We start from the raw sequence: 576,716 nt of genomic DNA on the forward strand, positions 1-576,716 counted from the left end.
GATGCAGCTTGTTAGAATGCTCTCCACGGTACATCTATAGAAGTTTTTGAGTGTATTTTGTATATATCAAATCTCTTCAAACTCCTAATGAAGTATAGTTGCTCTCTGGCCTTTCTTATAGCTGTATCAGTATGTTGGGACCAGGTTAGGTCCTCAAAAAATCTTGACACCCAGGAACTTGAAGCTGCTCACTCTCTCCACTTCTGATCCCTATATGAAGATTCAAATGTGTTCCTTTGTTTTACCCTTCCTGAAGTCCACAAACAGCTCTTTCATCTTACATTGAGTGCATGGTTATTACACCATTATATAGACAGAAAAATTTAAATATAATTTAATTAATTACAGTGTGTGTATGTGTATATATAGAATAGATTAGTGAAAAACCAATGTATGTTTTTAAAAAAGTGAGGCAATCTCCATTTAGGAATGGTATGGCAGAGTGGAAGCTGTTGCTGAATTGCTCTTTCAAAAACAGCTTCTTTCATAAGACCTTAAGACATAGGAGCAGAATTAGGCCATCTGACCAATTGAGTCTGCTCTGCCATTCAATCATGGCTGATTCTATTTTTTTTTAATCTCCTCAACCCCAGTTCCCAGCCTTCTCCCTGTAACTTCTGATGCCATGTCCAATCAAGAACCTATCAATCTCTGCCATAAATACACCCAACGACCTGGCCTCCACAGCTGCACGTGGCAACAAATTCCACAAATTCACCACCCTCTGACTAAAGAAATTTCTCCACATCTGTTTTGAAAGGGCGCCCCTCTATCCTGAGGCTGTGCCCTGTTTTCCTAGACTCTCCCATCATGGGAAACATCCTTTCCACATCTATCTGTCTAGGCCTTTCAGCATTTGAAATGAGATTCCCCCCCCCCCTCCCCAATCTTTATGAATTCCAGTGGGTACAGATCCAGAGCATTCCTCGTATGATAACCGTTCATTCCTTGTGAACATCTTCTGGACTCTCCCAATGCCAGTGCACCTTTTCTAAGATGAGGGGCCTAAAATTGTTCACAATATGCAAGGTGAGGCCTCACCAGTGCCTTACAAAGCTTCAGCATCACATTGTTGCTCTTGTATTCTAGGCATCTCAAAATGAATACTAACATGGCATTTGTCTTCCTCAGCACCAACTCAACTTGCAAGTTAATCTTCAGGGTGTTCTGCACAAGGACTCCCAAGCCCCTCTGCATCACAGATTGCTGGATTTTCTCCACAATCAGAGAATAATCCACACATTTATTTCTACTACCAAAGTGCATCACCATGCATTTTCCAACATCATTTGCTAGTTTCTTGCCCATTCTCCCACTCTGTCCTACTGCATCCTACCTGTTTCCTCAACACTACCTGTCCTTTCATCAATCTTTGTACCATCTGCAAACTTTGCAAACTCAAATTCCATCATCTGAATCATTTAAATACAGCATAAAAAGAAGTGGTCCCAACCGACTCCTGCGGAACACCACTAGTCACTGGCAGCCAACCAGAAAAAGATCCTTTTATTCCCACTGGCTGCCTCCTACCAATCAGCCAATGTTCTAATCATGTTAGTAACTCTCCTGTAATACCATGGGCTCTTAACTTAGAAAGCAGTGTCATGTGTGGCACCTTGTCAAAGGCCTTTTGAAAGTCCAGATATACAACATCCACTGCATCCCCTTTATCTATCATACTAAAAATCTCAAAGAATTCATCAGGAAGGATTTTCCCTGAAGGAAACCATGCGGACTTTGTACTATCTTGTCCTGTGTCACCAAGTACTCCACCACCTCATCTTTAACAATTGACTCTAACATCTTCCCAACCACTGAGGTCAGGCTAACTGGTCAATAATTTCCCCTTCTGCTGCCTTCATTCTTTCTGAAAGAGTGGAGTGACATTTGCAATTTTCCAGTCCTCTCGTACCATGCCAGAGTCCAATGATTTTTGGAAGGTCATTTCTAATGCCACCACAATTTCTAACACTACCTCTTTCAGAACTCTAGAGTGCTGTTCCTCTGGTCTGTTTGACATATGTACCTTTAGGTCTCAGCTTTTTGAGCACCTTCTCTCTTGTAACAGTAACTACACCTTCTCTTTCTTGTCACACTACAATACCAGGCGTACTGCTAGTGTCTTCCACAGTGAAGACTAATGCAAAAAACTCAATTAGTTCATTAGCCATCTCCTTGTCCCCAGTTATTATTTCTCCTGCCTCATTTTCTAGTGGTCCTATATCTACTCTCATTTCTTTTTTTTCTCATACTTGAAAAAACTTTTACTATCCTCGTTGATATTATGTGCCAGCTTGCTTTCATATTTCACCTTTTCCCTTCTAATGATTTTTTTAGTTGCTCTCAGTAGGTTTGTATAAACTTCCCAATCCTCTGTCTTTGCACTAATTTTTTGTTTTGTTGTATGCCCCATCTTTTGATTTTACAATTATAGGGGTGATTGATAAGTTCATGGCCCAAGGTCGAAGGAGTTAATTTTAGAAAACCTAGCACATTTATTTTTCAATATAGTCCCCTCCTACACTTACACACTTAATCCAGTGGTCGTGTCCACAGCAGGGGTGATTGATAAGTTTGTGGCCTACGGTAGAAGGAGGTGAGTTATACAGCTCTCATTACATGCACATGCAGTTCAACTCTGAGTGATTATGCAGAAAGTTTGAAGTTAATAGCTCATCTATCTTAGGCCACAAAATTTATCAAATCATCCCTGATGATCCCTTGTAGCTTCGACTTACCTTGTCAACCACGGTTGTACTATTTTACCATTTGAGTATTTCTTCATTTTTGGAATACACATGTCCTGCACCTTCCTTATTTTCCCAGAAATGCATGCCATTGCAGGTCTACTGACATCCATGGCAGCAGCTCCTTCCCATTTACTTTGGCCAACCCTCCTCCATACCACTGCAATTCCCCTTACTTCACTGAAATACTGCTACATCAGACTTTACTTTCTCCCAATCAAATTTCAAGTTAAACACAATCATGTTGTGACCACTGGTTCTTAAGGATTCTTTTACCTTGATTACCTCCGGTTCATTACATAACACCCAATCCAGTATAGCTGATCCCCTAGTAGGCTCAACGACAAACTGTTCCAAAAAGCCATCTCTTAGGCATTCAATAGACTCACTCTCTTGAGATCCATTGCCAACCTGATTTTCCCAATCGACCTGCATGTTAAAATCTCCCATGACTACTGTAACATTGCCTTTTTGATTCGCCATTTCTATTTCCTGTTATAGCCTGTGCTCCACCTCCCAGTCTGTATATAACTGCCATCAATGTCCTTTTACCCTTGCAGTTTGTTAACTCAACCCACAAGGATTCTACATTGTCTGATCCTATGTCACACCTTTCTCTTGATTTGACGCCATTCTTTACCAATAGAGCCACACCACCCCCTCTGCCCACCTTCCTAACCAATATAGTGTGTAACCTTAGACTTTCAGCTCCCAATTACAACCATCCTTCAGCCACGATTCCCGATTCCCTTCTGCCATACTTTGTCTACTCATTCTCCATCAATGTCTTCCTACAGTTGACCACTTATTTATCATACAAGTTTATTATCATCTGCACATTTGAAACTATGTTCTGCACATCCATAAAGATGTACTGGACCAGTCATCCAAGCCCTATCTGTTCTACAACACTGCCTTCCATTAATTTTATTCGAACTTACATATGTGCTTGTCTCAGTGACTCAGTAACAAGTGACATACACACACTAACTTTGTTTTCTTTCATTTGCAATCAGATAGCACAATGCCTATGCACAGAGGTGTCATTCTCTGTACCCCTTTGTGTGCATATGTATGGTGGTGGCGGAGCGGTGAATCTGCTTCAGAATATCACTACACAGTCTAGTCTATGAATGTAGGAGTCCCCAAGGTAACTTCAAGTTCCCTTCTAACACATGAAGTTAAATCTTTAATCATTTAAACCTTGTGTCTCTTATAACCCTAAGAAGAACTTGGTGAATCTGTTCCTGCTGATTGAAGGGAGCCTCTGTGGTGAGGGTATGGAGTCCACTGTTTCACATCTCCTTGAAAGGTCCATGCTTACCATGAAGACCAAAGTAGGCAGCAGACTCGGTATCTGTACCTGGAAGGTCCTCCAGATGGATGAGGTATGGTTCAAATGTCTATGCCATTCAGTGTAATTGAACCACTGGCTGCCAGAGCACAGGGACAAGGATAATATTGAAGTTGCTGACGCCCTGAGCTTTGTTCTTTGAAGAGGTAATTTACCCACTAAGTGTTAGTCATTGTTGAAGCCATGGTGGATAGGCTATCAACAGGTGCATCACAAGTGTGCCACAAAGAGTGTGTGGGAGTTTGAAAGAGAATAGCTAGTGACTGAGTGTGGGAGTGATTCCAGTAGACGTAGATAGAAGTGAGGTTATGAGCAGCATTAAAGCTATAAAGATGTAAAGGGCGTTAATTTTAGATATTAATTTTAGGTGCTATTGGCTGAGAGAAGAGCCTATCCTTTCACTTTAACCCACTGTATAACATTGCACTTTATCAAGATATTAAGAGATATGTGGCTGCTTAAGTATTACATTTACAGTAATAAAATGCTGTTTGTTTCATTGGAAATTGATACCTAACATTCTGACAGCATGAGAAAAATTAATGTACACTGTGGTTCAGATGCAAGCAATTGAAAATGTGAGATGAGTAGAGGAAAGGGATATATTCATGGTAGAGTTGATGTGATAATGTACTTCCTGAGATCAATGGCCAGGCTCTGGGTTTAAGATTGTGATTTCATATGGATTCATCAACCAGAGGATTTTTTTTTTGCTTTTAGGAAAAGCCATTAAAATAAACATTTTGATTCGATCACACTTGATTTGTTTAGACTCAAAGAATTGCATCATAATTTCACCTGGTTTTATTCTGAATCTGCATTGTAGCACAGTGTACTTCTTGGGAACATTGTCAGAATTTGGCAAATGGAGTATCTTCCACTATGCCTGTGTTCTGAACCGAACAATACATCACAAAGTGGCTAATGATTCCATGTAGTTTTACTATTAATCGCTTTTACAATGCAGAAGGAACCTCTTGTCTGAAATTTAGAAGTATTTTGGCACCGTCAGTACTAGAACATCTTATTGCTGCTATCAATTGAGTTTATGTTCAATATTGTAACAATTGCGATCCGAAATGGGTGTTTGGTACCATTTTAAGAATTGTATCATAAGGTATACTCTCCATATTGCAGCCTTAATTTTGTGAAATTTATTAGATTTGGTTTAACCCTTGGTGAAATCTAATAAGAATGATATCTTTACTTTTAAGAAACTCCCATTGCTTGAATAACCCAGTATTTTGAGGAGAGAGAGATTCTGAGAGAATTACACCATAAAAACCTGCTAAGGTAGTGAAAAGTTGCCAGATTCTTGCAGAAAAACATTTTAAATAAATGTGGGAAGATTATCTCATCCATATAGCTTCGTTCATCTATATGAAATTAATGTTTCCTATCATAATCATGTTGATTCTGCTGCAAGCTTCCTCATCTGCTTATGTACACCATCTCCCACTTCACCATTTCTGAAATAGATTACCACTATTGAGATTATTACTGATCAGCAATTCTTTCCATAATATTTCCACTGCCAGTTACCATTTTGTAACATCTGGGGGAGGCTTAGTCTGATGATCTATTTAATACACTTCAAAAAGATTGAGAGATTGTGATAGAGTGAAATATTTCTTGAGGGGATGATCTTTAAAATAAAGACCGCAAGATATAGGAGCAGAATTAGGCTATTTGCCCCATTGAGTCTACTCAACCATTTCATCATGGCTGGTCCGTTTTTCCCCTCCGACTCGATCTCCTGCCTTCTTCCCGTATCCCTTCATTCCTGGACCAATCAAGAATCTATCAACCTCTGCCTTAAATGTACATTAAGACTTAGCTTCCATAGCTGCCTGTGGCAACAAATTCCACAGATTCACAGATGTTGGCTAAAGAAATTCCTCCTTATTTCTTTTTTAAAAGGATGTCCTCTATTCTGAGAGTGTCCTCTGGCCATAGACATTCCTACCATAGGAAACATTGTCTCCACATCTACTCTATCAAGGTCTTTCATCATTCAATTGGTTGCAATCCTGGAATAATTTTTTAAATTAATTTTTTATGAATTTCTACAATGCGACAAAACAAAGAAAAACAGTAAAGGTTTATACAGTGCAAAACATATCAGAAGTACAGTTCATAACAATTAAGAAAAGCACCCATAGTAGAATTGTGTAAAGTCAGTTACCACCCCACCCTCCCACTACACAATTCCAAGCCAACCTTGCGATATATAAAAAGGTATATTGCCTACACACACAAATGCTGGTGGAACACAGCAGGCCAAACAGTATCTATAGGAAGAAGTACAGTCAACATTTCAGGCTGAGACCCTTCATCAGGACTCGAAACATCGACTTTTGTGTATGTTGCTTGAATTTCCAGCATCTCCAGATTTCCTCGTGTTTGATGTATATTGCCTACTACCTAATCTATAATATGTTTACACCTAAAAAAAACCATAAATCTTAATCACAAGAAGCTGGAAGTAAGGAATTTAAATACAAAAGAAAAAAGGGAGGGATGCACCCTTAATCTAAATGGGAATTATGAAAATATTCAAAAAATGGTCCCCACACCTTTTGAAACTTTATGTCCAAATGAAGAAGTGAATAATGAATCTTTTCAAGATCTAAGCAGGACATAATATCTCTGAGCCATTGAGCATGAGTAGGTGGGGCAGCATCACTCCACCTAAGAAGGACTGCACATCTGGCCAAAAGAGGGGAAAAACAGTGTACGGCGCTTAGTCAGAGTCAAATACATGTCAACTTCTCCCAAAGTGCCAAAAAGAGCAATCGGGTTAGGTTCCAAATAGCAATTAAGTATATGAGATAAAGTTTTAAAAACATCTCTCAAGAATTTCTCTGAGCTAGGACAAGCCCAATACATATGAACAAGAGAAGCCTCTCCCCCTTTACACTTATTGCAATAGGGACTAATATCAGGATAGAACCGCGACAATTTAGTTTTAGACATATGAGCCCTGTGTACCACCTTGAACTGTAAAAGGCAGTGGCAAGCTCATAGAGAAGTTGAATTAACTGACTTGAGAATTGAATCCCAAACCTTGTCAGACAAAGAAAAATTTAAATCATGTTCCCAGGCAGTTTTAATTTTGTCAAAGGGAGCTCACCTCAACATCATTAATATATCTCAAATAGTAGAAATTAAACCTTTACCCAATGGATTCATATGAAGAAACAAATCTACATTTTTAAACAGGTACCTCAGGAAAGTTGGGTGTTAAAATATCTAATTTGGAGATATCTAAAGAAATGAGTGTTAGGTAGGCTAAACTTTTACAGACAATTGTTCAAAAGTTGCAAAGCACTTATCTGTGAAAAGGTCTTCAAAGCATCTAATGCCCTTTCTGTGCCGGTCTAGAAATGTTAAATCCTGCATAAAAGGCTGAAAAAGATAATTATGTAGAATAGAACTAGAGAGAGAGAAACCATGAAGCCCATTATATTTTCTGAACTGAGCCCATATTCTCAGAGTGTGTCTGACAACCGGATTAACAATTGATTTAGGCAAATGGCAAGGAAGTGTGGAGATGGAGAGATTCATATTAGAGTTCAACTCCATTGCCACCCATATTGGGCAGTCAGACTGATTATAAAAGTAAGACCGAAAGATAAGACATCGTATCATTGGCTGCCCAGTAATATAAATGAAAATTGGGCAAGGCCTTACCACCTACCCTTTTAGGTTTTTGAAGGGTGAGCTTTATTTAGTCTGGGACATTTGCCCTTCCATAGATAGGACGAAATAATAGAATCTAACAAATCAAAAACAGCTTTAGAAATAAAAATGAGTAAAGATTGAAATAAATATAAAAATTTAGGAAGGATATACATTTTAACAACATTAATTTGACCTATCAGAGACATGGACAAGGGTGACCACTGTGTTGAACTCTGTTTTGTATGATTTAAAAGATTAGTGAAATTTTCTCTAAGAAGGCTGTAATGCCAAGGTAAGTAAATTGATTATTTACTACTTTAAAAGGGAGGTTATAAAATTCTAATAATTGTGGTCCTCTATTGTAAAGAGTTTGCTCTTATATAAATTAAGTTTGTATCCAGAAAGCTGGCTAAATTTGTTAAGGAGTGAAAACATTGGGGGATAAGGAGGTAGTTTGGGTTGATATAAAAAATAAAAGATCATCAGCATAAAGAAAGACTTTGTGCTCAACAGCCCCCCCCCCCCAAATCCCCATCAATTCAGCACAACTTCAAAACAATCACCAATGGCACTATGGCCAAATTGAAAAGTAAGGGACTTAAAGGGCACCCTTGCTGGGTGCCACGTTTAAGATTGAAAGGTTGGGATTCCTGAGAATTAGTCAAGACTAAAGCAGTGGGGTGTGAATATAACAATTTAATCCACATAATAAAACATTGTCCCAAATCAAGTTTTTCTAAAACCACAAAAAGATAGTTCCACTCCACACAATCTAGAGAATCGTGTTTTCTACATCTAGAGAAATGACACATTCAGGAATCCCAGTTGAAGGTGAGTATAAGGTATTAAATAGACATCGTACATTTAAAAAAAGGGAGACGATTTTTAATAAAACCAGTTTGGTCTTCAGAAATAATTAAAGGTAGAATGTTCTCCAATCTATGGGCCAAAATTTTAACATCAACATTTAGCAAAGAAATCAGCCTGTACGAGGAACATTGTATTGGATATTTACCTTTTTCGCTAAAAGAATGATACATGCCTCATTAAATGATACTGAAAATTTACCATGTTTAAACGAGTCAGTTAAGACCAACATTAGTTGAGGCAAAAGCAGTAAGAGAAATGATTTATAGTATCCTGCAGAGAAGCCATCAGGTCCAGGAGATTTACCAGACTGTAGCACAGAAATAGCTGAGGATATTTCCTCTAGTGATAATGGTTCATTCAATTTTGCTTTAAGATCTGGAGAATGTATAGGAATGTTTAAACTATTTAAAAATGCTCGACAGAAATATTATCATTTAGAGATTCAGAAGTATAGAGTCAAGAACAGTAATTCTGGAATGTGTCATTAATTTCAGAGTGATTCAAGGTAATGTTCCCATTTTCCATTTGAAAATTTGTAGTATATTGTTTAACTTTAGAGCATCTTAGTTGGTTGACCAAAAATTTACTGGATTTATCACTATGGATAGAAAACCAGCTCTTACTTTCCAAAAGTTGGCATTCAATTGGGTGAGTGGAAATAAGGTCATAGTTTGAAGTTCCACTCATTTCTTATACAGCTCCGGATTTTCAGTCTGGGCATATAGTTGGTCTATTGCTTTAATTTTATTGACCAGATCTAATCGCTCTTTATGGGTCTTTCTTTTCAAGTTCACAGTATATAAAATTATTTGACCCCTTAGGTATGTTTTCATAGCATCTCAAACAACCTGGCTTGAGGTTTCAGATGACATGTTAGTATTTTAAAAAAAAGTTAACTGGTCCTCCATAAATTTTACAAAATCATTATCCGACAACAAGGTCGGATTAAAACATCAATGTTTATTCATTTGGGGGAAACCAGGAAGAATTATAGACAGGGCGACTGGGGCATGATCTGAAATCAATATACTCCAATAGTCACAAGAGTGACCAGATGGAAAAAATAATCAATTCTAGTGGAAGTATGATGAACATGTGAAAAAAATCTCTCACATTTGGATGGAGAAAATGCCATACATCAGAGATACCATAATTAGAAAGGAAGGACTGAATTGATAAAGCAGATTAACTTGGTAGTCAAGAAATAAGGACAATTGATCCAAAACTGGATCTAAACAACAATTAAAATAACCACCCAATATGAGAGAATATGAACTCAACTCAGGCAATAAAGAGAAGAAACAATCAAAAAATTCCACATCATCCGAATTGGGGGCATATAAATTAGCCAAGACTACCAGTATGTTGTATAATTTCCCCGAAACAATAATAAAACAACCATTTGTATCAGATACTTTATTATGAAGCTCAAAGGGAACATTTTGATTTATAAGAATTGAAACCCCTCTAGCTTTAGTCTAAAAAGTTGAATGGAAGAGCTGCCCCAACCATCTTGACTTAAAATGAAAGTTATCAGAAATATGAACGTGTATTTCTTGCAAAAAAGTAATTGCTGAGTTAAGCCATGAAAACACCTTCCTTCTTTTAACAGGATGGTTCAATCCCTTAACATTCCAGCCTACAAAATTCAACAAGCTAACCATTTTAAAGAAAAAAAGAGGATAGTAGGCATAAGCATTGTCTGAAATTCAAGTAACAGCTCTGGGACAAAAGTATAAAACAAGAAAAACAGGACAGAAAAACGTCCTGACTAATACAAATGTCTAAAGGTTCTATAAATAATATTGGCGTTAGAGTTCCCTCCCCACCAAACCCCAGAACAAGAAAGCTACTGAAAAGCAGAAGCAAGTTCTTAAAAAAAAAATCACCCCATAATCCCACTTCCTGTTTCTTAACATCATCATCAGCTCCATTTTGCATGAATTACAAATGTTACGTATTCAGGCAACAATAAATATGAGTTAGGCAAGGGTTTATATAACAAATAACACGTTTATTAAACACTGAAAACAAACCCCCCCCCAAGAGTAAACAAACACTAACGTAACCGGAAACAGCTGCTGTGCGGCAGCTTGAAAAGTTCGTAAAACGATGCAGCTCAAACAGTTCTTAAAAGCGATGCAGCTCAAACAGTTCTTAAAAGCGATGCAGCTCAAACAGTTCTTAAAGCGATGCAGCTCAAACAGTTCTTAAAGCGATGCAGCTCAAACAGTTCTTTAAAGTAGTATTACCAAAAGTTCGAAATTCTCACAGTCCATTTAAGGGAGAGACTTTTTAAGACAATTTAAATTCTCTTTCACGTCGTTTTGCTTCGATCCCCGACGTCGAACTTCTCCCAGGAAGAATTTATGAAACGAAATGAAACGGCTTAAAGGCACTGACCTTTCCTTTATCACACTGTCCTCAATCTGCTGCTATCCCGCAGAGATTAACACGAGAACAGTCAACGAATTCCTTCCGAATAAGGATTAAATAAGGTCGAACCCGCTTCACCGTCGAAATAGATTCTCCTCGATCTTTAACTCCCGAACTCCGGTCTTCACTCTCCACTGATTCTCAAACTAGCAGTATTGTAAAGAAACTGCTGGCAATGACCTTTTAAACTTTAGGCATTAGATAAAAACTTCATCCTTCAACTAAACTGCGTCATCACATTAAATCACGCAGCGGCATGAAGTCAACATGGCAAATCCAGCCACGAACTGCCCCTCCTCACAGGGTGGGGTCTTCCTTTTATAACCTGTAAAAAAAACCATCACATGATCTCTACTGGCGGGAAAATGATGTGACTCCACCATCACAAGACCATTACCTCAAATCCAGTATAGCTTCAACCCCAGTCACGTGACAAGGGTACCACTGTCATGTCACAAGTACGTAACACAAAAAAGAAAACTTTTAGCACTACAAGCTGAAGTTATGCACAGTGAAAAGAAAAACCATTCCACCAAAATTTGTTAAGTTTAACTCAAGGTAATAACCCAAACAAAAAGATATGAACTAGTGTTTAAGAAAAAATATAAAAACAAGTATTACCCAATAACCTACCTGAGAAAAACTATGAAAAAAAATTACTGACTTAAGAATGAAAAGTCAGGAATAAAAACAGAAAAAAAAGTACTTCTTCACCAATATAAGTATTCAGACCGAACCAGAAGGAGTTGAAGCCACAGAGAGGTCATCAATAAATTTCTGAGCATTGAAGCCGAGTTAAACCACATTTTGTCTTCACTAGTACGAATTATTCGGAGGCGAGCTGGAAATCAAAGGGAAGGCCTGAATCCGTGATTATATAATTCTTTTATAATTCCTTTAAACTCGGCTCACAGACTCAGAACTTGGGGAGCATAGTCCTCGACAACACGAATTGGTTGACCCTTATATTCCAGCTTTTCTCTCCAATGAGCTTCCTTAATGAGGAGATCTTTAATCTGGTAGCAATGAAAACAGATAATTACTGGATGTGGCCTGTGCCCTGACTTCGGGATAGGCCCTAGAGTGCGGTGAGCTCTGTCTATCTCAGGCAGGTTGGAAGTATTTCGTTCCTGAAAATCTCACATAGCAGAGTAGAGAAAAATTCGACAGGAGCTCCATGTTCGATACATTCTGCTAAGCCGAAAATACATAGATTTTGACGTCTGCTCCAACTTTCCAGATCAGTAACTTTGGATAATAACTTGCTGTTATGATTTCTTAAGTCGGACCAAATGCTTTTCAGCTCTTTAAAACGGCAATCTAACATACCCTTGTGATAAGCTTTGGACATGATCCTCCGTTATGGGCTTAATTTGATCCAATTCAAATTCACTGAACTGATAGAAGACTTAAATTCGGTTATTATCTCTTGTCAGTGCTGCTCCAAAATCGATGTAATATTCTCGCCTGAGGTGCCAGCGGCAGGAATTTCTTTCCTCCCTGATTTGGTGGTCTTTGAAGCCATCGTAAAACAGGAGTATTCACAGTCAGAAGGGAGAATAAAAAGTTTAACAGTTTGGAGTGAAAAAAAAGGAGAAGAGGAGTGCGGAGATATGAAATAAAACGGAGCAATAGCTTTTAGCCACTAAGACATCGCTATCTTAACTGGAAGTTCCGGAATAATTTTTATGAATCTTCTTTGAACCTTCTCCGGTTTCAGCATATCCTTTCAAAGATAAGGGGCCCAAAACTCTTCATAGTACTCCAAGTGAGTTCTCCAAGCGAGTTCTCCAAGCCTCACCATTACCTCCATGCTTTTATATTCTAGTCTTCTTGAAATGAATGTGCCTTCCTCACCACAGACTCAACATGCAAATTAACCTTTAGAGAGTCCTGCACAAGGACTCCCAAGACCCTTTGCACTTCAGATTTTTGTGTTTTCACTCCATTTAGAAAATAGCCAACCCTTTCATTTCTTCTACCTTCCTGGCACTGTATTCCATCTGCCACTTCTTTGCCAATTCTCCTTTCTTTCTTTTTCAATCTTTTTATTAAGTTTCAAATTAATAAACATCCAATAATGATAATGATACAAAGAGATCAGGATTACATTAATAACAGTTAACATGTACAAGCACAGATACCAAGTAACAAATGTAGTTTAGCCTCCCAATCTCTTAGTAACTAACCATGAAAAAGATATTTTATCAAGTGAGAAAAAACACCAGAAAAAGCTAAACTAAAAGAGAGAAACAAACAAAGATTGGGCTGTTATATTTCATCAGCTAAAATTATAATTTGTCATTGACTCCACTCCTCTACACATGAGCAAAAAATTACTAAAAAAGGATTGAGAAAGGGTCAACTTACATCATATGAAAGTATTGAATAAACGGCCTCCAAGTTCCTTCAAATTCAACCGAAGGATCCAGAGCACCACTCCTAATTTTTTCCAAGTTTAAACATGCTATCGTTTGGGAAAAACATTGAAATGAGGTAGGGGGATTGGAATCTTTCCATTTAAGTAAAATGGATCTTCTGGCTATTAATGTAACAAATGCAATTAGACAGCAACTTTATATTCTAACCCAGAGAAATCCATTCCGGCAGTTATGCTCAGTTTAGTAGTTTTTCTTGTTATAAATTGAATCTTAATAAGAGTGTGCTTTTCCTATTAAATATGCAAGTTCCAATTTATAGACAATCACCGTTTAGATTGGTTACTGATTAGTTTATTTATTTGGGTGTTAAAATTACTAAGAAGCATAAGGATCTATTTAAAGTTAAATTTTTTTTACCCTTAATTGATCATGTTAAACAACTGTTTACTAAATGGTCCCCATTGTCCTTATCTCTGATTGGTTGAATTAATGCTATTAAGATGATTAATCTACCTACATTTCTGTATCTATTTCAGGCAGTATCAATTTTCAGCCCTAAATCTTTTTTTGATATTATTGATTCTAAAATTTCTTCATATATATGGCAGAATAGAAATCCCAGGTTAAGTAAGTAATATTTACAGAAATCAAAAAAGGAAGGCAGTTTGGCTTTGCCGAATCTTAGATTTTATTATTGGGCAATTAATATTTGATATTTAATGTTTTGGACACGAGTTGGATGAAACTCAATGTTCATGGTGGATGAACCTCGAGTGGGAGTCTGTACCGGGGTTTTCACTGGCTTCTATTTTAGGAGCTGTGCTTCCCTTTGCACTTACTAAATTGAATAAACAAATGATAAATCCAATAATTAAACATACAATACGAATATGGTTTCAATTCTGTAAATTTTTTGGATTGAATAAATTTATCTTGTCAAGTTCTATTATTTCTAATATTTTCTTTCAACCATTTAGAATTAATCAAGCTTTTCTTTTATGGAAAACAAAGGGAATAACATATTTTTTGTGATTTATTCATGGATGATTGTTTTATGTCTTTTGAACAGTTGTCTAATAAATATAATTTGCCTAGATCACACTTTTTCAGATATTTACAGATTAGAAACTTTCTGAATGCTTCTTTACTTACCTTTCTGATATCGCATCAAATTGAAGTTACAGAAAAAATTCTAAGTTTAAATCCATATCAGAAGAGTGTAATAGCATTTATTTATGATTTAATTATGAAAATACGCTTAGGTACTTCTGATAAAATTAAGAATGAGTGGGAAAGAGAACTTAAAGTATCTTTATCTACAGAGAAATGAGAGAAAATTCTTCAACTAGTTAATACTTCTTCAATGTGTGCCAGACATGCTTTGATACAATTTAAGGTGGTTCATAGGGCTCATATGTCCAAGGATAAGTTAGCTCACTTTTATTGCTATATAAATCCTGTTTGTGATAGATGTAATTCTGAAGTAGCTTCCTTGACACATATGTTCTGGTCTTGTCCTCTTCAAGGAAAATATTGGAAAGATATTTTTGGTATTATTTAGGTAGTTCTGCGTGTTGATTTACAACCTTGTCCTATTACTGCAATTTTTAGACTACCAGTGATAGACTCCAGCCATTTATCCTCATCAGCTTGTCGTCTAATTCTTTGCCAATTCTCCTAATCAATCTTTATATCATCTGCAAATTTTGCAAAAAGTCATCAATGTCATCATCCAAATCATTGGCATATAACATAAAAAGAATCAGTCTCTACACAGACTCCTGTGTAACACCACTAGTCACCGGCAGCCAACCAGAAAAACCTCCCTTTTTTCCATTGTGCCTCCTGCCAATCAGCCACTCTTTATCGATTCTAGAATCTTTCCTGTAATACATGGGCTTGTAGCTTGTTAAGCAGCCTCATGTGTGGCACCATATCAAAGGCCTTCTGAAAATCCAAGTACACAACATCAACTGGTTCTCCTTTGTCTGCCCTGCTTGTTATTTCTTCGCAGAATTCCAACAGACTTGTCAGGCAAGATTTTCCCTTGAGGAAGTCATGCTGACTAACGCTTATTTTATCATATGTCTCCAAGTACCCCGAAACCTCATCCATAACAATCGACTCCAACATCTTCCCAACTGGCAATAATTTCCTTTCTTCTGCCTGTCTCCCTTCTTGAATAGTGAAGTGACATTTGCAATTTTGCATTCTTTTGGAACCATTCCAGAATCTAGTGATTTTTGAAAGATCATTACTAATATGTCCACAATCTCCTCAGCTACCTCTTTCAGAACCCTGGTGTGTACACCATCTGGCCCAGGTAACTTACCTACCTTCAGACCTTTCAGTTTCCTAAGAACTTTCTCCATAGTAATGGTAACTTCACACACTTCATGACCCTTGACACCTGGATCTTCCGCCATACTCCTAGTGTCTTCTACTGTGAAAACTGATGCAAATACTTATTCAGTTTGTTTGCCATTTCCTTGTCCCTCAATACTACTTCACCAGTATCATTTTCCAGTGGCCCAATATCCGTTCTCGCCTCTCCTTTACGCTTTATGTATCTGTAAAGACTTTATTATTATTGGCTAACTTATTATGTATTCCATCTTTACCTTCTTAATGACCTTTTTAGTTGCATTCTGTAGGTATTTAAAAACCTTCCCAATTCTCTAACTTCCCACTAATTGTTGCTCTATTTTATGGCCTATCTGACTTTTATGTTTGCTTTGACTTCTTTTGTTAGACACAATTATGTACTCATTCCTTTAGAGTACTTCTTCCTGTTTGGGATGTATATATCCCATGCCTTCCAAATTGCTTCCAGAAACTCCAGCCATTGCTGTTCTGCCATCACCCTGCCAGTATTCTTTTCCAATTAATTTTTCTCCAAGTCCTCTCTCATGCCTGTGTAATTCCCTTTATTCCACTGTAATACTGATACATCTGATTTTAACTTTTCAGATTTCAGGGTGAATTCAGCCATATTATGATCACTTGCCCCTAAGGATTCTTTTACCTTAAACTTTCTAATCAACGGTTCATTGCACAACTCTCAATCCAGCATAGCTGATCCCCTAGTAGGCCCAAAAATGAGCTGCTCTAAAAAGTCATCTCATAGGCATTCTAGAAGCTTCCCCTCTTGGAATTCAGCACTAGCCTGATTTTCCCAATCTACCTGCATATTGAAATCTCCCATGACTTTTGTAACATTGCCCTTTTGGCGTGCATTTTCTATTTCCCATTGTAACTTATAGACCACATCCATACTACTGTTTGGGGGCTGTATATATCTCCCATCAGGGTTTTTTTACCCTTGTAGTTTCTTAACTCTATGCACAATGATTCAACACCTCCTGACCCTATCTCAGCTCTTTGTAATGATTTGATTTCATTTTTTTTTACCAACATATCAATGCCAACCCCTCTGCCTTCTTGCCTGTCCTTTCAATACATTGTGTATCCTTGGACATTAAGCTCGCAGCTTAATCCGCCTCTCCTTGCTAGGAGTCTCACTACACATTGCCTCTGTTTGTAAACCAACTACCACATCCTCAGTGCTAACACTCCAGTTCCCATCCTCCTGCCAAGTTTGTTTAAACACACCCAAACAACTCTAGCCAAACTGCCCACGAGGATATTGGACCCCCTCGGGTTCAGGTGTAACCCGTCCCTTTTGCACAAGTCATAGCTTCCCCAGAAGGAACGGGGAACAGATTTCTGGAAAACTTTGAATCAGAGGATGAAACATTAATTAAAACAAGAAGTGATTGGAGAGATAAATGTGCTCAAACATTCTGCTATCCTGGAGTTCAGTCTTTACATTTCGTTGTCTGTGTTATTGCTCCCTCTGCCCTCATTTTATAGCTTTTAGAAACAAAGGATCATGTTCTCTCTTCCTCCCCACCCCAATTAACCCAATGACCAGGGGGTCGTGTTTAGAACTTATCCCAAGAGCAAGCCTACCTGCACATATCTGTGATAATTCTCTTTTTCCTATCAATCTCTCTCCACCCTCCTAGCAATTTCTGGTTTTCTCTTTTTCCCACTTCCCACAAAGGATCTTTGCTTGGAAACATTGAATCTTTCTCTTTTCACTGCTGCTGACTAACTTGAGTGTTTCAGGCATGTTATATTTTTATTTTGTTTTTTATTTCGTTTAGATGTCTTATTTGAGTCCAGAGGCACAGAGAGCACTACAGACTTTCTGGGAACAAAACTTGGTATCTGCACAATAGTGGAACATGTTGGAAAAAGAATTTTAATACACAAGTCTGGATTGGAAGAGAAAATGTATCTCTACATTAGGACTAACAGGACTGGAGAAGGTGCAAATTAATTCCGAATCGTAAGGAAAAGAATTTGCAAAACATTGGAGAGCTGGAGCAGCTATTTGCTCTTTCTTCTGAATGAAGTTGTGCTTAAAAATCAATAATGTGAATAGTTAATCTGGATGCTTCAGACCAAATATCAGACATGCTTGGCAGAACTCGTACATATTTAGAAATTAAAGGAATACACCACGGAGAGTTGGTGGATACAATGTCCGTAGTGGCTAGAATTACATCTGTTTCTGTGTAGAGGCAATGTTAGTTATAGAAAGCGTGCAAACAACAGACAGGAAAGCAAGCAGATGGTTCAGTGCAATCCCAGATGATTGACTTACAAATGTTTACTTGATTAACAACTAAGAAAAACAAATTCCTTGTAGAGCACAATGACCCTTTGTGGGGTACAAAAAACATCCTTTCTTTGAAACCGGTGTTGAAAATTACTTCAAATTCCCAGACTGCGCTTTAATGTCTAGAAATCCATTTGCTTATGATCTGAAGTTAAAGTTCAGCATTGTGGGTTTCATACAAACCACTTACGGTCTGCATTGAGAACACTGTTTTAGATTGAGATCCACATATAAAAGCAGAGGTGTGTCTCCTGCCATTCGCTATATGACTTAAACTATACTGGGTTCGCAGCAAATAAGCTACATGACATCAATGGAACATTGCAATGCAGAATCAGGTTTATTATCATTGGCTTATAATGTTGTGAAATTTATTGTTTTATGGCAGCAGTATAGTGGAGAAACATAAACTAAATAAGCACAAACTGAAACATAAACATAAAATTAAAAAACAGTCCAAAGAAATAATGAAGTAGTGTTCACTGTTTGATAGGAAGGGAAAAAGCTGTTCCTAAAATGTTGAGTGGAGAGCTCATCCCCATTGGTAGCAACGCAAAGGCATGGCCCAGATGGTGAGACTCTGAAAAGACGATGCTGTCCAAGTTGCATTCCATCTTGGACAATGTCTCCCATTCACACCACAATGTACTGGTTAGGCACAGGCGCACATTCAGCCAGAGACTCATTCCACCGAGATGCAACACTGAGCATCATAGGAAGTCATTCCTGCCTGTGGCCATCAAACTTTACAACTTCTCCCTCAGAGTGTCAGACACCCTGAGCCAATAGGCTGGTCCTGGACTTATTTCCATTTGGAATAATTTACTTATTACTATTTAATTATTTATGGTTTATATTGCTATATTTCTACACTATTCTTGGTTGGTGCGACTGTAACGAAACCCAATTTCCCTCGGGATCAATAAAGTATGTCTGCCTTTTACTTAGTGATAGATTCCACCTTCCTGAGGCACCACTTTTTGACCTCTGTTGTTGCTGCTGAGCCATCGTCGACTCATGGCAGTGCTATTGATAGTGTAGTTGTCAGGCCTTTCTTCCGCAACTGATACTGCTGCTGCCCAGGTTGGGACCCCGGCTGGATTCGAACTCAGGACCATCGGCCTCGAAGTCCAGTGCTGATGCCACTGCACCACCAGCCGGCCCACAGCCCTCTGTAGCCTCTTGCAATCCTGTGCATTGGAGCCTCCAGACTTGACTGGGATGCAGCCAGTCAAAATGCTCTCCACCAAACATCTGTAGAAATTTGCAAGAGCCTTTGACGACATACCTAATTCTCATGAGGGCTGTACCTTAAAGATTACTCCACCAATCATCGCACTGCACAAAAGGTGTGTGCCGATCATCATTTGATAGAAATGGCAGAGGTAGGGAATTGGGAAAGAACATGTGTCAATGAAGCAATATTGTGGTCATCAACATTAAGACTAGTATTTCATTACACATGTCTGTGATAATAAATCTGATTTTGATTAATTCAGTTTCAGTTCCATGGTTACTGTGGAGAGATTTAATCTCATCATGATCCAGGCCTATGAGTTATTCATTTTAAACACAAAATATTCTGCATATGCTGGAAATCCAAAGTAACACACACAAAATGCTGGAGGAACTCAGCAGGTTGGGCTGCATCTATGGAAAAGAGTGAACAGTCGATGTTTTGGGCTGAGATCCTTCCTGAGGTCTGGAAAGGAAGAGACCAAAATAAAAAGGTGGGGGAGGGGAAGGAGGGCTAGCTAGAAGATGATGGGTGAAGCCAGGTGGGAGGGAAAGGTAAAGGGTTGGAGAAGAAAGAATCTGATAGGAGAGGAGAATAGACCATAGGGGAAAGGAAAGAAGGATAAGGGAATCACAGAGAGAGTGGAGAGTGGGGAGAGGTAAAGATGTGTTTGGTGGTAGGATCCCTAAGAAAATACAGACAGACAGACAGACATACTTTATTGATCCTGAGGGAAATTAGGTTTCGTTACAGTCGCACCAACCAAGAATAGTGTAGAAATATAACAATGTAAAACCATAAATAATTAAATAATAATAAGTTAATCATGCCAAGTGGAAATAAGTCCAGGACCAGCCTATTGGCACAGGGTGTCTGACACTCCGAGGGAGGAGTTGTAAAGTTTGATGGCCACAGGTAGGAATGACTACCTATGACGCTCAGTGTTACATCTCGGTGGAATGAGTCTCTGGCTGAATGTACTCCTGTGCCTAACCAGTACATTATGGAGTGGATGGGAGTCATTGTCCAAGATGGCATGTAACTTGGACAGCATCCTCTTTTCAGACACCACCGTCAGAGGGTCCAGTTACACCCCCACAACATCACTGGCCTTACGAATGATGGCAGAAGCTGTGGAGAATGGCGTGTTGGATGTGCTGGTTCATGTGGTGATAGGTGAGGACAAGAGGAATTCTATCCCTGCTGAGGAGGTGGGAAGAGCGGGTGAAGTCTGGAAAATGGAGCAGATGCAGGTGAAGGAAGGGTAACCCTGTTCCTTGATGTCCTGGGAAGGAAAGCCTCATCCTGGAAACAGGCGTAGAAGCGACAAAGTAATTGAGAAAAGAGAGAAAGTAGTCAAGATAGCTGTGGGAATTGGTAGGTTTATAAAAGATATCGGCAAACAGTTAGTCTCCAGAGATGAAAACATAAATCGAAAAAGGGGAGAGAAGTGTCAGAAATGGACCAAGTGAATTTGACATGCTGGAAGTTGGAGGCAAAGTTGATGGAATTCATGAGATCAACAAGGATGCATAAAGCCGCTCCTGTGCAGTCATCAACATAGTACTGGAGCGGTCCAGGAGCACCAGGGAATGCTTGGAACATGAACTGTTTTATGTAGCCAACAGAAAGCCAAGTACTGCAGCGGCCCATGCGGGTGCCCATGGTTACCATTTGAGTTTGGAGCAAGCGGGAGGAGCCAAGTGAGAAATTGCTGAGGGTGAGGGCCAGTATTGCTAGATGGAAGAGGGTAAAGACTGGAGCTTTTGTTGAGAAGAAGAGGAAAGCTTTAAGGCATTCTTGATGGGGGATAGAGGCATGTAGGGCTGATAGTTAAACCAGTGTATTTCCATTGTACTAGCATGTTGAAGAAGGGACATATCAATATAGAGTACTAATAACACTAAAAGAGTATCATGGGGAAAAAACTTGGAACCAGAATTCTACAGTTAAAGAATTGATTCTTTCGATTCATAAAAATGCTCAGATATTTATTATGTTATGCTGCTAATTTGGTGCCTTGGAATTACATTTTGAATTTATCCTTGTGATTTATTAAACAAACTGTAAAGAACAGCTTTAACCTCACTGACCGTAAAATTTATATACACCACTTTTTTTTTGTTGTTTTTAAGTGCCAAATATTCAGAAGTTGAACATTGGCAGTTTGTTTGTTTTTTAAGAGATCAACTTTCATGTGTTAGAATGAGCTTTTTATCTTGGTATTTAGGAACTGCTGTCTTCTTCTATTTCTCAGACGTTACTTGTTAATCAAAAACAGCTCTGGAATGATTAATGCAATCAGTGTTCACGTCTTTTTTTATGGATGTAAGAACTTCCCTGCAGTTTTACAAGCTGAATCTAATCTTGTTTTCTTAAAATCTCCCCACTCTCTACGAAGCTGGCCATCATAAAATTTCCAAATGAACTAAGCAATTTTGTGGATTTAATGCAGCAAGGTCTGTAATTTTTGCTTTTTCAAATAAAAGTTAAGTTGACTTTTGAAAATGCGTTACTAGCTTTATGTAATTGCATAAACACATCTGCATGAAACTGATGCCAAAGTTTCATTAGGCTGTAAACCAGACTGTTGAAGTGCTTTATCCATCTTTCCACAAGCACTTGAGATTAGGACCAATCCAGAAATTATAATTTTAAAGACCTTGCCTTCCCAAATACCATCAGCACATTCATCTCTGACTTCCAGGTACATTTTTAATCTTTATTAGTTCCCATTACAACCATGACGTCTGTCTGTTAATTTTTATTTCAGGGTATACCTCCTGTACCTAATAAAGGGGCCACCGGCTGTGTGTTCATGGTCTTTCGCTGCTGCAGACCATCCATCTCAAGGTTCAACATGTGCATTCAGAGATGCTTTTCTGCAAATCATTATTGTAACATGTGGTTATTTGAGTTTCTGTCATTTTCCTGTCAGCTTGAACCAGTCTGACCATTCTCCTCAGACCTCTCCCATTAACAAGGCATTTTAGCCCACAGAACTTGCAGCTCACTGTTTTTTTTTCTTGTTTTTTTTTGCACCATTCTAGATTCTGTTGTGTGTGAAAATCCCAAGAGATCAGAAGTTTCTGAGACTTTAAACCGCCCCATCTGGCACTGACAATCATGCCAGGGTCAAAGTTGCTTAGATCACATTTCATACTCTTTCTGATGTTTGGTCTGGCCACTGAGTGTATGTGGTTTTGCTGCTGACGTTTCAGTACAATCCTAATTCTGTGACTGGAATAAGAATAGAAGGAATAGAAGCAGGAGCAGGTCATTAAGAACTTTGATTTTGGCCCACCATCCATAAGATCATAGCTGATCTATCATCTCAGCACCCACACTAACTGCATATCCCTTCTTGCATTATTATTGGAACAGTTATTCAACTCTGTTTTGAATATATTCATCAACTGAATATCCATGGATCTCATGGGGAAAGAATTCCAAAGATTCACTACACTCTGAGTGAAAAAAAATTCTTATAATTGTGTCCTCCAATAATCAATTCAAAAGGACAACTATTCATGGAAATGCTAATGGATTATCCTGTTTACCCTTGAAAAAGGAAATATTTTAAAATTACAATAGAGGACACTCTTCTTGACCTATTATCCTAATGCAAATATAAAGTCTCCCTATTATGGCAGAGATGATCCAAAGGGAAATCAGAAAAAAACCCACACTGTCTCAGGTCTACCTGATGATTCAAAATTGATGGAATCTCAGTTCCCCCATCCTTAGCAGCACTGCAATAAACTTGCCCTTGATGGAGGTTTCCTTATTTGGGGATTGAGAGTTGTGCCATCTGAGCTGAGAGTGAACCTTTGATTTCTTGGTGAGGTCAGTGAGCCGCACCGCCACCAAACTGATATTGTGGATGAACCGCCTGTAAAAGTTTGCGGAACCTAGAAACCGCTAGAGTTGTTTCAGGGAGGTGGGTTGCAGCTAATTCCGCACGGCCTGGGTCTCATCGGGGTCCATTTGTAGGTTGCCTTTAGATAGAACATGAAAGGAGACTGTGGATACATGGAATTTGCTCTTCAAGCTTGATGAATAGTTGATTCTTGAGAAGCTGTTGTAGAACTTGTCGTACGTGCAGAATACGTTCTTGAGTGGACCGAGAAAAGGTGAGTATATCACCTAGGTAGACAAAGACAAAGTTGCATAGCACCTCCCGGAGCACGTCATTGACGAAGGCTTGAAATACCGCTGGAGCATTTACCAACCCAAAAGGCATGACCCGGGATGTGTAGTGGCCTATATGTGTGTTGAATGCCAAATTTCCATTTGTCTTGCTCACAAATGCGGATTAGGTTGTAGGCAAGAAATCTACTGTGGCCTTCTGCTGGACCCTGGAGGCTGAGGCAGCCTTTGCAGAGTTAAAACATAGATTGCATCCACACCTATCATATTTCCGCTGGACCTAGACTGGCCTTTCATGGTGGTGGTCGATGCATTGGACATGGGAATAGGGGCCATCTAGTCTGAATGACCTGCCTCAGGTCATAAATTGCATCCCTGTGCCTTCTGTGTGTTACATACCCTGTGGATGTCTTGTGACTGTCTTATGACCATGATGTAATTGAGTATCTTGTGAGGTCACATGATGTAATTTTCCCGCCGGTGTGAGGTCACGTGATGGCATGTTCCAGTAGTTATATAAGGGGAAACCCCTGCTGTCACGTGGTTAGTTCATTAGTTAGTTTTGCTGCGTATTCGTCTCATGACGCAGTTTCATTTTAAAGTGGAGTTTTACTTTCTATTTTAAGGTGCAAAGGTTGTTGCTGGCAAGTTCGCCAGTCGCTGCCAGTTCTTGTTTGTTTCACCTTTGTTTTACCTTTACGGTCTAGTATTGGAGAGTGAAGACCTTACCAAAGTACGGGGACCCGAAGACTGAGTAAAGTTGTCGTTTGGTGGTTTTATAAAAGATCGACGTTATTGAATCTTCATTCAGTTATAGTGACCTGCATCTGAGGAAACCTCTGCAAGATCAGGAAGGTTTGTGCAGTGTTCACCCTCCAGCAAAAAGGTCAGTTCCTTTAAGCCGTTGTGTTTCCTTCATCATGAATCCTTTGGGCAAGGCATTGCTTGGCTGGGATCAGCAGTAACATTATGTCTTCGAAGAAAACAGTTTTCAGGGAAGTCTCTCCTTACTGACTGTATAAATTACTTGGACTTTTGAATTTACCACTTTAAGACTGTGTTTGAATTTACCACTTTAAGAACTATTCCAGAGTTTAGCTGTTTGTTAAATTGCCGTACAGTAGTTAACTTCCAGTTAAGTTAGTCATTTGTTTATTTTTCACTTTTTTAATAAATGTTTATGTTTGTTTATAAAACATGACTCAATTCGATACACAATGTTGCCGACCACGTAACACTGTTCAAGACATCTTTCTCCCAGGCAGGCAAATTATGAAATCGGGAATTGAGAATTGTTGGCCGTTAAGCTGGCACTGGAGGAGTGAAGGCACTGGTTGGAGGGGTTCAAACGTCTATTTGTTGTTTGGACTGACCACAAAACCTAGCCTACATCCAGGATGTGAAGAGGCTGAATTCCAAGCAGATCCATTGGTCCCTATTCTTCAATGGGTTCAACTTCCTTATTATGTGGTGCCCAGGAGCAAAAGACTGCAAACTTCTCTCGACAGTTTGAAGTACCTAAATGGGAAGAAAACCTTTCAGCTATAATTCCTAGCTCTAGATTTGTGGCAACCATTCACTGGAACATAGACTTGATAGTGCGCTGATCCAGAAAGCAACATGGGGCAAACCTGGGTAATGGACTTAGAAACATAGAAACATAGAAAATAGGTGCAGGAGTAGGCCATTCAACCCTTTGAGCTTTCACCGCCATTCAGTATGATCATGGCTGATCATCCAACTCAGAACCCTGTACCTGCTTTCTCTCCATACCCCCGATCCCTTTAGCCACAAGGGCCATATCTAACTTCCTCTTAAATATAGCCAATGAACTGACCTCAACTGTTTCCTGTGGCAGAGAATTCCACAGATTCACCACTCTCTGTGTGAAGAAGTTTTTCCTCATCTTGGTCCTAAAAAGCTTCCCCTTTATCCTTAAACTGTGACCCCTCGTTCTGGACTTCCCCAACATCGGAAACAATCTTCCTGCATCTAGCCTGTCCAATCCCTTTAGAATTTTATACGTTTCAATAAGATCCCCCCTCAATCTTCTAAATTCCAGTGAGTATAAGCCTAGTCGATCCAGTCTTTCTTCATATGAAAGTCCTGTCATCCCAGGAATCAATCTGGTGAACCTTCTCTGTACTCCCTCTATGGCAAGAATGTCTTTCCTCAGATTAGGGGACCAAAGCTGCACACAATACTGTAGGTGCGTCTCACCAAGGCCTTGTACAACTGCAGTAGAACCTCCCTGCTCCTGTACTCAAATCCTTTTGCTAGGATGTATTCATGGATGTATGTATTCATGTCTTCCTGGATGTATCATTGTTTCTGAAGCTGTTTGTTCAGAGGTGCTCATTTGGTGATACCCTTGAACCTGGCTGGGCACCCAGGGATGGCTCGCACCTTAGCGTTCATCCAGAGACAATACTGGTGGCCAGGCAAGACTAAATTTGTCCAGTAATATGTCTTAGAGTGTGATATCTGTGCATGAAATAAATAATGTTGAGTGCAGCCTCAAGATCTGCTTCAGCCTCTCCCCATTCCTACTTGCCCTTGGTACTTTTTTAAAAAGTATATTTTTTATTAAATTTTAAGAGAATTATATAAAAGGAATAGAATAATAGAGTAATGAAAATTAATATTAGCCCTCCCCCTCCCCTTAACCCTTCCCCCCTTAACATTCCTATCTAAAAAAAGAAAGAAAAAAGAAAAAAAAGAGAAAGAAAGAAGAAAGAAGGATTGCCTGTATATCAGAGGATCCCCACATGCTCCATGGAGTTCAAAATAGCTTTAGTATATATCTTTATTTATTTTTTTTCACAAATAGCTAATAATTTTATCTTGGAAGGACTTATATATTTAATCCTATCTTTTGTAAATAAGGGTGCCAAATTTTCAAAAATATATTATATTAATTTCTTAAATTATAAGTAATTTTTTCAAGTGGAATGCAGGTAAATATTTCATTATTCCAATGGTCCATAGTTAAGTATGAATCTGATTTCCAAGTAACTGCAATAGCTTTTTTGGCTACTGCCAATGCAATTTTTATAAATTTTTTCTGATATTTATTCAATGTAGGTTTCGGTATTATCCCTTCAATATCACCTAATAAAAATAATATTGGGTTATGTGGAAGTTGTATTCCAATAATTTGTTCCAGTAAAAGTCTTAAATTTATCCAAAAAGGTTGAATTTTAAAACAAGACCAAGCAAAGTGTAAAAAAGTACCAATTTCTTGATTACATCGAAAACATTGGTCAGATAAATTTGGGTTTAATCTATTTATTTTTTGTGGTGTAATATATAATTGATGTAAAAAATTGTATTGTACTGATCTGTCGGACATTTATTGTATTTGTCATACTGTCAAGGCATAGTCTTGACCAACTTATTTCATCAATTTTAATATTCAAATCAGTTTCCCATTTTTGTCTTGATTTATGAATTCCTTGTTTAATTGTCTGTTTTTGAATCAAATTATACATACAAGAAGTAATTTTTTTAATTTTTCCTTTTTGAATTAAAATGTCTATTTCATTCGGCTTCAGCATTAACATTGTTTGACCCAGTTTATCTCTTAAATAAGCCCTTAATTGAAAGTAACAGAAAAGAGTGTTGTTCGATATTTTATATTTATTCTTTAGTTGATCAAACGGCATCAATATACCTCCTTCAAAACAGTCACCTATATATCTAATCCCTTTTTGAAACCAGTTATATAAAAGTTGGTTATCCATTGTAAAAAGAATGAGTCTATTTTCTGATGTTCTATCTCTGTTAAATGTGTTTCATGCAAAAAAGCTATATCTACTTTCATTTTCTTAATATATGTTAAAACTCTTTTTCTTTTCACTGGTCCATTAAGCCCATTAACATTAAAACTTTAAAAATTGAGTAAATTAGTCATTTCATAATACCTTGGGGAATCTCTTTAAATTCTCCATTTTGCTATGTGTCTCCCCCCCCCCCCCACCCCCAATCATCCAGGCAAAAAAAGAAAAATAGAAGAATGATAGATAGTAAAAAAAAAGATAACAAAATACCCCCCTTCTACAGTTGTGAATGAATAGAAACACAACATTACCCCCCTCCATTTTATGGGTCATGGCAATCGCGATGATTACACACATGAATCCTGCAGCAATTGATCAGAAGCTCCTCCAGCTCCCTGTAACAAAAAAAGATATATATAAGTGAAGAAAAAAATAATATCTCTACTCCCAATTAATATTCCTCAATTTTTTTTATCTTTCTCCCCTTCTATCATTTATTTAAAGTATATTTGTATATTCTTCTACTCTTAAATATACATCAAATTCAATCCCTATCTGAGTCTTCATCTTTAATCCATTTCACTTCCATAATTCTTTACTGCATCTCGCGAATATTAGGAAGCTCTTGTACAAACTCTTCCGCTTTCCGATGATCAGTAAAAAATCTTCTTTCTTCGTCATACAAAAAGATTATCAGTGTTGCTGGATAGCTCAGTATAAATGTATAACCCTTTTCCCATAAGATTTTTTTCACTGGGTTAAATTCCTTCCTCCTCTTCAAAAGGTCGTAACTTATATCAGGATAGAAACGAACTCTTTTCCCTTCTATCATCAATGGCCCATTTCTCTTTCTGGCACCTTGAGCAGCTGCCCTCAAGATCTTTTCTTTATCTTGATATCTTAAGCTTTTTATCAAGATTGATCGTGGACTTTGATCTTGTTGGGGCTTTGGTCTTAAAGCTCTATGAGCCCTTTCGATTTCAATTAACTGACTTCCCTCTTCCATTTCCAAGATTTCCGGGATCCATTCTTGAGAGAATTTTATTGAATCTTCTCCCTCTATACCTTCTTTAAGACCAACAATCTTAATATTGTTTTGTCTGCTAAAATTTCCAAGTACATCTACTTTTTCCAACAACCGTTTTCTTTCTGATGTCCAGGCAAGGATATTATCTTCCATCTTGTCCACTCTTTCAGTGTTGTCTCCCATTTTTTCTTCCAACTTTTTAACTTTCTTATCCGTTTTCTTTTGTTTTTCCACCACCTTATCAAGCGTAATCTTCACATTTTTAATATCTGTTTTTATTACTTTTAATGCTGTTAATTCATGCATTATTTGTATCAGGGCTTTTCTTATGTCTCCAGAAAATCTTCCACCTTTAATTTCTTCCTCTTCTTCTCCTTCATCTATTTCCTCATCTGTGTTTTCCAGAGAGTCTGATTCTGCTTCCGGTTCACTTTCACTTTTAGTGGCAGCTGGAACTTGTAGTTTTGTTTGCACCTGTTTGTACATACCCGTTTCTTCACGCATGTGTAGTTCCTGCTGTTTCTTCGTAGAGACCGTTGATGCTGCCGCAGTTTCCTGTTCTGCATCGTCAGAGGCGACATGTACTTCGCCGGGAAGAGATCCAACTTGAGTACGAGGTTTCGTCATAATGGTCGGGCCTCTTTCTTTGCCAACTTGCGCTGTCTTCTGTTACAAATGTGCCACAGCTCTAAGGGGCCAAAGGGTGCGGGGTAGCCCCCTCCTTTTTGAGAATCACAAGATCACTATTGAGTCAGTTCAGGAGACCCAGGAAATGAGAGAAAGACATGCAGAATCCACAAAGAGTTGGAATGTGTCCTGGCCTCTGAAAGGCGGAGCCATTGATACCGGCTATTGTCTCTTGGAGACGGGATTGTGTATTGAATCCTGTAGGATGCATCGAAGCCCCCAGGCAATGAACCGAGGGGGAGGTTGATGGAGGGATTGCATCATCCCAACCTGATTGACATCTGAGACCCTGTGAGTCAGGATAAAAGAGGGTCTGTGGGAACAGCCCCTCAGACGCACCAGAAGAAACGCTAGCGATCCCGTAATAGCAAAAGCCGGTGGGAAGGCCACATGTGCCCGTTTCCATTTGCCCCAGAATCGGTGAGCCTTTACCACGGAAGAATGGTCTTTAGCTAACAACGGGGAGATCAACTCCCAACGACTCTCGAAGGATTGGCATCATAAAAGGAATGGGCAAGTTTTAACCCGTCTTTCTCTCCAACCAAAGAGCTGCAGCTTGAATGAACTAAAGTGACTTTTATATTTCCATCGGACAATACATTATCCCCTAGACAACGCTAGAGCTATTTCTTATTGATCATTATTAGACCCGCGCTTTTAGATTTATTATTGACGACGTATATTATCTGTGTTTGCATTGATATTATTTTTGTGTATTTTTATCAATAAATACTGTTAAAAATAGTACCATGAGACTTCAATGGACCTCTCTATCTTTGCTGGTAAGTGACCCAGTTACGGGGTACGTAACACTTCAAAGTAGTAGTTCCCTTCTGTTTCTGTTTAGGAGACATATCTAAAGATAGTTCTGAGTTGTTTATAAGTAGTTTTTAGGAAGTATTTATTAACTCTTCTTCACTTAAACTTTATTTTACTAGTCTTTACGGGAGAGCTGGATTTCCATGTCTCGATCCTATGTCATCACGTGATGCCCCCCCCACTTGCCCTTGGTCCTACATTTCTATGGACTTCATTGGTCTTTCAGCACATTGGGGTAATACAGTAATCATGGTGGTCCTAGACAGATTCTCCAAGGCCTGTCGCTTCGTACCCCATCCTGAGCTACCGGACGCTTCAGAGACTCCCAAGCTCATGTTACAGCACATTTTCAGGATTCAGTTTCCCCCAGATCGTCATCTCTGATCACAGCTCCCCGCCCCCTGTTTAGGTTTTGGAAGTGTTTAGTAAGCTCATTGGGGCCTTTCCCAGTCTGTCATCCAGGTTCCATCTGCAGACTGACGGGCAAACAGAGCGGTTCAACCAGGACGTAGAGAGAACGCTCAGATGTCTAGCCTCAGGGAACTCATGGAGTGACAACCTGATCTGGGTGAAGCTTACGCACAATGCACAGCACACTTCAGCATTCACCTATCGCGATGATCCCTTTCGAATGCCAATTTGAAAAGCATCCTCCGCTGTTCCTGGAGCAAGAAGCTGAGGTGGAGGTCACATCAGCGAACCAGCTGGTCCAGAGGTGCCACCAACAAAGGGTTAAGGTGAGATGAACATTGTTGGCCAAGCCATGGCATCAAGACCAGGCCACCCACCAGAGAATACAGAGACCAGCACGTCATCCTGGTTAGTGTGTCTGGGTCTCAACTAGAGGTCTCCCCGTGTGGGTTGAATCCAGAAAATTGGCCCCTCGTTTACATCAGTCCATTCAAAATCCTGTGACGCCTCAACCCAATTACCTAGCATCTCCAACTCCTGAGCACCATGCAGATTCATCCCAAATTCCACATATCCCACCTCAAGCACTTGAGTGCCAGCCCCTTGGCTCCGGTTCCCAAACCTCCCCCGCCTCCCAGTATTGTTGAAGCACAGCCCACCTACACAGGCCGGCAACTTTTGGATACCTGCATTGTTCGAAGTAAAAGGCAGTACCCCATGGATTGGGAGCAATATGGCCCAGAAGAAAGAAGCTGGACTCATTCCTGGATAGAGGACTTTCACCAGTACTACCCTGATCACCCTGTGCCATTAAGAGCCATGTCCCAACTGAATGGTGGCAGGCATCCAAGTTTTGGTGCTCCAGTTCTCCGAAGTATGGTTGGCTGCGTCTGTCCCTTTAAGACCCAGACTGCCAATTATTGCCTGCCATATTCTTTCATGGAATTAAAGGCCTCACACTGAGCACTCAGTGCTCAATTGTAGGAGTCCAATTTTTGTATGACTGTTTGTGATTTCGCTTTAGGATTTTGTTTGTGTCATCTTGTTTTTTTTTTTGAGTCTCATTCTGAGTTAACTGTAGACCTTACTCTGCACTTGGCTTCACCATCAAACCTTGCTCTTTCATTGTAGAAACAGAGCCCATCTTGGTATTCTGTGGATTGGAAATGGACACTAATGGTTCAAGATCAATAATGACAATGAACTCTCTCCCATACAAGTACTGGTTGAAATGTTTTACAGCCCAACCACACTTAAGCCTCTCTGTCGATCTGCGTATAATTTTTCTCTGCAGCGGTAGGGGAACATGATACAAGAAAGTTATGGGGTGTTCACCCCCATCACTCATAACATGTGAGATTATGGCACCTATACCATAAGTGAGGCATCACAGTCAAGCTTCACTGGACAATGTGCGAGTACAGTGTCTGACATCACCATTTCCTTTATCTTCTGGAAAGCCACCTCACATTGCTTTGTCCATTGCCATTTCTTCCTGCTCTGTAGTAATGAGTTCAAGGGGTGAAGCACAATAGCCAGGAGCCTGTTGTAGTCATTGACAAATCCTTGAAGGACTGTAACTATGACGTGACCTTTGGCTTTGGTGTTTATTTTAACTCAACTTCAGTGCACTTCAACTAGGAGTAGTTGTCTCAAGTTCATTTGAAACTTACTCATTGAAATGTTTTGTAGTTCCAAAATATAAAACAAAACAAAATACAAAACACAGGAGCCAGGAGATAACGTAGGTCTTCATTTTGTTTTACTTCATAGTGAGTGCTCACATAATGATGTGATGGCATAACGACATACAGAATTCACATACTTTTATAGAGGACATGTAATGAATTATGTAAGCAACAAATAACGCTTATTAAACAATATGGTTACAATATTTCTCAAATGTTACTGAAATAGTAAATACTCAAATTCATTGCAAACATCTCTCTTCCACTTTTCACAGAACGGACCATCCAATGAAAACCATTTTGAAAGAGATTCTGCTGTTCAGATGACTTATCAGTAGGGAAGTGTGATCTGATCACGCGCACTCAGAGAAGTGAGTGGGAACAGGAAAAGTTGCAATAGATTAAATAAGTTCTTGTGTTCCTTGGTATGCCAAAAATCAATGGAATGAGCAAAGCTGCAGAATTCTGCCTTTGTTATATTGTTGTCAGTCCATCACATATCATAGACTGTGCGGTGTCATTAAAGCAATGAGTAACATTCAACAGAGAGAGAAGAAATTTGCACAGTGAAATCCAACTGATTCATTGAGTTCAGGATCAGAATCAGGTTTAATATTACCAGTATGTGTAGTGAAATAACGTTGTTTTTGTGGCAGCGTTACAATGCAATACAGAATAATAAAAAGAAAGCAGAGAGAGCAAAGGAAAGAAAAGAGGGTTAAGTTTTTTTCCCCCCTTCCCTTTATATCTGCTTAGCTAGGGTATTAGCGATGCCAGGCAGGATAATTGAATGCTCCTCTTGCGGGATGTGGGAAGGCTGGGGGTCCTTTCATGGCCCTGACGACTACAACTACATCCTGCTGCATCCGTAACAATCCACATTAAGGAGCTGGAGCTCTGAATCGCATGAACCCAGGAGGCTGAAGGGGTAATAGATATGACATATATAGAAGTATGTCTTATCTATCTATATAGTAGTTAACTTATATGACCTAGTATAAGAAGTAGTATATCTTATCTATATAGAAGTAGTAACAGTTAAGCTGCAGGAAACTGGGTGACAGTCAGGAAGGGGAAAGGGGTGAAGGAGACAGTTAAGAGTACCCCTGTGGCCATCCTCCTCAAAAACAGGCATATCACTTTGGATACTGTTGTGGGGGGAGGGTGGTGATGTAATAGAGGAAAGTCACAGTGGCTGGATCTGTGGCACCAATCCTACCTATCTGACTCAGAAGGGAAGAGGGAGGGAGAAGAGGCACACTGTGGTGACAGGAGATTCGTTAGTTTGGGGAACGGACAGGAGGCTCTGTGGTGAGAACGAGATTTCCAGGTGGTTTGTTGCCTCCTGGGTGCCAGGGTTCGGGATATCTAATATTGTATCCTCAGCATATTTTAAGTGAGAGGGTGTTGATAGGGCAAAATTGCAATCAATGTGATGAGTTGCGACATAAAAGGCAGACAAAATTGAAAAGGGTGAATGCAGGGCTAAAGGTATTATATTTAAATTCACGTAGTATACGGAATAAGGTCGATGAACTTGAAGCACAGTTGGCAGATTGGCAGGTATGATATTGTAGGCATCACTGAATCAGGGCTGAAAGAAGAGTATAGCTGGGAGCTTAATGTCCAAGGATACAGAATATTATCAAAAGAACAGGCAAGTAGGCAGAAGGAGTGGCATTGCTCTGTTGCTAAAAAATGAAATGAAATCAGCTATGGGGGGTGATTGATAAGTTTGTGGCCTAAGGTAGAAGGAGTCAATTTTAGAAAACCTAGCACATTTACCACCAGGAGGTCTAAGACGCTCTCATTACATGCACATGTAGTTCAACTCTTTGAGTGATAATGCAGAAAGTTTGAAGTTAATAACTCATCTGCTTCTACCTTAGGCCACAAGCTTATCGATCACCCCTGCTGTGGACACTTTCTGGAGGTCCAAGATCCGTATGCTCCACGACCGCTGGACTAAGTGTGTAAATGTAGGAGGGAACTATGTTGAAAAATAAATGTGCTAGGTTTTCCAAAACTGACTCCTTCTACCTTAGGCCACAAACTTATCAATCACCCCTCGTGATGTGGATTGGGTGTTGTGGGAAGAACCAGAATTGATTAGAGAGCTTAAGGTGAAAGAACTCTTAAAAGAAAGTGATCATTATATGATTTATTCACCCTGAAATCTGAGAAGGAGAAGCTAAAATCAGATGTATCAGCATTACAGTGGAGTAAGGGTATTACAGAGGCATGAGAGAGGAGTTAGCCAGAATTGATTGGAGAAGAACACTGGCAGGGATGACGGCAGAACAGCAATGGCCAAAATTTCTGGAAGCAATTCAGAGGGCACAGGTTATATACATCCCAAAGAGGAAGAAGTATTCTAAAGGACAGATGACACAACCATGGCTAACAAAAGAAGTCAAAGTTTTTGAAGGGATGAGGCAGGAACTAGCGAGTGTAAATTGGAAACAGATGTTCAAAGGGGAAAGCACAGAAATAATGTGGGAGAAGTTTAGGGACCACTTGAGCTGGGTTCAGGATTGGATTGTCCCACTGAGCCAATGAAAAAATGGTAGAAAAAGGGAACTGTGGCTGACGAAACATGTGAGGCAACTCGTCAAGAGGAGAAAGGAAGCATATGTTAGATATAAGAAGCAGGAAGTAGGAAGGGCTTGTGAGAAATATAGGGTAGCCAGGAAGGACCTAAAGAAAGGACTTAGGAGAGCTCGAAGGAGGCATGAGAAGGCCTTGGCATGTAGGATTAAGGAGAACCCCAAGGCATTCTATGCGTATGTGAAAAATAGGAGAATGATGAGAACGAAGGTGGGACTGCTAAAGGATAAAGAGGGCAACATGTACCTGGAAGCGGAGGAGGTTGGCGAGGTCCTAAATGAATACTTTGCTTCAGTATTCACAAGTGAAAAGGATCTTGATCAGGATGAGGTTGAAGTAGAGCGGGCCTGTGTGCTGGACAATGTGGAGATTAGGGAAGAAGAAGTGCTGGATCTTCTTAAAAACATTAAGATTGATAAATCCCCAGGGCCAGATATGATACACCCCAGGTTGTTGTGGGAATTGAGAGAAGAGATCGCAGGAGCATTAGCTATGATCTTTGAATCCTCTTTGGCTGCAGGGGAAGTGCCAGAGGACTGGAGAATGGCAAATGTAGTTCCCTTGTTTAAAACATGTAATAGGGAGAAACCTGGGAACTATAGACCGGTGAGTCTTACGTCGGTGGTTTGCAAACTACTGGGAAGGATTCTTAAGGATAGCATCTACGAGCATTTGGAGAAGTACAGTCTACTCATGGATAGTCAACATGTCTTTGTGAAGGGAAGATTGTGCCTCACAAGCCTGATTGAGTTTTTTGAAGAGGTAACAAAAGAAATTGATTAGGGTAGGGCAGTGGATGTGGTCTACATGGACTTTAGCAAAGTATTTGACAAGGTCCCTCATGAGAGACTCATCCAGAAAGTCATGAGGCATGGGATAAGTGGAACCTTGGCTGTTTGGATAAAAAATGGCTTAAAGGAAGAAAGCAGAGAGTATTTGTGGAAGGAAAGTATTCTGCCTGGAGGTCGGTGACTAGTGGAGTGCCGCAGGGATCTGTCCTGGGACCCCTTGCTATTTGTGATTTTTATAAATGACCTGGATGTAGAGGTGGAAGGATGGGTGAGTAAGTTTGCGGATGACACAGAGATTGGAGAAGTTGTGGATGGAGCTGTAGGTTGTCAAAGGCTACGAGAGGATATAGATAGGCTGCAGAGTTGGGCAGAAAAATGGCAGATGCAGTTCAATCCAGACAAGTGTGAGGTGATGCATTTTGGAAGGACAAACCAGAAGACTGAGAACAGGATTAATGGTCAGTTACTTAAGAGTGTGGATGAACAAAGGGACCTTGGGGTTCAAATCCATACATCCCTGAAGGTCACTGCACAGGTTGATAGGGTATTTAAGAAGGCCTATGGGATGCTAGGCTTCATAAACAGGGGGATTGAGTTCAAGAGTAGAGAGGTCATGTTGCAACTCTACAAATCTCTGGTGAGACCGCACTTAGAGTATTGTGTTCAATTCTGGTCATCTCATTACAGGAAGGATGTGAAAGCTATGGAGAGGGTGCAGAGAAGATTTACCAGGACGTTGCCTGGTTTGGAGAACAAGTCATATGAAGCAAGGTTAGCAGAGCTGGGACTTTTTCTCTTTGGAGCGTAGAAGAATGAGAGGAGACTTGATAGAGATCTACAAGATTATGAGAGGCATAGATAGGATGGATAGTCAGTACCTATTTCCCAGGGCACCAATAGCAAACACCAGAGGGCATATGTACAAAATTAAGGGAGGGAAGTTTAGGGGAGATACCAGGGGTAAGTTTTTTATACAAAGAGTTATGAGTGCCTGGAATGACTTGCAAGGGATGGTGGTGGAGGCTAAAACATTAGGGGTATTTAAGAGCCTCTTGGACAGGCACATGGATGAAAGAAAAATGGAGGGTTATGGGGTAGTGTGGGTTTAGTACTTTTTTTAAGGATTACATGGGTCGGTACAACATGGAGGGCTGAAGGGCCTGTACTGTGCTGTAGTGTTCTATGGTTCTATGGTTCTAAGTCAACATATATAAAATACAAACTGAGGACATATATTAGCAAAAAATTAGTGAGAAGTTAGAGGATTGGGTAGCTTCTAAATACCAACAGAAGCAACTAAAAAAGTCATTAAGAAGGTAAAGATGGAATATGAAAGTAAGCTGGTCAATAATATTAAAGAAGGTACCAAAAGTTTCTTCAGATACATAAAGTATGAAAGACAGGCAAGAGTGGATATCGGATCACTGGAGGGGTAGTAACGGGGGACAAGGAAATGCTGGCAAACTGAATAGGTATTTTTCATCAGTCTTCACTGTGGAAGACACTAGCGGTCTGGTGGAAGTTCCAAGTGTCAGGGGTCATGAAGTATGTGAGGTTACCATTACTAGGGAGAAGGTTCTTGGGAAACTGAAAGGTCTGAAGGTAGATAAGTCACCTGTATCAGATGGTGTCCATGCCAGGGTTCTAAAAGAGGTGATTGAAGAGATTGTAGAGGCATCAGTAATGATCTTTCAAGTATCACTAGATTCTGGAATAGTTCCAGAAGACTGGAAAATTGCAAATGTCACTCTCCACTTCAAGAAGGGAATGGGGCAGAAGAAAGGAAACAATAAGCCAGTTGGTCTGATCTCAGTGGTTGGGAAGATGTTGGAGTCGATTGTTAAGGATGTGCTTTTGGGCTACTTGGGCCCTTTTGATGTTGGGTACTTGGAACTTCAGAATGCCTTTGACAAGGCGCTACACATGAGGCTGGATAACAAGTTAATGGCCCATAGTATTACAGGAAAGATTCTAGCATAGGTAAAGCAGTGGCTGATTGGCAGGAGGCAAAGAGTAGGTATAAAGGGAGCCTATTCTGGTTGGCTGCTGGTGACTTGTAGTGTTCCACAGGAGTCTGTGTTGGGACTGATTCTTGTTTCATTATATGTCAATGATTTCGATATTGTAATTGATGGATTTGTTGCAAAGTTTGCAGAAGATAGGTGGACGGGCAGTTAGTTTTGAGGAAATAGAGAGGCTACAGAAAGACTTAGACAGATATAGAAAATGAGCAAAGACGTGTCAGATGGAATACAATGTCAGGAAGTGTATGGTCATGCACTTTGGTAGAAGATATGAAAGGGTTGACTATTATCTAAATGGAGAGAAAATACAAAAAAGACTGAGATGCAAAGGGTCTTGGGAGTCCTTGTGCAGGATTCCCTAAAGGTTAATTTGCAGGTTGAGTCAGTGGTGAGGAAGGCAAATGAGAGAATAACATTAAATTCAAGAGGACATAAATATAAGAGCAAGGATATAATGTTGAAACTTTATAAAGCACTGGTGAGGCCTCACTTGGAGAATTGTGAGCAGGTTTGGACCCTTATCTTGGAAAGGAAGTGCTGAAGCTAGAGAAGGTTCAAAAGAGGTTCATGAAAATGATTCTAGGATTGAATGACTTGTCATATGAAGAGCGTCTGATGGCTCTGGGCCAGTATTCACTAGAATTTGGTAGAATGAGGGTGATCTCATTGAAACCTATCAAATGGTGAAAGGCTTTGATAGAGTGGATGTGGAGACGATGTTACCTATGGTGGGAGGGTCTAAGACCAGAGGACACAACCTCAGAATAGAGGGACATCCTTTTAAAACATTGTGAAAGATTCAAGATTCACCATTGATTATTGTCGCTCTGCAGTACACAAGTGTAAAGGAAAACATGATTGTTACTCTCGATCCAATGCAGCGTAAAAATATACAATAAGCATCATAATAACAAAAGAAAAAACACAATAAATAAAAATATAAAAGCAATTCCATAAACACAATGCACAAGTAACTGTTGTATACATTAGCTGGTTGTATGTACATAAAGTGATGCTAGGTGCAGTCAACACTCCACACAAGAACAAAAAGCAAGTTACAGGAAGAACTCGTTGGGTCAAGACACATCTGTCTGATTGTCCAAATCCAAGTACTTGACCCAAAACACTCTCAGATGCAGCTTGACCTGCTGGTTTCATCTAGCTGTTTATTGTTTTGCTCCAGATTCCAGCTTTGACAGACTCTTGTGTCCCAGGACAACAGACATTTGCAGGCTTTGCTAGCTAAGAGTCAAAGGGTACATAGCTAGAGATTGCCAGCTGGTTGCTGTACTCTGCATTTGGCTCAAGAATACTTCATAATATAGTCAAGTACAAAGCTTCGAAACAGCAAAAAAATTCAGAAAGCTCGAAGGATCAACAACACCGCACTTATAATTTGGAGAACTCTGCCCAGAGCTACTCAGCCTGGGTCAAGTGGTTCTCCACAGAACACAATTACCTTGATGTCAAGGCAGACTTGACTGAAGAAATCTCTGCACAATTATCACCAACTCACTCCCAACGCACTCAGCCATTATTATACTCCGCAAGGAATGCCTGCCGTTCCATCCCTACCCCACTGATTGTAAAATCTGTTCATTTAGCATTCCTCCTACCTGCATACAGGCCAAGGCTAAAGAGCAAGGCTCCAGAAGTGAGGACAACAAAGAGGTGGACTACAGGATTGCTTTATGTTCGTGGACTGGGCCATGTTCTAGGACTTATCAGAGAATCTGAATGAAAATGCCACGGTAGTCATGGACTTTATACAGTCAGTCATGGACAAGTGTATCCCCACAATATCATTCAGTCTTCCCTAACCTGGATGAATCAATATGCCTGCAGTCTGCTGAGAGCCAGATCAGTGGCGTTCAGGTCTGGTGATTAGGTAAAATACAGGAGGTCCAGGGGCAACCTCTGAAAGCCACCTCATATGCAAATTGGCAAATCCAGACCAAACCTGAATTACAGAAGGGTCCTCGACAGCTGTGGCAGGGCTTGAATGCCATCACCTCCTACAAAGTAAAAGCAAATGATGTATTTGGCAACAAGGTTTCTCTCCCAGATGAGCTCTTTTATGCTCACTTTGACTGACAAAGCATAGAGGCACCTTCATCAACTCCCACTGCCCCCGAGATTTCAGTCTCTGAGACTGGTGTGAGAGCATCCTTCGGGAGGCTGACCCCATGGGAGACTTCTGACCCAGATGGGGTACCTGGCTGTGTACTGAAGACCTGTGCTAGCCAGCTGGCTGGACTGTCCACTGATATTCTATCCTCTTCCTTCCACAGACTGTGGTTCTCACCTGCTTCAAGCAGGTTTCAATTATTCTGCTACCCAAGAAGAACGGGGAACCTGGCTCAATGACCATCGTCCAAAAGAACTTAAATCCACTGTGATGAAGTGTATTTAGAGACAGGCAATGAAACAGATCAACTCCTGCCTGAGGAATGACTTGGATCTGCTCCAATTTACCTATCGTCACAACCGACCAGTAGCAGATGCCATTTCTTTGGCTCTTCTCTCAACCCTGTAACGTCTGGACAATGAAGGTAGATACAATAGGATGTTCTTCATTGACCACAGCTCCGCATTTAACACTATCTCCCTCTCAAAGCTAATCAATAAGCTCCAAGACCTAGGCTTCAACACCTCCTTGCAAAACAGGATCCTCTATTTCCTCCCTTGCAGACCTCAGTTAGTTTGGATTGGCAACAGCATCTCCTTCACAATCTCCATCAGTACAGCTGCACCACAAGGCAGTGTGCTTAGCCCCCTGCTCGGCTCACCTTATACTTATGACTATGAAGCTAAGTACAACTCCAGTGCTATATTTAAGTTTGCTGACAACTCTATGGTTGTAGGCAAAAATAAAAGGTGGCAATGAATCAGCATATAGGAGGGAGATTAAAAATCTGGCTGAATCGTGTCACAACAACCTCTCACTTAATGTTAGCAAAACCAATGAGCTAATTGATCACAGAAGGGGGAAACTGGGGGTCAGTCATCATCAGGGGTCAGAGGTGGAGAGGTTCAGTGACGTTTTGTTACACGGGGGCGACGGAGGAGAACCCAAGTACAGGACACCGGCCCGTCGACTCAGTTGGGGAGGCTGGCGTAGACCTGAACGTAGAGCAGGAAACCAGAGGGATCTTGACAAGGAGACGGGATTCACAGGGACTCTCTAGAAACTAGAGAGGAACTTAGAACTACCGGTTCTAATCGGAACAGGGGAATGAAGTATCACACGAGAATTGACCAACAAACTGGCAACCTGTGATAGAGTCGCCATCGTATTTATTTCCCAGTCTCTGATGAAGGCCAGATGTACGGTAATTGGGTAACTAGCAGCAATTGACTGAAATTGGGGCGTGATCAGGGAGGAAGAAGTGTTAAAGGGGAACTGCCAACCGGAACCATGACACTTTAAGTTCCTCGGTGTTATCATTTCAGAGGACCTATCCTGGGTCCAGCATGTAAGTGCCATTACAAAGACTACAGGGTTGCACCTCTGTTTTCTTAGAAGTTTGCCAAGACTCAGCATGCCATCAAAATCTTTGAAAAACTTCTGTAGATGTGTGGTGGGGAGTACATTGGCTGGCTGCATCACAGCCTGGTATGGAAACGCCAATGCCCTTGGAAGGAAATGCATACAAAAAATATTGTATACAACCCAGACCATCTCAGGTAAAGGACTCCTTACCATTGAGGACATCAACACGGGATGTTGTCGCAGGAAAGCAGCATCCACCATCCAGACCGTGCTCCTGTCTGACTGCTGCTATCAGGAAGACCCTGGATTCAGGACTAGTTGCTTTCCCTCAACCATCCGGCTCTTGAGCTAGAGGAGATAACTTCACTCGACTTCGATAAACCCATCACTGAAATGATTTCACAACCTTTGGACTTACATTCAAGGAATCTAGATATTTATCACCTATTTTTTGTTTATTACTGTTTTGTTTTTTTCCCTCTATTTGTATTTACACAGTTTGCTGTCTTTTGCACATTGGCTGCTGTTGCATGTGATTTGTCATTTATACTATTGTGTTTCTTTGTACTTACTGTAAATGCGTGCATGAAAATCTCAGAGTCATATATGGTGACATGTATGTACTTTGACAATAGGTTAACTTTAAACTTTGAAGTTTTTTGTAGCTTTCCTTCTTGGGACTGGGATAGGTTGCTGAACTAAATTGAAACTTACAGTATTCTTGGAGTGAGGGTGCAGTCAACATTATGTTTCCTGTTAGAGCAGGCATGGGCAAACTACGGCCCGCGGGCCATATGCGGCCCGTTAAGCTTTTTAATCCGGCCCGCAGAACTTGATGGAATTATATTAATAAACCTTGTTAACGTTTCTTCCCCACAATTCTGGCGTTTTCCCAATAGATGACGCACTCTATATACATTTGTGGTGACCCATTTCCTGGCACATCCGAACTGGCTCACAATTAGCCAGCATTCCGGCTAAGGAAGATAGCCTGCGGGGATTTGCGAGCACAGAGCTTCGGAGCCTCTGCGCCACGGGGGGCAGGTTGAGGGAGGCTTAAAAGTGAGGCTGGGGATTTCAAATAAAGTTTTTTTCTTCAACTGCAGTTACTGACTCCGTGTCGTAATTTTAGCGCTGCATGTAGCACACCGCTACACATTGACCTTTGTTGAGGTGCAGCGTATTACTCCATATTTGCGCTTTACTCTTTGTTCGGCTCGACCTATTTGTGTGAACAGGCGTTCAGTGACATGAACATCAACAAAGCCAGCCACAGATCCAAGTTAACTGACCAACACCTCAGATCCATCCTGAGAATCGCCACAACAAAACTAAATCCAGACTTTGATGCGCTGGCTAAAAAGGGAGACCAACAACACTGTTCCCACTGAAATTAAAAATAAGTTTCTTCGTTGTGTTATGTAAAAATGCATTTGGAAATATTTTTTTCAATAAGCCTTACATGTTACATGTCATTTCTGTTAAGTGATGGACATGAGTAGTGCGCAGGTGCACGTACGTTCTCAAAATAAAAAATGCGCTCCAGATCAAATAGCGTGCTCCGCATACTGGCGCGCTGTCATTGTTCTGTCTTTGTGCTGGTCGTTGTTGAGTTTTGGCACAGGGGACAATTGAATAAGAAGGAGCAGGACAAGTAGACCTGCATCTCCTACCATTTTTGAAATAAAGACAGTCAGGAGGAGAGTGATGATGATAATGTCTTGAAGGATAACAGAATTTTCAGTGCTTTAAAATAACTGTTACTATTAAAAAAAGCTGTATTCTATTCATTTAATTTTCAGTGTTTTAAAAGTCATTTCAATAAATAGTTGAATACCATTGGACTTCAAAGACAGATATCTTGTTGGAATGCATTTGTTCATTTTCAATTGAAATTAAAGCACATGTTTTCTACATATCCCATGATATTTTATTTTCTCTTATGAGGTGTATTACCAAAACACTCCATCCATCTGCTCCTGGTCCGGCCCCCCTGTCAAATTTTAGAACCCTTTGTGGCCCACAAGTCAAAAAGTTTGCCCACCCCTGTGTTAGAGCTTGCTAATGCAACAGCCAGTTCCTTCTTTGTAACTGCTAGATCTGTGAGTACTGTCCGCACTCGCTGCCTCAGTAAAGCAACCAGCATACCAAAAGACCCCACCCATCCTGGACATTCTCTCTTCGCCCTTCTCCCATCAGTCTGAAGATGCAAAAGCCTGAAAGCTTGGGCCATCAGGCTCAAGGACAGCTTCTATTCCACAGTTACCAGACTCTTGAACAAATCATTTGTATGATAAGATCGACGCTTGACTTCACAATCTAACTCAGGGATTCCCAACTTGGGATCCATAGACCCCTTGCTTAATGGCATTGGTCCATGTCAAAAAAATGTTGGGAGCACCTGATTCTGCCAGGTCATGATCTGCACTTTATCACTTATCTGCACTGTAATTTTTCAGTATAATTTATACTTTATTCTGCATTGTTATTAGACCATAAGACATGGGAGCAGAATTAGGCCATCTGGCCCATCGAGTCTGCTCCGCCATTCAATCATGGCTGATCCTTTTTCTTATCTCCTCCTCAACCCCAGTTCCCGGCCTTCTCCCCGTAACCTTTGATGCCATGTCCAATCAAGAACCTATCAATCTCTGCCATAAATACACCCAACGACCTGGCCTCCACTGCTGCATGTGGCAACAAATTCCACAAATTCGCCACCCTTTGGCTAAGGAAATTTCTCCACATCTCTGTTTTGAAAGGATGCCCCTCTAACCTGAGGCTGTGCCTTCTTGTCCTAGACTTTCCTATCATGGGAAACATCCTTTCCATATCTATCTGTCGAGGCCTTTCAACATTTGAAATGAGATTCCCCCCCCCACCCCCATCTTTCTGAATTCCAGTGGGTACAGATCCAGAGCTATCAAACATTCCTCGTATGATAACCGTTCATTCCCTATGAACATCCTCTGGACTCTCTCCCAATGCCAGTGCACCTTTTCTAAGATGAGGGGCCCAAAATTGTTCACAATATGCAAGGTGAGGCCTCACCAGTGCCTTACAAAGCTTCAGCATCACATTGTTGCTCTTGTATTCTAGGCATCTCAAAACGAATACTAACATGGCATCTGTCTTCCTCAGCACCAACTCCACTTGCAAGTTAACCTTCAGAGTGTTCTGCACAAGGACTCCCAAGTCCCTCTGCATCACAGATTCCTGGATTTTCTCCACGTTCAGAGAATAATCCACACATTTATTTCTACTACCAAAGTGCATCACCATGCATTTCCCAACATTGTATTTTATTTGCCAGTTTCTTGCCCATTCTCCCACTCTGTCTAAGTCCTTCTGCATTCTACCTGTTTCCTCAACACTACCTGTCCTTCCACCAATCTTTGTACCATCTGCAAACTTGGCAACAAAGGCATCTATTCCATCATCTGAATCATTTAAATACAGCATAAAAAGAAGTGGTCCCAACCAACTCCTGCGGAACACCACTAGTCACCGGCAGCCAACCAGAAAAGGATCCTTTTATTCCCACTCGCTGCCTCCTACCAATCAGCCAATGCTCTAATCATGTTAGTAACTCTCCTGTAATACCATGGGCTCTTAACTTGGTGAGCAGCCTCATGTGTGGCACCTTGTCAAAGGCCTTTTGAAAGTCCAAATTTACAACATCTACTACATCCCCTTTATCGATCTTGCTTTATCCTCTGTTACGATCCAGCAACAATGAATGTATGATTGAGACAGGTTTTTTATAAAAAATAAAACATTTATTAAACACTGCTAAAAAGAACCCAAAAGTAAACAAATGACTAACTTAACCGGAAGTCTGCTGCTGTGCAGCAGCTTGAACAGTTCTTAAAGCGAGAATGCAAAAGTCCAAAGTTTACACAGTCACTTGGAAGAGACATTCCCTGAAAATAATTGAAGTTCTCCTTCATGGCGTTACTGTTGATCCCAGTCGAAGTATGCTTTAATCAAAGGATTTATGATGAAGAAAACATAACGGCTTAAAGGCACTGACCTTTCCTTGGCAAAACTCTGCATCCAACTCTTTCTGCTCTTTTTTGGCAACATGGACACAGGTTACTAGTTCCTTGTGCAAAGATTAAATAAAGGTTGCTCCGGCTTCACAGCCGACATCAACTTTCCTTGAGCTTTCAGCTTCCCGAACTTCGACGAATCTTTACTCTCCGACTACTTTAACTGGCAGTATTGTAGCAAAACTGCCGGCAATAACCTTTGACTTAAGACAGAAAGTAAAACTCCACTTTTAAACGAAATTGCGTCATAACATCGGAATATGCAGCAACATGGAATCTGTGGCGAATTCAGCCACAAACTGCCCTGCGTCCCAGTGAGGGGTTCTCTTTTTATACCCTGTTGGAAAAAACTATCACATGACCTCTCACTGGTGGGAAAATGATGCCCACCATCACAAGACCATTACCTCATGCCCAGCATAGTTTCAGTTACATCATGGTCACATGACAGGTACAAGATACCCACGGGTGCGTAACACCTCAAAGAATTCCAACTAGTTCATCAGGCAGGATTTTCTCTGAAGGAAACCATGCTGGCTTTCTACTATCTTGTCCTGTGTTACCAACCTCTGTTGGGAGGCCTGTATATAACTGCCATCAATGTCCTTTTACCCTTGTAGTTTCTTAACTCAACCCACAAGGATTCAACATCTTCCAAACCTACGTCACATTCTACTGACTTGATGCCATACCTTATCAATAGAGCCACACCACCCCCTCTGCCTACCTTTCTATCCCTGCAATGTAACATGTAACCTTGGACATTCAGCTTCAAGCTACAACCATCCTTCAGCCACGTTTTATTGTTTCACCTTATTCTAGCTCAAGGCACTGTGAAATGATTTGATGTACTTGTACTGTATGCTAGGCAAGCTTTTCACTCTGCCTTGGTCCATGTGACAATAATAAGTCAGTACCAATAGCAGTTTTCTGTTTTTGTTTCATATTTTCATGACCTACAAGGTCTTTTCTGGATATTGTGTTTGGTGGGTTTTCTAATGCACATTTCACTTGATCCTTGTAGAAGTTAGGATTTCCTTAATGACCACCCACCCTCTGCCCTGCCCTTCAAAGAATGTATAAATTATCCACCCTTGAAATTTGTCTGCTTACAGATAGCCGCAGAGCAAGAAACCTGAATAACCCAATTTTTTAAAAAGACATAAAAACCACTGTGCAGAGAAAGAGAGAGAAAAAGTACACAACATGCAAACTATAGAAGCAAGCCAACAGCATCCCGAGCCAGACTGGGTCGCAGATCCATTCCTGGAGCAGCCAGAGTAGGCCCAAGCCTTGGTCCCCAGTTAATGACACCAGTGGGGCAGAAATGCACAGCAGCTGGATTATTTCACAGCCTTGGCTCCATGAAGAAAGGAAGAAACATTAGCGGGAGAGCCAACAAAATGAGCCCCACCCTCACCTCTGTACCTGATACTTCGGCTTCCAGTCTATCTGGGCCAGCATTTAAGTTGTCTAAGTCCGTGTAGTGCCACGTTCCGGGACCCAGGTCCAGGTGCAGCGACATTCCCGAGCCACCCATCCTGAAGACGTTCTCGATTCTTGAAAGAAAACGTAGGAAATAGTATCGAGCCAAATCATCCTTGACCCAGGCCTCTGCCTTATCTACCCCTCGCATGGGTTCCCCATGGTTGCAGTTATCATTTGCAACTACAAAGCTGCCAATGGTCGCTGGGCCCCACCGGCCCAGGTATTCCAATAGGCGACATGGATGTGAGCAAAGATTAATTCACGGTAATGTAGACTGAGATCCTGTGCATACTCCATACTAACAGAGGGCCAGTTCAACTCTCTCTATGGGAAACTATGGAAATATATTTAAATAAAGTTAAACAAAAGTTATTCAAAAATAAAATATTTATTTTAAATATATTGAAAATGTTAACATTAACCAAATGCATTAACTACTGTGTTAAAATGGTTGAAATTCCTAGAAGATAGGTAGGTGGAGCAAAGTTAAGATGATGCTAAATGGTGACTCCTTTGCTTGCATCTTTGGAAACAGTGCTACTTCCATCTTTAATATCTCTATTTTTCCCTTTCAGGGTTCTTTTGAAGACCCTGACCTGGAGTTACACGCTGACTTTGGTTCTTTGTGGGAATGGGACCTGCTCTTGAGGTTCCATAACTGGCCATTGTTCAGTGCACCAAGGGTTCGGCCTGAGAGTCCAGCTTGAATTCAGAAGCCTAAGATCTCAGGGCTCTGGAGACGGGTGGATCAAGGGTCGGTGTCATGACAGGTGACCTGTGTGCCGTCGGGGGAGTCAGGGTATCTGCTGTGGGTCTGAAGACTCGGAATCTTTGCGATCTTCGGGTATAGAGCTCAAAGAAAGCAACACCATAAGCCAGTGAGTTGTTTGATAAGTCTCCCTGCTCGCTGGGGGAAAAAACGAAAACTCCTCTTTCTCCCCTGTTAGAGAGAGAGAGAACCTGTGGTATGTCGAATGCCAGGTTAAACACAAAGCCTTGGGGTAACTGCAAGTCTGTGTCTTTGCTATTGCTTTGCTCACACTGAGTGCTCGGTTGCAGTGCCGATGCTTTTTTTTTGCTGGGGGTGGTAGGGGGAGTGCTGCTTACTGCCACTTACGTGCGGGAGGGAGGGTTGCTGGGGGGGGACTTTGGGGTTCTTATGTTTATCTGTCATTGATTCTTTGGGGTACTTCTCTGTTTTTGTGGATGTTTGTGAAGAAAAGGCATTTCAGGATGAATATTGTATACATTTCTCTGACACTAAATTGGACCTTTGAACACTTGAACCTTTGATTTTTCAGCATGCAATACATCATCTGCATATGCATCATGAAATATGAGGTCGAATCAAAAATTTATATTTTCTATTTACTATTTTCACATCAATCCACAAGAGTGAATCTTATTCCGTATCTCAAATTTTTGGGTAGAGATCTGTGGATTTGGAAAAAGGTGAATTTCCATCAGCTGTGCACCCGTAAAGTTGGCATCACCCGTTGTCTAATCTTAAGTTAACCTGTACCACTGCGGTGCAGGTGCAAGCGCGGATGCCTAGAACACACGGAGCAGCTGGCTGTCATCAGAGTGGATCAGTTTCTCTTCTATCCATAAACCGTTGCAAGTACAGAGGATGAGCACAAATGTGGCAGGTGTTGTCGGCTACCTCATGGGACTGGATTTGTCTCCAAATGCTTTCTTACTTCCAGCGATAACAAGCACACAGTTATGTGCTAAAGTAAGAAACTGAGAGACGAAAACTGCAAAGGTTGAAAGTACTTGTTCTTTTTTTAACAGATCAGTTAACTGTTGTAGAAAACTGAGCTTACCAGAGAAGTTCGTCTGTGGTTCATGATGCTAAGTGCACATTATAGTGTACATTATGTTGCTATACCCTGCACCCTAGTTTTAGTGTCATTGAATTTTAGAAGCCGAGGGCAACATGCAACAGCTACTATTAACACATTTAGCAATGTAAGGATGAATATCTAGGTGACTATGCATGAAGAACAATATGAAAAATTGGTCAGTAAAGCAAAGCAATTGATAATTATGGGATAATATGTTTTTAAGTGTTTAAATTATGCAAGAAGTTTAGATTATGTTTTAGAGTTTCAATTATGCAAGGGAATTAGCTGGACTCTAGTAGCTTGTGGGGAAGAGTGACAGGATATTCAAGGAGAAATTCTTCATATGAAGACCTGTGAAGCTGATGAATGAAAAGGAAATTCGACGAATCCTCAAAATTAGATTGGATAGGTGAAGGAAGGATAAGGGATTGATGGAAGGAAAAGATTCAAAGTTTCAAAGTACATGTATTATCAAAGTACGCATGCACTATACAACCCAGAGATTTATCCTCCCACAGACCCAAAACCCCAACATTGTGCAAACGGCAAAGAGATAGTATTTGTCAAAATGATTACTACCACTTGAAGAGTAAATTGTGATGATATATTCCAAATGCTCATTTTAGGGTTGTAAACTCTCCATTTGTCTAGCTAACCCACTGGCTGCATTCCAAAGCTCTCTGTTTTGATACTTTAAAATCATGGTACTCCCAATCCAGGGAGAGTTCTCTGAATCAGACCCATTCTTCCACCATGAATTCACAGGAAGAAATGTGAAATCCTGCTTCCGCCAGCCACTGTGATTTCTGTCCAGACTCCTGCAGTCACTGGCGGTGAAGAAGCAGATCCAAAATCCACACGTTTCCTTCCAAGAGAAATTGTTATACCACTTGCAATTTACAGTATAGATTTATTGATTATGAGAATAAAACAGAATCCGATTGATAATACCTTTACTTCACTTAATTAACTGAAATTAATCTATTTTGTGGATAACATTTTCAAGCATTTACTATAGTCCATCCATGTGTTGTCAGTCACAGTACAAGGCAATAAAATCTATTTATTTACAAGTATTCTAACAACAACACAGTCTCAGCAGGGTATGGATTTTTCTTTCACGCATATTCCATGAGCAACACTATCCAGGTTCTATTCTCACTGTGCACTGGAAGGCGGTTCTTAAACTGTTATGTTCCGACGCACAGCCTTTGTAGCAGCTGCACTGAATAACCTTCTCCTCGACACGTAGCCTTGCATGTGGAATGTGCCAGTCTGTGACACCTGGATCAACAAAGCATGTTGCTCTGGAAGACCGGCAAACTTTGGGCTGGGTGGAAGGGAACTTTCATGGATCTGATAATGTGCATGTGATGTATCAGTGTGAATCTTTGAGAACAATTCATAAAATGCAGAATGATGCTTTACACATATAGAATACAGACAGACAGACATACTTTATTGATCCCGAGGGAAATTGAATTTCGTTACAGCCGCGCCAACCAAGAATAGTGAAGGAATATAGCAATATAAAACCATAAATAATTAAATAATAAGTAAATTATGCCAAGCGGAAATAAGTCCAGGACCAGCCTATTGGCTCAGGGTGTCTGACACTCTGAGGGAGGAGTTGTAAAGTTTGATGACAGGAATGACATCCTATGACGCTCAGTGTTGCATCTCGGTGTTACACCTTGGTAAATACCACTGTATTCCTTTCCAGATCTTCCTGGCAAATAGACATTCCAGATGAAGGTAGATAACTGCCTGCTGCCCACAAAAAACATCACCTCATGGGCAGTGTGCAGATTCCAGCTGTGTATGGTCTCAGTGGTGAAGGCCGTTCCCCTCAGCAGCCATGCGAGTCAGCAGCAACACGGCCTGTTATTCACTCACTGGGGCACAGGGAGCCTCAGCGTTTAGTGACGTGTGGTGTTCGCGCACCCAGGCCTGATGCACAGTGCGACTCTGTCACAAGGGTGACAGTCTCGGTGGGGGCCACGCTGGCTATATATTCTGTCTACTTTGTCCGCATGTTGATACAATGCAGGGCAGTACAGTAGCGCAACCATGTTACAACGCCAGTGACAGGGTGGGGGGGGGGGGGGGGTGGGTTTCAATTCCGCCACTGTCCGTAAAGGGGTTTGTACATTCCCCCCAAGGGTTTCCTCCGGGCGCTCTGGTTTCTTCTTACATTCCAGAGACATAAGGGTTGGTGCGTCATTGGTCGTATGGGTGTAGTTGGGTGGCGTGGGCTCATTGGTCCGGAGGAGCCCATTAACAAGCTGTGTCTCTAAATCTCCATGTTCCAGATGAAGTAAAATGCGAGGCTAAAGCTTCACTTGAGAGTGAAGTGCGGGAGTGGAGAATGGAAATGGATCCAATGAGCTATCCAGTATGTGTGCTTAGAGATGGCTAGCACATGTTGAACCTGGAAGTGTAACAACTGCAGTAATCTGTGAAGACGTGTACTCTGTGAAGTCAAAATAAATTCAGGTTTCATCCAGACAGCTTATAAATTCACACAGTTGATCCTTTTGATTAGTGATTAAAAACAGGCACGAAATAGAACTCATCATTCTTTACACCCCACAGTCTTTGGCACATGCTCACAATTAAACACAGTGTTCTTAAACAGGAAATACCCATGGAGACAGTACAGTGTTTTAAATATTCATATAATAAATTAATAGGAACATATTTGAACAGTACCGCTCTGGAATATCTGAAAATGGAACAATTGTCATTGTTCATAATCGTTATTCAGTATCGCTTAAATAGGGACATTTGAGAGTCGCTTAGATAGGCACATGGGGGATAGAGAAATGGAGAGCAAGATGGGAGGGAAGGAGTAGATTGATCTTAGGGTAGCTTATAAACTTGGTCACAGGCTGAGGGTCTTTACTGTGCTGTAGTGTTCCTTGTTCAATGTTCTCTGAAGATTAGCTTTACTAGTCACATATATATCGAAATCACTGAAATCCTCCTGACTTCCTTAGAGGAGTTACTATGACCATATCATATCTCTGTTCCATCACATACTATTTAATATAATTGTGATATCATTTTAACTAATCATAAATAAATTTTGAAAATTTATCTTTATTAATCATCCATTCAAGTGGATGTTTGGAAGTTTGGTATGGGCCCCCAGATCCTAAGAACGTCCTACAGGGGCACGATTGAGAGCATGCTGACTGGATGCGTCACTGCGGAGAGTGGTGCAGACAGCCCAGCGCATCTGTAGTTGTGAACTTCCCACGATTCAGGACAATTACAAAGACAGGTGTGATAAAAGGGCATGAAGGATCATTGGGGTCCTGAGTCACCCCAGCAATAATCTATTCCAGCTGCTACCATCCAATACATTGTACCACAGCATAAAAGCCAGGACCAACAGGCTCTGGGACAGCTTCTTCCACCAGGCCATCAGACTGATTAACTCACGCTGATTTGACTGTGACATTTGACTGTTCTATTTATTATAAATTATATGATTGCACATTGCACATTTAGACGTAATGTAAAGACCTTTACTCCTCATGTATGTGAAGGATGTAAGAAATAAAGTCAGTTCAACTCAGAATTATGGACATAAGGTAGTTAATAATAATTTTTTTTACTGGATTAAAATTATAACTTTAAATTGCTGACGTTCCAATACAATAGTACTTTAGTAATCCCAGACCCAACTATTTGGAAATCCCATTGATTGGCTCACCAGATTGTTTTATACCGCACTTTGCAGAACCCTGGTGACTACATTTATTTAAACTATCCAAGGCCCTTTAAACTTACCTATGTCACTGGAAAATGCATTATATTATGGTGTAACACCTAAAAGAAAACTGAATTAAAAGTCCTCTGTAGTGTTCGTAGGAATAGCATCTATTAGTCTCAAAGATCTGCCAATACTTTGGGATTGAGGAGCCTGAAGACACACACTCGACGTTTTAGGAACAGCTTCTTCCTCCCTGCCATTTGATTTCAGAACAGTGAAGCAACCCATGAGCACAACCTATTTTTTTGCTCTCTACTTGCACTAAAACTTACGTTGAAATTATGTTTTACCTTTGACTCTGGTTCATTGCTTTATTTGGAAATCTTGACCAAATGTTACATATTTGATTTTAGATGTTTTAAGAAGTATTTTGCAAGCCCCCAGTTACTATTACTATTTATACTAAAAGGTACAGTCCTTGTGTGTGTGTGTGTGTGTGTGTGTGTGTTTGTGTAGAATGTCTACGACATTTGTACAGTACTGTATTAATTTTATGTACCGTACTATACTACTGTCACAAAATAAACAAAATCCATGATGCATGTGATCAATGATACACCCAATTCTGATACGGGTCTCTACTGTGGACTGAGAGTGGGAAGGGGAGCAAGGAGAGGGGAATCACAGTTGAGAAAAGGGGAAGGGAGCGGGAAGTACCAGAGAGACATTCTGTAGTGATCAATAAACCAAATGCCTGCCTGGTGTGTCTGTACCCATGCTAACTTCGCCTCTGGAACTCCTTCTCTGCCACCTGTCCCACACCACTCCCCCGGCACTCCACCCTCACCATTCCCAACATCCTTTGCTCCCACCAGATTTTCAAATTTGCTCTGTGCTTCATGCTGACAAAAGTCTTAGGCACCCTTGCTCTCTCTCTCTCTCTCTCTCTCATATTATATACAGCTAGACTTCTTGACAGTTCTGTATATTCTTTTAGTTTGACATTTCCAGAGAAATGTGTTTTAAATGTGACCAGGAAAATTGTTTTCCTCCCTTGATATGTGAGCAATGTGGGAAGACTTGCGTCAATGGAATGAACCCTGTCATGGGCAGCTTGGATTTCTCTTGATATTTACTGGTAGGTCTTGGGGTTCTGGTATTTTTCCACACACATCTGGATTAAAATCTTAATAGGTTCATATATCTTCCTTGTTATCATCTCCAAACGATTGATCTTATTTGAATAGGATAAAAGGGAAGAAAGCAATTCAGCATGTCTATGTAAATATACTCTGATGGAATTAGAGTCATTTTAAAATATCCTTCAATGACAGTGCTTTGTAGTTGGTGTAGGGATTTTGTCTCCATGCATAGTTCACTCATCCCAAATGAATGCCGTGGGTTCTCATATTTAACACATGGTCAAGCTAATTACTGGCACAGTAAACTTTGTGGATTTTTGCATCATAAAATGTTTATCTGGTTTCATATAATTACCCCTAGCTTCGCATGTGTTTCTCATTTCTAATTGTGCCTTTAACACTCTTGGGTAAACTCTGATTTTCCTCTTCGCACTGAAGTAGAAGAATATTCCTGAACATTATATATTGACTTAGTTTGAACTTCTCACATTCACTCTCCAAACAACAGCCTTTGGTGAAGAAGAATAAACGAGCAGCAGCAAACCAGGGAGGAAGGGAAGCAGAGAATAACTGTCTGTGGAGGATTGCCGTGTATGTGAGGGAGGCTGACTGCAGGAAATTAAAAGCAGACCAGCAAGGTCAGCATTTGATGTACCGCAAATGGACAAGCTAACAGAAGATTATAGAGGTGCTGACAACAGCGGTCAAACAATCTTCATGGTTATTCTGTAAAGATTTAACATCTGTAAAAACACTAAGCTGTTTCACACATGTGCAAAGTGGGTGAGCTTTTACACCTTCTCCACCTATCCTATTGTGCACCTATTTGGTTGCACAAACCGCAACCAAAAAAAGTGAAAACACAGAATATAAAACGTAAAATCAAAAGGCATATTTCAGTTCAGCTCCATTATCTGCAGGCTGCCCCCTTTCAAAAATTGCCCAAAAGTAGGAACAGAAAGAGGTGAAACCACAAGTATAACACAACATAAACCTGAATTCGAGTCCAAATCTACAAACTGTGGTGATTAAACCTTGTTCTGACACCATCCTGGGACAACATCAAGTGAGAGAGAGATTCTGTGACTGCAAGGACCTTATCTCAAAAGCAGCAAGCGAGAGTCCACCACACACAGACACCTTCCTTCAGTGGCAGTGAGCGAGAGGCCGGTAGACGATGGTGAACACTCAGTCACCCTCCATACCCGCCTTAATGATCTGAATCATCCCTGGCAAGTTTGGTGAATGATGGAGTTGATCATAGGCTTGCTTCCTGTCCACACAATTTGCTTGCACCCTTTGGTACCTCTGTCGGAGACAGCAAAGCAGCAGGTCACCCGATTCCTCAGGTCCTCAACTCCCAGCAACATCCTTGTAATGTTCTCTGTACTCTTTGAATCTTATTCACAACTTTCTTGTAGCTAGTTAATCAAAACAGGACACAATAATCCAACATCAGCCTCATCAATGTCATATAAAATTTCAACATAGGATCTAAACTCCTGTACTCAATACATTCATTTATGAAGGCCAATGTGCCAAAAGCCTTCTTTATGACTCTATCTACCTGTGGTGCCACTTTCAAGGAATTATGGATCTGAATTCCCAGATCCATCTGTTCCACCACACTCCTCAATGCCTTGCCACCCACCACCCTGCTTGGTCCTCCCGAAGTGCAATACCTCACACTGGTCTGCATTAAATTCCATCTGCAAGTTGTCGGCCTATCTTTCCAGCTGATCCAGATCCTGTTGCAAGCTTTAATAGTTTTCCTCCCTGTCCACTACATCCCCAATCATGGTGTCGTCCTGCAAATTTGCAGATCTAGTTTACTACAATATCATCCAGATCATTGATGTAGATGACAAATAACAATGGGCCCAGCACACCACTGGTCACAGGTCTCCAGTCTGAGGGAGGCAACCATCTACTACCACTCTCTGACTTCTCCTGCAAAGCCAATGTCTAATCCAATTTACTACCTCAAACTGAATGCTGAGCGAATGACCCTTCTTGATTAACTCCAATGTTGCACCTTATTAAAGTCCATAGAGGCCGCATCCACTGCATTAATTTTGCAATTTTGTAGATTATAACTCAAGTGGTTACTATTGCATGAACTCTTGGGTAAAATAGTTTTGAGGTGCATTTTAAGCATATATAAAAATGGAAACCACATATTTCAATTTTCCGTGGGAAAAGAGCAGAAATTACAGAGCCTAATTTCATATTATGTCTTGTTAGCAGCTTTATACTAAGAAGGAGTTATTTCTTTAATTCCAACTAAAAGTAACACAATATGGTTTGCAATCTACGCAGTTAAACCATTTTTCCCAGTATGAATCAAATTGCTCCAGCTTATGATTAACAGATGCTGTTATCTTCTCCATTTTGTAAATGTCCATTTTAATTTCCATCCATGCATTTAAAGATGGGCTCTCCTGTGATAACCATTTCCTAGTAAGAGTCTTTTTACCAGCCACCAACAATATATTCATTAAATATTTATTTCTTTTCAACCATTCTTGAGGCATATATCCAAAATATATGGTCTTACTCTCTAAGGGTATTTCACCTTTTAAGATGTCTTGTAGGGCATTGTGTATCCCCCTCCAATAGTTTTTGATAACAGGGCAGTCACAAAAAATATGATAATGATTTGCACTTTGATTTCCACAATTTCTCCAGCAAACAGGGAAGGATTTCTTTTGGCAAAGCCTTGATTTGACCTTCACACAGTTTTGTCACGGTAGTGTGGAGGTTGGCCTGATACTGTACAGCGCCAGCAATTGGGAGGTCAGGGTTCAACTCCTGCCACTGCCTGTAAGGAGTTTGTATGTTCTCCCCGTGACTGTGTGGGGTTGCTCTGGGTGCTCTGATTTCCTCCCACATTCCACAGAAGTAAAGTTAGTGTTAGTGAGTTGTGGGCCTATTATGTTGCTGCCGGTAACATGGCAACACTTGCGGGCTGCCCCCAACGCACCCTCGGAATGCGTTGGTCATTAACGCGAACAGCATACAGTTTTGCACTGTATGTTTCAATGTACGTGTGACAAATCAAGCTAATCTTTAAAACTGGGAAAAGGACTTCTGTTTCTTGATCTCATCGTACATCTCAAAGGACATTTGTTTAGCAGTTGACTTTTGTTGGTTACTCCAATTACATATTCTATAATGTACAATATTTTGAAACAACAAAGTAGGTAAATGTATGCATGTTTTGTGTATAAGTGCTTGCAATATATATCATCCATTAGTAAATGCATTATACAGATATTCAAAATATTATTTAGGGTGATGCAGGCTGCCCCACATACAATACTCACTGATTTGATTTGGCACAAACAATGCAGTACACTAAGCATTTCGAAGTTTTGATAATCTAGCTTAATCTTACTAGATGAGCACCTAATGTACTGGACCAATAATGTGAGGGATCTAGGAGATTTAAATCCCAGTAATTAGATAAATATGGAATAAAATGTAATTACAGTAACTACTGAATACTACTGAGTTTGAAATACAAAGTACATTTATTAAGTATGTTAACTTTATACAATCTTGAGATTCATCTAACAGGCAGCCACAAAACAAAGAAACCCAACAGAACCCATTAAAAAAAGAAGGCTGTCAAGAACCTGATGTACCGAGAAAAATAAACAAGTCGTGCAGACAATGGAAGTAAGCAAAACACATTCAGAAGTGAAGTTTACAGAAGTGAGTCCACAGGTGTGAAGTCAGGTATCACTGCAGCCGATTCAGCCCACAGCCCTGCAAACCGCACGGAACAGCAAGCTGAATCCCTCACCAACAGCTCCCACACTCTGACCTTTTCAATCTGGCCTGGCACTCGAATTGTCCAAACCTTGCTCTCAGACCCGAGCCCCACCTCTTCGATACACTTTTGGGCTGGTGCCCCACCTCGTCGTTTCAGCCCATATTCAAACTTTCCAATTCTGCCCAGCTCTTAAATTGATCAAACCTAGGGTCTTCCCTCACTCTCGGGCCTGGGCTCCGCCTTGACTCGTCTCTCTGCTGCATTGAATCACCTCCAAGTCCACTTGTCCACAGATCCAGCAGCACAGTAGATACGGCAATTATGCTTCTGAATATGCACATGTTAGCTAATTATTAATTAATTGTGGTAGTATTTAACTCCATACTTGCTGTCATAGTGCATGTTGAGACTTGGACAGAGCACAGTAATGCTTTGCTGCCTGTTTGCTTTCGGCTTTGCCTGAGAAACTGGACTGTCAAGTCAACTGACTCTGAAGACTAGCGGTATTCATTTAATATTTAGACGTTCTTTTCAGCCGCAGTGTAGGCTTCATTTTCCTTTTGAGAGTTTTAGTTAACGACCCTGTTTGGCCAAGCATTTATTGTTTTATTTTCCCTTTAACACTGTTCGCATTAAAGTTTGTGAACTATCGACCCGCTTTGGTCTCTCACTCCGCACTTGGGCCACATCCAAACCTGGTGACAGCACTCCAGCAATGGCCTACCGTTGTCTCATTCCCTTCTCTCGGGCACAGGCCCCGTCGCCTCCATTCCACCCAACATGCTGCGACCATACTGAAACTTTGAGACTTCAGTTCTCACTGCAAAAATGGCAGGTCCCACGTGCGGATCAGAAGCTCAATTCCAAAAGGCAAAGATCATTTACCAGAAAAAGTGTGACTTATTAAATAGTTGGTAGTTTTATTTTGTTTGCCACTGGTAAGTAATAGCTGAGCTTCACTAGCATCACCTTAAACTGGAAACTTACCCGGTTCAATAATGTCCTTCTGGGAAGAAAATCTCTCATCCTTATCAGGCCCATTTAATGTGGTTACTTTTCAACTGCCTCCTTACTTCAGGGTAGTTAAAGAGGGACAAAAACTTATTTCTTTCATTTTAAATTCAGAGGTACACCATAGAACAGGCCCTTTGGGCCCAACGAACCACATCACTTGGCAGCTCACCTACTTAACAGTAGCCTAATCACAGGACATTTTACAATGTCCAATTAACCTATCAACTGGTAAATCCTTGAACTGTGGGAGGAAACAGGAGCACCCAGAGGAAGCCCATGCTGTCACAGGGAGAAGGTACAACTCCTCGCAGACAACACTGGAACTGAAATCCGAATTCCGTAACACCCAGCGCTGTAAACGCATCACGCTAACCGCTATGCTACTGTGGCACCCTAAACAGCAGCTCGGGTAGGAGCCAAACCCACAACCGTTGAGTTGGTTCCTCTCATGTCAGTTGAAGTCCAGCACGCAACAGCATTTTACACACTTCCTTCAAAAATCATAGAGTGTGATATTTCTAGACACATTTGCTGCATCACAGAGCCTGCTGAATAAATAAGAAAACAATTTGATCCCTTTGAATAGTTCACTTGAACTCAAAAAGGCCAGGAGAGGGGAGGGGAACAACACAGTAATTTATGAAAAAAGGTTCAGAAGAATATAAAGGAGCTTTTGTTGTAGAAAGAAGTTAATAGGAATGGTGGCATGTTCCCACAGTTTTCTGTGATCTTTTTACATCTCTCTAAAGTCATGGGAAATAAAAAAAAAATAGAGGTTTGTAAATGGGGTTGTTAATTCACCATCAGCTTTTTAGCTTATTGTACAGTGTCAATAACCTTTTATAGGATTCTTCTGATGAAAAGCCAGAAATGTTCAGCCCACTGGAAGGCTACATGGTCTTGTGATGAATTTTTGAAAATACTACACAACTAGTCCTGTGCCTCTGTTCTTTTCCCACAATTCTGCAGTTAAAAGTTACCATGGAATCTGCATCTAATAGAAACTGAACCGGTGAAGCCACATCCACAACAGCAGATCTAAGAATTCCGTAGCAAGTAACTCGCCTCCTGGTTCTCTATAGACTGTCCACCCCAGGTACAGGGATCAAGTCAGGAGCGTTACGGAACACTCTTCACTTGCCTGAATGAGTGCAGACTCAACAGGAAGCAGGACATAACAGTTTCTGATCGACACCATATCCACAACCAGTTACTCAGTCCATCACCAACACACAGTAACAGCAGATTGTGCTACCCGAGATGCATTGCATTCACTCAACAAAACTTCAGACGTAGAACTTTCCAAACCCAAGATCTATACCAGCTGGAAGGACAAAGGCAGCTAAAGGCACCTAGTTAACCTAATTAACCTATGGGCACCTAATTAATCTCCAAGCCTCACCACTCTGACTTAAAATAAATCACCGTTCCTTGACCATTGCTAAGTCAAAATCCTTCCATCTCTCTCTCTAACAGAATTGTGGGTATACCCACTCCTCAAGGACTTGTGGCAGTTGAAGAAGGCAGCTCACCGCCATTTTCTCAAGGGTTACGAAGGATGGGTAACTCACCTGGTTAGGGATGGCTCAGTTGGCAAAGTTCACATTCCTTGAATGAATCAAAAGAAATAATGCTTTCCCAGGTACTCCAATGCAGGTCACGAAGTGGGAGCTCAGTTGTTCACTCCGTGGCATTTAATTCTTTAGCTACTCTAAATCCAGGCCTTCTGGTTTATAGAATCTTCTGTCACAGGAAGCAGTTTTTCCTTTATTTTAGTCAGTTTTTTGAACCAGCTTACTAAATCTTCCCATAAATGTTCTAAGTGGATCTTTGCACTTTCTCCAGTTCCCTTGCAACACTGAAGTCTTCATCCTTGATTTTATTCCAGTAGATCTACTCTGCACTATCTCCAACGTCTGGACATCCTTCTAAAAGTGCAGAGCTCAGCTGGGTCGTAACAGTATTTGCTAAAGTTTTAGCTTCACTTTATAGTTTTTTGTCTTCTATTGTTAAAACAAAGGACCATACGTACTTCTTTTTGTAAAGGGTTCTGAACCTGTCCAGCCTCATTCAAAGATTTGGGCAAACACACTCCTATGTTGTATTAACATTTAGTTCATGCAACCCTCGACACACTTTTGCTACCTGAATGTATTTTGCTACATTAAATTTGCTCTGTCAATTCCATGGTGTATCAGTTATACATAACTGTCTACCTTTATCCACTTCACTTTTTGCTAAAGGAGTTCTCCGTCAGAGGCAAATGGGTGCTGTTTACAGTCATTTGTTGAGGCATCTGATGAATCCTGGATCAAGAGAGATTGATCAGCTCGAGGGAAGCATCGTTGACCACTTTCTTACCTTGAATCTTAGCTTACTACACCTCCGGGTTTTATATCATCTACCAACTATAACATCCAGTTCATATGTAACCATACATCCCCACTGCAGATACCATTGCATTTATCTCTTCAAGCTAATATCCAAGCCACTTAGTACTATCTTGTTTCCTGTCTCTGCTTATATCTCTGAAGACACTTTCCCATTACGTCCAACTGATCCAGTTTTACTTGGATCTTGACATCATTTGATCACAAATCATTTTTAAAGGGGGAGGAGAGGTGCGGAAGGGGTAGGGGAGAGGAAGTGGAGGGGAATGTGAGGAGGGGAGGGGAGGAGGGGAAAGGGAAGGGGAGGGAGGAGGGGAGAAGGGGAGGGGAGGGAAATGGAGGAAGGGAGAGGGGACATGGAGAGGGGGAGGGCAGGGAAGGAGGGTGAGGGAGGGGAAGCGAGAGGGGGAAGAGAGGGGAGGGGAGGGGGAGAGGACGAGGAGAGAGTGGAGAGTGCAGAGTGAGATTGGAGAGGAAGAGTGGAGGGGGAAGAGGGAGAGGGGCAGGGAGAGTGGCAATGGAGAGTGGAGAATGGAAAGGCAGAGGCAGAGGGAGAGGGAGGGGGGAGTGGAGAGTGGAGAAGGGAAGAGGGAGGGGGAACATCTATCACACTACCTTAAGCAAATATTTCAGTGATAAAATCAAATAATGCTGGAAACACTCACCAGGTCAGGCAGCATCTATTAGAGTTCTGACACAGGGCCTCCAACCTAAATTATTTCCCGATACTCTTTCCATGGATGCTGCCTGATCAGATGAGCTTTTATACATTTTCTGTTTCCACTTTGGATTTCCGGTATCTAAAGTTTTATTGTGATTTTCTGCAACTTCCCAAAAGAGCTGTCAAGTTAACAGAACATGAATTACCTTTAATACGTTCATGACAACTTTCATTTGTTACGCTATACTTTTCCAAGTATCAATAACTGCATTGTTATACATTATTATTATTATTAGGTTATTGTCTCTAACAGTCTCGTCAATAATGTTAGAGATCTGTCCTCTGGTTGCTGAGGTTAATGCTCTTCCCATTAAACTCAGTATTACAGCAGGTAGTGCTGTAACTTTAACGAGCCAGCGAACATCAAACTGGTTCGATTCCCACTGCTGTCTATAAAGAGTTTGTATGTTCTCCCTGTCACTGCGTGGGTTTTCCCTGGGTGCTCTCTGGATAATGCTGGTGAATACAATGACTCTTTATGGGTAGCTTATAAACTTCTAAATATAATTCTGAACTGCGCTCACTGTAATTTCCCTTTCAATTACGTACTTTTGAACTGTCTTAACTATTGATTTCATGATCATCTGAAGGATTTGGTAATCTTAACTCTCAAGCATGCAGCTAGGGCACCTTTAAGTGGATGTAGGTACATCACCAGAAGAGAGGGAGGAGGGGAGGGCTCTAAGACTGAATAAAATGTCAGTGAAACTCTCTCCATCCAGTGTCTTGCTAGCAAATGTATGGTCACCAGAACACAAGATTGAGGACCAGAGGGCATGATTGGTGTCAGAGGGAAATGAAGCTCTGTGCTTCATGGAGACAGACTTGCTGGATACATTGTTAAAACCCAAAGGCTTCTTGATACACCGGGCTGCTGATCTGGAGAAGGCAAAAGGTGGGGTCTGTGGTTCAAGGTTTCGCTCCCAGGTGAGCTCAATGCCTTTTATGCTCACTAAATTTTGGAACACATAGGGTGTCACAGCCTCACTCTGGCTTCTTACCACTTCTCCTCACCTGCCTATCATCTCCCCCCCCCCCCCCCCCGGTGCTCCTCCTCCTTCCCTTTCTCCCATGGTCCACTCTCCTCTCCTGTCAGATTCCTTCTTCTCCAGCCCTTTGACTTTCTCACCTTCTTATTGTGGCACTTTCCCTCTTCCTTTCCAGTCCTGATGAAGGGTCTCTGCCCGAAACATCGACGGTTTATTATTTTCTATAGACGCTGCCTGACTTGCCGAAATCCTTCAGCATTCTGTGTCTGTTGCTCTGGATTTCTGGCATCTGGATGACCTCATGTGTTCAGGTATTAATTGTTCAATATATTTTTAAGTTTGAGATTTGATTGGGTGTTTTTTTCATACAAGTTGCCCGTGTTGTTTACTTGGCTCAGGTTTCTGTTTTGCCGTCACTAGAGATGATTGACCACTCACTTTGGCACAAAATATTATGCAAATCAAACTGACAGATGTTGTTGGCTTGAATTCTGCTACTGATTACGGGCAATATAAACAAATATCACCAAACCCAAGATTACTTGAGAACTGTTTCCTCTGTTTTCTTGCAAGTTCTATTTATTTTTAAACATTGTCTTTTAAAGTTATGGAAATACACAGATATAGGCAAACGTCATGTCTTTAAATCTCTTTTCTCTTTCTGTGCACTGATTCCATAACTTTCCTGTTACATAAACTTTATCGTGTGTCTTTAACTATGGAGGAAGAAAAGTGTCTGAAATCCCTGAATTTAGTTGAAAAAAAAACTTATTAAAGTTGTACTTTTGAAGTTGCGATGGAAGGTTGCAGAAAATGCTCTAAAAATGCAAATTACGTAAATCCATGGTGCGCACTTGTAGCCCGGGGAAAAGTACGCACTCAGGACAACAACTACTTTTCCAGGTTTTAATTCCTTTATCTGTTTAAGATGTTTAAGTACCAGAAGAAGGTCTTAAAGCAACACGAAACGACTTTACAATCAGGTTCTGTCATTACAATCTCTGTTCAACCTTTGATCCACACACTTGTGTCTTGACCAATTGCATATGCAGTATAAAAATACAAAGGAAATCACAGAAAACTAATGCGGTAGTGGCCGCTCTGAAGGAACACAATACAAACAACATTAGAATCCCCTCCAACCCTGTACCTTATACATAGCAGCAGAAATGTAAGCGAATACATCTCATCTAAGAAGTCTACTACTCTTTAGTACACCCGTGCTGAACCCCCGAACAGAGACTAAACATTCACATTACGCGGTTACATGCACGATCAGTCATGATACAATAAAGTTAGACAAAAGGTACACTTTGGCACAACTTTTACAAGATATTGCCTGGTAGTTAAATTACAGGAAGACTGACCTACTTGGCTGGTGAGGAACTTTGTAAGCCACGCTATCCAGCGCCGAGTTCTTTACTCGTGAAAATCTAAAGCATCCACATGTAAAACATGTCAAATTACCAATATTCCCGATTCACCAACAAGCATAAATGAATTCACATGGATATCGTCAATTAATGCCCTGCCTAGCATCCCTGGGGGAACTTGATTCCAACGCCCCAACAGCTTTGGCAGCAGAAAGCAAAATGGTCTCCCCGCTATCTGGAGTAATAACATCACCATCTCCACTTAAGGGCTCAGACAACTATTCTAGCATTACCTGGATGAATGCCTAACTACACTTTTAACGATACTGAATAGCGTTCGATAGTCACCCTGTTACACACTTATAATAATTTTAAATGAAAATGCATCAGTTGTGAATATTTAGTCAAAATAAAGTAGGTACTAATGGCGTAGCATTTACTGCACACAAGTAGTTCAGCAACTTCAGCGCAGTGAAATGTCAGGATCCAGTGCTTCTCATTTTAGATTTTAGATCTGTAATCTGTTGTCTGAACTAAAAATGTACAACTGGGTTTAAGCAGTCATGATGGTGGTAAGGGTAAAGAACAAAGAGGAAGATTTAACATCCAAGACATGAAAAGAGATGAAGACAGTGACACAAAGAGTCTCCTCGGCCATTAACAACCCAGAAAGCCCAAAGCGTTTGTCAAAGCTGGAGACCAGTCCAGCCTCAGCCCAGATCACCAGCAGGCTTTCTTGCCACCGCGTCTGACTGACAACTGAAATTCGATCTTGGCAGGCTATTGAAGTTCCCTGACTTCACTGCATCATCATCCCTGAGGCTTGACAGGATCTTTCTGTCAAAAACTTCGAAGCAGATGGTCATGAGGGCTCCTTGGGAAGACTGGATTGAGGAGGTGTTTCAGCATGAGAAAGCCAAATACCAGGAGCTGGTACAGTAATGTCAGAGACAGTGTGCAGGGCACAACGTGAGCCTATAGAGGTGGCGTGAAGAGGTTCTGCTGGCTGTTTGCTGTGCAGAACCTACTCTCTCCTTGGTATTATGGAGGATATAAAGAAAGCCATCAGGGCCATCACAGAGGTTGCTGAGCGAGCCTCTAGGTGGCTATGGCTATGGATCAAGAGGAGAGACCGATGAACTAGTGCTACTGGGACACAAGCCAAGGCCTCATCAATTCTGGGTGGATCACCTAGACAAGTGTGCCTGATGTTAAAGGACCCAAAACACCCACAATGCAGGTTACATCACAGATATAGGATGGATCTCAGCACACACAACTGTGCAAAGTGGTGATAAGGAAAAGTAAAGAAACCCTTTGTTTCTAGGATGGTTCCATAGATAATGTAAATGTTAATTGCAGAATTAATCTAGATGGTTGTTTAAAAAAGGAACAAACATGAACTGAAATTGCTGAATGATGAGATACTCCTCTTTCATCATCTGGTGAGCTTCATTGGAACAATTTAGGAAGTTGAGAACAAAGGTTAGTTTGGGAGTTGGATTAAGCAAGCAGAAATGTTTCTGCTCTTAGCCTACATCCTCCAAGATAGAATGGAGATAAAGTTCCCTTGGTCCTTACCTTTTTCCCTATAGGCCTCCTTGTCTAGCATATCATTCTTTACAATTTCTGCCAGTGATCCTTCCACTAACCACATAAGATCATAAGACAAAAGAGCAGAATTAGGCCATTCAGCCCATCGAGTCTGCTCCAACATTCAATCATAGCTGATTATTATCCTTGTCAACCCCATTCTCCTGACTTCTTCCTGTAACCTCTCACATGTTTACTAATAAAGCCCATTTTGCAGGGACCACTACCTCTCTAACACCCTAGTTTACTCATACAACTCCGGCCACAACCCTCCCCCCACTCCTCCGAACTGTGTGCAGTACTTCAAATTTGGCCCAAGAGAGGTCTAGTCCAGCTCCTGTATGCAATTGCCTGACCGTTGTAAGCAAATTTGCCAATTGCGTTCTTTAATACCCTGCTTCCCCACGTCACCAGTTACAAGGCGCTACATTCCTACATGCACGATGATAACCAGTGTAAATCTGTAGGAAACAGCACTGAAGGAAAAGGGTCCACATTTTGATCTGCTAACTTCCCATTGTTAAATTAGAGACAACACAAGAGGCCAGGACTGGAGGAACCCACGTATCTCAGACTGCTAAAACTGGACTGTAAGAGAGCTTGACAATGCACATCTATACTCACTTCATTCTACAGATGAGCACTAGAGAGCATCCTAGCATGCTGCATCATGGCGTGTGGTACTGAAACTGGACTGCAATTGACAGGAAAGCTCTACAATGGGTTGTCAAAACTTCCCAACGTATCACTGGCACTAGCCCACCTGCCATCAAGGACATGTATACAGAAAAGGGCCAGTAGCATAATGAAGGATCCCACTCACTCTGCTTATGGAGTGTTTGTCCCACTCCTATCAGAGAGGATGTCACGTAGCTTTCATGACAGGAACACCAAACTCAAAACCAGTTACTTTCTCCAAACAATAAGTCTGTTCAACACCTCCCCCAACTAACTCCTCCACACTCCCCCAACTAACCCCTCCACACTCCCAACCACCAGTACTCTATCATTTCCTGTCAGGGTTACCTTATCTACAGGTACTCCTCTGCCTGGTATCAATTTATGCACATACAATCAGTTTATATATAAAAGCTATCTTATGTACTTATGTTTATTCTAATTTTTTTATCATTGTGTTATTTATCCTATCATGTGTTTTATTGGTGCTGCATCAGATCCGGTGGAACAACTATTTTGTTCTTCGTTATGCTTGTGTACTGGAAATAAGACCATAAGGCACACATAGGAGCAGAACTAGCCACTCAGCCTGTTGCGTCTGCTTCACCATTCGTTCATGGCTGATTTATCATTCCTTGCAATCCTATTCTCCTGACTAATTCCCCTAAGCACTGGTGCCTTGACTAACCAAGGATCTATCAGACTGCTTTAAATATACCCTATGACTTGGCCTCCGCAACCATGTGGGCAATGAATTCCGCAGAATCCCCACCCTCAGGCTAAAGAAATTCCTCCTCACCTCTGTTCTAAATGGACATCCCTCTATTCTGAGGCTGTGCCCTTTCATCCTAGACTCACCCACAATTGGAAACATCCTCTCCACATCCACTCTGTCTAGACCTTTCAAAATTCACAAACAAGTGAAAATCTGCAGATGCTGGAAATCCAAAGCAACACACACAGAATCTGGAGGAACCTCAGAAGGCCAGGCAGCATCTATGGAAAAAAGTAAACAGTTGACATTTTGGACCGAAACCCTTCCTCAGAACTGGAGAAAGAAGATGAGAAGACAGACTAGGAAGGTGGGGGGAGGAGAGGAAGAAATACAAGGTAGTAGATGATAAGTGAAACCGGGAGGGGGAAGGGTGAAGAAAAGAGCTGGGAAGTCGATTGGTAAAAGAGATAAAGAGCTGGAGAAGGGGGTTTCTGATAGGAGAGGACAGAAGGCCATGGAAGAAGGGGAAGGGGTGGAGCACCGGGGGGGGGGGTGATAGGGAAGTAAGGAGATAAGGTGAGAGAGGGAAATGGGAATAGAGAATGGTGAATGAGAGAGGGGCATTACTGGAAGTTTGAGAAATTGAATGATCCTCATGTGTTAACCCATTCATTCCCAGAATCATTCTCATGAGCCTCCTCTGGACTCTCCAATGCAAGCACATTTTTTTCTTGGATAAGGGGTGCAAAACTGCTCACAATGCTACAAGTGCAGTCTGAACAGTGTTTTATAAAGCCTCAGCATGTTGTAACCAATGAGGCGGACCCAAGTGCAGGACACAGGCACAGGGATTTAGTTAGGATTCAGACGTGAACGGCAAACAGGTGGGAGGGCAGGAGGGCAGGAGACGGACAGAATTATCTTGACACGGAGCATAGAAAAGGAAACAACAGACAAAACTCTCCTTAGCACGGAGAGATGGAGTTACACAGGCAACCCTCTGTGCTGAAGTAAAACTTTAGAAGACTTATCTTGACGCGGTGAGGCTGGGTTTCACAGGTAAACCTCGGAAGTGGAGTAGAACTTAGAAAATTGATCTTGACAGAAGAGACTGAGTTTCACAGGTAATTCTTGGTACTAGAGCAGAACTTAGAACACACAGTCTTAAGTGGCCAGGAAACGTTAATTACCGCACAGGCAAAACCAATGATCTGGCAACTAGTGGTTGTAACGCCAGGGTTCTTATGCTGCAGGTCTTGATGGAAACCAGGTGTGCTGTCATCAAAGAGAATTAGAAGCAAATAGGGAATTAATGGTCAGGACTGTGACAGTACCCTCCCCTCAACAGGAGCCTCCAGGCGAACCATCAGGCTTGTCCAGATTGTCCCGATGGAAATCACGGATGAAGGAAGGGTCCAGGATGAAGGAGCGGGGGATCCAGGTCCACTCCTCAGGACTGTATCCCTCCCAATTGACTAGGTACTGGAGGCTCCTGCCTTGGCAGCGCACAAAGGGCTGACAGATACAGGTTTCAACTGGGAAACGTGGAATGTGGAATAAATGTGCAAGGATCTGGGCAGTTTGAGTCTGACCACCGAGAAGTTGATGATGCTCTCAATTTCTAATGGTCCCAGGTAGCAAGGGGGGAGTTTCTTGGGTTCATTCTTAAGAGGAATGTCTTTTGACAAGAGCCAAACCTTCTGCCCAGGTCAATAATTAGGTGCAGGCATTCGATAGTGATCAGTAATCCTCCGGTTGCGGTCGGCTGAGCGGAGCAGGGCCACGCGTGTGTCCTCCCAGACCTTGTGGCACTGACGGAGATGGGCCTGAACTGAAGGCACAGCGATGTTGTCTTCATGGGCAGGAAATAGAGGGTGTTGATAACCGAGGGAGCATTCGAAGGGTGACATTCTGGTGGCAGTGCTGACCAGGGAGTTGTGGGCGTACTCTGCCCAAACGAGATGGGTGCTCCAGGATGATGGGTTGTTGGCGGTTATGCCGCGCAGTGCTGCTTCCAAATCCTGGTTTGCTCGTTCCGTTTGACCGTTGGTCTGCAGATGGAAGCCAGAAGACAGGCTTACTGAGGCTTCAAGGGCTTGTCAGGGGGATCTCCAGACTTGAGAGATGAATTGGGGGCTGCGGTCAGAAATAATGTCAGAGGGAATTCCATGAAGGCGAAAGATGTGATGAACAAGGAGGTTGGCTGTTTCACGGGCTGTAGGGAGTTTGGGAAGGGCTACAAAGTGCAGGGCTTCGGAGAAACGGTCCCCCATGGTGAGCACAGCACTGTTCCCATGTGAAGGGGATAGTCTCGTAACTAAATCCAGCATAATGTGGGACCAAAGGTGACTAGGGATGGTAGGGGATGAAGCAACCCAGCAGGTGGTGGATGGGAGGCTTTTCCGTGGGGACACACAGAACAGGCAGAGACGACGGAGCGAATGTCAGCATCCATGGAGGGCCACCAGAAATGTCTCTTCAGAAGGGATAGAGTTCAATTGATCCCAGGGTGGCAGGTGAAACAAGAATTCTGCCCCCACTGGAGAACCTGAGACTGAACGGAATTGGGCACGAAGAGGTGATTGGAGGGTCCATTGCCTGGGTCAGGTTGAGTCCGTTCAGCCTCTTTGACTAGGGATTTGATCTCCCAAGTGAGGGCAGCCACTACACAGGAAGGTGGAAGGATGGTCGCGGGGTTGGGAAGGCCCTCCTCGGAGACGCATTGATGAGAGAGAGCATCGGGCTTCCTGTTCTCGGACCCCGGACAATAGGTGAGTGTAAACCTGAACCGGCCAAAAAATAATGCCCAACGGGCTTGGCGGGAATTCAGGCATTTGGCGGTTTGGATGTATTCGAGGTTCTTGTGGTCTGTCCAGATGATGAATGGATGTTCCGCTCCCTCCAGCCAGTGCCTCCACTCCTCCAAAGTGAGTTTGATGGCCAGTAACTCCTGGTTCCCTACGCCGTGGTTCCATTCAGTGAGGGACAGACGGTGAGAAAAGGTGGCGCAGAGATGGAGCTTTTGGTCTGGGCCGGAGCGTTGAGAGAGGATCGCTCCCACACCAGAGTCAGGGGTGTCGACTTCCACGATGAATTGGCGCGAACGGTCTGGATGGACAGGATGGGAGCGGAGGTGAAACGCCCCTTCAGCTCTGAGAAGGCTGAATCCGCTTCGGGGGTCTAGTGGAAAGGGGTTGTAGGAGAGGTGAGTTGAGTAAGGGGTGCTGCCACCTGACTGTAATCCCTGATGAAGCAACGGTAGAAGATTGCGAAACCCAGAAATCGCTGGAGTTGCTTGAGTGCCATGGGTTTTGGCCACTCCGCCACGGCCACGATCTTTTCGGCATCCGCCTGATGCACCATCAATAACTCTCGGAGACTGGAAGTGAACGATAGGCTTTTATTAACAGCAAAAAGGAGCATGACATCTCGGAGACTGAGGGAGGAGCAGTGCCCCAATCGCCTTTATACAGGGGTCTGTGGGAGGAGCCACAGGAGCAGTCAGCAGAGGAGTGTGTCCAGACAAGTATACATAGTTTCGCACACCACCCTCACTTTCCCACTCTCGATGATGTACCCCAACAAAATGACAGAAGGGCCATGAATCTCACACTTTTTTGCCTTAACGAATAGCTTGTTCTCCAAAAGCCTCTGCAGAACCTGACAGACATGGTGGGTGTCTTCCTGAAGACTGTGGGAGAAGATTAAGATGTTGTCCAAATAAACAAAAACAAAATGGTTAATAAAGTCCCTAAGGACTTCGTTTATTAGGGCTTGGAAGACGGCAGGGGCATTGGTGAGACTGAAGGGCTCGACCAGATATTAGAAATGACCAAGAGGGGTGTTAAAAGCTGTTATCCACTCATCTCCCTCCCTTATCCTGACCAGGTGATAGGCACTCCGTAGGTCCAACTTAGAGAAAATGGTGGCTCCGTGAAGGGGCTTGAAAGCAGAGTTGATAAGGGGCAGTAGATACTTATTCTTTATGGTGACGCTATTCAGGCCCTGGTAATCAATGCAGGGGCGCAGTGAGCCATCTTTCCTCCCCACAAAGAAGAAAGCTGCGCCTACAGGGGAAGGTGAGGGCTCGATAATGCCAGCCGTGAGGGAGTCATTTAGGTAAGCATCCATTGCTTCCCTTTGTGGCCGGAACAGGTTATACAGCCGACTGGTGGGTAGAGGGGCTCCGGGGAGAAGGTCAATTGTGCAATCATAAGGGCGGTGTGGAGGCAGGGAAGGAGCTGGTTGTTTACTAAACACTTCTCCCAGATCGTGATACTCTGCTGGAACCTTGGGTAAGTCGGGGGTTTCAGAGGCAGACGAGTTCGCGGTGACTTCCATTGGGGAAAGGGCCAACTGTAGACATGGAGTGACAGAACGAACTCCAGTTGACTATATTCCCAGTGGACCAGTCAATGTGGGGGTTATGGTGACAACCAGGGGTAACCCAGAACTATCGGAGCTTGAGGAGAGGAAATTAAATTGAATCGTACCTGTTCCCAATGGTTCCCGGAGAGGAAGAGAGACAGGGGTGGTATGCAGTGTGTGACTTGGGCCAGCAGTCTACCGTCCCGTGCCCGGGCTTCCAAAGGGGTACTCAACAGCTCATGAGGAATTCCTGCCCGAGAAGCTATGCTTTCATCCAAGGAATGTCAGTCATTTATTTCTGCCCAGTCTAATGTTTACAGCAAATGGAAATGGGCCGAAGTTCTCCATGGAAACGAGCATACATTCCATGACACTGTGCAAGGCTTGAAGGTGGTTGTCATGTTTAGCTGGTGTCCCTGATGTCTTTGCTCAATTCTGCAATGTGAGGCAGTGACTGACACAGACAAATCCAACTCGTATTAGCAGTTTGTAAATTCCTGGCTGTTGATCGGGGAACCTGTCATGAAATGACTGGCTTTTGTTTTGCGTCTGCTGGAAATATTCTAATATATCTTTGAGATTTTGCAGTTTGACACCTGGACATGGATGCTCAGCAACTGCAGGGCCTCAAACAGTGATGAGATGGGGGCTTCTGCTCAGAAAATAAAGCCAGGAATCACAGGAAATGCTCAGTAGGAAGATGGCTTCTTGGAGAGAGAGAGAAAATATACTTAACATTTCAGATCCAAGACTTTTTTTCAGAATCTTACCCATTCTGCTGAAGGGTCCATTGATGTGAAACATCAACTCCACTTTTCTCTCTGCATACACTACCGGATCTGCAAGTGGTTCCAATATTTTTGTTTTTCATTTCAATTAGGAGCAATTAGGGAATTAACGGTCAGGACCATGACACAGCATCGCATCCTTGCATTTATATTCTAGTCCTCTCAAAATGAATGCAACATTGCAGCTGCCTTCCTTACCACCAAATCAACCTACAAGTTAAACTTTAGGGACTCCTGAACAAGGACTCCCAAATCTATTTACACCTCTGTGTTTTGAATATTTTAGAAAATAGTCTACACCTTTATTCACTCTACCAAGGTGCACCATCATACACTTTCCTGCATTAAATTCCATCTGCCACTTCTTTGCCCATTCTCCCAATCTGTCCAAGTCCTTCTGCAGACTCCCTGCTTCCTCCACACTACCTGTCCCACCACCTAAATTTGTATCATCAGCAAATTTGGCCATAAAGCCATCAATTCCATCCTCCAAATCATTGACATATTACAGGAGAAGCCTTTGGACAACCCTTTGGAACACCACTTGTTACTGACATCCAACTTGATAGGCCCCTTTATTCTGACTCTGCCTCCTGCCAACCAGCCAGTCTTCTATCCTTGTGAGTATTTTTTCCTGTAATACCATTTGTATTTTGTTAAGCAGCCTGCTTTATTATGAACTGCCAATTACACTTAACCCTCATCCTTAATAATGGACTCCAAAATCTTCCCAACCTGTGGAGTCAGTCTAGCTGGCCTATCATTTCAATTTTTTCTGCCTCCCTCTCGTCTTGTAGAGTGGAGTTACATTTACAGTTTTCCAGTGCTCTGGAACCATTACAGAATCTAGTTATTCTTGAGATATCATTACTAATGCCTCCACAATCTCTTCAGCTGCCTTTTTCAGAAACCTGTGATGTAGTCTATCTGGTCCAGGCGACTGAATGATCTTCAGACCTTTGAACTTCCTAAGCACCTTCTCCTTAGGAATAGCAACTGCACTCACTCCTGACCCACTAACATTCTCGAATTTCTGGCATTCTGTTAGTGTCTTCTGCAGTGAAGAGTGACACAAAATATATATTGTTCACCTGTCTACCTCTCCAGCGTCATTTTCTGGCTGTTCAAAATCCAATCTTGCCTCTCTTTTATTCGTCCTATATCTGGAAAATAACATTTGGTATCCTCTTTGATATTTTTTGGCTAGCTTATCTTCATAGTTCATTTTTTTCCTCCTTATTTTTGTTTAATTGCTTTCTGTTGAGTTTTAAATTCTTTTGATATTTTTTGGCTAGCTTATCTTCATAGTTCATTTTTTTCTCCTTATTTTTGTTTAGTTGCCTTCTGTTCAGTTTTAAATTCTTCCCAATCTCTAACATCCCACTTCTCCTTTTGCTATTTTATATACCCTCTTGTTTATTTTTATGCTGTCTTTGACTTTCATGTCACCCTTTGTGCCTCATCCACCTTTTAGAATGGTAGTTCTTCATCTTTGGGATGATTCAATCTTCAAATGTTCAATCTTGAAACTTTGAAACCGTTGCATGTACTGGAAACTACGATTTAGGATTGGAAATAATCAGAAAATTGGGCAGCAGCTATGGAGGGACAGAGAGAGAGGGGGGAGGGGAGGGGAGAGAGAGGGGGGAGAGAGAGGGAGAATTACCGTGACTATAAAACGCTGCACGTGTTACTGACGTGATGAAGGATGTTGTACAAGTGGTTACAAATTTTTACGCGCGCAGATTTATGTCCTGAATTTTGTGGCATCTGCCATTAATCGGCGTGTACAAATCCAAAGCCTATTTAGAGCAGATTTTGCACCCAGACGATGTCAACTGCATTTCGTTCCCGCTCTCCATTCTTTGCTTGCCTGTGTAGGTAGGGAGTTTACACCCAAACAGCGGGGTGTTTTCAGCATGTCCATTAGGCGTGAGGATGAACATGCAAACGGCAAGTTAATAAACAATTGCGTCCTCATAACTTCGTTTCCAACTGAGAGTACTCCGAGAGATGAACAACATACAAAGCAGCTGTTCGGGTGGAAATTAATCAATCTGCAATTTCGGGTGATGTGTCTGATAGTTTATCTAAACTCTAGAAGACTGGTCCCAGAATTTCTCCGAGGCATGAGCCCTGAACTCCAGCGCAGTCGTAACAAATTCACATCGGATACTGCACTTGGAATTACAATTTTTCAGAATTCGGCAATCCTGGTCAAATCAATTTATTCTTCGATCCTGAAAGAAGTTGCCTTCACTAAGATTAATCAGTGTGCGGGTGGCTCTTCCTAACACTCCAGGCTGCCTGTCTGTTAGTGTCAGCTCAAGGGAACGAGAGCCAGCGCAGTGTATGACAAGATTTCTGTTTGTTTTAAATGTGCGCGGATACTTTATTAAAACTTTAAGTACCAGAACCTGCAACAACTATTTCGTGTTTTACGAGATATACTAATCCTAACAGGGCATATGTGCTCTTTCATTCGCTTTCCCTGCCCTGGACTGCGTGCGAATCTCCCCAGAAACAAACAGCAGCCGCATATTCAAAGTGGACCCGGTGCACTCCCTAATTACCGGGAAACACTACGCTCTCTGCTGTCAGAGGGAGGAGACATTATTGAACGTTTGATGCGCGCCGCAAGCCCACCATAACTTCAAATTGCAAGTTGTCAGTCAGATGGGTTTTGGTCCGAGTGGGATCAGGTTCAACCTCGCGCTCTCAGACGGGAAACGTGAGCAGTTCGACAACACGTAAAGATAACCCCAGCCGAGCTGAAGATGCCCCAGAAGGACCCGACACCAAATATCACATCGAATGCCAACTCCGGATTCTATCTCAGCCGGAAGGTGGTGGTGTTCTTCGGCCTCGTCATCGTGGGGTTACTGTTGGTATCGACGGTGTTAGCCATACTCTATGGCAAACTGAGGGCTGACAAAACTCAGACCGTCTCGGCGACCTGGGATCTGCCCAGCACCGATTGGCCGCCTTTCTCTGGCCGCCAGGGTCCGTGGAACAACTCACGCCTACCGAAAACTCTCATTCCCAGGCATTACCAGTTGGAGCTGTGGCCTCGTCTGCTTCCCGGGCAGCAGCAACTCGAGAGCTTCCTCGGCCAGGTGAATCTGACAGTGACCTGCAAGGAGGAGACCGAGATCATCTTGCTTCACAGCCAGGAGCTCAACTACAGCTGGGTGGCTATCAGCGCTCGCCGCCCCGGGTTGCGCTCCTCTCTCACCATCCTGGACATCTGGCTAGAAGTTCAAAACCAGTACTTGGTGATTGAACTGAATGACACGCTGGTACCGGGGCAAGACTACACCATCCAGGCCAACTACAGCGGGCAGTTGATAGACGGGAAGGCGGGGCTTTGCATCCACAGCTATTTGGAATGGGGGATCAACAAGTAAGCTTGTAGAAACTCGGAGAGAGTGGGGGACTCCTTCTGACCAGCGCAACCATTCTCGCTTTAGAACGCGCTTTCAGTGCCTGGTCTTTTCTAGTCCAACGGGTCCCCTGAGTGTATGTATGTGTTTCCTAGTCCACTGCAACGGTGGGCTTGGTAGTGTGCAATCGAATTCCTGAACGCGTTAGCGAGCAACGTCTTCTCCATTAAGTTTATTGCATTCGTCAAACCTTCATAGCGGTAAAAATAAAATCACCTCAGGGCTACCAGAGGGCATTTTTAATAGAGAGGGAAAGCTTGGGTCGCTTTCCTGACGGTTTTCGGTGCAGGTTCGATAAAGTGGCTTTCGAGGCACATGCTCCCGATTAACATTTTACTGCTGAAAGTTTATGGGGCTCGGGGTAATTTAGTGCAGTCTTTTGGCTGCCCTGCTCGTTTTACAACTCTCTGCAGGTTCTTCGAAATCATCCGCCCGCAGCCTAAAAAGTCTAGTTGTCGAGACAACGCGGAAAATGCTCTTTTATCTTGAATTTCAGCTGAAAATCTAACCATAGAGTTCAGAACATCGAGAGAATATAGTTAAACATAAAATATCTTTTTTTGAATAAGAGAACTTCCCTGAAGGAAAGAATCTAACTAAACACGTAGGATTTGTTTTTGTTTTGTGGCGGGATTGATTTTAACTAAAAACGATATTCGGTTCCCAGTTCATGTTCGCGCTGTTGTTTGTTTCGACCTCTGGCCGTCCTGAACTTAAACAGTGTAAGCACATGCAAGGCGAAGTCAGTCTTGGCGCATTCTTTAATGAAACTCATTCGCAGAAGCCGAGTTTGGTGAAGGACACCTCGAGGCGACCTGTGACATTGTACTCAAAGCGGTTCCGTCTGGATGCCACGCCAGTAGTCTGCTGTTAACGTTTGTTGGTGAATTGGTTTCCACTCAATCGCTCCCTATGTGATGCTGCTGGTGATGCCTTACACCATTCCAAGAAACCTTTCACTTTGCTGATTTTTTTTATTAGCCTAAGGTTTCCAATTAAATCCGAGTATCAAATTAACATTGTTGAAATTTTCACCATATGGACGGACTTTTAAAAATGCGTTTAGGCTTGCTTTGTTTTATGACGCTTTACGTAATCGTGTCGTAAGGCCGCGCCAAGGTAGTGGAAATCAGTGCAAAGTTACCTTGTGCTGAAGATATAGGTTTGATGCATTATTTGACAACAATAGTCAATAATTAGAGCTTTAATATTTAAAGGACATTGCTTAAGTGTGGTTTATCAAAAGTGTGGTTTCCCTGTGTCTAGTCAACTTTAATACCGTCTTAAAGGTTGCAGTTTGAGGAAGTAATCATTGTCAATGTACCCTCCTGTGGTTGGCTAGACCATAAACCAGGTACCAAAACCCTCAAAATCATAATCATCACTGTGGAAACATTATGGGTGACAGTAACTACTTTTGGGAGGAAGAAGGATATCTCAATACTACTGTGGAAGGCAAGTGTGTTTCTGTGAGAGAAGGGAAATAAGATGTAATTAAAATCTGGGTAATGACCGAATAAGCAAGCAAAAAGTTGAGTCTACAGCAGGAGTGTATGGAGTTCACACTGTTAACTTTGCTTTACACCTCAGACATTTACTGCCTTTGCTGATAGCTTCATTAAATGCTACAGTGAAAATCTGGAGAGCTGGGTAGAAATTGTTCAATTCTACTGGCCAGAGAACCCAGGATTTGGGGCTTGGTATAGAAGCAAGGGCTATTTTTTTTTTCAGGAATGTAGTTAGGGAATGGAACCTGAGAACATTTAGTAAACTGCATTTGATGCTAAGTCAACTTTGCGACTTTAATAGATCTATTAAGAGGTGTGGAGGAAAGGCTCATATGTGGAGTTGGATTGTGGATCAGTGACCTGATATTTAATTGAATGACAGAAATTCCCAGGGAGATAAAAAGACCAGTCTAGCTTTCTACTGGAGCAGAGAAATTGATACTGAATGGATAATTTACAATGCTCTGGGTTGATATGATTTAATGGTTATAATCAGTGTGGTTTAATTAATTTCCTTTCAGCCCAATTCCCATTTACTTTATCCATTCCATACATATCCCTCTGTTCCAGCAGTATTTACCTTAAGCATGTCCCACTATATCCGAGAAGGATGACGATTCTTGCCTTTCTTTTGGGGAGACTCCCTAATACAGCACTCCTTTGATTCAGACTTACAAATGTTGATCTATTCTTATGGCCTGGAGCTGAGAGGTCCAGGGGCTGAGAGGTGTTTGAGAAGATGATGAGGGTTTGCACCAGTGGCTTGAGATATTTTGAGGGGCTTCTTCATCACCACAGGATATAAAAGCATTTTTGAGAGGTGCCATTAAATATTTCCACATGGACCATTTTAGACTGGAGGTTTCAAGAAATTTGCACACTGGCAAAATAATTTAGTTATCCACACTTGCAATGATTAGAGGAGCCTTGTGTTAATACTGAAATAAAGCCATTTCTGGTTTTAGGTGATTAGAGAAGGAGAACCTTTTCAACATTGAGTATGTTGAAACTGAAAAGCACCCCACTGAAAACAGGAAGTTACACACACCAAATGCAGGAGGAACTCAGCCGGTCAGGCAGCGTCTATGGAAAGGTGTAAGCAGTCTCCATTTTGTGCTGAGGCCCATCATCAGGACCGAGAGGGAAGTGGGGAGGGAGGGAGATGCCTGAATTAAAAGGTGAGGGGGAAGGGAAAGAGGTTAGCTGGAAGGTGTAGCCAGGTGGGTGGGAAAGATAAGGGACTGGGATAGAAAGAATCTGATAGGAGAGGAGAGTGGACAGGAGGGGAAAGGAAAGGAGGAAGGGATCTAGGGGGAAGCAACCCAGCTGTTGGTGTAATGGCATCAGTACTGGACTTCGAGGCCGATGGTCCTGAGTTCAAGCCCAGCCGGGTCCCAACCTGGGCAGCAGCAGTATCTGCGCGGAAGAAAGGCCTGGCCATCTACTTCTCTATCTTGCCGTGAAAACCCTGTGGACCCCATGAGGTCATGAAGTATCGGACACAACAACAGCAAATAGGTGAGAAGAAGTGAAGGGTCAAAGTGGGGAAATAGAGGTAGTGGGGGGGGGGGGTATTTTGTTCACTGGAAGGAGAAATCGATATTGATACTGAATGGTATCCAGACGGAATATCAAGTGTTGCTCTGGCCCCATCTTGGCAGAAAAGGAGGCCATGGATCTACATGTTGGAATGGCAATGGGAGTCAGAATTAGAAGGTTTGGCCACTGGGAAGTCCTGCTTGTGACGGATGGCACGGAGGTGCTCGACAAAGCGGTCCCCCGTTGTAGAGGGGCCGCATCAGGAGCACTGGACACAATAGACGACCCCAGCAGATTCGCAGGTAAAGTGTTGCCTCACCTGCAACGACTGTTTGGGGCACTGAATGGAGGAGGTGTATGGGCAGGTGTAACATTCAGGCTGCTTGCAGGGTTAAGTGCCTGGGGGGGAGATTAGTAGGGAGGGTGCGCTCCCTGTGGAAAGTGGAGGGAAGAGGAGGTAGAGCTACATTTAGTGGTAGGGTCCCTTTGGAAGTGGCAGAAGTTGCGGAGGGTAATGTGTTGGATGTAGCAGCTGATGGGGTGGTAGGTAAGGACAAGAGGGACTCTATCATTATTACATTGGTGGGAAAATGGTGTGAGTGTGGATGCACGGGAAATGTGGGTGAGGGCAGAATCAATATTAGATGGAAGCCCTTGATCTTTCCCCTGTTCTTTAAAGGAGGACATTTCTGATTTCCTGGAATGGAAAGCCACATGCTGAGAACAGATGCAGTGGAGGTGAAGAAACTGAGAAAAGAGAATAGCTTTTTTTTACAGGAGATAGGGTGGGAAGAGGTTAGTCAAGATAACTATTGGAATCCGTAGGTTCATAAAAGATGTCAGTTCACAGCTTGTCTTTAGAAATGGAGATTGATAGATCAAGAAAGGGGAGGGAGGTGTTAAAGATAGCCCAAGTGAATTTAAGGGCAGGGTGGAAGGTAGAGGCAAAATTGATTAAATTGACGAGCTCAGCATGGGTTCATGAAGCAGCACCAATGCAGTCAGCAATGTAGCAGAGGAAGAGTTGGGGAAGGCCTCGAACATGGATCGTTCTACATAGCTGACGAAGAGGCAGGCATAGGTTGGGCCCATGCGAGTGGCCATGGCTACCCCTCCAGTTCAGAAAAAGTGGGAGGAGCCAAAGGAAAAATTGCTTGGGGTGAGAACCAGTTCTGCCACATGGAGGAGGGTGGTGACGGTGGGGGATTGATTGATTCTTCTGTCAAGAAAGAAACAGAGGGATTTGAGGCCTTCCTGATGGGAGATAGAAGTGTATAGGGACTGAACATCCATGGAGGAGATGAGATCGTCAGGTGAGTGATAGTGTCAGAGACAGTTTTCTGATGATATGGAGCGGGCGTCCTCCTCGAGGGGTAGGTAATGAGGAGGTGTCTGAGAGTTGTCGCCTGGCCTCAGCAAGGTTACAGTCAGTGTGCCACACATCAACAGCACCCCCTTTGCCTGCAGGTTTGTTGGTAAGTTTGGGACTGGTGCGGAGAGATTGAAAGGCTATGCATTTGGAAGGGGTCAGGTTGGAGGATGAGACAGAAATGTTGAAATTGAGACCATAAGACCATAAGACAAAGGAGCAGAAGTCGGCTATTTGGCCCATTGAGTCTGATCCACAATTTTATCATGAGCTGATCCATTCTCCCATTTAGTCCCATTCCCCCACCTTCTCACCATAACTTTTGATGCCCTGGCTACTGAAGTATCTATCAATCTCTGCCTTAAATACACCCAATGACTTGGCCTCCACTGCCGCCCGTGGCAACAAATTCCATAGATTCACCACCCTCTGGCTAAAAAGATTTCTTCGCATCTCTGTTCTGAATGTGCGGCCTGCAATCCTTAAATCATGTCCTCTTGTACTAGACTCCCCAACCCTGGGAAACAACTTTGCCACATCCACTTTGTCCATGCCTTTCAATATTCGAAATGTTTCTATGAGGTCCCTCCTCATTGTTCTAAACTCCAAGGAGTACAGTCCAAGAGCGGTCAAACATTCCTCATATGTTAACCCTCTCATTCCCGGAATCATTCTAGTGAATCTTCTCTGAACCCTCTCCAACGTCAGCACATCCTTTCTTAAATAAGGAGCCCAAAACTGCACACAGTACTCCAAGTGAGGTCTTACCAGTGCCTTAGAGAGCCTCAACATCACATCCCTGCTCCTATACTCTATTCTTCTAGAAATGAATACCAACATTGCATTCGCCTTCTTCACCACCAACTCAACCTGGAGGTTAACCTTCAGGATATCCTGCACGAGGACTCCCAAGTCCCGTTGCATCTCAGAACTTTGAATTCTCTCCCCCACGTAAATAACAGTCTGCCTGTTTATTTCTTCTACCAAAGTGCATGACCATACACTTTCCAACATTGTATTTCATTTGCCACTTCTTTGCCCATTCTCCCAATCTATCCAAGTCTCTCTGCAGACTCTGTTTCCTCAGCACTGCCGGCCCCTCCACCTATCTTTGTATCATCAGCAAAATTAGCCTCAAAGCCATCTATTCCATAATCCAAATCGTTGATAGACAACGTAAAAATGAAGCGGCCACAACACGGACCCCTGTGGAACACAACTGGTAACCGGCAGCCAACCAGAATGGGATCCCTTTATTCCCACTCTCTGTTTCCTGCCAATCAGCCAATGCTCTATCTACATATGTAACTTGCCTGTAGTTCCATGGGTTCTTATCTTGTTTAGCAGCCTCGTGTGTGGCACCTTGTCAAAGGCCTTCTGAAAATCCCAAGTACACAACATCCACTGCATCTCCCTTGTCTAGCCTACTTGTAATTTCCTCAGAAAATTGCAATAGGTTTGTCAGGCAGGATTTTCCTCTAAGGAAACCATGCTGAGTTCTGCCTATCTTGTCATATGCCTCCAGGTACTCCATAACCTCATTCTTGACAATCGACTCCAACAACTTCCCAACCACTGATGTCAAGCTAACAGGCCTATAATTTCCTTTTTGCTTCCTTGCCCCCTTCTTAAATAGCGGAGTGACATTTGCAATCTTCCAGTCCTCCAGAATCATGCCAGAATCTATTGACTTTTGAAAGATCATTGCTAATGCCTCCGCAATCTCCACTGCTACTTCCTTCGGAACACGAGGGTGTATTCCATCTGGTCCAGGAGATTTATCTACCCTTAGACTATTCAGCTTCCTGAGTACTTTCTCAGTCGTAATTGTGACTGTGCACACTTCTCTTCCCTGACACCCTTGAGTGTCCAGTATACTGCTGATGTCTTCCTCAGTGAAGACTGATGCAAAATACTCATTCAGTTCCTCTGCCATCTCCTTATCTACCATTACAATTTCTCCAGCATCATTTTCTATGTCCTAAATCTACTCTCACCTGTCTTTTACTCTTTATATACTTGAAAAAGCTTTTAGTATCCTCTTTGATATTATTTGCTAGCTTCCTTCCACAGTTCATCTTTTCCCTCTTAATGTCCTTCTTAGTTTCCTTTTGTAAGTTTTTAAAAACTTCCCAATCCTCTGTCTTCCCACTAACTTTTGCTTCCTTGTATGCCCTCTTCTTTGACTTCTCTTGTCAGCCACAATTGCATCTTTTTTCCATTCAAAAATTTCTTCTTCTTTGGAATTTATCTGTCTTGCGCCTTCCTCACTTCTTGCAGCCACTGCTGCTTTGCCATCCTTCCTGCTAGTGTCCCTTTCCAGTCAACTTTGGCCAGTTCCTCTCTCATGCCACTGTAATTTCCTTTACTCCACTGAAATACCGACACATTGAATTTCAGCTTCTCTTTCTCAAATTTCACAGTGAACTCATTCATGTTATGATCACTGCCTCCTAAGGGTTCCTTCACCTCAATCTCTGTAATCATCTCTGGTTCATTACACAATACCCAAGCCAGTACAACCGATCCCCTAGTGGGCTCAACAACAAGCTGTTCTAAAAAGCCGTCTCGTAGAGATTCTACAAATTCTCTCTCTTAAGATCCAGTGCCGACCTGATTTTTCCAATCCACTCGCATGTTAAAATCCCCCACAATTATCATAACACTGCCCTTCTGGCAAGCTTTTTCTATTTCCTGTTGTAATTTGTAGTCCACATCACTGCAGCTGTTTGGAGGCCTGTAGATAACTGCCATCAGGGTCCTTTTACCCCTGCGATTTCTTAGCTCAACCCATTAAGATTCTGGACCTTCTGATCCTATGTCACCTCTTTCTAATGATTTAATATCATTTCTTAACAATAAAGCCACACCGCCCCCTCTGCCTACCTGCCTATCCTTCCAATACACCGTGTATCCTTGGACGTTCAGCTCCCAGAGACATGCATCCTTTAGCCACATCTCAGTGATGGCCACAATATCATACCTACCAATCTGTGGCTCTACAACAAGATCATCCACTTTACTCATTATGCTGCGTGCATTTAAGTATAACACCTTAAGTCCAGCATTTGAGACGGTTAATGTCTCATCGGCAATTAGAGACCGAATAGGGTGACCCAGCAGAGGAGGAGATGGGAGAAGGGGTCATTTGTGCAGGATGTGGAATCCTTTTCAAGTGGGCTTGGAGATCGAGGCCATGGAAGAAGAGCTCAACGTCGTGGTGGGTGCAGAACTCTCTGAGGTGCGGGCAAAGGGGGGCAATGGTGAAGTCTTTATTGAGGGCAGAACGTTCTTCCTCAGAGAGGGGAAAGACAGAGGGAATAGTGAAAAATCAGCATGGATCTGAAAAAAGGTAGTGCAGTGGAAGAAAAGGAAATGAAAATAATATGGCAAAGGGGCAGCTTCATAGAGCTAAGACTACTTAACAGATGAGGAAAAAGTAAAACACAGGAAATTTTGGCACTGTAATTTCAGATCCTTTTCTCATAAAAAAAGCAAAAAGAAAATGTGTGCCTAGAAACCTCAAAAACTTTGTCATGTTAGTGTTGGATGGTGTTTCACGAATTTTTTTGGAATGAGAGCAGAACCTGTGACCAGAGAACTAGTCCCAATGAGGTCTTTCAAATGCAATGCTCAACACATTTAATTTTAACATTGTTGGTGTCTAACGGGAAAACCACCAAAAATCCTCGGAAAACGTTTCTGGGAACCTAATAATTTGGAACTGACCTGACCTTTTGGTATTTTTCTGTGATGATATGGGATTAAGGCAAGTTTCTTGCAACATGTTGAGAAAGGGACATGCTGTTTGTCTGTAATTTAACTCTATGCATAGAAACTTTGTTTCTGGGAGATCCTGCTTTCTCTGGCGGACAGAGTGTAGGTGTTCAGCAAAACGGTCTCCCAGTCTGCGTCTGGTCTCCCCAATATATAAAAGGCCACACCGGTAGCACCAGACATAGTATACCACACCAACCGACTCATAGGTGAAGTGTCGCCTCACCTGGAGAAAGCAGGATCTCCCAGTGGCCACACATTTTAATTCCACGTCCCATTCCCATTCTGATATGTCTATCCATGGCCTCCTCTACTGTCAAAATGAACCCAAACTCAGGTTGGAGGAACAACACCTTATAGACCGACTGGGTAGCCTCCAACCTGATGGCATGAACATTGACTTCTCTAACTTCCGTTAATGCCCCTCCTCCCCTTCTTACCCCATCCCTGATATATTTAGCTTTTTTTCCCCTCCTTTTTTTTCTCTCTTTCTGCCCATCAATTTGCTTGTTATCCATCTCCCTCTGGTGCTCCCCTCCCCCTTTCTTTCTCCCTAGGCCTCCAGTCCCATGATTCTTTCCCTTTCTAGCTCTGTATCCCTTTTGCCAATCACCTTCCCGGCTCTGAGCTTCACCCCACCCCCTCCGGTCTTCTCCTATCATTTTGCATTTCCCCCTCCCCCTCCTACTTTCAAATCTCTTACTATCTTTCCTTTCAGTTAGTCCTGACGAAGGGTCTCGGCCCGAAACGTCGACAGCACTTCTCCCTATAGATGCTGCCTGGCCTGCTGTGTTCCACCAGTATTTTGTGCGTGTTCCTTAATAAATTTGTAGACTTTCAAAATCCTGCCATGACCCATAGACCTGCACAAACTTCAAACTTGATATATCTCTCACCTTGAGCTTCTCAAATTATTACACTAGTTATTCCACTAGTATTTAGAAGAATGAGCTTGAATCTGATTGAAAAATTGAAGCATTCATGTTAAAATTTACAAATTCTGCAACAGTAGTGATCTTAAAATGTCTTAATAAATGAATGAAGCCACTACCAAACAGGTTTCAGGAAGAGTTACCTAGAAAGGACAGAATTAGGGATTTAGTATGGAAATTAAACATAATTTCAAACATTTTGTTATTGTTTGCATCTGTACCAAACCAAGAGATGACAGCTGAGAAAATAAAAGTAAATGTTGCAGGCCAGGGAATATTGTCATAAAATCAAATCATGAAGCTGTTTTCATGTAGGAAATTCTAGAATGCCCACAGGAAAACAGCTTTGAAAGCAACATGAGTGTAAAGGAAGTAGTCTGCTGATATTAGAAACCTGAAATAAAAACAGATACATTTCTAGACGCATTGAAGTTTGGGCAGCGTTTGTGAAAAGAAACAGTCAACGTTTTGGGCAATGACCCATCATCAGGACTAAGAAAGTGAGTGATTTTTAAATTGCATTTAGGGTGGCTAAGGGACAGATAGGACAAAATGAGTATCTCAGATAGGGTGATTCAGGGATAGTATTGGTTATAACAAAGTTGATGGGGCTGTTTGCTGCTTGCGAGGTTGACTCATCTCTGCACTGAGCTGAGGCTGTGGCCTGCAACTAACGGCCTCCTGGATCGGCTGTGATTGGCAACGTGGCTGTCGACTCACTTTTGCGAACGTCAGTTCTGAATGTCATTTGTTTACTTTGCTTCCAAGTGGAGTACAGTGACGACTTGCTAGCAGCAAAAAAAAACTATTAATTACTTTATTAATCACATTTTTTTTCTGGGAAGTGATCACTGCAATCAATACACTGTAACATCCCCCTCAGAGCTGAGCTTTCAAACTGCTTGTAGGACTTCGCACTTTTGAGATGCAAACTGAAGTCTCAAAGGTGCAGGGTGGGTACGAGCCAAGTTAAGGCTGCGGGGCCCAGGCCTGAGAGTGGGGTATGAGCCAATGTCTGGCCACTGATGGAGTAGACTTGGAGGCGGAGTCAAAGCAGCAGAGCTCAGGCCCGAGAGTGAGGGACAACCCACCGTCCGGTCGATTTGATTGCGGTGCCAAATTGAGCCCATGGGGTCTGAACCCAAGTGCATAATGAAGCGGCAGGGACTGGATCTGAGAGTCAGAATTGACTTGAGATTTGGCCAAAATAAGCGCTGGGCCAGATTGAAAAGGTCAGGGTGTCAGGGCCAAAGGAGTGGGACAGGCCGGTGTTTAGCTGGAGATTCCTTTAGACGTACTCATCTCAGCGCTGAACTGGAGTTGTGGTTTGCAACTAATGGGTTCCTGGATCAGCTGCCTTCATGTCAGTGGACTTGCTCAGAGCTGAAGTTCACAAAAGTATTATTTGCAAACTTTTATTGCTCGCACAATTTGTTTTTTCTCCCCCCACACATTGGGTGTGTCATGGTCATTTTTAATGGGTTCTGTTGGGTTTCTTTGTTTTGTGACTGCCTGTAAGGAGACAAAGGTTGTAAATAATATACATTGATAATAAATGGTTAACAGAATAATGAGAGCAGTTAAAGACAATGAAAGCAAAGAGACAGGTGAGACTGTGAAATGTGGATTAGAGTTGACCACATTGGATTAGAGATAACTTTGTCATCTGCATTATTAACTCGTGTTTCTTCTTCACAGACTCTGTCTGATCTGTTGGGTTTATCTTGTCTTCTGCTTGTAGTTTCACACTCAGCAAGACGTTGACCTTCACCTCACAGCTCCCTTGTTTGTTTCCTCTCACATTAATCTATCAGCATAACCGTTCTGAATATAGATCAACCACCATTGGCAAATGTTGCCTCATGCTAAGCTTGCAAGAGGAAGTTATCAAAATTCCTTTAGCAATTATATGAAACATTAAACCAAGGAACGTTTTGTGTTTAAAATGAAAACAACAGATTTTTAACATGTACTGCAATTTTTCAACATTTATATAGGCATCAGTGGAGCAGGCTCTTGGCTCTTCAAATGTTTAAACTATGCAGCGGGTGCAGCAATATTTTTCCACTGTTGAGTGAAATTTAAGTTGTATTGCACATAGTTGCTGAGAGGATGAATGTGGTCAGCAAGGTTATTCACATCTGAGAGCGATGGCAACATTAAGCAAACTAAAATAGGTGTGTCCAACCTTTAAAATCGATCCTGCTGCGTGTCTGTGACATTTTTGTTCTCTCGGGAATTTCAAACCCTGCAAAGACCTGAAGGTACTGGATAGCCTGTGTTGATCTACAAAGGGGTGCAATGGTATCATAGCAGTTTGCCCCAGTGTCAGAGTTCAGAGTTCATTTCTGACGTCCTCTGTAAGAAGATTTGTATGTTGGTTCTGTGAGCACGTGGGTTCCCCACAGCCCAGAGGATTGGGGGTTAGTGGGTTAATTGGTCATTGTAAATGTCCTGTGATGAGGCTCAGGTTAAATAGGTGGGCCGCTGGGCGGCAGCTCACTGAGCCAGAGGCCCTGTTCCATGCTGTATGGCTAAATGAGCTGGGGTGCCTTGGCGGTGCTGTGCCATTCCAGTGTTGACATCAGAGTTCGGAGTTTAATACTAGCACTGACTGTAAGGAGTTTGTATATTTCCCCCGAGACCATTTGTGTTTCCTCACACAGTCCAGAGAAGTACCAGTTAGTTGGTCATTGTAACTTGTCCTATGATTAGGCTAACGATAAGTAAGGGAGGTGCGGTTTGTTGGGCCAGAAGGGCCTGTTCTGCATTGCACCTTTAAATAATTTAAAAAGAAATGAAAATTCTGCCTTCAGTGACTATTTGCACCTTTTCAGAATAAGATTGTTTTAATCAGGTGCAGTCAATTCTAGGGTAAGAATGTGGAACTTGGCTGCCTCCTGGTCTCCATCTGGAATACCTGGCAGGTGGTTGGTACTCTGCTTTGAAACGTTAACAAGGTAGTTTTATTTGGTTTTAAATAACAACAGTTGTAAACAGAATTTAACTCCAAGTGTATTTTGGTCAGTTAAACCAAAGCAGGACCTGCACGGTACAGGACAGAGCCCTGAAGAGTGGTTTAGAACAGGGAGACTTGGGAGAGCAAGTACAGTTTTCTGAAAGCAGCAACACCTGTAGACAGGGTAGTGAAGAAGGGCCCGTTGTGATTCTGTATCACAAAGTGAAACCCAAGGGTATCCCACACAGCTCGGTTTGGATCAATGGCTAAGCGAATGACAGCTAGGCACCTTGCCTTCTGTGAAGGCAAAACAGTCCCACTTTAAAGACCTCGAGCGGGCGGAAATGGCTAATACTAGGGTGCATAATTTTAAAGTGTTTGGAGGAAAGAATAAGAGATCTGCCTGAGGTCGATTCTTCACACAGGAAGTGGTGGGTGCGTGGAACACCCTGCCAGGGGCAGTACTGGAGGCAGATACATTGGCCATTTAAGAAACTCTTAGACAGGCACTTAGATGATACAAAATTGGAGAGTTATGTAGGATGGAAAGGTTAGATTGATCTTAGAGTAGATTAAATGGTGGGCACAAAATCACGGAGTGAAACCCGGAGAAATACAAGATGATAGGGGCAGGATGATCCCTCCCCCTTCAGGTTTCACCTATCACCTTGTGTTTCTCTCTCTCTCCTCCCCCCACCTTTTACATAATACTCCTCAGCTCTTTTTCTCCAGTCTTACCGAAGGGTCTCGGACCAAAACGTTAACTGTACTCTTTTCCACAGATGCTGCCTGGTCTGCAGAGTTCCTCCAGTATTTTGTGTGTGTTGCTCGGATCTCCAGCATCTGCAGATTTTCTCTTGTTTCCATTACTACCCTCTGCCTCCTACCACCAGGCCAATTTTGTATCTGATGGGCCAGCTTCACCTGGGCCCCACGTGTTCTAACTTTCCAGAATTGCCTCCCATTTGAGATATTGCCGAAGACTTTGCTTAAGTCTGTGTGGACAACATCTTCATCCTCCCCTCATCACTTCTTCAAAATCCTCAAATGAGCTAATGAGACAAGATTTTCTTTGCATAAAGCCATGCAGACTATCCCTAAAAAGTCCTTGCTATTCTCATTACTACCATCACAGCAGAGGCACGGGGCCTGAAGATCCACAGTCAACATTTTAGGAACAACTTCTTTGCCTCCACCCTCTTATTTCTAAACAGAACCCATGAACACTACCTCACTATTGCTCTTTTGCAAAATATATTTTTCTTTATTCTTGTAGCAGCTATAGTAATTTTTTATGTCTTGTACTGTACTGTTTCCATAAAAATCCATCAATCTTTGACATTAGTGCACAGTTTATTGGTATGCAGACTGCTTGATAGCACTGTTGGCATCTTGTATCACACTGACGATTGGCAGTAGGCCATGGGATGGAAATTGGCTAAATTGAGTTGGCATGTTATTCTTGGGTTCATCCGACATGAACTGTCCGGGCCAAAGTACCCGGGTGCATGTTGTATGGCACCATAAGATATACTCAGCCAAGTTTTCAGCTTGTTGTTAAGTAATAAAACTATTCTGAGGATTTGCAATACAGTTTGGCACAACTGACAGATTGGATGGATCAGTTCAGAGGGGAGATAACAGTAGACAATACTTCTATTTAAATTTTAAAAAATGTTAGAAGTGCACAGATGTTTTATTCAGTTGTCCCAGATCTGTAATGTTAATAGTTTCTCTTTCCACAGATGCTTCCTAATGCATTTCCAGTTTTTTATTTTGGATTTCTGGCATCTGAAGTTTTTGACTTGGATCTGGAGTCCGACAGCTGGCCAAACCAAGTAATATCTTTCTGATATTTTACTCAAAGAGAGAGATTAACAAACCTTGTAGTCTTGTATCACAATCCAATATGTCTGCAGCACTATTACTGATGATAGCTTTGCATTTCAAGTTTAGTTTATTGAATGAATGACACTTCCTCCCCTGCTTTGATGAGATTATGTCTTGTGTCATCTGATCATAAAATGGGGGTTCAGGGTTACTTATAAGAACATAAGACTGTAAGACATAGGAGCTGAATAGGCCATTTGGCCCATCACATCTGCTCCACCATTCCATCCCTCTCAATGTCATTCTCCTGGCTTCTCCCCATAACCTCTGATGCCCTAACTAATTAAGAACCTATAAAAGTACACTTTAAATATACCTAATAGTTTGGCCTCTGTGTCCTTCTCTGGCAATAAGAAATGTAGATTCTTTGATTCATTAAGAAATTCCTCTGCTTCTCTATTCTAAAAGGATGTTCCTCTATTCTGAGGCTGTGCCCCTTGGTCCTAGACTCACTCACTATAGGAAACATCCTTTCCACATTCACCCTATCTAGTCCTTTCAATATTCAAAGGATTCGATGAGATCCACCCTCATACTTCTAAATCCCAGCAAGTACAGGCCCAGAGCCATCAAATGTGACTCATATGACAATCTTTCATTCCCAGAATCATTCTTGTGAATTTCCTCCAGACTCTCTCCAATGCCAGTGCATTTTTTCTTACATAAAGAGCCCAAAACTGCTCACTATACTCCAAATGTGGTCTGACTAATGCCTTATAAAGCTTCAGCATCACATCCTTGTTCAGGTATTCTAATCCTCTTGAAATGAATACTAATGGTACATTTACCTTCCTCACAGTCAATTCGACCTGCCAGTTGACCTTTAGGGTAACTAGCATAAGGACTTCCAAGCCCCTTTACACCTCTATTTTTTGAATTTTCTCCCCATTTAGAAAACAGTCTGTGCCTTTATTCCTTCTACCAAAGTGCATAACAATGCACTTCTCTACACCATATTCCACCTGCCACTTCTTTGCCCATTCTCCCAATCTGTCCATGTCCTACTGCAGACTCCCTGATTCCTCAACACCACAACCCCTTCAGCTTTCTTTGTATCATCTGCAAACTTGGCCACAAAGACTTCAGTTTTGTTATCCAAATCAATAATGTAACGTGAAAAGAAGTGGTCCCAACTCTGATCCCTGCAGAACACCATTAATCACTGACAGCCAACCAACCCGAAAAGGCCCCCTTTATTCCCACTCTTTACCTCTTGACAGTCCCGCCAATCTTCTAGCCATGCTAATATCTTTCCTATAATACCATGGACTCCTATCTTGCTCAGCATGTGAAGCATCTTGTCAAAAGCTTTCTGAAAATCCAAGTACACAGCATCCATTGATTCTTCTTTGTCTATCCTGCTTGTTATTTCTTCAAAGAAATTCAACAGATTTGTCAGGCAAGATTTCCCCTAAAGGAAGCCATGCTGACTTTGGCCTATTTTATCATGTGCCTCGAAGTACTCTGAAACCTCATCCTTAATAATGGACGTCAACATCTTCCCAACCATTGATGTCAAGCTAACTGGTCTGAAATTTCCTTTCTTCTGCCTCTCTAAAGGGTAGAGGGATGTTTGCAATTTTTCATTGGTCCTCCAGAATTATTCCAGTATCAAGTGATTCTTGAAAGATCATTACCAATGCCACCAGAACCTCCTAAGAACCCTGGAGTGTTGTCCATCTAGTCCAAATGACTTATCCGCCTTCAGACCTTTCAGCTTCCCAAGGAGCTTCTCCTTAGTAAAAGAAACAACACTCACTTCTGCCCCAGAAACTCTTGCATTTCTAGCATTCTGCTAGTGTATTTCACAATGAAGACTGACACAAAATAGTTATTAAGTTCATCCACCATTTACCTCATTATTACCTCTCCAGCGTAATTTTCCAGTGGTCCGACCGATAACCTCTTGTCTCTTTTTTACTATTTATATATTTGAAAAGAAGTCTTTTGGTACCTTCTTATATAATTTTCATATTATTAGCTTACTTTCATATTTCATTTTTTTCTCTCCTCATCATTTTTTTTAGTTGCCTACTGTTGGGTTTTAAATGCTTCCCAATCGTCTAATTTCCCACTATTTTTGCGATATTATATGCCCTCACTTTTCCTTTTATAATGGCTTTGATTTCCCTTGCCATCCACAGTTGCCTCGTCCTCCCTTTAGAATACTGCCTTATCTTTAGGAGGTATCTATCCCGTGGATTGCCCCAGAAACGTCAGACATTGCTGTTCAGCATCTTCCTGTTATTGTCCCTTTCCAATCCTTTCTCATGTCTCTGTAATACTCTCTACTCCACTGTAATACTGATACATTTGTCTTTAGCTTCTCCCCCCTCAAGTTGCATGGAGAATTCTATTTTATCATGCTCATTGTCTCTTAAGGGTTCCTTTATCTTAAGCTCCCTAATCAAATCTGGTTCATTACACAACACCCAACTCATATTGTTACTCGATAATCTATGTGAGATGATATGCGGTCACTTACAATGTAAAGTGGGATTTAATGATAGCGAACAGCAACTTTGAGATCAGTTCTCATTAAGTGATGGATCTGAGAGTGATAACTAGTTACGCTTTGGACCAGTACTAAAGAAAGCCAATTGCAACTCCCAGGCTAGTCAGCATTTCCTCTGAATCTCAAGATAATTAAACTGAAATCAGTCCTAATCCAAATATAGATGGACAACTAATTTCGTACATTTTAAGTTGTGTTAAGATGTCAAGAAGAAAAAAATGTACCATTTTTATTTTAATGACCATATTAATTTTGATTATCTTTATTATGGATCTTATAAGAATATATTCTGTAGTTCTTGTTGACCTTTTCATGGCAATATAACTTTAAAAAAGGCCTTTTAATGCATCTGGCTTTTATCTGAGTTTCGGATGGGATGTCTTTCTGTAAAGCCTTCCAGAAATGTAATCCACTTACTTGACTTTCTGGAATATCACTACTGTTATTCCAGAGCAGTGAATCTGAGGCACTCTCCACATAAATCTCCATGTATCCTATTATTTTGGGAAATACATAAACACTATTTGAATTGACTGCCTGAGCCAAGTAACTCTGAAAATAAGCTTACAAAACACTCCCTAGATATGTTACTAGCCAGAGACAAGCATGGCTAACAGCTGCATAATTCAATATAGAGGTTATAATGCCACTTCAGTGGAAGTATCTGACATATTTACATTTTAGAAATTAGTAGCAAGTTTGCATTTGTAGAAATAAAAGGAAAATAAAAGAAGTTTTTAAAGTTAAATATCTAAACCTTCCATGCAAAGGAAATTTTATTTTCTCAGAATCAGTACACACGTTGCATTAATTAATTCTGTGGAATTGTCTTTCCCCTTGTGTGTGCACCACAAGCTGCTTTAAAAACCATCGTACAGGCACTCAAAAAAAATCCCTCTTTTGGGATCCAGCACCAGCCTGGTTTTGCCGATCTACCTGCATATTGAACCCCACCATGACTACTGTAACATTACCTTTTTACATGCCCTTTCTATCTCCCATTGTAACTTGTAGCCCACATCCTGGCTACTGTTTGGAGGCCTGTAATAACTCCCACCTATGTCTTTTTAATTCTATTCACAAGGATTCTACATCTTCCAATCATGTCACCCCTTTCTAAGGACTTGATTTCATTTTTTTTACCAACAGAGCCAACCCACCCCCTTCTTACCTGCCTTCCTGCCTATCTTTTTGATACAATGTGTATCCACCGCTATTAAGCTCACAGCTACGATCTTTCAGCCATGATTCAGTGAGGCCCACAATGTCATATGTGCAAATCTGTAACTGTGCTCTAAGTTCATCTGCCTTATTCTGTACACAGTGGATGTTCAAATATAACATCTTCTGTCTTGTATTCACCAACCTTTTTGATTTTATTCTCCGTTTACATCCCGTTGATGGCAATTTTACACCATCTCCAGCCTCTCCTTGCTAGCAGTCTTGCTATACACTGCTTCAGCTTGTAAACCAACAGCCCCATCCTCGGCACTATCACTCTGGTTCCCACCCCTCTGCCAAATTAGTTTAAACCCTCCCCAACAACTCCAGCAAACCTGCCCCCAAGGATCTTGGCCACCCTTGGGTTCAGGTGTAATCTGTTCCTTTTATATAGGTCAGAACTGATCCCAATGATCCAGAAATCTGAAACTGTGCCCCCTGCACTAATTCTTTGGCCATACATTCATCTGCCAGAGCATCCTTTTTTACCCTCACTGGTGTGAGGCACAGGCACAGTCCAGAGATTGCTACCCTCGATGTCCTTTCTACCTAGCTCCCTATATTCCCTCTTCAGGACCTCCTCCCTTTTCCTACCTCCTGACTTCTGGCTGCTCTCCCTCCACCATTAGAATGTCATGGACCCGATCTGAGGCATCCTTAACACTGGCACCTGGGAGGCAACAAAGCAATCGGGTGTCCTTATGACGTCCATAGTTGGTGTCTCTATGAATTCCCTGTCACCAATGTTCCCTCTAATTTGTAATGACCAGTCTGCGCTAAAATCTTGTGCTGTGCCATTTTTCAACCAGTGACAACAAAGTGTGCATACTGAATAATTTCTTTTGTAAAAACAGTATAAATAAGCCTGTTCTAAAATCTGCAGACAGTCATTGCAAACTCCATGTTGCCAACACCGTCCGCATCAGAAGAGGAGAAGTGTTCGTGCACGATCATGAATTATATTTAGCATGTCAACAAGGTAGAGGTTGACAAGCTTTGGCGTATAGTTTAAATTCCTTTGTGTGCCTGTGGAAAAAGATGTGTGCATGCACAGATCCTTAAAGGGAACATCGCCTATCACTACTGTGCTCCTATTCCCCCCCACCACCACCACCGCCCGCCAGCCCTTCTGAGACACAGAGGCAGATTCAGTGTCAGAAACCTGCTCGTTGCTGTTTGTCGCCAGTAGGTCATCCTTCCCACCAGCATCCAAGGCAATATAGTTATCAGCGAGGGCAATGGCCATGGAGTTCTATATACAGGCTGCAGCTTCAGTTCCTCAGCACGGTCTCCACAGAGCTCCAGCTCAGTGCCCTGCATGCAGAGCTAGTTAACCGAGAGACTGGAGGTCTCCCAGAGGTTCCACATCTCACACAAAGAACTTACCAATACCTCCAGACCCATTCTCAGTGCTCTACCTATGTACTAATAGACAAAGAAAGAAAACTTACTGAGAATCTCCACCTGTAATGTGGAAAATATTGTAACTGCCTCAGTGGTAGGACCATGATCCAGTGTGATTAGAAATTATAGATCTATAGGCTAGAAAATAGCCAGTGCCTTCAAAGGCTCAATCATAATAAATAAACAGCAGTTATTTCTGTGCCTGCTGTTATAAAATCCAACACCATTTTATAACAGAGCTTTCAATTAGACAATAACTAAAACATGTAGAATGTCTTAATATTACTCAGAAACTACACTTCTCACAAGTATAAAGGGAGATTGTATGCAATATGTTCAGTAGAGGACTATTTATTCTCACCTGCCTCCCCTCCTCCTTCCCTTTCTCCTATTGTCCACTCTCCTCTCCTATCAGATTCCATCTTCTCCAGATCTTCACCTTCCCCACCACCTGCCTTTACCTATCACCCTCTAACTAGTCCTCCTTCCCTCCTTCACCACACCCCACCTTTTCATTCAGGCATCTGCCTCCTTCCCTCTCAGTCCTGAGGAAGAGGCTCGGCCCAGAATATTGACTGCTTATTCACATCCATTGATGCTGCCTGACGTGCTGAGTTTCTCCAGCATTTTCTGTGCATGGCTTTGGATTTCAAGTATCTGCAGATTTTTTTCTGCTTGTGAAGTAATTTAAAAAGTCTTTATATCGAATACTTACAGAATTAAAGCTTTCAAGTCACTTTAGGACATATAGTGGCAAAACTTAGTTAAAGAAGTGGGTTTTAAGCAGCTTTTTAAAGAAGGAAAGAGAGGGCGAGATGGAGAGGTTTAGGGAAGGAATTCCAGGGAGTAAAACCTTATCAGAAGAGTAGTGTTAGTGACGAAGCAATTTCAGTCTGTAATGCCTCAGAGGATGAAGTTAAGATGTGGATCATTTAGGACTAGAGGTCACAGTCTCAGAACAGACATCCATTTAAACAGTAATGAGGAGGAAATTCTTCAGCCTACTGGTGCTGAATGTGTGGAATTCATTGCCACAAGCTGCTGTAAGGTCAATGGTTAGGCTTAAACTGGAGCTTGAGAAATTGTTGATTAGTGAGGGCACCAAAGGTTATGGGAAGGAGGTGGGAGAATTTCCTCTGGAAGTTATGGGCAAGATATATCAGGTGTCACCTCATGAAGCAAGGGAAGGCAATGGAATGCTTTGAAATTAATTTATGTGTTTTAAAATCTTGACTGGGTTGGAAGTCAAATTAAGTAAGTAAGCAGGCAAGCACAAAATGATGAGTGTACTAATAAAGATTCTTTTCCCCTCATGAGCCATGTCAACATCTTGCCCCAGTAAACTGTGTGGTCTGGTGCATTGGATTGTCTCATTTGAGTCCAACTTCCTAGAACCCAGCCGACCTTGAAACACTGTTGGCCACTTTAACCACATGATGCTTTCCATATGGGGAAAATAATATCTATTAGGTGACATCTTGTGCTTTTCTAGAAGTACCTATACAGCAATGTATGTTATAAGCTTCAATAGTTAACTAGTTCTGAGATACTCTGCGACATTTATAAAAATTATGTTTCGATGATTTCAGACAATTTCCCAGACAATTTTTAAGATTATGGTCGGTTATTAAATTTACTTTAAACCTTCATATTGAATAGAAAATATCATGTGCCTATAACACAACGATGTTTGTAACAGCTAAAACTGCACTGTTACCTTGTGTTTGATATATAAATGAATTCGAAGTTTTCAAAAAGTGACTTTCCTGGACATGAGGCCTGTTGAATCATGATATGGGATACTACTGTAGCTGTGATAATAATGATGTTTGTGACAGCTTGTATGTAAGGGGGTGGGTGGGAGGGAGGGAGGAGATACTCTTGTTGTTGCTGCTTGTGTTTTTCTGCTAAACACGGTGGGCATGCTCTGTCAACACTGGAATGTGTGGCCACACTTGCTGGCTGCCCACAGCACATCCTTAGCTTATGTTGGTTGTCAAAGCAAACAGCATATTTCGCTATACGTTTCAATGTACTTGTGATAAATAAATGGATCTGAATCTGAATGTGTGTGTGTGTGTGTGAGTCTGTGTGTGTGAGAGTGTGTGTGTGTGTGTGTGTGTGTGTGAGTCTGTGTGTGTGTGTGTGTGCGTGTGTGTGTGTCTGTGTGTGGGAGTCTGTGTGTGTGTGTGTGTGTGTGTGTGAGTGTGTGTGTGTGTGAGTCTGTGTGTGTGTGTATGTGTGTGTGTGAGAGTGTGTGTGTGTGTGTGTGAGTCTGTGTGTGTGTGTGAGAGTGTGTGTGTGTGTGGGGGTGTGTGTGTGTGAGAGTGTGTGTGTGTGTGTGTGTGTGAGTCTGTGTGTGTGTGTGTGTGTGTGTGTGTGTGTGTGTGTGAGAGTGTGTGTGTGTGTGTGTGAGTCTGTGTGTGTGTGTCTGTGTGTGGGAGTCTGTGTGTGTGTGTGTGTGTGTGTGTATGTGTGTGTGTGTGTGTGGGAGTCTGTGTGTGTGTGTGTGTGTGTGTGGGAGTCTGTGTGTGTGTGAGTGTGTGTGTGAGTCTGTGTGTGTGTGTGTGTGTGTAGGGCACTCTTTTAAGAGGATAAAGAATACACATTTAAAATTGACTGCATAAAATATGCAAGTGCTGTTATAAGAAAAAGGCCTCTATCTATCTATCTATCTAATCTAGATATTAAGATACAACATGGAGGAGGCCCTTCCAGCCCTTTGAGCTGAGCTGACAAGCAACCTCCGATTTAACCCTCGCCTAATCACAGGACAATTTACAACGGCCAATTAACCTAGCAACTTGTAGGCCTTTGCACTATGGAAGAAACTGGAGCACCCAGAGGAGACCCATGCAGAGGGCATCCAAGCATATAGGCAGCAGTGGGAACTGAACCCAGGTCGCTGGTACTGTAAAGCATTGTGCTAACCACTATGCTACTGAGCTGCCCCGTTTAAAAGGGAAATATAAAAGATACACATGGTCTGTGCTCAACACAAACAATTACTCATATGATTCCTGGGCAGATGCAGATCAAGCCTCAGACTTTGCTTCCATGACCTTGTCACAAAAGTAGGTGAGCTATTTATAGGTCTCAGATGACGGATCCTGAGGTACTGTCTGTTGTGTATTTAATATTTAAGTAAAATTTGAGTTATCTTGCATATATATTGATTGATTAAGTGTTCTTGGTCATTCAAATAATGTTATGTGTAAAAAATCTGTTAATGCATAAGTCATCACGCTACCATGTGACGTGCATATCCCGCTTAAAGTAAACCCGAAATTAGACCTGTATTTCAGACTCCCGTGTTGTTTGAATCACTTTAATTATTTGAAATCACAAAACAAAACACCATCTTTCAATTACTTGTTTAGCCTTTTGACAGTTTGCTGCTGATCCAGGATTTTATTTGAAGTTCAAAGATGTTAAAATATTTTTATAAAGATGCTTAAAAAATTAATTAGTAAAGCTACTATTAACACATCTAAGTGGCAGCATACAATTGAAACAATCATTAAGATGAAGTAAGTGAACCACTTGCCTTATCAATTTAGGTCAATGCCATCACTCAAGTAAATGGGGCTGCTTATCAATAGCAGTGTGGCTGGGTTATGTCTAAATGGCATCCAGCTTGTCGCCTCAGTGAGACTGAGCTCTGCCCTGTACTTATCTCCAACTTCTCCGTGTCAGAGTAGCAAGTCGGGGATCAACTAGCTTGCTTCCCTGCTGATCTGCTGGCAAATGGTGATTAACAATTTATTTCAATCAATATTAGTTTCCCTGTTTAAATTGGGTATGTGTTTGATTGCCTTTGTTTAAATGATAAATCCCATTGGACTGTAAGACTTAGGAACAGAATGAGCCCATTCTGCCCATTGCGTCTGCTCCACCACTCCATCGCGGCTGAGTTATTATCCCTGTCAAACCCTATTCTCATGCCTTCTCCCCATAATCTTTGATGTCCTTAATAACCAAGAACCTATCAACCTCTGCTTTAAATATATACAATGACTTGGCCCCCAGAGCTGTCAGAGGCAATGAGTTTCTCAGATTCAGCACCCTTGGGCTAAAAAAATTCTTCCTCAAATCTGTTCTAAAGAGTTATCCCTCTATTCCAGGGAGTTCCCAACCTGGGGTCCATGGGCCCTTCCGTTAATGGTAGAGCTCCATGGCATAAAAAAGAATGGGAAACCCTGATCTATTCTGAGTCTGTGCCCTCTGGTCCTAGACTCCACCACCAGAAGAAGCATCCTCTCCATTTTATCTAAGCTTTGCAATATTTGATAGGTTTCATTGGGATCCCTCCCTCATTCTTCTAAACTCCAGCGAGTATAGGCCCAGAACCCTTTCCTTCCTGGAATTGTTCTTGTGAACCTCCTCTGGACCCTCTCCAATGCCAGCACATCTTTTCTTGCAGAAGTGGCCCAACACTGCTCACGATACTCCAATTACTGACTGACAAATGCCTGATAAAGCCTCAGTATTACATCATCACCTTTATATTCTTATCCTCTCGAAATGAATGATAGCATTGGATTTGCCTTTCTTACCACCGACTCAACCTGCAAGTCAGCCTTTACAGAATCCTGCACGAGGGCTCCCAGATCCCCTTGCACCTCTGAATTTTATCCCTGTTTGGAAAATAGTCTATACCTTTATTCATTGTACCAAAGTGCATGACCTTACACCCAGCGCATGGTATCCTTATTTATACCAAGATAGCAAGTTATCAAGTGTGTGCTGAAGAGGGAGTCTGTCAATCTCATTCCTCTGCTCTTTCTCCACAGTGCTGAAAATAGTTCTCTTAAATGCCTCTCTGATTACCTCGTAAGCTGATAAACTTTGCCTGAGTTCTCTTTATAGCTATAGCAGGACATGGAGATATTTCAGGTCAGTAGAAGTATTTTATCATCAATCTTGTCTCAGTTCCATCGCACTGCCATGGTGAATTACATTTCACAAACCAAACACCGAATGATATCAGTGCAACGACAAAAGGATATTGCACATTAGCAATGGGTATTGGGTCATTCATGGTTTTGTTCATGTTGCAATACCATTGTGCAAGCAAGAAACTTAACCAAATGTAGAGCCTCATTTAGTCTAGGAGCATCAGCATAGTAAATGGGAATTGAGCCATGAGAAAATTATTACATGTTGGGAATTAGAAATTGGTAAAAATCTGTTTGAGTGATAAATAAACCCATGATGGTGACAAAATACAATAAAACTCTGATTATCCGGCACATTCAGGAATTTGCAGGGGCTGGTCTAGCAGTCTTTCCAGACTGTTGGATCTTATTTCTATTTGTACCCAAACACCGTTCTAATTCACTTTATCTTAAATGTTGCACTGGAATACAGTAAATTCTTCCATGAACCTTGTAAGATCAAAGTTCAAAGAACATTTATTATCTAAGTATGTATACTGTATACAACCTATGAGAACAGCTGAGAGGATCATAGGGGTCTCCCTACCGTTCATCTAGGACATTTATCAGCAGCGCTGCTAATGCAGGCCCCGTAGTGTTATTAAGGATCCCACCCATCCATCCAACATCCTCTTTGATTTTCTACCATCAGGCAGGAGACTATGATGCAAAAAAACAAGAACAGATAGGATGAGAAACAGTTTCTTCCCCCTCCTGAACTCCCTGCGGCATCATATTGAAAGTGTGACTGCTGAATCTGTTCCGTAACTTACAATATTTAATATTTGTAACATGCTGTAGGGCTTCACTGCTGTGTAACATGCTATAGGGTTTCACTGATAATGTAGTGAAACGATTGGATAAGGTCGATGGTGGATGATCGGCTTATCAGTAAGCCCCAACATTGTGCAATAGACTGGTTCATAAGATTGGGCCCTTTTTCTTTATTTTCATTTTCTTTACTAACCATATAGCCAAAGTAAGAATTACAAAGCCTAATTGTTCAATCGCATTTGGTGTACTGTTTGTTATATTGGGGTACTGATTTGTAACAGGGGACACATCGTGCAGCATCCACACAAACGAGATTTCCTAAGTTTTGCCGGGCTGGGGGCTATCTCCCCTTATATTAAGCTGCTAGAATTACATATTAATGCACTTTAGTTTGTTATTTATGTCTGATTCATCTCTAGATTTTATCCTTAACTTCACAGGATATTGTGTGTTATGTGTACAATTGTGCTTTACACCCCGATTTGAAGAAATATCTCATGTCAATATACATTATATGGTTATGAAACCCCTTTTAACTGGGCGTCTCTAGAGATGTGGCTCGTAAGCCCCTTGCTAATGGCCACTGGACTCAGCAGTGCGAAAACCTGCTTTCTCAGACTCCGTATGTCTAGGGTAGATGTGACTTGGTTCTGCCAAACCCATGAGGTTGGGAAGTCTCACCCACCCAAACCCCGGTTTGTGTGAATGCTGTGTGATTTACTGTCCCCCTGCAATTGCCCATCGGCAAGGATCGTACACTGCATACAATTATATTAAAATATTTATGAACGTTAGCTTGACCAAACAGTTATTAAAGAAAAGAAAAAAAAGGCCCATCGTAATTAAACAGTCAAATGTGTACAGGTTGGAGCTCAAATCTTCCAAGTGCCACAGTGTCCAATGTACTCACAGTGCCAGCCCCTATTCATTGCTCACTGGTAGAACTGCCATGGGCTTCATTGGAACGTGCATTCCCAACAGATCGAATCCTACAGCCAGTTCTCTCAAGCTTCTTCTCTGTCCTTCTCCCACTGAAAAAGATCTCGACCCACCTCGGTGTCCATCACAAAAATCTCTCCCCCCCCCCAAGGGTTCTCTAGGACCTTCTCCCAGTTCCATCGTCCTGACTTGATGACACAACACTCCTAAGCATCCTTTATCTTTAACGGTAACCCAAACACTCCCTACACAACATACTGCTTCTACAGAAATCCATTCCATGAAATACCCTACAAGATTAGTAGTAAAATCTTTACCAGAGCATTACTGTTATATACATATAGATAGTTAAATGACAAGAAAACGACTTGACTTGAGATTTGCCTCCTTACAGGCAGCCACAAAACAAAGAAATCCAATAGAACACTTCAGAAACAGTCTGCCAAACACCGAATGTGCAGAGAGAAAAGGAAATAGTTCAAACAATAAAAGTTAACAAATAATATAATTTCATTTTAAAATCTTTTTTTATTAATTATTAATTGATTAACAAAAAAAACATTAAATCAATATGTCATTCTGTACAATAAGGAATTAAATTAGCAAATAACTGATTAACAAAGCTGAGCATTATATCAATAATAAGAAGAAAAAATAAAGTGTTAAGAATATTCTTTTGAAAAGAAAAAGGAAGGGGAAAAAACCCTACTAACTGAAAAAAAACAAAAAAAACCATTGGGAGCACAACCCCGGAGCTATACATCATACAAGCTTCCATTAAAAAAAACATCAATCCGCCAACTCAAATCCACTTAAAATCGGAAGGAAACCATATTAATTAACTCAAATCAGATAATTGTAGTGGGTGAATGAACCTTTTCTCAAAATCAAATCGAGAATCAAAAGTTCAACTTCTGATTTTCTCCAAACTAAGACATAGCATCACCTGAGAAAACTATTGTATCGAAGTGGGAGCAGAAGCATCTTTCCATTTCAACAAAATAGCCCTTCTGGCCAATAATGTAATGAATGCAATTACATGTTGTCTGATGGAGAAATACCGTGAATATATTGAGGGATTATACCAAATAAAACTGTCAATTTATTAGGCTGTAAATTGATTTTTAAAACTTTAGAAATTGTAGAGAAAATAGACTTCCAAAAATGTTTCAGTACAGAACACAACCAAAACATATGTGTCAATGTGGCTGTCTCGGTTTTACATCTGTCACACTGACTATCAACATTAGGAAACATTTTAGACAGTCTCTCATTTGTCAAACAGTAATGATGTAGAATTTTAAAATGAATTAAAGAGTGATTGGCGCAAATCGAAGAAGAGTTAACCAACTTCAAAATCCGCAACCAATCTTCTGTTATCAGGGTCATGTTAAGCTCTCTCTCCCAATCTTGCTTGATCTTAAGTGAAAGGTAATTGTGCTGTTGGAACAATAAATTATAAATTCTCTCAATAAAACCCTTCACTAAAGGATTCATTTTTAAAATAATATCTAACAGGTCAGAATCTTGTATATATGGAAAATTACTTAAGTATTTTGTAAGAAGTGTCTGACCTGAAGATATTGCAGGAAATGTAAATACGAGAGAGAGTATTTAGTTACTAATTTCTCAAAAGACATCAATCAGCCATCTTGGAACAGATCCGTGAAGGAATCCGTGAAACTCCTTTATTCCTCCAAAGAAGAAAGGCAAGATCACTTAATGAAGGTTTAAATAAATAATTTCGATAAATTAAACTAAAAAGTTAAAATTTTTTGAGATTAAAAAAAAAATTATGAAACTGGAACCAAATTCGTAATGACTACATAATGACAGGATATAAATTTAAATTAGTAATTCTGACCAGTTGTACAGGTAGAGAAGCTCTTAATAATGAGGTTAAGTGAAATTGTTTCACAGAATTCAATTCCTAATCAGCCCAACATGGTCGTTCATTTCTATCAGCCCAATATAACCAAAAACACATATAACATATATTAACAGCCCAATAATACATTCTTAAATTAGGCAAGGCAAGACCTCCATCTTTTTTGAATTTTTGTAAATGATATTTACCAATTCTTGGTCTTTTATTATTCCAAACAATAGATGAAATAATAGAGTCAACCTGATAGAAAAACTTAGTTTAAAAAAAAGGGATATTTTGAAATACATATGAAAGTTATGGTAAAATCATCACTTTAACTGCATGAATTTGGCGGGCTAACGAAAGTGTAAGTGGATTCCATCTACAAAATAGTGGCTTCATAAAATCCACTAAAGGAACCAGATTAGCTATATAAAGGTCTTTATGATTTTTAGTGATAAAACTACCTAAATGTTGAAATGAGTCCGTAACTCTAAAAAGAATGTCATCATATAGAGAAGCAGAATAATTTAGGGGAAATAATTCACTTTTATGAAAGTTTAGTTTATAACCCGAAAACTTTCCAAAATCGTTTAATACTATTTAATGTTTTAGAGAAATTTGCCTTTAGTATTCATTTTAATAAGTGGATTAGAATGATATATAGAAGCCCTATTGCTACTGTTATTACTAACAATTGCAGATCTCCTTTTTTTCAGCTTTCACGGGGTACGAGATAAGAATGTCTGTTAAGTCCTTTGTTATTTAATTTGCTGCTGGAACACTGAGCTATTGCACTTCGTGAAGCTAAAGATATTCATGGAATTTTCATAAATGGGACTGTTCATAAAATCTCCCTTTATGCTGATGATCTCTTAGTTTATATTTTGAATCCTGAAGAATCTATTCCTAGTTTATTGAAACTAGTAAACAAATAATATCCAGGAGCTTGTAAGTTGCAGGCCCCAACCTCAGTTCAGTGCTGAGTTGAGTAAGTCTCAGGCTGAACTCTGGACCGTCTGCTCCTCTGGCCCCAACACCCTGATCTTTTCAATCTGGCCCAGTACTCTCTTAGGTCGCTCCTTGCTCTTGGACATGATCCTTGCTGCTTCAATACGCTCTTGTGCCCGGCCCCCGCCTGCTCGATTTGGTCCATACCCAACCTTTCCAATGTGGCCTCAGCACTTAAATCAGATAAACAACAGGTTGTTCCTCACTCTCGGGGCTGGGCCCCACCACCTCGACTCTGCCTCACCTCGGAACTACCGCTTTGAATCTTCTCCAAGCCCTCTCCAGAAATGGTCAAACATTCTTGGGCCCAGGCCCTGCCATCTCGATTTGGCTCGTACCTGCCACGCCATAACCACCCTGCACTTTTGAGACATCAGCTGACATGGTAAAAATGCCAGGACGGAGAGGTGGTTCGAAAGCTCATCTCCAAGCAGGAAGTTACAGGCTATTGATCGCATTGATAATTTCCTAGAAAAAAATACGATTAATAAAGTAATTAGTGATTTTGTTTACTGCCAGCAAGTCGTCGCTGTACTCCACCAGCACCATCTTGAACCGGACCCATCTTGAGTTTCAGAGAACTGGGGCCTCGGTGGGCTTCATAAGGTTGTGGAAAACATGGTCTCAGTGAGTCAGATGCTAAGGCATCGAGGTTTCCAGATAGTTGGGTAACAGATTCTGAGCATTTACAGTGGGTGCAATTTAAAACTTGATCAGGTGATGGATCTGGTTTCAGACGTGATGAGTCGAGATCATAGAGAATTTTTACATCTCATGCCTTGAGACCAATCATCAGCTGTGCTTATTACATGTTAGGATAATTACAGGACAAGTGTAGGTTATGTGTTTCTTCAATAAACAAAGTTGTTAAGAAACCGATTGTAGTTTTAGAATTCATCAATTTTGTCTAGTGCCGTGCAATAAGTATAATTTGAGATCATGAGTTTATTATTTATTCATAACGATTGAAAGATAAAAATGAGCAATGTATGTTAAGAAGAATCATTGTGTTTTAAAATTTGCAATGGTTATAATTTCTGTTCAACAAGATGAAAGATGTAAGTACAAAAATTCTTCCAACATTTTTACTTACTACACAACAATACAGAAACCTTTTCAGTTGTCATGGTGAAAGTGTGATATACTGTACACTCAGTGGCTGCTTTATTAGGTACACCTTATTAATGCGGATATTTAATGAGCCAATCAAGTGGCAGCAACTCAGACCATAAAAGTGTGCAGACATGGTCAGGAGGTTCAGTTGTTCAGATCAAATATTAGAATGGGAAGAAATGTGATCCAAGTGACTTTTTCCACGGAATGGTTGTTGGTGCCAGACAGGGAGGTTTGAGTATCTCAGAAACTGCTGATCTCCTGGGATTTTCACACTTATCAGTCTCAAGAATGTACAGAGAGTGGTGCGATAAACAAAAACCATTCAGTGAGCGGCAGTTCTGGGGGTGAAAATGCCTTGTTAATGAGAGAGGTCAGGGGAGAATGGGCGGACTGGTTCAAGCTGACGGAAAAGTGACAGTAGCCTGAATGACCACTGGTGTAGAGATTCTATTTGCCCTGTGATATTCATGCCCTGTCAGCAGGAAATCTAGTTCAGTCCCTGGGTGTTCCATGAGAGTTGGCAGTAGGTTGGCCTCCTGGGTTTAATCTCACAGGAGTAGCCTTGTCCACTGCAGAGCTGTTCATTGGAGATGTTTTTGCGAGATGATTTCTATTTGACCGCACCTTTCAGCCAGACACTTGACAAGTGTGCAGCACTGCATCTAAAATATATCGGTGTGAAACAAAGACTTGCTGCAAGTAGCACAGAGACTGTTCTGCGTGTATCCTGACAGGGGAATTAAGGAACTGTGGTAAACATGTTTTGGTACATGTCAACACTGACCATGTTGTCTGTCCAGCTTGTCCCAGTTTGCTGTGTTTGGCCCATATCCCTCCAAGACCCACAACTCCATCTACGCCAAGTGCTTCTGCAATGATACTGCTGTGCTTGCCTCAGATGTGATTAGTTCCTGGAACTCTTTACTCACAAGTAATGAATGATCTGGAAGGCCGGTTGCCCTTTAAGCTTTCACTGGATAGTTGCGGGCATGATTAATTACTGACTGGAGAAAGTTCAACCTGGACATATGTGGCCAAGTATGCTGGATAATAGACTGTAACCAGAATTCACTCTGCTTTTGCTGATTTGAATTATGAACATCTTTCCTCATGTCAGGGTGTGGGGGCAGGGAGGGCTTCTGATTGACTGGACCGAAGTTAATTCAAAGCAGTCTCCACTACGATTAATGCAGGCAGCTGTTGGCATCCATCCTAACATAGGGAAAACCGGGAGTCCAAAGGGTGTCACCGTGACACCGGCTGGTGACTTGTATTTTGTACTGCTGCAGTGGCAATTGACTGCTCCTTCCTGCTTACAGGACCCCTTGGAATGGCTACTGTCCTCCTCAGGCTCTGTCTGCCTTGGACCATTTCAAACCCTACTGACTAATGTGTTTTCGTGGGGCAGCCGTGGCCCGGTGGTTTAAGAAATTACAACAGAGCCTAAATGCAAGACCATTCCTCCCTGATCAAGGCAAGCCAAGGCTAGCTGGAATGCTCTGTCACAAGGAGCTCTTGATCAGCTACCTGGCTTTAACCCTTCATGATCAAACTTAGCTCATCCTATTTCAAGAAGTGGCTGGGCCACAGCCAGATCCCAGAAACATAAACTGTTATTTTTCAGAGCCCTGCTGAAGTAAACATATAACAATTACAGCACAGAAACAGGCCATCTTGTCCCTTCTAGTCCGTGCTGAACACTTACTCCCACCTAGTCCCACCAACCTGCACTCAGCCCCTAAGCTTCCATTCCTTTCCTGTCCATATACATATCCAATTTTACTTTAAATGACAATATCGAACCTGCCTCTACCACTTCTACTGGAAGCTCATTCCACACAGCTACCACTCTCTGCGTAAAGAAATTTCCCTTCGTGTTACCCTTAACCTTTTGCCCCTAACTCTCAACTCACGTCCTCTTGTTTGAATCTCCCCTACTCTCAATGGAAAAAGCCTATCCACGTCAGCTCTATCTATCCCCCTCATAATTTTAAATATCTCTATCAAGTCCCCCCTCAACCTTCTACACTCCAAAGAATAAAGACCTAACTTGTTCAACCTTTCTCTGTAACTTAGGTGACATTCTAGTAAATCTTCTCTGTACTCTCTCTATTTTGTTGACATCTTTCCTATGATTCGGTGACCAGAACTGTACACAATACTCCAAATTTGGCCTCACCAATGCCTTGTACAATTGTAACATTACATCCCAACTCCTATGCTCAGTGCTCTGATTTATAAAGGCCAACATACCAAAAGCTTTCTTCACCACCCAATCCACATGAGATTCCACCTTCAGGGAACTATGCACCATTATTCCTAGATCTACTCTATTCTACTGCATTCCTCAATGCCCTATCATTTACCATGTATGTCCTATTTTGATTATTCCTACCAAAATGTAGCACCTCACACTTATCAGCATCAAACTCCATCTGTCATCTTTCAGCCCACTCTTCTAACTGGCCTAAATCTCTCTGCAAGTTTTGAAAACCTACTTCATTATCCACAACGTCACCTATCTTAGTATCATTTGCATACTTACTAATCCAATTTACCACCCCATCATCCAGATCATTAATGTATATAACAAACAACATTGGACCCAGTACAGATCCCTGAGACACACCACTAGTCACCGGCCTCCAACCTGACAAACAGTTATCCATCACTACTCTCTGGCATCTCCCATCCAGACACTGTTAAAACCATTTTACTACTTCAATATTAATACCTAACGATTGAACCTTCCTAACTAACCTTCGGTGTGGAATCTTTTTAAAGGCCTTACATATAGACAACATCCACTGCTTTACCCTCGTCAACTTTCCTCGTAATCTCTTCAAAAAATTCAGTAAGGTTTGTCAAACATGACCTTCCACGCACAAATCCATGTTGACCGCTCCTAATCAGACCCTGTCTATCCAGTTAATTATATATACCATCTCTGAGAATACTTTTCATTAATTTACCCACCACTGATGCTTGCTTTGTCTAACTCCTTGATCAGGAAGGAATGGTCTTGCAAGTAGCCACTGCAAGGGGTCCTGTACGCTGGAAGTATTGGAGTTTTAAAGAATTCTGCCTCATCATCCTTCCTCAAAGGGTATCAGTGTGACACTGGCTGATGACTTGTGTTATGTACTGTCCCAGTGCCATTTGACTGCTCCTTCCAACTCACAGGGCCCCTGCAATAGCTGCTGTCCTCCTCAGGCTCTATTGCCTGGGGCCTGTGTCGACTTGCCTTGGACCATTTTAAACCCCGGTGGTTAACAGGTACTATTGTGGCAGCTGTGGGTTGGGTGGTTTATAAGCTGCCTCTGAATCTCCTTCCTATTAATAATATCGTCACTACTATAGAGTTATACAGTTTATGCCATTACACTTTTCAAACTTTCTAAATGTATTCTTACCAACTAATCTATTATCTTCCATAATGTTCTACCTACGATCCTGCACCAACTCTGAAAGGGGCATATCATAATTTGAGCAACTCTCTCCTAACTTCAGCAGAGAGCATAACCAATGGATGAAATGACGCAGTGGCAACGGACGTTGTGGGAAGTATTCCCAGTGGAGGAGGTTGGGAGTGAGATGGTGACGAGCAGTGACCAATGGCATTTTTGGTGTGGTTGCCAGGGAAGTCTCTAAGTCTTCGAATGTGTGGACTTTGAGGATAGTGGCAAGGCAGGTAATCACTGTGTGCCCTCTGTTCCTCTGGGCTTCCTGAATGTGGATTTCCAGCATCTTTAGAATCTCTTGTGTCTATAAATGGTTTGTTGGAAGTGACAGGAATGGCTCTGTACTTGTGACCATTTGTACTTTATCCTTAAAAGGAGAAGCCAAAACTTACATTACTATTTTTTCTTCAATTAGATCTGTCATTTCATCACACTTCGAAGCGACATTTGCTCGAAAGGTTTTCCCGTGTTTCGATGAACCTGCTTTAAAGGCAACCTTTGATATCAGACTTGTGCACCGTTCTCAGCTTCTAGCGCTCTCTAACATGCCAGCAATCGGTGAGTAAGTGCGTTAAAAACAGTTTTCTAAAATCTGCTTTGGTTTTCCAAGTAATCTGTGCCTCTGCTAACTAGTTCAGAGCAACATTACTCACACAGGTCAATTTATGTGTACATATGGTGGTTTGTAATGCTGCAAGTCATATACTGTAGAAAATGACATTTCATCCCACTATGACCTCACCAATCAGCAATAATCCTTTCTACCATCACTAAGTCTTTGGTCTTAGTGATTCACATGCTTCTCAAAATACTTCTTAGGGTCTGTTTTCACCATCTGTTTGGGTGGTGTGTTCCAGATTTCACCTGCCCTCTGGGTGTAAACATTCATCTTCAAATCCACTCGAAACATCTTGCCCCATCCCCTAAACTGCGAAAAGTTGTAAACTTGGTCAGCTCCATCATGAGCACTAGCCTCCATGGTATCCAGGACATCTTCGAGGAGTGATGCATCAAAAAGGCAGCATTCATCATTAAGGACCCCCATCGCCCAGGACCTGTCCTCTTCTCATTGCTAGCATCAGGAAGGAGGTACAGGAGCCTAGAGGAACACACTCAATGATTCAGGAACAGCTTCTTCCCCTTTGCCAGCTGATTTCTGAATCGATACTAAACCCGTGGACACTATCTCACTACTTCTTAAAATTTTTATTTTTGCTCTACTTATTTCATTTAACTCCTATATACACACACACTGTAATTCATATTTTTCTCTGTTTACATGTATTGCATTGCTGCAAGGATAGATTTCACGACATATGCGGGCAATTTTAAACCTGATTCTGATTTAACGCTTCTGCTATCATGATATGGCTTCCAACTGTCTACTCTATCTATATCTATCATCATTTTGTGTATCAGTTTCTTCCTCAACTTTCTCCATTCTAAGGAAAATAAACTCAGACTCTCCAGTCTCCCTCACAACTGTTACACCCCATCCCATCCCAAACAACATCTGGAATATTTCCTTTGCACCTCTCACCTATGCCCTAACCATAGTTTGGTGATCAGAATTGCAGACGGCATTCCTGCTTGCCAATATTTTATAAAATTATACCGTAACTTCTACCACCACTTCCCTTTATATTCTATGTCCTGGTTACGGGAAGGAAGTACCCCAATGCTCCCTTCACCACCTTATCTGTCACCTTCGAGAACTATTGGATTTGTAGATCAATATCCTTCTGTTCCTCAACTTCCTGCAATTTGTTAGCCACCTTTCATACGAACAACATTTCATGCTGTATCCTTGTTAACCAATTCCAGGGCAAGTAGAAAAGTAGTGAATCCATTGAGCAGTTTTTGTATCAGGATTGCAGTCTCACTCTCTACTTTTCATGGAAGAAAGTAAAATACTCTTTAAAATTTTGTTCCCACATCCCTCCTCTTTTCCTTTCAGGAAAGCTGTCTTTGTACGAGCAAATACCCAAAGTTAGTTTGTTTTTACTGCTTTTAATCCTAGGAAATGAACTGCTGACGTAGTATTTTGTGCTGCTCCCTGAGTAAACTGGGGAGAGACTTGGGCCAGGTTACTCTGGCTCAAGCAGCTGCAGCATTTAAGGCAAGTGGTGACAGCAGATGGGCATTGGGTCAAATAGTTTAAGTGTATAGTTTAGTTACCAATAACAATGTAAAAAAAATGGAGTGAAATCTGGAAGTTGTCATTTTTGTGCATACTGTACTGAACAGCTAAATAGGCAATGTTATGACTCCTACCAAACCCTGAACAGGTCAGTGCACAGAAGCTTCTATTCTGTCACGGTGTCTATTTGTCTATTCTGCTTAGCCTGTAGGCACTGACTGGTCTTGAAGGAGTTTTTTTGCAGGTTCCAGTGAAGGTACCACAATGGAAACAGAGATTTACACAAGATCCCTGCTGCTACTGCTCTGAACCATTTGCTCCAATTCCAGCTGCCCCCTCATTTTCGGAACATACTGGTATATTTTATTTCCCTGCCCTAACCACCCCTGAGCAAATTGCCCCTGTGTTGCATAAAAACCAAGATAAAGAAATGCAAAAAGAGATAAAAAGTGATGGTGGGCTCACTGGTGGTCAGTGGTCCAAATTTCTGCCTGAAAGGTGCAACCCCTGGTAAGTGTCGCTCTACATTGTCTTTGTGCCTGCCCAGAACATCGCAATGCTGTATAAGCGTTGAGAGGTGGACTGAAGCCTTTTGAATGAAGATGTTAAACGTCAGTAAAGGCAAATTAGTGAATCGTGGTACGAAGAAATGTGCAAATTTTAATATTCACTCGGTGTAAATATTGATTTTAGATGTATTTCAGTTATTGGAGAAGTAAATGACAACTGAAACTCTTGTCGTTGGGTGTTTCTCGGAAAGCAGTCTAATAGTCTTTGAGCAAAAGGTACCAAGTGTCTGGAGGCTGTGGATTTGTGCCTGTGACTGGATAGTGGCAGGTGTTCCCCAGTGGCTGCCCCCATGACAGGTTAGTGGTGTGCATTGTACCCTCAAGCCTGGATAATTGTGACTGAGCCTGATACGAGATTGACAGTGACAGGTTTACCTTCAGTGGCTTCTTTCTTCGTCCCTGTGCGAAGCCTATAGGTTTGTCCTACAGTTCTACCTTTTCTACCTAACATCAGTTTGCATCCAGTTCATGAAAATGCTGAACATACCTCTGTGAGTCTTGAATCAAAACATTTAAACTCATTAGCAGGAGAAAATCTGCAGGTGCTGGAAATCCAAGCAACATGCACAAAATTCCGGAGAAACTCAGCAGGCCAGGCAGTATCTATGGAAAAAAGTACAGTCGACATTTCAGGCCGAGACCCTTTGGCAGAACTGAAGGAAAAAAGATGAGGAGTAGATTTAAAAGGTGGGGGGGAGGGGAGAGAGAAGGACTAGGGGAAACTATGAGGGGGAGGGTTGAAGTAAAGAGCTGAGAAGTTGATTGGTGAAGGAGATACAGGGCTGGAAAGGGGGAAATCTGATAGGAGAGAACAGAAGACCGTGGAAGAAAGAAATGGTGGCGGGGGCGGGGATGAGCACCAGAGAGAGGTGATGGACAGGGAATGAGATAAGGGGAAAGAGGGAAAAGAGGATGGGGAATGGGGGGGGGGTGCATCACTGGAAGTTCAAGAAACCGATGTTCATGTTGGAGGCTACCCAGATGGACTATAAGGTGTTGTTCCTCCAACTTGACTGTGGCATGATCACGACAGTAGAAGAGGCCATGAATAGATATATTGGAATGGGAAGTGGAATTAAAGTCAGTGGGCACTGGAAGATCTCGCTTCTTCTGGCAGGGGCTTGGCGAAGCGGTCTCCCAATCTACGTCGGGTCTCACTGACATACAGGAGGTCACACCGGGAGCAGAGGGCACTGTAGGTAAACTCATTTCACTTTTATTCATGCACATCAGCACAGCAAAGCTTAGGTTACCTTTTGCCTCATTGGTGTGCGTCTGATTTCACATGGGCTGGGGTTTAAATACAAAGGAAACTGAAAGCTAACAATTTCTAATTGGTAAAAGTTGACACCAACATGTGATGAAGGGAATGGATAGCTCCTTTCTTTACCAGTACATTGACGGAACAGACTGGCCATCTGTCATGCTGTTGTCTGGTTAACATCTTCAGAATAGAAATGAAAATTGTTTAGGCTGAATAACAGGTGGATGATTGTTTGGCAAGATGAAGGTAAATGTTATCTCCAGTGAAATTATGAAACAGCTCACTGTTTATGAACACCTCTATGAGATTTTTCAATTAGATATGTGAATAGGTATTGAATGATATTCAAACTGTATTTACTAAGCATGAATGAATCATTTTAATATGAGTTGTTAATAAAGTTCTATTAGCATTTACAGGAATCTTATATCATGGGAGACATTGAAAATATTATGTCAGTATTTATTAAAGTTGTTATTCCTCTCCACACCCTGTGGCACATCAGGCAACAACCTTGCCGTTTCTTTAGTATTTTATCTGTTCTTTTTACGAGGCCGAGTTGCTCGCTCAATGCTCAACCCAGAGTGGATGGAAATCATGTCTGAGGAGCTGGCTAGATTTGAACCGGGGACCACTCCCCACGAAGTCCAGTGCTGATATCACTACACCTCTGGCTGGCTACCCTGGCAGTTTCTATATAGACGTCTAGTAAAAGGTGCTGCGTGTTGAGTCAACTGAATAGCAATTATGATGTTAATTTGGATAGTTGAAGTTGTTCAAGAGCAAGGCCTGTGTGCTGTTGTGAAATGGATGTTAGGTGGAGCAGATTTCTGAGGACAGCTGAATTCAAAGATGGTTAATGATAAGATTCTGAGGATTTTATGAGATCAAGAAAGCTTGCAAGAAAATAAATCTCAAGCTAGCACTCGGTAACATATACATACTTTGATTTGACTTTGAACTTGGTAAGTTGCTGATGCATTTATCTCCGAGTTGTCACGTGGTGAAGATCAAGTCCACTGTGCCTCTGGATGCACGGTCTCCAAAATGTTATTCAAAGAGCAGCCCTTCAGTTACTGGTGAGGAGAGCCCTGCAGCAGACTGCAGAAAAATTCTCTGTAGTTACTGCATTTGGATTTGTCTGCTTTTTTTGGAGATAGGTAAATAACCCTCAAGTTCAGCCAGCGGCATTAGTCAAGGGAAGATAGTCTCTGGCCTTGCCAAACGTGCAAAATCTGAGGTGCCAAACCTCTTGTTTGTGTGGATGTTGTGTGATCAGTTCCTCCGTTACAAATCAGTACCACGAAATAACAGACTCGTGAGTACTCTCCATATGCAATTAAATAATTCAGCTTTATAATTCTTAATTTGACTAAAGGGAAGTAAAGAAAAACAAAAAGAAAAGGTCCCATTTTAATGAAACAGTCTGATGTGCACAAGTTGGAGCTCATGCCTTCCCTTCCGCTCATCCTCCATCGATTTCCCTGGGCTTCACCGACTCCAGGCCCCACTCCAAGTCCACTCCGTCCTGCTGTCTATGACCTCTCCTTTCTGGCATCTTCTCTCTTGATCTCTCGCCAAACAGAGACCCAGATCACCTCGTCCTCAGGCACACAACAAGAAAAACACTCCCTTCATTGGACAACACAAATTCCAAAGCCCCCGTTATCTCTCACCATAACCCAAACACTGCTGCTACAGAAAAACCATTACATTAGCAATGAAACCTTTCCCAGGGCATTACACTCACCATCCACCAAATTTAGTCACGTCCTCATGACATTGAGATAATTTGCCAACCCCTCCTGCAAAGCACAAAGTCCAATCCAGCTGTAAAAGGCAGTGACATAACTCCCCAAGGTGGTAGGGGCCACACTCTGTTCCTCTGGTGCTACATCGGCCAGCCTACCCGGTCATCTCCTGATTCTTTGACTCCAGCTGATTTATAAGTCTTTTTCAGCTCCTTTCTCATATCAGATGCATATTTCAGATAAGTCTGCGCAGGCCTTCCTCGTCGGTCCCTGCAGGTGATAAGGGGTAGTCCTCGACTTCTCGACTCCGAGCATGCTCAGTAACTCACAGGTGAGCCTACTCTTGAAATCCTGTCCCTGATCACTGTGTATCTGACTGGGGTGGGCATAATAAATGAAATACTTCTCCCATAACACTTTGGCCGCCGTGAACGCCGTCTGATCTTTGGTAGGGAAAACCTGTGCATATCTGGTGTAGTGATTCGTGATGACTAAGACATTCACCACTTTGATGGCATCTGGCTCTATAGATGGGAAATCCATACACACCGGGTCCAGGGGCCCTGAACTCTGCAAGTGGGACAATGGAGCTGCCCTCGTAGGCAGCGTCTTCCTCCGTATGTATCAAATGCACGACTTGCAGTATTCTTCGATCACTGGCTTCATTCGGGCCAGTAAAACCGAACTCTGAGCAATCCATAGGTCTTTTCAAACCCCAAATGTCCAGAATCATCAGGAAGTGACCTCAACACAATCCTCCGATACTTTTCAGGCAGAACCAGCTGGGAACGCCAAGGTCAGTCCGAAGGTCAGGTGACCCGGTATAGGATCCGGTTCCTCAACTCCAGTCTGGGCCATTCTCTCAGTAATGGAGGCACCGTGGCGTGTTCCATCGTCTCCGCGTGGGGCGCGTCTCCCTTTTCAACCGCTCACCAAATGGTACCGATGCCCAGGTCATCTCGCTGAACAGCTGCCACTTCCCCAGGACTCAAATCTGGTAACTGGTTTGTCTTCAGAGCAGTCAGGTTACAGTAAACTTGTGGAGTGGCGTCACCAGATGCTCTCAATTGATCTACCGCTCAATCTTGCCCTTGTCTTCTGTCTGTGACACTATGAGGTCATCCAGATACACCAATACCTCAAGCAAGTTCATATCCCCCACCATTTTCTCTGTGACCCGCTGGAAATTTGCAGGGGCTCCTGATATGCCCTGGGGCATCCTTTCAAACTGGAAGAATCCCAGGGGACATATAAATGCCATCTTCTCTTTGTCAGCCTCACTCATGGGAATCTGGTAATATCACTCCTCAAGTCCAGCACACTGAACCACTTTGCACCACTCAGACAGGCCAGCACGTCTTCGATCCTGGGGACAGTTTACTGGTCAGGGGATGGTGCGCCTGTTCAGAGTCCTACAGTCCACACACATCCATACCTTTCCATTCTTCTTCCCGGCCACTACTATTGGGGATGCATAGGAGCTTCGGGACTCAGTGATAATCCCAGCTTCCTTCAGCTTCCACAAATGCTGCTAAACATCTTCCACCACTGCAGGGGCCAGTTGCTTCAGCCTCGCTCTGAATGGGATGTCCTTAGTCACTCGGATAGTGTGACAGGTGCTCTTGGAACAACCCACATCAGACGTGTCAATGGAAAAGACACCTTCCAGTTTCAACACCTTCTCTATCAACCTGCTTTGCAGAGATTTTCTCCCTGGTTAGTGTCACCAGCACGCTAGACATGCTCCAGAGGCCTCCCCCTCTTAAAAGTAACCTCCCACTTTGCAGTGTTCCTGACAATCACTGGCATCCTGTTTGCCTGTACAACTGAGGGTTTCTGCAGTTCGGGCCTCACTAGTACCCCAGCAGGTAATCCCAACTCCTCCTCATGGTCTTCTGGAGCGTCCACTAAGAGGGCCTTGCCCTCAGGCATGCTGGGAAATTTAAGGGTCCCGACCACTCTCGCTACTTCCCCGGGCCATTAGCTTTGACTGGGTGAACCACACAGTCCCTTGTCTAAGCTCGGTATCCAGCCCAATGCAGCCACGCACGTCCTCAAAAGCAGCTCACAACACCAGGTGAACAGACTATGTTCTCAGAAAGCTCTCACCTGCTTTCTCCTTGCAGGCCCCCATGAGCCTCCTCACGGAGGAGGACCCTACCACAATTGAAGTGCCGCCCGCCCCTCTCATCAAGGTCCAGACAAACCAGCGTTAATGTATCAAGGACCTCAGCCCTTCCCACATCGGCCTCCAAAAACTCCTGCGTCACTGGCAAATAACTATCGTATGGGTAATCACCTGCACAAAGACCCCAGATTTCTAGTACACTGAGTGGTGTCAATGCTAAATACGTCAGATACCAGTTGTAGAACAAACGGTACAACAACGTGACCTGCGACCCAGTGTCGAGTATGGCTTTAGCATAAGTACTCTCTATCCGTGTGATACACTGGAGCTTGGTCCCACTAAGCCTTCAGGAATAGGCTCTTTTGCTTTCAAGGGTTCCTTGGTATATTGCTGGGAATGTGTTCCCCCAAGACACCAGGCCGTTCTCTCACTGGGTCTCCTCTAAGTTCCCTGATGTCTTTCTTTGCTTAGGCACCCAAGGGGCTCACTTTCTGAGGGGCTTCCCATCGTTCACACTCCCACCTGAAGTACCCCTCTTCGCCACAGTTATAATAGACAACACCGGCTGCTCGCCTTCTCCCAGGACCCTGGCCACTAGCAGTCCTCTACGTAGCACATTCCCTTAGGAATGTCTCCCTGTCATACGGGCCACGCTCGCTGATAACAACTGGGACATCTCGGTTCTCAGCTCTGCCATGATCTCCTTTACCACTCCTCAGGTTGGGCTATCTGTGGTCACTTCAACACAAGGGGCTACTGCTGAGGACTGTACCCCGCTGACAGAGCCCTCCTGCCCCTCCGGTGCATTCTTCTTCTCCTGTACCTCTCTGATCAGCTCAACAAAAGGGGGGGGGGGTGTTTACAAGACATTTGGAGACCCCAAGCAATCAGGGCCTGGGTGCCCTTTACTATTTGGTCCATTCTTAACTGATCCTCCTCAGCCACCTGAATGGCCCCTCTGCGTTACAAGATGCCTCTCTAGCTGAAAGATGTAGGCAGAAAGCTTCTCCCCCTTTTCCTGATGCATGTTCTGAAAGCCCGTCATGAGCTCCATTGGCACTGTTGTACCAAACGCATTTCTTGGTGCTTGCATGTAAGTCACAGCAGTGGTAACGGGGTTCTGTGCCTTTACAGCTCTCGCTACATCAGCAGCCTGCCCCCTCAAACTTTCAACCAGTTGCTGTTGTTTTAAGTCATCGGAGCACTGCCACTCATCTAACAACCGAAAGGTCTGCTCCGCCCAATTCTCATACTCCTCTTCCCCCTCGGGAGTGGGCTTTATTCCAGAGTATATTCTTAGCTAGCCGGCTGGTGGTGTAGTGGCATCAGCGCCGGACTTCGGAGTGAAGGCTCCTGAGTTCGAATCCAGCCGGCTCCCTTGCACGCTCCCCATGGGTTGAGTGTCGAGCTTCCAACTTGGCCTTGTAAAAACTAGAAAGCCTGCTAAAAAAAAAAACACCATCACAACGACGTCCCAATGACTCCAGTCAGAATTAAGGGCTCTCTTCTTCTTCTATATTCTTAGCTTCCGATAATGAGGGCCGTCTGCCTGTGAGGTAAGGGCTGATACTAGCTTAGAACCCTCACTCTTCCCTGGGGGACAGGAATCCAAATCTGACCACTCCATCCCCTCACTCCTCAGAAACAAGAGAATCCTGTCTTTGAAGTCTCCACCCCCAGCTAAGGAAGACTTGATTTGCAATTTGGCCCACTCTGTTACACTCTCCTCCTCCCCCCAGAAAGTATGCACAGTTGATGCCCCCCCCCTCACCTGGTGCCCCAATAGTACCAGGCAGTTCCACTGTTGTAACAATTCATCCTGAGTATGAATATCTACCACACTCGTTACCGGTAACCCTGTGGATGCACACCACTGGTCAACCCCGGCAGCATCCATACCAGCACAACCCATTGGTTCAATGCCCAGGGCAATCACACAGCATCCAACGAAATCACCCCAGAACGATACCCTCAGGTTCAGCAGGTGGCGTCAGTCTCGGGAAGACAGTCTCTGGCTCCATCAAATGTGTGAAGTCCTGAGGTGCAAGACCCCTTGTTTGTGTGGATGCTGTGTGATCTGCACCCCCATTACAAATCAGTGCCACGAAATAACAGACAGTGCTCCTTACACAATTAAACAATTTAGCTTTATACTTCCTAACTTTGCTAAAAGGATGGTAAAGAAAAACCAGAAGGGCCCATTTTAATGAAACAGTCCAATGTGCACAAGTTGGAGCTCAAGGTTTCCCTCCTGCTGGTCCTCCATCGACTTCCCCGGGCCTTGTCGACTCTTGGCCCCACTCCAAGTCCACTCCGTCCTGCTGTTTATGACCGCTCCTTTCTGCTTCTCGCTTCATCTCTTGCTGAACAAAAGACCCAGATCACCTCGTTCTCAGCCACACAACAAGAAAAAAGTACTCCGTTCATTGGACAGTGCACATTCCAAAGCCCCCGCAATCTCTAGCCATAGCCCAAACACTGCTGCTTCAGAAAAACATTAGATTAGCAGTGAAACTTTTCTCAGGGTGTTACAGGTACTATTATTCTGGCATGAGTAGATATGGGTCCCTGAAGCCAAGATTTAAAACTTCAGCATGAATGCGGTCTGATACCAGAGTCCTGTAGATTTTCAATTGGCATGCGGCCTTTTTAACTTCTTGTTGGTCAGGGATACTGGACCAGATAGTTTGCCGTGAGGTGGATGCAAAGAGGCTCATGTCAAGGATGGAGTCACAGTTGATGAATTTTGTGAAGTGCTTCGTACTGTGAGTGTTGGCTGTCTCTCGTTCTTGACTATTGGAAGATGAGAGCCCCAAATCTGGCACAAAGCTCTATCGCTGCTTAGAGTCGTACACTTATAGAGCACTACAGCACAGAAGCGCCTTTTGGCCCATCTAGTCTTTCCTCACCTGTTTTCCTGCCTAGTCTTATCTTCCTACTCCTGGACCATATCCTTCCAAACCCCTCTCATCATGTAGCAATCTAAACTTCCCTTACCATGGGAAGTATGTTTACCACTGCAGCTCATTCCACTGTTGCATGCAGCCTCTGAGACAAGAACTTCCTTCACGGACACCTGAAGATAAGAGCTGTTTTGTTCCTGCAAAATCGAACAAATCTACTGGAACAATAAGTAATCAGTTTCCTCTCAAAGCCAAGTTCACTAGCATCGAATCTCTAATTGCACTTATTCAATGCAGTTGGGCAGGTCCTATGGTTTGCATGTATGATTTGAGAAACAGACGCCCTCTTCAGAACTCTGTCGCGGTATAAGATTGCGAGGTGGACAGAGGAAGAGATTCAAGTATTTTCTCAAAACCTCTTTAAAATGCGTAATGTCCTCACAACATCATGAGAATCCTGAGCCCATGGGTTTGCAGTGTGAATTTAGACCCTCTGAACTAGGAACACAAAGAAGTGCAGCAAAAACGGGCAGAGGGAACGTATGACACCGCGGGCCAGCCGAACTGAAAAGGACTAGGAGGACATTGTGCTGAGGTCACCAATGTGACATCAGTGAAAAGACCTGCACTTATACTGGTGTCTGTTGCACAAGATCTGCCAGTTTCCATTTTCAAAATTGAAAATGATGGTAAGTTTATTGCTGGTTGCTCTTTCGCTGATTTGCAGTGTTTTTATACAATGCGCAGCAGAGCTGGATGCCACCTATCCTTGCCTCCTTGATCCATCTCTTTCCCACTGTGATGTGGAAGTACCCCTGGCACGGGACTCACTCAGCAGATGGTTAAATGGGGCATGTCCATGTACACCAGAGAGCACCATGTCCTCTTTCTCTCCATCTGCTGTGACTGTCACAGGAATAACTCCACTGAGCTCTTGTCCCCATTCCAATGATCATGTACACAGTCTCAGCAATTTGAAATTACTCATTAAGTGTTTGTTAGGAACTAAACATGTCATATTTTAACACATGATCTTGCTTAAAGCTGCAAAAACACTCTTTAGAACAATTTTTTTGGAGCTTTTCATGATTTTTTTGAAAGCATTCTGATTGAGAGTTAATACCATAAACATCATCCAATGTTACTCCAATAAAGAGTGATCTCCAATTTCTAGGAAATCATGTTTTATGAAGTTGTGTTCTGGGTATAATCCAAATATTTCAAAGTTCAAGATTATAAAATTAATCACTGGCTCTGCTATCACTCACTTGCAGCCCATTTTCTCTCTGAAATCATAGATGCAAGGGTTTCTCACTTCCTTGGCCCAATTTCTTCCAATGACCTTCAGTCAAAATAATGGCTTGACTTACAAGGGAAGCCGTTAAGCAATAGGAAATTCTTTCAAAAAATTCTGAGAGGAAGCCTATTAATACGGTACAAAAATTTCAGTACAGAACAAAAATTCCTGAGTAGTTACATAGGATCAGTACAATTGCCAGCACTTTTTTACCACTGCAATAGCCTATTTAAGCTGAATTTTTTTTCGTATTTTTAGATTTTTCTGAAAGACTGGAAGAAGATGGTACATGGCAAGTTACAACATTTGACACCACCGTGAAGATGTCTACCTATTTACTGGCTTTTGTTATTTCTGACTATAGTAACATTAACACAACTTACAATGACATAGAGGTAACTGTAATTGTTACTTATACCTATTATTTCATTTGATATTTTTGTGCATGGCTATGTTTTGCAAATTTTAACTCTGCAAGAGTAACAACATCATACTTATAGACAATATTCCCTCTAATCTGTAATGACCAGTGCACGCAAAAATCTGCTGCTGTGCAATTTTTTGCCCAGTGACAACAACATGTGCACGCCGAATAATTCCCTCAATTAGAACAGTATAAATAAGCCAGTTCTAAAATCATCACAAACTCCAATTTGCCAACTCTGGCCGCAGCAGAAATCAGAAAAGGAAATGTGCTTGTGTACGATGGTGAAATATACAGCATGTGGCAATGAGGTGGAGGGTGTCAGCCTTTTGTGTGCAGTTTAAATTCCTCTGTGCGCTAGTAGCGAAAGATGTGTGCACGTGAACATCTTAGAAGGAGCATCACTCGTAGAAATACACGTCTCCGAACGGAATCGCTTGTTCTTGCATTGAAGCAGTCTTGAGGGAGAAGTTGAAGAAGTAAGAAAGAATAGGTTCATTCATGCATGTGGAACTAGAGATCGAAGAGGCAGATGTATGATTGTCATGATGATAGAAGCTGAAGTGTCAGTCTGAAGGATAAAATTATTCTGGTCAGAGGAAGGTGGAAGGCAATTTAACACAAAGACCTGTGTAAGGCTGCTGGTTTTCATTATTTTCACTAATAAAGTCATAGAGCACTTAGCACAGAAACAGACCCCTCAGCCCATCTAGTTCATGCCAAAATATTATTCTGCTATTCCTATCAATTTGCACCTGGACCAGAACCTTTCTCTTTTCCATGTACTTATCCAGTGTTCTCTTAAATGTTGAAATCAAAGCTGAGTTAATCACTTCTGCTGGCAGCTCATTTCAGTCTCAAAATGCAAAGTACGTTTATTATCAAAGTGTGTATACATTATACAACCTTGAAATCCACAAAGCAAGAGACCCAAAAGAACCCATTAACAAAAAGACCAACGTGCACCCAATGTGCAGAGAGGGAAAAACAAAACTCAAACCATGCCAACAATGAAAGTGAGCAATGGCATTCGGCACTAAAGGGAGTGCATAGACACGAAGCGCAGGGCAGTCAGAGCAGGCCCACAGCCTCGGCCTTAGAGCAGCGAAGAGCCCAGCAAACGTTACGGAGCGGTGCACAGAACCGGACCAACCCTCGCCCCTAGGCCCGACACCCCGCCTTTTCAATTCATCTGGCCTGGCGTTTAAATTGTGCAAACGTCAGGCCATTCTTCACTCTGGGACCCTGGCCCTGTTGCATCAATACGCTCTGATCCTGGAACCCACCACCACATCTTGGCTGGTCCTCAGCCCTTCCCAATAGTCCTGGCGTTTAGATAGATCAGATCTTGCTCTTGGTTTAGATGAACAGGGTTTGACTTTTCTCTGCTTTGCACACCCCGACTCCATCTCAACCATGTTTTGACCTTGCTCCAACCACTTCTCCATGAACATGTCTTGACCTCACTCTGACTTTGCATCGTACCCACATGCCTCAACCCTCGAGTCAGCCTCGCTTCACTCACTCCTTTAGTGTTTGCGTTGATCATTCACCATAATCTTTTTTAAAGAGAAAAAGTATTACAATAAAGTGTTTAGTTGTGTTTCTTGCTTTGGGAACCACCAGTAAGTTGTCACTTGTCTTCAGTCGCGCCATCTTAAACCAGAACTCGCCACCCTCTGAGTGAATATTTTGGCCTTGCAAACTGCTCTGATAAAATTTATATTAGATGCCAAACAGGCGTTATAACTCTCAACAGATTACAAAAAGATATCAGAGAACCTAGAGATTGAGCAGTTAGATTCCAATTAAATTTGAATGAATACAAGGTGTATGAGAAAAACTGTTGACAAATGACACAGTCAGTATGGAACAAAGGTATCCTAAGAGAGAGGGAGAAAATAAATGGCAGTCCTATAGAAGAATTAAAATGCCAGCACACCACTGTAAATTTGATTTTGAGGAATAGGAATCAATAATGGTATTATGTTATTCTCGACTCTTGGGGTACTTTTCAATTCCATGCTCTGACAGTTCAGAATCAGGTTTAATATCATCAGCATATGTCATGAATTTGTTAACTTTGCAGCAGCAGTACAACCCAATACATGATAATTATAGGAAAGAATAAATAAATGAATTACAGTAAGTATATGTATATTAAATAGTTAAATTAAAAATAGTGCAAAAACACAAATAAAGTAGTGAGGTAGTGTTCATGGGTTCAATGTCCATTTAGGAATCAGATTGCAGAGGGGAAGAAGCTGTTCCTGAATCACTGAGTGTGTGCCTACAGGCTTTTGAACCTGTTTCCTGGGGGTAACGGTGTGAAGGGGGCATGTCCTGGCTGATGGGAGTCCTCCGTAATGGGCATCGCCTTTTTGACACACCAGTCCTTGAAGATATCTTGGATACAACATGATGGAGCTGACTGATTATACAACTTTCTGTAGCTTCATTCAATCCGGTACATTAGGCCCCCCCCCCACACCAGAAGTGATGCAGCACATTAGAATGTCCCTCCACGGTACATCTATTGAAGTTTTCAAGTGTTTTAGTTGGGAAAAAAAAACCTCCTCAAACTACGAATGAAATATAGCTGCTGTCTTGCCTTCTTTATAGTTGCCTTAATATGTTGGGACCAGGTTAGATGCTCAGAGATATTGACACCCAGGAACTTGAAATTGCTCACTCTCTCCACTTCTGATCCCTTTTTGAGGATTTGCTCATATTTTCTTGTCCAACCATTTCTGAAGTCCACAATCAGCTCTTTGGTCTTACTGAAGTTGAGTGCAAGGTTATTGCTGCAATACCACTCAACTAGCTGGTATATCTCACTCCTGTAAGCCCTCTCCTCTCCATCTGAGATTCTTCCAACGAAGGTTGTATCATCAGCAACTTTATAGGTGGCCTATGAGCTGAGTCTAGCCGCACAATCATGGGTTTAGACGAAGTAGAACAGTGGGCTTAGCACACACCCCTGAGGTGCACCAATGTTGTTTGCCAGTGGGGAGGAGATGTTATCACCAATCCGCACAGATTGTGGTCTTCCGGTTAGGAAGTCGAGGATCCAATTGCAGAGGGAGGTATAGAGGACCAACTTTTCGATCAGGGGACTGTCGTTCTGAACGTTTGGGTGTTAGTGGTATTGATTTGTGTCTGTTTTCTGTGCACAAATTATAGAGTGAATTATCTGCCTGCTAATAATGGGACAAGTGCTGACTTGTATAATGTTTTCGCACCGATTAGACTGGTCATGATGTAGACTGTAAAGGAATATGTACTGCTTATTTATTACCACTACTGGTGCAGAAAACCTTGACCACACAGCTAATTTCATATCTTGCATGAGCATTGTTTAGCAGCAGAAAGGTCCTGTGCAATTTACGGGGGTTATCAATTAATTGCAGGCCACCTGCTAATTGTTTTATGGAGTGTTGTGCATATAGTTTGATCTGCTTGCATAATTTGACCCGATTTGACATATTTGTACTGTACTTGGAATTGGTGCAGTTTTGCATGCACTTCTCTTGAAAGTTTAGTTATAAATTATGTTTTTTTAAATTCAAATACTTTCTGCAGATTCGTGTGTGGGCAAGTAAAAAACACATAATGGATGGTGATGCTGATTATGCATTAAACATAACAGGGCCAATTCTCTCATTCTTTGAGGAATATTTCAATATAAGTTATCCCTTACTCAAGTTAGGTAAGTCATCTTCTTTTATTTTTTTTAATATATTTTTATTCAATTTTTAAGATAATTACATAGAATGAATAGAATAATAGAGTATAATATCAGCCCTCCCCCCCTTAAACCTTCCCCCCTTAACATTCCCATCAGAAAAAAAAGAAAAGAGAAAAAGAAAGAAAAACTGCCTGGATATCGGAAGATCCCCACATGCTCCTTGGAATTCAAAAGAACTTTAACATATATATTTTATTTATTTCCCCAAATGGCTAATAACTTTATCTTCAAAGGGCCTATATATTTAATCCTACCTTTTGCAAATAAGGCTGCCAAATTTTCAGAAATATATCATATTCATTTCTTAAATTATAAGTAATTTTTTCACGTGGAATGCAGCTAAAAATTTCATTATTCCAACAGTCCATAGTTAAGTATGAATCTGATTTCCAAGTAACTGCAATAGTCTTTTTGGCTACTGCCAATGCAATTTTTATAATTTTTTTTTGATATTTATTCAATGTAGGTTTCGGTATTATCCCTTAAATATCACCTAATAAAAATAATATTGGGTTATGTGGAAGTTGTATTCCAATAATTTGTTCCAGAAGAAGTCTTAAATTTATCCAAAAAGGTTGAATTTTAAAACAAGACCAAGTAGAGAGTAAAAAGATACCAATTTCTTGATTACATCGAAAACATTGGTCAGATAAATTTGGGTTTAATCTATTTATTATTTGTGGTGTAATATGTAATTGATGTAAAACATTGTACTGTACTAATCTAAATCGGACATTTATTGTATTTGTCATACTGTCAAGGCATAGTCTTGACCAACTTATTTAATCAATTTTAATATTCAAATCAGTTTCCCATTTTTGTCTTGACTTATGAATTCCTTGTTTAATTGTCTGTTTTTGAATCAAATTATACATACAAGAAGTAAATTTTTAAATTTTGCCTTTTTGAATTAAAATTTCTATTTCATTAGGCTTCGGCATTAACAATGTTTGACCCAGTTTATCTCTTAAATAAGCCCTTAGTTGGAAATAACAGAAAAGATTGTTATTTGATATTTGATATTTATTCTTTAGTTGATCAAACATCAATTTACCTCCTTCAGAACAGTCACCTATATATCTGATCCCTTTTTGAAACTAGTTATATAAAAGTTGGTTATCCATTGTAAAAGGAATGAGTCTATTTTGAATTAGGGTTCTCTTTGCTAATAAATATTTCTTTATCTCATCATCAACATTTATCTTATCCCATAAATCAATCAAATGTTTTAATATAAGAGATTCTTTCTTTTCCCATATCCATCTGGATTCCCATTTTTATATAAAATCTTCTGATATATTTTCTCCTATTTTATCTAACTCTATTCTAATCCATGCTGGTTTATCTTCATCAAAAAAAGATGCAATAAATCTAAGTAGATTCGCTTTATGATTCTTAAAATTTGGGAGTTGTAACCCTCCTAGGTCAAATTTACATGTCACTTTTTCCTACGATATTCTTGACCTCTTACCTTTCCAAAGAAATTTCCTCACACACTTATTCAACTCTTGAAAAAACTTCTGCGGTAGTTGTATTGGTAATGTTTGAAATAAATACTGTAAACTAGGAAATATATTCATTTTTACAGCATTAACTCTGCCTACTAATGTTATTGGTAACATCATTCTTTTATCAAGATCTTCTTGTATTTTTTTCAATAATGGCAAATAATTTAATTTATATAAATTCTTTATGTCGTTATCAACTCTTATACCTAAATATTTTATACCATTTATCGGCCATCTAAATTGAGTTACTAATCGTCATTGACTATAATCTCCTTTAGTAAGGGGTAAAATTTCACTTTTATCCCAGTTTACTTTATACCCTGATATTTTCCCATATTCTTCCAATCTAAAAGATAATTTGTGCAACGAATCCAATGGGTTTGTTAGATAAATCAGAACATCATCAGCAAATAGATTTATCTTATATTCCTCCCAGTTAACTCTAAAGCCCATAATATCTGAATCAGTTCTAATTAATTCAGCTGATGGTTTTATCGCCAATACAAATAGGGCAGGTGATAATGGCAGCCTTGTCTAGTTGACCTTGTTAACAGGAATGATGTTGACATTTGGCCATTTGTCACTATTTTAGCTTTGGGATTAGTATTTAAGGTTTTAATCCAGTTTATAAAAGATTTTCCTAACCTGTATTTTTCAAATACCTTAAATAAAAAGTCCCATTCCAATCTATCAAATGTTTTTTCTGCATCCAAAGGAACTGCCATGCTCATTTCCTCCCTCTTTTGTGCCAAATGAATTACGCTAAGTAACCAAGTTACCTTGTCTGTCGATTGTCTATTTTTAATAAAGCCTGTTTGATCCATATGTATTAATTCCGGTAAATATTTAGATAATCTATTAGATAAAATTTTTGCTATTATTTTATAATCCGTGTTCAACAAAGAGATAGGCCTATATGATGTTAGTTTTAAACGATCTCTATCTTTTTTTGGCAATACTGTTAAAATCACTGTTGAAAAAGATTCTGGAAGTTTGTGTTCTTTCTGCTTGATATATTAACTCCATAAAGGGAGGGATTAATAAATCTTTAAATGTTTTATAAAATTCAGGCAGAAAGTCATCTTCTCCTGGAGATTTATTACTCTGGAGCGATCCTAGAGCTTCTTCAACCTCTTTTAATGTAAAAGGCACATCTAGTCCTTTCTGTTCTTCCGAATTCAATTTTGGAAGAGTTATTTGTGATAAAAATCTTTCTATCTCTTTTACTTGCCTGCAAACACATCTATCTTATAATGTCTACCAAAAGTACTAAAACCAGGAAAAAGGAAACTATGGTTTTGACATCTGATATTCTCGCTGCTTTGGAACAGCATCGAGAAGATATTTTAAAGGAATTTAGAACTTCTTTCAACCAGCTGGATGTCAAATTGGATCGGATCAACGCTAGAGTGGACGAACATGCTGAACATTTATCTCGCATCGACTCGACTTCTGAAGATTTAAAACGCCGTGTTCAATACCTTGAGACTTTCTGTTCCAGTCTAGAGGAGAAGAATTGTAAACTTTTTTCCAAAATGGTGGATCTTGAAAACCGGAGCAGACGTTGCAATCTATGAATTCTTGGTTTGCCAGAGGCCACCGAATAGGGTTCTCTCGTGAAATTTTTTTCCGATTTTCCCTGTGAGATTTTTGGGAAAGAATTTCTTCTGAATCTACCTGAGCTTGAAAGGGCACACGTTTCTACGTTTCCCACGCAATTCTGGGTTCCCGCCCACAACCGGTAATTTTGTGCTTCCTTCAATATCAGGTGAAAAACCGTTTGATTATGGAGGCATGCCGCAGAGGTACTTTTGCTTTTAAAAATTCAGTCATTCATTTTGTGAAGGATTTTGCCCCCCAGGTTCTGAAGATGGGTGCTGTGTTTAAAGATGTAATGAAAGTGCTTTTTGATCGTGGACTTAGACCCTCCCTTCGAAATCCAGCCAACCTCCAAATTACGCTTACTACTGGAGAATATAAGTGGTTTAAATCAGTGAAGGAGGCTGAGGCATTTGTTGGAAGTCTTTCAGCCATCCAGTCTTCTTCGGAACCCGGTCGGACCTTCTAAAATGGTGGATAAATACCTCTAGTAGTAAAATTATTTTTTCCGGACTCAGACTTTACTTGAATAACTCAGACATTATCTATTGAAACTCTAAGGGCTGTAGACAATCTCTCCCTAGACTTGGTGCATTTTTTTCTAAATAGATATTCTGAGTTTAATGTTTCCCTGCGGACGTTTAGATTGTACTTGTGTAATCTATTTTATTCTTGTATAACTTTATCTATAGAGTTCTACAATTGACTCTCACTTGTTTTGGAGGTTTGGAGTTTTTATTGAAGGCCTCTCTGTTGGTTGATTCACAGTTTAAGTTTTTTTTCTGTAAATGGTTGATAAGTACTCTCCTCGAATCTATAATTTCCCCATTTTCTCCCTCCCTTTTTTTTCTCTTCTTTTAATCTTCTTTAATTTTTTGCGGGTAGGTTAGTTTTGGTTTTCTTCTGATTTTCTTTGTATTAAGTTTTATATTTCTGCTGAAGTTGTTACTATTTGTAATTATGTTTTCTAGTGCATAAACTAGTTACCATTTGCTATAGTATTTATACGGAACTGTTGTTAATGACACAGAACTAGAAGTCATATTTGGGTTAATATTTTTGGTAGAGCTAGCTGCTTTTTTTGGTAGCCGTCTAGTTTTGAGTTGCGAGGGTGGGGTGGGTTCTCCAGTTGTAACACCACTCACTGTTTCGTTTGCTTTCTTTTGTTACTCAGGACATGTTTATGTTTTGATTCTACGAATCTATGTTTACATTTTTGCTCCCAGACTGTTATTGTACTGCTTGACTTTTTATATGCCTGCTGCCTTCTATGACAATGGCTAGTACACTTAAATTTGTGAGCTGGAATGTAAAGGGATTGAATCATCCTGTTAAAAGAAGGAAGGTCTTCTCACATATTAAACAACTCAAAGCTGACATTGCTTTCCTTCAAGAAACCCATATTCGTTGTTTTGATAACTCCCGGCTTTTGTCAAAGTGGGCGGGTCAGCATTTTCATTCATCCTTTGCCGCCAAAGCTAGGGGGGGGTCTCCATCCTTATTAACTCAAATATTCCTTTTGAACTCCATAATAAGATATCTGATACAAATGGCCATTTTATTATTGTTTCTGGTAAACTATATAATACTAAAGTTGTACTAACAAACCTGTATGCCCCCAATTTTGATGATGTTAATTTTTTTGAACGTTTTTTTCCCTCACTACCAGACTTAAACTCGTACTCTCTTATACTGGGTGGTGACTTCAATTGTTGGTTAGATCCTAATTTGGATCAATCGTCCTCTGTTACTAGACCACCTACTAAATCTGCCTTAGCTATCCAATCGTTTCTCTCTAATTATGGTATCTCTGATATATGACGTTTCCTTCATCCTACTGAGAGAGATTATTCTTTTTTTTCACATGTTCACCATATCTTTACTAGAATTGACTACTTCTTACTCTATAACCAACTCATTCCATTTGTCTATTCTTGTGATTATCAGAGTATACTGATTTCTGACCATGCCCCAATTACTCTATCTTTAAACTTTCCTGGTCTCCCTCAGAGGAATAAACACTGGCGGTTTGATTCGACTTTATTATCGGATGATGATTTTCTAAAATTTATTAAGGATCAGATAACCTTTTATTTTAACACCAATACATCACCTGAAGTGTCATCCCAGATTGTCTGGGATGCCATGAAAGCATATTTGAGGGGTCAAATAATCTCCTATACAGCAAATCTTAATAGAAAGTCCTGTGCAGATCAATTAGACTTCTTTAATCAGATTAAAGAATTAGATCAACTGTATGCTCAAATTAAGAATCCTGAATTATACAAGAAGCTTGTAGAACTTCAAACTAAACTTAATCTTCTGTCTACTTAACCTGTCGAACACCAACTTCTTGAAACAACTTGAAAGTAAGAGTCGCTTTTACATTCATGGTGACAAATCTGGTAAATTTCTAGCCAATCAGCTGAGGCGTTCCAAAGCCAAACAACATATTACAAAGATCCAGAAGGAGAACGGAGACTTTACATCGGATCACTTAGAAATTAATGACGCATTTAAAAATTTCTATTCTCAACTTTATTCCTCTGAATCTTTGAATGACAATATCTCTGTTGATCATTTTTTAAATAATCTGAATATTCCTTCGCTTTCATCTGATCTTAAAGCCAAACTTAATGTGCCTATATCATCAGAAGAAATATTTTTTGCAATTTCTGCATTGTCCTCAGGGAAATCTCCTGGACCTGATGAGCTCCCCGTAGAATTTTATAAATCATTCTCTTCACTTCTTTCTCCTCAGTTACTCTCAGTATTATCTGACTCGTTTAATTACGGCAAATTGCCACCCTCTTTTAATGAGGCATCCATTATTCTTTTATTAAAAAAGGGTAAAGACCCAACAGCGTGTTCCTCGTATAGGCTGATTTCTTGGCTTAATGTTGATGTTAAAATCCTGACTAAAGTTTTGGCTTATAGATTAGAAAATGTTATTCCCTCTATTATTTCTGATGACCAAACTGGTTTTATTAAAAACCGTCTTTCTTTTTTTAACATTCGGCGCTTATTTAACATTTTATATTCACCTTCAACTGGGATTCCTGAATGTGTTATTTCCCTCGATGCGGAGAAAGCATTTGATTGTATAGAGTGGAACTACCTTTTTGCGGTTTTAGAAAAATTTGACTTCGGTCAAAGTTTTATCTCTTGGATCAAATTGCTGTATTTGTGACCTACTGCCTCTGTTTTAACTAATTTTCAGAAATCTCAGTTATTTAACCTCAAACGTGGCACCCATCAGGGATGCCTTTTAAGTCCCTTTCTCTTTGATTTGGCTATAGAACCTTTGGCGATAGCATTTTGAAATTGTCCAGAATTGACCGCGATTTGGAGAGGGGGTGTTGAGCATAAAGTTTCTCTTTATGCTGATGACTTATTACTTTTTCTTTCAAATCCATCTACATCCTTACCTCCAATGTTTTCACTTCTTGACCGGTTTAGCCAGTTCTCTGGCTATAAACTTAATTTACATAAGAGCAAACTTTTCCCAATTAATAAAGAAGCACAAGAATTAACATTTTGTGATCTCCCTTTTAAAGTAGTTCATAATCAATTTTCCTATCTTGGGATTACAGTCACAAAGAAGTTTAAAGATCTCTTTTGTGAAAATTTTGCCAGTCTTTCATATACTATAAAACAGAGTCTGTTACAATGGTCACCTCTATCATTGTCTTTGGTAGGTCGTATTAACATTGTTAAAATGTATGTTCTCCTTAAACTTTTATATTTATTTCAATCAATCCCAATTTTTATTCCTAAATCTTTTTTTGATTCCTTAGACTCTATTATTTTGTCATATCTGTGGAAGAATAAGCGCTCTAGAATTAATAAAGTCTATCTCCAAAAACCTAAAAAAGAGGGTGGCATGGCTTTACCTAACTTTCATTTATATTACTGGGCAGCCAATATACATTGTGCTACCTTTTGGTCTTTTTTCCATGGCCAACCCGAGTGCTCTAATTGGGTGGCAATGGAGTTGAGCTCCACTAAAGAATTATCTATCTCTGCACTTCTTGGCTCTGTACTCCCTAGTAGTTTGTCTAGATTAATAGTTAATCCTCTTGTTAGACACACTTTGCGTATATGGGCTCAGTTTAGGAAATTTTATGGTTTCCATGGTTTTTCCGTTTCTAGCCCTATCTTACATAATCACCTTTTTTTACCTACTACGTATGACTCAGCATTCCATGATTGGTATAGGAAGGGCATTAGACATTTTGAAGATCTTTTTATTGATAATCACTTTGCTTCTTTTCAACAGCTCTCTGGTAAGTTCAATCTGCCCAATGCTCATTTTTTTAGATATCTCCAAATTAGACACTTTATTGCTCCTTTAATTCCTAACTTCCCTGAAATGCCTGCAAAAAATGCTATGGACTTATTTCTTTCCATTAATCCACTAGGTAAAGATTTAATATCAATTATTCGAGATAAATTAGCAGCCTTATGACGTGTCCCTGTGGATAAAATTAAAATGGCATGGGAGCAGGATTTAAATACCTCCTTATCTGATGAGACTTGGGACTCGATTCTCAAATTGGTTAATTCAACCTCTCTTTGTGCTCGCCATTGCCTTTTACAGTTTAAGATCGTTCATAGAGCCCATATGTCTAAATCTAAATTATCTCGATTTTACCCTAACATTAGTCTGCTTTGGGATAAATGCAAGAGGGGTGAGGCCTCTCTCATTCATATGTACTGGTTTTGTCCTAGCTTGGAGAAATTTTGGAAAGATGTTTTCATAACGTTATCGTATATTCTGAATTACCGCCTAGAACCAAACCCTTTAATTGCTTTGTTCGGTTTCTGGGGTGAGACAGATTTACGTCTGAGTTCGACTAAATGTCGAATATTATCTTTTGCCTCTCTCCTGGCTAGACGTTTAATCCTCCTTAGATGGAGAGATGTTGCCCCGCCCATGCATGCTCAATGGCTTAATGATATTATGGCCTGCTTGGACCTTGAAAAAATTCATTATTCAGTTCTTAATTCGGATTTAAAGTTCCATAAGGTCTGGGGACCTTTTATTGAGTACTTTCATAACCTTCCTCGTAACTAAGGTTTTTTTTTCGGTCCCTTGCTTTCAGCTCCTTTTACTTTTGGTAGTAGGCATTAATATCTTCTGTTGCTAAGTGTATTTACAGCTTTGGGGGTTTGATTGTCCTGATTTATACTCTCTATATTGTGTTGTGGTTGGTCTGGAGTTTTTTCTGTGTTGCAGGGCTTGGGGAGGATACTAATTTTACTTGTCTTCAATTTGGGTGCTTACTCAATTATCTTTCTTTGTATCATATTGTTATTGTATGTTTATTTTTGCACTGTATCAACGTTCCTCAATTTGATCTGGGGTTTTTTATCTATAGTTACGTAGAAAATATATTAAAAATTAATTTAAAAAAAATTCTCCATTTTGCTATGTGTCTCCCCCCAAATCATCCAGGCAAAAAAGAACAAAAGAAGAAAGATAGGTAGTAAAGAAAAAGATAACAAAATTCCCCCCTACCTATGTTGTGAGTGAATAAAAACACAACATTACCCCCCTCTATTTTACGGGTCATGGGAATCGCTATGATTAGACATGTGAATCCTGCAGCAATCAACCAGAAGCTCCCACAGCTCCCCCGTAAAGAAAAAAAAGATATATGTAAGTGAAGAAAAAAAATTGATATCCCTACTCCCTAATTAAAGTATATTTATATATTCTTCTACTCTTAAATATCCATCAAGTCCATTCCCTTTCTCAGTCTTCATCTTTAATCCATTTCGCTTCCATAAATTCTTTACTGCGTCTAACGAATATTTGGAAGTTCTTGTACAAACTCCTCTGCTTTCCGATGATCAGTAAAAAATCTTCTTTCTTTATCATCCAAAAAGACCATCAGTGTTGCTGGGCAGTGAAGTATAAATTGATAACCCTTTTCCCATAAGACTTTATTCACTGGGTTAAATTCCTTCCTTCTCTTCAAAAGGCCATAACTTATATCAGGGTAGAAAAGAACTCTTTTCCCTTCTATCATCAATGGCCCATTTCTCTTTCTGGCACCTTGGGCAGCTGCCTTCAAGATCCTTTCTTTATCTTGATATCTTAAACATTTTATCAAGATTGATCGTGGATTTTGATCTTGTTGGGGCTTTGGTCTTAAAGCTCTATGAGCCCTTTCGATTTCAATTAACTGACTTCCCTCTTCCATTTCCAAAGTTTCCAGGATCCATTTTTAAAAGAATTTTGTTGGATATTCTCCCTCTATACCTTCTTTAAGACCGACAATCTTAAAGTCATCTTTTTGTATTCACTTATCTAAAGTTCTATTCCGAGATTCTGAGCAAGTTTAGCACAATATCTGAGTCACTTTACGTTGTAGGTCTGATTTCAGTTGGGAAGGATGATGTTGGGTTATAATGGGGTTTGAGGGGTAGCTTCATGGGGGCAGCTTTTACAGACTACACTGGGGTTGTGTGTGATATATAAAAGTATCTGCAAAATGCACAGAGGGGTCCAATCCATTTCAGCAATTTGTAGCTTTTTCTTTGATGGTATGCTGATCTTTGAACCTAATCTAAAGTTAATCTAACTCTTCCCTTACGTAGTCCTCATTTTTTTCTATCATCTATGTGTCTTAAGAGTTTCTTAAATGCACCTAATGTATCTGCTTCTATCATCACCCCTGACAGGGGTGCTCCACACACACTGTGTAAAAAACAAACTTACCTCTAATGGCGAGCTGCAATCAGTGTGAAAGGTCATTTGTTGGTCATGTAAAAAGAACTCTGATGCTTTTAGCTTTTTTTGGTGGGTTGGAGTCAGCATTCATTGGTGACGCAGCGGCGATGTTTAAAAAGAGCACTGCTGTTTTTGAATCTTCCCAGCAAGCTGCAATTAACGAGAGATGTCTTTCGTTGGTGACGCAGAGCGAAGTTTAATAAAAACAGGGCTGGTGCATTCAACTCTTTTTGGCGGGCTGCCATCTACACAGGGGTTTTAAAAAGAAGGGAGGTATAAGCAACGTGGCCATTGTTGGAGTGGATCAATTTTAGAGTGTTCAGGCTTTGGCTCAACAAGTTTGGGCAAGCAAAGACGAAGTAAAAGGAACATTTCTACTGGTTTCTTTTCCATTAGTACTTAGTTAGTGGGCTCAGAAAAGGTCCAGAGGTAGTGTTTTGTTCTTTGTGTGAGATCTGGGGACTCTGGGAGGCTTACATCTGCATGAAGTGCATTGAGCAGCAGCTCCTTAGCAACCATGTTAATGAAATGGAGCTGTAGCTCGATGACCTCAGGCTCATATTGGAAAATGAGGAGGTGATAGATAGGAGCTACAGGGAAGTGGACACCCCTAAGTTGCAGGAGGCAGGTACCTGGGTGACTGTTGGAAAGGGAAAGGGAACAGGCATCCGATGCAGAGTAATCCTGAGGCCGCTCCTCTCAATAATAAGTATACCACAATGGATGCTGTCAGGGGGGCGGGGGTGGAAAGAACTTCAGAAGGGAAAGGGGAGAAAAGAAGTGTAATTGTGATAGGAGATTCCATAATTAGAGGAGCAGAAAGCAGATTCTGTGCACGTGAAAGAAGCACCCAAATGAGTTCTGATGAAGGGTTTCGGCATGAAACGTCGGCAGTGCTTCTCCTTATAGATGCTGCCTGGCCTGCTGTGTTCCACCAGCATTTTGTGTGTGTTGTTTGAATTTCCAGCATCTGCAGGTTTTCTCGTGTTTACCCAAATGGTATGTTGCCTCCCAAGCGCCAGGGGTCAGGGGTGTCTCATATCAGGTCCAGAACATTCTGTAGGGGGAGGGTGAACAGTGCCAATAACATAGGTAGGAAAGTTCCGAAGTTAGAGTATTGGGAGCCAGGTAAAAAGCTGAAAAGCAGGACATCCAGTGCAGTAATCTGTATGGGTTGGCATGAATTCACTGTGACCTGGCAATCTCCACATGGTCTTATGCTCCTCTCAGTCTTGACTACTGACACAATAGGGGCTGCCCAGTGTGAAAATCTCACACTGTTTTTGTTGTAACTGGGTAAGCTCCGCCTCAACTTTGGGGCGAAGCATGCATGGCAGGGAACATGCCTTGAAGAACTTTAGCTTGGCTGTGCCTACTTCTGGAAGATGTCCTTTTATATCCTTGAGCTTACCTTAATCAGATTGCTGAAAAGATGTTTATACCACTTGAGTAAGTTCTCAACCAACATCTCAGTTTTCATCTGATGCACACTTTGCTGTAGTCAATCACACCCAAGTAAGTTCACCTCTTCTCCCTTAGTGATATGCAGTGCTAATTGGTGTGATTGATTCTCATGCTCAAGTAGAACACTGTCACAAACAAGCAGCTCCATCTTTTAAGTCTTCAGTCTGTAATGTGGTGCTGAAAGTGTCTTCAAAGAGTCATGGCCAAGCATTTCTACCCATGCCTTTTCACTGCATAGAGTACTAGTACATTTAGTGTCAAGTTCAAAGGATATGGGCCTGCTGTTTATCTTTAAACCCATCCTTAAAGGGGAAGTAGTCCTAAACCATCTGAGTGCGTTATGAAAGCCTCCGGCTCTCTAACCATTAACGTTCTGATTTGATCAGAAGTTGAGATTGGCAAGCTCTTGCCAAGTGTCCTTTCTTTTGGTAGGTATGGCAGACGTTGTCTTGGTGCCGATAGTCAGTAGGCCTCTGGTGAAATTCACCGCAACGGTAACATCAGAAAGCCAGCATATAATTCTCTTTTTTTTCTCAGCTAGGGACATCTTGTAAGGTCAGTGTAATCTGCTGCAGTTGTAGGTGATGGGGACTTCACTTCTCCTTGTACTTCGCACTGTTGCAACAAAACTGCATTCTTACCTGACATGACTTCTGTAATGTCAAAGTCTAACCTAAGATTCTGCCAATAGAATGCGAACATTACTCACACCAATGACCAAGCGATCATGTATCATATCTTCTTCAACAGTGCCGAAATCACAAAATTCACTCAGTTTTCTTAACTCAGCAACAAACTGATTCATTTTCTAACTGAATACGAGTGCTGAATCCCAATCGTTGCACAATAGCTGATGGTTTAGGAATGTAATGAGACCCATCTAATCTCACAAGTCCCCCATAAGATTTCAAAAAATCGGCACTCACCAAACTTTGGATGACGTTGTATGTGTTTAGACCACACACACCGCGCAAAATGCTGGCTTTTTTAAAATTAGGATCAGTGATGTTTTTTCCATGAGGAAGAAGTTCAAACATTCGAGGGGCACTGTGAATCATTGTATTCCTTAGCTTTTCCAATTATGCTCATTGTTGAAATGTGAACGTGTGTTCCGGAAGTGTGCGTGGCTCAGATCGCATCCTTGATGCCACTGCTGTAATTAAGGAAATTCCTGGAGGTTGGAACTAAGCGACTCTCATGTCCAGTGCAGCTGAATAGGTCTGCTTGACTTGTAGTCACCTGAAAACAATGACCACATTCAGGTGCACAGCATTAATCGGTCAAATGTTAATCGATAGATGGACGTCTGTGAAATTGACCAAATGCGTGATGTCACATGACAGACCAAGAGACAGTCACATAGTCAAAAGGACGCTGACCTATTGGCTGGGGTCAAAGAGACAAAAACTGGGTGCCTTGTCTTGTCAGTTCAATGGAAGAGAGGAGCAGCCTACCACCATTTTACTCCAGGCTAAGGTGATAGCGCCCATTAATTGGGGAACTGACGCATTGTTCGTAAGGCCAATGAACAAGGGGAGATTCCCAAGAACAGTTCTCTGAGTTGTCTGTTCATCCCAAGTTCCATCAGGTGCCTCAAGGGGACACACATCTGGAATGACCGCTCACCCAGGGGTTATCAGAACCCTCATGTTCATTAAGAAGAGATAGTGGTGGCCTGGAATGGCTAAAGAGGTGTGACAATATGTGGAAATCTGCAGATGCTGGAAATTCAAACAACAACACACACAAAATGCTGGTAGAACATGGCAGGCTAGGCAGCATCTGTAGGATCTCAGCCCAAAACGTTGACAGCACTTCTCCCTATAGATGCTGCCTAGCCTGCTGTGTTCTACCAGCATTTTGTGTCTGACAATATGTGCAGGCTTGTGAGGTATGCGCCTGGAACATGGAGCCCTGCACCAACTACAGGTTCTCCTTCACCCTCTAACTGTTCCAGAAAGACCATGGGCGCAAATCTCCACGGGCTACAAACATCACCTTCCATGGGAAAGACTGTCATCATGATAATTGTGGATTGTTTTTCAAAAGCCTGCAAATTCATAACATTGGATAAACTACCATCAGAGGCTGGGACTGTCCATCACTGGGTCTTCAAGATCCATGAATTTCTGGTGGAAATTTTTTCGGATCATAGTCCAAAATTTGCGTCCCGTTTTTGGAAGGCATTCGCAATGCTGATCAGGGGTACGGTGAGCCTTTCCTCTGGGTTTTACCCGCACTCCAGCGGCCAGATGGAGTGGGTGAACCAAGATATGGAACAAACCCTGAGATGCCTGGTGTCAGAAGAACTAGACAAGTGGCACAATCGCTTGATGCATGCAAAAGTCACCCACAACACTTTACAGCCTTCTGCACAAGGGATGTTCCCACTCGAATGCCACTTTGGATAATCTCTGCCACTCTTCCCTGAGCAGGAGGCTGGGATTGGGGTTTCTGTGGCCAAAGATTTCGTTCAACGCTGCAGAGAGAAGTGGACTAGGGCGAGGGAGATATGCTGCAGGGAGAAATGGACTAGGGTGAGGGAGGTTTTATTGGCCTCTACCTGGGAGGCTGAATTGAACGCCAACTGCAAGAGAAGATAGGGACAAGCTTTGCAGCCTAGGCGAGACGTCTGGCTAAGAAACTAGCACCCAAGTTCATTGAACTCTTTAAGATTCTCAAGAAAGTAAACACAGAGGCTTACACCTTGCAGCTCCCCAAAACCCTGAAGATCAATCCCACTTTCCATATTTCCAAGTTCAAAGCTATGAGTATCAGTCCTTTAGCCCCACCATAAAAGAATTCTGGAGTCATGAACTGTTCTGGGTGTTCGGCAGTTCCTCACTCACTAGGAAGGGTTTGGACCCAAGAAACAGTGCTTGGTTCCAGAAAGGGATGTCTTGGATTTAGCTTTCATCCAAGACCACCATCAACGTCACTCCAAGCACATTGGCTTCAGAAATCAAGGTATAGAGTACAAGAAATGGGATGTTATGTTGAAGTTGTATAAGATGACCATGAGGCCTAATCTGGAGTATTGTGAGCAGATTTGATCACCTACCCACAGAAAAGATGTAAATAAGGTTGAAAGAGTGCAGATACAATTTACGAGAATGCTGCTGGGTCTTGAGAACCTAAGTTATAAGGAAAGATTGAATAGATTAGGACTTTACTCCTTAGAACATAGGAGACTGAGAGGAGAGTTGAAAAATCATGAGGGGTATAGATAAGGTAAATGCAAGCAGGCTTTTTCCACTGAGGTTGGGTGGAAGCAAGACTCATGGGTTAAGAGTGAAAGATGAAAAGTTTAAGGGGAACAGGAGGGGAAACTTCTTCAGTTGTGTGAGTGTGGAACAAGCTGCCAGCACAAGTGGTGCTTATGAGCTTGATTTCAATGCTAAAACAAAGCTTAGATTGGTACTTGGATGGTAGAGGTACTGAAGGCTATAGATGCAATGCAGGTTGATGGGAGTAGGCAATTTAAATGGTTTTAGCACCAACCAGATGGGCCGAAGGGCTTGTTTCTGTGCTGTATTTTTCTATGACTCTATGATCCTGAGGGGGACGAATGTCGTGTGCAAGTGCTGTCGGGTTTAAACTAATTTGGTAGTGGGGCAGGAATTGGAGAGATAGGGCTGGGAATGAGACAACTGGATGCAGTGCATAGTGAGACAGTAAGGAAGGACAGGCAGATGGTAGGACAAAATTGAGGTCAGTGGTATAAGTTAAAGTGTAACAGGAGCCCAGAATCAAAAAAGAAGATAAATACAGGATTGGAGGTGTGATATTTGAAAGCACACATTATGCAGAATAATGTAGGTGATCTTGCAGCGCAGTTGGAGATTGGCAGGTCTGATGTTGTGGGTGAAAGAGAATCAAAGTTGGGAGCTTAACATCCAAGGATACACATTGTATTGAAAATACAGACAAGTAGACGGATGGTGTGAGTTGGATCTATTGGTAAACAATGAAATCAAATCGTTAGAAATGTGGATGTAGGCTTGGAAGATGTAGAATCCTGTTGGGTAGAGTTAAGAAATTGCAGGTGTAAAAAGACCTTCAAGGGAGTTATAAACAGGCTTCTGAACAGTAGCAAGGATGTGGGCTACAAGTTACATCACAGGATAGAAAAAGCATGTAAAAAGGGCAATGTTGCAAAAATCATAGGAGATTTCAATATACAAATTGATTTGGAAAATCAAGTTGTTGCAGGATCCCAAGAGTGGGAATTTGTAGAATGCCTTTAAGATGACTTTTTAGAACAGCTTGTGGTTGAGCCCATTAAGAGGATGTCAATTCTGGATTGGGTGTTATGTAGTATAACCATATAACAATTACAGCACGGAAACAGGCCATCTCGGCCCTTTTAATCCGTGCCGAATGCTTACTCTCACCTAGTCCCATTGACCTGCACTCAGCCCATAACCCTCCAGTTCTTCCCTTTCCAGAAACCTATCCAATTTTTTTTAAATGACGGTATCGAATCTGCTCATACCAATTTTACTGGAAGCTCATTCCACACAGCTACCACTCTCTGAGTAAAGAAGTTCCCCCTCGTGTTACCCCTAAACTTTTGCCCCCTAACTCTCAACTCATGTCCCCTTGGAAAAAGAGGCATCGCGGAAAAAGCCTATCCCTGTCAACTCTATCTATCCCCCCTCATAATTTTAAATACCTCTATCAAGTCCCCCCTACGCTCCAAAGAATAAAGACCTAACTTGTTCAACCTTTCTCTGTAACTGAGGTGCTGAAACCCAGGTGACATTCTAGTAAATCTCCTCTGTACTCTCTCTATTTTGTTGACATCTTTCCTATGTGACCCCGATTTGATTAGGGAACTTAAAGTAAAGGAATCCTTTGGAGGCAGTGATAATAATATAATTGAATTTACCCTGCAGTTTGAGAAGGAGAAGCTAAAATTAGATGTATCAGTATTACAGTGGGGTAACTGGAATTACAGAGGCATGAAAGAGGAGGTGTCCAAATGTGATTGGAAGGGGATACTAGCAGGGTAATGGTAGAACAACAATGGCTGGTGTTTATGGGCAAAATTCTGATGGTGTAGGAAAAGTACATCCCAAAGATGAAGATGTGTTCTAAAGGGAGGTTATGGAACCTTGGCTAACAGCGGAGGTCATAAACAGCATAAAAGAGGGCACATAATATCGCAAAAATTAGTGGGAAGGTAGAGGATTGGGAAGCTTTTAAGAACCAACAGAAGGCAACTAAAAGTGCCATGAAGAGAGGAAAGATGAAATAATTAAAAAAAGATAATACAAAAAGCTTTTTCAGAAATGTAAAGATTAAAAGGCAGATGAAAGTGGGTATCAGACCACTGGTAAATGATGATGGAGCTGTAGTAATGGAGGACAAAGAAATGACGGATGAACTTATTAAGTATTTTGCATCAGTCTTCACTGTGGAAGACACTAGCAGGGTGCCAGAAATGTAAGATTGTTGAATGTCATTGTTTTTACTAAGGTGAGTTACCTGTTATCTTGTTCAGCTGAAAAGCTGGAAGTTAGATAAGTCACCTTGACCAGATGGACTACACCCCATGGTTCTGAACAAGGTAGTAGAAGAGATCGTGGAGGTATTTGTAATGATCTTTGAAGAATCACTCAGTTCTGGAATTGTTCCAACAGACTGGAGAATTGCAAATGTCATTCCATTCTTTAAGAAGAAAGGGAGGCAGAAGCATGGAAATTATAGGCTACTTGACCTGACTTCAGTGGTTGGAAGAATGTTGGAGACTATTACTAAGGACGAGGTTTCGCGGTACTTGGAGGCACACAACAAAATAGGCCGAAGTCTGCATAGTTTTCTCAAGAGGAAGTCTTACTTGACAAAGCTGTTGGAGTTATTTGAGTAAATAACAGGCAAATAGACATGGGAGAGGCAGTGGATGTTGTTTATTTGAATCTTCAGAAGGCCTTTGACAAGGTGCAGCGCATGAAGCTGCTTAACAAGATATGAGCCCATGGTATTACAGGAAAGTTGCTAGCATGGAAAGAAAATCAGCTGACTGGCAAGAGGCAAAGAGTGGGAGTACTGGTTGGCTGCCGTTGACTAGTGTTGTGCTGCAGTGGTCGGTGTTAGGATTGCTTCTTTTCACATTATACATCAATGATTTGGATAAAGGACTTGATGGTTTTGTGGCCAATTTTGTGGATGATATGAAGATGGGTGGAGGGGCAGGTAGTGCTGAGGAAGCCAGGTGTCTGCAGAAGGACCGTGGTAGATTGGGGGAAGGGGTAAAGAAGTGGTGGATGGAATGTAATGCAGGAAAATGTATGGCCATGCACTTTGATAAAGGAAATAAAGGCATGGGCTATTTTCTAAATGGACCAAAAATTCAAAAGTCTGAGGTACAAAGGGACTTGGGAATCCTCATGAAGGATTCTGTAAAGGTTAACTTGCAGATTGAGTCCTTAGTGAAGAAGGCAAATGCAATGTTAGCATCAATTTCGAGGAGGCTAGAAAACAAAAGCAAGGATGTAGTACTGAGAATTTATAAGGCATTGGTCAGACTGCACTGAGCAAGGTGAGCAGTTATGGGCCCCCTATCTAAGACAAGATGTGCTGGCATTGGAGAGGGTCCAAAGGATGTCATGAGAATAATTCCAGGAATGAAAGGGTTAATGTATGAGGAGTGTTTGATGGCTCTGGGCCTGTACTCTCTGGAGTTTAGAAAAATGAGGGAGGGATCTCATTGAATATTGAAAGGGGGTGGACCGAGTGGATGTAGAGATGGGGGGAGGTGTCTAGGACCGGAGGGTACAGCCTCAGATTTCATGGATGTCCATTTTGAAAAGAGATGAGGAAAACTTTCTTTAGCCAGAGGGTGGTGAATCTGTGGAATTCATCACCATAGATGGTTGTGCAGGCCAAGTCATTGGGTATACCTAAGGTGGAAATTGATAGGTTCTTGATTAATCAGGGTGTAAAAGATTATTGGGAGAAGGCAGGAGATTAAGATAGAGAGGGATAATGTATCAGCTATGATGAAATGAAGGAGCAGACTCAATGGGCTGAATGCCTAATTCTACTCCTATGTCTTATGTTCTGATGGACACTTCCCCTACACTTTCCTTGATCACCTTAAAATTATATCTACTGGTGTTAGCCATTTCTGCCCTGGGGAAAAATACCTCTGGCTGCTTACTCAATCTATGCCTCTTTGTGGATCTTGGGTAGGAGGTAGAAGTGGAAAGTGCGGGGTGTGGGAACTGTGAGGTTGGTGGCAGTGGATGGGAGATCCCCAGGGCTGATAAGGTTGGTGACAATGGCCTGGTGCTCCTTAATGGGGTCATGTGTTTGGCTGTAACTCTAGTCCCTTTTCATTGGGAATAACTTTGACTTTGGACAGCAGTGTAAAATGCCAGTTAATGAATTGACCCTTACTTTTCAACTTCTGCCTGTTCTCTTGGTGGATCAGCTTCTCTACAATAAATTATTAAACTTAATGAGTCAGTGGTTCAATGGTTCCATTTAAAATCATAGAATATATACATTATACAACCCGAAATTCTTACTCTTCGTGGACATCCACGAAACAGAAGAAAGACCCCAAAGAAAGAATGAAAGATAAATGTAGAAACCAAAAGCCCCCCCACCTCCCATGCACAAGCAGCAAAACATCAACCCTCCCCCCATTTATTCTAGCAGAAAATATCAGACCCCCCCCCCACCACCACCCACAATGCAAGCAATAGCCCAGCCACCAAAGACACCATGATCGAGTGTCCATCAAATACCACTGTTCATCCCACAGTTTGACATCCTACAGACTCTCTCACTAATGAGGGAGGGGGAGGCATCACTCCAGCCACAGTGAGAGCTTGTTGCTTTGATGTTACAGCCTGTAGCGTCACTTTAGAGTTCCACCAACTTGAGAACCAGAAACAAGTTCTCCCTCACCATCAAGAGTTGTCCACAGGGCTGCAGAGCCTCACCCCAATGGCGCATGTCTTCCAGGCCGCTCCTGGAGATATCAAACACGCTAGGCCGCTCAGCGTGCTCCGGGAGCATGATCCCTCTGCCATGAAAAATCTCAGTTTGAGTGCAGCGGTAGGTCATGGACTCCGACAGGACCCCAGCCACCTTGAAAAGTGAAGAAGAGACGTTAAAGAAAAGAATTTAAACTGATTTGCAGATGAACTCAAAGAAGTTGCCCTCTGGTGCCATCTTTAATTGGAATTCCCCTTATTCCATATTTATTGTTTGAATCTATTACGTGTTTGATTTTATTTGTCAAAAAATCTCGTCTGTTGCTGATTTAACCCAAACACTGATTTATCCCACCAGAACCAAGTTAGGCATGATGCTGGTGGAAAGCAGGTAATGAGCAAAAAGGATGGCAGGAGGGAGATAAACAGCCTTCTGTGTGATTATTTACTTCAACTCTCCCATATTTATGATGCTGGTTAAATGTATCTGAAAAGTTTAACTATTTGGTGGCTATTTCCACTGTATAGGCAATTGTCTAGACCACTTTTCTTTGAACATAGCTAACCAAATGCTAGTTATGAAAGTCAAAAAAGGAACTGAAGGTGCTGGAAATCTGAAATCAGGCAGGTCAGGCAGCTTCTGTGGAGAATGAAACAGAGTTAATATTTCAGATCAAGAATCCCCTGTCAGAACTGGGAAAAAGGGAAAACAAGCTGGTTTTAAGCTGTAGAGAGAGTAGGGGCAAGGTGGTGGATAAATAAAATAAAGGAATTATTTGCGGTAAGGTGATGCCAGGAATGCTTTGGGGATAAGCTGATGATTAAATCATTTGACTGAAGGGTTAATGAGCCCATTTAGAAAAAGAATGGCATGAACAAAATATGTTAAGAACAAAATATGTTAATATGTTATAAGGGTAGCTGGAATTCTTTCTGGTGTCTTTTTTAAATAATCAACATCAGGGGGTATAAGCTAGTGTTGCTGCACTGGGTGGGGGGGGAGAGACTTTAAACTAGAATTGAATAGAATTGATGTTATTTCTTACGTCCTTTGCGTACATGAGGAGTAAAAATCTTTACATTACATCTCCATCTAAATTGCTGCACTGGGGGGATGGTGTTAAACTAGTGTTGAAGGAGGATGAGAACCAAAGTCCCAGAGCAGCTAGTGGAGTGTTTGTGGAGAAGGTAGATGTTAAGCCTACATACAAAGACAGGAGCCAAAAGGCTGAGCGTGGTGGGACAAATATTCTGAGTTGTGTCTATTACAATCCAGAAGTATTATAGGTAAGGCAGAGCTGCTTAGAGCATTGATCAGCATGTGGAGTGATGATAATGTATCCAGTAGTGAGACATTGTTATAGGAAGGGCAGGACTGGCAACTCAGTGTTCTGTGGTTCTGTTATTTTAGACATGCTAGAGGGGGAGGTATTAAAGTGGGAGGGATGGTATTACATATCAGGACAGTGCTCAGACAGAGGGCTCGTCTACTGTGGTTATACGGGTGGAACTGAGGAATAAGAAAGGGATAGCTACGTTAATGGATTATACTAGCCAGCATGATTTAGAGGAGCAACTTTCGAGAGAGATTGCAGAGAATTTCAAGAAGGTTGTGACAATGGGTGATTTTTAATTTTCCACATATTGACTGGGACTTTAACAAGACCTTTGATTAGCCTATGGGAGGCTAGTCCGGAGGTTCAGTTGCTTGGGATTCAGGATGAAGTAGTAAACTGGATTCAAGGGAGAAGCCAGAGATAGTTGCTTCTCTGACTGGTCTGGGCTAGTGATATGCTGAAGGGATCAGTAGCAGGTCCATTATTGTTCTTCACCTGTAAATGGTTTGGATGTGTGGTGAACCACATATACCTGTCTGGACACGCCCCTTGCTGACTGCTCCTGTGGCTCCTCCCACAGATCCCTGTATAAAGGCAATTGAGGCCTGGGCCCGGCCTCTCAGTCTCCAGGATGTAGTATGGTGGTCACTCACTGCTTGTTCCTTCTTCCAGTCAATAAAAGCCGATATCTCGCCTTTACGTCTCAGAGTGAGTTATTGATGGTGCATCAGGATGATAATGTGGCAAACTGAATTAGCAAATGCACAGATGACACAAATACAAGGGTGTTGTGGACCATCAGGAAGACTGTCAAAAACTTGCAACATGATTTGGACCAGATGGAAAAATGGACTAAAAAATGGCAGGTGGAATTTAATGTGGTCACATGTGAGGTGTTGCACTTTAAGAGGACAAACCAGGATAGACTTATACAGTGAACAGTAAGGGACTTGGGTGTGTGGTAGAACATAGGAATCTGGGAATAGACATCCATGATTCCTTGCAACTGGTGTCACAGATAGATAGGGTTGTCAAGAGAGCTTTTGGTACATTGGCCTTCATAAATCAAAATATTAAGTATAGGATTTGGAATGTTATATTGAAGTTATATAACTCATTGTTGAGGCCAAATTTAGAGTACCTTGTGCAGTTTTGGTTACCTACCTAGGGGAAAGATATCAATAGGATTGAGAGAATACAGAGAAAATTTGAAAGGATGTTGCTGACACAGCAAACATTGTAACCCTTTATATTCACAAATTGTGGGCCTCAACCATTGCTTTTTGTGCATTTAACAGTATGGTAGAATGTCTACTAGGTGCCTAATGTGTTAATCAATTGTGAACTATAACTTCAATTCAATACATCAGATTTCTTCTGTTCTCTTTTTTTAGATTTAGTAGGATTATCTCATTTTCAAGACACTGCAATGGAAAATTGGGGTCTGGTGATTTTCATTAACAGTGCACTGCTTCATCATCCAAAGAAGGACTTTTACGAAGATAAGTTGAAAACAACTTTAATTATTGCACATGAGTTGGCACACCAGGCATGTTTGCACAATCTTTTCACAAGTTATCTGTCATACATATTTCTCATGGGAATTTGAAGTCAAGAACTGTTGTAAACGTGTTTCATGGTTTAATCATTTTAGTCAAATCATTCTGTTGATAAATATGGGTTTGAAAAAGCTGTCTTACACATACAAGTTGGCGTGTTACTCTTTAATAATTCCAAAGTAGGGAAATAATTGTTCTTCTAAAATCTTGCAATTGTGTTAAGTTGTTGTGCTTGTGTGATGCTGAACTGATTCCGGAGTGTCTTCGTTCTTCTGTGGTGCATTTCCTAATGTCTGATGTGGGTTAACACTGAGCCTTTACAGGGTTTGTAAGGGGAGAGCAGCATGAAGCTGTAGCAGGTGTACTGGCTAACAGTGGAGGAGATAGAGGGAATGCCATCCAGGTGATCTCATTTCAGTAATTATTTGTATAACAGATACTACTGTTGGTGGCAAGGATATCACTTAATACTCTTGGATGTTGGGGGTTGTGTACATTATTTATTACAGGAACAGTGTGGACCAGGGCCTTTCCAGTCCAAGGGGCCACGCTAGCCAGCAGTCCACCTGCTTTAACCCCAGCCTAATCATAGGACAATTTACAATGACCAATTAACCCTACTAAACAGTCCGTCTTTGGGCCTGTGGGAGGATACTGTGGGGGAATACCTGGAAGAAACACATGCAATCACAGGAAGAATGTACAAATTCCTTACAGGTGGCACTAGAAATCAGGTGCCCTGAGCTGTAGTAGGTTCATGCTAACAGCTACACTACCATGGCCCCCTTGATCTCCTGCACTTCCTCGAATGAAAGGATTCATTTAGTGCTTTTGAATGGCCTTTCCTGGAATTAGACCCAGCAAAGTTGGAGGAACTGTGATTTCCAAATCAGGATTTTTTTATTTTGTTTATTTATTGCAGTACAGGCTCTTCAAGCTGCGCAGCCCAGCAGCCCCTGATTGAACCCTACTTAATCACGGGATCACGGGACAATTTATAATGACCAATTAACCTTCCACATGGTACATTACTGGACCGTGGGAGGAAACCCACGCGGCTACAAGGTGAACGGCAGGAGTGACTATGAGTGGAATATGAAGGTGGTAATGCTTGTGTGCACCTGCTGTCCTTGGTGAGAGAGGATGATAGTAATGGGGTAGAGTTGGACGGCTGAGATCAGATGCCCTGAGCTGTAGTAGTGTCATACTAACAACTAAGCTACCATGGCGCCCTAGTTACTACCATTGGAGTAACTGAGATGAGCAAATTGTGAGAACTACTTTAAATTGGAAGATCAAAGAGAAAGAGAATGTCAAAACACTGTAGTGACAATGGTGTCTAGTTCAGTTGTGACTATGTTGTAGTTACAAATGTAATAGGGCAAGTGTGGTGAATGGTGTGTGTGTGTGTGTGTGTGTGTGTGTGTGTGTGTGTGTGTGTGTGTGTGTGTGTGTGTTTGGAAGTAGTACTCGAAAGGTACAGTTCAAGGTTCAAAGATTTCTTTTTGACAGTTTGTATGGACTAGATGGGCCAAAGGGCCTGTTTCTATGCTGTAGTGCTCTATGACTCTGTGATGCCTCGGTGCAGGAAGGGTTTGCTCTTGAAGGTGATCTCAGTGATCAGCTTCTGCTGCTTGGGTTTCAGCTTTTCTTTAGAATCCCTACTAAACCACTAGAGCAGAAGGTATATTCTCTTTACTTCACCTCATCAAGGTTCAAAGTAAGTTTACTATTAAAGAACATATATATATGTCACCATATACAATCCTGAGATCCATTTTCTTGTGGGAATTCACTGCAAATACAAACAAACAACAAAAAGGTTAAATAATAATAACAAATATTGAGAATATGAAATAAGGAGTACTTGAAAGTGAGTTCATAACTTATGAGAATGGTTCATTGTTGGGCTGAGTGAAGTTATCCCCTCTGGTTCAAGAGCCTGATGGCTGAGGGGCAAGAACTGCTCCTGAACCTGGCGGTACAGGTCCTGAGGATATTCTACCTCCTTGATGGCAGCAGCGAGAAGAAAGCATGGTCTGGATGGTTTGGTCACTGACGACGGATGCTGATTTCCTGAAACAGCGCTGCATGTCAAAGTGCTCAGTGATGTTGAGATCTTTGCCTGTGTGGACCGAGCTGTATCTGCTACTATTTTGAAGGCTTTTCCATTGAAAGGGATTGGTATTCCATACCAGGCTTTGATGTAGCTGGTCAATATTTTCTCCACTGCTTATCTATAGAGGTTTGTCAAAGTTTTAAATGTCACGTCAAGTTTGTCAAAGTTTTAGATGGTATGCCACTATGATGCTGAGGTTTGTGTCTATAAAATGGGTGTAGATGGCTTTCCTGTCCTGCTAAATCTCCAATGACAACCAGGAGGGTTCAAGTAGCAACACAAGTTGACTTTTTATTGTACCAATAGTGGAGAGATCCATGAGTGTTGGCAGCACAGGAGTACTAGTCATTAGTCATTATTATTTGCACACTAATGTCTTGAAGGTAGCATCAAAATGCATTTAGGTTGAGGTATCATTAAACTGTGTCTTTTTTTTGCAGATTAAAACAAATTAAAGAATTATATTTTAAAATGAACTTTCTTTTGTTTTTGAAGTGGCTTGGAAATCTGGCCACAATGAAATGGTGGAATGATCTGTGGCTCAAAGAAGGATTGTCAACATACTTTGAATTCATAGCTGCTTCTACTGTACTGCCAATAGATACGGTAAACAAATCTATTTCTAAATTAAAATTCTGTTAGTGGTCTCTGAGACAGTCTGTTCACAGAGCTTGTGTCATGAATACTTGTGCAAGAAAAGGGTAGGTTCATATGATACCGCAATGGCATTAATATCTTAATCTTTAGGATATTTTCTACCGGGGGATTAAGTTTACATTTTAACTCAATGGCTATTTCATTAGGTACACCTATACACCTGCACATTAAAGCAAATATCTAATCAGCCAATCATGTGACAGCAATTCAATTCGTGAAAGCATGCAAGCATGGTCAAAAGGTTCAGTTGAACCTCTTGAGTTCAGAGTTGGTCAAGAGTTCAGACCGAACATCCAAATAGGGAAGAAACGTAATTTAAGTGACTTTGACTGTTGGTGCCAGACAAGGTGATTTGAGTATCTAAGAAACTGCTGATCTCCTGGAATTCTCACAAACAATATTCTTTAGAGTTTATGCAGAACAATGCAAAAATTAAGGAGGCATCCAGTGAGCTGTAGTTCTGTCAGCAGAAGCACCTCGTTAACGAGAGAGGTCAGAGGAAAACAACCAGACTGGTTCAAGCTGACAGGAAGATGACATTAACTAAAATATCCATGTTACAACAGTGATGTGCAGTACAGCATCTCTGAATGCACAACATGCTTAATATTGAAGTGGATAGGTTACAGCAGCAAAATATATATATAGTGACTTCTTTATTAGGTACTTCCTGTATATAGCAAATTTCACATCCAGAAGTCCCCAACAGTCAGTAACTAATGTTAAGGTATTTATTGGTTTGTAAAATGTAAATGCTGAATTATTACAGCAAAGTCTCAAAAACAGAATGGATAAAAAAATCATCCCTTTTGATCATTGACAAATAAATACAAGAGAGAAAATAAGCAAAGTTTAGTTACATTTTGAAAAGAAACGAGGCATTGTTTTAATGTTATAAACATGTCAGCAACTGTCCCCAAACAACAGTAACAGCAAAATTAGGTAACTAGATAATATTAGTTGTAAGTGCAAATTTTGAAATGTTGAAAGGAGAAGCTGGACTTTAATATGTAATTAGTAACATTTTGTAGTAAGTTAATCATGGAAAAATGCTTTGATGGCAGAAGTAGAAAGGTGGAATGCAAATGTTTCAAGTTGCTGGAACAGAAGGAGACTGTGTTAGTCATGGAGTGGATGTGGACAGGAAATTGAAGGTGGAAATAAGATTCCCTGCTCCAACTCAGCTTCAGGTGGCAAATATGGAATTTGATAAAATGCAGAGGAAAGGCAGTCTGAAGAACTTAATCTCAGACACGCCAAAACTGAACTAAAGGAAATATTGTCTCACTTTGAATCTTCAAATCAGAGAGAAAGCCAAAAGATCTTGGATCACGGGGACATGTCGCTGGTTGAAAGCAGCATCTTGATTCCAGATTTTGTTTGTTGTTGGAGTGTTAATGGCGAAGGAATAGTCTCCTTGTGTACAGCCAAGGTAATTAAACGTGAAGAAGAATAGGATCGGGTCCCAGAATGTGTCAAGAATCCATAGCCATAACTTGTAACTTTTCAGTGAAAAGCATTAGTCTGGGAATGCACAACTCTATGCTTCTCAGTGCTTACGTATGCCAGGAATGTAACTTAAGAATGTCCACCTGCCTTATGCCTGTGATTTGAAAAAAAAAAGAGAAAAATGAAGTTAGGGCAATGGATGTGGAGCAGAAAGCATATGGATTGTAACAGGAACTGCTTTTAATACATCAAAAAATTGATGTTTAAACTTGAATTTGTGGTTACTGGAGAAGATAGTTCAAAAGTCCCTTTTTTCAAGTGTATCACAATTGGCTTATTTTTTCCCCCTCACTTCGAGTTTCCAGGAAGTGCCTGTTCCATAATTGTGATAATGATTTAAAATTAGAAATATTTTAAGAAAAGCATTGTATTGCATATTATATTAGATATTTTTCAACCGGCTCTCAACTGAAACAAATTCATTTCCCATGTGCTAATTAACACACTTCAGCTTTGGAACTTGGAAATCACTGGAATATATGGCTAAAGATGACATTCCATGTGATATTTTATGTGGATGGGGTGAGTTAATTAAGTTTGTTATTCAAAATGTAATGAACTAATGACTGTATTGAATTTTTTACAGGATAGTATACACCTTGCTCCTTTTGTTTATCTAATATCTTGCTGTCAATTCGATTGGTTCTTTCATCGCTTGTCTGAGAAAGAAGAGGATGTGAGCACAGCAGACCAAGTTATTGACATGTTCAGCACAGTTAGCTATGTACAGGTAAATTTCAGTCTAAATTTCAAAACTACAGCTAGATTTCAGCTTGTTTATGGGGTAAACATATCATTGAAGAAACTCCAATGTACATATTGTCACCAGAAAATGCTATTCTTTTTATAAAAGTCCAATGGAAATTGGCTTCCAGAGGTCATTCACTAGGTTACCGTTTGTTCAATAAAGGATTGATTAATTTGTGAAAAGTGCAATTACATTACAAAAAAAGTATAGGGCACTGCTCAGCATTTGAGGTGATTTCTAGAATACCTAACAGAAAGATGTTCCAGAAGTAGGAAAATCAATCAATAATTGTAATGGCATATTAAGCAAGTAGCCAACTGTACATTTCCCTTCAAAGATGCTGCCTAACTTGCTGAGATCCTCCAGCAAATAGTTTGTTGTACAAAGCAGTTAATGATATTGACATCATCATTGAATCACCCACAGTACAACACTGTGCCAATTTGAGTAGCAACTGAGTAGCAATTTGTGAAACTTGTAGCCTACCTCCAGAAAAGGGTTCAACCTGACTCATGTACAAAAAATACTAAAGTAGTCATCAAGTTAATGACCTATCATCTGGAAGTTTAAGTGCAAATCATATGGCTTCTTCATGTAGAACTGTATGTCCCACCTCTTGTACGCCTAATCACTCAGCAGGCTGAAGCTGACCCAGAACAAGATTATATCTCACAAGCACAGAAACACATAAGAAAAGCTCTCTCCACCAGTGAGCACATCTGTAAGGAGCACTGCCGCAAGAAAGCACCATCCAGGCCACTCTCCTTTCCTGCTGCTGCCATTGGGAAGGACGTACAGGAATCTTAGGTCCCATACCACCAGGTTCACAAACAGAAACTACCTTTCAACCATTAGGCTCCTGAACCGACGTGGATAACTTCACTCAGCTCAACACTGAACTGATTCCAAACCTAAGGACTCATTTTCAGGGTTTCTACAACTCATGTTCTCAGTATTATTTATTCTTTTTTTTGTATTTGTACATTTCCACTTCTTTTGCACCTTGGTTGTTTGTCAATCTTTGTGTTTATTTTTTCATTGATTCTATGGTATTTCTTTGCCCTACTGTGAAATACCTCCAAGGAAATGAATCCTAGGGTAAGATATGGTGACATTTATGGACATAAATAATAAATTTACTTTGGACTTTGATCTTTGAGGCAGCTTCGGCACTTTTATGGCAAATAGGAATGAAGAACAAGGTCATACTCATGAGAGAGAAAGAACGAAAAATTCTAATACAATTTCCATGCTGCCATCCTTGAAAGAAAATGGATCTGGGGAAAGATGCATACATCAGGATGCTCTTTATCAATGAGAACTCAGCATTTAATACTATCATCCCCTCAAAACTAATCAGTAAACTCCAAGACCTCAATACCCCCTTGTGCAATAGGATCCTGGATTCCTCACTTGCAGACTCTGGTCAGTCTGAATCAGCCCAAAACATCTCTTCCACAATCTTCATCAGCACTGGGGCACTACAGGGCTGGGTGCTTAGCCCCTTGCTCTATTTGCTTTACAACTGGGACTGTGTGGCCAACGACAGCTCCAACACCATATTGTTGATGACACCACTGTTGTGGGCTGCATCAAAGGTGGTAGTGAATCGGAATATAGGAAGGAGATTGAAAACCTGGCTGAGTGGTGTAACTGCAACAACCTCTCATTCAAGACCAAGGAGCTGATTGTGGACTTAAGGAGAGTGAAATGAGAGGTCCATGAGCCAGTACTCATTGGTGAATCAGAGGTGGAGAGGATCAGTAACTTCAAATACTTCAGTGACTCTACCTCAGAGGACCTGTCCTGGACCCGTCATATACATTTAATTGCAAAGAAAGCACCTCTACTTCTTCAGGAGTTGTGTGAAGGCTCAGCATGTCATCAAAACCTTGGCCAATGTCTGTATATGTGTGGTGGAAAGTGTGCTGACTGGCTGCATTACAGCCTGGTATGGGGACACCAATGCCCTTTGAATGGGAAATCGTACAGAAGGTAGTGGATTCGGCCCAGTACGTCACAGGTAAAAGCCCTCCCAATCCCTGAGCACATCTACATGAAACATTGCTGTAGAAAAGCAGCTGCCATTATCAAAGATCCTCACCACCCAGGCCATGCTCTTTTCTCGCTGCTGCCATCAGATAGAAGGTACAAGATCCTCACGACTCATGCCAGCAGGTTCAAGAACAGTTATTGAACCTCAGCCATTAGACTCTTGAACAAAATGGGATAACTACACTTATTCTATTTCTGGTGTTCCCACAACCAGTGGTCTTACTATAAGGACTCTTTACCTTGTTATTTCAAGCACTTTCATGTTATTTCATGCTCATTATTTACTGCTATTTACTTATATTTGCATTTGCACAATTTGTTGTTCATTGATCCTGCTTACAGTTACTATTCTGTAGATTTGCTGAGTACACCTGCAGGATAGAGAATCTAAGGGTTGTATGTGTGACATATATGTACTCTGATAATAAATTTTATTTTGACTTTTGACTTTGACTTTGAGTGCATGGTGACAGATAATGTACTTTGATAATAAACTTGCTTTGAACTTTTCTGTTATAGATTGAATTTCTAAGTAAATTACTATTAAAGTACATACTTGTCACCATATAATGTTATTTTCCATCCCTCCAGCATTTGCAGTATCATTGAGGGTGAAGCTTTGTTATGTTCGAGCTCTATCACCTATAATTGTATCTGGCTTACAATGTGCAGATGGTTCTCCGAACCTTGGCCAAAACTATGACAAAGAACATCTTTAATATACGGAATTACTGACTTCACCCTTCATTTTTTTTCTCACTTCAGTTTGGAACCTGGTGGTTTCCTTGATCCCTAAATAGGCAGGGAATCTCATTAACTATTCAGCTCTTCTACCAAAATCTCAATGTGAGTTTCAGTGGTGTTGGGATTCTGCTCCAAGTTCTAGAAACATAGAAAACCTACAGCACAATACAGCCCCTTCGGCCTACAAAGCTGTGCCAAACATGTCCCTGCCTTAGAACTACCTAGGCTTTACCCATAGCCCTCTATGTTTCTAAGCTCCATGTAGCCATCCAGGAGTCTCTTAAAAGACCCTATCATTTCCGCCTCCGTTGCTGCTGCTGGGAGCCCATTCCATGCACTCACCACTCTCTGTGTTTAAAAAAAAACACCCTTGACATTTCCTCTGTACCTTCTCCCCAGCATCTTAAAACTATACCCTCTCGTGCTAGCCATTTCATCTCTGGCGAAAAGCCTCTGACGATCCACATGATCAATGCCTCTCAGTATCTTCTACACCTTACCCTCCATCGCTCCAAGGAGAAAAAGCTGAGTTCACTCAACCTATTCTCATAAGGCATGCTCCCCAATCCAGGCAACATCCTTGTAAATCTCCTCTGCACCCTTTCGATGGTTTCCACGTCCTTCCTGTAGTGAGGCGACCAGAACTGAGCACAGTACTCCAAGTGGGGTCTGAACAGGGCCCTGTATAGCTGCGACATTACCTCTCAGTTCTGCTAAAAAAAACTTTTGCGGAACTCCACAAGATGTAAAATGATAAGAGATGTAGAGAAGTTGCAATAATGACCATCTGCGATGTGTAAGGTGCTAAACGGGATTAACAGGATTGATAGGGGAGAGTGGAACAAATGGGCAAAATTCCAGAAGCAGGTTGTTTGAGGGTTAGAAAAATATTATTTATTTATTTGTTGAGATGGAGCTGCACCACTTAGCAGCCTGTGATTTAACCACAGCCTAATCATAGGACAATTTACAATAATTAATTAACCTACCAACTGGTTGCATTTTTGGACTGTGGGAGGAAACCCCCACGGTCACGGGGGGTGGGGAACATACAACCTACTTACACACAGTGGCAGGAATTGAACCCCGGTTGCTGGTACTGTAAAGTGTTATGCTAACAACTACGCTACTGTGCTGCCCTAAACTTTATGATTCTCTCCCTTAATAAACTGCTGAGATTAAGTCAATAGAATACTTCAAAAGTAAGGACGATGGATTTCGGCTAGGGTTATGGAATAAAGGCGGGAAGAAAAGGGCTCAGAAGTAAGTCAGCCATGAGCCAATTAATTGATGTAACAAGTTTAAAAGGGAGAATTCTGTTTCAATATTTGTCTGTTCTTATTACTGCCTATCCCACACTAATTTTGGAGTGCACTTACTTTAAGTATAGTTAATGTATAAGAGATTGGCAATGATTTTTAATTTCTTTTAAACATTATTTTCCTAATATGTGAGGTGTGAATTTTATCGGCAGAAACTGTGTTATTCTTTCTCTATATAGGGTGCCAATGTTGTCCACATGATCTCCATTTTAATGACAAGTGAACTACTTATGGAAGGACTCAGAGTGAGTTGAGATAAGTCTTTACTTGTTTGAGTCAATATATTATAGAAATAAAGTAACATCTAGAAAGTTTTAGAAGCGTTCATTTCTCTTCATAGCAATGCTCTGTTTTGAATAGGCATTCTGTTTTCCTTTATTCCCTCATAGTCATACATCAAGACATTTTCCTATTCAAATGCTGAGACAGACGATCTGTGGAACCATTTGCAGATGGTGAGTTTTGTGCAGATTTCAATAGATGTCACGTAATAAGGTGCACTTTTGAACATTCTGGATGTTAATTTAAAAAAAATATTTTCCCTGTTCCATTGTCGGGCTATAACAGACATTGGGGTAACACTTAATCAGTTAGTTGGAACCTGGTTTTAGAAGTCTGGAAGTGTATGGTCATGCACTTTGGTAGAAGGAATAAAAGCAATGGAGAGAAACTTTAGAAATCTGAGGTGCAAAGGGACTTGGGAGTCCTTGTGCAGGATTCCCTGAAGGTTAATTTGCAGGCTGAGTCAGTGGTGAGGAAAGGCAAATGTGATGTTAGCATTCATTTCGAGAGGAGTAGAATGTAAAAATAAGGATGCAATGCTGAGGTTTTATAAAGCGCTGGTGAGGCCTTGCTTGGAGTATCGTAAGCAGGTTTGGGTGACTGGATGTGCTGGTGTTGGAGAGGTTTCAGAGAAGATTTATGAAAACTATTCTGGGAATGAAAAGCTTATGGTAGGAGGAGTGATTGATGGTGTTAAGCCTATACTCATTGGAATTTAGAATGTAACACTTACCCAACAGGCTGGTATATGTCTAGGGGAAAAGGAGATCCAGCCACTCACCAACCCCACCTCCCGTACACGCAGGTGCTGTGAGAATCAAGTTTATGCTGCGCGTACACACACAATATCAAACTCACACCGGATACCGTTATGGAATACACTTTAAAGATTTTACTAAAACTAAAAGAGTACTATGCAATACAGTATATATGAAGGAAAAGAAAATAAAGTAAAAGGCGCCAACGTATCAAAGTTCAGTCAGTTTAGTGCACATCGTTGGAGCTCAACCATCAAACCGTTCGACCCCTCGTCACTTTCCTCCGACCTCCATGTCCTCGCACCTGGGACCACCCCTGGTGGTCGACCGAGCAGTGCAGCGCACGTCCACCTTCCTCGGCGTCTCCTTCCCGCCTCCCCCGAAAAGACCGCGAAACCCCCAAACTCCCAGCCTCTCAAGACAAAATAACATTCCCCATTGGTTAAAAAATGAATACAATCCCCATATCAGCAAGTCCAAAGCTAAACAACTGCAAGAGAAAACACTTACCAAATATAAAAGCATTCCTACTCTAGCAAACCAAAGAAACCATTTTGATTAACATACACAGTACATTGTACAAGAAGAATGGGGAGGATCTCACTGAAATCTATGAAATGTTGAAAGGTCTCAATAGAGTGGATATGGAGAGGATGTTTCCTATGGTGGGGGAGCCTAAGACCAGAGGACACAGTCTCAGAATAGAGGACATCCATTTAGAATGGAAATGAGGAGGAATTTCTTTAGCTAGAGGGTGGTGGTGAATCTGTGAAATTTGTTACCGCAGTCAGCTGTGGAGGCCAGATCATTTGAGTATTTAAAGTGGAGGTTGACAGCTTCTTGATTAATCAGGGCATCAAAGATTATGGGGAGAGGGCAGGAGAATGGGGTTGAGAGGGAAATGGATCAGCCATGATGAAATGGTGGAGCAAACTTGATGTGCCAAGTGACCTAACTCCGCTCCTGTGTCTTGCGGCCGCGTTTTGAAAATTCTATATGAATGGGATGTTTGAATAGATTTGCATCGGTATCATATATTTCAGATTGCTCATCCTTCTGAGATGGTAGCACATACATAAAATCAATCTTTTCTGCTGACCAGGGGATCAGCTGGTGAACTTTGTCATCATGAAGATGTGGGAGATGCAAACTGATTTTCTTCCTTGTGAAGAATCACTTGGAATAAAACGAAATTGATCATTGTTGTAAGGGACACCAAGTATTATACTTGGGCAACAAAATCCCCATAGGCAAGTTGCACCTTAATTGTGAGAAATACTTTAAGGGAGTGTTTGGGAGCTGGAAATTAGACAGCAGCTTGGTGCATTTGGATGTCACAGCAGCACAACTCAGGGCATTCTGGAGGTCAGAGTTCCAATCCTGGCGCCGTCTGTGAGGAGTCTGTCCATGAACCATGTGGGTTTCCTCCGGATGCCTTGATTTCCTCCCGCATCCCAAAGATGCATCAGTTAGCAGGTTAATTGGTCATGGTAAATTGTCCCAGGAGTAGCTGGTGCGGAGAAGGTGGGTTGCGGGGCCGAGCAGCACTTTGGGCCGGAAGGGCCTGTTCCGTGCTGTATCGCTAAATAAAGTTTAAAAAGCAAAACAGATGTGTTTGTGCTCTGTGAGCTGATCAACTTGCCAACCTGCAAAAGCTGCAGACGTGGTCAATTCACGACTGGGCAGCAAGCAAAATGCATCCATGATGTTCCGTACTTGGACAGAAAGTGTCCATGGTGCAGGTGTTTAGCGTTACAGAGCAATGCATAAAATCCCCCAAAAAGTCAGATGGTGCTGTGACTTTGCGAGTTAAAAAGCAGGCTTCATCAGAAACTTTGCTTCCAATCAGCACTTGGACTGTGACTAGGGGTTTCTGTATTCTAGGAAGATTTGCAGTCCTCAGGAGCTTGGAAGTAGACTTGATTAGCTTTGATGGTACAAGATAGTTAGTCCATCAGCGTTCTCTTCCACTGAGGTGGTCCTTTGGGATCAAGGGTGACCTGGTTGCAATCTAGTGTTGTGGGCTCTAATATGGCTAATGAAGTCAATGTGGTAACCATAGATTTTCCATAGCTTGGTTAAGAGGTGACTGGTGGTGTAGGCAAGTGGGTGGATTCTGAGGTGGTGTAGTGTGCTGCTTAAATAGAACATAAATGAATATAGTGCAGGAATGGGCCCTTCGGCCCAACATGTCCATGCTAACCACAATACCAATTTATACTGCACACTTGCCTGCAGGTGGTCCATATCCTGCAAATCCCCATCCTTTTATGTGCCTAAGTGTCTTCTGCAGGTTCTGTGCATTCCTGATGCATGATCCTCATGCCCCATATTCCATTCCAAAAGCCCCTTCTCCATTTTAAGGTGAATGGTTCTGGGGAGTGGGTGTGATCATTCCACTCCTCAAGGAAGATAGAAATGTAGAAAACTTGCAGCACAATACAGGCCCTTTGGCCCACAATGCTGTGCCGAGCATGTACTTATTTTAGAAATTACCTAAGGCTACCCATAGCTCTCTATTTTTCTAAGCTCCATGTACCTATCCAGGAGTCTCTTAAAAGACCCTATTGTATCCACCTCCACCACCATTGCCAGTAGCCCATTCCATGCACTCACCACTCTCTGCATAAAAAAACTTATCCCTGACATCTCCTCTGTACCTACTTGCAAACACCTTAAACCTGTACCCTCTCATGTTAGACATTTCAGCCGTGGGAAAATGCCTTTGACTATCCGCACAATCAATGCCTCTCATCACTTTATACACCACATGTGTTGCCCTTAAGGCATTTGTTTAGCTTTATTACATTTTTGCTTTAGTAATTCATTTGTAATTATTTTCTAGTTAAAGTTAAGGTTGTTGAAAGTAAATTCATTATCTGTGTTGTATCGTGGCATGCGATGACGTCACACCCGGTTTCGCCGTGTCTTGTGGGTAAATACCAGTTTGGAGAAATGGGAAGGAGGGGGCTTGTGTGTGCAGGATCAGCGTGAGAAAAGTTCCATTTCTACACACTAAGAAACATCATAGAAGCAACGCCGTAAGTTCATATGACAATCGATATGTTGAAGTAAAAATGTTAATGATGATTCTGTTAAAAGTAATGACGGTTGATAAAGTTTATTTTCTTGTGCTATTGAAAGTGTTGCTAGAAAGTTTGTGTTGAAGTATATTTAAAGTTATTGATGGTGTAGGTAGATTCTGACTGTATGTTGTACTTTAATGTAATATAGTTTGTTGTAGTTTTACTTTTACAACTATTTATGATGTAAATGTGATGCCAAGAAGGAAACAGATACTGTATATATTCTGTATTGTTTTATCAACAGTTTTCACCATATGTTAATGTGGAAGAGTGAACAGTAAACGGTTAATCTTACTGTGATCTTGCCTTCATTGACTACGGTTTAACTTGGTGTTTAGTTCAGAGTTTTTACACCTGCACGAGAACACTACAGTGAAAAGGTGGCATTACCAGGTGTTTCGACAAGTGGTACAATGGCATTGCGATCCAGTGTCAAGTTGTTGCCATCCAGCGCCAAGAGCAGTAGGGCATCAGCAAATAAGACTGCCCTCGCAAGAGCTAAAGCAGAAACCGCCAAGGTGCGAGTGTCATACGCCAAACAGGAAGCAAAACTGAAAATGGAAAAGGCTGCCAGAGAAGCCGAAAACCAGTTGGCAAAGGTAAGGATAGAGTCAGAGTTAGAAGAGCTGGCGCTACGCAAAAAGCCAAAGCTGCCATGGTAGAAGCAGAAATATTAGAAAGCGCTGAAGAAATGCACATTCAAGATGAAGTAAAATCTACTTCAGAAAGGACCAGTACTCCTCATTCACCAATGCAACAGGCAGAGTCCAGCTCACAGCAACCCAAGAGTTGGATGTTATGACAAAATGGCTGGGAAAAGAATCCTGTGAACAGGTGAGACGCATACGTTCAGTGTACGTCAACAACCCCAAGCTATCCTTAAGCAAAGCATGGGAGAGACTTCGGGAGTACTATGCGGCCCCTGATATTATTAAAATGGCACTATTTCAATGGCTGGAAAATTTTCCTAGGGTGTCAGCCAAGGACCACACTAAACTAAGAGAACTGGGAGACTTACTCATGGAGATTGAAGGCACTAAAGAAGACAGCTATTTAACTGGCCTGTCATATCTAGATACTTCATACAGAATTGCACCAATCGTGAATAAATTTCCATTTGAGCTGCAGGAAAGGTAGATGTCTGTTGGCTCAGAATACAAGGAAGAGAACGATGGTCGATTACCTCCCTTTAAGTATTTCACTAGGTTTGTGTGCAAGGAGGCGAAGCAGCGAATCGACCCTAGCTTCATGAGTCAAGGTAGCAGTACTATTCACACTAATCCACTTTGAATAATTTTAACATCAACAAACCCATCTTGGTGCATAAAACCGAAGTCTCCACAACTAACAATGACCCTAGCCAGAATTGTCCATTGCACAACAAACCCCACCCCCTTAAAAATGCAGAACGTTTAGAAAGAACCCTTTGATGAGAGAATGGCCCTTCTCAAGGAGAAAAAAGTGTTTTAAATGCTGATCCTCTACCTCTCACCTAGCTAGAGAGTATACGTTCCCCGTAAAGTGCTTGGAATGCAACAGCACTAATCACGATGGGGCCATGCATCCCGGCCCGTTACCGCAAACTGACAAAGCTCCTTCATCCTCACAAGAGGACGGCTTGGAGGGAGAGGATCACTCCAAGACAACTGTTGTCAGCTCGAGCTGTACAGAAGTTTGCGGTCAAGGTCAGTCAAGTTGTTCTTGCTCAAAGATCTGCCTCACTGAGGTATACCCAAAGGGAGCCAAAGAAAAGGCCATCAAAGCCTATGTAATTCTGGATGACTAGAGCAATAACTCACTAGTCAGACCAGAGTTCTTTGACTTGTTCAACGTAGAGAGTAATCAGTTCCCATACTACCTTAGAACTTGCTCAGGCAGCGTTGAAACATATGGAAGGAAGGCAGAAGGCTTCCAGCTCGAGTCGCTGGATGGTAAAGTCGTCATCTGTCTCCCTCCGCTCTTGGAGTGCAATGAAATCCTGAATAATTGCACCGAGATTCCGATGCCACGTGCAGTGCTACACCAGCCATATCTCCACCACATTGCCAAGCACATTCCGGAACTGGATCCAAAAGCGGAAATACTCCTGCTATTCGGAAGAGACATTCTCAGGGTGCACAAGGTCAGGCAGCAGGTCAATGGACCACATGACGTCCCCTTTGCCAACACCTGGACGTGGGGTGGGTGGTGATTGGAGAGGTGTGCCGTGGCAATGTATACAAACCGACGGTTAACACACTCAAGACCAACGTGCTTGAGAGTGGCCGCTATTCAATTTTTCAACCCTGCACAAGCTTTATGTGTATCAAGGAAACACAACAAGGCTTTATCAAGAGTAGTAAGGTAACCGTGAAGACACTTGGACAGTCAATCTTCGCTCAAACTGAGCATAATAATAAACTTGCACCATCACCAGAAGACACCATCTTCTTAAAAATAATGGACACCAAGGTCTTCAAAGACAAAGTAATCAACCTGCTCCAATGAACACAAGCCTCAATCACTGAATCAAACCTCCGCTTGCACAAGTTCGCATCAAACTGTCAGGCAGTCATGGAGGCCTTCCCACATGATGACTGTGCTCCGGCAATCAAAGACCTAGATCTAGATGGAGAAACCATACCCACACAAAGGAGTTTGGGCCTCCTTTGGGAGATTACAGCTGACACATTCACATTCTCCATGCCGACCGTGATCAAGCCATTCACCCGCCATGGAGTTCTCTCCACTGTCAACGGTGTTTTCGATTCCTCAGGTCTACTGATGCCAGTTACGATCCAGGGAACAGCCCTTCTCAGGGAACTTACCTTTGAACCCTCTGACTGGGATACTCCCCTACCTGAAGACAAGCTAAGCAAATAGGAGGCTTGGAGAGATTCACTTCAAGACCTAAAACAGCTTCATATCCCACATAGCTACACTGCGACCTCACTCACTGAGGCAACGCACACAGAATTGGGCGTGTTTTCGGATGCGTTAACCAAGACCATCGGTGCTGTGGCTCACTTGAAAGTAGTTGGGAAGGATGGTCGAGTTGAAGTAGGATTTGTAACGGGTCAGGCGAAGCTCACTCCTCAGTCCGAGCCGACAATTCCAAGGCTTGAACTCTGCGCAGCTGTCCTGGCTGTGGAAATGGCGAATCTTATCCAGGACGAGCTAGACCTAGAGCTGGATGACACCAAGTTCTGCACAGATAGCAAAGTAGTGCTTGGTTATATTTATAATGAATCAAAATGTTTCTATGTGTACGTTCATAATAGAGTTCAGCATATCCGCCTGTCATCAAAGACTGAACAATGGCATTATGTAAGTATCGAGGATAACCCTGCAGACCATGCATCGAGATCCTTACCTGCGTTCTGTCTGGCGCAGACTTCCTGGTTCACCGGACCCCCATTCCTGTATCAGCCACCAGCAGAAAAAACTCAAAAGAGTGAGACATTTGAGCTGATCGAACCCGAAAGAGACTCGGAAATTCGGCCACAAACACAAACTGGTGTCACCTACCTGGAAGAATCAATACCTACTACCAAACACTTTCAGCGGTTCTCCGCTTTGAATTCCTTAGTGAGAGGACTTGCGTTCCTCATTCACATGGCCAGATCCCACAAACACTCATTCTGAAATAGTAAATGCAAAGGATGGCACAAATGTCACTTACCTCACACTGCGGACGAATTGGCCCAGGTAAAGGATGTCATCTTTAAAGCAACTCAAAGAGCAGCCTTTGCAAGGGCGTTTTCAGCCCTCCAAGCTAATAAACCAATACCAAAGGACAGCCCTTTGAGGAAACTCAGCCCGATCCTGAAGAACAATCTCATTTGCATTGGAGGCCGGTTAATACACTCTCACCTTTCAGCTGCAGAAAAGAGCCCAGTAATCCTGCCCAAAGACAGCCACGTGTCCTTACTGCTCACTCGCCATCACCATGAACAGGTAAGGCATCAGGGCCGTCACCTGACGGAAGGAGTGACCAGGGCAGCAGGACTGTGCATCTAGGGAGGCAAAACACTGATCAATTCAGTACTTCACAAATGTGTAACCTGCAGGAAACTGTGAGGGAAGCTGGAAGTTCAACGTATGGCGGACATCCCAACAGAACACCTCAATGCCTGCCCTCCTTTTACGTATGTAGGACTCGATGTATTTGGTCCCTGGACTGTCATCACTAGACACACCAGAGGAAGACAAACAGAGAGCAAATGGTGGGCCATCATGTTCAGCTGCATGAGTTCGAGAGCGGTACACATTGAGGTCATCGAATCTTTGGATACATCCAGCTGCATTAACGCTCTCAGGTGCTTCTTTGCACTAAGAGGCCCTGCAATACAGTTAAGGTCTGAATGCGGCACAAACTTTGTTGGAGCGTCCAAGGAGCTTAGGATGGACAAAACGGTGTGAAGGTACCTCAGTGAGCAGGGATGCAACTGGGAGTTCAACACACCACACGCCTCTCACACGGGAGGCGCATGGGAGCGGATGATTGGTATCGCCAGAAGAATTCTTGATTCAATGTTTTTGCAGCAATGCACCCGACTGACCCACAAAGTACTGTGCACACTAATGGCAGAGGTCACAGCCATTATAAATGCGCGACCACTCCTACCTGTGTCTTCGGACCTGGAAAGCCCCTTCATCCTCTTGCCATTAATGCTCCTTATGCAGAAGGCAGGAGTTTCCCCTCCACCTGGGGACTTCTCAGATAAAGATTTATACACAAAGCAATGGAGACAGGTTCAGGCTCTTGCAAATCAGTTTTGGTCCCGTTGGAGACATGAATGTCTGCCTTTGTTGCAACGCAGACAGAAGTGGACAGAACCTCACAGGAACCTTCAAGTTGAAGATTTAGACCCGCTCAGGGACAAGCAGATCACCCACAACTACTGGTGATTTATTATCTATTGTAAATGCCTGCACTGTTTTTGTGTACTTTATGGAGTCTTGTGTAGGTCTGTAGTCTAGTGTAGCTTTCTCTGTGTTGTTTTTTTATTACGTAGTTCAGTCTAGTTTTTTGTACTGTCATGTAACACTATGTCCTGAAAAACGTTGTCTCATTTTTACTATGCACTGTACCAGCAGTTATGGTCGAAATGACAATAAAAGTGACTTGATTTGACTTGCACCCTTTCTATAGCTTCCACATCCTTCCTGTAGTGAGGTGACCAGAACTGAGCACAGTACTCCAAGTGGAGCCGGAACAGGGTCCTATTCAGCTGCAATATTACCTCTTGGCTCTTAAACTCAATCCCATGATTGGTGAAGGCCAATGCACCATATACCTTCTTAACCACAGAGTCAACCTGTGCAGCAATGAAGTTGGACCCCAAGATCCCCCTGATCCTTCACACTGCCAAAAGTCTTATCATTAATACTATATTCTACCATCATATTTGACCTACCAAAATGAACCACCTCACACCTTTCTCAGTTGAACTTCATCTACCACTTATTAGCCCAGTTCTGCATCCTATCAATGTCCCGTTATAACTTCTGACAGCCCTCCATACTATTTACAACATCCCCAACCTTAGTGTCATCAGCAAATTTACTAACCCATCACTCCACTTCCTCGTCCAGGTCATTTATAAAAATCACGAAGAGGAGGGATCCCAGAACAGATCCCTGAGGCACACCACTGGTCACCGACCTCCATGCAGAATATGACTGGTCTATAACCACTCTTTGCCTATTGTGAGCAAGCCAATTCCTTTCTTTCTCAATAAACCTTGCGTGGGGTACCTTGTCAAATGCCTTGCTGAAATCCATATACACTACAGCTAGGGCTCTACCTTCATCAATGTGTTTAGTCACATCCTCAAAAAATTCAGTCAGGCTCATAAGGCACGACCTGCCTTTGACAAAGCCATACTGACTATTCCTAATCATATTATACCTCTCCAAATGTTCATCAATCCTTCCTCGCAGGATCTTCTCCATCAACCTACCAACCACTGAGGTAAGACTCACTGGTCTGTAATTTCCTGGGCTATGTCTTCTCCCTTTCTTGAATAAAGGAACAACATCTGTGACCCTTTGGAACCTCACCCTGTCACCAGGTTCGGATATGGCCTCGAATCACTCTGCCCAATGAATCTCGTAGCCAAGGTCAGTTGCGCTCTCTGCTGGGCCCATCTTTGTGTGGATGTGGTGAACTATGTGCCTGTCTGGACACACCCCCTGCTGACTGCTCCTGTGGCTCCTCCCACAGGCCCCTGTATAAAGGCGATCTGAGGCCTGACGCTCGGCCCCAGTCTCCAGGACATAGTATGATAGGCACTCACTCCTGGTTCCTTCTTCCAGTCAATAAAAGCCGATATCTCGCCTTACGTCTCAGTGTGAGTTATTGATGGTGCATCAGTGGTTGAGGCCTTACTGTCCTCATGGTTCAGATATGGCCCAAGTGCGGAGTGAGAGACTCTGAAGCAGGTCAATAGTTCACAGTGCTGTTGAGCCAAAGCCCTCCTACTCTGTCTACCTCTACTCTGCTGCCCGCTCTATAAAGCTGTTCTAACTCACTGAAGTCCACACGCCTACGCAGACATTTCTTGATCAAACCGCCAAAGAAAAAATATTCCTCCCGCTGGTCTAACTCGCTGACGTTCATGCGCCTGCACTGTCGTTCCTCGTTGTGAAGCTTTGTCTTTGTTTCCCTCCTCCCCCCCACCTTAACAAAGCCCAGAATGAAGTATTTGGTTTTGGTGTCTGATGTCAGGCAACAACGTGGCTGATTAAAAATAGCTTGAGCTTCAGTGACTGGAAGAGACTCTGGCATTGATTCATTCATCCTGTCGTCGTTGATTAACCACACTCAGTCATCATTCACACTGCATTGACATTGCACAAGGAGAATGGTTTGGCCCCTGGCACCAAACTGTTCTAGAGTTTGAACAAAGAAATGCCATTTTTACACAGAATTGACGAGTTGGAAATAGCAGAAACGTTGTGCACTTCTGAATACCAGCCATAATACTTCAGGTGTTCATAACCAATTAAATCTAACGTTAAAATCCAATAATACTTGAAGAGTTGGTAAAATCACTGTCCTCGTAAGTGCTGCCCCAGAATCCTTTGTTTGCACCTGTATCTTGTCTGGCCACCTTGTTTCCCAAGTTTGAATGAAAGACCGTACAAGTGAGAGTTGGGCTTTCAAGGGCTGTGTTCAGCCTGGATGACTAAATTATGTCTGCACAACTATCCGTTTCAGCTTCTCCTCTTGATTCTCGCCTCTCTGAACTTCCACGCTCAGAGTAGGCTGTGCCGGGGCAAACCAGCTCTCAATGGTTTGGTTCAGCTTGAGATTTCATGGTGTCTGCTCTGCGCTGTCAGCTCATTATTTTAACCCTTGCCTTGCTGCCACTTCCACAATCCCTTCAGTGAATTTGGAGGATTTTGAGGAGACACCATAGGTGGTATTTTTGTGGTGCCTTAAGGTGCGCACTGCAGGAAGTTCACACCTCAGAAGCATGAAGGAGGACAGGGATCAGTGCTACACTAGACAACAGGGTCACAAGGATATTGGAGCTGCTTTGTATGCGGAGTGTTCGGTGCTGTAATGGAAGAGATTGTCCAGGTATGGAAAGAGGCATATTGTCTTTGTAACTTTTGCTGCTCATGGAGTTGCTAAACATCCTGAATCAGGCTCAGATTGAGCTGAGTAGCTTGCAGGACATCTGTGTCCCTATGTGGAGATGAGTTAAAGAGCCTGAATATCCAATATTCAGTGAAACCCCGGGCCTGGACTTACTGATTGTGTCGCAGAGTGATGTAGTCATGGTGCAGTGAGAAACCAGGACCTGGACAAACTTGGTGTGCGCACTGGAAATAATTCAGAATGGTAAGGTCAATATTTCACATTTCCAAAAGATTCTGCAGAGAAGGGAAAGATTCAGTATCCATCAGTGCTCTGTTGCACTATTTATTCATTTTTATATGTAATTATTGTAATGTATAGTATTTTTATGTATTGCCCTGTAGCGCTGCTGCAAGACAGCATATTCCATGTCAGTGATAATAAAGCTGGCTCTGATTCCACGTGCAGTTGCACAGAAAGTTTTAGTGTGAAGCCAAATGTATGTGAAAGCAAGATAATGAGGGCCATGAAAATTCTAATTCAGTTTGTAAGATTTGAGAATGTTTTGGAAACAATACATAACTGTAATTAGCAGGTCAGGCAGCGTCTGTGGAAGCAAACAGTCAACGTTTCTGGCCGAGACCCTTCATCAGGACTCGGCCCAAAACGTTGACTGTTCGTTTCCACGGACGCTGCCCGACCTGCTGAGTTCTTCCAGTGTGTTGTTGCTTTGACCCCAGCATCTGCAGAGTATTTTGTGTTTACATAACTATAATTAGTAGGTGTACTGGTCTACTTTGGGTTGGACGGTTATGTACTAATGGTTGGGTATAATAACAGAAAAATGAAAGATGAGAAATTTGTTATATATGAAGACATGGTGATGTTATTCACTGGATCTATCTATGTAGGGGTACTCTGAAAATACCTCCCAACCTTCAAGCTTAACCAGAAAGGTAAGGACAGTGAATTCCCATCCAAATTGCACGCCAGATGAAAAATGTCGTCTTTTTTATTTTAATAGTTTTCAGTTGTCTCTGACATTCAGAAACAATTGAAAACAACTAAAGTTAAATAATTTAGATTAAGTATGCTTCTAAAAAACTTATTAAAAAGTTATTATTATTGAGAAACTTTTACTAATATTAGCAATTTAAAAACATTAAACTAAAGTGAAAAATATTTTTTAAAAACAATTACATAATTTCCTTTTTGATTCCTTATAATTAAGACTTATAATTGTCATAGAAATCGACGGAGTGTATTATCCTAAGACAGGTGTGACCTAACACTGGATTTGATTGTCAATTTCACCAGTGCAATGACTGGTCTCCACAGCTAGACTTAATAGAACCTTGGGAATCTGTCAGTACGTCTCGTATTTCTGAGTTTCACAGATTACCTTGGAACGTTCAGGTCTTCCAGGGAAATGACTGACATATAGTTCTAGTGAACGGTCTTTGATTTGAAACATTTGCTCTTCTCACAGATGCAGCCTCACCTGCTGTACATTTCCAGTGTTTTCTTCTGTTTTTTTTTTAAAAGGCTGAACTCTGGGGTTGATCGTAATCAATGACAAATGTTAAAAAGACATAACTCGGTTTTTAAAGTGCAAAAATTGCTATGTTATTTTAAATCATGTGAAAGAAAGGTTGGCATTCATTTTCATGAGAAAATCTGCAGATTCTGGGTATCTTTGCCATAGATCCTGTCTGCCCTGCTGAGTTCCTCCAGCGTTGTGTGTACTGGATTTCATTTGCATCATCGGGAAAAATACCATTTTTAAGTCAATTTTTGATGCAATCCCACAATTATGCTCACCATTGCTGCTTTTTCCTTTTCAATGTGGAGTTATTTATTTTGCTCTCCTCATGATCAAAAGCATATTCCACTCTTTAGATCAGTTCATGTTCAAAGACGTTGCAATCTTCCTCTGAATTTAAACCCTGTGGAACACATGGATGTACTTAAAATTCAACATTCTCAAGAACTTTACTACAGACATGTTTCTTCATTTAATGTCTTTATTTCAGACATTGTTTCAGACATAATCTTTTCTTTTTTTTAATTGCTTTTGCATTAATTCCTGCTTACAGTTTGCAATTACTTTTGTTCTTATGATGTGCCAGAAATTTTACTTTTCATTCATGTGGATGGACTGCCAATTACGTACATGAGCATTATTTGTATCTAGGCCTGTGATTGACAGCTGGAGTTTATTTTACGTTGAGCCTTCCGTTGGTCAGTGACATGTTATAACTGATAACCTCTATATTAACTGGATGAGGAATAATAATAGTCACCTGAAAAGATTAAAATTCTTATGCAATCTTTGTGAGTGTAACACAAAAGTTACTAACTGGAAAAAATAAAAGTCACCAGTTTAGTTAATAAAATAATTTTGCTTCTTCTGCTCACTAGGCTGTTGATAATCAAGATGCAATTAAATTACCAGCATCAGTAAAATCTATTTTTGACCCTTGGACAAAGCAGAGTGGATTCCCTCTTCTAACAGCTAATACAACAAGTGGCATCATAAAACAGGAGGACTACTTTACAAAGAGGAATGGAAACGGAACCTCAAGGTATGTATCCTAACGTTTTCTTTCTCATCAGGGTTGTGTTAGTAAGTGAGGATTTAAATAAACCTGAATCAGATTTATTAGGAAGCCTGCCTGGTTCCTTCTTGAAGCACACTGAAGTATCCTTTCTTTTACTGCACATATTAGAACAATGTGGCATCTGATACGTATTGAAAGATGAGTTGGCAGAGTTGACCCAGACAAAATCCTTGCAAAATCTATTGTGTAGATCTTGATTTTGTAGATTTGTATGACAAATGGTGATGTGAAAGTTAGGCACAGAATGATTAACTATTGCCGCACCCCAGAGTTGATGGGTAATTGGTTCTTTCTATCGCTGACATTTCCTGGTACCATTATGAGCAACTTGGGAACAGAAGTTCCAAACTTGTGTTTAGTGGCTTGAAGCTAATCTTAATAATGTTCTTTAATGCAAATTTTGAGGCATAGCAAAGTTACCAGGGTGGCAGAACTTACCGAAGCCTTAAGAAGATAATTCAACATAAATATTTTGAGCAAAGTGTATTGTTGATTTTAATAATTGCAAGCAACTAGCTTATATATTAGTTAATTTAGTATCAGCCTTGTATTGTTTGAATGTATTAAATACTTTAGTATCTTTGAGTGTTTTAAGTTTTAATACTTAAAGCATTTTAAACATTACTTGTTTTAATAGATTTTATTTAACATTGGGTTCAACAATTAGATTGTATTGTTTAGCATTAGCCTACAGCTATGCAAAAATTATTTTCTATTGTTTAATAATTGGGGCTTAGACTGAAACCTCTTTAGCCCCACCCAAAACGCAATAGCCTTACAGCACATGGCCTTGTTACTAAAAATCTTTTAGACTTTGGTGTGATCCTAAGATCACAGCCCTGGAGGTTCTGCCCTTAAATTTAATACCTAACTCCCTGAACTCACCTTACAAAACCTTGTCACTCTTCCTACCTATGTCATTGGTACCTACTTGGATCACAATCTCTGGCTGTTCACCCTCTCACCTAAGAATGCTGAGGACTCAATCTGAGATATCCAAAGCCCTTGCACCTGGGAGGCAACATACCATCCAGGAATCTCGTTCTTCTCCACAGAACTTCCTTTCTGTTCCCCTCTAATGAATCCCCTAACACCACATTTCACCTCTTCTTCCCTCACCCCCCCCCCCCCCCCACCGGCCTTCTGAATCACAGAGGCAGACTCAGTGCCAGAGACCCGATCAATATGACTTCTTTCTGCTAAGTCATTCTCCTCAACAGTGCTAGTGAGGTCAGAACTAGGAAGATTATACAGTTTAATACATGGCTTTTTCGCAGGGCTGAAATGGCTAACACAAGGGAGCATAGTTTTAAGGTGCTTGGAGTTAGGTACAAAGGGGATGTCAGAGGTGGGTGCGTGGAATCCTCTGCCAGTGAAGGTGGTGGTGGCAGATGCAATAGGGTGAGATAGGTACACAGAGCTTAGAAAAATAAAGGCTATGCAGTAGGGAAATTGTAGGCGGCTTCTAGAGTACATTACATTGTAGGCTAAAAGACCTGTAATGTGCCATAGATTTTCTATGTTCCTAGTCCATAGAAGTCCAAATCAGAGACTGTGATACTTGACTTGATGAGGGAATGAGATGGCAGGTGACAGAAATTTGTGTAGGTGAACATTTTGCATCTAGTGATCACAATGCCATTAGTTTCAAAGTAAGTATTCATATAAAAAGATAGGTCTGGTCGATGGGCTGAGATTCTAAATTGGAGAAAAGTGTACCATCAATAATTCTCCGAGACGTGAGGCGAGATATTGGCTTTTATTGACTGGAAGAAAAGATCTGACGAGTGTAGATTGGGATAAGCTGTTTTCTGGTGAAGGTATACTTGGTAAGCGGTAGACCTTCAAAAGTGAAATTTTGAGAGTATGAAGCTTATATGTGCCTGTCAGAATAAAAGGTAAAGATAACAGGTCTAGCCAAGCTTGGTTTTCAAGAAATATTGAGCCCATGGTTTTAAAAAAAGGTGCTTTGCAAGCATCAGCAGGTAGAAACAAGTTAGGTGCTTGTGGAAATGCAAGATAACACTTAAGGAAATCAGGAGGGATACAGTAAAGCATGAGGTTGCTCGAGCAGACAAGGTGAAGGAGAATCCTAAGGGATTCTACAGATATGCTGGGAGCAAAATGATTGTAAGGGATAATTTTGGTCCTCTAGAATATCAGAATGCTAGTCCTTGCATGGAGCCAAAAGAGATAGGGGAGATCTTAAATGGGTTTTTGCATCAGTATTTGCTCAGGAGGGAGTCAGCAGGAGACGCTCATGGAGTGAGTACTGTTTCAGATTCGCTCCATAATCTTTATTTTTTTTAACCTATGATCACCCTTATTTAACTTATTTTTACCTACACCAAAAGATTCTTGCTATTTTCTTGGACTTATCTTTAAGAGTTTATTGTGAATTTTTGAAGAAAGGAATACAGAAATGGCTCTTAGATCTAAAGGGCGAGAATACGGGAAGGATCCTAACGGTAACGGGAAGAAGAAGACGACTGATCCTAAGGGCACTGAATTGACTTATGAAATGTTATTGGAGGTTTTAAATCAAAAATTTGAAAAACAATGACAAATTTTTAAACAAGATATAAAGGCTTTTCAAGATTATATGGATAAGACGGATTCAGTAGTTAACCAGCAGCAAGTTCTAATCGCAACTCTGCAAGAGGATGCCCAAAAGCGAGACTTGATCATTGAAAAACTGCAGCAGAACTTACTTTCGATGATTAAACAGGTGGAAACACTTAAAGCCAAGAGTGTCAACTTTGAGAATCGGTCCAGAAGACAGAACCTACGCATACTTGGTCTCCCAGAAGGTATTGAACAAGGGGACCCCACGAAGTACTTTGCTCAACTTTTAAAGGATGCATTCCCTTCTGTATTCCCAGACAGTCCTCTGTTACTCAATCGTGCTCACAGAATTATGCGTCGATCACCAAGTGCTTCAGCTAAACCACTGGTTGTAATTGTCCGATTTCATTATGTGCATGTTAAAGAGCAACTTATTCGTGTAGCTCGGCGTGCAGGGATGGTCAAATTTCAAGATCACAATTTTCGATTAGTAGAAGATTTTAGCCCAGAAGTAATGAAGGCAAGGCTTCTTTTTAAACCTCTGATGTCTGAATGTTATGAGAAAAATCTAAAACCTGCGCTCTTATAACCTGCGAAGCTTAGAATATCGCCTCCGAATGCTCCACGTCGGATTTTCCTTTCTACATCTGAAGCGAGAAGCTTTCTGAAGGAGAACTTCCCTACTGCTACGGACACTCATCTCTAATAATTGAGTGATTTTGATCATGCAAGATGGTTTTTATTTCCAAAATCAGATTTTGTTTCTGGCTATTGGTGTAGGTTTACTCTATATTTTATACTCTAGTTAAAGTTTTTTTTTTGACATACTAATCTTTTTATTTTACTTACTTCAACCACTGTACCTTATCTTTGGTTATTATTATTAATCCTTCAAAGGTGAATTTTTTTTACTAAGATGGTTTTTTCTCTAAAATATTTCTGGCTTTTTTTTATTTCGCTTTTTTTTTTCTCTTGTCTTCTTCCTATAATGCATTTCTTATCACAGTTTAATTTTTTTTTGGTTTGTTTGGGTTTTAACCCAATTTATAAGTTACTAGTGATTATATTCTCTTTGTTTTTTTTTACTACCAATTATATTAAGAAGGTTGGTTTTAGTATAGTGATTATAATTTCTTTAGAGTTTGAGTGGATTTTTTTTATCCTTTTTATACGGAGTTGTCTTCTGCTGATATGGGGGTAGATTTAATTTCATCTTTCCCTTTTCCCAGCCTATCCCTGGCTGAGGTGGTCTTTTTTTTCCCTCTTGGGTGGAGGGTGGGAGGTCTTTTTCTAAATCTTATGTTTCTTATATCAGTTTTTTTCAGTTTTTTCATTAGGCTGATTTTGAACTACAAAAATGTCCGCGATGTTGTCACTTCCGGGTCCGCTCCTTATTTTTGTTCCTCTTCCAGGTGCATGAGTTCATAATTTGGTTAACCCTTTATTTACCAAAGGGTTGATTTCAGAAATATGGCTCAGACCATTAATTTTGTCTCTTGGAATACTAATGGCTTAAACCATCTGGTTAAACAGAAAACGATTTTCAAAGTATTCCAAAGACTTAATGCTCATATTATTTTTGTACAAGAAATTCATATGAGGAAAGAGGGTAATTATCACTTTTTTAGGATTTGAAAGGGTCAACAGTATCATTCGAATTCGAATGCCAAAGTAAAGGGAGTTTCAATTTTTATTGACTCCTCTATTGCATTTGTCCAACATGATATCTTTTCGGATCCGAATGGTAGATTTTTATTAATTACTGACTTATTTTTTAACAAAAAGGTTGCTATGGTTAATGTTTATGCTCCAAATGTGGATTGTCCTGATTTTTTTAAGTCCTTATTTACTTCTCTACCTAATCTAAATGAATTTAAGTTAATAATGGGTGGTGGCTTTAATTGTTGTTTAAACCCTTTGATGGACAAAACTATATCTACTCAGACTTTACCCAATAAGTCGGCCACTTGTATTAACTCTTTTTTGACTGATAATGGAGTTTTTGATATTTGGAGATTTCGGCATTCTAAGGACAAAGAGTTTTCTTTTTTCTCACATGTTTATCATTCCTACTCGAGAATTGAGTATTTTTTATTGACTCTTGTTTTATTCCATTGGTAATTGTTGTAATTATGATATTATAGCCATCTCTGACCATGCTCCATTAAAACTTTCTATTAAATTTACGGATACAGCTCCTAATGCTAGACAATGGTGATTTGATTCTACCTTACTGCAAGATCTGGATTTTATTAAATTTATGAAGGTACAGATCAATCTCTTCTTTTCAACTAATTCCATGGATGATATTTCTTGCGGAACACTTTGGGACACTTTTAAAGCATATATACGTGGACAGATTATCTCTGTTGGTCTGAGAAAACGCATTAGGAAGGAAACTCTTTTATTGGTTGATAAAATTAAAGAGATTGACAAGAAATATTCGATCACTCCTAGTAAGGAGCTTTACAAACAAAGGGTTGAACTTCAAATGGAACATAGTTTATTACTTAGATCTTTGATTCAATTGAAGAATGCTTTGGTTAAACGTCAAATTACTAAGATCCATCAGCAGAATGGGGATCTGACAGTTAACCATGATGAGATAAATAAATAATTTCAAGATTTTTATACCTCCCTGTATCATTCTGAATTCCCTCATGATCGTAACACCATGTGTGATTTTCTTGGGAAATTGAATTTTCCAAAATTATCATCAGATGATATTTCAATACTAGAAACTCCTATTACGGATGCAGAAATTAAAGGGGTTATTTCCTCCATGAATTCTGGGAAAGCACCAGGTCCAGATGGGTATACAGTAGAATTTTTTAAATGTTTTTCCGCTACTCTTTCTCCTCGGTTATGCAGGGTTTTTGAAGAAGCAATTAGATTGGGCAATTTGCCACAATCTTTTTATAGAGCTTCCTTTTCTTTAATATTGAAAAAAGATAAAGACCCTACTGACTGCGCATCCTATAGATCAATGTCTTTATTGAATGTAGATTCCAAGATCTTTTCCAAGTTACTGGCATCCAGGTTGGAGAAGGTATTACCCCAAATTATTTTGGAAGATCAAACCGGTTTTATTAAAAATCGCTATTCTTTTTTCAATGTTAGGAGATTATTGAATATTGTTTATACTCCTTCACATAGCACTTCAGAATGTGTTATTTCATTGGATGCTGAGAAAGCATTTGATAGAGTTGAATGGCCATACTTATTTAATGTGCTGGAGAAGTTTAATTTTAGTCCGACATTCATTTCCTGGATTAAACTGATATATCATACTCCAGTAGCCTCGGTGCTTACTAACAATCAAAGATCTCCCTTTTATTCGTTTATTTCGGGACACTAGACAAGGCTGTTCTCTTAGTCCATTATTATTTGATATTGCTTTAGAACCCTTGGCAATTGCTATCAGAGAATCACAGAATATTTTTGGTATTAATCGTGGGACAGATATACATAAGTTATCATTATACGCAGATGATTTATTATTATTTATTTCTGATCCTGAGAAATCCATTCCTGCAGTTTTATCATTGTTGGCTCAATTTAGTGATTTTTCCGGGTATAAATTAAATCTTAATAAGAGTGAATTGTTTCCTTTAAATAGACAGGTTCCAATTCATGGAAATTTACCTTTTAAATTAGTTAATGACTCTTTTATTTACTTAGGGATTAAAATCACAAAAAACTATAAGGACTTATTTAATGTTAATTTTTTACCCTTAATCGATCAGATTAAATGTTTGTTTACTAAGTGGTCACCACTATCTTTATCTCTGATAGGTCGGATTAATGTTATTAAGATGGTTATTTTACCCAAGTTTTTATATATATTTCAAGTGGTACAAATTTTTATTCTGAAATCTTTTTTTGCTAATGTTGATTCAAAAATTTCCTCATATATATGGCAGAATAAAAATCCTAGGTTAGGTAAAATATATTTACAGAAGGCAAGGAAGGAAGGTGGATTGGCATTGCCTATTTTAGATTTTATTATTGGGCAGTTAATATCCGATATTTGAAATGTTGGTTAAAGGATTGGGATATATCTTTTAGCCCTCATTGGGTGAACCTGGAAATTAAATCTGTACAAGGATTTGCATTGGGTTCTATTTTAGGGACTTCTCTTCCCTTTGCTCTTTCTAAATTGCCAAAACGAATTGACAACCCGATAGTTAAACATACTTTACGTATATGGTTTCAATTTCGGAAATTTCTTGGGTTGACTCAGTTTGTTTTAAATATTCCTATTGTATCCAATTGCTTTTTTTATCCTTCTATTATAGACCAAGCTTATTCAGCTTGGAAGACTAAAGGATTACTATGATTTTCCGATTTATTTTTGGATAATTGTTTTATGTCTTTTGAGCAATTATCTAATAAATATAATTTGCCTAGATTTCATTTTTTTAGATATTTACAGATTAGGAATTTCTTAAATACTGTACTTCCTACTTTTCCAAATTTTGTGTCTTCAGGCATTTTGGAGAATTTGTTTGAACTAAGCCCTTTTCAGAAAGGGCTAATATCAAAACTTTACAATATAATTATGAAGATATGTTCAGAGCCCTTTTATAAGACTAAAAGTGATTGGGAAAGAGAACTTAACCTTACTATCCCTTTTGAGAATTGGGATAAAATTCTTCAATTAGTTAATATATCATCTATATGTGCTAAACATTCATTAATACAGTTTAAAGTTGTGCACAGGGCTCATATGTCCAAGGATAAATTGGCTCATTTTTATTCCTATATAAATCTTATTTGTGACAGATGTCATTCTGAGATGTTCTGGTTGTGTCTGCTTTTGAAAAAATATTGGAAAGATATTTTTGATATTATTTCTGCAGTATTGAACATTGATTTACAACCTCATGCTATTACTGCAATTTTTGGTTTATCAATGATGGACTCAATCCATTTATCATCTTCTGCTTGTCGAATGATTGCATTTCTTACACTAATGGCTAGAAGATCTACTTTGTTGGTTTGGAAAGAAATTAATCCTCCTACTGTATTTCATTGGTTTTCTCAAACTATGTTATGTCTAAATTTAGAAAAAATTAGAAGTGGTGTATTTGATACTTCTATTAAATTTGAAAAGATATGGAGACCATTTATTCAATATTTTCATATGATGTAATATGACCCTGTTCCAAGCCTATTTGATCTTCCTTTCTTTTTCTTTTTAAATCTTTTTATTAGTTTTAAACAAACATAAATGAAACATGAATACAAAATGTTTGAGAGTACATAATTAATAGTTTAAATAGACATTCAGATGTATAATAATAAAAATATATAACCTCTCAAACTCAGAACATTAATGAACAAAGAAGTAAAAAAAGAAAAAAAGAAACCCCCCCCCCCCAAAAAAACAAAAAAAAACACTAACCAACATGGGCCATTGAATAATATTAAATACATATACAGTAGTGCCAATAACTCCGAACCTCCATCCAATTAATTAAGGATAATATAAGTAAGGTTTAGGAAAAGACAATTCAACTTATGTGAAAATATTGAATAAAAGGTCTCCAATAATTTTGTAAACAAGGACAAGACCAGAACATATGAGTCAATGAAGCAACATCAGAATGACATCTATCGCAGGTTGAAATTAAGATGAGAATAAAATCGAGCCAGTTTATCCTTAGACATATGAGCTCTATGTACAACCTTAAATTGTATTAGGGCATGTTTAGCACAAATAGAGGATGAATTTACCAATAATAAAATATTTTCCCATTGCTCAGTAGATATGGGACAATGCAACTCTTCTTGCCATTCCTTCTTAATTTTTTCTGATACATCTAACTGTAAATTCATGATCATCTTATAAATGATGGCTACTAAACCCTTTTGATAAGGAATAAAGGCTAAAATTCTATCTGTAATGCCCAATGGACATTCTTTCGAAAAAGACTGTAACTCATTATACAAAAAATTCCTAACTTGCAAATATCTAAAAAAATGGGTTTTAGGTAAATTATATTTATTAGATAGTTGTCCAAAGGACATAATGTTATCATCCAGAAACAGATCACGAAAACATGTTATACCTTTTGTTTTCCATAAAAGAAAAGCTTGATGCATAGATGAAGGCCGAAAAAAATTGATTTTCCACTTTCGATTTTATATATGTTGAGAGGATCAAAGTTGACAACACTGATGATTTTGTATTATTGTGAGATATTATAAACAGCCCTTTTTTCTTTTACATTTTTTCTTTTTCTCTTTTTTCTTTTTTTGTTTTTTTTTCCTTATTAGTTACTAGATTATTAGATTAGGTTTTTTTGCATAATTTTTTTTCTTTTTCTTTTTTCTGTTTTTTTATTATATATTATGATATACTTAGGTTTGCCTTGTTTATTTGTATATTGTATCGCCCAAGATTTGGGAATACTCATTTATACTGTAATCATTGCTTATGTATTCTTTCATGTTCAGTTGAAATGTGTATGTTTGTAATCCCATTATCTATGTATCAATTTTATTTTGTTGATATTAATAACAATAATAAAAAGATTGCAAAAGAAAGAAAGTATTTGCTCAGGAGATGGACACAGTGCCTGGAAGTAAGGCAAAATGGCACCAAGTTCATGGACAGTATACAGATTATCGAGGAGGAGGTGTTTGCTGTCTTGACACAAATTAGGGAGGATAAATCCCCAGGGCCTGACGAAGTGTTCCCTTGGACTTTGTGGGAGGCAAATGCAGAAATTACAGGGGCCCTAACAGAGATATTTAAATGATCATAAGTGACAGGTGAGGTGTCAGAGGATTGGAGGATAGCCAATGTTGTTCTGTTGTTTAAGAAAGGCTCTAAAAATAAATAGCCAGTGAGACTGACATCAGTCATGGCAAATTTATTGCAAGGTATTCTAAGGGTCCAGATATCTGAGTATTTGGATGGCCGTGGACTGATTAAGGATAGTCAGCATTGGGTCATTGACAGCTGTCAATCCCAATTGCATGTTTGGTCATGTCTAACCAATCTTATAGAGTTTTTCAAGAAGTTACTGGGAAAGTTGATGAAGACAAGGCATTAGATATTGCCTACATGGACTTTAGCAAGACATGTGATAAGGTCCCTCTTGGGAGGTTGATCAAGAAGGTTCAGTCGCGCAGCATTCAGAATGAGGTAGTCCACGGGATTAAACATTGGCTTTGTGGGAGAAGCCAGAACATGGTAGTAGATAGTTGCCATTTTGACCGGAGGCCTGTGATAAGTGGAGTGCTACAGGGATTGGTGTTGGGTCCATTGTCTGTCATCTATATCTGGATGATAATGTGGTTAACTGGATCAGCAAATTTGCAGATGATACCAAGATTGGAGGTGTAGTGGACATCAAGGAAGATTTATCATGGCTTGCAGTGGGATCTGGACCAGCTTGATAAAATAGGCTGAAAAATGGCAGATGGAATATAATACAAACAAATGCAAGGTGTTTCACTTCAGTAGGACCAACCAGGGTAGGTCTTACACTGTGAACGGTAAGGCACTAAGGAGTGTGGTAGAACAAAGAGATTTGGGAATACAGGCCTATAATCCATTGAGGTGGTGTCGCAGGTTGGAAGGGTCATAATGAAATCTTTTGGTGCATTGCCCTTCATAAATCAAACTACTGGGAACCGGAAATGGATTGTTATGTTGAAGTTATATAAGAGATTGATGAGGTCTAATTTGGAGTATTGTGTACAGTTTTGGTCACCTACCGACAGGAAAGGTGGAAAAGGACTGAAAGAGTACAGAGAAAATTTACAAGGATATTGTCGGGAGTGGAAGACCTGAGTTATAAGAAAAGATTGAATTGGTTAGGACTTTATTCCTTGAAATGTAGAAGATTGAGAAGAGATTTGAAAGAGGTATACAAAATTATGAGGGGTATAGGTAGGGTAAATTCAAGCAGGCTTTTTCTTTTTGAAGTTGGATGGGAGTATAACTAGAGGTCATGGATTAAGGGTGAAAGGCATGAAGGGGAACATGAGGGAAAATGCAGAGGCTCATGAAAATGTGGAATGAGTTGTCAACGCAAGTGGTGCGTGTGAGCTTGGTTAGCTTGTTTAATAGAAGTTCAGATAGGTACGTGGATGGTATGGGTATGGAGGGCTATGGTCAGGGTGCAGGCGATGGGAGTGGACAGTGGATTAGAATGGCTGAAGGACTTGTTTCTGTGTAGTTTTTCTCTGACTCCATGATTCTATATATTCAGGTTGATGTTGGTTTCTAACCCAGCATTGGTACAGCAATCTTAAATAGTCAAATAAATTTTAATGTTACAGTGAAATCATTAAGTGACAGTAACATCATCAAACAAGCTTCCTCTCATCACCTAGGTCTGCTTGTTGTGGCAAAAGCTGATCAAGTTAACATGGAATATAAGTGAATAGGCAGAACATTGCTCTGTCCTTGTCTGTGCCTCACCACCAATAATACATCAAGCAGCTGATATCCCAAATTCTCCTCACACCAATAAGACAGTTAAACTTTATTTAACTTTTCTCTGGATATTTAGTTCCTGTGTTCTCCAAGTCCACAGAGAATGACAAATTATCTTCACAAATAAGCAATTAACTACTGAAAATGCATCTCAATAGTCATAATTGTTCAGATCAGAAGGTTGACATCTGCCATTATTATTTCTTTAGTAGCTCATGGTTTGTTCCAATTTTCTGGATGAAGAGTGGATCTATGCAACCTCTGATCTGGCTGAAGGGAGAATATGGTATGTATGTGATATATAATGTGATGAGCAACCCGAAGCTGTCCCAGCAAAATCTTGTCAAGTTTTGTACCTATGCACTTGCTGATGAGTGTTGCCTCTGTAGAAAAACTGCTCCTGCAAAGTGGTATGCCAGGTTACGTCATGCAAAGAATGGCATTGAAATGTGGGCAGAAAAGTAGGGTGCAATACTAGACCTTCTTTGAGGGAAGAAGGCAGGGCAAATAACTGGAGGTGCAATCAGCAAGCACTTTGGCTCCAGTGACCATAATCCCATTACTTTTAAGATGGTGATGGAGAAAGATAGGACAGGTTCACAGCTTATGGCCCTAAACTGGACCAGGGCCTATTTCGGGGGGGGGGGGGGGTATTATTCTGGATCCAGCAAAGGTTGATTGAGTGAGCCTGTTCAAAGGAGAAGGAATGGGAGGCTTTTAAGAGTGTGATATCAGGAGTCCAGGGGCGAAGAATTCTGTTAGGGTGATGGGTTAACTGACAAGTTTAGTGAACCTTGATAAGGCTATTGGGTAGAGTTTAAACTGGAATTGCTGGGGGATGGGAACCAAACTGATGAGATGGAGGAAGAGATGGTTGGCTTACAAACAGAGAAAGCTTGGAGACAGTGCGAGAGGGAGGATAGGCAGGTAATAGAGAAGGGATGCGCTCAGACCGATGGTTTGAGATGTGTCTATTTTAATGCAAGGAATATTATGAACAAAGTGGATGAGCCTAGAGCGTGGATCAGTACTTGGAGCTATGATGTTGTGGCCATTACAGAGACTTGGATGACTCAGGGGCAGGACTGGTTACTTCGAATGCCAGGCTCTTGATGTTTCAGAAAGGACAGGGAGTGTGGCAAAAGAGGTGGGGTCGTGGCTCTGTTGATCAGAGATAGTGTCACAGCTGCAGACATGGTGGACACCATGGAGGGATTGTCTACGGAGTCTCTGTGGGTGGAAGTTAGGAACAGGAAGGGGTCAATAACTCTACTGGGTGTTTTTTATAGACCACTCAATAGTAACAGGGACATCAAGGAGAAGACAGGGAGACAGATTCTGGAAAGGTGCAATAATAACAGGGTTGTCGTGGTGGGAGATTTTAATTTGCCAAATATCGATTGGCATGTCCCTAGAGTGAGGGATTTAGATGGGGCGGTGTTTGTTAGATGCATTCATGAAGGTTTCTTGACACAATATGTAGATAGGCCTACAAGAGGAGAGGCTGTACTTGATCTGGTATTGGGAAATGAACCTGGTCAGGTGATAGGTCTCTCAGTGGTAGAGAATTTGGAGATAGTGATCACAATTCTATCTCCTTTACCGTAGCATTGGAGAGGGATAGGAATAGACAAGTTAGGAAACTGTTTAATTGGAGCAAGGGGAAATATGAAGCTGTCAGGCAGGAACTTGGAAGATGTTCTGAGGGAAATGTACGGCAGAAATGCGGCAAATGTGTGGAGTTCTGCATAGGTCGGTTCCAATCAGACAGGGAAAGGATGGTAGGGTACAGGAACCGTGGTGTACAAAAGCTGTGGCAAATCGAGTCAAGAGGAAAAGAAGAGCTTATGAAAGGGTCAAAAAGCTAGATAATGATAGAGATCTAGAAGATTATAAAGCTAGCAGGAAGGAGCTTATGAATGAAATTAGGAGAGCCAGAAGGGGCCATGAGAAGGCCTTGGTGGACAGGATTAAGGAAAACCCCATGGCATTCTACAAGTCTGTGAAGAGCAAGAGGATAAGACGTGGGAGAATAGGACCAATCAAGTGTGAGAGTGGAAGAGTGTGTATGGAACTGGAGGAGATAGAAGAAGTACTTAATGAGTATTTTGCTTCAGTATTCACTCCAGAAAAGGATCTTGGCGATCGTAGGGATGACTTACAGCGGACTGAAAGCTTGAGCATGTAGATATTAAGAATGAGGATGTGCTGGAGATTTTGGGAAGCATCAAGTTGGATAAGTCACTGGGACTGGATGAGATGTACCCCAGGCTACTGTGGGATGCAAGGGAGGAGATTGCTGAGCCTATGGCAATGATCTTTGCATCATCCATAGGGACGGGAGAGGTTCCGGAGGATTGGAGGGTTGCAGATGTTGTTCCCTTATTCTAGAAAGGGAGTAGAGCTAGCCCAGGAAATTATAGACCAGCGAGTCTTACCTCAGTGGTTGGTAAGTTCTTGGAGAAGATCCTGAGAGGCAGGACTTATGAACATTTGGAAAGGCATAATATGATTAGAAATAGTCAGCATGGTTTTGTCAAAGGCAGGTTATACCTTACGAGCCTGACTGAATTTTTTGAGGATGTGACTAAACACATTGATGAAGATAGAGCAGTAGATGTAGTGTATATGGATTTCAGTAAAGCATTTGACAAGGTACCCCATGCAAGGCTTATTGAGAAAGTAAGGAGACATGGGATCCAAGGGGACATTGTTTTGTGGATCCAGAACTGGCTTGCCCACAGAAGGCAAAGAGTGGTTGTAGACGGGTCATACTCCGCATGGAGGTCGGTCGCCAATGGTGTGCCTCAGGGATCTATTCTGTGACCACTACTCCTTATAATTTTTATAAAAGACCTGGATGAAGAAGTGGAGGGAAGGGTTAGTAAATTTGCTGATGTCACAATGGTTGGAGTTCTTGTGGACTGTCAGAGGTTACAGTGGGACATTGTTAAGATGCAAAACTGGGCTGAGAAGTGGCAGTTGGAGTTCAACCCAGATACAGTGGCATGCAAAGTTTTGAGCACCCCTCGTCAAAATTTCTGTTATTGTGCATAGCTAAGCAAGTAAAAGGTGACCTGATTCCCAAAAGCATAAAGTTAAAGATGACACATTTCTTTAATATTTTAAGCAAGATTACTTTTTATTTCCATCTTTTACAGTTTCAAAATAACAAAAAAGGAAAAGGGCCCGAAGCAAGCATGGTCAGTACTTAGTAACACCCCCTGGCAAATAGCACAACTTGTAAACGCTTTCTATAGCCAGCTAAGAGTCTTTCAATTCTTCTTTGGGGGATTTTTGCCCATTCTTCTAGTTCTGTGAGATTCTTGGGCCGTCTTGCATGCACTGCTCTTTTGAGGTCTATCCACAGATTTTCAATGGTGTTTAGGTCGGGAGACTGTGAGGGCCATGGCAAAACCTTCAGCTTGCACCTCTTGAGGTAGTCCATTGTGGATTTTGAGGTGTGTTTAGGATCATTATCTTGTTGTAGAAGCCATCCTCTTTTCATCTTCAGCTTTTTTACAGACGGTGTGATGTTTGCTTCCAGAATTTGCTGGTATTTAATTGAAATCATTCTTCCCTCTACCAGTAACTGTTCCCCATGCCACTAGCTGCAACACAAGCCCAAAGCATGATCGATCCACCCCCGTGCTTAACAGTTGGAGAGGTGTTCTTTTCATGAAATTCTGCACCCTTTTTTCTCCAAACATACCTTTGCTGATTGCAGCCAAAAAGTTCTATTTTAACTTCATCAGTTCACAGGACTTGTTTCCAAAATACATCAGGCTTGTTTAGATGTTGCTTTACAAATTTCTGATGCTGAATTTTGTGGTGATTACGCAGTAAAAGTTTTCTTCTGATGATTCTTCCATGAAGGTCATATCTGTACAGGTGTCACTGCACAGTAGAACAGTGCACCACCACTCCAGAGTCAGCTAACTCTTCCTGAAGGTCTTTTGCAGTCACACGAGGGTTTTGATTTGCCTTTCTCCCAATCCTAGAGCAGTTCTCTCAGAAAGCTTCCTTGGTCTTCCAGATCTCAACTTGACCTCCAACGTTCCTGTTAACTGCCATTTCTTAATTACATTATGAACTGAGGAAATGGCTACCTGAAAACACTTCGCTATATTCTTATAGCCTTCTCCTGCTTTGTGGGCATCATTTATTTTAATTTTCAGAGTGCTCGGCAGCTGCTTTGAGGAGCCCATGGCTGCTGATTGTTGGGACAAGGTTTGCAGAGTCAGGGTATTTATTAAGCTTTGAAATTTGTATCACCTGGCCTTTCCTAACAATGACTAAGAAAAAGCCATGGCCCTAACAAGCTAATTAAGGTTTGAGACCTTGGTAAAAGTTATCTGAGAGCTCAAATCTCTTGGGGTGCCCAAACTTTTGCATGGTGTTCCTTTCCTGTTTTTCGCTCTAAAATTGTACAAAACAAAAATAATATTCTAATCTTGCTTGAAATATTAAAAAGAATGTTTCATCTTTTACTTTATGACTTTTGGAGATCAGTTCATCTTCTACCCACTTAACTATTCACAGTAACAGAAACTTTGACCGGAGTGCCCAAACTTTTGCAAGCCACTGTAAGTGTGAGGTGGTTCATTTTGGTAGGTCAAATATGATGACAGAATATATTATTAATGGTAAGACTCTTGGCAGTGTGGAGGATCAGAGGGATCTTGGGGTCCGAGTCCACAGGACACTCAAAGCTGCTACGCAGGTTGACTCTGTGGTTAAGGAAACATACGGTGCATTGGCCTTTGTCAATTGTGGGATTGAGTTTAAGAGCCAAGAAGTAATATTGCAGCTGAATAGGACCCTGGTCAGACCCCACTTGGAGTGCTGTGCTCAGTTCTGGTCACCTCGCTATAGGATTTGGAAACCATAGAAAGGGTGCAGTGGAGACTTACAAGGACGTTGCCTGGATTGGGGAGCATGCCTTATGAGAATAGGTTGAGTGAATTTGGCCTTTTCTCCTTGGAGCGACAGAGGATCAGAGGTGACCTGAAATAAGTGTACAAGATAATGAGAGCCATTAATTTTGTGGATAGTCAGAGGCTCTTTCCCAGGACTGAGATGGCCAGCATGAGAGGCACAGTTTTAAGGTAGTAGGTACAAAGGAGATGTCAGGGGTAAGTTGTTTACGCAGAGAGTGGGTGAGTGCATGGAATGGGCTGCCGGCAATTGTGGGGGAGGCGGATATGATAGGGTCTTTTAAGAAACTCCTGGACTGGTATATGGAGCTCAGAAAAATAGAGGGCTATGGGTAACGCTAGGTAATTTCTAAGGTAGAAACATGTTCGGCACAGCTTTGTGGGCCGAAGGGCCTGTATTGTGCTGTAGGTTTTCTATGTTTCTATGTTTCTTGGCCGGTGAGACAAATTGAAGCTCTGGGCAAGAAGAAGAAAGCACACATTGGGGTTATAAGGGTGGGGATGAGTGAATCCTTAAAGACTAGAAAAACATAAGTTTTCCATGAGGTGGCGGTGCACTCGGTCGCATCGGCTTCTATGGGGCTAACCAAAGGTGTTATTGTCTATTTAAAACATATTTTATGATCACAAGACCCTATTGGACATTATGTACTGCAGGTCTAGCCCATCAGCGAGTTGCTTATTGGTGGAGCTGAATGAGCTAGACCTGATGCAGATCATGCTGCTGCCTGCGTCGGAGAGTCGGAGGAGGAGCCGTGCACAAAGGTGGTGTGCAGTGACTGATCATCTTAGTTGCTGTTTTTTTTTGTGATGGCAAGACCCTGCTGGAAATTGTGAATGTGGAATGCCTCAAATCTGACTTATTGGTGGATGGCAGGGGTGAACGATGGGGGATCAGCTTGGCCTCAGTCAAAGCAAAGACAAGGCCTCCAGCTGCACTGTGGTCTGTTTACAGCCTTGCAGGAGAGAGCTGTTGGAGTTGGTGTGCTCCACTGAAATGCCAGGGGTGGCGTGTGCAGCATCCAAGCTAGAGTTGGTGCTGCCCCCCAGTGTTCACTTGGCAGAAGACAAACTGTATTTTGCTCACTGCAGATTGCTGCCACGTTCATGGATTCAGGGTCCCGCACTATAAATATATATTTTGTGTGACTGTATTGTACAGATACCTTTACTGATGTGCTTGCTATCTGAAATGTGCTACATGTGCCTTGTGCGATGTATGACTGTTGGCATTGTGTTTCACCCTCGTAATGCTGTTTCATTTCACTGCATTCGTGGGTATTTATGTATGGTACAATGACACTTAAACTTGATAAAGAGGGAAATCAGGAGGGCAAAGAGAAGGTATGAGGTGCATCTGCAGGTTTTCAATTGTTTTTATCCCCTGATGGATATCATAAGAGAGGTGAACCGAATTAGGCCATTTGGCCCATGGAATCTACTCTACCATTCCATCTTGGCTGATGTATTATCCTTATCAATCTTATTCTTCTGCCTTCTACCTGTAAACTCTGATGCCCTGATTAACCAAGAACCTATCAACCTTCACCCTAAGTATACACAAAGATTTGGCCTGCACAACCATCTCTGGCAAAGAATTCCACAGATTCACCACCCTCTGGCTAAAGAATTATTTTCCTCATCTCTTTTCTAAATAAATGTGCCCACTGGTTCTGGAATCCCCAACTATAGGAAACACCCTCTCCAAATCCACTCTGTCTAGGCCTTTCAATATTCAATAGGCTTCAATGAGATCTTCTAAACTTCATTCATCTAATCTCCAGCAAGAAGAGGTCTAGAGCAGTCAAACACTCCTCATATGTTAACCCTTCCTCAGAAGGCTGGCGTCATTCAATGTTTGTAGTGAGATGCTGAAGATGTTCTATCGGTCAGTTGTGGAGAGCGCCCTCTTCTTTGTGGTGGCGTGCTGGGGAGGCAGCATTAAGAAGAGGGACGCCTCACGTCTTAATAAGCTGGTAAGGAAGGCGGGCTCTGTCGTGGGCACAGAACTGGAGAGTATGACATCGGTGGCAGAGAGGAGGGCGCTGAGTAGGCTACGGTCAATCATGGAAAACCCTGAACATCCTCTGCACAGCACCATCCAGAGACAGAGAAGCAGCTTCAGCGGCAGGTTGCTGTCAATGCAATGCTCCTCAGACAGGATGAAGAGATCATTACTCCCCAACGCCATTCGGCTCTACAATTCAACCACCAGGGGCAAGACATGTTAAAGTGCCGGGGTTAGGACTGAGCTTAAGTTACCACTCAATGCACTTTAGTAAACTATTTAAGAACTTTTTAAAAGCTATTTATTAATGCTTTTTGGAAGGGTGATTTTAGATGCATATCATATTTATACTGAGTTAAATACTGTATGTAATTAGTTTTGCTACAATAAGTGTATGGGACACTGGAAAAATGTTGTATTTCCCCTTGGGGATGAATAAAGTATCTATCTATCTATCTATCTATCTTTCAGTCCTGGGATAATTCTCATGAACCTCCTCTGGACTCTCTCCAATGTCAGGGGCCCAAAACTGATCACAATACCCCAAGAATGGTCTGACCAATGACTTATAAAGCCTCACCATTAGATCCTTGCTTTGTATTCTAGTCTGCTTGAAATGAATACTAAAATTGTATTTCTCGAACTTACCACAGCTCAACCTGCAAGTTAACCTTTAGGGAATCCTGCAGGATGACTCCCAAGTCCCTCTGCACCTCTGATATTTGAATATTTTCCCCATTTCCAAAATAGTGCATGCCTTTATTCCCTCTGCTAAAGTGCATGACCATATACAAATGTACACTATATTCCATCTGCCACTTCTTTGCACATTCACCCATTAAGTCCTTCTGCAGACTCACTGCTTCCTTAACACTATCTGTCCTTCTACTTATCTTTGTATCATCTGCAAACTTGGTCACAAAGCTTTTAATTCCTTCATCTAAATCAATGACATATAACATGAAAAGAAGCAGTCCCAACACCAGGCCCTGTGGCACACCACCAGTCACTGGCAGCCAACCAGGAAAGGCCCCGTTTATTCCCACTCTTTGTCTCCTGCCAGTCAGCCAGCCTTTCATCAATCCAAATAAACAAAATCCGGCAACTCTCTTTCATCGAGCCCGCCTATTATTTCCTCTAAGAATTCCAACAGATTTGTCAGGCAAGATTTCCCTTAAGGAAACCATGCTGAACTTAATCTATTTTGTCATGAACCTCCAAGTAACCCAAAACCATATACTTAAGAATAGACCCCAACTTCTTTCCAGACAGCTCAGTTCGGGCTAAATAGCCGTAATTTCCTTTCTTTTTGCCTCCCTCCTTTCTTAAAGAGCGGTGACATTTGCAATTTTCCAGCCCTCCAGTACCATTCTGGAATCTAGCTATTCTTGAAAGATCATTACAACTGCCCCCCACAACATCTTCAGGTAGCTCTTTCAGAACCTTCAGGTGTGGCCTATATATTCCATGTGGCCTACCTTCCTTCAGACGTTTCAGCTTCCCAATCACCTTCTCCTCCTTAGTAACAGCAATACGCTCACTTCTGCCCCTGACACTTTCACACCTCTGACATTCTGCCAGTATCTTCTACAGTGAAGACTGAGGCAAAATATTTATTAACACGGGTAATGCCAACAGGCTCAATAAACTGATTACAAAGGCTGGCTCTATTATAGGAGTCAAACTGGACATTAAACTAGAGTCTGTGGTAGAACATAGGACTCTATAGAAAACCCTGGCAATTCTGGACAATGTTTCTCATCCTCTGCATATCAACTTGGCTGAAGAGGAGCACCTTTAGTAACAGACTAAGACAAATGTGCTATATGAGGTCATTCTTACTCTCAGCCATTAGCATCTATAGTGAATCAACCTATAGCCAGGGAAGCGATGACTCCCTCCAGTTAGACTGTTTGAGGTAACTTATTTTTATTCTTCCTACTTCTCTTCTAATATTTATATCTCTGCACTTGTAATGTATCAATAAAGGATCTATTGGGTTCAATATCTATCTATCTGTCTATCTATCTATCTATCTATCTATCTATATAATTTTATCCTCCATTTCTTTGTCCCCTATTACTACCTCTCCGGAGTAATTTTCCAGCTGTCTGATATCCACTCTTGTCTCTCTTTTACTCTTCATATATCTGAAAAAAAAAACGTTTTATACGCTTTTTATATAATTGGCTAGCTTACCTTCATATTTCATCTTTTCTCTCTTTATGGCTTTTAACTTGCCTTTTATTGCTTTTAAAATCTTCCCAATCCTCTACCTTCCTACTAATTTTTGAAATATTATATGCCCTCTGTGTTGCCTTTATGGCATTTGTTTAGTTTATAATATTTTCGCTTTAGTAATTCATTTGTTAGCATTTTCTAGTTAAAGTTAAGATTGTTTAAAGTAAATTCGTTGTCTGTGATATATCGCGGCATGCGATGACATCACAACCGGTTTCGCGCGTCTTGTGGGAAAATACCGGTTTGGAGAAACAGGAAGGAGGGGGCTCACATGTGCAGGATCAGCGCAAGAAAAGTTTTCTTTCTACGCACTAGAAACATCAGTGAAGCAACGCTGTAAGTTCATGAGATAATCGATGTGTTGACTTAAAAATGTTAACGCTGACTCTGTTAAAAGTAATGACAGTTGATAAGGTTTATGTTTTCGTTAGTTAAAGAGTTGCGGATAGTTTGTGTTGAAGTGTATTTAAAGCAGTCAATGGCATAGGTAGATTCTGACTGTATGTTGCACTTTAATGTAATGTAGTTGTTGTAGTTTTACTTTTGCAAGTATTTACGATATAAATGTGATATCAAGAAGGAAACAAATACTGTATACATTTTGTATTGTTTTATGAACCGTTTTCACCATACATTAATGTGGAAGAGTGAACAGTAAATGGTTAATCTTACTGCGATCCTGTTTTCATTGACTACGGTTTACCTCGGTGTTTAGTTCAGAGTTCTCTTACACCTGTGCGAGAACACTACAGTGAAAAGGCGGCATTATCAGGTGTTTCAAGTGCTGCAATGACAACTCGATCCAGCATCAAGTCGTTGACATCCAGCGACAGGGGCAGTAGGGCATCATCAAGTAAGGCTGCCCATGCAAGAGCTAAGGCAGAAGCCGCCAAGTTGCGAGCGTTCTACGCCGAACAAGAAGCAAAATTGAAAATGGAAGCGGCTGCCAGAGAAGCCGAAAACCAGAATGAAGCAGCTGCCAGAGGAATAGAAGCGGCTGCCAGAGAAGCTGAAAACCAGAATGAAGCAGCTGCCAGAGGAATAGAAGCGGCTGCCAGAGAAGCTGAAAACCAGTTGGAAAGGGTAAGGATAGCGTCAGAGTTAGAAGTGCTGATGCTACACCGAGAAGCAGAAGCTGCCAGGGTGGAAGCAGAGTTAATAGAAAATGCTGAAGAAATGCATGATCTGTTTGACGTAAAATCTACTTCAGAAAAGATCAGATTGGAATGCACAAGCAACTATGTCCGATCTCAGATAGACCTGAAGATTCGTTCTTCCTCTCCATACTTATACACTAATGCCCCATTTCATGAGGAGCCTCAGAGAGGCCCAATTGCATCACATCCATCTGAGGAAGACAATTTACCCTTGCAACTCCGCGATGAATTCAAGAATGAAAGGGCTGATGACAAATACTTCTCGACACCAAACTTACCAGATTTGGCGAGAAGGGAGGCAAAGGCTGAATTCAGAACAGCAAATTCCATAACAGAGGTACACCCTCAGTAATATACCCGCCAACATATTCCCCCAGGCCTCATGCCACTTGCAGTTGAACCCATGGCACAGTATTTAGCACGACGAGATCGCGTCACTTCAGGACTGTACCAGTTTGGTGATAAACCTGAAAATTACCATGCATGGTACTCCACATTCACCAACGCTATCTACGGAGTCCAGCTCAGAGCAACCCAAGAGTTGGATCTTAGATCTTAAGGTGAAATGGCTGGGAAAAGAATCATGCGAACAAGTGAGACGCATATGTTCAGTGTACATCAACAACCCCAAGCTAGCCTTATGCAAAGCATGGGAGAGACTTCGGGAAGGCTATGTGGCCCCCGAAATTATTGAAGCGGCACTATACCGACGTCTGGAAAATTTTCCTAAGGTGTCAGCCAAGGGCCACACTAAGTTAAGAGAATTCGGAGATTTACTCATGGAGATTCAAGGCGCCAAAGAAGATGGCTACTCAACTGGTCTAGTATACCTAGATACTCCATCCGGGATTAGACAAATCGTGGACAAACTTCAATTTAGGCTGCAGGAAAGGTGGGTGTCCGTTGGCGCAGAGTACAAGGAAGAGAACAATGGTCGATTTCCTCCCTTCGAGTATTTCACTAGGTTTGTGTGCAAGGAGGCAAAGAAGCAAAACGACCCTAGCCTCATGGGTCCAGGAAGCCAGACAAGTTCACTTCGAATAATTTCAACATTAATAAACCTGTCTCAGTGCTTAAGACTGAAGCCTTTACAACTAACAATGACCCCAGCAAAAATTGTCCATTGCATAACAAACCCCACCCCCTCAGAAAATGCAGAACGTTTAGGGAAAAACCCCTTGAAGAGAGGATGGCCCTTTTCAAGGAGAAAAAAATATGTTTTAAATGCTGTTCCTCTACCTCTCACCTTGCTAGAGAGTGTACGATTGCTGTGAAGTGCCTGGAATGTAATAGCACTAATCACAATGGGGTCATGCATTCTGGCCCGTTACCACAAACCGACAAAGCTCCTTCACTCCCACAACAGGATGGCAGGGAGGGAGAGGCTCACTCCAGGACAACTGTTGTCAGCTCGAGCTGTACAGAAGTTTGTGGTCAAGCTCGGTCAAGCCGTTCTTGTTCAAAGATCTGCCTCACTAAGGTGTACCCTAAGGGAGCCAAAGCCAAGGCCATCAAAGCCTATGTAATTCTGGATGATCAGAGCAATCGCTCACTAGTCAGTCCAGAGTTCTTTGCCTTGTTCAACATTGAGAGTAATCAGTTCCCATACTACCTTAGAACTTGCTCAGGCAGCGTGGAAACTTATGGAAGGAAGGCAGAAGGCTTCCAGCTCGAGTCCCTGGATGGTAAAGTCGTCATCTGTCTCCCTCCACTCTTAGAGTGCAATGAAATTTTGAGTAACCACACTGAGATTCCAACGCCAAGTGCAGTGCTACACCAGCCACATCTCCACCACATCGCCAAACACATCTCAGAACTGGATCCAAAAGCAGAAATACTCCTGCTATTAGGAAGAGATGTTATCCGGGTGCACAAGGTTAGGCAGCAGGTCAATGGACCACACGACGCCCCCTTTGCGCAACGCCTGGATCTGGGCTGGGTGATGATAGGAGAGGTGTGCCTTGGCAATGTACACAAACCGACAGTTAACACACTCAAGACCAATGTGTTAGAGAATGGCCGCCATTCAATTTTTCAACCCTGCACAAGTTTCATGTGTATCAAGGAAGCACGACAAGGCTTTAACAAATATAAAGTAACCGACAAGATGCTGGGTCAGTCAGTCTTCGCTCAAACTGAGCATGATAATAAACTTGTTCCATCAGCGCAAGACGTCATTTTCTTAAAAATAATGGACACCAAGGTCTTCAGAGATGAACCAAATAATTGGGTCGCCCCACTACCTTTCAGAGAACCACGCCAGTGCTTAACAAACAACAAAGAGCAGGCAGTCAAGCGGTTCACGTCCTTGCAAAAAATCCTGAAAAGGAAACCTGAGATGCAGCAATGCACCCGATTGACCCACGAGGTACTGTGCACACTAATGGCAGAAGTCACAGCCAAAATAAATGCAGGACCACTCCTACCTGTGTCTTCTGACCCAGAAAACCCCTTCATACTCTCGCCATCAATGCTCCTTACGCAGAAGGCAGGAGCCCCCGCTCCACCAGGGGACTTCTCAGACGAGGATTTGTACTTAAAGCAGTGGAGACAGGTCCAGGCTCTGGTAAATTGGTTCTGGTCTCGTTGGAGACAGGAATATCTACCTTCGTTGCAACACAGACAAAAGTGGATAGAACCCTGCAGGAATCTTCAAGTTGGAGATTTAGTCCTGCTCAGGGACAAGCAAATCACCCGCAACTGCTGGCCAATGGCCAGAATCACTGCCACATTCCCTAGTAGGGATGGACATGTCTGGAAGGTTGAGTTGAAAACTACCGACCAAGGTGATCTAAAAATTTACCAAAGGCCAGTTACAGAAGTCATTCTACTTCTACCTAAGGACTGATTTAGAGACTGAAGTTTTGTATTATGTTCATTGTGACCTTACGAAGGTCAAGCGGGGAGTGTGTTGCCTATATGGCATTTGTTTAGTTTATAATATTTTCGCTTTAGTAATTCGTTTGTTAGCATTTTCTAGTTAAAGTTAAGATTGTTTAAAGTAAATTCGTTGTCTGTGATATATCGCGGCATGCGAAGACGTCACAACTGGTTTTGCCACGTCTTGTGGGAAAATACTGGTTCGGAGAAATGGGAAGGACGGGGCTCATGTATGCAGGATCAGCGCAAGAAAACTTTTTTTTCTACGCACTAGAAACATCAGTGAAGTAATGCCGTAAGTTCATGAGATAATTGATGTGTTGAATTTAAAATGTTAACGCTGATTCTGTTAAAAGTAATGACAGTTGATAAGGTTTATGTGCGGATAGTTTGTGTTGAAGTGTATTTAAAGCAGTCAATGGCGTAGGTAGATTCTGACTGTATGTTGCACTTTAATGTAGTTGTTGTAGTTTTACTTTTGCAAGTATTTACGATGTAAATGTGATATCAAGAAGGAATCAAATACTGTATACATTTTGTATTGTTTTGTCAACAGTTTTCACCATATGTTAATGTGGAAGAGTGAACAGTAAATGGTTAATCTTACTGCGATCCTGTTTTCATTGACTACAGTTTACCTCGGTGTTTAGTTCAGAGTTCTCTAAGACCTGAGCGAGAACACTACACCCTCTCTTTTGTTTTTAAACTGCCTTTTCCAATCAACTTTGGCAAGCTCCTCTTTCATGCACTGTAATTCCGTTTACTCCACTGCAATACTGATACAACTGATTTTAGCTTCTGCCTCTCAAATTTCAGGGTGAATTTGATCATTTTATGATCACTTACCCTTGAAGGTTCCTTTACCTTAAGCTCTCTAATCAAATCTGGGTCATTACATAACACCCAAACCAGAATTGTCATTCCCTTAGTGGACTCATTCATAATCTGCTCTAAAAAAACTGTCGTAACATTGCTCTTTCTACATAGCTTTTCTATGTCCCATTGAAAATGATAGTCCACATTCTGGCTACTGTTCGGTAGCAAAAATATAATGCCCATCAGGGTTTTTTTACCCTTGCAGTTTCTTAGCTCTGCCCACAAAGATTCTACATCTTCCAATCTTATGTCACCACTTTCTAAGGATTTGATTTCATTTTTTTTTACCAACAGAGACACCCACCCCCACTGCCTACCTTCGGGTCCTATTGGTGCAAGGTGTATCCTTGGATATCAAGCTCCCACATTTAACCTTCTTTCAGCCAAGACTCAGTGATGCCCAGAACAACATAACTACCAATCTGTGATTGCGCTACAAGATCACCTATCTTACTCCATTCAGTCCTGTATTTATTACCCTTTTTGATTTTGGCCCTCTGTTGTACTTGATGCCACTGACTACAATTTTGCCCTGTCATTTGCCTGCCCTTTCTCGCAGTTCCACTACACAATACCTCCGTTTGTGACACCAACTGGCCCACCCTCAGCCCCGTCACTCTGGTTCCAATCCCCTTTGCCAACTTAATTGAAACTCTCCCTAACTGCTCTAGCAAATCTGCCCTCAGGGTTTTCCCATTGCCATTCTGACGAGTCAGACCATGGCTCCTCTACTGCCATGATGAGGCCAAACTCAGGTTAGATGAGCAACACCTCATATTCCGTCTGAGTATCCTTCAACCTGATGGCACAAACATTGATTTCTTGAACTTCCAACCCCACCCCCAACGTTCCACGTTCCCTTTCCCCCTCTCACCTTATCTTCTTACCACCCTATCATCTCCCTCTGGTGTCCATCCCCCTTCCCTTTCTTCTACCCTCTCCCATCAGATTCCCTCTTCTCCAGACCTGTATCTCTTTCACCAATTAATGTTCCTGCTCTTTACATCACCCTTCTTCCTCTCCCGGTTTCACCTATCACCTACCACCTTGTACTTCTCCCTCCCCCACCTCCTTACACTGACCTCATTTCTTTATCCAGTCCTGATGAAGGGTCTCCGCCTGAAGCATTGACTGTTGACTTTTTTCCACAGATGCTGCCTGGCCTGCTGAGTTCCTCCGGGGAGGGGGAGTGTGTGTGTGTGTGTGTGTGTTGCTGCCCTTTGGGTTCAGGTGTAACCTGTCCTTTTTGTACACGTCATACCTTCCCCAGAAGAGATCCCAATAATCCAGAAATCTAAAAACTGCCCACTGTACCACTTCTTGAGCTGTGCATTTATCTGCCAAGTCATCCTTTGCTTACCCTCAATGGCGAATGGCATAGGTGGCGATTCAGAGATTACTACCCTGGATGTCCTGCTTTTCAGCTTTCTACCTAGCTCTCTATATTCTCTCTTCATGGTTTCTTCCCTTTTCCTACCTATGTTGCTGGTACCATTAAGTACCACGACTTCTGGCTGCTCACCATCCCTGTACAGAATGCTGTGGACTCAGTCCAAGACATCCCTGACCCTGGTACCTGGGAGGCAACACACCATCCAGCTGCCTCTTCCATGTCCGCAGAATCTACTGTCTGCTGCTTTAATTATGGGATCGCCTGTCTCGAGTGCGCTTCTCTTCTGCCTCCCTTCCCTTCAGAGCTACAGAGGTCACTGTGCCAAAGACCAGTTTGCTGTTTCTTCCCTCTGGTAGGTCGTCCTCCCCAACAGTGTCCGAAGTGGTAGGTATACAGTATGTGTGATTGAGCAGTCACAGGGTACTTGGCACTGGCTGCCTATTCCCTTTCCCTCTCCTCACAAGTATCTGCCTCCTGCAATTTAGGGGTGACTACTTCCCTGCATCTCCTATCAATCACCTCCTTATCATCCAGCTGCAGCTTCAGTTCCTTTACGCACTCTCCACAGAGCTGCAGCTTTGTGCACTTTTTGTAAAATTTATTTATTAAATTTTAGAAAATTACGAAGAAGAAATGTGATGATAAAAAAGTGAGAAAAATAATATCAACTCTCCCCCCCTTAACCCTTATCTAAAGAAAGAAAAAAAGAGAGAGAAAGATTGCCTGGATATCGGAGGATCCCCACATGCTCCATGGAGTTCAAAATAATTTAAATATTTATTTTTACTTTCCCCAATTACTTTATAATTTTATCTTCAAAGGACCTATGTATTTAATCCTATCTTTTGTAAGTATGGGAGCCAAATTTTCAAAAATATATCATATTCATTTCTTAGATTGTATGTAATTTTTTTAAGTGGAATACAACTATGTATTTCATTATTCCAACAATCCATAGTTAAATATAAATCAGATTTCCAGGTAACTGTGATAACTTTTTTGGCTACTGCCAATGCAATTTTTATAAATTTTTTCTGATACTTATTCAATTTAAGTTTCAGTATTGTCCCTTCAATGTCTCCTAATAAAAATAATACTGGGCTATGTGGGAGATGTACTCCAGTAATTTGTTCCAATAATAAAAGTCTTAGATTTATCCAAAATGGTTGAATTTTAAAACAAGACCAAGTAGAATGTTAAAAAGTACCAATTTCTTGATTACATCGAAAATATTGGTCAGACATATTTCAATTTAATCTATTTATTTTCTGTGGTGTTATATATAATTGATGCAAAAAATTATATTGTATTAATCTAAGTTGAACATTTATTGTATTTCTCATACTATCAGAACATAATCTTGACCAGTTTTTTCCATCAATTTTAACATTCAAATCAGATTCCCATTTTTGCTTTGATTTATGAATTCCTAATTTAATTGTCTGTTTTTGAATCAAATTATACATACAAGATATAATTTTTTTAATTTTTCCTTTTTGAATTAATATTTCTATTTCACTAGATTTTGGCATCAACATTGTTTGACCCAGCTTTTCTTGTAAATAAGTCTTTAATTGAAAGTAACAGAAAAGAGTGCTATTTGATATTTTATATTTATTTTTTAATTGATCAAACGACATCAATATACCTCCTTCAAAACAATCACCTATATATTTAATCCCCTTTTGGAACCAATTATGTAAAAGTTTATTATCCATTGTAAAAGGAATAAGCCTATTTTGAATTAAAGTACTTTTTGCTAATAAAGATTTCCTTATCTCATCGTCCATATTTACCTTATTCCATAAATCAATCAAGTGTCTTAATAAAGGAGATTCTTTTTTTCCCTTATCCATTTGGATTCCCATTTATATATAAAATCTTCTGGTATGTTTTCTCCTATCTTATCTAATTCTATTCTAATCCATGCCGGTTTTTCTTCATCAAAAAAAGACGCTATAAATCTAAGTTGATTTGCTTTATCATAATTCTTAAAATTCAGAAGTTGTAACTCTCCTAAATTAAATTTACATGTCAATTTTTCCAATGATATTCTTGACATCTTTCCTTTCCAAAGAAATTTCCTTACATATTTATTCAGTTCTTGAAAAAACTTGTGAGGTAATTGTATTGGTAAAGTTTGAAATATATATTGCAATCTAGGAAATATATTCATTTTACAGCATTACCTCTACCTATTAATGTTATTGGTAACATCATCCATTTATCAAGATCCTCTTTTACTTTTTTTTATTAATGGCAATAAATTTTGTTTATATAAATTTTTTACATCATTATCAACTCTAATACCTAAATATTTTATCCCATTTATTGACCATCAAAATTGAGTTACTAATTGACATTGATTATAATTTCCTTTAGTAAGGGGTAAAATTTCACTTTTATCCCAATTTACTTTATACCCTGATACTTTCCCAGATTCTTCCAATCTAAAAGATAATCTTTGCAAAGATTGCAATGGGTTTGTTAAATAAATCAAAACATCATCAGCAAATAAATTAATCTTATATTCTTCTTGATTAACTCTAAAGCCCCCAATGTCTGAATCTGTTCTAATTAATTCAGCTAATGGTTCTATTGCCAATACAAATAAAGCAGGTGATAATGGGCAGCCTTGTCTAGTTGACCTCGTTAAGCAAAATGGTGTTGAAATCTGACCATTTGTAACTACTTCAGCTTGAGGATTAGTATTTAAGGTTTTAATCCATTGTATAAAAGATTTTCCTAACTCATATTTTTCCAATGCCTTAAATAAAAAATCCCATTCCAATCTATCAAATGCTTTTTCTGCATCCAAAGCAACTGCCACACTCATTTCCTCTCTTTTTTGTGCCAAATGAATTATACTAAGTAACTGGGTTATATTATCCATTGATTGTATGTTTTTAATAAAACCTGTTTGATCCATATGTATTAATTTTGGTAAATATATAGATATTCTATTAGATAAAATTTTTGCTATTATTTTATAATCTGTATTCAACAAAGAAATAGGCCTATATGATGTTGGTTTTAAAGGATCTCTATCTTTTTTTGGCAATACAGTTATGATCGCCGTTAAAAAAGATTGTGGGAGTTTATGCATTCTTTCCACTTGGTAAATTAATTCCATAAAAGGAAGATTTAATAAATCTTTAAATTTTTTATAAAATTCAGGAGGAAAACCATCTTCTCCTGGGGATTTATTACTCTGAAGTGATCCTAAAGCTTCTTCAACCTCTTTTAATGTAAAGGGCATATCTAATCCTTCCAAATTTAATTTTGGAAGGGCTATTTGTGATAAAATTTTATCTATCTCAGCTATCTTATTTTGTGATTCTGATTGATATAGTTCAATATAAAATTTTTTAAAAGTTTCATTAATTTCTAAAGATTTATAAATAACCTTATTTATACTTGTTCTAATTGCATTTATTGTTTTAGAAGCCTGTTCTGTTTTCAACTGCTAAGCAAGAATTTTATGTGATCTTTCACCTAATTCATAATATTTCTGTTTAGTTCTCGTAATTACTTTTTCTGTACGATATGTCTGGAGTGTATTATATTGTAGTTTTTTATCTTTGAGATTCTTTTTCTAACTTTATATCTTTTTCCAATTGATCTATTTCTGCCTTGTATTCCTTCTTAATTTTAGATATATAACATAATCTGACCCCTTATATATGCTTTCATCGCTTCCCATAATGCAATTTTATCCTCAATTGAATGTAAATTTGAATCCAAAAAAAATTGAATCTGTTTTTTTCATAAAATCACAAAAATCTTGACGTTTTAATAGAATTGAATTAAATCTCCTCCTTATCCATCATTATCATTGTCATTATCAAGGGGGAATGATCTGACAGTATTCTTGCTTTATATTCCACACTTTTCGCTCTATCTTGAATATTTTTTGATAATAAAAAAAATCAATCCTTGAGTAAGTTTTATGTCTATTTGAATAAAATGAATAATCTCTTTCTCTTGGATTAATTTTCCTCCATATATCAATCAGGTTTAAATCTTTTATTAATGATAAAGTTAGTTTTATTACTTTTGATTTTATAGCAATTTTAGTTGACCTATCCAAAACTGGATCTAAACAAAAATTAAAATCTCCACCTATTAATATTTTATCATGTGCATCAGCCAAGTTCAAAAAAACTTCTTATGAATTTTGCATCATTTTCATTTGGTGCATAAATGTTCATAAAAGTCCATAATTCTGAAAAAATTTTACAATGTATGATCACATATCTCCCCCCAGAATCAATTATTACATTTTGTATTTTAATTGGTAAAGATTTATTAACCAGAATTGCAACTCCTCTCGATTTTGAATTAAATGAAGCTGCAATGACATTTCCAACCGAATCCCTCTTTAATTTCTTATGTTCTGTTTCTGTTAAATGTGTTCCTTGTAAAAAAAGCTATATCTCCTTTCATTTTCTTAATATATGTTAAAACTCTTTTAGGTTTGTGCACTTCATGTAGATGTAGTTATCGCAGGGTCCAGAGTTTCCACACCTCACACAAGGAACATTCCACTAACTCTGGACTTCTTGTCGGCGCACTAGTTATGTAATAACAGAAGAAAACCTACTAGAAACTTACTGAGATCCTCAGCCTGTTCTCACCCAAGCCTGTTGAGCCAAATCACTGTCATGGATTCAAGCAGTTCACCTTCCTTGAAGGGAATAGAAACTTTATGTGCACTATGGAAAGAGACTTCGTCTCAGGGAAGAATCCATCATTGTTTTCCATAGCTACCTCCCCAACAATAATCGAGGACAAGGATAATCCCTTAAGGAGACTCAGAGCATTGGCAATTCTTCTTTTAGGGCCTGCTTTTCAGGTCAAGACCACAGTATTTCTTTGTTGCTTAAAAATGAATCATGTTTGCAGCAGCAACGTTAAATATCTTACATGGTGAATGGTAAGGTACTGAGGGCTGCAGTGGAACAAATTGGTTGAAAGTGGGGTCACAGGTAGATAGGGTCAAAAAGAATGCTTTTGGCACATTGGCCTTCATAAATCAAACTACTGAGTACAGGAGATGGAATGTTATGTTGAAGTTTTATAAGAAATTGGTGAGGTCTAATTTGGAGAATTGCATGCAATTTTGGTCATCTACCTAGAAATAAGATGTAAATAAGGTTGAAAAAATAGAGAGGAAATTTACCAGGGATGTTGCCGGGTCTGGAGGACCTGAGTTATAAGGAACGAATGGTTAAGTTAGCACATTACTCTTTGGAATGTGGAAGATTGAGTGGAGATTTGATAGAACTATACAAAATGATGAGGTGCATACAGTAGATGGGATAAATGCAAGCATGCTATTTTCATGGAGGTTGCATGGGACTACAACCAGGGTTATGGGTGAAAGGGGAGAAGTTTAAAGGGAACATGAGGGGAAACTTCTTCACCCAGAGGGTTGTGAGAGTGTGGAACTAGTGTTGTGCTAGCACAAGTGGTGCATGTGAGCTTACTTGCAAGGTTTAAGAGAAGTTTGGATAGGTACATGGATGGTAGAGGAAAGGAGGACTATGGTCCCGATGCAGGTTGATGGGAGGAAACAGCTTAAATGGTTAGGCATGGACTAGAAGGGCTGAAGGGCCTGCTTCTATGCTGAACTTTTCTATAATTTGATGATTATCAGGACTGGGAGGGAAAGGTGAAGAAGGCAGAATAAAAGATACAGATCACCGCCTTTATACGTAGGTGCAAAATTACATTAGCATACAGTTCAAAGTCAATTTACTTATAACATACAACTGTTTTGCAAAAACTCAGCTGCTGATGTCAATTTTTGTATTGACATCCATAAAAACATGGTATTAACTTTTTTCAAGTAGCAAACAGAAATCATTGTGCTGACATCCATCCTTTGTGATTGTATGCAGAAACATTTTCTGAAGTAAAACGTACTACTGATGAAGAATGGATCCTGCTAAATGTCAATATGTCAGCCTTCTACAGAATTAACTACGATGATTCCAATTGGCATCAGCTGGGACAACAATTAAACAATGACCCATCTGTAAGTTATGATTTTCTTTATTTGTCCATCTTCAGTATGTTGTGCACAAATATGAAATACAAAATGCCTGTCTGTGAGTTCTGCCTTTCAGTGAAATCCCTGAGTAAAGGTGACAATTATGTACTTTACTGAAGCACTTCTGAGTATTGATGTATGAGATGCTTCTACTGGGGAACATTCAAAATAATGAAATCATCTTGCAATATGTATGCTGTAGAACTGTCATATCACCATCAGGGCACAATAACATTAGGGGTTGGATTGCAGGACTTCTGATCTCGAAAAATCTTGCCACGGCAACTGGGGAACCTAACTTCAAAATTAAAATAGGTTTATTAAAATAGGCACTGTAACTGGTACCATGAAACCATCAGATTGTCATAAAACATACTATCCTATCTTTTAGTGGAGGAAATCCACTGTTCTGACCCCGCCACACAAGTACGATTGAATCTTGTTTGCTTCTTACTTTAGGTGTAGTTTGGGATGAGCAATAAATGCCAGTATCATCTGTTACACCAACATCCTGTGAATGAATAGCTCAATGTACATGCCACAAGTTTTCAGATAAGGTACCTGTCCTTGTACTTCTACCATGGCTATTCAATGAAGTTCTGTCCTTACTGGTGTTGAATGCTTGATAGGATGTACAGTATAGAACATGTATCTAGAATGGCTAGGAACATAATTGCAGTAACTTGTGATCTTGCTGATTTTATCCCAATTATCCTAGATAATCAACTGAAAATCTAACAATAATGCTTCATAACCAGTATGTGTTTCCCTGATTTTTTTTTTTGCTTTTCGATTTGACCTTTCCCAATTTCCAGTTACAAGGATAAGATTCACAGGAATTGACAGATATTCATAATGTTTCTGATCTGCTTCACTTGCACAATGAATTGGTTCTATTTTATTTAATAATATCATTGTCATAATTTGTTTTGAAGTTTTCCACAAATTTACTGAAAAATGGTATCTATTGAATTTTATACTAACTATAAAGGAAAGAAACATTATTCAGTGACTTTAGAAAACAGATTTGCCAGAGTTGAGCAACATACAAAATATGCTGGAGGAACTCGAGGAACTCTGAACATCGGAGTGTTGCTCGGAGTTCCAGCATTTGCTAGAATTGAGATCTTATGAAGCTTAATGTAGATAGGTTTACAATCGGTGGTGTGAATCCTGGGCTCCTGTTTCACCTTCCTGATGATGATGCTGGTTTCTTGCGACAGTGTCCCTTGCAGATGTGCTCAGTGGTGGGGAGTACATATCACTAATTGATAGGTAGTGCTGATTCACTACTTTTTGCAGGATTTTCCATTCAAGGGTGTTGGTGTTTCCATACCAGGCTGTGAAGCAAACAATCAATCTACTCTCCACCGCACATCTATAAAAGCTTGCCAAGGTTTTAGATGTCATGCTAAATCTTTGTGGACTTCTAGGGAAGTAGAGACGCTGCCATGCTTTCCTCATAATTGCTGCGTGGAAATCAGCGTAATTTATTCCAGCTGCCACTTGGCTCAGGGTTCCATCAGGAACGCTTGCTCCAAATTTACTGGCTGCTTTTTATCAAAGTTCTGCTCTACTATTGAATACTTGATGGAAGCTTGGCGGGTAAGCTATCGTCAGGATAAGCCTAGTACAGAAACAAATAAACTCTTTCTGGGCTTCCAGCAGGGCACAGGTATTGATTTTAACTGACATTTCGATGACAAACTCTGCCATCTTCATCAAGGATGATGCCTGGGCATGTCTAGTCTGGTGGTGTTTATACACCCGCCGTCTGTCCCTTCTGATTGGTCAGTCCTCATCCAATCAAGTTTCTGCTGGCCAACCTTGTTTACAATCGAATTCCAGTTCTTACATAAAGTGAGACCTTCATATTTGTTTAAATTCTTCTCTTCTAGTTTTATTTCACTGACTTCCTTCACCACGTGTCCCCAAAAGCAATTGGGACAGCACAGTCGAAGTCGAAGTCAGCCCTATGGCCATTGTGAATGCAACGCACTAGATATCTTTTTCTAGTACAGGAACATTAATCCATTCATTTCAACAGGGAGGAATGTCTGCAAGTGATAATATTTATATTTTATAGTCAACATTTAATTGTACTTCGGAGCAAAGTTGGATGAGAAGTGACTTGATAGAGGTGTACAAGACGATAAGAGGCATAGATCAAGTGGCTAACCAAAGACTTTTTTCCAGAGTGAAAATGACTAATACTATAGGGTATAATTTTAAGGTTTCACACCAAATGCTGGAGGAACTCAACAGGTCAGACAGCATCTATGGATAGGAATAAAGAGTCAACATTTTGGGCCCAAAATATCAACTGCTTATTCCTTTCCATATATGCTATTTATCTGCTGAGTTCCTCTAGCATTTTGTATCTGTTACAGAATCTCTTGCATTTATAATTGTCAGCGGTAGTTTTTTACACAGTGATGAGTATGTAGAGTACTCTGATAGTAGAGGCGGTACTTGAGGAGCACTTAAGAAACTCTGAGATGGGCACATGGATGATAGGAAAATAGAGGGCTATGTAGGAGGGAAGAATTAGATTGATCTTAGAATAAGTTAAAAGATTGGCACTACATTGTGGGCTGAAGAGGCTATACGGTGCTATTGTGTTCTATGGTCCATGTTATTAAATCAGTTGAAATTGAGTAAATATTTATTCATGTTTTCTTGCAGGTTTTAAATTGATTTTAATTTTTTATTTAGGTCAGTCATTTAAAACATGTTTTTTCCAAACAGATTTTGAACCTGATATGCAGAGAAGCTTGATTGCTCAGTAAAATAAAGAGCAACGCTTTCTCATTACCAGACTTTTCTCAGCGTGTTCTGGACACCGGCCTTATGCCAGCTGCAAATGTAATGACAGATGGGTGTAAAAGTTGCTGAATAGGGCCGCACCAATAGGGATTAAGTAGGATTGAATGCACTCAGTATAAAGGGGATAATCTTGTAATGATTGACAGATTGTAGAGATTGACAGGTATGATGTTGTGGGCATCTCTGAGATGTGGCTGAAAGAAGATCGTAGTTGAGAGGTTGACATCCAAGGTTACACCTTGCATCAAAAGGACTGGTAGGTAGGCAGAGAGGGTGGGGTAGCTTTGTAGGTAAAAAAAAAAGAAATCAAATCCTTAGAATGAGGTGACATAGAATCAGATGATATAAAATCCTTGTGGGTAGAGTTGAGAAAATGCAAGGAAGTGTAAAAAGACCCTGATGGGAGTTATATACAGGGTCCCAAAAAGTAGCCTGGATGTGGGATATAAATTTCAACAAAAAATAGAAAAGGTATGCAATTAAGGCAATGTCACGATAATCATAGGGGATTTCAATATGCTGGAAGATTGGGAAAATCAGGTTGGTGTAGGAACCCAAGAGAGGGCATTTGTAGAATGGCTATGAGATGTCTTTTTAGAGCAGCATGTGGTTAAGCCCATTTGGGGAAAGGCAATTTTGGATTGGGTATTGTGTAATGAACCAGATTTGATGAGGGAGCTTAAGGTAAAGGAACCCTTGTGAGACCGTGATCATAATATGATAGAATTCATCCTGCAGTTTGAGAGGGAGAAGATAAGATCAGATGCATCAGTATTCCAGTATTAAGGTGGAGTAAAAATAATTATAGAGGCTTGAGAGAGGAAAAGGCCAAAGTTGATTGGATGGGACGTGGATGGGGTATAGCGGAATAGCAATAGCTGGGGTTTCTAGGGGCATTTGGGAAGGTGCAGAATAGTTACATTGCAAAGATGAAGAAATATTCTAAAGGGAGGATGAGCAAATGTGGCTGACAAAGGAAGTCAAAGACAGCATCAAAGCAAAAGAGGGGACATATAATATGGCTAAAATTAATGGGAAATTAGAGGATTGGGAAGCTTTTAAAAACTAACAACAAACAACTAAAAATCCACGAGAAGAGAAAAGATGAAATATGAAGGTACGCTAGCCAAAAAAATAAATGAGGATGCCAGAAGTTTTTTTCAGATATATAGAGAGTAGAGTGGATATTGGGCTGATGGAAAGTTACACTGGAGAGGTGGTAACGGGAGACAAAGATACAGCAGATGATCTTAATAAGTATTTTGTGCCAGTCTTCACTGTGGAAGACACTAGCAGTATGCCAGAAAAGAGAGGCTGTCAGAGGGAGAAGTGAGTGTAGTTGCTAATAGTAAGGAGAAGGTGCTTGGGAAACTGGATAATCTGAAGCTAGATAAGAGCCTTGTCAGACAGAGCAAAGAGTTAAGTTCCACAACAGAGGTAAAATTCATAAGGGCAAAGAATGCCGGGCTGAACATGCTGTATTTAAATGCACATAGCATTGGGAATAAGGTGGACGAACTTATGGCACATTTAGAGATTGGTTGATATGACTTTGTGGTTGTCACTGAGGTGTGGCTGAAAGAAGGTCAAAGTTGGGAGTTTAACATCAAAGGATATACTTTGTATTGAAAGGAGAGGCAGGAAGGCGTCGGCGGTGGTGTGGCTCTATTGATAAGAGATGGAATTACATCTTTAGAAAGAGATGACATGGGGCCAGAGAATGTCAGATGTTTGTGGTTAGAGTTAAGAAATTGCAAGGGTGAAAAAATCATTATAGGAATCATATATAGGCTTTTAAATAATAGTCAAAATGTGGGGTTGTGATTGCAAAGGGAATTGAAAAAGGCATGCAATCAGGGTAATACACAATTGTAATGGGGGACTTCAAAATGTAAGGGATTTGGAAAATTAGGTTGGTGTTGGATCGCAAGAGAGGGAATTTGTTGAATGCCTATGAAATGGCTTTTTAGAGAAGCTTGTGCTTGAGCCTGCTTGGGGAAAGGCTGTTGGTGTGTAATAACCTAGATTTTATTAGGGAGCTTAACGTAAAGGAACCCTTAGCAGGCAGTGATCATCATACGATTGAATTCTTACTGCAATCTGAGAGAGAGAAGGGTAGGTCAAGTGTATCAATATCACAATGGAATTAAGGGCTTGAAGGAGGAGCTTGCCCAGGTGGATTGGAGAGGGATAGTGGTGGGGATGATGGCAGAACAGAGTTGGCTGAAGTTTCTGGGAATAGTTCACAAGGCACAGGATAGACATGTCCCAAGGAAGAAGTACTCAAATAGCAGGGGTAGGGAACTGTGGCTGAGAAGGGAAGTTAAGGACTGCATAAAAGCCAAGCACAAAAGGTAGCAAAAGTGAGTGGGAAGTTGGATGATTGTGAAGCATTTAAAATCCAGCAAAAGACAACTAAAAAAGCTACAAGAAGGGAAAAGATGAAATATGAGGGCAAACTCGCCAGTAATATAAAGCAGGATACTATAAGCTTTTTCATTTATCTAAAGAATGAAAGTTATTGGACCACTGGAAAATGATGCTGGTGAGGTAGTAATGGGGGACAAAGAAATGGCAGGTGAACTTAATAAGTACTTTACTTTTGAGTCTTTATTGTGGAAAATACTAGCTGAATGCCAGAGGTCCGTGAGTGTCAGGGAGCAGGAGTGAGTGCCTTTGCTATTACAAAGGAAGAATGTGAGGCAAACTGAAAGGTCTTAAGGTAGATCAGTCACCTGGACTTGATGGACTCCACCATAGACTCCTGAAAGAGGTTGCTGAAGAGATAACAGATGTGTTGGTCATGATCTTTCAAGAATCACTTGATTCTGTCATGGTCCCAGAGGAGTGGAAAATTACAAATGTTACTCCACTCTTTAAGAAGGGAAGAAGACAGAAGAGCAGAAATTATAGCCCAGTTAGCCTAACCTCATTGGTTGGAAAAGTGTTGGAGTCCATTATTAAGGAAGAGGTTTCTGGGTACTTGGAGGCTAAAATAAAATAAATCAAAGTTAGCATGGTTTTTATGAAGGGACAAATCTGTTACAATTCTTCAAGGAAGTAACAAGCAGAGTAGACAAAAGAGAGGCAGTGAATGTCATTTGCTTAGATTTTCAGAAAGCATTTGATAAGGTGTCTTGCATGAGACTGCTTAACAAGATAAAATCCCACGGCATTACAGGAAAGATACTGGCATGGATCGAGGAATAGCTGACAGGCAGGAGGCAGTGAGTGGGAATAAAGGAGCCTTTTCTGGTTGGCTGTCAGTGACTAGTGGTGTTCCTCAGGGGTCAGTATTGGGACTGCTATTTTTCACATTATTTGTCAATGATTTAGATAGTGGAATTGATGGCTTTGTGGCAAAGTTTGCAGATGATACGAAGGTAGGCGGAGGGGTAGGTAGTGTTGAGGAAGCAATGAAATTACAGCAGGTCTTAGACAAATTGGAAGAATGGGCAAAAAGTGGAAGATGGAAGACAATGTTGGGAAATGTAACATAATGTATTTTGGTTAAAGGAACAATAATGATTATTATCTAAATGGGGGAAAAAATTCAAACATCAGAGGTGCAAAGGGACTTTGGGAGTCCTCGTGCAAGACTCCCAGAAGGCTAATTCACAGGTTGAGTCTGTGGTAAAGAAGGCAAACATAATGTTGGAATTTATTTCAAGGGGAATGAATCTAAAAGCACAGAGACAATGCTGAGCCTTTATAAGATGCTGGTCAGGCCGCACTTGGAGTATTGTCAACAGTTTGGGGCCCCTTATCTCAGAAAAGATGTATTGTCATCGGAGAGAGTCCAGAGGATCACAGGGATGATTCCAGAATTAAGGGGTTAACATATGAGGAGCGTTTGGCAACTTTGGGCCTGTACTCACTGGAATTTAGAAGAATGCATGGAGATCTCATTGAAACCTACCGAATGTTGAAAGGACTAGACAGGTTGGATGTGAAGAGGATGTTTCCTCTGGTGGGGGCATCCAGAACTAGAGGGCACAGCCTCAAAATTGAGGGGCAACCTTTTAGAACAGAGGTAAGGAGTGTTTTTTTTTTAGCCAGAGAGTAGTGAGTCTGTGGAATGCTCTGTCACAGATTGTTGTGGAGGTCAAGTCTGTGGGTATACTTAAAGCAGAAGTTGATGGATTCCTGATTGGTCAGGGCATCAAGGGATATGGGGTTGAATGGGATTTGGGACCAGCCATGATGAAATGGCAGAGCTCAAAAGGCTGAATGGCCTCTGTCTGCTCTTCTGTCTTATGATGATGTGGTCTTATAAATCACCTGAAAAAGGGTGCATTTTGACGTGTTCGGCATCTTGAACAGCTTTTGCCAAGTCTTCGATCTGTTTATCTATTCCCATCTCAAGCACTTTCTGATTAGCATTAAGCAGCTGTGACAGCCTCTGGTTAGTGCTACCATTTGGGCTGCAGTTGCCTGTTGATGTCACACTGAGAGCTTTGACTGAGTGTCAGTCTAGTTGGACTTTCCTCAACCATTCACGTTCGAAAAGTGCTGGCCCTCTGCTTGTCAATGTGTAAAGCTCTAACAGCTGTTTTTGGCTTTGATACATCACATTTACTTTCAGTTTGTCTTTGAGATACATTTTGTTGCTGTGTAAGTCTTTAGCACCACTGAGGTCATTTCTAATGGCATCTTTGAAAAAAGCCTGTTGTAGTCAGACTTTGGACTTATAGACAAAGCTGACCCTGTATCCAGCTCCATTTTCAGTTTTACACCAGACACATCTATTGTGATCCACATTATATAGCAATCTGCTTCAGTAATACTATACAGTTCTAGGCATGGCAGTTCACCTTTGGCAGGCTCTGTGCAGTCTGATTCTGTTTTACATTTGGCAACTTTATGCATTCAGTTAGTTTTGTGTTGGAGACTTTTCAGTCAGTTGTGCTTTTTATCTGCCTGGCATATTCTCTCTATTTGAGCTTGTCTGTGACACTTTCTGCAGATTTTTTCTTTAAACCAACAGTCATTTGCATCATGGGAGGATTTACCACATCGATAACATTTTTGACTTTTTGCACCATTCAGGGACATTTTGTACATTTCACATTCTAACCTCCTTTTCTGTAGTTCGGCTGCATCCCTTGCTGCAGTCCCTAACAATATTGCAATGGTTAATGCCCATTCTAAGTTTAGCTCTCTTCTGGCCAGTAGCCTTGTTTGAGTGCTTTGACTATGCATGTCACATACAAGCCTGTCCCATAATGCATCAGAAAGTCCATCTCTAAAGTCACAGTACTGGGAAAGTTTGTGCAGTTCTGCAATGTATTCAGAAATGCTTCATCTGTTGACTGGTTCCTTTTGTAAAATCTAAATCTCTCAGCCAATGCCAGTGATAGGCTCAAGTGACTTGGTAAAATGGTAACAATTTTGTGACCATTTTGCTTGCTGGCTTTTCAGGGGTTACTAGGAGTGTAAGAGACTGTACGTCCTTGCACCCATTAAGCTAAGAAGTATAGGGGCTTCCTTTTGCTCCTCCCCATTGTTCACGTTACAGTACAGTTCCACCCTCTCGATATACGATTCCCAGCCTTCATCAGTGCTGTTTCATCCCATAATCATGCCATGACTGTTGGTGAGATTTGTGGTATTTTCTGATATTCTCAGATTTGTACTTGTCGCCAGTTCGTTGTGTCTCTGCAGCTACATAACAATTAAATAAAAGCACGCACATGAGAGATGGCTTTAACTGATTTATTCACAGGGAGAGGGAGAGGAAGGGAGAGAGAGAGAGAGAGAGAGAGAGAGAGAGAGAGAGAGAGAGAGAGAGAAAACTGCATGCGTAGACAACAAAACAACAGATCAATCCATAGTGCTGGTGGAGGGGATCATTTCTCTATAATAAATAAATCCATACATTACAGAGGTATTAGTAAAGATCTTTTTAAAATCCCTAGATTGCAGAATGGTTCCAGAGGTCAGAAAAGCTGCAAATATCACTCCACTCTAAGAAGGGGGGAAGGCAGAAGAAAGGCCAGTTAACCTGACTTCGATGGTTGGGAAGGTGTTGGAGTCTATTGTTAAGGATGAGGTTTTGGGGTACTTGGAGGCCAAAGTTAACATGGTTTCCTTAAGGGGCAATCTTTCCTGAAGGCTCTGTTGTAATTCTTTGAGGACATAGCAGGCAATCCTATTACAGGAAAGTGACTAACATGGATAGAAGATTAGCTGGTTGGCAGAAGGAAAAATGTCATAATAAAGGGGGCCTTTTCTGGTTGGCAGCTCCTGACAAGGGGTCAGTATTGGGACCACTTCTTTTCAAGTTAAATGTCAACAACTTGGATGATGAAACTGACAGCTTTGCGGCTAAGTTTGCTAATGATACAAACATGGGTAGAGGGCAAGTAGTGTTGAGGAAGCAGAAGGACTTGGACAATTTGGAAAAATGGGTAAAGAATTTGCAAATGGAAAATAGTATAGGGAAGTGTTGGATGTTAAGCTATGGTCATGCAACTTGGTAGAACTAATAAAAATGTAGCCTATTTATTAAAACAGGGAGAAAATCCAAAAATCAGAAGTGCAAAAGGACTTGGGAGTCCTTGTGCAGGATTCCCTAAAGGTTGACTTGCAGGGTGAGTTGGTGTTAAGAAAGGCAAATGCAATGTTAGTATTGTGATGTACCCCGGGGGTTCATATTTTCTGTGGACTGTCACTTTAAAACCCCTGGAGAATGAGACCGACTTTTGGACACTTGGATTTCTGTTGACTGTAGAGTTGCTTGGTTACCATGGTGGAGCGAGGTGGAGTTATTTGATGGACAATCGATGTTATGGTTTCTCTGTAGCTTGTTTACTTTTTACAAGGACAGTCACAGACACAGAAAGGCACAGTCAGAGTCAAGATGGATTCGGTCAATGGAAGACATCAGTGAGTCGGTCGCTGGTTTAAACTTTCAGTAGCTCAAAAGGGATGAGTTGAGATTGATCCAGATTATTGATAAATGACTCTCTCTAAGTAGTCCGTAAGGGTGAGTTTATTTCCATTCGTCTACGAAAGTGTGATTGTCACTTAGTTAATCCACAGGAGTGGGTTCTCTGGAGGGGAAACCTTTGTGAATACCACGTGTGTGTTTACCCTTTGTCTGGGTGTGGTAGTTCACTGAAGAAAGGCATCCCTGTGGCAAATCATTGTTGGAGTTATTTGATATGTCGTGGAACGGGATAAGTAGCTATCATGTTGTGTGCGATTGGGGTAACCTTGTGGAATCTACTGGTGTGTCGACCCTTGCCTGGGCGGTGGTTCCCTTGAAGATGGTCCCCTTTGTAAAAAGCTACTCTTGGTGATAATCCATGTGTGGATTCTGTTTGAGTATCCTGTGGCCACCACTTTGCGATGTCCCGTAGCTGAATCCGGGTGTGGTACCACCTGTGTTGAAAGAATATTCGCTGAAGACCAGTGTCGGTGATACTTCGTGTGTGGTGTGGAACAACCTCAGAGATAAAACCTACTGCTATTGTTATTTTGTATTGCTGTCATGGAATCTGTGGAATATTCACGTAATAGGCTTCTCACAACACTCACCTTTGGATTACAAATATTGCGCATTAATTAACCTGTGCGTTTGAGCTGAACTTTCTTACACACCATTGTAAGACTGTATCACTTACCACCTAAGCTTGAAGAAGTTTTGGGGATTTATATATTTACACCTAGATACGCATAACTCTTGATTTACCTGGTTTAAGTTACTATATTACATAGTTACTAATAAAATAGTGTTTTGTTAACAGCAACACCAAACTCCAGGTGTGTTCTATTGCTGCTGGTACTTTTACAGGGTTGCGTGTACGTAACAGTATTCCTTTCAAGAAAACTCGAACTTAAGAGCAAGGATGTGATGCTAAGGTTTTATAAGGCATTTGTCAGACCACAGTTGGAGTATTATGAGCAGATTTGTGCTCCATATCTAAGAAAAGTTTTGCTGGTATTAGGGAGGGTCCAAAAGCAATGTACAAGAATGATTTCAAAAATGAAATGGTTAATGCATGAGGAACGTTTGATGACTTTGGGCCAGTACTTGCTAGAAGTTAGAAGGATGAGGGGGGATATTATTGAAACCCATTGAATATTGAAAGGCCTAGATAGAGGAGAAATGGAGAGGATGCTTTCTATAGTTAAGGATTCTTGGATAAGAGGGCAGAGTCTCTGAAAGGAGCGACGTCCATTTAGAACAGTGATGAGAAGGAATTTCTTTAGCCAGAGGGTGGTGAATCTGTGGAGTTCATTGCTATGGATAGTTGTGGAGGCCAAGTCATTAATTATTTTTAAAACAGAGGTTGATGGGTTCTTTGTTAGTCAGGTCATCAATGGTTATGGGGAAAAGGCAGGAGTATGGGGTTCAGAGGGATATTAAATTGGCCATGATGGAATGGCTGAGCTGACTCGATGGACCAAATGATCTCATTCTGCCCCTTTGTCTTATGGATTCAGAAGACTATGGATGGGCTCTCCAGGTAAGTGAGTGGTAAATGCAAGTGCCTGACAGCTAGCTTTCAGCTCTGGCTCGCTCACATCTGTAAGAGGATTTGAGATGAGTCAACCTTCCAGATAAGGACTACTTACAATTGATTGCACTGAGCATGAAGATGGAATCGGAAGAAATCTGAAATGTTAAAGAAAATTGTTATGTAGATGCAGGCTACCTATCTTGAATTTATCAATTGCCACTGTATTCTTTAATTCTGAGAACTCCTCTACCGTAGGTCATTCCAGTTGTTAACAGAGCACAGATCATCAGTGATGCATTTGAATTTGCATGGTAAGTTCTCCTTGGAAGTATTGGGCTTCACTGTCTTTAAATTGCAATGATTTATCTTTATTTACCAGGAAAAACCAGATACAATTTTTCTATTTCTATATAATTATGTTAACAAAATAAAGAGAGTACAGAGAAGATTTACTAGAATGTTAACTGGGTTTCAGCACCTAAGTTACAAGGAAAGGTTGAACAAGTTAGGTCTTTATTCTTTGGAGCGTAGAAGATTGAGGGGGGACTTGATAGAGGTATTTAAAATTATGAAGGGGATAGATAGAGTTGACGTGGATAGGCTTTTTCCATTGAGGGTATGGGAGATTCAAACAAGAGGACATGAGTTGAGAGTTAGGGGGCAGAAGTTTAAGGGTAATACAAGGGGGAATTTCTTTACTCAGAGAGTGGTAGCTGTGTGGAACGAGCTTCCAGTAGAAGTGGTAGAGGCAGGTTCGATATTGTCATTTAAAGTAAAATTGGATAGGTATATGGACAAGAAAGGAATGGAGGGTTATGGGCTGAGTGCGGGTCGGTGGGACTAGGTGAGAGTAAGCGTTCGGTATGGACTAGAAGGGCCGAGATAGCCTGTTTCCGAGTTGTAATTGTTATATGATTATAAGGTTATTTTAAACAAAATTGTTGGTTCTCGCAGCAAAGCATTCCGTTTAATCTATCGGTTGACAACCATTTCTGTAGTCTACTGTGAAGGTTCAGGAAGCAGCTGCTATGAGATATAAATTTGGGTATTTGCCAATGCTGTTTCAGTTCTTTGTATTACCACCATGCCATGATTGTTTCTGTGGTCATCCTGTGAGGTGAATTACAGAGGCATTGAAGGTCGGGTAGACTGACCTGTGGATCTTAAAGGAGGAAGTGAAAAATATCTACACGCACTGCATTCTCAGAGTACATGTGGAGCATGTCCCTATCTCCAACTTCCAAAAGGTCTTCTAAGGAAATGTAATTTTTGATGGATATTGTGAGAAGCAAGCACAGTTCTCCTAATAAGCAGTAGGTTACTGTCATCTTGAGCATTGGATCATTCCGGTCAGTGGTAGGAGACGTATGCCCCATGTCCTGTTGGTTGCGCACTGCAGCATTAGGGAGTTCAATGAGGTTCTCTACACATGGAAACAGAATCTTCAAACAAAGGCAGGCACGATTATGAGGATTCCACCCTCCCAAGTTCTCCTTGGTGGGAGGGAGACTAATGTGCCATTATAGACTCTTTCAGAATAGAACATTCATCATAAATCATAAGGATGTCATTCATTGTAGAAGTGATGGCAGCCTATTTATTCTTGAGGTTGTGAATACTGTGAAGGCGTTTCTCACAATCTTCTGTATCTGTATAACTTTTCTGTCCTCAACTAGTCCACATTACCCATCTTCTTCAGTGCTATTCTTTGCCCGAAGGGCTATATCTTTAGGAACTAGGTCCATCCCCTCCCTTTTTAGCTCCTGATCTTAGTCCAGGTGCACGAGCTGCAGCTCAGCTTTGTTTTGACAACTGGTATCGGGTGACCAGCAGCCTAGCAGGAAATGCCATCAAGGACAGTTTGTGCCTGCAATGTCCTTGAGGTGACTGACAGTACTCAAATGTTCATTTGTTATCAAAGCACGTATCCACGTACAACTCTGAAATTTGTCTTCTCCAGATAGTCACAAAACAAAGAAAGAGCATGAACATTGTTCGGAGAGAAACATCAAACCCGTCACCTCCCTGTACATCAACAACCCACCCCCGCACAAAAATCTAACAGAACATCACCCCAAACACCCTCCCCTCGCATAACAAAATAGTAAAGGAATGGGCAATTTTTAAAAATAACCGCTGGATAGAAAAACGATAAGTCTGAAAAAGTTCACAGTCCATAACACAATTGCCCAATCCACAAACACGGGGGGGGGTGGGGGGGAGCTGTTTGATGTTCCTGTCTGAATAACTTTCATGTTCTTTTTTTCTTTGTTTTATGACTATCTGGAAAAGACAGATTTCAGAGTTTGATTGTTGTACATGCTTTGATAATAAATGAACCTTGGAACCATTTTGAACCTTTGAGTACTGTCAGTCACCTCAATGGCATCGCAGACACAAACTGACCTTGATGGCATTTCCTGCTAGGCGCTCAGTCACCCAATACCATCCTACGATATCACCAATATTCTTCAAAAGAGAGGGACACCACATGAGACAGAGGGAACTACTCACTTGCCACAGTCACAGTGATAGGCCACTTACTGACTCGTCCTCCCGCAATGACCCAAAGGCAGGCAGTTGATGCTGAAACTCTTGCTTGCCTTCTGCATTTGCCTCAATGTCTCAATCTTCCTCGAAGCTTTAATCTGTGATTAATGGATGCTTTAAATGGTGAAACCTCCTCCTCCATCTTGCCTCTGTCTTCCCACACCTCAAGAACGCAGCCAATGTAATCGTGGGCCCCTCCAACCCTAGACATCCTCTCGTCTCCCCTCACATATCAGGTAGAAGTAACAGAAGCCAGAGAACATTTACTACCAGACTCAAGGGCAGATTCTATCCTGTCAGACCATTGAACAGGCTTATCACATGCTAAAGGTGTATTCTGCATCATCCAGTCTACCTTGTGACTCTTGCACTTTATTTGTCTCTCTGCACTTCTCTTTCTCTGTAACTGCAACACTCTATTCTTCATTCTGTTTTCTTTTCACTACCTCAATGTACGAGGGGTGATTGATAAGTTCGTGGCCTAAGGTAGAAGCAGATGAGTTATACAGCTTTCGTTACATGCACATGCATTTCAACTCTTTGAGTGATTATGCAGAAAGTTTGAAGTTAATAACTCATCGGGTGATTGATACGTTTGTAGCCTAAGGTAGAAGGAGATGAGTTATTAACTTCAAACTTTCTGCATAATCACTCAAAGAGTTGAAATGCATGTACATGTAACGAAAGCTGTATAACTCATCGCCTTCTACCATAGGCCACGGACTTATCAATCACCCCTCATACTTCTGAATAACATGATAGTGGATGGCACACAAAAATCAATAGGTTCAATATCTTGTTAGAGTCATAGTATCAAAGAGCTCAGAAACAGGCCCTTTGGACCATTGAGTCCATGTTGAACTGTAACTCTGCCTAGTCCCATTGACCCACACCTGGATCATAGCCCTCCATACCCTTCCCATTCATGTAATTATCAAAACCTCTCTTAAATGTTGCAAATGAACCCAAATCCACCACTTCTGCTGACAGCTCTTTCCACAGTCATAACACCCTGAATGTGGAAGTCCCCCTTCAGGTTCTCCTTAATCACCCTAAACCTATAACCTCTAGTTCTAGTCTCACCTAACCTCAGAAGATAAAGCCTGCTGGCAGTTACATCATCTATATCCCTCACAATTTTCTATACCGCTATCAAATCTCCCCTCATTCTCCTACCTCCAGGGAAAGAAGTCTTAGGCTATTCAACCTTTCCCTATAACTCAAGTCTTCAAGTCCTAAATTTTCTCTGCACTCTTTAAATCTTATTGATAACTTTCCTGTAGGCAGGTGATCAGAAATACACATAATACTCCAAATTTGGCCTCAATATCTAAAACAACACATCACAACATCCTAAACAGTTGACAATAATAGACTAATACCAATATTTTGCTTAAGACTATCCAGCAGGTGGATGGGAGTTGAGAAGTTGGTACTTCAGACTGTGGCAAAAAGAGACTGCCTCTAACGATATATGCAAAGATCTCAAGAGATTCTCTTGAGTTTTCTTAACTAACTCCATATCCAAACAGAAGACTAATGACTGGGAAGGTGCACGACATTGACCTTTTGTATTCAATTGTAACTCACACTGCAGTGGATCTGAAAAATGGGATGCATACCCCCTTTCCACCAATACCTCTGCACCAACCATCTCAGCAGGTAACACCAGTACATCACTTACAGTGGGATAGTTTCACACAACATCTCCTCTAGGGGCTTACACCCACATGTTAGTTTGCACATGAACAAGCCGGCAGGTGCATTCACTACTCATTGTTGTGTTGCAATGAAGATAACACTGAGCAGCTTGAACTCATGCAGCCAGTTGTCTGGGGATTGTGATTAAATTTTGCATTAAGCTCCCTTAAAAGAAAAAGTTAGCTACAGAGTGCAGGATTAGTGCATATATATATTGGAGTAATCCATTTTTAGCTGATGAACTTTGTATTATCTCTTTGTTAGCTACTTTTGTAATATTGTTCAGAAGTTCATTTATTATCAAAGTATGCAACTCTGAAATACTTCTTCTCCGGGTAGACATGAAACCAGGAAAGAAAAGAAAGGCAGCACAATGATCAACCCCCAAAATCCCCCACACACACAAAAAAAAAGATCAGGTGAAAAACACAGAACGTTTAAGACTGAAAAAGAAGTCAAAAGTGCAAGTCCACATCCAAAGCACTGAAAACCTGGGTAACATTCACCAGGCACAAGGGCAGACACTCCCCTCTTCAGTGGTAGAGTGATCAATAAACAGGCAGTCAGCGCTCACCTTCTGCATCCCAATGGCATTCCTTGATGTTTCAATCTCCCTCATCACCTTAATCAGTGCACAATGGAAAATTTAATCAGTGAAATTGAGTCAAACATCAGTTTGTGCCCACCAAAGAGTTTTGTGCATGCTGCCTCTGTCTCCCGGAATTCGCTCGGAGACTGCAGAGCGCTGAGGCACCCAAACGATCTCCAAATTTCCACATTCACCTCAATGTTTCAACCTCCCTCATCGCTTGAATCAGTGAACAACGGAAGCCTTAATCAGTGAAATGGAGTCAAACATTGGCTTGCGTGCCATCCCACAGCCCGCTCGCATGAGGTCTGCGCATGCTGCCTGTGTCTTCCGGAATCCTCTCCAAGATTGCAGAGTGCTGGCACACCCAGATGATCTCCAAATAGCAAATCACAGGCACCAACAGTTCTAGAATCACATCCAAAACAAAAAGAAATGTAAAATATATGGTTTCATGATTTACCCAGAAGATGTGGACAAAAGGAGTATTGTGCACAGGTGCCAACTTGACCAGAATACTCAATATTCAATTCTGCACATTTGGTTATGTTTACAGAATAAAAATCAACTCAGTATGCATCCTATCTTGAAAGTAGAATTTTGGAGCATCTGGTAGATAGTTTATAATAAGTGAGGTATAGGCCAATGTAAAGAGCCGCAAGGTATTTCATGTACTTTGTTTGCCACTTCTTGGTAAGTATTTAAGATTTTGTTCCTGGCGAGTTAGTAGGTGTGCTCTTGAAAGTAGCAAGGAACAGCTTGAATTCTAAAAATTAAGATTAACTTTTGTTACAACCAAAATATTGCTACAATGATTCTAGGTTTCCAGTCAAATTTATTCTTATGTCTTATATTACCCAACAGGAGAGGATTTACTGATATTGAAAATGCTTTAGGGACAACAGCATATCTTGCTAAGGAACAGGAAGGTTTGGTCTGGGACCTAGCCCTGGACCAGTTAATACAAGTTGGATTCATAATAATCACAACCTCATCATACGGGCTTTATAAGGTATTCTTTATCCTGAATCTTGTGTTTAGAGTTTAAAATTTAATGATGTAGAAAGGATTGACTCAATGCACAGTCAATAATTTAACCTTCTAATTTTATTAATGCTGATTTTAACTCCTGAATTCAATGGAAATTTTAAAAAATCAAGATCAATTATTTAAAGATCAGGCAAGCCCATAACCTATATGCTTTATACTGTCATGATTAAATAATTAATATTGTGTCTAACTTCAATATCAAAACTATTAATCACATGAAAAAGGAGAATTGGTAGTTACAGAGTTTGAAAAACAGTGGAAAACAAACATAGGACTTTGTGTATGCAATTAGCTTGCACCCATTTGAGCCAATGAAAATGGCACAGGGAACTGGAGCTCACTTGTGACTCTGCTATTGGTGGATTTGGTGCTTACACATACATTTCAACTTCTGCAGTGGCCACTACCAGTTGGAGTAGATAATTAGCTCTGCAGCAGATAATTAACAGTAAGCAAGCTCCTGATTGTCAGAAGACCTTCTAGGGGCTAGAAGATGAAGTGGAAAATGAGGAGAGACTTACATTCAGACGTGAAACTCCCTTGGAATACTATCATGCACCAACAGTAGGAGGAATGAACTAAGGTTTTCCCTGGAGTCAAGTACTTAGAATCCAGTGCAAGAAAAAAAATCATTGTATGGTCAGGTTCAATGAACGGATCTTGATCTCAATCTTGGTCTTTTCTCCCCTGCACCCAGAAAGAGGCATAGCTTCCTTCTAAATACCTTATTTTAGCTATCAGGATTTTGAGTGTAATCCTAGTCCAACCTTTCCTACACTGAGGGGCCCACTAGCATAATCTCAGGTCCCTATCTAGGTCTTCACTGAAGATTCTGATCTATGGTCCAAATCATCCATCTTGATGTTAGGCCCTGATTTCTAATCCATGCCCTTATCTACCAACAATATAAACATTGCAGCTACTGCATACCCAGCATGACCCATACAAAGGGATCTTCTCTACAGTAGGTTTCTACCATCTTGTCAGTAATATTGAAATGAAGCCCAATGCTCAGTGGAGTCTTTCAATATCTAGCTTTGTTCAGAGGTTCCTAATCAAATATATGTGGTACACCGTATATTTACATGTCCAACCATAGAGATGATTCAGGTTCAGCCTGGATTTAACTCTCTACATGAAAACACAATCTTGTCAATTGAATAGTATGAGTTTTGTTCCATAGTGTTACTCATAAATTATATCTTTAATCAAGAATTAATTTTGTTTCTAGAAATACCTCTCCAACCGAATTGCTCCATTTTATTATTATCAGATGAATTTGATCAACGAGGATCTCAATAATATTAAAAATCATGAATTTTTCTCGTAAGTATTACAAATACTTGACTATTGATAAGAAATTAACTGGTTAAGCATTTACTTATTTTGTACCATAAATTCCTTGATTTGTTTGCTCACCTTCCCATCTCATAAGACTATAAGACATAGGAACAGAATTAGGCCATTCAGCTCATCAAGTCTGCTCCAAAAATCCATCAAGGCTGATTTATTATCCCCCTCAACCCCATTCTCCGCTTCTCCTCATAAACTATGACAACCTTACTAATCAAGAATCTCTCTAACATATTGTTTGCTATTTGTCAAGTGCAGATATCCAAGTGCAGATTCTCCTGAAAATTACCTTCCAGTGTTGCTGACAAACAATATTGTGTAGGCTGAATAGGCAGTCAGGTTTTCATTCCTGCAAAAGTAAACACACCAGACAACTTACATCTAATGATAAAAACAAAACTTTCTGAAATTTCAGGTTTCTTCTCAGTATTCTTAAGTTAGTCCTTTGGTGCTCTCTGCCAAATGTGCTCACCTCTTTATCCATAGATCTCTGCCTCACCATTTTTAGGAAATGAATGTTGAACTGAAATCTTTTAGACCAACCATATCTATCACTTCTTTCAAGGTGAAGGCCCATCATTCTTCAGGTAGTTCTCAATCTTTCTCATCAAAATATATTCTTTTACATACATTGATCAATCTCATTCAATGAAGAATTTAAGAGCAGATCTTTTATCCATTAGATAAAATATTTTCTATCATATGGATTAACCCAGGTACCATTAATACATTTAAGGAAACTAGATATGTATGCCATGAAATCTGCACCCAAAGATAAACAGATAATTACACTGCTCAGATCAGTTCTAATTAACACTGATCAGGTAACTTGAAAGGTCTGAATCACCTGGAATGTCCTCTCACAAACCCCAGTGTGTCCTAAGAACTTTACCACTAATTGAGCTATTCTAATAATTCGGTAACTGTATGTGCGGAGTTGTAGGATGACCAAAAGTAAATTAATCAAATCTTAATTTCTAAGCCTGATATTTATTCAGTTTTAATCAGATATAATTTCCCTATTGTTTTGCTATTCCTCAATTACTTCACACACATCAATCAATTGTAAGATCACATATCCTCTTATATCCAATGTTTAAGTGCTCATCCGATATCTCTCGAAAACCTCACTGATTCAGTCTTCATCATTTCTTCTTGTACCAATTCACTCATCATTTTAAATCTGTGTTCCCTCATCCTTGCACCATCTATTAATGCAAAAGCTTTTACTTATTTAGCCATCCAAATATATCTCCACCGTATCTGGTCATACATCTGTGAAAAGGAAAAGAACAGATTAATTCACAGAGATGGGAAGCAATCTGTTTTTGTGGTAGAAATCTGAATTAGGAGCGTTCCATATTTTTTGAAGTGAGAGGTGACAGCCCCCCAATAGGGTTAACAAACAGCTGTTCATTGTAAACAGAGACCCACAGTAAAATAAACACAACTGACTTTCATCTTCTCAACCTATGGTCCAGAAATATATTCTGTTCAACTATGAGGACAGCATGTCTTCTTGGCTTAAAGGACTGTATGGATCGAACATCGAAGCTTTTATCGCAATTCATGAGTGATCCAACGAACATAACGTAAGTGTTGAAAATGAACAAAATAAGTAATATGAAAATCATGGGGTATTATAATCAACATCGCAGAAAAGAATACAGTGAGATGGCGAGGCTTGTCATATTTTTCCCAATTTTAATTTCCCTTCTTTCCAAACCAACAAGGCAAGATAAAATCTGAGAGAGTAGATTTCTATCTGATGTAGCACTGGAGACAGAAAGGAAAAAGGTAGGAAAAGGTCTTGGGGTTTGTGATAGCAAGTCCCTGAAATACTTCTGTGGAAGTACAAGCTCTACTTTTGATGCAGGGGTCAGATTTCTATCTCTGTAATTGCCCAAGACTGAAGTATATGTTTACTTCTTGTTTGGAATTGTTTCATTATTGTGGCATGTACTGGGGAAAAGCTTGTCTTGCATACTGTTCATACAGATCAATTATTACATGTGCATTGAGAATGGGCAAGATCGAACAATAACAGAATGCAGACTAAAACGTAACAGCGTAAGAGAAGGTGCAATGCAGAAACAAAATAAGATAACAAGGTAGATTGTGGGGACAAGTACCCATCTTTTTGTACTTGGGAACTGTTCAATAGTCCTATAACAGTGGGATAGAAATGGTTCTTGAGCCTGGCTGTATATGCTTTCAGTCTTTTGTGTCTTCCGCCAGATGTATGAGAGGAGAAAACATAAGAGGGTGAGGTCTTTGATTATGCAGGCTATTTTACTGAGGCAATAAGAACTATAGAAAAGGTCCATGGATGGGAGGCTGGTTTTGTGATGTGCTGAGCTGTGTCTGCAACGCTGCAGTTTTTTTATGGTCACGGGCAGAGCAATTGCTATCCCTAGCCATGATGTGTGGTGCATCAATAATTATTGGTGAGAGTCAACAGGGACATGCCAAATTTCTTTAGCCTCCTGAGGAAGTAGAGATGTTGGTGAGCTTTCATGGGCATGGCATCAATGTGATTGGATCAGGACAGGCTCGTGGAGATGTCCACTCCTAGAAACTTGAAGCTCAGCACCATTGACATAAAATAGAACTATGGGTACTACGTGCCTTCCTGAAGTCAATGAACAGCTCCTCTGTTCTGCTGATGTTGAGGGAAAGGCTGTTGACATGACACCATGCCTCTATTATTTGAGACACTGCCTATTGAAGTGATATCATATGCAAACATATAGAGTTGGAGGAGAAACTGGTTCTGTACAATCGTGAGTGTCCAGGGAGTACAGCAAGGGGCCTAAGTCTGCAACCTTGTGGAACATCAGTGTTGAGAATAAGTGCAGCAGATAGATTGCTGTCTATCCTTACTGAATGTGGTCTATTGGTCAGGATATCAAAAGGAGATGTTGAATCTCAAGTCTAAGGGGTTGGTGGTGTGTTTTCTTAGAAAATAAGACTGGCCTATTTTAAACAGATAAGTTACCCAGTTTCCTGCTGCAAAAGCAGTCACATCTATTTTATTTCCATACCAGATCATTATAATTAATGCTTTAAATTAAATCATCCCTCTTTGGCAGAGCATTTTCTTTCAAGAATCTGAGAAGTGCATTATTGATGCCAAATAGAGGGTACTTCAATCCTCAATTAGTCTGACGCAGAAATCTTCACACCTAGTTTTTATTTGAAACTAATTGTGAATTGGAAGATAGTAAACATGAATATTTCTGCCTGCCCATCCTTCATGTAAAGATAAGTGTGAGAAATACTTTTAAAATCTTTACTGTTATCCTGTGCTCTCTACAACATGTACTGCATTGAGGGAAATGAATGAACTTGTGAAGTGAATGCTAAATTGCCACTATTGCTTTTTTGTCACCTGTTAGGAGTGTGTGTCAAAAGTTCAGGCATAATCATCAGAAAAGATACACAGATGTTAATTCAATTGGTAAGAGTTTCTAGAAAGTGTAAATGAAGAAAAAATATTTAAACCTTTCTTTCAGATTTCCAGAGTCTCTCAGAGAAGCAATCTTCTGTGGGGCTATTAGAGCTGGCACAGACAAAGAATGGGATTTTGTATTTTCAATGTATCAGAATCAAACTTTAAGATCAGAAGATACGGATCTAATTTCTGCTATGGCATGTAGCACCGAACCATGGATTCTAAACAGGTACAGTAAAATTCTGCTAAATCTTAATCTGACAATTCAGAATCCTAAATGTTCGGCATCTCACTCACTGTGGTTCCAGTTCCAATCTTCCCTCTGATGGGTTGGAGACAAAGTTTACATTTTGTCTTTCACTCACCAGTACCTAGTTCCAAGCTTTCTTGAAACTTACCAAGTTCTGCTTCCTGCATTTGAAACCTATCTGGTTCTCTTTCCCGTGCTCCCTTGAATCTCATCTTTGTTTACAATGGTCCCTTAAACTCATTGTTCTTTTGGTTCCTGAACTTCCTTTACCATCTGTTGCTATGTTTTATTGCCCACCCAATCTTTTGGCCACCTATCTTTGCAAAATGATACACTTATTGTTTAAATTTAATGCAATTTTAATCTTTTTTTAGTTAACCACAGTTGGTGACTTCTCTCTCCAACTGTTTCTCTCTTATTGCAATTTATCTTTTCTTCATACATGTACATATTTACTACCTGTACATATGACTGAAAATTTGGGAGATGAGCAGGACTGATTTGACAGTTGCTGGAGGCTACAGGCACTTGTGTTGTGTGGGAACTCGGTTCACACCAGTATCATTGTATCTTGCAGAGAAACCTGAATGGCTGAATTAAACACCCTGGTTTAACCACACGTTGCCCTTGCTTAGTTTATGATTTTATTGAATTATAATGGTGGGTGATGGTCTTCCAACTCATGAATTGTTCAACTTATGAACAGTTCTTAAGAATAGAACCTGGTCATAACCTGGGAAGGATCAGTATTCGGAAAGATCCCCTTGGATGTCTGCCACTGCATCTCGGCTGACTGATCCCTGAACCTAATTTGTCTGGTCCTTTTGCCTAGCTCTGCTATCGTGCATTACCCAAACTTAAAATAGTAACTTTGCACTCATGCTACTCTCCCTTATGTTTAAAGTTGCCTAGGGAGTGCCTTCGCAATGAGGCCATTAATTAATCCACTCTCATTGTACAATGCCAGTTCTTATAAAGCCTACTCCATGGTTGGCTCTATAATGTTGCTCCATCAAGTGATCCCCAAAACATTCAATAAGCTCCACATCAAAACCACCTTCACCCATCTGATATTTTCCTGTCTCTGTGAAGATTAAAAATGTTCTGTACTTATTGCCATACAATTTCAATTCTCTATTTCCAGCCAAATGAGTTTTACATCTGCTTTCCTGAACAAAGATCAATCCTTTTCTGTTGCAGAATTAACAGAGCCACTCCACCATCTGCATCACCAAGCACCTCCTCCACCCAGGCCATGCTCTCTTCCTGATGCTGCCATTGGCTAAAGGGTAGGGGAGCCTTGGGTCCCACACTACTAGATTGATTCTGTTGTATTTCTTTGTTCTACTATGAATGCCTGCAAGAAAATTACTTTAGGGTAGTATATGGTGACACATATGTACTTTGATAATAAATTCATTTTGAACTTTGAACCTACACCCATCTCCTTTTCCTTCCTAACTGTTATGTCCCAGTGCAGGTCATCCTGCAATAGTCCAAATTATATTTATTTCTGTTCTGTTCAGCTGATACATCTCAAATGCCACATGCATTCATATACAATCTCTAGTCTTGTCAATTACATCCTTACATACTGATTACTTGTCCCTTCTTGTTACAGTCTCTTTATCATTTCCTATATTAATATCTTTCCCCCTGTGGGGAAAATAGGAATGACACAAAATACAGCATCTTAACTGAGATAAGAAACCATGTGCTAGCTATGAAAGGCAACTATCTTTGTTCCAACTCACTTATCCACGTGATAATGTTAGGGATATAACACAGGTTAGTTATAAGTGGGATCCTGGTGTCCTAACATTATGACAGCCAAATGCAGTTCGATAATGTTCTTAATTGGGACCTTGATTCATGATATGACTATGAAAGTTGATGTTTGATATTCTGTACATAAGAGATGATCAATAAAAAGATGCAACTTTTCATTTTATTTCTTCAGATATTTACACTATACAATGGATGAGTCCATTTTCACTGGGAGTCAAGTTAAGAGGGTTCTTAAGTCTGTTGCAAGTAATCCCATTGGTCGTTTTTTAGTACAGAAATTCATAAAAGAGAACTGGCAAGTTCTTCAAAATATGTAAGTAAACATGCTGCAGTGTAAGCTTCACCTGATCCCCTTAAGTTCTTTGAAGCATGATCTGAAAGAAAAACGCATCTAATATTTTTCCAATTTTCCACCATTTATATTTGGCATCAATTATGAAATTATGTTACCAATTTGTTACAGAATAAAGATAAAAATATTGGAAATAATACATCTGTAATAAACATTTCTCTAAATTCATATTTTAGTGGAAAATCATTGTCTACTTTCCAGATTTGCAAGTAAATACTGATAATAACTCAAGCGACTTAGTGCAAATCTGAAATACCTCCATGAGGTGGAATTCCTGTGTATAGTTAATAGTTTGTGGTAGATTTGATAATTATATTTGTGGATTCCAACTTCCTACTGCATTTCCCCAGAACTTGCACCAGGGAGTCAGCCCAAATGCCTGAGTCAAGTTGGACAGTGCAGGAGTCTAATAGAAACAATTACCTGTAAGGGACCAATGAAAATGTTTTAGTCAACTCAATGGTAGTCAAAGGCTTGTTGTTTGTCTGCAGCATAGAAGGATAGAACATGTTATGTGGCAGATGCACATGCATCAGGCCTCTTACTCTCACTTTATTCATTTCATTGAGTCAGGGGTATTCGGTAACTTATTAAAGCTGATGGATTGGATGTTACTTACCCAGCTCCTCAACTTTATGCAAAATGTAGCCAGTACCTCTTACGCGAGGAAATCTGCAGATCCTGGAAATTCAAGCAACACACACAAAATGCTGGTGGAACGCAGCAGGCCAGGCAGCATCGATAAGAAGAAGCACTGTTGACATTTCGGGCCGAGACCCTTTGTCAGGACTAACTGAAAGAAAAGATAGTAAGAGATTTGAAAGTAGGAGGGGGAGGGGGATATCTGAAATGATAGAAGACAGGAGGGGGTGGGGTGAAGCTAAGAACCCCCCCCCCTCCTTTTTTGTTCTCTCTCTGCGCATCACTCTTTGCCTGTTCTCCATCTCCCTCTGGTGCTCCCCTCTCCTTTTCTTTCTCCCTAGGCCTCCTGTCCCATGATCCTTTCCCTTCTCCAGCTCTGTACCCCTTTTGCCAATCACCTTTCCAACTCTTAGCTTCACCCCACCCCCTCCTGTCTTCTCCTATCATTTTGGATTTCCCTCTCCCCCTCCTACTTTCAAATCTCTTACTATCTTTTCTTTCAGTTTGTCCTAACGAAGGGTCTCGGCCCGAAACGTCGACAATGCTTTTCCCTATAGATACTGCCTGGCCTGCTGTGTTCCACCAGCATTTTGTGTGTGTTGCTTGAATTTCCAGCATCTGCAGATTTCCTCATGTTTGCAATATTTCTTTGTGAGGTTTTCAGTGCAACACCGTGCAGGCAAGAAGAAAAACAAATCTGCAAATGCTGGAACTGTCAGAAAAAAAACAAACAGTACTGGAGATTTGCAGGTCAGAAAGCATCGGTAGGGAGAGAAATAGGGTTTTTCTTTTCGCCCATTGAACTGCCACTCACTAGATATTTTATGGGTTTTTTTTGCATCATTCTCTGTAAACCCAGGAGACTGTTGTGCGTAAGAATCCCAGGAGATCAGCAGATTTTGAGATACTCAAGCCATCCCATCTGGCACCAATAATCATTCCATGGTCAGGGTCACTTGGATCACATTTCTTCCCCATACTGTAAATAAAGTGGACAACAAATGCCCTTTACCAGAGTAGAAATGGCTAATGTGAGAGAACACAGTTTTAAGGTGATTGGAGGAAAAGAAAATGGGGGATGTCAGAGGTAGAGTTGTTTTCTACACAGAAAGTGGTGGGTGCATGAATCCCACTGCCAGGGTTAGTGTTAGAGGCAAGTACATTAGGAAGATTTAAGAGACTCTTAGGTGGGCACATGGGTGAAAGAAAAATAGACGGCTCTGTGGGAGGGGCTAGCTTGATCTTGGAATAGGTAAAAGGGGCATTGAAGACCTGTACTGTTCTGCGTTTTATATTTCACTGATCAGACAGCATCAGGTGAAAGAGAAAAAGAGATGAGACTATAAGTAAGTCATGCTTAATCCCGAATGTCTGGAGCTCATAGCCCGATGGCGGAGGCCTGTCCTGGAGTTGGAGCACTGTCCGTGTGTGTGAATGGAAAGGAGAGTGGGGGAAAGGAAAGGGGCTTGTTATTGTGTTAAGGGGTTATTGTGTTCCATGTTGTTCTGCCGAGTAACTTTGGCATGCTGTGTTGGCACCAGAATTTGTGGCGACACTTAGAAGCTGCCTCCGCACGTCCTTAAGTGTGTCGGTTGTTAATGCAAATGACGCATTTCACTTCATGACTCTATGACCATATGATAAATAACTATGAATCTGAAGAGAATACTCAAACAGATGATACCTGCTCTGGGAGAAAGATTTCTGTTTTTTCTCTTCGCTCCTCTGTTCTGCAGTTTGAAGCACATTTGATGGTTTCAAAACACAACTTTTTTCTACAAATTCTTCCTGACCTGCTTGACAATGTAAGTGTAGTGAAAACTCTCCAGATTTTGGCATTGACAAGGTGTCCATAGAAAGGAGTTTGCAAGGTGGTTTGGTCTGAGAGAACGTTTGCCATGTGCACTAACCAGCTGAATTGCTGATTACCCAAAATGTTTCACTTCTATTGCCCATTACTGCAGTGATTAGAGACAATATTGCCTTTTAGAGCATTTAGGGAAGCAAGTAAGAGTTGATTATTTTCTCTGTACCTAGGGTTATAGATGTATTTTATAACAAATCAGAAAAATATAAAGTTGCATTACCTTGTCATTATTCCCGAAAATGCTGTCTTAAAAGTTATACTTGAGGTCAGCAGGAAACGCTGTACTGTTTCAGATTCGCTCCATAACCTTTACTTTTCTTAACCTATGATCACCCTTATTTAACTTATTTGTACCTACACCAAAAGATGCTTGCTATTTTCTTGGACTTATCTTTAAGAGTATATTATGAATTTTTGAAGAAATTAATACAGAAATGGTTCTTAGATCTAAAGGGCGAGAACCCGGGAAGAATTCTAACGGAAACGGGAAGAAAAAGCAGACCGATCCTAAGCATACTGAATTGACTTATGAAATGTTATTGGAGGTTTTAAGTCAAAAATTTGAAGAACAACAACAAATTTTTAAACAAGATATAAAGGCTTTTCAAGATTATATGGATAAGACGGATTCAGTAGTTAACCAGCAGCAAGTTCTTATCGCTACTCTGCAAGAGGATGCCCGAAAGCGAGACTTGATAATTGAAAAACTGTAGAACTTACTTTTGACGATTAAACAGGTGGAAACACTTAAAGCCAAGAGTGTCAACTTTGAGAATTGGTCCAGAAGACAGAACCTACACATACTTGGTCTCCCGGAAGGTATTGAACAAGGGGACCCCTCGAAGTACTTTGCTCAACTTTTAAAGGATGCGTTCCCTTCTGTATTCCCAGACAGTCCTCCGTTACTCAATCATGCTCACAGAATTATGCGTCGATCACCAAGTGCTTCAGCTAAACCACCGGTTGTAACTGTCCGATTTCATTATGTGCATGTTAAAGAGCAACTTATTCGTGTGGCTCGGCGTGCAGGGATGGTCAAATTTCAAGATCACAATTTTCGATTAGTAGAAGATTTTAGTCCAGAAGTAATGAAGGCAAGGCTTCTTTTTAAACCTCTGATGTCTGAATGTTATGAGAAAAATCTAAAACCTGCGCTCTTATACCCTGCGAAGCTTAGAATCTCGCCTCCGAATGCTCCACGTCGGATTTTCCTTTCTACATCTGAAGCGAGAAGCTTTCTGAAGGAGAACTTCCCTACTGCTACGGACACTCATTTCTAATAAATGAGTGATTTTGATCGTGCAAGATGGTTTTTATTTCCAAAACCAGATTTTGTTTCTGGCTATTGGCGTAGGTTTACTCTATATTTTATACTCTAGTTAAAGTTTTTTCTCTGTGGGGCTTGGGAGGATACTAAGTTTACTTGTCTTCAATTTAGGTGCTTTTTTAAAAATTCTCTTTCTTTGTATCATATTGTTATTGTATGCTTAATTTTGCACTGTATTAATGTTCCTCATTTTGATTTGGGGTTTTTTAATTTGTAAAATGTATTAAAAAAACTAATTAAAAAAATTTAAAGAAGTTTTTTTTGACATACTAATCTTTTTATTTTACTTACTTCAACCACTGTACTTTATCTTTGGTTATTATTATTAATCCTTCGAAGGTGAATTTTAAATCCTTCGAAGATGAATATTTTTTTTATTAAGATGGCGTTTTTTTTCTCTAAAATATTTTTGGCTTTTTTTCATGATTTCGCCATTTTTTTTCTTTCGTCTTCTTCCTATAATGCTTCTCTTATCACAGTTAAAATTTTTTTTGGTTTGTTTGAGTTTTAACCCAATTTATAAATTACTAGTGATTATATTCTTTTTGTTTTTTTACTACCAATTATATTAAGAAGTTTGGTTTTAATATAGTGATTATAATTTCTTTAGAGTTTGGGTGGATTTTTTTTATCCTTTATATACGGAGTAGTCTTCTGCTGATATGGGGGTAGATTTAGTTTCATCTTTCCCTTTTCCCAGCCTTTCCTTGGCTGAGGAGGTCTTTTTTTTCCTCTTCTCGTGGAGGGTGGGAGGTCTTTTTCTAAATTTTATGTTTCTTTTATCAGTTTTTTCATTTTGGCTGATTTTGAACTACAAATGTGTCCGCAATGTCGTCACTTCCGGGTCCGCTCCTTATTTTTGTTTCTCTTCCGGGTGCATGAGGTTATAATTTGGTTAACCCTTTATATACCAAAGGGTTGATTTTAGAAATATGGCTCAGACCATTAATTTTGTCTCTTGGAATACTAATGGCTTAAATCATCCAATTAAACGGAAAAAGATTTTCAAAGTATTCCAAAGACTTAGTGCTCGTATTATTTTTGTACAAGAAACTCATGTGAGGAAAGAGGACAATTATCGCTTCTTTAGGTTTAGGTTTAGGTTTTGGAGGGGTCAACAGTATCACTCGAATTCGAATGCCGAAGTAAAGGGAGTTTCAATTTTTATTGACTCCTCTATTGCATTTGTCCAACATGATATCTTTTCGGATCCGAATGGTAGATTTTTGTTAATTAGTGGCTTACTTTTTAACAAAAAGTTTGCTATGGTTAATGTTTATGCTCCAAATGTGGATTGTCCTGATTTTTTTAAGTCCTTATTTACTTCTGTACCTGATCTAAATGAATATAAGTTAATAATGGGTGGTGACTTTAATTGTTGTTTAAACCCTTTGATGGACAAAACTATATCTACTCAGACTTTACCCAATAAGTCGGCCACTTGTATTAACTCTTTTTTGATTGATAATGGAATTTTTGATATTTGGAGATTTCAGCATTCTAAGGACAAAGAGTTTTCTTTTTTCTCACATGTTTATCATTCCTACTCGAGAATTGAGTATTTTTTTATTGTCTCTTGTTTTATTCCATCGGTAATTGGTTGTAATTATGATATTATAGCCATCTCTGACCATGCTCCATTAAAACTTTCTATTAAATTTACGGATACAGCTTCTAATGCTAGACAATGGCGATTTGATTCTACCTTACTGCAAGATCCAGACTTTATTAAATTTATGAATGAACAGATCAATTTCTTCTTTTCAATTAATTCCACAGATGATATTTCTTGCGGAACACTTTGGGACACTTTTAAAGCATATATACGTGGACAGATTATCTCTTACTGGTCTGAGAAAGCGCATTAAGAAAGAAACTCTTTTATTGGTTGATAAAATTAAAGAGATTGACAAGAAATATTCGATCACTCCTAGTAAGGAGCTTTACAAACAAAGGGTTGAACTTCAAACGGAACATAGTTTATTACTTACATCTTCGATTGAAGATCAATTAATGAAAACCAGATCTGATTTTTATATACATAGTGTTAAATTGGGTAAACTGTTAGCTATTCAATTGAAGAATGCTTTGGTTAAACGTCAAATTACTAAGATCCATCAGCAGAATGGGGATCTGACAGTTAACCATGATGAGATAAATAAATCACTTCAAGATTTTTATACCTCCCTGTATCATTCTGAGTTCCCTCAAGATCGTAACACCATGTGTGATTTTCTTTCTTGGGAAATTGAACTTTCCAAAATTATCATCAGATGATCTTTCAATATTAGAAACTCCTATTACGGATGCAGAAATTAAAGGGGTTATTTCCTCCATGAATTCTGGGAAAGCACCAGGTCCAGATGGGTATACAGTAGAATTTTTTAAATGTTTTTCCGCTACTCTTTCTCCTCGGTTATGCAGGGTTTTTGAAGAAGCAATTAGATTGGGCAATTTGCCACAATCTTTTTATAGAGCTTCAATTTCTTTAATATTGAAGAAAGATAAAGACCCTTATGACTGCACATCCTATAGACCAATGTCTTTATTGAATGTAGATTCCAAGATCTTTTCTAAGTTACTGGCATCCAGGCTGGAGAAGGTATTACCCCAAATTATTCCGGAAGATCAAACCAGTTTTATTAAAAATCACTATTCTTTTTTCAATGTTAGGACGCTATTGAATATTGTTTATACTCCTTCACATAGCACTTCAGAATGTGTTATTTCATTAGATGCTGAGAAAGCATTTGATAGAGTTGAATGGCCATACTTATTTAATGTGCTGGAGAAGTTTAATTTTAGTCCGACATTCATTTCCTGGATTAAACTGATATATCATACTCCAGTAGCCTCGGTGCTTACTAACAATCAAAGATCTCCCTTTTTTCGTTTATTTCGGGGTACTAGACAAGGCTGCCCTCTTAGTCCATTATTATTTGATATTGCTTTAGAACCCTTGGCAATTGCTATCAGAGAATCACAGAACATTTTTGGTATTAATCGTGGGACAGATATACATAAGTTATCAATATATGCAGATGATTTATTATTATTTATTTCTGATCCTGAGAAATCCATTCCTGCAGTTTTATCATTGTTGGCTCAATTTAGTGATTTTTCCGGGTATAAATTAAATCTTAATAAGAGTGAATTGTTTCCTTTAAATAGACAGGTTCCAATTCATGGAAATTTACCTTTTAAATTAGTTAATGACTCTTTTATTTACTTAGGGATTAAAATCACAAAAAACTATAAGGACTTATTTAATGTTAATTTTTTACCCTTAATCGATCAGATTAAATGTTTGTTTACTAAGTGGTCACCACTATCTTTATCTCTGATAGGTCGGATTAATGTTATTAAGATGGTTATTTTACCCAAGTTTTTATATATATTTCAAGCAGTACCAATTTTTATTCCGAAATCTTTTTTTGCTAATGTTGATTCAAAAATTTCCTCATATATATGGCAGAATAAAAATCCTAGGTTAGGTAAAATATATTTACAGAAGGCAAGGAAGGAAGGTGGATTGGCATTGCCTAATTTTAGATTTTATTATTGGGCAGTTAATATCCGATATTTGATATGTTGGTTAAAGGATTGAGATTTATCTTTTAGCCCTCATTGGGTGAACCTGGAAATTAAATCTGTACAAGGATTTGCACTGGTTTCTATTTTAGGGACTTCTCTTCCCTTTGCTCTTTCTAAATTGCCGAAACGAATTGACAACCCGATGGTTAAACATACTTCACATATATGGTTTCGATTTCGGAAATTTTTTGGGTTGACTCAGTTTGTTTTAAATATTCCTATTGTATCCAATTGTTTTTTTTTATCCTTCTATTATAGACCAAGCTTATTCAGCTTGGAAGACTAAAGGATTACTACGATTTTCCGATTTATTTTTGGATAATTGTTTTATATCTTTTGAGCAATTATCTAATAAATATAATTTGCCTAGATTTCATTTTTTTAGATATTTACAGATTAGGAATTTCTTAAATACTGTACTTCCTACTTTTCCAAATTTTGTGTCTTCAGGCATTTTGGAGAATTTGTTTGAACTAAGCCCTTTTCAGAAAGGGCTAATATCAAAACTTTACAATATAATTATGAAAAAAAATATATATATATAATTATGAAGATACATTCAGAGCCCTTTTATAAGACTAAAAATGATTGGGAAAGAGAACTTAACCTTACTATCCCTATTGAGAATTGGATAAAATTCTTCAATTAGTTAATACATCATCTATATGTGCTAAACATTCACTAATACAGTTTAAAGTTGTGCACAGGGCTCATATGTCCAAGGATAAATTGGCTCATTTTTATTCCTATATAAATCCTATTTGTGACAGATGTCATTCTGAGATAGCTCATATAATAACTCATATGTTCTGGTCATGTCCGCTTTTGGAAAAATATTGGAAAGATATTTTTGATATTATCTCTGCGGTATTGAACATTGATTTACAACCTCATCCTATTACTGCAATTTCTGGTTTATGAATCATGGACTCTCTCCATTTATCCTCTTCCACTTGTCGAATGATTGCATTTCTTACACTAATGGCTAGAAGATCTATTTTGTTGCTCCTACTGTATTTCATTGGTTTTCTCTAACTATGTTATGTCTAAATTTAGAAAAAATTAGAAGTGGTGTATTTGATACTTCTATTAAATTTGAAAAGACCATTTATTCAATATTTTCATATGATGTAATATGACCCTGTTCCAGGCCTATTTGATTTTCCAGTTTCGATTTTATTTATGTTGAGAGGATCGGAGTTGACGATACTGATGATTTTGTATTTTTGTGAGATATCATAAACAACCCTTTTTTTTCTTTTTCCATTTTTTCTTTTTTCCTTTTTTCTTTTTTTTGTTTTTTTCTTTATTAGTTACTAGATTATTAGATTAGTTTTTTTGCATCAATTTTTTTCTTTTTTCTTTTTTCTTTTTTTATTATATATTATGATATACCTAGGTTTGCCTTGTTTATTTGTATATTGTATCATCTATAATTTGGGAATACCCATTTATACTATAATCATTGCTTATGTATTCTTTCATGTTCAGTTGAATTGTGTATGTTTGTAATCCCATTATCTATATATCAATTTTATTTTGTTGATATTAATAACAATAATAAAAGAATTGAAAAAGGAAAATAAAAAGTTATACTTTTCATAATCTCCATGTTTTAAAGTACAGCCCACAAATATACTTGTGGAAATATGATCACGTTCAGTGCAATTGATTAATCACAGTGGGTATATGTGCTGATATTGGAACTTGTATTCTCACCTAAACAGCAGAGCAGTCCACAGTTCAGTGTCTCTTCTGAAAGACAGTAATTCCAGAAATGTGATAACTTCTCAGAACAAAGTTGGGCATGATTCTGCATGATGTGTTTAAAAAAATGTAGATCGAGAGTATAATCTTGCGACCGTTTTTTTTAAATGGCACAACTGAGACAAGTTGATACTAAACACTTTTCAGTTAATATTATAATGATACGTTTGCCTTTCTGTAGGTTTACAGAGATTTATGAATGGGAATTTTTATCCTGGATACTGATTGATATTGTGCCTGACTTTGAACACCCAGAGGTATGAGATACTATATGATTACTATTCCAATACCCATAGCTAAAATTTCAAAGTAAAATCAAATGTATAGTTACTGAAGGTAGAAACTGCCTAAATCTTGAATCATTGTGTCAGGGTCATGAAATTTCTCAATGGTTTCCACATGGATTGCAGGAATAGATTTTGATAATTACTAAGAAACAAATATTTAGCATATAATCTGAGGGGGGAGGGGTTATCTAAAAAAATCATTTTATTAGTCTCTCGACCCCATATGTTATTTGCCAGTTTATTAGTGAAAATCCTTCACAATGTGGAATTGTTTTACCTCATCTGAAAATGAAAATGGCTGAACACTACAACAGCAGATAACAGGGTTAAGGGTAGAAGCCCAGTTGTCCATCAGACTGAGAGAATGGCATGTTTATGCCACCTCCTATCCAGCCTTTTTCCTTGGCACTTCTATCATGATCAACCCCCTCTGGATTTCAGGCCAGTCCCGCTGGGTAACATTGAAAAGCCAGAAACACGATGGTTCCTAAGCAATTTGTAAAGTTGAGGATATTTCTGGAGGTGTGGTAGACCAAAATTCAGGTTCTACCACAAATATAATAACACCAATGCTCTGCTACAGTGGGAACAACACTGTTGATGATCTACACTGGAAACTGGTCCCCAGGGCCTGAAAGTTCTCTCATATACCCGGTTTTTGTCCTCTTTGTGAAGGAAATGAAAACCAATAACAAGACCCATCAGGATAATTTTCCTTAGGCCTCCTATCATCGAACTTTGGTCCAAACAAGCCTGAATTCCCCAGCTCCTTAGAGCTCATTTGTCTGTAATTCCCCCTATGTTAGCTGCATCAGTGGTATGTCATTTCTCAATAGTTTCAGCTCGTTCCCAAAGAAACTAAATAGATCTTAAAACTAACGTAGCAGATTGGGAAGTGCAATCAAAGCATAATCAGTGAAGTGCAGACAGTTGAAATTTGTTTGGGTAAATGTCACCAGGGATGAAAGAAAGATTAAAATGCGAGGGGCTGGAGTAAAGGGGGGGAAAGTGATTTGGGATGTAAGGGGGGGATGAAATGGGTCTTTAGATGAGTATTTAAAATGGCACTTTAACAGGGAAAAATTTTGATACAAGCAGTGCATTTTTGACAATTTAAGTGTTAAAGGTGGTGTTGAAACTGTCTAAGCAAAGATTAGAGTTTTTTGTGAGGGCCAAAAACCTGGATGAGATCTCAGTTGTAATATTGGCTTTTGGTCAGGGGAAGATTTATTAGGGATGATATTCTGTAACGGAGTGTGCCTAATGAGCATCAAGATAGACAGGAAGACTAAATGTGGCAGGTGCTTCTGTAGAATGTTGTTGCACCATCAATAACTCACACTGAGACGTAAGGCAAGATATCGGCTTTTATTGACTGGAAGAAGGAACCAGGAGTGAGTGTCTATCATACAATGTCTTGGAGACTGAGGCCGAGCATCAGGCCGCAGATCTCCTTTATACAGGGGCCTGTGGGAGGAGCCACAGGAGCAGTCAGCAGGGGCGTGTCCAGACAGGCACATAGTTCACCACAAATGTAAAATACACAATGGGAATCTGTACCAAGAACTCACGTACACTACACAAAAGCATTCGGAGTAGCCAGTTTTATCTATTGGCATGCTATAGACAATTTTCATTTATAAAGCACTCTTACATACATCTCATTCCTATCTTTTTATATTTTACAGCTTCAACAATTTCTCGAAAATTCAGAGGTACTATTTGTTGAAATAACAAAAAAGAATTTCAAATGGAAGAAGGATAATTATTCTAAAATTCACAACTGGTTGGCTAAAAACGTACGTGCCAGTTAAAGCATTTTTTTAAAATATAATCAAGTGTGCAAAAGTGCACAGACTAAAGTAAACCCATCTTTTTTCACAAATAATTCTTACCTCCCCATTTCTGTGCACCAACTTCAGTCATGTTCTTGTTGATTCCCACCCACTCCATGTAGAATTTTCCTTTAATTTTGTTATATTTCTTGGCAGGTATTGTATTGAAGTATAAACCAGGCTTTACTATTATTTCCTTTTATAGTAGAACATTTCTTTAAATAACTAAGATTTAAGACAAAGAAAATTAGTCAAATCTCCTTTTTTTTGAATGTCACATTTGATGTTTTGATATTCACCTGCGAACTTTGTAAAAATTATTATTCTGTATATGAAAAAGACTGTATACACTTCTTAACTAATTCAATTAATGCCTTAAAGAGCCAAATAAAACCTCTCTTAACTATATGCTGTTGTTTGCAAAGGCAAACTTGTATCTCAGCTGGCTTCTTGATGTACCCAATGATTTTTTTTATAGGTTTATCCCTTATAATCCCCAAATCTCTTTCCTAATCAACACATTTACTGGCAGAGTTGACCAAAGAAGATACAGTATGTGTACAATTGCTTAAAATACTGAGACAGCTTATCAGTTCTTTGTTTCCATTACCCTTTTTAACAAAGGGTAATACATTACTCGTGCAATGTAAATTCTAGCTTTATTTTTCTCACATCTGTCTCAAGAGCTTCAGCAATCCTCATGCCAAGGTTTTCTAAGACTCTGTACCATTTGCATATGACTGCCAGCTTATCAGAAAAGCACAGGTAAACTGCTGACAGAATTTGTCAACCTACCTGGTGTGTGTGAACCCCAGTGGTGTTCGCCTTGCAGAAAATGTTGGCACTAAATTATCAATTGTGTCTTAATTTCCTTTGAAGTAATGTGCCTATTGATGATATGTTATAATTTGTTCTTTGATCAATCTGACAATCATTTTACAATAAACTGTGGCCAATGATGGCCAGTGAAACTTACCATTTAGTCTGCTAATATATTCTGTGGATATCCAATTGACATCTTAAGATATTTTTTTCCAGTTGATCACACCTGAAAGTGTATTTGTGAGCTGAGAGCAAGAAATGAACACTCCAACACTTACCAAAAATTACATGCTCAGTAATGGTGAAGAAGTGCAAAAGGATGTTTTTCAATCCAGTTTGTTGGCATGTACACTTTTTTATGGAATTCAGTACAGGGGTTAATCAGTTTATTTATCATTATCCATGGTGTAGACCAATAAAATGAGAAACTTCTTAACGCTGACAATCCGGGGACAAACATTAAATCTGCCATATTGTGTTGGTTGTTATATTTCAGATATTAACTTGGTAGAAGACATGAGAGTGTTGACTATTTTCTAAATGGTGAGAAAATAGAAAAAAAAACTGAGGTGCAAAGGGACTTGGGAGTCCTCGTGCTGGATTCCCCAAAGGTTAATTTGCAGGTTGAGTCTGTGGTGAGGAAGACAAGTGCAACGTTAGCATTCATTTTGTGAGGACTAGAATCCAAAACCAAGGATGTAATGTTGAGACTTTCTGGTGAGGCCTCATTTGGAGTATTCTGAGCAGTTTTGTGCCCCTTATCTTAGAAAGAATGTGCTGAAACTGGAGAGAATTCAAAGGATGTTCACGAAAATGATTCCAGGATTGAGTGGCTTGTCATATGAAGAGTGTTTGATGGTCTGGGCCCGTATTCACTGGAGTTCAGAAGAATGAGTGGTGACCTCACTGCAACCTATCGAATGGTGAAAGGCTTTGATAGAGTGGATGTGCAGAGGATGTTTCCTGTGGTGGTAGAGTCAAAGACCAGAGGGCACAGCCTCAGGGGCATCCTTTTAGAATGGAGATGTGGAGTAATTCTTCAGCCAGAGAGTGGTGAATCTGTGGAATTCTTTGCCACAGGCAGCTGTGGAGTCCAAGTCTTTACGTATATTTAAGGCAGATGTTGATAGATTTTTGATTGGTCAGGGCATAAAGGGTAGGGAGAAAAGGCAGGAGATTAGGGCTGAGAGGAAAACTGGATCAGCCATGATGAAATGGTGGAGCAGACTCGAGGGAGAAATGGCCCAATTCTGCTCCTATGTTTTATGGTCTTATGGTATTTATGAAATAAAATCTTATTAGTTGACAATTCAGGTTACTAAGCAGAAGGGTCACTAACTTGCATGCATTCCAAGAACAGATTTTGATAATTGTCCAGGTCCTTCTGCAGCCTACCTGTTTGCTCAACACCACATGCCCTTTGACCATTCTTTGTATCATCTGCAAACTTGGTAACAAAGCCATCTATTCCAACATCTAAATCTTTGATATACAGTATAAAAAGAAGTGGTCCCAACACCAACCCCTACGGAACACTACTAGTCACTGGCAGCCAACCAGAAAAGAATCCTTTTATTCCCACTCACTGCTTCCTACCAATCAGCCAATGCTCTAACCATACCAGTAACTTTCCTGTAATACCATGGGCTCTTGACTTGATAAGCAGCCTCACGCGTGACACCTTGTCTAAGGCCTTCTGAAAATCCAAACTTAGAACATCCACTGCATCCCCTTTACCTAGTAATCTCCTCAAAAAATTCTGCCAGGTTCGTTAGGCAAGATTTTTCCTAAAGGAAACCATGCTGTCTTTGTCCAATCTTGTCCTGTGCCACCAAGTACTCCATCACCTCATCCTTAACAATTAACTCTAACATCTTCCCAACCACCATGGTCAGGCTAACTGGTCTATGATTTTCTTTCTTCTGCCTTCCTCCTTTCTTAAAGAGTGGAGTGACATTTGCAAGTTTCCAGTTCTCTGGCACCATGCCAGAGTCCAAAGATTTTTGAAAGACCATTACCTCCACAATCTCTACCACTACCTCTTTCAGATTCCTAGGATGCATTCATCTGGTCTGGGTGACTTGTGTACCCTGAGGTCTTACAGCTTTTTGAGCACTTTCTTCTGTGTACTCTTCCTGCACTCACTTCTCTTCCCTCACACCCTACAACATTTGGCACACTGCTAGTGTTTTTCACAATGAAGACTGATGCAAAATACTCATTTAGTTCATCTACCATCTCTTTGTCCCCCATTATTATTTCTCTGGCTTCATTTTCTAGCAATCCTATATCCACTTTCATCTTACTTATTTTTTACATTCTTGAAAAAGCTTTTACTATCCATTTTGATATTGTTTGTTAGCTAGCTTGCTTTCCCTCCTAATGATTCTTTTAATTGCTCTTTGTAGGCTTTTAAAAGCTTCCCAATCCTCTATCTTCCCACTAATTTTTGCTTCGTTGCATGCCCTCTCTTTTGCTTTTACATTAGCTTTGATTTCCTTGTCAGCTATTTGAGTATTTCATTGTTTTTGGAATACTTCTATCCTGCACCTTCCTCATTTTTCCCAGAAACTCACACCATTGCTGCTCTGCTGTCATCACTACCAGCATCTCCTTCTCTCACACCACTGTAATTTCCTTTATTTCACTGAAATACTGCTACATCAGACTTCACTTTCTCCCTATCAAATTTCAAGTTGAACTCGATCATATTGTGATCACTGTCTCCCAAGGGTTATTTTAAGTTAAGCTCTCTACTCACCTCCAGTTCATTACATAACACCCAATCCAGTATAGCTGATCCCTTCGTAGGCTCAATGACAAACTGCTCTAAAAATCCATCTTGTAGGTACTCAACAAACTCACTCTCTTGAGATCCATTACCAACCTGATTTTCCCAATTGATCTGAAAGTTAAAATCTCCCCTGACTATCATAACATTGCATGTTTGACAAACATTTTCTATTTCCTGCTGTAATCTGTGGTCCACATCCCAGGTACTGTTGGGAGGCCTGTATATAACTGCCATCAGGGTCCTTTTACCCTGCAGTTTCTAACTCAACCCACAAGGATTCAATCTCTTCTGATCCTGTGTCACATCTTTCTATTGATTTGATGCCATTCTTTACTTGCGGAGCCACGCCACTCTCTTGGCCTACCTTTCTATCCCTCTGATACAACATGTAACCTTCGACACTCCGCTGCCAACTACAACGATCCTTCATCCATGATTCAGTGACCGCTACAAGATACTTAACAATCTGTAATAGTGCAACAAGTTCACCCATCTTATTTCTTGTACTCCATGCATTGAGATATAACACTTTTGAGTACAGTATTTTCTACCCTTTTTGACTCCCTATCCCTAATGCACCCTGCTGGCTGCAATTTTATCCTATCATCTGCCTGCCCTTCCTGACAGCTGACTGCATGCTATCTTTGCTTTTTTTACTATCTGTCCTATCCTGAGCCCCTTCATTCTTGTTCACAACCCCCCGACAAATTAGTTTAAAACCTCCCCACCAGCTCTAACAAACCTGCCCACGAGAATATTGGCCCCCTTTGGGTTCAGGTGTAACCTGTCACTTTTGTACAGATCATACATCCCCCAGAAGAGTTCTCAATGATCCAAGAATAAACTATAATATTAGTCTGTCAACCACATATGGCATTTGGCAGTTTATTAGTGAAAATCCTTCACAATGTGCAATTGTCTTGCCACATCTGAAAAATGACAAATGGCTGAATGCTACAACAGCAAATGTAGATCCTGGATACCTGTCCGATTCTCCATCAGACGGAAGGAATGGCAGGTTAATGTCACATATAGAGTTGAAACAGACTATTTACGAACCATATGAATGAAGTGAAAATGGCCCTGAGTCTCCATCTCCCAATCACATCCCAAAACATTTCAAAGACTTAAGACCTACAGCCAAGGAAATGCAATGATCCGATGATGAAGGCTGTCAATGTAACAATCAATTGCAATCAGTCTTTCCTCCTTGGACAAAAGTTTCCTTCCCACTGATGCAGGCCTTTAATTTCTGGATGATCCTTATTGCCCTTTTTGAACAAAGGAACAGCATTGGTAATGCTTTCTTGTCCTCTGAGATCTTGCCTATGGCTGAAGAGGATACAAAGTCTGTGCCAGGTCCCCAGCAATCTCGTGTCTCTCTCAATAACCTGGGATAGTTTCCAATAGGCTCCTTAGACACCATCCTCCCTCTCCTTCTCCTTGGTAAATACTAATATAAGGTACACATATATGGCATCTCAAATATATATTTTTCATTAACAAACACACCCACTTCGAACTCACAGTTGTTTGCATGATCCCCCTGTGCTTCAGTGATGTGTTTACAGTTAATCACACCTTATTGACAATTTCCACTTTTTTTGTATGCGGCATTTCTATTAATGTTGGGTCTAGCTGGAGATAATGAGACCGAATGAAATCATTTGGATGATAGATTAATGAGGGACTGTCTGCCCCCTTGTTTGTTTACACTCAGATATGCTGATTAGTCTGTTAACCAGACAGCATTGTAAACATAACAGATCACAGGAGCAGTCCTCCTTCCCATCAGATACCTCCTAGCCAGGGCAAGCTTCAATTCAGCTTTTGAACTCCCATCCTAGGCCATCTCCCCTGGGTAACAATGAATAGCCAGAAACACAATAGGTCCTAAACAATTTGTGAAGTTGAGAATACCTCTAAAAGTGTGGAAGAGAAAATTCAGGTTCTAATACAAACACAGTAACACTGATACTCTGATACAGGGGAATGATATCGCTGACAGACCACACTGGAAACTGGTCTTCAAGCCTAAATTTCTCTCTCATGGCTAGATTTTGTCCACAGTTTGTAAGTTAATAACAAGACCCTTCAGACTCCTATCATTTAACACTGGTCCAACCAAGCCTGCATACCCCATCTCCCAGCAGCTCACTTATCTCGAACTCCCCCTACGTTAGCAGGACAAATGACCCATCAAACCATTAACCCTGACCGTTCTTATCAGGATCTCTGTACGACTGAAGCACTGACATTTCTCATTTCCAGTAATAGTTTCTCTTATAATTGGTCATCTGTGCCCTGGAAATGACATCAAGGTGTATCAGATGGACCAACACACACACACACACACACACACACACACACACACACACACACAAGCTCATTAGAACAAGCAGATCAAAGTACTTTTATTATCAAAGTATGTAGTGTTCTATATTCAACCTTGACCTTCATCTCCTTGCAAGCAGCCACACAACAAATAGAACCTGTTAGAAAAGACCATCAAACACCCAATGTGCAAGAAGACCAAATGGTGCAAATAATGAAAAGTAAGCAAACAACATTCAGAACTGAAGTTCACAAAATTTGTTTCACAGCCAGGAAGCCAGTCAACACTGAGCCAGTCCAGGAGCTCGTCAGTTACAGGCCACATCCTCAGTTTAGCGCAGAGAGAAGTAAAACTCACTGAGCAGCAAGCTGAACACTGGCCCGTCCCTCACCTCCAGCCCCGACACACTGACATTCTCCATCTGGCCCAGTGCTTATACTGGCCAAACATTGGCTCGTTCCTTGCTCCCGGACCCAGGTCCTGCTGCTTTGCTACGCCCTTGGGCTCATACTTGACCGACCTTTCCAATCTCTTAAATTGATCGAACTGCAGCTGTTCCACAGTTTCCGGCCCGGGCCCTGCCGCCTCGATTCAGTACATACGAGCCACAACATGACCATCCTGCACCTTCGAGACTTCAGTTCACACAGCAAAAACTCCAGGTTGAACAGGCGGTTCAAAGCGGAAGCTGCAGGCTATTGATTGCAGGGATCTTTCTCCAGGAAAGGTGTGAGTTGTGGAGTAGTTATTAGTTTTGTTTGCTGATGGCAAGGTGCTGCAATGCTTCACCAGCACCATCTTAAATGGAGAGAAATGAATAACTGATGTTTCAATACAAGACCATTTATCAGGATTGGAAAGAAAGAGAGCAGAAGTCAGAATAAAAGGGAAGGGAGATGGGTGGGGGGGAAGCACATGAGTTGGTGGGTGATCGGTGAATCCAGGTGAGAGGGGATGATTAAAAGGGAGTGATGTGAGAGGTTGAGAAATGATAGTTGGAAGCGGCAAAAGGCTGAAGAAAGAAGAATCTGATAGAAGAGGACAGTAGGTGATGAGCAGGTTGTGAGGGCACGGGTAGGGAAAGAAGGGGTAAAGATGAGGGAAAACAAATGTAGGGTGTGGGGGGAGTCAGAAGGAAGTATTTACCAGAAGTTAGAGAACTCTGTTGATATCATCAGTTTGGAGATTACCAAGATGGAATGAGGTGTTGCTTCGTCAGTCTACATAAGGCCTCAATGTGGCAGTCGAGGAGTCTATGGACAGTCTGGAATTAAAATGGCTGCTCATCAGGAGATCCTGGCTACCGCAGCAGACAGCATGAAGCTGCTCAACCAAGTGACTCCCCAGTCTCTGTTGGGTCTCACTGATGAAGAGGTGGCCCACTGGAACAATGGACGCAATAAATGACCGTGATGGATTCACATGCCATGTGCAGCCTCACCTGGAAAGACTGCTCGGGGCTCTGAAAGGTGGTGATGAGGAGGTGAAGAGGCAGGTGTAGCACTTAGCAAAGTAAGAGCCTAGGTCAGGGGTCAGCAACCTTTACCACTGAAAGAGCCACTTGGACCCGTTTCCCACAGAAAAGAAAACACTGGGAGCCGCAAAACCCGTTTGACATTTAAAATGAAATAACACTGCATACAACGTTTTGTTTTGCCTTTATGCTATGTATAAACAAACTATAATGTGTTGCATTTATGAAATTGATGAACTCCTGCAGAGAAAACGAAATTACATTTCTGCATGCAACAAAAACATGTTGACCTCCGAAAAAAAGACGTTGGGTTGAAGGTTACTTTTAAGTAAAATACTCAACGTCTATTTGAGTCCTTCTTGTATTTATGAAAAACGCCAAACTTAAATTTGCCGCCAGCAGCAAACCAAAAATAACGTCAGCCAGCTGTCAACCTGAAAAATAAAAGGACTATTTCACTGAACAATGAAAGCATATGAATATACGTAAAATAATAGGCAATTAAAATATTTATCATCCTTGTTCAGGTTGACTCACACCTGACAATGCAGTCGTATTCAGTAGGGATGGATCGATGCTTAGGGGAGTGACCAGGAAGGATAATGTGTTTTTTTCCTCTCTGAACTCACAGAAGCGTTTCCCAAACGATGTTTGCATTGCGATGATTGCCCAATGTAAATACTCCGAATTTATCATGTCGTGACCTTTTTTGAACTCTCTCAAATTGGGGAAGTGAGACAATGTGCCTTTCTGTAAATCTCTGGCAAGCAACGTCAACTTGCGCTCGAATGCCAAAACATCCTCCAACATGTGCAGGGCTGTATGTCCTTACCCCGTTGAAGAGCTGTGTTCAGCGTGTTCAGGTGCGCTGTTATGTCTACCATGAAGTGTAGCTTTTCCAGCCACTCTGGCTGTTCCAGCTCAGGAAAGGTGAGCCCTTTGCTGCCCAGGAAAGTTTTCACTTCTTCCAGACACGCGACAAAGCGTTTCAGCACCTCCCCTCTGGACAGCCAGCGATAAAAACACGTTGTAGCGGTTGCTACACGCAGTCAGTAAACTGCAGTCAAAGATAGCTTTATTCGAACTAAACAGCCTTGCTTTTAAGCCTCCCTCAACCCGCCCCCCATGGGCGCGGATGCTGCAAAAGACACGTACTCACAAACCCCCGTAGGCTATCTCCCTTAGCCTGAACGCTGGCTAATTGTGAGCCGGTTCGGATGTGTCAGGAAATGGGTCGCCACAAAGTCTTATTTAGATTGTACAAGATCACCATAATCTTCAAATTTAGATTTACATTTCAAAAACTAACAAACTAACATAAAATACATTTTAATTAAATACTGACCATGTAGCGGTGTGCTACACGCAGCGCTAAAATTACGACACGGAGTCGGTAACTGCAGTCAAAGGAAAAAACTTTATTCGAAATCTTCAGCCTCACTTTTAAGCCTCCCTCAACCTGCCCCCCATGGCGCAGAGGCTCCAAAGCTCTGTGCTCGCAAACCCCCGTAGGCTATCTAATTGTGAGTCGGTTCGGATGTGCCAGGAAAAGGGTCGCCACAACCAATTATTTCCCAAAGCAACAGGGAGCCGCAGCACAGACGTAAAAGAGCCACATGCGGCTCCGGAGCCGCGGGTTGCCGACCCCCGGCCTAGAGGGAGTCAGTGGGGAAGGATGAGAAGACAAGGGTGGCGTAAAGAATGATCGATCCCTGCAGAAAGTGGGAAAGGGAAGATGTGTCTTGTTGTGAGATCCCACTGGAGACGGCAAAAGTTGCGGAGAATGATATGTTGTATGTGCAGACTCATGCAAGGATAAGGACAAAGGGAGCCCAAACCCTTCTATCTCGGGGATGAATTGGGTGAGGGCAGACCTGTGAGAACTGCAGAGATGCGCATAAGGGCTGCATTGACAATGGTGGAGGGTAAACCTGGTTTTCTGAAATCAAAGGACAAAAGAGAATGGAAAGCCTCATTATGAGAATTGATGAGGTGGCGACAGAGAAAATGAGAGAAGGGAATAGTATTCTTTCAAGTGATGGGGTGCGATGAGGTTTAGCCAAGGAACTTTGGGAGTCGGTGGGTTTGTCAAAGGTTTCAATAGATAATCTATTTCCGGAGGTGGAGATAGAATCAGAATCAGGTTTAATATCACCAGCATATGTCCTGAAATTTGTTAACTTTATGGCAGCAGTACAATGAAATATATGATAAATATAGAGAAAAAAAACAATTTACGGTAAGTATATATATGTCTATTAAATTATTATGTTAAAATAACTAGTACAAAAAACAGAAATAAAGAAGGACTGAGGTACTGTTCTTGGGTTCAATGTCCACTTAGAAATTGGATGGCAGAGGAGAAGAAGCTGTTCCTAAATCACTGAGTGTGTGCCTACAGGTCTCTGTACCTCCTCCCCAATGAGAAGAAGGCATGAGAACAATGAGAAGATAGAGACAGATCAAGAAAGGGAAGAGAGATGTTGTAGATGGACCAAGTGAATTTAAGGGTGGGATGGAAGTCGGAGGCAAAGCTGATCAAATGAGTTCTGCGTGGGTGCAGGAAGTGGCACCAATGCAGTGGACAGTGTAGCAGAGAAAGAGTTGGGGAGTGTTACCAATGTAGATTTAGAACATGGATTGCTCCATGTAGCCAATGAAAAGGAAGACTTAGCTGGGGCCCACGCAGTTGCCATTGACCAGTGGTGACACCTTTGGTGAGGAGAAAGTGAGAGCAGCTGAAAGAGAAGCTGTTAGGAACGAGTACCATTTCTGTCAGATGGAGGGTGGTGGTGGGGTGCATGTTATGTCTATTATTTAAGAAAGAAGCAGACCGTCTTGAGGCCTTCCTAATGGGGGATGGAAGTGCCTTTCCCCCCTCACCTGGATTTGTCTATCATCTACTAGCTTGGGCTTCTCCCCACCCTTTTATTTAGGCTTCTGTCCTCTTTCTTCCAGTCCAAATGAAGGCTGTCAGCCTGCAACATCAACTGTTCATTTCCTCCATTGATGCTTCCTGACCTGCTGAGATCCTCTAGTATCTTGTATGTGTTCCTCCAGATTTCCACCATACATAGTCTCTCTTGTGTCCACATCAGATAGACATTGGCTCTCCAGTCGGGCTTAATACTTACAGAAATATCTTAGAGGCATAAAAGTTAGAAATTATTTTATGAATGCACCCTATGACTCATCATTGGTCAGTATCAGAACGTTGACAACTCCTTACCATCAATGTCTTTAGACATAAGGACCCCATGGTAGTGCAGTGGTTAGCGTGTGCGATGGAGTTCAAAGTTCAATTCCGACATGATTTGTAAGGAGACTGAAACTTCTCCCCATGGAGTTTGTGGGTTTTACTCTCCTCTGTAGACCTGCCTAATATGCTGAGTTCCACCAGCATTAATGTGTGTTGCTTTGGACTTCCAGCATCCGCAGATTTTCTTGTGTTTGTTGTGTTAAAGCTTTATGGGTTTCTGTCCCTTTCTTTCACACCTGTTATTCTTCCCCACAGGGAATATCTAACACTCTTCATGCTGGATCAGCTGTGTGGGCAGGCTGGATTTTGTTGTGCAACTGCACGTGTCCGAGCTCTTTGATCCCTCTCCTGTGAATTAAAGCTCTCATCGACAAGGTTGAGCTAAAATAGAGGAAATGTAATCGAAAAAGATGGGCAGTTCTGTAGATTAGACATAGCATTTTATATTCCAGTTTCAGGTAGGGATTACGGAATTACAGAGCAGGATGAAGTTTGTCAGAGTCTGATCTCCAAAGTTTACTGATGTTAATATTGCACAATGCCAAGTTTAACCTCTAATGTTCACTAATATTTCTCCTGTACAATGTTGCACCATTCCAGGGTCTGAACTCTAAGTTGTTAATGTACCTTTGTTGCTAGTGCAGCACCATCCTAAAGTCTGATGGCTTGATGTGGCAGTCCTGCATCATCTCACCGTCTGCTCCTGTGATATAGATGTCTCATACTTTCATGGTGCTGATCTTTGAGTGTGCACAATTTACCCAATTTCAGTTCTCCGTTTAACAGCAACATGGCCACTGCCAAAGTGAAGTAGTATCATCAAAGAACTTAAAAAAGAGCATTTTCCATTATAGTGAGAGCTGACAACATGCTCTAAACATATTCAGGAAACTCGTTGCACGTATTTTTCTCCACAGTCCTTTTGTTCTCATGGTCAATATCAGTAGAATGTTATGGCTGAAGTTGAGGTTCATTGTTAACCTGATTGATGATACTGAATATGATATAAAACTCCATAATTCTCTGGGAAAATCCAAAGAACTATTAAATTCTTTCTGCGTATATGTCAATAATTTAAAATAGAAGGTTTCCTCCCTGTGGATAATGGAAACAAAAGAAACTGTCTGTACCTCAAATTGAATAACTTCTGCAACAGCAGGGTTTTGTAAAGCAATACATCACCAGATACATGTGGGTAGAAAACTAAAGTACATGAGAAGCAAAACTTGGTATATGAAGACCCTTAGTTTGATATTCAACAACAGAATACACTAGGCTAACAGGCTTATTTCATTATTCAGGGAACACTTTTTTTAAAATACAGAGAAAAGTTCTCTTTGCATCTTACTGAGGTGAGTACACTACAGTTGAATGATTCCTCTGGACTCCGTGACCCCCCTCAAATGCTCCCCAAGGCAAAGGCAGCAATCAGTTAGATTCTGAAAAGCCCTTCCTTGCAAATACAGGAGGTTTTGTGGTCCAGCTCCTGCCTCATTACCCAAAGCATCACACAAACATATGTAACTGCATTCAACCAAATATTGAATACAAGTTCCAAGTTATCCTCCCATCAAAATACCAGAAAATCAAGGCCAGAAAGTGAATACCTAAGAGCTTTCTGTTGCTGGGGCACAGCAAAGATAGGCAGTAGTTCTTGCTAATCATTTCATTTCTGCAGACCTGCTTCAATGCACAAAGTCTCCAGACAGGGATCACAGCTTCCCTGTGAAAATCTTTGAAGACATTTTAATCAAACATCATTAATTCACAAAAACTACAAGCCTCCTATTTATTTGAGTGCTGACATGTTGTTCAACATCTGATTCAGGTATTCTCCCAATGCTGCTGTGCTGCTTTTGTTACCCTGCACTCATTATATTAATGGTATGTAATAATTTTTACTGTTAAGTACAGATGTGTGATGAATAAATGTAAGACAAGGTGTCTTACATTTCTGCTTAGCGATTGCACAGAAATTCAGAGTCAGGAATAAAGACTAAATCAGAGGAGAGTGAATGGTTCTGGGAAAGGCCACTGGAGGGGTCGCTGGTTCGTGTCACTGCCTCGGAAGGGCAGATGGCTTTGAGTTGCTGTCATCGGAGTGGCTGCTGGTTCGAGTTGCTTCCGTCAGAGAGGCCACTGGGTCCCAATGTTTTCGGAGATGTTATTGAAATTCTGAGGTTTATGGATTGGACTGTCGTTCATTTTGCCTCTTTCAGTTCAATGTTTTATTCATGTTCTCACCCATTCTCTCTTGTTGCCAATTGGCGGACTGAGGGTTTGGGTGATATATTAGTTTGTGTGTGAGGGAGAGATTGTGGGTTTTGGATTTGCGAGTTCTTTTTCTTTTTCTTTTCGTGTGGGGGATTGACATCTTTCTTTCAACTACTTCTATGGTTGATGCACCATCAATAACTCTAGGAGACTGGAACGATAGGCTTTTATTAACAATGAAAAGGAAGCACGACCATCTCGGAGACTGAGGGAGGAGCAGTGCCCCAATCGCCTTTATACCGGCGTCTGTGGGAAGAGCCACAGGAGCAGTCAGCAGGGGCGTGTCCAGACAGGTATACATGGTTTACCACAATGGTTGTCTGTATTTTATGGCAATCTGCAGAAGACAAATCTCAGAGTTGTATTCTGCATGCATACTTAGATCATAAAATGAACCTTTGAACCTTTGGTGATGCCAAACAGTCCACTGGGTGGTTGAGGTCCTGATAGCTTACCTTTCTGATGATTCAATGCACACATTGTTTCATGTACAAAACTATTAAAATATTATTTTAAACTACCTTCAGGGTATATGTAATGTTCACATGTTTTGATTTGGGACCCATCCCCAATCTATTTTCATTATATAGATGGAAATATTCCAAAATCCAAAATAATCCGAAATATGGAACACATCCTTTCCCAAGCTTTTCAAATAAGGGTTACACAACTTGTGTAAAAAAAAGAGCCATGCAATAAGAGAGTTAAAAAAAGGAAAGAGAATAGTGAGGTAGTGTTCATGGGTTTATTATCCATTTTGAAATCTGATGGCTGTTCCTGAAATGTCGAGTGCGTGTCTTCAGGCTCCTGTACCTCCTCCTTGATGATAGCAATGAGAAGAGGGCGTATGCTAGGTGATAGGAGTCATTAATGATGGATGCCGCATTTTTGAGACATTGCCTTTTGAGGGTGTCCGGGATACTAGTGCCCATGGAGATGCTGGCTCAGTTTACAATTTTCTGCTGTTTTTTCGGATCCTGTACAGTGGCCCCTCCATATCAGACAGTGATACAACCTGTCAGCATGCTCTCCATGGTATCTCTGTAAAAATTTGCAAGAACCTTTGGTGACATACCAAACTCCTAATGAAATACAGCCACCATTGTGCCTTCTTTGTAATTGTATCACTATGTTGGGTCCAGGATAGATCTTCAGAGTTGTTGGCATCCAGAAACTTGAAACTGCTCACCCTGTCCAATGCTGATCCCTCGATGAGGACTGTTGTGTGTTCCCTCGAATTCCACTTCCTGAAGGCTACAATCAATTCCTTGGTCCTACCGACATTGAGTGCAAGATTGGTGTTGTGATACCACTCAACTAACTGACCTATCTCGCTCTTGTACGCCTCCTTATCACCATCTGAAATTCTACCAATAATAGCTGTGCCATTGACAAATTTATAGGTGGTGTTTGAGCTGTGCCTAACCAGACAGTTGTGGGTGCAGAGAGAATGGAGCAGTGGGCTAAGCCTTGAGGTTTGTCAGTGTTGATTGTCAGCGCGAAGCAGATGTTATTTTTGGTCCACACTGACTGTGCTTTCCTGGTGAGGAAGTTAAGAATCCAATCGCAGAGGGAGGTACAAAGGCCCGGGTTTTGGAGCTTGTTGATTAAAAATGAGGGTATGATTGTGTTGGGTGCTGAGCTGTAATCAATAAACAGCAATGTGATGTAGATTTTGCTATTGTCCGGGTGATCCATGGCCGAATAGAGAGCCAGTGAGATTACATCCACTGTAGGTCTATTATGGAGATAGGCAAATTGCAGTGGGTCCAGATCCTTGCTTAGGCAGTTGATTCTGACCAACTTCTGTCGTGGTTTCTCCTGCCCCACAAATGACCAGGAGATGCAGAAGATTCTTCAAGAAGTGTTAAACTTTAATTTGCAAATCAAAGCTGAGACAGTCATTGAGCTAGTCACTGATTGCCCACCGATCCTTGTACATAGCATTTTTTATCGCAATCTCCTGGTTTAGTTGCATTAGCATATCCAATCGGTCTATAGTTGTGTATCACAAGTACAAAAGCCACTGTCGTTTCTACCTATTGACTTAATCATGTTCTAATCTACATCTCTTAGCTATCTCTCATTAACACACCATTGTCTTCTACATTCTTAAGATTTCATTCTCCTACTAAATTGGGTACATGGATAGCAAATAGCAAACTCTGACTACATAATCTACATCAAAGCTGACTACATAGTTTTGGTTACACAGCAAACAATGCAACTTTTATACTCCAATACTTCTCATAGCAGTAGATGTGAATGCAACCGTGTGATGCTCATCGAAGCAGCTCACCATGCTCTTCTCGGGCACATCGACTAATGTCCATTGCACATCTAGTGAGAGTAATGACAGGATGTTCAATTTGATACTACTGCTAGGCCAGGATATATGCTGGAAATTGCTCAGATAATGTAGTTATCAGGCTGACATTGCTAATCCTTGCCTGACATGACATCCCTTATTGGATCTTCTGTGTCTATTTCCTACATTCTTCTCTTTTTATGTAATCCATAAGCAAGATGAAAAGCAAAAGCTTCAGTATGCTGCTGCAGTAAGGTCAATCAAGTAGAGAACATCTGATGTTAAAGCACAAAAGCCCTTCAGTGCATCATGTCTGTGCCAGCCCCCAACTGAGAAACCCACTAGCCCAACTATTGGCATTTTCTGAAAAGCTTTGCAAACTTTTCTCCGACTATAATCACTCAATCCCCTTTTGTAACCACAATGGAGACTACTTTCACCACATTCCAAATTGCAATCACACACGGCTTAAAAGTTGTTTTCTTTGTGTCACTCTTAATTTTGAAATAACAATTGCACAATAGGATAAGACACCAGATGTGTCTGAAGCCTCCGAGGAGATAATCTATTGCCGTTTGTCACCCTGGAAAGGATACTTTGGAGAATTAGTCCAGCTTTTAGTGATGAGAAGTGTGAGGCATAGAATTAGTCAAATTTAAAACAGTATATAGCTCTTTGTAAATAGTTATTTAATTTATACAATTCCATACATTGAAACAGAAATTAATTATATAAAATTCTATATATAGGTTGCTAATACAGTGTGGGCTTCTTTTTAAATACAGGGAAGCTGTGTGGTGTATACAAATGTGTGCACCATGGTATAAGATACTGACTCATTGTTGTTTGAATTGCTCCTGTTAGTTAAGAGAGTTTATTGCTTAAATGGAGGATGTTCTGTTGATAGCTCTACTTCTATTATATGCCTTAGTGAGCAACAATACTAAGGAGTCTAGACAGTTAAATTAAATACCCCTAGGGTAAACACAGCATGGGTTGGATATTAAAATTCCCTTTATTAGGTCCTCTCAGGTCTCACTAGGACAGTGTAAGTCAGGTGCAGTTTAATTTTCTCCATAATTGTTCACTAAGCATGGTCCATGCACTGCAGTACTCCATCATCTGGGCCTGTATTTGCTGGCGTTTAGAAGAATAAGGGGGGGTTCTCATTGAAACCTTTTGAACAGGTTAGCCAGAGCATGGTGAATCTGTGGAATTCATTGTGGAACACATTTAAATCAGAGGTTAATAGGTTCTTGATTAGTAAAGACATCAAAGGTTACAGGGAGAATGCGGGAGAATGGGGTTGAGAGGGATAATAAGTCAGCCATGATGGAATGGTGGAGCAAGTTCGATGGGCTGAATGGCATAATTCTGCTCCAATGTCTTATGGTCTTATCTCTGACACTAGCTACTGAAATACAGCTGTTCATACAGCAGAATCCCTGTACACACAAACACTGACTGCTCCACATAAGACATAAGATATCTTTACATGTAGTTAACATTTCACAAAGTCTGAGCTTGATAAAAGGCTCCCAGTTGTCTAGAGTGCTCTCTCATTGGAGTCTGTGAAGATTCGGCATCACATCTTAAACTTTGATAAACTTCAACAGATGCGTAGTGGAGAGTATATTGACTGGTTGTATCACAGCCTGGTTTGGAAACACCAATGCCCTTGAACAGAAAATTCTACAAGAAGTAGTGGATATGGCCCAGTCCATCACATATAAGCTCTTCCCATCATTGAGCATAGCTATATGAAGCATTGTCACAGGAAAGCAGCATCCAACATCAGGGACCGTCATCACTCAGGACATGCTCTTTTCTCACTGCTGCCATCAGAGGACATACAACACCAGGTTCAGAAACAGTTTATTCTTCAACTATCTCGCTTTTGAACCAAAGGAGATCATTTCATTCAACTTCTCTTGCTCCATCACTGAAATGTTCCCACAACCTATTGGCTCACTTTCAAGAAATTTTCATCTCACATTCTCAATATTTATTGCTTGCTTATCTATCTATCTATCTATCTATCTATCTATCTATCTATCTATCTATCTATCTATCTATCTATCTATCTATCTATCATTATTTTCTTTTTTTATTTGCACAGTTTGCCTTTTGCACACTGGTTGAATGCCCAAGTTGGTGAGGTCTTCCACTATTATGATTAATATTAGTCTATTATAGATTTATTGAGTATGCCTGAAAAAAAAATTAATCACAGGGTTGTATATGGTGACATATATGCACTTTGATAATATATTTACTTTGTACTTTGAACATTGGCCAAATTCTATTCAAATGGAATTTCCTGTTGATTTTCAAATCACTCTAATCATTGTTGAAGCTTTCTGTTTATTCAGCTTCTCCATGAGAGCAAATCATAAACACAAGAAATTCTGAAGGTACTGGAAATCCAGAGTAACACATATAAGATGCTGGAGGAACTCAGGAGGTCAGGCAACATCTATGGAAAGGAATAAACAGTCAACATTTTGGGTCAAGACCCTTCATCAGGACTGATCTGATGATCTAACCTCTCCTCACCTTTCTCAGATGCTTTCCACACTAAGGCACTCTGAATAGATATGCAGTTCCACTGATGGGAAGTAACTAGCGGTATGATCCTACTATTTTTAGGTGACACTGCAAAGGAAGCAACAGCCAATCAAATGCCAATTTCAATCAACATTACAAAACAACTGAGTCCCGACCCTCACAAGATGCCACAGAGTGACTGGGACTCACAGCTCAGTGCACGAACTTCGACCGAAGCAATCATATTGATTTGATGGCAGCATAGTGTGCAGTGTGCAATTAAGCACAAAGATTTTGTGGAAAATAACTTCCCATCAAAATAAATTCTTAACCTTTCCCAGATTTGAAAGCAGAACAGTTGCTAGCAATTGTGAATCGCATGCAAAATATTCTCCAGGTCAAGTGGTATACTAATCTGGAGACTGCAATTTTCTATTACTACTCCATTATCTACATTAACCAAGGCAATGAACTAAAGTCTCTTCCGGGGTTACCAACTCTGATGTATGACACCCCTACATAGAACCTACAGGCCCTTTGGCCCATGATGTTGCGCTGACATTTTAACCTACTCTAAGATCAATCTAAACCCTCTCTCCCACATTGTCCTCCTTTCTTCTTTCATCCATGTACCTATCTAAGAGTCTCTTAAATGCCCTTAATGTATTTACCTCTATCACTCATGCACCCACTACATTCTGTGTAAAATAAGCTCCCTTCTGACATGCCTCCTATACTTTCCTCAGATCATCTTAAAAGTGGCTCTGCCTAAGAAGGTGAATGGTGTGTTGGCATTTAGTAACCATGGGATTGAGTTCAACAGCTGTGAGGTAATGTTACAGCTACATAAGACCTTGGTCAGACCCCACTTGGAGTACTGTGTTCAGTTCTGGTCACCTCACTACAGGAAGGATGTGGATACTATAGAGAGAGTGCAGAGGAGATTTACAAGGATGTTGCCTGGATTGGAGGGCGTACCTTATGAGAACTTGGCCTTTTCTTCTTAGAGTGACAGAGGATGAGAGGTGACCTGATAGAGGTGTATAAGATGATGAGGGGTATTGATCATGTGGATAGTCAGAGGCTTTTTCCCAGGGCTGAAATGGCTAACATGAGAGGGCATAGTTTTAAGGTGCTTGGAAATAGGTACCGAGGGAATGTCAGGGGTAAGTTTTTCACTCAGAGAGTGGCAGGTGCATGGAATGAAACGCAGGCGGTGGTGGTGGAAGTGGATACAATAGGGTCTTTTAAGAGACTCTTGGATAGGTACATGGAGCTTAGAAAAATACAGGGCAATGCGCTAGGGAAATTCTAGGTAGTTTCTAGAGTAGGTTACGTGGTTGGTACAATATTGTGGGCCGAAAGACCTAGAATGTGTTGTAGATTTCTATGTTCTATGAGCCGTAGGAATGAGTTCCCATTACATATCTGTTCATAAGTCTGACACATATATATTCATGTCTATGAATGACAGATCTAGTTTTCACCATCTCACTACTTTTATTAATTCTACTTTTCTTATTACTGTAGTCCTTTGTGCTTTTGCTACCATTCTGCACAATGCTGTGCAGTTACAGTTACCATGCAAAGTGATTTTTGTCTTGCTTCCATCATAAGGACATAATCAATTTAAGGATATCTATAAAACTGAGCCAATTTGTTACCTGGGGATGGTCTGTATCTGGATGTTCCTGAGCAGGTGCAATATCACCAAGGTACTACAACAGGTGATTTCAGTTAGCCACCTTTAATTTTGTACTCAAATTCTCCTCAATAAAGGAGAATTTACTTGCCTGCCTGCTTTACCTGCATGATACCTTTTAGTAAATTGTGTCATAATAAATTGACATGTGGACACTTCACATAAACATATTTTTGAATGTTAATAATAAAATCATCATTAATTACCTGCACTCAGTGGCCACTTTATTAGATACACTTGCATACTTCCTCGTTGATACAAATATCTAATCAGCTAATCATGGGGCTGCAACTCAGTGCATAAAAGTATGTAGACATGGTCAAGAGGTTCAGCTGTTGTTCAGAAATAACATCATCATGGGGAATAAATGTGATCCAAGTGACTTTGACTGTGGAATAATTGTTGGTGCCAGATGGGGAGGTTTGAGTATCATAGAAACTACTGATCTCCTCGCATTTTCACGCAAAGCACTCTAAAGTTCATAGAGAATGGTGCGAAAAACAGAAAAGCATCCAGTGAGAGGCAGTTCTGTAGGCAAAAATGCCTTGTTAATAAGAGAGGTCAGAGGAGATTGGTCATACTGATTCAAGCTGACAGGAAGGTGACAGAAACTCGAATAACTACATGTTACAACAATGATGAGCGGAGGAGCATCGAAGTTCACACAGAATTCCACTTCTGTACCAAATAAAGCAGATGAGTATATCTTGTAAGAAACAAAGCCCATTTCTGCCAGCCGGTGGTGTAATGGCATCAAGGGGAACAGTCCAGAACTTGAAACTGGCCAGCTCCTTACACGCTTTCCTTCCACGTTGGGTTCAGCATCAAGCTAGCAATTCGGTCACGGAAGAAACAGCCAAATGCTATAGAAGCAGCAAAAATTCCACCAGTGTGCCACAAGGCATGAAAAGGAACAACAACAAAGTCCATTTCTGCATGAGATTCACATTGCTAACTGGTTAAATTGGATACTCTAGTTGGTGTTCCATTTTCACAAAAGCTGAGATAAAACGCTAATGTTCATTCAAAATGGAACCATAAAGAATGACAGGAGACTTTCATTTCATTAGTCTGAGCTGAAGGCAAATCCAGGTCCCAGGGGAATGTTTGGTGCTCTAACCAAGAGTGACATCATCCCCTTGGAGAAATTAAGCAACAGGATCAGCACTGGTTTCCAAACAATAAACATTCCCTTGTTCTGGGCCACACATAAGCAATCTCGAGATAACTGCCACCAATTTTTTGAGAAGCTATTGCATATTGATTGCAAACTAAGAGTTCAAAGTGTTCCAATATCAAATGCGCTAAAAGACATGAGACAAAGGACAAAATATTGTGAACGGATTGTTCTGGGCCTGGATTAAACCTGCATGATTTAAAAGAAAATTGATATTACTATCGACAAGAGAATGGATACTATTTTGTGGTGAGAGTGGAAGATAATTGAACTGAAGGAAAAGAATTGGGGAAGGGTCCTGGGAAAGTGTTAGTGATGGAAAATAAGCCAGAGAAAGGAGACTTCAGTTACACTGCAATACATTTATTTAAGAATAAACAAATAGACATAAAAAAAAGTTTTGGTGGGAGACTACACAATGGCAAGTTGTTAGAAAATACAATGATGCCTAACACAACAACAGGACAACTGACTGAGAGGCCCTCCACTGGTCAGGGTTGTTATTTCCCAACTGTCTACGTGATACACAAGCCAGGGCAGTACGACATGGAGAGCAAGCTGTAGCAGGCTCCCCCGGTCCACACAGCTGATGAATCCAAATGAACAGCAGAGGGCGACACGGTCTGGCACCGGCGGCATCACAGCAGCTGCCAGTCAGCACTGAGCTCAACGTAGGCCTGCCTCAGGGACTCCAGCTCCAGATTTTTCTTCGGGGTTTACTTTTGAAACCTCCTCCACAAGTATATAAAGCTACAAAGCAGCAGAGGTTTGAGATCAGAGCTTTCCTTCTTTTAGATGAGCTGCCAACCACGGCTGATGAGTCACAATTGCTCGAAGTGACCGGTTTTAAGGCACCAGTAACCCGCCTTTGCCCCTTTTCCTGTCAGTAGAAACAATACCACATAAAGGCCAGGAGCCGGTAACGTAGAAAACCTACAACACAATACAGGCCCTTCGGCCCACAATGCTGCGCTGAACACGTACTTACTTTAGGAATTACCTAGGGTTACCCATAACCCTCTATTTTTCTAAGCTCCATTTACCGATCCAGGAGTCTCTTAAAAGACCCTATCGTATCTGCCACCACTACAGTCGCCGGCAGCCCATTCCACGCACTCAGCACTCTTTGCGTAAAAAACTTACCCCTGACATCTCCTCTGTATCTACTTCCAAGCACCTTAAAACTGTGCCCGCTTGTGTTAGCCTTTTCAGCCCTGGTCTTGGTTGTCAGAGGCATTTGAGAGTGTTTAATAATTAGTGGTATTACCCACAGGATGACTACTATAACCAATAACCTAAAAGGTACACTGCTGATTATTGACTAGACTAGGAAAAATAAAAACTGCTCACCAAAAATCAGTGGTAGTACCCCCCCCCCCCATATTTTAGATAAAATATCAGTTAATTTATAATTGACCAGGCTTTTTTGAATAAAGTTTACTTTCACATAACAGGGAATGTGAAAACAGAAGTGTGCCACCTTGAGCACATAAACACTGTAATAATTAACTCCCAAGCATTTCTTCCAGAATGAGTCAGGTTACTTACAACAAATACAGCAAAGGTGAATTAACAACTGCAATATGTATTATAGCTGTTGATTTATAATTATTATGGTCTTTATTACCAGTAGTCGTTGTTCAGGACACACTTCCAACATGACTGCTTGGTGCTTTAGTTGTAGAGAAGTTACAGTAAGCAAAATTTAGTATAACATACATTTAAAGTTTAAAAGTTCAAAGTAAAATTTATTATCAGAGTGTACATGTCACCATATACAATCCTGAGATTCTTTTTCCTACGAACATCCTCCGCAAATCTATAGAATAGCAACTATGATCAGGATCAATGAAAGTGCAAGAACATAGAAGACAGCAAACTGTGCAAATACCGGAATAAATCAGTAGCAATAAATAATGAGAACATGAAATAACAAGATAAAGAGTCCTTAAGTTGAGCTCTTTGGTTGTGGAACAGATCAATATGCGAGCACCATGGTCCTGAAAAACGTTGTCTCGTTTTTAGTGTGTACTGTGTCAGCAGTTATGGTCGAAATGACAATGAGAAGTGATGTGACTCGTGTAGTTATCCTCTTTTGTTCGAGAGCCTGATAGTTGACGTGGTGAAAGTCCTCAGGCACTTGTTACCTTCTACCTAATGGCAGCAGCGAGAAAAGAGCACGGCCTGGGTGTACACGAGGAAATCTGCACTGTCGACGTTTCGGGCTGGGACCCTTTGGCAGGACCCGGCCTGGGTGTATATCAGTCTCAGTTAAAATGTAATCCAAAACACTAGTTCAAAAATGAGCACCATTGTTATTTGGCACTTTGTAACAGCAGCACTAAAAACTTGGCGTCTTAAGCATATTGTTATTAGTTATCTTCCTCACTGTGTTTCGATTTGAGTATCTCACGACATGTCAATAAGGCTCCCAATACATTTTACTCATGATGTCCATTCTTCCGCTGTGATCTGCTTTGCCATTTCATTCCATCTTGTTTCACGCTGACAATGAATGCAAGTTTGAGCACCAAGTAACTGTGGAATACCAACGCCTATCGATGTAAAGGTATTAGTGGACAGACACATAAGTGTGTATTTGGATATTAAAAACAAACATTTAAGCAACCGTAGTGTCCCTACATAGCTTAGTTACTGCATCTTATTTCACGTTTGCTCCGAGATGGAACTTCACTTGGTTGTGTCACGTTGCCACCTCGTGGTGCCCCTAGCAGGTCGACCAAAGTCAGAGCAGGGAACAGCAAGCACTTTGCCCTGCCCGAATCGCGACGGGCATAGCGGGACCTCCGACGGGGGCGGGATGAGGGTCCGTTTATGGCATTTTTAATGTTTCAGTGTTACTACACCCTTACGGGAGTAGCATCCATGAAAATACGCAACCTGCAGGTCTGCTTTTAATCTCCAAGTGAAAGCACATTTTGTTTCTTCGTCACATGGGCAACACGGTGATAATGCGATATTTACGTCAACAACAACAGTCCGAGGATATGCTGGGGCAACCCAGCAAGGGTCACAATGCTTGCACACCCAACGTATCATGCCCACAATTTATTAACTATTTGTGGTGTAATGTCGGTTAACACCCCCAGCAGAAAGATCCTTTCTAATTGCTAGGCTAATTCCCATTGCTCCTGATAACAATTACAACACGTTTTACGTTGTCCCTGACAACTTTACCAGCGTCTCCGTCGGGAGCTTCCACGTGGTTGGAAATCTGTGATTTGGCTGGCATTGGTTGTTTAAATTAATTGATTGGAGGATTTAAGCGACGATTGGTGAATTAGATATAAACGAGAGACAGGTTGTCCGTGAAACAATCTTGAAGTTAATTTCCCCCCCCAAATAATTCACCCCCAGAAAGCAGGTCGTGCATAAAGTTAGAGAGGTGGCAGTTTTCAATGCTAGTTGCTACTTGTCATTGTCGCCGCGTGTTCGCGCAGATTTTTCCAATTTCCTTTAGATAGCGATTCAGCTCGGTGTTTCTTAAATTGGTTAGAGTTGTACTTTGTATTTTCAAGATTATTTGTATGAGCAGGTGATGTTTATCGAAGACAGGTTTTTATTTAATTGTTATTGTTTATAGCTGTATTTTAAAATTGCAATACTTCGACTGCTGTATCTTTGTCAAAGTCGCAAAATGTTTTCAAATGGTTTTGAAGGGACCATCGTGTTACTGGTTACAAGTCACATGCCCTAAAGAGTGCTGTAAACGCTAAAAGTTTCACTTTCAAAAAATGGTACTGCTCTGAGGTCACCTAGAATAGTTAATGGCCAGGGTTTGAGGTGTTAACAAGCCCATCTATTAACAGTGAGACTCAACTAATCGCTCTGATTTGAAAACGTATGATTGATAGGTTATTTCTGTTGTAGGTCGTGAAGTTTTAAATGCAGGATACCCCGGTCATTGAAATATCTTATCAGTTGATTTACCTTTATTTATTGAATGTTTTCATGTGCTTTGCTGTAATTCCAATGTAAACCCACACTAACGACTGCCTTGTTTGTAAGAGTATAGATTTTGTAATATTCATGTGTAGTGTGGCATCCTTATTGGTCAAGGTGAATTTGGACAGGATAATTGTAAAAAGCAGTACGGTGTGGAGATACTTGAACATTACGTAAGATGTGTTTTTTTTTACAATGCTCTGATTATTGTGCTTGGAAACGCATTTTATAAGGATTATTCCGTTAATGCTGAATATCAACCTTGCCTAGCAAAAGAACCTTAAATTTCTCAAGATTTAAATATGTAGGTATTGGCCTGTTTTCTTGTTTTTTTTAAAAAAATCCTTGCCTTTAGAATGAAAAGAGACACTAAGAGGAAGTCTTAATTTCTAAGTAGTGAGTCTCTTAATAGTTTACAATCTACAACATTATATTCTGTCATTTAAATGCTTTCAGTTCAGGATTTGTGAAGTAGTGTGAAAGCTGAATGTTAAAATTGAGGACTAATGAGTTGATCAGTATAATGATCAGTATAATGACCTAGAGAGATTTTAATTCTTTGCAAATATTTTTCAGTAGACCTGCAATAATGTATGGGGCACAAATGCTCGAAGTGACCACTCCTAACCAAGGAAGGGCGATATTAAATGCTCACAATTTTTCTCCGACCACCCAAAGAAAATCATTGCAGGAGAAAAACTTGCCTGATTCACAAAGTCAGAAGAAAATGGTATGGGAGAAGTCCTTAACATTCCTTTCATTTAGGCACAAAATTTCAAATTCATGTTACTGTGATAGAAGGTTGTCTTTCCATTGTTTTGTGTGGATTATTTGTCTTTCCATTTGTGTAGATTATTTTGCCATTTGATAAATTAGGATTTTAATGGAATGATGGATGAGCATTTTTATTCAAGGCCTTGAGAGAAATACCTCAAATATGCATTCTGTAGAGGGGGGGAAACTGTGATTGGGTTGGAGGAAGGGTGATAATTGTATATACTTCCTGTCATATTGCATTGTAAGATTGGAGGCCATTTGGTCTATGGAGACTATTCAGCTACTCCAGAATGATACAGTTGCTTTGCTTCCCCGTAACCTACCCTCTCCTTCCTGTGTATGTTAATACCCACCAATTCTCTCACTGGTCACTTACATCAGGGGTAACTTGACAAATGGGCTGATATTGGGATGCAACCTGAAAAACCCAGGCAGTGAGCACAACAACTGTGCAATAACTTTGCCATTATCCCTAAAGGTGCATACGTGATGATGAACACCAACAGGATTGCTAGGTACTGAGCAGAATGAGTTGTGGCTACAGAATATGGGACAGGACATAAATTGCTTTGTTTATTTTTTTTATTTTAAGAGCTCTTTAGAATCGCAGAATAATTTCCTTCTGTGTTGCAATCATTCAGCTAATGAAAGCTATACCATCTCTGAGATAATGCAGCAGTACTGTGCTCCTCTGCAGGCTTGTAAGCTCTTCCCTGATGCTTCTCCGCCTCCCCTTTGAACACTACAGCTACATCATCTTCACCATTCACTCTTTGGGTGGGGGGGGGGGGGTCCTTGAATTATTTCCACCAACCCCCTGCCCCACTTGCACTCTTGACAACATCCTACCTACTAGTGGAGCTGAGCTTTCTGGGAATGAGTAGAAATATTGGGTGGATACACTGCATCAAAGATTTTTGTCCCTTCTGTCTATATAGTGGGGTATGTACATATTTTGGAGGTTACTGAGCTCAGTATTGAGGGAGATTGCAAAGCAAACACCAGCAAGGCAGCATGCAAGATATTCAACTGAACTTTATTGATACTCTGCTTGTTCTGTATGTGAACCCCTCCCATGTGGGGTGGCTAACTGAATGGCACAGGAACTCCACTATCAACTACGGCTGCAGTTATGTGCAAATGTTTTAATTCTGCATGGGAAGCTGTACCAGTTAGTCATATGAATAATTGACAGTCACCTTCCCAAAGGTGACTGGTGTAGAAAATGTAAACAGCTCCTTGCAAAGAATCATCTACCATTAATGCACTTTTGTAAACAGATTGAAATGTCTTTACAAGTGATATGATATGGGCTCCTTCACCCGTTCCCTTTTAAATTTCACAAAAGTCACCATTTGTAGTCACCCCGCATGGTATTATACTCTCCCCTCCCCTAATAAGCTCCACTTCACACACTGATGCTCTGTTGACCATGAAAAATTAATTTTTAATGGATCATTTTGGCATTTCTGATTATTATCTGTATGCAATTGTAATTAAGATGTTTGATTGCTAACCTAGTAGGTGGGCCTACATATTTAGCATCCAAAATAAAATAGTGCCAGTAATAAATTATGTAGCAGAAATATACTGTATATTCTACAGTATTTTGTATGCAAGTTGTATAATTATCATAAATACACCTTAGTTCTCCAAATATAACTGTGGAGAGCATGCTAATTTATTGTATTATTCTATACATATTTTCAGTTGCAGTTTTGCTTTGAGTTACTTTATGGAGAATGAACTCCGGTTCCATTCACATGTAGGAACAATATTTGAATTATTCTATGTTATAGATTAACTGAATGATTTTTGACCTTGTTTCACAATTTCTTTTGAACTGTTACAGAATAAAACACAACGGCAACTGAAATGTTTAGCATTTCAGAACCCTGGTCCTTTACTAGCTGAGTTCAACCCTGAGACCAGACTGCAAACAAAGGAGATCCGCAGGACCAAGCTAAGGCAGCTTGTCTTTGAAAAGAAGTAAAGTAACTTGCAATGTGATATTTTAACTTTTTCTGGGCTGCATTTTTTCATCTACTATTTATCTCCCCAGCTCTCATTTCAGTTTTAATTATATCAGGTTTGCATTGATTATTTCTAATTGTTTGAGACAAGATCAAACCCAGCTAATTTTCTTGTAATATTTCATTTTAAATTGTCTCTTTTTTTTAAAAGAACAACTCTGCCCTAGAGCATGGTGTATGGTGGCTTTTCCCATAGCCAACAATATGTGGGGTGGGGGCGGGGGGGAGGAAAGTCAATAAAAGGAATTGCCACAATGTTTGTGCCTATACCCATGTTTATGTTGTTGCTGATGGGCAATGGATGGGGTTTTGTACAAAATTCTGCAGGGAAGGAAATAATTTTGAGAAATGTCATTTCATGTACAGAACCTAATTGCAATTTGAGAATTCTTTTACACGTGTGGAAACAAATCAGATTTGAGTATTTTGACGGGTAGAGAACAATGACAGATAGCTTCCAGTGGGTCATGGATATATTAAATTTAAATAGTGTACGTATACAGCATATAGACTTGAAATTACTGGAAAAGTAAGGATTTACTCATAGGATCAAGTTAAAAAGAAAATGCAGCAATGTGCTGAATAAATATACTGAAGTCAAATTTATGACAAATTAAGTGCTGTTCAGTCTTTGGCCACTTACCTTGCCAAAATCAAGAATATGGACAAAAAGTATGAATCTCCCCTGTTGTTTTAGACATTCGGTGATTAAGTAGCCATTCAGCCTATCATGCATCTGCCAATTCTGTGCCAGAGCAACTTGAGTTCTACATGCATGCTGTCTTGCACACCCCTGCCCCTTTACATTTTTGTAACCTGACAAAGTATTCCTCACCATATACTTGTTCAATTCCCTTGAGGACCACAGAGGAACTGTCTCCATCACATCTGCAAGAAATGCATTTCTAAAATCTATCTGCTCCTCCACCTATCTTCAACCAGTCTGGAAATTTGGCCACAAAGCAATCAATTCTGTCCTCCAAATTATTGGCATATAATGTGGAAAAGAAATTGATCCAATACCAAACATTGTGGAACACAACTAATCACCGGCAGCTAACCAGAAAAGACCCCCTTCATTCCCACTCTTTGCCGCCTGCCAGTCAGCCAAACTTCTATCCATGCTAGTGTCTGTCTTGTTAGCAGCCTCATGTGTGGCACCTTGTCACAGGCCTTCTGAAAATCCAAGTAAACAGCATCGACTAACTCTCCCTTGTCTATCCTGTCTGTTATTTCCTTAAAGAATTCCGATAGCTTTATCAAGCAACATTTTGCCTTAAGGAAACAATGTTGATTTTGGCCTATTTTATCATGCGCTTCCAAGTACTCCAAAACCTCAACCTTAATGGACTCCAACATTTTCTCAACCACTGAAGTTGGGTTATTTGGCCTATAATTTCCTTTCTTCTGCTTCCCTCACCACTTGGAGTGGAATGACATTTTCTAATTTCTAGTCCTCTGGAACCATTCCAGAATTTACCAATTTTTGAAAGGTATTATTAATGCCACCACCATCTCTTCAGCTACCTGTGTAGTCAGTCTGGTCCAAGTGACTTTTCTGCATTCAGGCCTTTATGCTTCCCAAGCTGCTTCTCCTTAGTAATGCCATCTACACTCCCTTCTGTCTGTTGACACTCTAACTTCTGGCATACTACTAGCCACTTCTACAGTAAAGACTAGTGCAAAATACTTAAGTACCTCCAGCATCATTTTCCAGTGGTCTGATACCCACTCTCCTCTTTTACTCTTTATATCTGAGAGGGATAAAGTTTTTGGTTTTTTACAGTATATTCGCTAGCATACCTTCATATTTCATCTTTTCCCTCCTTTTGGCTTTATAGTTGCCTTCTGTTTTTTTTAAAAGCTTCCCAATTCTCTAACTTGCCACTAATATTTGCTGTATTATATCACAAGATCACAAGACAAAGGAACAGAAGTAGGCCATTTGGCCCATTGAGCCCTCTCTGCCACTCCACCATGCCCTCTCTGCCCTCTTATTGTATCTGCCACAGTTCCATCATCCTCCTTTTAGAATACCTCTTCATCTTTGGGATGTATCTATTTTGTATCTTCCAAATTACCCCCAGAAACTCCAGCCATTGTTGTTCTGCCATCATCCTTGCTAGTGTCTCCTTCAAAACAATCTTGGCCAGCTCCCTCTCGTATTCTCTGTAATTCCATTTACTGCATGGTAATACTGATATTGCCCTTGTCCCTCCATCTGTCTTTTCAATATAATGTGTATCCTTGAATGTTAAACTCCCAACCGTGATCTTTCAACCATACTTAGTGATGCTCACAATGTCATATCTGCCCAGGTCTTACTGTACTACAAGATCACCTGCTTCATTATGTATACTGTGTGCATTCCAATATAACACCTTCAGTCCTGTATTCATCACCCTCTTTGATATTTGCTCCCATGATGCACTTAAACATCCCACGGACTACAATTTTGCCCTATCATCTGCATGTCCTCCTTCAGTTGGCATCTACTTCTATACTAACTGTTCCATCCTCGCCCCTATCACTCCAGTTCCCATCCCCCTGCCAAATTAGTTTAAACAGTTCAAAATTGCTCTAGCAAACTTGCTCTCATTGGGTTCTGATGTAATGTCTCCTTATTCTACAGGTCATACCTTCCCCAAAAGAGATCCCAATGATTTAGAAATCTGAAGCCATGCTCCCTGCACCAATTCCTCAACTAAATCATCCTATTCTTGCTGGTGTGGGGCACAGGCAGCAGTCCAGAGATTACTATCCTAGAAATCCTGCTTTTCATCTTTCTGCCCAACTCCCTATATTCTCTCTTTAGGACTTCCTTTCCTATCCATGTTGTTGGTATCAATCATCTTTCACTCTGCTCATTTTTAAGTCTTCCTTCTAGGCTCAAGAAGATGGTAACTTAAAACCCAACATTTGTGTGATCCCAGATCTCCCGTTGACATTTGTCAATTTACACCTGCAATTTACAGTACAAAAATGCTACATTCTGAAGGGTAAAGGAGACGCTCTGGTCTGAGTGTCCCCGGGATTAGTTGCTGCAGAAATCTTTGAATCAAAATGAACTGTTATTACATTTGTGTGTGTTTGCTTATTGGCTACAATCTGGACTAATAAAATGTTTTTCTCTGAAATAGTGCGGTTGGGCAGAGAAAATACGACAGTACTGGCAAACTGCTGCTTAGTGGTGTAGACTTGTGTGACTGCCTGGATGAAAACTGCCCTGGCTGTTTCTATCCTTGTTCCAAATGCAGTTCTTGGAAATGTGGCCCTATGTGCCGTTGCAACCGCAAGTGGATCTACGACGGCATCGAAACTGAAGGAATAGATGTAGTGCAAAAATTCCCTGATTTGGTCTCTAATTGAATCTGTTGTGAACGTACATTCTTTCCTACTGAGTGAACTATGTTGTGTACAGGATTTGTAGTTATTTTCACCTCAAATGCAAGTAAAATAATGTTGACATTATTTATCTTCTGCTTCCCAATGAATTATTGATAACTGGTTATTCATGCCTTGGTTGATTGGTGTCTATAGTCACTATTTGATTTTACTGAAGGGGCCAATGAATTGAACAGAGTGCTACTGATATCACTGCACTCAAGCACGTGAGCTTAAAGTGCCAAAACTTTGCATTACACAATATATATCAGTATGTAATACAAAGAACCTTTAATGTTTTTTTGCAATTTTCACTTTATTTTACAAAGGAGCTGAGGGAGCTCAGTGAGGGGAGTGAAAAAGAACCCAAGAATGTCCTGCATTGACGTTCTTGAAATGTTCTGTTACAGCAAAGTCAGCTGTTTATTTCGCATAGCCTTTGGTATAGTCTTTTTGTGACAAATTCTGCTTGTCTTGTATGTCTATACAAATTCAGAAAGACTCCCTTTGGCTTACCTGTGTGTGCTAACTCATCAAGCAGGCATTTTTTTAATATGACGTGATTTCATTTTATTCTTCCCACATTCCTATCAACTCTAACCACTCATCACCCCTCCCAGGATTCTACCATTACTGTATCTATATTAACAACAGTTCATTGTAGTCTATCAATCTGCATGTGTTTAAGATGTGTAAGTGAAACCTGAGCACTTAGGAAAACCACATGTTCACAGGGAGGACATAAATTCCACATACCCCCATGTAACTAGGATCACTGGAGCTGTATTGAAGCTGCTCTGGTAGCTATGGCACCACAATTTGTTTTCTTTGTTTCATTTATTAAGCATGTATAGTTCAAAACATACAGTGAGATGCAGCATGTGCATTAACATCCAACACAATCTGGATGTGGTGGGGCCAAACCACCAGTGTTAACTTGCATTCTGTTGCCGCCACCACAGCAGAGTCACAAAGTTCAGCAGAACAACATGCAGCTAACATATTACAGCATAATGACCCCCATCCCACCCTCTCACAGACAGACCAGCCTCCAACCCCAGGGCTGCCTCTCGGGCTCTGACCTCCAGATGGGTGGTTCTGGAAAATCATTTGATATTTGAACGGTTCAATTGATTGAAAACTAATGTGAGTGAATGCATGCCTGCTTCTCGATGTTTCCCTGCACGTCAGTGTGTTGTATTCTGCAACTTCAATAGTGAACCCTTGCTTGTAAAATCCGTGGTCAATTAATGGTACATTCTCTGAACTTGCTCCTTGCTACCCAGCTACAGTTCATAATAACTGAGGACTTACAAACTCTAAACTCCTAATTTTCACTAGTTGTACAAGTTAGATTTCATACTTTATGCAAAATATGCACAAAATTAGATGCACCAAAAATTGAAAGCCTCATAAGGTTGCCTCCTGGCCATTTATTTATATCGATCAAATAAAATGCAAAGGCAACACCTGCTTAGATAGAAGCAGTAACATCGGAGTAGCTTGTTAAAACTTGAGACAGCTCTACGTAACTCTCATTACAAATTCTGGCAACTGCCTCATTAACCATTTTTCCCCAATAAAACACTAACTGCACAATACTGTGTATTTTTGAAACTGCCTTCTGGCTCTATGATTTTAACCTGCAAAAATGCAAAATCATGGGTACACTAATGCCTGCAGATTTTCCCTTCATGCCTTCCAGATACTGAAATACTGCACCAACCACCACAAAGTACTATTGAATCAGAATCAGACTTTAATCGCCAAGTACCTGTACACATACAAGGAATTTACTTCCGGCAGATGTTATCTCTCTGCTCATAACAATAGTAATGATAAATATAAATGAAAACATAGATTATACATACAAGTAGTGCAATGCAAGTAATAGTTATCCGACAGTTAACTGTTCAGCAAAGTGACCGCAGTAGGGAAAAAACTTCTCCAGTGCCTATTAGTCTTAGTCTGGAGGGATCTGAAGCGCCTACCAGACAGAAGCAGTTCAAACAGTCCGTGAGCAGGATGGAAGGGGTCCTTTATGATGTTCCCTGCCCTCTTCTTCAACCTGGAAGAGTACAGGTCCACAATAGAGGGCAGGGAGGCTCCAATGATGCGCTCGGCAGTCCTCACTGTGCGCTGTAGTCTGGTTCTATCCTGCTTGGTGGCGGCTCCAAACCACACAGTGATGGAGGTGCACAGGACAGACTCAATGACTGCAGTATAGAACTGCAGCAGCAATTCCTGAGGCAGACCATATTTCCTCAAGAGCCGCAGGAAGTACATCCGCTGCTGGGCCTTCTTCAGGATGGAGCTGATGTTCTGCTCCCACTTCAGATCCTGAGAGATGGTGGTTCCCAGGAACCTGAAGTTCTCCACGATGGAGATGGAACGATGGAGCCTGATAATATACAAATGACTTGGGTATGTGTACAGTATATATAGCTGGGGTGGGGGGGGGGGGGGGAGACTAAGACTTTTGCACAGTATTGTAGTAATTTCATGTATTGCGGCCGCAAAAAAATATCGTGACATATGTGACTGATTCTGATGGGGGTCTCTATTGAGAGAGGAAAACAGGAAGGGAGCGGGAAGCACCAGAGATACAGTCCGTAATGATCATTGGTTTGGAATCAAATTACCTTGCCTGGTGTGACTGCACCCGCCCCTGGCACTTCTTTTCTGCCACCTGTCCTACACCTCTCCCTCGGCACTCCACCTTCATCATTCCCGATGTCCGTGGCTCCCTGCAGATTTACAGACTCGCTCTCTGCTCCACGTTGACAAATACAGTGCTGTACAAAAGTCTTGGGCACCCTGGCTAGATAAATGTGAAACATAGAAAACCTACAGCGCAATCCAGGCCATTCGGCCCACAAAGTTGTGCCTAAGACTTTTTACAGAGTACTGTATGTTTCCAACTAAGGACACATACCTACCTTTAAGAATGTTTAAAGCAGAGATCTAAAGTATAAACCAAGGTCATTGCGGCAGACCGAGCTGTGTTTACAATGTTCTCCAGTAGCACAGCTGGTTTCATCTGCTCTGCCTACTCGGGGCGGCTTCGCTTTCTGCGCCGGCGTGAGCCTCATCGGCCCCCGTTGGACGCGCCGCCGTGTGACCAGCGGTTCCCCTCACGGAGCGGGGCAGAGCGGAGCGGAAGGTGGGCGGCGGAGCGCAGGAGGCCAGGCCGCTGGGCGAGGGTCGCGGGATGGCAGCGATTGTCAGAGAGACCCAGAGGTGGGCGCTCGGCACCGTGGCACCGGCCCTGCTCTTTGCACAAACAGCCGTGGTTTGCGGTGACACAGTCGGCCCTTAGCGGGCGGGCGGGCAGGGACGGGAATTGATGTTGAGCTGCTGAAACGTGTTGATTTTTGACAGAAAGGCTATGGAATTGAAAGGTCTGCCTGACGTTAAGGTTCCAAGCGTTTGATTTAGCTTGCGGCAGGTAGGAAATGTTGAACTCAGAAGTGGACTAGTGGCAGGGCCTGAATTTGGATAGTTTGTTTTTTTATTCTAGATTTTATTAGAGGGAATGTCTGTTCGTACAACGCTTGCCATTATATTTAAAGGTATCAGAGTGGCAGATGTGTGGAAGAGTTAAAATAAGTGTCAATTTAGATACTGAAGCTAACTCCTCGGTTTGTGACTATCCAGCGCCCTCCCTAGCCCTATCTGAACCATTGACTTCCTCACCAACAGACTGCAATCAGTAAAGATGGGCAACAACACTTTCTTGAACAGTGGTGTCCCCTGCAAGGCTGCATCCACAACCCCTAACGCTTATACACTCTCAACTGCGTGGTCAAGCTGTGCTCTAACTCCACTTATAAGTCTGCTGGTGATAGTACTGTAATGGGCTTGATCTCACATAACCAGACATAATACAGGACGGTGATAAAGAATCTGGTGGCATGGTGCCAAGCCTTTCTCTCAATATCCGCTAAACGAAGGAACTGTTCATAGATTTCAGAACGTGGGTCGGAGTGCGCACCTCAGCTTGTATAAATGGAGCTGAGATAGAGATGGTTGAGAGCTTCAAGCTCCTATCGCCAGCAATTTGCTCCGATCCAACCATATGAATGCTATGTGCAGTAAAGCACACCAGCTCCTCTACTCTCTCAGGCTAATGAACTGTGGAATGCCCATAACACTTACCATTTTTTAATTAATGCACTGTAGGAAGCATCCTTTCTAGATGTATGCCAATCACAAACAAGAGAGAATTGACAGATGCTGGAAATCTGTGCAACACAGACACACACAAATTGCTGGAGGAACTTAGCAGGCCAGACAGCATCTATGGAAAAGAGCACAGGACATTTCAGGCTGAGACCTTTCATCGGGACTGGAAAAAAAGATGAGCAGTCAGAGTAAGAAAGTGGAGGGAGGGGAAGACGAACCACAAGGTGATAGTTGAAATTGGTGTGTTGGGGGGGAGGGTTGAAGTAAAGAGCTGAGAAGTTGGTGAAGGGGGAATCTGATAGGAGAGGACAGAAGGCCATGGAAGAAAGAAAAGGAGGGGCTCCAGAGAGAGGTGATGGGCAGATAAGGTGAGAAGGGAAAGAGGAATGATTGGGGAGGGGGGGAGACACCATTACCGGAAGTTTGAGAAATCGATGTTCATGCCATCAGGATGGAAACTATCTAGGCGATATATAAGGTGTTGTTCCTCTAACCTGAGTGTGGCCTCATGGTGACAGGAGAAGAGGCCATGGACTGACATATGGGAATGGGAAGTGGAAATAAAATGGTTGGCCATTGCAAGATCTTGCTTCTTGTGGCTGATGGAGTGTAGGTGCTTGGCGAAGCGGTCTCCCAATCGCAGGTCTTATCTTTTTTCCCAGTCCTGATGAAGGGTCTCGGCTGGAAATGTCAACTGTACTCATTTCCATAGATGCTGCCTGGCCTGCTCAGTTCCTCCAGCATTTTTTGTGTGTTGCTCTCTAGATCTATCAAAGCTTGTTCTGTCCAAAGCTGCAAGGGATTGAGAATGCACCCCAGTCCACCATGCAAACCCATCTTCCCTTTATCAACTCCATCTACATTTCCTGCTGCGTCTGGAAAGGAACTAACATAATCAAGAATACATCACACCCAAGTCTTACTTCCTCTTTTGTCAGGAGATATGAAAGCTTGAGACCACCAAACTCAAGGACAGCTTTGATTGCACTGTTACCGGGCTTCTGAAAGGACCTCTTGTGCTAAAAATGAACTCTTAATCTCCTAATCTACCTTGTTATGGCCCTTGTACTTTATTTATCTACCTGTGCTGCACTTTCTCTGTGACTGCAGAAATATATTCTGCATTCTGTTTCCTTTTCACTACTGCAGTGTTATTATGTACAGCATGATCTGTATGGTTAGCATTCAAAAAAAAAATTCTTGCTGTCTCTTGGTAGAAGTGACAATAATAATAAACCAAACCACCAATAACCAGATCAGAACCAAAATGTTGAGGAGAAGAAGGGAGATGAAAATGTCTACAAAAAGTCTGCATGTAAAGGTACTTACTGCCCATTACGCTACTGGCATTAAGGGCAACAATGAAGGTCCTCAGTCTCCTCAGTCAGTGTTCAGGGCTTCCTTCATTGCGTCAGTAGCTTCGTCTCGATTTTCATTACTGTCAGCCATGCAAGTCCCGGATGGAGACTCAGGAATACCGTTGCACACTGATGCAGGAGGATTCTTCATTGCTATTTCTGCAACAATTTAGTTTTACTAGTCAGAATTGTTCGCCCTGAGTGAACCCCCGAACCTGGAGGACCAGTGGACCACTCTTAGTCTAGCCTCAACCCTTTGACCTATTTGTCAAGGGTGACCCTACTAAGAGCCAAAGCATAAAGCCCTGACTCCTGGGTCATTGAGGCATGCAAGCCTCCAAACCCAACAAAGTTGTGGTCCTCTTGGGGGTGCGTATAAAGGTATAGGTGTAGAAAAGGAGGATGTTGCTGGAAATACTGACTAGATTTGAACTGCTGATGGTAGTGCCAGGCATTGCATTGAGCTAACCAGTGAAGGGCAAAGTCTATAGGAAGATAGATGATACTCTATTTGTGGGTGTAAAGGAAATTGAGGGCTCTGGAGTTAGTGCAAAGAAGTATGCTGAGGTTAAAAAATAACTTGTGATCTTAATGGAATAGCAGAGCCTAATTCCTTATGTTCTTTATGTCTGCAGAAGGCTACTGAGGAAGATGTGTCGATTTCAGACCATGAATAATGAGACTCTGAGTTGTTTTCTGTGACTAATAGCAATCTGATGGGCTGAATGGCTCAATTCTGCTCCTATGTCTTAAAGGTCTTAATTGTCAGGGAATAGGCGTGAGATGATGAGAATTTGTAGGAATGTTGGTCACCAGTGTGTCTAAATGAAAATGGGTAAATACATGTCACAATGTAACTGATTATAATTCACCAAATTAAATTTAACAGGATAAAAAGATGTACTTTGTTCTGTGTTAGAAACTGATCTTGATAATAACTTTCTAATGTGGGGAATTATGGTATGTTATCCAATTAATGAATCTCTAATCTTGCATATATTTAACCAAAAAATCTAAATTCCATCTCGTGAATTTGTAGTGGGATGTAACAAAAGCTTTTTCAGAATACATTTTTTAACATAAATATCAAAAAACTCAAAACACATTTTTCATTAATGGGCCTCAAATTAGACTGAGTTTTCTTGGAGCTTGTGGTTTTAAAAGGATTATATTCGTTATTGTCTATATCATTGGTTCCCAAAGTGGGCAATGTCACTCTCCTGGGGGTGGCAGGAGTTTCTGAGGGACAATAAAGATAAAAGGAGTGGTGTGAGGGGTGTGCCCTCAGTAGCAAGGGGGGGGGTCAGCTGATGGATTACAGGCTTAATTTAAGAAATGAATTACATATCATAAGCATTTGATCCACAGTGCCTCATAATTGATTACAATGATCACATAATCACCACACACTTTGCTTGACTAGCGCTATAGTTGTTGAAAAACAACTTGACACTTCTGTGTTTGGCATATCATTAGAAATCTGGACTGAAGAAGTCGTGTTACTTCCAGTCCCGGCCTGTGCATTATTGTCATTCAGTACGGTGGAACAGTGCTAGCTGGTACAATGCCCATATTCTAGTCACACAGTGACACAATTCCTGTGAATTAGGGTTGCCGTTCAATAGGGTAAAGTTCAGAATCCGCCCTTTTGAATAGTTTTAACTGCATTTCTCTAGCCAATGGCCCAACTGAGATATCGCTACCCCATCTTATGTACCTTCAGGGAGAGAATTAGGTCTTACCTGAGCAATGATGATATCAAAACTTTCCCCTTTATTGATTGTACCACGGGATTGGACTTAAAACAATAGACAGTCATCCATGGTTGTTAATCCATAAAGAAAATAGCAGAAGCAGACCAAATGAAGAAGAATTGGAGACAGTGTTGTGTGGAGCATCTGAAATATGGATTTAGACCAGTGTCAAGAAACCAGCAGTGTCAAGAAACCAGCAGCAGCCAATGCTGTATGAAAAAGCTTTTTCAAATGAAGCAATGAAACTGTTCAGGCTCCTTAAACATTTGAAGAGAATGCACTCTGATAAAGCAAACAAGCACTTAACTTACAAACTATTTTCAGTCACTTTGTGAAGACCCAATTTCCCTCGGGATTAATAAATATGTCTGTCTGTCTGCTCCACACAGAAGTCAGATGGCTCTCAAAAGGAAACTGCCTGAGATGCAGTTCAAATGCACTATTTGAAGACTCGAATACTTCATTCAGTAATCAACTCAAGAATATTAGGCATGGCATCGCTTATGTGTTAGAATTATTTGAAAAGTTTAATGAAATTGATCTTCAATTGCAAGAAAGTAATGTGAATCTTATCAAAGTCAAATCAATCATCTCTATGTTTCTATCCAAGTTAACCCTATTTAAGTGCAACATTGGCCATTGCAACTTTTTTCCAATTTCCAAGACTCTCTGAATTGGAAGAGAAAAACAGAATACCAGATTAAACTCAAGTATACTGTGCCCACCTGGATGAGATGCATAAAGTCATGTCGGAGATTTCAGCATCTTCATTCGATCCAAATTCCAGATTGGATAATAAATCCATTCTCGATCACATCTCATGAGGAACTAACTTGAAGGATGTAGGAAGAACTGATCATGCTATAAAATGACTTGAGTTGAAGCCGGGGTTCAAAAACCATTTCAGGATTTTTTGGTTGCAGGAAGAAATCTCTGAATGAATCCTGCATCATTTAGTGGACTGTGGTTTCAGTACAGTCACTCAACTTCTTTCAAAGCAATGAAGCAGACCGCAAATTTCTGATCATAGGATCGGAGACTCCTTCTGAGTGACATTTAGTCTGATGTTGAGAAGCTGATATCACGGTACCCATCCATCTCATTGCAAGGTGAAAAACCAATGAAGTTGTGAATAGTTGGACTATTTCATGCTCTAAAATTGTTGATGAAAATTGTTTTTACTGTAATTAAAGGAATAATTTTATTTGTAGCTTTAAATAGATGTAATTTTTTTTCAATTACAGTGGATTCAGGTTAATTCGGGCATATCAAGACACATTTGGCACAATTAAGTAGCTGTCCCAATTAGCCAAAGTTACATGAAAATAGTTAAAAGGTATAAAAAATAAAGTCAAACTAACATTTAACTGAGTAACAAGTTACTGTATGTATTTATAAGAAATACAGAACTAATTAGAATACTACCTATCCTATTACAGTCCTATAAAACGGTGTTAATTCCTAATAGTTAGCAATGGAGCAATTATCTGGTGTATGCTGCCATGTATGGGGTATCCAAGGAGGGGTAGCACCTCTGGTGAAGGGCTTGCCGTGACCATCTTGGGACAGCTCACTCACCTTTGGTCCCCACTGGACACTCAACTGTCACCTGTGGCTCCAAGTGGTTTTGCATGCATGGTTACACTCTGGTATACTGCTTCGATGGGAGGGACAAACTAGGTGAGGGTAGCCAGTGGACCTCATACCCTAGTGAAATAGGGACATGTCTGTCCAAGCTTATGAAGTCAGCTGCAGTGAACTGGGTGGTTGAGTCAATGGTGAGATATAGTGGCCAAGAAAGTGGCGCTGCAATGCTTCGTGGAGTGTAAAGGCATGATAAGGCACAGAAGACATGGTTATACATTGCAAGGAAGACTCCAGTTTGTGAAATTATCTCGTACCAGTGGTCCTGGACTTCCGAGATCGAGAGAGTGGAATTTTCCCAGTGCAATGGATTTAGCACTTTCCCATATAGGTTTCACTGTCATCATTAGTTACAACGGACAACCAACACTGTAAGTGAACAAAATTAATGCAAACCTAATGCTGATAATCAATAGCTTTCTACAATGCTTTTGATGATTGCTTCCTCCAAATTTTAATTTTCATTGCAACATTCAAGATGATTGTCAATATGTCAATACCTTCAATTATTTTATAGTTCCTATCTTGTTGAAGTGGTGAAATAGTTTCATTTTCACTCCCGACCATTTCTGGCATCTCCAAACTTGAATGCTTGAAACTGCAGTGTGCAAAACAATTCTAAATTGTCTTACTGTTTATTTCTTGCCAACTATCAGTGACAAAAATCTACTTTTTGAACACAAACACATGCAAACCAATAAACCAGAATCCACAGTATTTGTCACTGCTTTGAATTAGCAGTTACTATTTTCTTTCACTGTGCATCGTAAATCAAAATTGTTGATAGCTTTTATGTAATGGCCGGAAAGGAAGAGGGGCCACTGGAATGTGGTCTGGGAGCCAAGGGGATGCGAATTCAAGTAAGTTTGGAACCCACTGGTCTATTTCTAAAAAAAAATAATAACTTATATTTCATGACTCCCCTTCACATTGCTTAGAATATAATAGATGCTTTATAGCCGATTTTAATTGGAATTTTATATTTTGAAATTTATTTACACATGGCATGTAGACAATTCAATTTCAAGTAGAAAATGAACATAGGATAGTCCATTTGCAGCAAATAAATACCAAACATTGGTTAAAGGAAAACCAGGGAGAATTGCTTGCACCTTGCCAGTGCTTAAGAATTTTTGCAGCATTCCAAGCAGAAGGTTTTGACTTAATTTTCATGGTTTGTCAAAAAGAGGAAAGCTTGAAATGTATCTATGGTAATGCAGAATTCCTTTAACATGGAACTAAAATATGGTCCTAGATTTTGTATTCAAATCTACTGTATCAATTTTTTTTTAAACTGAAGTAAACTTCTCACCTGACTTATTTTCTCTTTTAACAGCATAAAGGAAGCTGTGGTGTTGATAAATAGACTTGATACTGGCAAATTTCCACGTCTGCTGTCTCGTATTCTTCAGAAACTTCACTTGAAGGTATATAATAGAAACCGCAGCGGTTATGTTTATCTTCTATATGACAACAGGTTATGTATGTGAGTCACTAAGCTGTATTGCAGTCATGATATATAGAGTGTGATGGTTTGAAAAATATTGAATCACCTTATGAATGGGTCACTGTTAAGTGTTGTCTGGTTAAATACAAACTTTCTATGTTAATCTTCAAACAATGGATGTTATTAGTAACTGATTTTTTTAGAGCGGCATGCTGGCTCAGCTAATAGGGCCATGAGCTTGTGGTGTAAAGTCTGGGGTTTAATATTGGCTTTGGGTGTTGTCTGCATTAGGTGTACTTTCTTCTTGTGATTTTATTTTCCCTGTGTATTTTTGAGGACTATTTGGGAGGGAAGCATTAAATTGATCTTGGAGTGGGTTTAATAGGTCAGCATAACATTGTGGGCCAAAGGGCCTGTACTGTGCTGTACTATTCTATGGTCTACCATATAGACAGGTAGGTCCTTGGGTTAATGGGCCACTGTAACTTGTCCCTGACGTGTGGCTGAGTGGTGGGATCTGGGGAGAGTTGATGACAATGTAGGGAGCATTTTAAAAAAGTGATTAATATAGAAATAGTATAAATAGGTGGTTGATAGTCAGTGTGGACCTCACTGGGCTGAACGGCCTGTTTCTGTGCTACTTTCTGATTATGACTGTGTATTTGGGACCAATTAATCCTTTATCTTCATTGCTAATGTGGATTCATGGCTATGAATTTATAACTGACACTCCTAATGAATTTAAAGTTAATTGAAAGAAATTTGAACACACCAGCAAAAATGCTGGTGTATATTATGTAGATTTATCTATAAATAATGAACTAATATAAACAACATGCTGGAAAGAAACTAGTTTTAATATTTCAGGCCAATGACCTTTCTTTCTTTTTCAATCTTTTTATTGAATTTCATATATAAGAAAAACATAACATAATAATGAATAGGTTATAAGTACAATAGACTTGAAATTGAATTAATAATAAGATAACAATATCCTATTAAAATATCAACAGAAAAAAATGGTACATTAATCAATCAAGCCTATAATAATTATATATGAAAAAAATAAGAATAATCATCAAAAGAAAAAAAAATTGAAATACAAGAAAAAATATATATAAGAAAAAAAAACATTAAACTAAACTAACATGGGCAATAATAACAGTTTATATGTATATGATAGTGTCAAAAACTCCGGAACTCCATACCTGAACAAGAATAAACAGAGAGAAGGTCTGGAAGAGGCCAAATTAATTCATATGAAAATGTCGAATGAACGGTCCCCAAGTTTCTTCAAATTTAATTGATGAGTCAAAAATAGTGCTTCTAATTTTTTCCAAGCTCAGATAAGAAATAGTTTGAGAGAACCACCGAAACGTGGTAGGAGGATTTACTTCTTTCCAATTTTGTAATATAGACCTTCTGGCCATTTATGTTACAAAAGCAATCATTCGTCTAATTGAAGGGGAAAACTGATTACCATCCTCATTTGGTATACCAAAAATTGCAGTAATAAAATGAGGTTGTAAATCGATATTCCAAATTGAGGAAATGGTAGCAAATATGACCTTCCAGTAGTTATATAAAGTGGGACAAGACCAAAACATATGGGTCAATGAAGCCACATCTGAATGACATCTGTCACATTGAGGGTTAATATGAGAATAGAATCGAGCAAGCTTATCTTTAGACATCTGAGCTCTATGTACAATTTTAAATTGTATTAAAGCATGTTTAGCACATATAGAAGAAGAATTAACCATTTGTAAATTTTTTTCCCATTTTTCTGTTGATATATTGAAGTTCTTTTTCCCATTCTTGTTTAATTCTACCTGATATTTCTGGTTGTATCTTCATAATCATATTATAAATAAAAGCTACTAATCCCTTCTGACAAGGATTTAAGGTAAAAATCAAATCTGAGAAATCCATTGAAGTTGAATTGGGGAAGGATGGTAAAACTTTATGTAAAAAAATTTCTGATTTGTAAATATCTAAAAAAAGTTAGATTTAGGTAACTTAAATTTGTTGGAAATTTGGTCGAAAGACATCAAACTACCTTCAAAAAAAAGATCACGAAAACATTTTATACCTTTCCTTTTCCATATGCTAAAAGCTTGATCTGTCAAAGAAGGTTTGGAAAAAAAATTAAGTAAAATAGGGCTATCAAGAACAAAGTTTTTCAGAGTAAAAAACTTACGAAATTGAAACCAAATACGTAATGTATGTTTGACAACAGGGTTGGATATCTGTTTATTGAATTTAACTAAATCAGCAGGAAGAGAAGAACCAAGAACGGAGACTAGAGAATATCCCTGTGCCTCATTGCATTCTAAATTTACCCACTGTGGGCACAATGGTGAATCCAAATCTAATTTCCAATATATTAAGTTACGAATATTATTCGCCCAATAGTAAAATCTAAAGTTAGGTAAAGCTAAACCACCATCTTTTTTAGATTTTTGTAATTGCCTTTTACTTAACCTGGGGTTTTTATTTTGCCACACAAATGAGGAAATTTTTGAATCAATGTTATCAAAAAAAGATTTAGGAATAAAAATTGGTAAAGCTTGAAATAAATATAAAAATTTCGGTAAAATCATCATTTTAATAGCATTAATCCGACCAACTAATGATAAGGATAAGGGAGACCATCTTGTAGTAAGTTGTTGAATTTGATGGAGCATAGGTAAAAAATTCAGTCTAAATAAATCTTTATATTTCTTGGTAATTTTTATACCTAAATAGATAAAGTTATCAGTAACAACTTTAAATGGTATCCTGTCATTCAATAAAGTTTGCGCGTTTAAAGGGAATAATTCACTCTTATCCAAGTTTAGTTTATAACCAGAAAAACTACCAAATTGAGCCAACAAGGATAAAATAGCGGGAATAGACCTGTCAGGATCAGAAATATATAACAACAAGTCATCAGCATAAAGTGATAACTTCTCATTAATAATTTCTCATTACGGGTAATACCAAAAATATTAGGAGATTCACGAATAGCAATGGCTAAAGGTTCTAATGCGATATTAAATAATAAAGGACTTAAGGGACAACCTTGTCTCGTACCACAAGATAATTGAAAAAAAGAGGATCTGTAATTATTTGTAAGAACAGAAGCAACAGGTTTATAATATATTAGTTTGATCCATGATATAAAATTAGGACTAAAATTAAAATATCTCAAAGCATTAAATAAGTATGTCCATTCAACTCTATCAAAAGCTTTTTCAGCATCTAATGAAATAACACATTCTGGGATTGTGGGTGATGAAGTATAAATTATATTAATCAATTTTCTAACATTAAAAAAGGAATACCGATTCCTAATAAAACCAGTTTGGTCTTCTGAAATAATCTGTGATAGTACCTTTTCTAACCTAATAGCTAAAATTTTTGTAAGAATCTTAGAGTCTACATTTAATAGTGAAATAGGGCGATAAGATGCACATAAAGTAGGATCCTTATCGTTTTTAAGAATTAGAGAGATAGTAGCTTCATAAAAAGATTGAGGTAATCTCTTCTTAGCAAATGCATCATTAAAGATTTCACATAACCAAGGGGAAAGCAAAGAAGAAAAAGTTTTAATAAATTCTATAATATAACCATCAGGACCAGGAGCTTTCCTTGAATTCATTGATGAGATAGCCTCTCCTATTTCGGCCATAGAGATAGGAGCATTGAACAAGCTACGATCTTCATCTGTCAGTTTGGGAATATTCAAATTGTTAAAAAAATTATCCATCATGGATAGATCGCCATCAAATTCTGATTGATATAAAGATTTATAAAAATCTTGAAAAGTTATTGATTTCTTTATGATCAGTAGTTAGATTACCGTCTTGTTTACGAATTTTAATAATTTGTCGCTTAGTCGAAATAGCTTTTAATTGGTTAGCTAACAATTTACCAGTTCGATCACTATGGATATAAAATTGAGCCCTGGTCCTAATTAATTGATTCTCAATTGAAGAAGATAATAATAAGCTATGCTCCATTTGAAGCTCAACTCTCTTCTTATAAAGTTCTTTGGTAAGAATCACGGAATAAATCTTATCAATTTCTTTAATTTTATCCACTAATAAAGCAATATCTAAATATCTTTGTTTTCTTTTACCAACGGAATATGAGATAATTTGTCCACGGATAAAAGCCTTAAAAGAGTCCCAAAGTATTCCTCTGTCAATCTCTTCAGTATAGTTTGTTGAGAAAAACAAGTCAATTTGCTGTTTTATGTAGGTGATAAATTCTGGATCTTGAAGCAAAGTAGCGTTAAGTCTCCAAGATCTAGTGTTATTGGAAAAGTCCGAAATCTTGATAGATAACTTCAAAGGTGCATGATCCGAAATAGTAATAGAATCATAATTTACAATCAATAACATCCGTTAATAAATGATAATCAACAAGGAAATAATCAATTCTAGAATAACTGTGATATACATGTGAAAAAAATGAAAATTCTTTATCTTTAGGGTTCAAAAACCGCCATATTTCAGTAATTCCCGAATCAACCATAAAAGAATTAATAAGTAAGGCTGATCTATTCGGATAGGTTTAGATCTATCCATCGAAGGATTCAGACAACAATTGAAATCTCCACCCATTATCAACATATATTCATTTAGATTAGGAAGGGAGGTAAATAAATGTTTAAAAAATTCAAGGCAGTCAAAGTTTGGAGCATAAATATTAACTAGAACCACTTTTCGATTAAAAAGTGAACCAGTTATCAACAAAAATCTGCCCTGTGGATCAGAAATAATTTCATGATGTGTAAACGAAATTGAGGGGTCTATAAAAATAGACACACCCCTAATTTTGGCGGTACAATTCGAGTGAAATTGTTGACCCTTCCAGAACCTAAAAAAATGTTGATTATCCTCCCTCTTAATATGGGTCTCCTGTGCAAAAATAATATTAGCATTTAGTCTATGGAATACTTTAAATATTTTTTTACGTTTAATCGGATGATTTAAACCATTAGTATTCCAAGAGATAAAATTAATAGACTTATCCATCATGCCAATATTAGTTGTATATATCATAAAAGGTTAAAAAGACACATAACCCATAATTCAGGAAGAAGGAAAAATGATTCAGGAGCAACCGGAGAACATGACACCTCAACAATATTAATAATTTAAAGTCGGCCCATGAACTAAAAGCAAAAAAATAAAAAGCAAAAGCGTGAAAGAAGATCCCTACCCCCTACCCCAACCCCACGAAAAAAGCCAAGCGGCAGGCGCACAAACTAATACTAATATTACCCCCATTTCAAGATGGCAACTCCATGAAAAGAAAGAAAAGAGAAACTATATAACACCCAGATATAAATACAGGGTTGCAAAAAGAAAGAATATATATCAATCAAAATGAAAAAATAATATAAAAAAGCAAAAAATCATTAATAAAAAAAGGATAACCATTGAAGTTTAAAATAGTGTAATATGCCTTTAAAAAAAGATTCCATATTCAAATATAAGAAAATGATGTTTCAAAAACAGAGACTTATGGGAAGAAGAAACGACATTTTGAAAGGACCATATATCAGAATATAAATGTAAAATTCGCCAATCTTTTTTTTAAAAAAAAAGGTCATCAAAATAAGATTTAAAAAGGATTCAATAACCACTACAATATATATAAAAAAAAAGGTCCAAAAAATTCAAAACATTCGTCCCATTCTCAAATACAGGCAAATAAACGCTTACGGAAAACAAAGTCTTATGGGAAAAAGAAACGACATCTTAAAAAAATAAATCATTATTACAAAGTCTTAACATGTATATCTAATCCAGAGGAAAAAAACTTAATTAAGAAAAAAGACATTATAGTAAAATTAAAAGAGCATCTGTAAATCATGATAATAAAAAAAAACAGGTCTCCAGACCAAAGTAAAAAGCTATACTGCAGCTTCATAAGTTAAAGCCTAAAAACGGAATGGCGTCTTCTCTCCAAAAATTCTTCAACATAACACATAGTTCAAGTTGTACTAGAAGACCGATATTCTTCAACGAATTTCTTCACTTCTTCCGGAGTATTAAAGAAGCGCTGACTGTCATCACTCAATGTAATTCTGAGATTCGCTGAGTATCTTAAAGCTTGTTTAAGTCCAATTGAATGAATCTCTGCCATCACTGGTTTAAAAGCGATTCTCGCCCTCATCACCTCGAATGAATAATCCTCAACAATACGAAACTTGTTGTTTCTGTGAGAAATCATACCTTTCTGACGAGCTAATCGAATTAAAAGCTCTTTCTCCCGAGGATAATGGAGACGGACAATCACAGCTCGTGGCTTGTCTCTCGCAGCCGAAAATCTCGAAACTCTGTGGGCACGATCAATAGTAGGTTTAGCCCGCAAAGCGTCCTCGCCAAAAATTTCCCACAATAAGTTAGAGAAATATTCAGTTAAGTCACCAGACTCAACATTTTCGGGAAATCCAATAATACGCAAGTTCTGTCTGCGAGATCGGTTTTCAAGATCGGTGATTTTAAACTTATTCTGCTCCACTATTTTAGCGGTCGACCGTACCTTCTCCTCCAAAGTTTCGATTGTACGTATTTTTTCACAAATTATCTTGACAAGAGCCGCAAACTTTTCTTCATGCCGTTAAATATCTGCTGCCAAAGATTGAAGCTTGGTATCAAATGATCTAACGACTTCTTCAAGCTCAGACATTTTTGCAGTAAGTTTATTTTCCAGACTTGCAAGTTTAGTATCCAGTTTAGTATCCAGAAGACTGGAGATTGCATCGACAGATATAGGGTCTTTAGACGATTTCTTAGGTACAGACATTTTAAGTTTGAAAAAATTAAATCAAGTATTATTTTAAAAAAGAAATAAATCGTAAATATCAACCCATGTAATTAAGTACGAAAAGATTTGATTAAAGGGTGATTATAGCTTAAAAAATGAAGAGCGCCTAAAAGGCAGATGTCTATGTCGCCATCTTGAAACTCCACCTCCCCTCAGGCCAATAACCTTTCACCTATACAAGAACAAATAAGTAGATGGGAGCAGGAATAAAATGCCTGGCTCCTCAGGCTTACCGTTCTTTTCAATATGTTCATGGCTCTCCATTCTATGTGACGTGCCAGTCTATGTCAATTTCCTACTTCCCTTAAGTCCCTAATGTTTCAAAAATATATCTACCTCTGCATTAAATACTTCTAATGATCTAGTCTGCCCAACCCTCCGGTTAGAGAACTTCAGAGATTCACTACTCTATGTAGTAGGAAATTACTATGCGCGCTGTTTTTAAATTACCAGTCCTTTATCTTGAAACGGTCTCTCATTTGAGATTCTCCCATAAGTAACAAAAAATCTGAAAATCTATCCCATTTTGTCTCTTTAATATTTTACTTGTCAATAATATTAACCCTCATTCTGCTAAACCAAAGAAAACAGACTCGTCCTTTCTAAGCCTCGTGACAAGATGATTTTCACATCCCAGTAATAAGTCAGGTGAATCTCCTTTGGTCTGCCTCCAGTGATGTTGTATTAGTGTGATCTTGCTTGCATCCTCATTCCTTCCCTCATTAAAATACATCTGCTAGGTTTTCCATGCAGAGCTGGAATATTATCATTGTAATATGCCCTTCCATCTATTTTTAGGTTTAAATTCATCTTTAAAATCTCATTTTGGTTTGGATAGGGAAGAATAATTTTTAAGGACAGCTTTGTAATGTTGAGGACTGTCACTCATGAACTGTCTATCATTTATTGCTGTGTTAAAACCTTAAATTATCTGAACATTGTTCATTAAATCATCACATCTATAGTACTAATACAGTGCTGTTTTTAGGATGAACATTCATTTAATGAAGAAGAAAAGGAAAAGCTTCAAGCAGCACTTTGTCTGGAAAAGCATGAACTTCGCTTGGTGCTAGAAACTGTATCTTTTATCTTGGAACAGGTGAAATAAGGGGGAGTTACCTTACGATATCTAGATCCAATCTAGTTATTATACTTTTTACATGACTAAATAAAGCTGTCACATTAAGCAATTTTCCCTTTATAAGTCGAACACCACCTATAGCAAAACACCACGCACCTTGCTTTTGAATTAGTTCCTCATCTTGTAACTATATCCCCTCATTTGAGACTCCTTAGTAAATGATTAGATAATTCTGATGGGCCAGAATTTAGAATGTGCTTTATTTTGTGGCCAAAGACAATCATTTTAGATAATAATCTAAAAAGAAATTAGAAGATTGTTTTGCACATGGTAATTAATGATTTCTTTATAAGGTTAGAGTCTAATTGTAAAGAACCAGCAATTGTCTTCCAAATGTTAGTGAACATAAAGTGACAGCAGATTAGTCTGTGGCAAGTGAAGTGTTGCAGGGGAACGAGATTTGGATCCTTTCACTTGTTGCTCAGTGGCTGGGCTCTGTGTCAGCAGGCCTGAGCTCAGCAACTGTGAGGTGAGGTTAACAATGGTGAAGAAAGTTTAAGTTAATTGGGCAAAAAGAGAAATACAAAGGGTTGAGACACTGTAGAGGAGAAAGAAGGTGCCTATAGATTATAGAAGCATTCATGGAACAGAATCAAACTCAGAATCCACAGTCACACTGGAAGTGTGGGAAGCTGTCTAGAGTGTGCATACTAAAGTATGGAATGTGAAAAATGAAACTGGTGTACTCGGGACATAAATTATCAAATTGAATAATAAGTAATAGTACTCAGGATAGATAAGGAGGGAAAAGTACTCAGGATAGATAAGGAGGGAAAAGTGGAAAATGGATTATGTTGATCAAAGATGTTGCCACTGTACTGGAATGAAATGATGCATGTGAAGATATGATGCAGAATCTGCATAGAATGGAGGAAAAATTGAGGAACAAATACCCAGCATTAAAAACAAGTAAATTGTGGGAAGGACATAAGCAAATTTGCAGGCACATTTCTGAAAGAACATGTGACTTCAGTCACTGTAGCATCCTCTTAGAAGCACAGAAAATTTGTGATGCAGAACCAGGTCATTTGACTCATTGTGCTTGTGCCAATTGGAAAAAGAGTTGAATCCCACCTATCAGCACTTGGAGGTAACTGTTCGTCAACCATACAAAATGCTGGAGGATCTCAGCAGATCAGCAGCATTTATGGAGAGGAATAAAGCGCTATATTTCAAGCCAAGACTCTTCATTCAAGACTGGAAAAGAAGGGGGGGGGGAAGAAGCCATAATAAGGAGGTAGGGAGAGGGGAAGGAGTACAAGCTGGAAAGTGATAGGTGAAGTCAGATAAAGGGGAAAACAGGTGGAAGGGGGAGCGAGGATGAAGTGAGAAACATAGAGTGATTAGTGGAGAAGGTAAAGGACTGAAAAAGAAGCTGGTATATATCCTAGTACTTTTTAATACAGTATGGCTCTCTGTACTGCTGTGTTGTCCAGGGAGTTCTAGACTCTTCTTACTCCTTCCCCATTTCCAGCCCAACCCTATGGAGTAAACAGTGAGGAGGATAATAACAAATAGCAGATTTGTTAAAGAAATATGTGAAATATATTTTGGTAGGAAGAATGAGAAGTTATGTAAACTTAATGACATTTTTGAAGAGGAAAAAGGAACACAAGGTTTTTCAAGATGTTAGAAGCAAAGTTGATAAAGTGAATAAAAATGAGTATGAAATTTGTTTTTTATAGATGGAATAATATATATAAGACCATCTGGTTCATCAAGTCTGCTCTGCCATCTCATCGTGGCTGATCCAGTTTTTCTCTCAGCTCCAATCTCCTGCCTTCTCCCTGTATCCTTTCATGCCCTGACCAATCAAGAATCGATCAACCTCTACCTTAAATATACTTAAACGCTTGGCCTCCATAGCTGCCTATGGCAGTGAATTCCACAGATTCATCACTCTCTGGTTAAAAAAATTTCTCCTCATCTAAAAGGGTATCCCACTGTTCTGAGATAGTTTCCTCTGGTTCTTGGACTCTCCCACCATTGGAAATCCTCTCCACATCCACCCTGTTAAGGCCTTTCACCATTTGATAGGCTTCAATTAGGTCACCCATAATTCTATTGAATTTTCGTGAATACAGGCCCAGAGCCACCAAATGCTCTTGGTATGACAAGCCGTTCAGTCCTGGAATAATTTTTGTGAACCTCCTGTCTGAACCCTCTCCAATTTCAGAATATCCTTTCTAAGATAAAGGGCCCAACGCTGCTCACAATACTCCAAGTGAGGGTTCACCAGTGCTTTATAAAGCCTCAATATTACATCTTTGTTTTTATATTCTAGTCCTCTTGAAAGTAATGCTAACATCGCATTTGCCTTCCTCACCACAGGCACAACCTGCAAGTTTACCTTTCAGGAATCCTGCACAAGGACTCCCAAGTCCTTTTGCACCTCAGTTTTTTTGTATTTTCTCTCCATTTAGAAAATCATCAACCCGTTCATATCTTCTACCAAAGTGCATGAATATACACTTCTTCACACTGTATTCCATCTGCCACTTCTTTGCCCTTTCTCCTAATCTGTCTAGGTCCTTTTGTAGCCTCTCTTCTTTGTCAAAACTACCTGCCCCTCCACCTATCTTCGTATCGTCTGCAGACTTTGCATCAAAGCCATCAATTCTGTCATCCAAATCATTGACAGCACTAGTGAAGCACCACTACTCATGGACAACCAAGCAGAAAGGCTCTCTTTATTCCCACTCTTTGCCTCCCACCAATCAGCCACTGCTTGATCCATGTTAGAACCTTTCCTGTAATACTATGGGCTTGTAACTTGGTAAGCAGTTTCATGTGTGGCACTTTGTCAAAGGCCTTCTAAAATCCAAATACACAATGTCCACAGATTCTCATTTGTTTACCCTGTTTGTTAATTCTAAAAAGAATTCCAGCACATTTGTCATGAAAGATTTTCCCTTGAGGAAACCATGCTGACTCCAGCCTATTTTATCATGTGCCTCCAAGTACTCCAAAATCACATCCTTAACAGTGAATTCCAACATTTTCCCAAGTACGGAGGTCAGACTAACTGGCCTATGATTTCCTTTCTTCTGCCTCTTTCCCTTCTTGAAGAGCGGAGTGACATTTGCACACTTAGTCCAGCGGTCGTGAAGAATACAGATCCCTTCTTTGTAGAAGTCAGCGTCTTGGACATCCAGAAGTGGTCCACAGCAGGGGTGATTCATAAGTTCATGGCCTAAGGTAGAAGGAGATGAGTTATTAACTTCAAACTTTCTGCATAATCACTCAAAGGGTTGAACTGCACATGCATGCAACGAGAGCCGTATAACTCATCTCCTTCTACCTTCGGCCATGAACTTGCCAATCATCCCTCCAATATACATCCACTTCTACAAAGAAGGGATCAGTGTGTTCCATGACTGCTGGACGAAGTGTGTAAATGTAGGAGGGGACTATTATGAAAAATAAATGTGCTAGGTTTTCTAAAATTGACGCCTTCTGCCTTAGGCCACGAACTTATCAATCACCCCTCGTATCTTGAGCCTTCCGAATTTCTTCCAGAAATTCTGGCCATTGCTGCCCTGCTGCTATCCCTGCCAGTGTTCTTTTCCGATCAATTCTGGCTAACTCCTCTCTCATGCATCTGTAATTCCCCTTACTCCACTGTAATACTGACACAACTGGCTTTAGCTTCTTCTCAAATTTCTGGGTGAACTTGATGATATTATGATCACTTGCCCCCTTTTATCTGAAGCTCTCTGATCAATTCTGGTTCATTGCACAACACCCAATCCAGAATAGCTGATCTCCTAGTGAGCTTAACTACAAGCTGCTCTAAAAAGCCATCTTGTAGACATTCTAGAAATTCCACCTGTTGGGATCCAACATCAACCTGATTTTCCCAATCTACCTGCACATTGAAATCCCCTGTGACTATTGTAACATTGCAGTTTTGCTATGCATTTTCTATCTCCTGTTGTAATTTGTAGCCCACATCCTCACTACTATACTACTATTTGGGGGTCTCTATATAACATCCAGCAGGGTCTTTTTATCCTTGCAGTTCCTGAAGTCTATCCACAATGATTCAACACCTTACGACCCTATGTCACCTCTTTCTAAGGATTTGATTTAATTTTTTACCCACAGAACAACACCACCCCCTCTGTCTTCCTGCTTGCCCTTTTGGTACAATTTGTGTCCTTGGACATTAAGCTTCTTTCAGCCATGATTTACTAATACCTCCAACATCATACATGCTAATCTGTAATTATGCTACAAATTCATCTACCTTATTCCGTATACAGTGCTGTGAAATTCTAATATTCCTCCTTCAGTCCTGTATTCACCCTTTTCGATGTGTGTCCGTCTTTTACATTGCAACTCATCCTGTTGACTACAATTTTGCCCTGTCATCAGCACCTTCTTGCTCGGAGTCTCATTACACATTGCCTCTGTTTGTAAACCAACTATGTCATCCTTAGTGCTATCACTCTGGTTCCCATTCCCCTGCTAAATTAGTTTAAAAATATATATATATCCGAATGGAACTTCTGCTGAGAAACTTTGCAAAGCCATCAGATAAACTAGTTGGAAATGCATTGATTTTGTTGTTTCTGATTCTGGGAGCTGCTGAAATGAACTGGTATGGTACCAGGGCAGTAAGACGATAGTCAAATAAAATGAGGAAGAGAAAGAAAGTCTCTCATATACAAGGCTTCAATCGTAACCTCTTTTGCCAAAAAACTTCATATCTAGTGAAGGCTACCTGAAATCTAGTTACTGATGTAGGGAACATAATGATATCTATCTACTGGCTCTTTGTGGAATCACAGTTGAGATTGTAAGTAAAATTAACTGATGTTCAAAGAAAATTGTTAATGTGTTTATCATCGTTTTCCTTCAATTTTAAATTATCTGTAAGTACTAGCTTATTTATGATAATGGAAACGAAAGAGGATATCTCAACAGCACTATGCCGACTTAATTTATGCTGCACTAAAGAAGAAGAGATAAATGGTATATCTGTTATTCCTTTTGTTTAATATTCTATAGATTTCAAAGAAATGTAGCAGGATGAGAGGTAATGCTGATGGTCAGTTTTCAAAACAATGATTTAGGTAGAGGTTCTTGTTTCTTTATTGTGCCTGCATTTGCTACAGGAGATTTTGAGCTAATTGTTGTGCTGGGATCAAATAGAAGGGTAATGTGCATAAAAGCATACATTATCTATTTATTTGAAATATTCTGCAATGTTTGTTTGTTTCACTTTGCTTGTGTTAATTTCTCACCAGGCTGCCTATTATAATGTGAAGCCTGCTGCGCTTCAGCAACAGTTAGAGAATATCCACCTGAATAAGGAGAAAGCAGAGGCTTTTGCCCAGGCCTGGACAAATATGGGCCAAGACTTCATTGAAAAGTTGAGGCAAAATACATTTGCTCCTAAAAAGGTAATAACAAATTAACATGATATAAATTAATGGAGATTAGGATTGTACTTTCAAACAAAACAATATTCTACAAAATTCTTCATATACAGCTAGTTACTTTAAAGTTGTTTAAAATTTTGTCATAACTGAAGTGGGTGGTGTGGTATTATAACAGCACAATGTTTTACAGAACCAGTGACCCAGGTTCAATTCCTGCTGCTGTCTCTAATGAGTTTGTATGTTCCTCCCTGTGACAGCATGGTTTTCCTCTGGGTGCTCCAGTTTCCTTCCACACTCCAAAAATGTATGGGTTAGTAGGTTAATTGATCACATAGGTGTAATTAGGCAGCACGAGCTCGTTGGACTGGTAGAGGCTGTTACTGTGCTGTATATAAAAAAAGACATTTCACAAATGTACTTGTAATGGGTGGCTAGAAAGAATAGCCCATGTGATGCACCATCAATAACTCTCGGAGACGTGAGGCAAGATATAGGCTTTTATTCGCTGGAAGAGAGTAGTCAGCAGCAAGAGATACCCACACGACATCCTGGGGACTGAGGGAGGAGCTGTGCCTCCAATTGCCTTTATTCAGGGGTCTGTGGGAGGAGCCACAGGAGCAGTCAGTAGAGGGGCGTGTCCAGACAGGTATATGTAGTTCACCACACCATGACCCAAGAAGAATTACTTTCTCTTTTTCACATGATGCCATGCATCCCTATGAGCCATTGAGGACAATGATGTGACTCTTAGCATCTCGTGAGAAAGAAAGCAGTAGCAATCGATATTAAGTCGGCCATTATAATTGCTTGTATATTTATTCATTCATTAGCCAGAAGCACTTTGTTACAAGCTGAAGTAATTTTAATCAATAGTTGAATCCATCTTTCATGAGAATGCCTAGAAGTACTTACTTTTTACTCGGCTCCTTGCATACTGTAATGCATTGGTGGACAATAAAACCACCTTCCAAACACAACTATGCCAGCACTAGTGTTTACTGATCTGCATAGCTTAAGAAACAGGAGACACACTTGAGCAAGGGCAGAATAAATGCACTAAAACAGAAGCATACTTGATTTATTAAAAATGCTTCTTTGCTTTAAATACTTTTCTATCTAAGAAAAAGGCTTGTAATTTTCTCTTAGTGCTTTGAAATTCAAATGTGATGATTCAACAAAAGGAAAAGGAAAATAATACTTTCAGCATTATTCACTTTTATTTCACACTTGCAACAGCAGTGGTATTTTGCTTTAAAATGAATTTGATTTTTTTTTCACTGTAATTATAGTTCTTAGCATGTTTTTTAGACCTTTAGACATTGTCCTGTTAAAATATGTAGACACTGCAGGTTTAAATTAGTCTTTTGGAAAAGAGATCCAAATGATTATCGTATGTCATTTTTGAATGTGGGACCTGTTTCTAGTTTGTAAGTATGGGAAATTTTATTTGGAACTCATCTTTGGTTTCAGTGAGTGAGAACAAACTGAGATTTTGTTACACCATACCCAACTGTTCTTTTCCCATAAATTTAAATTGAACAAACTCATTGTGTTTGTTAGAACATGGCTAACTTTACCTTGTTAATTGTCCCAAATATTTAGATGCCATAAACCACTGTTCAAAGTAAATTGTCATTTATAGTTAGTATATTTCCCATAATGTTAAAAGTAATAAGTTCAGCAATAAGTACTATATTAAGCAGAGTTAAACTATGGGTGCAAGCAAATTGGGTTAATCACTATAAGAGAAACGAAAATACTGATAATGCATTCAGATTATGTCACATCTGTTTCATGTTACTTTCTTAAATTTTTTAATATTTGCAGCTTGAAAAAATTGGATGGTGTCTTAACCTTGAAATGGGCCAGTCAACTCAAGCCAAAATGAAGTCACCTCATGCTATACTTGAACTTGGAGTCAACAGTGAAGACTCTGAGGTAAATAAAAACAATTATAAAGGGACAAGCTGCCCTATACCACAATTTGATACACTGTACTTTCTGTTAAGAATTCTATTTACTATGCATTCATATTAAATTTTCAAATTATTGCAATCTTAATTGATTTAGGCCATGAAGGATATTCTTTCGTATGTCTTTATTTCTTTCCCTTGTGCTTGAATTGACAGAATATTGTTCAATCATGTTTACCTTTTCAAATCTTACTGAGAGAGATCTTTTATTTCAATATACTTGAGTATGTCAGTTTATTTAATTATGATTGATGACTGGTACACTGGTATAATTGATGAATTTCTGGAGAGAATGAAATGTTAGTGTATGTAGCAGTAAGAAGTACTTCTAATAGAACATTCAGAAACAAGTTATGGGATCTCACAGCATGGAAGCAGGTCCTTTGGTCCACAGTGTCCAAACTGGTTGCTATACTCATCTCATTTCCAGTACTCAACTACTGACCTTCTTTGGCACTTCAAACACTCACCTGAACTTATTGAATGATTCTGTTTGTCTCCACCATCCCCTTAAACAATAGTTTCAGACTTTAACCATCCTCTGGGTGAAAGTATTCTTTCTCAAATCCCTTGAAAATTTCCTTGCCTTTATCCAGATTGGATGTCTGTAAATTTAGAATATTGTGTGAAGAGGTCATGGCCTATTAAGTTTTGCTTGTTCTTTATTTTTGGATCCTCCAAGTTCTTGTCTCTAACTAACTTCACATTCTTTCAAACCATCGCCTCTGTGATCCTTTTACTCTTCTATTAATTTTCTTGTACTTCCATAAGTTTAATTGTTGCCATAACCCTCTGCACTGGAATCTCCTTGCCAAACCTCTTTTTCTCTCTATTTCTCATTCTTCTGTTTGGGCGTTCTTTAAATTTACCTCTCTGATTAAGTTACGTTTCACCTGCCCCTTCTTGTTTTGTAAGTGTTATGTTTAGTTTGGTAATATTCTTGCAAAGTAATTCTGGGATTGTTACTACACAATGAATGATAGGATTGGAAACTCAATCTGACATTTCAGCCTTTGGCAAGTTTGTTAATTATTTAAGCCGATAATAATTGCAAATTCAACATTGGAGCTAGAGATGAACAATTTTTGCTGGCCTTGCATAAAATGGTTCAGGGTAAATCAAAGGCTCTAAATTGTCAGTAAACTCATAATGGGGTCCAGCAGCATTGAATAGGACCTGAAATTTTGTGAAAACCTACCTAAAATTAAAGCCTTAATCTCGGTGGTAGTACAGTAAGAGTTTTGTAGCATTCTCCCAAATTTACTGGACTCAACTGTGAACCATTGATCCAGAGTCAAGAATCTGAATCCTACTGAGGCAGCTAGGGAATTAAATTAATTAAATAAATCTGGAATTATAAACCAAAAACCAATCATTGTAACAATGAAACTAGTGTATTGTAATACAATAATGTTCTTTGGGGAAGGAAATCCGTTGTCTTTAGCTTTTGTGGTCCATATGCGAGTCTGTACCTGCCAATGTGCTTCGCTGTTGACTGCCTATTGTTCATGGCCAGTTTGCATGGGCTGTCAGTGCTGTCATTGTCAGTGAGTTTCACACTCAGAATGTGAAAGCACTAGGATTTGTGGCTTTGGACAGGTTTTCAAAGGTACACTGTGTAATTGCTTGCTTGGCTATTAGGGCAGCTGCAGGCCAGCTAAGAGTTCACGTTAAACAGACAGGTTTCCATTTTTGTTAGTGTTCAGGTGAGCTACAGTGGCATTCAAAAGTTTGGGCACCCTGGTCAAAATTTCTGTTACTGTGAAAAGTTAAGTGGGTAGAAGATGAACTAATCTCCAAAAGTCATAAAGTTAAAGATGAAACAGTCTTTTCAACATTTTAAGCAAGATTAGTGTGTTATTTTTGTTTTGTACAAGCTTAGAGTGGAAAAAAAAGGAAAGGGGCACTATGCAAAAGTTTGGGCACCCCAGGAGATTTGAGCTCTCAGATAACTTTTACCAAGGTCTCTAACCTTAATTAGCTTGTTAGGGCTATGGCTTGTTCACAGTCATTGTTAGGAATGGCCAGGTGATGCAAATTTCAAAGCTTTATAAACTCCCTGACTTCTCAAACCTTGTCCCAACTATCAGCAGCCATGGACTCCTCTAAGCAGCTGCCGAGCACTCTGAAAATTAAAATAAATGATGCCCACAAAGCAGGAGAAGGCTGTAAGAAGATAGCAAAGGATTTTCAGGTAGCCATTTCCTCAGTTTGTAATGTAATTAAGAGATGGCAGTTAACAGGAACGGTGGAAGTCAAGTTGCGGTCTGGAAGACCAAGAAAACTTTCTGAGAGAACTGCTCGTAGGATTGCTAGAAAGGCAAATCAAAGATTGTGTTGCAGCCAATGGCAACCAATTCAATTAAGTACCAGCAAATTCTGGAAGCAAACATGACACTAAAAAAGCTGAAGGTGAAAAGAGGATGGCTTCTACAATTGGATAATGATCCTAAATGCACCTCAAAATCCACAATGGACTACCTCAAGAGGCGCAAGCTGAAGGTTTTGCCATGGCTCTCACTGTCCCCTGACATCATCGAAAATCTTTGGATGGACCTCAAAAGAGCAGTGCATGCAAGACGGCCCAAAAATCTCACAGAACTAGAAGCCTTTTGCAAGGAAGAATGGGCAAAAATCCCCCAAACAAGGATTGAAAGACTCTTAGCTGGCTATAGAAAGCGTTTTCAAGCTGTGATACTTACCAAAGGGGGTGTTACTAAGTACTGACAATGCAGGGTGCCCAAGCTTTTGCTTCGGACGCTTTTCATTTTTTGTTATTTTGAAACTGTAAAAGATGGAAATAAAAAAGTAATCTTGCTTAAAATATTAAATGTGCCATCTTTAACTTTATGCTGTTTGGATATCAGGGTCATCTTTTACTCACTTAGCTATTTACAGTAACAGAAATTTTGACCAGGGTGCCCAAACTTTTGCATGCCACTGTACATTCTCTAGTTTATTAAGTATAATGTATCGAGTAGAGGTGTCCCCCGTTTTTCGAATGCTCGCTTTACGACACCTCGCTGTTATGAAAGATCTACATTAGTTACCTGTTTTCGCTAACAAGGTGTTTTCATGTTACAAAAGAAAAGGCAGTGCACGCCGAGCAGCCAAGCTCCTCCCCCGGAACTGCATTCTAGCCGGCATTGCTTAAGCACGTGCCTGTGAACATCTGTGCTTTATGTCGATTTATTTTGTGCATCCATTAGCAAGATGAGTTCTAAGGTATCAGTAAAGCCTAAAAGAGCTTGTGAGGGTGTTACACTTAGCGTAAAACTAGACATAATTAAGCATTTTGATTGTGGTGAACGAAGTAAGGACAAAGTGAGTTTGGCTTGTGGAAGTTGACAAAGATGTTATTGAAGAGGTTTTGGCATCCCATGACCAAGAACTGATAGGTGAAGAGCTGATGCAATTGGAAGAGGAAAGGATAACAGTTGAAACCGAACGCAGTAGTGAACAGACTGAAAGTGAAGCCGTCCAGGAACTGAACTGAAGCAGCTGCGTGAGATTTTTGCTGTGATTGACAACGCTATAATGATTGCAGAAAAGTATGACTTTAATTTTGAAAGGGTGTGTAGGTTTAGGGCATATTTGCAGGATGGTTTGAGTTTTTACAAAGAACTATGATAGAAAAATGCGCGTAGCTAAGCAGTCAAGTTTTCCAAGCCTTCCACATCAGCCACAGCAGATGACGAACCTCGACCTTTGACATCGAGGCAGGCAGACATAGAAGAAGGTGACCTGCCTACCCTGATGGAAACAGACGATGATGAGATGACACCCCAGTGTCCCACCACCCAAACCTCCGACAGCTCAGCCTAACACACCACTATCAGTGTGCTCGCTGTCTCCCCGATTCCGGTAAGTGATACTACACTACATACATTAAGCATCATAGCTTAAAGGTTACTGGAGAGAGTGCTTCTGCGAGAGCGCTTGCGCCGAGCGTTTCTGCTGAGAGCGCTTGCGTGAGATTTTCGCTACGGTGGACAGTGCTGCAACGATTGCAGAGAAGTATTTCTACTTTATATAGGTTGTGTATTTATCATATCATTCCTGCTTTTACTATATGTTACTGCTACTTTAGGTTTATGTGTTATTTGGCATGATTTGGTAGGTTATTTTTTGGGTCTGGGAACGCTCACAAATTTTTCCCATATAAATAAATGGTAATTGCTTCTTCACTTTACGACATTACGGCCTACGAACCATTTCATTGGAACGCTCTACCTTCGGATGGCGGGGAAACCTGTACTAGGAATGAGGTCAAAGTCAAGTTTATGGTAACATGTACAGGTATGAACAGGTGTAATGAAAAACTTGCTTGTATTGGCATTACTAGCACAGTGCATCATATAAGCAGCATTCACAAAAAAGCATAAGTAATACACATTATACATAATATTTACAGGAAAGAAACTCAATTAGAATGAAGAAAATTGGTCTGTTTTAGTGCCAGGTGATCGAAGTGGTTATAGTGTTTCTAAACTTTTGTATTATGGTTTTGCCAGTTAGTTCAAGAACCAAATCATTGAAGGAAAGAAGTGATCCTTGACAGGCTTCTGTAACTCTGATCTTTGATGGACATTACCTTCTGGATGTAGTACCTACTTTAGATACTAGCAGTAGTGGGAAGGGATGCGCCCGTGATGTATCAGGCAGAGTCCATCGCTCTCTACAACTTCTTCTATTCCTGCGTATTCAAATTGCATACCAGATCATATTTCAGTTAGAATACTGTTGGGTAAGAATGACCTAGCAACGATCGAGGCAGATTCTTTGGATCCATCCTCTGAACCCTACAATGCTCATGTTTAATTTCTCTGTTTGGAGTCATAGAGTAATACAACATGGAAGCAGGCCCTTTGGCCCAACTCATCCATGTTATCCAATGTGTTGAATGCTACCACAATATCTAGCACATATCTCTAGTTATCCAGTTTGCATACTCACTTGTGGGAACGTATCTGTCTATACCCTATCAATTTTTAAGTACTCTCTTTGATCACATTACTAATCTTTGATTCCAATTGTTGCTTACATAAGAGGAAATACGCATGTGTTGGAAATTAAAGTAATGCACACTAAATGCTGGAGGGACTCATCAGGTCAGGCAGCATCTATGGAAAAGAGGTTTACTTTGGGACTTTTTAGGCAAAAACCCTCGCTCATCTGTTTGAATAATTCCGTATTAAATTTTTACATGCCCTTTTTCATTACTGTTAATGAATAGCGATCACAAATGCTTTCTTGTCTCTGAAAATGCTCCATTTGCTTCATTTCATGACTCAAAGCTAAACACAGCAGTGCTTCCTTCTCTTGCTGGATATTTGATCAGAAATGTATACAGTTAATCCCCGAGTTACGAACTTCCGACTTACAGGCAACTTGTACTTAAGAACCGAGGAAGGAGAACGCCGTCCGCCTTTTTAAGTCGGATCACACCGCAATCCGCCATTTTAAGTTGTTGCCATTGACACTGTGTTGAGTGTTTAACTTTGTATTTGGCTTAAATTTTTCTTAGTAAGGTTCACCCTGATCCCGCACCCCCACCCTCCATTCCGGTTGGCTGGTGGCGCAATGAGATCAGCACTGGGCTTGAGAACAGAGGTTCCCGAGTTTGATTTAGTGACAGACCGCTCCCGTGCCGGGTTGATGTCGATCCAGTGACTCCCGTACCATCCGTGCCAGGTTGATGTCGAGCTCACAGCTCGACCTCGTTAAAAAAAAATACACTGCCACCTCCAGTTTAAATTCCCACATGGAATATTGTGGAGAATCAAATACCCAAACCCAGCACAGCCCCCACTTGTCCCATTTAACCTGTCCCAATGTGGTAGAGTTTAGGACCTGGGGAATTCAGTGTGGTGGTCCTTAGGACCCAGTGGACCTCAGGAGCTGGCGCAGCTCAGGACCCGCCACCCGCAGTGTTTCTGTTCCATTAACGGGAAGCGATCGCAATTGAAAATAAAGCGTTTGGAAAGAGGTGAAATGCCATCGGTCGTTGAAAAAGCGTTAGACTACAGTTGGTCAACGATCAGAACAATTTTAAAGGATGACGGATAAAGTGAGAATAATGGAGCATGTGAAAGGCCCTGCCCCGATGAAAGCTACAATTATTACTAAGCAACACAGTGGTTTAATTATTGGAATACATACGTTTCTTAAGTGTTTTATATGCATAGAAAGGTAAAATATACACTATATACTAAGACAAACACTTGACTAACTGACGCTAAATAATACTTGATGTGCTTGTTTCCGACTCGTGTACAAATCCGACGTAAAGACGGACTCAGGAACGGGACTCATAGGTAACTCGGGGATTGCCTGTATTCTGGGAATCTATCCTGCATTTTAAACTGGGTTGTCTTTATAAAAGCAGGGGCATCAGTATATATTAATAAAGTGCTTTGGTGAATTCCTTGTCTAAATTCATTAACTGTGTAACACACATTTGTAACACACGGTGAGGCAAATTCTTGATTTACCTTTAGCTTACAGTAGGTGGCATTAGAAGTACATAAAAGCATAATTTTGCACTCGATGTTTTGTATGATATTGGCCTGCATAGAAATACTTGCCTGGGCTGCTATTGGTGCACTGTGCTTCAGAAGAGGTCCCTTTTGATGCTTTTGGAATTAGGTGGCAAAGCTCAGTTGGTTTCATAGGAACCTGTTTGCTTTATGGTCATGGCAAAATGTCTGGGAGTGTGTATACAACATAAGCAATCACAATGAAGATTGGTGTGAAACAAGACTTTGCCAGTGCCCCATTCTCTTCATTGCTAGAGGGATTCAATTCAAGAGCACGGAGGCCATGCTGCACCTATACAGGGTACTAATGAGGCCACAGCTGGAGTACTGTGTGCAGTTCTGGTCTCCGTGCTTGAGGAAGGATATACTGGCTTTGGAGGTAGTGTAGAGGAGGTTCACCAGGTTGATTCCAGGGATGAAGTTGCCTGGGACTATACTCTCTGAAGTTCAGAAGAATGAGAGGGGATCTTCCAGAAACATACAAAATTTTGAAAATGATAGATAAGAAAGAATTAGGAAAGTTGTTTCCATTGGTAGGTGAGACCAGAACTAGGGGATATTGCCTCAAGATTCAGGGGAGAAAATTTAGGACAGAGATGAGGAGAAACTGTTTTTCCCAGAGTGGTGAATCTGTGGAATTCTCTGCACAGGGAAGCAGTTGAGGCTTCTTCACTAAATATATTTAAGAAACTGTTAGATAGGTTTTGACATAGTAAGGGAATTAAGGGTTATGGGGAAAAGGCAGGTAGATGGAGCTGAGTTTATGGACAGATCAGCCATGATCTTATTGAATGATGGGGCAGGTTCGATCGGCCAGATGGTCTACTCCTGCCCCTATTTCTTATGTGATTATGTTTTTTCATCATAATGCTACAGCTCATCTCCAGCAAACTTCCTATGCATCAAACTGCTGGAGGAGCACATCATAAACACAAGAACGTCACAAATGCTGGAAATCCAAAGCAACACACACAAAGGTCAGTTGGTCAGTCATGTAATGTGGCCTCCTCTACATTAGTGAGACCTGACATAGATCGAGCACTTCCGCTCCAACCTGCATCAGGCAGGTTTTCCCAGTACCCAACCTTTTAATTCCTATTCCCATTCCAATATGTTGTTCCATGGCTCCCTCTTCTGCCATGATAAGGCCACTTTCAGGTTGGAGGAACAACACCTCATTTCTCTATGTAGCCTCTAACCTGATGGCATGAACATCAATTTCTCCAACCTCTGGTAATCCTCTTACACCTTCCCCTTCCCTCTTCCACCTTCCTCTTCCCTCTTCTTCATTTCCCCATCTGGCCTTTTAACTCTTCTCCTCACTTGCCTATCCCATCCCCTTACTTTCCTTCTTCCCCTTCTCCCATGGTCACTTTCTTATCAGATTGCTTCTTCTGTAGCCCTTTACCTTTTTCACCTATCACCTCCCAGCTTCTTACTTCATTCCCCCTCCCTCTTCCAAATGGGTTCAGGTATCACCTTCTCGCTTGTCCTCCTTCCCCTTCCCCACATTTTTATTCTGGCATCTTCCCCCCTTCCTTTCCAATCCTGATGAAGGCTCTCCATAGATGACGCCTGACCTGCTGAATTCCTCCAGCATTTTGTATGTGTTGGTCAGTCAGCACCTGTGGGGGTAGTGGGATGGTCGATGCTTCAGATTGAGACACTGTATCTCTCTGCCTCCACAGATGCAGCCTGACGAACTGAGTTCCTCCAGCAATTTTTTTTACTCCAGATTACAATATCTGCAATTTCTTTTGTCTCCTGCTTCTTATAGGTTATGGAGCTCAGTTTTGAATAATTGAAAATCTGTTCAGTTTACAATGACTGTACTCCAGAACCAAGGTCATCTAAATTTCACTAGTTTAGCTGTACAGTCGGCCCCCCTTACCTGCGAATTCAACCAACCGCGAATCGTGAAAACCCGGAAGTGCTCTTCCAGCACTTGTTGTTCGAGCATGTACAGACTTTTCTTCTTGTCATTATTCCATAAACAATGCAGTATAACAACTATTTTACATAGCATTTATATTGTATTAGGTATTATAAGTAATCTAGAGATGATTTAAAGTATACGGGAGGATGTGCTTGGGTTATCGTGGATCGGGATCAAAGAAAATCAGAAGTTCTCTTACTAAGTAAGTCGGAACAGGTACATCTGATATTATTTAGCATCAGTTAGTCAAACGTTTGTCTTAGTATATAGTATATATCTAAAACACTTAAGAACGTATGTTTCAGTGCCGGGCTCGGAAACCGTTCCCGAGTGCGAGCCAGTGACGGACCGCTTTCGAGTGCACTCTCCATCCGTGCCAGGTTGGTGTGGAAGATCAAAAACTCAAAACCCCAAAACCCAATGATTAAATCACTCCGTTGCTTAGTAATAATTGTAGTTTTCATTGGGGCAGGACCTTTCTCACTTTATCCTTTAAAATTGTTCCGATCGTTGACCGACGTAGCCTATCACTTTTCCAATGACTGATGGCATTTCACCCCTTTCAGGTCGCTTTATTATTTCTGCTGTATTTTCAATCGTGATCGTGATTATTTTTGTGAACAGAAACACCGCGCATTCAGAGCTCTGGCGCCGGGTCCTAATGTCCACTGAGACAGGTTAAATAAGGTCTGGGGTTCCGCTGGGTCCTAAGTTCCACCGCATTTTGACAGGTTGAATAAGGGACTTGAAGCATCGTCAAATTTTGGTATCCGCAAGGGGTCCTGGAACCAGTCCCTTGCAGATGAGGAGGGCCGACTGTACTTTGAGACCATGCTTGAGTGATGACTGAGTTCCAACCCATTGTCATCTCATTAACTGAAGCCTAAAAGAGTTTGGGCTTTGCACTTAACATCCTCAAGACAGAAGTCCTTTACAGGCTTGGCTAGGCTGCACAACACTGCCAATTCTGTCAATATATGTTCATGGTGAAATTCTGGAAAGCAGAGATCTTTTCCCATATCTCAGGCATCATTTTATACCAAATTATGAAATTTGCCCTTGCCTTCGACCTGCCACTACTTAGATGGTTTGAGAAAAAGAGTGTTTGAAGCTTAAGATCTCAATCCTGGCACAAAACTCAAAGATATACTGAGCAGCAGTCATGCCTGCCCTTCAAGATGCATCTAACTTACATTATCTTAATACCAACCAGCTCAAGGAATTGGAAAGTTTCCAGTCTCCATAAATACTTTTAAATTCACTAAATGGATACACCACCAATGTTGTTATTCCCTTCTAGGCCAACACTGAGGCCTGAATCAAATTTATTTCTCCACCAGTAGACTCTGAAAGCAGACACTGTGTACTGTGAGAATATAGCCCTATCTGTGTACTGTCCAGCTATGGGAAGTGGCATCTCACACACTCTTATTCTTATACCTCAGCATCCTGTGACTGGGATCATGTCTAACCAAACGATAATTTTTTTGCAGAGGAATTTTAGCTAGTACATGTTGTTTTACATCACCTTGTCTTATCCCTCTGCTAGAGTTATTGGTCTTCCACTGGTAATTTGTAGCTTTTGTTGGGCCTCTGAGAGATCCTGGGCTGATTTTGAGCAATGGACAGAACAAAGGTTTGCTCGCTGCTCCTTGCTGCAGTCAAGGTTCTTTGTTGTTGTAGTAACATCCTGTTTCCTTGTTATAATAAAGGGTTATAGACAGGAAACAAATGGCTGTTCTCTTTCCATAGATGCTGCATGAGTTGGCGAGGTTTCCAGCATTTTTGTCTTTGCATCCTATTTCATTTTGTCAGCTTTTGGCAGATTGGCTAGGTTTGGAGGCTTAACACCTTCCAGGTGACTGATTTTTCCTCCGGTCTTGCAGGAGGTTGCTGAAAGCCCTAATAGCTTTGTTGTCTCCATAGGCTGTGTGTCCTCCTATGTGGTCACAGTAGTAGTGTACGCTACCTGTCCTGTCTGAGGTATTGTTATGTTTTTCCTTGGCTGGCCACAGCTCTCAGAGTGTGTGGTGCAGCTATTGTAATAAGGTGTTTAGAATGTTGATTGTCATTGCTTTAAGGATGCCGGTCGTGATTCTGTACTAGTTTAAGAATTTTTTTGCACTGGCAAAATGTTCCCTACTAAAGTGTGGTGAGCAATACAGTAACATACAATAACAGTGAGTGTAAAAATTCTCCCCATGTGTAAATCTGTGTACTACTCCTTTCTGTTGCTCTCCCCCTGCCCATTTAGAATTTGAATGCTACTGGATTATTTTCTCAATGTGAGTGTTCAGAAGAGGGTTGCATTGTTTGGTCATTTCAGTTATTGATAGTGTGACATGCTATTAGGTTGATATGGATCTCAAAATGTATCTCAGTAATTTGGGTAAAGTTCAAAGCCGGACATGACTTCCCTAACTGCATGTCAGTCTATTCAGGAAGTGTTTTAACAGAGAGTGAGAGAATTCAGGATAAGGCACTTATAAAGTTTGTAGAGATGGCAAAGCAAAGCACTCTTAGGATCCAGAGGGTTCTTACCTGCCTCCAGGAATTTATACACAAAAAAAATTTCAGTGACATTTTCTTGCTAATTGTATATGTCATTAATGCCTGTACCTTGTGGGTTCTTGTGTAATCTTTAAATGCCTCTTGCTTTTTGATTTCAATCTGTAATTGTGGGTTAGATCAACTGCATTGATGGAGTTCGCTCTTAGTCCTTCTGGCCAGCAGGGAGGGTTCAGGAAAATGGACAAACCCTTCTTTTGGACTCAGTACTGGACAGCCAAAGAAGATACAGCGTAAAAGCAGTAGAATTGAATTATGATGGCTTAAGTGAGCGCAGCTTCAGGAGAATCTGAAGCTTGGTGTTGTTCAGAACTCAGTAACCTGATACCTATTCATTTGCTTAAGAATTCACACCTTCCACTATCTTAAACATGATTTTATGTATATCATTTGAAAGAACAGGAGATACAGACCTATACATTCCCTTATCTGGAGATGTATTATCTTTCCTATATTGTTGCTACTTGAAAAATCATAGAATTTCTTATCTAATAGCATTGTGAAAATATAAAATCATAAGCCTGGCAGAATCGATAAGAGCCATAGTTCTTTGGCACGTAGAAGGCCATAATGGAAACCGCAGCTAAGAGAAGGTCAGAAACCCTTGATTTTTGAATGAAGCGGGTTATGAAACAATGCAGCAAGAAATCTGGGCAGAGAGTTGGCAGATGGTGTTTAATCTGGGCAAGTGTGAGGCAATGTATTTTGGGTGGTCAAATGTAAGAGGAAGGTATAAAGTAAATGGCAGGACTCTTGGGAGCATTGATGTACAAAGAGATTTTGGGGTGCAAGTTCTTTGCTCCCTGAAAGTAGCAGAAGTTGATAGAGCGATAAACAAAATGTGGGCCCTACTTATCTTCATTAGTCAGGGCATTGAGTTGTGAAATTGTGTTGAAGCTGTAGTTAGGCTACATTTGAAGTTCTACTCGTTACATTACATGAAGGATGTGAAGGCTCTAGAGAGGGTGCAGAAGAGGTTTTATAGCATTTTAATGCTGTTTCAGAGAGTATTAGCTATACTGAGAGGTTAGGCACTGGATTGTTTTCTCTGCTGGGCCAGAGGCTAAGGGCCGATCTGATTAAAAACATAAAGTTATTACAGGCATAGACAAAGTAAACAGATGGTGTCTTTATCCCAGGAAAATAATAGAAAACATGATTTTAATGTTAGAGGGGGAAAGTTTAAAAGATACTTCATGTGTGAGACAAACTTTTTGCACAGAATGTTACAATATGTGCCTGGAACACACTGCCAGGAGAGTGATGAAAGCAGCTATGTTTAAGAGGCACTTAGACAATCACAGGAACAGAAAGGAAATAGAGGGATATATATCCTGTTTAGACAGATGTGCAACTTAAACTGGCATCATGGTTGCACAGACATCGTGGGCTGAAGACCCTATTCCTCTGTACTATTCTATGGACGCGCCACCTTTGTAAGGGAAGAAGATAACATGAATAAATTGCCAGTGTAGATTATGGTTCAGGTCCTTATTAAATCCAAGGTATTGTATAGTGACGTCCAACTGATTGGATATACTGGGTCGGTGTACTTCCCTAATTAGTAAATTAACAAAGACTAAGTAGTTTGGAGTAGCTGTAAAGTTTGTTGATGGTTTGGTTTGTTGAAAAGCCTCATAGGTCTTTTTCAATTAAGGATCAAACATTATTTACATGTTGCAACTGAAAGCATTGGTACATGTTGTAAAGTTCAAAGCTGGGCACATTGCATCTAGAATTACTCCACAAGAGCTTCACTCAGCAATTACTGTAACAGCCTTTTATGAGAGATATTTTTGGAGATTAGACTCGGGGCTAAATACCATCTTCTCAGAAAATATTCATGAAATCAACTTTGATTTTAAAAAATGTTTAGTCAGCCAATATCATATCAAAGACTTGTTCAGCAACAACTTTGAATAGTTCTTTGCATAGTCTTTGACACAAATTTCAAAATTTCACTCTTATTCAAGAACTAGATTCGAGCCAGTGATTCTTTTGTACATCAGAGGTACAATGTGTATTGTATCAGTAATTCATTTAAAATTGTACTTTCATGAGAACCAGAATTTGAACCAAATTGAGAAGGATGAACACAGATGTACTGCTTCTAGAAATAATCTGATGAAACTACTTTCTTGGGCCTGGCAGTAAAGCATATGTTTTGTGTAAGATTTGTTTAAATCGGGTTCTCAACCTTTTTTATGTATTCAACCCCTACTGTTAACCAAGGGGTGTATGGACTCCAGGTTGGGAACCTCTGGTTTAGAGGGAGCTTGCAAAGGAATTCTGTATCAAAGTGCAAAATGTCAGTCCCTGGCATCACTGTCAGTCACTTGGTAGAATCCTAAAGTAATCAGATAGAACTATCTTCACTGTTTTATCGTGCTGGAGTTGGATGGAATACTACTGACTCTGAAGTTGATTAGTAAAGCAAAAGTAACTATGTTTAGAGAAATATATCTAGGCAGGGACAGGGGAAATGAGTTGTGGTGACAATGGGGTAAAAAAATGGTTTACTCCAACGTGGACTCTCACAAGGCTTTATCTGTTTAGGTAACTAGCTTTACTAACCCTAAGTTGCAAATTAGTTTTTGAAGCAGGGACTATTTAGCTGCTGCTAGGCAGTTTGCTAACCTGCAGTAGATTTAAATTGAGTTAATTTCTATTAGAAACACTTGAAAATGAATTGCATTTTGAAGTCTAAATTAATAAAAGATGGTCTACATTGGCCTCAGCAACTGAGGTTTTCACTAAGTGTCTGTTTAATAGGCATATTGTATCTTAGGATGCAAACCTGTTGGTTTCCTTTGCACAGTATCACGTTTAGGCAGTATCATTTTATACTAACCTGCTGGAGTGAGGATTTGATTCAAATTGAGGCCCATTATTTTAATCTGTAAACTGATTAGTTTGATGTGTTCATTCCGCTATTTCTAATACTGGGTTCAATTTGATTTTGGTGTTTCTTTGACCAACTGTTCCCACATCTTTGTCAGTCCTGTTTGATGTTTTCAGTTCCTTCTGTAAAAACATGCTTCTGCGATCTACCAGTGAAATCTCTGCTTACCCCACATTCTTTGCTTCTGTTGTATTTAATTTCTTGTGAAACTCTTAAAATGACTTTTACTTCGATCAGTCATTTTGTGGTGCGGTCTCCCAGATGAGCTGTCATTCTGCTTTCATTATCTTTTTATTTTTGCAGATAATTTCTGTATTTTTATTTAGGTAATGCACAAATCATATTATATGGAACCATACCAATAAGAAATAAAACATCTGCTCCAGAATTATTCAGATCCTTAGAGCTTTAATATTTTAACAAATATTTCTCTTTAACTAACAGAGGCAAGCCTATTGTATTGTCAGCTGACAGAATAATGTGAACTTATCTGTTAGTTCACCATCCCAAAATACATACCGGAGATCTCTTTTTCTCAGTGTTTTTATTTCTGTGTTCAATTACATTTTTTCATTTCTTTGCAAAGTGACTTTCTAGTTGTAGTTGCTTATAAATATGTAGTTCTGCATTGTTTTCTCGTTTTCAAAGTGTAATCAAATGTTGAGTTGATTCTGTCGAAAATGAGGTAGTTCACCATTACAATATTTAAAAGCTTCTGTAATTTTAATATATTACAATGAAGGCTGTTCAAGCATCAGGGCTTACTGACCCATTGGAATAGAACGCTTTGAATTGAAACCAGAATTCTTCTCTGAAGACTGCTGATCACACTCAGTGCCACTAGATGGCATGTCATGCTCATTTGTGAACATTTCTACTGCACTTACTGCGTAGACTTTTACTGAGTAGCAAAGTTCCTGATGCAGGATTCCTGAATTGCCAGCCTGCAGCTTTTGCCCCCACTGAATTCTTCCATTGTTCCATATTCTGCTTTAAATCTATTTTGTTGTAAAAATCTAAACATCTCTACAGACTACACACACAAAACACAAAACCCGGGTCTTGGCCTGAAACATCGACTGTACTTCTTCCTATAGGTGCCGCATGGCCTGCTGTGTTCCACCAGCATTTTGTGTGTGTGTTGCTTGAATTTCCAGCATCTGCAGATTTCCTCTTGTTTGCGTTTTTAAGATCTCTACAGACTGTTCAGTATCTTTGGCCATGACAAGTCAAACTGGAGAAGGAATAATGTCTTCAACACAAGGTTGAATATTTCCCCTTTTCTTAAATCAAGCATAGGCTGGATCGTTACCTGGGGAGTTAGTGCGTATTAAGACTAAATTCTGGTTTTGGAACTGTTAAGTGCTGAACTGGATCGATGGATGTCTGGCAAACTATCTGAAAGCTGTTTGCATGACTTTCTGGAATTCTGCTTCCATAAAAATGCTTCTGGGAGGGAGTGAAGCGGGCGATGAGCACAGAGGATTGGGGGTGGTAGTGCTATTGAGAGTGTGGTTGGAGTGATGGCATTTGAGAGGTTTGTGTGGATTGGGTTAGAGTTTTGGAGGCCTGTGAGAAGAAAAATTAAGCAGACTTTTGGGGCAGAGTAGAATAGTGAGATGAAAATGGGGGAATTAAGTGGCAGGTGTTCAGGAGAATTGGGTGGTGTAGACCTTGAGATTGTGGTAGCTGGTATCTGGAGAGGGTGACACTCTTCATTTTTAGTGGGTTTGGAAGAGAATGGGAAGTAAGGCCGAAGCATTTGTTTTTCTATCTTTATTCTGAATATTATTCATTTACATGAAATGTGAATTAGAGTTTTTTCAACTCGTTTATATTTTTATTATTTAAATGTATTTCATTGAGGATATTTAATAACTGAATATAAATCTTCAGGCAGCAAGTTTAGTGTTATGCGGGATCCTCTAACTGAGGCTACACAGAATCTGCTTCACTAGATGGCACTGGTAGTGATTATAAATAGTGTGGCTATTAAAGAAAATCATGTCACAATGGGGATTCCACAAGATTGCTGGGTCAAGCCTAATCTGATTCATTCTCTATCTGTTGAAGAGATAATGTTTGCACCAATTGCAAAAGCTGAATTAAAATTGAATTTACGTATTTTTTGCAGTAATTCTGTGTTTCCTTGTTACAGCATTTGACCTTGAATGCAATCATCTATAACCCCTACAGTTAGTGAGCTGTTGAAAAACTTCTAAGCCACTTCCATTTTGTGGCCAATTCTTTCAGTTATGAAGAAAGTTGATGATAGAATTTTGGCTGAGTGAGCCTCTTTGAGTGAAAGCAATAAATAGCAAATTGGAGGTTTTTAATTAGGGTGGCATGGTAGCATAGTGGTTAGCACAATGCTTTACAGTACCGTCGATCCAGGTTCAGTTCCTGCTTCTCTCTGTAAGGAGTTTGTTCTCTCCGTGATTGTGAGGGTTTTCTCTGGGTGCTCCAGTTTCCTCCCACATTCCAAAGGTTGGTCAGTTAATTGGTTAATTGTCCTATGATTAGGCTAGGGCAGGGGTCGGCAACCCTGGCTTTTTCAGTGGTAAAGGTTGCCGACCCCTGGGCTAGGGTTCTGGGTGGCATGGCTTAGAGGGTTGGAAGGATCTATTCCACTTTTTATCTCAGGAAATAAGTAATTTGTGTTTTAGTAAAAGTTCAGGAGCAGTGTGTTCCTGTTTGGGTGAAGGAGAGTGAAAGGTAAATTTGGCAAGTTTAGAGAATCCTGTCTGATGAGGCTCTTGTCCAAAAAAAGAAGGAAGCATACATTGGGTTTAGGAGATTAGAATCAAATGAATCTCTTCATAACTTTAAAAGCACTAAGTACATCCTTAAGGGAAATCAGGAGGGCAAAGAGAGGGGGTATGGGATGTATTTGACAGCTAAAGTTAAGGAAAATCCCAAGAAGTTCTGCAGCTAGATAAAGAGTAAAAGGCGAGCTAGGGAAAAGTACCTCCCTTTAGAGATCAACAGGGCCACCAAACAGCTGTAGGAGATGAGTGGGGTTTTTTAATGAATATTTCTCTTTAGTGTATACTGCAGTATATTAAGGCAGATTAATTTTGACTATGTGCATCCTTGGACTGTGGGAGGCTAGAAAGGAAATTGCAGAGACCCTTGTGGAGATCTTTGCTTAAGCTCCTGAAGACTGGAAGGTGGCTAATGTTGTTCCATTGTTTAAGGGTAGCATATAAAGACCAAAAACTACATGCTGGTCAGTCCGACATTATTAGTGGCGAAGTTACTGGAGGGAACTCTGAGGACAGGATCTACCAACATTTGGACAGGCAGATTGTGTTTAGGATGGTGTTGTGGTTGGGAAGTGTTGATGAACCTATTAGTATTTTTTGAAGTAGCAACCAAAAGATGTAGATGAGATTAAGTCAGTGGATGTTATCTCTGGTCTTTAGAAAGGCCTTCGACAAGGTCCCACATGGTGAGTTGGCCTGGAAGGTTAGGTCCCATGGAATCTAGAGAGATCTGGTTAGTGGGATTTAAAGTTGGCTTGGAGGTAAGAAGCAGAGGGTAGTGGTTGAAGGTCTGTTTTTGGAATAGAGGCCGGTATCTAGTGGTGTTCCAGAGTGATCAGTGTTGGGACTGTTGTTATTCAGTATTTAATAAATAATTCCAATCAGAATGTGCGAGGCTTGATCAGTAATTTAGTAGACAACACAAACTTAAGATGTGCTGTTATTGAAGAAGGTTATTGTAGATTACAAGGGGATTTTGATCAGTTAGGGAAGTAAGACAAGGAGCGGCAAATGGATTTCAGTACAGAAGAGTGTGAGATAATGTATTTTGGAAAGTCAGACCTGAACAGGATGTATACAGTGAAACATAGGGCATCAAAGAGTGAAATGGAACAGAGGCACTTAGGAGTACAAGTAAATAGTTCGTTGAAAGTGGCATCACAGTAGACAGCGTAATGAGAAAATCAGTTAGGATGCTCGCCTTCATCAATCGGCATTAAGTATAGGAGTTGGGTCATTATGTTACTGGTGAAGCTGCATTTGGAATACTGTGTACAGATTTGGCCATCCTGTTAAAGGAAGGACATAGTTAAATTGGAGAGAGTTCAGAAAAGACTTGTGTTTTTTGCCAGGTTAGAGGGCCTAGGTTATAGGGAGAGCTGGCTAGGCTAGATATTTATTCTTTGGTACATGGGAGAATGAGGGGAGACCTTGTAGAAATGTTTAAAATTATGAGGAGCATAGAAATGGCAGACAATAAGGCTTTTCCCCAGAATAGGGGAGTCAAAAGCTATGAAGCTTGGGTTTTAGGGTGAGATGGAAAAGATGTAAAAGAGTCCTGAAGAGCAACTTTTTCTCACAGAAGGTGCTGATTATATGGAATGGGCTCCCAGAGAAAGAAGTTGAGTCAGATATAACAGAATCATTAAAAGAATACGGGCTGACGCAGGAAATTGGGATTAGCTAGGTGGACACCATGGCCAGCATGGACTCATTGGGCTGAAGGGCCTGCATCCATGCCATATTACATAGAAACATAGAAAATCTACAGTACAATACAGGCCCTTCAGCCCACAATGCTGTGCCAAACATTCAACCTATTCTCATAAAGCATGCTCGCCAATCCAGGCAACATCCTTGAAAATCTCTGCACCCTTTCTATAGTTTCCACATCCTTCCACTTACTCCCTGACTCTATTTTGTTTCGGCCTTTTTGATCAGTTTAACAATTTAAAGTGACCTCTGTATATTTTAAAAAAAACCTCCTAAGAAGTATTTTCTTAGGATTGAAGCTGTTTCTCATACTATTTTAAATATTTGATTGCAGTTGTAGCTGAAATAATACTGTGAATTTTGGTCTATTTTTTTTCACATTTCCACTGAAATCGAGCTGTAAAACTTCAAAGATCCATGGTGCAGGATTAATTTTGCTTAGTAGTAGTTTCTGTAATTTGACAGCTGTGTTTTGATTTTTTGTGTTGATACAGAACATAACACATTATATTAATTTCCTTTCCTTTTTTTCCAAAAAAAGGCATTCTAATGTATACCAGGTGTTAAATTCAAATAGGTGATACTAACAGAAGCTATCATGATTGAAAATGTTAACGTCAATAATCACCTGAACATTTTTTCCAAGTTTATTATTGGGGGTTGCTATATTGAGTTTCCTGTTGGATAATCTTATTTTGTTTAAAATGCAAATTAAATGTATATGAGCAATATGCATATAGGTGCTTAAGTAAAGAAAGCAAAAGATAACGTTACATAAGGTTTCCTTGTACCCTGGCCTATTGCATTGCAGGAATAACAGTTTTGTTGAAGTAGTCCTGAAGTGCATGGTCATCAAAATAAGTAAGAAACCATTCTCTTGTGTATTATTATAAATTTTATGCACATGTTTTATTAACAGAACAAATATTTACTACTTCGTTTTTCATTTTTATGTCTAAATAAACAAGCTTAACTATCATTTTTTTTCTCTCAAATCTGCTCAAAGAATATGTTCAAAAACAAGTGGAGGCTTGATGCCATGATTTCCCACAAAGCCAAGTAGTTACTCGACAATTGTGCAGCTGAAGTTCAGACTTCCTTTCCATGTGCTTTGAATTCAGTTTAGGTCACATTTTATATGCCCTGGAGTTACAGAAGAACTAAAAAAGGGATCTGTCTTTTGACCCCTGTTGAGATTTACTGTCAATAATTACTAAATCAATAAGTAACTTTGAAGATCTGAAGGATATTTAGTGACATTTTAAAACCCTCAAAGCCTATAGTAATATTTAAATGTAAACCAGTAAGATGAGATCGTACAGCTCTTTACCTGATTGCTTTTCCAGATGTCAGGTACTTTACAAATACACGACCACACTGACAAAAAACAACACCATTATTAACTGAAAAAAGATTATTCCTCATCTCTTTCCCCTTTTCTTCCCCTCTCTCCACCAATTTATTTTGCTAAACTTAAGGCAATGCTGAAAGGAAAACTGGTATGTTGGTAGTGTCTACTATTGGGTGTACTGTACGGTTTTCATTGTGTTGGAGTGTTTTAATTAACTTACTGTAAAATTTTTGTAGTATGCTTATACGGCATCTTTCAAGATAAAGCATTTGATACAAACACTTCTATGTCAACTCCCAATCTCCAAGAATAACTTCCTTACTAATTACCCTGAACTGGTTTTGGTGAGAAAGACCAGGTTAACTTGGAGAAATATGGCTGCTGTTTTTAGTATAGAAGGTTCTACAGTGGAATAAATCAGTAAATAATCTGTTTAATGATGTGCTGGTTTAAGGATGTACAGTATATTTTCCAGAACAGCCTTAAAATTCCAAGCTTTCTATTCATTTGTGCATTGGAACTTTTATGTGCACCTAGATTATTTTTATACACAAATTCCTGAATCCGCGCAAAAAGTTTACATCAGTGTTTGTAAATCTTGGTCTTTTTTGACATCAAAATTATATGATACCACATCTTTGTTCTGGTGTTATTATTACTACCATGAGCCCATTTTTAAATGTATTGGTTTGTGACTGTGGCTATGGCTGAAATGCCATCTCAGGTAGAAATACATGTAGTTGCTTATTATCAATTCAGTAACAGTAAAGTGGTACATGCTTTAAATGTTCACTACTTTCTAGCATTCTAACATATGGATTTCTGGAAATAATCACAGTTTCCGATGGACTTTATGCAAATAGTTAATCCTGGAATTTAGAAGTGGGTTAAACTAGCATTTGGTGATGAGACATTATTCTTTCCAACTGCAACAAATGCACAAGAAGTGCAAGATCTTGATGGCCTTTGGGTTTTTAAAATTGTTCACTCCAGAGGAGTAACAAAAGGGAAAAAAATCTAGATTTCTATTGACAGTAGATGGAAGGCGTGAGCAACTGGAAATTAACACAGTTATAATCTCTTGAAGAATCAAAAACATTAGCACATTCTGCCCTGTGAATGGCTTTGTGTAATCTTATCATGACGCAAGTGTTTAGTAACTAAACTGTTTCTCTATATTGTAATCAGATTACACCAAAGCAAGTCATCACCGCCTCAAAGACTCATTTCGGAAGGTTCACTTTCATCAAATCCTGGTACAAGATCATCCTAATTTACAACTGCATTCAGTTAAAATTATGCAGTCCCTTGATTTAGCTGGTTTGGTGCACTCTGCATGTCATTAAATCCTTTCCTGACTTTGTTGTGTGTGTGTTGGTTTAGTGTCTGCAGCTTAGCTGCATGATTGAATTCACTCACTCAGCTAATGATGAAAGAAAGGTGGACTTGCATTTATATTGGAGGCTTTATGACTTCAGGATGTCCCAAATACTTGAAAGTTTATGCAGAGTTTCTTTTCTTTCTTTATCTTAATCTGTAGAATATTCTATTTGCCTGTATTAGAACTTGTAGGAAGTTCTATAGGTTTGAGAACCTGAATTACAATTCATTGCTTTCTAACCTAGAATCTCAGTCCCTTAGTTGTTTCAGATTCTGTTGTTACTTGAAAGGCAGCAGTTGCAATTATGATACTGCTGTGGCACTGCTCATTGTTACCTCCACTGTAATTAGAAATGATTTATTATTGTTGTTATGTTTTAGAACCCTAGCACCTTAATGGGGTGCTTCTCCTGTTAAAACATGCTGATTTTGAATTACATATGTACTTTAATTTAATGGAGTATAAATACCTGGCTACTTTATTCAAATTGATAAAAGCTTCTCACTGTCACTACACCAGTTGTAAAATTAGATTTTCTGCTGATTTGTTTCCATTGCTGGAGGTGGTAATGGATGATGTGGCTATGATGAAATTTCATCCCTGACGTCACTATTAGGTACAGTTAATTACTTTAATTGCATGAATTAGTGCATTTGAGATTTCACCATTAACACTTAAATAAATCATTTAACATCTGGGTATTTAGGTTAATGACATGGCAAAATTAACACGGAAATTCAAATCACATTTCAAACTGCTGCACATATTTTCTCTTCGTAAACTATATGCTTAGATTTGAAAGGCATCATTCCTGTTCAGTGTGGAAACAATTGCGATGATGATTATCCTTTTTTGAAGAAGAACAAGGCTAGGGCTAATTCCTATGGAATGTCATTGATTTGGTGTGTTCAAGAGCTGGGCTGTTGGTTATGTGTTCTGTGAAACATTGAACTGTATTGCACTGGCTGGGGCAAGTAGATCTAAAAGGAACCATAGGTACTTAGCCGTTCCAATGTAAGTATTCTCTGGTACAGCGTGGAGCCATTATACATCTGGGGCTTGCTGAGTTACAGATGTTTCTCAATCTGCTACTCTACCATTGGACTCGACATGAAGTCCAGTGCCATGCAAATCTTGTGCGAATTACACAAAAGTCCCATTCACTTCAGTCAGGTTTCTCAGTTTGGATTGAGATTTTTGCATATTTTTCTTTATTTGTAAATGTCTTAATTGGTCTTTAGTTAATGGTTCTTAAATTGTTTTTACTCTTTAAGGATTAACCTCAATTTTAACCACTTTAAAATGCCTCTGTATGTCAGTAATATTTTTTAAAAATGGGAAGTAACTCAGTTTTTGATGGGGGGTGGGGGACATCAGATCCCCAGTTCCAGGTGCTGACAGTGTGTTCTGGGAGTTGGATTTTGGAATAAAGCTGCTGAGTCCTTTGTTACCTGAATTCCAGATGCAGACACCTGGGAAGATTGATGGTCTGCATCGGGCTTAGTTAAGTCTGGTTGGGCAGGACCATGGCCAGTGGGATGGGTTCAACACAATCCAGCTCTTTGGCAGTAGTTCACTCAAGCAGGTGGCAGAACATGATAGGGCACTTAATATTTTTGACAATGGTCAAGATGTGAGACCATGTCTTAGATGGCTTTTAGATTGAGCAGAATATTTAGACATCGTTTTCTGAAAGCCACTTTCCATGCAGGAGGCTAGGCTGATATATTCAGTGCATAAGGCATCTTGATTTGGGTTCATTGCTCAAGTGGGTATTTGTTTGAAATAGAATTGTAACTGGTGTTACAAGAGCAACAAGTCATAGGCTGTGATAAGCATTGTATATAAACATTAGTTCTCTGCCTGTAATTACCTACCCAAACATTGACTGTGCCTTTATTTCACTACTGTTCTGTTCCTAAATAATCTTTGGAAAGAACATGTGCAAATATTATACTTGAACCTTAATTTTAGAATTGGCTTTAGGGAGAGCAATGTGTATTTTTCATACTATTAGAAATAAAGTCAAATTTGGTTCAGATTCCCTTAAATCCATTCATGCTTTTTATCTTTTTCATTGCCTACAGAGGATTTTGTAAAGAATAGTTAAAGGAGAAAATAGATTTGTGATCCCAAGTCATTTCTCTGTATGTGCCCTGTTTCTTGACTGAGACTTGGAATGATACTGAGCTCTGTTCTTCAGCTCTCTAATTACAGTCTCCCAGCAGGGCAGGCTTACATCACTCAAGAAGAAAAATCTTGCTTTCTGATGATATAAATTATTAATGGTTCAGATTCATTTATTTATCACATGTACGTCAAAGCATACAGTGAAATGCGTCATTTGCATTAACAGCCAACACAACCCAAGGGTGTGCTGGGGGCAGCCCACAAGTGTCGCCACACGTTCTGGCACCAGCATAGCATGCCCACAGTGTTCTGCTGAAATTCCTGATGGAATGGGATTGGTCAGTAATTGTGATTGCTGTTCATTCTGTTGGATGGTACTCACCTGAGCCGTGGTATTAGAAATAGAGCAGAATAGGAATGATTAAACACAAGAGACTTCTTGCAAAAGTGGAAAAATACCCAGAACATTTTTTATATAGCCGGATGGATTAGATTGGTAGAATCAACCTTACTGCCAATTCTGCTTCACATTGAAACTCCTGAAATAATCCTGCTTTTCTTGATAATGTTCTTCTACTGAAGAAACTAGATGCATGTGATCTCCAACTCAGTCATGTGATCTCCAAGCAGTTGTCCTCCAACTCAGTATTAAAGTTGTCTCATTATAGCATAGGGTAATTGAAATTAGATTTTAAATGTTAAAGAAATTACTTTTCTGGGTGTTATTCCTCTTAAAGGTAGTTAACTGCTGCAGATATTGGTTACACAGAGGAAGAACCATTAATCTCTTGATTGAGTAAACTAGCATAACTTCCAAACTGAAAATTATAAATATGAGAAAGTCTGCAGATGCTCGAAATCCAAAGCAACACACACAAAAAGTTGGAGAACACAGTCCTGAAAAAGGGTCTCATCCCAAAACATTGACTGTTTATTCATTTTCATAGTTGCTGCCTGACCTGCTGAGTTCCTCCAGCATTTTGTGTGTTGAAAAGGACAATTAGTTGATAATCTCCTCACTTGCTGCATTCCACTGGCAACTCCTGTGTCTTTGATGTTGCTCATCTGAAGCATAACTATATTCAATAACACTGAACAAAACATGAAAAAATAATTATAGTTTAAACAGCATAAATTCTATCTATTCAGATTGAGAAAAAGCCTCTCACCATTTTTTCTCTCACCTTTGTGCACTTACTTCCTTGTTGCTTTACTCCTCATCTCCTGTCCTCTCTTGTGGCACTCATACTTGATGGGATACACAAAATCAGTTCATGAAAACTTTCAGAGAGTCCTGTCCAAACACTTTGAAAGAAAAAAAGTATACCTTGATATTGAGACTCAAAAGATTCTGCAGATGCTGGAAATCTTGAGCAACATACACATAATGCTGGAGGAACTCAGCAAGTCGGGCAGCATTGATGGAGAGAAATGAATCGTTAATGTTTCGAGCTGAGATCCTTCACCAGGTCTGGAAAAGAAATGGGCAGAAGCTGGAATACCTTAATAGTGAGCTAATTTGTTATTACCCACGGTTTTACCTTCTTTTTTGCACCATAATTCAATGAAATTGTCTCTAATACTTTAAGGAAATGCACCATGCTTATTCTCCTTGACCAGATCTGGAATACTATTCCAGAGCTGATCATCCTTGAAGAAAACAACCTTTTCCTGCTTTACCACTTGAATTTAGTGGTCACATAGATCTATGTAATTCCATTGTCTCAAGCAATTTGGAAACATATATCAATACCTTGGTAATCTTGAAAGCCTAAACTGGGTAATTTTCATATTTCTTGCATAAGGAGGACATTCAACCTATTAGATTTATGCTGGCTCTCCCATTCTGTCCCTTCCTCCCCCACCATTTTCTTTTCTCTCACTCATTTCCGTTAACTCTCCTCCTCCACTTCCGATTCTCCCATTCGGCATCTGGCAAAGTACTTCAGTAATCAACATGTGGGAGCAAGCTGGAGCTCCCAGAGAAAATCCACGTGGACGTAACGAGAATGTGTAAACTCCACACAGGCAGCTCAGGTCAGGATGAAACCCAGATCACTGAAGCTGTAAGGCAGCTTCTCTGTGCAGTAAATTGTGAAAGGTCCCCTGTAATTTTTTTTAAGAGATACAGCATGTTAACAGACCCTTCTCACCCAACAGGTCTTATACTGCTCAGTTACACCCATGAGACCAATTAACCTCCTAAGAGGTATGTCTTTGAAATGTGGGAGGACACCAGAGCACTTAGAGGAAGTCCAGACAGCCATAGAGGAGAACATACAAATTCCTTACAGAAGTGGCAGGAACTGAACCTGGGTCACTGGCACTGTAATAGAGTTACTCTAGCAGTTAGGAAGCCATGATATTCTCCAAAAATCCATAAATATTTCTTTGAAATAGTTGTAAATGCTATATTATCCTTTATTTAATACTGATTGGACTTGATAATATACATCAAGATCATGTCTGATTCCCAGTGATTCCTGTGGCTTGAGAGTACGAGTGGCAAGCAACCACAAGCCTCAAGACACTGCACTAATGCTGAAGACTTTTTTTCCATCCTCGGTTTCCATGGGAATGAAGTGAACTTTGAAGGAACAATCCTGATATCGTTTGGCTCTGCTAATTACAACCCCTGTGGAATATTCTCATGGCCCCAGCTGACTTGAAGTCATTCACAGTCCATAGTTTAATTTCTGCAACCGTTGCCCCCATACCATACTGATCATTAAAGTATGTAGGATGAGCATAACATTACCCACTTTAGCTGGAAATGTCTTGCATGTGTCCACTATTTTACTGTTAAGGCATAATTAAACTATAAGCTAACTTATAGAACAATAGTTGTTTGAAATGTTCATTTTTTAAAAAATTGTGGTTTACTGTAAGTTAAAAGCCACCCAGTCAAGACAGCTAGCTTCATAGTTAAGATAAGGTACAGAAACCTGCCTTGGCCTCTGAGAGAGGGATATTGGAAAGCGATGATAGATGAAGCTGTGTCATTTTCCTTGTCTAGTTTCAGAACTCCAGTGGTGGTTCCAAAAGAGAATAGCCTGTGGCAAGTTGCATGTCTGTTTTTTTAAATTATTGCATTACTCTGTTTTTAAAACACCCGTTGCAGGTAAAACTTTAAAGAACTCAATGCCAGAATACTCATTTTGTCAGAAAATAATTTTGCTGTTTTTATAATCATTTTGTCTTGAATTAAGTCAAGGAATTTGGCCATACATGTAAGTCAAATATGAGTACACAAAGAACTTGTTCAGTATTTATCTCTCAGCCTTTGGCCTATTGATGACGCTCAGAAAATAGTGAATTCCTGGCTGCTTTGTGTTCAGTGTTACAGAATCTATTTTGTGAATGTTTGTGTTGTTCGACTTCTGTTCCCACAGTCATACTGTAAAGTTGATCTTGTACTTCAGCATGGATTAGTAAAGGCTGCATACCAGAAGGGCTAACTGTGGTGTCCAGGCAATAGTAAGACTCATTACATTAGTGCTACTTCTTATCTGGGGGGAAAAATGTAAATCGAGTAGAACTCCCAGGTCAAAGTATGAATGCCAACAATTTATAACTGGAAGGATGAGATCTCCTATTTTCACAAGTATTGTGAAAGGTAATGTAGCAGAATCTCTTCTGCTGTCAAATGTTGACCAAACTCATTTTAGATGTGTGTGGAAAGTACGTGTACTTGAACAGCAAACGTCACTAGATGTTTAGCTTTCCAAGTTTGTGGTTTGTATTCCATCTCTTGTTCTTTTAAATGGTGAATCAACTTCCTAGTTCTCCATTCTGTAAGAATCAAATCTTCAAATGTAGAAAATAATTATTTGACTGAAGTAAATTGTTTTTTTTAATTATTAATTAGCCTATTCCACACATCCACACTTAGAGCTACTCTTTGGTACTTTGGTACTTTTGGCAAAGAGCGTATTTTACTCTGCAATCTTTTTTTTCAAGTGATCTATATATACTTAGAAATTTTGAAAATTAAGATTTATTGAATTTTTGGCTTTCTCAAATTAAAGATCATTGAATGTTCCTTACTTGTTGACAAAGAAAATGTGGCTTTAAATGTATATTCAGACTAAAACAAGTCTGAAACAGAAGTGAGAATTATATTTTTTAAGTAGTGCTGTTTAACTTGTGTATTTTGAATTATTTTTAATTTTGGTTGTTCCTATGTTAAATTTAAATTTAAATCTCCCAACTGATTTTGTCCATCTGGAAAGCTGTAGTCTATTAATAATTTATGATTACTTTATGAATTTAAAAAATTATTGACTCATTATTTAAATTAAGCAATACTAGTAACATAAGAAAGAAGAAAATACATAAAATTTTAAATGATCAAAAAACTTGAGTGATATTGCATTAAATAGGACTATAGGACAAAACATTGCTCTTTTTACTTAGAAGCTGGCTTATCATTGGCTTACCATTGAGAGCTCCCATTCCCTGCGAAGTTGAAACAAGCTTTTCAAATGTAGTTGAGACTCTCTTGCCCTTGATCACGATTCAGATTTCAAAAACAATTTGGGGATATATGACCAGTAAAATAGTATGACTCACAGTTCACTAACTGTAAAATGGTTCAAAATTCCAACTGAGAATGGAATAGATATTAAAAGAAACAGCTTCTTTGTGATTGAACAAAATTAAATCTGTATGCTGAAAAATTGGTACTATATCTGGATGGTTAACCAACTCAACAAAGCCTACAGTTCAATCTTATTGCAATGATCAGGCTGCTGTCACTGTTTAGATTGTTCCAAATTCTAAGAAATTAAATATTTAGCAACCATGTCCAAGTATTTCAAACATCTTTCTTGGCTGTTTGAATGAGTTTTGATGTTATTCCTTTCTATCCTTGTAATCCTTCAGTGAGACCACACTGATATAATGCACTATAAATTCCCAAGTAAGCTATTTAAAGAAAAATCTACAGCGTGTAATTTTAATTGGTAGAGGGTCTTCTGACTTGAAATCTCTAATTATGATGCCATGGATGCTCCAAGCACCATTCAAACTTTCAACCAATCTGATTCTCAATTGTTAGGCAAAAGTACAGCCCCTGCCCCTGCCTTTCTTTGCCCATGTCATTGAATATTTTGCTTACTCCAATATTCTCTCTGGAGTCTTCTCATTTGGAAGACAGTCTTTCATAGCAGATTTATTAATAGTAATGTTAAACATCATTTAAGGTTTCAAATTGTGTTTCAGTACATCAAAAGATTTGATTTACATATTTTTATTGCAAATTTCTCAAAAATATAAGGTAATTCAAGTTTAGAAAAAATTATTAATTTAGTATAAAACTAGGATCCACGTACATTTTTTATTGCCGGTGCATTCTGAAAAATGTGAGAAATGAGCGTTGATACCAATGTCTGTTATAGATACAGAATCCTTGAAAGGAAATGTCTATCATTGTCTATTGTGTTCTGAGTAGAGTTATGAGGAAACAGGTGTGAATTTGTATGTAAATTCCCAAATCAGTGTCTTGAAAAAGGCGTGAAGTTGTCACCAGCTGTTTCCATCTGCAAGTTTATGGGAGAGAGAGTTGAAGGGTAATCTATCTTCACATCCTCCAGCTGTAGTGGACTAGTTATTTTTATAGTTAATTTGTTTATCTTTCTGCTTTGCTTTTGCCTGGTAAGGTGTTTATGCTGGACTATGAAACAGTAGAAATAACAGAATTTCATAGATACAGACCTAGATATTTTTCCTTTTACAGGTCATACACAAAGGTGCAAGACTTGCTCTGATTCAAGTGAATGTGAAAGACAAGGACATGGTTAATATTAGACATTTACCTTGTACTACTGGAGAAAGTACCACAGTGTCCTTTAACCATATCTGCATGTACTTTCAGTTGGTAGTCTACAGACAAGCTCTTTATACTTGTCATGACTTTAGTGTAGGACTCACAGCACAGAAACAGCCATTATGGTCCATTAGCCAAACTGTTATTCTGCCTAGTCTCATTACCTGCATCTGGATCATAGTACCCCTTCCATGTACTGTATTTATCCAAATACTGCATTTGAACACGTTCGCTGCTTCCACCGGTAGCTCATTCCATATGCATGGCATCCTCTGAATAGAGAGATTACCCCTCAGATTCACCTTTCACCCTTAACCTGTGACCTGTAGTTTTAGTCTCACCCAGTGGATAAAGCCAAATTACATTTGCCCTCTCATAATTTTATATACCTCCATCAAATCTCTCTTCATTCACCTATCTACACTCCACAGAATAAAGTCCTAACCTATTCATCGTTTCCCTATAACTCAGGCATTTGGGGAACAGTGACCACAACTCAAGTTTTAAGAAAGCTAAGATAAGGGTAAGTAGGAGCATATTAAATTGGAGTAAGGCAAATTATTAGAGCATTGGGCGGGAACTAGAATGCACTGATTGGAAACAGTTGTTTTTGGGCAAGACCACGTCTGACATGTGTTGGGTGATTAAAGACCAACTGCATAGAGTACAGACAGGTAGGTATGTTCTGACCAGAAGGATAGCAAGGTAAGGTTACCTTGGATGTTGAGGGAAGTGATGAATTTAGTCAGGAAGAAAAAGGAAAATTATGCAAAATTTAGGAAACTAGAATCAAATAGAGCCCTTGGGGATTATAAAAAAGGCGAAAAGAATTGAAGAAGAAAATTAGGAAATACCAGGGGCTATGAAAAATCCTTGGCAGGTAGGATTAAAGAGAATCCCAAGGCATTCTATACATACATCAGGAGCAAGAGGGTAACTAGATTGAGGGTAGAATAACTCAAAGATTAAGAGGAAAACATTTGCTTGAATGCAGAGGATGTGGATGAGGTCCTTATGAGTACTTTTCATCAGTATTTTCCAAGGAGAAGAACATAAAGAATAGGGTGATTAGTGCCAGATGTATTGATATGCTTAGGCATTTTGAGGTAAAGGAGGAGGGAGAGTTAGGAATCTTAAAGAGTATTAAGGTGGATAAGTTCCTACTTATCCTGATGGAATAAATCCCAGGTTATTGAGAGAGGCAGGAGAAGTGATTGCTGGAGCCTTGACCAGTATCTTTATGTCCTTTCTAGCGACAGCCAAGGTCCTAGAGAACTGGTGAGTAGCTAATGTTGTTCCAGTATTCAAGAGGGGTCCAAGGATAATCCTGGAAACGTATATTGGTGAGTCTCATGTCAGTGGTAGGGAAGTTACTGGAGATCATTCTTAGGGATAGGAATGATCAGCATTTGGAAAACCATGGCCTAATTAGGGAGAGACAGCATGGCTTTGTGCCGGAAAAGTCATCTTACTAACGTGATTGAGTGTTTGATGAGGTGGTGAGGATGATTGATGAAGGTAGAGCGGTGAATGTTGTCAATGTGGATTTTACTTTGGTGTTTGATAAGGTTCCTCTAGAGGATCATCCAGAAGATTAAGATGCATGGGATCCATAGTGCATTGGCCATTTGAATTCAGAACTAGCTTGCCCATAGAGAAAGAGGGTAGTGGTCGAACGAACTTATTCCAGCTGGAGGTCTGTGATTAATGGTATTCTGCAGGGATCTGTACTGGGACCTCTGCTGTGTGTGATGTATATAAATGTCTTGGATGACATGAATATTGGTGGTGTTGTGGATAGCGTAGAAGACTGGCAAAGATTACAGCAGGATATAGATCAGTTGTAGGTATTGGCAGAGAAATAGCAGATAGAGTTTAACCTGGCCAAATGTGAAGTGTGGCACCTTGATAGGTCAAATGTAAAGAGACAGTTTACTGTTACGGCAAGACTCTGAACAGTGTTGATGAGCAGAGGGATCTTGGGATCTATGGTCACAGCTCCCTGAAAGTGGCTACACAGGTTGATAAGTGTGGTTAAGAAAGCATGTGGCATGCTTGCCTTTATTAGTCGAGGCATTGTGCTTAAAAGGTCAGCAAGTTGCATTGCAGCTTTATAAACCTCTAGATAGCTGCATCAGGAGTATTGCATACAGTTCTGGTCACCCCATTATAGGAAGGATGTCAAAGCTGTGGAGAGGGTGTAGAAGAGGGTTACCAGAATGCTGTTAGGTTTAGAGGGCATGTGCTAAAATGAGAAGTAGGACAAACTGCAGTTGTTTTGTCTGTAGGGAGATCTGATAAAGGTCTGATAGTTGGCCATTTGATTACTAATTTAATTAGTTTGGCATCACTTTGTGGGCTGAAGAGCCTCTTCCTACGCTGTACTGAAATATGTTCTATCCCTTTGTTCTATTGCATTGCCCAATGCATTACTGTTCACTGTGCAAGTCCCACTCTGGTGTGTCCTCCTAAAGTGCAATACCTCACAATTGCCTGCATTAAATTCCATCTGTTTTAGGGTATTTTTCAGCCTATTTTTCCAGCCGGTCCAGATCCTGCTGCAAGCTTTGATAGCTTAACTCGCTGTCCAATACAGCCAAAGAGTATCGCATTTTGAATCATAGTCACTGTTGCAATGCAGGTAAGCAACCTCTCATAAAGAGCAATGCAGTAATGACAGGATAATCTCTTTTAATGATGTTAATTGAGAAACATACGTCAGCAAGGACAACTGAGATAACTCCTCAGCTTTAAAATAGCAGCATGTGACCTTTTGTGACCTGAAAGTGCAGTCGGTCTCAGTTGAAGTGTCTCATCCTAAAGATGGTATTTTCTGAGAATGCAATAATGTATTGGTCATTTCTGTGCTTGTGTATCTGGAGTGTAATTTGAGCCAATACTTCCCTAAATTGGGAGGAAATATATTACCAGCTAAGTTATTGGTACTGCTAACTGCATCTGGAAAATGATAACCAAGCTTGATGGTAGTTACATGATGCCTAAAAGTGGATCTTTTAGTACTAAACAAAACAAGGTGATTCTTTTCAACAGTGCAGCTCAAGTTCAAGTACAGTATGTTTATGGTCTGCAAATTCTTACTCTAATGTTCCTAAAAATGTTATCAAATTGATTATTCCAATCTACCTAATGCTACACCACTAATTTTAATACTAATTTTGTACTGATGATAAATTTACTTTATACCTTGTACTAATTTACTCTCGGACATCAAAGCAATAGATGGTGTTGCTGAAGCTGGCAACACATGCCATGTTCAAAAATAATTAGGTCATCATTGTTTGGTTTGGATTTTTGTAGGACTGTGTGATTCCAGACCTCAGTACAACCTTTGTTCAAATATTGAATGTACAGTTTGAAATGAAGAAGCAAAGGAAATTGAATGTATTGTTATGGAGTTTGGGTAGGACAGATCTGTGAGAAACGAGGGGAAATCTCTGCATTCACTGAAGATTCATTTAGCACTATAGAGGATGGTTGGGGTTCACTTCACTTCACAATGGCACTGCTGGAGTTTCTTGACACTGTTCCAGCTATAGTCAATATCTTCCCTTCATGATTTTTGATTGGTCAGGGCATGAAGGAATACGGGGAGAAGGCAGGAGATTGGGGCTGAAAGGAAAAATGCATCAGCCATGATCAAATGGCAGAGCAGACTCGATGGGTCAAAATGGCCTAATTCTGCCCCTGTATCTTATGGTCTTATGATAAAGTTAGAAGTGGGTATTCTTGCAGCCAATTGCACAATGCTCATTTGTATTTGTAACTGCTTAAGTTTTAATGCAGCTCATGACTAGTTGCTTTGGTGCTACTTAAGCCACATAATTACTGTTGTACAGAATGCTGTACAACAGTACATAAGGCCCATTCTCCTGACAGTCTCACCACTGAGTTCTGGGAAGCTCTGCCTGTGCATTGAGAACCTCAGGGCATGTCCAGAGCACACTGCTTAATCAACTGCAGTGTGCCCTACAAGCCACTACCTGCCTTAGTTACCTGTGGAAATATTGGCCTCATCAGGATATACAAAATTTGAACAAGATCAAATCATTCTTGTTCCTGAAGGGCTAGCAACGAAAAAGCAGAATGATTATCTCCAACAAGCCTAACTATCAATCCTTGCTTTTCAGTAGCATTATCATCACCAAATTCACCTACTGTTAACTAGGCATGTATGTAGTATGGCTCAACTATAGGTTACAGGCTTGTTTTCCTGTGGCAAGTTCCTTGCTAATTGTCTTCTAGTACCACCACCTTAGCCTAGACCCCTCCAAATCTTTTGACCAAAAAAAGGTCAGAAGTGTAATGGAATACAATTCACTTACCTGGATGAATACAGCTCAAACTTCTTAAATGATGTTTGACATTATCTAGTGCAGGACATCCAGTTTACTGGCAAAACATTAAAATTGATTACATCACTGGCACATTTGAATTGGTTTTATCAGCTACTAAGTACTGAGATAATTTTGCCACACCTATTAAAAGCAGTTTCCATCCCCATGAAGAGCAAGATTTATCACCTATGTTATCCTACAAGTTATGTAATATTCTACTTTTGTTATTGCTTGAGTAAACCTGGATGGACTTCTCAATTTTAAAATGGGCAATTACGAAAAGATAACAATTGTTCACACCCAATAAGTGACAACTCCTTTGTCAGCTGCAAACATGTACATCATCTTTGTGGATTAACCTAACAACAGGGACCATAAAAGCATGCAAAGATCTAACTTTAACAGGAGTTCTGCATTTAATTAGCATGCACAATGGTTGGCAGGCTAATCTTTATTCATTGCAAGATTAACAGCTTCAGAAGAATGATGTGGCCAGAATTTTCCACCACAAATTGCAAGAGGTTTTCCTAATAGTGAGCACGATCCTCCACAGGCTTCCCAAGTATTGCTTTGGGAATTCTATCCGCTGAAGTTGTGCCAGTTTAAACTGGCTCTTGAACAGTGAGCCCATTCAGTGGAATGGAGAATACTGCTTGTGAGGAAGAGAATGTTGGTGAATGTTCTGTTATTCAGATAAACTTGTTTAAAAAAACTTTATCTTAGTGTCTTCACATGTTCATGTTTCTGTAACCATTTCTTTTTCTCTGAACTGATCATTAACATGTGGGTGATAAGCATAACGTTAACCACTTTTGCTGGGAATGCCTTATGTATATGTATATATCCATGTATGGTTAGCAAATGCTTCAAATATAGCCTCTGTTCTTGAACAATAACTTTATGAAATTTTCTAAGCTTTTTTATTGTAGGTTACTCTAGGCTAAAAAGGTTGTGAACGTTAAGCAAGTTGACAAATAGTCAATTTCTTTGATAGTTTTGATCAGTTGGTAAATCTAAGGGTACAATTTATCTGAAGAAATTCGCACCAATGGACAGGCTTTGGGTAAGAATGAGATTAGTGGACAGGCGACTGGCAAGAATGATTAGCAATATGTCTGCAAAATATTCGGATTTGCAATCGATCGACCCATGTGAAATGAACAATTTGCTCCTTTGTAAACTCTAGGCCCACAAAATTGTAAAGAACTAGCAGGAGTAGACAAGTGAGTGAGACTGTGATTCTGGAGTTTTATAGGTCAGACTATCAGATTGGGGGTCTAATATGACCCTTGAGCCACTGCTGATGTAGAAAATTCTGTCATTTGAAAGTGCAATTGTTCTATTTTGCATTGTGACATCTTGGTTTGTGGCTAGCATTCTAACCCCTAGACACTATATTTTACCTGCTTTGACTTCAGAAGTCATAAATTAGTTTTATGGAGATATTTATACTCATTAGAAGACACTGAGGTGTTGAATGCTTTTTTTGAATCCACTATTACATCAAGCTTTTCAGATTAGACATGGTGAGTACAGAATAAAGATCAGAGAAACACAAGTGGTTCATTCATTCTTCAAGTCCATTGATCACTGCTGTCAGAATCATGACTGATCTGTACCTTGGTCCCCTTTACCTGCCTTTCTCCTTTACCCTTTGATCTTACCTTTGTTTCATATTTATACTGCCCACAGAGTGGAACAGGTACAGTCGGCCCTCCTTATCCGCAGATTCCGCATGCGTGGATTCAACCAACCGCGGATTGGGAAAACCTGAACGTTCTCTCTCCAGCATTCACTGAGCGTGTACAGACTATTTTTTCTTGCCATTATTCCCTAAACAATACAGTATAACAACTATTTACATAGCATTTACATTGTATTGGGTATTATAAGAAATCTAGAGATGATTTTACAGTACAAGCAGTCCCCGGGTTATGAACAAGTACCGTTACTGAGTCAGTCTTTAAGTGGGATTTGAAGTCGGAACAGGTATATCCAGTATTATTTAGCATCAGTTAGTCAAATGTTTGTCTTAGTATATAGTATATATTTTACCTTTCTGTGCATATAAAACACCTAAGAAATGTATATATTTCAATAATTAAACCACTGCATTGCTTAGTAATAAGTGTAGCTTTCATCGGGGCAGGGCCTTTCACATGCTCCATTAAAATTGTTCCGATCGTTGACCGACTGTAGCCTAACGCTTTTCCAATGACTGATGGCGTTTCACCTCTTTCTGATCGCTTGACTACTTCCACTTTATTTTCAATCATGATCGTCATTATTTTCATGAACATAAACACTGCAGATTCAGAGCTACACCGCCGGGTCCCAATGTCCACTGCACTGAGGTTAAATAAGGGACTTGAGCATCCGTGTTTTTTGGTATCCGCAGGGGGTCCTGGAACCAATCCCCCGAGGATAAGGAGGGCCGACTGTACTTCCTATCCTCACTTCTCCCTGGTGAATAAGTGGTTTTCTATGAAGCATTAGAAGTTGAAAGGCTGTGAAAGGCATAGACAGGGTAGATGATCAAATGGTTTTCCCAAATGTAAAATACTAGAGGGCATAGCATTAAGGTGAGAGGAACAATGTTTAAAAGAGACAACTTTTATGAAAGAGACCACTGGACCAAGCTTTTTAACAATGACTTATTGTAGGTGCCTGGAATTAATGTACTGCCAGGAGTGTTGGTGGAAGCAGATATAGAAACAGAAGGCATTAGTTGAATTTGGTTTCTCTTAACTAATCTCTGAAAGTTATTTTATCATTTTGTATGCTTCAGTTATATTCCACATTGTCTTCCACTCACATATACCACTTGTCTTCTTAATTTAATTCTGTAAGTCTGGTAAAATTCTGATTAATTTCTTCTTTTTTTTATTGATTTTTTAATGCATTTCTACAACACTACAACAAAAAAAACCCAAGACCAAAATAAGAGATTAATACAGTGCAAGAAACATACAATGATAATATGATTCAAAATAATGATAAAAAAAGCACCCAACTAAAGTTATGTAAAGTTAGTACCCACCCCCCACTGCAAGAGAAAAAAAACTCCAGACCAACCACAGCAAAATGTAGGAAATATAAATCAGAACATTCAAACCCCCAAACCTGTACATGAAAATAAGAACAAAAGATAATAATGCCTACTGCCAAGAAAAAAAAAGCTGAAAGTAAGGGACTGAAAAAAAACTTAATCTAAGGAAAAGTTTTGAAAATATTCCAGAAAAGGCCCTCACACCTTATGAAACTTTATGTCCGAATTAAGAAGTGAGTAGTAAATTTTTTCAGGGTCTAAGCAGGACATAATATCATTGAGCATGCGTGGGTGGGGCAACATCTCTCCACCTAAGAAGAATTAAACATCTAGCCGGAAGAGAAGCAAAAGATAATGTTCAACACTTAGTCGGACTCAAATGTGTACCCGTCTCACCCAAGGAACCAAAAAGAGCATCACAGGGTTAGGTTCTAAGTGGCAATTCAGAATATGGGATAAGGTTGGGAAAACATCTCTCCAAAATTTCTCTAGACTAGGGCAGATCCAGTAGATGATTAATTTCTCATGTTCGTGTATTTTTACTGAGGTGTGCCATTCAGGAACAAACATTGTACTCTGAGTGGGATTTTGTTAAGGTTTTACACAATTGACATTTTCTTACTTTAGGAGTCAATATTTGAGATTAAGATCAGCAATTTATTTCAATTTTATATTTGCACAGTAGTGTTGCTAATGTCGCTGTACAGGTATCTAAATATCTTTGTCCTGATCTTCTACTAAATCTGTTACTGAGAGGAAAATGCTTCATTTCATTTTCACTGTTTAATGGTTGCTCTCAATATTTGCCATTGTTCTGCCACTCTTAAGCACTAAGAAGTGGTGCCATTTTTTCTTTACTGTACCTCTTAGTGTCATCTGTAAGTTTGGATGGGTAGCTGTAGAATTGTACTCTCTGAAGGCGCAGGAGGAGGTCGCTTGTTGCATCATGGCTGATTGGAATCAGTCTTTCTCTCTGTCCTCATCCATTTCTTCATTGTGGTATTCATTTATTTAATGAAAAGCTGCAACCCCAGTTGGCAAATCCATTCAGTCAGTGACTTTCTAAGCTTCAACCTATTCTTTAACAATAATCTGCAGTATAGAGTTTTATCAAATTCCTTTTGGAAGTCTGCAAAATCAACATGCTAGAAACTTCCCTGCCCAGCATTCTCATTATCTCTTCAAAAAACTGATTAGACGTGATCTGCCTTTCCCACATACCAATCTCTCAAAGCGTTCATTTGCTTTTTCTTTGAATATGTATTCAAGTAATTTTCCCACAATTGCTTCTTCTACTTCTGTCTTTTTTTTCCCCATCTTCCTTTAGATCTTCAACTATGCTCTAGTTCTGTCAGATACAATAGCATATTCTGACAATCTTTAAGTACAGTTTTTGACTGAGATAAAGTTTCTTTTTTCTAGAGCTATGGTAGGGAAACAATTTATGACCCATTCCTCCTGTGCCTGGGGTATACATCATTCTTTTGGATATTCAATACCATTTGGAGCAATGTTAAAGTGTGGGCATGCTGCAATAAAGTGCTTGATTTGCATTTTAATAGGTAATACTTACACCATCCTCTATGTCCGATTATATCGCTAAATTCTGACTTCCACTTCTTGTAATAATAAATGTTTTATACCTTTGAGTTCAGTGTGAAGATGTTTAGATGAATTCATGGGTGAATATAATATTCAAGTTTTGCTCATCTAATGCAAGGCTGAAGATGTATTGTCCTGACTTTTAAGGATCCTGCCTCTGCTTTATGATTGAGCTTTATGAGTTTCATAAAAGGGTCTTCATCATTGTTGGGAGGTGGGGATGGAATGCACAATATGCTGGAATTGCAGATTTTTCAGATCTTTGAATCAATTTCAAAATACATGGAATATACATTCACTGGCCCCTTTATTAGGTACCTTCTGTATTTGTATATTTGTGGTCTTCTGCTGCTTCTTCATCCACTTCAAGGTTGTGCATTCAGAGATGCTCTTCCGCACACCACTGTTGCAACGTGTGGTTATTTGAGCTACTGTTGCCTCCTGTCAGCTTGAACCAGTCTGGCCATACTCCAGACTGGTTCATGTTTTTGTCTTGATGAACACTGAATTTTTTTTTGTTATTTGTACCATTCTCTGTAAACTGTAGAGACTATGTGTGAATATCCCAAGAGATCAGCAGTTTCTGAGATGTGCAAGTTACCCTCTCTGGCACCACCAATCATCCCACAGTCAAAGTCACTTAGATCACATTTCTTCCCCATTCTGATGTTTGATCAACTGAACTTCTGGACCATATCGGCTTGCTTTTCTGCATTGAGTTACTGGCACATGATTGGCTGATTAGATATTTGCATTAACGAGCAGGTGTACCTAATAAAGTGCCCACTGAATATATGCCTTAGATACAATTATGCGACTCTTCTTTGTATATTTTTGAGAATATTAGTTTTCTTGACAAATTCTCAGTAACTGTAGACAGTCGTTAATTTGAATCTCTGATGCAGTGTATGAATTTAAATTATTTTGCCTTTAATGAATTACTCCCACCTGTTTACAAGATATGCAAATAGTTTTATTTGTCAATAGCAAAAATGTTGCAGTAAGATGTGTTAAGTATTTAATTAGAGATAACTAGCACCCAGAATAGAATTCATGAAAAAATACTGCATGCTGTGAAATTAATTAAACATTTGAGATGAGGATTCTTTTTCTTTTGGATAGTCCTGATTTCTTTGAACGGTATAAGGGTTTTTTTTAATGAAGTCAGTAGAATATCAGATGTGATCAACAAAATACTTGAAGCCATCTTGAAATAATTCACCAACTTGCTGTGTTGGATTGATGTTGTTCATACTGTGCTTGTCTTGCAAACCTGAATTGCATTGCTTTTGTTTCTTTTCCTCTACAAAGGTTTCTTGAATTTGCATTCTCCACCCTCTTCAACTTGACATATTAATAACTGAAGTGGGTAGAAGGATTGCTTTCAATCTGTCCTGTTACTTTGAGTTGTAAGCAAAGATGTTAAAACATTCTGCACTACAAAAGAAGGAATTTGACAATGTGCCACCTTTTAATTTCAGCTTTAGATGATTAATATTGTATAATTGATGCTCTTGTGGCTCTGTGTGATGTTCTGTGAAATGTTAGCTAAGGACTCAATGCTGCTTATCGTCTTGTGCATTTGGACTATCAGGCAACTTTTTAAGTATTGTGAGATGCATCTTTTCTAACCTTGTCTGGAATGTATTTCCCTTGTACCCCGTATGATTCACCCCATCAGCACTGCTTCGTTGACTTGTTTTATGGCAGGCTAGCATGGTGGATCTCCTCTCTTCTTGTGGAATGTACCTTCACGGTAGATGTATCTGAACTGGTGTTTGGCAAGACTTCATATAACAATGCAGGGTATCCTTCTGACTCCATGTTGACTACAGGCTCCTGAGTTTTTTAACCCCTTTCCCTTCATTGATAGGGACAAAAACAATAGCACGCAATGAGGCCTTTGTGGAAAAGTGACTGAAATGAGTCATTTCAAAATGGTTGAAAAGCGTGGAATAATTATAAAATAGATATATACCTGGTTGATTCCTTGCTTGTCCTGTCGACCTGGGAGTGAGGACTTGGAGCTCATTTGCTATGTTTTTAATTAGCACAGAAGGGGTACATTGCCATTGCTGTGGAGAAGGCCAAAGCTGAACAGGTTGGTGTGGGAATGGGAAATCAGGATGGCCAATACAAACAGAATGCAGGTGCTCTGCAAAATGGCTACTCAGTTATCACTTGACCTTGCTGATACAGAGGAGGCCACAATAAGAGCACAGAGTACAGTAGGGAAGGTTGGAGCAGGTGCTTATAAATCTCCATTTTGCCTGGAAGGCCTGTTTAAGGTCTTGATGGTGGATAGAGAGGAGTTGCAGCTGTAGGCTAAATGAAGACTACAAAAACTGATTGTCTACAATCCAGTGGTATGAACATTGAACTTCAACCAAATGCATTTGGTTGGTAGGCTGCACAATTGTTCGTTTCAACAGCTGTTGAAAGAAAAAAAATTAAAAGACAAAATCACAGCTTTATAAGTATATCTTGATGACTTTTTATTTGGCTAAAGAATCAAAAGTTTGCACCCTTTCTGTAAAATGGAGCCGGTTAGTGAAGTGGATTCCCAGTGATTACCTTGCTCAATCAGTTTGTACGTGTCTGTGGCTAGATGACAGGGGGCTATCATTCTGTGGCCAAGATTGTGGGGGGAGGGTGAAGTACTGACTTGAATGGCCATAATGTTGGAACTAAAGGCTATAACATGGTAGATTAGTAACATGAATGTTAGGGCCTCATCTTGTATTTTTTGAGGTCATGGTATTCCTTCCTACATGTCCCCATGTTCCTTGGGGTTTTACTCCTTGAAGCTATGATCTGGGCCATCTTTTGCTTGTGGTGTTTAGCTGTAGCCCCCAATAGATTCTTGCACCATTCTGTCACCAAGGGCCTCTTTTGTGTCGTGGATCTCATTCCCTGTGTTTTTTTGCAGCTATGTTAATTGCAAGAACACTCTTACAAATGTTGTGCCAGAATGAGCAGGAATCATCAACACTGGAACTATGTGGTTGCACACAGGTGGCCAAGTTGGTAGTTGTGTCTTATTGCTACACAAGATGTTGATTCTTTACTCTTCATTTTTTCCCTCTAGTTCTGTTTGTGGCGGTAGTGGGGGGTGGTTGTTTGAAATCACACAGTCCCTGTAGGAAATATAAGGTCATAATTGAAGACTGTAACCTTTCTGCAACTTAAAAACAAAACCGTGCTAATGCATTGCTGTTCCAGCTCTCTGATTTCTGAGTAGATTAATTTCTAGACCAAAATATTCTTATGAATAAATTGCTGTTTTTCCTTAACTACTTTCTGTGCAGTAAATTATGTTGATTATATGCATTAAGTATATTAGAATCTTGATTTTCAAGAGAACAGATGGTTTCTGCAGTTATCAGCAATGATTATGTAAACTTGAGTGTGCGATTAAGTTAAATCAAATCTTCTCATTTGATAGTTTAAAATATTGCCAGTAGCCTTGGGCTATGGATTAGCTGAGGTGTTCCCAGTATGATAACAACAATGTATTGTTACTAGCACATTGTAAGGATGTCAAGTACCAGTAGGCAGCGAGGTGGTAAAGAGCTTTCAGCTGTTAAAATTACATATTTAGCACCTATATAAGTAACTTTATTGGCCTCCGTTATGTTGAAATTTCAAATGTTCTCCAATCATTTTGTCATCTGCAGCCTGGAGGGCATCACATTTTTTCCTTTCGCTTAAATCAAAAGGTGTGATTTTTATTTCCAACCCCTGGGTTTCGTTGTTAAACTTGATGGATCGCGAAGCAAACCGCAGCACTGACTCGTTTTGAGTCCTTGTGAGAGGGATTAAAAAGTGTAAAGGTTCTCTTTAGAAATGTTCATGCTTTATACTTTTGATGGATTCTTCTTGTGTATCAGACCAGTTATTGCAAATTCATCTCAATAATGAGTATTTGTGATTTGAAAAGGTCTTTGTGTTTATTGTATTAATTCCTCTCCTTTCATGCTGTATGTTCAAGGTATTCATTCCTGTTCCTTATTTTCCCTCTTCCACCCCTTCTCATCTTCTTTCTCCTGTTCGTCTGCTTGCCATCTGCCTTCAGAACTCTGTTAGTAGTTTGAATAAGCTAATAAAGTTCCTCTCAAAGATTTTGGTAAACTTTTTATGGATTACCCTGCTGTCTAGTATAGTTAAAATCATCATAATGAGTATTTTCCTGGCATTTCAGTTCTTTAGCCATTTATAATAGAATGTATCAAAATAATTCCCAGACTGTCTGTTCACTGGACAATGAGATTTTGTGAAACCGCTCCTCCCTCCCCCACCTGTGTGCTGAGCCCACTGCTGTACACTCTAATTGCACACAATTTGCATGGACAGAAAGTCGGGTAATCAGGTAGTCAAGTTCTCTGATGACAGGACAGTGGTGAGGCTCATCACCGATAACAATGAGATGACCAACAGAGAGGAGATGAAAGAGCTTGAGGCCTCATGCCAGGAAAATAACCTTTCCCTCAATGTCAACAAGACAAGGAAATGGTTATCACTTGCGCCACTCACACCAGCAACGGAAACTGAGCAGTTTCAAACTCCTGGAGTGTACATCTCGCACAGCCTCTCGGGATTCCTACTCAACCACGAAAACTCACCAGTACCTCTACATTCTGAGGAGGCTGAAGAGAGCTGGACAACACACATCAAACTCTCAACCTTCTACAGATGCACAGTAGAGAGCATTTAACATTCTGCATCACTGCATGGAATAGAAACTGCGCTCCAGCAGGCAGAAAGGCTCTACACTGGGTAGTCAAAACTGTCTAACGCATCACTGGGTCCAGCTTACCAACTTTATGTTTACTACTTTAACATTTCCTGTCACGAGTCACCTGATGTACAGAAACTCCATACCCAGTGTCACTTTATGTACAGTACATACAATCAATCTATATATATAAACTATCTTGTTTATTTCGATGTAGCATTGGAATAGACCCTCTGGCCCTTCGAGCTGTGCCACCCAGCAACCCCTGATTTAACCCTAGCCTAGCCACAGGACAGTTTACAATGACCAATTATCCTACCAAACGGTAAGTCTTTAAACCTGACCACTTGGAGGAAACCCATGCATTCACAGGGAGAGCATACAATCTCCTTACAAACAACATTTATATTTATTGTGTGTTTTTTGATTCTTGTGTTATTTATCTTATTGTGTTTTTTTTTGTGCTGCATCGGATCTGGAGTAACAATTATTTCATTCTCTTCTACACTTGTTTACAAGTAACTTGTGATGTTGAACAATCTTGAATCTTGACTCTTGTGACCGTTAATGGTGCATTGCATGTAGGTCAAATAATATCCCTTGCATAAAATGTTTTAAGAATGAAATTGGCAGTATTCTGGATTGTACAGTATCTATGGAAACTATTAATATTTTAGGTTGATGACCTTCCATTAGAACTCTGATTCTGCTTTTATTTCACATATCCACCATCTGAATTTTTTTTCCTTCTTCGCTATTATCCTTCACATATTGTAGGAATCAGGTTGTCTCTTGACTTTCACTTGAGAGTTTGCTTGAAGTGCAAAGGAAGGTGAAAAGCAATGTTCTGGTTTCTATAATGGACAAAGATTACAATAAATGTGACCCATACTATTTAGGACTTTAAATGTAGGTAACCATCATTCCCAAAGTTCTTCACTTGAGAGCAGTAATAGGATGTGTTGTGAGCTCTCATAAATCAAAAAAATTCCAGGCTATAAAGGAAATGTCTGCTTAAAAATTGCTCTGCAAAGACAGAATATTTTCCTCCCTAAGCTGGTCTGCATCAGTCCCTACTGAGACAAATCTATATATATAAACTATCTTGTTTATTTCGATGTAGCATTGGAATAGACCCTCTGGCCCTTCGAGCTGTGCCACCCAGCAACCCCTGATTTAACCCTAGCCTAGCCACAGGACAGTCTCTACTGAGACAAATGTCTGTGAATGATTGACTCCAGTAGTTGTTATTTTTTTATTGATAAAAGAGTAAAATGTTACTACGGTATGTTTTTTTGCAAAATGACTGCATAGTAGTCATGCTCCATGGTGCTTTAAGCCTACATTTAAATTTCCCAATTATGGATGAGAAGCACACAGATATATTTGGGTATAAGATCATTTGGGATCTGTGAATCCTTGATTTACTTTTTCAAACTGTGTGCAAATGAAAGAAAAATCAGAAATGCATGCCAAGTTCATTTTGAAGTAAAGTTGTCATGTTTGAACAAGTAATGTTACCAATGTTGGATAGATAATGCTGACAATCTATCTCCAATCCAATTATGTGAAAATAGCATTAAAACCTGCAATCCAGTCTCTATGGCATCAAAGTGGTGATTATGTGGACCACACACTGCTCTATTTCAGGGTCCTTTGGCATGAACAAAGCTGGAGGATTGTTCATGAGACTGGCCCACAAAACCAGTTTGCAGAAGCACAACTCCTTTTGCTGTGGATTAACTGTAACCATATTTTTAAATGGGCTGTTTCATCTTCTTTCATTTATTTTAATGAAGTATAATTGTTGCCTTTATAATTAACCCTTCACTGCATCTGTTTCCACTATAATTTAGATTTGTTCTATTATTGCAGGAGTGGTTCTTTGCACTTCGTCCTATAATTTTTCTATAATTCTACAGTTCCCATTCCATTGAAAAGTATTGATTTTGGAAATAAAAGACTGCAAGCATCAGCTTATGCCTCACATAATTAAAAATACTGTTACGTTTCTTGTCATTTGCTTTTCTTATCTATTCTGCTTCTTTCCTTATAATATTGTGCATTGTATCAGCCTTCACTCCATGGATCAAGTAATCATTCTCCTTTAGAAACATCAGTAACAACAAGCTGAATTGATAGAGCTCCTCTAACTGAATAAAATCTCCCATGCTTTTCCACAGGAACAATTTTTGAACAAAATTTGACACCATGTCATAAGGTAAAAATTAAAGCAAATACATTCTGATGACGACAGTTGAACTGAAGAAGAATTGGGAAGGAATTCTGGACAAGACATAAAACCCATTAGATATGGGGGCAGAATTAGGCATTTTACCCATCAAGCCTGCTCTACCAATCCATCAACTGAAAACACAGATGTCGCTGTTGAGTGATTAAAGTATCAGCAAACATTATTATTCTTTAGAATGGTGTCCAGTGCACCCTATCCAGGCACGACTTATTTGCTTTCAGATTCTCCAGTAGCTTGTGTACCAATTTAGTGAGGAGAAACTGGCACAGAAGTGAAGACAGCTAGGCTTAGATCGCTTCAGTTTTGAACAAAGGACCTAGAAATCTGACCGTGGACAACACATAAGCTGCACTCGAAAGAGATGGAGATGGGAGTTGGTCTGCTATGTGACTCTTACATTGCCTAATCAACACCTACCTCTACAGTTATACCAAAATAAAGTGAAATGCACCACCATAACATTATTACTGAATTCTATCCAGAGATGACTTGGAAATATGCATCAAAATGTGGGAGTTTTTAACCTATACTAATTGTATATACTAAAAGGGAGTCCAAGGTTATGTGTCGGAGATTGATATAGGAATATTTTATCTAAACAATGCATTTAATCAAACTCATTTAAATTCTTTCTTTCTTTATCAATCTTTTATATTGAGTTTCGAGTAGATAAACATAACAACGATAATGATACAAGGAGATCGGGATTACATTAATAACGGTTAACGTATACAGAAACAGACTCTGAGTAACATGTAATTTAAGCCTCTCAATCTCTTAGTAACTAAACATGAAAAAGACTCAAAAGAAAAAAGTTTTTTTACGGAAAAGAAAATCCCCCTAAACTAAAAAAAAACAAAATAAAAACAAAACAAACAAAAGCTGGGCTGCCATGTTTCATCAGTTAAAATCATTATTTGTCATTAACTCTGCTCCTCTATACATGAACAAAAAGTTATTGAGAAGGATTCGGAAAAGGTCAGCTCACATCATATGAAAATGTTGAATAAATGGCCTCCAAGTTTCTTCAAATTTAACTGAATTTAAAGCTCATTTAAATTCTAATTTAAGGACCTGTTTGCAAATAGACCTGATTCTTCATTTCAAATGATATTTGTTTATGAATTTATTTGATTTAGACTTGACCAGCTAACTACAGTAAAGCTGTGGCAGGTGACCAGGAAGCTTAAATGGGATGCCTGCACTAAGTTATGACAGATTTTGTATACTATTAAAATAATCTCTTTATTTAAACTGCCATAGAATATCCTATCTTATCTTGCTATTTTAATTTTAGGTTCTGTATTGTATATCACTTGCTGATTGTGGATACTTGTACCTTCTTTCTTTTACCTTGTTGGATTTTAAACTTGCAACTTATTACACCATGGTATTGGACCAGAATGCCAGACATCCTACACTACTGACAAAAAAAATCCTATCTAAATTAGTACAGTTTTAGACTACAACAAATCAGTATTCTCAAACATTGATTTGAAATTGTGAAGCTTTTTTTAAAGAAAGACTGACTAGCTTAACATTAGATTAGTTGCTGTTGTGTCTCTGGTACTTTGAAGACAATGTCTTGAAGTAGACTAAACAAATCTAAAATTGTTGCAGCTGTGAAAGATTAACCTTGTTGGTTTCATATTACGGAAGAATGACTACTTGGTATCAGTAGTCTTTACGTTTTGTTATGTAGGCACCTAAAATTATATGAGGAGCCCATGCGGAGCCATATTCTGTAATGCTGTGAATTGAGATGTGTGAAGTGGGATTGATCTTAAATTAGACTTCTCAGCTACCATTGACACAATGTTCTTAGTGGCTGTTTCCTGTACCATTAATTTGTATAATTACTCCGATTGTTAATCTTCGGGGGGGGGGGGGGAATATGGTTGAATAACATTTGTTAGTTTAAGCATTTTTTTTGCAGCCAACATAAATCACCTAAATTGGCCTCAATAATTAATTTGAGACTGATTGCACTAACTTACTAAAACTACCTCGACAGCACCTGGTGAAGCTGCAAACTCTATTCAGTAAAAGGACAAGGACTGCAATTGTTGAAGACTCCGCTACCTGGAGTGCGCTTATAAAATCACATGTCATATAGACTGCTAAGTCACAGTTCTGGAAGCACTGTAGAAGCTCCTCCTAACTGGAACTGCACTGGGTCAATTACTCGAGATCATTTACAAGCTGAGCCGTCAACAATTCCTCGGTCCATGGTCCTCGGGTGAATAAAAAGGAAGAGCAAACTTGAACTTTAACTTGTTACCTTCTTCAGTTGCTGCAAAGTCAATGTCAGCTTGAGCATGTCAGCCAAATCAACAGCAAACAATTTTATACCTCAAGTTAATATGGTCATTTGACCAATAATCCTCACATAATGTGAGGAGAAGGTTTGGATAACAGCTTGTCATCATTTTCAATTATCTCTGCTCCTGCAGCCAAATTCTGCACAATCATTTTAAAGAGCATTTAAAGACCCTATTAAAGATCATTTTCTTGAACTGAAAAAATATCTGACTGTTGGCATTAAATATAATGTTCAAAATTATTGTTATTAGTGTAGTATATGAATTGCATGGATTTTTAATGAGCAAGATAGAAATTCAGGATGACCGTGTTTCTAAAGTCATTAACATATGTCCTTTTGGAAAAACACTTTCTCGGGCCAGAGTATGAAGTGGTGAGAGAAAATTGCAATGTTTAGACTTGAGTTAAAAAAGGCCGGAAACACCACAGGGCCATCAGCACCTGCAGAAGAGGAATAAGTGAATGTTCAAGTCTGAGGTTCTTCCATAAGCCATTTTGCCCATCATACCTACTCTGCCATTTGATCATGGTTGATTTATTTGTCCCTTCAACCTCAAAGGACTGGGGAAGTGAGAAAACAAGATAACTTTTAAATGTGGGGAAGTGGTGGGGATGTGTGAGAGATGGTTAGAACACAGGGAATAGCTCTGAGATGTTGAGGCCTTGAGAGATGAGGGTTGTACACCAAATAAATGTTCACAGTAGCAGTGAATGAATTGATGATTTGACTGCACTAAGACAGCACATGTCTATGGAAGTAGTGGGAGCGATAGAATGTAGATTCTGAAATGTGTCCAGAGGACAAAACAAATGTGTAATTTGTTTTTGGGTAGGGTATACTGTTGAATGTAAACAATTTTGTATTGGGGTAACTTCTGGGAAAATAAATCTGTTGAAATTATATGTCCTAACTTTTAGTATGTTCCAGCATTTTGATTATAGTTAAGACTTTTAGGTTTTTCTCTGTCATGTAATTGATATAATGTTATGTACGTCTCTTTAAATTATGGACCTCCACAACAACTCTTTCCACATTTAAGGGCCATCTTTCTTGTCTGTTTACGTGGGACTGTTTCAATTTCTGGTAGTGTTCCATGTTGGCATATCATGACAACTTCATTCTTTCACAGGAAAACAAAAATGTGTAAGTTAAACACAATGAAAGTTTCAGTATTATTAAACTGTACTACACCTTTTGATGAACTCATGTTTAAATGTGAAATATTTTAGAATGAGTTGAACTGAACAAAGAAGGAGTCCATCCTTGACTGTTGTTGACACGTAGAAGTCCTTGGATCTTTGAGTTTATAGTTCAGCGGATAGAATTAGAAGGTAACTGTTGCTGCAGAACAGCTTAATAAGGAAACATCCCCATGGTCATTGTTACTTATTCACAATGGTGCTTTATATATTAGTGAAAAGCTGGACTCTCCACATCACCCACTATGGGATTACTCTGCTGCAGTGGTTTCTAACTCTTCATCTTACAATAAAACTCTAGTCTAACACCAATCTTTTGATTGTAAGTAATCTTTTTTGATCAGTTTGTTTATGTAAGTTTTATTTTGGTTGGATGGATTTCAGATGAAAACTGATGGGATTATTTTTGAAGTTCTGGGCCTTCCTCTCTTGCAGTAATGTCTCCTTTCCTCAGATGAAACCAATGACTATTATAGTGATAGCTAGAAATAATCAAACTGTTGTGCTTGCTTTCTGTGCAGAAAATAAAAGATTACATTGTGTTAAGAATTTTTTTCTCAGTTAAATGTAGGAAATGATCCAAGTTTGGTTTACCATTAACCAGAAAGATGTGGAATTATGGGACTGGTTTTGGTCAATTATTGTTAAAAACTGGAGATATTTTAAAGGTAGTAAGAGGTATACACAATTATGAGGGGACGTAGGAAGGGTAAATGTAAGCAGGCTTTTTCCACTGAGAGTGGGTGAGATGAGAACTAGAGGTCATAGGTGAAGGGCGAAAGGTGAAATGTTTAAAGGAACATGAGGGGGATCCTCACTCTGAGAGTTGTAAGAGTGTGGAATGAGCTGCCAGTGGAAGTGGTGAACGTAGGTTCGCTTTCAACATTTAAGAGAAATTTGGATAGTTACATGGAGGGGAGGGGTATGGTCTAGGTGCAGGTCAGTAAAACTGGCCAGATTAATAGTTTGGCACAAACTATAGATGGGCCAAAGTACCTCTTTCTGTGCTGTCGTACTCTTATGATTCTATGACTAGCCAGAGGAAGAACTCTATCTATCTTCACTTGGAAAAAAATAGTTCCTTCTGGTAAAACGAAACAAAGGGAATGAAACAAAGTTTTGAGACCATATAGATGGCAAAGTAATTAGGGGAGACTAAATGGTTGGTATACAGGTCTCTAAAACTGTTAACCATTTGCTGTTGAATCATTGTGCAGATAACAAAAAGGTTACCTAATTGACTCCCATCGTAGTTGTAAAATATTGCCAGTAAATGTTCTTATGGGTGCTTTCCAAAACTTCAAATCACAGCATTATTATACACATATAAAACTACCTTGGAGGTGAGCCATGGTGAAAGCTGAAATAGCTTTAAAGCTCTGTGGACTGATGGGCCATTACGAAAATTTATGACATTTATTTTCCATCTTTACAAGATGCACCGGTGCACTCTCTGGGTGAATACCGCTACCTAAATGCAGCGCCAGTAGCATTATACTAATTACTTTTTGACTTGTGTTGTAAATGCACCCTATGCTAAATGTCAGTATTCTAGAATATATTACTTGTTAATTTATTTGTGGCAATATTATTTTACATACTGTGTTGTGCACTTGGTGCAGAAGAATGTCGTTTCATTTGACAGTATACTGTACTTGTATACAGTTGAATGACAAAAAAACAAACTTGAAAATATAATGTTCTTTTTGTAGCTTTCTATTTGATTTAAGGGTACAGCTGAGATGTTGATTTGTGCCAATTAAGACACTGTTCTGAAAAATTCTGCTTGCTTTCATGTGCTTTATCATTGATTTGTAAGACATAATAAATCATTATGTAATCAATAACTGGAAAATTGAATTAAAAACTACCATGTTTGTTATTTATAGAAGAAGGATGAGTTTTAACTGACAATTTTCACAGATTTTCATGATGTTTGATGTCCCATTGACCTTGTGGGTGTTTTCTAAATTCAGTCGTTTCTGAGGATTAGACTGGTATTTATTACAACTGTTCCGATCACTGCAAGTTTAAAGATGTCTGGAAAAATAATTAACTTCTCTGCAGCTGAGTGATGTGGGAAAATGCCAAATATTTAATCAATTTAATTTTATTTTTTTCTCAGAATACTTTTGTCTTTCATTCCACTAGTTTTTCATCTGCCTGTAAATTGATTGCTTTTATCATACGTGTAATAAACTGAGTTGCATTTTTGTAGCTAATATTAAAAAAATGAAAAAATCCTTTTGTTTTTGTTATACAGAATACAGAAAGCATTTTTGTGGAGTTTAACCATAGAGAACTTCTAGATTTTTACAATAAGGTAAGATTTTTTTTATATTTTATGGCAAATCTCAATTCACAGCCCACATGCTATTGTTGCCTTTGTAGCAAGAAACCATCACTCCAAAACTGAACAATCAAAATAAAATTGTTTCTTTGCCTCCAAAGCCTCTCCGGCTCACTGACTGCTCAGTTAGCTTGCAATTGAGCTATAAATATAAGGTCTCTGTTTCTTGAGCCCATGATTTTGGTCAAATTGGTGATAGAGTTTATTATCATTCTGCATTGGTGAGGGCAGTGTTCATGGTAACCACATACTGAGGCTTGAACATAGTACACCATGTTGACATGCTGTGGGTTGATTGCTACTGGTAGACTCCATAAGTTCCTGAACAAATAGCTTCTTTAAATACATGCAAACCTGGTATCAAAACTGGTATCAATTTCAGAAGCAAAATCTTAGGAATCTGCTGGGGAATCTGTTCATGGATGTTGAGAGATTAAATCTGGTACAGAACCTGTGAGTCTTATTGATTTCAACTGAGATTTTATACCTGTTCTGAATTGGCCAAATGACACCATTTTCTCAGTAAATCCAGTAGAAGTTCTGTGTGGTGGGCTTATGGGATGGAAGGAAATGAAAACTACAACTCTTTATGTAGAAATTGACTCTCTCCACTGTCTGCCTTTGTCCTTGGTTGTGCACCTGAAGCTGAGCTGTGGGCTGGGCTTAATCAGATATTTGGTCTTGCATCCTGATTCAGAAATGCATCAAGAGCATTGCAAGAAAAAGTTTGTGAACCCTTTGCAACTACCTGGTTTTCTGCGTTAATTACTTAAGAAGTGTGGTCAGATCTTCATTTAAGTCACAATAATAGAGAAACACAATCTGCCTAAACTAATAACACACAAACAATTGTACATCTCGTCAGTTCTGAGTATGCCATTTAAACAATCTCAGTCTAGGTACAAAAAAATGTGAACCTCTGGGGTAATACCTTCTACAGAAGCTATTTAGTGGTGTGTGTTCCAATCAATGAGATGGGATTGGAGGTGTGGACTGCAGAGGTGTCCTGCTCTATAAAAAGATACACAAAGTCAGGTTACTGACAGAACCTGCTCTTCAGAAGAGCGATCTGTTTATGTGCACCATGCCTTGATGAAAACAACTGTCAGAGGGCCTTAGAATAATTGCAGAGATGCATGAAGCTGGGAAGGCTACAAAAGTATTTCTAAAGACCTTGGTGATCATCAGTCCATAATAAGAGAAATCGGAGGAAATTCAGTACTGTTGCTATTCTTCCTCGGAGTGGGTGTCCTGCAGAGATCACACCAAGCGCACAATGTGCAATGCTGAAGGAGGTGAAAAAAAAATCCAAGGGTAGCAGCAAAAAAAAAATTGCAGACATCTTTAGATCTTGCTAAAGTGTTTGTTCATACATTCATTATAAGAAAAAATACTAAACTAGGATGGTGTTCATGGAATGACAGCATGGGGAAAACCACTGCTCTCCAAAAAAAGTATTGCTGCATGTCTCAAGGTTGCAAAAGAGCACTTAGATGTTCCACAATGCTTCTAGGGCAGTGTTCTGTGGACAGATGAGACAAAACTTGAACTTATTGGCAGAAATACACACCTGTGTTTGGAGAAAAAAAGGGAACTACACACCAACACCAAAACCTCATCCTAATTGTGAAGCATGGTGGAAGGAGCATCATGGTTTGGGGCTGCTTTGCTGCCTCAGAGCCTGGACAGCTTGTAATTGTTGAGGGAACAGTGAATTAAAAATTGTATCAAGACATATTACAGGAGAATGTCAGGATAGCGGTCTGTCACCTGAAGCTTAATAGAAGGTGGATGATGCAAGAAGACAATGATTGAAAAAGAACAGTAAGTGAACAGCAGCATGTTTTAAAAGGAAGAAAATTTGTGTTTTGAAATAGCCAAGTCAGAGTCCAGACCTTAACCCAAGTAAGATGTTGTGGCATGACCTGAAGGGGAATGTTTGTACAAGGTATCCCAGAAATATTGATGAACTGAAACAATTTTGTATGGAGAAATGGTCTAAAATTCCTCCTTGCCATTATGTAAGTCTGACCAGCAGCTACAGGAAATGTTTGGTGGAGATTATTGCTGCTAAAGGAGGCTGTAACAGTTATTAAATACAAGGGTTCATACTTTTTCCAGCCTGGACTATGAGTGATTAAACTATGTGTTCAACAAACATAGGTGAAGTACAAATGTTTGTGTGTTAATAGTTTAGACAGATTGCGTTTGTCCATTATTGTGACTTAGATGACGATCAGACCATTTTATTATGAGTAATTAATGCTGAAAACCAGGTAATTGCAAAGGGTTCTCAAACTTTTTCACGACTGTAGATTGATTACTATAATACTGAAATGCAGCTCTGCTGAGCACAGGCCTCTCTCTCTCTCTCTCTCTGACAATAACCTCAACTTAAAAGATTTTTTCAATCATTCTGATATAGCTAAAATAGACTGAGCATGCCTTAGGCTTCCTCCCACATTTTATTCATATTAGAGGCTGACATGTATGTCTACATGAGGGATTCCCAGAATAAAAGCTAATTCTGTGATATACAGTGGCATGCAAAAGTTTGGGCACCCCGGTCAACATTTCTGTTATTGTGAATCGTTAAGTGAGTAGAAGATGAACTGATCTCCAAAAGTCAAAGTTAAAGATGAAACATTCTTTTCAACATTTTAAGCAAGATTGGTGTATTATTTTTGTTTTGTTCAATTTTAGAGTGGGGAAAAAAGGAAAGGAGCACCATGCAAAAGTTTGGGCACCCCAAGAGACTTGAGCTCTCAGATAACTTTTATGAAGGCCTCAGACCTTAATTAGCTTGTTAGGGCTGTGGCTTGTTCACAGTCATTGTTAAGAAAGGCCAAGTGATGCAAATTACAAAGCTTTATATAAATACCCTGATTCTTCAAACCTTGTCCCAACAATCAGCAGCTATGGGCTCCTCTAAGCAGCTGCCTAGCACCCTGAAAATTAAAATAAATGATGCCCACAAAGCAGAAGGCCATAAGAAGATAGCAAAGCGTTTTCAGGTAGCCATTTCCTCAGTTCGTAATGTAATTAAGAAATGGCAGTTAACAGGAACAGTGGAGGTCAAGTTGAGGTCTGGAAGACCAAGAAAACTTTCTGAGAGAACTGCTCGTAGGATTGCTAGAAAGGCAAATTAAAACCCCTGTTTGACTGCAAAAGACCTTCAGGAAGATATAGCAGACTCTGGAGTGTTAGTGAACTGTTCTACTGTGCAGCAACACTTGCACAAATATGGCCTTCATGGAAGAGTCATCAGAAGAAAACCTTTCCTGCATCCTCACCACAAAATTCAGCGTCTGAAGTTTGCAAAGGAACGTCTAAACAAGCCTGATGCATTTTGGAAACAAGTCCTGTGGACTGATGAAGTTAAAATAGAACTTTCTGGCTACAATGAGCAAAGATATGTTTGGAGGAAAAAAGGTGCAGAATTTCATGAAAAGAACACCTCTCCAACTGTTAAGCATGGGGGGTGGATCGATCACGTTTTGGGCTTGTGTTGCAGCCAGTGGCACGGGGAACATTTCACTGGTAGAGGGGAGAATTAATTAAATACCAGCAAATTCTGGAAGCAAACATCACACCATCTGTAAAAAAGTTTAAGATGAAAAGAGGAAGGCTTCTACAACACACCTCAAAATTCACAATGGACTACCTCCAGAAGCGCAAGCTGAAGGTTGCCATGGCCCTCACAGTCCCATGACCTAAACATCAAAAATCTGTGAATAGACCTCAAAAGAGCAGTGCATGCAAGACGGCCCAAGAATCTCATAAAACTAGAAGCCTTTTGCAAGGAAGAATGGGCAAAAAATCCCCCAAACGAGAATTGAAAGATTCTTAGCTGGCTACAGAAAGCGTTTGCAAGCTGTGATACTTGCCAAAGGGGGTGTTATTAAGTACTGACCATGCAAGGTGCCCAAACTTCTGCTTCAGGCCCTTTTCCTTTTTTGTTATTTTGAAACTGTAAAAGATGGAAATAAAGTAATCTTCCTCAAAATATTAAAGAAATGTGTCATCTTTAACATTATGCCTTTTGGAAATCGGGTCATCTTTTACTCACTTAACTATTCACAGTAACAGAAATTTGTATGCCACTGTATAGTGGCTATTGAGTCTGAGGGCCTAAGCTAGAAATTTATCTGACTTCTGGATTTTAGGTTAGGATATTCGTGACTCATATGCAGCAGAAAGCAGAACGGATCTGTCGATGGAAGATCTGAGCAACCAATCACATTTTGTTGTTGGGGTGAAGTGCCTGCTCACAGTTGCCATTCACAGTATTTCGATGGCCTCGTCTCTCCTGATGCCATTTGCTGTTCGACATCAGTCTTTGGGGTCTATGGCATCCAGTTACAGTGATATAGTCATCTCTGAGCAAGCAAACACAGTCAACCAAAGAGGAAGTTCTTTTTATATAAGAAAATTTCTAATTAACATTTTAAACCATCTTACGGATAACAAAATAATGGTTGGAATATTCATGTGATAGTGTGATTTTTACATTACTCATATAAAGCAATTTGGGTTTTTTTTAAAGCTTTTTACTTTACAATGGGATATTTTTAAAGATTTATCTGAGGTAATGACAGTTCACCAATTTTGTTGGGGGGGGTTGCAAATCAGCTGAATCTGCTGTTAAATGTTATTTAAAGACTGAGTTATGCTGTGCAGATAACAATGAAGGCTGCAAAAGCTGTAGGTAAACAGTGAATCACTGACAGAAACTTAATTTCTCTTTTTAACTAACGTACATAAGAAATTACTATCAGGTTTTCTCCATTGTAGCAGCGAGCATTAATTTAGTTGCTATCATTTCTCTGTACAAGTTCCAAGGCATTGCATCTATGGACCTATTGCATTGTTGGACCTATGGTTTGTATAGCCTGTGAACTGTCTAAGGTGATAGAATCTAAGTGACAAGAGCTAACCTTGACCAAACTCAACTCAATCAAAATCCTTTCCACTGTTAAGCATTATTTTGCATTCAAATGTTTGCCGACATAATGCTCAATGAATAAGACTTATCTAAAATATGTATTTTTTATATCTTCTATAGTTGGAAACTATTCAAGCACAGTTGGATTCTCTTACATGAACAAGATGTTCTCATCCACAGAACGCACACTTGTCAACTGCAAATTTAATGACTGAGAAGTTTTCATCACATAATACACACTGCAGAAATCAAATGAACTGTTCCCAGTGATGCGGTATTGCTATGATGTTACCACTTTTTGATATCTATACCAGTCAATTGTACTTGGCTTTCACTCCTTTTTACTAAAAATTCAGTAGCACTTGAACTGCACGCTGTCAGACCAAAAGGTCCCCTCGGTAGATTTAGATTTATTGACAATATTTTTGGATGAATTGATGTTCTGACCATGATGTGATTTTTAGATTTGTCCTCAGCCAGAATTAAAAAGGATATATTCGATTCAAAAGTACAAATAAAAATTGTAACGTAGCTCTAGGATAGACTGAACAGCAATAATGGCTTTAATTAGATATTGTCATTGGAGGCTGGATAATTCATGGGACTGCTCTTATATTTTCTCATTTTGTTGCATTCCAGTGACAGTTTAGAATGACTGTATCAATCTATATATGATATTTATGAATTTCAGGTTATTAATACAGACACCCTTCTGTAGAATTGTACTTCCTAAAGCTAAAAGACATTGTAATCATTTTTTGTTCCCGTCACATTTTCCATATTGTACGTGTTGAAAACCAAACTGAGATGTGTTACGTGCCATGTCATTGATTATATTGCCAGTTGAATTAAAGTGTCAGAACAAATCTTTTTGTGGACTCCAAATGTTCATGGAATTTCACACTAAGTTGAAGTGGAATCATCTGCATGTATTGAAATAAATATGAAAATGTTGATTTTGTGTGTGGATTTTTACTGCACAGACCTTTCACTGTATAGTGTTAGGTATTGTTGGGTTATTGGATGAAAAATTAGCACCCACACACCACATGTACACACATTTACGATCATGCAATAGTAATGGCAAAGATTCTTTCTTTTCACTCTAATGCAGCTTTTCTTATTGTAGATTTTAATTTTCCAAAGAAGAACTCCAGTACGATTTTTGGAAAGGCATCTCATGGGTAAAGTAGCAATTCCAGACTAAACTTGAATCAATGCTTGACAGCTGTGGCAGAGCTTGAATGCTCTTACAAAGTGAAATCAAGAGACTTGGGTGACAACAGGGTTTCGTAACCAGATGAGTTCAATGCCTTCTATGCTTGCTTTACGGCCATAAGAAATGAGAGCAGAATTAGACCATTTGACCCTTTGAATCTGCTCTGCCATTTCATCATGGCTGATCCACTTCCCTGTCAACCCCATTCTTCTGCTTTCTTCCTGTAACCTTAGCCACCCTGACTAATCAAGAACCTGTGAACATCTGTCATAAATACACCCAATGACCTAGCCTCCATAGCCACCTGTGGCAAGAATTTCACAGATACATCACACTCTGGCTAAGAAATTTCTCCTCATCTCCTTTCCAAATGGACATCCCTCTATTCTGAGGCAATGCCCTCTGGCCCTAGACTGCCCCAGTATCCACTCTAACTAGGCCTTTTAACATTCAATAGGTATTAATGAGATCCTTCCCTCATTCTTTGAAATCCCAGCGAGTAAAGGCCCAGAGCCATTAATCACTTCTCATCTTATAAGCCTTTCATTCCTGGAATCATTCTCACGAACCTCCTCTGAACCTTCTCTAATGTCAGCACATCCTTTCTTAAATAAGGGCACAGACCTGTTCATGATACTCCAAGTGAGGCCTCACCAGTCCCTTATAAGGCCTCAGCATTATATCCTTGCTTTTACATTCAATTCTTCTCAAAATGAATGCCAACATTGCAGTTGCCTTCCTTATCACTAACTCAACCTACGAGTTAAGGTTTAGGGAATCCTGCATGAGCACTCCCAAGTCACTTCGCCCTTGGGATTGTTGAATTTTCCCCTCATCTAGGAAAAACTCTGTGCTTTTATTTCTCCTACCAAAGTGCATGACCGTACATTTCCCAACCTGGGGTCCATAGACCCGTTGCTTAATTGTATTAGTCCGTGGCATTAAAAAGGTTGGGAACCCCTTACTTAGAGGATGGTATAACTGTGCCAACAGAAGTAGTGGATCTGGGTTTGATTTCAACATATAATAAACATTTGGGAAGTACATAGATAGGAGGGGTATTAGAGTTCTATTGTCTGGGTGCAGGTCGATGGAACTGGACAGAATATCATTTTAGCACATTCTAGGTGGACTAAAGGGCCTGTTTTGTTCAGTTTTCCTCATTGGCAATGGCAGCATCTAGTGCTCTAAACTCATCAATCATCTTCATCACTTTCTCAAAATACTCAATCACATTTGTGAGATGGGACCTCTTCCACATAAAGTCATGCTGACTTTCCCCTATTATGTACAGTTCTAGGCATATATATCGCTAGGGTGCCTAAGACTTTTGCACAGTACTGTACTTGTCAACATGGAGCGGAGAGCGAGTTTAAATCTGGCATGAGGAAAGGATTTTGGGAACAAGGATAGAGCATCATGGGACAGGTGGCCGAGAAGGAGTGCCAGGCTGGGGGTTGGGGAGATGGTGCCACCGTACAGACTCACCCAACCCTGTGACAACACACAGGGTCATTTGATTTCAAACAATCGGTTTATTGGTCATTAAATAATGTCTCCATTCCCCTTTTCCCCAACAATAATTCCCCTCTCCATGTCCCCTTCCCAGGTTTATCATTACATATGTTGTGAAGTTTTTTTGTGACAGCAGTACAGTGCAATGCATAAAATTACTACAGTACTGTGCATAAGTCATTGGATCCATAGCTCTATATAAATTCTGCACAACACTGCATAAATAATCTGAAATGCCTGAATGCAGGCAAGTCCTGTTATGAAGAACCTCCTCCAGTTATTTTCTTCTCACAAAGGTAGGTCTCACTGTCCAAGAGTTAACAAATCCTGATCAAGAACAGGAACCTGGGTAATATTTTACTCTCCACCACATGAGTGCCTGGTGCAATATTCTCCCTAATAAGCTTGATGAGATATGCTGACTTAACATACTCCTGGGATAAAACCAGGCTATTCTTGTTTGTATGGGTTAGCTCTCTACCCAGTAGCAAATTGAATCATATGCTTCAGTCAGATGCTAAGCAGATCAAGGTGGTAATTGTGCCCTTTTGTGAATGTTTTCCATTTAACTCGCATCATTTTGCTTGAGATAATATCCGTCAATAGTGGAAGAATTCTTCCATGTTACATTTGATTTTGGAGCAGTAAACAAAATACTGTAATTAGTATTTTCTTAGGATCTTTAATTTCACTGGAGTGTTTTAAATAAATGAGAGTTGACCAGTAACAAAAATTGCTTTGAAGGTAAGAGTGGGTTAGACATGGAGAGATCTGGGGAAGAAATGTGGCTAAGAAGGAAGGCTAAGAGAAACATAAGCAAAGCACAAGACACTGTACACTCATTGGGTACACTCAAAGTGGAGGTTGATCGGTTCTTGTTTAGTAAGTGTTAAAAGGTAACGGAGAAGGCAGAAGAATGGGGATGAGAGAGATAATAAAGCAGCTAAGATGGAATGGTGGAGCATATTTGATGAGTCATATGTCTAACTCTGCTCCTTTGTCTGATGGTCTATTATCAGTATTTGACTGGTGGGGGTTGGAGTTGAAACTTATTACTTCATCCCTCCTCCCCCACCCAGCTACCTTCCCTCTCACCTGGGTTCACCTTTCACCTTCCAGCTTGTATTTCTTTCCTTCACACCACCTTCTTATTCTGGACTTTCCCCCCGCCCCCCACCACCACCTTCCCTTCCAGTCCTGATGAGGGATCTCAGCCAGAAACATTGTTTTTTCATTCCTCTTCATCAACACTGCCTTACCTGCTGAGTTCCTCTAGCATTTTATATGCATTATTTGCTCTGAAAGCTGGGTTCAATGTTCTGACCACTATAAACTAGAAGTAGGATAATTGCTCAGTGCAACTTGACTATTTCTAATTTTGTTTCTTCACTATAAGTTGGTCTTTAAACACTTTTGATGTTTTCTCCATTTAAATTCCCAATGATTAGTTCATAACTCTGTTAACACCCACACAAAGGTTACATGAGTTAATCAAACACATTGTGTGTTATGTTAGCCTAAAGGATCCACCAGGAGTGGTTGTAAAATAATTTCAGTGCCATTTGTTAAAGTCAAGTTGCCTGAAAAATACGAGCTGTGTTGCATATTCATTACAACCATCTGTTTTAAGGTATATAATCAAATAATGTGCTTGATCGTTAATTGAGACAGGATATAGTGTGCTGCATTTTACATACACGTCATTAAAATGCCTTCCTCTTTTGTCTAGGACCTGCAGAATATTTGTTTTTTCCAAGTTCTTGTGTAAAATCATACAAGGCTTTTCCTTGTGCGAAGTTGTAATGATTAATCTTGCTGAAATTTATGAGGTCACTGGTGACTTGGCAACCACTGTACAGTGCCCCCTGCAGGTAGCCCTGTCCTGCTTACTCAAGATACCTCTCTCTCCTGTAGGTTATTTTCTTTTAAAAAAAAAGAGAAACAAAAATGACACTGAGTAAGGTGATGTCTTAGTTACTTCATCAAATACCTTCCTTCCAGAAGTGGAGATGTCTGCCGATGATTGCATAATTTCCATTTGTAATTATTCAGAAAATAATATAATCCATGCTTGCTTGCTTGCAGTAAGAACTTCATTAAGAACTTAATTACTATTCTTACAATTTCCATCTGCTTTCCCTTTCACACAGCCCATTTCTGATTCTGATCTCTCAGTCTACTGTGCCATGGCCCCTACTAGATTAATGCATTAATTTTTCTCTGCACACTATATTCAAGTTCCTGGTCACCAGCATCTCAAAGGATTTATCCTGGGCAAAAGTCATTGATGCAATCACAAAGAAAGCTTGTCAGCCATTCTACCACTTAATCATCCGTCCCATTAACACTGCCTCTGTTTGCAGACCCCTGCACAGTTATAACCATGTCCAATGCAAGGTTGAGGAATAATACCTCATCTGCCTAGGCATATATCAACTTTTATATTTTGTATTTCTCCCACCATAGAAAGAAACAACATTTTGTGTATGGCATGGTATTCCCATTTGCAAATATCAGCCTGCAAAATTATTAATGCTGTCTTTCTCAGTATTAAACACTACTTGCCATCTTCAAGGGTAAAAATGATTAATATGCGGGGACATAATTTTCATGTGATTGGAGGAAAACTAGGAGAGATTAGGTTTTTTTTAATAAACGGAGTGGTGGGTATGTGGAACGCTCTTCAAGGGTTTGTGATAGAGGAAGACCCATTAGGGACATTCAGGAGACTCTTAGACAGGCACATGGATGAAATAAAAGTGGAGGACTGTGGGAGGGAAGGGTTAGATTGACCTTAGAGTAGGTTTTTGTAAGCTTCCAAAACCATGAGTATTACTGAAAATGCCAGCTGAATTTTTCACAGCTGCCGGTACTTAGCTGTGCAGCTGAGACCTGTTCATCCATCCTTTAAAGGCAGACATAACACCAACAGCACTCACCCAATGCTGCTGAGCCCTGCCTCTTTCACTCAGTCTCCTGAGGAAATTGGGCTTGCTCCAAGGTTTCGTGAACAGGACCTGGTGAGGATAACCTGCAGGAGAGAGAGGTACCCTGAGTAAGCGGGACAGGGCTACCTGCAGGTGGCACTGTAAAGTGGTTGCCAAGTGACCGGTGATCTCATAAATTTCAGCAAGATTAGTCGTCACAACTTGGCACAACCTCCAAATGTTGTTTCACTTTGACAGACTTTCTCACTGCCTACAACTCCCTCTCCTCCATTTGTACTCATTGTCCCTCCCCTTCTCTGGTACGCTCATCTTGTTTCCTCTCTCTTACACACAGTGACAAACTCCTAATGCCCTCACCCCTCCCAAGCACACACGTTGATCGTGACTCCAACACTGCACGTTCACTCACTCACCCATAATCCATATTTTCCCGCCTCACTCCCATGATCACCCCACACGTTCACCCAAAGCCAAATCACGTCTGCACAGTGCTTCTTGCGACTGTGTTCAATTGCAGGGCTGGATCACCAGGTAGATAGTACTTCAGACCAGAGTGGCCCCATTTCGGCACAGCTGGATGACTCCATTGGCAGAGAGCCTGCTGGGCAAGTCACTGCTGTTGGGTCAGGTGAGCAAAAAGAACGCAGATCTGCGGGCCATGACTTCATTGCACCTATGAGGGGTGACTGATACGTTCGTGGCCAAAGGTAGACGGAGATGAGTTATTAACTTCAAACTTTCTGCATAATCACTCAAAGAGTTGAACTGCATGTGCATGTAACGAGAGCTGTATAACTCATCTCCTTCTACCTTAGGCCACAGACTTATCAATCACCCCGGCTGTGGACATTTTCTGGAGGTCCAAGATCCATATTCTCCATGACCACTGGACTAAGTGTGTAAATGTAGGAGGGGACTATGTTAAAAAATGAATGTGCTAGGTTTTCTAAAATTGACTCCTTCTACCTTAGGCCACAAACTTATCAATCACCTCTCTTTTCCAGCTGTTCTAAATTTAAATTCGCCACACATCAGGAAATCCTGCACAAGGACTTCCAAGTCCCTTTGCACCTCAGATTTTTTGAATTTTCTGCCCATTTAGAAAACAAGTTACACTTTTGTTCCTTCTATTAAAGTGCATGACCACACACTTCCCAACATTGTATTCCATCTGCCATTTCCTTGCCAATTCTTCTAATTTGCCTGAGTTCTTCTGCAATCTCCCTTTTTCCTCAATGCTACCTGTCCCTCCACCTATCTTTGTATCATCCCCAAGCTCAGCTACAAAGTCATCAATTTTGTCATCCAAAGCATTGGCGCATAACGTAAAAAAGTGGTCTTAACATCGACTCCTGCACCTCTTTTCTTACATAAGGGGCCCAAACCTGCTCACAGTATTGTAAGTGCAATTAGTTTAAACCCTCCCCGACAGCTCTGACAAACCTGCCCACAAGGATATTGGTCCCTTTGGGTTCAGGTGTAACCTGTCCCTTTTGTACAGGTCGTACCTTCCCAGGAGTGATCCGAATGATCCAGAAGTGCGAAGCCCTGCCCCCTGCACCAGTTCTTCAGGTATACATTCGTCTGCCAAGTCATCCTATTCTTAGCCTCACAGGCAGGAATCCTGAGATTACTACGTTATGCTATGCTGACTTTTTAGTCCACCTGAAGATCAATCTAACCCTTTTCTTCTACATCTCTCCATTATTCATTTAACCATGTGCATCTAAGAGTCCTTTAAATGTCCCTAATATATTTGCCTGTACCACCACCCCTGGCTGTGCATCCCACACACTCCGAGTGAAAAAAGAACTACCTCTAGCATTACCCCTAAAGTTTCCCTCATTTATCTGAAAGTTGCACCCTTTTGTATTTGGAAAAAGGCACCAGCTGTCTGTCTGTGCCTCTTATACACCTCTACATTGTCCCCTTCCTTCACTCCAAAGAGAAAAGCCCTAACTTCTCCCATTTCTAATCCAGGCAGCATACTGGCAAATCTCCTCTGCATCCTCTCTAAGACTTCCACATCCTTCCTTTACTGAAGCAACTATAACTGACACTAGCCTTCACTGAAAATGTATCCTGTATCATTAGCTTCAAAGTGAACTCATCACTCAGATCCAATTCAATGAGTTGAGTTGTCAAGTCATGCTAGTGTAAAAACATAGAAACATTGAAAATAGGTGCAGGAGTAGGCCATTCGGCCCTTCGAGCCTGCACTGCCATTCAGTATGATCATGGCTGATCATCCAACTCAGAACCCTGTACCTGTTTTCTCTCCATACCCCCTGATCCCTTTAGCCATAAGGGCCATATCTAACTTCCTCTTAAATATAGCCAATGAACCGGCCTCAACTGTTTCCTGTGGCAGAGAATTCCACAGATTCACCACTCTCTGTGTGAAGAAGTTTTTCCTCATTTCGGTCCTAAAAGGCTTCCCCATTATCCTTAAACTGTGACCCCTCGTTCTGGACTTCCTCAACATTGGAAACAATCTTCCTGCATCTAGCCTGTCCAATCTCTTTAGAATTTTATACATTTCAATAAGATCCCCCCTCAATCTTCTAAATTCCAGTGAGTATAAGCCTAGTCGATCCAGTCTTTCTTCATATGAAAGTCCTGTCATCCCAGGAATCAATCTGGTGAACCTTCTCTGTACTCCCTCTATGGCAAGAATGTCTTTCCTCAGATTAGGGGACCAAAGCTGCACACAATATTCTAGGTGCAGTCTCACCAAGGCCTTGTACAACTGCAGTAGAATCTCCCTGCTCCTGTACTCAAATCCTTTTGCTATGAATACCAACATACCATTTGCCTTTTTCACCACCTGCTGTACCTGCATGCCCACCTTCAATGACTGGTGTACAATGACACCCAGGTCTTGTTGCACCTCCCCTTTTCCTAATCGTCCACCGTTCAGATAATAATCTGTTTTCCTGTTCTTGCAACCAAAGTGGATAACCTCAAATTTATCCACATTAAATTGCATCTGTCATGAATTTGCCCACTCATCTAACCTATCCAAGTCACCCTGCATCCTCTTAGCATCCTCCTCACAGCTAACACCGCCGCCCAGCTTCGCGTCATCCGCAAACTTGGAGATGCTGCATTTAATTCCCTTGTCTAAATCATTAATATATATTGTAAACAACTGGGGTCCCAGCACTGAGCCTTGCGGTACCCCACTAGTCACTGCCTGCCATTCTGAAAAGGTCCCGTTTACTCCCACTCTTTGCTTCCTGTCTGCCAACCAATTCTCTATCCACATCAATATCATACCCCCAATACTGTGTGCTTTAAGTTTGCACACTAACTTCCTGTGTGGGACCTTGTCAAAAGCCTTTTGAAAATCTAAATATACCACATCCACTGGCTCTCCCCTATCCACTCTACTAGTTACATCTTCATAAAATTCTATAAGATTCATCAGACATGATTTTCCTTTCACAAATCCATGCTGACTTTGTCCGATGATTTCACCTCTTTCCAAATATGCTGTTATCACATCTTTGATAACCGACTCTAGCATTTTCCCCACCACCCATGTCAGACTAACTGGTCTATAATTCCCCGGTTTCTCTCTCCCTCCTTTTTTAAAAAATGGGGTTACATAAGCCACCCTTCTATCCTCAGGAACTAATCCAAAATCCAAGGAGTTTTGAAAAATTATCACTAATGCATCCACTATTTCTTGGGCTACTTCCTTAAGCACTCTGGGATGCAGGCCATCTGGCCCTGGGGATTTATCTGCCTTTAATCCCTTCAATTAACCTAACACCACTTCCCTACTAACATGTATTACCCTTAGTTCCTCCATCTCACTAGACCCTCGATCCCTTACTATTTCCGGAAGATTATTTATGTCCTCCTTAGTGAAGACAGAACCAAAGTAGTTATTCAATTGGTCTGCCATGTCTTTGTTCCCTATGATCAATTTACCTGTTTCTGACTGTAAAGGACCTATATTTGTCTTGACCAATCTTTTTCTTTTCACGTATCTATAAAAGCTTTTACAGTCAGTTTTTATGTTCCCTGCCAGCTTTCTCTCATAATCTTTTTTCCCTTTCCTAATTAAGCCCTTTGTCCTCCTCTGCTGGTCTCTGAATTTCTCCCAGTCCTCAGGTGTGCTGCTTTTTTTTTGCTAATTTATATGTTTCTTCTTTGGACTTGATACTATCCCTAATTTCCCTTGTCAGCCACGGGTGCACTACCTTGCCTGGTTTATTCTTTTGCCAAACTGGGATGGACAATTGTTGTAGTTCATCCATGCGATCTTTAAATGCTTGCCATTGCATATCCACCGTCAACCCTTTAAGTATCATTTGCCAGTCTATCTTAGCTAATTCATATCTCATACCTTCAAAGTTACCCTTCTTTATGTTCAGAACCTTTGTTTCTGAATTAACTATGTCACTCTCCATCTTAATGAAGAATTCCACCATATTACGGTCACTCTTACCCAAGGGGCCTCGCATGACAAGATTGCTAACTAAGCCTTCCTCATTGCTCAATACCCCATCTAGCATGGCCTGCTCTCTAGTTGGTTCCTCGACATGTTGGTTCAGAAAACCATCCCGCATACATTCCAAAAAATCCTCTTCCTCAGCACCCTTACTAATTTGGTTCACCCAATCTATATGTAGATTGAAGTCACCCATTATAACTACTGGTCCTTTATTGCAAGCATTTCTAATTTCCTGTTTAATGCCATCTCCAACCTCACTACTACTGTTAGGTGGCCTGTACACAACTCCCACCAGCGTTTTCTGCCCCTTAGTGTTATGCAGCTCTACCCATATCGATTCCACGTCCTCCAGGCTAATGTCCTTCCTTTCTATTGCGTTAATCTCCTCTCTAACCAGCAATGCTGCCCCACCTCCTTTTCTTTCCTGTCTATCCCTCCTGAATATTGAATATCCCTGGATGTTGAGCTCCCATCCTTGGTCACCCTGGAGCCATGTCTCTGTGATCCCAACTATATCATATTCATTAATAACTATCTGCACATTCAATTCATCTACTTTGTTACGAATGCTCCTCGCATTGACACACAAAGCCTTCAGGCTTGTTCTTACAACCCTCTTAGCCCTTATACAATTATGTTGAAAAGTGTAGGCAAAATATGGAAGTGGATCTTCTGCACCAATACTGCTGCTGCTCAGATTGGGACCTGGCTGGATTCAAACACTCTGGATTCACCTTGAAGTCCAGTGTTGATGCCATTACACCAATGGCCAGTCCTATGTAGATAGATACGGAAGTACCTACTGGAAGACATGGGTGCAATGTACTTGGTGATACAATGTAATACTTACAACTCAGTATTTCTGTAGGACAATATATATTCCTTTTCTTTTCAGGCTTTCCTTAAAGTGGCAAGGAAGGAAACCTTCAACTTTGTGGCTGCCATTTGATTCATCCAAAGAGCGAGGGAAATGATGCACCGGCTGCTGTAGGCTAACAGCATGTCCTTGTGCCTGTCCCTGTAAAATACCAGGTCAGCTCAGGTCCTGCAAGGAAATAGTTAAAAGTACAAGAGTGCATTTCTTAAGAGGCCGGTGCACAGCTGAGCGACCGTCGGCTAAGAAACAATGGAGGGCGACTGCCTGGGATCCAGAATTTAAGCTCAGTATGATGATCCACAGGGTAGAAGGGTGTTCATTAGGCCCTTGGGAAGGCATTCTAAAACGTCTGGAGTATGTGTGATGGAACGATATTCCTGGCTCACTTTCCCACATTCTGCAGCTGGTCCTTGACCAAGAAGACATCACTTCTACTCTGGAAAATACTTGCCTTCCAGTGGCGGTCAATGATAATGTTGAGGAAACAGGTTTCTGCTACTACTGAGGCCCTTTCCCTGTTCTAAACTTGAACAAACTGCAGGCAATTATCCATATGGATATATGAATCTAGGCATTTCAAGCAAGAGGAGTGCACTTTGCCCACGTTGCTGTGAGATCAGGTGATATGCCGTCCTTTTAGATCATAAGACATAGGAGCAGAATTAGGCCATTCAGCCCATCAGGTCTGCTCTGCTATTCTAACATGGCTAATCCTCAAACTCACTCAACCCCATACACCCTGCCTCCTTGCTATATCCTTTGATGCCCCAACCGATCAAGTAACGATCAACTAACATTTTGTTTTGTATAATTTGTGCTGGACTGTGTTGCTATCAGATAGCAGTCTGCTGTGTTTGCTGTGTCAGTTTGCCATGATGATAACCATGCAGGGCAGCGGCAGCTATGTGCACCACTGTGTGCCTGGTACTGTGAGATTGCATTGGGCTGTGTGGGAACTACGATTTCTTTTCTTGACCAGCACATTGCTGCCACAAGAAAGCAGCAGCCATCTTCCAACAACCTCTGACATCCAGGTCATGCTCTCTTCTCACTACTACTGTCAGGTAGAAGTACAGAAACCCTAGGTCCCACACCACTAGGTTCAGGAATAGTCATTACCCTATGACATCAGGCACCTGAACCAACATGGATAACCTCACTCAGCTCAACTCTTAACTGATTCTACAATCTACAGACTCACTTTCAAGGACTCTTCACAACTCATGTTCTCAGTATTATTTTTTATTTGTACAGTTTGTCTGCTTTTGTACATTGGTCATTTGTCAGTGTTTAATTATGTATTGTTTCTGTCAGTTGTTAGTCTTTGTTTATGCACTGTTTGTGTATGCTGCCTGGCCTGCTGCATTCTTGGAAGTATAGCAATATCATGTAGCTCAGAAACATTGCGTTTCCCTTAGAAGCATAGCATATAACTCAAGAAAAAAAAACACAGAACATCGGAGGAGACCTTATGAATCTTGTTCACCCAGAGCATCTCGGAAGAAATCCTGAGCAAAGACTGGGAAAGCTCAGAACCTCCCCTGAGCCCCTGAGGGTGTAGTGGGAAGTGGAGGTCATTCTGGCATGGTATGCTCACAAAGGCCTGGACCCAGGTGCAGAGGAACAGTGGAATCACCAGGAAGAGACTGAAACAAGAAGCTAGACATCAGAATACCAACAGAACCCAGAAAAGCAACTGAGCACACCACAAGGTAATTCATCCTCTTCAACACAATGACCCCACCGAGGCACCGAATGGGAGCCCTCTTTAAGTAATCATAGAGTGCAGGAATGCATGAAAGTGCCAGCCAGAATTAACTTGACAAGATTAAACCGTAAACACAAGGGCTTAACAACTCTAGTTAAGATATTGATTCATAAGTACAAGGTGCTCCACAACCCTCGAAGCTCAGCACTCTATGGCAAGCCACAGGGCTCATGTCACCTCCAGCATTTTGTGTGAGTTACTCTTAAGAACGGCAGTCTACACTTCCAGAAGGTAAACCAGGCTCCCTTTGGAGTCCATCTTTGGAGAGCTACCCATGCTTCCAGAGGCACTCCGCTGTTGTCAGTCTCCTTTATAGCTCAATGTTTTTTTTATGTTCACAAGTATAATGGCCTTGTTTAGATATTTCAAAAGCTTCTAATGGAGATGTTCCACAGAGTCAAAGTTTCCCCAGAAATACCACAGAATAATAACGCCAGAACAGTTCAATCTCTGCAACAGAGCCAGCAGCCAATGAACAGAGATAGTTTGGAAATGGGAGGCTGATCTCAAATTAATGATTACACTGACAGATGCCAAACATTAGTAGGTCATAGATGAAAAAATCTTGCAGATGCTGGAAATCCAAGCAACACAGACAAAATGCCAGAGGGTCTCAGCAGGCCAGGCAGCATCTGTGGGAAAGAGTAAGTAGTCAGCATAACAGGCCAAGACCCTTTATCACGATTGGAAAAAGAGATGAGAAGTCAGAGTATGAAGGTGGGTGTAGGGGAGAAAGAAGTACAAGGTGGTAGATGATTAGTGAAACTGGGAGAGGAGGAGGGATGAATTAAGGAGCTGAAAAGTTGATTGGTGAAAGAGAAAATGGGTTAGACTAGGGGAAACCTGATAGGAGAGGGTAGAAAACCATGGAAGAAAGAGAAGGGGGAAGAGCACCAGAGGGAGGTGATGGGCATGTAAGGAGATAAGGAGAGGGAAACAGGAATGGGAGAATGGTGAAGGGGGGGATAGTTGCCAGAAGTTTGAGAAATCAATCAGGTTGGAGGCTACCCAATCAGAATATAAGGTGTTGCTCCTCCAACCTGAATGTGGGCCCATCACTGACATGTTGGAATGGGAATAGGAAGTGGAGTTGAAATGGGTGACCACTGAGATCTCCCACTTTTTCTGACAGATGGAGCATAGACGTTCAGCAAGGTGGTCTCCCAATCTACATTGTGTCTGACTGATATATGGGAGGCCACACCGGGAGCACCAGATGACCCTAACGGTCTCACAGGTGAAGTGTTGCCTCACTTGGAAGGGGTGTTTGGGGCCTTGAATGGTAGTGAGGGGAGGAGGTGCAGGGGCAAGGATGGCACTTGTTCCACTTGCAAGGATAAGTACCAGGAAGGAGATACCTAGGATGTCATGCCACATCTCATATCTTTCTATTTAAAACTGTTGAAAGATTATTGGTGGAAGAATCACAAATGAGTAGAAATATAAATATCTACCCCTTGCGTCAACGATACTGTTTCTTTTACAGTCTTTGCTGGAGCAATAGGATATCTTTTTAACGTCAAACTAGGAAGTTAACTTTATAAGTGATTCAACTTGAAATACTTATGAGATTGCATTTTGGAGATTGGAATGCAGTTTAAAATAAGACCAAGAGACTCTTGAGTATGCATCTTGATTAGGTATAACAATGAGTATTTGCAGCTGCTGCCCCCATATCCCCTTGATTACTAAATGTCCAAATCTCATTAAGTTGTCCGGGTACTCTGTGTCATCCTGCTCATATCCATTATTCTACCTGACTACAAATGGAACATCTGATGAACATTTGTGAAGTTTGCTGATGGGGTGAAAGGGGCATTCAGCCTCAGATTAATTCCAGATGCAGCGGGACCTGGCTAATGTGTACAATGAGAATTAACGTTAATGCTTTGCAAGGCTGTACCATGATGATAAACGGATGTATTCAATAAAAGCTGGTTTTCAAAGAAAGCCTTTGTTGCAATGTTTTGGTGAGGCTGAGAATATCAGTTGTTTGTGGGGAAGAAAGTCTGCTTCAATTTGAAGCAAAGTAACTTCATAAAATCCCAAAGTGGTTACAGCACTGAAGGAAGCTATTTATCATATTGTATTTTATCATACAGGCCTTTTGCAGAAGCGATTCAGCTATTCCCACTACCTTGCCCTGTTCCCATTTTTTTTCTTTCACGTAGGTTGGACATTGTCTTCTGTATTCTCCCACTGGGCAGAAGTGGGCGCCATAGTAGCGCAACATAATTAGATCAGAGTTCAGTTCTGACATAATATGTGAAGAGCCTGTACGTCCCCTCGGTGGAACGAGTGGGTCTTCACCAGGTGTTCCGGTTTTCTCCCGCAGTCCAAAGAAGTATCGATTAGTAGGTTAATTGACTATTGTAAATTGTCCTATGATTAGGCTAGGCTAAAGTCGGGGATTACTGGGCTGTGCAGTTTGAGGGCCAGAAGGGCCTCGTTCATGTGTATCTCTAAATAAAAAAAATAAGTGATGCAGGAGTCTGAAAGCACACAGGGCACCAGGCTCAAGGACAGCTTTTATCATGCTGTAACAAGATTTTACCTAGTATGGTAAAATCATCTCTCAACTTCAATCTACCTCATTATGGCTTCACACCTTATTATCTGCCTGCACTGTAACAGTTTACTTTGCATTCTTTCTGGTTTCTCCTTGTACTACCTCAGGGCTCTAACGTCATGAAAGAACATAGATGGCCAAACTTTTCATTGTACCTTTATGAACTAATTTGCAAATTCTCATTACTTTGAATACAAACTCAGAGGGATTATGGTACAACTTTGTAAAATGTAAATTAGGTACTGGTTTGGGGTACTGTGTGTGGTTGTCATGTTGTGGAAAGGACGTGATTGCACAAAAGGAGGTTCAGCAAGATTTTGCCTGAGGTATAGCATTTCAGCACTGAGGAGACTGATTAAACTGGGGTTATTTTCCTTAGAATGGAGAAGGCCAAAGTAGATTGAGTTATGAGGAGAGCAGACAGAAAATCCCTGCAAGCGCAAATGCTACACCTGTCCCCACACCTCCCCTCTTACCACCATTCCGGGCCCCAGACAGTCCTTCCAGGTGAGGCAACACTTCACCTGCGAGTCTGCTGGAGTTATCTATTGCATCTGTTGCGGCCTCCTCTACATTGGCGAGACCCGACGCAGATTGGGGGAACCGCTTCGTCGAGCACTTACATTAGACAGGACCTCCCGGTTGCCACCCACTTCAACTCTGCCTCTCATTCCCATCTAGATATGTCCATGCATGGCCTCCTCTACTGCCATGATGAGGCCAAACTCAGGTTGGAGGAGCAACACCTCATCTACCGTCTGGGTAGCCTCCAGCCTGGTGGTATGAACATTGAATTCTCCAATTTCCAGTAATTCCCTCCCCCTCCCCCTTCCCCTATCCCAGGTCCCTCTCTGCCTCTCTCTCCTTTCAACTTTCTGCTTCTTTATCTCTCCAGTTCTTTCATGCTTATCCCCTCCCCCTTCCCCCTTTGTCTTTCCTCTGATTGGTTTTCCACCTGGTGCCTCTAGGTCCTACCCCCTCCCCTATCTCTATTACTGGGCTTCGCCCCTTTCTTCCACCCCCATTCCTGATGAAGGGTCTCGGCCTGAAATGTTGGCTACTCTTTTCTCACGGATGCTGCCTGACCTGCTGAGTTCTTCCAGCGTTGTGTACGTATTCAGAAAATCTTATCTTTTTAATGGAGGTGTATAAAACCAAATGGCATATATTTAATATAAGGAGCAGGGGATTTGAGGAAGAGTTTTTTATCATGCAGATGGTGTTGAAATTTCGAACAACGTGTGAGAGACTGGAGTTGGGTAGACTCTCTTGTTTCATGTGGCACTTGTGTTATGGAGAGTTTGCGCTGCTGCATGTCCTCTTGAGCTGCACGTTAGTAAGCATCCTTCATCCCTGATTGTCTCAATATTTCCTTTATTTATTCTCTAAGGTTCTAAAGCCTGAAATTCAAATGACTAAAAAGGACACTTTGTTCATGAAGCAACATAAAGAACATGTAGGTACCCCTGCAGATATTTTATGATGCCAGAAGTAATTATTTACATAAAACAATCCTTAAAGCAGTGAAAACTTGAAATATATAATTGCCTGCAGTGATCCTGCATTGAACTCATACACTTTATCCCTCTCTTAATATGGAAAATCAATAACAGAGCAAGAGTGCCTGTGACTCTATAAAAGGAAAGTAAGACATACAAATAACTTCCCAGGCTCTGTTTGGCAGATACTTGATTTGACAGACTGGAATTTGGAATTGATCCTAATTGGTTCATCTCTGGGACCTGATGCCAGGTTATGGTATTGTCACGCTGCTAAATTACCAGTACATCCAATATCTTTATCTCTGTTTCAAGTAAACAAGTTTCCAGAGTGATCTTCCTGTTTTGGTATTTTTTCCTAAAAAAATGGAACATCTTTCTTCATTATGGCCTTATATGAGCTGATGTGGGTTGCTTGGAGAACTGCCTTTGCCTTTGACTAAATGTAGTTTCATTTGACGTGAACACCTTCATTGTACTTCCTACTTCTGATGCAAATGTACTAGTGTGCCTACTTTCCATTGATCAGCTCCAATTCGTAAACTTTGCACCCCTGATCTAGCTGCCTTTCTGTTGTTGGGTATGGAGCCCCAGGGCATCTTGTCGTGGGTCCATACAAGAGAATTGGTTGGGATATTGTGGAAGGCACCCAGAGGGATTTGACTTAGGCCAGTGGTGGATTAACTTCCTTTATCAGTTACTTAGCCACCAACATGTTCTGTTTTCCCTATTCACTGGAAGATGAGTATCCAGGACATCTTCAATGAGTCCATGCCTCAAAAAGGCAGTGTCCATCATTGAGAGCCCCTATCACCCAGGTCATGATTTGTTTTCATTGCTACCATCAGGAAGGAAGTACAGAAGCCTGAAGGGACACATTCAAAGATTCAGGAACAGCTTCTTCTCTTCTGCCATCCAATTTCTGAATGGACATTGAACCCTCACTACCTCACTACTTTTTAATTTCTATTTTTGCATCACTTATTTAATTTAACTATTATAATTTTTTTCTATTATTATGTATTGCATTATACTGCTGCCGCAAAGACACCAAATTTTATGACTTATGTCGGTGCTATTAAACTTGATTCTGATTGTCCTATGATTGAACCTCAAAGTTGTCCGTTATGAACACTGCTCAGAGACAAGCTGTTTGTTGAGCTTGTTAATGGCCATTGATGAACAAGCACCCTCTCAGAAGCCTGTCTCTCCAAAAGGTGAAAACTAATTGGTTCCCATCAGATACATCTGCACGTCAAGTTGAAACAGATCTGACCTGACTTTGCCCAGGGTACATTTGGGATTTACTATGATGAATTTCCTTTGGTTGATTTCTGTCTTGGGTTTGGGCAAGTATTTGGTTTACCATTTAATTTCAAACAAGAGGCAGGCGTGAAACCAGAGATGCCCATTTCTACCTTAGATAGTTTAACTATTCTTCTTGCGATCCACTGCAACGTACAACTCACAATCCTTGTGAGCGTACTACTGGCTGCTTTCTCTCACCCAGGACTTGCATACCATCTCATTCTCCTGTTCAGTAAAGGATGTCTGTATATTTACCTGTCAGTTGTGCACATTTGTTAGCACAGAATCAATCACCCTTATCCTGTCACAGTGTATTTTTATCATTCCTAGGGCTTCTGGTCTACCGCAATAAAACTCTCAATTCTTTGGGTTCGCTACCTTCAGAGAGCAGCTCTCAGCTATCTTCCTTGTACATCAGCAGCACAAGACCCATTGGTTTCCACCTCGAGATTGATGGCTCATTTTGGGAGAAGATTGTTTGATGCTTCTAAGACAAGTTGTCACCAAGATCTTGATGCAAGCAGTAGGCTCCCCTTCTATGGAAGTTTTTGTTTGGCACCCAGGTATATTGTTTAGAACTGCTACTTCGATTCTGATCATTTCCTCCTTCCCCGCAGAGCTCAATTCATCCACTCCGTCGACTCTCAATGTCTCCATCTTACAGTCATTGTAGGGAAGATGTTCCAGTCTACATCATACATGCTGTTCTGCATTTCTTTTGTAACCATTCATGTTGCCATCCAAAAAGCTGTCATATGACTAACATCTGATGTACCCCTAAGGTTGACTTTGCATTGGGGTTATAAAGCTGTAAGTGCCCAGAGAAATTTTCCAAGCAATGTAAAATAATCCTGAAATGGTGATTATTGTACTTCATTCAAGAAAAAGTGAATGCTTAATGCTGAAGAGAATATTTAATTGAATTTATGTGATATTTGTGTTCTCCACTGAACACAATTGATATCCAGCTGAAAGTGACTTGCAAGCTTCAAACTATTCAAGAGCAGCACAGTGACTTAGTAGTTAGTCCAATCGTTTTACTCGGCCAGCAAAATCTGTAAGGAGTTTGTACTTCTTCTGATGACCATGTGGGTTTCCTCCAGGTGCTCTGGTTTCCTCCCACATTCCAAAAGATCTACAGTCAGGGCTAGTGATTTGTGAGTATGCTCTATTGGCATTGGAAGCATGGCAATGCTTATGGGCTGCCCCCAGCATATTACAAGCAATGTCGTATTTCACTGTTTATTTCAATTTCTGATGTACATGTGACAAATGAAACTAACTTTCATTATTCAGCTGTCAAACAAAGCTTCCAAGTACTCGTATTTATTTAGCTTGCGCTCCTACATTCTGTACCTAATCTAGCTATATTTTCACAATTCCCGTGGCAGAAAAATTGTGTTTTAGGCAGTATCAACTGCATTTATGTGTGTTCTCTTGCTCTCATTCAGAAGAACAAGTCCTTGGTGAAGTTTTTAATTGACAAGGCATGATGTCTCTGGCAGTGCAGGCAAGTGGAGAGAGGAAATTAACTCTAATCTTAATATTTCTCAGATTTATAGGAGTTGCCTAATTGGTTACAGACATTAAGTTTCCAGCTGACATTCATTTATTGCTTTCTAAGTATTCTCTTTGAGATGCTTATTTTACTAGAACAATAGTAGTAAATCACTGCGTATATCTGAATGATGTGAGAGGCACCTGGAGGCATGTTCTTAAGTTTCCCTAATATTATTAATTGAGCTTATTTCTTGAGCAGTTGAAGGTCAAGGCAAAGATTATAATTTGGACCATGTTTATACTGTTATCACTATGCATGCACGTGCCTGTGAATTGACTGCTGCAAAAGCTTATCTGAAAGTGAAAAACCAGTTTCAGCTGTTTAATTTAATTCAGACAGTCCACACCATGCTTTTTAATGTCTTCTTTTTTTCCTTAACTGTGGCTTCCCCTCAGAGCTCTCCACCCCATGTTGTCGTCTTTTTCTGCAGTTCTACTCTTATACTCTTACCCCTCCTACCACCACCACCTCCCCCCACCACCATCCCTCTCCACCAGCCCCCCCCCCCCCCCCGATCAGAACGAGGACAGGGTTCTCCTCGTCCTCACCTTTCAACCCCATACTTTACATTCAACAGGTGATCCTTCATAATTCCCAACATTTTCAGAAGGAATCCACCGTCTCTTTCAGTGTTCTAAAGTGACCGTTCACCATGGTTTTCTGGTACATTCTTCTGACTGCTGCCCTTTTCAGGCAACCATGGGAACTGCAACCCTTGCTCTTTTACCTCTTCCTTTCCCACAGTCTGGGGACCAAAATAACCCTTCCAGGTGAAACCGTGAATTACTTAGAGTTTTTCCAATTTAGTGCATTGTGTTTAATGGTAATAAAGTATTTACTACACAGGAGAAACAAGAACAAAGAACAGAATGGCATAGTTTGAACCTTTCAGCTCAATAGCATGCCAATCTACATAAACTTACTCCACAATTAATCAAACCCTTCCTTTCTACATAGCCCATAATCCTCCAGTTCACTTACATCCAATGCACGTAACTAAGTCTCTTAAATGTCCTTCTTGTATCCACTTTTACCACCATGCCTGGCAGTGCGATCTAGGCACTTACATTGTAAAAAAAACTAACATCCCCTCACCACCCCCTAAATTTTCCTTCACTCATCTTAAATGGATGTCTTCTTGTATTGGGCTCTTCTGCTCTGGGAAAGGTGTGCTGGCTATCCACTGTCTATAATCTTATAAACCTCTGTCATCCTCCTTCACCTCAAAGAGAAAAGGCCTACCTTGCTCAACCTGTCTTCATGTTCTTTAATCCACGCGGCAACCGGCAAGACTCCTCTGCACTTTCCAGAGCTTCGACAGCCTTCTTTTTAAAGATTAGTTTTATTTGTCACATGTACGTCAAACAGCATTTGCGTCAAATCAAATAGCAAGGATCACGCTGGGCAGCCCACAAGTGTCACCGCAGTTCCAGCGCCAACGTAGGAAGTCCACAATTCATTAACCCTAACTATATGTTTTTGGAATGTGAGAGGAAATCTGAGAACCCACAGTCACAGAGAGAATGTATACAAACTCCTCGGACAACAAACCTCATCTTACAGCTGGAACTGTAAAGCTTTGCACTATTAAACCTTCCTATTGTAAGACAATCAGAACTGAACACAGTACTTCTGGTATGGCCCAGCCAGAGCTTTTTAGTGCTGCAACACTACTTCGTGGATATTGAGCTCAATCTCCTGACTAATGAAGCCTAGCACGCTGTAATCACCCTATTTGAGAGATTATGGACTTGGACCTTCAAGATCCCTCTGTTCCTCCACGTTGCTAAGAAACCTTGTACTCCGCCTTTAAGTACGATCTTCCAAAGTCTATCACTTCTCATTTCTCCGGATTGAACTCAATCCGCCGCTTCTCTCCAAGGCTCAACATTCTTTCAAAATCCCGTTGTAACCTACAAATATTCTAACACTATTCACAACACAAGTCAAGATGGCGCTAAACAGCAGCTCCTTTGCTTGCACCTTTGGAAACAGCTCTACTTCCATCTTTCATATCTCTTTTTTTTTTCCCTTTTCAAGGTTCTTTTGAAGACCTGGAGTTACAATCTGACTTTGGTTCTTTGCAGGAATGGGACCTGCTCTCAGGGCCTCACAACCGGCCATTTTTGGGTGGGGGGGGGGAGCAGAGCTGGGGGGCGGGCTTTGGGTTTCTAACTGTCAGTCATTCTTTGGGGCACTCCTCTGTTTTCATGGATGTTTGCAAACAAAAAGAATTTCAGGATGTATATTGTATACATTTCTCTGACATTAAATGCCTCAGCAGCGATTTGTTCTAGGATCTCTAGGTGGAATACACTCCATCTACCATCAACTCAAATCCACGCAGCCAAGATTCCCTGGAAACCATGTCCCCTGAGTTTCTGGATGAGTGCACCATGGGGAACCTTGTCAAACATCTGACTAGAATACATATACACCACATCTACTGCACCACCTTCAATTTATGTCACCTCCTTGAAAAACCCAGTCAGCAACCTGCCCCTCAAAGCCATGCTAATTATTCCTACTAAGATTACACTTCTCCAGCATTTTGAGTCTGTTGCTTAGTCTTTTTACATTAAGGGATTCCCAGTCAATATGTGGAAAGTTAAAATCACCTTCTATAACACCCTCATGATACTGCAACAGTCTGCAATCTCTCTACAAATTTGTTCCTCTAAAACCATAGGATTGTTGGATGGTCTGTAATATAGCCCCATTAACGTGGTCTTACTTTTCTTATTTCTCAGTTCCACCCATATCACCTCACTAGATGAGTTCTTCAGTCTTTCCTGATGGAGCACTGCTATAACATTTTCCCTAACTAGGAACTCCACCCCTCCTCCTTTAATTCCTCCCACTCTATCACATCTAAAACAATGGAACCCTGGAAAATTGAGCTGCCAGTCCTGCCCCTGTGCAATCAAGTCTCACTAATGGCTACAATGTCATAATTCAGGCATTGATCCATGCCCCGAGCTCATCTGCCTTTCCTATGATACTTCTTGCATTGAAATATACACAGCTCAGGACACTAGTTGCACCCTATCACAATCTCTCTGTATTCTCCCCATCCTGTTCAAACCAGCAACTTAACAGCTTCCCATCTCCCACTTTTCCAGTTGTGCTAAAGGGCAATTGAGCTGTTTGTCTCTTCAGAATTACTGGAGTTTCTAGAATTTTGCTTTTGTTTGGATTTCCAACATGCAATCTAATTGATTTTCTAATTTAAAAATATGCAAGTGAACTTATCAACATATTGTATATCATGAATTGACTCCAATTTTGAAGATTTCCTCCTTAAATTGTTTAGTTTGCAGTTACTCAAGACTATGTCTATAACTTAAGTACTTTTACCAACCATAATTTCAGTAATCAATATAGTATAACCAAGACTTCCTGACCGATGGACCCCAATCAGTAAGGATAGGCAGCAAAATCCACAGCACAATATCCTCAACACTAGTGCATTGTTAGCCCCTTCTCTGCTCTTCATAAGCAGATTCTGCATTAACTCCATCTTCAAGTTTGTAGATGACACCACTGAAGTGAGCTGTATCACAAGTAATAAGGAGTCATGGTTTAGGAACAAAAGAGCTTAGTGGCATTCTGACATGGCAAGAACCTTTCCTTAATGCCAGCAAAACAAAAGAGCTGGTCATTAACTTCAGGAAGATGTGGTGGTTGCTGTGCACATGCTCCTGTTTACATCAATGGTGCTGAGGCCGAGAGGGTTGAGAAGTTCATGCTCCCAGGAGTGAACATCACCAATAGCCTGTCTTGGTCCAAACACGCTGATGCCAATGATCAAAGCTTAGCAGCACCTCCAATTCCTGAAGTAACTTGACATGTCCACCTTTGTCCCTCACCAGTTTTTATCATTGCACCATACAGAACATCCTATCTGGATCGCATCATGGCTTGGTATATTAAATGCACTGCCTATAACCAGGGAGCTAAAACTGCAGGGAGTTGTGTACCCAGTCCAGCACAGCACGGAAACCAGTTCCCCTCTATGGATTCTGCCTACACTTCTTGCTGCCTCAGTGAAGCCACTAACATAATCAAAGAGCCCACACACTCTGGATATTCTCTCTTCTACCCCTTCTCATTGGGGAAAAGATACAAAAGCCTGAAAGTATGGGCTATCCATCTCAATGACAGCTTCTATAATAGTATTATAAAAGTATTGAATGGACTATTAATCTCCTTCCAGTAAAAAAAATCCCTCCCATCCCCTCTTCTTTTATTCCCATTCCAGCCTCTTACCTCCTTGTACCTGCCTATCACCTCCCCCTGGGTCACCTCCTCCTTCCCTTTCCCCTATGGTCCACTCTTCTGTCAGATTCCTTCTCTCTATCCCTTTATCTTAACAACTCACCTGGTTTCATCTATCACCTTCTAGCTAGCCTACTTCCCCTCCCCCACCTTTTTATTCTAGCATGTTCCCCCTTCCTTTTTAGTCCTGAAGAAGGGTCTCAGCCCGAACTGTTTACTCATTTCCATAGATGCTGCCTGACCTGCTGAGTTGCTCCAGCATTTTGTGTGTGTTGCTTTGGATTTCCAGCAACTGCAGACTTTCTTGTGTTTACTATTGAATAGTTGCCTAATATGAAAATATGGAGTCTTGACCTCACAGTTTACATTGTTATGACTTTGCACCTTACTGTCTACCTGCAGTGCATTTCCTGAAATTGTAACAACATTTTATTCTTTACTCTTATTGTCTTACCATGTACTACTTAAATGCACTTTTAAAATGAATTGATCTACATGAATGGTATGCAAGACCATTTCCTGAATCCTCAGTACATGTGACAGAAAAAAAAATCAATTTACCAAAAGCAAACACAAATCTAGCAACTAGAAGGACCGAGTACCATCAAATTTTAAAGGGTTCAACCACTACTAAATTAACAGTGGATCAATGTACACTGTTGTCTTACAGTATCTCTTCACATACAATCAAACTCATCACATTCTCTATATATTTGTATAGAAGGATCACATAAAATTATCAAATATCAGTGCTAGGTCCTTTGTTGTTTGTCATCTGTATCAATGATATGATAACATGCTTAACTGGATCAGCAAATTTGCGGATGACACCAAGATTGGGGGTGTAGTGTTCAGTGAGGAAGGCTGTCATGTTTGGTAGAAGGATCTGCGTCAGCTGGAAAAATGGGCTGAAAATTGGCAGATGGGATTTAATGTAGACAAGTGCGAGGTTTGGCACTTCAGTAGGACCATCTAAGATGGGTCTTACACAGTGAACTCAATAGTGTGGTAGAACAGTAATTTCTAAGGTAGGGACTTTGTGGGCCGAAGGGCCAGTATTGTGCTATAGGTTTTCTATGTTCTAATAAAGGGATCTGAGAATATAGGTACATGATTTGTTGAAATTGGCATCGCAGGTAGATAGGGTCGTAAAGAATACGTTTGGCACATTGGCCTTCATAAATCAATGTATTGAGCCCAGGAGATGGGCTGTTATGTTTAAGTTGTATAAGATGTTAGTGAGGCCTGATTTGGAGTATTGTGTGCAGTTTTGGTCACCTATCTACAGGAAAGATGTAAATAAGGTTGAAAGAGTATAGGGAAAATTTGCTGGGTATGAATGACTTGAGTTATAAGAAAAGATTGAATAGGTTAGGACTGTATTCCGTAGAACATAGAAGATTGAGAGAATATCAGTTGGAGGTATATAACATTATGATGGAGTAAATGCAAGCAGGTTTTCTCCCCCACTGAGGTTGGGTGGGATTACAACCAGAGGCCAATGGTTAAGGGTGAAAGGTGAGAAGTCTAACGGGACTGAGGGGAAACTTCTTCACTCAGAGGGTAATGAGAGTGTGGAATGAGCTGCCAGCACAAGTGGCGTGTGCGAGCTCAATTTTGAAGTTTAAGAGAAGTTTGGATAGGTACGGGGTAGTAGGGGTATGGAGGGCTAAAGTTCTAGTGCAGGTTGATGGGAGTAGGCAGTTTAAATGGTTTTGGCATGAACTAGATGGGCCAAAGGGCTTATTTCTGTGCTCTACTTCTCCATGTCTCTATGGTCCACAATCCATCTCGGCCAGAAGCTTCTAATGGGTTATAAAAACTTCTAAAATTGGACTCGAAGTGAAAAGTAGCAGCCTTTAAAGGCAGAACGTAGTCCTCAGTGGATTTGTGATTTGGAACAAGGTTATTAAAACCTACATACAAGGCTTTGAAATAGGAAAGTCAATTCTTTGTGTCATTTGTAATGAACAATATTAGAATTTTAAATAAATATACTGTTTAGTTTGGCATTGTGAAGTATTGTCAAGATACTAGTATTGAAATGTATTATTTGGAGCAAGTAGCATACTGAATGGTGAAATGAAATGTCACACTGATTGTGTTTCTCCATATCCTGCTGTACCTCACGTAGAGAGCTTTGATGTCATGTGTGCTGCAGATGTGTTCGAGCTGAATCTTGATAACAACTAGAGAATGAGTAAAGCTCCTTGCTGAAATAATTAGACTGTCACAGTTACTATGTTATTCTAGCATTTTCTACAACTGTTCTCCAACATGAAGATGATTGTGACTTACAGTGCTCATCCCCCACTTTTGTCCTCTTAGCGATCATCAGGACTGCCTCAGAGTGAGAGACTTCAGTGAAAAGCTGAGAAATATGAAGTTTTCTTGATGAGATGAAACACCTGCTCAATTCAATTCAATTCAATTCAAATTTCTTGCTAAGGTGAAACACCTGTTCTCTAGGATGTCTGAACATACCAGAAGATAGAAAGTGATAAGATTAAGTGAGGTGGCATTGGTAGAGAATAATGGCTTGTTCAGAAAGTGTGATCAGATCCAATTGCCATGAGGCAAGTGAAGTGTGCTGCTTCAAAAATTGTGCCTCATTATGTAACTAAAAACAGCCATTTGCTGGAATGCCTCAAAAATGAATCTGGATTAGATTCATCGAGCAACACAGTAGGGATACAGGCCCTTCAGCCCATTAACTTCATGCTGACCACAATGCCCACTCAGCTCATCCCAATTTCCTCTGTTCAGCCCACATTCACCCAAGCCTGCCCATCCACGCACCAATCCAAGTGTCCTTTAAACAAAACTATGCCTGGTAGCTCATCCCATATACTCACTCTTCTGCACGAAAATATTGCCCTCAGGCCCTTTTTAAATCTTCTCTGTCACTTTAAATTTATGCCCCCTACTTGGTGGAACAGACTGCTACCATTCACCTCATCGTAGTATTAATAAACATCCTGCAAGGTTATCCCTGATTCTCCTACATTCCAAGGAATAAAGAGCTGGACTGACCAATTTCTCCCTATAACTCAGGCCCTCTAGTCCTGTCAGCATCCTCAAATCTTTCCTGCAATCATTTCAGTTTAACTACATTGTTTCTATAACAGGTGACCAAAACTACACAGTGCTCCAAGTGTAACCTCACCAGTCACTTATACAAGTGAAACAACATCCCTGCTCCTGTACTCAGTACCTTGAATAAAGGCTAGTGTGCTAAATGCCTTTTTCACCACCATCTCCCACTAGTACAGCCCAATTATTCTTACAACTTAAGAGTAATTTCTCTACAAAAATGCCCACTGACTATTGATAGGTCTATAACTGACCCAGTAGAATGGCCTGCTTCTTGTTGTTTTCCAAAGATCTTCTCATGTAGTTTCACTGGATGATCCTTCCAGAATGTCATATTTAAGTCCTGGTGTTGGCCTCTTTTATTAAAGAAGCAACAACCCCTCCTCACTTACCTGACCTGTAACACCTGTGGCATCTGTACCCTGGAACACTGAGCTGTCAAGTCCTGCACTTGTCTCAGCCATGTCTCTGTTATGGCTATAACATCCCAGTCTTCAGAACCAATCCACTCTGACTTCAGTGGCCTTATGGAGTTACAGCCTAACCATTGAAATCTATCCAGCTTAACTAAGTGTTCCTTTTCCTGCCGTTGCTATGTCCCTGGCTATAGAACATAGAACAATACAGCACAGTACAGGCCATTTGGCCCACAATGTTGTGCCGACTCTTAAACCCTGCCTCCCATATAACCCCCCACCTTAAATTCCTCCATTTACCTGTCTAGTAGTCTCCTAAACTTCACTAGTGTATCTGCCTCCACCACTGACTCAGGCAGTGCATTCCATGCACCAACCACTCTCTGGAGTAAAAAGCCTTCCTCTAATATCCCCCTTGAACTTCCCACCCCTTACTTTAAAGCCATGTCATCTTGTATTGAGCGGTGGTGCCCTGGACAAGAGGCGCTGGCTGTCCACTCTATCTATCCCTCTTAATATCTTATATACCTCTATCATGTCTCCTCTCATCCTCCTTCTCTCCAGAGAGTAAAGCCCTAGCTCCCTTAATCTCTGATCATAATGCATACTCTCTAAACCAGGCAGCATCCTGGTAAATCTCCTCTGTACCCTTTCCAATGCTTCCACATCCTTCCTATAGTGAGGCGACCAGAACCCTAACCAGAGTTTTATAGAGCTGCATCATTACCCTGTGACTCTTAACTCTATCCCATTAAACTTACTAAATTTGCTCCTGCTAGCTACTGCTTTATCCAATAATTTATCCCTGCTCATTGTCCTACACCACCCACACAAACCTAGTCTAATCAATCCGTGCAACACCAGCAAACGTTGTTGCTTCAACCCCAGGAGTTATCCCAAATCTACAAGAACCTGAATCCTGGATCCCCTACACCAGCTCCCAGCCCCAATTTCATCTGGCCTTTCTTTCCATTTAAGACCTCATTAGCATGTGGCACTGGGAGTAATCCAGAGATCACTACCCTTGAGAGTTTCTTAACTCTCTACATTCATTCTGCAAGACATTATCTCTTGATCTACCTATGTCTTTTGTACCAAACATATACAACAACCTCTACCTGCTTGCCCTCCACCTCAGGGATTTTCTGCTGTCACTCAGAGATACCCTCGATCCTGACACACAAGAAGCAACACTCCATCTCTTCTGTAGCCACTGAATGTCCTGACAGTGCTCCCCCTATCCATTAAGGAGTCTCTATCACTCTCACCCTGTCGGACCCTTGTCCTCTGAGGAGGTCACAGTGCCAGGGACATGATTTTTGGTACTAGGATCTGTAAGAACACCTCCCTCAATGATATCCAAGTGGTAGACCTGAAAGTGAGGGGAATGACCGCAGGGGAGCCGTACACTGCCTGCTTACTTCACTTCCTTTTTCTGGTGGTCACCCATCTGTCTTAAACCTGCACTTTGTGTGTGAATGCCTCAGTAAAAGTCTCACTTGTTAAGTTCTCAGCCTCTCCACTGGCCCTGAGTGCATCCATATCCAGCCCCAGTTCCATTTCCAGTTCCTTGACCCAGTCTGTCAGGAGCTAAACCAGGATAAACTTTCTACATATGTAGTCAACAAGAAGACCATGAGGTTTCCTGACTTCCCACATCTTACACTGCCCGAACAATCATTCTGCCTACACTGAATCAAACATTAAGAATAAACAAAGAACTAGAACTTTATATGTGCCCCTCTGGTAAGGCCTCAGCTCTCCAATCTTATTCTTCTTGTAAGGTTTAATGATGGAAAGGTAGACCAACATAAAGTGAATTACCACTACCTACTGAGTTGGTGTGTGCGCAGCAAAAAGACAGGAAGAGTACCCACTAAACTCCCTTCACCCAAAAAAACCCTCAGACAATATCAACAATTCTAATGCTTTTCGGAAAGTCAGATACACAATTACATTACGATGGCAATGACATACTAGCCAGCTTTCAACGTTCAATGACGTCTGTCTGAAAGTTCTCAATTTACCAATTAGATGTTTTGTGTTGTGCATATTAATTCTGAACAGGGAATTATTCAACCTCGTATGTCCAATACATGTATGTGTAAGTATAAGTTCTTCTCTCCTTTTATACGCAACTCCCAATTGAGTTCCCACCATCCTCTGAATTTCTGGGGAAGTCCAGAACGAGGGATCACAGTTTAAGGATAAAGGTGAAGCCTTTTAGGACCGAGATGAGGAAAAACTTCTTCACAGAGAGAGTGGTGAATCTGTGGAATTCTCTGTCACAGGAAACAGTTGAGGCCAGTTCATTGGCTATATTTAAGAGGAAGTTAGATATGGCCCTTGTGGCTAAAGGGATCGGGGGCTATGGAGGGAAAGCAGGTACAGGGTTTTGAGTTGGATGATCAGCCATGATCATACTGAATGGCGGTGCAGGCTCGAAGGGCCAAATGGCCTATTCCTGCACCTATTTTCTATGTTTCTATGTTTCATATAAACGCTGTCCTTTCTTTTCCTTGTCTTAGGTTAAGTTAGGTAAGGGAGAAATACAAAGAGATCTAGGAGTCCTTGCTCATCAGTCACTGAAGGTGAATGAGCAAGTGTAGCAGGCAGTGAAGAAGGCTAATGGAATGTTGGCCTTTATTACAAAGGGAATTGAGTACAAGAGCAAGGAAATCCTCTTGCATTTGTACAGGTCCCTGGTGAGACCACACCTGGAGTATTGTGTACAGTTTTGGTCTCCAGGGTTAGGGAAGAACATCCTGGCTGTAGAGGAAGTGCAGCATAGATTCACAAGGTTAATTCCTTGGGACGTCAGGACTGTCTTACGCAGAGAGGTTAGAGAGACTGGGCTTGTACACGCTGGAGTTAAGGAGATTGAGAGGGGATCTGATTGCAACATATAAGATTATTAAGGGATTGGACAAGATAGAGGCAGGAAATATGTTCCAGATGCTGGGATAGTCCAGTACCAGAGGGCATGGTTTGAGAATAAGGAGTAGGTCATTTAGGACAGAGCTAAAGAAAAACTTCTTCTCCCAGAGAGTTATGGGGGTCTGGAATGCACTGCCTTGGAAGGCAGTGGAGGCCAATTCTCTGGATGCTTTCAAGAAGGAGCTAGATAGGTATCTTATGGATAGGGGAATCAAGGGATATGGGGACAAGGCAGGAACCGGGTATTGAGAGTAGATGATCAGCCATGATCTCAAAATGGCGGTGCAGGCTCGAAGGGCTGAACGGTCTACTTCTGCACCTATTGTCTATTACCTTTGCTGTCACAGCGATTGAATTGACATGTTCTTTATGACTTTCATCTCCTCCTTATGCAAAGGCACCACTACATTTATATCCTTAATTTTGAGTGATTGCTTGGCAATTATATCTGCCACCTCGTTTCCTTCAAAATCAGGTATAACATTTTAATAGCACTGGCATATGCTGTGAAATTTGTTGTCATGTGGCAGCAGTACATTGCAATTCAGAATAATAAAAACTGTTACAGTAGGAAGTATATATATATATATATATATATATATATATATATTTTATATATTTTAGTTTATATATATATAAAGTTAACTTAAATAAGTAGTGTAAAAAGAGAAAAATAAGTACTGAGGTAGTGTTCATGGGTTCAATGTCCATTCAGATATTTAATGGCAGAGGGGAAGAAGCTTTTCCTGAATCATTGAGTGTGTGCCTTCAGGCTTCTGTACTTTGCCCTGATAGTAGGAATGAGAAGAGAAGATCAGTGATAATCCACTGGCTGGTGTCTTCACTCAGATCTTTAACCTCCCACTTCATCGGTGTGTGGTATCCACCTGCTTCAAGCAGACTACCATTATGCCGGTCCCCAAGAAGAGTGTGGTAACTTGCCTCAATCACTATTGTCCAGTAGCACTTACATCCACAGTGATGGGGTGTTTTGAGAGGCTGGTGATGAAACATATTAACCCTTAAATGAGAAGCAACTTAGGTGCACTCCAACTGGTCTGGCAGAGCAACAGGTCCACAGCAGATGTCATCTCATTGGTTCTACTGGAACAGCTGTACAGCAAAGATGCACATGCCAGGATGCTTTTTATCCACCACAGCTCAGCATTCACTATCATCATCCCCTCAAAACAAAAAGCTCCTAGACCTTGAACTCAATACCTCCTTGTGCAATTGGATCCTGGATTTCCTCACGTGTTGACCCCAGTCAGTTTGGATTGGCATCATCACCTCCACGATCTCCATCAGCACAGGTGCACCACAAGTCCATGAGCTTAGACCCCTGCTCTACTCGTTTTACACTTACTGTGTGCCTGAACACAGCTCCAATGCCACATTCAAGTTTGTTGATGACACCACTGTCATAGGCCGAATCAAAGATGGTGATGAATCAGCATGCAGGAGGGAGATTGAAAATCTAGCTGAGTGGTGTCGTAACAACAACCTCTCTCTCAGTGTCAGCAAGACGAAGGAACTGATTATTGACTTCAGGATAAGGAAACCAGAGGTCCATGAGCCAGTCCTCATCGGAGGATCTGAGCTGCAGAGGCTCAGCAACTTTAAATTCCTATGTGTTACTCTTTCAAAAGACCTGTCCTGGGTCCAACATGTACGAGGAAAGCACAGCAACGCCTCCACTTTCTTAGGAGTTTGCAGCAGTTTATACAACATCTTAAACTTTGATAAACTTCTATAGATGTGTAGTGGAAAGTATATTGACAGGCTGCATCACAGTCTAGTATGGAAACACCAATGCCCTTGAATGAAAAATCTTACACAAAGTGGTGGATTCAGCTCTGTCCGTTGTAAGGTAAAGCCCTCCCCATTATTGAGCATATCTACATGAAACACTGTCATAGGAAAGCAACATTCCCCACCAAATGCTCTCTTCTCACTGCTGCCCCATTAGGAAGAAAGAATTAGAGCTTCAGGACTCACAGCAGCAGGTTCAGGAACAAGTTATTAAACCACAACTATCAGGCCCTTAAACAAAACTTCACTTGCTCCATCACTTCCCACAACCAATGAAGTCACTTTCAATTACTCTTCATCTCATGTTCTCAATATTTTTTGCTTGTTGCCTTCCGCACTCTGGTTGAATGTCCTCATTGGGCGGTCTTTCATTGATCTTGTTATAATTACTATTCAGAATCAGGTTTAATATCACCCACATTTGTCATGGAATTTGTTAACTCAGTGGCAGCAGTACAACAAAATACATGATAATATAGAAAAAATAAGTAAATCAATTACAATAAGTGAATTTATGTATATTCAGTAGTTAAATTAAAAATAGTACAAAAACAGAAATAATAAAAATGAGGTAGTGTTCATGGGTTCAATGTCCATTTAGAAATTGGATGGTAGAGGGGAAGAAGCTGTTCCTGAATCATTGAGTGTGTGCCTTCAGGCTTCTGTACCTCCTACCTGATGGAAACAATGAGAAGAGGACATGTCCTGAGTGTTGAGGGTTCTTAATGATGGATGCTGTCATTCTGAGGCACCGCTCCTTGAAGATGTCTTGGATACTACGAAGGCTACTACACAAGATGGAGCTGACTAATTTTACATTACTGATTTTGCTATTGATTTGTTGAATGTGCTGACAACAATCTCAGGGTTGTATACGGTGAAATACTTTGATAACGAAATTTACTTTGAATGTTGAAGAGAGGGCATGTCCTTCTGGTGGTGTCATTTCCAAGGTGACACAAGCAAGCAGCAGCTCCTTCAGCCCCAACATGGGCAGGAACCTACACGAAATGTAATACACATCCCTAAACGCTGCGGCCGCAACAGATGTTGTCCAACCTCAAGAAGAATTTCCGCCTACAATTTGAAATGCTTATTTTAATAGATGTCAAGAACACAGAAGTACATAATCAGGACGTACTTCTTAGATCCATACCAAGGATAAAATGATGGCAACCATCTCAGACATGGATACTAATATTTTACCTGATTATTTTTTCTTAATAAACAGGAGAAATTCTGCAGATATTGGAAATCCAAGCATCACATGCAAAAAGCAGGTGGAACTCAGCAGGCCAGGGAGCATCTATAGAAAAGAGTACAGTCGATGTTTCAGGCCAAGACCCTTCATTTAGACTGGAGAAAAAAAAGTTGAGAAGCCAGAGTAAGAAGGTAGTGACTCTTCATCTGTTTTCTCCAGTTGTGATAAAGGGTCTTGGCCCAAAACATTGACTGTACTCTTTTGCTGCCTGGCCTGCTGAGTTCCTCCAGCATTTTGTGTGTGCATCATTTTATAATACTTACCTGAAACTTTGGAACATACAGAAACACATGAATAACTTGTCACTGGATGGTTGGAACCATCTGTGTAGATATGTATGGATCCATAATATCTGCCTTGCTGAACGTCCCATGCCACTGATGAACAATCAGTCCTCATCTTAATCTTTTCCTGAAGGCCCAAATCAACCACAGGCAAAGGGAAAAACCATGGAGGAGTGACAGAAAGGTGTACACTGGGACGACAATCCACATTAAACACCCCAAGAATCTGTGCCCATTTATTTTCCATCCCCCAAAACTGAAGCCTTATGAACGCAGTACTCTGAACACTCTACTAATATTGTCAAAACTGAGTGACCAACTTTCTGTCATTCAACTCTCCAGTCTCACAATTACTGCACTAAAAGGCCAGTCTAATTAACTTTACCTCTCTTTTATTGGATAAAGGGCCATCTAATTAGCCAATCAATGAGACTTGCCTTTCTGAAGTTCCTACCTTCATTCTGAACACCTGGGCCAAAGCCCTTTGAGTCAATGCCTTCCCACTCCTGCACTGGCTCGCTCTCACAACAGAGTCCCACGGAAAATTTGCTGAATTATTTTGAACTTCATCACTTTGAAATGCTGTCCCCTTAATATATCTCCCTATCCAATCAATGCCAGCATGGTTAATTTGTTGTTATGTACATCAATGTACTAGGTCACATTGAATATAGCAGTGTTGTTAAGCAATGCACCAAGATTTCAGCCCTGTGTATTAGAAATGATCTGTGGCAAGTCAATTTTGTGCAGCAGTCAGAATTCTTAGGTGAGTGCCACTCATCAAGAAGTGTAGAGAATTTGAATCAAGGCATAGATCTTAAAGGGTCAATTGAAAATTAGTATTGATTTAATATTATTTTGAAGTGGTATACTCAGTGCAGGCAAACCAGTATAGCTGGACATGAAGACACTTTATTGGACATGTGGCCTCATCTTGTATTATTTACGTGTTACAGTTGTGTTGTTAATTGTGATGTGGAGCTGGACACATGCTATTCTTGCGGAATTTTAATATACTGACTGTGTGTAAAATTGTCCTTCTATCATTCCTCGTATTTTGTGAGTCATTGCAGGTGTAAGAGATATTGTTGGAACAATGAAATCTGTACATACATTTGGTCAATAGTTGATAGACCAACAGGCTTTGAGAACATAAAGTGCTCGAACCAGACCCCTTGCTTAATGGTATTGGCCCATGTTGGCAACCCCTGTGAGCAAACATATGTTTGATGAACATCAAACCTGAGTTCAGGGGAGGTCGAGAGGTCTATTCATAGTGTAGAGTGTGGGTGTTTAAAGAACTGCGACGGAGAGCAAAGCTCCAGAGTTCCTGAAAAAATAAACAACTATTTACGGTGTAATTGAGTGTGTTTTAAAATAAAGTCTGTAAAATTACACTACCAAATGGGATCTAGGATTGTTAACTGCTAAATTAGAAGAAATGTGAGTGCCATTACAAAGAAGGCATGACATTGACTATATTTCATTAGAGGTTTGAGGAGAATTGGTATGTCACCCAAACACCGGCAAATTTCTGCAGATGTACCAAGGAGAGCATTCTAACTGGTTGCATCGTTGTCTGGTGTGAGGGGGGTGGGGGCACTGCAAGGGTTGGAAAAAGTGGCAGAAATTTGTAAGCTCAGCCAGCTCTATCACGGGCTCTAGCCTCCCCAGAATCAAGCACACCCTCAAAAAGCAATGCCTCTAAAAGTTGGCATCCACCATTCAGGACCCCCATCACCCAAGACCACACATTGTTACCCTCAAAGAAAAAGTCCAGGAACCTGAAGCCTCATACTCAACATTACAGGAACAGCTTCTTCCCCTCCATCATCAGATTTCTGAATGGACGGTGAACCCATGAACACTATCTCACTATGTATTTTATATATATATACATACTTATTACAATTTATAGTTTTTGTTATTATGTATTGAAATGTACTGCTGCCACACAACAACAAGTTTCACAATATAGTGATATTAAACCTGGTTCTGATTCATTCACCAATGCTGCAAAGATTTGTTTGTTGTTCTTCTGAGGTAAAGCAGTCATAGTTGAATAGTCTCACCATTCCTCAAAGGAAAAAGGAAATAATCCTATAAACATTGAAGGCAGGGGCCCAGCAGAGGACCTGTGACCTGAAGAACAGATGATGCATTGAGAGAGTGCAGGAGGCTCAGCAACTTGGCGACAGCCTTGACGTGCCTGGTTTCTTGGGTAGTGTAAAAGCAATCTGCAATCCAAGCACCTAAGGCTGCACTCCACTGAGAGCCAAGAATGCAGTGAGGGGTAGAGAAGCAGTCATCATACATGTCCTTCTGAGCCCTCTCCTCCCAGTGGCTGGAGAACCATTTCCTTAATCATGTTGTGGATTCTGTCTATGCTGGGGCACAGTGGACACTGCTATCACTGCATAAGGACTTCAAAATAAATGGAGGGAGTTCTACCAACCACTGTATTTGGCATTTATCAATCTCACTCAGCATCTTAACTTCAAATTTGGCTTTCTTCAGAAATTCTAAAGATAATGATTGGTTTCATTTGCCACATGTATATTGAAATGTGCAGTAAACTGTGCCATTGGCGTCAAATCGATTCACCTGAGCAGCCTCAAGTGTCAATCCACTTCTAGCGCCCACATAGCATGCCTCAACTTACTAACCCTAACCATATCTCTTTGGAATGTGGAAGGAAACCAGAGCACCTGATGGAAACTGACTCCCTTACAGGGAGACTGTACAAATTCCTTACAGGCAGCACCGAGAATCGAACCCCGGTCTTTAAGCTGACATTGTAAAGCATGGCACTGACCATTAATGCTTGCTTCATTGTAGCATGTATACTGCGATATCTACCAGCAGGTATATAACAGAGCCAGTCTCAGTGATGATCAGTGTCAAAGCTATGTCATAGCCCCAACACTTCTCCCAATTTTTTTTGCTGCAATATGGCACCCCACTTCCCATGGGAATAGGAATCATGTTCAGATTAATGGACAACTGCTTAACCTACAACAACTATATTCTCAAGTTGTGGAATGCAGGAAACATTTGCACTTGATCAGAGGCTGAACTCCAAAATATTGTCTACTCATTCATTGAAGGATATGAGACGATGAACCTTAATACTCTATCTGCAAAGCAGGGGTCCTCTACTAACCTCTGTACACTGACAATATTCATGACAGGACAGTGGAAAACACAAACTGCCTCCTTACGTCTCAGGAGCCACCTCTCTGTAAAGGTAGATGTCAGTGATGAAATTAAACTGGGCACTTAACGTACTAGCAGTTTTTGGTCAAATGAAGAATCAGCAATTTGAAGATTAAGACAGATTATGCAGTAGTGGTCTTTGCTTTCTTTTATCCTTCTGAGACCCAAACTAATCACTGTCTCCACAACATCATCTAAATTCACTGGAAGGACAAGCCAATCAATATCAGTGTCCTTTCCTAGGCCAATGTCTCCATCCCAGAGGTTCCAGTTACACTTAATCAGCTATATTGGATAAGCCATGTTGTTTGCATATCAGACAGCAGAAATACTTCAAGGATGTTACTCCAATTAAAGTCTAGCCAAGGGTGCCAATTTTGCCACTTTCAGTCTGTGTGAGGAAAGTCAATTTCTGCCATCTCCTGAGGTATGGACTTTCACAGATGTCACTTTGATTCGTTCAATGTGATGTCAAGAAATGTTAAATCCACTGTCAAGAGCCCGACTTAACACTTAAATTAGTTAAGTGTCCCTAACCAATTTGTGTCAATGAATCTAACAATGCTGCCAGATATCCATGAAGGCAAAAATCATCACGGCTTATCTATTCACAAAAGGCAGGGGAAATCCAATCAATTGTAATGCCCTGCTTAAGATTTCTACTACTATGCTGTAGCTATTTCAATTTAGCAGTTTTCTGCAAAAGCAGTGTGCCCTGCTGGTAGAACGTTTTGGTTTTGGATAAAGGTAAGAAGCCCTGCTGTTCAACTTAGGAATGTGGTGTCACCCAATCAAGATGGCGGGACCTGGAGAAAGTTCTAGAGAGAGCAGGATGGAGAGAGTTTCGTGCTGGACAGAAGTCCGGTTTTGGGAACTGCTTAGCAGGACGGAAGGGAATATGCCGCAGAATACCGTTGGAAGGAGAGTCCCCATTGCAAGAAGTGCTTTGTGCAGTTGAATGTCTCCAAGGAGGAAGGGCAACACTCCTGAGAGAGAGAGTCAGTTTGTTTGAGATGGTCTGTGAAGGGAGTTCAAAAATGTGGTTGGTGTTTTTACACAGCCCATGGATCCAGCGCATGAGTAAGATTTACTCCCCTGAATACCCAGTTTTGAAAGAGATGAGCTCCAATGTCTATGTGCCTATTAGACTGGTTTAACTGTAATGGTCCCTCTTCTTTTCTTTTTTTTCCTAATAACTTTTTGACAAAGCTAAAACTAGTAAATGTACGTGGTGTACGATCTGTTATTTCTTGCAGACTGATCATTGTGTGTGGGCAGTATTTATATTAGCATTCACTCAAATCCAGGTTTCTTTAATTGGAAGATCATGACGTTCCTGTTTGATTGAACCCCCAATCATACCGACCCTAGACGTGTAATGTTTACGAAAAGTGGCCTTCTCACCGCTGAGTCACGTAGCTGTTAGCAGAAGCAGCTATGTTTGCATATGGGCCCCGGTGAGGGGGTTTACACAATTATCACCACATTAATTTAAACTAAAATGTAAACAAAAAAAAAGTCACATCAACTGGCACTTACTAATAATCTGTGAACCAACGCTTATTTTGGTTTTGTCAGAACCATTAGCTCCAGATCCAAAAAGAGCAGAGATTGTCCGTCCACCCTTGACTCTTTGCCGTCAATGCAGGGTTTGGTGGTGTGTGACCCCAATGAGAATTATGGGTAAATTCTTATTGGCTGATGTCATAACTAAGCTAATATAAATGAGAAGTATAATATATCTTCTGATTCATCATAAGGCCAGACATGTACTGTATAAACTTGCAGATAGTTGCACAATGTTTAGTTCACTTTCTGTTCTTCGTGGAGCATGGTCATTCAGCAAGCTGGGGGAGAGACAGAGTTTGCACATTCAGTTCACTGAAGTTGAAATAGTTAGGGATAAGAATAGTTTGAAGTTGCAGAGAAAATAGGAAGGGGCAGAGAGAACAAATGTGAAGAGCTGGGATTGGGTCAATGCCAAGAGATATTAAATACCATGCATGGCGGACTTTGCAGCTGAAGGAGGATGCTAAAGACATGGGGACAGCTAAAGCTACATCAGGAGGAGTAGATATGAAATCATTAGCAGAGAAGAAATCAGTAAAAAACTTCACAGGGCAATCCATTGAATACATGGGTTGGTAGGTGGAAGGTGAGAACAAGAAGATTGTTGGATTTTTCTAGCAAGAGGAGTGAGAGGAAACTAAACCTGCCTCATAGATGTTCTCCTGCTGCATCTCTTCATTACCTAAAACTACACAACTCATTCATCTTTTTATCAATCAAATCAGCTTCAAGTCTATTCTGGTGATTTTTTTGTGTGTGGCTGAAATTATGTCCTGCTGCAGAGGGGGTTCTCTGGACCTTTACTTGACTTATAAGCAATTTCAGAGATGTTAATCTTGTTAATGCATCACCTTATTTCACCCAGTTCTTGGTGCATTGACAAAGAATATTTTTAGAAAGCAAATTACATGGCTAAATTAGTAATTAAAAAGTAAAATAAAATATGAGAAGGAAATATTCATGTACTGGCACCTCTTAGTTATTGTTTACTCAGTAAATGTCTAGCATTCCATCAATATCTTCTGCCCTAAATCTATAATTTGTAATCTAGGAAAGTATTTCTGAAATAACATGTCTAGTGTTATTGATATAATGAAAAGAGAATTCATTAATTTAAGATCTCACCTGAAATATTCCCACTTGCCTGATAGACGTATTATTTTCTTAGGTTTTTCTTATGGAGCATGTGAAGAAGTGAATATTTCAAACGGGAAACAAAACTGGTGTGATGTGATTTTCATCTCAAGGAAACCTAAATAATTTGGCAGTGTGAGATTTTATTGTGACTTGATCTATAAATGTTGAACATGTTGTAGTTTTGCAGAAGAATCACAAGGACAGTGATAGAGGAAGTGGAGTTCATGCTGTGATAAATAAAGAAGGCCAATGGTTACAAAATGCATTAACTAAAACCTGGTCTTTGACCTACTTGTATTAAGCATTTGCATTAAGAACTGGAGTAGGTCACTCAGCCCTTTAAGCCTGCTCAGCCATTTAATGAGATCACAGCAGGACTGATTTTAAACTTGCTTCTGCGTTGTGGTCAATCCATAGAAAATTGTCACCTCTTTGCTTTTCAGCTCTGTACCTAACTCTGCCTTAAGCACCTTCCAAGATCTTGCTTCTGACACCCTTCCAGATACCCATGATACTCAGAGAGAAAAACATAAATCACCTCTTCAATGTTTGAATGAGTAAATGCTTTATTTATGGCATGGTAGCGTAGTAGTTAGCATAATGCAATTGCAGTGCCAGTGACCTGGGTTCGGTTCTGCTGCTATTTGTAAGGAATTCGTGCATCCTCCCTGTAACTGCATGGGTTTCCATCAGGTGATCCAGCCTCCTTCCGCATCCCAACAGCAACATGGGGTTTGGGTTTGTCACATGGGTGCAATCGGGAGGGACAGACTCAGTGGGCTGTAAGGGCCTGTTACAGTTCTGTATCTCAAAACTAAAACCTTAGTTCTACATTCTCCCACATGAGGAAATGCCCTTCTGTGATTCACCCTGGCCAGATTTTTTAGAATCTTGCATACTTTAATCGAGACATGCGTAATTAGTATAAACTCCAGCCTTGCTTGTCCAGCTTTTTCTCATTAGTTATTTTGTCCATTCTAGATATTAATCTGGTTAGCCTTCTCTGAACTGCTTCATTAATACCATTCCTTTAATAAGGAGACTAATAGTTTACACAGTACCCCAGATGTGGTCTCACCAATGCTCCGCTTAACTAAAGCATAATCTTTCTCCTTTTGTGTTTGAATCCCTTGTAATAAATGATGACATTATTTTAGGATTTGCAATTAGTTAAAGTAACTGCAAAATAGCTTGTTCTAAATCCTATGTAAGGACATTTAAGTTCTCCCGTGTCTCAACCTCTCAGCACATAGATATTAAGCTTCTTTTTTTGTTTTTCAGCCAAAATGGGCATTTTCACATCTTCTCACATTATGCTCCATTTACCAGATACATTATCCTATCTATATCTCCTGATAGTCTCATAATGTCTTCACAACTTACTTTTGTACCTATCTCTATGTCATCAGCAAATTTAACAGCTATACTTTCAGGTCCTTTGTCTAAGTCATTTATATAAATTGTAGAAAGTGGTGGCTTAATAGTTTGAGCAGTGATCCTTGTGACAAACTATTTGTTTCGCATTGGCAGCCAGGAAAAGGTCCAATTATACCTACTTCTGTTTGTCTTTACCAGCAGATCTTATATCCACACCATTATGTCACCTCCAACATCAAAAACTGATTTCTACAATAATTTTGCTACAGACTTTGAAGTTATGAAATATTGATGTTCCTAGGGACAATTAATTTTTCCAGGAAGTTGTCTATGTTGTCAGCACTTCCAATTTGTCTCTGTTATAATTGTAATAATAGTAAAACAATGAATACATGTAAATAAGCACAAGACTCATCCCTTTTTTCTTTAATGTCCATAATTATTGTTACTAATTCATTAATCAGTGACAAACTCTGCCTGGAATTACCATGGCATGTAAGAGAATTTTTTAGGAGATTATTACCTAGTTTGGCACATGCTCTCAAAAAGGTTCACTAGCCTTTTCCTAGGAAATGAATGACAGGGTGCAGATTCAAAAGCAAAGTGTATGTTCATTAATTCTTCCTTTCTGAAGTAAAAGCAGAAAATGCTGGAAATATTCAACAGGTCGCACAGCATCTGTGGAGAGAGAAACAGAGCAAACACTTTCAATGGCATTTCATCCAAATAGGAATGTGTTAAAAATAGAATTTCGTAGCAAGCAGTGGGGTCTTTTAAGAGGCTTTTAGATAGGTACATGGAGATTAGTAAAATAGAGGGCTATAGGTAAGCCTAGTAATTTCTGAGGTAGGGACACATTCAGCACAGCTTTGTGGGCCGAAGGGCCTGTATTGTGCTGTAGGTTTTCTATGTTTCTATGTTATGCTGTTTGGGATGGGGCAGTGAGGAGGTGGAGTACAGAGGGGGAGGGGTGGGAGCAGGCATGAGAGAAAGTAATAAAGTTTGGTGGATAATGAAATCTTCTCTGGAGCAAGTGATAGGTTGGGAACATGTGTGAATTCTGAAATATTAGGAGAGGAGAGAATAAAAAACTGAAAGCGAGGAATGTCAGATAAAAGATTGACGTGATTGATCGTCTGAAATGTTTGAATGAGATGTTGAGTCTTTTCAGACTATAGAGCAACAACCTAGAAGATGAGGGGTTGTTATTTGACTTAATGTTGATCTTTGTTGGAACACTTCCGAAAGCTAAACACCACGAAGTTAGGGAGAAACACCATGATTTCCCCCCCACCATATCAGACTGAGAATCAGAATCAGAATCAGATTTACTATCACTGATAAATATCAATAAATTTATTGTTTTGCAGCAGCTGTACAGCACAATACATAAAATACTAATAATTGCAATGAGAATATACTAAATAAATAAATAATACTAAAATAGGTAATATCATAGATTCAGAAATCTGATGATGGAGGATAAGTAGCTGTACGTACACAGTTGATTATGCATCTTCTTGTCCCCTCTTCCTCCCCCAGATAGAGCTCACATGAAGAGGGCATATCCTGAATGGTGATGGTCCTTAATAATGGAGACCTTCCTCTTGAGGCTTCCTGAGTGTCCTTGATGCTGGGGAGACTTGTGTCCATGATGGAGCTGGCTGAGTTTACAACCCTCTGTGGCTTTTTCCAGTCCTGGGCATTGGTGCCTCATACCAAGCAGGCGGAATGCTCTCCACGGTACATCTTTAGAATGATGCTGCTATTGGGAAGGAGATGCTGGTCCCACACCACCAGGCTCAGGAAGAATTATTACCCTTCAACCATCAGGCTCCTGAAATACAGAACACATTAGAACTTCACCAACACCACTATAGTACTATAAAACTGTGTATGAGTTCCTTATAGTTATCAATGGAGAAATTCATCCAGTGTATGCTGCCATGTTTTTTTTGATTGACTGTAAATTAACAAAATCAATGCAAGCACCTAGTACAGGTAATGGATTGCCTTCGTACAATGGTTTTAATGATTGCATCCTCTAAATCTTCATCTTCATTGTAACATTCAAGATGATTACTGATACCTTCAAATTCTTCATAATTCCTAACTTGTTGAAGTGGTGAAATCATTTCAATTTCACTCCTGGCCGTTTCTGCAATTCAAAGCTTGAGTGTTTGAAACTATAGTGAACAAAACGTTTCCGCACTGTCTTACTGATTATTTCTCGCCACCTACCAGTGACAAGAATTACTGGTTTTTGAACACAAGCATATGCAGCTGAGGCCATTTAAAAACTGTTTGCTCTAAGCACGCTGTGGTGTCCAATGGCCACACAAGTGGTTCAGCAATAGACTCTTGTCCCAATTAAGTGGCATAGTGTCCCAAATAAACGAAGGGAGAACTGGCAATTAGTCAATTCATTTTTGTTTTTTAAGAGTTGTTCCAAATAAATGACAGCCCTGATTAACCAATGGCTCAAATAACAGGGAACCACTGTTCACATTCTTACCTTCCCCACACTCTCCGCTTTCCACAGGGAAAACTTCCTCTGTGATTCCCCTGTCCATTTTGTCCCTCTCCGCTAATGTCCCTTCCGGCACTTATCCCTGAAAGTGACCAAAGTGCTACAACTGTCCATTCACCTCCTCCCTCACCTCCATTCAAGGTCCCAAGTAGCTCTTCCAGATGAGGCAACACTTCATCTGCTGACCTGCTGGATCTGTCTATCATATCTGGTACTCCTACACTGGCCAGACCAATCATAAATTGTGGGACTGCTTCGTCGAGCACTGCTGCTCCCTCTGCCTAAAGCAGGACCTCCTGGTGTCCAAACGTTTTAATTCTGATTCCCATTCCTATTCCGACTTGTCCGTCCATGGCCTCCTCTTGTGCCTCAATAAGGCCACCATCAAGGTGGAAGAGCATCACCTTGCAGCACATCTGGGTAGCCTCCAAACTGATGGCATGGATATCGATCTCTCCTTCCAGTAAAAAAATTCCCACCTCTCTTCTCCTTCTATTCCCCACTCTGCTGTCTTATCTTTTCTCATCCATCTATCATCTCCCCTGGGTCTCCCTGTCCCCTGTGGTCCACTCTCCTCTCCTATCAGATTCCTTACTCTCCAGCCCTTACCTTTCCCACCTACCTAGCTTCACCTACCACCTTCTAGCTGTCCTCCTTCCTCTCCCCCTACCTTGTTATTCTGGCATCTCCTTCCTTCCTTTTCGGTCCAGAAGAAGGGTCTTGACCCAAAACATCGACTGTTCATTCCCATGGATGCTACCTGATCTGCTAAGTTCCTTCACCATTTTGTGTGAGTCACTTACTATGTTTTCTGTCTTTATTTCATATCTTCCGTATGTACATTTTTTTTCCTGCTTTTCAACCACTCCAAGTCTTACCTGATATGCTTTCTGATTGATGACTAGTTTTCCATTCCTGAACTTAAGAATGTCAAGGCTAATAGCATCCCAATAACAAGATCTTCTCACCTATCTTTAACTAATTGATATGAACTCAGTGCAATGTGTACCTTACAAAATTGCTTCAGATTAATATTACCTACATTATTGCATGAATCTTAATCAACATTAATCCATCTGCAAAACTTAAGTGCATCCTTGCTAGTATGACCAGAATTTTCATTAGTGCATATTCACTTTTCGCACAAGTGTCACACAAAAAGTGAGCCAAAGTCAATTTACTCTGACTTAATATTGTATTTCTCAATTGTGCATCAATACATCTTTCTATTTTCCATCTAAAACTCTTCCTAGATACTTCAGTATTTCTCAAGAGGTAGTGGCTCTGTTGGTGTAAAAAAAGATTTTTTTGGTAGGGAAATGTCTCTCATTCCATGCTGTTTTACTTTTGGGGAAGAGATGAGTTATGATAACTTCTGAATGATTCCAAATACAGAAATTTAGGGAAACTATTTTTCTCTATTTCAGTTCTAAGGAGAGAATAGCCAGACATTGAAGAATTGTTTATGTATTAAAGCAAAAGGCTACTGGAACTATTTTGCTATTGCGAAACTAAAGCTTGAAGGCTGTTGCAGATCCTCACTTAAAGTGGGAGCTGTGGCTGCATGAACTCCCCCCTCCTACGGAACAAACCACAGCATTGTTTTGAGTTTTCAGCCAGAGTTATCAGCAGTTACAACAAAATAACCTATTTTCATGAAGTGGAGATGTAACCTTGGGCTAAATATATTTTTGCTGAGTACAAAGTTTATTAATACGGACACCTGCCGGAGGTTGTTGCTATATCACTATTCACCGAGGAGGTTGGCAATGATGGGGGAGGAATGTGTAACACACTGCTTAAGAGTAACCTTGTCAGAAAATCACCACACTAAACAAAACAAAGCAACACTAGAGATGGCAGATGCTGGAACCAGGAGAGCAAAACAGACTGAGGGTGGAAGGCAGTGGGTCAGGCAGCATTTGTTCGAGAAAAGCAATAGTAGATGTCGAACCCCGCCCCCCCAACCCCCTTTTGCTCATAGCATCACCACTGCGTTTCTCCAGCTGCTTTGTTCCTTGTAGGCAAAACAAATGTTTTTTTTAACGCTACATAAAAACAATCACTACCTTAGAATTCTTCCAGACATTAAAATTCCTTTCCCAATAGACAGGCACTGAAGGAGTTCAAAGGCCTTTTATTCATTTGCTGTTGAACGCTGGAAGGTGCAGAAGGAAATGTATTGCTAATGAGGGTGAATGGTGGGGGGGGGGGGGGGGCCTGAGGTGCGTAGGGCATGGTAGACCTTGAGTCTATGTTGGGAGGTGTAGTGAGGTTTTGCATAGGGCCAGGAGTTATATTAGGCCTGAGGATTATTTTTGACAAATGGTTGTGCCGTGGTGGGAGTTATTGGTGTACCAGTCGCAAGGGGAAGTAATCTGATGCAGGTTGGTCAATCCATTGAACAGGTTAGAGGTCAGGGAAGCAGTGAGAGTCTAGTTGGCATCAGCAGTAAGGGGCATGGCATGTCAGTGAATAGAGTCATAATGCTTTAAGGATGTGCAAGATCAGACCTGAGGACCTGGAGGATGTTGGGGCTGACCATAACACTTGGCGACAGCTGTGTAGGGATGGGGTTCATATTCTGGAGATGGTAAGAACAACCAGAAGACAGAAGAAGAGAGCCCGGAGAAATGCAGCCATGGTTGCCATCACTACCACATATACATGTCCCACTTGCAATAGAACCTGTAGGTCCAGGATAGGACTGTATAGTCATCAAAGATCTCACCGTTAAAGGAGTGGACATCATCGTCAGATTCCGATAGACAACCAAGAGAGAGAGAGAGAGAGAGAGAGCTATATAGTACTACAGAACAGAAACAGACCCTTCAGCCCATCTAGTCCCTGCTGAACCATTATTCTGCCTAGTCCTGTCAACCTGCACCTGGACTTTAGCCCTCCCCACCCCTCACATCCATGTATTTATCCAAAACAGAGTTACAGAGCACTACAGCAGTACAGTCAGTAATATCTTTAACTTGGTACTAGATGAGAAAAATTCTGTACTGCAGACTCCATGGCTGTGAGAAAGGGTCAAAACTCTTCATTAAATAATGCAGGACTGGGATATGTTCCTGCGAAGGTAAAAGTTGGACCTTAATGCCTCATTCTGTACTGGTCTCTATTTAATTAATTGCATTTCAGTACTTGCAGGAGTTCCAGTAATTACAATCTAACAGGTAGCAGATCATACGTATCTGCCTCTGACTAATTGTGCAGCAACAATGCATAATCTTTTTTGTCTCATTACCTCTCGTCTCCTTATTTCAGTCCTCTTATCAGCTGATGTAATGCTTAGAACTTAAAGCAATCCTTCCTTATTCTGGAGTGCTGAAGTTAGAATAATACTCATTTTTATTCAGCATTGCATTTCTGGAAATATACTGGTTGTGAGCTACTCGGGACATAGGATCAGAAGTAGAATGACGTGGTAAATCAAAGAGTAGAGAAAAGCCCAGAGAGAGTTATTAATTTGGGGAGGGGTTGAAGAGAACATTTTCTGCAGAACTACAAATATAATAAACTGTAATTCTGAATCTGAATGCACTGAAGACATAGATTAATTGTCTTTTGTAAATTATCCTTAGTGGCAAACGAATGAAAGGGAAACCGAGCATGAGATGTAGAATATTTTGTAAGGGTTCAGGGAAACAGAGGAGGAGGAATCATAGAAATCTGCAGCCCATTACAGGCCCTTTGGCCCACTATGTTGTGCCGACCATGTAACCTACCTCGAATTTCCCTACTACATAGCCCTCTATTTTTCTAAGCTCCATGTACCTATCTAAGAATCTCTTAAAAGACTCTATTGCATCCACCTCTACCACCTTTTCTGGCAGTACATTCCATGCACCCACCACTCTCTGTGTGAAAAACTTACCTCTGACATCTCCCTTGTACCCACTTCCAAACACCTTAAAACTATGCCCCCTCATGTCTTCCATTTCAGCCCTGGGAAAAAGCCTCCAGCTATCTACACAATCAATGACCCTCATCATCTTATACACCTCTATCAGGTCATCTCTTATACTCTGACGCTCCAAGGAGAAAAGGCCAAGTTCACTCAACTTATTCTCATATGGCATGCTCTCCAATCTAGGCAACATCATTGTAAATCTCCTCTGCACTCTCTCTATAATATCCACATCCTCCCTGTAATGAGGCAACTTGAACTGAACACAGTACTCCAAGTATTGCCTTGTTGGGAGTCAATGTGGTTCCAGTGACCTCTTGTGTGACACTGTTGTGTGTCACCACATTCATCAAACCAGTGCTGATACTCACTTGTTGTTCAATACTTCACTCGTGGCTTTTCTAGAAGTTTCTTTCCTAGTAACTGACTTGATCAGACCAACAGCCACAGTCTGTTTCATATCACGGGCAACAAAGTGACCAAGAGGGGGATATTCTGATGAACCGAGACTGCAGATGGAAGTAATGATGATGCTCTGAAACGCAGCTGCAGGAAGACATTGCTTGAAGCCTGATTACTGAAGGCTCTTTGAGAAGGAAAACCAGTGTCGAGCAGTCAGTAGAATGTCATGAGAAACTAATTTTATAAACTTAAATGGGGGCTAGTGTAATGCATGAACTCAATTTCACCAGGTAAATTCACAGGATAGCAGGAACTAAGGAATATCTTAACTTTTAACTTTATTTCGTACATTTACAGTCAGCTCAAGTCCCTTAAATAAAATGGCATAGTATTTGTATTTAACCTAATCACATCCTCCTGTATACTTTAAATTATCTCTAGATGACCTATAACACCTAATACAATGTAAATGCTATGTAAATAGTTGTTATACTGTAATGTTTAGGGAATATAGACAAGAAAAAAACTGTACATGTTCCTCTTGTTCACAACACAAACAGTGAACGAACGAGACGTGAGGCGAACAATGATCAAACAATAAGTAAAACTTCTAATCATCTCTAGATTACAGAATTTATAACACCTAATACAATGGAACTGCTATGTAAATAGTTGTTACGCTGTCTTGTTTAGGGAATATTGACAAGAAAAGAAACTGTACATGTTCCTCTTGCTCACAAGACAAGCAGCAAATGAACGAGACGTGAGGTGAACAATGATCAAATGAGTAAAACTTTGAATCATCTCTAGACTTCAGAATTGCAGATGCTTTAGTTAGAAACATTGTTATAGGAAGCTGTCCCTTTTTCTTTGCATCATCAAACAGATCTTTCAAGGTACCCTTTTTCTTCTATGAGTTTCTTGAGCTGCCCTGGGATCGCTGCTGTGGCCTCAGCATTAGCTGATGCCAATTCTCCCGTGATCTTTACGTTCTTGAGGCTGTAGCGCTTTACATAGACAGCCAGCCATCCCTTAGTAGCCTTAAACTCTTTACTCTCGCTCTCATCAATCCCGTCACAATAGTGTTCATAGAGACTAAGAGCTCTTCTAGCCACACGCTCGGCGAGAGTTAGCACTTTACTCTTAGCCTTTGAGGAATTGCTTTGACCACCTGATTGCTTTTTAGGAGCCATTTTTTCACAGGAGCAAAGCAGCGAATGAACGAGACGTGAGACGAACAATGCTCAAACAACGAGTGCTGGAAGAGCACTTCCGGGTTTTCTTGATTCGCGGTTGGTTGAATTCGTGCATGCAGAACTCGCGGATAAGGAGGGCCAACTGTATACTCAAGGCTGCTCTGTCAGTTCTACTCGGTTCAGTTCAATTGAGTTCACGACCATTTCAGCATTCTGGATTCTGCTCTCCTGGGTCATTTTTATCTTCATTAATAACTAATTTAATATAGAGTTTTAGAATAGAGAGGCATTAGAATGTGAGACTGTCAGAAAGCAAAAGGCTTGAAAATAGCGGATGTAGAGCAGCCTAGAATATTCATTGTTATTACATGGCAGCAAGTTAGTTTGATAGAAGTAAGTAACTCTGACAATAATTGCAGTGCACCCTGCTAACCCGATTGGAAATAATGTGTCTAACGATGAAAATCAAATCTCATTTCATCAAATTTGCCTTCTGAGATAGTGAGAAGACAAACATACAAAATGCGTGAATATTCAGTTTACATCACATGGAAACATTGGTGTTGTGTGCTAGGTTATATTTTCCTTCAAGTTGCTAGAGGCAGCATGAGACCAGAGCTCTCACTCAACATGTTTTGACAGACGGGAATTTATATCGTTTGTGAATTATACCCAATACAACAAATGGGACTGGACAGATTTGAGAAGCAGATTGCAAGGACTCGGGCCCTGTAGATTAGACACAGTTGGTTTAAATTATTAAACCTCAATCGAATCAATATAAATGCAGTGTATGAGTAATGAAATAAGAAAATACCAAGCTTTCTCATGTTTACAGCATTCTCTATGGATCCAAAACACTGTTTTTATATTTCTCTTTAATGTTGATACCAGCATTGGGATGGAGCTGGAATTCTCACAAGCAGCCATTTTAGTTTAACACCTCCTGCAGAATTTGATACAAATGTTGGATCTATAAGCTGTTATCGCATAATGTGAATTTCATGTTGTTCTGAACTTGATAAAAAGGTTTTGTAATACTAAGCTGGTATTCAGTGAAGTAGCTACAGCTAATAAAAGGGTTGAATGTATATCAACAGTTATCAAATTTGTTGAAAATCCATTCATGAGTTTTGAAAAAAACTGAGGTGAAAAGTAACACGAGTGAATCTGCAGATGCTGGAAATAAATAAAAAACACAAAACGCTGGCAGAACTCAGCAGGCCAGACAGCATCAATGGGAGGAGGTAGTGATGACATTTCGGGCCGAAACCCTTCATCAGGAGTGAAGTTACATGGGATGGTCGAGGGGGGATAAGAAGTGGGGGGAGGGATGAAGTAGAGAGCTGGGAAGTGATAGGCTAGGGGGAAGGTGGAGAATTATGGGAAATAAAAGAGAAAGAAAGGTAGGGCTGGGGAGAGAGATTATAGTGAGGGGGGGAAAGAGAGAGAAAGAGAACCAGACTAAAATTATAGATAGGGATGGGGTAAGGGGGGGCAAGGGTATCAACAGAGGTCTGTGAATTGGATGTTCATGCCGGCAGGTAGGAGGCTACCTAGGCGGGAGATAAGGTATTGCTCCATCGACCTGCGTGTGGCCTCATCTTGACGGTAGAGGAGGCCATGGACAGACATGTCGAAGTGGGAGTGGTCTGTGGAATTGAAGTGTGTGACCAGTGTGAGCGCCAGTGTTCGGCGAAACGGTCTCCCAGTCTGCGGCAGGTCTCCCCAATATATAAATGGCCACATCGGGAGCACCGGATACAGTATATCACCCCAGTTGACTCGCAGGTGAAGTGGTGCCTCACCTGAAAGGACTGTCAGGGCCTGGGATGGTGGTGAGGGAAGAAGTGTGGGGGCAGGTGTAGCACTTCTTCCATTTGCAGGGATGAGTGCCCGAAGGGAGGTCTGTGGGGAAGGATGGGGGGGGGGATGAATGGACAAGGGAGTCGCGTAGGGAGTGATCCCTGTGGAAAGCTGAGAGTGGGGGGGATGGGAAGATGTGGCTGGTGGTGGGATCACGTAGGAGGTGGCGGAAGTTATATGTTGGATCTGTAGGCTGGTAGGGTGATAGGTGAGGACCAGGGGGACTCTATCCCTGGTGGGCTGGCAGGGGGATGGGGTGAGGGCAGAGGTGTGTGAAATACAGGAGACGCGATGGAGGGCAGAGTTGATAGTGGACAAAGGGAAGCCCCTTTCTTTAAAAAAGGAAGACATCTCCTTTGTCCTAGAATGAAAGGCCTCATCCTGAGAGCAGATGTGGCAGAGGTGGAGGAATTGAGAGAAAGGGATAGCATTTTTGCAGGAGACAGGGTGGGAGGAGGAATAGTCTAGGTAGCTGTGGGAGTTAGTAGGTTTGTAGTAGACGTCGGTGGATAGGCTGTCTCCAGAGTTAGAAACAGAAAGATCTAGAAAGGGGAGGGAGGTGTTGGAAGTAAACCAGGTGAATTTGAGGGTGGGGTGAAAGTTGGAGGCGAAGTTAATGAAGTCGATGAGCTCAGCATGTGTGCAGGAAGCAGCGCCGATGCAGTCGTCGATATAACATCAGAAAAAAGGAGGACGGTTACCGGTCTAGGCTTGGAATATAGATTACTCCACATGGCCGACAAAAAGGCAGGCATCGCTAGGACCCATGCCTATGGCCCATGGCTACACCTTTAGTTTGGAGGAAGTGGGAGGAGCCAAAGGAGAAATCGTTAAGGGTGAGGACTAATTCTGCGAGGCGGAGAAGAGTGGTGATAGGCGACTGGCTGGGTCTGGAATCCAGGAAGAAACGGAGAGCTTGGAGACCTTCCTTGTGGAGGATAGAGGTATATAGGGACTGGACGTCCGTGGTGAAAATGAGGCAGTGGGGGCCAGGGAACTTGAAATCTTTGAAGAGATGTAAAGCATGGGAAGTATCACAGACATAGGTGGGAAGGGATTGAACAAGGGGAGATAAAACAGAGTCGAGATAGGTAGAAATGAGTTCAGTGAGGCAGGAGCAAGCAGAGACAATGGGTCTGCCTGGACAGGCAGGTTTGTGAATCTTAGGTAGGAGGTAGAAACTGGAAGTGCGGGGTGTGGGAACTATAAGTTTGGTGGCCGTGGATGGGAGATCTCCCGAGCTGATGAGATCGGAAATGGTTTGGGAGACAACGGACTGGTGCTCCCTAGTGGGGTCATGGTCCAGGGGTAGATAAGAGGAGATGTCAGTGAGTTGTCGTCGTGCCTCCGCTATGTCGGTGCGCCAGACGACAACAGCAACCCCCTTATCAGCGGGTTTGAGATGAAAAGTATTCATTTAATAAACAATGGGATAGAAATGAATTCCAAATGAGAAGATGCTTTTCCCTGACCAAAAACCAGAGTGGGGAGCTAATAGAAACAGGTGCCAGATAGAAGTACCAGATTCAGGTTGTTGTACTGTGGCCCTGGATAAGTGTCATGAAAGTTTAAGAATGTCCCTTCAGTGTCCCCAGCCCTTTACTTGAGACTTGCTCATTTTTCCCTCAATCACCTCATCTTTTTGCTAATTCTATCCTCAGAGCTGTTGCTTATGGGCATCATTAGAGTGGACAGTCAGGGAAGGCTTAGGTTGATTATGGGGTAGGTTTATTTAAATCTGGCCGGCTGGTGGCATAGTGGCATCAGCGCTGGACTTTAAGGTGAGAGGTCCCGAGTTCGAATCCAGCCGGCACCCGTTAAAAGCTGATAATCTCTTTTAAAAAAAACTCACCCGGCAGAAGGCAATGGCAAACCACTGCTGTAACTTGCCTAGTATGCAATTTCCCAATACGCCAGAGTGGCGTGGAAGGAAATCATCCGCTACCTGGAAATAATTCCGGATGCGACATACCTATTATGTAAGTCAAGATAACTTGCTGTTCTATGTTCAAACCACCAGCGTAAGAGAATTTGATTGCTGTCCCCTTCAACTTCTTGTTTGACAAGCTGGTGAACAGTGGATGAGATATCAACATCTGGACAAGACAATACCCAGAAGCCAAGCCCTTTGACATTTTGGCTGATCTGCTGGAACTATGGATACAGCATTAACAACTTTTATTTGTTTGTACCTTTAGCATGGTTTGCTAACTTCAAAGTGCAATTTCCTTGCATTGATATTCAGTTAACTAAGGAGATATTAGGACTATTAACCAAATTCTTGGCCAAACAAGTATGTGTTAAGGAGCATCCTGAAGTTTAAATCATATGGCTACTGTAAATCAGATTACCTTATAGGTCAGAAAGAGAATTTTAGTCATTCCTGCTTCCTGGTGATCTTTGAAACACAGAGAACATTTCAGACTGTATGTGCTATTCTGCCTGTAGGAATTTTAGCAGTGTTAATTCAAGTAGCCCTTAGAAATTTCCAAAACACACTATTGAACATGCCCAGTGCCATGTCAACTAACCCCAGCTGTAAAATGAGCCTTTTACTCTGCATCATTTGTAACTACAAAATTTTTATCCCTCTTGTAGCCCCTGGTCTCAAAAAAAAAAGACATTAGGTCCTAACCGTCAATCTCAGGTTACACATTTCAAGGCTGTCCTTTATATTACTTCTGTCCAACACCCCAAGTTTTTCCTGTTGCTTATGATTAGAGGTATCTAACCTGTTCAGTTTCTAATTGTACAAACCCCCCTTGTGGTCTCAGCTGGATGCCTTCATGCATAGCCTTGTGCACTTTAGTTAACAACTGACTGCAAAGACAATACCAGATACAAATTAAACAGCTCCTGTTCTTGGCAAGTGCTAATGATGTGGAACAGTAACATATGTGTTTGGGTTCTGAAACTCAGCCTCATTGAAATCAATATTACGACATTGGCCAGTTAATGAACAAATCTCATGTCAGAACTCTACCCTCTCCTTTACAGGCAGCATGTGAACACTCAGGAATGATTACTTAGGATATGAGTATACTCGAATCATTGCTTCATTTGCCTTGAAACCAGTTATGAAGACAAGTAATGAACACTATGCTCCACATTCATAGCTGAACAATTTTCTTTCCCACACTAGCAAAGCTTCTTTCCCAGAATAATTGGATTCCCTTAGCCCATATGTTTCTTGTTTTCTCCTGGCCAAGGAGTCAGAGGGCTTGGCTTCTGAATGTTCCCTTGTCCAGATGTTTAGCAAAGCTGCCAATTACCACACTTTGGAACTGTGGGATTAAGTTGACCCTTGAAAGATTATAGTTCTCCCTTTGTAAGAAACTTTCTTTGGTTGAGAAGGTTCTTGAACTATGCCTTCTGCAAAATAATAATCATTCTTGCATTTTACCATTTTGTGTTGTAAAGGAAACTTGAGAGTGTATCCTCCTCCTTTGCTCTGGATGTTGGAGAACATGGTCAGAGGGACGGTGATGCAAAGCACATATACAGATAAATCTACTTGCACCCACCCTGGGTCAGATTCTCACGTATGGCTCCAGAGATTTATCCCTGCTTGACAGTGGACGCACTATAGATGATGCAGTGACATATAGACTGAGCTAGTTGAGGCTAGTTTGGCTGATTGCTTTGGTGGGTCATGCAAAAAGCTCGTGGCCACAAGAGGCACCATAATCTGCTGAATTCATATCATGTCGACTTTATCTTGCTATTGGGTTAAAATTGTGTAAACCAAATAAAATTCCATTTTTGAAATCAGTCTTATACAAATACTATGCATCTGCATGTGTCCATAAAATAGTAAACTGACTGCCTTTAGTATTGAGGGGTGAATAATATTGTGCTTGCTGCAGTTATCATTGTGTTTTCCCTAGTTTTATAATCTTCCCATTCTGTACCAATAAGCTTGAATGGAACTCAAGTATCCTTCTTTCAAAGTATTTGTGAATGATAGATGACAGTCAAGAATTCAACCATATTGAGCAACATTCTTGCACATCCTGCAATCTGCTATCACCAAATCTCAGATGGGTTCCAACATGGAAGAAGACTTTATATGAGATTCATTCAGCTAATCCCATTCCCTTGTTCTCTGCCCACGTGCTTAGTGGTTTCTTCCTTTCAGATAACCTATCCATAACCACTAAAGATTCTGCAGATGCTGGAAATCCAAAGTAACACAGGAAAACTACTGGAAGAACTCAGCAGGACAGGCAGCATCTGTAGAGAGGAATAAAGAGTCAACCTTGTGGGGCCAAAGCACTTCATCAGGACTTATCTGGATAGATACCAATCCAGCTTCCTTAAGAAAACAACAACTGAATCTGCTTCTATTATTAACTGAGGTAATACATTTCAGACTGTAAGCATAAATGCATGAGGAGGTTTTCCTTGTATCATTTGGGTTATCACTATACATCGCTCCTCTGCACCCCCACGCTTCTGTTGCAAACCCCTCTGTCTGCACTGGCAGAAGATGACCTACAAAAGGCCTTTTGTATTCTGCATAATGTTTAAGACCTTGTGTGTGGTGGTGGTGGTTGGCATCCGTCTGTCTCGAAGGACAATGCGTAATGATCATCATCATCACAAGCTTGGACGGAAGATATGGAGATCCTGAGACGCCCAGTCATCAAGATCCCCCTCTTGGCCTCATCAGTGTAGTCCAAAGGAAAGCTTATGAAGCAATACGTTTGGCACCAACTTGGCTGCAGGACCTGCCAGAAAGATGTTCAATGATGCCCAGCCACCTAAGGGACTCCACTTCCAGATTTGCTGTCTGGGTTTACTCCCGTAGCCTTCGTCTCTCCCGAGGCTGCCCACAAGGCAGTGGGGTTAAATACCCATAGCTGGGGATCTGGTTCACCAGCACCAGGGCATGTCCACACACCAGTGGACCTGTGTGTAATGTGTGCAGGGGCCAGACCACCTCCCCATCCTCTATAGTTCAGTCTGAATCGGAAAGGAGTTCAGTTTCTGTGTGTCGCCAGCAAGGAGGAACTACATGAGGCTTGCCGTTGGAGAGGCTGTGTACCGGCAGGGAGAGACTTACACATTCAGCTCTGCTTTCTGCCAGACTCCTAGCCAGCGGTGGAAGCTGAAAGTGAGAGCGACAAGCACTACTCACTACGACAACCATTTTGACCAGTAGAATATTACTGTCCCAGAGGCTTGCACAAAACTAGTGAAGCTCCAGAATTTTCTCTAAGTGCCTTGTTAGACCTTTTACTATTTCAAGAGCAGGAGTATTTGTTAATAATAATTCCTTTTTCTCATTCATTTTTCAGCAGTCCTTCAGCTTTCACCAACAATGCTTTGTAATTCTCTGCCTGAAAGAGGTGTGTAGGTCCAGTTATGTAGTATATTCAAGAAAGAGGTTGAAAAGCTTTTTGATATTAAGGGAATCGAGGGACACAGGATTAGTCATGGAAAGTGGGGCTGAAGTAAAAGATCAGCCAAGCTCTTACTGAAGGGTGCAGCAGATGTGAGGAGCTGAAGCTGTGACTTCTGTTTCTTATATGTTTATGTTCATTCTGTTGAAGGTTTTGCATTGACTGAAGCTGAAGGGAGTGGGAGAGTGATGCTTTGTCTCTTTGGGATGTTTATTTCAACAGCGGTGCCAAAAATGGACCTAAAATTTTCTTGCGTGTAAGTTTATGATCATGTAAGGGAGAACTATTTGAGTACAGAAACTGCATTTCCTATGATGCAGTGACTAGAAATGCTCAGGGGATCATGGTATCCAACATATTGTGTGGTTATAATATTAAACAGAGGGTCAAAATGATAGGGCAGCGGAGGAAAACCTAGCTTTACAGGAGTCCTTTAATTCAGCATGATGGGAGTAAACCTTCCCCTGTTGTTTTAATGCTTCTGCTTTTTTTTTTGCCAGAATTCTTTATTAAAGCAAGCGTATCTGACTAACACTTCATCATAGTTGGAAACATTTGCAATTATCTCAGCAGAGAGGAGAAATAAAAAATCCTTTACTTTTAGAGCTTATGCTCAAGTCTCTGAGGTACAAATAACTTTCACCACTTACTGAGTCTCTTGAAGTCATTCAGTTCTGAAGCACACATAGAAACGTAGAAAACCGACAGCACAATACAGGCCCTTTGACCCACAAAGTTGTGCCGAACATGTCCCTACCTCAGAAATTACTAGGCTTACCTATAGCCCTCTATTTTACTAAGCTCCATGTACCTATCTAAAAGTCTCTTAAAAGACCCTATCGTATCCACCTCTTCCACTGTTGCTGGCAGCCCATTCCATGCACTCTCCACCCTCTGAGTAAAAAACTTACCCCTGACATCTCCTCTGCACCTACTCCCCAGCACCTTAAACCTGTGTCCTCTTGTGGCAGCCATTTCAGCCCTGGGAAAAAGCCTCTGACTATCCACACAATCAATGCCTCTCATCATCTTATACACCTCTATCAGGTCAGCTCTTATCCTCCATCGCTCCAAGGAGAAAAGGCTGAGTTCACTCAACCTATTCTCATTAGGTATGTTCCCCAATCCAGGCAACATCCTTGTAAATCTCCTCTGCACCCTTTCTATGGCTTCCACATCCTTCCTGTAATGAAGCGACCAGAACTGAGCACGGTACTCCAAGTGGGGTCTGACCAGAGTCCTATATAGCTGCAACATTACCTCTTGGCTCCTGAACTCAATCCCACGATTGATGAAGACCAATACACCATATACCTTCTTAACAACAGAGTCAACCTGCGCAGCTGCTTTGAGCATCCTACGGACAGTTAACCATTAATACTATATTCTGCCATCATATTTGACCTACCAAAATGAACCATTTCACACTTATCTGAGTTGAACTCCATCTGCCACTTCTCAGCCCAGTTTTGCATCCTATCAATGTCCCGCTGTAACCTCTGACAGCCCTCCACACTATCCACAACACCTCCGACCTTTGAGGCATCAGCAGACTTACTAACCCATCCTTCTACTTCCTCATCCAGGTCATTTATAAAAATCATGAAGAGTAAAGGTCCCAGAACAGATCCCTGAGGCACCCCACTGGTGACCGACCTCCATGCAGAATATGACCTGTCTACAACCACTCTTTGTCTTCTGTGGGCAAGTCAGTTCTGGATCCACAAAGCAATGTCTCCTTGAATCCCAAGCCTCCTTACTTTCCCAATAAGCCTTGCATGGGTTACCTTATCAAATGCCTTGCTGAAATCCATATACACTACATCTGCTGGTCTTCCTTCATCAATGTGTTTAGTCACATCCTCAAAAAATTCAATCAGGCTCGTAAGGCATGACCTGCCCTTGACAAAGCTATGTTGACTACTCCTAATCATATTATACCTCTCCAAATGTTCATAAATCCTGCCTCTCAGGATCTTCTCCATCAACTTACCAATCACTGAGGTAAGATTCTCTGGTCTATAATTTCCTGGGCTATCTCTACTCCCTTTCTTGAATAAAGGAATAACATTCGCAACCTTCCAATTCTCTGGACCTTCTCTTATCCCCATTGATGATGCAAAGATCATCGCCAGAGGCTCAATAATCTCCTCCCTCACCTCCCACAGTAGCCTGGGGTACATCTCATCCGGCCCCAGTGACATATCTAACTTGATGCTTTCCAAAAGCTCCAGCACATCCTCTTTCTTGATATCTACATGCTCAAGCTTTTCAGTCTGCTGTAAGTCATCACTACAATCACTATGATCCCTTTCCATAGTGAATACTGAAGTAAAGTATTCATTAAGTACCTCTGCTATTTCCTCTGGTTCCATACACACTTTCCCACTGTCACACTCAGTAGGTCCTGTTCTTTCACGTCTTATCCTCTTGCTATACTCATACTTGTAGAATGCCTTGGGGCTTTCCTCAATTCTGCTCACCAAGGCCTTCTCATGGCCCCTTCTGGCTCTCCTAATTTCCTTCTTAAACTCCTTCCTGGTCGCCTTATAATCTTCTAGATCTCTATCATTATCTAGTTTCCTGAACCTTTTGTAAGCTTTTCTTTTCTTCTTGACTAGATTTATTACAGCCTTTGTACAACATGGTTCTTTTACCCTACCATAACTTCCCTGTCTCATTGGAACGTACCTATACAGAACTCCATACTGATTGGACAAGCACTGACCTCCCTCACTGGCTCTCTGCCTGATGGCCCAAGTCACTGAGTGTAGTTGGAGAAGTATTTCAGTACACTGTGTAAGATGGTAGGCTGGAATTCACTGAAGGCATTGCAGTCTATTATTTCTTTTTCAACCTGACAAGGCTATCACCATTCAAATTAGTCCACTTTTTCACTTGTCTTAAAAATATATAGGACCTCCTACATTGAAATCTTAGAGCGATGGAGAAAATAAACTGCAATCTAGAATGAGATTCAAAATGTGGCACTTGAAAATCTGGGTTTACTTGAAAAAGTAGTACAGACCTTTATTGTTTTTGTTTTATAAAGTCTGCCATTTGACATCAGCAGTGAAGATGTTAAGTAACTGTATTAGAGCAAGTAGCCTCTGTTCTCAAGAGGGGTCAGGATATCCACACTGGTCTGGATAATATCCTCACTTCAGCACAGAGTTTACAAGCTCTGTTGTTTTTTTATAAGTACTCAATTTCCATCCTTCTCCTTGGTCTGGAGGATGTAAAGATCATGACCACAAGAGGTAAATTTTGCTGTGCATTATCTCCAGAAACTTTTTGGAGCGAGCGACATGATTGTACAAATTAAAACGTTCCCTTCTGTATTGATTATAAAACCCTTGGCTTAGGTCCAATAGATTAAAAAAAAGCAGGTCCACTACACAGGGATATTTGATGCACTATCCAAATAGTTTTAAAATATAAATTATACATAAAGGTTCAAAAAATAGTACAATAACATAAAATCTCCATGGCGTTAATGTTTCTAAACCGGGTCTGCTTAATGGCGCCTCAGGATTTAGTAATGGCCGATAAATGAGAGCCCTAATGACTTTGCATGGGCCCTCATTAGCAGTGAAATGTATTTTTATGAGTAGGTCTGGATAATTGTTGTGTTAAGCTCCAGAAACTGATTTACAATGATGCCTATTTATTTATTTAAATAAACTCTCAGGGGATGACGTGTGTAATGTTTATTTGTAGTAAATTGCTGCACATTTAATTAGATTTCACAAAAGCTGTACAGAAGGTTTTTTTTTGTACCAGATGCAATCATTAAGGGTGCCCCCAAATCTTAAATGTTTAAGTTGCAGCCCTATACTAAGACAAATGATGCAGCACTGCCTTCAAAAAGGTATCAGGGCAATAATGATGGGCAATAAAAACTGGTCATATCCTGAAAATCAAAAGGGGCAAGGAAGGTGATTTGGCAGTATAAACACAGTGGGTGGAAATTTGATCACAATGGCCTGTGTTAAACATACATTATTATAGTGGCTACATGTTGTACTCTGGTTCTTAAACTTCACACCAACAAAAATCTGTATAGCAAGGAACCAATCAACTACATTTGCATTCTGCTGAGCATTTAAGGAAGCTCAGCGCTAGGGATTCTTTTTGTTAAAGATTTAAAATACATGCCCTCATTAAGATTACAATACGCTCAAATGACGCTTTTTCCCCACACCTTTCAAAATGTAGATTGCTCTTTGGGTATAACATTTGATTTGACTCTTGTTTTGTTTGTGTGAAACCTACACTTCTTTTGTAGTTTACCTCAAAACGACAAAGTTTGGCGAAGTTGAGCCAGAGTGAGTGTGGGTTTCCCCAGGAATTGCCACCCATTCACCCTGGATGCTCAGGGAGGCATCATCTTCCACAACTGCACTCTGGAGGTCAGAGTTTTGTACTTTTGATCTACTCTACTGTTGGAATCACTCTGAACGAAGTGTTTACTTTGAACTGTACGGTGGGGAGAGAGGAAGATGCAATTCCTGTTCATCCCCTCAGCCTTTTCCCACCATGACTGGCCCAGGATCAGTGAACCTATTCAATTGAATGGGACTGGTAACCTTCTTTAAAAAAGGAAGTACTATGTACTTACATCAGAAATGATCTGTTTGGATGGCATGCAAACAAAAGGTTTTCACTATACCTTGGTACATATTAAACCAATATCCAATACATTAAGGTTATGCAACACACTCAAATTGCTGGAGGAACTCAGCAGGCCAGGCAGCATCAATGGAAAGCAGTACAGTCAACATCTTGAGCTGAAGCCCTTCAGTAGGACTGGAGAAAAAAAAAGATGAGGAGTACTTTAAAAGGTGGGGGAAGGGGAGAGAGAAACACAAGGTGATAGGTGAGACCATGGGGTGGGTGGGGGGGAATGACGTGAAGAGCTGGGAAATTGATTGGTGAAAGAGAATCAGGGCTGAAGAAGAGGGAGTCTGACATGTTGCTAGGAAGGAGACATGGCTTGATAGCGGGTCTGGGTGAACAGGTGGTCGAAGGGTTGGAGGTTCAGCAGAGATCACAGAAGGGGAGCAGTGAGAGAGGGTTTCACTGAACTCCTGTCGAAGGGAAGATTTGAACTTCTTCAGGTGTAGGCATCCCTGGAAGAGACTTCATGGTGTAGTACTTAAATCACAAACAAGAGAAAATCTGCAGATGCTGGAAATCCAAGCAACACACACAAAATACTGGAGGAACTCAGCAGGCCAGGCAACATCTATGGAAAAAGTACAGTCGATGTTTCGGGCTGAGACCCTTCGGCAGGACTGGAGAAAAAAAAAGATGAGGAATGGAGTTAAAAGGTGGTGGGAGGGGAGAGAGAAGCACAAGATGATAGGTGAAACCGGGAGGGGGAGGATTCACCTGCAGAGTCTCTTCTAGTGATGCCTACCCTGAAGAAGTTCAAATCTTCCCTTCGACAGGAGTTCAGTGAAACCCTCTCTCACTGCTTCCCCTCTGTGATCTCTGCTGCTGTCTGACTCTTCCATCATGTGCTTACCCAGACCCACTACCACTTCCTCCCGGTTTCCCCTATCACCTTGTGTTTCTCTCTCCTCCCCTCCCCCCAGCTTTTCTCTTGTTTGACATTGAGGTTATGTTTCTTTTTGCTTATTTTTATTCATTTAACTTTGCTTTGTGTTTCAATTAATTTACAATAGTTTAACATGGTTTATTTACATTTATTATGATACAATTTCTTTTTAGATATATAAGGAGTAAAAGAAATTTTGGGGTACTTGGAGGCACATGATAAAATAGACCAAACTCAGCATGGTTTTCCTAAAGGGGAAATCCTGCCTGACAAACCTGTTGGAATTCTTTGATAAAATAACAGCCAGGATAGACAAAGGAAAGTCAATAGATTTTCAGAAAGCCATTGACAAGATGCTACACATGAGGCTGCTTAACAAAATAAGAGCCCATGGAATTAATGAAAAAATACTAGAATGGATTGATGATTGGCCGACTGGTTGGTTACTAGTAACTAGTGGTGTGCCACAGGGGTCAGTGTTGGGACCTCTTCTTTTCACTTTATATGTCAATGATTTGGATGAAGGAATTGATGGCTTTCTGGCCAGCTTTGTAGATGATATGAAGATAGGTGGAAGGGTGGGTGGTGTTGAGGAAATAGGGTGTCTGGAGAAGGACTTAGACAGATTAGAGGAATGGGCAAAGAGGTGGCAGATGTGTTGTAGGAAAGTGCATGGTCATGCACTTTGTAAGAAGGAATAAAAGTGTGGACTATTTTGTAAATGTGGAGAAAATTCAAAAATCAGAAATGCAGAAAGACCTGGGAATTCTCATACGAGATTTCCTAAAGGTTAACTTGCAGGTTGAGTCGATGATAAGGGAAGCAGATACAATGTTAGCATTCATTTTGAGGGGACTAAATACAAAAGAAAGGATATAATGCTGAGGCTTTGTGAGACCTTGGTCAGACTCCACTTGGGGTATTGTGAGCAGTTTTGGGCCCCTGGCATTGGAGAGAGTCCAGAGGAGGTTCAGGAGAGTTATCTCAGGGATGAAAGGTTAACATATAAGGAACATTTGATGGCTCTGGGCCTGTACTTGCTGGAGTTCAGAAGAACGAGGGAGGATCTCGTTGAAACCTATCGAATATCGAAAGGACTGGATATGGAGAGCAAGTTTTCTACAATGGGGGAGTCTAAGGCTAGAGGGCACAGCCTCAGAATTGTTCATTTAGAAAAGAGATGAGGAAAAATGTCTTTAATCAGAAGGTGGTGAATCTGAGGAATTCGTTGCCTTAGCTAGCTGTGCAGGCCAGGTCATCAGGTATACTTACAGCAGAAGTTGGTAGGTTCTTGATTAATCAGGGTGTCAAAGGTTATAGGAAGAAGGCTGGAAAAGGGGGGTTGAGAGGGACAATAATCAGCCATGATGGAATGGTGAAACAGTCTCCATGGGCCAAATGGCCTCACTCTGCTCTTAGGTCTTACGGTCTATTATTTTATTTTGAATTGTTTTGATTAATTTTCTTAATTATTTAAATCCACTTAAATGGGTTCTAAATGTTAATGAATAAGAAAGATTTAAAGTGAATATAAATGCTGTTTATAGCGGCAATCTGTCAAAAACCCAACTTCAGGCCAATGAAGTTCGGCTGACCTTGACCTGCTATGGTGGATGAGATTTGGCAGGCTTCCCTGGCAGGAAGGAAGGTGGACCTACTTAACCGCATACAAAAGTATCTATGCACTGCTCAATGGAAAGGTCCGACAAAGATTCAACAGGCACCACTCTCAACCATCAGGCTCTTGAACAAAAGGGGATAACTACACTCATTCTATTTCCGGTGTTTCCACACCGATGGTCTCACTTTACGGACTCTTTATCTTGTTATTTCATACTCATTATTTATTGCTATTTATTTATATCTGCATTTGCAGTTCATAGTTCACTTACAGTTACTGTTCAATAGACTGGCTCGATGTGCCTGTAGAGAAAAGCAGCTCAGGGTTGTACGTGGTAGCGTGTATGTACTCTGATAATACATTTTACTTTGCACTTTTGAAGATGCATTCACACTTACCATACAGGACCTCCAATGGAAAACTGACAGTTTACCTATTCCCAGTAAGTATCCCACTTGGTAGATAGTTAAACTTAACAACAAGATCTTATTTGTGTAATGACCCCAATTTACAGACTCCCATATGATTAAATAGCAGTGTTAAAATATTCACCAGTTGATAAATGCACCCATATTTTAACTCTGGCTTTACCCCTGAAATCAGAATGCAAGTTCCTACTCTTGTTTCAAGGGTAAAAAAATTCTGATGAAGGTCACTGATGCGAAATGTTACTTCCATTTCTCTCTCCATAGAATGCTATCTGACCTGCTGAGTATATTCAGAACTGTTTTATTTTAATTTTAATTTCTTCATAAACTTCGTGACAGATGTTCTAATTGTTCACCAGAAATATAAAAGTTCCCCTTCAGGTTTCTTAAAGATAAATTCTAGTGTGAGTTCTATTTAGAGCCATTACAATCTTGACTTTGAACAAATGGTCTTTTTGGACTTAAACTATACTATTCAAGGTGGAGTGACGTGCTATTAAAGTAGTAGAATAACTGGGCTTAATATCTAGGGGAAAGTAATCTGAGAAACTGATGTCTTGTTCCATTTCCACCAGATGAGCCATCCAGGTTTAATATGACAGAAAAGATATTTAATGAAATATACCAAACAAGACTCGCAAGCCGCTTAAAATGTCTAACGTGCACTGCAATGATATGTTGCACTGTGACAGAACAAAATGATTCATTTAATTACTTGTTCTTCAGTCTTTTTTTAAATATCCAGTTTTAAAAGGGATCTTTCTTCACCCACCACCCCTCCCCCTGCTGCATTGTCACACAGTGAAGTACTTACAAAGAAATGTAATAATTTCAAACACTGTGTGGACTGTAGTGGTGTAAAATTGGAACAGCTTTCATCTAATCATCTGTCTGCAAGCATTATTTTGAAACAATATATGTAATGGGATTCTTCCTGTCAAAAATTTCATATGGTTTTATATAACACAATCTTCTGGAATTATATTCCATACTGTTGTCTAAAACGTGAAATGAATTTTTTTAGGCATATTAGTCTGGGCAAAGGCGTTATGTGTGCGAATATGCTTTGCACGATGGATGGTCACTGCAGAAACAGAACCCTAGACTGAGGGTAGGAGAGGGGTCGCATATGGAAGAAGTTCAACGATAAAAGGGAATATCTGGGGATAAAGGTTTAGCACTGATTAGAGACGGGCAAACTGTGAGGCTTATTCAAGATTCAAGATTTATGATTGTTTAATGTCATTTCCCGTGCACACATGTAAAGGAGAATGAAATAATTGTTACTCCAGCTCCAATGCAACACCAAAATAAAACAGACTAAGATGAGGGATGCAATAATAAAAACACAATACATAAGAGAGCTTATATACATAAATTGATTGTGTGTCCATAAAGTGATGCTGGGCACAGGTGTGTCTAGCTTTATGAACTTTGTGTTGGAGCTAGAGGTGAGAACGCTAATACATGGCCTGGTAAATTCAGCATTTATAGTGGTGTGACCTGAGATGGGTTCTCAGTGGTAGCTGGCACCTAAATTATGTAGGGCACTCTGAAGCAGGCCTCACTAGGGCAAAGAAATAGGGTTAATAGGTCCATGAAAATTACAGATGCAGCTTTCAGGCAGGCATTGCAAATTGTTTGACTCCACTTTAAATGCCATGTTCCCCCATGCAATGTTGAATCAGACACAGCGAAAACATGGAAGAGAATGCTTGATGGATTCCGTGACTTTTCAATTATCTTCTATTAAAGTTTCTAGGCATGTGTATTATCTGCTGCTGAATTGGAGTAAAGATGAGGAGATGGATATTTTTCATTGACTTTTTCACTCATTGATAGACTAAACATCTATTGAGTAAAACAACTGGACTCTGCGACTGATCTTGGGAACAAGCTGACCACTCGACACAGGTTGGTAATCAGCAGTAATACTGGTGTAGTCACTTGTGGTATGTGTCATGATCTTAAATTCAAGCATTATCCTTAAGAGCAGAAAGCTCAGATTTGGCAAACAGTCTAAACTTTCTGCCACTGGGTTAAAAATATACGCCAGAAAATCTAATTTTGTTATTTTCTCAAAAACTTATTATGCCTTAAATCACAACTGCGGTATCTGCTATTATAGTCTGATTTTTCCTATTCCACTAAGAGTACTCTCCGTTTACAATATTTGCTAAATTACCTAATTTGTTACCATTCTTTCCTTCATATTACAATCTAGATACTATGTTTGATAGGAATAGAAATGCTTGTATGCAGCGTACACAGTTTCTTGGCATTGAAAAGCTATTTTCTGCAGGGTCATCAATAGTAGTTAGAGTTCCATAACTCCACAAATTCTAGGAATGCTCCCAGTATGTTCTAAATGTTGCTCAATTAGAAATACTACCAAAAATTACTACCCTTTCCTATTATTGCTTTCAATTTACACTTCTGGGTTTATTGAATCCTATGCTTTCTCACAAGGCTAATTAACAAATGACTTCTGAAAGTCAAAGAGATGAAGCATTGACAGGAATAATACTAATATGTAAAATTTTTAAAGAATTCCAATAAATTCATGTGGAGTGGTCCAGCGTTCATAGGTCAATATTGAAATGGAATTATTGGCATTGATCTTGAGTTTTCCCTTGTTTGAGAGGATTGCTTTTCTATCTTTATAATGAAGTTATAGCTTGCTGCTGTAGATGTCAGGCTAAAAGCCTCATAACTCTCACAACTGCATTTCAGATTATTTTTTATTGGAATTGCTCCAGCTTTCTTGTCACATTCCTCACTTTAACAAACTTGAAAAAAGTTTCTTCTGCTTCTCAAGTCCCGGGCGCATTGAAGTTCAATCTCCCGAGGCTTTGAGTTTATTGATCCCTAGTAAATGGCTGTTTTTAACTGATTTCAATTTTCCTTATGCACTGTACATTTGCATTCACTGTACTTTAATCTTTACCTAATGCAGTTAATCTTCTGGTTTTCAAATTATTCTTGTAAATTTTAATATTACCATTTTAACTCATCTTCAAATATATATAGAACTTAGAACATGATCCTTTGGCCCATAATATTGTGCCAAATCAAACAAATTAGTAATCAAATGGCCAACTAAAGGAATCCCCTTGGCCTACACAATGTCCATATCCTTCCACTTTCCTTGCATTAATATCCCTAATATATCTGCCTCTACCACCAGCCCAAGCAGCACACTATACACTAAATATGCTATATATTTAAAACATGAACTTCCTGACCACAATGTTCAAATTCTAAATCTAAAACATTAAGCAAAAATAGCAGACGTTGGAAACCTGTTTCTTTTTAAAGCAGAAAATGTGGGGATGTTCTCAGCAGGTTAGGCAGCATCAGTGAGGGGAGGAAGGCGGCTAACATTTTAGGTCAAACACTTCTCATTAGAATTGGGAGATTTCAAAATATTTCCAGAAACAAAATCTCCACAGCGAAAAGGGTATTTGTTTCCTTTCATTTTTTCAGAATGTCAGCAGACCAGATTAATGACATGAAGGTGGAGCTGTATTCTGCAGTCTCACAGCTTCAGCATCCTGAGTTCAGTTCTACCCTCTGCTGCTGTTAATGTGGCATTTACATGCTCTCCCTGTGACTGCCCTGCATGGGTTCTCTCCTACAAGATGAACCCATATTCCAAGTTCATGCTGTCTGGTAAGTTAATTAGCCGATGTAAAGTACCCCTGATGAAGGCAGGAAATCAGGTGACAGGAACGGATGGGCATAAGAGAGAGAATATATTGTCAAGAAAAGAGTGAGAGAAATGGTGACAAATTGTTTTGAGAGCTGACGTGGATGGGATGGGCTGAACGTGTTATATCGTGAGGAAATAAAGGAAAACATGAGACTATCTCAAAGAGCATTACCTCCGCAATACCCTGTCAAGACATTGGGACACAGGACATTTACAGCAGCAGGTGCGTGAAAAGGGCCCGGAGGATCATAAGGGACTCCAGCCACCCCGACCACAAACTGTTTCAGCTGCTGCCGTCTGGCAAATGGTACCGCAGCATTAAGCCAACAGACTCTGGGACAGCTTTTTTCACCAGCCCATCAGATTTATCAATACACATTGATCTGATTGACTATCTGAATGCACAGAGATGTAAATGAAACAATTATGTTCACAATCTTAGTGTTTGAGCAATATCCTCCTACATTTCCCTTCCTTATTGCTTGTACACTGCGACAGAGATGCAACATAAAGATTTTAACTCCCTTGGATGTATAAAATAAATACAATACAATACACAGAATATACACATCCAAAAGAGGAAATAATTCACCTGCAGGACAACATTATTAAACTGGTTTGATAGTTTATCTTCAAACATTTTATGCAGACTGACTCAGTATAATACAATACTTTCAGTCCAATTTGGATAACGATGTTGACGTACATGTGGACACACTGTGAACAGAACTCCATGTTTAAATATGTATTCTAGCCTTTTTTTAAAATAAAGGACTGTGAGATATACAGTACATTCAGTGACCACTTTATTAGGCAAACCTGTACATCTGCTCATTAGTGCAAATATCTAATCAGCCAATCATGTGGCAGCTACTCAATGTATAAAAGCATGCAGACATGGTCAAGAGGTTCAGTTGTGTTCAGATCCAACATCAGAATGAAGAAGAAATGTGATCTAAGTAACTTTGACTGTGGAATGATTGTTGATGTCAGACAGGCAAAAAAAGAACCTTAACCTTAACCTTAATCCTTAAGGATCTAGATAGATCCTTCAAAAGCAAGGAAGAGGCAGATAGTCAGGAATGCAGAAGTGAGGTTGCAATCAGATTAACCATGGCCTTCTTGAATAGCAGAGCAATCTCATGGCCTAATCTGCCAGTCAACGGCATTACGCTGGCTCTACGAGCAATGCTCTACTCCACGGGGCCGGAAATATCTTGACTGGCAAGGATTGGATTCCTTAGGGCAACCTTGAGTATGAGAATGGCCCTTTGTGCACATTGACAGTCAATGTCACTGACAATTGAGTCATAGAACAGTACACCATAGAAAAAGGCCCTTCAGCCCATCTAGTCTGTGTTGAACCATTTAAACTGCCTACTCCCATCGACTGCACCAGGACCATAGCTCTCCGTACTGTTCCCATCCAGGCTTCTCTTGAGTGTTGAAAGTGAGCTCGTATGCATCACTCGCACTGGCAGCGTGTTCCACGCTCTCATGGCCCTCAGAGTGAAAAAGTTTCCCCTCGTGACCTCCTTAAACTTTTCACCTTTTACCCTTAACCCATGACCTCTGGTTTTAGTCCCACCCAACCTCAATAGAAAAAGCCTGCTTGCATTTAACCTATCTATACCCTTCTTAGTTTTGTATATAATATTTCTTGGTAATTAATTCAGAATCAGAGTAGAATCAGGTTTGTTATCATTGATATATGTCTTGAAATTCTGGACGAATTCACGTGTGGTAACTTCACATCCTTGCAAAGTAGGTCACAAATATTGTTCATTTGTTTACCTCTTGATCTGGGGTGTGACTGTGCAATTTTCACACTTCAGCATTATTTTCTCTGAGTTAAGCATGTCCTTTACTATGGTCATTTTTTACAAAGACACCCTTTTATTCTAACCTAGCGAGTTCCTTCTCAACTTGACTGCTTAGGACTAGACGAGGATTGCTAAGGACCAGCTTTCCAACAGGTCATGTGCAATGCTACACTTTGTATCCCATTCTGTCCAAACATATTGCTAGGCATTGCCAATAATGTGTCAAAGTTTGACTCTGAAACACAAATGTTGAAATCCAACCTGCCTGAGATGCCTCAGCCTGTCCTTCCCCATTAAGGTCGCTTGGTTTTCATAGATTGCTCCAAAGATAGATGACTGTCCCCATTGCCTACTTCTCACTATGTGTTTCATTTCTCCTGATGCCTGCAGAACCTCACCAGAATAAGCTTTCATTCTGATTATTCTTTCTGACAATCTCATCTGGCTGAATTTGTTAGATTAAGTTTTTGATTCATTCCAGAGCAATCTGCAGTGTATCACTAAACTTGTCAATGAACTGGTTGTTAATTAGCACCTTTCCCCAAAAATCTGTCCACTGCAGTTACAGCTTCTGGCATAGATATTGTACAGACGCAGGTCTTAATTATCTTAAGCTTCCAATCAAAGAAGTCCATCTTTCTCCTGTCATATTAAATTGGCACTGGATTGCTTCTGTTGGTTGACTAATCCTTGGATCTGTAAAATGTTGAAAGGCGACCTCCAGAAATTGAAGCACTTAGCTGTTCTAAATTGAGAGAACTGTGCTGCATGAAGATCATTGCAGTGATAGAGAATGAACTAAATGGTACAGATGGGTTTTGAAACTTTCCTACATTTCATTACCTGTGGGTTACCAGTCACTTAGGATGCACTAAATTCTCCAGCACTCTTGTATGCCTTTTCCATTGACACAAAATTTTACACACAAATTCGAATGGTAGTTTTTTTTCATACCAACCAGTTTTGACCAAATTTGTTCATCTTCCAGTTTACACAATTTATCACAGTTTCTTGGGAAACTGAAAGGTCTGAAAGTGGATGTCAGCTGGTCTAGATGGTATACACCTGGGTGTTCTGAGAGAGGTGGGTGAAAAGACTGTGGCGGTATTAGTAATGATCCTTCAAGAATCACTAGATTCTGGAATGGCTCCAGAAGACTGGAAAATTGCAAATGTCACTCCACTCTTCTAGAAGGGAGAGCAGCAAAAGAAAGGGAACTATAGGTCAGTTAGTCTGACCTTAGTGATTGAGAAGATGTTGGAGTTGATTATTAAGGATGAGATCTTAGGGTAGTTGAAGGCACATGATAAAATAGGCCATAGACAGCATGGGTTTCCTCAAGGGAAAATCTTGCCTGACAAATCTGTTGGAATTCTTTGAAGATTTAACAAGATAACAATGTTTTAGATGATGGAATTAATGGCTTTGCTGAAAAACTTGCAGATGATATGAAGATTAATGGAGGAGTAGGTAGTTTTGAGGAAGTAGAGAGGTCACAGGACAGACAGAAGAGGAGAATGGGCAAAGTGATGGCAGATGGAATACAGTGTTGGGAAGTGTATGGTCATGCACTTTGGTAGAAGAAATGAAAGGGTTGACTATTTTATAAATGGAGGAAAAATACAAAAGACTCTGGTGCAAAGGGGCTTGGGAGTCCTTGTGCAGGATTCCCTAAAGGTTAATTTGCAGGTTGAGTCTGTCGTGAGGAAAGTGAATGCAATGTTGGCATTCATTTCAAGGGGACTAGAATAAAAAAAGCACAGATGCGATGTTGAGACTTTCTCAAGCATTGGTGAGGCCTCATGTGGAGTACTGTGATAAGGTTTGTGCTGCTAATCTTAGAAAGGATGTGCTGAAACTGGAAAGAGTTCAAAGGATGTTCACAAAAATGTTTCCAGGATTGAATGGCTTGTCATATGAAGAGCATTTGATGGCTCTGGTCTGGTATTTTCTAGAATTCAGAAGAGAATGAGGGGTGACCTCATTGAAACCTATAGAATGGTGAAAGGCCTTGATAGGGTGGATGTGGAGAGGATGTTTCCAATGGAGGGAGAGTCTAAGACCAGCAAACAGAGCCTCAGAATAGAGGGGAGTCCTTTCAGAATGGAGATGAGGAGGAATTTTATTATCCAGAGGATGGTGAATCTGTGGAATTCATTGCCAGAAGCAGCTGTGGAGACCAAAATCTTTAGGTATATTTAAGGCAGAGGTTGATAGATTCTTGATTGGTCAGGGTATGAAGGCAGATTGGAGCTGAGAGGAAAATTGGATCAGCCATGATGGGCCAAATGGCTAATTCTGCTCCTATATCTTTTGGTCATATAAGGCGCAATCCAACATGGCAGCAGAATCGCAAGGCAAATTTATATTCTTTAACAGAAAAAAGAATATCTTCACTAATTGTCTCACCCTGTTCTTGCTCCTTGTCCAATGTTCACTGGTTTCAGATATCTATAATGTCCTCAGGCTAAATTATTCTTCAAGTTTCTGCACAACTTCTTAAATTGTGCCGACATCTTTAGTTATTTGAAAAAGGTACACTGTCCTGATCCTACTTAATATCATATGGCCAGTTTATTGAATTGTCAACAGTGTGTCCTGCTTTGCCAGGCACCATTATTGTTATATCTGGAAGCCTCTGAAAAAAACTTTCATGCCTTAGTCACAGGAACACTGCGAGAGATCATTTTTGTATGCTACAAACGTTATCTATAATTTGCCAAATGAGTGTCATCACACCCCTTCACCAGAATCAAAGTAAAAAAATATCATTCTCATTGCCAACTTGTCTTCAGACCCTCGGATTCAAAGATAACTTCCCCTTGCTGCATTTTTGTGGATTCTCAGGTGATTGCTGAGGGAAGAAAGTAGCATTCAGACTTATCAGTCTCAGTATGGTCAATGAGTATCCTAACATTGTAAGATCCAAACTTTATACTATGGTGTGGTAATTGCAGTTTTTTTTACATGGGATAGTTTTGGCAGGCCAGCTACGGCATTGGCTTCATATAGTATACGCATGTCTGTGTTTTCATTCCTGGTGTGATTTGCATACTTGGAACCTGCTAAAGTTACCAAGCAAGTGGAAGTGTAAAAGAAACAAACAGGATAGAGATCCAGTTCACTGAATACGTGGTCCAGACTATTTACCCACTTGTGAGTTCACCAATGTGTGATCACACCAATGTTTCACAGCCTGCTGATTGCCAATCATTTGGTCTGCTTTACTGGTGGATTGAAGACATCACTCTGGGGCATGGAGTACAGAAATGGACCATTCAGCCCGACTCTTCCTTGCTGACCATGAAGCCTGGTTTATTTGCTAATACTGAGTATTTTTATAAGAACTTATTAATAGAGTGGATTGATAATTGTATCATTATTGAATGTATTTGTAATTATTTTCTGTATTTAAGGTAATTTTTGTTTTTAAACTTTATGGGCAATAAAGGACTTATGATATAAATTGCCCAGTTCTCTCCTTTTGTTTTCATATACATGTATAATAATCATAAACATGAGAAAGTCTGCAGATGCTGGAAATCCAAAGCAACACACACTAAATGCTGGAGGAACTCAGGTCTGTGATTCCCTTGTCTATTCATCTGTCCCCACTAATCTCCCTCCCAGCACCCATCACTGCAAGCGTTCAAAGTGCTACGCCTGCCCATTCAGCTCCTCCCTCACCTCCATTCAAAGCCCCAAGCAATCCTTTTGGGTGAGGCAACACTTAACCTGCGAGTCTTCTGGGGTTGTCTATTGTGTTTGGTGCTCCAGATGTGGCCTCCTCCACATTGATGAGACCCCATCGTAAATTGGGAGATCACTGCGTCGAGCATCTCTGCTCCATCCGCCAAAAGCAGAACTGCCCTGTGGCCAAACACTTTAATTCCAGTTCCCATTTAAACATGCTGGTCCATGGCTTCCTCTTGTGCCAAGTTGAGGCCACCCTCAGGGTGGAGGGGCAACAACTTATACCGTATTCCATCTGGGTAGTCTCCACTTGATGGCACGAGTATCGATTTCTCCTTCCAGTAAAAACCCTCTCCCCTTTTTTCTATTCTGCACGTGGCCTCTTACCTCTTCTTACCTGCTTATCACCTCCCCGTGTTGCCTCCTCCTTCCTTTTCTCCACTCTCCACTCCTATCAGATTCTTTTCTCTACAGCCCTCTTATCTTTCCTACCCACCTGGCAACTATCCTCCTTCCCCTCCACCCATTTTTTTTAATTCTGGCACCTTTCACCTTCCTTTCCAGTCCCAAGGAATAAACTTGGGCTGAAAGGCTGAAGGTTTATTCATTTCCATAGATGCTGTCTGACCTGCGAAGCTTCTTCAGCATTTTACATATGTTGCTTTGGATTTCCAGCAACTACAGAATTTCTTCTGTTTTATTTTTTTTCTTTCACACTACAGATCCCTCCCGATCAACATCCATATGGCCAATGTTCTAAAGTGACCTCTAGCTGAACATTTCTTGAGACAATTATCATCCTACTCTGTATGAACAAAGCTTAACTCCCTTCTGAACTCCCCTCTCTGCCAACCCTGTAACCTTTTGTTCCTCTCCACCCAGCCCACTCTTTCCTCCCTTCTCCAGTGTTGGCTACACAACTCTCCCCTGTTCATCCCATCTTTTATTGTTGTCACCTCCCCAGGGCACAGAACAAGTGCAACAACCCTCCCCCACTTCCCTCAATATGCTTCACAATTTCTGGCTTGTTAATCCTTGATTACAGCCCAAGATTATATAATTTTTGAAAGGGTTTTTCCAAATGGGGAGCACAGTAGCATAGTGGTTAGTGTAATGCTATTATAGCACTAGTGATCTGGGTTCAATTCCTCCACTGTTGTATGTTCTCTCCCCATAACTGTGTGGGTTTCCCCTGATCCCTCCAGTTTCCTTTCACATTCCTAAAATGTACGGGTTAGTAGGTTAATTGATCACATGGGTGTAATTAGGTGGCACAAGTTCATTTGGGCTGGAAGGGCCTGTTAATGTGCTGTATAAATAAAATCCTCAACGTAGAACTCTAATAATTCGATCATTGTACTCAAATAACCACTAAGGTAAAGAATAGCAAGAAGTGGAAAAACTTACAGTGGCTGGTGTGGTGTTATGAATTTCTGAAGTTGTGTGTAAAGGATTTTCTTTTATCCTGTTTAAAAGATTTAAATCAGTTTCTAGACCAGAAAGCTCGGAGCTGAGGAAATATGGGACAGAATGGATCATTGTTCTGTCACCCTACACAGGCATTCAGTGTAAATCAGATACAGATGTGTTGTAACAAATCAAGTGCACGCTATACTATGAAATCAATCAGATGCTAATACAACATTCAAGTAGCCTTAAGGCCTATGGAAGAACCATGACACTTAAACCAATAAACCAACAGCAGAGCAGTCTGTTTTATTACATTATGTAATAATTAAAGAGTTTTTTTTACAACATACATTTGAGTTGTGAACTGGATGTTAGGGATATGGAGCTGTGGGAAAGAGATTGTGCCAACATCACACTATTTTACATTTTACACAACCAGTATCTGACTCTTGTATCTAAGAGTTTATAGCAAGGGTGAGCTTCAAAAGGCACACATAGGGCCAGAGAGGGATCAACAAGGACACTACCAGGAAAGAAAAGGCAGTAAACAGCACACTACCATTCATTTATTTCATGGTGTTAACCTTTTGAATCAAATCAATTGTTGTGAGTACCATACTGGCCTCTCAATATGAACTCAACAGGACTCATTTTGCATAAAATGTACAGTGGATTCCGATTAATTGGACCATCGGGGCAGCCACTTGTTCTTCAAGAACAAAACTAATCAAGAAAATAGTTGGGATTCCCTTTGTTTTTAAATATGTAGTGTCAGTTGCATTTGTCTGTGTTCAAGAGCAGTGATTTTTCAAACTGATAGTTGGCAACAAATAAGCAGGAAAACAATTCAGAACTGTCTTGCTCACTGTGGGTTCAAGCATTCAGGATTGGAAAAGACAGAAATGGCCAGGAGTGAGAATGAAATGATTTCACTGCTTCAACAAGCTTGGAACTATAAAGAATTTGAGAGTATTGACAATTATCTTTAATGTTACAATGAAAATAGAGATTTGGAAGGTGCAATTGTTGAAAGCATTGTTTGAAGGCAGTCCATCTGTACTAGGTATCTGTACTCTAATTTAGCTCATTTACAGTCAATCAGAAGAATATAGTAAAATACACTGGATGAATTCCTCTGTCGATAACTATTAGGAACTAATACACAGTTTTATAGTACTACAGTAGTATTGGTAGTGTACCAATACAAAATCTGTTACTCAATTAAACAGAAACTTGCCTTTTTTTATACCTTTTTAACTATTTTCATGGGACTTCAGCTAATTAGGGCAGCTGCTTAATTGGGCCAAAATGTACTGGTCCTGATGTGACCCAATTAATCGGAACCTACTGTATTGCAAATTTCTTGTTAAAATTATAAGAATGTATTAAAATCGCACCCCAAGTTAACTTCTGAACAATCACACAGCATTTATGCAAAGGCATAAAAAAACAGCAAACATAACTTGCATGAAACATTATGAAGTTAACATCTGAAAAAAAAAGGTTATCTTGAAGGAATGCATCAATGCTAGTCAACATAATAATGTTTTGGAAACGGAGGACATAGAAGTTGTATGTGTATGCAACCTTGTTACACACTTTGGTCTAGTTCCTTCTCGAATTATTCAGCTATCATTCTAAACACTAACCAGCTTGCAAGTTGGTGTTCAATTGAAGAAAACTGAAAAAAGCAAATAAGTACAAAAAGTAATAAAAAAAAGAAAATTCATTCAGCTTGGTTGATAAAAACCATATTTCTACACCATGTTGACAATTATTAAACATGTAAGAACACTCGATTCAACGTGCATGACAAACTGAAATACGCAAAAGAAAAATGGTAATTAGAAACACGTGTGTCAAAAAGGTTTACTATCCTTATTAAAGCACTATTACTGTAGCAGGAACCAGCCTGCTTTAACACTGCTTTGCCAATTCACTAACATTTTAAATTGTAAGTATTGTGGTGTCTTCAACCGAGACACTGACCAATTGGAAAATTGATGACATCATAGTGACTGCCCACCTGTCACCTGCAGAAATAAAGATGGAAGGACACATCCGGAGAAACGTGGATGAGCTTTAAATTTTCCGCGTCCGCGGCATTTTGGGAGGGGAAGATTGGCACGACTGTGGGACGATCAAACAAATGTCGCAGTTTGCAGATTTCTCCGGGACATAAGGAATTGGAGCATATGTGTTCCATGAGAGAGAAATTGGTTCCAAATGGACAGAGAAAATTTTGCAGAAACAGAATTTTTTTTTTAAAGGGGGAAATTATTTGCAGATTACTAGCAAGAACTGTACATAATCGATGTCGTAAGGCACAAATTTACACATGGAAAAAGAGGCTTGCCACACAGATGTATGCCTAGTTAGAACCAGCATGATAGAATTATGATCTATGCACTGTAACAGCTTGCCCTTCAGCAGGCTCCATCCATTGCTACCACTTGCAAAACCAGGTTGGCTGCCACATAATGTGCCAGTTTCTAGTTTGCAAATATCAGTGACTGCCAAAACAAACAGAACCGTTAAATCCTTCTACATCCTCTCTGAATAATGGATGGAGACTCCACCTGTGTGTACGGTATCCGAGTTTCTTTCCTTTCCTGTTTGAGTCCTCAGGGGAACACACCTGGACATTCTCATTGATGCACCCCTCAATGTGAAATGAACCTGTCACAGTAAAATAAATAGCCCCCTTTCTTTTGCTCTCCCCCTCCCTAAGCACTTTGATAACCCTACCAGCAGCTGAGTAGAAACACTGTACTCAGTATGCCACCTCCATATTGTTAGTGGACAGTTACCTTTAGAAAAGCATTGAAGGTCTCCAGTTAATTGACTTGACTTAAATAATTACAAACATTGCATTTTAGACTTCTTTCTGATTTTTTTAAAAGAGATATTCATAAATTCATTTGAATGAGTCAGTCATATTTGAAATAGCACTTAAATAATAAATACCAGGAGCTATTAGTGTTAATAGTCACATTAATCATTACAAGGACAATAGCAGAGATGTAGGCCAAAGCCTTGCCAAAATGGCCGATATCTGCTGCAGCCAAGCAAATGTAACACTGAGAGGCATTTCACAGTATCTGAGACTATCTGCAAACAGTAAACTTCAGCTATTGTTAAGTCTGAGTCAACGTCTTCAGTGCTTTGTTTTTTCGAAACTCGTCTCCCTCGAGGGCAATTCCCGAAGGGTCAAGGAGACATTACACGTTCGCTGCAGTTTTGTGCTTTAGGCTCGGCGTCCCATTGTTCTGTTCATGTGCATCAATCATCAATCCCCTCAGATGGAAGTTCAACAGCTGCTAACCCCACCTTTCAAGCGCTGAGTTCAGTAGCCGCATCAGTCGTAAGAAAATATTCCACTTTTCCCAGGGAGCAGGGATAAATATCCTCAGCTTAACAACAGCTCTTTTTTTTAAAAAAAGAAAAACACAAAACTAGTGTTGCAGTTGCAAAGCACCGACTCAGGAAGCAGGTCCCCACATCGTTTTGTACTCCCTGTTGTGACTATGTACACGTGTCATTTGGTTTGATGGAAGCTGAAAGGGGAACAAATGTGGGTTTTGGTGGGACATCTGGTTTTATGGAGGGTGTGCGTTTGAGCCCCAGTCTTGGCAGAGAGTTGTATGGTGCTGTGATGCTGGATCTCCTCGATACGGCGACAGCCTGCGTCAGAGACGGACCTGCATTCACCAGCATGGAGTCTACTCTTTGTGGAGCAGGAGGAGGGTTCTCTCCCCTGTTAAAACTCTGGTTTCTAGAAAGGTGTGAGGAATTGGAAGAGTTAGTATTGTGGTTTCGCTTGAAAGCGGATGCTTGCGCATTTCGCTGCAATGAATTGCTCGGATAGTTTCTCTTGTATTCGATTGCATACGAAGGGGAGGGAACGTCCAGCCGCTTGCTCAGACCATTTGGAGTCACCCCAGAATTAGTGGGTCCGAGTGAGGCTTCTCTCTGGGGAACCTTAGGCGGCACCTGGTCAAGGTTCGCACCCAGTCCGTGGCAGGGGCTTTTTATGCTTCGATATTCCAGTGTGGCATTCTGATCTTCGATAGTGATCTGCGCCATTTCTGATCTGTGGCCCTGATCTCCATAGTCATGCTGGAAACTCTGCTGCGCGGTCGGGAGGACCACCACGCTTGGAATATGGTTGGGCGAGGCGTGGAGGGGAAGATCCATGGGGATGACTGGTGACCCCATGGACGTCAGGTCTTTAGTGCAGGCATTGATCAAATTCTGGTTCCTTTCCCACTGGCAGCTGCCACGGCTCAGTTTCCGCTTCTGCTGCAGGGTTGGCGTCGACTCCGGAGTGGGCAGTGCCGTCAGGTCCAAGTGATGCTGGTCGGCTTTGATCAGAATCTTCGCTGTGCCGTTCGGCGTCACTATTTTACCGTTGTGCATGAGAGGAGTCAGCAGGGCTTCAGGCTTCACCTCCTTCGTCTGAGCATCAAACAGGACGCCCAGCTTTGTGACGCTGCCCATGGAGCCCCTGCGGGATCGAGGCAAGTCCTTCTCTTTCCTTTCGCCTACATCAATATCTCTGCGCCGGTGATCGCATATGCAGTAAACAATTATTCCTGAGAAAATTGCCCCCATGACAAAGGCAAGAATAACTGCAATAGCCAAAAGGGTAACTGGAACAAGCTGATCGTGACCTTTGAGGTAACTTTCACGAATTACTCCTGAAACATTAGATAGTAGACAGAATTTAGTTTACAGGGCAAGAAACACCACTATTCACTTAAAAATACAAAGATCATTGTAAACTTGAATATACATATGATTTTGTAATCTCTAAAGCAACGAACAATCTTCACCTCCTAGGATCACCACTAAGGGTAAAATAAGAAAAAAAACAAATGATCCTTTGCAATCCATCACAATCAAATACCTGGCAGAGAAATAAAAAATTCTTTCACAACTTGGAAACCATTTTATGCAATAACGTACAAGGAAAAAAGATTAAAAATTCAAGTCAAATTGTTGCCAACTTTCTGCTGGTCTAATGAGTAAAACATGAGACAAGGTCAGACTTGGTGCAGTCCTCCTGATGAAGAAACCACAGTTCCTTTGTCAAAATGTGTGCTGAGCAATGGATCTTAAACGGGCCATGAAGAAATGCTGTAATCAGCTTTGTTCTTGCATCAGACCCTGTGCATATGTACATAAATATCAGCCTTTGCAATGTAAACAGCATTATAAAAAGTAGTTTCAAGTGTTAAGAGTTTATGTTCCAAATGTTCAATCCCCTTATTCTTGAACTATCCTCCAGAGACCTTAACTCCAACTAAGAGGAACAATCTCTTAGCATTCAATTTGTTGACCCCCCTTCTTACATTTAATGGGATCGCCTCCACCTCCTTTTAAACCCCACATGATGAGCTCAGTCTACTGCATCTACGCTTCATTTGGAGTTTGAGGAGATTTGGTATGTCACCAAAGACTCTGCATTCTGACTGTTTGCATCAACGTCTGGTATGGAGGTGTGAATGCAGAGGACTGATGACTCAGCCTGCTCCATCTGGGGCATCATTAAGGACCCTCACCATCCGGGACATGCCCTCTTCCCATTGCTACTATCAGGGCAAAAGCACAGGAGCCTGAGACCTACACTCACTTTTTCAGGAACAGTGTCTTCCCCAGTGTCATCAGATTTCTGAATGGTTCATGAAGAAATAAACACTCCCTTGTTATTTCACTTTTGCACTATTTATTTAAATATTTTTATTGTAACTTATAGTAATTTGGTAAGTCTGCATTGTACCGGTTGCCACAGACTAACAAATCTCATGACTAACGTCATGACGATAAACCTGGTTCTGTTTCTGATCTGCTTCAAAGTTCAGTCCTCTCAGGGATTGGTCTAAAAACTGTTTTCTGTATCAACATCATTAGCTATAAGGAGAGGTCAGAGTGTTTTCTCCAGAGCCACAGAGACTGAGTTGAGGCCTGATGGAAATTTATGACATTATGAGAGGCACCGGTAGGGTAGACAGGCACAATAGTATAAATGTCAAATTAAGAGGTCATAGTTTTAAGGGGGGGGGGGGTAAGTTTAAAGGAGATGTGCAGGGTAAGTTTATACGGAGAGTGGTAAGTGTCTGGAGCATCTACCAGGGTACTGGTGCAGACAGATATAATAGTGTGTGTTGACCATAAGACATAGGAGCAGAATTAGGCTATTTGGCTCATTGAGTCTGCTCTGTTTAAATAGGCACACAAAAACAGAGAGAATATATGGATGTAGATCCTATGCATGTTGGAGAGATTAGTTAAATTTGGCATTGTGTTTGACACAGATATTATGGGCTAAAGGGACTGTTCCTGGCCATATTATACTACGTTCTGACTCTAAGACTGGTATATCCTTCCCAAATTAGGGAGGACAAAACAATATTCAGTCCTCCAGATATGATCTCATCAGGGTCCTATATCACCAGAAAAATTAGTACTAGTACTAATTAGTACTAATACTCTTGTACTCCAACATCCCTGAAGTAAAAAAGACCATTTTAAGTACTTCCGGTGACGGCAAACTTTCTGCAGTTGCTGTACATGTGGGAGCCAAGGCAAATAATTTCCCATTGAAGAGTGGACATTGAGGTCAGGAGCTTGTCTTTGTGGAAGCTTAGTCTTCAAACCAGAGGTCCACAACCTATTTTTATGCCATAGAGCCTTACCATCAACCAAGGGGTCTGTGCACCCCAGGTTGGGAACACCTGCTTGAGACAAAGTCCTTAGCCCTTAGACTAAGCTTAGATGATGCAATGAAGATGTGGCATTAACTCAGTGCACAAAAGCATTGAGTCCAGAGACTCAAGTCTCTGATCCAAGTGACTATGACCATGGAATGATTGACGATAGCTGGTGCCAGACAGGGTAGTTTGAATATCTCAGAAACTGTGGATCTGGGATTGTTATGCACAGCAGTCTCTAGAGTTTACTGAGAATGGTGCAAAGAACAAATACAGTGAGCAGCAGTGGACAAAAATGCCATATTACCCCTAACCTGACCTCCCTCCACTGGCTGCCAGTACGGTTCAGAATTGATTTTAAGATCTTCCTGTTCGTTTATAAAACCCTAAATGGGCTGCACTCCCCTTATATCACAGACCTTCTAACCCCTTATTCTACTTCCAGGTCCCTCAGGTCAGCTGACTTGGGGCTCCTGGCTGTCCCACAAACTAAATTTAAGTTCAGGGGTGACCACACCTTTGATAATGCTGTGGAACAGCATTCCCCTCCCTATCAGATCTGCCCCCTCCATCGACTCTTAAATCCAGGTGCAAAACTCGCTTTTATTCACCAGCGTTTGAATCCTCCTGATGTGGCTGATTCTCGGCTTGTGTCTAGGCCCTTGAGTTGTTTCTTTTGTGCCTATAAGCCGTTTGCCTTGTTGGTTACGTCCATGTTTCTTGTTTTTTTGTGATTTTAGCTATCTGCTCTAATCTCTACAGCGCTTTGGTCAACGTGGGTTGTTTTTAAGAGTGCTTTATAAATAAAGTTGACTTGATTTGTTAATGGGAGGAAAATGGCCAGACTGGTTCAAGCCTAGAGGAAGTTGACAGTAACTCAGTGGTGTACAGATGAGCACTTCGAACCTTGACGTGGATGGACTACAGCAGCAGAAGACCACAATCACACTCTCAGAGGACACTTTACAAGGTACAGGAGGGTACCAAAGAAAATGGCCACTGAGTGTATTCTTTACAGGTCTCAACTGTTGAACCTAGCTGCTGAGTAAAACAGTTAAAAGGATGTTAAATTAATGATACTTCCTGGAGAGCACATACTTTAGGCAAAAGTATAATTAGTCTTTGGAATAATGGGTGCCTTTAAGGATTTCAGGAAAAGCATATTTTGCAATGGAAATTACATTAAAATGAATCTGAAACTGTAATTACCATTAAATGTAAACCAGTGAATATGTTACAGATTAAGGACCAGTAAATCAGAATTTCTGAACTGCATTCACTTACAGGTCCTTATCTCCCTGCAACATACCTGCAATATTTACACAGGGCTGAATAACCAGAACATTGTCAATACCACTGATCCTAATTCCATTGCAAAATGATTGCGATTAATGGCTATCTCCATTTTAAAGAAGTTTTGCTTCCGTTACTTAGTAATGAAAATGGTCAAGTAACTTCCAGCAATTAGATTAGCAAGGAGTAAAAGTCTAAGATTAACCAGGCATTTTTAGCACATTATTTTAAGGAAACATTTTGGGAGGGTTCAAACTAATTTGGCAGGGGGAGGGGAACCAGAGTGAAGATGAGCTTTACTAACAGAGGCAATGTGTAGTGAGGCTCCGAGCAAGGAGAGGCTGATGATAGGGCAAAATTGCCGTCAACGGGATGAGTTGCAATGTAAAAGACTGACAAAATCAAAAAGGGTGAATACATGACTGAAGGTGTTGTACTTGAATGTGAATAGTATATGGAATAAGGTAGACGAACTTGTAGCACAGTTAAAGATTGGCAGGTATGATGTTGTAGTTATCACTGAATCATGGCTAAAACAAGATTATAGCTGGGGGCTTAATGTCTAAGGATACACATTGTATCAAAAAGACTTGCAGAAGGGAGGGGTGGCATTGTTCTGTTGGTAATAAATGAAATCAGATCATTAGAAAGATAGGGTCGGAAGGTGTTGAATCATTGTGGATACAGCTAAGGAACTACAAAGGTAAAAAGACTTATGGCAGTTGTATACAGATCCCCAGACAGTGATAAGGATTGTGGTCAACAAATTTCAACGGGAGATAGAAAATGCATGCCAAAAGGGCAATAGTACAATAGTCATGGGGGATTTCAACATGCAGGTAGATTGGGAAAATCAGATTGGTGTTGGATCGCAAGATGGGGTTTTTCTGGAATGCCTATGAGACGGCTTTTTAGAGCAGCTTGCGGTTGAGCCCACTTGGGGGTCAGCAATTCAGGATTGAGTGTTGTGCCATGAACCAGAATTGATTAGAGAGCTTCAGGTGGAAGAACCATCAGGGGTAGGTGATCATAATATGATTGAATTCACTCTGAGATTTGAGAAGGAGAAGCTAAAATCAGATGCATCAGTATTATAGTGGAGTGAAGGGAATTACAGAGGCACGAGAGAGGAGTTGGTCAGAATTGATTGGAAAAGAACACTGGCAGGGATGACAGCAGAGCAGCAATGGCTGGAATTCCTGGAAGCGATTCGGAAGGCACGGGATATATACATCCCAAAGAGGAAGAGTGTTCTAAAGGCACAACCATGGCTAACAAGAGAAGTCATAGGCAAAATAAAAGCCAAAGAGAAGGCACATAATAGAGCCAAAATTAGTGGGAAGTTAGAGGACTGGGAAGCATTTCAAAACCAACGGAAGACAACTAAAAAGTCATTAAGAAGGTAAACATGGACTATGTAAGTAAGCTAGCCAATAATATTAAAGAGGTTACCAAAAGTTTCTTCAGATACATAAAGCATAAAAGAGAGGCAAGTGTGGATATCGAACTGCTGGAGAATTATGCTGGAAAGATAGTAATTGGGAACAAGGAAATGGCAGATGAACTGATCATGTTGCATCAGTGTTTACTGTGGAAGACACTAGCAGTATGGTGGAAGTTCTAGGCGTCAGAGGTCATGAAGTGTGTGATGTTACCATTACTAGACAGAAGATTCTTGGGAAACTCAAAAGTCTAACTGTAGATAAATCACCTGGACCAGATGGTATACATCCCAGGGTTCTGAAAGAGGTGGCTGAAGAGATTGTAGTGGCATTAGTAATGATCTTTCAAAAAACACTAAACTCTGGAATGGTTCTGGAAGACTGGAAAACTGCATATGCCACTCCACTCTTCAAGAAGGGAGAGAAGCAGAAGAAGGGAAATTATAGGCCAGTTAGTCTGACCTCAGTGGCTGGGAAAATGTTGCGGTCAATTGTTAAAGATGTGATTTCAGAGTACTTGGAGGCACATGATAAAATAGGCCATAGACAGCATGGTTTCCTCAAGGGAAAATCTTGCCTGACCAAACCTGTTGGATTTCTTTGAAAAGTTAACAATCAGGCTAGACAAGGAGAATTGGTGGATGTTGTATACTTGGATTTTCAAAATGTCTTTGATAAGGTGTTACATGTGAGCCTGCTTAACCAATTATGAGTCCATGGTATTAAAGGAAATATTCTAACATTGATAAAGCAGTGGCTGATTGGCAGGAGGCAAACAGTGGGAATACAGGGACCATTTTCTGGTTGGCTGTCTATGACTAGTGGTGTTCCACAGGGGTCAGGGTTGGAATTGATTCTGTTTACGTTATATGTCAATGATTTGGATAACAGAATTGATGGCTTTGTTGCAAAGCGTGCAGACAATGTGAAGAAAGGTGAAGGGATATTGTGGTTTTGAGGAAGTACAGAGGCTACAGAAGGACCTAGACAGATTAGGAGAATGGGCAAAGAAGTGGCAGATGGAATACGGTGTCAGGAAGTGTCGCAAGGTGATTTGGTTGTCCTTGTGTTGGATTCCCTTAAGGTTAATTTGCAGGTTGAGTCTGTGGTGAGGAAGGCAAATGTGATGTTAGCATTTATTTTGAGAGGACTAGAATATAAAAGCAAGGATGTAATTTTGAGACATTATAAAACACTGTTGATACCTATTGTGAGCAGTATTGGGCCCCTTTATCTTAGAAAGAACATTCTGAAACAGGAGAGGGTTCAAAGGAGGTTAACAAAGATCATTCCAAGACTGAATGGCTTGTCATATGAAGAGCTTTTGATGGTTCTGGGACTTTATTCAGTACAATAACAGGTGACCTCATTCAAACCTATCAAATGGTGAAATGCCTTGATAGAATGGATGTGGACAGGATGTTTCCTATAGTGGGAGGATTGAAGACCAGAGGACACAGCCTCAGAATAGAGATAAGGAGGAATTTCTTTAGCCAGTGAGTGGTGAATCTGTGGAATTCATTGCCACAGGTAGCAGTGGAGGTCAAATCTTTATGTACAGGTATAGATAAGGCAGAGGTTGATAGATTCTTGATTGACCAGGACATGAGGTATATGGGGAGAAGGCAGGAGATTGGAGCTGAGAGTTAAAATGGATCAGCCATGATGAAATGGCAGAGCAGTCTTGATACGCCAAATTGCCTAATTCTGCTCCTATTATCTTATGGTTTATGGTCTAGTATATTAAAAGATTCCTTTTAATGGCTGTGCAGAGGCACACTTTTAATTTTCAAATCACATCTTTTATCTCCAACTAGCAGCCATTGTCTATAGCACTCCTGCGGCAAATGGTTCTCTGTTGTTTAATTATGGTCAGTTCGGTGAGCCATGAGGTTGAACCTTGGGATTTAGGCACCTCATTCATCATGGCAAGGACAGGTGCACACGCTTCACATCCAAGTCATGTTAATGTTGCACTAGTTATCTGCTACTACTACTACTACTACTGGGGAAAGGGTTCGGTGAAATGAGAATGAAAGGACGTGGCTGAAAGGTGAAGTATTCATGGAGAATCTGAGGGAAAATTTCTTGACACAGAGAATACTGCAAGTGTGTTAATGAGCTGCTGATGGAAGTTGAAGATGCGGTAACATCTAGGATAGGAACATGAATGAGAGGGGCTTGGAGGGACGTGATCCGGTTGAAGGTGTATGGGACTAGGCAGAATACCAGGTCAGCATGGACCAGATAGGCTGAATGGCCTATTTCTATGCTGTAACACTGTATGACTCTATGATCAAATACGAACAATCCTTGAGCTTCTCTTGCATTGTGCAACTTCGTATAACTCTGAAAACCAGCTGCCATTTGTTGCAGGTAGTTCAGAATGGTCATGGAAGAGAAGTGGAGACATAAATTACCTACAGCAGGTCTACATGATGCGTTTGACAGTGCAATAAAAAGGATTAAATGCCTCCATCTGGTTTGCAGATTGGAAACCAGGGAATTTTAGTTCTGATGTTTAGGTACCTATGGGTGGAATGACAGCACAGCAATTAGCGTAATGCTTTACTGTGGCAACTGTAAAATCGGGGGTGGTTCAATTCCCGCTGCTGTCTGTAAGAAGTGTGTACATTCACCTGAGACCACATGGGTTTCCTCTAGGTGCTCCAGTTTCCTCCCACATCTTAAAGACCTATGAGTTAGTGTTAGTGAGTTGTGGGCATGTGACATTTGCACTGGAAGCCTGGTAACCCTTTCGGACTTCCTCCAGAGCATTTCGGAGTGCGTTGGCCATTGATGCAAACAACACATTTCACTATGTGTTTGTTTCAACATACATGTGACAAATAAAGCTAATCTTGATCAGAGAGCATTGGATGGGGCAGAGATTGCAAAGTGAAGGGGAAAGAACCCAGTTCAGTAGTTGTCAGTATGTGAGTGATGGATGATCCTTTAAAAACATGGAAAGCCCAGAATCATTGGGTGGAGTAAATGAAATGCCAGCTATGGGCCCTATTAACAAATTATGCTTTGGTGTAAGACAATCATGGGTAAAGATTTAAATTGCCTGGGGAATGTTTCCAAGGAGCCTGCTGCTTGAGTTGTCTCAGGCCAAATCGTTTTCTGTACTCTTCTCCACAGATGCTGCCTGGCCTGCTGAGTTCCTCCAGCATTTTGTGTGTGTTGCTTGGATTTCCAGATTTTCTCTTGCTTGTGAGTCTTAATCGTAGCTCAGTGGTAGGGTCTGACTCAAAACATTACGGATTTAAGATGCACTCAAACAAAACAAAAATCCACTCGGACATTGTTTGTGTCCTTGCTGACTGTGTACTACTTGGGAAGTGTTTCCGGACGCAGCACCCGAAGGAGTGGCTGGTCTTGCCGTTGGACTCGCTCAGGAACGTCCATGATGCTGAGGAGCTGCTCACACCAGAGATGCCAGCAGCAGTTAGTTGGGTGACCAGTGGTAAAGGTAGAAGGGCTAGACAGGGAGCGCAAGATTCTCCTGTGGCCATTCCACTCTCTAACGAGCATCTCATTTTGGAATCTGCTGGGGGAGGGCTGCGGAAATGACCTTTCAGAGTATGGTGATGTCAAGGAGCATGGTGGTGATAGGGTATAGAAACAGTTCAGATCACAATGCTTTGGTAAACTAAATAAACCTACTCCACAATCAATCTAACCCTTAAACCCCATTCTTCTTATATCAATGTGCGCCCTGTTGTATCAGCCCCTATCACCACCTCTAGCAAACAGACAGGACATTCCTGGCTGTGAACAACATTCCAGGATGATGTGTTGGCTCCTGTCTACTGGGGTCAAGGATGTCTTCAAGTGGTTGAAATACATCCTCAAGCAGGAGGGTGAGCAACCAAAGATCACTGCACACATTGGCATGTGAACAAGGAATGCCTCAAAAAGGAACGGCAGTACAGAGGAGGGGTTGATAGGGTAAACGGCATTTATCTTAATGCGAGAAGCCTGATAGGAAAGGCAGATGAGCTCAGGGCATGGACAAACCCAAAGATATTATAGCCACTACAGAAACATGTTGGAGGGATGGATAGGGTTAGTACCACAGTGCCCTGGGGTATAAAAGCTTCAGGTATAATAAGGAAGAGGTAGGAGAGGAGAGGGAGCTACATTTTTGGTTAAGGAAAACATCACAGTTTTAGTTAAGAGGGGATATATCTGAGGGATCACAAGGGCACAGGCAACTCCATCCCTCACTTCCTAGAACACATGGGGTCTGGCCCCAAGGTTTTATCCATCTTTATGTACTTTGTCCTCTAGCACCTCCTCTTTCGTAATGTCAATGTTTTAAGATATCATTGTTTTCTTTCCTGAATTTCTTCAATTCCATGGCACTTCCCATGGTAAATACAGACAAGAAAGATAATTAAGACCTTGCCCATCTCCTGTGACTCCACACATGGTGGACTACGTTGATCCTTATTCTCCATAAAGTTGTCTGAGCAGTGAAGAAGGATCTCAGTCTGAAACGTTGACTGTTTATTCCTTTCCATAGACGCTGCCTGACCTGCTGAGTTCCTCCAGCATTGTGTGTGTGTCTCTCTCTAAAGTTACCCTTTTCCCTTAATATACATGTAGAATCTCTTAGGATTCTTCTTGTCTTCATCTTCCAAATCTAACTCATGTCCTCTTTTAATACTCCTCAAAGGATTTACTTGATCCCAACTACCTATACCTGACATAGGCATCAATATCCCTCATGAGACTAGGTTCCCCTTCACACCAGCCATGCTCTTCACTCTAGCAATTAAGTTTTGCAAATTCTGACCTAATACTAACAAAAGTAGCCTCGCGCCAATGTAGAACCTTCTTACCTTTTTCCATAACTATTTTATAACTATTAGAATTATGGTCACTGGTCCCAAAACATGCCCCACTGACAATTCAGTTACTTTCCCTGTCTCATTTCCCAATGTGAGGTTGAACATAGTCGCCTCTCTGATTGGATATTCTTCAGAAAACTTTGCTGGACACACAACAAATTCTGCCCATGAAAGCCTTAGCAGTTAGTCAATATTAGAAAAGTTGACATCACCTACTCTTACAATTGTATTATTCTTGCAGCTAACTACGGCCTTTCTATATATTTGATCCTCTAATTCCCTTTGACTATTGGGGAACTTATCCCATTAAAGTGGTCTTCTTATTTCTGAGTTACATTCATGTGAAGTTAAAGTTAATCCTTCAAGATTATCCTAATTACTGTTGTGATGTTCTTCTTAATCAATAAAACTTCTCTTCCTCCTCTTTTACCTCAATCCACACATGGAACTCTAAAACATTGAGCTGCTAGTTCTACCCATCCCTCAATCATGTTTCTGTAATAGCTATGAATACTCCTAAGACTCAGTTATGAACAGGTTCTTCTTTTTTTTTTACAGATGCCCCTAAGCTGATTTTTCCCATTGGTCAGAAAATACACAAAACAGTTGGATATGCCAACTCATATCTACACAGTATTGTAATGAATGGTGTTGATGGGGGCTAACTACCTTTAACATTAACATTGTCTTGGCCTGATTCAGAAAAGCTCTGAGTTATTTTCAGTACCTTGACAATATTTATCCCTCTGTGAATTTACCTGAAAGATTACCTAGTTGTCACCTTTCTATTTATGAAAGCTTGCTACATGCAAACTCAGCGTCCAGTTTTGTACTTCACAATTATTTCATTGTCTGTTTCAGGTAGGCAACCTCATTGTCAAAAAGTCAGTACTTTCGAATATCACAGCTGACACTCCCCATGAATGTTGAGAGTGGCTACTTGGAACCCAAAATTCATCTCACAGAACATTCACATGCAAAAACAACAGACTGAATAATAAACATAAGAGATTCTGCAGATGCTGGAAATCCAGAGCAGCACACACACACACAGTGCTGAAGGAATTTAGCAAGTCAGGCAGTATTTATGGAGGAGAATAAACAGGCGATGTTTTGGCCGAGACCCTTCAAGAGGACCCAAAGATATTTAACCTGTCCTCACCTTTAACTAATTTTACCCCATGCTAACAGCAGAAATTCTAATTTCAACAAGTAACTAAACAGTACTTTGCAGTCAAATGAAGTATTATTATTTCCTATTATTTTTGTTAGCTACAAATCAAAATTTCTAGTGGATTATATGAGAAATTGTGGGAGGATAACTGAAGGGAAGATCAAAGAGATGTGAAGATATTTGGTCCTGCCCCATCATGGAAATAATTCACTTATATAGAGATTGTTTGTCAGGCATGGAATCCCATCTTTTGAAATAATACAGTCCAGGAAGAAGTACTTAGTGGGCTAAGTTACTTCCCAGGAAGGCAGGAAACCAGAACACCTCCTGTTGTACAGTTAATAAAGCGTTAGTGATTATTCGCATAGCTTTCATTAAGTTCATGTTTCAAATAAATCAAAGCTGATAAGCAGAGTTGTCGCTGTAATGTTCACTGAAATTGCATTTGGATCACAGCTCTTGTACACATTGAAACATGTAGAAACGTCTGGCTGACGCGTTGTAATAATCATAATGAAAAATCCCAGATTTCAGATCAATAGAAGCTGACAGCTGGGATTAATATTTGTCACTTTAAATTTTACACAATCTGATTGAGAACGTGTCTGAACAGCATGTAAATCCAATGACCCGAAGGGCATTAAACATTACAGTTTGGGGGGGGGGGGGGGGAAGGAAACAAAATTTCAAATTAACTACCAAAAAAAACCTATTAATACACAGATTGTTTTATGCAGTTTTAAACAGGACAAACATTTTTAGCAAGTTAGCCTACAAAAATAGAGCATTTCTGTTAAGCTGCAAAAGGGAGAAACATAAACATTCTTATCCTGAGTTACGAACAGGTTCCGTCTTTACAGACCTAAGTTACCAAGAAAATACACAAATCACTCATTGTGGTAACTATACCCACACCGATGCAATGAATGGTGTTGGTCAAGGACGATAAACATGAACAATTATTTATTGTCTTCCCTTGCCTAATTACAATGATACTAAATCCCACGCTCAAAGGCTGATTTTAATGGGATTTAAGTATCAGTGGACGTTACTTTGTTTATAGAGTATTATTGCATAAATATCAATGGAAGTGACTTAATTCCAATTTCTAAATTAACTCTCTTAACTGACCACCCGCAGGGAAACTGCCAGCACGTGTCCTGAAGAGAAAATGCTGTCTGATTACTTTAGGGAGTTTACGTATAAACAGATTTTTTTCCAAGATTGGTTTTTGTTTAAATTGAATAATACTTCAGTGAGTTCGTGAATGTACGGGTGTTCATAATCCAGGCGTTGGTAACCTGGAGAGGATCTGCAAAGAACTTTTTAAGAACGTGGACCTCACTTTCTTTGCCTAGACTTCAGCTCTTCATTTTCACCTAACTCAGAAAATAGTGAAGAAATATCAAGGTCAGAGAGAAGCTGATGAAATGCCTTAAGACATAAAGCACGATTTCTCATATATGCTTAAGTAGTAAAGTTCAGGTGGCTTAGCAGTGCAAAACTAGATGCAAAGAAACAGAATTCAAGCTAAAAATACTGTGATACATTGCAGTTGGGAACTTTAGCTGTAAACAAGCTTGTCCAATCCTTCGTGATTATGAAGGGCACACAGATAAAAACTGCAAGTGTGAAAGAAATTTTCTCGAGTTAATCTTGTAAACCAGCAATTCTCAGCCACTGCCAGTACAGACCGTAATATTTGTATCAACCGGGCAGAGACTGCGGAGGCTCCAGACATCTGGTAACTGAGATAAGGAGGAACAGAGGAGAGGGGCTATCCTTGACTTAGGCAATTGAGAGAGATATCAAACACTATTAAACAAGGGCTACAAGGACATGCAGACATAAATCACAAGGGGGAAGAAGGAATAGTCAAATCCTAAAGGAGGGAAAAATGAGAGGTGGTTTTATGCTCTACTGGTTCTCCCATCTCTGTTAGTAATGAATCATACAACATACAGTAAGGCCTTGCAACATTTCATACAAGAAGATGAAATGTCCAGTGGGAGGGTGGTCTTCAATACAATGGCAGCAGAAGGGAAGGTTAGACAGGAGGGTTACTTTTTTTTTTTGCTAAGATGATTCGTATCATTAGTTTACCACACAAAAATGCAGTAGAAAGAAGCATACTCTGAAAGATTTTCATAAAAATTTTTTATTTTTATAAAAATAAAAAGAATCCGGCCAATGTGACTGTAATTGAAGAAATGAAAGCGGGTGCTGTTTTTGTAGCTTTGTTGAAACATTTCAGAGTATTCAATATCAGAAGCAGCTGCACACAGAGAAAATGCCTCACCCACATAGACCGGCCTGTCAGCTCAGTCCACTTAGCCTGTCGCACGGAGAGTATTTTGCTTGAAAAAGCATAACTCGAGGTTGACTGGTCATGTGGGTGTAACATCTCCAAGGAACCAGTGTGTAACATAGAATTAGGTTAAAAAGAGCAGAGTTTTGCGAAAAAGCAGCAGCGCAGACATTGTGGTGGATACATACACATTGCACGTGCATTTTCTCAGAGGTCGTGATGGGAAGCAATACAGCAAACAAGGAATGTAAATTTCAATAATTGAACTCCATGCGGCATTGTGCAAAACAAACTGAAAATAATTCTCAAATGCCAACAGAAAAGAAAACATACCACATTAACCATAAATAAACAGAAAAAAAATGAATCCATTTCCCAATAAAACCATCAAATGCAATTGACACCAAGCTTTATAGGTAATTTTAGTGTATTAAAAGCACACCCACACACCAGTATGTCAGACCCATGCAGTCACCTCTGCTACCATTGTTCTTCATAAGGAGGAAAACTGCTTCCAGCTCTGTCACTACTAATCAAAATGACATCCTGCAGTGCATTAAAAATTAAAATGACCTTGTTTGGTGTTAATAAGGCTCTTGGGTCACTGCCATTCCCTGTTTTAATCAAAACTGAGCACAAGAAAGGTAAGCCCAATGAACACAATGGGTTAGCAAGGAAAGAAAATTGGAACAGGGCCATTTGTTAGTGAAATGTGTATATGGGTTAATTGTGTCTATTCTCAATGAAGTTACACCTTTTGAGCTAGTTTCCTTTTGCTTCCAAATACCGACTCCCCCAACTCACAAGAGTACCCTTGCTAAGATGGAGCCAGTGGCCATTTCTGCAAAAGCCAAGAATTGCATTCTCAGTCAAACATGCTACCAGCAGTGGTTGTGCTTTGCATCCTGCACAGAAATTGATTTAAATGGAAGGAATCTCAGGGGCAGAGCAGAACCAACTAGCTCTTCTATATACTGCATGAGAAGAATTTTTTATAGCAATGAGGTCTGGGTTTTAAATGCAAGTGAAAACTCTGTGGCTAATTAGCTCTCTTTGGCTGTTCCAACTTTTCCTACAAGTAAGATCTATTACTCAGTGTGGACCAAGAATGAAACCTGGGATTTCCCAGCCAGGCAGGGCACACATAAATATAGCTTCTCCTTCTTTTAATCAATACTCACTTCCTTTTGTGTTTGTTTTTCTTGTTATGCGTTTTTACTTTTTTTAAGTCAGATTCCACAGCAGCTCGCTAAAGCAGGCAGATGCCATCCAAGCTATATTTATTTATAGTTTATATAATTTATAATTATTTATAGCTTTTAAGCTTTCCTTTGTTATTGTACAGGTTCTAAGATGATTAATAGTTACTTTATTTTAATACCTACTGTGGTTAGCTTTTAAAGCTACAGGTAAGACCGAACTTTTAACCTGAAGGACATATTTTACTTAAATTACAATTCGATGCTAATCACTTAATTAACTTCTATCACCACTATGTTTATGTCCAATTAAAACATTTTGATGAAACCCCAAACTTATTTCTCACAGATAACGAGCTTAAATACTTCACAGAAGTAATGGGATAAATAGTTGTAGCCAAAAACTTGTGCTGTTTATAAAAGGGGTTATCAAGGTATTGACCATCATTCTGTGAGAAGAACACCCACAAAATGCTGGAGGAACTCAGCTGGTCAGGCATCATCTATGGAAAGAAATAAAGGGTCAGGGTTTTGGGCTAAGACCATTCATTAAGACATTTTTTGGTTTATACAGAGAGTAACTTTGAACTGGAACTTGTTACCTGCAGAGTTTGTTGACAGAACTATCAAAAGAGAACTGGAAGGCACAATAAATAATTTACTGGGCTGTGAGGAATGGAACAAACTATTCAGAGCTGGCAAAGAACTGAAAGGCCATTAGCCTCCTTCTGTGCCACAACAATTCTATGCTTCTTCAACTTTGATCATAATCAAGTGGCCACAGAGCAGCATTTGATATTAACTTTGCTGCTTTCTATTTTGCAGGTTAATCACCCTTGGGGAAGAGTGGTACGCAAAGCAGAACTGGAAATTTAAAGTGCATGTCAATCCAGTCTGTGCATGTCTAACAGCATAGAAACAAGTCACTCAAATTTGGCTTTAAAATTAGATATTATTGAGGGAATGGAGAAAGGACTGGGAGCAAATGAGGAGACCTGTTCCTTTTAAGAATGTTATTATTGTTCATTTTTAAAAATTCATTTATGTGCACTACTAGGAAGGCCAATGTTTATTACCAACTCTGAGATACTTCTTGTTAGACTTTTCCATTGGGCCAAGAGTCAACCCCATAGCTGTGAGTCTGGATTTGTGACTAGGCCCAGTTCTTTTAAGGATGAGAGCTTTCTTTCTAGTCCATTTCATTGGGTAATTAAGAGTCAACTACAAAATCTGGATTCACGTCTAGTCCTAGTTCATTAAAGGTGAGAGCTTTCTTTATGCTTGAGTCACTCAGAAATAAATTGATGGCAGTGACACCAAGAACTCGTTAAGTCCAATTTTTCATTTTATTTTTGCATAAGTCACCAACAGATTTTACCCAGCCAGAAGCAGCCACCCTGCCATTTACCCCCGCCACAGGAAAGAAGTGCTCCCGAGGCCTTACCGTTGGTATCATGGTGAATGTGTGGAGGGTTAGCCGCGTACGGGTCAATGATTTCTGAGGACGCAACAATGCCATTCTTCTGATCCAGCATCGGCCCCTGAGCATCAAAACCCTCCTTAACTGCTGTAGGAAGGGTGGTAGTGGAAAAGGCAGAACTGAAGTGGCCTGTCATCATTGTAAACACAGTCAAGGTCATTCTGTTTTACTCAAGAGTTTGAACTTGTTAAGTCAGGAAAAACAGAAACATCTGTTTTAGCATAAGTCAATTGTTTTTTTTAAAATTCATTTTACATTAAATTAACTTAAAATTTATTTTCCTTTCATATTAAATCTACAATGAAATATGTAGCAACAATGACAACTCATGCTAGCCTGCGGCACACTGCATCTGTGAGACAGGGGTCCTGAATAACTGTGATGGCAATCAGAGACATTGCTATGAGAAGGAGGGAGCCATTTTAAGGATTGTCAGCAATGATTTTGCCACAGGATTGTCCTTTAGACTGCTGGATCTAATCATTAAAAAGATTTTATTTTTGCTTGGTGCTATAGGGTGAAAGATTGTGCTGACAGAAGCATTTCATTACTCACCGTCAACTCTGACAGAAAGTATTGTTTCACAACAGACATTTTCAGTGTAACTGGGGGGGTGTTTATATTACAAGGGAAAAATGTTGAGGGGAGTGAGAATAAACAGCCTATCCTGTTAATACCCTCCATTCCAGAAAAAGAACTATCCCCGGGGAGATGTTTTATTCAGATTACATTACATTCTGGTAAAAATTATGATGATCAGAAATGAAATATTATATTGTAAGACATTTACACTTGCATTAACTGCAGAAATATATTACTTGAGGCTAAGAGGACTGTTGCAGTTAACCTGTCTAATAAAAGTAATGTTTAATATTTTCCTCATGCGGAATATTTGGCTTGAGGAATGTTTGTTGTTGATTCCTCACCATCCTCGTTTATTCATGGTATTCCATGAAACAGTTAGCTCATGAAGTTGGAGATGTTAACAAAACAGAGAGTTAAATAATGCAATCTGCTGATTTGCATATATACATGCACTTGTGCACATTATATAGAATAATTTTGGGAAATCATAAAGGGGTAGGACATAAATTGAATGGTAAGGAATGTTGATAAATGGAGGGATCTTGCAGTTCAAATCCATAGTTCTCATAAAATGGCAACACTGGTAGCTAAGAGTTTAAGAGGGTATATGGCAAGAGTCAGGGCAGCTTTATTAAACTGTAGGAAGGATGTAGTTGCACTAGAGAAAGTATGGAGGAGATTCACGAAGACTTTTGCCTTGACTGGAGATTTTTTAGGCTGGGCTTGGTACCTTGGAGTGAAGGAGGCTGAGGGGTAACCTGAATGTGGGATATACAATTACAAGGGGCATAGGTATGGTAGAGAATCAGAATCTTATTTTTCCCATGGCAGGGAGAACAGAGGTACAAGAGGAAACAAGTTTTAAAGGGAATTTGGGGGAAACATTGTTCACCAGAGAGTCACTGATATCTAGAATTTGTTGCCTGAGGAGGTGGTGGAGTTAGATACAATCAGTACATTTAAGAGACATTTAGACCAACATTGAAATAGGTTAGGCAGAGAAGGGCATGGGCCTAATGTGGGTAACTAGGATTAGTGCAGATGGGCAAAAAGGTCAGCATGTACATGATGGTACGAAGGGCATGTTCTGTACTGTGTAACCCTATGTGTCCATGACACGACAAAAATCCTCATGACAGGTTGCAAATTGCAAAGCTTTGAACTTGCCCTGAGAAAGTTCAGCTTATCTAAAAATCCATCCCAGATCAATTTGTTGTGATATTAAGGCGTTGGTGTTGCTAAGATAACAGTTTAGGCAAGATCTTGCCGAATGGCAGTGTGGATATGATCTTCTGTACTGTCCTTGGGCAATGCTGAGTTAATGTATGGCAGATGGGGCCCTTTACATTCTTAGGACGGTGAGGGCAGAACTTGGATGAAAATAAGGTAAGGTTCCCACTTCCGATAACTAGAAGTTTTCTTTGGGTAGTACAACATGGGGAGCAAATGGATGGCCTGTTATCAGTACAGACTCGTGTAGCACAGGAACTAGAGCTAGATTCACAGAAGAGTCTGCACTTCCAGGAGAAGCAGCTGGCATGAAAACGAGCATGACTGGCCATTGGAGGGAAAGTGAAACATGATCATTTAATATTTTTCAATATGTAATGCATGGAAGAACCCAATTCTTGTTCTTTATCATCTGCTAATTTCCAGAACAATCCATTGGCAAGATCTTTGCCAGAACCTCATTTTAAGCATCACAATTTGAGGCTGAAAACTCATCCATAATTTTGAGAACAGAGTGACACTAAAAGGAGGACCCAGCATTGTAGACCATGCGATATCATGTAACCAGCAAGTCTAGATATGTATGCAGTGTGTTAGACAAAATAGTCTTGTTCATTATCAGTCAAGGATAGCCACTGTGATTAGGCATTACTATTGCTCTAATCAGCAAGACCTTGGTCTTGTAGCAATGCTAGTATCTACAGAAAGCTAACTGAAGTGTAGGATATTAGAAGACAAGGAAGCCATGGAAAGAACAGCTAAATAATCTATGTTAGCAGAAGAACTGATTTACAGTTAAAATAAATACACACTAAGGTTGATAAAACTGGGTTAAAAAAGAAACACTGACCATATATTGTATCACGAGACATTTCATGACCTTGTGGAGTGGTTGAAAAGTCTAAGAAGAAAATAACGATGAAAAAGAAAACAAAACGTTTCAAAAGAAGGAAAAGAAATATAAGTGTAATATAACAACTTGAATCTGAGTTTCAATGATAAAATGTAGTTAGGAGATGGGAAAGATGCAATGTTAACCAAATGTTCACACAATCAATGTTGAAGCAACAGTATCATATAGGCTTACCATTCAGTGCCACAAAGGAATCTGCAAAAAAAAAAGGGAAAGGGTGTTAAAATATTAATGTCCACACAATAGATTAAATCATGTTATATAATAGTTGCCGAGAATTCTTAAGGATTCACTTACAAAGCTATGAAGTCATCTGAAAGAATTTTCATACTCATTTATAAATAGTATTGTGTTACAAGAGGTTTTACAAAAGCAACAGGAAGTGTTAACAGTTCTGAAACGGTGAAAGAAACATAATGCGTTATCATGATTGCATTGCCTGGGCAATTTTCTTCACCCATAACATGTTTTTTTTAAGTAACCACACCAACTTTTTCATTTCGATTCAGAAAAGCAGATTTCCTTTGAAATCTGAGGTTTTGTTAGCTACTTCTCTCCCGTTATTGAAATGCTTCTTTGTTTATCTAAATAACCAGAAACTGTTAGATAAATCAAAGCCCTTAAGGGTTAAAGAAGGAATCTTCTTTGCACCAAGTGTTTGCTTGTATCTAGCTATCTATAATAAAAAGGTGGTAATTATTTTTCCCATTTGATATAAGGTTTTTAATCACTTCTTCTGAAAAAGTCTGGGAAAGGAAAATTATTTTCTTGAAGATATTTTTCCTTAAACAAGTTGAATATTCACAATAATAGGAAGGACTATCACCCGCTCTGTATTTTACCTGCCACCGTGTAAAATTCACTTCTGGTATCTGGACATTGTTGGCACTGCCATTACTTATTCCCTATTGCTTAATGCCACTGAGAAGATGTAGAGAGCTGACTTCATGAAACACTGCAGCTCTGGTGGAAGGGCTTGCAATATGGTTATATAGAGAAATCTATATTTTTCATCTAGTGATGAAGAAAGATTAATGATACATTTCCAGAGTCAGGATGGCCGGCAACTGTCTTCGCCTTTGTCAAGGATGCACGCTTAGCCCACTGCTATACTCTCCCCACACCCATGAGTTTGTGGCTAGGTACAGCTCAAATGCCATTCATAAATTTGCTGACGAGACAACTATTGTTGGCTGTATTTCAGATGGTGATGAGGAGGTGTACAGGAGTGAGATAGAGCTGGTTCCTAAGGAACTCCATCTATTATGTCCTGCAGCTGATGTTATGGAACTCAACCATTTTCCTTTGTGCAAGTCAGAATTCCAGCCATTGGAGAGTCTTTCCTTTGATGTCCTTTGACTTCACCACCTTGTTGACATATTCAGTCAAAGGTTGCCTTGATATCAAGGACATTTACCTTCACCTCACCACTGGAATTCCATTCCTTTGTCCATATTGCTGATGAAGTCAGGAGCTGAGAGTCACTTACAAAACCTATACTGGATGCTGGTGAGTAGGTAATTGGTATGAAGGTTCTGGTGAGTAAAACTTTAGTGATAGGTTCCATCATTTTGTTGATGACGAGAGTAGATTCATTAATTAGCTGGGTTGGATTACCTCTTTCTGTTTCATGAACAGGACATACCTGGACAAGTTTCTACATTGTTTGGTAGACACTTATATAGCTGTGCTGGAACAGCTTGACAAGAGGAGCAGCTATTTGTGGAGCACAGGTCTTCTTTACCACGCCAGGATGCTGGATGCTATCTGGTCCTGTTGCCTCTGCAGTCGCCATTTCTTGACGTCACGGTAGAACTGGCTGATGACTGGCTTCTGAGGATTTCAGAAGGAAGCTGAGGTAGATCATCCATTTGGCACCTCTGAATGAACATGCCTTCAAATGTTTTGGCCTTTGATTTAACAGTTATGCACCGTTCTCAACTATCACTACTGGGGATGGAGATGTTTTTGGAGCTTCCTCTGCCCATTAGCTGTTTAATTGCCCACCACCATCCATGGCTAGATGTGGAAGGACTGCATAGCCTCAGTCCGATTTGTTGATTGAGACATGACTTAGACCCGTCCATTGCAGGATGCTTTTGCTGTTTACCACACAAGCAATGTAGCGTAGCAGTTTCACTAGGCTGGCATTTTATCAGTTTTAGGTATGCCTGGTGCTGTTCCTAGACTCCTCAATGAACCGTGTTTAATAAACTGCAGAGAACGGGTGAAAAAAAGGTTTAATGATTGCTTGATACTCTACAGTAATACAGATTTTTCTCTGTGTGAGATTTGCAAAGATTGTAGCTGAGGAATAGGGTTTCACAACTGAGTTCTGCATTCCCAGATGACAGCTGTCATCTTATTTGCATACTGCCTGATGGGAAGTGGGCCAGTTGGCATGGAGATAAGAGAAGGGCGAAGAGGGTGATCAGAAATCAGGGGACGGGGTAAGGAGAAGTCAGGCGGGATAGGGAGACTTGGCTGAGGGAAGAATCAATCTGTGTAATGTTGGGTAACAGTACCCTCCATGCTAAGGAGTGCTCTGATCATACAGCTCCTTAGCAATTGCTGCAGCCACAGTACCGTACCGGACATATCCAAGGATGATGGGCTGCCAGTCTGGTGAAACAGCAATACCAGTTGACTTGTGTGTTAATAGCAAAAACAATGGAGTAGATGGAGATGCTGGCTTCTCCATCAGAGCCTCCTATAACTCAGAAATCTGTGTGATGCCCAGTGATGATGTCATACCACCCATGCAAAATACACCAGGGAACCATCGCAGAGGAGCATCATAACAGGAAATGCAAGGTCTAATTTCCTGGTGGGGACCAACAATTCAAATAATATGTAAACTATGTTTGTATATATGACTATAGCACAAAAATAGGCAATATTTTTCTTTCTTATCCACCTATTAGGCTTCAATATTAATTCACATTAATAATAATGCACAAGATGCATCAGTTAAACAGGTTTGATTACTTTGGCAGTCACCCAGGCCATCTGTGTTCCCATGCTCGATATCTTGTTCAAATGATGATCTGCAGAAGAGAGAGAGAGAAAACATCCATTGGTTATTTAGAATAAAATGATAACCAAAGCTCTGAAATGTCAACTTCAACTGATAGTTCAGACAGGATTTACAACATTCACTGTCGATGACCCACAGACCACAACTCATCGAATGGCCCCGTTCTATGCTTGTTACTTCATCCCAGCTGAGAAAGAGGTCAAAGCACAATTCTCCTAGTCTCCTGGTTGCAGACTTGGGGGAGGGGGGCGTTGCAGTTATAATCATGATTGGGAGAGAACAGTAGGGAGCAAAAGTACTGATCCTTGCTGAACCTTAATTGCTTTCTACTTTCCATTCTTCAATTCTAAACGTAATGAAAAATGTTAGAGAGTTCTACAACAATTCAGGGACACGGTCCCTGAGTTAAGCATGCAACTTCATTAATTGGCATCATATGAATTTGTCAGACAATGACTTGCAACCAGCATAGAATATGGTCAACAACTTCTATACCCAAAATATTAAAATCAGCTATACTAGTAAACTATAAATTGAGTTATTTACTATTGCCTTACGCACTCAAGAGAGGTATCTTAAAGGTTGTGATGGTGTTTGAATGCACCTGCTGCTCTTGTTCTTCTTAGTAGTAGAAGGCATGAGTTTGGCCAGTGACGTCAGAGTAGCCTGGATGAGTAACTACTCTGCTGTCATGTTACCCCCGTGATGGGGAAAGAGAATGCGGAGAGCCAGCCAAGCAGCTACGTTTGCATTTGTGGTGTAAAGCTTGCTGAGCATTGCTGGAACCCTGCTCACCCATATAATCACGTTACTGATTGTACCACAGAGATACTGAGGAGGCCTTGAGAAGGAAGTCACTTACAGTACAATAACCACCATTTGTTCTACTCCTTAGGTCCAGTATTTATACGACTGGCCTGGCCCAAATTATAATCGGTATTGACTGCTGTTCTACCTTCCTTCTCTCTGTGGTATTGAACATATCATATCAGTGGTACAACAGTTACTGCATGTCAAGGGGACGCAATTAGGTTCTTGTTGAAAACAGTCATTGCCTACCACTAGGGTCGAGCCACTGCAGTTTGCTGCTTATAGATGGCTTTTGAGGGTTTGTAGGAAAATAAACAGAATAAGTCAACTTCACAAAATGAGCAAATATTAAAATTGGCCTATCTTACTTAAGTTCTTGGTTGAATTTTGCCTGCTATTAGGATGCTAAATAGCAGGTAACATGGTGGAAATTGTGTGATATGCTCTTGTGCAGATATTGGGGTGTTTATCAATGACCGTTTCTCCTCACCACTTGATGCAGATAAATCACAAAGCCCAATATTTCAAAGTTTAAAGTAAATTTAGCATCAAAGTATGCATACGTTACCATACATCACCCTGAGATTCATTTTCTTGTGGGCATTCACAGTAGAACAAAGAAATACAACAGAATCAATCAAACACTACAAAGAAAGACTGACAAACCATGGGCAAGAGAAAACAAACTATGCAAAGACAAAAAAAACAAATAATAATAATATGCCTGTTTAATAGCATAGCATTTAGTATATTGTGGCATTTTAGTACATGGAGCTGTCTCTTATTTCATAGTGTACAGCTGGATGCTCAAGGGAGGATCTGTGGTTGTGTATTACCATTCTCCTCAGTTCCTTATTTCAGCTATGACTTTCAAAGGACCGGTGTGCTTTAGTAATGATAGATATAAACCTCATGAGGCAAATTGCCATCACACTACCTTGGAAGGCAGCAGCGTGTGATGAGTTGGCAGTATTTATCTCATCTACTCTGCAGCTGGTAGAGTGTGAAGAAACAGGTGGAAAAAATACTAAGGATTAGGATATGGCAGGGAGAAAAGTAAGGCTACAGACCCACAGAAGCCCAGCATTATTTTCCATGCTATGCCAAACAAATTTATGCCCTCCCATAAGCAAAAAAGTGACTGTTCATTTAAAATAAAAGGCAAGCAGCCAATTTTTGTGATTATCAGATGAATCAGAATTCAGACCTCCAACAGGACCCTGGGGTAAATTACACCATTGACTTCAGATTAACATCTGGCAAAAGGTACCGAAGCATTCGGGCTCTCATGACCAGACTGTGCAGCAGTTTCTTCCCCCAAGCCATCAGACCCCTCAATACTCAGAGTCTAGCCTGACATTGTAATGTGTCCTCTATTGTGCCTATTGTCTTGTTTATTAATTATTGTACTGCCCTGCGCTGTTTTGTGCACTTTATGTAGTCCTGTGCAGGTCTGTAGTCTAGTGCAGTTTTTATATTGTTTTACGCAGTCTAGTGTAGCCTTGTGTTGTCTCACATAGTCTGGTGTAGTTCTGTATTGTTTCATGTAGCACCAGGGTCCTGGGGCAATGTTGTTTTGTTTTTACTGTGTACTGTACCAGCAGTTTATGGTGGAAGTGACAATAAAGCAACTTGAACTTGAACAATAGAAAATAGTTTCCAATAGGGCTCAGCCTTGTACAGGTCCTCCACAGCTTATGAATACCCAACTTATGTATGGCCTCTGAATACGAATGAGGGTTTGAGGGAATGAGGGGAGAACCTGTACTATCAATGCTGCTTGCTTAACTTCTCCAGCGCAAGCCGTACTTGTCCATTTCTCCTTCATTTAAAAAAGGATCACTTACTTTGTTCCTGGTGACAACTGCACACAGGATCCCTCCTTTAGCCAACCGCAGTAGGGGTCCCGAGAGGCAACACAAGCCCTGGAGAAAAGGCAAAAAGAAATTTGTGAATGCACATCTAAGGCATTATCCATGTAAATCCCTCCCAAATAAATGCGCACACACACGCACGCACGCGCATCACTGACAAACCCCATACTTACTTTTTGCACTTGCTGTGTCGTTCACATCGAGCGAGAGGCACCCTCACGACACAAGTGGAAAACGCCACGTAGAGAGCACTACTGGGCTTATCAAGCTGCATACCCACGATTCTTCGGTCTTCCACTCCATCAACACTGCACCTAACACCGAATGGGAAAATTTACCTCATGAGAATTTGACCCAATACACAGAGACTGTTGGGTTTCTATGGGAATGAGCAGCTCTCCCTGCCCTAGGGAACTATTCATTCACATGCAGCATTTATCCCTGCAAGTGTGACAATGCTACACCTCCTCCCTCACCACCATTCAGGACCCAATAGCCCTCCCAGGTGAGGCAACACTTCACGTGCGAATCTGTCAGAGTCATTTATTGTATCCAGTGCTCCTAGCGTGGTCTCCTCTACCGGGTACTGCTTTGTCCAGCACATTTGCACTGTCCACTGCAAAAGGCAGGATCTTCCGGTGTCTACTCGTTTCAATTCAACTTTGCATTCCCATTCTGACATGTCCTCTAATTTTCTTTAGCAGGTCCTTCTGGCCGAACAAATGGTACTACACAGCAACCCACCAATTTAACTCAAGCCTAACTGCAGGACAAGTTACAATCACCAATTAGCCCACTGACTGGTACATCTTTGGAGTGTGGGAGGAAACTCACACGTTCGCGGGGAGGACGTACAAATTCCTTACAGACCACATCAGAATTGAATTCCGAACTGTGACACCCCCAGCTGTGATAGTGTCACACTAAATGCTACACTAACGTGGCTCACTATGGCTCTATTGCCATGATGAAGCCACGCTCAAGATAAAGAACCAAAACCTCATATTCTCTCAGGGTACCATCAACCCTAATGGCATGAAAATCAATCTCTCCAACTTCTGGTAATTTCTTTCCCCCCGCTCTGTTTCTCTTTTCCCATTCTACATTCTGGTTCCCCACTTATCACATCTCTTCTCCTCACCTGTCCATCATCTCCCTCTGATGCCCCTCCTCCTTCCCTTTCTCCCATGGTCCACTGCCCTCTTTTATCAGATTCTTCCTCTTTAGACCTTTACTTCTTCCACCTATCACCTCACAGCTTCTCATTTTATCCCACCTCCCCCTCACCCGGTCTCACCTCTCACCTGCCTGCTTATAATCCTTCCCCTGCCCAACATTTTATTCTGGCTTCTGCCCCCTTCATTTCCAGTCCTGATGAAGCATCTCAGCCCAAAACATAGGCTGTTCATTTCCCTCCACTGATGTTGCCTGACCTGCTGAGTTGCTCCAGTATTTTCTCTGCTTTGCTATTTATTCCTGCTTTCTAGTTTGTGTAAAATGGGGATCATTGGAGATTACAGCAAAAGCACAAGAACGCAAGATTGGAGCATGTCCTGCTATCTACGTGTTTTTGGATGATATGTGCTTCACTTTCTGTGCCTGTTCACCATAATGCTCAATTCTTTGACCTTTCAAAAATGTATCTACCTCAGTCCATCTCCAGACATTATGTAAAAATTCACCCTTTCCAGTTGTGCAGAGCATGGGTGCAGCATGACTGAAGTGCTGGTTTTGTTTTAATGCACTGCTTTTTGATCTGTGACGGTTGTCGAAATGAAATAATGAGTTTCTTCTGGCTTAAATCACAAATATGAACAGATAGTGTACCTACTTTTCTGCATTGTAGATATTTATTTCCTCCAGGAAGATGCTGTCATTGATGGAGCCCATGTTTGCTTTGGCCAGAAACTTTAAGATGATTCCTTTCTCTGACCCTAAAAACACCACAGTGTAATTTTGGTATGGACCAGCAGCAATGTCCACTGCAATTTTAGTCAAACGATACCTATTTTAGGAAAAAAAAACAGGCTTCATAAGCACAAGAGATTCTGCAGATGCTGGAAATCCAAAGTAACATACACAAGATGCTGGAGGAACTCAGCAGGTCAGGTAGCATCTATGGAAAGGACTAGAATCAGCTTCTCTGTGTCAGTCCTGATGAAGGGTCTCAGCCTAAAATGTCAACTATTTATCCCATTCCATAGATACTGACTGACCTGCTGAGTTCCTCCAGCATCTTGTGTGTGCTAAACAGGTTTCATGTAATTTGTATTAAAATTCAGTCATACAGCAAAACCACGCTGAATCCTAAAACATTAACAGGAATATATTTTAAAGTGCATTTCAGTATCATCTCAAACAAAATAATCAGTCTTTTTTTTAAAGAAAATAGATGATGCCTAACTCAGAATACACTGATAAGAAGGGCAACAATCTCTAAGAGGTGGTGAAATCAAAATGCAACAAGTTCCTTCGCAATATAACAGAGAGCTTTGGCTTGTGTGGGTTCTTTAACCAGAGTTGGTTCCCATTTAACAGTAATATGCTGACTGCTTGAAGAAAAAGACAAGCTCCCCTTTGTTCACCTACACTGGCAGATCAACTGGACTCAAATTCTAAATATATCTGTACCAAGGGCTGCATTGTTCAGCTCATGAAATATGATTTTTAAAGAACTGATCTTTCACTATATATGGGCATAACAGTGCAGTCACTGTTTAAACTCTTACCAGCTGTGCTGCCTTCAAGCAGACGCTAGAGAAAGTCACGCACTAAATAAATATTTCCCCAGCAACTACACTGCTACAATGAACAGGAGCTCATACAAGCCAACTAAAACTAATATAAAAGCCAGAGCAGCAAAAAATCTTTTCTTAAAAGAAATTGCGTGAAAATGTCAAAAGTGTACAGAATATCAATTAGAATGCAAAAAGAGATAGAGAAGTTTAACATCGCCAATGGGCTCATTCACAGTAATGTCTTTTTCTCACAGAAACAGCTTCAGCATTTAGTGCCCTTGATTGTCAGTCAGGCAACATCTGTTGTTATACCATCTTTGAAGATGTTCTTTCTTTTCCAACTGCATGGCATCACCATAATCCTCAACGAATCTGTTTACTTAACACGCTGCAAACCATTTAGAAAATATCTTTGCTAACTGCCATCAAATCTAATGGAAAACCCTGGAGGGAACAATTCTATTTCATATAACAAAGTTTTTGATCCTGGCCTATATTGAGCATTAGGTTAAATAATATTGGGAAAACTCACTTAGTGTAGGCCCAGGCAGCCTAGATGGCAACCCTGACAAGGGCTGTTTAGCCATTCACTGAGATCATATCTGATGATCCTTTTCACCATATCCCTTAATATCTTTGGTTAATAAAAATATCAAGTTCAGATTTGTTAATAACAATTCAAAGCATCAATTCTGTATTTCTGCTGCTTTTTGCAATCACAACTAGTTTGTCCTCCAGCAAACCCAGCATGCTCTGTGGTCTTAATTTCTTTTACCGATAGGATGACTTTCTTTTTATGCAATGAAGCCCGTTTCTCTTTTCATTGGAAACATTGCCAGCACAGCCAGTGAGAAAGGATTGGCATTGATTGGTTAAATTAAGACCAAACAGAATACTAACCTGACCATTGTCCTCAAAAACCACGGCCTATTGTAAATTGAGGGTACAGCTTCGTCCAGGAGAGGGTGTGTTTTAATGAAGTTGAGGGTGTCATCTGGAAATCCATTGGAGGTGCCATATTTTTCCAGTGTTAGTGAACCTGCACAACTACCTGGCCTGTGTAGGAGAACAAAGATGGGATAGTCAAAGCAGCAGCAAGCAGCCAGTAAAGGTTACAGTGACATTCGAGGATGAGACGACAAAAATAGTGTATTTTGTCAGTAAAACTATTGCTGTATTTCTGCTGGACGATGTAACTTTCAGCGGTATTTCAAGATTATCTTACAACAATTGGGTTCCAATGAACTGCTCACTGAATCCAGTCTTGGTGACCGTACAACTGAAAGCACGCCTAGCCAAGAAATTAGCTCATGAGTGTTCACAAGACTTCCAAACCCCAAGTCAAGCAAACTCCAAGTCGTACATTTCACAGGGCACTTGCCAGCCTGCCTCAGAACCCTTAGCAAAGTGCATTTGTTTTGTAGACTGCAGATCAGCCTAGCTTACTCCCAAGATCCCAATACTCCAAGCCAGCTACCTAAAATGCAAATAGCCTTTTATGAAATTTGAGCTATATACATCGTACATCCTGTAGTTAAGCCGACCAACAGTCAGTTCGCAATTGCTGCACAAGGCCAGACTGAAGCCACTTTGAGTCTCTGAAGCTGTCTAGATTTATAGGTGTTCAGATCTTGTAACTATGTGATGTTTGCAGTTAACTCCTCATTCCCAAAAATTACCCAAAATGAAGAGTAATAGATTATTAGTAATATCACTGCACTTAATGTCAAGAGGAAGTCCAAAGTTTTGTTTGCAACAAAGAACAAAGTATGAGTCGGCAGGTCACTTGCCAGACTATTTTTAGAATGACCTGGGTGGGCGTTAAGTTTTCTTTAGCCATTCATGGTAGCAAGGCTTTTACAGTATTGGGGGGAGGTGGCAGGAGTCTTTTTTAGAGAGGTGACGGAAAGTGCACAGTAAACCATTGAAACATAAATCCTGAAAGTTCAAAAATTAATGTAGCTTGATTAGGTTTTCCGGTTAGAACTGAATGATTAATGAAACAAAATAGCTATTGAACCAGTTTGTGGGATGTGGAAGGGGAAAAAGGTGGCTAAAATTCATATTGTTTTAACGTTGAATTTGACTTACAAAGCAGCAAATCACAGAATGTTGTCCTGATAATTGACTCAGGCTGCCACAGGACTAACAAAGACTAAAAATTAAATGATGCAGTTTATCCCATCAAGTAAAACCCCATCATAATCCTGTGCGCTTTAAATAACCAAATTATTACTGGGCTGCGCCTGTGTGTCATAAATGTGAGAAATCTGAACAGACACAGGTTGCTACTTGGTTTCACGAGAGCTTGGCTTTATTTTCACATGTAGAGTGAAATGTGGTGTTTGTGTCAACAACTAACACAGTCCAGGCACATGCTGGATGCAGTCTGCAAGTGTCACCCTGCTTCTGGTACCAACATGGCATGCCCACACTGCTTTTAATAAGTAAGTCTCCAGAAGTGTGCCTAAATAAATACTATTTTTCCTATTTTTCAATATCTTTTCCCACTATTAATTGGTAAATCAACTGGACTACTCTAAATATGAATCAAAGAAAATTATTGCTTGCCAGACGCAATGGGAGGAGTACCCAGTTACTGCAATTGTTCCAATCCTTTTCTTTGCTATTCACCAGAAAGCACCAACCTGTTTTAAATTAAATAGCTCAACACCTCTGCTAAAACAGCAGGGAAAAGAATCTCAAACAAACGCATTGAGCATTGGCATATATATCATTCACAGTTTATTTTTACAACCTAATTACCATATGAGTGCACTTATGCATTGCAATATTTCTGATATATTGGTTATGGCATTTTGTATAGCAAAATTCTAATAAAACCTTCAAAATATTGGTTAGGGATGCTTAAAGATTACTTTTTTCCCCCTCAGATTAATTCAGAGATGCCGCAGCTAATATTTATCCCCAGCCAATATCACTAAAACATAGCTTATCTCGATAGTACACCACAGCCAGGAGTCACATTTCAAGCAAGAATACAAATAGGACGAGGCAGTTTCTGGCCCAGAGCAGCACTAACAATGTATGAAGCAGTATCATCAGTAGACACTGATCCTGCATTTTGGCTTATCTTGTGTAAAAATCAGAAGAGCCAAATAAAAGTATCAACAATTTTTATATTGATTTTGAATTAATATTGCTTCAAGAGTCAGTGAAATGTTACCTCTTTGAATACTCATTTTTTCTTATGTGTGGATAAAATGAAGGAAGAAAAGACATGGTTATGCATTTACAGCAAGCTAATAGGATGTAAATGGAATCAGTGCCCTGTATAATGCTGGAATGCCCTTAAAAATTACTTTGAAGAACAATCTTGCCACAGTGAGCCAAACTTCAACAAAATAAAAGGATTTTGTACTGTTTGAACATTTGGATATGTTTTAAAGGTTTTTCTTATTAAATACATCTTAGAGAGAGCTGGCATACCTTGGCTTAGGAACTCGTTCTTCAGGGACAGGGGTCCAGGTGGAGTCAGAAGTCTTCTGTTCTTTGAATCGACCAGTAAAAACAGTGGCAATATCCTCCATATCATATGCACAGACGGCTGAGCCTGGGATGCTGCGTTGTGACATTTAGCAGAAAGGCACAGTTCACTTAAAACCCATGTAGCAAATTAATCCTTTAACACATTCTTCAAAATTGGCTTCCCAGTCTCCTCCTAACAACCTAGTAGGAGTTTTCATAGTTTCAGGGTGTTTTTTCTCCCACGACCCTAACTAAGCTCAATGCCTACACACCTGATTTCCTTCCCTAACTTCTTCACGGACACAGCCACTTGCCGATGACACTGGAGAATTGTGCTGGTGGTACACACGATAGTTTAGCCTTTACTTGTCCTGAGCATTTAATTCATTTTTGCTCTAGGCAGCAAATGGTGATAATTAGGCAACAGGAAGGATGAACTACTGCTAGTTCTATGAGCAAAAACAACAACCAAATATTACTGATTCTAGACTTGCTCAAATAGAGATTCTGTCCGTGTCATTGTAGTAGCTAGATCAAGCAACAAAAACAACCACAGAGATACAATGACATCAGCAGATTCAGAAACATTAGTCATTTTCAGAGTGAATATGCAATTGCACCCAATTTAAAATAACAGCTTCTTCAAAAGAAAAAAAATCAAATAATTATGTTCATTCTGGAAATATAATTAAGGAATCTTGGTAAAATTACATTTGACCTCTACTTAATTTGCACATCTTTCTACATTGGTAGTTTAAACAAGCCGTGTGCCTTAGACATGTCATTTTAAAGCTTTAGTTCTGAATCTCAGGTGCTGCCTAATACGTTTACCTGTTGTAAGGTGTAGAAAATGTTGCCAGAATGACATCACGGCCATTAATACGTACGACATCTGTCACTGACTGTAGGATATTGAAGTAAAAATGTGAATCCCCAGGTACGGAACAGTTGAGTCGCGCCTTCACAAAGGATGTCCACTGCTTCTCCAACACTCGTTGTGAACCTCCCATGTCATTTTTACAGACTCGTGCAACTCGTGGGAAAAGAACCTGAAAATATCAAAGTAAGCCTTTTGATATTCCCTTCAGCTCTCAAGCAATCACTTTATAATTTTGCTACATAGACCTCTAATCTCAAGCTAAAGGCCATACTAAAATAAAGTTATCCAAATGGAATGAAGTCTCCAGTGGTGTAGCAAGTAAGTACTTGGATATGCCTAGTTAAAGATTACATCGTGCAAGATCAATCTCTGAGGAGGTCTGCAAATTGAATTAACAATTTCTGTTAATATCATCTAAAGGACACGTAGACAAGAAGTATGGATATTTTGTCTGTGTTTTTAAGCTAATACACTTATTAAGGTCCCTTCTCCTGCTTTGATTGTCCTGACATGGACAAAGGAATAATTTGATTGTTCCTTCACATTTCAGAAACCGATTAGCTAACCTACACTCAATGGCCACTTTATCAGTTACATCTGCAGACCTGCTCGTTAATGCAAATATCTAATCAGCTAATCACGTGCCAGCAATTCAGTGCATAAAAGCATGCAGACATGGTGAAGAGTTTCAGTTGTTGTTCAGACCAATTAGTAGAAAGGGGTAAAAAAAATGATCTAAGTGACTTTAACCATGGAATGATTGTTGGTACCAGATGGGGTGGTGTGAGTATCTGAGAAACTGCTGATTGCCTGAGATTTTCTCACACAGCAGTCTCAAGAGTTTACAAATAATGGTGCAAAAACAAAAAAAAATCCAGTGAGCTGGTGCTTTGAAGTAGATACAAAGGGAATGCCAGAGGCACGTTTTTTCCACAGAGAGTGGTGGGTGTGTGGAATGCACTGCCAGTGACAGTGGTAGAGGCAGATACAATAGGGTCTTTTAAGAGACTCTTAGATAGGTATGTGGAGCTTAGAAAAATAGAGGGCTGTGTAGTAGGGAAATTCTAGGCAGTTTCTAGAGTAGGTTACATGGTCGGCACAACATTGTGGGCAGCAGTTCTCTGAGGGCAATCTCCTTGCTAATGAGAGAGCTCAGAAAAGAAAGATTCAATCTGACAGGAAGGTGACAGTAACTCAAGTAACCACATGTGCAACAGTGGTGTGCAGAAGAGCATCTCACAAACCACAACACGTTGAACTACAGCAGTGGAAGATGTTGAAGATACACCCAGTGGCCACTTTATTAGGTACAGAAAGTACCTAATAAAGTGGCCTTTGAGAGTATGTCACAAAGAGAAAAAAATGATTAAGTATCTGTTGAACCTGGCAGGAGATTGAAATTAAGATTAATGCCACTCATAGTGAAAGGCAACAGTTAATGTAAAGTGTTATTGTGAGTCATCAGAAACTGGGGATTTTAAATCCATTCCCACAGGAATGATATCATAGCCCAGTGTACTAGAGTAGATTTAACTGGAGATCAACATTTTCCCTCCCTCATTCAGTTTGTGTTGAGCTGTTAGAAAGTTCACAGGACCATTTATTATCAGAGATGGTGGAGACAATCCAATATTTCAAAAGAAAATTAGGGAAAGAGGTCATGGGAAGCCTGTACTACATGTACACCTGGCTTTTGTAAATGAAAATGACGTTCAGAAAATGACCATTTTTAAAATGAAAACCAGATTCCAAAGGGTATGAATTATGAGTCTCAGTATGGATTTCACAATTTAAAAGTTGCATTCCCTGCTGTTTAGAAGGTCCTGAGGTGGTTTGCTCGATGTTTGAAGGATAATTAAGGGTAATTGATAGGGTTGGTTAAAATGCTCTGTGCTCAAAGGCCCGCGATGTGGCTGTGCAACAAAAGACCCTGGAGTCTACACGCGTCTGAAGACCTGTCACAGGGCTCCAGGATCGGATGTCTGTGTGAGCAGGAGGCACAAGGGCCGCTGAGTCGGTACACCTGGAATTCTGGATCCTGCCACTGGATAGTCCGGGGTATACCAAAGGACAGAGTCCAAAGGTTGATCGGAAATCTGGAAGTCAGCATCCAAAGCCTGGAGATTGGAAGCCTGTGCTAGAGTTGGTGGACAATCCACGTGTGTGGGAAGAAGGGAATGGGTTTGTTTGTTGCTGTTCTGCTGCTTGTAGCGTTCCGTTTTGTTGCATTCTGAGCATTGTGGGTATACTGTGTAGGCACTAGAAGGAGTGGTGGCATTTGCAGGCTGCCCCAGCACATCCCTAGGTGTATTGGTTGCTAATGCAAATGATGACTTCACTGTGTGCTTCAATGTACACGTAAGTAAATCGGAATGTAGATTCTTGGGCTAGGCTCTAAAAACTGGAGCCTGGGCTTTTAGGAATGACATTAACAAGGGCTGATAGACATTTGGAACTTGTTTCTGCAAATGGCAAATGATGCTCCATCAATTGTTGAATTTAATGCCATGATTAATCGACTTGTGTTAAGCAAAGCTATTAAGCGATAATGGGATGAAAGTGGATGTATGGAAGTAGGTCACAGATTAGGCTTGAATTAACTGAACGACAGAACTGCTTCAAAGAAATAAATGATCCACTCCTTTACACCACATCCTTCTTTTCAGATCCTAAGGTTTGTTGGAAGGTAAAGAGAAATTCTCTGTACATCAGATATAAGTTCAGAATTAATTGATGATTAAATGCACTTTGATCTTGACAACTCAGTCTTCAGCAAAGTGCAGATACAACAATAAATAGGGATAAATCTTGTGTCATATCCAAATTGTCCCATACAAGTGTTATACCATATACGTTACCATTTGTACATACTCCAGAGATCATGTGGTTGCCTGACAACAGCAGTAAAAAAACAGAATACTCCAGGCTAAATTGCCTGTAAAGTTCTTCTCTAACCCCAAAAGCTGATCATGACCAAACCGGGACATAATGCAGAATTTCCTGAGGGTGGAAATTCACAAGGATTCCTCAGCTTATATAAATTTCCTGAAGCGGTGAAGATGGAAATATCCTAACTGATCGGTCTAGGTACTTTCTGGTGTGGTAACATTCAAAGTTCGATGTGCACCTTACTATCAAAGCAAGTATACTATATATAACATTGAGATTTCTCTCCAAACAGGCAGCCACGAAACGGAAAACCCCAATCGAACCCATTAAACAAAAGAAGACTGTCAAGCACCCAATGTGTGTGTGTGTGTGTGTGTGTGTGTGTGTGTGTGGGGTTGTGTAAATTGTGTAAACCAACAAAAATAAGCATTAGAAGGGGCACTATAATGACAAGGATGTTAAATCTCTAGCATTATATTTGGCTGCCAACTGCTGATTCCTCCAATTTAAGGTTTGTTTCCTGTTCTCCATGAGTTCCTTTTTTTTCCTTATTGCTGATACCTATAGAATCTTGATACCCATGGAATCCTGACCTTCAAGAAAAATAACAGAAGCTGGTCAGGGAAATTGGACTGGGAGGTTGCTAGCAGCCTTCATCATTTTGGGATTATACTCATTACAGAATCAAAGCAGTATAGAAAATATAAAACAGTACAGCAGAGTACAGTCCCATCAATATTGTGCCTGCAACATCAATCCAACCCAGGGGTTCCCAACCGTTTTTATACCATGGACCAATGCCATTAAGTGAGATGTCTGTGGACCCCAGGTTGGGAATCCCTGATCTAACCCTTACTTACCCCCCCCCCCACAAATACCCTCCATTTTTCTTTCTCCACATGCCTATCTAGGAGTCTCTTAAACGTCCCTAAGGTGTCTGCCTCTACCACCACCCAGTCCAGTGGGTTCTTCATATCTACCCCTCTCTCTGTAACAGGCCTCCCTCTGCTATTTCCCCTTGTACTTTCCTCCACACACCTTAAGGCTATGCCCCTTCTATTTGCCACTTCTGCCCTGGGAAAATAGTATGCCTGTAGTCTGTTAATTTTGATTGGGAATTTAAAGGTATTTTCATATTTGGTGTAGATTAGGATATTAGTACAACAGTACAGTAAGTATAGTATCATCTCAATGTGTTCCTTATGCATTAGAAATGCTCAGTACCATTTCTCAAGACAAAATTAATGAGTGTTGAATTTGTATTTTACCCTCTGTTCATTTACTGGATAATCATATTACAGAAGTGTTTCTTTGAGTTTCATGTTTATATACAAGGGAAGCACATCCTCAAGCTAAATCAATCAACCTTTTCTTTCTATGAGAACCAACAGGAAAATGTTTCACTCAAGTCAGGAGCCTTTTTATAAACATTTTACAAAACTCCCTCTACTCCCTTTCTTGGACTGATGCTGCATTCAGGCCAGCATTTTAGGACAAATGTTTAAATCCCTCTGCAGTTCCAGAAACAGTAATCTTCCTGTTTTAAATGTTGGAAACTCATTTGATATGGACTGTTTAGCTTTCAGTTTGTGTTCGTGCCACCTCAAGCCTTGCCTGGCATATAGGATTGACTTGTAGGAATGATAAAATCATTATCACATAATTTCAGTGACCTTCTTAGCCTGACTCTGGATCTTAGCTGGTAGAATCACTTTGCAAGCACACATGCAAACTCTGCAAGCATTTAACTATTGTGTTTAGTCCTGTGCACTCCGTCGGTATCCTTCCTTCCTTCACAAACTTTGCATATATCTAAACCTAAACACGAGATTCTGCAGATGCTGGAAATCCAGAGCAACAACGCACAAAATCATGGAAGAACTCAGCAGGCCAGGCAACGTCTATGGAAATGAATAAAGAGTTGATGTTTATTCTTTCCATGGACGCTGCTTCCTCTACTATTTTGTGTGTGTTGCTCTATATATCTGTCTCTTTCATTGCAGAATACATTTGTTCCTATTATTCTTAAGATTCTGCCCTGGCAATTATTTATTCACTTTGTATTGGATATGTTAGTTAAAAAGAAAGAAACAGCAAACAACATATCAAGACTGGTTTACTCCAGATTAGAGCAGTAACGATCTATAACTTTAGCCCCACAATATTCAGGAAAATTCTGATCACTACCTTTCCCATGGTGTTGTACTCTACAGCTATTTCCCGAAAGAAGAAATAGATATAATCTTTGTAATCCACAGCCTGGACAAAGTAAGGCTCTGTAACAAAATGAGGAAGCACATGTTTACACAGAGTTCAAACAGAGTTTGAGCATATATAGATCATCGAACAACACATTGCAAGTGGAAAGAAAATGAAACATTTCCATTTAATACTTGTGCCCTGTGTCAGATGTGCAACTTAAGATAATGGCTGGAGTTAGATCTCAGCGGTATGATGCAGCTTTCTCAGTGAGATAGATAGCATCAGATGAAGCAAAATGAATAACTGCATCATCACTATCTGCATGCAATTTCATGTAGGAGAAGGGTTTTTAAATACACGGGACAACAATTTTTTTGCTTCCTCAGAAACTTTTTTTGTTTATGATAGACTGCTTGACGCTGAACACAAATATAATTTCAGGCTACTTGCATCACTTGGGAATTTGGAGAAACAAGAGATATTTTATTGAATATAATGTGTTTAGTTGCATTACAGTGCTGACACTTTGCAATAGTTCAACTAAGCTAAATGTTTTGTTGATAACTTTTGTTTATACTCAGTGTCTGAGGCTTCTCTCTGAAGTGTCTAGCATTGACGGATTCTAGTTTCCCTGATACCGTTTCTCCACAACTGCAATGTCCTGGTGAAAACTTACCACTGACAGCACCTAGATTTGCAGGGATGAAGTCTAGATGGGAATGCAGAAAATGAATCTTAAGTGACATGTTGCACTTCATGGTTTTGTATGCTTGAAGCATGTTATCAACCACGTAGCTTGGTGCTCTGTGGTTGCCAAGAAAATTATCAGCAACATCCTTGAATGCCTTCCATGTGATTTTCTCCAGTCCCACTAGAAGTTCTTCAAATTGCCCGTCATTAATGGCTTGTTTGATTTGTGGACCAACAAAAATGTCTTCCTTAATCTTGGCATCAGTTATTCTGATTTGAATTATGAATTGAAGTAACAAATATTGGTGATTTTTTTAAAAAGTGCATTATAAGGAAATTTCATAGTGACCTTCATGATCTGCAGCCCAAATTCCATAAGGTACATCCAAAAGTATTCAGGAAACAAAAGACTTTTGTTGTCCAGTGATATCAAAGCTGTGAGACGATGATATGAAGAACATTCCACGTGGTGTCTGTGGAATGTTTCTGAGATGCCCTGAGGTATGCTTTATAAGTGTGACACCACTTGTACTTCACTCAAATTAAATATCTCCTTTCTTCAAGCAAAATAAAATCCACAACATCTTTAATAATTAAAGATAATGATTGGTTGGCTGCCTGACAGCAAGGTGTTGAAACGTTTCTGTTTTCTCACCTTTCAACCATTTTGAGTCGTGTTTTACTGTCCGCAGAGTTGGACTCTCCCCAAGGCTCCGATATATAACTGCGTCAATGGCAAGGAAGTCAGTTACAGTTGCTGAATAAAGTTTACCTTCTGAAACAGACCAAAAAAACAACACACACTATCAGACAATGTAGCTTTAATGGGAAATATGCAGTAAAAAGTTTGAAATTTCCTACAGATTATTGCAATATTAAGATTTTAATTCAGGTTTGGATATTTTCTTCAGTTTTGCTTTGATCTTAAAAGCAGCCCGACTTTTTTTTTGATATTTGGGAGTGCACTAGTTTGTCAACAAATCCTTTTCTGCCCTAAACTAATTGCTTCATTAGTAGACCTGATCAAATTTCACTGTGATTCATTTAACTTCAGAACCATTTCCAAGAGCAAGAGAAATAATTTTTAAAAAACCCTACATTTATCATTGTCTGCTTAAAATTTCATAGTGAAAGTTTGGATTCTGGCCAAGTCTGGACAAGCAAGGTATTGCTGTAAGATTTTCTACTGAGGCCCATATGTCTGCCTGAATGTCCTACGTCCCTTTCATCTGTACCCTTGATTACACACAGTGTTGACGCATACAGCTTTCCAAGCAGATATTGCAACCAGATCAAATCTTCATTCTTCCAACAAAATATTGGTCTGAAATTAACACCCCTGTCTCTGCCCCACTCTTTCCCCTCCCCACAAGTGAGAATACTTTGCATTGTTTATCTTCCATTCTTTAAAACCTTCTGGATTAAAAAGCTTGCTTGAATCATGGTCTAGATTTTTCAATGTTGCTGTGGGGTATTACTTTTGAGCAAATAGCTTACTTAGTAGTTGCATTTTAACGTAAATTACAGCAAGCCCCCACTATGATAGAAAAGTCAGTAAACAACTTGCCTTTATATAGTACTGTGAATATAAATAATTTGTAAAGGCGCTTCACAGATGGGCAAATGGAAAATGGGCTCTGGGCCAGGAGAGATTCATTAGGAAGGGTCGGCACATGTTCTGCTGGAGAGACAGGATTTGGGAAGGATTTAAAGGGTAGGGGATGAAGAGCTGATGGAATTTAGGGAAGTAATTTTTGAGAACTCAAAGCCAGAGCACTTAAAGTTCTGTTGTTTAATGAAATGAGGAAAACAGGAGAACACTGTTACAGAGACAGAATGTCGGGGCACGTCAATGTATGTCTCTGATAAGCGCATTCAAAAGTTTCAGTAACCACTACAGGTTAAACATACGACTAAATATGTTTAAAATGTTTTTTAATATTAAAATGCTAGAAAGTTAGTTATATAAGGTTGAATAAAAATATAATTTTTCTGAAGCTTTTACACTCATTTCGCGACAGCAAAGTTGGTGCAGATTCACTGAGTGTATCTACTTGACACTTACAGGAAGTTTGGGCTTAGTTACTGGATTCCATGAGAAGCAAGGCAATGACAGTAATCGTAGAAGAGACTTGATGGACTAAATGGCCTAAATCAGCTCACAAATCTTATGGTCTAATGATTAGCTAATACTGAATTCAGGATCTTTGCTCACAATCGCCCGCCATTATGTGTAAATTTTTTGCCTATTATTGGCAGACATAATGGAGCCCTTGCCGGCTGCCACAGATCTGATTGATCTTAAAGTGCCCTTAAAGTGAATTGGACATAGTTCATGAGGATGAGAGAGGAAATCACTCCAGGTCCAGAACAGAAAATAAAACTTGACATAGAAATAAGCTGGATGAACTCAGCAGGTCGGGCAGTATCAGTTGAAATGAGCAGTCAACGTTTCGGGCTGAGACCCTTCGTCAGGACTGTAGAAGGAGGGGGCAGGGGCCCTATAAAGAAGGTGGGGGGAGGGTGGAAGGTGCCAGGTGAGTTGGAGAGAGGCAGAGATCACAGGGGTTAAGCAGTGAGAAATGGTCTCACTGAACTCCCGTCGAAGAGAAGATTTAAACTTCTTCAGGGTAGGCATACCTCGAAGAGACTTCGCAGTGGAGTGATGAATAGTAAACACACAGTATACTGCAGATGCTGTGGTCAAATGTAAACACACAGTACACTGCAGATGCTATGGTCAAATAGTTTACATTTGACCACAGCATCTGCAGTATACTGTGTGTTTAGTATTTGTTACTCCACTGCGAAGTCTCTTCGAGGTATGCCTACCCTGAAGAAGTTTAAATCTTCTCTTCGACGGGAGTTCAGTGAGACCATTTCTCACTGCTCACCCCCCTGTGATCTCTGCCTCTCTCCAACTCACCTGGCACCTTCCACCCTCCCCCCACCTTCTTTATAGGGCCCCTGCCCCCTCCTTCTTCAGTCCTGACGAAAGGTCTCAGCCCGAAACGTTGACTGCTCATTTCAACGGATGCTGCCCGACCTGCTGAGTTCATCCAGCTTGTTTCTACGCCTTGATTTGACCACAGCATCTGCAGTGTACTTTGTGTTTAGTAAATAAAAATTAGCGGGGAACAGGATATAAACAGTAAAACTTCAGATAATCTAAACTTTAAAGGGGTGGTAAGGTAACAGGAGGAAAGATCATTGGATTGAGAAAGTTTACTGGCAATGGAATGACTGTTGTATTGGTCAAAGTATTCTGCATTCCCAATTAAACCTCCGCAGTTGATAGGTTAGCCATCATTTGCCACTCCCCTTATATATCTTCTAGTCAGGCACTGATTTGCTTACAACATGATGGTTTGGCAAACCATGTGGAGTATTGTTTGTGTGAGATTGCATTTGATGAGATGGCAAGTTAAATGAGTACCTTTTTACTGAGTATTCATCACAGAGTCTAGAAAGTTTCTTACCAGCAAAAAGTGCGACGTTGGCATGTTTTGGATCATAAGGGCACCTTGCCATTCCACTGATGTTGTCATCTCCAAGGACCTCCAGGGTGTCTAACTGAAACCGGCAAGAAGAATTCATGTTCAAATTATTGAGCAAAAGGCCAATAATATTGTTCAAAGGTGTTGTTAGCTTTGCATAATGCATTTTACTCAATGGGGTGATCATCTACGACCATCCCAGCTTCAAATGATGTGAAGCAATAACTCATGCAAAGAGTTATTCTTGCAGCTGAAATGAAATGAATCTTTAATGTGTTAAATCTTCCTCAGTGGCAGGGTTCATAATACTGCTATAGATGTTTGCTTCAAATATAAAGAGAAAATGTTGGAGGTACTGAGCAGGTCAGTTAGCATCTTTCAACCTGAAACTTTAATCCCATTTCCTTATCCACAGATGCTGCTTGACCGGCTGAGAATTTCTAGCAGGTTCTTTCATTTGAGTTCAGATTTCCATAATTAGTATTTATATGATTTTATATAATAGAAGCTGATAGTTTAGTTCAGTATTGATGGAGATTGTTCATCATCAGAGCCAGCTTTTAGATAAAGTACTAAGCAAGAGACTCATCTGACTCAAAATCAAAGCCAATATTCTCAGGAGACTAGCGACATCTTTTCCCCGTATCCTGAGCAGCCTCCTAAAAGACCAGTCGTTTCTCTGATTGTAGGCTTCACCTCACGGACATTGTTTGCTAAATTCAAGGTCAGAATTACTTCAACAACTACGTAATGATTTGACGATTTCATGAAAGGTGCTGCTTAAAATCCAAATTCATCATCCTTTTATTTGGAGATATTTAAATATGAAAGCAGTTAACTTGAGATCAAGTTAAAAGAACATCAAGGTGTTCCAACGGTTCTGTAGTTAGAATTATGTAAAAGGCATTTTTCTCCTGAGGCTGCCTATTGGATTGGATATATACCTTGCTGCACTTAAATGAGAAGACAGACACATCACAAAGGACCCAAAAGATCCAATTTCAGACTGCTGGCCAGTCTGAGACATTTCTAAGGTATTAGTAATGGTAAAGAATAGAAATAAGCGTAATAGTATTTAGATGATGTTCATTATTGACCAATGAGCTACTGCCAGAGTCTGGACTATTTCCATCAGTGGAATGGCAAATCAACAGGTGTGGTAATCAGTATCCCTTATTCCGATGAGCAGATGGGGAAAGCATTAAATATTTGTATTTCTCCCGGTGGCAAATCCTTACGAAAAATTTTTGACACTAACGATTTGCACTCTTCTGGAGTGCAACAAATTTCCAGACTTTGATCTGCATCACTGAATGTACAGCAAAGATTGAATTGTAAAAGCTGGGGTGAAACAAGATAGGCGTCACCAGAAGCAGGTTAGTTACTGTAGAAGATTCATCTGAGGAGCTGTTGTACTGACTTTCCTTTCACCAGATCAGGTAACTCCGATTAATGTGAAACCAAACCCACTGTGAAACAAGAAACCTATTCGAGTATAATGCGCAAAAGTGGGAAAACAAATTTCAAGCCAAGCTGGAGAGACCACTTGCTTGAGCTGCTTCCAGGTATTAAAATTCAACAGCTGCCAAAGCAATGAGCTTAAAAAGACTGTCTGCTGCTCTCTCGATATGGAGATGACATTGACTGCAGATGTCTCTTTTCCTGATGTAATCAGCAATGGTAAAAGAATTGCCAGGGCTTCTCTCCAGAAAATTGTGGAAACTTGCTATGTGTCTCTATAGTTAAATTGTACTGTTTGAGCTCTGCAGAACGTAGCAATGTCAAATCAGCATGCTGTTATTTTCTGTTGCCAGGAGGTAAGTGTTGCAGATCATGGGTAAGACTAAACTTCGACACTTGCAAAGTTCTAAGCCTGCTGTTCGTCCCCTTACTTACCATCCATCCCAGCCCTGTCATCAAGAAAGACAGTTGCTTCACCAGATCTCTTGTGAATGAATGTGAAAAGAAGGATAAATGACTTTTGTCTCCACATAACTTTTCCAAATCTCTATGGAAAATATGGGCAAGTTACTATTTGAAACTGGGGCTTCATTTCCAGGTTTAAATCACTGGAGATATCATGACATTTGTTAACTGTGGCAGCAGTACAATACAATACATAATAATAGAGAAAAAGAAAACGGTAAATTACAGTAAATATATACATATAACAAATAGTTAAATGTAATGAATAGTGCAAAAAAAAAGTAATTAGGTAGTGTTCATGGGTTCAATATCCATTCAGAAATCAGATGGCAGTGTGGAAAAAGCTACTCCTGAATCATTTGAGTGTTTGCCCTCAGGCTTCTCTACCTCCTTCCTGATGGTAACAATGAAAAGACGGCAGGTCCTGTGTGGTGAAGGTTCTTAATAATGGTTGCTACCTTTCTGAGGCACCGCTCCTTGAAGATGACCTGGATGCATTTTTCTCATTTGGAATTTAACAGTCCAGCGCATTCGATATCCTCACAACATCTTTATATTACAAGTATATATCATTCTAATTGTTACACCTCTTGCTTAATGTTTACAGCTAATAAATAGGTCACTATGCCTCAGATACATTCTAATGTTTATGTTCTACCTGATCCTCCTTCATAAACCCGTCTCATTCCCCCTCACACATTTACCTAGCGTCCCCAAAAATACATCTGTTATTTGAGTTTTGTTCATAAATGAGAAGTGAGGGTCACAGATGAGATGTGATGTTCGTTACCAATGGCCCTTGTTGCTTCTGTTTCTTGTACCTGCAGAGCAAAGTCTACAAGCAGCAATTAGAGAAATGATAGGTCGTGTGTTTATTACAAAGTTTCTCAGAAGGCCACTTCTTTCTTTCATGCGTCTTGAAACATAAGTCCAACCTTTGACCCATCTCAATTAATATCATGAGTCCCCCATTTAGTTTTGACACTGCTAATATTTGCTGTTTAACATTCTCATGTCGTGCGGCCCTCAAAGCCAAGGACAGTTTCGACTGGTTACATCATTGCTCACAGCTCTTTGTAACTGCTGTTCCATCATTTCAAGATCTGGATGGAATTGTTTTAATATTGTGTCATTCTGAAGCAGTCTGAATTAAAAGACACTAATAGACCGTGGCACGCTGAAATTAGATTGTCCCTTTTAAATGCAACATGAAGCCAGGCTGCACACCTTGGATAGCAGAAACACTCAGCTTAATTTGGAACTATATAATTGCCATATTATCTATGATCAAAATACTTCTGAACACAGAATCTATTGAAAAATAAATAAGGAATTACACTGCTGACTTTACAATGAGATTCAGATACTGAATCAGAATGAGTTACAATCGTCTGATGTTGTCTCCCAGGATAGTAATGAGAAGCTTCGTAGTCAGAAAGGCATATGAAGGAACATACCTTATAGTTTCTGCATGATGGGTTAAAAGCATTTGTCCCGCAGACGAATAACGTGTCATCGTTTCTCTTCAGAAGCAATTTAATGAAATTGTGACATTCATCCTAAAGCAGCAAAAGTTTATGTTACTGCCAGTTCATAGTACAATTGTGTTTTATTATTCAATTATTACAGTGCACTGTCTCTAAACCTGTAAGTACAGTGGAACAGTAAGCTATTACTTTACCATTGTAACAAACAGAGCCATTAACAGGGGCACCCATTAGAAGAGAAGGCTAGTAGATTGGAAATTGTTTTATGACGACAGACAGAAAATTCACAGTGTAGTGACATCCATTAAGGAAATACTGCCCTCTCACCTTGTGTTTTCCCTTCATTCTACATATGTCAATATCAGCTTGTTTTGATCGCCAGTTTAACTTCTGTGAATATGAGAAGAATGATCAGTGGAATCACAACATCTAGTTGAACTTAATTTTTTTTCAATAAACAGCATTCACCATTTGTGCCTTGTGTGTTCATAGATAGTGTGGTACATTTTAATTCTGGTCTCCTTGCAATTTCATTCAAGATATAGTGAATGTTCCAGAGTGAGTGAGTGAGTGTGTGTGTGTCCTCGTGATAATTCAATTAAGTTCAGTAAATTTTATTATCTGTACATATATATCACCATTATACAACCCTGAGATTAATTTCCTTGTGGGCATACTCAAATCTATAGATTAAAACTAAATGAGAATCAATGAATGGCTGCCCAGCTAGGGCATTCCTCCAGTGTGCAGAACTAGAGATTGTGCAATTCTAGATCTCCTACTGGGGATTGAGACAGGAGTTTGTGTAGGGGAACACTTTCAATCTGGTGATCAAAATGCCATTAGTTTCATGGTAATAATGGAAAAGGATAGGTCTGGTCCTTGGGTTCAGATTCTAAATGAGAGAGAGGACCATTTTGACGGTATTAGATAGGATCTGGGAAAGGTGGATCGGGACAGGTCGTGTTTTGACAAAGGTATACTTTGGTAGGTGGGAGGCCTTCAAAGGCAAGGGTAGCAGGTTTAGGGAACCTTGGTTTTCAAGAGGTAGTGAGGCCCCGGTTAAGAAAAGGGAGGTGTGTCGCAGAAACTAATGAGATACTTGAGCATAAGAAATGTAAGAGAACACTTAAGAAGGAAATCAGGAGGGCTAAAAGAAGATGAGCTTATTTTAGCAGGAAAGGTGAAGGAGAATCTTAAGAGCTTTTACAGATATATTAAGAGGAAATGAATTACAAGGAACAAAACTAGTCCATTGGAAGATCAGAGTGGTAATCTATGTGTGGAGCTGAAAGAGATGGGGGAGAATGTAAATTTTTTTTTGCATCTGTATTTACTCTGGAGAATGTGTATGCACAGAAAGTCAAGTTTGAACCTGGACTACTGGACCAGCAGCATACCACACTACCATCTTATAGACACTATCCAAGCATAAATATTTGTTCTTTTCTTTCAATCAGAAAATGTTATAGGAGGCTAAAAGGCATTTTCATAGACTCTAATGGATTTACTATCTTGATTCATGGTAACAATATGCCTTGATTTACTGTAAATGACTATATTACTGCAGGGGGTTCCATTTTAATGAGATTTAATTTCCATTGTAATACTGGTTTTTACAAACAATACAAAACAATCTGCATGTTTGATATTTAAATTTTGCACGATAATTAAGAAATATCCAGCTGAGAAAATAACTTTGCCTGGCACTTTTTACACAGATTTGTTGTGGCACACCCAGATCATTTCAAGCTTTTGCTTGTAAGATGTAAGTGCCTAACAAAGTGAGCACTGAGTGTATGTTCAGGGTTTTCTGTTGCCACAGCCCATCCACATCAACTTTTGATGTGTTGCACACCACTGTTGTAACATGGAGTGATTGGGAGTTACTGCCTCCTCCCTTGTCAGCTTGAACCAGTCTAGTCATTCTCCTCTGAACTTTCTCATTAATAAGGTGTTTTTGCCCACAAAATTTTCATCCACTGGATGTTTTTTTGTTTCTCACGCCATTCTCTGTAAACTTTTGGGACCGTTGTGCATGAAAATCGCAGATCAGCAGTTTCTGAGATACTCAAGTCAACCCATCTGACACTAGCAATCATTCCACAGTTAAAGTAATTTCGATTACACCTCTTCCCCATCCTGATGTTTGGTGTGAACAACAACTGAACCTCTTGATCATGTCTGCATGCTTTAATGCACTGAGTTGCTGCCACATGATTGACAATAGACAATAGACAATAGGTGCAGAAGTAGACCATTCGGCCCCTCGATGATTGGCTGATTAGATATTTGCATTACTGAGCAGATGTACCTAATAAAGTGACCACTGAGCGTATGTTCGCCTGAACAAAACTTTCCCATAATAACATTAAATGAGAATGGTACTATGAAATTTAATGGAGGGTCTTATCTAAATTTCCTTAACTGAGAGATTATTCCCCTCCATAATGTAGACGCAATCTGTTTTCTCTCCCTGGCAGTTCTAATGAGGGGTCTTTGACCTGAAATATAAACTCTGATTCTCCTTCCACACAGACTTGTTGAGAGTTTCCAGAATTTTCTGTTTTCATTAAAAGATATTAGTTGTCTTTGTTTACCCTATACTTTATCACCAGATTTTCTAATTTACAGGAGTTGAGTCTTATCTGGGTTCTGCACATGGGGCCTCGTGTGTAAACCGTGAGAGTAGCATCTCACAACCGAGGAAAGCATATGCAACTTACTTTGTTAAAATTAATCTGTTCTTTGAATGATGTATCCATTTCGACAGTGTAAATATGGTCTCTATAAATAGAACAAAATTTGACATGTTCATTTCGGGCTTCAACCATAATGTGCAGAATCTTATCATGCTAACCAGACAGGAAGTCAAGAGGAAAAAAAATCATTCAATTTCAAATGCTTTATCATATGATTATACAACTATTACAGATGCATTAGAAAGGATTTTTGTTCAATAGAATATTCATAAACTAGAGCAAATTGGTTTCCCAATAGCTCTTTATTAAATGAGCCGACGAGACATGCAGGAACAGGTAAGAACTCGGAGTTGTTCCCTGATCTGTCCAGGAATTCCTAGTTCCACTGGCAGTGTTAGACATGGCCATTTGGATATCAGGCGAGGACAGCGTCAGCTTCTGAGTCAATGACCCTGCACCTCCTACGATTTTGCTTGTGATCAGACACCCACACCACCACAGCCCTCAAATGAATGAGAGCTTGTAATGAGACAGACTGGGGCACCCACAGAGCGCTGTCGCGATGAGAATCCATTTTTCAAGAGAAGGTATAAAATAAAAGTCTGTTGATATCGTGATGGGGAGACAGGTAGTTTTCAGTTGCAAATCAATTGGTATCATGGGAAAAGAAATGGAGGATGGAACTTAATACCGAGAAATGCAGCTGATGAATTTTGTGAGGACTAATAAGGTCAGGATTTATAATGATAGAATAGGTGGTGAGAAGTGAATGGGATTTCAGAATGACTAAAGGACCTTGGTGTACACAACCATGCATTCAACAGGCAACAGCAGAAGAGATTCAACATGAATTTGCATTTCACTGATGACATGAGTTTGGAAGGGCTGGGTTTCTTTTTGTTTTTGAATGATGTAACCAAATGGCATCTATAAATAGAACAACAATTGGCACCTTCATTTTGGGCTTCAACCATCGTGTGCAGAATCAAAATGATGAAAAGCATAAAAAGAATGGGCAGTGAGAAATAGCTCCCCTAGTCAGATGTACCAATAACAGGAGGGCAGAGTTTAAGGAGGTTTTAGGGGACATGAGGAAGAGTACTTTTCACCTAGAGGATGGCTGAAATTTGGAACTCTGCCTGGAGGCAGACTCTCACAACACGTAATAAGTGTTTAGAGGATCAGCTGAAATTCTGCAACATTGAAAAATATGCTAGGTAGGTCCTCAATCCCGTGCATTGAAACTCTGGCCCAAAGACCTATTCTGTGCCATGTTATTATTGTGCTGTGATTCTAATATTCAATATTAAAATAATTCTCTATTTATAACATTAATTGTGAACCATAATGAGTTTCCTAAACTCTCACTTTACTGAAAAAATAATTATCTTAATGGCTGCAATTGTTAATGGTTTAACAGAAGTTCTGAATTTCATTAGTTCAAAATTATAGCAGAATTTCACTTTATTTTCCACATTTTAAAGCCTTTTTCCCCAATTTAAATAATTAGAATAAAGCATACTAGATGTTCTAATTAAACAAATGCAAATGTTAAAAAATCTTAAAGGTTTATATCTTTGAAGGTTAAATAACATTTTTTGCTGATAACATCATTTCTACCGATGTAATTGTAGGAATGGACTGTCAGTACTGTATATGCCACTATGGCAAATACAGAACAGCCAAAGATGCAGTTTCTAGCACTAAGGCACATCAAGTCTTTCCGACACAGAACACTGACAAGTACAATTAGATCTACTTAATGTAATTGTACACGAAGAGGAGGACACAAAACACCAACCTGAAAGGAGATGGACAGCAAATTTGAAACCTCGGGTTGTGCATTTTTAAAATTTACCCTTGCATATATCCTTTATGTGAAACCCTACCGAGGCTGTATCGTTTGACTTTAAGTAATAAATAAAATACTGTTTATACTTGACAAGGACACACTCAAAGTGGCAAGTTTCTTCTTCTTAAAGTTAATATTAAATTGTGTTATCTGCAATCACAAAGTAATTTAAATTGAGCTTTGAGCCTCATACATTTCCATTCACTTAAAAGGATACACAGACAAATAGCCCATTGTATTTGTTAAATTCTCCTTACAGAAGTGTCAAATTGCTTACATATTGCTGAGAATGGCACTTTCTTTACAAATACCCACCAATCTTCCTACAGAGGAAAACCATTAGCACATCAGGTGCAAGGCTATTTTTAAATTCTTCTTCACGCATTCCCACTGAGAACAGAATAAGCAGGCAGGTTTGCCTGGGAGGGAAGAATGTAGTTATCTGGATCTGTTGTACACATTTCCTTACTTTCTTTTTGGGTTCCATTAAATGGATATCTGTGTAAGCTCTTACTGATAAATCATTTCAAGGGTCCAATTTACAATTCAGTTACAGTTGATTTCTGAGAGTGTAATTTGCAGCTCTTGTGTGTACTGTGTCAGGCCCTCTCAGGAAATTCAATGAAAATCTTCAGTTCTATCGTTCTAAGTCATACAGGCGATTAATTGTGTTATTATATATAGCAAATGTATAGAACAAAATGTAGTTTCATGCAGTGAAACAACAATCAAAAGAGAAGCTTAAAGGAGCACAACTGTTATAAAACCAGGCATTATTTCTAAAATAAAGCCCTCAAAAATGTTTTGTTCTGCTCTCACTAGGGGCAGCAACAGAGTTGTTTGAATGGCCTACTGGGAGCAAGGAGTGGAGAGGGCAGGGGAAGGAGAAGCAGGAATTATCTGAGTCCATGTTAATGAACAGGTATCACTTGGGCTAAGTACTGGAAGGGGTCAGTGCCCATGGAATTGTCCCCCAGTGCTTAAGAAACAAATGAAACCATGCCACTCATTTGATTAAAATGGCACAGCTCTTCCCTCCAAAGGATAGGTGAAACACAGGGTTCCCTGTAGATACAAAACAAATAAACCAATGGGTAACAAGACCTCTACAACACAGAACTTGAAGTTTAACCTTTTTTTCCCTCTAATATCTTTCAAAATACATCTGAGGCTATCAAAGCCAATTTAGAAACATAGAAAACCGACATCTCAATACAGGCCCCTCGGCCCACAAAACTGTGCCGAACATGTCCTTACCTTGAAAATTACCTAGGGTTACCCATAACCCTCTATTTTCTGAGCTCCATGTACCTGCCCAGGAGTCTCTTAAAAGACCCTATTTGATTTCCTTTTGTTTGTCGACTGCCACGATTCTCATCTCCTTAGTATCTAAGGTAAGGAACTACATGAGTTTGAACTGACTTTACAAATTCTATGAAAGAGATATGAAACATCGTAAGATCACTCCATGGATCACGAAATCCATGATTTACCTCCTCGCTCCTTTACAGTACAGAGGGGTTAAAGCACGCTGGCACCCAGACATACATCACTGCATTAGTGAAAAGCTGCGTGGATGGTGGACAATTCTGGACCACCTGAACAAAAGCAGACCCATGCAGCAGCTGTAAAAACTGCTTTCCCATTCATTCCTCGATCCTGAAATCTACAGTTGGGAACTGGTCTGTTTAAAGTTAGATACTGCTTTGACTTGAGGATCCCCATCCTCAGTCTCATTGATAATCCATCCCCTCCTGGTCCTAAACCTGACCTTCGATCTCTTCCCTCAAGCTCCAGGTCAGACACTCATCCCCAAGCCTGACCCAGTCACACCTTACCACATCCCCATGTCTAACCTCAAGGTTCAGGTTACTTCCGCAATCCCCAAACCTGTAGTTAAAATCAAGAATCAAGTGACCGAATTTCTGACTATTAACTTAAAATGAAAGAATATGCTTCAGACTGTCAGAGGATGTGCATAAAGCTGGATAACAATTTCCTGACAGAAAATAAATTACATGTTATCCTTCCCTTCATTTTGATTTTAGATTTAATTGTCCAACACAGCTAAATTATGAATCTCCTAAAGAACAAGTAATATTTCCTGTTGCCTGCTTCGACATTGAATTTAATTTCTGTAAAATTCTCTTAGGCAGTAAATTAGTGTGTAAGTGTAACATGCATATGTTCCCTGTCGTCCATTCAAGTTTACAAATAGCATCATATTCTCAATTAAGAGGGAAATGCCCTCATGACACTTGAAATTTCATTTGGGGAGGATGGAGTTATTCATCACAGTTATTTTTAGCTTTGCAACTGAAACGATGACATGTTTCACACCATTGCTGGGGCTGTGAACAAATAGGAAATAAAAACATCTTGCCAGAACACTTCCAAGAAAATAGTGACGCTACTCCTTGCTTACTCCTGCTTACAACTCCTTGCTTTCAGAAGGTAAATTTAAAAACAAGCACCCAGATATATTTTCTTTTATGCTTGGGGTCATTAGGACAGCAGGCAAATAGTCAATCTGTTCTAACTTTTGGAGCGCAGACTACAGATTAAAGGCAACAATTACATAGTACAATAACTTAAAGCAAGTGTGTATGTGAGGTGGTTGACATGTTATACCCCTTTCAGTTTAGTTCCATTAAGTCCATCAGAAAAAAAAATAGACTCCTGATTCATTTTCACCATCACACTATATCAAAGATACTTGCAACAGTTTGTATAAAAATAAGCAACAAACCAAAGTGACAACTTCTGAACATCAATACTTATATGTGGTATCGTCCAAAGGATTATCATCCCAGACTCAGTAATAATCTGCATGGAGTAGAGTTAAAATCAGGTCTAATGAATGACAAAGCAGGGTCAAAGAACCAAACAGTCTCCCTTTGTACCAATGTGTGTGTTTTTAGAATGAATGTGTTATGATGTTCATCACTGAATTGAAGCATTTGCTGGCCATTCCAGAGAGTGGCTGAAGGTCATCATGCTGGTGGGTCTGGGTGGTGTTTGGTCTAGCCTAGGTGGAGGTAGAAGGATCTCCTTTCCTGATGGATATTAGCAAACTGGATGGGTTTCATGACAATGCTGTAGCTTGATAGCTGTAGTTAATGATTCTAACTTCTTAATCCATATTTATTTAAATACTTGAATTTAAATTCCCCAGCTACTGAACTAGGGTATGAATTCTTGTCCTCTGAAAAGCCAATGAGACTACTGGATACAAACTTTGTAACTCAACCACTTCTCTAGTGATTTTGGAAAGAAGTCACATGTGTACAGTGAATTTTATTTGCTCTCTGTGGAGTGATCTACATCAGGACCTGCCCAGATGAGATGTCATACATCTGTAGAGTTATAGAACAGTACCTCACAGAAACAGGCCCTTCAGTTCATCTTGCCTGTGTTGAACCATTGACAAAGATGTCAACCCACATCCACCACTTGCACTGGTAGCTTGTTAAACACTCTCTGCACTCTCTACAGGAAGAGGTTCCCACCCTCCGTGTTCCCCTTCAACATTTCACCTTTCACCCTTAACCCCGGACATCTGGTTGTGGTCTCACTTAACTTCAGTAGAAAAAGCCTTGCTGCATTTACCCAAGTTACAACCCCATAATTTTGAGTACTTCTATCAAATCTCCCCTCAATCTTCTATGTTCTAGGGAATAAAGACCTAACCTATACAACCTTTCCCTATAACTCAGGTCCTCAAGTCTCGGCAAGATCCTTGTAAATTTTCTCTGCACTTTTTCAATCTTATTGCTATCTTTCTTGTAGGTAGGTGACCATAACTGCATACAATACTCCAAAGTCAGCCTCACCAACAGTCTTATACAAAATGTAAAATCTCCATTCAAGATCTCCTCCATCTCTTCCAGCTCCACACACAGATGACCACTCTGATCTTCCAGAGGACCAATTTTGTTCTTGCAACGCTACCGCTCGTAATATATCCGTAGAAGCCTTCAGGGCTCTCCTTCACCTTGTTTGTCACAGCAACCAGATGTCTTCTTTTAGCCCCCTGATCCCTTAAGCATTCACTTGCATTTCCTTTACTCCTTAAGTACCTCATTTGTTTCTGCTGTGCAACTCCTTCTTTTTCTTAACCAGGGCCTCACTATCTCTTGAAAACCTTTATTCTGACAGGAACATACAAACTCTGTACTATCAAAATTTCACTTTTGAAGACCTCCCATCTACCAAACACACATTTGCCCAGAAACAAACTTTTCCAATCCACACTTGTCAGATTCATTCTATATATCATCAAAATTGGCCTTTCTCCAAGTTAGAATGTCAACCTGAGGACCAGGCCAAACCTTTTCCATACCTACCCTGAAATTAATGGCATTTTGATCACCAGAGCCAAATGTTCCCTTACACAAACTTCAGTCACCTGCCCTGTCTCATTCCCTAACAGGAGAACTAGTATCGCACTCTGGGGCCTCTATGTACTGATTAAGGAAACCTTCCTGGACACACTTGACAAACTCTTTCCCATCCAGCCCTTTTACAGTACGGGAGTCCCAGTGTCCTGGAGGTCAGAAGTGATAAAGGCATAAGGATATGGTCATGATGTTCTGAGGGACTTACGTGAATATACAGGAAACAACGCCGTAATGCCTGGACTCACTCACTCCGTAAGGTACAAGCAACACAAAGCCATTTCCTGCTTCTGCAGAGCGTAGAGCTGGCACAAACCCACCGCACAACACAATCAGTTCTTTATACGGCAGAAGAAGCCAGAGCCACTTATTTTGAAATTGAAGACTTCAGAACATTGGTCAGTTAATTGTGCGTAGGTGTCGGCTAATTAGTGAAATAATACTGACCTAGCAGCAATGTAGAGTGTGCGATTCATTTTCACAATCAGCTGAATGTCCAACTTATGCCTTTGTGTGTTATTTCGTCCTGGCTTGTGACCCAAAAATACCGGATATTGTTTAGTATCTGTTAAGGAACAAAGAATTTAACCATATTAACGCAGTCAGGCTGAGCTACAATTCACACACTCACCACTCAGTTGGTTTTTGTACCCTAAGGCAGTGAAACAATATCACAGCAGATTTCACAAGCACTCATTCCTATAATCCTTGTTACAAGTCAGCAGGGACAGCAATTCCGTCACAAGCTAAAAATTCCGGCTTGTGAGGAAATTACTTTTTTTACTATCCTGTACAGAGGCATTTACCTAGCTACAAACAAAGGCATAATTCTTCAAACTTCTCTCCTTTATTTTTAGTTCCATACTGAGGTCAGCAAATGAGAAATTTTACTTGACTACTTACAGTTGCCATGTGCAATACTGATAGGCTCAGAATCTTCAGGGAAACCAGCCCCAACAAATTGTAGTAGTGAAAAATATAGCAGCAAGCCTTCAGACTTCATAGTAGCACAGCTAGCTTCTGATTTTTATTTTCACTTAAGCCTGAAAAAATGGTGGGGGGGGGGGGGGGGAAAGAGGTGTCAGACGTTAGCTTTTAAGATTGCACAGTAAAATTCAAGAGGATTCGTTACAATTTTGAAGCATACAATCATGTACACATACTCGATCAAAGGGTCCAGGGAAACAACTAAACAAGACCAGGACTATAAAAGAAAATGAAATAAAAAGAATATATGCTTAGCCTCCATTCAAAAATTCACTCAGATGTCTTAACAATGTAATAGGATAGACAATGTGAAAAATATTAATCACAGATTCTTACTTCAGATAATTAATAAATGTTAATCAAGAGTTCATCTATTTATTCCAGTGGACCTAATATTTAGGCATATTTCAAAAAGAGGAGTTATCACTCAATAAACAATAATGCAACCCTATCCCTCTGTCTCTCTTTCCTCCTCTCTCAATTCAACCTTACGTACAAAACTGACACGGTAAACATGCTTAACAGCAAAAGTTGCGTACTAAAATGTTGAGCAACAATAAGATGTTCGAAATGCAGTATTATGTCTCCACATAAACTTACCTAAAAGCCTTTTGTGGACATTAGTATCAAAACTAAATATTCAAATACCACTCCATTAGACTTTATAACCTTTATGTAGTTTATGATAGAAAATATGCTAACAGAAGAGTGATCTTCTATGTCAATGTAATTCTATTTTCTTAAAACAATTCAGCTCTATGCCTGTCATTTAAACTGCAGTGTTGTAAGGAAAGAAAGCAGATCTTCCACTTATTGCAAGTAACATCCACGCTACACTTCAGTCCAGAAGAGTCAGTGCTTAATAATGTAAACAAGGTCTTCCTGAATTCATTAAACCATTCGTTTAGAGTTACCAAAGGGCATCAAGATATGCACACCAATTTGGCCACATCTGACCTTGACTTAAAACATTTTAAACTCTGTGACCTCATGGAGTCTCCAGAGACGGCATGGACCCATCTCATGCACTCAAACCCAAAACTACTCTGGCTCTCTCTTCTTCAAAATCCCACAATGTGAAAATACATTAGTCATCTTTCAAATGACTTCTTGTCCTGACAGACACAGCCTGTCGAGTCCACTTGTGTGTTTTGTGTCCCCATATAGAAGACCTAGAAATATGCATTTCTTCAGGGCAAGAAAAACGGTGCATTGCAGTTAACGCCGCTGTGAAACCCAACTTTTAAACTAAAAGGAATGAAACTACAGATATCTTAGTTGTTTCCAAGTTGCATTCAAATTCAATAGGAGAATACTAGCAGAACTGGCTAGGGAAATTATGACAACACATTGCCATAAACTCCACACAGCAAACCTATTAGTTCAGGAGAAATTTGCAAACCCATTAAGTGCAAAATACAATCATCCAGATCCACTTTGGTTGTACACATAAATAGAATATCAATATTTCAGCATAGATCATTTTCCTAAGCTTATTTAGTTATGAGAACAATGCACAAAAGCTCTGTGTTCTTCTTGCCCCTAGGAGCAGGGGCAAGGAACTTGCATCTATATAATACTTTTAACAACCTTGTGAAATTATTTTAAAATTGTCTTTCAATAATATTGTTGCTTTTTAGAGGCCGGGGTAAATGGGCAAAGTCATTCATTAAACACATCAAATGCCTATAACCTTCTGAGATTTCCAGCAATGTGACCAAGTGGACAGGTGAATGAGGGGATTGAGAATCAGGGTTCGGACTTTCAGTGGAGTACGTGCTGGACAGATGGTGTGGTGGTCAAAGAGGAGGGCACTTCTCAGGCTGGTGTCTGGTACGATTCTCTGTCTGTAAGGCCCTGTTCTCTCAGGGACAACTGACAACAGGTGCAGCCAAGGCAGTGTGATGTAGCTTTCCACGCAGCGCTCCAAAAACAAAATGGCAACATTCCAAGAGCCATTGGCATGGAATTTACATCAGGAACACAAAGAAAATTCACTCAGGTGATTCCCAAGTGGAATTCTAATGTGGCATAAAGTGACCTGGAAATGGTTGTCAGCATGCTTTGCTTTCGTGCCCAGAAAATGCCCTAGACCTCATTATTCATTCCTGTTCTTCAAAATCTCCCAAAGTGCAAATATATTCTCTGCTTTTAAGCGACTGCGTTTTAGCAATATTGACATGTTTCAGTTGAATCTTGAAATGATGTTGAAAAAAAAACCTGATTTCTGGGAAATGTGTCTGCATTGCCAAAAACCTGAACATAATCAGGAAGTTCTGAACAGAGGACCTTGTGAGGGGAAGTTGATAATTAAAGATCAATATAAGGATATGGAATTGTCATGTGCAAGTATTGTACAATCTACAGGGCTGGCTAATAGGATTTATATCCTTATATTTGATGCTTCATGACAGATCATATTACAACACTCTTTATAACAATAATCGTGTAAATAATAAACAGGGATTAGAAAAGAAAGATTTTCAGTGTTTCCTACTTTTACCGATCATAGATTCTTCAAGTTCAAATTTCATTACTGACTTCAAACTTTTTAAGCATAAACGATAGCAATGAATAATAAAGAGGAAAGACATTAACGTATCAATCTGCTTTTCAATTGTCACCAGTCGAGCAATACAAGAATGATTTACATTAGTATTCTTTAACAGTGTATAATATTCTGAATTAATCATCTGAAATAGTTCCCATTACTTATGAGCAGTGATGCCCTTATGTTGAGCATTGGAATATTCTCCACCAACACAGCAATGGCCTGGCAGGTTGATAATCAAACTCTAACACTGGAACGTTTGAGCATTTTCAGAGTGCATTTATGAACTAATATTTATCAAGCCAAGAAATCCTGAGAATACTGATGAACTGTTTCAAGAATGAAGCATTTCACCCTGTATTTTGAACCAATCAGTTACTTAGGGATCATTTTTCATTTAAAATCTTAATCCTAAGTCTCATTATATTTTACACCAGAATCATTACAAGTGCTCTAATAACAATCATATTCTGTAGTTACATAGTATTTGCTTTCTTCAGATGTAACTTCTTTGATCCCCTGGCCATTTTAATATAATTTATTATTGCAGGATATTCTCCTTGCTACCATCAGGAAGGAGTAGAGAAGCCTGAAGGTTTACACTCATCAATTCAGTAATAGCTTCTTCCCTCTGACAGCTGATTTCTGAATGGACATTGAACCCATGAACACCACCTCACTACTTTTTTTTGCACTACTTATTTAACTTTTTCACAGATATATACTTCTTACTGCAATTCACAGTTTTTATAATTACATATTGCAAAGTACTGCTGCTGTTTAAGAACAAATTTCACATCATATGCCAGTGATATTAAACCTGATTCTGAAAATTAACAGAGAGAAATTAAAAGCTGCAATGTTATAGCTGGGAAATGACATATGTATGCTAGCAAAAAGAAATTGGCTTAATTGCAATACTACACTTAAAGATTTTAAAGATAAGGAATAGCTTTATTTGTTAGATGTACATTGAAACATGCAGCAAATGCATCCTTTGCATCAGTGATCAACAGCGCTCAAGAATGTGCTGGGGCAGGTTATAAAAATTGACACGCTTTTGGCACCAACACAGCATGCCCACAACTCACTCATCCTCACTGATTTGTGTGTCTATGGAACGCCAGAGGAAACCGGAGCACCTGGAGTAAACACGCACGCCCACAAGGGAACGTACAGGCTCCTTTCAGGAATTGAGCCCCGATCATCATCGATGTAAAGCCGCTACCATCTTTTGTATAGTTTTCATTGATCAATCATTAAATGTGATCCAGGGCTTAATGTGTCAACACTGAAGATTTTAAATGAGCAAGAAAGAAGAAGGAGCAATCTTTTTACACACTCTTCAAAACGTCCTTACCCTTTGCTCATGCTTTTTCTCTAACTGCTTTCTAAGATCATTTGTTCTAAATATTCACATTTCTGCTGGTCTCTGAGCTGAGCTTCATATTCCATCAACTAACAAGATTTCCAACAGTATCCTGATCTCAATCAGGAACCACAAACTCTTCCCTACACTTTACTTCCTTGATAAGTTTAGGGATTGCCAGTAGAAGCAAATTGTGGTTTGTCTAAACCTTTGCTGCCTACATTTTGTACCTGGCAGAACTTCTGACTGAAAATCCCTTCCGCTTCCATCAGTCACCCAAAATTATCAAATACAAATCCTTTCATCCATTTACAAATCACTTGATTACCCTGTGATATCCTTCTCCAGTCCTCCTTTCTCTTGTCTCTTGTGGGTCTTCACCTCTCTCAACTCAACTTCTTTGTCTAGTCCTACATTATTTTTTCCCCTATCCTCATCCCCACATTATATATCTTTCGGACTGTGTGTATGCCATCTCTTCCCTACTCTTACTCTCATCCAGTTTCTCCCCTTTGAGTGGAAACCTTCAGAAGATTAAAAGGTAGAACTGCTGGTTATTGGCCCCCACTCAAGCAGCACCATGATGGCCAGAAGAGACCCTCGCACTCTATTTCTCTCCATGTTTTTGTCAGGTTTTACCTTTTCCCTTCAAATATCAGAACATCAAAAGGTACATTCATCATGAATTATTTCAGAGTATCACTCACTTTGTGATTTATTACCCATAATCTCTCATTCCTTCCACTTGTTTTAACAACTCTTTTTTTAATGGACATTTAAGAGACTCGTAGATAAGAGACATGGATGATAGAAAAATGGAGGGCTGCATGGTTGGGGAGAGTTAGCTTGATCATAGAATACGTTAAAAGGCTGACACAATATCATGGGCTGAAAGACCTTCAGTGTGCTATAATGTTCTATGTTTAATGTTCTAAGTATATGATTCCTGTCCTCATCCTGTATCATTACTTACATGTCTAATCAACTAGTAAAACTGAAACTGTAGTTAGAGGGCGGATGAAAAATGGAAGCTTGTTCTCCTCCAGCGTTCTACTTCCAGCTTAAATCCACCCAAAAAGCATGTTGAAACATTACTCAGTGTACAAAAACACAGGGAAACACTGAAAGCAGCTTCAGACAAAATGAAGAGGATAAAAAGTAATCTGGCAAAGGAGCTTTCTGTGCCTATCACTGTAGAAGAGCAGTGACACTAATGGAATAAGTTGCACAACAGAGACAGAGGTTGTTGTCTAGACTTCACAGTTAAGAATTACTCCCATTAAAATTCCAACGTGATATGTTCTGCAGTGTGATTATGGGTTTTAACAGTCCTGTAAATATGTGATGGAGTCTGTTACTACTTCTCTCAGCTTCCCCCACCCACATTTAATATTAACCCAGCCCTAGAGGCATTGCCTTCTGTGCAGGTACTGCTTTACAACACCCACCAACCCTCTGCTTTACCATCTAACTGGCAAGTTAAAAACTGTAAACTTTGAAAGGTGAGAGGCAATTTATCTAGAAAGGCACCACAACCAAATTTGGTATTATTTGATCCCAAATAAAACTGCCACACTTCGAGGTGCTTTTAAGCAGAAGAAACTGATTAACACCCGAGAACAAAATCTCTCATCCAGAGGCACACAAGACAACAGAAGTTCCAGAATGGAAGGATTAGAGTTATTAAAGATTAGCTTTATTTGTCACATGCACATCAAAACGTCACAACATACAATGAAACGCGGCCATTTGTGTCAACGAGCAATGCAATCCGCAAATGTCGCCATGCTTTGGCACCAACACGCGTGCCCATGACATACTAACCCTAACTCGCACATCTCTGGAATGTGGGTGGAAATCGGAAAAACCCCATGTGGTCATGGGGAGAACATATAATCTCCTTACAGACAGTGGCGAGAATTGAACACTGATCTTCCGATCACTGGCACTGTAAAGAGTTACCCTAACTGCTACAGTACTGTAACAAAGTTAGCCAATGGATTTATTATTTATTTTCTTCTGTATTTGCACAGTCTGTTGTCTTTTGCACATTGGTTGTTGTTAGTCCGTCGAGTTGGGTATGGTCTTTCATTATGTTTCTTGCATTTACTGAGTACGCCTGCAAGAAAACTAATCTCAGGCTCATATATGGTATCATGCATGTACTCCAATAACAAATTTACTTTTAATGTTGAACTAATGTGGAATCTTGTAAGTACTTTGGATAGATGGTTGGAAATCACTTTGACAGTCTCATTTCAAACTCTGCAAGAACCAAGCAGAATACAGCTTCTATGAAATCACTCTTCACACTAAACTGAAGATTTGCTGACAGGTAAACAACTAAAGATTGCTGAAGGTTGGGTTTTTACAGTTTTGCATTGTATAATCCCGCCAATGTTTAGATATATGCGGGCACCACTAACACTATTTATCACAATGTGACCAAGCACTGTAACAATCTGTAACCAAGCATGCCATTCATATACGGCAGAGAAAGACAGCCAATCACGCAAGAGTTAATCCTCACAGGAACTGTATTACCCAGACAATGGCTCCTTTGTCACCATCTTTTCGCTGGCTGGACGCAGTTTCCTCTATAGTGTGCTCTTAGCTCCATCTTTTCAGAAAGTTCAAAGAATTTGAAACAAATTAAGTCAAACAGATGACAGCTGCAATTTGGCATCTTTAGTAAGCTTTAAAATGTTTTTTAGTAAGTGGATCTTTAAAAAAATTACAAAAACAATCATTTTTAGTTTGATCTCCCACACTTACGAATGACACTACCAGTGATACAGATACTTTCATCTTAACTCATTGGCATCAATGTTTTAGGAACAGTTTCTTCTCCTCTGCCATAGGATCTCTGAATGGTCCTTGAAGCCATCAACCTCATCATTCTGCTCTTGTTTTGCACTGTTTATTTATTAAATCTATTTCTCATTATAACTTATAGTATTTTTAACATACTGCAGTGTAGCATAGCCACAGAGCAACAAAATCTCACAGCGTATGCCAGTGATAATAAGCCTGATTCCGATTCGAAATGAATAAGCTTCAGAAAAATGTTGCTAGAAAAGTTAAGTGGGTAGTATTTGGTAGAAAACCTGACAGGGGCTAATGTTGTAACTGGAGGGTAAAAGCTTTATAGTAAACCTGTCACACACATAAGCATCATCCACTGTGTCAGCATTGACCCACGGGTTAGCACAACTTTGAAGCACAAATGAGTGTTTAAATTGAACCAACCCTCTTCTAACCTACAAGGCACTTTTAATAACTGCACCCTAAATAGGAAACGGTCTGTGATGACATGATCTGTTAGATTGTAGGTCCAATATCCCAGCTGTACCTAAGACACTCAGAGAGCCAATCAATTCTGTTTATAACCTTTACTGCAAATACTCCCTTGGGATCTCAGAGGACACCTGTTAAATTCAGTTTACTGCATTAACAAACAGGCCAAGGCAGACAAGACTGCCAATAAGAAAGCAAGTGTCAAGATTACTCCTCCTGTATCACTTTTCACTAATTCCTTACACCATTATATTACTCTCCTTATTGCTCACAAATCAGCATCAGCTCTCCACTTTAATGCCAGGGAATGATTATTTTTAAAAAACACATTGATTTTCAACAAGTGGATTAAAAAGTAATGCCGGGAATCAATCTGGAGTTTTTGCTCACCAATTCCACCGCCTCAACTGTCTTTTGAACTGCCAATGGTCATTGGGGTGGAGTATCCTGAGGCACCAACATCTTTACTCAAATTGTTAACCCCTCAGCCCTGTCTCTTACCAGTGGGCAGCCTTTCCATATACAAAAGTCAGGACAAGTTCAGGAATCAAACAGAAATCGTCCATCAAATCTTCCAGTGTGTGCAAAAACATCTCCTTTCAGTCAAATCCCTTTATCTAGTGGTCAAAAAGTCCAAGGAATTTGTACAATGTAAACCATGAGATGTGTTAAATATCACTCCGATACAAGATCCACCCTATGTTTATTGTATACTCTTATCCCAATCTTCTCAAGTGGTTCATGTCAGTTGAAACAAATAAAGTAAAAAAAAACTGCAGTGGTACCTTTGCATCTTTAGCAATCATCAAATGTTTTTTTTCTGTTTAGGAATTGAGTATTTTCTGAATTTAAAAAATCATATAATTGATCAATGGATCCCTGGAACTTTTGAATGATGTCATCAGTAATGCAGTTACTGTCCTGTTTAGCATACAAATAGAAAACTTGAGAGAATTCTTCATGGTTGAAAGGATAAACAGGTGGAATTGAGGGGGAAATCTGACAGGCTCTAATGTTGTATCTGGAGGGTAAAAGGCCTTTCTGCAAATCTGTCACACCTGTCAGCAGGTACAAAGGAGAAAGATAATGAAGTTTCTGACAATACCAGAATAAGGAATCCGATACACAGGAAGGATGCAGGAATTCATAGATATAGGTAGATAATTCCTGTTGAACTAGTGACGGTACAGTGTACAGTGGAATTGGGAATCAAAAATAATCTGATAGTATGTAGAATTCATCTTTAAAAGGCAGGAAAGAAGGTAAAAGAAGTTATAAAATTACAATTCTGACTTTCTTTTACCCAGAAGTACTGAATATATAAGAAGGAAAGTGTATTCAGTTTACAAAACTCAAAGGCAATGTTCTGAATGTTCAAATATAGCAAATGTATTGGAAACCTAGAAACAACGAAGAAAGGGAAATAGAAGCAGGATCAGTCGATTTATTTTTAAAAATGTATTTATGGTATAGGCCTTTTCGTCCCTTCAAACCCCAATTTAATCCTAGTCTAATCATGGGACAAGTTACAATGACAAATTAACCTTTCAACCAGCATGTCTTTGGACAGTGGGAAAAAATGGGAGCTCCCGGAGTAAAACCCACATGGTCACGAGGAGAACGTAAAAACTCTTCACAGACAGCAGCGGGATTGAACCCGGGTCACCAGTACTATGAAGTGTTATAGAAACATAGAAAACCTACAGCATAATATAGGCCCTCCGGCCCAAAAAGTTGTGCCGAACGTGTCCCTACTTTAGAAATTACTAGGCGTATCTATAGCCCTCTATTTTACTAAGCTCCATGTACCTATCTAAAAGCCTCTTAAAAGACTCTATTGTATCCACCTCCACCACTGGTGCCTGCAGCCCATTCCACGCACTCACCGTGCTCTGCATAAAAAAGCTCCTAAGTTCAATTCCACGATTGATGAAGGACAATACACTATAAACCATTTCGCCTTCTTAACCACAGTCAACCCGCGCAGCTGCTTTGAGCATCCTATGGATCCCAAGATCCCACTGATCCTCCACACTGCCAAGTCTTACCATTAATAGTATATTCTGCCACCATATTTGACCTACCAAAATGAACCACTATGCTACCGTTCCATTCCTAGCCTTTATTTGTTCCTGTGTTCAATGGGATTACACTGATCTGCTTCATCAGAGCAATGTCTCTGCATTCACCCCATTTTTCCCTTTAATACCCAAATTTCATTAGATTCTCTTGAACATATGCAATAACTGACCCTCCAATACCCCCCTTAATAAAGAAAACCATAAATTCTCCACCATCCACGTGAAAATCATTTCTGTTTGTTTCAGTCCTGAATGGCCTACAAGTCATTTGAAAATGGTGACCCCTGTTTCTAGTCACCTCAGTGAGTGGAAATTTCACCCCTCTATCTACCTCATTGGAACTGTGTATGTATGTCTCTGTGAGATTGCATAGTATTTTTCAACATCGAAGAGAGTCTGCTTAATCTCTCCTCATAGACCAAATCCCACGTCTCAGGGTTAAATCTTGCGACTCTCTCTGTTGTGCTTTTGCACAGGTCTTGCGCAAAGTGCACAGCCTCCCAGGTGTCATCTCATCAACGCAGAACATGCAAGATGTGTTTACAGTTGTACCTGAATCTACTTGTGAAAAAGGCCAACATATCATTTGCCTTCCTAATTGATTGCTCTATCTGCGTGCTAACATTCAGTGAATCAGACACAACAACTCTCTGAACACCAGCTTTCAAAATATTACATCACTTTAAAAAATACTCTGCCTTTCTATTTTTTTCTCTACCAAAGCAGATGACCTCACATTTTCCATCTATCATGTCTGTGCCCATTCAGTGAGCTTGTTTGTAAGCTCGTGCACCCTCGCTCTGTTTTCCTCAGCTAGTTTAGTGTTACCACCAAACTAGTAGAGGTTGCAATTGTTCATTCTACTTAAGACAGCAAATATTTACTGAAATTATGTCAGGGACGTGACATTGTAGTTATTTTGTTGAGTTCACTGGAACAATGATTTTTAGGTGATCATTTGAAAAATTTGTCGTAAGGTGGTATAGACTCAGAATTTACAGGGGGATGAATCGGGGTGTGCAGAAATACACACAAAACGCTGGCGGAACTCAAGAAGGACAGGCAGATCTATGGAAAAGAGCTTTGGGCTGGAATCCTTCACCAGTCCTGATGAAGGGTCTCGGCTCAAAACATTGACTGTTTACTCTATTCCACAGACGCCGCCAGAGCTGCTGAGTTCCTCCAGCATTTGGTACGTATTACTTTGATTTCCAGCACCTGCAGATTTTCTCTTGCTCGTGGATAGGATTGTGCAAATTGCTTAGCGCATATTAAACCACAGAGTGCCTTATCACAACTAGGTGGGATTGGAATTAATGAAGAGGAAGAAAAGAGACATCAAGAGGGTACAAGCTAACAGAGTCAACAGGCAATTACATGGAAGATGAACTGTAATGTGGAAAAATATGAAGTCATCCACTTTGAGGCACAAGGCAGAGAAGCATATATTCTTATAATTGGCCACACACAGTATTAGGAAATGTGGTGCTCCGGGGAACTGCGTGTTCTAGAAAGCTATCAATCAACTACAGCAAGCAGCAAGGAGGGCCAATGATGCATTTGCTTTCATTGGAATCTGAGTAAAGGAATAAAGCAGTCTATTAGGAATCACAAAGCAACCTTGATATAATAAGCCTCATTGTAAAATGGTTTTGGAGACATTGTGGGTATCATAATAACTCCAAGATGGATATGTTTTAGTCTGCAATCTGCTATGTGTGGGTACATTACACTATTGGGTTTTGCAACATCACTAAATTTATTAGATTGCATTAGATTTACAAAGATAAATTTACTGGATTTAAGAATTGGGGAAAACTGTGTCAAACAAATGCTAATAAATGAAAATCTGGAGTCATAAGAATCAGTGTTTCTAGGACTTGTACTCCAGTAAAGTGACTGTCTGTGGACCGTTTACCCAATGAATCAGTGTATGTTGAATGCACCCCAGTTAATGTTTACCGGCTGTTTCCCTAGGAAGAGTCAGTATGTATGCCTCTATCTTCAGCTATATGTAGTAATATGGAATGTTACTGCTCTAATGTCTGCTCCCTCTGATTATCTGCACCTCATTTATTTCAGGGTCACAGGAGGACAGTAACATTCCTAGCCGACTGTAACAATATACGTTTGTGAACGTCCCTCTGAGAATGGCAATACCGAGGATACAGCAGTCAATTTTAGAAAAAGGATTGGCAATACAACGCTAGGATTTGTTCTACAAGTTATGGCTGTAAGCTGCAGCAGTGCAGATCTGAATGGAGAGAATGGGGGAGGATGCAAATGAAATCTGTGCTTGTGTGCACGTGAGTGCTTAAGCATCGACGAGGATGTTTTGTACTGGGTGAAAGCTTTGACATGTGGAGCTATGGCATGGAAGTTGAACCAAGGTGCAGCCTTTCGAAGAAAGGGGTTACAAAATTTAGATTCACTTATAACACAATAGCTTATAACTTAAAACATCAGAGACCCCCAATGCTTGTCTTCTATCACTTCACTGTGAGAATGCAGCTAGATCAGTGCACTTAGTTTAGAACTTCTTCTCTAAAGACACATAAATTACCAGTGAGGTCCTACAGGGAAAATTCACTAGACTGATTCTTGTTTTGCACTTTCTTTCTATTTGTTAGGGAGAATAAGAGTTAATAACATTTCAAAAGCCACGCAATTTTCAGTGAAATACAATAAGCAATAATCTTATTTAGAGAGTGAACTGAACCAGACATTACATCCATTAACATTAAACATTATCAGCAGCAACATAACTTAAGGCAATAGTGAGAATAAACAAGTTATAGTATTCTCTAATAAAGGAACTTAAAACACATTTGGAAATTAATTCAATTCTGCTGCAGTTATCTAACAAGATTATGATGCCTTTACACCTTTAGATCCGTGTGTAAGGGCCAAAGCCACCTCAAGGCTGGCAATGTTGTAATATCTTCCTTGTTTGCTCTCTACATTATTTTTGTTACATAGCATTTGAAGGAAGCAAGTTGAATGCATTTTCATTCTGCTCTTCTAGCTTGAGTGGTTAGTCAGCCTTGAGAGGTCACTGGCCTCTCCTGTTGATACAAAGAACCTGCGAGCCAGCTCACTCTTCGAGCATCGCAAAGAAGTTGGCAAATATGGTGCACTAGATCCTCAAAGACCCTGGTTCCTGGAACCTTTGCTGCCTTGCAATATTGAATGGCCAAACAGAGACCCACATGCTTGTACTCCTATACCGTTACAACACTGCAATGTGCAAGAACAGAATAGCAAGTGTGTATTAACCGTGGGGAATAAAAAGCACAAACTTAAATAACCACAAAACAACACTACCTTTAACACAATACTGTGCAAAATCCATCATATTTCTCCAATCCACGGAATGTGCTGCATTCCTAAAACATAGTTTTCCAGACTGAACTAGGGATATGCCAACATACTTCGCTATGCATGCACAATATAAACCACAGCAGTCTGTCAGAAACAGAGCTGACATTATGTGCTCATTACTGAAACATGGCATTTCTGGACTGTCTGCAATTGATTAACATAATTGCAAATGACCTGGTTTCTAGTACACTGAGGAGTGGAATAATGCCACCCATGGAACACAAGAATTCCTTCCGATCTGATCTTCTATCCTGCCCTCATACTCTCAGAATTATCTCAATGAACTCACGAAACCGCAGTGCGCCAGAAAAATAACTCAATAACCCCATGTAAACATGCAACAGATCCACGTACTGAATCACCTCCTGTTCCCTGTCATTCTAAAACAATTCCAATCCTGCAAGTATACCCGTGAGCAGAAGTGCTTTCTCATAATTTATTCTATATCATTTTTCACATGGGAGGACAATCAAACAGCTTTGAGTAAGATCTGGTTTTTGAGTGCTAATTCATAGAACACTACAGCACAGTCCCTTCACCCCACGATGTTGTGTCGAACTTTTAACTTACTGTAAGATCAAACTGACCCTTGCCTCCTACATAACCCCCCCCATTTCTCATTCAGCCACGTGCCCATTTAAGAATTTAAGTGCCCCAGATGTATCTGCCTCTCCCACCACCCCAGCCAGGGCATTCCATGCACCCACCACTCCATGTGTAAAGAACTTACCTCTGACTTCCCCACTCCACTGTAACAATTATGGAATAGGCAAACAATGACTGAAAAATCACTTTTCTTCTCAAGGCAATGCATAAAAATATATCCAAAAGGTGTCTAGTTTGATTTATTTTTGACTATTTCTGCTAATTATTTGGTATAGTCTTCAACAAAATTCAATGCTGTGAGAACTATACAATAAAAACAGTTGATACTGTTCCTATCTAGAAGTTACCATAAGCTGTCCAGTGTAGAGAATTCTTGGCATTTCCTACATGAAACAGTGACTACATTCTAAAAGTAGTTAATTGCTAGGAGCATTAGGTTAGGATGCACTGCGATCATGAAAACTATTCTTTTACATCACTTGTGGAACTAAGTGTTACAACCTCTTCTCAAGAACAGACTGACAAATAAAACTTAAAATCCTCGATAACCTACCGGATGAAATTAAATATTCCAGATGTTGAATGTCTTCAATTAAGCATTGAAACATTAAGGTTCAGTTAGAATAGATTTCAAAAATAAAAAGAAGCAAAAATTGTTATGTTTAGAGTGAGGGTGTATTAGTGGAGAACCAAATCCAGTTTTCTTCAGCCTCAGTTCACAATTCTCTAGAGGAAAGCTCGTAGATTACGAACATTAACCAACAAACCTCTGTTTCTCTGCAATTGTCCTGATGGATACTTATACATATTTTTGTTGCTTACAGGTTAACATTGCGCCACTGAATTTGTTTCTCATAGTTTTGCTTAGCCATAGACCATAGCACATAGCCACAAACCGATGGCCATTTAGCCCATCAAATCTACTCTGTCATTGGATCATGGTTGATTTTTTTCCCTTCTCAACACCATCCTCCAGCCTTCTCCCCATAACCTTTGATACTCTTACAAGTCAAGAACTTGTGAACCTTTGCTTTACATATACACAATGCCTTGGCCTTCACAGCTGTCTATGGCAATGAATTCCACAGATTCACCACCTTCTACTTAAAGAAATTCCTCCTCATTTCTGTTCTAAAGGATACATCATTCTATTATGAGGCTATATCCTCTGATGCTAAACTTTCCCACCATTTGAAACATCCTCTCTCCATGTCCACTCTATCCAGGCCTTTCAATAAGATCCCCCTCAATCTTCTAAACTCCAGTGAGTACAGGCCGAGAGCTATCAAACACTCCTCATATGTTAATCATTTCATTCCCCAGATCATTCTCATAAACATCCCCTGTATCCTCACCAATGTCAGCATATTTTTTCTTACATATTGTCCAATCAATGCTTTATAAAATTTCAGCATCAAATCTTTGCTTTTATATTCTAGTCCTCTTGAAATGAATGCCTACATTGCCTTTCTCACTCAACCTGCAAGCTAATCGTTAGGGAATCCTGAACTACCAAGTTCCTCTGCACCTCTGATTTCTGAATTCACTCCCTATTTATAAAATAATCTACACCTTTATTCCTTCTGCCAAAGTGCATGCCATACACTGTGTTTCATCTGCCACTTTGCCCATTCTTCCAAACAGTCCAAGCCCTTTCACAAACTCCCTGCCTCCTCAACACTGCCTGCACCTCCACCTATCTGCTTCTTGCCGTTATAGGTCTTTACTGTCCACCTTGAAAAGAGGTGAATTTATTTAACACAATGCCACTGCTTTGTTGTGCTCTGAGATTAGGATGCACGTTTTCAAGAAAGGAAAGTTCTATCAGTTTTTGTGGCAAAGTTCTCTGTTCTTAACCATAAGGCTATGGGTTAGTCAAGGGTTGTTAGTTATGCCAGTTTGCTTGTTTTATATCATGAAAAATGCAATACTGTCTGCACTGAGCTACTCTTCCTGAAAGAGCTCAAAACTGAAAAATCCAAAAATAAGCAGTAAAATTATCAACATAGTGTCAACTTTACAGGTCAGAATTTTGGTGTCACAAAGTTTGTTGGACTGTAAATCACATTAACTAGCAGACACTTTTTCCAGGGCAGAAATGGCTAATGAAGGGACATAATTTTAAGTGTTTGAAGAAAAGTACAAGAGGAGGTGTCAGAGGTAGGTTTTTCTACATAGAGAGTGGTATGTGTGTTGAACATGCTTCCAGGGGTGTTGGTAGATACAGATGTGTTAGGAAGTGTTAATGTATTAATGACTTAAAGAGACACAAGTCACTGGGTATATTTAAAGCAGAGGTTGATAGGTTCTTAATTAATAAGGGAATTAAAGGTTACGGGGAAAAGGCAGAAGAATTATGGTAGTTATGGTAGGGTACATGAACTGTGGTGTACAGAGGCTGTAATAAATCTTGTCAAGAAGGAAAGCTTACAAAGGCTCAGAGACCTAGGTAATGTTAGAGATCTAGAAGACTATAAGGCTAACAGGAAGGAGTTTAAAAGGGAAATTAGGAGAGCCAGAAGGGGCCATGAGAAGATCTTGGCGGGCAGGATTAAGGAAAACCCCAAAACATTCTACAAGTACGTGAAGAGCAAGAGGATAAGACATGAAAGAATAGGACCTATAAAGTGTGGCAGTGGGAAAGTGCGTATGGAACCAGAGGAAATAACAGAGGTACTTAATGAATACTTTGCTTCAGTATTCACTATGGAAAAGGATCTTGGTGATTGTACTGGTGACTTGCAGCAGACTGAAATACTTGAGCATGTAGATATTAAAAAAGAGGATGTGCTGGAGCTTTTGGAAAGCATCAAGTTAGATAAGTCGCTGGGACCGGATGAGATGTATCCCAGGCTACTGTGGGAGATGAGGGATGAGATTGCTCAGCCTCTGGCGATGATCTTCGAATCATCTATGGGGACGGGTGAGGTTCCAGAGGATTGGAGGGTTGTGGATGTTGTTCCCTTATTCAAGAAAGGGAGTAGAGATAGCCCAGGAAATTATAGACCAGTGAGTCTTACCTCAGTAAGTTGATGGAGAAGATCCTGAGAGGCAGGATTTATGAACATTTGGAGAGGCATAATATGATTAGGAGTAGTCTGCGTGGCTTTGTCAAGGGCAGGTCATGTCTTATGAGCCTGACTGAATTTTTTGAGGATGTGACTAAACACATTGATGAAGGAAGAGCAGTAGATGTAGTTGTATATGATTTCAGCAAAGCATTTGATAAGGTACCCCATCCCATGCAAGGCTTATTGAGAAAGTAAGGAGGCATGGGATCCAAGAGGACATTGCTTTGTGGATCCAGAACTGACTTGCCCACAGAAGGAAAAGAGTAATTGTAGACCGGTCATATTCTGCATGGAGGTCAGTGACCAGTGATGTGCCTCAGGGATCTGTTCTGGGACTCTTACTCTTCGTGATTTTTATAAATGACCTGGATGAGGGATGGGTTAGTAAGTTTGCTGATGACACAAAGGTTAGAGGTCTTGTAGATAGTGTGGAGGGCTGTCAAAGGTTACAGTGGGATGTTGATAAGATGCAAAACTGGGCTGAGAAGTGGCAGATGGAGTTCAACCCAGATTAAGTGTGAAGTGGTTCATTTTGGTAGGTCAAATATGATGGCAGAATATAGTATTAATGGTAAGACTCTTGGCAGTATGGAGGATCAGAGGGATCTTGTGGTCCGAGTCCACAAGATGCTCAAAGCAGCTGCGCAGGTTGACTCTGCGGTTAAGAAGGCGTATAGTGTATTGGCCTTCATTAACCGTGGAGTTAATGAACTTAGGAGCAGAGAGGTAATGTTGCAGCTATATAGGACCTTGGTCAGACCCCACTTGGGAGTACTGTGCTCAGTTCTGGTCGCCTCGCTACAGGAAGGATGTGGACGCCATAGAAAGGGTGCAGAGGAGATGTACAAAGATGTTGCCTGGATTGAGGAGCATGCCTTATGAAAACAGGTTGCGTGAACTCGGTCTTTTCTCCTTGGAGTGATGGAGGATAGAGGTGTAAAAGATGATGAGAGGCATTGATCGTGTGGATAGTCAAAAGGTTTTTTCCCAGGGCTGAAATGGTTAATAGGATAAAGGTTTAAGGTGCTGGGGAGTAGGTACAGAGGAGATGTCAGGGGTAAGTTTTTTACTCAGAGAGTGGTGAGTGCGTGGAATGGGCTGCCAGCAACAGTGGTGGAAGTGGATACGATGGGGTCTTTTAAGAGACTTTCGGATAGGTACGTGGAGCTTAGTAAAATAGAGAGCTATGGGTAAGCCGAGTAATTTCTAAGGTAGGGACATGTTCGGCACAACTTTGTAGGCCGAAAGGCCTGTATTGTGCATGTTTTCTATGTTTCTAGAATGGAGTTGAGAGGAATAATAAGTTAATCATGATGGGTTGAATTATCCAGATCTGCTCCCATGTCTTTTGGCCTTATGGGATACTTAAAAGACTCTTAGATAGGCACGTGAATGAAAGAAAAATGGAAAGCTATGTGGGAGGGAAGCACCTCGAATAGGTTAAATGATCAGCACAACATTGTGGGCTGAGAGACCTGTACAGTGCTGTACAGTTGTAAGATCCAAGTTCTATGCAAATCAATACTACAACTGGTTTTCAATAAAGACTCAAGTTCACCACCTTCAGCAGTATTTTTTTCTCATTAAAACCAATCAGATGACATTCAAAATCTAATTAATATGTCATAATATTGCTATATTTGAGATCTATTTTATGTGTTATTTTACTACATTTGAGATCTATTTTATGAGGTGTAGTGTTACATTGTGGTGTTGATCCAGATAAACCATAGCATTAAGTGGGACTATCAAAGGGAGGAAATCCCAGCTAAAACTGACAAGCCATATGGTGCCATTAAATAAACCAAGGGTGCTCAGCATGATGCAGCAACTTCTGGATGACCTGCTCTGTACCAGACCAGCATGGTCACACGGAATTCAGCTTCCATTAATAAGCCTCAAGCATAGTTAATGAGAATATACTTAGGTAAAATCGAGCTTTAAAAAATGAACTGTACTAAATCCAAATCAACTAATAGTTCTCAATCAGAACATACTGTATTTTAATCATGTCTGACCTTGACCTCTCAAAGTAATATAAATTATGAGGAGGAATTTCTTTAACTAGAGCGTGGTGATTCTGTGGAATTCATCGCCATCGATGGCATTGGAGGCCAAGTCATTGAGTATATTTAAGGCAGAAGCTGAAAAGTTTGGGTGGCAATGGTTACAGGGAGAGGCAGGAGAATGAGATTGAGAGTGATAATAAATCAGCCATGATGGAAAGGCAGAGCAGGCTCGATGGGCTGAATGGCTTAATTCTGCTCCTGCGTCAAGGCTTCATTCTGATTATTATGCTTGTGTACGTACATAGTTAATAGCATTAGAAATACCGTAACAGCTGTTGAATACAGTGTGGTAGACAGCATGAAAGCAGCCCTTTACATGCTTCTCTGGTTAGAAATATGTTCCTCAGGCCATTACCAGAATAACAGGCAGGCTTCCAAACAATACTGTTACCGAACATCAACAGCAATTAACAGCTTGGGCCAGTATATGAGCCACATTATGGTTGTAAATTCTTCATGTGCTTTCAGTCCTGAAGGCACAGAGAACACAAGTCTCCTTCGTACGTGTTGCTACAAGCCTTCTTCTGCTCATCCACCGCTTTAGATTATGCAAGACTCTGTGATGGGAAGTTAGTCAAAACGATAACACTATGCAACTTCTATCAACTGTATCCAATCAAAGTTAGTCACGATCTATCTCATGGTGGAGTGGGAGAATAAGATTATGCCAAAGTACTGTTACTGAAAATGTAATAAAATACCGACTAACCTTTTATTTCAATCTCTGGCAGGAGAACAAGCATTCTAGCTGATCACTTTATAACCACAACACTATTTAATGAATGGAGCTGGCTACCAAATCTATGTGCATTCATGAATGTTATAGCAGAGAAAAAATCCACAGTACTTGCTATGCAGTTACTTGGAGCAGACATATGAGGTCTTCTGGACTGTAAGCACACAGAGAAACAGTAAACCAATATACACTCAGGGACCACTTTATTAGGTACCTCATATACCTAATAAAATGGCCATTAAGTGTATGTTCATGGTCTTCTGCTCCTGTAGCCCATCCACCTCAAGGTTTGTTGTGCTGTGCATTCAGAGATGCTCTTCTGCGCACCACTGTTGTAATGCATGGTTATTTGAGTTACTGCCATTTTCCTGTTAGCTTGAACCAGTCTGCCCATTAGAACTGCTGCTCCCTGGATTTTTTTCTTCTGTTTTTCGTACCATTCTCTGCAAACTCTAGAGGCTACTGTGCTTGAAAATTCCAGGAGATTAGCAGTTTCTGAGACACTCCACCCCGTATGGCACCAAACACTCATTCCACAGTCAGTCACTTAGATCACATTTCTTCCCCATTCTGATGTTTGACTCAACAGCAACTGAACCTCTTGACTATGCCTGAATGCACTTACACATGAGTTGCTGCCACATGATTGGCTGATTAGGTATTTGCTTTAACAAGTAAATGTACAGATGTGTTTAATAAAGTGGCCACTGAGTGTAGTAATGCTTGAGAAAAAAACAAGCATCCTTATGAATTTTCTCAGTCAAGTTCCAAATAACAATGCGTGAAACATGAAACATGTATCATTTCAAAATCAGTTTGAGACAAATGAATATTGCTTCAAATGATCAAAATAATACAGGTGTTTTGGATAGTTTGGAATTGAGTAAGACAGTAAAGCCAAAAGATTTTTAAAGCCGGATACATTTCTCTTGGACTAACAATGCATTTAGTCTTCAATGACACCCTTGTGTTTGTAAATGGGATTAGCTACTGCCTGTAATGCCGCTACCATTTAGGGCATCAATGAATGTCCTCCATTTCTGTCTACACGCAGATATAGGAGCACTCTTCATTGCTGTTTCTGTAACAATTTTTTGACCTGTCAAGGCTTTTAGCTCTGAGCTCAACCTTCGAACCTGGTGGACTAGTGGACCGCTCTTAGTCTAGTCTCTACCCTTTAACCTGTTTGGCATGGGTGACCCTACTAAGAGTCAAAGCACAAGGCTCTGAATCCAGCCAACATAGCCCTCCGGGTCATTAAGGCATGCAAGCCTGCAAACCCTAAGACAAGATTGTAGTCCTTGCAAATGGGATTACAGAATAACATTTGATACAGTATTACTGTACACCTATTTGGATGGACTTAAATTCACCTGCACCAAGTACTTACAACAGGAGTCACTGCTTTCTGGACAGCAAGCGTAACCCTATGACAAAAAAGAGAACATTTGCAGGTGCTGGAAATCCAAGCCACACACACAAAATGCTGGAAGAGCTCAGCAGGCCAGGCAGCATCTATGGAGAAGAGCACAGTCGACGTTTTGGGCCCAGACCCTTCATCAGGAATGACCTTATGTAACGGTAACCGGTTTCCATTCCACAAAGCTATAGGGCTTTAACGTTATACTTAGCCATAGAGGGTCATCACCTTGGGTGGGGAGGGTTGCGATCCCGACGCCATCCGGAGCTTAGCTCTTGGTAGGGGCAGGGTCATCCATGGAGAAAGTCAAGAAGGTCCAGCACAGCGATCCAAGAAAGACCTCGACAATGGTGCCGGGAGGAAGGCTGCGGGGTCCCCGGTTGTCTTGCATTCCATGTTACTGGACCCCGGCCCCGATCTGTCAGGGTCTGTGTGGTGTCTGCCCGTGCATCAGTACTCCCGCATTAAACAACTTCACACCCAGACATTCTCAATTAAGGAAATAACCCCTCAGGAGGATATCATACTCGACTCGAGTGATGGCATTAATGCTGCCTCTGTCCCTAACTGGGTCACCCAGTCCTGCGTTCTTTGGAAAACCTCACACAGTACTTGTCAGTACCACGGGGGGGGGGGGGGGGGGGCAGGAGGGTCTGTGCTGGAGCTCACGTTTTAGATGCAGTGCTGGTTCAGGTGGCTCTGAAACGCCCCCGCCGGCACCATCCCCAAAGGTGGGATAATCCCGCAATGCGCTCTCATTACAGAAAAGTGGCCTTTCCTGTTGGCTGCACCATTCAACCACTTTTCAATAAACTGCACTTTGGTTGTGGGAGCACTTGAATTGTCCTGGAACAGGAAGCGCTGCTTAATCAATCACATACTTAAAAGCGAACCGGTAAAACGAGGCACGATCTTTCTTGACAGAGTCCCCAACTGATATTTCTAGCAACTACTTTTTTTCGATTCTGATCTATAAATCCTGAGATAAGGGAGAAAAAATACAAACGAATTTACAAGAACTAACATTGAAATGATTTTAAATTGTTGAACAGAAGCAATATTTGAATAAGTTTCATTTCCGGCCATCTATGAATTACACTAGGTGTCGTGCTTACACATGAATGAGTATCTATGTCACCAATTCCAGGCGCCTCAGAATTATAGCTTCCGCACATTTCGCTGCCTCTCACAGGTAAGGGAGTTGTTCCAGCAGATGGATTTTATACAAACCACCAGCTTCTTTGTCCTTTACCATCCTGATCTCCCGCATCGTGCGATGTCCTTAAAGTTTACAAAATTCAGGAGTCATAACTATTAGTGCTAAAGACAAGTGGAGCACTATTTAGTGTGATTGATAGCGGTGCTGCCTTTTAGTCGCCCGCTATTGTTTTTCTAATCGATCGGGGCGAATAGTTGTCGTTCAGTTGACATTACTTGTTACAAGCGAGTGGCTGAGGCTCCAATGAGATTGCAAAGTACACAAACACTAAAAACTCCTGCGCGCGCTCTCTCTGGAGGGTCGCTGTTTGCTGGAACGGGTCCGCCTTGAAAAAAAATCAAGACATCCAAAATCCTTCTCCAGATCGGAGAAACCAATGAATCTGGAGAGAGAGCGAATAAATTGTGTCCTGGGTGCATTCGTTTCTTACAGAGTTGCTTCAATGATCGAACAAGAGTTCCAAATCAGTAGCATAGCGGTCAGGAGTTCCACTTAGGATTTAAACGATTCGGCGGACTCCTACACAGCATTTTCGGGGAGCAGACAAGCCTTTAATCCTGAATTTATCTCAAGACTTTTGTACATGCTTTAACCTACTGTAAATTATTAATAAACACAAGAGCTAATTCAGGCGGTTATTCTCCCCTCTGCACTCCCCCAGTGGCAGAAACGTTGGTAAATTTATATCTGTTCTACATTTATCTGCCCCTACCCGGCGTGAAATATTTAAGCTACCGGCAGCGAGAAACCGGTAGAATCTCACTTGTCAGACAGTTTAGGCTGCTGATACTCGGAATCCATCGGCACCGATTTATTTTACCAAAGTAAGTTGGAGACAAGTGTATAGTCACGCCACCTGACCCCACAAAATCACTGCCTGCACGTCCATTTGGGATTGGCGGCAATGATGTAGCCGAGACTTCAGACTAATTTATCACAGCTCTGTCCACATCTCCCAAGGGCGCGGGTCGATTTCTCATCAGTTTCTTCAATTTAAAAGGGCGTTACAATGAGCGTTGTATGATTTATAATTGCAATCTGTTTATCAATCAGCTTGGAAAAACTTGGGCTAAAAGCTGACGAAATTAAGTCAGAAAGCGCTTTAATAAACACGGTTAAAAAGAAACGAAGATGGAGAGTCCTCTTGTCAATTTTTCCTCATTTATCCTACCATTGCAATTCGCCCATATAACGCAGAATCAAATGAGTGGTATCTTTGCCAAAAAAAAAAGGACACAATTTAGGTTGTTTAAGCTGCTGCCGCTCGGGTAGCAGCGCCGATTCCTACTGAAACGGGGAGGTTTCTGTGAGCCGCGCGAGGGTTTGGCAGGTTGTGAAACTGAAGCGAACGGGCACATCCTCCCGTTCGTTCTCCTGCACATGGTACCTCAGCAGTGTGTAAGAAGTTCGTGGTCTGCGGCACGTCACGAATGGGTTCTTATTGTGCAAAACCACATGTAAACAGGATTAATGTTGGCCTTTATTTCTGATAACAATCAGATGGCCAAACACTCTTTTGTTTTCCACTTCCCCTCCTCCCCTAATAAAGAACGAGCGATCTCAAATGCCGGCCTTTCAAATGGGGGGGGGGGGGAGATTGGGACTTCTCGTGATTATTCGCGCTCAGGGGGGTGGGGTGGGGGAGAGAAGATGCTTCCCAGGAAAGCAGCGAACAAAGGGAGAGAGAGACAGCGCCCGGCGCTGCAAGCGAAGTACGCTCCGTGTTCCCAGCGAGGAAGTCGCTCCCTTCGCAACAGTCACTGCGCCCACTGTGACAACGCGGAGCTGACCAGCGAGATATTTTGGGTTTGTAAACAATCACCATTAACACATGAAAAGAGCCTTAAAAATCCTACTCCATTTTCCGCTCAACACACGGGCGCCTGGAGGGTAAATGGGCTTCAGCGGAGCTTTTCTTCAAAAGTAAGACTTTTATTAATGCTCGGGTGCTTATCACCCGCTGTATTTTGTATCCGCCTTTCGGGCGTGTGGAGCGGAAGGTAATTCAAAGCCAGATCCCAAATAGTTCTAATTGTGCTCGCAGATGCTCGTAAGACCCAGGCAGATTCAAAGTTTACATCACTGTACATCACTGAGTGTTTCAAATGCCTGGGGGTGGGGGGGCTGCGGTGGGCACTAATGCTCCCCACCCCCACCCCCAATTCCTGTAGCTCAGAAACTCCGCGGTCGGTCGGTATCCAGGGGCGTGTGGGTCGGGTGAGCTGTGTGCCACCATTCACACAGTTATTCGTTCCAAATCACTAGTTACAACTAAAAACCGCATGTAGTTTGTTCCGGCCAGCAATGCTTCGATGTTCAAACAACTTCCAGAACCCAATAAATAACCACGCCCTTCTTTCCACCCACGGCGGGACAAGATGCAGTGGTTCGGAATTCTTTCGTCACGTGCGACTTAAATCACCCTCTGAGCAAGCTCGATACCCTACTATTAACAAAGGACTGATTGCCGGGTTTAAACCCGAAATGCTGACAATTCCTTCACCGCCCACATACCCTGCTGGGCCTTCAGGGTTTCTTCAGCTGATCGTTTTGAGATTGCAAGAGGAATTCTCGTTACTTGACACATGCACGTGGAAACATTGCAACGCAGAGAAATATGTCCTTTGCACCCACCAGTCGATATTCCAACACAGCCCGAGTATGTGCTGGGGGGTAGACCACGGGCGATGCACTGCTTCTGGCGTCAACTTAGCATGCCCGCCACTTACAAGCCTTAACCTGTAGGAATGTGGAAGGAAACCGGAGCACGCAGAAGAAACCCACACAGTTATGAGGAGAATATCAAAACATGATAGAGAGCGGTGGGAATTGAGCCACGACGCTAGCCGCTAGGCTACCGTGCCACCCACCTTTGTGGCTCTAGATTGCCGCAGGTGCAATCTCCTCTTGTAACTCAATGAACAATGTTGCCCTTGGTAACGCCACCTTGAGGTTGGGTCCTTGCCCCACCTTAAAAGCTAATTACAACTGGCAAAGACTGCAGACCGGTTACCTTGCCCTGCATTTGTGAACGCGACACGCTACCAACCTACGACAAAACTACCTTCCAGGAGACCCGTTACGAAGAAAGGTCGTGTTAAACCAAAGGTGTGGGAGCAAAATGAATGGCCACGGGGAGTCAAGTGTTCGAAATAACGGGAGATTCATTTGAAAAATCTTAAAACCAGTCAAAAGCTAATCTGAGCATGAATTCGGTACAGCTTTAACATTCTCAGGAAAACTACCAATTTCATCACCAATTTGATCACAGAATGTCGGTTACAAAAAGTTAATGAAGTCCTGATTACAGAATAACGTGATTATCAACAGGTCTAACAGTAAATCCTATTTTCGCTTGCCAACAATGCTAATGAAGTTCCTGAAACTTGGGTGTGATCACTGACTGCTGCATTCCCTGTTCCCTGGGCTTTCTTTGCCGTTCTCTATTAGCACATTAGCACAATCCATGCCCCTACTTACTAGTTTTTAGCCCTCACTACTCTTTCCCCGACAAGAGGTAACACACACTTCCACACTCCTGCATGCAATGTACATTAACTGACATTCCTGATTTATCACAACCATTACGGTTTTGCTGATAGCAATGTCAAAGTGGTCTGCCAAGAGATTTGTGCACACACAAGCTTTTGATGTTGGCCTTGTTGATAATTTGGATCATGGGAGCCTGGCATTAGGTGGCACTCTCAACTTGCTGTTAGTATGAATTGCTGATGCCCAGTGTTTGATCAGGACTAATTCCTCCAAACAGAATTCATACACAGCACATTAAAAAGAACTGAAAGCAGTCAATACAATGTGTTTGTATCCTGCGCACATTTGGCTTCGTAAACATACTGATTTACATCATAACCATGCAAAGGATAATAAATAATCAAGCAATGAAAATACCAGATTACACTTTGCTCAATATTTGTTTACATGACTGCTGCATCCAACTTGAATCCTAAGTGGCATTTTAGAACAGATACAAAACAAAAGATCAGGGTGGCTGGAGATCTTCAGATTAAACACAAGCTTTAATATTGTTCATTGTAAATGTTGACACCTTAGTCAACAGATTGCCCAGTATGCAAGCCAGGACAGAACGATATGGAGAGCAAACTGTTACAATGCAGCAGGTTAGCCCTCTCCACACAGCTGATGAATCCAAAGGAATGGCAGGGACTGATAGTCTGGCACCAGCAGCAATTGCAGGAGCTGCCAGCCGGACAGATTGTCAAGTGAGTAACTAAACTGTTTGCATCCACCCGGTTTCCACCCGGTGCTCCGGTTTCCTCCCACGTTCCAACGGCGTACGGGTTGGTAAGCTAATTGATCACGTGCTTGTAATTGGGTGGCGTGGCCTCGTTGGGCTGGAAGGCCCATTTCAAATGCACCACGATGAAGAGTGGTTTGGGTTTACTGCGCTGCCAATGTAGTCAAGGAACTTGTTGACAGCAATAAAACTTAACGCAGATCACCTGATATAAAGCAGCTGAGATTGACATACAAGATATTCCATCAAGGAGTTAATATTCTCACATTAGGAACAAAAGGATTTTAAAATAAGGATCTGCCTATGCTGAGCCACATTGCTTTCAGTACATGAGCATAATGCAGCCAGTATTTCGAGCAGGAGATGGATTCCTCTATGCGTCCATGTAGAATAATCAAAAGCAATTACAAAGACGACTTTATAATTTCACCACAGCTTCAGCACAAAGGAAACTTTTCCTCAAATCCACATGAACAGAGATCAGAATTTTGTAAAGTGAAATAGTGGCTTTGGCAGAAAATACAGACACTATCATCTTGAGTACAAAGGTAACACAAACATCAAACAATCATTTTATTGCTTCTCATCTCTTTAAAGTGGTGACATTTGGACAGATTCTAAGTTTTGCCAATTTGTAATAAGCTGGAACAATTACAGACTCTATGTATCTCTGGTGGCTTCTGGGAATGCAAGTTCTAAGTGTCAATTCCTTTAAATTTCAATCGATTCTAAGGTTTGCCCCTAAAAAGAAAATCAAATAACTTCATATTCAAATATGACACCCCATGCAACATTAACAAAACTATGATTGATTAAAGGGACTTTCTATAGAAAATGATCACTGCACACCACCAATGTCAATATTATTCAAGGAGAAAACAGTTGGGATTGCTCCCAATCTGAACTGCAGTCCAGACTGAACATGACCATTGAAATTATTCAGCATTTGCAGGATATTTTGGGATTGCAAAATGGAAAGTGTTTGCCATATGTATATATAGATTTAAATATTATATATTTATATATGGAGACTATGGACATATACAAACATTTGTCCCGCATCCGGTTGGCATGCTTTAAGAGAACAATGGACCAGAAAAATTAATGGTCCCAGTCTGTTTGCAGGGAACTAATGTCAAATAGATTATGGGGCATAGATATAGCTTCATGAAATATTTGAGCTTTTCTAAGTGTTCAAATCCGATAGATTTCCAATCAAAATTTTGACAAGCACTTACACCTAATACTTGGAGTTGAGATATAACACCAATAAGCAAAGACTGTGCACAGATTGAATTATTAATTGCACGCTTCATTTTTATTTTAACTTCTGCAAATGATAGATAAGTGCAGGAGGAGGGTGATATATCTCCTATATACCATGATGATCATTTAAATCTATAATTCCACATTTCAGAGGCTACAACAATTTTCACGATGCATATGCTTCAATCCAGCCAATGTTTGGATCTAACATATTTTCTAAGGTCTATAAGACATAGAAGCATAATTCAGGTGATCTGGCCCATCCAGTCTGCTTGCCATTTCATCATGGCTGATTTATTATCCCTCTCAATCCCATTCTCCTGCCTTTACCCTGTAACCTTTGACACTCTTACTAATCAAGAACCTATTAATCTTCGCTTTAAAAATACCCAATGTTTTGATCTCCATGACCATCTGTGGCAATGAATTCCACAGATTCACCATCCTCTGGCTAAGATTCCTCCTTATATCTGTTTTAAAGGGGCATCTTTCTATTCTGAGGTTGTGCCCTCTGTTCCTAGACTCCTTCATTACAGTAAACTTTCTATCAGGTTAAGGAGTCTGTACTCCAACTTGTATAACAGAATACTTCTTGGGATACCCATTTGTAGTTCGGGTGGTGACAACAAAGATTAGACTGGAGTAGTGTAAATTTGTCCATTTTAGACAAGTGAGCACAGATATAGAAGTAGGCTAAGTCAAAAAACCTGGACTCTTGGTTTTTTGAATAGACTAATCAACAGGCAGATTGTCACCTACTGGATGTTGCAAATCGATAATTGTACCAAGATAGAGAGGCAAAATATATTTAATAAAATTCAGGACCAATTCACAGTTACCTTGAAAGAACATGATTTCAATGACTGACATTTTCAAATTCTAAAGTAACAGTTATTTTATCTTTCAGACATTGTCTCCTTAATTAGACAATGGGCTCAGTGTCAGTTCGTTTGAGCAGGTATTTGAATGACTGAATGGCCAAATAAAAGAGGGTGACTAATCAGAATAAAGGAGGGAGATTGAAAATCTGGTTGCATGTTTGTTGTTTGTATGTAGTGTTCATTGATTCTATTTTACTTCTTGGTTCTGTTGTGAATGCTCACAAGAAAGGAATCGCAGGTGATATATACACACTTGGATAATAAATTAACTTTGAAGTTCCTTTTTGATTAAACCATCTACTTGTTGAAGATGACAGACAGCTTGGATTCATGAATGCCAACTTTAATTTTAAGTGTAAGTGGAGCTCTTCTTAACCACCCCCCTTCTCATATGGGAGGTTAGGGGAGAAAAGTGGAAATTAAACTTTGCTGGCTGGTACATCATCAAGTAACATAATCATGGAGCTTCTCCTCCCCACATGAGAGGTTAGGAGAAGAATAGAAATCAAACTTTACTAGCACATACCATACTCATGAGGCAAGTGCCAATATTTAAAAAATTACAATTGTTCTTGATTGGAGACAGTAGCATTATTTCTTTCAAGGCATCATTCCTATTTGTAATTTTGTAATGAAATTTCTCAGCCTCCTATCACAGCAAAACAACTAAATCCACATGGAACTCACACAAAATGCTGGAGGAACACAGCTCGACAGGCTGCATTATGGAAATGATAACTACTCGACGTTTTGGTCCGAGACGCTTCATCAGGACTGGAAAGGAAGGGGAAAGATGCCAGAATAAACAGGTGGGTGGAGGGCAAGGGGGATAGCTAGAAGGTGGTAGGTGAAGCCAAATGGGTAGGAAAAGTAAAGGACTGGAGAGGAAGGAAGCCAATAGGAGAGGAGAGTGGAACACAGGATAAAGGGAAGGAAGAGGTGAGAGCAAGAAGAGGTAAGTGGCCAGAGTGGGGAATAGAAGAGGAGAGGGAGAGGGATTTTTTTTTACCGGAAGGAGAAATCTACGTGTTTCTGATTTGGAGTTACTTACTTAGGCAAACATAATGCATTATGCAGCTTGTGCACAGTACAGTTCCCATTATTTGTTTTTCTTGAGCCAAGCAGTGCAATGATAAAAGTGATTATAATTATTATAACAACATGCATTCTTGTACCAGGTGCTTCCGACTAACTGCAGTGAGAAGCCTCGGCCGTTTGAGGGCAGTGTGCCTGCTAGCTGCTACAAATCCCTCCCACCCCCCACACCCTGTTTTTCATTTACAGCTTCCTTTGCTCAAGGTTACCAGTTTTATTAACAGTTACCAGTGTAACTAACGCCTGACATCTTTATGGTGAATGGCACCAATTGAGAAATTTCCGGTTACATGTAATTTAAAGATACCTTTGACAGTTATGTTCTTCACAGTGATTAGGAAATTGTGTTTTTGCCAAAACCCACAAAATGTTGTCCTTAAGGTTAAACCTCACCCTGGCAAATATAATGCACAGGTTTCCATGGAATCTGCAGATTTTTATCTAGAACTCTTCAAGTTAGGTAGACAAAACCAATTAAAGAAAATGTAGTGTGCTGACACTCAAATATACACTCAGTGGCCACTTTATTAGGTACCCCGTTCTTTATAAAGTGCCCACTGAGTGTATTTCCATACGTTCATGGTCTGTTGCTGCTGTAGCTCATCCACTTCAATGTTCGATAGGTTGTGCATTCAGAGATGCTCTTCCGCACACTAGTGTTGTAATGCATTTGGGTTATGGTTGCCTTCCTGTCAGCTGGGACCAGTCTGGCCATTCTCCTCTGACCTCTCTCATTAACAGGGCATTTTCACCCAGAGAAATGCCACTCACTGGATGTTTTATTTTTGTTTTCGCACCATTCTCTGTAAACTCCAGAGACTGGGCATGAAAATCCAGGAGATCAGCAGTTTCTGCGATACTCAAAATCATCCCATCTGGCACCAAAAATCATTCTATGGTCAAAGTCACTTAGATCACATTTACATTGGAAAAAAAAGCCTACAGTACAAAACAGGCCCTTCGGCCCACAAAATACAGGCCCTTCAGCCTACAAATTTCTTCCCCATTCTGATGTTTGTTCTGAACAACAACCAAACCTCTTGACCATGTCTGTATGCTTTTGTGCATTGAGCTGCTGCCATATGATTGGCTGATAAGGTATTTGCATTAACAAGCAGGTGTACAAGTATACCTAATAAAGTGGCCACAGAATGTATGTTACCTTTTCTTTTTCCCAAATACAGAAAAACATCGACTATATTAGATATAAGCCAACAAGATTCATTGGTATTAATTGTTCTCAGGAATTGCTGTTGTATTTCGCTGGGGAGGCATCACAACTGAGACCAATCCAGTACCTACCTACGAGCAGAGACACTTTCAAAATCCTACTGCAGTATTTGACCAGCTCTCATTTTTGTTCTTTCAGCTTCAATCAAGCATTTAACCTTCATATCTTTGAAAAATGTATGGCTCAATTTTTATTAATCAAATCTGAGCAGTGCAGAGTTAAACCATATTTTATCTTCTGAAATAGTTATTATATTTTAAATTTATTGATATACAGCATATAATAGGGTCTTCAAGCTGCATCGCCTAGCAACCCCCAAATTAACACTAGTCTAATCATAGGACAAATTGCAATGACATACCAATTGGTACGTCTTTGGACTGTGGGAGGAAACTGGAGCACCAGGAGGAAACACACACAGTCACAAGGAGAGCGTACAAACTCCTTACAGACAGCAGTGGGAAATCATTTAGGCTGGCATCAAAATCCTGCTGCTATTGGAAATACAGTTGTAGTTTTGTTATGGCATTGCTGTTTTACCAGTTCAAATACTTCAGATGTAAAATTTGCTGGGGTTGAATACATTGTAACAAAATCAACCAAGTAATGCAATCTTTGTTATTGGAATTACTAACTTAACTAAAGCTTATGTAAAACTAAAGCAATGCAGACCTAAATATTACGTTGGAATTGCAACAGGCTGTTCTCAGACAGGACTCTATTCATTGTAATCTCAGCTCTTGAGCACAAAATTCCAGTGTGGTACAGATGGAGTGCTACATTGTCAAGTGTATTGCTTTAGCAAAAAAAGATGTTAAAATGTTCGCTTTTTTTAGGCTTATGCAAGAAATTCACATGGCACGATTTAGGAAGAAACACAGGGTAATGGATTGTGGAGTGCTGACAATATTTGTTTTTTTTCAGTAAACTTTGATACAATTTCTAAAACTTTACAAATAGATGGTCGTGTTTCCTAGACCACAGAAGCACTTTGAGACATTTGAAAAGGGGTATTTAAGTTGCTATGAAAAAACAAGCCTTTCTTCGATGTTCTTGTATTAATTTGCTGAAGGTTTATTTATCCCATTTATTTTGTTTTGAAAGCCCAGGAGGTTGATTTTATCATTTGTAGGAAAATAAATTATTTCTATTTTGTTTGGAGCATCTTTGTGCAGCCAATAATTTACAACTACTGTGTTGCACAGAGATTACATTAGCCCTGGCATTCCATGCACTAACTCACTTAAAAAGTGTTCAAAGTTTTATTTTGCCTTGCCTGCAGCTTTGCACACACAGATGGATAACTTCTTTCATCCTGCCAGTGAATTGGTTCTACTTCATTACATGATTAAAATTCACACTCAGTGGGATATTAAAAGGCTTTGCGCTGCTGGTGAGGATTCTGCATGTTGATGTTTGGTAAATCTGATTTATGATACTTGCATCTGATTAAAAGTTATTAGATGCCAAATTTTACCATTAACAAACAGAAAAGGTGCAGACTCAAACACTGACTATCAGCCTCATTGGATTACTCATAAAATACAAAAGTAGACTTATTCAAGGACAAGGCACACAATAAAGTATATCAATCACTCCATCTTTGCTAAAGAAACATAGCCCATATATTAGACCATATGTTGACATTTCACCTTTATTGGTAAATGAAGTAACAAGGAAAAAATTTCAACAGAACATACACAAACAATGTACAAGTTTGTACATGATATTAGCTATTCATACCATTTTCAGAATCACTGCTCAATTGCCATTTCTAAATTTGCTAACAGCACCATCATTGTTGGCAGAATCTCAGATGGCAATGAGGAGGCGTGCAGCATCAAGACAGATCTGCTGGTTGAGTGGTGTTGCAATGACAACCTTGCACTCAATGCCAACAAGACCAAGCAATTGATTATGAATTTCAGAAAGGGGAATTTGGCAGAATTCACAGCAATCCTCATTGAGAGGCCAGCTGTGGAAACGGTGAGCAGATTCAAGTTCTTCGATGTCAACATCTCAAGCGGACCTATCCTGAGCTCAGCAGGTTGAACTCATCCTGAGATCAGCATGAGTTTAAGGAGATTTGGTGTGTCATAAAAGGCCCTAGCAAATTTCTACAGCTGCATTCTGACTGGATGCATCACCAGCTGGTATGGAGGTTCCAAGGCACGGGATTGAAAGAGGCTGCAGAGAGTTAAAGACTCAGCCAGCTTCATCATGGGTACAAATTCTCCCCCCATCAGCGACATCTTCAAAAGGCAGTGTCTCAAAAAGTAGCGCCCATCATTAAGGACCCTGAACAACCAGAACATGTTCTCTTCCCACTACTATCATTCAGGGAGGTGAGACAGGAGCCTGAAGTCACACACTCAACATTTTAAGAACAACTTCCTTCTCTCTGCCATCAGATTTCCAAATGGTTCAGGAACCTTCGAACACTACTTCACGATTCCTCTTTAGCCCTGTATATTTATTTACCCTTTTATCATAACTTACAGTGATTTTCTTTAATGTCCTGCACTATACTGCTGAAACAAAACCAATTTTGTGACATACACATGTGATTCTGTTTCTATCCTGAAGAAACCTTTGCACTCTTATTGTTATGTTTACTGAAGTGATTGTACTGAATGTAGCAAAAGACACAAAATGCTGGAGGAACTCCACAAGCCAGGCCGTATCTATGGAAAACCATATCTATGGAAAAAAGAGTACAGTCAACATCTTGGGCTGAGACCTTTCACCAGGTCGCTGGAAAAAGAGATGAGAAGTCATTGTAAGAAAGTGGGGGGGGGGGGGGTGGTGGGGAGGAAGAAACACAAGGAGATAGGTAGAACTGGGAGGGGGAGGGGTGAAGTAAAGAATTGGGAAGTTGACTGGTGAAAGAGGTACAGGGCTGGAGAAGGGGGAATCTGACAGGTGAGGGGATGCCATGTAAGAAAGAAAAGGGGGAGGAGCACGAGAGGGAGGGAGATGATAGGCAAGTAAGGAGATAAGGTGAGAGGGAAATCTCCTTACATGCAAGAAAACTGAGTTTCCCATGCATAGTATGTAAAAAAATGTACTGGAAATATTATGGGATGGTTACAGCAAAGGTTGGAGAAGACCCTGAAAGGTGATTGGATTGCTTTACACAGACCAGCCATGGACACAAAGGGTTCCATGGTCTTCACCTGTGCCATAAAAATAACATAATTTATTCATTGAAAACTGCTTCCTAAAATTGCAAAGTCTTACTGTACACCATAAAAAAGATTTAGGTAACTGTAGAACACAGCTGAAATTTAAAACTCTACAGCCTGTATTTTGATAAATCACAAGGAATCAAAAGTCTGCTGACAGCTTTAGATACCTTGTTGACTGCAGGAAAATATTACTGCAAGCTTCAGAATGCACATCCAATGGAAATACTTTACAGCCAGGTGCCGACTAAAACAAAGATCTACCTTTGGAACAATTTAGACTTCAAATGTAAACATCTAATAAAACGGCGATACAAACGCTCAACTTACTTTGATGATACAGCGGCAATGCTAAATTTCAGCAAAGGTCCTTTAATTGCAGTCTCATAAACATTAAACAATCATATCTGCGTGAGCAACACCTTTGAATATAACCAGCCTTTGATCCAATAACGCTTCCACTACTATCAAATCACAACATTGCAGATTTCCTCCAAGCACATCACAATTAAATGATTAGAAGGAACGTTTTATTACACCACGGTAACCCACACCTCAGCACAAGGCAAAGATCGATTAACTCATTTGTTTCTAACGCCATATATCTTACACAGCACATGGCCACCGTACCATTGGATCCCACCTTTAAATCTTTGTCTCGAATGACATTTGAACCCTGCTGGCCTGACTGCTCGCGTCAATTCCCCATTGAACCGCCAGGTGGAGCATAGAACAAAAAGCGGGAACGGGAGATGGTTCTGGGAGAATATTGGGAGGAAGAGGACTGGGAGATCTACTGTCACACTATCCTCATCTGTAGGAGGAATTTGCGATTCTCAGATTAGCATTGTAACAAGCACGTAAAAGTGTAAAAAAACATATAAACACTCTCATGTACATAAACATCAACATACTCATACGCACCTACGTTGCTCTGCTGAGCAAAATTAGGCAGACTGTCACTCAGTAATGGCCTATGGGAAAGCCACAGAGTAACCTGATCTAAAAAACTGGGTTAACACTTCTAAGTGCCAGACACCTCCATATGGAATAACAGTTTCCGGCATAAGGTTCCAATGAGAAAACATAGCATCTGCTGATGAATAATCATGAAATCGGGACTGCTATTTGCAAATACTCAATGGTGATTGGAGAGGCCATAATTTTACTCCACACGTGTCGTTTGATAAATAAAAATATTCTGTCGCCCAAACCAACCAGTAACCTCTCGCAAATGAGAATCAAGTCGGTATTCTCAAAGTTCATAGGAGAAACGGGAATTGAGGGGGTGGGCGCTCTGAAACAGCGAAATATTTTTTTGAAGTTCCATTCTGCTGCCAGAAAGACTGGTGAGCATGTGGCCCTACTGTATTTCGAGCCATTCCCAAGACACTAAAACACCATCAGAGGCTTCGAAACTATGGAAACTGAATTAGTAAGCAGCTTCCATGATTAATAGATGAAGATTCTGGCTGAGCGATAACTCGAGCCCGTAGGATCCGCACGCACACAAAGCCAATTTGAAAGTGCAGATTTTTCCCGTTCACTGATTGAACGCTTTTATGTCGTTCTCGACAGTCCTGCCCGCTATATCCATTTAACCTCCGTCCACGCAAAAGGAACGAAACGCCTTCCGACTGGTCGGAGACAGACATCAGCTCGGGTCTGTGAGGGATGGGAACCGGTCTCCAGAGGCAGCTTCCAATCCAGTCAAGGTATCCCGCTTGCCTCAAACACTTCCAATGGAGACTTCACTAACCTCCTGCACACTGTGCATCTCTTAAAACGTGGCTCATCTCCTGTTCACCACAGAGACCAGTGCAGCTTAAGAGACATCCCCACCCCATTTGCCCGGCGTCTGCGATGATGTTATTCCACAAGCAGCTGTTGGACACTAACCCTTGGCCTGACCTCATGCTCCACGCTCCAAATTACCCACTCGAAGACACCGGGGGGCCTTTAGTTTGCCCGTCCCACCCTTTGCATAGGAGAACTTGACGGGGACTCTAGCCTTGCAGGGTAACAAGTCAAGTGCGGCACACTGGGACCAAACTTCCCAGGTCCTCGCACAGGACACAGTCCTCGCAGTATTTTAATGTGCTAACTGTACCAGTGTAAATTCGGGAGCGGGGGGGGGGGGGGCATTCGGGAAAGATTTGGACCGTTGATTATAGTTTCTGCAGACTACTCCCAACTGTTTCGCTTTTAACAGTTTTACGGACACATACAACAATAGGGGAGATAAAGGCAGAAGCCCTCGGCCCTCGCCCACTTCTGGGCTTCCAACACAACACAAACCTCCGCGCTTGCTCCCTTATCTTCTAAGCAGTTCCGTCCGTTCAAAGGTAAACGAACCTGGGCTATCAGTTCGAGCCATCTCGTTTCAAACCGTTTAGTTCTTATAAGTGTTGTTAAAAGGTAGAATTTTGTACAAAAGGCGAACGGGAGTGGGTGAATTTTTGACGGCAACTTCAACAATTAAAAAGAAAAACGTCTTTTTAACTACGTGCCGGTGATGGACACTCGTTATTCATTAGAGAAGAAAACGGATTTAGCGTTTGCATCAAGAAATTAAAACAAGCCTGAGCACGCAACAACGACAAAAGAAAACCAGAAGCGAGATACAGTAACAGCGGAGAGTTGGCACCAGACCTCGGGAGCCTACTGTCAGGGGCTGAGAAGCACTCTCTGCTCCGGTTTACATTTGCCGCTCCCTGTACATACGATAACAGCGGAGAGTTGGCACCAGACCTCGGGAGCCTACTGTCAGGGGCTGAGAAGCACTCTCTGCTCCGGTTTACATTTGCCGCTCCCTGTACATACGATAACAGCCGAGAGTGAACAATTAGTAGAATAAATCTCAAGAAAGGACACACGTAGAATAACAAAGAACACATGCTCGGCAGACACATAAACAAAGGTGCAAACCCTTGATCCGCAGGAATAATTAGAGAGGCACTTTACCTTGGATTGGCAAAGGCAGGCGAAGGACTCGAACCAGCGGCACTGGTGTCTCATTAGTAATCCATTTAAGGCTATCTGTGGCTAACTTGATTCACACAGTGGTTGTCAGCCGCTGTGAGGGTAACACATCTGTCCTTCCCGGAGAAGGGGGAGAGTAACACGGCGGTCCCCCGACCTTCCCGGCTGCATGTGGAACTTTTACTGCACAGAAATCCTGTTCATGCAAAATCCATCAGAAATCCACCCAGGGAACTCTCGCCGATCCAGCACGGCTCTCAAAAGGGGAGACTTGGCTCAAGTAAAAGCCGCGCTTTCCTACAGCGGCTGGTGTAAGCTCCTTGTCCGAGGTCCTGTCACAGCAGTCTGAGATGGCGTTGGCTACTCAACCTCCGAGTCATCTTATTTGGAGATCTGCAGGACAAGCAGCCTGTCTTACAAGCGAATGCCCCAGAACTACCCTCTCAGCCTTGCCTTCAAACTCCAGCTGTCACTGGCTATCCGCTTTGGAGGAGACAGCAATCAAAACCCGGACCGGATTTTTATTTACTTTGAACTGAACCGGCGCTTTTGCGCTCAGCAGTAGGTAGGCTGTTCCCTAGTCGCACCCAAATCCGATCCTGGATAATCTGTTAAACGTTTATGCAGGCATTTTTATTAATTAATTTTCCACTTCATGCTAAGGGAATAAAAATAAACCCTTGGTTCCCGTACGCATTCTGACTCCTTGGAACTGGCCCGTTCATCGGGAACGTTTTCAACAGAGATATATCCCATTAATTTACTCGTGACGGTTTCGATGTTTGCTTTACTACCTATCCTCAGAACAGCTCTATCTTCGTTTTAATTTCAAAACAAAGGATCAGAATTTTCATTTATCCAGAAAGCATGAAGAAGTATTATCGACACCCTGCTCAAGACCCCTTCAAGTTTATTCAAGCATTTGCTGACGTCTAAGATTTTTTTTTAAATGCCAGATGCCAGATTAAAATCTTTAATGTAGCCTTGGACTGCAGATAAATTCTTTAGCACACAAAACAATTTTTTAAAAACACACAAAAATTAGAAAATCTAAAATAAAAGCAGTTGATAACACTAAGGACAGATGCAAAGAGGAAAATAACTTTTATTAGGTTGGCTGTACTTGTTTTTGATTGATTTAATTTTTGCGGGTCTCTCGTTTCATCAGATTAAAACAGGGCGAGACTTCAACTGGGACGTAATGGCGGGAATGCACACCTAGGCTCTGAAGAGAGAGGCAGTAAATAGGTGAATGACCTGCAGGCGGGGTGATAGTTTGCAGGAACGTGCTAACAATGGGCGGAGGGAAGGCACGGGAGAGGCCCAAACTTAAAAACAAAACATGAGACGAAACAGCACAAAAAAGACGCTACACGCACAGCGGAACCAATACTAAATTGTCATATTGAGTTTTACTTCCACGCTCATTTCAAAGCCAAAGCGTGTTTTCTTCAACCCGCACAACTTCGTCCACATTGGTTCTTTACAAACCAATTGTATCCGTACGTGTTTTCGCAGGTACCTCCGCCCGCTTACTTCATTGTAGCACACAGCTGCAGGGTGGGCAGTGGGGTTAATGGCTGCAGAGACACATCTCAGCGATCTCCAGGGGAATAAAATAAAATCACCTACCCCCTTTCACCCCTTCCCCGTCCCCATCGCCTTTCTCTACTCCCCAGCCCCACCCCACCCCCAAGCGATTTAATCTCCTCCGCTCTCCTCATTCGTTAAAAGTCTCAATGCCGCGCAATACTTACTTCGGGATAGATTAAAAGTGTACGAATCGAAATAAATCCCATCCACAGACGCCGATCAATGAAATGACCTGCCACCCAGCAAACGTTTCCAGGATCTGGTCTTACTACTTTCGGTAAAAGTTGTCGGCTCGTTTTGTTTGCTTTGAGTAGGAATGAAAGATTCAATATATAAGCGTGCGGCAAATAATACCTAATTGTGCAGAATGCATCATTATTCAGACATGTGGGCTGCCGCATAACGAAAAATGCATTTGAATTAATGGAGAGGTGAGGAACAGTAAATCTCTGGAATTCTCAATCCCGGACGATCCTGGATGGACCGTCACGATGCTAGAGTTTATTGACATTGAGAAGGTAGAGAGCGGTGAAGCGGTAGGTGGATCAGGTGCAATGCTGCCCGAAGTTTCCAGAACGTTGCAAGGGGCAGCAAGACCCTTCCCCCCCCCCTTGCATCTGTTCCTGGGGAGTATCTGACCACCTACTCGTGGCATTCAGTGGTATTACCATAGTGGGGGTGTGGGGTGGGAGTCCCTATTGTCCAGACGCTTGGCAGGGCCAGGACGTGAACGCTGTTTTTAATAAGAGCGTGTCAGTGTTACCCGCCTCCTTACACCCACCTACAAAACACATCCAATTAAGTGAGTGCAGGTCCAACAAGTCCAAAATCTTGACACCATTCAATACAACACAATCTGCTCGATTCGCGCCCCGTTCACCACCCTCGCTCCACTGCCGGCCGAGTGAATCACAAAGATGGCGCTGGCAATATACAACAAAGTTTTTGGAAACAGCTCTCAAATCTACGAGGTACTCTTCTGAATTCCACCATCAGCGATTCCCCATCATCCAGGTCATGCTCTGTTTGCTGCCATCAGAAAGGAGGTACAAAAGCTTAAGGTCCCACACCTAAGTGTCCCAACGGTGCAGGAACTCTCATTACCCTTCAGCCAGTGCAGATAAATTCACTCATCTCAGCTCTGAACTGATTCCACAACCAATGGACTCACATTCAACAACTGTGCAACTCATGTTCTGAGTATTATCATCTATTTATTTATTAGTTCATTACTATTATTTGTATTTTTTTGTATTTGCGCAGTTTGCCTTTATTTGCGTATTGGTTGTTCATCAGTCTTTGTGTCGTTTTTCATTGATTCTGTTGCATTTCTTTGTTCTGCTGTGAATGCCTGCACAAGAAAAGGAATCTCAGGGTAGTAAGAGGTGACATATGATAATAAAGTGACTTTGAACTTCGATCCATCTACAGGTACTCAACCAGGCTACTCCCACAGCAGCTCATGTTTCTGCCTCCTCTGCTGACAAGGACAAGGACAGCAGATGAATGGGAACTGCAGTACCCGCAGGTTTCTGTCCAAGTCACTTTCTAACCTGACTTGGGGGTATATTTTATTCCTTCACTGTCACCGGTTAAAAATGTTTCCAGAAGTGGGGGGAGTCCAGGACCAGAGGATACTGCTGTCGAATACAAGGGCGTCCCTTTAGAACAGAGACAAGAAGGGATTTCTTTAGTCAGAGGGTAGTGAATCTAGAATTCATTGCCACAGATGTCTATTGATGCCAAGTCATTGGATACATTTAAAGCAGAGGTTGATAGCTTCTTGATTAGTGAGGGTGTCAAAAATTATGGGGAGAAGGCAGGGGAATGGAGTTGAGAGGTAAAATACATCAATCGTGATTGAATAGTGGAGCAGACTTGATGGGCCAAATGGCCTAATTCTGCTCCCATATCTTATGATCTAAGATTCTGGAAGTCCATTGTCACCAGAAACATCGTCCTTTCTCCAAAATGACTGCAGCCATTCAAGAAGGAGATGCACCAACACCTTGTCAAAGGCAATTAAGGACGGGGGATTAATGTCAGTGAAGCTAACATTCATAAAAATAAATGAGTGGAAATGTATCAAGAATTAGTTGGTGTTTTGTTTTGAAATAGTATGTAGGAGGGAAAGAAAATGCAAAATGAATTTTCACAGGGAGCTTTTAATTTTAATATTTGTTGTTTGATGACTGGTATCTTTGAGCTAGAATCCAACATTTATGTCATTAATAAAAAAAAATCAATACAGAAAATGCTGGAAGGCTCAGAAGGTCAGGCTATACAAGCAGAGAGAGAAAGAGTTAATACAGTTAATAGAGTTAAAGAGTTAACATCAGTTTAGTGATGTTGCAATTTTTAATCTCTGATGAAGGGTATTTGACTTGGAACATTTATTCTATTTCTTGCTCCCAAGATGCTGCCTGACTTGCTGAGTTATTTCAAAAATCTGTGTGTGTTGTAGAGTATAGATTTGGAATGATGCAGAGTGAACCATAGTACTGGCTCTTGTTATCTCTGGTGTTAGCCTTGTCTCTCTCTCTTCTGTTTATTCAAGGTTCAGGATTCAAGTTTATTTATCATGTGTACATCAAAACATACAGCGAAATGCATAATCTGTTTTAACAATCAACACACCTGAGGGTGTGCTGATGGCAAGCTGCGAATGTCGTCATGCATTCTCTTTTAATGATCTTTGGATTGCTGCCTGTGCCATGCACCAGTGAAGGTAAGAATAGGATGTTTTGGCAGATGAATAAGTGGCTGATGAGGACAGGGTTTCAGATTTCTGGATGATTAGGATCCCTTCTGGGGAGGTTATGACCTGTACCAATGGGATGAGTTGAGACAAAATCAAAAAGGATGATGAATATATCACTGAAGGTGTAGTATTTGAATGCATGTGATATACAGAAAAGGTAGATGATATTATAGTGCAATTTGAGATTTGCGGGAATGATGTTGTGGGCATTCAAGAACATCCAACCCATGTGCTGAAGGTCCAAGGATATATCTTGTATCAAATGAACAGGCAGGTGGGCAGAGGGGAGTGGGATGGCTCTGTTGGTAAAAAATGAGGTCAAATCCTTAGAAAGAGGTGGCATGGGGTCAGAAGATGTAGAGTCCTTATGGGTACAGTTAAGAAACTGGAAGGAAAAAAGGACGCTGATGGGAATTATATACAGACCTCCAAAGAGTAGCCAGGATATGAGATACAAGTTACACCAGGAGAAGGAAAAGGCTTTTAAAAAGGGCAATGTTACGAGTAGGAATGGGGAATATCAATATACAGGTAGATTAGGAAAATTGGTGCTGGATGTCAAGAGAAGGAATTTGTAGAATACCTATGAAATAGCTTTTTAGAGCAGGTTGTAGATAAGCCCACTTGGGGAAAGGTAATTCTGGATTAGGTGTGGTGTAATGAACTCAATTTAATTAGTGAGCCTGAGGTAAAGGAACCTTTAGGAGTCAGTGATCATAATACGACAGAATTCATCATGCATTTTGAGAGGGGGAAGATAAAGTCAGATGTATCTGTATTACAGAGAAGTAAAAGGAATTAGAGAGGCATGAGGGGAGTTGGCCAAAGTTGATTGGAAAGGGATATAAAGAGGGTAATGTCCAGATAACTAATAGTGAAAGTGAACAGAAAAAAAATATTTTATTTATTTAGCACAGGGTAGGCCCTTCCGGCCATTTAAGCCATGCCCCTCCAGCAACCCACAACCCCAATTAACTCTAATCACAGGACAATTTACAATGATGTATTAATCTACCCGGTACATCTTTGGACTGTGGGAGGAAACCGAAGCATCTGGGGAAAACCCATGTATTCTACAGGGAGGTGTACAGAGTCTCCTTACAGAACAGCATCGGAATGGAACTCCAAATGCTGGGATGCCCTGAACTGTAACAGTGTTGAGCTAACCACTACGCTAATATGATAAGCAGTCTAATAACAATAACTTGTACTTGTAAGTTAACCTGACATAATGAAATATCCTGAGAAATTTAACAGAACGTGACATAAATGCACATAATGTAAATATAAGTTCATTTGATCTGAAATGTTGTTATAACTGTTTAACCAAGGTGTTAAGAGGAACAAAAACATAAAAAACCGACAACACAATACAGGGCCTTTGGCCCACGATGCTGTGCTGAACATTACTTTAGAAATTACCTATGATTACGCATAGCCCTCTGTTTTTCTATGCTCCATGTACCTATCCAGGAGTCTCTTAAAAGACCCCATCGATTCCACCTCCACCACCGTCGCCAGCAGCCCATTCCATGCACTCAGCACTCTCTGTATAAAAAAACTTATCCCTGACATCTCCTTTGTACCTACTTCCAAGCACCTTAAAACTGTGCTTTCTCGTGTTAGCCCTTTCGGCCCTGGGAAAAAGCCTCTGACTGTCCACTCAATCAATGCCTCTCATCATCTTATACACCTCTGTCAGATCACCTCTCATCCTCCGTCGCTCCAAGGAGAAAAGGCCAAGTTCACTCAACCTATTCTCATAAGGCATGCTCCCCAATCCAGGCAGCATCCTTGTAACTCTCCTCTGCACCTTTTCTATAGTTTCCACATCCTTCCTGTAGTGAGGTGACCAGAACAAAGCACAGTACTCTAAGTGAGTCTGACCGGTATCCTATGTAGCTGTTACAATACCTCTTGGCTCTTAAACTCAGTCCTATGGTTGATGAAGGCCAATGTGCCGTACGCCTTCTTAACCACAGAGTCAAACTGCACAGCAGCTTTGAGTGTCCTATGGACTCGAACCCCTAGATCCCTCTGATCCTCCACACTGCCAAGAGTCTTACCATTAATACTATATTCTGCCATCATATTTGACCTAACAAAATGAACCACCTCATACTTGTCTGGGTTGAACTGCATCTGCCACTTCTCAGCCCAGTCTTGCATCCTATCAATGTTTCGCTGTAACCTCTGACAGCCCTCCACACTATCCACAAAACTCCCAATATTTGTGTCATCAACACATTTACTAACCCATCCCTCCACTTCCTCATCCAGGTTATTTATAAAAATCAAAAAAAGAACGGGGTCACAGAACAGGTCCCTGAGGCACACCACTGGTCACCAACCTCAGTGCAGAATATGACCCGTCTACAACCACACTTTGTCTTCTGTGGGCAAGCCAATTCTGGATCCACAAAACAATGTCCTCCTGGATCCCTGCCTCCTTACTTTCTCAATAAGCCTTGCATGGGGTACCTTATCAAATACTTTGCTGAAATCCATATACAATGCATCCACTGCTCTAACTTCATTGATGTGTTTCATCACATCCTCAAAAAAATTGCTGACTATTCCTAATCATATTTTGCTTCTCCAAATGTTTATAAATCCCTGTCTCTCAGGATCTTTTCCATCGACTTACCAACCACTGAAATAAGATTCACTGGTCTATAATCTCCTGGGCTATCTTTCTCCCCTTTCTTGAATAAGGGAACAACATCTGAAACCCTCCAATCCTCTGGAACCTCTCCTGTCCTCATTGATGATGCAAAGATCATTGCCAGATGTTCAGCAATCACCTTCTCACCTCCCACAGTAGCCTGATGTACATCTTATCCCGTCCCGGTGACTTATCTGGTCCCGGTGATTTATCCAACTTGATGCTTTCCAAAAGCTCTAGCGCATCCTCTTTCTTAATGTCTATGTGCTTGAGCTTTTCAGTCCGCTGTAAGTCATCCCTACAATTGCCAAGATCCTTTTCCCTAGTGAATAATGAAACAAAGTATTCATTAAGTATCTTCTCTATCTCCTCTGAGCCCATACATACTTTTCCACTGCCACACTTGATTGGTCTTATTCTCTCACGTCTTATCATCTTGCTTTTCACATAATTGTAGAATGCCTGGGGGTTTCCCGTAATCCTGCTTGCCAAGGCCTTCTCATGGCCCCTTCTGATTCTCCTAATTTCATTCTTAAGCTCCTTCCTGCTAGCCTTATAATCTTCTAGATCTCTATCATCGCCTAGTTTTTTGGACCTGTCATAAGCTTTTCTTTCTTCTTGACTAGATTTACAACAACCTTTGTACTCCATGGTCCCTGTACCCTACCATCCTTTCCCTCTCATTGGAACGTACCTATGCAGAACCCCACGCAAATATCCCCTGAACACTTGCCACATTTCTGCTGTACATTTCCCTGAGAACATCTGTTTCCAGTTTATGCTTCCAAGTTCCTACCTGATAGCTTCATATTTCCCCTTATTCCAATTAAACACCTTCCTAACTTGTCTGTTCCTATCTCTCTCCAATGTTATGGTAAAGGAGATAGAATTGTGATCACTATCTCCAAAATGCTCTCCCACTGAGCAATCTGACACCTGACTGGGTTCATTTCCCAATACCAGATCAAGTACAGCCTCTCCTCTTGTAGATTTATCTACATATTGTGTCAGGAAATCTTCCTGAACACACCTACAAACTCCACCCCATCTAAACCTCTTGCTCTAGGGAGATACCAATCGATATTTGGGAGAATAAATCTCCCACCACAACAACCCTGTTATTATTACACTTTTCCAGAATCAGTCTCCCTATCTGCTCCTCGATGTCCCTGTTACTGTTGGGTGATCTATAAAAAAACACCCAGTAGAGTTATTGATCCTTTCCTATTCCTAACTTTCACCCACAGAGACTCAGTAGACTATCCTTCCATGAACTTCTCCTTTTCCACAGCCGTGACACTATCTCTGATCAGCAGTGCCACACCCCCACCTCTTTTGCCCCCTTCCCTGTCCTTTCTGAAACATCTAAAGCCTGGCACTCTAAGTAACCATTCCTGCCCCTGAGTCATCCAAGTCTGTAATGGCCACAACATCATAGCTCCAAGTATTGATCCATGCTCTAAGCTCATCTGCTTTGTTCATGATACTCCTTTCATTGAAATAGACACATCTCAAACCATCGGTCTGAGCGCGTCCCTTCTCTATCACCTGCCTATCCTCCCTCTCGCACTGTCTCCAAGCTTTCTCTATTTGTGAGCCAACTGCCCCCTTCTCCGTCTCTCCAGTTCGGTTCCCACTCCCCAGCAATTCTAGTTTAAGCTCTCCCCAAAAGCCTAAGCAAACCTCCCTGCCAGGATATTAGTCCCCCTTGGATTCAGGCGGAACCCATCCTTTTTGTACAGGTCACACCTGCCCCAAAAGAGGTCCCAATGATCCAGAAATCTGAATCCCCGCCCCCTACTCCAATCTCTCAGCCATGCAATTATCCTCCACCTCACTCTATTCCTATACTCACTGTCATGTGGCACAGGCAATAATCGCGAGGTTACTACCTTTGAGGCCCTGCTTCTCAGCTTCTTTCGTAACTCCCTGTAGTCTGTTTTCAGGACCCCCTCTCTTTTTGTACCAATGTTGTTGGTACCAATATGTACCACGACCTCTGGCTGTTCACCTTCCCACTTCAGGATGTCATGGACATGATCAAAAACATCCCGGACCCTGGCACCTGGGAGGCAAGCTACCATCCACGTTTCTTTCCTGCGTCCACAGAATCACCTGTCTGACCCTCTAACTATAGAGTGCCCTATCACTGCTGCCATCCTCTTCCTTTCCCTACCCTTCTGAGCCACAGGGCCAGACCCTGTGCCAGAGGTGCGGCCACTGTTGCTTCCCCCGGGTAGGCCATCTCCCCCAACAGTACTCAAACAGGGGTACTTATTGTCAAAGTGGACAGCCACAGGGGTACTCTCTAGTGTCTGAATCTTCCCCTTCCCTCTCCTGACTGTTACCTATTTATCTGTCACCCGAGTCCACTGTGTGATTACTCTTCCTGCTGATCTAAGTCGCTGACATCCACACACTTGAGCAGTCGTGCCTTGGTCTTAAAGAAGAACAGTGAACTTGCAAGGTAAAGAGGTTTAGGGAGGCGTTTCTACAGCTCAGAGCTCTAGCAGCTGGAGGTAGGGTAACTAATGTGCAATGATTAAAATCAAGGATGCCTAAAATGCCAGAGATTAAAGACATATAGCAACCTAGGTGGCTGGTGTGTCTGAAAGAGATCAATGTGATAGAGAAGGATAACAAGGTTAAACACAAACATGTGAATTCCTCAATGTTTGTGTTGCTTAACCTAGAGTCCACTTAGATCAGTACGCACAAGGTGATAGTTTAAAAGGATCAGGAATGGTAGTGAGACAGTGCCAGCAACGTTTGATGCCCACACATTTGAAATTGGGAAGTCTTCAAGGACTGCTTTGGAAAAGTCAAAACTAGGGGGGCAGAAAGATCTGGATGAGGATTTCAACAGATAAACAAATGAACTGAGGCAGGATTTAATAGATAATTTATCAGATAACATGTGAGAATAGCCAGTTGGGTTGATGGTATGGAAATTTGGTTAATAGATTACAAATAGCGCACACACAAAGTGCTGGAGGAGCTCAGCAACTCAGCAATGGAGAAGAATAAACAAAACCTTGCCCTCAAACAGCTGCCAGAGAGAGGAATGGAGTTGGAGGCTGTGGAATGGTGTTTATGGCCAGGACGAGAAATGTAGTTATGGTCTTGCCAATATTTAGTGCATGTATCAGTTCAGAGTCACCAGAGATTCCGTTAATGCTGGAAATCTTGAGCAATACACACAAAATACTGGAAGAACTCAGCAAGTCAGGCAGTATCTATGGAGGGCAATATACAGTTGACATAAAGGGTCTCGGCCTGAAACTTCAACTCTTTATGGCTCTCCATAGGTGCTGCCTGACCTGCTGAGTTCCTCCAGCAGTTTGTGTGTTTTGCAGTAGGGCTGGATGTTATTAGCATATTATGAAAACTGTTACTGCATACTTGGGTGAGGCCACTAAAGGCCAGCTTATAGATGATAAATACAAAGACAAGCCGTCTTGGGGTTAGAGGACAGTGTACGTCTCTGTATAGGTGGGTGGGTGGTAGACAGCAATGGGCTTATTCGGCATTTGTTGTGTTCTTGTGTCGCTCTGCTGAGTTTTGTGAGCATGCTACCTTGCCGCTGGAATAGAACCATAAGCAGAATTAGGCCACTCGGCCCATCGCATATGCTCTGTCATTCCATCATGGCTGATATACTATCTCTCTCAACCACATTCTCCTATCTTCTCCCTGTAACCTTCGATGCCCTGACTAATCAAGAACCTATCAACCTCCTCTTTAAATATACTCAATGACTTGGCTGCCACAGCCATCTGCACCAAAAAATTCCACAATTCACTACCCTCTGGCTAAAGAAATTCCTCTTCGTCTCTGTTCTAAATGGACGTCTCTCTGCTCTGAGGCTGTTCCACCTGGTCCTAGACTCACCCAGTACAGGAAACATCCTCTCCACATCCACTGTCTCTAGGCCTTTCAATACTCAATACTTCAATGAGATGTCCCCCCCCCCACCCCATTCTTCTAAACTCCAGTGAGTACAGGCCCAGAGCCATCCAAGGAGGCTCCTCACACATTAACCCTTTCATTCCCGGGACAATTCTCATGAACCTCCTCTGGACCATCTCCAATCACAGCACATAATTACTTAGATAAGATGCCCAATACTGCTCGCATTATTCCAAGTGTAGTCTGGCCTATGCCTTATAAAGCCTCAGCATCACACACTTGATTTTATATTCTAATCGTCTTGAAATGACTGCTAACATTGTATTTACTTTCCTTGCCACCACCAACTTAACCTGCAAACTAACCCACAGGGAATCTTGCACAAGAATCTGTTTGCACCTCTGATTTTTGAATATTCTTCTCATTTAGAAAATAGCGTATGCCTTTATTTCTTCTACCAAAGTGCATGACCATATACTTCCCTACATTTTATTCCATCTGGAACTACTTTGCCCATTCTCCCAATCTGTCTACTCCCTTCTGCCGACTTCCTGCTCCCTCAACACTATCTGGTCTTCCACCTATCTTTGTATCATCTGTAAACCTGTCCACAAAGTCATCAATTCCATCATTCAAATCATTGGCACACAGTATAACTCGAAAAGAATTGATTCCAGTACTGACCCCTGTGGAACTCCACTGGTCACCAGCAGCCAACCAGAAAAGATAACTTTTATTCCCAGTCTTTGCCTCCTGACAATCTGCCAATCTTTCCTGTAATGCCTTCTTATCTTGTTAATCAGCCTCATGTGTGGCACCTTGTCAAAGAAAGGTCTTCTGAAAATCCAATTAAACCACATCCATTGACTCTCCTTTGTCTATCCTGATTGTTATTTCCTCAAAGAATTTCAATATATCTGTCAGGCAAGATTTCTCCTTAATGAAGCCATGCTGACTTTGGACTACTTTATCATGTACTAGTCCTTAATAATATACCCCAATATCTTCCTAGCCACTGAAGTCAAACTAAATGGCCTCTAAATTTTCTTTCTTGATCTTCCTCCCTTCTTAAAGAGTGAAATGACATTTGCAATTTTCCAGTGGTCCAGAACCATTCCAGAATTGAGTGATTCTTGAAAGATCAGTACTAATGCTTCTAAAATCTCTTCAGTTACTTCTTTCAGAACCCTGGGGGCTGTTGTCCACTTGGGCCAGGTGACTTAATTACCTTCAGACTTCCCAGTTTCCCAAGCACCTTCTCATCAGTAATACCAACTGCACTCATTTCTGCCCCCTGACACTCAAATTTCTGGCATACTGCTAGTGTCTTCCACAGTGAAGACTGATGCAAAATACTTATAACGTGCATTGCCATATCTTTGGTCCCATTACTACTTCTCATGTGTTGCATTCCAGTGAGCTAATATCTATTCTCACCTCTGTTTGACGCAGAAATGGTGGTAGCACCAACGGAAATCTAAAACAATGGCTATGTGCTTTCTGAATTGCAATCCCATTTTAATCATTTCCATTTTCTATATTACCAACATCCCCTAGTTCACAACCAAGCGTTGCATAGAGCAGCAACATGAAAAACTAAGCACAATCTATTTGAAGTCACAAAATCTCACTGGTAACAGTGTGTAGATGTGAGCAGATTGTTTTAAGGGGATGTAAATAGACTAAATGAATGGACAGAACTGTGCCTGGTGGCTCAGTGTGAGGAATTTTAGACACAGTAAATACAGGGTGAATACTAAAGGAAGAAGGTTTCCACTGGGGAAATCTAACAGGAAACCATAGTCTAAAAATAGAGAAACGGGGACAGCTCTTTTTCCCTTATTCGGAAGAGAGAGAGAGCCTTTGGTATGTTGAATTACTGTGTGAAGGGGTAGTCTTTCAGGTACTGCAAGTCTGCTTCTTTATTGATACTTTGTTGCACACTTGAGTGCTCGGTGGGGGCGCCAATGTTTTTTGCTGAGGGGGGAGGGAAGGTCATTGCTTTGCTGCTGCTTGTGCGTGGGAGGGGGGAGCTGGGGGGGGACTTCGGGGTTCTAATGTTTAACTGTCATTCATTCTTAGAGCACTCCTCTGTTATCGTGGACGTTTGCAAAGAAAAAGAATTTCAGGATGTATGTTGTATACATTTCCTGACAATCATTGTACTTATTGAAACCTATTGAAAATAATGATGTAAAATTCCCATAAAGAATGCAAAATAAATTTCTACAGCCGTGACTATGTGTCTAGGTATAGCTCAAATGCCATCTATAAATTTGCTGATGATACAACCATTTTTGGCAGAATCTTAAATGGAGATGAGAGGGTATACAGGAGAGAGTTGTACCAACTAGTTGCATCAACAGGCTTGAACTCAATGTCAGTAAGATGAAAGAGCTCACACTCGGCAATTTAGGAACAGCTTCTTCCCCTCTCCCATAATACCTAAATGGAGATTGAACCCATAAAAACTACCTCACTTTTTTATATATATTATTTCTGTTTTGCACTATTTTTAATCTATCTGTTTCATATGTATGTGTACATATATATATATACTTACTATATATATAAATATATGTGTGTATACTGTATATAATATATACACTTACTGTAATTGTTTGATTTTCTTTCTTTCTGTATTATCATATATTGCATCATACTGCTGCTGCTAAGTTAACAAATTTCATGACATATGCCAATGATAATAAACCTGATTCTGATTCTGAAATTGTGGAACCAGCTACCTCTAGACATTGCTGTGGCAAATAATAAATGAAATTAAGAGGAGGTAAGAATAAAAAGTTAATTCATGGATTTAATTGTTGAAAGAAGGATGGAAATTGCAGTGGAGCACAACTTCAGTATGGACTGCTTTGGCTAACTGTCCTGTTTTAGTGCTGGATATTAGGTCCTGATTACTTAACCTGACCTCGAGAGGATCCAACCGGATATATTGGATTTGGCTCAGATATTGATGCTCGTAAAATGCTTGGATTGGTGTCAGCATGTTGTACAGGCAGAAAATAAGAGACAATGAATTGAGAGAGGTTGGGGTGGAGAGAAAGCTATAGATGGATTTAGGGAGGCAGTGTATGAATGAGAGATTGGGGCAGGGGCCTGGCGGACACAAGTATGATGTCCAGGTTCGACAGGATCAGGATCAGGTTTATTATCACTGTCATATGTCATAAAATTTACTAACAGCGGCAGCAGTACCATACATGATAATATTGGGAAATAAATCAATCAATTACAGTTATACATATGTATATTAAATAAAAACAAAAAATAATAAAACCAGTGAGGTATTGTTCATGGGTTCAAGGTCCATTTAGGAATCAAATGGTAAAGGGGGGAAAAGCTGTTCCTGAATCGCTGAGTGTGGCTTTAGGCTTTGGTATCTCCTTCCTGATGGTAACAATGAAAAGAAGGCATGTCCTGGGTGATGTGGGTCCCAAGTAATGGGTGCCATCTTTCTGAGGTGCCACTCCTTGAATATGCCTTGGATACTATGGAGGCTAGTGCCCAAGATGGACCTGACTAATTTTACAACTTTCTATAGCTTCTTTCAAACTTGTACAGTAAACTCACCTCGCCCACCCCATACCAGACTGTGATGCAGTCTGTAAGAACGCTCTCCATGGTACATCTGCAGAAGTTTTCAAGTGTTTTAGGTGACAAATCAGCTCTGCTCAAACTCTTAATGAAATAAAGCCACTGTCTTACCTTCTTTATTGCTGCATCAATATGTTGGGACCAGGTTAGATATTGATACGCAGGAACCCAGTTGTATTAGATTAAAAAAATCAAGTACTCAGTGATATGTTGAGAGCAACTTTGGTTTGGTTTGGTCGGACTTGTTTAAAAGCTGGCCTCCAAAGTATATCCCATGAAATATTAGGCTAGTTTTTGTAAATGTTGAACCATATCTTCTGTATCTAAAACAAACATATCAGGATATTTTTCACTGGGTAGAATTGAAGAAAGATATGGATTATTAAAAGGATTTGGATACTCAGGAAGACAAAGTACCTGATGCTAATGTATAGTAAAGGTGCAAGAAGAAATAGCCAAGATTAATGGAACATTGGCTTTTGTCTCAGTGAGGCTGGAACACAAAAGGCCAGAAGGAAAGCCTTGTGTGTGCACAGTCTGGGGACCAAAAATCTGGGTACCAATCCTTAGGAAAGATACTCTGGAAGTAATTCAGAGTCGCTTAATCAGAGAAAAAGTTAATTTATAAATACACATTGCATAAATTGATTTGAATTCCTTTCATTTAAGTTTATTTTATTTTTATTTAAAGATACAGTGCAGAACAGGCCCTTCCAGCCCTTTGAGCTATGCTGCCTAGCAACCCCAACTTAATCCTAGCCTAATCACAGGACAACTTCAAATGTCTAACTAACCTATTAACCAGCATGCCTTTGGGCTGTGGGAGGAAACCAGAGGACCCAGAGAAAATCGACACATTACACAGTGAGGATGCACAGACTGTTTACTGATGATGTCAGAATTGAACTCTGAACTCGGTGCCCCGAGCTGTAATAGTGTCACGCTAACCACTATACTACTGTGGTTCTTAATGCTATGAACAACCTCCCGCTCCAAGATATTAACTGAGGTATTCAAAGCCATGAGATGATTTCACTGAACGGAGCAGCTATTTCCTTAAGTGAGGCAATCCAGTATAAAGTTACATTAGTGCCAAGCCATTGAAAAGTGACAGAAGTAACAGTTTTTGTGTACTGAGTTTAGTGGTTATGTGCACGACCTCTCCAAAAGGACCATAGATGCTCGATCAAATGAAATTTTCACTGCTGTGATTGATATATATATACTTTGCTAGGTAAGGATACCATTAATATGGATCAATGTTGAGGAATAGTTCAGCTGTGATCTAATTGAAAACTAGAGGAGGCTCAAGGGATTGAATGGATAACTCCTAGCTGCATGTTCTCAGCACTATCTGGTGTAATTTATGATTTGCCATTAGGAATGTTCCCTGTCTGCAGCATCAGGAAGATAATACCTCTGGAAGATAATACTCACTGCCGTCAGAAGCTGGATCTGCCTTATTACTGTCGAATATACCTGCTTAATGTACGTATGGACTTTCAAATGCTATTAAATATTGGACCAAAACAGGTTTCCTGTAAAACATTTTGAAATGTTGAGAAATGTCAATCTCAATCAAAGAATGAAATTGTTCTTTGATTGAGATTGATGTTTCTTCCTGACAAATACAAATCACAACACTCTCTGAAAACTGCTTTTAAGGGTGGAGACATCCAGGAAAAAAAATCTACTAATTGTAAGAACTAATCTGTGCTGAAACAAAAGAAAGATGCTGTATGTTCTTTATATGTCGGCCCATTAATGGATTAAAACAAATCAAATGGCTAAAAGGAAGGCTGAAGGAGTTTGTCCCTGGTAACTATCTGCTATAATGCAGTTTGTGTTCACATACATGGATCTAGCATCAGATTATTCTGTCACTCACTTTCTCAGTATCTAGGTCCTGTATTTTTTGAATACACAGCATCCGTCAACTGTGATTTCTGTCTTGGATGTTCAATGTCAGAACATCCTTTAAGAGGGTAAACACTTGCAGGGTGTCAGGGCCCTGACAGTGTACCTGGCAGGGGACTGAAAGCCTGTTTCAACCAACTGACTGGAGTGTTCAAGGACATCTTCAACCTCTCGTTGTTGCAGTCTGAGGTTGCCACCTGTTTCAAAAGGGTGTGCAAAAGAACAGAGTGTGCTTCCTCATTGACGATCACAAGATAGCACTCAAGTCTACCATGATGAATAGTGTTTCATGAGGTTAGTTAGGGATAGAATTCCACCTGCCTGAATGAGGACCTGGATCTGCTACAACACTGGACGCAATCTCAAATGATCTCCACTCTTTTTTTGAAGACCCCTAAAACAGTGAAACGTATTTCAACCTGTTGCTTATTGACTGCAGCTTTCCATCATCCCCTCAGAATTGATTACCCACCTTCAAAACCTGGGCCTCTGTACCTCCCTCTGCAACTGGATCATGACTTCCTTATTTAGAGACCACAGTCTGTACAACTCAGTAATAACAAAGAGAAGCCTGGCTGGTTGAGAGGTGTCATAATAACAACTTCACACTCATATCAGCAAGACCAAGGAATTGATTGCGTTCTTCAGGAAGGGAAAGTTATGAGAATTCTCACCATTCCTAAGTGCAGCGGAAAGGTTGAGCAGCTTCAAGTTTCTAATCATTAATATATTGGAGATTTATTCTGGGCCCAACACTTTGAACCAGTCATGAAAAAAAGGCACTGCTTTAGTAGGAGTTTAAGGAAATTTTGTATGCCACCAAAGACCTTTGAAAATTTCTTTAAAAAGTACAGTGGAGAGCATTTTGATTGGCTTCATCACAGCCTGGTATGGAGGTTCCAATGAAGAAGATCTCAAGAGGTTGCAGAGGCCTGTAGGTTCAGCCAGATCCTTCGCTGGAGGAATCCTCCTTACCACGAGGAAATATTCAAGAGATGGTGCCTCAAGAAGGTAAGAAAGACTCTCACCATTGGAACATGTCCTCTACATGTTCTATGTTCTATGTACATGTAACTATCATCAGGGAAGAAGCACAGGTGTATGAAGGGCCACATTCAATGTTTTAAGTACAGCTTCTTCTCCTCCACTATTAGATTTCTGAATAGTCCATGAACCCATGAACACCAACCTCAGTATTCCTCTTCTCTGACACTATTTATTTATTTATTTATTTATTTTATGTTGAATCTTCAGTTAGTTTAATGTCTTTGCACTGTGCTGCTGCCACAAAAAAAAAGAACAATTTTCATGTTTTATAAGTCAATGATAATAAACCTGATTCTGATTCTGAATTAACAATTCCAGATTCAAATCTAGCTTTTAACCCGGGATTGCTTTGTACAGCATTGCAATGATTGATTAATAGATGAAGTCTTGTGTTATAGAAATTGATTTCTGATGTTTGGAATATTATAGTGCAAGGGTTTTTGCTGGCTCAGGGAGCACAATATTGTCCCTGATATAATAGCTAACTACGTAGAAGGCCGATGACCGTATACTGTGCAGGTAAATGTCACCATACACTACATTGAGATTTACATTCATGCAGGCATTCACAGGGTAAAAGAGGAATATAATAGAATCAATGGAAGGTACACATAAACAAAGACTGACAAACTTTGAAGGTAAAAAATAATATAAGTAATTAAATAATACTGAAAACATGAGCTGCGGTGTTCTTGAAAATGAAGCCTTAGCTTGTGGAATTAGTTCAGAGTTGAACAAGTGAAGTTATCCATGCTGGTGCAGGAGCCAAATGGTTGCAGTGTTATAACTATTCCTGAACTCACTGGTGTGAGACCCAAGTCTTCTTGATGGCAGCAATGAGGAGAGAGGATTGGATTGGCCTGGATTGTGTGCGGGGGCTGGGTAGCTGGTGGATCCTGCTTTATTATGACAGCGCTTCTTGTAAATATGCTTGGTGGTTGTAGATGTGCCTGTTGGCTCCAGGTGATAATCTGGTTTCCTCTGAAGAATGTACATACAATGACTGTGTTAGAGGGCTCCAGAGGTCCGTTACCCTCAGCTGAGTGCCAAATGTCTGTATTCTGAGATTGTGAGCTCTGGATACAGTCAGGGCAAATAAACTTCTTATATCAACACACACAAAATACTGGAGGAATTCACCAGACCATGCAGCATCTATGGAAAAGAGTAAATAGTGAACATTTTGGGCCAAGACCCTTCATCAGGACTTCATTAGAAGTCTGTGTAGATTCAGCATGGCATCTAATACTTTGGCAAACCTCTATGGATGTGTGGTGGAGAATATATTGACAGATTGCATCACAGCCTGGTATGGAAGCACCAAAGCCCTTGAATGGAAAATCCTACAAAAATTAGTGGAGATGGCCCAGTCTGTCACAGGTAAAGTCTTCACCTCTATGGTTGCAGGAAATTAGCATCCATCATCAGAGACCCGCACCACACAAATCATGCTCCCTTCTCACTGCTGCCATCAGGAAGAAGGTATCGGAGCTTCGGGATTCACACTACCAGGTTCAGGAACAGTTATTACCCCCTCCCCCTACCCCGTAACCATCAGGCTCTTGAACCAGTGGGGATAACTTCATTCAACTTCACTTACTCTGTCACTGAACTGTTCCCACACCCTATGGTCTTACTTTCAAGGACCCTTCATCTCATGATCGGAGTATTTATTGCTTGCTTGCTTGCTTATTTATTTATTTATTTATCTATCTATCTATCTATCTATCTATCTATCTATCTATCTATCTATCTATCTATCTATCTTTTGTATTTGCACAGTTTGTTGTCCTTTGCACACTGGCTGTTTGTTTGCCCATTGAGTGTGCCTTTAGTTGATTCTATTATGGTTCTTGTATTTGTGAGTATGCCCACAAGAAAACTAATCTCTGGGAATGAATCTGAGCTTTGCGTATGGTAACTTTGCTGATAAATTTACTTTGAACTTTGATTTCCTCTTGGAAAGGCTCCAGATAAAATTAAAAATGACCATTAAAACTGAAGCATATCACCCAGAAGACCAGGAAGACACAACGATCCTGTAAAATAAAACAGATCTTCCACTATCACTTGAATTTACTGAAATTCCCACAGCAGAGTTGGAATATTTCTGCAATAACTTGAGATGGAAACAAAAGCCTGGGATGGGAGAAATCTCCACATCTAACCAATGTTCTTCAAAGGCAACTGAGTCAGCTACGAAATGCTTTAAAATTAGGTCATCACCAGCCCACACAATACTATCTCCAATCTCCCATTCCCAATCACAATGACAGCAATGTTTTATCCTTTGAAGTTTTTAACCTCCAAAAATCTATTTATAAATCTCTTTAATTTAAAGCAGAAGATCACAGTTGTTCAGGCCATCAAGCTTCTTATTCACTCCTTCTGTTGTCTGGGTTCTATAGTTATTCAATAGTTCATGTTAACGTTTTGTCAGAAGCTGGTAGCAAGACAGTGAGCTTGTTCAAAATTCAAAGTTTAAAGTAAATTACCAAAGTATGCATGTGTCACTACATACTACCCAGAGATTTATTTTCTTACAGGCATTCACAGTAGAACAAAGAAATACAATAGAATCAAAGACTGACAAGCAAAAGCAGACTAACTGCAACTACAAAAAATACTAATACTACTACTACTAATAATAAATTAATTAATGAATTATACTGAGAACATGAGTTGTAGAGACCTTGAAAGTAATTCCATAGGTTGTGTTCGGTGATCAGTTCAGCGTTGAGTTGGGTGAACTTATCCATGCTGGTTCAGGAGGCTGATAGTTGTAGGGTAATAGCTGCCCCTGAACCTGGTGGTAAGGCTCTTGTGCCTCCTCCCCGGCAACAGCAGTGAGAAGAGAGCTGGAAGGTGAGGGTCCTTGGTGCTGGAAGCTGCTTTCTTGTGGCACTGCTCCACGTGCCCTGATTTTCTTGTAGATTTGCTGTGATTTTCACAGGATGTTTCCGGCTGTCTTTGATTGGACGTTGGCTCGCCATTTGATGTCATGATGTATACACGGTGTATTTTGAAACTAACTGAAAAATTAATATTTCCCATAGCTTCAACAAGAAAGATACTTAAAATAGAACTCTTCTAGATCATTAATCTTGCACAGAAGTGTGCGTCATTTACAATAACATTAACCAGCAGAAACTGTACTGAATTAGTCATACTTTGTTCAAGTAGTGATGCAGAATACCAAGATAACATCCTCATTGCTATCAGCAGCAAGAATTACTTTCCTATCTGTAGGTATAAATAAAATGAGAATGTGTTTGTGTATGAGGGGATACCTGCTTTCCTCCAGTCAAATAATCGGTCTACACCAAAGAATGATTAGAAGATATAGCATATCCAGCACTTGTATAGGATTCTCGCAGATAAGCTGATATAATTGAAAGAGGTGCCGACTTCTTACAACTTCTTAGGAAATTGTGTTTATTACAAACTTCCAGCTGTTATTATGGAAAAGAGTACAGATGACATTTCATAAAGACCCTTCAGGAGGACTGGTGAAAGGTGCTGGAAATTTTGAATGTATTCTTTTCCATAGATGGTGCCTGGCTTGCTGAGTTCCTCTAGCATTTTGTTGCGTCTTGCTTGGATTTCCAGCACCTGCAGATTTTCTCTTGTTTATTTCCAGCTGTTATTATTTCCCCTAAGTTTTCCTTATCTTCCATTGTTAGAACCTTGCAAACCAAGGAGAAATTCACACCAAGTTTAACCACATGGCAGCTGATCTCACGGTTCTTGACGGTAATATCACTTACATTGCTCACTTGGGAAAATGTAATGCTATCTGATATTCAACAGCTATTGATGTACCTAACATTCATCGGGATAAAGTGCTGATTTGGGACATCTGGACAGAGGTTTCCTCGGTGAGAGATCAGAACACCAGGCTCTCATCCACCTGATTTTCAATCCATTAGTGAACAAAAGCCACAATGGCTGCCCTTTGGTGCACTGAAGTTCACTAGTGGGAGGCCGATGCTGAAACAGTAAATCTTAAAATTTACTCTGTACAGATAGATATGATAGGTTCAACACCACTTTAGATAAAATCTTACATGTTCTGAGTCTCTTGCACACATTTCACTACCTGCACACTTCCCAAATAATAATCCATGGAAGTTCAGTTGCATTTAGAACATTGAGCAGAAAATCTGCCATTGCTGGGAATCCAAGCAATGCGCATACAAAATGCTGGAGGAACTCAACAGGCCAGGCAGCCTGGACTGCTGAGTTCCTCCAGCATTTTGTGTTGTTGGAGAAGAAGTAGGTCATTTGGTTCTTTGAGGCTGGTCTGGATTTAGCAAGTTCATGGTTGATCCAATTTTTGCCTCAGTGCCACTTTCCCGGTTTACTCCTGGCCCTTGATCCATTTCCTGATGATGTAATGTCCCAACATGAAATGGGATTATCCCTTTGCCTTCACAGATGTTGTCCGCCCCATTGAATTCCTCCAACAGTTTATTGTACTCATTCAGTCTCTGCCTTGAATATATTCAGTTACGCTGAGGCTGGAGAAATCCAAAAATTATCTTGATACTATGCCCACTAGTTTTAGGTGCTCCCATAAGAGGAAAACTTCTTGTTGCATGCACCTTATCAATACCACACAGAATCTTATCATCTTCAATAAGATAGAGGCATAGAGTCATAAAGCCACTGCAGCACAGAAACAGACCCTTCAGCCCATCTAGTCTGTGGCAGTCTGGTGTTCTGCCTAGCCCCATCTACAAGATTTGGACCTTAGTCCTCCATACTTCTCTCAACCATGTGCCTAACAATCAAACCAATATCCACCACTTCCGCTGGCAGCTCATTCCATACTCTTACCACCCTCTGAGTGAAGGAGTTTCCCCCCTCAGATTCCTCCTAAATATTTCACATTAAACTCATGACTTCTAGTTCTAGCCTTACCCAACCTGAGGGGGAAAAGCCTGCGTGCATTCAGCCTATCTATATCCCTCATAATTTTGTACACCTCTATATAATCTCCTCTTATTCTCCTGTGTTTCAGTCCTACCTAGGTCCTAACCTATTCAGCCTTTCCCTGCAACTCAGGTCCCCTGGTCCCAGCACTATCCTTGTAAATTTTCTCTGCTCTCATTCAAGCTTGATGACATCTTTCCTGTAGGTAGGTGACTGGAACTGCACACAATTCTCCAAATTCAGCCTCAACAATGTCTGTTACAGCTTCAATATAATATTCTAACTCCTGTATTCAGTACTGACTTATAATGTGCCACAAACTACCTTTATGACCCTATGTACCTGGAATGCCACTTTCAAGGAATTATGGACCTGTACTCCCAGGTCCCTTTTTTTTACTGCACTCCTTAGTGCCCTGCCACTCGCTGTGTAAGTCTTATCCTGGTTTATCCTCTCAAAATGCAACACCTTACATTAAAGTTCACCTCTCATTCTTCTAAATTTCTATGGATACAGGCTCAGCCTCTCTTTATATGTCCACCCCTTGCTCCCAGGGATCAAGCCAGTGAACCTTCTCTGCACTGTCTCCATTTAAAGCACATCCTTCCTTCAGTATGGAAAGAGAAGTGATGCCCAGGAATCCACATGTCGTCTCACCCGTGCATCAAAACTTCCCCTACCTACCGTATTATGCCATCTGCCTTCCAATAAAGGTCAATAGTGCGTTAGCTGTTGTAATTCTGTGCTTGCCAACTCTTTGGATATCATGTACCACATCTCCTTGTACTGTAGCATTTTTGAGCCCCATTGTGCTTTACCCATACTGGGACATTAAGGGGCTGTTTTTTAAAAAAAAATTATCTAGTGAATTTTGAATTTTGTTTATTCAGTGAAAAATTTAGTGGGACAGCTGCATGTCAAGTTCTTCTTCCTCACTTATCAGAAGACAAAAAATGTATCAGGCAGAAATAGTTCCAGTTGCTTATTCACTGGGCTTTCCAGAGCATTCGTGAGGCTCAAAAGATTTTTATGACACAAGTATGTACTGTTTGCAAAAATCACGCAGTAACTCATTTCCTTCAATAAAATTGTATTCTGTTCAGATGCTTAATAGGTAGAAAAACCCAATTAACTTTCTACCAATACCTAATTAAAAATTCCCCCATGAACATGATCCCATTAGTCCCTATGTTGTTTCCATATCATAGCATGGCGGGATTGTTGCTATGCCTAGTTATATACGGGAGGGTTAGAGGGTCATTTTAGTGGAAAAACTGTTATAATTAACACACACAAAAGGTGGAGTGAAACCAAACATAGTGAAACAATCCACATCTGTACTGATTTACAAGGCCCTGTCATGTGGAAAAGAAATTACAGCTTACCTCATATTGAAATTATCCCCATGATGGTCCTTTCCATATATCCGCACAAAATCTTAAGACAAAATCCCACAAGTACAGAGCATTTCTTAAAGTCTATTACTCCTTGAATACTGCCTGTCCTCACTTCAGCCCTCCATTACACTATTCTTTACTTTTTTAAAAACTTTTCTTGTTATTAAGTATGACTGCAGCATTTTAAAGAACCGATTTGAATTACCTTGAACTGGTTGAAATATTATTTCAAAGATATAAAGATTCAAAGTATATTTATTATCAAAGTATGTATGCTGTATACAACCCTGAGATTCATTTCCTACAGTCACAAAAACAAAGAAAACCATGAAATACATTCAAAGAAAATTCATCATTTTAATATTATTATATTACTATTTAATATTATTCTCTGGAAGAATATTAAAATGAATACATTTCAGATACTCTACAGACTAAATACAGAGGCATTGATAAAGAACCGTTTAAACTCGTAGTCTTATTATTTTTTTTTGGAAAATATAAACTGGAGAAGCCTAGTGGTGCAGTGGCACTCACTTCAACATGAGTGGTCCTGGGTTTGAATCCAGCTGGTTTCTTGTTCGCTTTCCTACTGTGCTTGGCTGAGCATTGAGCTAGCAACTCGGCCTCATAAAAAAAATTAAAATGTAGTAAAGAAACTGTAAGGTTCCCACTTGATGCGTCACAAGGCGCAGAGACGAACAACAAATAAGCTGGGTTGTTTAGTTCACCTGGAACTCCTCTGCTCTAAAATCCAGTGAGCACTGCTCGTGTTCCCATATGCCACCGAGAATCTCACCAAATGGTCACTATTTATGTCTGAGTATTGGCACTTCAGCTGAAATCCTCAGGTCTGCAAGCTTTTTATGAAGTTGCTCATCAGGATAGACAGGAGCTTAGTAAAGGAAAGGCCACTAGTTTAAATTGTATTTATTTCAATTCAAGAAGCTTGACGGATAAGGTGGATGAACTTAAGTGGTGGATTGGCTCTGAGAACGGGAATATCTTAGCTGAGCATAGCTGAGGTATGGGCAGGACTGGCAGCTACAGCAGATACTACAGGCATGTCAGGGATGCAGGCAAGATAGAAGAGGGAGTTGCCTTCTTGCTGAAGGAATACATAACGATCCTTAGAACATTAGAAATTTATTGACAAGAATAGGCTATTCAGCCTAACAAAGCTTGCCAAATTCCTGTTCACGTAATGTGTTGAAATAGCTATTGAGTTTAGACTTGAAAGTCTCTGAGGTACTATTTTCAACTACACAGCTAGGTAGTTTGCTCCATGTGTCCACAACTCGCTGTGTAAAGAAATGCTTCCTGATGTTAGTCTGAAATCTCCCTTTAACCAGTCTCCACCTATGACCCCGTCTCTTTGATGATGGATTAATTCTGAAGTAGCATCCGGCATCCACCTTACTTATACCCTTAATGATTTTGAACACTTCTGTCGTGTCTCCTCTTATTCTACATCTATTTGGGCTAAAAATATTTAATTCTTTCTATCTTTCTTCATAGCTCATACCCTGCAGAGCTGGAATGAGTCTAGTCACCCTTCTCTAGACTCTCTCCAGTGCCTTCACATCCCACACACAATATGAAGACCAAAATTGTACACAGTACTTAAGGTGTGACCTCACGAATGCATAATACAGTTTAAGGAGAATGTCTCTAGACTTAAACTCCGCTGAGCTCATTAGAAAGGATATTCCTGGGGGATCATCCAATGAGGCCATATACTTTGCACTTAGAAACAAGAATGGACGGTCACTCTGATGGGATTTATTATATGCCCCTATAGTCAGCAGGGATTGGAGGAGCAGATATGTAGAATTATTACAGCTAGTTATAAGCATTATGGGGTATTATCAAAGGGAGATTTGCAACTTCCCCAATATTGACCAATTACCAACCATTGTGTAAAAGGCTTGGACAGAGCGGAATTGTGAAATATATCAAAGAAAGCTTCCTTTATCGCTGTCCAGAGGGTGCAATATTGGACCTCCTCCTGGGGAATGAGTAGTGCAAGTAGTAGAAGTGTCTGTTGACCACTTTAACTCCAGTGACCATAATTCTATTATTTTTAAGATAATTATGGAGAAGAATAAGACCAGTTCACAGGTTAAGGCCCTGAAGTGGGGCAAAGCAAATTTTGGAGCCATTGGGTGTGATCTTCTAGAGGTTGCTTGATCAGGAATGCATGCAGGGAAAGAAACATCGGCCAAGTGGGAGTCCTTTAAAAGTGTGATGTCAAGAGTTTAGAATCTGTATGTTCCTTGTAGGGTAAAGGGTCAGGCTGGCAGGTTTCAGGAACCATGGCTGATGATAGATAGTTCTGGTTAAGAAAAAGGAGGCAAGTACAGCACATAAACAATTGAAAGATATTAAATCTCTTAATGACCACAAGTGTAAGAGTTCACTTAACAGATAGGGCTAAAAGAGCATATGATGAGGCATAGGGTTAAGATCAGAGATTTAAAAGAGAAATTAGTTTCTTCACACAAAGGAGAGTGCGTATTTGGAATGAGCTGCCGGAAATTGTGGTGAGGTGGGCACGTTAACAACATTTATTTAAGTGCATGGATAAGAGAGGTTTAGAGGGCTATAACTCAAATGGAGCAAATGGGACTAACTCACTGGGCAACACAGTCAGCGTGAACTAGATGGGCCAAAGGCCTGTTTCCATACTTTATGGCTCAATGACAGCATTTAGAACCAGGGAGCCAGGATGATTTTTACTCTCTGTGCTACATGAAGCTGGAGATCAATTGCAGCACCAGAATATTGCTGTCCTCGCTCAGCTGAAGTAAGCTATAAGCTTTCCTGAATGGGTGACTAAAAAGCGCAGTGCAAAGTTCAGATTTCAAAGTCCAAAGGTCAAAGTGAACTTATTATCAAAGGAAGTATATGCATTGTATGTTACCGTGAGATTCATTTTTTTGCAGGCCTTCCCAGTAGAACAAAGAAATACAATATCATCAATGAGAAACAACATACAAACAAACTGTGCTTCTGGCCTATTTTACCCCTTCTCTCAAGAAACCACTTGTTCTTTGCAGCATTACGTTTGTTGATTTTTTTCTCATGTGATCCTGATGTTGAGTGCCAGTAAGCTTTCTGATGAGGAAGGAAATCTCGATTGTCCTCCCAAATGTTCCCATGGACTAATATGCAGCTTTGACTGCTGGCTTCCAATTTCCTTTCCCGAACATGCAAAACATTTCCAAACCTCAACGCAGGTACAGATCCATGTACTTCCTAGCAGGGGTCACTGTAGAGTAATTAAGAATAATCATTTCCCGTCAATCATTCCACTTCCCTCTCCTCTACCAGGGCAGGGAAGGGAATACCTTGATCGTCCTGCTAAGGATTTTGCGCATTTGCAATAAGCTGCCAGAAACAGTGATTGAAAAGACCTTGGAAATATAGTCACCGCTTTAGGACTGTCACCCACTATTTCTGACTTGCTGAGTTCCTGCAGGATTTTGTGTGTGCTGCTTAAGCTTTCCAGTATCTCTTGTGTTTGACGAATGGAACATCCTTTCTTCCACCAACCAGTTTAAGATGTGAATCTCCACTAATTTCTGAAACCCAGTGCAATTAGGTTTGGGCAATAAATACTGAGCTTATTAGTGATATCAGTGACGATGACTGAACAGAAAATCATATCACTGGTCATCTTGACAAATATTTATCTTAGTCCTCCACAAAAATAGGCGATCTAGTCATTAAATGTTTCAGCTCTTGATGGAACTTGAAATGTGAAAATGGTCTGTTTGGTTTTCTTTATAATGATGATAGGAAAACTGTGAAAGCAGTAGTTGGAAAACACACTGTGAGTGATTTTGGGATAGCCTAATGTTGGGTATTATATAAATGCAAATTCCTTCTTTCCTCCTTCTGGAAACGGACAAAGAACGATTTGTCAAACATTGTTACAAGTTAACATGTGCTGAGCAAACAACATTGGAAAAATGCTTCAGTCCTTAGTCCAGTTTTTCATTGATCAACCATAAAGTTTTGACATCGATTTAATTATTGTTGCAGATTAGAAATAATGAATTGGCTAAGGTTCAGTTCATTAGTTCAGCAAAATTTTCCATTAGAAGCTATTCCACAAGTGGATTTTAAAATGCACATTCCCCTCTGCTGCTATTAAATGCATTTATAATTGTTGTACTGTTATAAAACAGACCAAGATTTTTAACCTACACTCTTGGCTTTAATACTGCATCCCACCTCCTCCTCACAAAAGTCAAGTGGGATTTTGTATCTGCACTTTTGCATGGAAATTAAATGTCTTGTGTTACAGTACAATGAAATCAGGTTTCTTAATTTTAAGTGAAGGTATGAACAACTAGGCAAACTTATACGTGTGTTTAAGATATGGTTCTGGTATGGGTCATACAATGAGAATACTTAAAAAAAGCTGTAAAAAATGCAGTTATCTGCATGCCATTCAGCCCCTTAAACTTGTTCTAACAAGTTTGATCACATCTAGTTGTACATCATCTCTATTTAATTATTAGTTCTTTCAATATTCTCCATATATTGCTTTGAATCTTCTTGCTGTTCTGAATATTTTAATGAAATCACAACTTAACCATCTAAACTTGAGAGAATTTGAACCCTTTACTTGTGCTTTAAACATTTGGATCTATATAAAATCTAAGTGGATCTGTGTTTTATTCCTTTCAATTCTAATGCATATTTAGATACCAAATAGAGTGTGGTTTTCCATATGATTTCTGACCAAGGATCTGTAGAAGTGGAAGTTTAATACTGTTAATTGGGTTTTAAGACCCCATGAAAATTGGCAGTAAAAGGTAGCAAACATGTTCTTTCCAATGGTGCAGGAAGCCAGAAGTGTTTCTACTGCAATTCACAATGCATGGTTGATTACCGAAATCCCTTCCCTGAATCTTCTCAAGCCTCATCGTCCATGTCTTTCTTTGAAGAACTCTTCCGACTCCCTCTTATTAACCTCTTCACAATTATTTCCATATTGTTGCTCAATTTCTAACCCTATCCATCTTCCGATCTCCCAGGATATCTGTCTACCTATCCCTTCCCCACCTGCCCTTCTAATATAAACTTTGGGCTGCAGTTCCCTGGCTTTGCGTTGTGAATCTGGTGTTCAGAGAGACTCTGCATTGGCTTTTACAATTCCACGCCCCTTACTGCACCTAAATACCATTAAATATCTTCATTATTATCTCCTCAGTCTTGGATTCAGACTCAGATCTCAGAATGATTGCAACTCATTGGGTTGACACTGACTCTGTAAAAGCCATTCACTGGTTCTATTCCCTGTCCTCTCTATACTGCTCTACAAATTCCTTCCTTTCAGATATCTATCCAATTTCTTTTTGAAAATTATAATTGAATCTCCCTCCATGATTACATCTTGCAATATATTCCAGATGTTGAGCACATTCTATATATTTTTTTCTTCATGTCACCGCTTGTGTTTTACCAGTTACTAGATCATGACCTCTCTACAATAAGTTTCTCTCTATCCTTTCCCGAAATGGTTTATGATTTTAGAACACTGTTGTATTTCCTTGTGACCTTCTACTCTCAGGAGGATAGTCTCAACTAGTCCACTTTTTCCACATCACTAAAGCCCCTCAGCTCTGGAAAATCTCTGTGTGTCTTCTCCAAAGACTTCACGTTTTTTTTCCACCCTCCTTTTTTTAAATTCACCTCTGTTCCTGGGCTCTAGCAGATTTAGTGATTTGTGGAGATTGACTGAAAAATTCCTTCCACAGTTACCAGTCTTTCATCATTACCAAAGTATTTGCATTTAGTAGCCTGGCATCTCTAGTGAAATCTTTAAGGGGTCTATGGAGGGGAACGTCTTCACTCAGAAAGGCTAATGGTCGGTTACTTAAGAGTGTGGATGAACACGGGTTTCAAATCCATACATCCCTCAAGGTTGCTGCTCAGGTTGATAGGATAGTTAAGAAGGCCTATGGGATGCTAGGCTTCATAAATAAGGGGATTGAGTTCAAGAGTAGAGAGGTCATGTTGCAACTGTACAAATCTCTGGTGAGACTACACTTAGAGTATTATGTTCAGTTCTGGTCACCTCATTATAGGAAGGATGTGGAAGCTGTGGAGAGGGTGTAGAGGAGGTTTACCAGGATGTCGCCTGGATTGGAAAACAAATCTTATGAGGCAAGGTTAGCAGAGCTGGGACTTTTCTCTTTAGAGCGTAGAAGGATGAGAGGGTCTTGATAGAGGTCTACGAGATTTTGAGAGGCATAAATAGAGTAGGTAGCCAGTACCTGTTTCCCAGGGCATGAATAGCAAACACCAGAGGGCATATGTACAAAGTTAAGGGAGGGAAGTTTAGGGGAGACATCAGGGGTAAGTTTTTACACAGAGGGTTGTGGGTGCCTGGAATGACTTGCCAGGGATGGTGGTGGAGGCTAAAATATTCAGGGTATTTAAGAGCCTCTTGGACAGGCACATGGATGAAAGAAAAATAGAGGGTTACGGGGTAGTGTGGGTTTAGTACTTTTTTAAGGAATATATGGGTCAGCACAACATCGAGGGCTGAAGGGCCTGTACTGTGCTGTAGTATTCTGGTGTCTAGAAGGTGGTGAGAGTGTGGAAGGAGCTGCCAGCAGAAGTGGTGGATGTGGGTTTGATTTCAACACTTAAGAGAAGTTTGGATAAGTACAGTACATGGATGTGAGGAGTGGTCCTTGGGACAGCTCGATGGGACTAGGCAGCATGGACTAGATGGGCTGAAGGGCCTGTTTCTATGCTGTAGTGTTCCATGTCTATACATCTTGGATCCAATATCACATTGTAAAACATTGAACTCCACTGGCCAAATTTTTTGCCCTTCTCTCAGCCTGTTTCATTCTTATTCCAACTCCCTATTCCCTCTTACACAATTTACTGTTCCTCCCAACCAAGCTTTTCAAGAGCTTGAATATAAAGCTGCTTAGTCGTGCATCCATTAGCATGTAAATGGAAAAGCTAAATCTCTGGTACAGATTGTTGTGGAACATGTTGGCAATGGAGTAAATTCTTATCCAGGTTCTTCCATCTCTTACTGTTCAATCAATTTCCAATCAATACTACAAGGTTACATACAATTCAGTGCACATTTAGCTTTTGCTAACAGTTGCTGTATAGAATCATATGAAAAATATAGCAGAACCTCACGGCTCCAGTGAATCAGATTTGTTCCTGACCTCTACTGTTGTTTGTGTTCAGTTTGCACATTTCCACTATGGGCGCTTTCTATATCCCAAGAACATGAGGATTGGTAGTTCAGTTGGCCATTGTAAATTGCTCCTCATATCTAGGTGAGTGTAGAATGTAGGGGTAATTGATAGGAATATGGGAGAATGGGATGAGCACAATTAACTCAATTTGGATATTTTATGCAAACACGAGGAAATCAACAGATGCGGGAAATTCAAGCAACACACACAAAATGCTGGTAGAACGCAGCAGGCCAGGCAGCATCTATTGGAAAAAACACCGTCGATGTTTCAGGCCAAGACCCTTCGTCAGGACTAACTGAAAGATAAGACAGTAAGAGATTTGAAAGTAGAAGGGGGAGGGGAAAATGCAAAATGATAGGAGAAGACCTGAGGGGGTGGGGTGAAGCTTAGAGCTGGAAAGGTGATTGGCGAAAGTGATACAGAGCTGGAGAAGGGAAAGGATCATGGGATGGGAGGCCTAGGGACAAAGAAAGGTGGAGGGGAGCACCAGAGGCAGATGGAGAACAGGCAAAGAGAGAGAAAAAAGGAGGGGGGGAAATAGATAAATAAATCAGGAATGGGATAAGAAGGGGTGAAGGGGCATTAATGGAAGTTAGAGAAATTAATGTTCATGCCATCAGGTTGGAGGTTACCCAGACAGAATATAAGGTGTTGTTCCTCCAAACTGAGTGTGGCTTCATCTTGACAGTAGAGGAAGCCATGGATAGACATATCAGAATGGGAATGGGATGTGGAATTAAAATGTATGGCCACTGGGAGATCCTGCTTTCTCTGGCGGACTGAACGTAGGTGTTCAGCAAAACGGTCTCCCAGTCTGCGTCGGGTCTCACCAATATATAAAAGGCCACACCAGGAGCACCGGATGCAGTATACCTGTGGTGAACTACATATACCTGTCTGGACACACCCCCTGCTGACTGCTCCTGTGGCTCCTCCCACAGACCCCTGTATAAAGGCGATTGAGGTCTGAGCCCGGCCTCTCTGTCTCCAGAATGTAGTATGGTGGTCACTCACAGCTTGTTCCTTCTTTCAGTCAATAAAAGCCGATATCTCGCCTTTATGTCTCAGAGAGAGTTATTGATGGTGCATCAATACCACACCAGCTGACTCACAGGTGAAGTGTCGCCTCACCTGGAAGGACTGTCTGGGGCCCTGAATGGTGGTGAGAGAGGAAGTGTAAGGGCAGGTGTAGCACTTGTTCCGCTTACAAGGATAAGTGCCAGGAGGGAGATCGGTGGGAAGGGATGGGGACGATGACGAATGGACAAGAGAATTGCATAGGGAGCGATCCCTATGGAAAGCAGAAAGAGGAGGGGAGGGAAAGATGTGCTTGGTGGTGGGATCCTGTTGGAGGTGGTGGAAGTTACGGAGAATGATACGTTGGACCCAGAGGCTGGTGGGGTGGTAGGTGAGGACAAGGGGAACCCTATCCCGAGTGGGATGGGGTGAGAGCAGATGTGCGTGAAATGGGAGAGATGCGTTTGAGAGCAGAGTTGATGGTGGAAGAAGGGAAGCCCCTTTGTTTAATAAAGGAAGACATCTCCTTCACCCTGGAATGAAAAGCCTCAGATGGTTGGCATGGACTCATTTGGTCAAATAGGCCTGTTCCTGTACTGTATGACCCTGTAAACCAATAAAGAGCCTTTTATAAGTTAATAAGTAACATCTATATCCAATCCTTATCACTGTTAATAACCTCTTCAGCCAATATATCTAGATTAACCAAATACAATCACCCATCACAAAGCCTTCCTTATATTTTCTAATTACATCATACCCAAGTGCACAGTCACTCTAGCTCCAATGTTAGGTTTAAATGGAATCCTGAAAATGAATATTTTATTATCCAACTTCTCCTTTCCTCCCTTCATTGTAATCACTTGTATAAGGACTGCTCCATGACAATTAGCAGCAAAAATAACTTCAGCAAAGAGTCTCTGGAGAGGAAAAAAGGAAAGTGAGAAGTGGAAGGAGAAGAAATGGAGGGATATTTTGGAATTAAGAAGATGTTTATAATTCATTTAGCTATACTTCCTTGAGATATAGTGTAAAGTGAACTCCACAGTGAAATTCCTGTCTTTCTCCTTGATCTTTCATTTTCAATTATATCATCCTCCTACTACAATTGGATTGTAAGTTTCCTCTGGAGACCCATATTTTTTATTGATTAAAGAATGATTGCAGTTTGCTACACAAGTAGTCCTACATCTGACCATTTCTGCTTTATGACCAAAAACAATTCATTCTTGCAATTCTGTCCCAAGGAACAGTGCTTATGTATGTTCTGCAATAATTAGTGAAGTAGGATCATGCTTCTGTGAGTTAGTTATGAGCTCACAACTCTCCCAACATCCTCCGCACTTCCCCTACGACAGCATTGACCCTAATACCTCTGCACACGGAGTTGTCAAAAGTCATCTTCACGACTGAACTGTCCCACCTTGCTGGGCTTTCCCTGTGTACTCTCTTTGTTGACAACCTTGCTAATCTTCTCAATCACAATCTGCTCCCCAAAACCATTCCTGCCCTTCCACTAAAATAAAGCTGGAGATCAGTGTTGATATTACCAGCTTCAGGAAGATGATGTAACAGAAACATAGAATCTGAAATAAGTAACTTGAAAAGTTCAAAGTACATATATTCTTTCTGTATACGCATGACTGTGTCACCACCCACAGCTCCAATCTGCTAGTTAAATTTGCTGACGATACTACACTGATTGGCCTAATCTCAAATAATAATGAGGCAGTCTGCAGAGAAGAAGTCATCACCCTTACACAGTGGTGTCAAGAAAACAACCTCTCACTCAGTGTCGCAAAAACAAAAGGACCTGGTTTGGACTACAGGAGGAATGGAGACGGGCTAACCTCTATTGATATCAACGGGTCTGGGATTGAGAGGGTGAACAGCTTTAAGTTCCTCGCCATACACATCATTGAGGATCTTACATGGTCTGTACATACCAGCCATGTGGTGAAAAAAGCACAACAGTCCCGCTTTTCATCTCAGACAGTTGAAGAAGTTTGGTATGGGTCCACAAATCCTAAGGACTTTCTACAAGGGCACGATTGAGAGCATCCTGACTGGCTGCATCACTGCCTGGTATGGGAACTGTACTTCCCTCAATCACAGGACTCTGCAGAGAGTGGTGCGGACAGCCCAGCACTTCGGTAGATGTGAACTTCCCACTATTCAGGATATTTACAAAGTCAGGTGTGTACAAAGGGGCCTAATGGTCATTGGGATCCCGAGTCACCCCAAACACAAACTGTTCTAGTTGCTACCATCCGGGAAACGATACCGCAGCATAAAAGCCAGGACGAACAGACTCCGAGGCTGCATCTTCCACCAGCCCATCAGACTGATTAATTCATGCTGATACAACTATATTTCTACATTATTTTGACTGTCCTGTTGTACATACTAGTTATTTCAAATTACTATAAATTGCACATTTCACATTTAGATGGAGAAATAATGTAACACAGATTTTTACTCCTCATGTATGTGAAGGATGTAAGTAATAAAGTCAATTCAACTCTGAATTCAACTCCAAGTACAAAAATGTCACCATATACTACCCTGAGATTCATCTTCTTGCAGGAATTCACAGTAAATACAAAGAAACACAGTAAGATTAATGAAAATCTACCCACAACACAGCTTGACAAACAAGTAATGTGCAGGAGACTACAAACAGTAAAAATTCAAAAAGAAACAAAAGAGAACAAATTAATAACAATAAACAAATATACAATAGATAATGAGATGAGTTGTACACTCGTTGAAAGTTGTGGGATCAGTTCATTGTAGGGGTGAGTGGTGTTGAGTGAAGTTATCCCCTCTGGTTCAAGAGTCTGCTGGTTCAGGGAAAGTAACTCTTCAGGAAGCTGGTGGTGTGAGTTCTCCTGATGGAAGCAGCGAGCAGAGGGCATGGCCTGAGTGGTTGAGGTCCTCTACGATAGATACTGCTTTCTTGCCACAGTGCTCCTTGTAGATGTACTCAGCGATGGGGAGGGCTTTACCTGTGGTGGACTGGTCTCTATCCACTAATTTTTGTAGGCTTTTCTATTCAAGGGCATTGGTGTTTCCAAACCAGGCCATGGTGCAACTAGTCAGTATAAGCTTCACTGATCATCTATTGGAGCGTGAGATGTCCTGCTGTATCTTCATTAACTTCGAAAGAAGCAAAGGAGCTGCTTTATAATTGCACTTATGGGCTGCACTCAGGGCATCCTCTGAAATGATAATGTTAAGGAATTCAAAGTTGCTGATCCTGTCCATTTTTATCATCTGATGAGGATTGGCTCATGGACCTCTGGTTTCCACATTCCCCACCCCCTCTGAAGTCAATAATCAGCATTTTGGCCTTACTGACATTGAGTGAGAGGCTGTTGTTGTATCACCATTTGGTCAGATTTTCAACCTCCCTCCTTTATGCTGATCCATCACCACCTTTGATCTGGCCTACAGCAATCACGTCATCAGCATTGGAGCAATGCTTAGTCACACAGTCAAAAGTGCTAAGTAAGTAGAGCATGGTTCTAAGCACACGGCCTTGTGGTGCATCTGTGCTGATGGAGATCGTAGAGGAGATGTTGTTGCCAATCTGAACTGACTGGGGTCTGCAAGTGAGGGAATTGAGGATCCAGCTGCATAAGGAAGTGCTGAGTACTTGGAGCTTATTGATTAGTTTTGAGGAAATTATAGTGCTTGCTTAACATCGGCCTTTGGCAGTATGCAAGCTCCAATCAGGATCACAGTGGAGGATTCACTTAGTAAGTTGAATGAATGGCACTTAATCATTAGATGTTCCAAGTCTGGAGGACAGGAGAGTGACAAGACTGTATGTCCTAGCACCACAAAGACTATCATGAGAGGCACACGCCACCTACGGTTCTGCAGATCACTCCATCGAGTAGATTGACAACCCCTTGGGCTAGACTACCATATCCATGGTCTGTGTGAAAAAGAGAATGCAGGAATCCTTCTTTTCACTCCTATATAGCCATCTTGTCCCTAGGTTGGCGATACATCAGTTTGTCTGCCTGATGATTTGGTTAGTTACCCTTGTGGGACCTAGCAGTGTGGAAATCGACTGGAATGATTCAGATATTATAACCGTCAATGCTCAAGCCGTTTGGCACAACACAATGTCCTGAGTTGGTGAGAACCTCCATGTAATCGCAAACTCATTTAGCCCTCATATACTGCCCAGAAGCTGTGCAATACATCAGTGGCTTCCAGGATTATAAGATCCTTCTGGCAGATGCTGCAGATCATTGGCATTCTCTTGGTCTTGCTCTCTTGGCATCCGAAAGCACGCATGCTCTCTAATGCAGGGAATGATTACAAGACTGAGTTGATCAAAAGGCCAGAACTGGAAAAGAGTAGAGATATGGGAAGTGTTCAGGGTTGGTGGGAATTACAAATCAAAACAATGGAGCATTTTGAAATCAAATATGAGCAATTCAATTTGGAAATGTTAATAAAGCAGGAATTAATTCGTGTTAACCGAGAAAGTGGTGATTGGAGTTTGGAAACCAGTGTAGGGTTTTGTGTGACAGGCTTACAGAGGAAACAGAAAGAAGTCCACCTGGGGGTGGGGACTGGTCAGTATTAAAATTATAACATAGAAAATAGTACAATACAGACCCTTCGACCCACAATATTGTGCCGATCTTATAACCTATTCCAAGATTTAGCACTTTCCTCTCACATATTCCTCCATTTTTATCATTCATCCACGTGCCTGTCTCAGAGTCTCTTAAATGTCCCTAATGTATCTGCCTCCACCACCATCGCTGGCAGTGAGTTCCACACGCCTACTACTTTCTCTGCTTTCTGTGTAAAGTAAACCCTTCCTCTGACATTCCCCTATACCGTATATCCCTACAATCACCTTCAAATGGTCTCCTCTCATATTAGTTATTTCTGCCTTGGGGGAGCAGGGAGGGGAGGCTGTCCACTCTGTTGATGCCTCTTATCATCTTATACACATTATCAAGGCATGAGATGTCAAAAATGTTGTTGAGAGATTTGGCATTTGATGATGGATTTGAGGTGGGTACAGAGCCAAGCGCAAGCAGGGGTCTTGGTGACTGGATTGTATTGAGGTCCTAAGCCTCTTTGCTGGTCAGATACTACAGCCTTGTTCACTTTCAGATGGGTACCAGCAAGAAAGATGGAGGGAACTGCACAGAGACTGGTGACAATAGCACAGACCTTCCTAATGTCTGGCTGGGTGAAATTTCTGATTCTCCAAGGCCGTCTGTCAAACAATTTAAAGGCTGGAGTTGCTTGTGAAGGATAAATATTCTTCAGTGTTCTTGATGAATCTAGTTCTGTGTTTCTGGATGCTGTTGCTGCGGGATGGCATTTCAATAAGGCTAAGGGAACTCCAGCAGTGACTCTAAGTGGCAGGTGGGGAGGGGGTGGCAGGAAGATAGAGACTAGTGACAATTCTCTGACTACGATAAACAGATAAGAATGGAGCAAGACTGCTGGATAATAATAGAGGTGTTGTCAGAAGTTATTGTGGTCTCCCAGCCCATTATCTTCATCAGAAAGATGTATTAATTTTAGCTAGGCAATGATTAGGAAAAAGTACCGTTAGTGATCTTAGCAGGTGCCCTTTAGTAAAATGCTGGAGCTGACAATGGATTCAAATAAGAAACTATGGAAAAGAAATGGATATTAACTTGGGAGACTTCAACACATTCAAGGGCTTTTAAAGGCAGAAGGAGCTGGGAAATGGGATGTTAATTTGCAAGAACACAAGGAGTTTGAAGTGAGCGTAAGGAGCTGTTATATGAGGGTAGGAATGCTGGCAAGTTTTAAATGCTAGGGGGCTTCGAAACACCAGTGTTTACTTTATTCTGGTCTAAGAGCAACTTGTGGAGGACAAATGATGCTTACTTCAGTGCTTCCTTACTTCCTATGCCAGCTTGACTTACTTAGGTATTGTACATAAATACACTGTACTGCTTTTCATCCTGAAAACAAGTATGAGAAGAGTCTCCATGTGTAAATACAGCCAACAACACACAAAATGCTGGTGGAACACAGCAGGCCAGGCAGCATCTATAGGGAGAGGCCCTGTCGACGTTTTAGGCTGAGACCCTTCATCAGGACTAACTGAAAGGAAATATAGTAAGAGATTTGAAAGTAGTGGGGGAGGGGGAAATGCGAAATGATAGGAGAAGACCGGAGAGGGTGGGATGAAGCTAAGAGCTGGAAAGGTGTTTGGCGAAAGTGATACTGAGCTGGAGAAGGGAAAGGATCATGGGACGGGAGGCCTTGGGAGAAGTGGGGGGGGGGAGCACCAGAGGGAGATGGAGAACAGACAAACAACTAAATATGTCAGGAATGGGGTAAGAAGGGGAGGAGGGGCATTAACGGAAGTTAGAGAAGTCAATGTTCATGCCATCAGGTTGGAGGCTGGTATATAAGGTGTTGTTCCTCCAATCTGAGTGTGGCTTCATCTTGACAGTAGATGAGGCCATGGATAGACATATCAGAATGGGAATGGGACATGGAATTAAAATGTGTGGCCACTGGGAGATCCTGCTTTCTCTGGCGGACCGAGCGCAGGTGTTCAGCAAAACGGTCTTCCAGTCTGCGTCAGGTCTCACCAATGTATAGAAGGCCACACCGGGAGCACCAGACACAGTATACCACACCAGCCGACTCACAGGTGAAGTGTGGCCTCACCTCGAAGGACTGACTGGGGCCCTGAATGGTGGTGAGGGAGGAAGTGTAAGGGCAGGTTTAGCACTTGTTCCACTTACAAGGATAAGTGTCAGGAGGAAGATTGGTGGGAAGGGATGGGGGGGGGCGAGTGGACAAGGGAGTTGTGTAGGAAGTGATCCCTGTGGAAAGCAGAGGGGGGGGGGAAGGAAAGATGTGCTTTGTAGTGGGATCCTGTTGGAGGTGGCAGAAGTTACATACGTTGGACCTGGAGGCTGTGGGGTGGTAAGTGAGGACAAGTGGAACCCTATCCCGAGTGGGGTGGTGGGTAGATCGGGTGAGGGCACATGTGCGTGAAATGGGAGAGATGCGTTTGAGAGCAGAGTTGATGGTGGAAGAAGGGAAGCCCCTTTGTTTAAAAAAGGAAGACATCTCCTTCGTCCTAGAATAAAAAGCCTCATCCTGAGAGCAGATCCGGCAGAGACGGAGGAATTGTGAGAAGGGGATCGAATCTTTGCAGGAGACAAGAACCATCCTGGGGACTAAGTTCCTCTGTCTGTTCTGACATTCTCTGCCGTGTGCCTGCCTCTGAATTGCAATTGCTCCTTCAGTGGAAAAACACGTAGATTCCTGGCTCAGCTGGTGTGCAGATCTCCAACGTCATTGACCCTACGTCCACATCAGGAATAGATTCACCATCACATGTCCATTCAGTGACTTCTTACTACAGTTGTCTAGGTTTGGTGGCATGCAAACCGAATACTGTTTTGGATTCCAGGCTTGGATGCCGTCACTGGGGCACCATTTCTGCAGCTCATTCATGCTCAGTGATCTTGTAGCTCTGTCTCTTTCCCTCTCTCTCTGTTGCTTCTGGATGCATTTTGTCAGGACCTTTTGATGTATTTCTCATTCTCCTTGCTGAGTCTTCACTTGGTCTATACCAGTTCACCAAGTCTGTTTGTTAGGTTCACTTCAGAGGTATAACCTATTGAGCAACCGGGAAATCTTCACTCACGAGTTGCAGTGTGAAAACTGTGATTACACTGCCTACGTTCCATGAAGCAATCCAATCAGAGCATTAGAAATATTTTAGTGTATAATCATACCATGACAGCAGAACTGCCCACCTCTGAATCCTGGAACCTGCCTTTGCTGGAATTTACGACCCAGAATTGGCAATAACAATTTGCATTTCATAACAAGAACAGTGTTCCCAGTAGGAACTGAAGAAATGCCTTCACACCAGCTAATTGCTAGCACTTCCTTCTCAATTTACATGTAGGTTTATTTACTTGTGTCAAAAGTACGTGAAATAAATGCTTAATTTATTTTTCCCCATTATTCAAAATATGGCTGATAATAGCTGCTACACTGTAAATTGAGGTATCATAGGCAAGCTTTAAGGTGTTTGCCTTCTTGTACAAAACTAATAAAAGAAATGATGCACTGACTGTATTTATATTGAATGCTTTTTGTTGACTGTGGATATATTTCCATTTCTAATTCTTCATAAAGAGGTTGCTGTAATGATACAAGCACCATAGTACATCCACAACAGATTTGTCACCTCTCTTGAGTTACAGTACTTGAACAGAATTTCTTTTATAGTTTTGTGAGCTTATATTCCACATAGTTCTTTGGAGAATAAGTTCTGATCTTGACTTGCTATACACTTGTTTGACAACAGGTTTAATTCTTATGTTAACCTGGTATCCAGTAACTTCTGAGTGGTGAACATATTTGCACAACAAAGTTTCCAGCTGAGACTTCAGTTGAGTTTTAGACTTCTTAACTATTTCTTGACCAAAGGACCAAGAACAATTGGTATAGTCAGTTGGAATTATTTGTAAAGTAAGATTTTGGCTATATAAATCATGCATTGTATCTATCTGTAAAGGTAGCAATTTTCAGGATGCATCACTAAAATAAATGAAAGTAGGATCATGACCTTCAAACCCAGTAATTTCACACCATGATCATCAGTTGCATGGATGATCTGCAGACTTTTTGTAATGTTGTTCATAGTGGCTCCTTGTACTATCCTCTCTGTGCCAGGTTTGCATTTAAACAGCACTCTAGCCTGTTGTTGTTTTTACGTTTGTAGACTGTTACAGGTCCTTCCGTCTGGCATTTGCAGGAAACAGAGTCTTTGAAAGAACAAGTACTTGAAAAATGCCAACATATAATTGTGTCACATGCATTCACGTGGTGCCGCCACTGTTTCTGAACCGAAGCTTTGGGTGTTTTCCTTAGGCTGCAGGTCACTGTTATATTTGTGGCTGGCCAAGTACAGAATTCTTTTGCCTTTTTGGCTGCCATCTCCAACTGAAATCACAGTCCTACACACCAAATGAAATGTAAGGCTCTTTGTGCTTAACAGCTGAGAGTGGATTCTTTTATTATTAGACCACATGTGAACTGATCTCTCAGTAAACAATCAATATCTTGAGGGGTCTTAGAGTATAACAACAGTGTTTCACCCATTTTCTGACTGTATGAGCCAGATTTATAGCTCTCTGCTATCTCACACAGCAATATGTTAGAGTACTGTTCCAACCTCTGTACTACCTCTTTAAATAAGATATCTATAGCTGTCTGAGCTAAGAAGTTAGGGAGTGTGTTATGTTTCAGAGCTGATTACTGTGAGTAAAATTGGTTTCTGTTGTTTGCTGCAGTATCAAGTGCATGTGCATTCTCAATGTCGTCTTCCAGCTGAAGAACGTTACTGGCAATGACAAATATTTCCATCTCTTCCATACAATAAGCAAACAATTCACAGGCCCGCTTTTACAACCCCAGGATGCCCAGGAGGCATTTCAGTGCCTGGGCTGCCAAAATGGTGCCACTTTAGTCCAGTGATATAACCATATAACAATTACAGCACGGAAACAGGCCATCTTGGCCATTCTAGTCCGTGCCGACGTTTACTCACCTAGTCCCACTGGCCCACACTCAGCCTATAACCCTCCATTCCTTTCCTATCCATATACCTATCCAATTTTACTTTAAATGACAATACTGAACCTGCCTTTCTACCAGTACCAGTCCCCTGGGAGTTTGATGTTTACAGTCAATGTTTCCCACCATGCTGCAGACTACCTGTCCTGTTTTAATTTAATTGTAAACATGCATGCTGCTGCTATATGAGCATCTCTGCTGTTTGGACTTCTGCTCTCTTAGACTCTTAATCAGATTTATTATCACTGAATTATATGACATGAAATTTGCTGTTCTGCGGTAGTTGGACAGTGCAAAGACATACCCATATCCCATCTGTCCAGCAATCTCTTTGAATCCTTACCATCAGGCAGGAGGTACCACTAGGACAGGAACTGTTCGGAGGGGGAAACAGCTTCTTCTCCCTAGGCCACGAGACAACTGAACACCCTGCCACCACCCAGGTTTCATAACGTATGAAATGCCTGTAACGTTCTACTGTTTACTTTTTAACATGTGACATAAATGCACCTTATTATTTGTTAACTTATTTGTGTTAATATTACTTCATGTGTTGCTTGTGAGACATAAGTACTATGTTCTACACCTTGGTCCAGAGGAATGTTGCTTCATTTGGTGACATACATATATAAGGTTGAAATGACAATAAACTTGAACTTGACTTGATTATCATAAATTACAGAAAAAAATTTTAAATGGGAAAAATGGAATAACAAGATAGTGCTCATGGATTCATATACTGTTCAGAAATCTGATGATGGAAGGGAGGAAGTTGCTTCTGAATCATTCAGTTTGTGACTTCAGGCTCCTGTATCTTCACCCTGATGATAGTAATGAGAAGAGTGCATGTCTTGGATGGTGAGGGCCTTTAGTGATGGACATCATCTTCTTGAGGCATTGTCTCTTGAAGATGTCCTCAATGGTGGGGAGCATTGTGCCTGTGATGGTGCTCTCTGCAGTCTGTGTGCATTGGAACCTCCTTACCAGTCAGAATGCTGTCCACTGGAATCTGTAATTTTGGTGATATACCATTTGCACTACGCTAACTCTCTGGTCCTTGCACAAATTCCACAACTAGAAAATAGGCACTTTATTGATCCCAAAGGAAATTACAGAGTCACTGCAGCATTACAAGTGCATAAGTATACCAATATTAGAAGAAAAGTAAGAAAGAATAAAAATAAGTTACCTTAAGAATAAGATGTACAAGATTTACAAGGATCAGACTAAAGCAACATTTTAGGTTTCTGTTGATGAGGACCATTTTTGATGGTAGACCTCAACATTCTCCTGGCATCCGGTTATGACTTTGATGGAGCTGTGATCCTGGTGAAGAGAGATGGAATTTGTTTTTCTCTGATGACTTTTGCTGTTGGTGCTAATCTGTGGAGATGAATTGAAAAAGCCTCTTTGCCAATTGTCCATGTCGTTGAGTTTGGACTATGAATAAGGCTGGAACTGCTGGTAAAGTAGCCATAAAACTGCAGGAGTCTGAAAATGAAGGTGTGTGCTTATTTTGGTCCAAGAGCAAAGCTGGGAGAACAAATGTTGTGTACATCATTTTTGCAAAGAATGACATCATTATGTCCTATAACCACATGGCATTTGTATAGCCTTCATAAATAAGTCAGATGGAAAGAAGACAAGTATCAAGAGAATGTTGCTATTTTAGAGTTATGTTGGACTAATCCTTAGGAATTTGAACTAGTGGCCTATAGGAAAAATACAAGCAGCTATGTGTATGATGAAAGTCTTATGGACAGGGCTGTCTATAAGCTCATAGCTACAAAAGAGGATGGTGGATTTAGAAAGATGCTTTACAATGAAGGAAGTATATGTGGGGCTAAACTTGCATTTAAAGATTATCTTCCAACAATGAGCTGTGTAGGTGGTTGAGAGAAGGGCCTGATATTTCAGTATGTGGTTGAGGAAAATGTTGTGATTTACAGCATTGTCATATCTATTCAAGACTTTGTTCTTAGACAAGAGGTTTGGGATAAGAGATTTAGCAGAAGGAAATATCAAGCTGAGAGAGTAAGGGTTATAATAGTTATTAGGAAATCACCAACAGAGGCAAGTTGAGGCTGAGTAGATTGATGGCTGTAATCTTGAGATTTTAAGAGTAAAATGAAGAGGTAAATAAAAAAGTTTAGCACCTGCTTTGCCCCCCGGTCAGGGTAATGTGAAGCCATGGGGGCAGGTGGTGGATGGTCATATGAGCAACTGGTGCATATCACAAGTCCTGGTTATGTGACCACTGATGCCAGTCAGACCATCTCTGAAGAATATTGATAATGGCTGGGGTCACCCATCTTGTAAAGACATTGTCCAGAAGAAGGCAATGGCAAATCACTTCTGCAGAAAAATTTGCCAAGAACAATCATGATCATGGAAAGACCATGATCCCTCATTTCATATGACATGACACATAATGAATGAAGAATGAATTAAAATGGGAGTTTTTTTCTGAATTGGACATAATAAAGTGAATTTGGTGCAGAGAAGGTGAAAAAGCAATACAAGAAAACAATCTGAGATGGTCATCTCTGTAACAGAGATGATGGATAATGTGAAGTCACTTGAGATGGCAAGGTAAAGGTTGTGACCATGAATACAAATACATATTTGCATTTATATTGATAGAGAGGACAATGAATTCAGTGGAGTAAGAGAAGAATATGAAGTTGTAGAATCTGAGGCAGGAAACCAGTGAAGGTATCTCAAAGAAACAGTTTAATTAAACTTTGATGGACAGTGAACATTAGCTATTTCAGATGAAAGAGAAAAGAGATGGAACAATGTGAAATTCTTGATGCTTAAGCTCATAACCTCACAATTTTCCTCGTTATGGTCGCCCACGTCATTGTTTACCTGCACTGCACTTTCCCTTTAGGTGTTACACTTTATTCTACATTGTTATTCCTTAAACTTGTTCTGTCTCAATATACTGTGTAATGATTTGATCATTATGCAAGTCAAGCTTTTCACTGTAAATCTGGTAGATTTGACAATAATAAATCAATTGACATCCAATTCCAATTTCAAAATTCCAATGGAGGAGAAAATATGAAAGCCATGGGGGTCAAACTATTGTGTTTTGTTTATTTCTGCCATGCCAATGCTGAGTTGGTCTAGGGCAGATAAGTGGTAGGCATGTCCTGGAAGGGAGAAAAGTGTTGTCTACATTTAAGCCATGTAATTATTCCTGAGCTGGTGGATGGCAAAGCCATTGTTCAAAGTTCAGTGTAAATTTATTACCAAAGTGCGCATATGTCACATAGACCGCCTTGATATTCATCTTTTCTCAGGCATTCAATAAAAATGCAATAGAATTGATGAAAAAATACACACAAAGACTGATAAACAAATGATGTTCAAATAAAGACAAAGTGTGCAAATAAAAAAAGTAAATAAATAATACTGAGAACATGAGTGGTAGAGTCCTTGAAAGTGAGTCCGTAGGTTGTGGAATCAATTCAGTGTTGAGGTGAGTGAAATTATCCATGTTAGTTCAGGAGCTTGATGGTTAATAACTGTTCCTGAACCAGGTGGTGTGGGACGTAATGATCCTCTACCTCCTTCCCGATGGCAGCAGTGAGAAGAGAGCATGGCCTGGATGATGGGAGTCCTTAATGACGAGTGCTGGTTTCTAGTGGCAGTGTTTCTTGTGGTGGGAAGGGATTTGCAAGGGAATGGATATTCTGATGGGAAATACCTTTGGAGCAGCGTTTGCTGATTCATTAGCAGAGACTATTGTGTCAGCATGATGAGCAATTGGACCATTTGAATGTTAAGAAGATTAGAAAGGTTATCTCCCAGTGGTTTGCTGAATGAGAAGGTCAGTGATAGAATAGGTTTGGACAGAAGGATTGCTACTCATAAGAAGGCCACAAGTGCTTAGGTGGGTATATTGAGATTTTTAAATAGGTAGTTCAATAAATTCAGAGTTACTGGGGCAGTACGGCAGTGTAGTTAGCACAACACTTTACAGTACCAGCGACCCAGGTTCAATTCCTGCCACTATAAGGAGTTTGTATATTCTCCTTGTGATTGGGTGGTTTTCCTCCGTGTGATCTAGCTTCCTCCCATTGTCCAAAGATGTATTGGTTGTAAGGTTAATTGGTCATTTTAAGTTTTTGTGTGATTAGGCTAGGGTTAAATGGGGGTTTTGGCTCAAAGTGCCAGAAGTGCCTATTCAAAAAAAAAGTAACCAAATAGCTTGAAGGAGTGTCTTTAACTTGAACACTAGTACAGAACTCAGGGTGATCAACACCTTTCTGTAAGGAGGGAAACTCAATTCATTGTTCAGCATTTAGAGACCTGCCTGGTACAGCACAGTGCCCCTTCTTCTTCTGTTTCGGCAGTTTGATAAATTCACAGAGGGGAGCTATCTCTGGCTGAATTGTAACAGGAAACAAGCACAATAAAGGCACTGAAGATTAATGTGAGAAGTATGTGTCTCAGTACAGGAGCATCAGCAGTGTGACGATGAAAAACGATATTGTCTGCAATCACTTGCCGCTGCCACGTTATTTTGAATACTGAATGTCTGGCAGATTTTTCATACTTCCTGAGAAGGGTAAACTAATGTATTTGGATCCTTCACCAACAGCCAGTGACTGTACTATCACAGATTTAGCGGCTTAAGACTGATGACAATTTAGTATCACTTGGTTACATTTGAGAGGGCAGAGTACAAATCTATGTTTCCAAGGAAGTGTTTCATCAGCACTGCAATGGGTATGGAACGCCAAGAACAGACATAAGGGAAACACAAAGAAACCTGTTGAAGAGGTTAAAGTGAGGGCCTCCATGAGTTATAACTGCAAGAGATATGCTTGCTTTGTTGAGCCGAATTTCATGTAACAGTGACCATTGTGTCAACAGGCAGCTGCCAGAGATACTTCAGCAGAAGCTGGAGATGAAGAAGGGCAGCAGCAAAATAAAGTGGATGAACAATGTGGGTAGATAATAAAAGTGTACATTTATCTCATGTATGTAGGGAATTCATTTAATTTTGTTGTTATACATGAACTATTCCAAAAGTAATTAAAGTATTGCACAGAAATTTATCCAGACTCATTTACTCCTTAAAAAAAATGTCATTTTTACAGAATAATATTTGGTGATGGCTGACAGTTCACTGACTCAGCACTTCAGTGAATGTGGCTCTGTATGATGCATTTGCTAGCTGCACATTGGGCACTTCGCATGCTCTCCTCTCTTCTATATACTTGAGCTCTCTATATTTTACCATGTAGCCCTAATACCTGTGCCCATGTAGCATACCCGCACTGTACCCATCATATCTTGTCTGTGTACTCATCGTACCTGTACTTGCTGTCTTACGAAGGGTCCTAGTTGGGTAAAACATGTTGTAAAAACAATGATTATTGCTTTTAATTCCTTTCATTGCTTTGCCTTCTCCATCCTGTAACCCCTCCAATATATCTGCATTTTAACAATTCAGGTCTCTTGAATCACCCGGACTTTAATCGATGCAATGATAGCTTCCGCTCAGTGGCTGGTTTCATAATTTTGTCTAATCACAGTTCAGAAAGTTTAATCAAAAGCCTGCTGTTGTAAAACTGAAATTATTTTATAAGCTAACCCTCAGGTGCCAAGTGCTTGCACAGAGATCGAAACTGACTCTTTATGCTGGGTATCAACTCCACCTGATTTACTCAGGTTTTATGATAATTATTAAATATCTAACCAATTGAAGGATGCTGTTTTAATTTTGAAACGACTCATGTTTGAAAGATGTCCCCAACATTGAGCACATCTGCAAGAAGCATTCACCGTCAAGGACCCCTGTTTTCCATGCAATGCTCTCTTCTTGTTACTGTCATCAGGAAAGAGGTAAAAGAGACACAGGACCCATGCCACTAGGTTCAGGAACATTTGGTACCCTACAAGCATCAGGCTCCTGAACCAACATGGATAACTTCATTCAACTTCACTCCAATACTGAACTGTTCCCACAAACTAGGCATTCACTTTCTAGGGCTCTTCATCTCATGTTGTCGACATTCATTGCTTATTTGTTTATTATTTTTATTTTGTTTGACTTTTTTTCTTTTTGTATTTGCGTGGTTTGTTGTCTTTTACAAATTGGCTGTTTGTCTTGTGTGCAGTTTTTCATTGATACTATTGTGCTTCTATTGTATTTACTGTGAATGCCCACAGGGTCTCATCAGCAAGAACGACGAGTCAGCTTACAGAGAGGAGGTGCTGTGGCTAACGGACTGGTGCAGAACCAACAACCTGTCTCTGAATGTGAACAAAACAAAAGAGATGGTTGTTGACTTCAGGATGGCATGGAGCGACCACTCCCCGCTGAACATCGACGGCTCCTCAGTAGAGATCGTTAAGAGCACCAAATTTCTTGGTGTTCACCTAGTGGAGAATCTCATCTGGTGCCTCAACACCAGCTCCATAGCAAAGAAAGCCCAGCAGCATCTCTACTTTTTGCGAAGGCTGAGGAAATTCCATCTCCTACCCGCCATCCTCATCACATTCTATGGGGGTTGTATTGAGAGTATCCTGAGCAGGTAGATCACTGCCTGGTTCGGAAATTATTATTTATTGTAATATCTGCACTGTTTTGTGCACTTTATGCAGTCCTGGGTAGGTCTGTAGTCTAGTGTAGTTTTTTTCTGTGTTGTTTTTTATGTAGTTCAGTCTAGTTTTTGTACTGCGTCATGTAACACCATGGTCCTGAACAATGTTGTCTCATTTTTACTATGTACTGTACTAGCAGTTATGGTCGAAATGATAATAAAAGTGACTTGACTTGCCTTGAAAATGAAACTCAGGGTTGCATTGGGTGACATAAATGTACTTTGATAATAAGTTTACTTTGAACTTTGAAGTAGGAAACTCTTTGAATGGTACACAACGTCGTCAGCTCCCTGTCCTGGCTTACCCTTGGAGCAATTTTACTTTGGCAAAGAATCTTCATCAGTTGTATATTAAGTATTGATTTTATCTCAATATGGAGTTCAATGTCATATGCTGTAGTACCTGTGGAGGCCAGGTCACTGGGTGTATTTAAGGCAGAGGTCGATAGGCCTTGTTTGTCAGAGCATGAAAGGACACAGGGAGAAGACAGGAGAATGTGGTTGAGAAGGAAATGGATCAGCCATGATGAAATGGCAGAGCAGACTTGATGGGCCAAATGGTCTAATTCTTCTCCTATGTCTTACGGTCTTATGTGGGTGCACAGGTGTGATGAAAAGTTACCTGCCAGTATCATCACAGTCACATGGTATCAAGTAAGCAGCACTCACAGGAAAACAGAAATGGAACAAAAATTATACAGTATGTGTACAAGAAAAAGTAAATGGTTGAAATTCTGGATGAAGTCCTCCAACAGTAACGATGAGGAACTAATTCAGTTTTATTGGTCTGTAGAAGTATTGGTAGTGTCCTAATTTGTACTGCATTTCATTTAAATACATAGGTTATTAGACAGTTAAATGGAAGCCTGCCTTTTTTATACTTTTTTAACTACTTCCATGAAACTTTGGCTAACTGGGGCAGCTGCTGGTCCCAATTAACCAGAATCAGCTGTATTTATAGTAAGTACAGATAAAATTGCTGCAGAAGTACATATATTTTAATTTGCTATGTCTAATCTTCATACTAATTTGTCTGATAGTGCAAGTTCACAGGGGGTTTATTGATTATAAAATTAATCTTAATGAGCATCAATGTGATATTTATGTTTTCAATTGACTGCAAGAGTTAACAATCCTATTACTCAAACTGAATTTTAGAAGGTTGCAGAATACCAGCTGGATATGGTGGCACAACATTTTAGGAACAGCCTCTTCCCCTCTACCATCTGAATTCTGAATGGACTATAAACCAACCGATAAACACTATCTCACTATTTCTTTGCTCCCTTTTAGTACTATTTATTTAATTTAATGTTATATATATATATTTCTTATTGAAATTTATAGATTTTCTATCTATTGCACTGTACGACTTCCACAAAACAACAAATTTCACGACATACTGTACGTCAGTGATGTTAAACCTGATTCTGACAAATTTGTTTGTGATGAAGTGTATTAAGTATGAATCTGATCCGATAAACGTTAAAGTTTTTAGTGCAGTGCCTCATCTTTCACTGAACTGCTTGGTCAATGGAGCTACGTAATGGAGCTATCACTGACAACTATGATGGCGAGTGCAACAAATAACTCATCAGGTTTAACTGCTGCTTCCATTTGCTTATCACTCTTCTCCTGTTTCCTGATGAAAGGCAGAGTATGTTTCATTACATTCCAATCATTTGTTTCTCAGATTACTTGAATCATTTAGTTAATTGACACTAATAAGTGTTTAGGGATACTCATTTGAGAAAGAACATGTCAAAAACTGACAGTTTAATAAACAAAATGTAAAAGATAACTTCGGCTAGTTTCAACATAATTTACCATACATCATTTTCCAGTGCACTTACTGTGAAAGGGTAGAAACTACTGTGTCTGCTGCTCTGTCAATCTCCTGTCATTACAAATTTCACCATTCTATAATTCATGTCATCGCCACCTTGTCAGTCAATAGTTATCGTTGTTCAGTCATTCATTTCTTTGCTCTTCATTCCTCCCCTATGCACTCTTCTGTTACCCTCCTTTTGTTCCCTGTTGGACAATTGATTACTCTATCAGTGGATTTGAGGCTCTCGCAAGACAGGGCGGATCTGAGGTCTAAATCATGTACTTGCTGAATGTTGGAGCAGGACTAAATTGCCTAATTCCTCGTTACTCTTAACATTCTCTATTTTAGTTTCCTAGCAATATTAATATCACTTGCTTGGTGGTTAGCATAATGCTTTACAGTGATCCAGGTTCGATTTCCTGCCGCTGTCTCTAAGAAGTTTGTGACTGTGTGGATTTCCTCTGGGTGGTTCCAGATTCCTCCCGCTTTCCAAAGGCATATCAGCTCGAGTCAGCAAGCTGTGAGCATGCCATTTTGGTGTCGGAAGCGTGGCCACCAGCACATCCTCGGACTGTTTTGGTTGTTGACGCAAATTATGCAATTTACAACTCATTTCTCTGTTTCAATGTACGTGTTACAGATAAAACTAATCCAGTCATTCTTTCTGTCACATTTTCTCTTATTCCCCATATAACATTACTGCCATTCACTGCATTGGCAGCCCTGACATTCCTGATATCATTCTTTCTGCCATTCCCTTCGTAATCCTGTGGCAACATGTACCACTGCCCGATCATTCCTGATGTAGCCATCCCATCATTCCGTCCAACACAAACCTTTCTTTCCTTCCTTCAGTGTTTCTGTCATTTCTGATATCAACATGCTGACATTCCTGATATTAATAATCTCCTCAATCCCTGTATTGTTGCGTAGTCACTGTGTAATCATCCTGTTATTTGTTAGTGATCCTTATTCTACCATTCATTGTACCCTGTGTCAAGAAGCAATGATCAAGTCCCTGTACTTCTCTTCTGGACTAAAATCAAACTTCAAGATTCAAAGTAGGGTGTAAATTTATCATCAAGGTACCTATATGTTAACATATACTACCTTGAAATTCATTTTCTTAAAGGAATTCACAGCAGAACAGGGAACTACAATGGAAGCAATGACCAACTACACACAAAGACTGACAACCAATATGTAAAAGAAGAGAAACCGTGCAATTAAAACAATAAAGAAGTAAATAAATAAAACAGAGACCATGAGCTGTAGAGTCCTTGGAATTGAGTCCATAGAATGTGGAATAAACTGAATCAGAGTTACTTGTTTTGTAAATGAATATTACACAATATTACACAATTAATATACACAATTGTATATTAGTATACATAATACATTGGTGAGGCCTAATTTGGAGTATTGCGTGCAGTTTTGTTCACCTACTTTCAGGAAAGATGTAAATAAGATTGAAAAAGTACAGGGATTTTGCCAGGACTGGAGGAACCAAGTTGTAAGGAAAGTTGAATGAGTTAGAACTTTATTCCCTAGAACAAAGAAGTATACAAAATTATGAGGGGTACAGGTGTCCCCCCCCCCATTACGAAGGTAGAGCATTCCTATGAAACCTTTCTTAAGCCGAAATGGCGCAAAGCAAAGAACCATTCATCTATATGGGAAAAATTTTTCATAAAAGCCTCTTTGTAATGCGAAAACGGGTTACTAATGTAGGTCTTTTGTAAAAGCAAAGTGGTGTAAAGCGAACACGCGTAAAGCGGGGGACACCTGTATAAGGGTAAATACAAGCATGCTTTTTCCACTGAGGTTGGGTGAGACTACAAATAGAGGTCATGGGTTAAGGGTGAAGGATGAAATGTTTAAGGGGAACATGAGGGGGAATTTCCTCACTCGGAGGGTAGTGGGAGTGTGGAATGAGCTGCCAGCGCAAGTGGTGGATGTGATTTCGATGTTAGCGGTGGAGAGAAGTTTGGATACATGGTACATGGATGGGACGGGTATGGAGGGCTGTGGTCCAGGTATTGGTCAATTGGACTACATAGTTTAAATGATTCAGCACAGACTAGATGGGCCAAAGGGTCTGTTTCTGCGCTGTAGTTTTCTTTGATTCTATTAATGGTGGATTATTTGGTTAATTACAGAAACTCAGCATTTTGCAGTAACCACAGTTTCTAATGCCACTTCGTCCACTATACCAATGTGACACTCAGGACCACTCACTTGGCTCATTCTAACCGTATTTTACCACTGAACAATAATGACACAAAATAAAGTATTTTAGTGTTTTTTCTCATTTTCTCTTATAAGATCATAAGACATAAGAAGAGAATTAGGCCATTTGGCCCATTTAGTCTGCTCTGTCATTTCGTCATGGCTGATCCAATTTTCCTCTCAGCCGCAATCTCCTGCCTTCTCCCTGTATTCATTCATGCCGCAACCAATCAAGAATCTATCAACCTCTACCTTAAATATACATCAAGGCTTGGCCTCTGGAGCTGCCCATGGCAAAGAATTCCACAGACTCACCATGCTCTTGCTAAAGGAATCCTCCTCATCTCCCTTCTAAAAGGACACTCTACCCCACATAGGAAACATCCTCTCCACATCCACTCTATCAATGCCTTTCACCGTTTGATAGGTTTCAATGAGGTCACCCTTCATTCTTCTGAACTCTAGTGAATACAGGCCCAAAACCATCAGGCGCTCTTCGTATCACAAGCCATTCAATCCTGGAATAGTTTTTATGAACCTGCTTTGAACTCTCTCCAGTTCCAGCACATCCTTTCTAAGATAAGGGACCCATTATCTTGTAATTTCTTTAGTTCAGCCCTTTTTCCAAATCTTGACTCAGTGCTCCAGCCACAGATATACCTGTCTCAGTGACAATGAAATATTGTAAATCTCCCACTTCATGTTTTAGCCAGGTCAAACCTGCAGCCTTGTCCTTGCCTCCCACCAGGCAGCATTGTGCTTCACAGTGTACTGAGAATTCTACTTGCTGCATTGATTCTTATCAGGAACTTTAAATGCAAGTTTACTATTTGATAAGAAGATTTATTGATACTCAAGAATTGTTATGCCTAGATAGCAGCTGATAATCCATCATAAGGAAGAGAAATGGGAAAAATAGATAATTTTCTTGTATTTTAGTGCATCTATTTTCATTGTGCCTTTACATGAAATAATGCATACAATATTGATAACGATAGTCATTAATCCCCCCTCCCATGCGTAAGCAGCAGCAAAGCAATAACCCCCTCCCCCACCAGCAAAAAAAGCATCAGCGCCCCCACTGAGCACTCACACATGCAGCAAAGCATCAATAAAGACACAGGCTTGCAGTACCCCAAAGACTACTCATTCACCTGTATACCGGAAAACATTCAATACTATTCTCTGTTTTATCATCCTTTAGTCAATTTTGTTTTAATGTTGCTACAGTCCCTTTTGCCTCATTGTGTGGTCAAATGCCCATGGAAGTCAAAACGCACAATATGACTCATAGTACTCTTAGCAAATCTTTCCAGTACTTTATCAGAGGCCTAACGTGGTACCCCTAGTACAACAGGTAACAATGGATTTTTAACTCTCGAAAAGGGATTTGCAATGAAGAAGTGTAACTGTGAGTCATAAGTGATAACTGTTTATCTGGACATTTTTCGAGCAACTTATCTATATTGGGAAGGAAACATACTACTCCATTAAACATTTGTCAACAAAGAAAATTAATTTTGTTACGCTGAATTAGAGTCATAAAGCTATACAGTACAGGCCCTTCAGCCACACTGCATACTCTAGCAATTCACCTTATCTGTACTATTCATAAATTTTTCAACCTCTACAAGTTAACTTTTTGTCTACCTACCAGCAAGGGAAAAATAGCCTAGCCTATCCAACCTCTCATTATAACTCAGGCCCAACAGTTCTGGTAACATCCTCGTAAATCTTTTCTGCACTCTTTCCTGTTTAAAGGTTTGATTTTATTTAAGTAACTTTCCATTAAATTTGTAAACAGTCAAGATTATTAACAACATTCTGCATCTTTAACCATACTTTTACATTAACAAGTTCATATTTCTTGATATTAGTAATACCACTTTTAATAAGCAGGTATTTCCCTTCAGATACTAGTAAGCAGCTGTAGTGAAAATGGGTCTTCCACCACAATAAGTTGATAGAAGACTCTTTAGAACTTCAAGATGTAAAACAATGGTACCAATGTTTCTAACAGACATTTTTCTTCACTTAACTTGCCACCATCTGATTGTCCGACATTTCACTCACAATGTTAGAGCTACTTTAGAGACTTAAGTTTGCTTTTGACTCGTCAAGATGGCAATCTGGCCCTGAATGAAATGAGATTTGCCACTCTGGAGGGTAAATGTTACATATCTGAGGACAAATGAAACTGGTTCTACTTAAAGGGGAAAAAGGAAGAATATCTGCAATATAAATCTTCAGAAAATATATTTCAAATACTGATAAGAACATTATTTTGTTTTATTATTCCTTTCACATTGTTGTAAGATATTTTCTATTACCATGGCAATCTTATTTCCTTTCTTTATATATAGTAGAGATGGAAATACAATTTGCAGATCATTTTAAGTACAAGAGTCAGAACAACATCTTTCTAATTTCAAGTGTTGATGGAACTGCCAATTTATTTGTGCCGTCTTACATTACAAGATTGTTTCCTATGGCAACAGCACAGCTGATATCCTGCAGTATAGGTGATCTAACATATTGCGTTGAAGGCAGCAGTATTCTCCTCCTACGTGGTCTATCTTCCTGCCACTGACCAAAAATGCAAGCAGTGATTGATGCCATCGGTAAATTAATTTCCTGTTGCAACGTTAGCTTCACTGGCCTGTGCGGACTTTGCCCTGACAATAGAGGAAGTTCAGTGGCCAGAAGGAGAAGGCGGCAATGCCGACTGTAGTAGCTGTACCTATTGCCCCAGAGAGAACGGAGCTGAGGAGTGTACAGTACTGTGCTGCTGCTTCAAAATTTCAAAGTAAGTTTATTATCAAAGTACATATATGTCACTAGATACAACTCTGAGATTCATTTTCTATGGGCATACACAGTAAATCCAAGAAACACAGTAGAATCAATGAAAACTGCACCCAGCAGGATGGCCAAACAACCAATGTGCAAAGGACAACAAGCTGTGCAAATACAAAAGAAAAAAAATAATAACAATAAAAATTGAGAACATGAGATGAAAAGTCCTTGAAAGTGAGTCCTTAGGTTGTAGGGACAGATGAGTAATGGGGCAAGTGAAGTTGAGTGAAGTTACCCCTCTGGTTCAAGAGTCTGATGGTTCCTGAACCTGGTGGCATAGACCCAGAAGCTCCTGCACCTTCTTCCTGATGGAGCAGAAGAGAGCATGATCTGGGTGGTGAGGATCCCTGATGGTGAATCAACTTCCATGTGACAGTGGATCTTAATCCACTTTCCACGAGCTTGATACATTCAACAAAGTAAAAACTGAAAAATACCTAGATATTTGCTGTCCTGAATGCAGCACAGAGCACAATGGAGGACTGAACGGCCTTTGTTGCCCCAATGAGTACTCTGCCAAAGGTCATTTGGTTATACGTCCATATACGTGGTGTTCAATTGAACAAATTACATGCTTGGTACATGTCCATTTTAAAACAAC

The 576,716-nt window shown here is 40.5% G+C and overlaps 4 protein-coding genes and 1 long non-coding RNA gene across 22 annotated transcripts; 2 read left to right on the forward strand and 3 right to left on the reverse strand.

The window, feature by feature from the left end:
- The first annotated feature begins 74,115 nt into the window (after window positions 1-74,115).
- Window positions 74,116-269,258, forward strand: LOC132394008 (aminopeptidase Q-like). 5 transcript variants are annotated; one of them, XM_059969603.1, is made up of 22 exons: window positions 74,116-74,931; window positions 108,606-108,748; window positions 120,501-120,637; window positions 124,249-124,375; window positions 146,405-146,559; window positions 149,184-149,294; window positions 151,441-151,584; window positions 155,903-155,968; window positions 156,113-156,178; window positions 169,841-170,004; window positions 181,270-181,346; window positions 202,456-202,592; window positions 214,157-214,212; window positions 219,606-219,753; window positions 221,023-221,117; window positions 222,626-222,736; window positions 224,660-224,827; window positions 226,809-226,949; window positions 236,367-236,442; window positions 238,161-238,271; window positions 265,595-265,731; window positions 268,916-269,258. In XM_059969603.1, exons 1-22 carry the CDS (start codon window positions 74,306-74,308, stop codon window positions 269,142-269,144), a joined length of 3,225 nt encoding a protein of 1,074 aa, XP_059825586.1. In that variant the 5' UTR covers window positions 74,116-74,305; the 3' UTR covers window positions 269,145-269,258. The 5 variants fall into 5 exon arrangements, with proteins under 5 accessions (XP_059825586.1, XP_059825587.1, XP_059825589.1 ...); XM_059969604.1 differs by lacking the exon at window positions 238,161-238,271; XM_059969606.1 differs by lacking the exons at window positions 265,595-265,731; window positions 268,916-269,258 and adding an exon at window positions 263,542-263,695.
- Window positions 217,164-230,806, reverse strand: LOC132394012 (uncharacterized). The gene is made up of 4 exons (XR_009512137.1): window positions 230,218-230,806; window positions 227,608-227,781; window positions 221,434-221,493; window positions 217,164-219,149 (listed from the first exon to the last, which is right to left on the reverse strand). It is a non-coding gene; the product is annotated as an uncharacterized LOC132394012 (long non-coding RNA).
- A 678-nt stretch (window positions 269,259-269,936) lies between the features above and the next one.
- Window positions 269,937-279,542, reverse strand: LOC132394009 (uncharacterized). Of its 5 annotated transcripts, none has more exons than XM_059969609.1 (4): window positions 279,413-279,542; window positions 276,445-276,600; window positions 273,318-274,861; window positions 269,939-271,560 (listed from the first exon to the last, which is right to left on the reverse strand). In XM_059969609.1, the coding sequence occupies exons 3-4, from the start codon at window positions 273,755-273,757 to the stop codon at window positions 271,065-271,067; spliced, it is 936 nt and encodes a 311-aa protein (XP_059825592.1). In that variant the 5' UTR covers window positions 273,758-274,861; window positions 276,445-276,600; window positions 279,413-279,542; the 3' UTR covers window positions 269,939-271,064. The 5 variants fall into 5 exon arrangements, 4 of the variants coding, with proteins under 4 accessions (XP_059825592.1, XP_059825591.1, XP_059825594.1 ...); XM_059969608.1 differs by having other exon boundaries at window positions 276,445-277,637; window positions 279,413-279,538; XM_059969611.1 differs by lacking the exon at window positions 273,318-274,861 and having other exon boundaries at window positions 269,941-271,560.
- On the forward strand, window positions 272,228-351,753 carry commd10 (COMM domain containing 10). Of its 3 annotated transcripts, XM_059969612.1 has the most exons (8): window positions 272,228-272,399; window positions 278,361-278,471; window positions 279,437-279,527; window positions 287,361-287,471; window positions 292,766-292,921; window positions 294,728-294,838; window positions 345,766-345,825; window positions 350,918-351,753. In XM_059969612.1, exons 1-8 carry the CDS (start codon window positions 272,371-272,373, stop codon window positions 350,954-350,956), a joined length of 708 nt encoding a protein of 235 aa, XP_059825595.1. In that variant the 5' UTR covers window positions 272,228-272,370; the 3' UTR covers window positions 350,957-351,753. The 3 variants fall into 3 exon arrangements, with proteins under 3 accessions (XP_059825595.1, XP_059825596.1, XP_059825598.1); XM_059969613.1 differs by lacking the exon at window positions 278,361-278,471; XM_059969615.1 differs by lacking the exons at window positions 272,228-272,399; window positions 278,361-278,471 and adding an exon at window positions 279,215-279,311.
- A 74,007-nt stretch (window positions 351,754-425,760) lies between these two features.
- On the reverse strand, window positions 425,761-521,813 carry sema6a (sema domain, transmembrane domain (TM), and cytoplasmic domain, (semaphorin) 6A). Of its 8 annotated transcripts, none has more exons than XM_059969619.1 (20): window positions 520,823-521,801; window positions 484,041-484,180; window positions 483,585-483,702; window positions 476,913-476,973; window positions 474,514-474,576; window positions 474,157-474,258; window positions 470,756-470,849; window positions 467,932-468,051; window positions 466,572-466,660; window positions 461,447-461,664; window positions 460,577-460,708; window positions 458,027-458,182; window positions 456,220-456,393; window positions 454,562-454,702; window positions 454,362-454,439; window positions 451,656-451,714; window positions 448,842-448,862; window positions 448,605-448,655; window positions 445,904-446,023; window positions 425,761-430,171 (listed from the first exon to the last, which is right to left on the reverse strand). In XM_059969619.1, exons 2-20 carry the CDS (start codon window positions 484,138-484,140, stop codon window positions 428,997-428,999), a joined length of 3,072 nt encoding a protein of 1,023 aa, XP_059825602.1. In that variant the 5' UTR covers window positions 484,141-484,180; window positions 520,823-521,801; the 3' UTR covers window positions 425,761-428,996. The 8 variants fall into 8 exon arrangements, with proteins under 8 accessions (XP_059825602.1, XP_059825601.1, XP_059825599.1 ...); XM_059969618.1 differs by having other exon boundaries at window positions 445,904-446,026; XM_059969616.1 differs by having other exon boundaries at window positions 445,904-446,068.
- Window positions 521,814-576,716: the final 54,903 nt, after the last annotated feature.

Source organism: Hypanus sabinus, chromosome 5 (genome assembly GCF_030144855.1).
Source record: "Hypanus sabinus isolate sHypSab1 chromosome 5, sHypSab1.hap1, whole genome shotgun sequence".
NCBI lineage: Eukaryota > Metazoa > Chordata > Chondrichthyes > Myliobatiformes > Dasyatidae > Hypanus > Hypanus sabinus.

Bases quoted from the DNA above. Each gene is read 5' to 3' on its own strand.
- commd10 (XM_059969612.1), top strand. From the start codon at position 272,371: ATGGCAGCGATTGTCAGAGAGACCCAGAG. The intron at 279,528-287,360 runs GTATATAATAGA...TGCTGTTTTTAG, and splicing joins TTCAGAAACTTCACTTGAAG to GATGAACATTCATTTAATGA. The intron at 287,472-292,765 runs GTGAAATAAGGG...ATTTCTCACCAG, and splicing joins TATCTTTTATCTTGGAACAG to GCTGCCTATTATAATGTGAA.
- sema6a (XM_059969616.1), bottom strand. From the start codon at position 484,140: ATGAAGTCTGAAGGCTTGCTGCTATATTTTTCACTACTACAATTTGTT. The intron at 454,703-456,219 runs GTAGGTACACTA...ATTCGGTGTTAG, and splicing joins AATATCTACAATGCAGAAAA to GTGCAGTGTTGATGGAGTGG. The intron at 451,715-454,361 runs GTAAGTGATCCT...TCTCTTCTGCAG, and splicing joins CAGTTGTCACCAGGAACAAA to ATCATCATTTGAACAAGATA.
- LOC132394009 (XM_059969609.1), bottom strand. From the start codon at position 273,757: ATGGTGTCTCCCCCCCTCCCCAATCATTCCTCTTTCCCTTCTCACCTT. The intron at 271,561-273,317 runs GTAAGTGTTATG...GTATATTATCAG, and splicing joins AGTGCATTAATTAAAAAATG to GCTCCATCGTTCCATCTCCA.
- LOC132394008 (XM_059969603.1), top strand. From the start codon at position 74,306: ATGCCCCAGAAGGACCCGACACCAAATATCACATCGAATGCCAACTCC. The intron at 108,749-120,500 runs GTGAGTAAGTGC...TCGTATTTTTAG, and splicing joins CTCTAACATGCCAGCAATCG to ATTTTTCTGAAAGACTGGAA. The intron at 120,638-124,248 runs GTAACTGTAATT...TACTTTCTGCAG, and splicing joins CAACTTACAATGACATAGAG to ATTCGTGTGTGGGCAAGTAA.